The 576,716-nt window shown below is 38.7% G+C and overlaps 8 protein-coding genes, 1 non-coding gene and 2 pseudogenes across 26 annotated transcripts; 9 read left to right on the top strand and 2 right to left on the bottom strand.

Moving 5' to 3' along the window:
- The first annotated feature begins 69,382 nt into the window (after positions 1-69,382).
- On the top strand, positions 69,383-110,556 carry BRDT (bromodomain testis associated). The gene is made up of 17 exons (XM_027538245.1): positions 69,383-70,042; positions 70,978-71,115; positions 72,532-72,646; positions 76,459-76,628; positions 77,445-77,798; positions 79,967-80,095; positions 80,923-81,111; positions 81,719-81,891; positions 81,968-82,257; positions 82,344-82,457; positions 82,874-83,017; positions 90,332-90,390; positions 93,817-93,988; positions 101,886-101,992; positions 105,129-105,334; positions 105,856-106,030; positions 110,473-110,556. Exons 1-17 carry the CDS (start codon positions 69,854-69,856, stop codon positions 110,554-110,556), a joined length of 2,808 nt encoding a protein of 935 aa, XP_027394046.1. The 5' UTR covers positions 69,383-69,853.
- A 15,301-nt stretch (positions 110,557-125,857) lies between these two features.
- EPHX4 (epoxide hydrolase 4) lies at positions 125,858-162,841 on the top strand. The gene is made up of 7 exons (XM_027536532.1): positions 125,858-126,162; positions 128,293-128,378; positions 136,228-136,385; positions 141,387-141,515; positions 145,746-145,849; positions 148,361-148,509; positions 162,188-162,841. The coding sequence occupies exons 1-7, from the start codon at positions 125,932-125,934 to the stop codon at positions 162,417-162,419; spliced, it is 1,089 nt and encodes a 362-aa protein (XP_027392333.1). The 5' UTR covers positions 125,858-125,931; the 3' UTR covers positions 162,420-162,841.
- A 2,428-nt stretch (positions 162,842-165,269) lies between these two features.
- On the top strand, positions 165,270-166,899 carry LOC113890320 (lysophosphatidylcholine acyltransferase 2B-like). The gene has a single exon (XM_027538244.1). The coding sequence runs from the start codon at positions 165,337-165,339 to the stop codon at positions 166,897-166,899; it is 1,563 nt and encodes a 520-aa protein (XP_027394045.1). The 5' UTR covers positions 165,270-165,336.
- Positions 166,900-181,829: 14,930 nt separating this feature from the next.
- KIAA1107 (KIAA1107 ortholog) lies at positions 181,830-275,498 on the top strand. Of its 5 annotated transcripts, XM_027536526.1 has the most exons (18): positions 181,830-182,202; positions 189,754-189,948; positions 205,938-206,173; positions 212,404-212,521; positions 224,660-224,749; positions 235,529-235,609; positions 236,971-237,067; positions 244,090-244,178; positions 244,615-244,717; positions 256,506-256,688; positions 257,339-257,476; positions 258,378-258,507; positions 260,890-260,951; positions 268,208-268,913; positions 269,112-269,199; positions 269,631-269,770; positions 271,034-273,355; positions 274,633-275,498. In XM_027536526.1, exons 1-18 carry the CDS (start codon positions 182,054-182,056, stop codon positions 275,100-275,102), a joined length of 5,397 nt encoding a protein of 1,798 aa, XP_027392327.1. In that variant the 5' UTR covers positions 181,830-182,053; the 3' UTR covers positions 275,103-275,498. The 5 variants fall into 5 exon arrangements, with proteins under 5 accessions (XP_027392327.1, XP_027392330.1, XP_027392328.1 ...); XM_027536529.1 differs by lacking the exon at positions 189,754-189,948; XM_027536527.1 differs by lacking the exon at positions 257,339-257,476.
- Positions 275,499-275,900: 402 nt separating this feature from the next.
- TRNAE-UUC lies at positions 275,901-275,972 on the top strand. Its single transcript has one exon. It is a non-coding gene; the product is annotated as a tRNA-Glu (tRNA).
- Positions 275,973-281,574: 5,602 nt separating this feature from the next.
- LOC113890493 lies at positions 281,575-282,169 on the top strand (annotated as a pseudogene).
- A 25,897-nt stretch (positions 282,170-308,066) lies between these two features.
- C3H1orf146 (chromosome 3 C1orf146 homolog) lies at positions 308,067-331,765 on the top strand. Of its 2 annotated transcripts, none has more exons than XM_027536524.1 (6): positions 308,067-308,386; positions 321,153-321,259; positions 328,433-328,526; positions 330,250-330,418; positions 330,830-330,908; positions 331,568-331,765. In XM_027536524.1, the coding sequence occupies exons 2-6, from the start codon at positions 321,191-321,193 to the stop codon at positions 331,700-331,702; spliced, it is 546 nt and encodes a 181-aa protein (XP_027392325.1). In that variant the 5' UTR covers positions 308,067-308,386; positions 321,153-321,190; the 3' UTR covers positions 331,703-331,765. The 2 variants fall into 2 exon arrangements, with proteins under 2 accessions (XP_027392325.1, XP_027392326.1); XM_027536525.1 differs by having other exon boundaries at positions 308,067-308,391; positions 331,568-331,756.
- A 14-nt stretch (positions 331,766-331,779) lies between these two features.
- On the bottom strand, positions 331,780-376,721 carry GLMN (glomulin, FKBP associated protein). 4 transcript variants are annotated; one of them, XM_027536519.1, is made up of 19 exons: positions 376,635-376,721; positions 375,731-375,793; positions 375,188-375,313; positions 370,943-371,062; positions 366,479-366,587; positions 365,152-365,392; positions 363,557-363,659; positions 355,621-355,808; positions 355,165-355,218; positions 353,752-353,782; positions 353,557-353,646; positions 351,526-351,567; positions 351,353-351,426; positions 350,020-350,104; positions 346,723-346,829; positions 345,773-345,836; positions 333,794-333,905; positions 332,712-332,794; positions 331,780-332,604 (listed from the first exon to the last, which is right to left on the bottom strand). In XM_027536519.1, the coding sequence occupies exons 2-19, from the start codon at positions 375,767-375,769 to the stop codon at positions 332,494-332,496; spliced, it is 1,779 nt and encodes a 592-aa protein (XP_027392320.1). In that variant the 5' UTR covers positions 375,770-375,793; positions 376,635-376,721; the 3' UTR covers positions 331,780-332,493. The 4 variants fall into 4 exon arrangements, with proteins under 4 accessions (XP_027392320.1, XP_027392322.1, XP_027392323.1 ...); XM_027536521.1 differs by lacking the exon at positions 376,635-376,721 and adding an exon at positions 376,586-376,604; XM_027536522.1 differs by lacking the exon at positions 376,635-376,721 and adding an exon at positions 376,288-376,306.
- Positions 376,722-376,762: 41 nt separating this feature from the next.
- RPAP2 (RNA polymerase II associated protein 2) lies at positions 376,763-504,450 on the top strand. Of its 10 annotated transcripts, none has more exons than XR_003510300.1 (13): positions 376,763-376,874; positions 377,614-377,659; positions 382,756-382,870; positions 388,028-388,126; positions 388,334-388,399; positions 390,375-390,463; positions 405,748-405,783; positions 407,640-408,567; positions 414,878-414,960; positions 417,664-417,744; positions 427,219-427,287; positions 435,630-435,747; positions 458,842-458,921. XR_003510300.1 is itself a non-coding variant. In XM_027536512.1 (13 exons), the coding sequence occupies exons 1-12, from the start codon at positions 376,802-376,804 to the stop codon at positions 458,981-458,983; spliced, it is 1,827 nt and encodes a 608-aa protein (XP_027392313.1). In that variant the 5' UTR covers positions 376,763-376,801; the 3' UTR covers positions 458,984-458,991; positions 503,558-504,450. The 10 variants fall into 10 exon arrangements, 8 of the variants coding, with proteins under 8 accessions (XP_027392313.1, XP_027392315.1, XP_027392314.1 ...); XR_003510301.1 differs by lacking the exon at positions 435,630-435,747 and adding an exon at positions 457,496-457,675 and having other exon boundaries at positions 458,842-458,913; XM_027536512.1 differs by lacking the exon at positions 435,630-435,747 and adding an exon at positions 503,558-504,450 and having other exon boundaries at positions 458,842-458,991.
- On the top strand, positions 464,192-466,150 carry LOC113889615 (annotated as a pseudogene).
- A 38,329-nt stretch (positions 504,451-542,779) lies between the features above and the next one.
- Positions 542,780-553,488, bottom strand: GFI1 (growth factor independent 1 transcriptional repressor). The gene is made up of 7 exons (XM_027536510.1): positions 553,404-553,488; positions 550,838-551,048; positions 550,334-550,516; positions 548,010-548,491; positions 547,750-547,887; positions 546,563-546,728; positions 542,780-544,155 (listed from the first exon to the last, which is right to left on the bottom strand). The coding sequence occupies exons 2-7, from the start codon at positions 550,950-550,952 to the stop codon at positions 543,977-543,979; spliced, it is 1,263 nt and encodes a 420-aa protein (XP_027392311.1). The 5' UTR covers positions 550,953-551,048; positions 553,404-553,488; the 3' UTR covers positions 542,780-543,976.
- Between the last annotated feature and the right edge of the window lie 23,228 nt (positions 553,489-576,716).

The raw sequence follows: 576,716 nt of genomic DNA, 5'->3' as shown, positions 1-576,716 counted from the left end.
ACATGAACCAACTGTTCCAAAATTGTTGTGACAGGAGACTGGTCTACAAACTACAGTCTGTGCTCCTATTTTCTGCTCAGCTGACCTATTATTACAGCAAGATTTACTACCTTATTTCTAAAATTTGCCCATAAAGATTCCAATTCATGCCTGTAGGTGTTTTATATATCACCATAACCTAAAAGCCATAATCTAAAGCCACATTGTCTATATCTATATCCAAGATTAGAATATGATTTTCACTGATAAAATTTGCAGCTGGCAAATTTCAAATTAATGAGGAAAAAAGTACTCTCAGATGAGCCTGTTTGCAGAGCAGAGCCCAAAACAGACACCTGATTCAGGCCTGGCGAATTCCTCAGAGAATTTGGAAATAAAAATCCAAAGCAAATTCCCTTCCAGTAAGCCCTAGTTCCTGCAAACTTGTCATTTCCTGTGCCTGAGCGGAGCCTCCAATGGCAGTTTCCACAATGCACCTTCAATTTCCCCCTCAGCGGGTCTTCTGAAAAAGCAGGAAACCTCGCACCATTTCAAAGGAATAGCAAACCCCACTGAGATCCCTGTGGTCTTAGCTCCCTAGGGGATGGGGCCGAGCCTCTGCTCTCCCTGCCTCAGGTGCAGGGACTCCAGAGGGAAGGCTTCTCCCTGGCCCCCACCTCCACAGGTGCCCTGCAGAGAACTTTTGTTTTGGCCTAGAGAAGAGAAAAAATCACAAACATCTTATTTTGTGACAGGGGGACCAAAAAAGACCAAGAGCCCCCTGCACATATATTAATATCTGTGAACATTACGAGTCTTATTACTTTCATTTAATGAATATGAGAAATGCTGAAACACCACTTGTAAAAATACCAAAATTTAATGTTGCCATTGCTATTGATCCTCTGTTATCATTGTTATTATTACCCTTTACTGAGCCCTCACTCTGTGTAAGCCCTTGTTACAAGTTTAGCCTTATTAAATTTATTTCCTAACATATTTTGAAAATGAATAACTCCATGTATTTGTTAAAATTACCTTTTATAACATTTCTTTATGTTACTCTCACAATGTTTTTTTTTTTTCCATGTAATCTAAGGAGCAGAGTTTCTCAACTGGGTCCTGTAGACATAGTCTTTAGAATTTAGTAATAAGTTGAATAAGAAATTTGCTTTCATTTTGCATTTTTGTTTTAATGATAATCTTAAAAAGCTGTGTTTATCCTTTTTTGGGGGAAGGGGGACAGGGATAATTAAAAAACAATAGACTTTCCCATAATAAAAGATTCTTGTTTCCCAGGTCAATGTTTTTTCTCTTTTGAAGTGGGAAATTCTTTCCCAGAGGTGCCAAAGAATTTTTTTAAGGGTCCTTAACTTCTTAACATTTGAAAAATTTGCTACAGAATTTTAAATTAAATTTTCCTTTACCATTTCCCCAGTTTACCCATTTAATTTCCGGAAGATGTTATCCTCTCTCATGAAAAACAAACCGATATTCACTGACATTTGCTAAGCCATATAAAGGGTCAAAAGATATATATAGAAGTGATATGAAATACAGTAAAAAGATAACTAAGGAATAGGAAAGTATTATATGTGAAGTATCAAATGTGACTTTTTTGCTAAAGAACTGAGATGATCCTTGGTCTGGGTTGATCTGAGAATATGAGAAGGGAGCCAAGGATGCAGCAGATGCAGAGGAGGGAAGGAACATTCTGAACAATGGCAAAGGGATGCTAAGGCTATAAAGCAGGAGCACCTAAGAGACTTGTCCCAAGAAAGAAGCCAAAGTAAGAACAGCCTATACACCTCCCCTAAAGAGACTAAGAGGACCTCTCATAGTCTGAAAATCCCGTTTCCTTCCGTCTCAATAAGAAATCCAAGCCTTCTTAGTCATTGCTCATCACCTGGATTCTTACCACTACATGGCTTTGAACATTTCTTAACTTATTCTGTCTTTCTCATTTTCTCAACCTTCCAAACCTTTCCAGTTTGCATCTGGAACTTATGACAAATTACCAGCAAAATCCCTTGTATATTCACCTCTGGAAAATTCAGTCACCAAAAATGAAAGTTATTTGACTGTCTCCCCTCCCGGGACCTGTTCTTCCATCCCACCTCAGTCGCCTGGAAACATGATCTTGTCCAGGTCTTTTCCATCAGAAATAAGTGCTCCACCTCCCAAATCTCAATTCCAAGCATTCTTCTCCAAGCATCAGCCTCTATTGTTTCAATTCACTGCCTCACACCTTGATTTCAAATGTGATTTGAGCCCATCAGGATCTCTAATCCATCATCCCTACTACTTTTTTTTTTTACCATCCGCAACCATGATTGCTCTCACTTTAAATTACGACCACAATCCTCAATGGATTCTTAGCACTGTTCAGCAACCCCACTATATTTTCCTTATCAGCTCACTCTCTTATTCTCCAGGAGGTTTATTTTACTTCTCTTTCTCTTTCCTCAAATCTTCAGTACCTTCTATCCCTTACCTAATGATGTTGTTTCTTATTTCTTTTTTGCTAAGAATATCAGAGGCCTCTGAAGAAAATATCCCCGGCTTCCCAACACCTCTGCCAGTGTATCTGTGTCTATTCTCTGCTCTGAAGTTCTCTCTTCTTGGCCCTTCTCCCTCCTGTATCCTGGATTATTTCTTTAGCTACTCAAAGACTTTTACACTGTAGTAATTCCTTTTTCACTTGCATCCTCAGATTTCTTTCTTTCTCTCTCTCCTCCCTCCCCTCTATCAGATCATTCCAGTCAACTTATAAACATACTATAATGTTTCTCACCTTAGAAAATTTTAATTGACTCCACATACCCATCTCACTTCAATTTATCTGCTCCCTTTATAATAAAATTCCAAAAAAGATATCTACATTTGTTGCCCATGCCTCTTCACCCATCACTTTCTCCTCAACCAGATCTAATCAGATCACAATTGTCAAGGTTACCGTGTGGCCAAACCAGTCGCCAATTCTGTTTTCATCTTATTTAGTCATGCAATAACTTATGACCCAGGAACTTACTCTCTTTTCACTGAGACATTTTCTTTGGCTACAGGAATACAGAGCACTAATAATATTTCTTTCCTTCCTCCTAGCTGAACCTTCTAAGTTTTCGATGCTAGCTCTTCTTCCTGTTCCCAGAATTTAAATGTTGACTTGTCCTGGGGCAGTGTCTTTGGTCCCCTTCTCTATTAAGACTCTCAAGGTGCTGTCAAGGACCACTCTCTTTAAATGTATCTACACATTGATAAAGCTCCTCTGGTGACACAGCAGTAAAGAATCTGCCTGCAATGCAGGAGCCACAGGAGACATGAGTTCAGTCCCTGAGTCGGGAAGATCCCTTGGAGGAGGGCATAGCAACCCAGTCCAGTATTCTTGCCTGCAGAATCCCATGGACAGAGGAGCCTGGTGGGCTACAGTCCATAGGGTCACAAAGAGTAGGACACGACTGAAGCAACTTAGCATACACACTAGCACACACTGGCAATCCTCAAAATTCTGTCTCCAGCCTGGACCTCTCCCCTAACTCCAAACTTGTGTATTTAGTTGACATCTCATCATCTTCACTCAATGTGTTCAGTAGGAAAATTGAATGTTACATGTGAAAAACTGAACTCTTGATTCCCATGAACACATCTTCCATCTCCTCATCTCAGTCAATCAGTTGTTGTTGTTTAGTCACTAAATCATGTCTGACTCTCTGTGAATCCATGAACTATAGCCCACCAGGCTCTTCTGTCCACAGGACTTCTCGGGCAAGAATACTGTAGTGCCATTTCCTTCTCCAGGGGATATTCTTGACCCAGGGATTGAAACTGCATCTCCTGCATTGGCAGGTGGATTTTTTACCATCAAGCCATCACAGAAACCCAAGATCCCACACGCTGCAGAGCTACTAAAGCCCACGCACCTCAACCCAGATCCCAAGTTCAGCAGCTAAGACCCAACACAGCCAAACGAATAAATTTGCTTTTTAAAAAAATTGACTACCAATACTATCTAACCTATACAGTTTTTCTCTTATACAAGTATGATAGCTCTAGTCTTCTTGCATTTGTAATCTTGCTTCCCACCCACTAATATACACACATGTGCACACACATACTTATTCAGTACTTTCCATGTACAATTCATGTTAGTGAATAAAACTCAGCCCCTCTTTAGAGCAGGCTGTCTGAGTTCACATTAGACTACAAAAACCACGAGGGCAGGGATCATGGCCGTTTTAACCAACATTGTGTTCCCAGCTCCTAGCAGAGCACAGTGCTCCTTGCCTCTAACAAGTGTCCAATAAACATTGAATTAATGGACAGCTTCCAGATAGATACCCACAGCTAGAGACCAAGAACAGTGAAGTTTTATAACAATCATTGAGACAGATGCCACTCTAGAGACTCAACAAGATACTGACCCAAGAGCTTTGGGTTGGGTTAAGCAAGCCAGGATTCAGGGAGCAGCAGAATACATCTGACTTGGAAGAACCAGCACCAGTTTGCCCAGGCAGGAAGCAAGTATGTGGTATAAGTAGCATGAATGAAGCTTCACCCGGAAGCCACAGGTTTAGCATGAGGAAGGGGCTTCCTGATCTTGGTCAGACCTGTTTAGCAAGGTGTAGGTAAACCAGGTGACCCGATTGAAGCAAATAAGGCTGCTGAATCCAGTTAGCTGAAAGGAGAGAAAGAGCCAGGAGCCACTAAGAGTAGAAATAATATGCAATGCCTTTGCATGTCACTCATATTTTATACTATATTGATAGAGACTTTTAAAAAATCATATCCACACTACTATTATCATTGCTGGAAAATGCTGGCCCTCTTGAAATGCTGAAGGCATGGATACTAAGGGATAATGAAGCAGATCTTTGGTCTTTGGCTGCTCCTGAAGTGAGAGAGAAAGGAAGGAAGCATTCATTAACTTAAACAGTCTCCTCCCTTCCCACTCACTTTTCCCTTTGAGAAAGGACAACACACTTCCTTCTTTGCCTCTGCTCTCTGACACTACACAGTCCCACTAGGATCCCCTTCAGCTTTCTCTGTAGAAAGAATTTCAACACTGTTTTAAAAATCAAGTAAACCAGTTGTTCAGGCCCTGTTTGAAAATCAAAAGCTTCACAGGTTTTGTGCATTCTACATGACCTTTGTTCCTCACTCTTGTTTCTTCTTTTGACCAAATTTTCTCCTACTTTTCCTTAAACATAATTTCACTAAATTTAAATGCCAAGCATGAGTGGGACGGAGGTTCAAGAGGGAGGGGACACATTTTGTATACACATAGCTAATTCACTTCATTGTACAGCAGAAATTAACACATTGTAAAGCAATTATACTCCTATCAAATAAATAAATGCATGTATATTTTATGCACATTTGTAAAAATAAACATACAAATTAATAAATTTTATAGATTTTTTTCCTTCATATAAATTGTTTTCCAGTCTTTTGTTGTGGCTTTAGAATTTCAGTGGGTATTCTTTCAACTTTTCTCAAGGCCTGAAATTTTTCAAAATACAAAATTAAGAGGGAAGAAACCATTACTGGGAATGCTGAGTTATAACTTTGCATTTGACCTGAGATGTCAGTCTCAGATTTCATTCTCTTGGATAGAAACCCCTTTCAACTTTTTTTTTTTTCAGAGAGATAAGTGGTATGCACCTTAAAAAAGGGGGCGGGGAGGGGGGGCGCACTGAGACTCCCAAACTGGTTCTTCAAACATTTGACTTTTCTTAAATAGCTCTTCAGTTCACCTCAGCTGGAATTTTGAGTATCGCTGAGTGCACTTGTGTCCTTGCCCGGTTAGTTTTCTCTTTCCTGTGTTTTTTACTAACTGGTATTTCAACTTATGAGATTCCCTTTCAGAGGAGAATATAATGGTCATTTTAATAGAATTCTACAACCCTACTGCTTTAAAGATATTGTACTATCCAACTGTAGCCTGCCAAGATATAATGTGACATTTGGGTATTTATGTGATGGACATGCAGCATCAGTATTGAGTAGGGGGAGGATATACAACTTGGCTTGGAGAAGAGGTGTATTCATTGGAAAGGCTGATATGCCTGAAAAGCACGTTTGTTAACTTTAGGAAAACCTCACATAGAAACACCACATAGAAAACACCTCACATAGAAAACCTCACATAGAAACACCAGAGAAGTATCATGTCCCCAAGGGCTTTGACATGGCATAGTTCTGGTTACAGCATATTTTCCTTGTATATGTTGGTTCATCAACTCAGAGCAGCCTCATAATTATGTGATTGTGACACAATTAATTGATGGACAATCCAAAAGTCCTGAAGGTCAACAGAGGGACCCTCTATCCAACCCTACTTTTACTCTTCAGTTATTTTTAGGCTGGTAAAAATGTGCTAGGCTGCCATGCAGAGGATTACGCACGTTTTGTTGCAAGACTCGTTCGTAATCATTGTGTGGGCTGAAATGTGCCAACTTACCAAAATCTAAGCACAGAGTAGAAAATAAAATAAAAAAGAATACATCTTGTTTATAAGAAATTTTCAAAATACAGAAAAATACGAAGAATTTTAAAAACACCCATGTGTCAACACACAGAACTGATCATTTGTTAACATTTTGACAAATTCTTTATCTTTCTATACAAGAAATAAAATATTACATATAAAATCCAAGTCCCCTTAACCCTTCCACCTCAACTCCAGTCCAAACCAATTACCCTGCCAGTGTCTTCAGAGGAAACACTTTTATGAATTAGTGTGTATCCTTCCAGTGTATACCCTTCTAGTGCACTTTGTTATACTATTGCATAGACATATATGTGTGCGTGTATTTGTATAGTCATATGCATCTATGCAGGCTTCCCTGGTGGCTCAGTGGTAAAGAATCTGCCTGCAATGCAGGAGACAATGCAAGAAATTTGAATTTAATCCCTGGGTCCAGAAGATCCCTTGGAGGAGAGCGTGGCAACCCACCCCAGTACTCTTGCCTGAGAAATCTCACGGACAGAGGAACCTGGTAGGCTATAGTCCATAGGGTCGCAAAGAGTCAAACACAACTGAAGTAACTTAGCATGCACACTTGCATTCACATATACATACATATAGATAGAAAGCAATTCCTCATAATATGAGGGAACATATTTGTCCACTTTAAAATGTTACATGCTGCTACTGCTGCTAAGTCACTTCAGTCATATCCAACTCTGTGTGACCCCATAGACGGCAAAGCATATAATCTACAACTGGCCTTTTTTATTCAACATTGTGATTTTTAAATCTATCTTTGTGGTATTTCGTCTAGTTGATGGATAATAGAATAGTCTATCTAATAGAATATCCATAGATAGTATAATAGTAGTCCACAGAATTACTATACCATTTTAAATTTAAGTTTCAAGTTTCCTTGAAGATGGTTATTGGAACCGTTTCTACTTTCCATTGTTACAAGATTTCAACAAACAAGGATTGTTGTATCTGCCTCCCACTTCACACATGTGACAACTTCTCTAGTCTATGATGCATAACTAGAAGTGTAATTATTAGGTTGAAGGGTATAAACAATTAAAATTTTATAAGTATTACATTGTATACTCCATAGGGAGTATATTAATTTAGATTCCCACTGATGGAAGGGGCCATGGTGCTTGTCCAAAATTTTGCCAGTAGTTAATACTATTAAACTTTCCAATTTCTTTTAATCTGAAAAGTGATTTGTTTTGCTCTGAATCCCAGTAAAATTGAACATGGGTTCATATGTTTAACTACTAGTTATCCTCCACTGAGATATATGTTCATTTTCTAGACAAGGCAAATCTGAAAAGAATTTGAAAACTAGTTTCTCAAAAAGATATCATACTAAAATTTTGATATATAGGTAGTTATTGTTTAAACTGGCATTTAATGTATTTGTCTTCATTTTATTACATCATGGAGAATAAGGTGATTTAATTTTTTTTAATACAAATAAAAATATGCTTCTTAGATATGGTAGCAAAACAAATATCTTCAGTGCTCCACCCAATGTTTGGCAAATAGTAGGTGCTCAATAAATATCTGCTAAGTTGAAAAATAAAAGGAGTAGGGCAAGAGGTAATTTTAGAAGGAGTATTTCAGAACGAGTGCTCTAAAGATAAAACTATACACTTAAAAAATAAAAAATACACAGTTTATACTTCTTTCTACTAATCACACTATCTCTTGTAATGATTTAGATTCATTTGGTTCCACTTTTCAGGTTCAAAATCAAATGCTTCTAATGCTAATGTCTTAACCAAGGTGACTTACCGTGGACTTATCATCAAAGGTCTACACACAAGGCTTCCCTGCCCGCCCTCTGATGGTGTGTCCTGGCTTTGACTACAGATAAAACAAAGAAAGTTGAATGTAGTTGTAGCAACTCTGAGTTTTCAGCTGAAAAAGTAACACATGTAAGGACTCTGATAATATCAAGAAACTGCTTTGACTCTCTTCTTGCTCACTTGACTCGGATTTTATATGCAGATACTGGTAGTGGCTGTTTAAGATTTTGCAATATCCTCCCTCTAGAGATTAGTCCAGTCATATTAAACTCGGTTTTAACTAATCTGTTGACTGTTAAATGGGCCACTTCTGAGCTATCATCATTTTAGTAAGTGAAAGTGAAGTCACTCAGTCGTGTCCGACTCTTTGCCACCCCGTGGACTGTAGCTCACCAGGCTCCTCTGTCCATGGGATTCTTCAGGCAAGAATACTGGAGTGGGTTGCCATTTCCTTCTCCAGGGGATCTTCCCGACCCAGGGATTGAACCCAGGTCTCCTGCATTGCAGGCGGACAGTTTAACCTCTGAGCCACCAGGAAAGCAAGAGTCACATTTAAAATCTCTGTAATGAGAATTCAATATAAGCCAACTATAACTTCCTAATGCAGTAGCTAGCTTTTTCTTATAAAACAAAAAAGTACCTCATTGAAGAAACCACACACTTTAACCATTTTCACCTTGCAATATGTAGTCTTCTTGCTCACTCTTTTCTGTTGACACCCTTGCAAGATTGTCCAATGTTAATGCTCTGTTTGGAAAACAGCCAGTTAAAGAAAAGTTGAATCATCATATAGCTTTCAGTTCAGTTCAGTTGCTCAGTCGTGTCTGACTCTTTGCGACCCCATGAACTGCAGCATGTCAGGCCTCCCTGTCCATCACCAATTCCCGGAGTCCACCCCAAACCCATGTCCATTGAGTCCGTGATGCCATCCAACCATCTCATCCTCTGTCATCCCCTTCTCCTCCTGCCCTCAATCTTTCCCAGCATCAGTCTTTTCCAATGAGTCAGCTCTTCGCATCAGATGGCCAAAGTATTGGAGTTTCAGTTTCAACATCAGTCCTTCCAATGAACACCCAGGACTGATTTCCTGTAGGATGGACTGGTTGGATCTCCTTGCACTCCAAGGGACTCTCAAGAGTTTTCTCCAACACCACAGGTCAAAAGCATCAATTTTTCTGTGCTCAGCTTTCTTTATAGTCCAACTCTCACATCCATACATGACCGCTGGAAAAACCATAGCCTTGAGTAGACAGACCTTTGTTGGCAAAGTAATGTCTCTGCTTTTCAATATACTATCTAGGTTGGTCATAACTTTCCTTCCAAAGAGCAAGCGTCTTTTAATTTCATGGCTGTAATCACCATCTACAGTGATTTTGGAGCCCCCCAAAATAAAGTCTGCCACTGTTTCCACTGTTTCCCCATCTATTTCCCATGAAGTGATGGGACCGGATGCCATGATCTTAGTTTTCTGAATGTTGAGCTTTAAGCCAACTTTTTCACTCTGCTCTTTCACTTTCATCAAGAGGCTCTTTAGTTCTTCTTCACTTTCTGCCATAAGGGTGGTGTCATTTGCATATCTGAGGTTATGGATATTTCTCCCGACAATCTTGATTCCAGCTTGTGCTTCCTCCAGCTCAGCATTTCTCATGATGTACTCTGTATATAAGTTAAATAAGCAGGGTGACAATATACAGCCTTGACGTACTCCTTTTCCTATTTGGAACCAGTCTGTTGTTCCATGTCCAGGTCTAACTGTTGCTTCCTGACCTGCATTCAGGTTTCTCAAGAAGCAGGTCAGGTGGTCTGGTATTCCCATCTCTTTCAGAATTTTCCACAGTTTATTGTGATCTACACAGTGAAAGGCTTTGGCATAGTCAATAAAGCAGAAGTAGATGTTTTTCTGGAACTCTCTTGCTTTTTCAATGATTCAGCAAATGTTGGCAATTTGATCTCTGGTTCCTCTGCCTTTTTTAAAACCAGCTTGAACATCAGGAAGTTCATGGTTCACGTATTGCTGAAGCCTGGCTTGGAGATTTTTAAATATCACTTTACTAGCATGTGAGATGAGTGCAATTGTGCAGTAGTTTGAGCATTCTTTGGCATTGCCTTTCTTTGGGATTGGAATGAAAACTGACCTTTTCCAGTCCTGTGGCCACTGCTGAGTTTTTCAAATTTGCTGGCATGTTGAGTGCAGCACTTTTACAGCATCATCTTTTAGGATTTGAAATAGCTCCACTGGAATGCCATCACCTCCATCAGCTTTGTTCATAGTGATGCTTCCTAAGGCCCACTTGACTTCGCATTCCAGGATGTCTGGCTCTAGGTGAGTGATCACACCACTGTGATTATCTTGGTCATGAAAATCTTTTTTGTACAGTTCTTCTGTGTATTCTTGCCACCTCTTCTTAATATCTTCTGCTTCTGTTAGGTCCATACCATTTTGGTCCTTTATTGAGCCCATCTTTGCATGAAATGTTCCCTTGGTATCTCTAATTTTCTTGAAGAGATCTCTAGTCTTTCCCATTCTGTTGTTTTCCTCTATTTCTTTGCATTGATCACTGAGGAAGGCTTTCTTATCTCTCCTTGCTATTCTTTGAAACTCTGCATTCAGATGAGTATATCTTTCCTTTTCTTCTTTGCTTTTCACTTCTCTTCTTTTCACAGCTATTTGTAAGGCCTCCTCAGACAGCCATTTTGCTTTTTTGCACTTCTTTCTCTTGGGGATGGTCTTGATTCCTGTCTCCTGTACAATGTCACGAACCTCCGTCCATAGTTCATCAGGCACTCTGTCTATCAGATCTAGTCCTTTAAATCTATTTCTCACTTCCACTGTATAGTCATAAGGGATTTGGTTTAGGTCATACCTGAATGGTCTAGTGGTTTTCTCCACTTTCTTCAATTATAGCTTTACCGTATCTCAAAACAACAAATACTAAAACTGCAGCTGCCCTGATCTCTGGGTGTTTCCCCACTGATGCTTATGGTGAAGGAGATGGGCTTCACAGCAAACTCAGGAATAATGAAAGAAAGTTACTATCTTAAAGGAAAGCAGATGACAAAAATATCATGACTTGTATGATGCAGGGGAGTATTCTCACAATGGTGTGCTGAGGACTGCTCCCTTGGTCATATGGGATTAGACCATAATATATTAACATGGAATATTGTAAAGTAATTAGCCTCCAATTAAAATAAATAAATTTAAATTAAAAAAATATATGTTAACATGGATATTAATCAATACATTAACATTAATCTCAACCTATTTAATAATAAATATTAACTTCTAATATTTAATATTGGTGTAGTAACATTTGGCAACCCACTCCAGTATCTTGCCTAGAGAATCCCATGGACGGAGGAGCCTGGTGGGCTACAGTCCACAGGGTTGCAAAGAGTTGGACACAACTGAGCGAGCAACTTAACTTAGTAACATTAATATTAATGTTAACATAGTAAAGCCTTTGAGAAGTTCTGGATAAAACAGAATCACATTTTTAACTCTTTAACCCTTCGTTTTCCAAACTTCGTGACCCCAGAACCCTTTTTTAAAATGTGATACCCATAGAACTAATGTTCTACAGAACACAGTTTAACAAACTCTGATACACAATTAAAAACACGATTCATTATTTAAATAATACATTTCATCAGTGTTTTTCATCAACAAATATTTCCTTTATTGATGACTGGCAACTACTAACATGAGGTCCTGGAACGCTTCCCCAGCTTACATGCTTCAGAGGAAGCGTTCTGGGCCAAAACTCAAATCCTTTTCTCTCCCTACATCTTCCTTTCCCCTCTACAAATGGCCTTGGATTTAGTCCTTATACACGGATAAGAAACTGTCTGACCTGGGACCCCACACCTATCCGTTGTTGTTTAGTCGCTCAGCGTGTCCAGCCCTTTGGAACCCCACAACTGTAGCCCACCAGGCTCCTCTGCCCATGGGATTCCCCAGGCAAGAATACTGGAGTGCATTGCCATTTACTCCTCCAGGGGATCTTCTGTCCCTCGTAATCTGACACAAATATCTAAGCTGCTTCTCCTGGGCCCCCATGTGAACATGCATTCCCATCAGGCCTGAAAAGATAATAAAGGAGCATTCTGAATCACCTCCTACATTAAACTGCATTCATATACAGTGTGTGTGTGTCTCTGTGTGTGTGTGGTAAAAAATACTTCACATAAAATTTGCTGTCTTAACCACGTTTAAGTTTACAGTTCAGTAGTGTAAAGTACATTCGCTTTGTTGTGCAACAGCTCTCCAGACCTTTTTTCATCTTGCAAAACTGAAATTCTCTACCCACTGAATAACATCTCCCCACTTCTCCCTCCCCTCAGCCTCTGACATTCACCATCTTACTTTCTGTTTCAGTGAATTTGACTACTCTATATTCTTCACAAAAATGAAATTATACAGTATTTGTCTTTTCATGACTGGCTTATTTCACTTAGAATAATGTCCTCAGGTCCATATATGTTGTAGTATGTGACACGATTTCATTCTATTTTAAGACTAATATTCCATTGTGTGGACTATAGTTTTTTAATTCATTCATTCACTGATGTACATTTGAGTTGTTTCCACCATTTGGCTGCAATGAACATGAGTGTGCAACTATTTCTCTGAAATTCTGCTGTCAATTCTTTTGAATGTATATCCAGAAGTGGAATTGCTGGACTATACAGTAATTTTATTTTTTATTTTTTGAAAAACCTCTATACTGTTTTCTGTAGGAGCTGTACCATTTTACATTTCCACCAACTGTACACAAAAGTTTCAGTTTTCTCCACATGATCACAGCACTTATTTTCTGGCTTTTTTTTCTTTTAGATAGTCATATATAGTTTTATTAGGTGTATTTTTATTGGTTCTAATTCTGAGAAAAATATTTAATAGCTCTTCATTAATCTAAATATTTAATCACCTGGAACACATACAAGGGGTCTCTAAAGAGAAATAAGTCATTTCTCCAGCATGAAAGAAAAGCACAGTAAGAACCAGTATCTACAAATATGTAATCAAGGGAATCTACACCCAAAACTCAGGATAATTTTCCAATTGCTTGATCTTTCCTATGTTTAAGATGATGAGGATTTAAATGTTTTCACTTAGCTATTTGTTTAAACAATAGCATTGTATATTTTAACACCACAAACACTATTGTATTCTGCATTGTAATGTGTTTGTTCTAAGTCACTTCAGTCGTGTCCGACTCTTTGCCACCCTATGGACTGTAGCCTGCCAGGCTCCTCTGTCCATGGGATTCTCCAGGCAAGAATACTGGAATGGATTGCCATTTCCTTCTCCAGGGGATCTTCCTGGGCCAGGAATTGAACCTGGGTCTCTTGCATTGAAAGCAGATTCTTTACTGATTGAGCCATGTAATGTGTTTAAAGATATTAAATTTTAAACTGACTTTTTAAACCGTTCATGAGACTTTATGGAAATAAACATATCAAAATGAATGGTGTGTGTTCCCTAATGTTCCAGGGATTTCTAGGAAGTTTTCCTGTCAATATTAACTTGATCCTTCCAGCACCTTTATGGGCTAAATATCATAATTGGAAAACTGAGATACAACAATCTGAGCAAAGATATATATTTAATAAGTGGTCAAAGCTAGGTGTTCTCGCTCCAAATCCCTACTTCTTCTCATTCCCCCATTAAAAAACATAATTTTGTTTGAATTAGTTCAATTTTGGAATTTCTTTTTACATAATTTTGGGGTCTCTAAATACACAAAACACATCTTTTCTTTAACTAAGGGCTCAATTAATTACATTTTGGACTGGGTGTCTGTGTGGAAAGTGAAAACAAACATGTGGTGCCAATATAGCTCCCAGCTGGGGAGAGTCAACACGAAAGCAAGGCGCTGTCACACATCCACACACGGGACTTGGATCAGGCAAGAAGGTTGTGACCAGGGCCGGGGCCAGGCTCTCCACTCCCTCCTTCCTGCCTCCTATGCCTCGGATCCCATCAGACCGGCAGAGAGGCCCTCCAAGTCTTTCAAAACCACCAAAGGTTTGTGCTTTCTGGGAAGAAGCAGCAACCCTACATTCTGATAGCAATCTACTGGATTGGTTGCCTGACTTTTTTTTTTTTAAATGCCACTCTGGGCCTCTTTCTCTCATAACAGGAAGAATTTAAAATTCAGATATTGAATTGTTGATAGTAAATTATGATTTATTCATAGAGTTTTGCAATAAGATTGCCATGTGAATTTGTAACTCTTATACCTGGCTCAAGGTAGACTATACATATGTTTTATATATGTCAGTTATGTCCAACTGTGACCCTTAGACTGTAGCCCATCAGGCTCTTTGGCCCATCCATGGGATTTTTCAGGCAAGAATACTGGAGTGGGTTGCCAATTCCTCCTCAAAGGGATCTCCCCAACTCAGGGATCAAAGCTGCATCTCCTGTGTCTCCTGCATTGTATAGGTGGATTCTTGACCTGCTGAGCCATTGGGGAAGCCCATATATTTATATATATATATGTGTGTGTGTGTGTGTGTGTGTGTGTGTGTATTCATAAGAACTTATATCTACTATATATTATGTATTATATCTATATAGATGTGTCTACCATTAGCCATGTGTATCTCCAAAACGTGTTGAAAAAATCAACAACGAACTTATGAACTTTGGAAACTTAAAGAGAAAACAGTGGTTAAAAGCACAGTCTTTGAAGTTAGACAAACCTGGGCTTGAGCACATTTTTTACCTTCTCTAAGATTGCTTATCTGTAAAAGGAAAACAATAACACCTACCTTTTAGACTTTCTGTGAGAATTAAACAAAAAATAATGACAGGTTTTGCACACTTCTTGGCACATAAAATGTCCCAATATGTTGTAGCTGTTATTAGCACCAAGTTTTGGATCATTTCTCATGGCATTAATTCTTGTAGAATAATCCTATTAATGTTGAAAATGTAGGTGATTAAGTTGAATCTATAATGGCACTCTGACATACCCTGAAATTACATCTTTGAATAATCCTTGGGATCAGTTAGTTTATTTAACACTTGTCTCTAGGGTACAAGAAAATGTTAGTTATTTGAGCTTTCTAAATTTAGGATCCCAAACCAACAAACACTTACTACTTATCCAAAAGAGATTTTGATAGGATTTTCTATTAGAACTGCTGGCAAGTTACTTTTGCTTGTACCAAGTTGATCATTCCCACCTTTAGATGGATAACAACATCCAAAGCTCTTTTGGTTGAAAATAATAGAAATATAACTCAAAGTAGCTTAAGCCAAAGGGAATGTACTGGCTCCAGTAACTGGACACTTTAAGGGTTGATTTAGCTTCAGATGGTGCTAAATGCTACCAGAGCTCTAGTTCTCTCTGTGTGCTGGCAAGCATTCTGCAGAGATCTTCTTCCATGAAGCCTGGGGTTAAGACCATAAGCTTCAGGCATATGTGATTCTTTCAGCTTGAGAACCCAGAGAAAAAGAACTCCTCTCTCTCCTAGCAGCTATAAATCCTATAGAAACAAATCTTGGAGAAGATTCTTCTTGTTTCAGAGCAGGTGGGACACGGTAGTCTTTTCACTAGGACCACATGGCCTAGGGAGAGGTGATTTCCAAAAGAAAATCAAGACCTGATTCCTGACAAATGAAGGTGGTAGAATGAGTAGGTAAAAACAATAGATGCCCACAGCAGAGAGTTTGAGTTGGATTGTCTGAGAAAGACTGCAGCATGGCCATCATGGCAACTATTAAAATATACGCTATTTCATGGAACCACTTAAAAATGTTTCAAAGGGATATTGGGGTGGGGCATTCTTGGTTCATGCTTATTCTTTGTGCTAAGCTCCACATGTGGTAAACATCTGCAAAAAAAAAAAAAAAAAAAGGATAGTTATCCGCACATGTTCTCCATTCTAAGGGGTATAGTATGTGTAATTACATGAAACAAGGGGAGAATGTACCTTTCCGTATTGAAAAAGTAAATAAGACCATTAACAAATAATAATCATGTACAGTTTTGTGAAAAAGAAGAAAAGGGAAAAAATTTCACTGTATCAAAAAAGCAATAAATAATAGTCTAAAAATTTGCCAGTTTCAAAATAACATTTTCTAATCAATTTATGTAATACTAAAAACAAAATAAAAGGAAGACATTAGCATTGTTTGCATCACCAAATGACTATTGAGTCAATTTTTCTAAGTGAAACAGAATTGTATTTGCAACTGAAATGAAGTTGAGTATTAAAAAAAGAAAGAAAACTCTACCTCCTTTACTTAGTCCGGATGCTGAAAATAACTTTTAAACTCCTGATTTCATTCTTTATTTTTTCAGCACATGAGCACGTAAAATACTGATGCCTCTCAAATTAGAAGATTCTTGCTGAGACCTCAGTGTGCACTACAAACATGATCTCATCTTTCAGCTTGGTCATGTTTCAAATCCAGGAGTGAGAGCAAGTTTATGATCAGGGAGGATAAAAAGGAAAATATTTACATAAGCTCCGTAATACAACTTTTTTAAAACCCCAAAGAAATCCACACTATATTTATATATGTACTCTCTGAACTTCACATATAGGGGTATACAATCCAAATAGGGAATCGTCACAGAATACAGGGAGTTAGAAAAAAGCAGAGATGTCTTTTGCAATGGAAGCAAAAAAAGAATGAGATGAGCTATCTGAAGATATTTTCCCAAGAGCGACACACCCAAAATTTGAAACTTTATTCCTGATAACATTAGAGTATATTCCTAAATCACCAGGATATTGCATAAAAAAACCTCATCTGATGCCAATCTCTTAACTTGCAGTTGTGTTGAAAACTGTTATGTTATGAAAGATCTTCTTTGGGGAATTGAGCAGCATGTAATAAAGTCTATGTTTATATTTTGCCTTAACAACAACAAAAAAATCTCATCTGGAAGGCATCAAATTCAAACATTAACTAATTAATTAATATATAATACACTGGAATTCAAGAAATGAAATATTGTCAAGATTTTTTGGTTTATATCCAGAGCCCTTGGAAAGGAGAATGGACATTGTATGTTGTATTATATGTGGTAGTTTACTAGAATCACTTTATTAAAATCTAGTTTTCCCTCTAATATTTCAAAGTATTTACTAAGCTCTAACATGAGAATTTCAGTAACTTACCAATGCCATACTAAATTACCTCAATAGGGTATAAATGTAATATCTTTCAGTGATGTTATCTAAAAGATATAATAAGAAAGGTTGTGCAATCTATTCAGTCAATATAATTAAGTTAGATATTTATTCTATCCTGGATAATTCTACATTAAATCTGTTGTTTGAATTATCAAGTTTCTTCTCTAAGCATTCTAATTTCATTGTAAACTCCCTGTTTCATTTTTTATTTAGATTTTTTAATTCATTTAAATGTGGACCAAGGTTCGATCTGTTGTAGCCTTTTTTCGCTTCCAATTTCCTGCAAAGTATACCTTTATGTCCTCCAATGTGTAGCACAGAGCCACTTCTACACTAGGTGTTCAGAAAGTATCCTTTAGCAAATGACTAAAAGCCCTGAAAAGTTAACAAAAAAGAGAAGTTACTGTCCCCAACACATATTTTCAGCCAGAATTTACACTGCTGCTAACTCCCATTTTGCTGTGCAAATGTGAGGAAACCATGTCTTATTCTTTCACTGGAACATTTAGGAAATGCTCATGACATACACAGAGAACTACTCCTTTCTGTTACCTTCAAGGTAAACACATCATTGGCCTTCCCTGGTGGCTCAGTGATAAAGAATCCACCTGCCAATGCCGGAAACATGGGTTCAATCCCTGGGTCGGGAAGATCCCATGGAGAAGTAAATGATAACCTACTCCAGCGTTCTTGCCTGGGAAATCCCATGGACAGAGGAGCCTGGCAGGTGACAGTCCATGGGGTTACAAGAGTAGGAAACAACAACAAAACACGTTATAGATCGTCACTTCACCCATCCAGTCTACCACAGCCAGTCTCCAGCTGGAGCTTCCTTTCTTTAAGTCTCCTTGAATCAGATGAACGAATCCAAGGGCTGGAAAGAAAGGAACAGTTCATCTCACTGTGCATCCTATTGCGGATCCGTCTTTTTACCTATTATCTATTTGTATTCAGAAAAGTCTCCTCCTTTAAGAATTGTGTCTGATCATAGCTGCTTCTCCATGTATGTCAAGTACCTGGCTCATAGTAGATGCTAGGTAAATGTCAACTCTCACTCTCCAATTCAAAACAGATCACTCTAACAGGATTCTAAATTTAAAAGGACTAATAAGATCAAAGAGTAGCAGAGAAACATCAAAATCTATTACTAGCTCTGCCACTAATTGGGTAACAAACTTTTTGACTTTCCTTTGTAAAGTACAGAGAAAAGCATAAATTTCCAAGATGTAGACAAATTCAGTTATTAAGTTATCAACTATATAGTAAACTTTAAGTGAGTTAACAGGATGAATCTCATAGTTTTTTAACAGAAAAGCAATATACTGTGGTACATTTATTCCATAGGTGTTTTTGAACTTAATCCATGATGAAATCTAGAGATATTTTCATAACATGTGATTGATTATTAGATTAAGACGTGGTTAAATTGAAGTATTTCACTTCTACCTACCAGAATAGAAGATCCCTAAGGCTAGATTTATCTCCTTAGTTCATTCATTTATGTATTCTCAACAGCTTGAATGGTGGTTGATATGTAGGAAGCACTTAAATATTTGTTCAATAAGTGAATAAAAGAGGGATGAAAAATGGTTCTTTATAACATGGACTCCTATTTCAGATTGCCTGATGTTTGAAGTTGTTGTCTTTCCATTTCTAGGCATTCTCTTCAATCCTTAAATGTTAGGGTCTATGTCATTATAAACCTAAGTAGTACAGGTGAGATCTGTTCAAGTACACTAAAAAAAAAAGTCTGTATGTGCAGATTATAGTATGATTTTAACAAGAAACAAAGTCTGAGGCTTTGATTCTGCAAAGTCAAAAATAACTAATTAAAAAATGTATTAATACTTTTACGGACTTCCTTGGACTTCCCTGGTGGCTCAGTCAGTAAAGCGTCTGCCTACAATGTGGGAGACCCGGGTTCAATCCCTGGGTCAGGAAGATCTCCTGGAGAAGGAAATGGCAATCCACTTAAGTTTGCTTGCTTGGAAAATCCTATGGACGGAGGAGCCTGGTAGGCTGCAGTCCACGGGGTCACAAAGAGCCAAACACAACTGAGCGACTTCACTCTCACTTTCTGGCAGTCCAGTGGTCAAGACTCTGCACTTCTAAAACAAGGGTTATGGGTTCAGTCCCTGGTCAGGAAACTAAGATTCCACATCAGTTCAGTTCAGTTCAGTTCAGTCGCTCAGTCGTGTCCAACTCTTTGCAACCCCATGAATCGCAGCACGCCAGGCCTCCCTGTCCATCACCAACTCCTGGAGTTCACTCAGACTCACGTCCATCAAGTCAGTGATGCCATCCAGCCATCTCATCCTCTGTCATCCCCTTCTCCTCCTGCCCCCAATCCCTCCCAGCATCAGAGTCTTCTCCAATGAGTCAACTCTTTGCATGAGGTGGCCAAAGTACTGGAGTTTCAGCTTTAGCATCCTTCCTTCCAAAGAAATCCCAGGGCTGATCTCCTTCAGAATGGACTGGCTGGATCTCCTTGCAGTCCAAGGGACTCTCAAGAGTCTTCTCCAACACCACAGTTCAAAAGCATCAATTCTTTGGCACTCAGCCTTCTTCACAGTCCAACTCTCACATCCATACATGACTACTGGAAAAACCATAGCCTTGACTAGACGGGCCTTTGTTGGCAAAGTAATGTCTCTGCTTTTTAATATGCTATCTAGGTTGGTCATAACTTTCCTTCCAAGGAGTAAACGTCTTTTAATTTCATGGCTGCAGTCACCATCTGCAGTGATTTTGGAGCCCCCAAAAATAAAGTCTGACACTGTTTCCACTGTTTCCCCATCTATTTGCCATGAAGTGATGGGACCAGATGCCATGATCTTCATTTTCTGAATGTTGAGCTTTAAGCCAACTTTTTCACTCTCCACTTTCACTTTCATCAAGAGGCTTTTGAGTTCCTCTTCACTTTCTGCCATAAGGGTGGTGTCATCTGCATATCTGAGGTTATTGATATTTCTCCTGGCAATCTTGATTCCAGCTTGTGCTTCTTCCAGTCCAGCGTTTCTCATGATGTACTCTGCATAGAAGTTAAATAAGTTGCACTGGGACGGCCCAGAGGGATGGTATGGGGAGGGAGGAGGGAGGAGGGTTCGGTATGGGGAACACATGTATACCTGTGGCGGATTCATTTTGATATTTGGCAAAACTAATACAATTATGTAAAGTTTAAAAATAAAATAAAATTAGAAAAAAAAAAGAAAGAAAAAAAAAAGAAGTTAAATAAGCACGGTGACAATATACAGCCTTGATGTACTCCTTTTCCTGTTTGGAACCAGTCTGTTGTTCCATGTCCAGTTTTAACTGTTGCTTCCTGACCTGCATACAGATTTCTCAAGAGGCAGGTCAGGTGGTTTGGTATTCCCATCTCTTTCAGAATTTTCCACAGTTTATTGTGATCCACACAGTCAAAGGCTTTGGCATAGTCAATAAAGCAGAAATAGATGTTTTTCTGGAACTCTCTTGCTTTTTCCATGATCCAGTGGATGTTGGCAATTTGATCTCTGGTTCCTCTGCCTTTTCTAAAACCAGCTTGAACATCAGGAAGTTCATGGTTCACATATTGCTGAAGCCTGGCTTGGAGAATTTTGAGCATTATTTTACTAGGATGTGAGATGAGTGCAATTGTGTGGTAGTTTGAACATTCTTTGGCATTGCCTTTCTTTGGGATTGGAATGAAAACTGACCTTTTCCAGTCCTGTGGCCACTGCTGAGTTTTCCACATTTGCTGGCATATTGAGTGCAGCACTTTCATAGCATCATCTTTCAGGATTTGAAATAGCTTAACTGGAATTCCATCACCTCCTCTAGCTTTGTTCGTAGTGATGCTTTCTAAGGCCCACTTGACTTCACATTCCAGGATGTCTGGCTCTAGGTCAGTGATCACACCATCATGATTATCTAGGACGTGAAGATCTTTTTTGTACAGTTCTTCTGTGTATTCTTGCCACCTCTTCTTGATATCTTCTGCTTCTGTTAGGTCCATACCATTTTGGTCCTTTATCAAGCCCATCTTTGCATGAAATGTTCCATTGGTATCTCTAATTTTCTTTAAGAGATCTCTAGTCTTTCCCATTCTGTTGTTTTCCTCTACTTCTTTGCATTGATTGCTGAGGAAGGCTTTCTTATCTCTTCTTGCTATTCATTGGAACTCTGCATTCAGATGTTTATATCTTTCCTTTTCTCCTTTGCTTTTTGCTTCTCTTCTTTTCACAGCTATTTGTAAGGCCTCCCCAGACAGCCATTTTGCTTTTTTGCATTTCTTTTCCATGGGGATGGTCTTGATCCCTGTCTCCTGTACAATGTCACGAACCTTATTCCATAGTTCATCAGGCACTCTATCTATCAGATCTAGGCCCTTAAATCTATTTCTCACTTCCACTGTACAATCATAAGGGATTTGACTTAGGTCATACCTGAATGGTCTAGTGGTTTTCCCTACTTTCTTCAATTTAAGTCTGAATTTGGTAATAAGGAGTTCATGATCTGAGCCACACTCAGCTCCTGGTCTTGTTTTTGCTGACTGTATAGAGCTTCTCCATCTTTGGCTGCAAAGAATATAATCAATCTGATTTCGGTGTTGACCGTCTGGTGATGTCCATGTGTAGAGTCTTCTCTTGTGTTGTTGGAAGAGGGTGTTTGCTATGACCAGTGCATTGTCTTGGCTAAACTCTATTAGTCTTTACCCTGCTTCATTCCATATTCCAAGGCCAAATTTGCCTGTTACTCCAGGTGTTTCTTGACTTCCTACTTTTGCATTCCAGTCCCCTATAATGAAAAGGACATCTTTTTTGGGTGTTAGTCTAAAAGGTCTTGTAGGTCTTCATAGAACCATTCAACTTCAGCTTCTTCAGCGTTACTGGTTGGGGCATAGACTTGGATTACTGTGATATTGAATGGTTTGCCTTGGAAACGAACAGAGATCATTCTGTCGTTTTTGAGATTGCATCCAAGTACTGCATTCGGACTCTTTTGTTGACCGTGATGGCCACTCCATTTCTTCTGAGGGATTCCTGCCTGCAGTAGTAGATATAATGGTCATCTGAGTTAAATTCACCCATTCCAGTCCATTTCAGTTCGCTGATTCCTAGAATGTCGACATTCACTCTTGCCATCTCTTGTTTGACCACTTCCAATTTGCCTTGATTCATGGACCTGACATTCCAGGTTCCTATGCAATATTGCTCTTTACAGCATCGGACCTTGCTTCTATCACCAGTCTCATCCAGAGCTGGGTATTGTTTTTACTTTGGCTCTATCCCTTCATTCTTTCTGGAGTTATTTCTCCACTGATCTCCAGTAGCATATTGGGCACCTACTGACCTGGGGAGTTCCTCTTTCAATATCCTATCATTTTGCCTTTTCATGGGGTTCTCCAGGCAAGAATACTGAAGTGGTTTGCCATTCCCTTCTCCAGTGGACCACATTCTGTCAAATCTCTCCACCATGACCCGCCTGTCTTGGGTTGCCCCATGGGTATGGCTTAGTTTCATTGAGTTAGACAAGGCTGTGGTCCTAGTGTGATTAGATTGACTAGTTTTCTGTGAGTATGGTTTCAGTGTGTCTGCCCTCTGATGCCCTCTTGCAACACCTACCATCTTACTTGGATTTCTCCACATGGCATGCCAAAAAAAAAACTTAGATTTAAAAGATGTAATTACATTATTTCAATCAAATGTTTTGACTTTTAGTTCTTCTAGACACTATTTTGTTTGGGCTGCATTAAAACTACCTTAGTTATGTCTTTTTGAGACTGTTAACCCAAGAATTCCATTTTGTTTGAGTTAAAATCTCCTTACAAATTCATCCAGAAGACAAGACATATTGCTTTTCTGTTTTTCTGTTCAGGCAACCACTGATAAGTAGCCTGCTGTTTATCCTCCAAACACTTAGGCCCCAAACAATGAGATCTATGAAACTGGAATAAGCCTTTTAAAAATGTGAATAATAAAGACAATTATGATAATAGAGTCCCCCTTTGTTGTTGTTCAGTTGCTCAGTTAAGTCTGACTCTTACCAGAGTCCCTCTAGTAAGCATTCAATGTTTTCTCATGCACACTTTTATTTTTTAAAGTACTCTACCAAAAACACATGCTTGAAGTTTCAGCTTGCTGATTCCAAAATATCAATTGAAACACAAAAATAAGCACTTTCATTTATTTACATTTCTATATTCACAGATACATAGAAAATACAGCATCCATATACAGAATTTTTTAAAGGAAAGAAATATGTTCACAAAGGAATGTCTCTGATGTTTACATTAATGAGTGCAAATACTGATCTCTCAAAGGTTCTCAAGACTTCCTTTATGTCCTAGACAAAGAAGAATCCTCTGATTTAATATTTAGTTTGTTCATTAATCATCACAGTTCTGCATTTTTTTTTAAGAAGGCCAATATATTTTAAAAGGGAAGAACTGCTCGCCTCTGGTTTACTTAAAATATGGCTGAAACAAGAATGAACGAATCACAGAAAATACATTTTAGTGATAAAAATATGGAAGATTAAAAACATACTCTGGCTACATTAATAAAACTTTCAAAGGATTGCAACCAATTCTGTTGCAGCTTCAGAAGTTCCTGTTTTGGCAGTTAAAAGAAGAACACGAAACATTTTGTGAATCTTTTTTCTTTGTGGATAATTAAACACAAGCCATGAGAAAACAAATGTACAGATGCACACCATATTTTCATCCTCTGTGGACTAGAGCCACGCACTGGAGACTTAATACTCAAAAGAAAAAACATTTAAACCACATTTGAGATATTACTGACTTTTCCCCCCTAAATTAATAGGTTTTGGTAGTTTTATCAAGCTTAGTCCCTGTGTTTTTTTTAAAGTGATTGAGTTTGGTTATCATCTTCTTTCCTCTTTCAGGGAGGCCAAATACATTCTCAAGTAATTGTTAAGGTGTGAGTGGGGGTGGGGGTGCCTCCAGAGAGGGAGGGATATTACCCTTCACTGGGGCTTTCTTTTCATTCATAAATGATTGCTGGTTGCTATCAAGAATTTCTCTTCTTCCCTTTGGGGGTAGGAACTGCTCATAAGTGAAAACTGATAGGTAGCATTATTCTCCTTCCTGCGCTCTGGGAATGAGCATTCTCCAAGAGCAGAGAATCAGACTCAATATCACTACTAATCACTTTTCAAACTCTAAAGAGCCACATAGAAAGGACCTAACCTGATCATTCCTAGAATTCATCTGGCAACTCAACTATTAGTGGCAATATATGTCCATTCATTTCTCTTCAGCCAACGTACAATGTGACTATGTCACAGGCCAAGGGTGACCTGACACCAGGGAGGCCACCAAGAACAGGACAGAAGATCTGCCCTCATGAAGATTGTAAGTCCAGTAGGGAGAGACATTAATCAAATCATCTCACTAACAAAAATACAGATATATTATAAAAAGTATTATCTATACAGTTACAACTATCAGAAGGAATAGGCAGAAAAGGTATACGGTGCTTTAAGGCCAAAAATAGGGGGATTTGCTATGGTAGGGGGGAAGTCAGGACAGTTTCCCTAATGAAGTTGTGATGCTGTGTACTGAGGGCCGGGGTGGGAGATTGGTGGGGGAGGGGGAGAGAGGAGGTGGAGGCAGGGAGAATATTCCAGACTCAGGGAGCAAGGAGAGAGATATGGAGCTGAAAAAAGAGAGAGAGCTACGGAGCTGAACGGAGGTCCCTGTGGCTGGATTTCAGACAGCAGAGTGGATAGGAGTGGGAGATGGTATGAAGCCATAAGTAGAGGCTTTATAATCTTCATGCAAGGAGCAGTGGGAAGACTGAAGGTGGAGGAGCGTGCTTTGTGTTAAAACCTCTCTCTGACAGCAGAACTAGCAGGAAGTTCTGGGGCAGGTGGAGGGTCTGCAGGGAATCCAGCCAGGCATGAGCACCTTGGAGGTCCCAGCAGGCTGATGCTGGACTGATGATGGTAGCCATGGAGACAAGAGAAGGTAACATCAACAGGCCAGTGGAAGTAGCCTTCACCTTGGAGAGAACGGAAATGTCAGAACAGTCCTTATCTGAAGGCTGCGGAGTCCATGCAATAGCTTTATTTCCTCTTGTCGTTGTGGGAAACCATCTGCTGTGTGCCACTGGTGCTTCTCTGACTTTTCTCTTCTTTCTGGAGAAGGAGACGTCAGCTCAGATTCCATCAGTGGTACTCCAAGGGGTGAAGGAAGGAAGTCTGAATCTGAGTTTGGGAGCAGAGAAAGAATTTTCTTTCGCTGCTCTCGCCCTCCCTGGCAACGCAATGGAGCAGGCATGGCCAGGCTTCAGGGTTTCCCTTTTTCTGGTTGCCTGTTTCTACTTAGCTAGCCCAGCTTAAGCCCCAGGCTTTATGCTTTTGTTCTCTCACACTTCTGTCACCACCAGATCATAACCTGCTCTGACTAAAGCATCTGATAAACAAATGCTCATTGAAATAGATGTAAAGGAAAAGGTGGCACATGACTTCTTCGAAAGATTCTTTTCATTTCAAAACCTAAAAAAAATCTCTAATGATGAAAAGCCACCCATCTGTCAACAGATAAATTATTTGGGAAGGTAGAATGGCATTGTTTTGCCCTGAAGTTACACTGCCTTCGCAGTCAACCATGCTCTTTCTATCATTTGCCTCTCTTCCAACCTGTGGGCAGCAGAGGTGAGGGAAAAAAAAAAATGAGGCAAAGGATTGAGGAATTTCCCACAAATGGACTGAAATATCACACACAGCCATTCACAAATCTTCCAAGATTCTATGGTTCACTCTCTAAGACAATGCATCAATTCCTGTGGTTTAAATTTAATCTGTATGCTGACAATGAGTTTATACCTTCCCTCTTGATCCCTCCTCTGAGCTCCAGACTCCTCCATCCATCCACCTACGTACTGACCTTTCTCTGCTTAGACATCTTGCAAGCATTTCAAATTTAACACATCCAAATTAGAACTTTTTTTGATCATATGATAATTCTATTTTTAATTGAGGAGGTACCATACTGTTTCCATAATAGCTGCACCAACTTTACATTCCCATCAACAGTGCACAAGGTCCCAATTTTCTACATCTTTGCCAACACTAGCTATTTTTTCTTTTATTTTTTTTTTAATTTAAATTGAAGTATAGTTGATTTACAAAGTTGTGTTAGTTGCAGGTATATAGGAGAGTGATTCAGTTGTATATACATATATTCTTTTTCAGATACTTTTCCATTATAGGTTATTATGAGATATTGAATATAGTTTCCTGTGCTATACCTTGTTGAAAGACCTTGTTGTTTATCTGTTTTACCAAACTTGAACTCTTGATGCCCCTCGAATAACCTGCAAGCCCATACTCCCTCAACTCAGTAAATGACATCAAACACCCAGAAACCCGAGGGTCACCCTGGATGCCTCCCTTTCTGTATTAGCTTCCTGTGGCTGTCTTAACAAATTGCCACAAACTTGATGGCTTAAAACAACAAACTTAGTTTCTTACTACCCTGGTGGCCAGAAATCTGAAAACAAGGTGTCAGCAGAGCTGCTCTCCCTCTGGAGGCTCCAGTGAGAATCCTTCCTTGCCTGGTCCAGCATCTAGTGGTTCCAGACATTCCTTGTGGCGGCATCACTCTGGTCTCTGTGACGGTCTTCACATTTCCTTCTCCTCTTTTGTCTGTGTTTATTATAAAATCACTTGTCATTGGATTTAGGGCCCATGCAGATAATCCAGGATGTTCACATTTGGAGATCCTTAATTATATCTGCAAAGATCTTTTTTTCCTAAATAAAGTCACAATCTCAGGCTCCAGAGATTAAACAAACTGTGGAAAATTCTTCCAAGAGATGGGAATACCAAACCACCTGAGCTGCCTCCTGAGAAATCTGTTTGCAGGTTAAGAAGCAACAGTTAGGACTGGACATGGAACAATGAACTGGTTCAAACTGGGAAAGGAGTACATCTATGCTGTATATTTGTCACCCTGCAAATTTAACTTATATGCAGAGTACATCATACAAAACGCCAGACTGGATGAAGCACAAGCTGGAATCAAGATTGCTGGGGAAAATATCAATAACGTCAAATATGCAGATGACACCACCTTTATGGCAGAAGCCAAAGAGGAACTAAAGAGCCTTTTGATGAAAGTAAAAGAGGAGATTGAAAAAGCTGGTTTAAAACTCGACATTCAAAAAACAAAGATCATGGCATCCAGTTCCATCACTTTATGGCAAATAGATGGGAAACAATGAAAACGGTGAGAGACTTTATTTTCTTGGCTCCAAAATCACTGCAGATGGTGACTGCAGCCATGAAATTAAAAGATATTTGCTTCTTGGAAGAAAAGCTATGACCAACCTAGACACCATATTAAAAAGCAGAAATATTACTTGGCTGACAAAGATCTGTATAGTCAAAGTTATAGTTTTTCCAGTAGTCATGTACAGATGTGAGAGTTGGACAATTAAAAAGGCTGAGCACCGAAGAATTGATGCTTTTGAACTGTGGTGCTGGAGAAGATTCTTGAGAGTCCCGTGGATTACAAGGTGATCAAACCAGTCAATCCTAAAGGAAATCAATCCTGAATATTCATTGGAAGGACTGATGCTGAAGGTGAAGCTCCAATACTTTGGCCACCTGATGCGAAGAACTGACTCATTGGAAAAGACACTGATACTGGGAAAGATTGAAGGTAGGAGGAGAAGGGGATGTCAGAGGATAAGATGATTGGATCGTATCACCGATTCAATGGATATGAGTTTGAGCAAACTCTGGAAAATAGTGAAGGACAGGGAAGACTGCAGTCCATGGGGTTACAAAGAGTCAACTGAGCAACTGAACAACAATAAAGCTTTTCAAGGGCCCTCATTCAACCACTATACTCCCATTGTCCCGCACAGCCAATTCATCAAGTTCTGGAGCTCCTAACTTCAAATCTTCTCACTTAGCCAAGTCTATCTGTCTTTATTGCTTTGAAGATGTCATACTTCATGGCCTCATTGCTATGACCCCAATTCAAGATACCTTTGTCTTTCTTGAGAATTTCTGCCATGGTCCCCTAGTAGCACTGTTCCCTTGTTTCCATTCTTGGCTCTAGGACAAGGGCTCAGAAGTTGTGGATCACAGGCTTAGTTGCTCTGAGGCATGTGGAATCTTCCTGAACCAGAGATCAAACCTGTGTCCCCTGCTTTGGCAGGTGGATTCTTAACCACTGGACCACCAGGGAAGTTCCATATTCCATATTATTAATCTACCTTCCCTCTTTGATTTATACCATTTTCTCCTTCTGCAATATCTATTCCTGTCTTCTGTTTCCCACATCTTAGTTGTTTTTCTACACCCAGTTCAAATCTCTCCTCCTCCAGGAAGCCCTCTGACACCACCTCCACCTCTGTTGTTCTCTCACCCCTCTGCTCTCTTCCACAAGTTCACTGCTACTCATTCCTCCAACCTGTCTAAAAGATACAAGAATAATTCTGTTTTTCACTTCACTGAATTGACATTATAGGAACTGAGACAACAAAACGTCCTGGAAACCAGCCACTGGCTATTTTTCTAGTCTCAGTTCCACCTACAACTAGCCATGTGCCCTGGAACACTTTACCTCATCTCGTGAGTTTATTTTCTTCATGGATAAACAAAAAGGTAGAGCACATTAGTTAAAGTCTCCTCTAGCTCTAAAATGCCAAGATGTTAATAATCAATCAATTTTAGCAAATCTACTTTAGAAGTGAATGTAGAGATTGAGTCAGTTAGTATGTAAGGAACTTAGACAAGTGCTGGACACTTTGGAATTCCTCAATAAATGAGTTACTGATTATTTTACCTGTCCCCACAAAAGCGGAGGTTCAGCAATTTGAATAAAGTAACCACTCAAGTTCAGCAGCTAGTAATGACAAAGCCCAAGACTTCTAGCTTTAAAAAACCAAACAACAAAAACAGCACGCTCCCCAACTCAATCTCACTGATAAAAGCAATCACTTTACATACAAGGATTTTAGTTGTACAAATATTTTGCATAACTACTATCTCATTTCATCTTTATAGCAACTCAGTGAAGCAGGTATTATTTTACTCATTTCCCAGACAAGGAAAGTGAGGTTCAGAGGGACTGAATCACTCACTAAAGATTACACAACCACCAAGTGGCTAAACTAGAACCACAATCCACAGTTTAGCCTTGTTGTTTAGTCGCTAAGTCGTTTCCGACTCTTTTGTGACACTATGGACTGTAGCCCACCAGGCTCCTCTGTCTATGGGATTTCCCAGGCAAGAATACTGGAGTGGGTTGCTATGTCCTTTTCTAGGGATTTTCCCAAGTCTCCTGCATTGTCAGGCAGATTCTTTACCACTGAGCCACCAGGGAAGCCCAAAATTTAGCCTTAAAACCTGTTATTTCTAAAATGCCACATGGCTCATGGTACTGTTCAGTTCAGTTCAGTTCAGTTACTCAGTCATGTCTGACTCTTTGTGACCCCATGACTCGCAGCACGCCAGGCCTCCCTGTCCATCACTAACTCCCAGAGTTTACTCAAACTCACGTCCATCGAGTCAGTGATGCCATCCAGCCATCTCATCCTCTGTTGTTCCCTTCTCCTCCTACCCCCAATCCCTCCCAGCATGAGGCAGGATCTTTTCCAATGAGTCAACTCTTTGCATGAGGTGGCCAAAGTAGTGGAGTTTCAGCTTTAGTATCAGTCCTTCCAATGAACACCCAGGACTGATCTCCTTTAGGATGGACTGGCTGGATCTCCTTGCAGTCCAAGGGACTCTCAAAGGTCTTCTCCAATACCACAGTTCAAAAGCCTCATTCTTCAGTGTTCAGCTTTCTTCACAGTCCAACTCTCACATCCATACATGACCATTGGAAAAACCATAGCCTTGACTAGACGGACCTTTGTTGGCAATGTAATGTCTCTGCTTTTGAATATGCTATCCAGGTTGGTCATAAAGCAAGGTGCAATTAGTAAAGTTCATTTTGTTACATCACAATTCTGCCAATAGAAAATATTTTTACCTGTACTAAAATTACACCAAAGAACATCTAAGGCAATATTTAATGAATTTAAGTGATAGTTTTTAGGTGCAGGTGATATCCCTTGAATGTTCTTCCAGATCAAGCACACACGCAGTTCCCGTTGATACTAATGGGGATCACACACCCCAACCCTTCACAGAAAACACACCCCAAACCACCAACCATTTAGGAGGTGAAAACTTCCAAGAATCAGGTTCATGTTGTCATGTGCCTTGGCACCCTGCTACCCACTGAGACTATGTGCTAACACAGTGTGGAAGCTTCATAACTTAAACTATTTTCCCATCAAACATATTTTTAAGTCTGGGGAGACCTCCCTCCAAAAAAATGATACATTTTAGGATCTATCCCAAGCCGAAGGGGAAGGTTAGGAAGCTTTCTCATTGACTTATGAGTGCTAAGTCATGTCTGACTCTTTGCAACGCTATGGATTGTAGCCCGCAAGGCTCCTCTGTTCATGGGATTCTCCAGGCAAGAATACTAGAGTTGGTTGCCATGCCCTGCTCCAGGGTATCTTCCTGACCCAGGGATCAAACCAGAGTTTCTTTCATCTCCTGCATCAGCGGGCTGGTTCTTTACTACTAGCAGCACCTGGGAAACATATATATATATATATATATATATATACACTTCATTTATTTATTTGTTTGTTTTATTTTTGTTTGTGCTGGTCTTTCATTGCTGTCTTCAGGCTTTCTCTAGTTTCGGAGAGCAGGGTCTACGCTCTAGTTACAGGCTTTTTACTGCACTGACTTCTCTTATTGGTGGAGCACTGGCTCTAGGTGTGTGGGCTTCAGTAATTGCAGCATGAGGGCCCAGCAACTGTAGCTGGCGGGCCCTAGAGCATGCAGGCTTCAGTAGCTGTGGCGCACAGGCTTCATTGTTCCGAGGCACATGGAATCGTCCCGAACCACTGATCACACCTGCATCCTCTGCATTGGCAGGCAGATTCTTATCCACAGTGCCACCAGGGAAGTCCTCATTTACTTTTTAAAAGCTTAAGAGGATTTGTATTTTCAGGCTCTTTCATCACAGCAAGTTGAGACTCAATAGCAAATTTTCAGGAGGGTCACTTTCTCCCTCTTTGAGTGGAGTTATAAGAAGAGCCCTGGACTAGAAGGCCCAGGATATGGGTTCTAGGCTGTCTTTACTCCCTTGGGCAAATCCCTTAAACTCTGAGCCTCAGTTTTCCTATTAAAAATGAAAATGGATTAAAAATGAACAAGAATAGCAGCAACAAAAATACTTGTCTTCTCCATTTCACAGGGGGTTCATGAGACAGTTTTTGTGAAAGTGTTTCGTCTTCTATAAAGCAGTCTTCAAACATAAGTGATTAGTATCTCTGCTCCAAAAAGGTGAATCTGAGACAAAAGTCCATTTTAAAAGTGTGTGTATATATTCTGCCACCTAGTGGGCACACAAAGAAATTATTTTAACTATACCATTATTGATATTAAGATAAAATTAACGAAATAAATTTTGTTAATATTTTTTAATTTTTGAATCAGTTCTCTCAGCATATCAAAATTTTATAAGCTTTTACTGACTTGATCAATGTTGTATCACTGAGGCAACAGAAAAAAAATCACCAGCAACATAATTACATAACTGTTATTTACTGGAACTAAATTTGTGATCTAACACATTTTTTCAAGTCAAATCTGTTTGTTTGTTTTCCCCCCAGTACATAGTCATTTACCCTGAGAGTAATTGCTGGGTTCCACTTTGTGCCAGAAGTACAGCCAAAAACCAAGTTCCAGCCGCCAGTGGAGCCTACATTATAGTGAGGGAGAAAGGCAATCAGTGGATGAATATGGAATATGTTAGTTGATGATGAATTCTATGAAGAGAAACAAAACAGAGTAGGGGTACTTAAGAGTGACCAGAAAGGCAGTATGTGCTCCACTTCAGATTTGGCAAAACTAATACAATTATGTAAAGTTAAAAAAAAAAAAAAGCGAAAAAGGTGGAGGGGAAAAATCATACTAATATCTGGGGGTCAAGAGTATTTCAGGCCAAGAGAATAGTACAAAATCCTAGAGGTGGAATATACCTGCTGTGATTGAAGAACAGCAAGCAGGCCCACGGAGCAGAGTAAGGAGAAGGTAGGGGTCAGGGTCGGAGAGATGGTAAGGATGCCAGTTCAGTATAGGAATTCACACTTGGCATTGGGATCTCTGAGTGAGACGGAAGGGCTTGGAGGGTTTTAAGTAGTGGAATGACCTAATAATTCTGAGTAACTCTCTAACAGCATAAAATACCAAATAACCTGACAGACAAGTCTAATGGAATGCCTGGAGAGAAATGTTTCCCATAAGAACATAAATTTTTCAAAACATTTATAAAAACAGCTCTTTACTCACAAGGAGGGTTATAGAGGAAGAATGCATAGCATCTCTACACTGAAACAAGTTAAGTCAGGCAGGCCAAAGCTATGCTACTTTTATTTGATTGTCTCAAAAAAAAAAAAAAAAGCTTTTATAACAATGGCACATAAATTCTCAAGACACTCTTCAATGAAGAAATATTTACTGAATGTCCACTATAGGCAGGTGACCTAAAAAGTTCACTTTGGGTTACAAGTCAGGGCTCTAACCTTAAAAGCACTTAAGATATATCTGAGGAGATAAAATGCATGCACATAAAAAGGTAACACAAGGTAGTATACAAACGCAGAAGAGCTGGAGCCAAGGCCACAGCATTGTGAAGAAGAGGCTGTGTTCATGTGTGAGCCACAGGAGGACACATGCCAAGCAGGAACTGAGGCAGGGGAAACGGTATGGGCAAGGTCCAGGAGAGGTGGTCTGGCTTCAGGACAGTACCCAAAAAGGTCCAGAGGTTATGCCTGGAATTGTAGACTCTGAAATTAAGTTCTGAAAGGAACTCATTACAAGAAAAAAATGTTTGTAATGATATACAGTGGTGGGTATTAACAAGACTTATTGGGATGATCATTTTGCAATACTTACAAACATTGAATCACCATGTTGGATGGCTGAAACCATACATATAATATAATGCTGCATGTTGATTTTTTTTTTTTTAAAGGAAAAGAACTGGAAGGAAATTTGGACATGATTGAATCCAGTGCTCTTGTTTCACAAAAGGAAAATCAGATCAAGATCGCAGTGGTTAGTGACATCTAGGCCTAGACCAGAGGCTTCTGTCCCTCACTTTTGCATACCACCATCAGGAAAATGACAGCGAGCCTATGGATTTGCTAAAATTACTAACCAAGTTAGGATGGAGCCTTGTGGAACCATGAGACCACGGAGAACACAGCCACTGTGGTGGTTAAAAGGATACAGGCCCAGGAGTTAGGTGATCAGCAAGGCAGAAAGAAGTAACTAGGTGGGAGATCCTGGAAAATATGTATCCGTCCCTGTCCCCGGTTCCTGACACAAGGCTCCTGAAACTCTTGTAACTTCCTGAGTGATGGAAGTGTCTTTCGTCCTAATGAGGCAACCCTGGTGGCTCCTGGACAGCCCCCTGAGTGGGGACTGGTCGCCAGAAAGAACAAGCCATGACTAGGAGCTTGGAACTTTCGGTCCCACTCCCCATTCTCTTGAGAAGGGAAAAGGGCTGAAAAGGGGGTTAATGATCAATCATGCCTGTGTCAGAGAAACCTTCATAGAAATCCTAAAAGTATGGGGTTCAGAGAGCTTCCAGGTTGCTGAACACGTGGATGTGCTGCAAAAGGGGTGCCCCTGGGAAAGCTCCACACCCCTTTCCAGGCACCATGGGTATCTTTTCCATCAGAATGATTATCTGTAGCCTTTATCCCCATGCTTTTTATTTAAAAGTAGGTAAAGAGTAAGTAAACCATTTCCTTGCATTTTGTGAGTCACTGAAGCAAATTTATCAAACCTAAAGGAGGGGATGGGGGGAACCTCTGATTTACAGTCTGTCAGAAGTACAGATGAAAACCTGGACTTGCAACTGGCATCTGAAGTTGGAGACGGGAGTTGGGGGTCAGGGGATGTGGGGGTAGTCCCATAGGACTGAGCCCCCAACCTGTGGAATCAGATGCTGTCTACAGGTATATAGGATCAGAATTAAGTTAAATTCTTAGACTCCTCACTTATTGGTATGAGGGAACAAAAGCCCAACCCCTCACACTGGACTTAGGCATAGAACCCCTTTGGTCGGCCTCCAGATAGTAACTGACCAGTACTGTGAGGCATCAGTAACAATGAACAAGGATGAGGAATCCTGACCCTGCAAACATGAGCAGAAGGCTCAGAGACTGAGATGGAGAATTCAGACTATTACAAGAGGCAGGAGGAGCTCAGATGAGAAATGACAGGGGAGGGAGTCATTTCTCCCTCCCCAGGGGAGGGGAAGGTCTTTGGGGGAAAGGGGAGGAGGTAAATTAATATGCTTTGGACTTTGTTCTCTCATCGGCTACAATTCCTACATGGATAATGCTGGTAAATAAAAGATACAAACTGGGGATATCAAGATGTGTCATCTTTATAAAGTAATACCGAATAGCTTCTAAAAAAATATACCTGTCACTTTTGCTCTAGGAAGAAGTTGGTTTTTGTTTTTTCCAGTTTTACTGAGATATAATTGACATATAACATTGTTTCAAGTTCAAGGTGTAGAACGTAATGATTTGACATATGTCAGATCAGATCAGTCGCTCAGTCGTGTCTGACTCTTTGCAACCCCATGAATCACAGCACGCCAGGCCTCCCTGTCCGTCACCAACTCCCGGAGTTCACTCAGACTCACGTCCATCAAGTCAGTGATGCCATCCAGCCATCTCATCCTCTGTCGTCCCCTTCTCCTCCTGCCCCCAATCCCTCCCAGCATCTGAGTCTTTTCCAATGAGTCAACTCTTCACATGAGGTGGCCAAAGTACTGGAGTTTCAGCTTCAGCATCATTCCCTCCAAAGAAATCCCAGGGCTGATCTCCTTCAGAATGGACTGGTTGGATCTATCACCACACATAGTGCCTTTTTTTTTTTTTCTTGTGATGAGAACTTTAAAAAATTACTCTTGGGCTTCCCTGGTGGTCCAGTGGTTAAGAATCTGCCTTGCAATGCAAGGGACACTGGTTTGACCTCTGCTCCAGGAAGATCCCACATGCCTCAGAGCAATTAATCTCATGTACCACAATCTCTGAGCCCACGCTCTAGAGCCCTTGAGTTGCAACTACTGAAGTCCAAGTGCCCTAAAGCCCGTGCTCAGCAACAAGAGAAGCCAGTGCAATGAGAAGCCCTAGCACAGCTGTGAAGAGCAGCCCCTGCTGACAGCAACTAGAGAAAGCACTCTCACAAAAACAAAGACTCACCACAGACAAAAAAAAAATTTTTAATCTACTCTTTTGATAAACTTTCAAGTAGAAAAGGTTAATGTGGGTTTTTTTTCCCATTCCAGACTCCGCTGTTTTTTCCACTAATGTTCTTTTTCTATTCCAAGATCCGCAAAATAATACATTACTTTAGTAAAGAATCTTTTGACAACGTTCTTAATTTTAATATCATCTGGTTTATTTACATTTTCTTTTCATAGGTTTTTTGTGTGTCAAAACGTTTTTCCCTCAGATCACCTATCAGTTCAGTTCAGTTCAGTCACTCAGTCATGTCCGATTCTTTGAGACCCAATGAATCACAGCACGCCAGGCCTCCCTGTCCATCACCAACCCCCGGAGTTCACTCAAACTCATGTCCATCGAGTCGGTGATGCCATCCAGCCATCTCATCCTCTGTCGTCCCCTTCTCCTCCTGCCCCCAATCCCTCCCAGCATCAGAGTCTTTTCCAATGAGTCAACTCTTCGCATGAGGTGGCCAAAGTACTGGAGCTTCAGCTTTAGCATCCTTCCTTCCAAAGAAATCCCAGGGCTGATCTTCAGAATGGACTGGCTGGATCTCTGTGCAGTCCAAGGGACTCTCAAAAGTCTTCTCCAATACCACAGTTCAAAAGCATCAATTCTTCAGCACTCAGCCTTCTTCACAGTCCAACTCTCACATCCATACATGACCACTGGAAAAACCATAGCCTTGACTAGACGGACTTTTGTTGGCAAAGTAATATCTCTGCTTTTCAATATGCTATCTCGGTTGGTCATAACTTTCCTTCCAAGGAGTAAGCGTCTTTTAATTTCATGGCTGCAATCACCATCTGCAGTGATTTTGGAGCCCCCCAAAATAAAGTCTGACACTGTTTCCACTGATTCCCAATCTATTTCTCATGAAGTGACAGGACCAGATGCCATGATCTTAGTTTTCTGAACGTTGAACTTTAAGCCAACTTTTTCACTCTCCTCTTTCACTTTCATCAAGATCACCTATATTTTCTATTAAAAATTTTGAAGTATTGTTTTTGACATTTAACTTCTTAACCCATCTAGAATTGATTTTCAGTTCAGTTTAGTCACTCAGTTGTGTCTAACTCTTTGCGACCCCATGGACTGCCACACGCCAGGCTTCCCTGTCCATCACCAACTCCTGGAGCTTGCTCAAACTCATGTCCATTGAGTCAGTGATGCCATCCAACCATCTCATCCTCTGTCATCCCCTTCTCCTTCTGCCTTCAATCTTTCCCAGCATTAGGGTCTTTGATGGATTTGATTTGATGGTGCAAATTAAAGATCCAGTGTCATCTTTTTCCAAATGGACTTATTCTCAGTTTTATCTGAGAATATATTTGTTTATATATTTTAGTATCTTCTTATTGAGTTCTATAAAAATTTTTTTGAGATATTGATTGGAATTTCATTGAAACTTCAAAACAATTTGGAAAAAAGTGAAACCATTACAATATTGAATCTTTCTTCCTTTCTTTGGTCAAATTTTATCTCTACATTTATTTGAGTCTTCCTTCTTTGATGTATCCTAGTTAAGTTTTATAAGTCTTATATGTCTTCCCTAAGTATTTAATATTCTCTGACACTGTTGAAAATGGTGTCTTCTTTTGGAAACATTTTCTAATTGTTTGTTGTCATGTAGAATCTGGTATTCAGCCACCTTGCTAAAAGCTGTTACGAATAATGACAGACTTACTTCCTCCTTCCCAATCCTATGCCTCTTATTTCTTTCTTTTGGCATCTTTCACTGACTATGCCCTACACTCGAAGTGATGATGAGAGCATTATTGTCTTGATAGGGTTCAGGACACACTACCACAAAATACAACTCCTTGGCTCTTTGACTAACTTAAGCTGAAGAAGTTTGAGAAAAAGACAGAAACTGGAAAGTCATGGTAGCTTCATCCCCTTGCCCTTCTTCCCTGAAACAGGTCTTAAAACTTCCAGGTGAGTGATACACTCTCTGTACCAGGAGGAAGGAAGAAATTCTTTTTTTGTTGTTTTCAAAATAAAACTTCAAAAAAAATTTTTAATTACTTTTTAATTGGAGAATAATTGCTTTACAATGTTGTGTTAGTTTCTGTTATACAACGTGAATCAGCTGTAAGCATACATATATCCCCTCCCTCTTGAACCTCCCTCTCACCACCCTAATCTCATTGTTCTAGGTTATCAGGGAGCATCAAGGTGCTCCCTGTGCTATACACCAGCTTCCTGCTAGCTAACAATGCCAGGGTAGTGTATATGCTACTCTCTCAATTTGTCCCACTTGCTCCTTCTCCTTCTGTGTCCACAAGTTCATTCTCTACATCTGTATCTCTATTCCTGCCCTGTGAATAGGTTCACGGGTACTATTTTTCTAGATTCAATATATATGCATTAATATAAAATATTTGTTTTTCTCTTTCTGACTTACTTCACTCTGTATGACAGACTCTAGGTTCATCCACATCACTACAAATGATCCAGTTTTATTCCTTTTAATGGCCAAATAATATTCCATTGTATATATGTACCACAACTTCTTTATCCATTCATCTGTCGATAGACATCTAGGTTGCTTCCATGTCTTGGCTATTGTAAATAATGCTGCAATGAACTTTAGATACATGGATCTTTTGAATTATGGTTTTCTCAGGGTATACACCCAGTAGTGGGATTCTTAAATCATATGTTTATTCTTAAGGAATCTTCATACTATTCTTCATAGTGGCTGTATCAACATACATTCCCACCAACAGTTCAAGCAGATTCCATTTTTTCCATACCCTCTCCAGCATTTATTGTTTACAGATTTTTTGATGATGGCCATTCTGACCAGGGTGAGGTAATACCTCATTGTAGTTTTGATTTGCATTTCTCTAATAATGAGTGATGTTGAGCATATTTTCATGAGTTTGTTGGCCATCGGTATATCTTCTTTGGAGAAATGTCTGTTTAGGTCTGGAAAGAAGAAATTCTTACCACTAGAATCAGGGAATTTGAAACCAAGAAATTTATATAAGCAAGATTTTGATAATCACTACCCTCCTAGTCACTTCTTCACCACTTACTACCCTTAGCTCAAACCCCTTTGTCTCATCAATTCTTCACAGATTTATTATTTCTTCGTTTAAAAGGTACAAAAGCTTTCTACTCTGGTCACTTCTTTGGGTTTTAATTCCCTTGTGAAGTCTCCCACATACATTAAAAATTCAGTAAAATCTGTGTGCATTTTTCCCATTACACTTTGTTATTTTAATTTTCAGAGCAGCCAGGGAACCCTAATTGTGGACTGAATTGCATCTCCCAAAAAGGTATGCGTAAATCAGAAGCACACACATCCCCCATATCTGCAAGTGTGACTTTATTTAGAAATAGGGTCTCTGCAGACATAATCAAGATGTAAGGTGGCGTATCTATAAGACAAGGAATGCCAAAGATTGCCAGAAACACCAGAAGCTGAGAGAAGAGCATAGGGCAGTTTCTTCCCTGGAGTACATCCCTCTGGATGCCTTCATCTCAGACTCCAACTCTCTGGAACTGAGAGAACACATTTCTGTTGTTTTAAGTTACCCAGATTGGGGTACTTGGCTACAGCAGCCCTAACAGACTAATACAGCATCTCTTAAGAATAACGATCTTAAAAAGAGTAATGAGTCCACAAGACAAAGACAGAAGAATTTTTTATTTACTTTGAAATTATCATTTCTACCATTTCAATTTGTCAAATTGATTATTTGTCAAATAAATATCACATAATTATCCTTAAAGATCAACCAGAAAAGAGGAAAGTATCACCTTGATTTATGGCCTCACAACCTAAATTTACTCTTTCTGTGCGTGCTAAGTCACTCCAGCTGTATCCGACTCTTTGCGACCCTATGGATCGCAAAGGACCCTATGATCCTACCAAGCTCCTCTGACCAGGGGAGTCCCCAGGCAAGAATACTTGAGTGGGTTGCCATGTCCTCCTCCAGAGGATCTTCCCAACCCAGGGATCGAACCAGGCATTATCTCCTGCAACTGCTGTATTGCAGGCAGATTCTGTACTACTGAGCCACCAGGGAAGCCCTTACTCTTTCCAAGGAGCATTTTAATCTACAGATAATGGCTTTATAAATGGTCTACCATCTTAGAAACTACTATTGCTTAGTCTTTTAATCCTAAGATGATGTTTTATATCCTTCTCCACTTTAGAAAACTGTTATGTTAATGGACCTTTGTTAGCCAACGACTGTTCATGGTAAATCAGTAAAGCACTTCTTTTGATCATGGTACATATAAAATATTCATTCTGCTTTTTTTCCCCTCTTTTCCTTTTTCTGAAATTGAAGTACAGGTGATTTACAATGTTGTGTTAGTTTCAGGTATAGAGAAAGTGATTCATACAAAAATATGTTGAAAATGTATTAAACAAATATAAAATATATATTAATATATATGTATTTTATATTTTATAATATATATAAAATTCTGCTTTTAAAATGAACTTTGCTTGGATAAAAATTTCTGAATCATTGAAAGGCAGACAATCAGATCACTAGAGTTGCAGTCTCATGTTACATATTCACTTGTTAATTTTCACACCCAATAAGAAAGATAAAATTTAGAGGAATACTTTTAATTCACAAAATCCTGGCAAATTTTGTTGTTTTTTTTTTAAGTGAGATTATGGTATAATAAAAATTAAATACTTGGTCTTTGTTCCAGGTCCTGGCACAGATATCCTAAAACCCTTGGAATCTCTGGAGTGTGAAATGTCTTTTGTATGATAAAGAGAGGATTCGAGTAGGAGCCCCTAGATATCTCCAAGATGGGATCCTCATCAAGAGAAAAACCAACCAGGTGGCAATAGGATTAGAACTTTTAGCCCTACTTCTCTGACCTGTGGGAAGATGAGAGGGACCTGGAGTTTGAGTTCAGTTATCAATGGCCAATGGACTTACCTGGTGGCTTAGATGGTAAAGCATCTGCCTACAATGCAGGAGACCCAGGTTCAATCCCTGGGTTGGGAAGATATCCTGGAGAAGGAAATGGCAACTCACTCCAGTATTCTTGCCTGGAAAATCCCATGGACAGAGGAACCTGATAGGCTATAGTCCATGGGGTCACAAAGAGTCAGACAAGACTGAGTGACTTCACTTTCACTTTCTTTATCAATGGCCAAAGATTTAATCAGTCACGCCTGCAAAGTAAAACCTAGCTTAAAATCCCTAAATGATGGGACTCTGGGAGCTTCTAGGCTGGTGAACACAATGATATGCTGGGAGAGTGGCATGCTTCCCACCTTGCCCTGTGCATCTCTTCATTTGGCTGTTTCAGGGTTGTGTCCTTTATGATAAACTCATAAACATAAGTAATGTTTTCCAGAACTCTATTATTTAATAAATGCTCTTCCTAGTTAAATTAGCTAGGGTAGATTCTGTTCTTTGCAATTAGAAACCCTAACTGATGCAGTGAGGTATCCTGGGCATAAGCAGGAGCTAACAATAGTACCCTTACTCCACTGTTCACTTTAAGTACATCACAGTTGCAATTAACATGGGCCTGGTTAACAGCCATATAGAGTACTATGTGGTATAAAATATATACATATATATTTGGTCTTTCCCACCCCTGGTGGCTCAGTCAGTAAAGAATCCATCTGCAATGCAGGAGACCCAGGTTCAATCCCTGGGTCAGGAAGATCCCTGGGTTGGGAAGATTCCTGGGTCAGGAAGATACTCTGGAGAAGGAAATGGCAACCCACTCCAGTATTCTTGCCTGGGAAATCCCGTGAACAGAGGAGTTTAGCGGGCTACAGTCCGTGGGGTCACAAAGAGTGGGACACAAACCACCATTCCTCACACAGAGCTCCTAAAAACCTTAGAATTTCTTCAGCAACTGAAGTGCCTTTTGTTATTCACAAGAGGCCCCCCAGGACCACACCCGAATTTATGCTAACAATGTGGCTCAGGGTAAGGCTCCTTAGATCCACAGCAGCTGGTCACCAGAAAGACCAAACACTTGATGAACAAAACACTTCCCATATCTCACCCTATGCATCTCTTCCTTGTGAGTGTTCCTGTGTTGTATTTTATTTATTTATTTTTTGGCCATGCTACACAGCATGTGGTATCTTAGTTCCCTGACCAGGGATCAAACCCATGCCCCTTGCTTGTATTAGAAGCTCTGAGTCTTAACCACTGGACCACCAGGGAAGTCCCTGAGTTGTATCCTTTATGAAGTGAAGTGAAAGTCGCTCAGTCATGTTCAACTCTTTGTGACCCCATGGACTGTATTCTGGAATTCTCCAGAATACTGGAACTGGTAGCCTTTCCCTTCTCCAGGGGATCTTCCCAACCCAGGGATCGAACCCAGGTCTCCCACATTGCAGGCGGATTCTTTACCAGCTGAGCTACAAGGGAAGCCCAAGAATACTGGAGTGGGTAGCCTATCCCTTCTCCAGAGGATCTTCCCTACCCAGGAATTGAACTGGGATCTCCTGTGTTGCAGGCAGATTTTTTAACAACTGAGCTATGAGGGTGTATAATAAACCTTAAAATGTAAAGGTTTCTGTGAGTAGTTCTAATGAATTACAAATCTGAGGAGGGGGTGATGGGAACCCCTAAATTTGTAGCTGGCTGAGCAGAACTATGAGTAGCCAAGGTAACTCATTTATGGATGGTGTCTGATATAGAGGCAGTCTTGTGAAACAGAGCCCTTAATTTGTGGGGTCTGTGCTAACTACAGACACTAAATGGCAGAATTGAATTAAATTTTTGGAAATACGGTTGGTGTTGAAAAATTGGAGGACTGTGTCAGAAAATCCACACAGTATACTATCTGGTTTGACTTTAAAAGTTTTCTATGAAGGAGACACATATTAAAAATAACAATAATGCAAACAAATAATAATAATGTTAATAAAATGACAAAACTGACATAAACTCAAGCTTTCCATTAACCAAGAAAGAGTATGGTTAATTAACCAACCAAGACAGACTAATTAGATATTATAAGCAGTCATCCAACAAATAAGAAAGTAATCTGCTTTTTAAAAGAATTTCATGCTATTGAAATAAAGCTTGAAGATCGACGTTTGAAATTATTTCCATTGTTTGGTAATTTTATTTCCCAAAACATTCACTGAATATTCATTGGAAGGACTGATTCGGAAGCAGAAGCTACAACTCTTTGGCTACCTGATGGGAAGAGTCAACTCATTAGAAAAGACCCTGATTCCAGGAAAGATTGAGAGCAGGAGGAGAAGGGGACGACAGAGGATGAGATGGTTGGATGGCATCCCCGACTCAATGGACATGAGTTTGAGCAAACTCTGGAAGACAGTGAAGGACAGGGAAGCCTGGTGTGCTGCAGTCCATGGGGTCGCCAAGAGCTGGACACTACTTATCGACTGAACAAAAATAACAAAGTTCACCTTTAAGGCATAGTATCAATAAAAAAGACTTGGAGGCATAATTTATCACTTGTTTAGAAATTTCAAATGAGTTTTGAACCTGTTTGTTAAAAATATTAAAAATGCAAAATCTCCCAATTCACAAAAATATCGATTTCCACCAAGAGAGAAAAAAATTTACTATCCAGATTTAACAAAACCTGCAAAATTGGTGGACTGAAATGAAGAATGAGTATCAAGATTCAGAAAGTACAGACAACTGTGTATTTCCATTTGACTCTATATCTTGGTGAGATAGCTCTATCAGCTAGGGCTATCCTTAAAACCAAATACCAAAGCAGACTGAAAGTCAGTTAAGTTGCTCAGTCGTGTCCGACTCTTTGCGACCCCATGTACTGTGTAGTCTACTCCGTCCACGGGATTCTCCAGGCAAGAATACTGGAGTGGGTTGTCATTTCCTTCTCCAGGGGATCTTCCTGATTCAGGGATCGAACCCAGGTCTCCTGCATTGCAGGCAGATGCTTTAACCTCTGAGCCACAAACCCTCTTAAGCAGACTGAACTAGATCTTTATCACAAAGTGTTAACCAAGACTTTAACTAGCAAATGTGTGTAAATATGTCATTGCTTTCATTTTATCACTCATTATGTTAAATATTGTGGGTGTATGCTAAACTTATTGTTTTTACTAATGGAGTATTTGATCATGCCAAAAAATTTTAGATGTGTCTAGGTCAGTGTTTTCCAAAGTATGGTCTATAGACCTCTACATCAGAATCAGAATCCCACACAGTACTCTTCAAATGCTGTTGCGAGTACTGTTCAAGACAAACAGCAACAAATGGAGATATTCTCCCTGGGTATATTAAGAGGGACTGAAAGAGAAACATGGAACAATTTTATCACCATATGGATTCCCTGTAATTTAATGGTTTGTCTTTGACGAATTTCAAGACACTGGTGAAATGCTTCCAAAAATTAATTTAAATTTGCAGCACTTCAACATAGATTTCATGTTAAGTTAAAATTGGCATTAGTAAGAAACATGGATGTTATACAACCACCAACTTCATTTAAGGGGTTTTGTCTACTTAGTGAACTGGAAAAAGAAACCAGAGACAGGGAAGTCATGGATGGAAGGAAATGAATGAATGTGGCCAGAAGGAGAGCAGCAGAGATGGTCCTTCTACAGGATCTTCTTGCTCCCAGTTTCTGAAACTCCTAAAAAGAGACTTACATTTCCACTGCCTTTTATCTACCCACCTTGAGTTACTGAACCAAACTTGGGTCCATTTGCCCAAGGCACAGCAAAGCCAATCGATTGACACCAAGTTGTGGTGAAGGAAAGTATAGCATTTACAAAAAGGCGCCCAATATGGGGCCAAGCATGGAGAATGAGCAGCTAATGCTCAAAAGATGGGAACTCCCTGGTGACTTTCAGGGAAGGATTTTTAAAGACTGTGAGGGGAAGGATGTGTGATCAGCTTATGCACAATTCTCTGATTGGCTGATAGTGAGGTAACAGGATGATGTTTCTGGAACCTCAAACCTCAGTAACCAGAACCTTGTTAACTTTCTGGTTCCAGCTGGTCTGGATTTACTTGCTGGTGGTCAGCAGGCAGGTAACTTCTTGCACCTAATGGGAGTTTTAGCATCTGCAGAACAATTCAAGCATATGGCTCAGGATATTATCTACAGCCCTTGAGGAGGAACTAAAGGTCCTTGACTTTGTTTACAGCTTTTGCTTGCTTGACTATTTTCCTTTGTTTCTGCATTTTCTCACTTCTCTGATTAAAATTTTTTAAAGAAATCAAGGAAAGCATAGGAGGCTAAATCTTTTCTACAAACAAGAGGCAGGGGATGTGGTAATTGACTCTCTGAATATCATACTACCTAGTAGCTCAGTGGTAGAGAATCCACCTGCAATGCAGAAGATGCAGGAGATATGGGTTTGATCCCTAGGTCAAGAAGATCCCCTGGAGGAAGAAATGGCAACCTACTACAGTACTCTTGCTGGGAAATTCCATGGACAGAGGAGTCTGATGAGTTATATAGTCCATGGGCTCTCAAAGAGTGGGACATGACAGAGGGAGTAAAACACACACATTGTACTTTTGAGAGACAACTTGTTTATTAGCCTAAGAGATCAAGATAACAGATTTATCTGATCATCAATAATTTGAATTGCATTATTTTTTTGTAAAGCTTATTACCAAGAAACATGAGCATTATTGATTCTGACTTACTTTCAAATCTCAGCCTTTCTAGGTAAATAAATATATAGATGTTATATGTTTGAGGATCTAGCTATACAAAAATTTTTTTTGGTCAAGTAATTTTATCATGTTAATATCATCAAAAATATTTTTACCACTAGTAATACTTTAAAATTTACCTGTGTGTTAATAATTATCCCTCAAAAGTACAATAAAACAAATTCAGAGGAAAACAAACCAAAATGAACAAGAATTTCTTTACCTTATCAAGAGCTGTATTCCAGTTTGTCAAAATAAAATTCCTCTATTGTTTATTTGTTTCTTAGGAGCCTTTGTGTACATTATAAATTTTACCTATGTGTCAACAGTTTAAGAAATGGCCAAGTTAAAATGTACAGTCCCCCAATAGAAATTTATCCTTAAAATTTATTAGGTCTGAACAAAGAGTCAGAATTCACTAAAATTAACAATATAAAAGCTCCTAAGAAATAAAAGAATAAGCAATAAAAGAGTTTTGACAAATTGGTTTGCTTTTCTTTAAATTTGTTTTGAGCACTATAACTAATTTTGCTGTCTTAGCTCTTTCTCTGATTTGTTCAGAGGGGATTTTATTCTTTTTTTTCCCCTTTTCCTAGAATTGTAGAGAAATTCACTCAGTTGTGTCCGACTCTTTGTGACCCCATCAACTGTAGCCCGCCAGGCTCCTCTGTCCATGGAATTCTCCAGGCCAGAATACTGGAGTGTGTAGCTGTTCCTTTCTCCAGGGGATCTTCCCAACCCAGGGATCGAATCCAGGTCTCCCGCATTGCAGGTGATTCTTTACCATATGAGCCACCAAGGATGCCCCTTATGAACCCTTTCCCCCCCTTATGGACCACTTATTTTAGTTCTGATCAAAGAATTCAGTTATTGGAAAGACTCATTGGATTACTGAAAGAACTTTTTCAGCCCCTCTTACATGGATCATGATTGTCAAAGAGAGTCAAAAGACTAGGTGTAAAGTTTTCCTCTGGTTTGTTCGCTTTCTCAATACAATAGAGAATACATTTGTAAACTTTCAGTCAATTAATGTGTTTAGATACATAGGGTTTATATAATTTCAATGATATTTGAAAGCTGGCTGCCCATTTAAATTGCTGGAACCCCACAAAGTATTAAGGGGCTCCCGAATTCACTCTTCCATACAAGATAGTCTCTTCTGCAATCAGTATAGAGCCCTGTCAGGGAACTTGAGGCTTCTTTCCAAGCCCAGTTAAAGGCACTGTCTCCTACTTTTACTTTGGCAAGTGGATTTCTCTGTTCCCTTTATCTCTTTGTCTCCTACATTTTCACATTTGGTGAAGAGTGGGTCTTTAGACCTGAAAAGATATTTTCCCAAAGAAGATGTACAGGTGGTCAATAAGTGCATTAAAAAAATGCTCAGCATTATTAATCATCAGGGAAATGGAAATCAAAATTCTCACATCTGTCAGAATGGCCATCATCAAAAGGACCACAAGTAACATATGTTGGTGAGGATATAGAAAAAAGGGAACCTAGTACACTGCTTGTGGGAATGTAAATTGCTACAGCCACTATGAAAAATAGTATGGAGGCCCCTCAAACAACTAAAAATAGAATTACTGTAGGATCTAGCAATTCTACTCCTGGTTATATATCCAAAGAAAATGAGAACACTAATTCTAAATGATAAATGCACCCCAATGTTCATAGCCACATTATTTGCAATAGTCAAGATATGGAAGCTATCTAAGTGTAAAATCAACAGATGAATGGGTAAAGAAGATGTGGTATATAAACACAATGGACTACAACTCAGCCATAAGAAAGAATGACATTTTGCATTTTTCAACAACATGGTTAGACCTGGAGGATATTACAGTGAGTGAAATAAGTCAGATAGAGAAAGACAAATACTGTATGTTATCACTTATATGTGGACTTGAAAAAATAAAATAAACAAGTGAATATAGCAAAACAAAAACAGAAATATAGAGAACAAACTAGTGGTTATCAGTGAGGAGAGGGAAGAGGGAGGGGCAATATAGGGGATTAAGAGTTACCAACTACTATGTATAAAATAAGTAAGACACAAGAGTGTATTGTACAGCACAGGGAATATAGGCAAAATTTTATAATAACTTTAAATGTAGTACAATCTATTAAAAATATTTATTCCTGTGTTGTATATCTGAAACTAATATAATATTGTACATCAACTATAATAATAAAGAAAAGAGTAGGTCTTTAGAAACAAATCATTTATTCATTATTAGATCACTATTAATGAACATCTGCTATTTGTTGGCTATTCTACTAGGTTAAAGAGCAAAACAGATAAAAATCCATTCTCTGAATTTCCATTCAAGGAAGATATAGATATTAAAAAACAATTATATAAGGTATCAGATGGTTATATGTGCTATGGAGACAATTTGGGAAATGAATAGGGAGTATAGGGGCGGTGGTGGTGGTTGCTTTTTAAATAGGATGGTGAGAGAAGCTGTCACCAGTAAGGTGAGTAGAAAAGTGATGGATTAAGAAATACAGTATAGGGACCTCCCCTGGTGGTCCAGTTGTTAAGACTCTGCACTTTCATTGCAGGGGCCTTGAGCTCAATCCCTGGCTCAGTCTTAGGGATTGGTTAGTTCTGGTTGAGAACTACCTGGAGATACTGGCTGGAGAACTAATATCCCACATACTGTGGGGTGCACCCAAAGAAAAAAGGAAGTACAACATAATTGGCCATTCGAGGTTCATTGTCATACATTTAAAGGAATACCTGACAGCATGGTTGTGCATTTTCCTTTAGCCAAACCAGCTGCAAGATGCAGGGCAGATGTAGGCTTAACAAGGATTTAATTTAAGCTTTAACAAGGGCTTAATAAAGGTTGTGATCTTGCCATGCATGAAATGAGGAGGAAGCAAGAGGAGACAGAGGAGTTAAGGGTGATCACAAGAAGGGATTATCATGATTGACCACACAGCATCAAGTTGGATAATAAAGGAAGAGAGGACAGTAGGTGAGGGATAGTGAAAAGGTGATCGCATTGATGGATGTCTGATCCAGTGAAGGTGAAGGATGGTTGGGTTCCCTAAGTTTCTGATTCTCTTCTAGAACAGAAATCAAAGGTCCCTTGGGGTTCGATCCTTTATTTTTATTTTAGAGAGTAGGGCTCACCAATGTCTCTCTTCAGTGCCTTTGGTCAGGAAGTGCCTGAAAATGCAATCAAGCCCAAACAACAGTCATTCAGTTGGTCAGTTGATTCAAAAGGGCTAGGAATTTCTGAGGCCATCCAGATTAGGTTATTATAGTAGTTTCACAGAGACATTTTTTGTAACTTTCTACTGTACATGATTTAGATTTTTTTGATAGAAATTCTTTGTGTCATACAGTTTCACCATTCTAGATGCAAAATTAACTTTCTTTTAGTGTTTTCCAGTGTTATTTTTCCACTAAAAAAAAATCTTCATACATGGGATTAATGAGGAAGAATTTTACAAATAAATTTTCTTAATCTGATTAAATTCTTAGGCTTTGTATTATACAAAATTTATGGCTTCTCTTTTCACAGATGGAGCCCCTGTCAACTGCCCACCCTCCCAAAATTATTTCTTTGTAATCTTTACCTATTTGAAATGATTATATTAAAATAATTACTTACTAAACATGTTCATTCACATTCAAATTTGAAACTTTTATGGTTTAATGTATATATATATATATATATATATATATATACACACACACACACACATATAAAATATATTTAATACTATTTCCAAACTAAATAAATTTGTTAGAGAAAATTGTAAGCTTATACCTACTGGTAAATGTTATACATTTTATTGTCAAAGTCATTTAAAATCTTGTATAATTTCACTTTTTAAAAAGTGAATGGATATATAAGAGCTAAAAAGTCACAAATAATATTGATTTCTAAGGAAAGTAAATTCAAAAATTCAAGCCAACAAATTGAATAGGCAGGAAGCAAGACTAGGACTAGTCACGCCTCACCTTGAAGTTAGGAAATGTGCTATTTGATACAAAACACTGTTTCATGCTTTGTTGACTAACTGGCTCTGTTTCTTCAAACAATTATGGAATAGCCTACAAGCATACACAGAAGAACCATACAAAAAAGATCTTCATGACCCAGATAACCACACTCACTCACCTAGAGCCAGAAATCCTAGAATTCAAAGTCAAGTGGGCCTTAGGAAGCATCACTAGAAACAAAGCTAGTGGAGGTGATAGAATTCCAGTTGAGCTATTTCAAATCCTAAAAGATGATGCTGTGAAAGTGCTGCACTCAATATGCCAGCAAATTTGGGAAACTCAGCAGTGGCCACAGGACTGGAAAAGGTCAGTTTTCATTCCAATCCCAAAGAAAGGCAATGCCAAAAAATGTTCAACTACCACACAATTGCACTCATCTCACATGCTAGCAAAGGAATGTTCAAAATTCTCCAAGCCAGGCTTCAACAGTACATTAACTGAGAACTTCCAGATGTTCAAGCTCAATTTAGAAAAGGCAGAGGAACCAGAGATCAAATTGCCAAAATCCACTGGATCATTGAAAAAGCAAGAGAGTTCCAGAAAAAACATCTACTTCTGCTTCATTGACTACGCCAAAGCCTTTGACTGTGTGGATCACAACAAATTGTGGAAAATTCTTAAAGAGGTGGGACTACTAGACCACCTTACCCGCCTCCTCAGAAATCTGTATGCAGGTCAGGAAGCAACAGTTAGAACCGGACTGGTTCCAAATGGGGAAAGGAGTACGTCAAGGCTGTATATTGTCACCCTGCTTATTTAACTTACATGCAGAACACATCATGTGAAATGCCAGGCTGGAATCAAGCTGGAATCAAGATTGCTGGGAGAAATATCAATAACTTCAGATACGAAGAAGACATCACCCTTATAACAGAAAGCAAAGAGGAATTAAAAATCTCTTGATGAAAGTGAAAGAGGAGAGTGAAAAATCTGGCTTAAAACTCGACATTCGGAAAACTAAGATCATGGCATCTTGTTCCATCACTTCATGGCAAACCGATGGGGAAACAATGGAAACAGTGACAGACTTTCTTTTCTCGGGCTCCAAAATCACTGCAGATGGTGACTGCAGCCATGAAATTAAAAGACGCTCCTTGGAAGAAAAGCTATGACCAAACTAGACAGCATATTAAAAAGCAGAGACATTACTTTGTCAATAAGGGTCAGCCTAGTCAAAGCTATGGTTTTTTCCAGTAGTCACATATGGATGTGAGAGTTAGACTGTAAAGAAAGCTGAGCACCGAAGAATTGATGGTGTTGGAGAAGACTCTTGAGATTCCCTTGGACTGCAAGGAGATCAAAGCAGAGAATCCTAAAGGAGATCAGTCTTGAACATCCACTGGAAGGACTGATGCCGAAGCTGAAGCTCAACACTTTGGCCACCTGATGTGAAGAACTGACTCATTGGAAAAGACCCTGATGCTGGGAAAGATTGAAGGCAGGAGGAGAAGGGGACAGCAAAGGATGAGATGGTTGGATGGCATCACCGACTTGATGGGTATGAGTTTGAGCAAGCTCCCAGAGTTAGTGATGGACAGGGAAGCCTGGCGTGCAGCAGTCCATGGGGTTGTAAAAAGTCAGACACAACTGAGAGACTGAACTGAACTGACCTGAGTAAAAATTGGCTTTTGGATTAAGCAATGCAGAAGTAACAAATATTTTTATTTATTTGTTTATATGTTGGCTGCACAGAGTCTTTGTTGTTGTGCTGGCTTCTTGAGTTGTGGCACATGGGCTCTAGAACCCTCAGGCTCAGTAGTTGTGATCCCTGGGCTTAGCTGCAGTATGTGGTATCTTAATTCCCTGACTGACAGAACCCAGATCCCCTGCATAAGGAGTGTAGAGTTTTATCCACTGGGCCACCAGGGAAGTGCCACAAATATTTTTATTTTTAGTGATGAATCAACTCCTATGTCTATATATATATTTTATGGCCTCCAAATTTCTATACAAAACCGTTTGTAAAATTAAAATTCTTTTCACTGTGAGTTCTGGGGATACTTATGACCTCATGGAAGACCAGAGAGATAGATTTCCTTTTGTTGAACATGATGATGGAAAGAAGAATGGGAACTTTAAAATGTCTTTTAGCTACATTCATGTGATATCTGACTTTAAACTAAAATGAATATTTCATGGAACTATGTTTGATGCTTTTCTTAAAAAAAGTCTCAGTCTTTTTTTGTGTGTGTGTGTGTGACCCCCGCCAGACTCCTCAGTCCATTGAATTCTCCGGGCAAGAATACTGGAGTGGGTTGCCATTTTCTTCTTCAGAGGATTTTCTGTACCCAGCAATCAAATCCAGGTTTCCTACATTGCAGGCAAATTCTTTACCATCTGAGCCACCAGGGAAGACCCCCAAAATGTAATTACAACTATTTCCACTTGTCATACAATATTCCTGTGATATCCAAGTCTTAAACTATACTTTCTTTTCAATATTTCAGAAGCTACTTTTCTCTATATGTCTTTCTATCACACGTTCCTGGCACATCTCAGTATTGGATAAAAGCAACTATCTTCTCCATTACAGTCGCCAATTTCTCAACTGTCTCAAATATGTCTTACTAACACACCTTTCCCTAGTCAGCTTTTTCTCCTGTTCTCTATAATTTTTTTTTTTTTTTTTAAGATTTATTTACTTCTTTGGCTGGCTGCACTGGGTCTTTGGGTCTTAGTTGTAGAACAAAGAATCTTTTTTTTTTTTAAGTTGCAGCATGCTCCTGCATTGGGAGCTCAGAGTCCTAGCCACTAGACCACCAGAGAAGTCCTCGTCTATGAAGAAATGAAAGTGTTAGTCACTCAGTCATGTCCATCTCTTTGCGACCCATGTACTACAGCCCACTAGCCTTCTGTCCATGAAATTCTCCGAGCAAGAATACTGGAGTGGGTAGTAGTTCCATTCTCAGGGATGGAACTGGAGAAGGCACTGGCAACCCATTCCAGTACTCTTGCCTGGAAAATCCATGGATGGAGGAGCCTGGTAGGCTGCGGTCCATGGCGTCGCTAAGAGTCGGACACGACTGAGCAACTTCACTTTCCTTTTTCCCTTTCATGCATTGGAGAAGGAAATGGCAACCCACTCCAGTGTTCTTGCCTGGAGAATCCCAGGGACGAGGGAGCCTGGTGGGCTGCCATCTATGGGATCGCACAGAGTTGGACACGACTGAAGCAACTTAGCAGCAGCAGCAGCAGGGATGGAACCTGCGTCTCCTACATTACAGGCAGATTCTTTACTGTCTGAGCCACCAGGGAAAACCTCCTAATTATTCTAAACCTTTTCACCTTCTTAAACCTCCTTCTTGCCTTCTCCCATATTCAGCCTGGATTGTGTTTCGAACTGTACAATAAACTTCCTACTCAAAATCTCTACTCATGTATCTTACAGGCACCCTGAATTCATCGCATTCAAAACTGCACCAATGCTCTTCCTTCCGTCTGAAACTTGCTCTCCCCTCCTACAATTCCTTTCTCAGTAAATGGTGCATTCCTTAAGCCAGAAACCCCAAATCATCTTTATGTCCAATCTAACACCAAATCCTGTGAAATATACTCCCAAATTAATTCATTCTCCATATTTTCATTTTGCAACCATTTTAAGTTATTTAAAAAATAAAAACTCAAATCTGGTTTTGTCACTCTCCCTACCCACCCCTACCCTTAATTCAAATTGGATTAAGGGCTAATGTACTCAAAGAGAATACACTTTAGAGCCTTCCAATACTTTGCACTCATTGTGCTTACTGTCTAGTGGGGAAAATAAGATATGAAATATAACAGTGGCTATATAAGTACAATCTAGTGATAAGTGCTATATAATTAAGTTGCAATGAGAGTGCCTTAAACCAAAAGATGTAATCTAGTGGAGGCCTCCTTGAGGAAGTGACTTTAGGTTGACACCTGAGTGTGGGATGGAAGGAAAAGAGAGAAGAGCTCATTACAGAAGCAAAGAGAGAGAGAGAGAGGAAACAAGGCATTTACCAAAAGGAGATGGTAATGGAGAGGGAGCACTGCAGGAGGGGAGGTTGGAGCTGAACATAGATAAATCACATAAGACTTTGTAGTTCATCTTAAGAGTTTTGATCTCTATCTTTAAATAATGGGAAATAATTGAATGGTTTTAAGAGTGTCAACATGATGAGATTTAGCTTTTCTAAAAAAGATCACTCAGGTTTCTCTGTGGAGTATGCTTTTATTCCTTCCACTGGTTCTCAGGAGAAGGAGAGCCAAAAACATGACAGTGAGCAAGATTTGCACTAAGTCATTCCTGGGTTTTATTTCCTTTGACCTCTCTTAGCTCTTTCATGGTGATGGTCACACCAGAGGTCTATACCTGGGTTACACCCTAAGTCTTACCTTTTTGCTGCATGATGAGATTTTATACAATAAAAACAAGTTCAGTTCAGTTCAGTTCAGTTGCTCAGTCATGTCTGACTCTTTGCAACCCTATGAACTGCAGCACGCCAGGCCTCCCTGTGCATCACCAACTCCTGGAGTTCACTCAGACTCACATCCATCGAGTCAGTGATGCCATCCAGCCATCTCATCCTCTGTCGTCCCCTTCTCCTCCTGCCCCCAATCCCTCCCAGCATCAGTCTTCTCCAATGAATCAAATCTTCGCATGAGGTGGCCAAAGTACTGGAGTTTCAGCTTTAGCATCATTCCTTCCAATGAACACCCAGGACTGGTCTCCTTTAGAATGGACTGGTTGGATCTCCTTGCAGTCCAAGGGACTCTAGAGTCTTCTACAACACCACAGTTCAAAGGCATCAATTCTTCAACACTCAGCTTTCTTACAGTCCAACTCTCACATCCATACATGACTACTGGAAAAACCATAGCCTTGACAAGTATTAAATCTAAATAAAGTAAATGCTGTGATATTAACTCTTTCATACAATTCTTGGTCATTGGGTTACTTGGAAACAAAGACTAAAACAAACAAGCAAAAAAAAAAAGAAAGACTTTCTTTGAGTAAGAGTCTTTCTAATGTAAAAATGCCTACAACTCATTATTTACGTTGCCCTCTAGTAGTTGTTACTTTCTTGTGAACACTTGGTCCTGATGACCTTTACTCTCACATAAAAGAGACTGAATCCCATGCAAGTTGTTAATGACCCTCAGATTTACGATTCAGGAAACTGGAGGTTGATTGGGTTTTGATGGGTTTATCAGGCAGTTCTCAGCTGTTTTTTCTCCTCCCCTCCCTCATCCACTCTTCAATCTAGGAATGAATACTAAGGAATTTAGAAACATTGTTTGCAATTGGATCCAAAGGCAACTACTGTGCTGAATACACTTTTCGAATTCACTCCCACAAATAATGAGGAGGTACGGACTGGCCAAGACTCTCAAAATCCACACTGTCTCCTTACCCAGCTGTTGTGAAATAGATCATTAAGTGCCATTTTAAACCCAAAGAGCTCATGTTGGCTCCAACTTCAGCTTTTACCAAATGCTAAACACTCACTACTTTCAAGAGAATGGAGTTTTGGGGAGGGTGGAAGGAAAAGTATGAAAAGCAATGAAAACACCACAAGTCGAAACTCATGTATCCTCATGACAACATGGAAGCTAATCCGTTGATTTGTTTTGACGGTACACGCCTTTAGGGCGGCGCTCCTACTCCTATATCCTTAGCTCTCTGTACCGGGCCTGGCTCTCAGGAGGAAGCAAGCGATCAGCAAACTTGCACTTGGTGCGTGAACCACCCAGGCCCAGCCGAGGACCTCGGAGCTCAGACATCAGGCACCCTTCCAGCGGTCAGGAGCCAGTCTGAGTCACGTGACGTGCTCCAGCCAATGGGCCCGCCGCCGGTGGAGCGTCGCGGATAAAGGCGCCTGTCACTGCCGGCTAGCGGCCGCCATTGGGGTGAGAGCTGGCGGCGACGGACTGTGGAGAACTGCTTCCCTGGACCGCTTCATCTTGTGCAAGCTGAAAGGAGCGATCCGAGAAGTCCTTTCCACAAGGGGTAAGGGAACCCCAGCGGGAAGCACTACTCTGGAATCCAGGCCCTCGCTGTCACCCTGGGTATGGAGTAACCGTTGTTTTTTTTTTTTCCCCCCTCTCCTCCCCTCCCCCATCAACATTGTGCGACAGTAAAGGCAGTTAGAGAGGCCATCCCTGTGTGTGGCTGCAGCCCAGGTGAGCTGCCAGTTCCTTTCTTTTGGTCTTCCCAGCGGCAAGCTCCTTGCCCCATTGGACCTCTAAAAAAAAAATTTTTTTTTTTTTTTGGCTTTTCTCTTAAACGCTTGGTTCTTTTTTTTTTTTTCTTTCCCTAAGGAAGGAGTGGGAAAAGGGAGGTTGAGCGAGGGGTTAGGGGTCTAGTTGTGCAACCTCCTCCCATTTTGAAAAACACTCATGTTCTTTGTAGTTCTCGTACGTCTTGGATTGGTGGAGCGCTGCTGGTACTGTAGTTTCGTGAATGCAGGAGAGAGCAAAGAGCTTTAGATGTAGCTGACGTTTTAGTTGTGTTTATTCTGGGTGTCATCATTTGGGACAGGAGATTTCCCGTCCTTGATTCATTAATTCATTCACGTTAAGTTATCAAGTAAACCCTTGGAACATATTAAAGCCTCTGTTGGGTGTTGTGGAATGTGGAGATGGGCCTGGCTTCAAGGCGCTGCGTTGTGTTAAGAATTAAAATGAGGTATGTACAGGGTGCTTTGGGACCTGTGGGAAGCGCCCTTATGGTTGGAAGGCAGCAGGGGAGGCTTCTGGGTAGGGGATTACTGATCTGGGTCTTGAGACCAATAGAAGTTAGTCTAAAGAGTAAGGGGAGCTCTGATGAGGAGAAATTTTCCAGAGGCTTGGACATTGTGTGAGTACAAAGTAGGGTGGGACAGTGGAGAAGGGCAGATTTTTGAATGTGGCTGGCACCATGTTGGGAGAGTAGCAAGAGATGAGTCTAGTGAGGTAGGCAAGGGGCTGTAAGAGGATTTGTCTTGTATCATGAAAGGCTGTGGGTTGAACGGTATGATCTTAAGTGGCTGAACAAAAAAATCAAAACATCCCCATTGCATTAATTCAGGTGGGAGATTATAAGTGATTGAAGGAAGGAAGTGGTTTAGAGATAGAAAATAGGAACACTTAAATATATTCTGAATATGTAAATTTATATTCAAATAAATTGTTTAGAGGTATTTGATACCATGAAGAGTCTGAGAACTGCAAAAAGGGAGTAAACAAGACCTCGGGGATATTAATGGGTTAAAGAAGATGAGATTATAATTCCTTTGAAATTCTAATCTGACCCACCTATTTGTTCTCTTAGCACCCTCTTCTTATCTCCATCGCAGCGATAATTATATGTATCCTGTTGTAATTGCCTGTTTGTAGATCTTTGTGAAGAGATTATTGTATCCCCATTTCCTAGCTCAATCCACCATTGTAGGCACTTTGTAGATATTTAATAAGTGAACAAACAGAATCTGGGGAAAGTGGTATCCTGGAAACCAGCAAAGAGTTTAAAGAGAATCACAATAGACTGGTGACAGATATAGCTGAGAGGTCAAGTAAGGTATAAGATTCAAAAAAGTATCCATTGGATTAAACAAGTAAATATGGTAAGTATTAACTTTAGTGTAAGGGCAGTTTTGGGCATCGCTTGTCAGCTAGTAAAGAATCCGCCTGCAATGCGGGAGACCTGGGTTCGATCCCTGGGTTGGGAAGATCCCCTGGAGAAGGAAAAGGCAACCCACTCCAGTATTCTGGCCTGGAGAATTCCAGGGACTGTAGAGTCCATGGGGTTGCAAAGAGTCGGACACGACTGAGTGACTTTCACTTCACAAGGGCAGTTTTAGAGGAATGGCAGGAAAAAGTCATGTTTGAGGTAGGGAGTAAAAATATCATTTTTCAAGGTGCTCTGATGTGAGATACAGAAGAGAAGATAGAGACCCCAAGGACAGAATAGGATCAAGAGTGGAATTTTTAAAAATTGAGAAAGTTTGTCTGGATGGTAAGCTAGTATAGAAATACTTAAGATGCAGGCAAAAGAGAGCAAGTGTTATTATAGAGTATCTGGGGAAAGAGTTCAGACAAGAAAATTGAGGGACAAGCAGATGAGAGGATTGAATTGTTGTGAAGAATATACATCATCTACAAATCACCGTTTGACCTTATTAAATAAAGCCTGAAGAAACCATTTTCTCCCTTGAACTGGAGATGTCTAGTTTGAAAGTCAGTATTTGAGCTCATCACAAGGGCAGATTACTTTTGACCTGAGTCCTAGAGGCATCAAGGTTCAAAATCCAAACTCTGCACCACACCCCCCCCCCACCCATTACCATCACTTTTATTCAGGATATACAGGAGATAAGAGTGTTTGAAAAAAAACTAAGGATTAAGCAGCCTTTCACAAACCTAATAAAGACAGAAAGCCCAAATACAAAAAAATAATGCTTTGAGGGATATAACACCAGAGGTGTATAAGCAAAAATAAAATAGGGAAGGAAAGATAGCTTAAATTTAAGGTATACAGTGTAATGATTTGCTTTACATACATCATGAACTGATTATCACAATACATTTAGTAAACATCCATAATCTCATATAGGTACAAAATTCAATGGAAGAAAAAATTTTATTTTCATGATGAGAACTCTTAACAGAATCCAAGTTCTTTATGCTGTACTGCTTCCTTGCATATGTGAGATCTATGAACTCAACCAGAAGTGTCACCATACAACAAAATAACTTATTCTCTGACATTTATCAAAATAGAAAATATTTTTAAACAATCTTTATTCAAAGCATCAAAAAATTTCAACTCTATTTTAAATTGAGAAGTAAGTGTGAAAAAAGTTTCTAAAAGGATACACAAGTTGCTAAGAGTTTAAGGAGGGGCATCTGGTTAACTGGAGGACAAAAATGGGAAACTGTTGTGTACTGTTCAAACCATGTGGATGTTAAAATTCAAATAAACTTCATTTTTATGAAATCCATAAATGGTATATTGTCTTAAGAATTTCTCCAGAATTCCCAAGGTTATTTTATAATGGGCAAAATGGATCTGATTTTCAGGCAACTTGACCATGGAACCATAGAAAGATTGACAAGGTGGTGCTACATTATTTTGTGATTATCAGAATAAATCAGAATTCATAATCATTTATGATACATTGTCTTTTGAGCAGTTGTGATTGGTGGTTGTTAACACTCAATTCTTAAGTGATATGAGATTTCATCTGCCCATGCTATCTATATATCTTTGTAGAAATATATCCATGAGTAAAAAATGTTTTAAAAAGAGAAATAAAATGACAACTCATCATAAACATTAGAAACAACAGTGAATTTTCACATAGGCAGAATAGGTTACAATTTATGCATAGTTGCCAGCAGACTTGTAAGTCCATAGTTCACTGTGTTGAAGTATAAGTGATTTTAGAGAAGAGTGGTTACCTTAAACTAACCAATCTATTTAAGTGACAAATTACTTCTGACACCTTACTGATTGTGACCTACCATTATGTCAATTACGGTAAATCTTTTGGAGGCTCTGTTGCTAGACCATTACGCTGGAATTTTCTGTTTACTCATAGTTATTAAGAGTAAAAGCTGGAAAGAATAAACATCTTCAGAGAATGTAAAATAAAATTGACAGCTATCTGACAGAAATTTGCCAGTTATTTTTTAAAGCCACATCAGATCAGATCAGATCAGTCGCTCAGTCGTGTCTGACTCTTTGCGACCCCATGAATCACAGCATGCCAGGCCTCCCTGTCCATCACCAACTCCCGGAGTTCACTCAGACTCATGTCCATCGAGTCAGTGATGCCATCCAGCCATCTCATCCTCTGTCGCCCCCTTCTCCTCCTGCCCCCAATCCGTCCCAGCATCAGAGTCTTTTCCAATGAGTCAGCTCTTCACATGAGGTGGTCAAAGTACTGGAGTTTCAACTTCAGCATCAGTCCTTCCATTGAACACCCAGGACTGAACTCCTTTAGGATGGACTGGTTGGATCTCCTTGCAGTCCAAGGGACTCTCAAGAGTCTTCTCCAACACCACAGTTCAAAAGCATGAATTCTTCGGCACTCAGCTTTCTTCACAGTCCAACTCACATCCATATATGACCACTGGAAAAACCATAGCCTTGACTAGATGGACCTTTGTTGGCAAAGTAATATCTCTGCTTTTCAATATACTATCTAGGTTGGTCATAACTTTCCTTCCAAGGAGTAAGCGTCTTTTAATTTCATGGCTGCAGTCACCATCTGTAGTGATTTTGGAGCCCAGAAAAATAAAGTCTGACACTGTTTCCACTGTTTCCCCATCTATTTCCCATGAAGTGATGGGACCAGATGCCATAATCTTTGTTTTCTGAATGTTGAGCTTTAAGCAAACTTTTCACTCTCCACTTTCACTTTCATCAAGAGGCTTTTGAGTTCCTCTTCACTTTCTGCCATAAGGGTGGTGTCATTTGCATATCTGAGGTTATTGATATTTCTCCTGGCAATCTTGATTCCAGCTTGTGTTTCTTCCAGTCCAGCGTTTCTCATGATGTACTCTGCATAGAAGTTAAATAAGCAGGGTGACAATATACAGCCTTGACGTACTCCTTTTCCTATTTGGAACCAGTCTGTTGTTCCATGTCCAGTTTTAACTGTTGCTTCCTGACCTGCATACAGATTTCTCAAGAGGCAGGTCAGGTGGTCTGGTATTCCCATCTCTTTCAGAATTTTCCACAGTTTATTGTGATCCACACAGTCAAAGGCTTTGGCATAGTCAGTAAAGCAGAAATAGATGTTTTTCTGGAACTCTCTTGCTTTTTCCATGATCCATCGGATGTTGGCAATTTGATCTCTGGTTCCTCTGCCTTTTCTAAAACCAGCTTGAACATCAGGAAGTTCATGGTTCACGTATTGCTGAAGGCTGGCTTGGAGAATTTTGAGCATTACTTTACTAGCGTGTGAGATGAGTGCAATTGTGCAGTAGTTTGAGCATTCTTTGGCATTGCCTTTCTTTGGGATTGGAATGAAAACTGACCTTTTCCAGTCCTGTGGCCACTGCTGAGTTTTCCAAATTTGCTGGCATATTAAGTGCAGCACTTTTACAGCATCATCTTTCAGGATTTGGAATAGCTCCACTGGAATTCTATCACCTCCACTAGCTTTGTTCATAGTGATGCTTTCTAAGGCTCACTTGACTTCACATTCCAGGATGTCTGGCTCTAGGTCAGTGATCACACCATCGTGATTATCTGGGTCGTGAAGATCTTTTGAGCTCCTTTTAAAAAGTTTTTAAATAAGGAACAAGATATGGATTGGCTTCCCCAGTGGCTCAGCTGGTAAAGAACTTGCCTGCCAGTGCAAGAGATGCAAGTTCTATCCCTAGGTCAGGAAGATCCCCTGGAGAAGAAAATGGCATCCCACTGCAGTATTCTTGCCTGGGAAATCCCATGGACAGAAGAGCCTGGTGGGCTACAGTCCATGGGGTCGCAAAGAGTATAAGCACACACAGGGGACCCTGGTGGTCCACTGGTTAGGACTGTCACTGCTGAGGGCTGAGGTTCATCCCCGGTAGAGGCTGAACTAAGACCTCACAAGCCTTGTGAGGAAAAAAACAGAGAACTAACATAACTTTGAACACTAAGACTGGGATAATTATAAAGCAGTTTTATTAAGGGGATAATTCCTAGTCCTCTATTGCTGGATAGTTTCACCTCACACTAGAAACCAGGACCTCCAGCCAAGTAATGCAGAGCACTTCTGAGATAATTATCAGATTACCAAATATTAGCTATTGTTTTGCCCAGTGATGATTATCAGAGCTTTTGTCCATGGTCAGTCCATCTGCAGCATTAAGTAACAATGTACTTTATTATTAAAGATCGCTGATATAGAAAAATGGATAAAATAGTACAAAGGAACCCTGTATAACACCAACAATGTCAACGTTTTTTCTGTTTGCTTGTCTATATAGGTTTTTCTCCCAAATCTTTAAACATTTCACAAATGTTACTATTCACACGGAAGTTTTTATTTATTTTTTAACTGAAGGATAATTGCTTTACAGAATTTTGTTCATTTCTGCCAAACATCAGCATGAATCAGCCATAGGTATACATATGTCCCCTCCCTCTTGAACCTCTCTCCCATCTCCCTCCCCATCCCAGCCCTCTAGTGTTGTTACAGAGCTGCTGTTTGAGTCCCTGAGCCATACAGCAAATTCCCATTCGGTATCTATTTTACATAAGGTACTCTCTCCGTACATCTCACCCTCTCCTCTCCCCTGCTCCCAACCCACGTCCATAAGTCGGTTCTCTGTCTGTCTCCACTGCTGCCCTGCAAATTTCAGCAGTATCATCTTTCTAGATTCCATATATATGCATTAGTACATGGTATTTTTCTTTCTCTTTCTGACTTACTTCACTCTGTATAATAGACTGTAGGTTTATCTACCTCATTAGAACTGACTCAAATGCATTTCTTTTTATGGCTGAGTAATATTCCATTGTATATATATACCACAGCTTCTTTATCCATTCATCTGTCAATGGACATCTAGGTTGCTTCCATGTTCTAGCTGTTGTAAATAGTGCTGCAGTGAACATTGGAGTACATGTGTCTTTTTCAATTTTGGTTTCCTCAGGGTGTGTGCCTAGTAGTGGGATTGCTGGGTCATATGGTGGTTTTATTTCTAGCTTTTTAAGGAACCTCCATACTGTCTTCCATAGCAGTTATATCAGTTTACATTCCCACCAACAGTGCAAGAGGTTTCCCTTTTCTCTACACCCTCTCCAGCATTTATTATTTATTGTTGTAGACTTTTTGGTGATGGCCATTCTGACTGGTATGAGGTGACATCTCATTGTAGTTTTGATTTGCAGTTCTCTAATAACGAGCAGTGTTGAGCATCTTTTCATGTGTTTGTTAGCCATCTATATGTCGTCTTTGGAGAAATGTCTGTTTAGGTCTTTTTCCCACTTTTTGACTGGGTTATTTGTTTTTCTTGTATTGTATGAGTTGCTTGTATATTTTGGAAATTAATCCTTTGTGAGTTGTTGCACTTGTTATTATTTTCTCCCATTATGAAGATTGTCTTTTTACCTCCTTTATAGTTTCCTTTGCTGTGTAAAAGCTTTTAATTTTAGGTCCCACTTGTTTATTTTTGTTTTTATTTCCATTACTATAGGAAGTGGGTCGCAGAGGAACTTGCTTTGATTTATGTCATCAAGTGTTCTGCTTATGTTTTCCTCTAAGAGTTTTATAGTTTCTGGTCTTACATTTAGGTCTTTAATCCATTTTGAGTTTATCTTTGTGTACGGTGTTAGGAAATGCTCTAATTTGAGTCTTTTACATGTAGCTGTCCAGTTTTTCCAGCACCACTTATTGAAGAGGCTGTCTTTGCCCCATTGTATATTCTTGCCTCCTTTGTCAAAGATAAGGTTCCCATAGGTGTGTGGCTTTATTTCTGGGCTTTCTATCTTGTTCTTGTGGTCTATATTTCTGTTTTTGTGCCAGTACCATACTGTCTTGATGGCTGTAGCTTTGTAGTATAGTCTGAAGTCAGGAAGGTTGATTCCTTCAGCTCCGTTCTTTGTTTCCAGCTCCATTCTTCTTTCTCAAAATTGCTTTGGTTATTCAGGGTCTTTTGTGTTTTCATATGAATTGTGAAATTTTTTGTTCTAGTTCTGTGAAAAATGCCATTGGTAATTTGATAGGGATCAAGTTGAATCTGTAGATTGCATTTGGTAGTACAGTCATGTTCACATTATTTATTCTTCCAACCCAGGAACATGGAATATCCCCATCTGTTATTGTTGTCTCTAATTTCCTTCATCAGTGTCTTATAATTTTCTGTCTACAGTTCTTTTGTATCCTTAAGTAGGTTTATTCCTAGGTATTTTATACTTTTTGTTGCAGTGGTCACACTAAAATTTTTGAGCATGTATTTAAGGTAAACTTTTTTCCCTTACATAATTGTCCTACTGTTCTCACACCTATTGAACCAATTCCCTCATTGTCCCCAGAAATGTCTTTTTTTTTTTTTTTTAACTACACCCTACAGCACACAGGATCTTAATTTCCCAACCAGGGTTGAACCTGTGCAGCCTGCAGTGGAAGTGTGGAGTCTTAACTGCTGGACCTCCAGGGAAGTCCTCAAAAATGTCTTTAATAGTTGCTTCAAACCAAAATTTGACATAGGGTAGTAAGTTGAGTTCAGTAATTATGTCTTAATTCAGAGCAGTTCCTAATTTTCTTTAAGTCTTGAGTTTTTATAAAAAGCTAGGCCATTTGTCTTATAAAATCTTCCATATTATAAATTTGTCTCATGATTTTTGTTTTATTCTAGCAGGTGTCAAAAAACTTCTCTGCTGTGATGGCAGTGTTCTATAGCTGCACTGTCGCATACAGTAGGCACTAGGAATATGTGGCTATTAAGCACTTCTAATGCAGTTGAATTTTTAGAAAACTAATTAATTTTTTGGCTGCACTGGGTCCTTATTGCTGTACATAGTCTCAGTAATTGTGGTACATGGGCTTAGTTGCCCCAAGGCATGTGGGATCTTCCCAACCAGGGATTGAACCCATGTCCCCTGCATTGTCAGGCAGATTGTCAACCACTGGACCACCAGGGAAGTCCCGAGGCTAAATTTTTAATCTTGGTAATTTTGGTTAATTTAAATTTAAAGTTACATATGGCTAGAGGCTATCATACTGGACAGCACAGCTGTAGCCATTGAATTTTCTGTTACAAAAATGTTAAATCTACAAGCTTGTTACACATTTTTGGCAAAAATTCTTTATAGATGCTATGTAGACTGTATTTTGTCTTGTCTGGACATATATATATGTGTATGTGTATGTGTGTGTGTCTTTATCCCAATACATAGTATTTAAGTCTTTACTAGTTCGTACTGTTTTCCTAAATAATACAAAAGCCTCAGTTTTGGATTTGACTAATTTGGTACAGATGTCTGATTAAAATACAATTAAGAAGATGTGGACAAGTGTTGAAATAAAATGGTCATATGAGGAAGTGGTATGAGTAGTTATGGGTGTATTGGATGCAAAAGGGAACAATTTTAAGTGTTGCTAGCCATTACAGATACTACAGAGGAGTCTGGGGAGATAACTGAGGAAGGCCAGTGAGGGATTTGGACTATTTCAAAATATTTTAGTGATCTTGGGAGAGCAGTTTCAAAAGAGAGCTGGAGAAATCGGATGGATGTATTTGACCTTCACAAAATTTTTTGCACCCAAGGGTTTTTTTGTTTGTTTGTTTGGTTTTTTTAGAGCAGCTTTAGGTTCACAGCAAAATTGAAATATACAGAGATTTCCCATGTATTTCCTGCCCCAACACATGCATAGTCTCTTGTTAGGAGCATCCTGAAACAAAATGGTATATTTGTTACAGTAGATGAACCATTTTGTTCATCTCTGTACTTTTCAATTTTGTTGACACAACATTATAATTTAAAATCTGATGTTTGCATTAGGGTTCACTCTTTGTGTTATTCTTCCTAAGGATTTGGGCAAATGTATAATGGCATGTATCCATCATTATGGTATCATACAGAGTATTTTCATTACCGTAAAAATTCTCTGCTCCGTTTTTTTCATCCTTTTCTCTCCCTGCCTCCTGGCAACCACTGAGGTTTTTACTGTCTCCATAGTTTTACCTTTTCCAGAATGTCATATGTTGTTGTTGTATTTAATATTCCTTTATGTCTTTTTGTGGTTATATAAATCGTTTCTTTTTAGCACTAAGTAATATTCCATTGTCTGACTGTTGCTTCACAGTTTATCCATTCTCCTGCTGAGGAACATCTTTATTGCTCCCAAGTTTTGGTAATTATGTATAAAGCTACTGCATGCAGATTTTTGTATGGAAAGGTGTTTTTAAGGAAAATAATTTTAAGATGCTGATTAGAACGTGTTTGTGGGCAGAGATATCAGCAGAAGTTAATAACAGATAAACACATAGAAAATGAAACCTTAAGACAAAGCAGGAAGCAGAACCATGTGTTGCATAATCTTTATTTAAGTAGAGGAAAGCCTTCATAAACATAATAAAAAAGAAACATACAATAATGGAGATAAAGGAATAATGAAACAATAGGTTTCTGGGAAAAGGGAAAGAAGATCCTTATGGAAGAGAGGTGAGGCACTTATGAAATAAGAGGAAATGGACTAGGGAATAAAAGAAACCAAGAGATTAATGTTTAAATAAAGTTTCTTATAAACTGAGATCATTTGCAAATGGAGATAGTGAGTCTGAGGTGTTTTTTTTGACTGTCATGTCCCAGTTGTAGCATGTGGGGTCTTAGTTCCCTGACCAGGGCTCAAACCCATGCCCCCTGCATTGGGAGCCCAGAATCTTAGCCACTGGACCACCAGGGAAGCCCTGAGGCTGAGATTTTGAGGAGTGGAACAAATTTGAGAACGGTGTTTTATAATTGATATACATTCATTCATTCATTATTATTATTATTATTTTGAAGACAGATTCCTGAGCAGCAGGAACTTAGATGTAAAACATTCTTGATTTCTCTCCCCACTTTTCCCTATATAAACAAGTCACATCTGCTCTATCTCTAATATAAAATTGAACCTGAACACTTTAATTCAGCATATGTGGGCTCTGTCTTATGCATTGAATCAATGCAAACAAGGTCCATAAGCTGAAACAGCATTTACATTTTGGGGATTAGGGGGAGGGTTGGATTGGAAGACTGACAGTGACAAGTGGGTAAACATAATAGTAGTGAAGAGGGTATTAGCTGATAAATTAGAGCTAGGGAGGAGCTAGTTAAGTATGCCTATTTAAAATGAGAATGTGAAGGAAAAGTCACTCTAAGGAGCTGACAATTTTGAATAGATCTAGAAGAAGAGCATTTCAAGCAGAGTGTAAAGGCCCAAAGACTGGAACTGGCTTGATGCAAAGAAGTGAAAAAGAGATTGAGCTGGGAGAGTAGGAAAGGAGGTGGAAGGAACAATGAACCAGACCTTGGAAGGTTTCAGCTCAGTCTGGCGGTGATGGTGTTAGTCTGTTAAAGGATGATCACGGGTTAGGGTCATAGTGGTGGAAGAAGTGAGAATTTGAGATTTATTTTGGAGGAGGAATCATCAGAGAAATAAAATCACAGTGAGATCCCATCTTACACCCACCAGAATAGCTAAAATGCAAGCTGTCCATAATAGCAAATACAAAGATATGGAATAACTGGAAATTTTAGACTATTGTTGTGTATATAAATTGGTACGTTTTGGAAAACTGGTGGTATCTACTAAGGTTGAACATATACATAACCTTTGTCCCAACAATTTTACTTCTGGGTTTATACCCAACATAAGGCATGTACATATACACTAAAGCATTTCATGGCATTATTTGTCATAGTTAAATATTGGAAAACCTAAAAGTCCCAATAGGAATGGATAAATTTTGATATGATTTTACAATAGAATACAACAGGCAAAAACATAGATAAATCTCAAAAACAATATTGGTAAAAAAGCCAGACACAATGTAATACATAGTAAACAATACTATATTTATGTAAAATTCAAAAAACAGTCACAATTTAATGTATGGGGATAGAAGTCATCTTAGTGGTTATCTGTGGAGAAGGAGGATGTAGTGATTTGGGTATTCAAAAGGTAGGCTACCTTTAAATAATTGCAAAGCCAGGATAAGAGCCAGTTTCAGTTGCAACACTGAAATAGCACCTTCTTTCTTTTCAATGACTTTATTGAGTTCTAGTGCATATTTGTATAAGATGAGAAAAGTGAAATGATGAGATAAAATTGTAAGACTGATAATAATCTCCAAGTTAATTCATTTTAGTGTAGTGGTTCTTTTGCTTAGTGGCTCAGTCATGTCCGACTCTTTGGGACCCCATGGACTATAGCATGCCATGCTCTTCTGTCCATGGGGATTCTCCAGGAAAGAATACTGAAGTGGGTTGCTGTGCCCTCCTCCAGGGAAGCTTCCCAACCCAGGGATCAAACCCAGGTCTCCCTCATTGCAGGCAGATTCTTTACTGTCTGAGCCACCAGGGACCCCCAAGAATACTGGAGTGAGTAGCCTATCCCTTCTCCAGGGGATCTTCCTGACTCAGGAATCGAACTGGGGTCTCCTGCATTGCAGATGGATTCTTTACCAGTGGAGCTACCAGGGAAGCCCCAGTAATGTTCTTAATCTTAACTATATATCAGAATGTCCAGGGAACTTAAAAAAGAAGTAAAACTGATTCTCAAGCCATATCTCCAGGCGTTGGGACCTAGAACTGGGTTTATTTAGATACACATTCTGTAGACAGTGATTCTCTGAAAAGGCAAGACGGCCTTGGGAGAAATACACTCCACAGACAGTGGGTGGGCCATCTCAGAAGGCCATTGGTATTTTTTAAAATGATCCACAGTGCCTCACACCCATTACAATGGCTACTGCTGCTGCTGAGTCACCTCAGTCATGTCCGACTCTGTGCGACCCCATAGACGGCAGCCCACCAGGCTCCCCTGTCCCTGGGATTCTCCAGGCAAGAACACTGGAGTGGGTTTTACAATGGCTACTATTAATCAAAAGAACAGAAAATAGCACATGTGAGGATGTGGAGAAATTGGAACCCTTAAATGGTAGGAATGTAAAACAGTGCTGCTGCTGTAGAAAACAGTATGGGATTCCTCAAAAAATTAAAAATTTCCATACGATCTAGCAATTCCACATCTGCACTTGTGGGGATATATCCATACAAATTGAAAGCAGTGTCTTGAAGAGGTATTTATTTGTTGTTTAGTCACTAAGTCGTGTCCGACTCTTTTTGCAACCCCATGGACTGTAGCTCACCGGGCTTCTCTGTCCATGGGATTTCCCAGGCAAGAATACTGGAGTGGGTTGCCATTTCCTTCTCCAGGGGATCTTCCTGACCCAAGGACTGAACCTGCATCTCCTGCATTGGCAGGTGGATTCTTTACCAGTGAGCCACTTGGGAAACCCATATGTTTTTCTTATAGCAGCACTATTCACAATAACCAGAAGGTGGAAATTACTCAAGTGTCTGTCAATGAATGAATGGAGAAACAGAATGTGTATACATACAATGGGATATTATTATTAAGATGAAGGAAATTCTTACACATGCTACAATATGGATGAACCTCAGACCTTATGCTAAGATAGATAGTGAAGTGAAAGTCACTCACTCGTGTCCGACTTTTTGCAACCCCGTGGACTATACAGTCCATGAAATTCTCCAGGCCAGAATGCTGGAGTGGGTACCCTTTCCCTTCTCCAGGGAATCTTCCCAACCCAGGGATCGAACCCAGGTCTCCTGCATTACAGCGGGTTCTTTACCAGCTGAGCCACCATAAGCAAGTCACAAAAAGACAAATACTATGTGATTGTACTTATATGAGATTACTGGAGTAGTCACATTAATAGAAACAGAAAATTAAAACAGTGGTTGCCAGGGGCTGGACAGAGGGGAGATTTAGGAATTGTTTAATGCGTATAGTATGGAGTTTCAGTTTTGTGAGATAAACAAGTTCTGGAGATAAGTTGCTCAAAAATATGAAAATACTTAATGCTTTTGAACAGTACACTTAAAAAGAGTTAAGATAGTAAATTTTACGCTGTATGTATTTTGCCACAATTCTACAGCAAGAGTTGAAAACTAACACTGCTTTAATGCAATATTTGTGTATGTGTGTGTGCATATACTGGCTAAATGTTAACACTGATCTCTAAAAATGGACAATTTATTTAATAATCATACTTTTCATTTTGCTGATACACTTGGTAGTACCTTTGCTCTTTTATCCTTAAAGTAGTAATGTTGTCTAGGGATGTTAGATACCATCTCTCTGAAATATTCATGAAGCTCTAAACTATTCTATGTTAGTTGTAATATGCGCTGAACAGTAGCATTTTAACATTAGTCATTTTTCTTCCTAATAATTCACTTTTAAAATAAATCACTTTATTTAAATTAGCCAGAAAAATTCCTTTGCCTTTCTCCCTTCACTAATTAATAGTTGTAGAATAAACTGTATACTCACATTACCTTTAACATTCCCTATTACTTCTTTTTTTTTAAACCAGGAATTTATAGACTTTTCCTGCTAAGACCTCAATTTGTGTTTAAGAAAGGCAGAAAGAAATTACTGTAAAACATTGGAGTAACTTAAATCACCCAAAACGAAGGCATACATAATGAAACCACTTTTAGTACTTACATAGAAAAAGGTTCGTGTTTGTTTTTCAAATTGAATAATTTGCCTTTTTTTTTTTTTCTTTTGCTGTCCTAATCATGATATGCTTTAAAATACGAAATCTACTTTTGAAGGAAACTTGTCTGTTCCTATAGAAACCATTTTAAAGGTGCTTTGAAAATAACTCAGTTTTTGTTGTTGTTGTTGTTTTGGTTTCTTTTTTTTTTTAAATAGGATATGTACCTGTAGACAACACTAGAATATAAGGATTTGAAGCAGTTGAGAATGTCACTGCCAAGTCGACAAACAGCTATTGTTAACCCTCCACCACCAGAGTATATAAATACTAAGAAAAATGGGCGATTGACGAATCAGCTGCAGTATCTACAGAAGGTTGTCCTGAAGGCTTTGTGGAAGCATAGTTTCTCCTGGCCTTTTCAGCAGCCTGTGGATGCTGTCAAACTAAAATTGCCTGTGAGTGTGTCTTATAATTATAATTGTTTAAAACAAATAAAGCCCCGTAAATGTCCACTGACAGACTAATATTATGAAGTATGTTTAATAAGTTATTCAGCACCACTAAAGAATATCCCAATGAATATTTTTTCCTTAGCCAAAAAACTCATTTTTCTGAGGATTGAAATTCTCATTTTAGTAATTTCTGGTAAATTATAAGTATATGCTTTCTTGTTTATAGCATATGTTCCTGATTTTTGATGTAAGGTTGTCTTAAATGTCCCCTTCTCCAAGAAGTCCCTCTTGACAAATCCTGGCAGACTCAGGTGTTTCATGCACAGAATTCAACTTTAGGTCTTAGAAATTTTTGTGCATGCTAAGTCACTTTACTTGTGTCCAACTCTTTAAGACCCCATGGACCGTAGCCTGCCAGGTTCCCCTGTCTATGGGATTTTCCAGGCAAGAACACTGGAGTGAGTTACCATGCCCTCCTCCAGGGGATCTTTTCCAACCCAGGGTTCAAACCCACATCTCCTTCATTGGCAGGCAGATTCTTTACCACTAGCACCACCATTTAGCCACCTGATAGTGGAATGCTTAAGAATTTGTAATATAACTAGTAAACTGTGGAGCTGAGATTGTACTCATAAATCCTAGTTTCTTTTTCTTCATGCCCTCTACTTGTTATTTTCCAGGATGGTTCTACTCTTTTATTATTTTGTTATGCTTTCTATTTTGTTATTGGCTTTTGTTTTTCTTCTCTCTGAAGAAAAATGTCATGGTAATCAACTTTGTTTCTCATCACAAAAGGTTTTATTTCCATATTATGGCTTTTAAAGGTAATCAATTTCTGTCTCTAGTTACAGGTGTATAGTTTCTTAAAATTCTTTATGTACCAATTGTTGTGAATTCATTCTTACAACTAACGTTTAGAATTTCTTCTTACACCATAGGATTATTATACCATTATAAAAAACCCAATGGATTTAAATACAATCAAGAAGCGCTTGGAACATAAATATTATGTGAAAGCTTCGGAATGTATAGAAGATTTCAATACAATGTTCTCAAATTGTTATTTATACAACAAGGTCTGTAAGCCTTATGCCATACATGCTAATTCTTTGCTCTTACATAGAGGCGATGTATATAAATAAGTGTGTTGACTTCAAATTTCAAGTCTTGATTTGGGGTACATTATATATTTGTAAAAATACTGTTTTTTACTTGATTTCCTAATTTTCACATAGCAGTATTTGTTCATTTTGCTATCTTTTTGTTTGAATAGCTATAATGGCTTATTATGTTTTTAAAAAATAAAATACCAGTGATCCTGGTTTCTGTGAGTAAAGTGTTATTTCAAAATGTTCTCATCTACATTTCTGCCATTTTAGTTATAATATGAATGATAAATCTTATTATACATTAAACTTAGTTAAATTTTTATGGTATGGATTGCTAGCTATAACCTAAGAAGCCAAATGAATGATGTACTTCATACAACTTAACTTAAACTTCAGACATGTTCTGTTTTATCCCAGCAGTAGTATTTGTATTTATGTTAATGTGTTAGGCTGTATGATAATATACGTGGACGTTGTGAGCTTAGTCTTCACTTTTATTTTCATCCATAAAATTGGATTTGTGTATTCAGTTTTCCTCCATATGGGATTCCTGTTTCCCTAAGTACAGCATCTTTTTCAAGTGGTCCTATCATATCTAGAAATTTTTTAATTTATATCTCATTTATTCAGAATCACTAGTGACACTGAAATGTAATAGAAATGTGGGTTTGGTTTCCAAGGTAATCATCAGTGCCACCTTATATGTAAGAGATTTAAGACTATAGTCAATAATGAATTTTTTAAAAAATCATAACTAATAGTGTTCTGACAATACCATTGGTAAGTTCATTTTAATTTAATAATTCTAAAGAGTCCTTAATTTTTTAAAAGAAAGTTCAGTCATTTTCCTGAACTGTTAATAGCTAACTTAGAAATGTGTCTCCACTTTAGGCTTTTGCTTTGTAATTTACTTTTTTCTCAGTAGTCAAGTAAAGCAAGTTGAAGACTTCTAAGCAGATAGTTAAGATTTAAAAACTTAGCTCACAGTGTCACTTTATTACTTAATTGAAAATTGAATTACATCAAGTCAAACCATGAGGTACTATCCACACCCATGAATATGTTTTGTTTGTAACCTATTTGTAAGGTGGAAATTCTGATTTCTAATACTTTAGTGTATAAGTAAGATTGGTTGGATTATAACCCTTTAGTGCTCAGAAAGGTATCCCCAGTCCTTTTTAGAAGTTAAAGGGGTAGGATGATAGAATTTTAAGTGTGAGCCGCTATACTGTTTTCTAAACTTAATTTAGAAGCAATAAATACTGTTTAGTAAATACTGTCTAAGAGTACTATGGCACTGCCTTCACTAAGGTAGCCTAAATTATAGAAATTTGATACAGTGGCCATACTGTGTAAACTCGTTGCATTTTGTGTATTTTCTAGCCTGGAGATGACATTGTTCTTATGGCTCAAGCTCTAGAAAAGCTGTTCAGGCAGAAATTATCTCAGATGCCACAAGAAGAACAAGTTGTGGGTGGTAAGGAAAGAATAAAGAAAGGTAAGCAAGAAAAAATTTATGTTCTGATTCTTTCTTTCTCTGTCATACATATTTGAATGCTTGTGTATGGGTGTATAAGTATGATGACTGGAACTAAATAATAAATCCCTGGGAATTCCCTGGTGGTCCAGTGGTTAGAATTTGGTGCTCTCACTGCCAGAGAAATGTGTTTGATCCCTGGTCGGGGAACTAAGATCTTGCAAGCCATGCAGTGTTGCCAAAAGTAAATAAATCCCTGAAAGGAGATAGACATCTAGAAGTCCTTCTACATCCTGTTATATTGGTATAAAATGTCCCTTTAAACAATCTGAACCTTGAGCACAAAGATGGCTGTCAGAATGATTGTCATACGAGATTAGGATTACATAGATTATGGCCTTGCAGCAGGTTTCGTATAGAATAGTGCCATTCACGTTGTTGTTGTTTAGTTGCTAGGCTTCTTTGTCCATGGGATTTCCCAGGCAAGACCAGTAGAGTGGGTTGCCTTTTCCTTCTCCAGGGGATCTTCCTGACCCAAAGATTGAACCCACATCTGCTGCATTGGCAGGTAGATTCTTTACTGCTGAGTCACCTGGGAAGCCCTATGCCATTCACATAGTGGGCACCAAATAAAGCATAGTTGCAATTGCTATTTGAGTGGATCATGTATCTGTGTTGTATTAATTAAGAGGGCCAAAATTGCCGATAATTTCTGTACCAAAAGATCCCCTAGCTAAGAATGAAAAGTTGCTGTTGGGTTTGAAGATTCTCATTTTCTAATTCTAAACTCAAAACTCTAGGAGGGAGGGGAACTTCCCTGGTGGTCCAGTGGTTAAGACTTTGCTTTCCAGTGCAGCAGGGGCAGGTTTGATCCCTAATTGGGGAGCTAGGATCCCACATGTCTTGTGGCCAAAATAACATAAAAGAGAAGCAATATTGTAACAAATTCAATAAAGGTTTAAAAGTGATTCACATAAAAAAATTTTTTTAACTTTAATGGGAAATGTTTTACAGCTAATATCATATTTAAATAAGAAATTAGAAAATTAATTTTAAGTGTTCAGAAGGGTTATTGAAGAGGTAAACGAAGACTGTCACAGTTCAAATGTTGGTTTATCTTTGGGTCACTGAAGCTATAAACCTTGGTTAAGTTCTATAATCATTCCATGTTTCTTCATCTATGATATCTGGAAATTATTTAGCTTTCATTTTTATAAATATTTGTAAGGTATATGTTAAGTGACTGGGACATAGGAAACTTGTTCCACTTTAGGGGACGGTTGAGGTTGTTTTATTGATAGTATGATATACTTTTTTCCTAGTTGTTAATAGATTTTTAGGGTGGATCATGACTTATAGCTTACTTTCATCCATCCTGTGAGGTAGATACTTACTGATTAATAACTTTTTATTTTGTTCTTATTTTTGAAGATTGATCTTAAGTCTTACAGAATAAGCCTAAGCATTATAAAACTTCTTAAAATAATAAGGCAGTGCATTAGAAAAACTGTCAGGTGAAATTACACATAGCGTGTGCTGTGGTTCGAGTGAGAAATTGACTTGCACTGGAAAAGCTGAAGAAGGCGTTAGAGGTGATAGAACTCAAATTTGGGAAGGTGTAGATTTCCAAGTGACTTTTAGTAGAAGCTTTCTATTGCTTGCTGCCAAGTCACTTCAGTCATGTCCGACTCTGTGTGACCCCACAGACGGCAGCCCACCAGGCTCCCCTCCCTGGGATTCTCCAGGCAAGAACACTGGAGTGGGTTGCCATTTCCTTCTCCAATTCTATTGCTTAAGTCATGTTATTTTTTTATGCACATTGGTAGGTAAACTGCCATACGATGGTAGCTAGTCTAAATAATGTGATTACATGTTGATACTTTATGGCAAAGAAAAAACTTTGCCATAATTGAATTGGTGTTGATTTATTGATTGAACAGATATTTAGGTACTTCTTATGTACCAAAACACTATTCTGTATTAGAGTTTAGATTTTAGTAGTGAAAGAGATACATACATGATAGGTTCAAAGAACATTCCAGACAGAGGGGTCAACTAGGGCAAACGCCTATAACAGGATCTTTTTCTCTTTTGTTACTTTGGGCCATTGCCTTCATTTATGATCTGAATCTTGCTTCCCTCCTTACTTTCTTAAGGATTTTATTGCTTTGGTTATCCCGTTTCATGCATCATTAATCTTTCATTCTCTATCAGGTTAGTTTTATTATGCTATAAATATGCTCTAGTATTTCATCTTTAAAACTCACCTTTTCCCTGTATCCTTCCTGTTTTTTTGCTTTCTTCTTACATACTCATGAACTCACTTCAGTATAGGTTCTAGCCATACTATATCACTAAAAAGGTTCTTATCAGTAGTCTTTATGTTGCTAAATTTAAGTAATATTTTTCTATTCTCATTTGTCAGTATTTGCTTTAGAAGGCCACTGTCTCCTGAAATGCCTTTGTTTCTCGGTACATATTAGTTCTGTGGGTTTACTTTCCATTCTGTAGTCCTTTTGGCCTTATCAATCTCTAAATATTGAGGTATTTTTCAGGGCTTGGTATTAGGTATACTTTTCCTAAATTCCATCTGTGTTCTATTAACTCCTAGATGTACAGGATTTGGAGAGTTAGGGATTCTTATATGTTGTATGTCAAATATGATAATAGCATGGGAAAAAGTGAACTAGCGACTGGTGGAATAGAGAAAGGGGGTTGTTTTATACAGGTTGGCTGGAGAAGGGGAGGTGATATTTGAGAATTTGAGTAAAGCCTGAAGGGAATCGTTGAAGTGAACCATAAGGCTGTCTCCTGACCGGTGGGACAAATAGTCTGCTTATGCTTACCAAACTTGAGGACAGCAGCCAGTAGTCTGGAGTGAAATAAGTGAAGGGAGTAGGATGATAGGAAAAAGAGGTTGGAAGGAGAGCAGACGTATGGGGAAAAGGGTAGCGAGGTCTTATGGGGTCCTGAGAAGCCGTTGTGAGGACTTTAGCTTTTACTTGGAAGAAAAGTTAGAAACCACTGGGCATTGAGCAGAAGTGTCTCAATCTTATTTGAATTTGATTGTTATTTTTGAGAATAGAATACAGGATGTAAAAAGCAGAAGGAAAGAAGGCCTCTTAGGATGCTAGTGTAGTAATGGCAGGGTTATTACCACCTGTGATAGTTGAATTCTGGATAAGAAGATAGAGCAAAATAGTTTGCTGATGGATTGGAAATGGGGTTTGAGAGAGAGTGGAATCACAGATGACTCCGTTTCTGACCTGAGCAATTAGATTAGAGTTAACCCTGATGGAAGGATGGGCATTTGAAATATAGTCATGCCTCGAAATCATGAGGGACAGGTTCCAGACCCGTCCATGGATACCAAAATCTTTGGATGCTTGATGCTTGCGTAGTACATGGTCCTTCATATCCATGGGTTGCATCTGGGCATTGTATCCAAGGAGGTTGAATCCACATGTGCAGAACCTATGGATCCTGGGTACTGATTGTAATAGACTTCAGGGTGGTGTGATCCAAATGTCTCCAGTCTTAGCACTCTCTGGGAACATACAGGACAAAAAAACATGTACAGATATTCCTCTGATGAGAGAATCATGTTCACATCTGTTCTGTGTCAGCCAGTGATGGACTAACATGCAGAGCATTCTGAAGACCTCACACAGTACCATGTAGTTGTCTCCAGTGTATCTGAAATTTTTGCTCAGGTTTACAGCTACGTGAAGCTAAAATCACAAAAGTTGAACTAAATGTATTAAAGTAGGATGCTAAGAGAAAAATTGCTTTATGTCTTACTCAGATACTGACTCTTGTTCACATTTTACTAGGTACTCAACAGAATATGACAGTTTCTATTAAAGGAAAACAGTCCCCCAAAGCACTGGGAAAACTGCTTACACAGCAAGTAATTCCTTCTGTATTTCCTGAAACATCTGTTTCTCCTTCAAACCTGGCACAAGGTGCTCCACTCAACACTGTCTCACAAACAGTCACCCAGGTAAGTTTACTTTCACTTTAAAATGTTTCAGTGAAGTTTTTTTTGTGATATCTATACCTTTTTTTGAAGTTTATAGGAAAATTGGTCTTAAGCATAGCTCATTGGTCTCTCATAGCTCATTTGGTAAAGAATCTGCCTGCAGTGCAGGGAGACCTGGGTTCAATCCCTGGGTTGGGAAGATCCCCTGGAGAAGGAAATGGCAACCCACTCTAGTATTCTTGCCTGGAGAATCTCATGGACAGAGGAGCTTGGCAGGCTACAGTCCATGGGGTCACAAGAGTCAGACATGACTTAGCGACTAAAGAGAGAGAGAGATACAGAAGTCAAAAGTCTTTTTATCTGTACACATTTTGTGAACAGAGACCTGGGGTGCAAACCAGATTATTAGGTAGAATCTGAATCGATTTATTATCTCTGTAGTATTAGTATCAGTTGTCTAGCTACTTTTTGGTGTGTGGGGGTGTAACTTTTATTGGTTCACAACTTGGTGGGTTAACAATTTTCTTTTTTAAATTGTGTACCCTAGCTGATTTCAGGTATTCAGAAACTTTTTTTTTTTTTAATATAACCATGACTTTTCCCCACCTTTCGTTGGTCTCAAAGTTGACCGGACAATTCTTTGGGATGTGGGAAGGAAATATTTGAACTATTTATTTTACCTATGAAAGAAAATTAACTTTTCCTAAAAACATGGATGACCTGGTGCTAAATATCATTTCATTTTTTTAACTGATAAGGGTAATGATCATAGTTTGAAAACTGTTGCTCTGAACGTCACCTTAAATATAATCTTGTTTTCAAATTGTTTCACTTTAGGTTACAAAGGGTGTGAAGAGGAAAGCAGATACAACAACTCCTACAACTTCAGGAGTTAAAGCAAGTGGTGAATCTTCCCCAACACTTACAGAAAAAAAATCAGGGAAAATGCCACTTATAAAAGAAAATATGCTAAAGAATGTTTTGCCGGATTCTCAGCAACAATATAAAGTTGCAAAGAATGCTAAAGTAACCGAACAATTAAGGCACTGTAGTGAGATTCTTAAAGAAATGCTTGGAAAGAAACATTTGTCATACGCATGGCCCTTTTATAATCCTGTTGATGTTAATGCTTTGGGACTCCATAACTACTATGATATTGTGAAAACCCCAATGGATCTTGGAACCATCAAGGTAAATGTTGTCTTAATAAGAGGAACTTCTTTTCTTGACTATAAAAGTAATCTTGTCATCATAAAGAAATTTAAAATTCAAAAAAAGATAAAAAATCACCAGTCATACCACCTGAAGTAAATGATGGGAACATTTTTTAAATAATGGGAACATTTTAAAGTGTATCCTCTTATTTTCTTCAAGCACATTCTTGGTTATTTTATCACAGTGTGTGTTATAGAATGTAATATAACTCTCTGTACCCTAAACTTTCACTTTGTAGATATTTTATTGTTATATATTTAAAATATTTTTAATTTGCATAATTTTAATACAAAAAAATTTTTTGGCAAGGCATTTATGTGGTTTCCAATCCTCTGCCAGGTAAGTTTTCTTTATTGCTGATTTGGAAACTTTAAATTACTGGAAAAATTTAGTTATGTATATTTATTTTAGGGAAACTACTAAAAGAATAGAACTATACCATTTTCAAAATGATGCATTATCTCAGTGCTCTTCCTAAATAACTACTCATTGTACTCCCTGTTCTTTATTATTATCTGGAAGTTTGGTTCTTCTTTTATTAAATAAACACAGTTTTGTTTTATTTCATCATCAACATTTTTTGTGAACATGTTACTAACTTTTGTGCTCACCCTTATTTCTTGCTTATTACTCTTTCCTGTCTTGGTTTTTCTTTTTGCTGAAGTGCAAGCTTTAGTGGTTCATCCATGAGCATTTATAGGTAGTAAACTTAATAGTTTTTTCTCTGAAAGTATCTGTGCTTTGTCTATTCTTGAATGGTTCCTTAACTAACTATGGCATTCTAGACCTAGTTATTTTCCCCCAGCACTAGGACAGTATCTTTTGGCATGTATTGTTGTTGCTAGGAAGTCTGCTATCAGTCTGCTTGTCATCCCTTTGTAGATAATTTCTTTACTCTCTCCAATTGTGTGTTTAATTTTACTCTTCTTGATTGGAAATTAGTACTTTCAAGGTGAAGCTCATTTTTTAAGTTCTGAAAAAACAACTAACCATAATCAGTTCAAAATACGCTTTTCTACTTTCCCCTAATACTTAAACTAATTCAGACTGACAGGTCATGAAACAGTACCTGAAATAGGTAAACCTGAGCTGAGTCTTAAAGGGAGGACTTAGTAAGTTACAGGACATTTCAGGCAGGGGAAGCAACTTGGAACACCCTGAGGTAATAAAAAAAAAAATTCCAGAATACAATATTTAAGCCAACATGAATGTAATATGAAAAAGTGATTAGGAGAAAATGAGTCTGGAAGGAAACTAGGACTTGAACATGAAAAGCCCTCATCGTAGAGGCCTAGAGCTGGCATTAAACGTGAGGATTATGTCCTCATATTTGTTTCCTATAATGACTTCTCCAGTAACAATGTGAAGACTGGGCGATGAGGCTATTAAAGAATTCCAGAGATAAGAAGATAGTGACTTTAATTTCGTTCTTTGAAATCATTCCAAATTGCCAGTGATCTGAGTGGTAGAAAATTATGCTTCTTATTTTAGTTTTGTGTTTTTTTAATTACAAATAAAGTCTGGCATACTATATTTGTTTATTGGCCTTTTGTATTTGTTCATAGATTTTATGTTAATATACACTTGTTTTGCCCAGCAGTTTATAGGATTTTCTTGTCTGATCATTTTTCATGTTATAGTAATGCCTAACTGGCTACTCTACATCCTTCCTCACTGTTCTATCCACTTTATATGCAGCTACCTAAAAATGTAACCCATCCTGATATTTCTCTTCTGTTCAGTTTTTAATGTCTTTCCATTCCCAGGAGAATTTTAATATTATAAACCCTTCATTTAGATGTTCAAGGCTGATTTAAGGAGTTTATTTACTCATTGTTTTGCTACAATCAAACTAGTCTATCCTAGATTATCTGGAAACACTCCATTTTTCCCCTGCTTTTGTGACTTTTTTTTCTGTTCTTTTCTTTACTTGGAATGTCCTCCTTCACGTCTACTTGTCAAAATTCATTGGATCTTTTTCAAAGTCTAAAAATACAAAACGTGTAGCAGAGTTTTAATTTTGTCAAATCTGGATGGTGGGTATCTGGTTTTGGTATTACCTATTATTCTATTGTATGTTGGAATTATTTTATAATATAAACACTTAACATAGGTGCTCAAAATTCTGTAATTTTTTAATTTAGGCAAAAATGGATAACCAGGAATATAAAGATGCATATGAATTTGCTGCAGATGTTAGATTAATGTTCATGAACTGCTATAAGTACAACCCTCCAGACCATGAAGTGGTTACAATGGCAAGGATGCTGCAGGTGAGTTTTTACTTGTGTTCTGAAAGTGAGTTTCCTCTGAACATAGCTTAAAATGTTTCATAACTCGAGAGATAAAAAATAACACCCCCTACCCCCACTAAGTAGTAAAGCATAATTTGTACTTTTAAGATTGTGGGGGTGGGTTGTTTGCTTTATGAGGTATAGTATCCATTAGTAGTAAATGTTTTAATGAAGCTGCCCTACATATAGAAGACATTGGGGAAATATTAGTGAAGAAAGGACAGTAGATATCTGAGACAGAGTTGACTGGAGTCAATGTCCCATTCAATGAGCCTGAACGGAAGGCTCAAGGACTTTTGAGGCTGAGTCATTGGGGATTAGTAGAATGATGCAGTCACAGGGCAGGAGATCTGAAAAGAAGTCCCCCAGTTAATCTGAAAGAGCTATCTTACCTGGAAAAACACAAAAGTTGGTAGTCAGGGAAGCATGAGGTCTTAACTGTATTTCTGGTAAATCTTTTTTTTCCTCCAGTTTTATAGGGATATAATTGACATTGCATTAGTTTAAGGTATATAAGATTATGAGTCAATATATGCATATACAGTGAAATGATTACCACAAAGACAATAGAGTTCTCATCAACATATGACACTGAGGGAATTCCCTGGCAGTTCAGTGTTTAGGACTCCACCACACTTTCATTGCCAGGGGCTAGAGTTCAGTCCTGACTGGGGAACTGGGATACAGCAAGTTACACAGTGCAGCCGAAAAAAAGTGACACTGAAATGTGCATTTTCTTAAAAGATGTTATTGCTGCATTAAATCAGAAATGCAGAGGCCCTTAACAGTGTCATTTTCCATTATAGGATGTTTTCGAAATGCATTTTGCAAAGATCCCAGATGAACCTGTTGAGAGTATGCCTGTATGTTACGTCAAAACAGATACCACAAAAACCCTTGGTAGAGAAAGCAGTAGTGAAGCTTCTTCTGAAGATAACTCTTCTGGTGATTCTGAAGATGAACAAGTTCAGCGTCTTGCAAAGCTTCAGGAGCAGGTAGTTCATTTTACTGATAGAAGTTTTTATATTCTTTCTATGAGCTGCTGCTGCTTGCTGATGATCTAAAATCCTATTTGTAGATTAAAAGTAGTTTAAAAGCTGTTATATTTAGATCACTTAGCAACTGTGACTTTACTTATTGGCATATACTTAATGTTTAATAGTTTTTTCTACTCAAAAATCTATACATCTTAAAATTCTGTTATTTATATTACTAACCACAATGAGTTGATTCTTACTGAAACATTTATATAACATAACCTGGATAGTTTATGCATGGGATCTTTATTTAACATTTGTTACCTTTTATGATAAAATGTTAACCTGCTATGAGTTCAATCCTGAAAAATCAATGATTTAAGACTTAAGACTACGTGGAAAAATAATGATTCTTGGTCTGTTTTTAGATGAATATTTAAGTGTATGGGTTAAATATATAATATTCTTTGAAACACACCCTTCAAAATGATGAATTTATGAAATGAAATATCTGTCTGAAGTAAATGAATTTCATAAAGGATACTGTTGACTTTTGAGTGCCTTCATTTTTTTCTGCTCTCTTTATTTAGAATCATTAATGTTTAAAGCATTTTTCCTTTATTAGCTTCAAGCTGTTCATCAACAGCTACAGGTTTTGTCCCAAGTACCTTTTCGTAAGCTAAAGAGAAAGAATGAGAAGTCTAAAAGGGAAAAGAAAAAAGAAAAGATTGATAACAGAGATGAAAATCCAAGGAAAAAGTTTAAGCAAATGAAACTAAAGGAAAAATCCAAGCGCAAGTAAGTATCTTTAATGATGCCTTATTAAGATAACATTATCTGAAATACATTTGATTAAATTTAACTTTTGTTACAGTCTGCCAAAGAAGAAGAAACCACAGGTCTTCACTATGAAATCTGAAGATGAAGATAATGCAAAACCTATGAACTATGATGAGAAAAGACAGTTGAGTTTGGATATAAACAAACTCCCTGGAGATAAACTTGGGCGAGTCGTTCATATAATACAATCCAGAGAGCCTTCATTGAGAAATTCCAACCCTGATGAAATAGAGATAGACTTTGAAACACTGAAATCATCAACACTGAGAGAACTGCAAAAATATGTTGCTGGATGTCTAAGAAAAAGATCACTAAAACCTAATGGTATGTATTAGAAAGCAGTCTAATATTTGTGTTGTCCTCACTCTTTTGGTTGTACTCACTTTTTTTTTTCCTTCTAAATCACATAGGTAAGAGAACAATGAAGTCAAGAGAAGAACTTCATTCAGAGAAAAAACTAGAGTTGGAAAAGCGGTTACTGGATGTCAATAATAAGTTAAATTCTAGAAAACGTCAAACAAAACGTAGGTATCTTTTTTTTTTAATTTACTTATTTATTTTTTGCTGTGCTGGGTCTTAGTTGCGGTGCATGGGCTTTCTCTAGTTGCAGCAAGCTGGAGCTACTCTTCTAGTTGCGGTGCATGGGGTTCTCGTTGCGGTGGCTTATACTGTTGTGGAGGACAGGCTCTAGGCATGCAGGCTTCAGTAGTTGTGGCTCATTGGCTCTAGAGCTCAGGCTCAATACACAGTTGTGGTACACAGACTTAGTTGCCCCACAGCATGTGGAATTTTCTGGAACCAGGGATCAAACCTGTGTCTCCTGCATTGGCAGGTGAATTCTTAACCATTGGACCACCAGGAAAGTCCCAGTAGCAGTTTTTAAAATGTTCCTGTGACAGTTTAATATCTGCCATTTTTAATGTCTTTTCTTATTTTGTAGCTGAGAAAACTCAATCATCCAAGGCCATTGGAAGTGGTTCCCGACTGAGTGAAAGTAGCAGCAGTAGCAGCAGCAGTAGTTCATCAGAGTCTGAAAGTAGTAGCAGTGATTCAAGTTCTTCAGACAGCAGTGATTCCGAATCAGGTTAGCTTACTTCTGCTTGTGGGAAAATATTTCTCATGTAATATTGAGATGTACAGTGTGAAAAAATGTTTGTTACTTACCCAGAATCTACAGTGGGATGCCACACTTATTTAATTGCATGTTGACAGTCTTACAGCTTTTTCTTAAAAGAGATACTGTGTAAAGTGAAACTTCTTATTATACATATGTGACCTACAGGCTTGTAATATTGAAAATAAGCTTGTACTGTTGAAAATAATTTACTAAAGGTGGGATAATATCAATATATAATTCATATCTTAATACCAAAAATATCAAAGAATAAAATGCTGATCTTTTAATAAAATATTATTTGAGGACATCTTTTACTTTGATATATCAATTCACTCTAATGTTGCAGTGTGCAGTGTTGTGACAATATATTCTGAATTGGATAATCATTTTGAATTAAGAAACCAGTCATCCTAGAAATGGTGTAAAGCAGATTTTTTTTCACTTCAGTGTTTTCTTCACTGTAGGTTATCTTCCATTTGTAGAAAAATATACCTTAAATTCAGATTCTCAGTTATGCTAAAGTATGATATTACCTCATAGAGTTTATCATCAACTATATCAAGCTTAACTTATTCATTCATGTTTTGTTTGTACTCTTTCATTGACATTTATGTAGTTGACAGGTAATTGCTGCCCTCAGGATATGGTCTTGGCAGAGGCATTCCATCATTGTTCACCAAAAGGCACATTCAAATATAGGACACTTTTAGGCCTCAAATTTTGCTTTATTTTAAATAAGACATTTCTTGTTTGTCATGAGATTCAATTCTTTTTAAAACATCCCACACAAAATGTTGTCACATCAGGAATTCTTACCATTTGTAAGAATATCCTTCTTATTTTGGTCTGGTATTAAGAGTCTGCTGCCTTGCAGTATATTGTTTCACTTCTGGTTCTTTTTAGTTTGTGGTGCTGATGGCCTCATGTTGTTTTAGATTTATAAAGTATATAGTGGTAAACATTTCTGTTAGAATAAACAGAATTTTTACTTTTATTGAAATTTGTCATCCTAGGAAATTTTTTAATAATTTAGGACTCCGTATACATTATTTCCTTGTAGTTGACTTTTAAGCAAAACATGCTGAAAAACTCTTTAAAGTATTTTAAATTGTGACTAGCATTTGTAATTTCATCTAATAAAGCATTTATTGCCTAAGAAGTTAGAGCACTTTGTCTTTTATTTATAGGATAAAACTCTTATTAAATTATCTAATTTTATATTGACTACTGATCAATAAAGACCGTGAGTATTAGCAGAAAAGTACTTCAGAGTGCTTCAGTGAAGTACTTTAATTTGAATTATCAGTTTCTAATAGAATCTTACAATATGTTGCTTGAAGGAAAGAATGTCATCTACTGTGTTCTTAAAATAGTGTAGTATGTGTTTTCCTAACTTTCAAACAGAATAACTCAGCCTCAGAATTCTAATTTTAAAGCACTATTGAATTTTTATTTTATGACTGACATTCTTGTTTGATGTCATCTTTTTCAAATAACGAAGTGTTTTTAAAAACACCTGTTAAAATCAAAGAAGCAAATTTTTACATTTCCGTCTACTGTATGAAGAGTGTATAGATTTATAACACTAAGGTCAGTTTGTCTTCTAAAATGATAGGATAATAAGAGTTTTTGTTTATGTTTGAAATGTTCATTGTTTTATAAACCAACTATGTACTTCATTGGAAAAACAATATATATAAGTTGCAAATGCAATGCTTAACTTATGCAGTAATTAACTTTGCTTAATGAAATAGTAAATGAAGCAATAGGACCTTTTCTCCTATTAACTTCAGTTGTACCCTTAAAAATACTGTAAGGCTCTTGATTTCTAGTGTATAAGTTAACAACATTTTCTTTAACTTTCCTGAGAACAACAAAAACTAAGTAAAAGCATTGCAAATTGTGAAAAATAATTAATTCAGGCTATATCTTTAGCTATACCTATTGTAAAAATAAGCAAAGCATCTATCATTCTTAAATTATGCACATGATGTTATCAAGAAACAGATGGACAAATCCCAAGTCTTAAGTTTCAGGGTGAGGGGAAATGGAGATCCGGAGAAAATAATAATTTGTGAAAATTAGGTATGTTAGTAAAAGTTAACTGAAAATATAAGTAAGACTTTGTAACTTCAAAATTTATTATGATTTGTCAAGAGCTGGAACTTTAAAAAGGAATATCTCAATTATCAGAACTAGGGTTAAATAAGAGTTTGGATTATTCAAAATAGGACATATGCATATAATTTCATTTCTTCAAAATTTTAGTAGTGGCATCTTTTCTGAAAGCTTCTCTGAGAAATTCTTCTCTGGTCTACGGCCATACCACCCTGAATGCGCCTGATCTCATCTGATCTCAGAAGCTAACCAGGTTCAGGCCTGGTTAGTACTTGGATGGGATAAATTCTTCTCTGATAGAAGAATATTGATCTCCAGTAATTTTTCTTAATCTATTTTTTAATACTTGTCTTCCTGGATTTTTATAGCAACTTGAGACCATATGCAGTTTTCTTAACCAAGTCACAATCAATTTCTGTTATCAAGGACAGATTTCTAAATTAATAGATCTCTAAATTAGATCTCTAATTTTTAAATTCCTTAACAGTATTGACTTAAAGTTCTCCTTATAGCTTTCTTGTATTATGAGTTGCTTTCTTTACTGCTGTATTATTCTCTTCTAGGTATATTAAAATGTTTTAAGGGTGACATCTGAAAAACATTTGTATGTTATAGATAGTGGTAGAGCTGGTTATTACACATTAAATTGTTATGTTCTGCTGCTGCTGCTAAGTCACTTCAGTCGTGTCCGACTCTGTGTGACCCCATAGATGGCAGCCCACCAGGCTCCCCCATCCCTGGGATTCTCCAGGCAAGAACACTGGAGTGGGGTGCCATTGCCTTCTCCGTGTTATGTTCTATGTAATCTTAAGTCTTATTTTATGCATGTTTGAAAAAATGGACTAATTCTGCTTGGGCTAAAGAAATTGGATTAATTAAATGGAAGAGGAGTAAGTTACAAGGAAAGATTTAATAATTCTTTAATTATTATTTCAAACCAGATATTAAATCAGTTCTAAGATAGAGCTGTCATGAAATTCCATATCTTTGAAAAACATAAGAAATCTATTGGCTGGAAGCAGTACTTAATTGAAAATTTCAGTGTAACTTGATATTGCCATTTAAATTATCTTCTTCAGTTACATTGGCATATGCAAATTATCATGTGCTGATAAGTCAAGAACAATGATGGGGAATTCCCTGGCAGTTCAGTGGTTAGGCCTCTGCACTTTTCACTGCCAAGGGCCTGGGTTCTATCCCTGATCAGGGAACAAGATGCCACAGCCATGAGGCATGGACAAAAAAAATAATAAATCCTATCCCATTTATATTTATGCCAGTGATTAAACATTGGCATAAATATAAAACCTATTTTTCATAACTCAAAATATCATCAAATGGCAGATCAAAAGATACAAATAGGCTTGACAGTATAAATGAATTCCAGATGCATATATCCTATGTTAACTAGGCTGTACTAGAATGTACACACAAGCAATTGAGTTTTTTTAATATTCAACAAAGGTTGGCTATCTTGAGTTATGTAATAAGGAGGAGTATTAACAGATTTAATAATACTGAGAAACCATCAAATGGAGCAGCTCATAGATAATACTGCTTTTTTGATTCTAACTTTGTAGGAAATACCTTTAGGAACTGTCCAGATTTTAGCTCAAATACCTGACTAGTGTGGAATATAATATTTTTCAGGAGTGATTATCATTTCAATTGTTAAAACAGTTATATACAAAGAAATTGAATGGTTATGGCAACAGTTCTTTGCCTGACTAAGACAAAATGAATTTATCACTTCATATTTTGGATTTTTTGCTTTTATTGGCTTCAGTGTAATGTTCTGAAAGTGAAATTTATGAAATTCCTTAAGTAACAATTGTTCCTTTTTTTTTTTAACTTTCTTAGTTACACTGACTTAAAAGTAGGAATAAAAGAATCATTTCTCATTTTAGCTATATAAGCCAGGTCTTCTGTAGAAGTGACAATGATGCAGTTTGTTTTTATTTTTTTCATGCAAGGAAGAAAGGAAAACCTTGGTTAAAGTTTAGATTTTAGTTTACCTTTTAAGGGGGAGGATGGTTTAGTAAATACAGGAAGTATGAAATAATGGATTCTTTACCAGCTGAGCCACAAGGGAATATTGAAGTGGGTAGCCTATCCCTTCTCCAGTGGATCTTCCTGACCCAGAAATCGAACCAGGATCACCTGCATTGCAGGCAGATTCATTACCAACTGAGCTATCAGGGAAGCCATGAAATGACAGTTTGGAGTAATTTTTCACCATTCAAGCTAGAAAGTTTAAGAGAAATGATTAGTATTCATCATTTAAGTATTTTAAACTTTCATTAATTTCCTATCAATTAAGGTGTTTTTAAAGCCCCAGAAGGATAAATTCAGGGACCCAGGCTTGCTTAAAAACTTGTACATATTGAGGTCTGTACTTGAGCCAGGAGTCTCAGAAATAGGATAAATTGTCATGTGCCTTTTAAAAACTGGGTCTTACTGAATAAACAGGCTGTCTAGAATAATGTTTTTCAACCTTGGCAGCAGTGCATTAGAAATCACCTGTAAAACTTTAAAAATAGTGTCCAGATATGAATTGGAGAGTGGGACCAGATAAATACAGTGTCAAAAGATCCATGTGACTAATGTGCTGCCATGTTTGAGAACCATCAATCTAGGCGTTTTTGTTTGTTTCCACTTTGTAACTCTAGTTAAAATGACTTTGGTAAAAGGAAGAGACAGCTTATAATCAGTTTGTTCTATATTAAAATAAGTACCACACACTTAGATGAAAATGCTCAAAACATTCTTTAAAGGGGGCAAAATTTTTTTGTTCACAGTGCTTGATTTTTATTCACAGAATATTATATGATAAACTTGGGCAGATTATTTAACATCTCTGGATATGCTTTCTTTCCAATAAAATAAGGAAATGACCTCCAATCACTTTTATGTACCCAGTCCTTTATAACAGAAGTGTGATTTGTTTTTCTAATTTAAAAATCTTCAGTAATTTTTTTCTGCTATGATGGTATTACATTCTGGCTTTACATTATGTATGGTATTATATTCATATTCAGTTTATCAAGTTTTTAAGTCAGTATTGGCTTGCTGATAATATTTGGTATCTCTGGAGCATTGATCTCAGTGCTTTGATAGATGATGGATATTATTAACAAATCCTTCAATCAAATAGTTAACCCTAGATCTCTCTTCTTTTTGATTCTGTGATTAAAATTTGTTTAGTTGGAAGTGAAAACTTTCAATCAGAGTTTTATGTTGAAGTTTTTAGGGAAATATGAAAATAGCACACATTATATACTGTGCAAAATATTCATTTGTTCAGTAGTTAACATATTTTATCCAATTGGATCCTCATAAGGTAGGTATGTTATCACAGTTCCCTGGAAAAGTTGGTTGACAAGTGTATATGTTATCACTGTAGTGCTCAGTTTTATTAAGACCTGGGAGGGCTTCTTCATTTATTGAAATGTGGTCTTAAGCTTGACAGTGAAAATATATATATATTTGCCTTTTAATTCCAAAGGCCAGGAACTTATAAACAAACAGAAATATGCACTTTTATTTTATTTCTGGAAAGTCAACTATGTAAGAATAGAAGGAGAAGCAAAACACTGAGTTTTAGGCTATCATTATTCATATATCTATAGTCTGTAAGACTTGTTTGAGGCATCCTGTACTTGGTGTTGGGTTTGTTTTTAATTAAAATTCTTTGATGCCTTTTGCTCATGTTTTTAGATTTTGAGGTGATAGTTTTTGTAATAGTTGTGAGCTTTAGTTTTATATCAGAAAACTAAGATAATGCCCTTAAATTTTTCATCACAACACTAATGTGGTATGTTGTATTTTTATTATAGTTAAGAGTTTATATCATTGAATAATTTGTTTAGGTGCATATTTGGATAATTAAGATAGATATATGGATGTACATATATGATCATATTAATGAAGTCTGTTTTTTGTTTTTGTTTTTTTGTTCAAAGCTGAAATCATAATTTCTCTCCTAAATGTGAAAGCTACCTGAATCTATACCCTCAGTCTTTGCAGTCTGTCTTCTTGCCTTCCCTTTCCACCTAACCCCTAACACTTAAAATAATATTTAGTGGAGTGACATTAAGATGGTTCATGTCATTTTAAATACTTAAATTTTTTAAATTAAAGCACGTCCTTGAGTGGCATTTAGCAATTTTAACAATGTCCAGCATCAAACATTTTAGGAAAGAACAGTAACACATCCAGTGGAAACTGATGGCATTTCAGGAAGCAGAAGGTAACTATTAAAATTAGAATGTTAAGTTTGAATAAGATTTGGTGTTGACCACCCTTGGTGCTCTGAAGCCTGAAGCAAATGATGCTCAGGTGGCTCATGAAAGCTGGCTTGGAGAGATGGATCAAGGCATTAACTACCAGTTTGGTGCTTCACCACACTGACTTAGGCTTGTGATTGGGGAGGATAGCACCAAAATGAATTGTAGGATCAAGAAAGAAGAACTTATGCACACCATGTCAGAGAGATCTCTTTTAATATCTACTCTACTGCCAGTGTCCCCTGTAAAGGTATTTCTAAAGGTAAAGGAAGTACTATAAAAGCCATTTGTTGCTATGTAGTTGAGGCTGTCAGATAGCGCAGAAGTAAATAGAGTATTAATTAGATGGGATCTTTATTATAATGCTTAGCAAGCAGAGCAGACTTTATCATGCCTAATCAAATAGCTTCACTTTTAATAAGACTGTATTCTCTCAGATACATTCCTTTCTCTTATAGTAAATTCTTAATTATTTTAATTAAGCCTCTTAATGGCTATTTGGTAAAAGATGGTTTTAGTATAAATGGTACTGCTTGTTTAAACCCTTATCTCTGCTGTAACTTGTTTCTTTTTAAACTATCACTTATTCAAGCGGTTTACTCTAAAGTAACACATCATTCTTTTTGCCTAATAATCCAAGTTGAAATTTGTGAGGAGATATTTATTCCATTAGGTAGAAAAGAAAATATCCCTTTTCAAAGCAAGTATCTCTTTAGAAATTTTGACTGATTCCAAGAGGGCAGAAACCTGGTAAGTGTAAGAATTTCTTGATTTAAGAAGTTGACCGTTTTCTTAAAATCACTTTAATATGCAAGACCTACAATTTAGATGATTTTTAAGTTAGCAAATATTAAAGTATTTTTATATACATTTGCAGAAATGTTTCCTAAATTTACTGGAGTAAAACAGAATGATTCTCCTAAAGAGAGATTACAGGTAAGTTAATTCTTCATTTTACCTTAGAATTTTAAGATTATATGGGTTATAACTAAATGGTTATAATTGTTTGATTTTATTTAAATGAAGAGTTGTCACTCATTTTTAAAAAATATTTTTTCTTATTTTTTTGTGTTGTCACTCATTTTTTCACTTAGATGTTCATAGACTTCTTCATAAAAAAAGATTGAATAGTGAAATGATTTGGCTGCATTTTTCTAATAGATGTATTTTTTTTTTAATATTACATCAAACTGTAAGTAGAACAAATTACAGTTTTGGCTAAGTCTTAAGGCTCTAAATACAGAAGGAGAGTCTTGGTGTCCCCGTATGCATGCAGTAAGGTGTGCACAGTAAGGTGGAATTTCTCCCCAAAAATTCCCAAGTAGGGCAGTGGTAGTCAGAGTTTCTAAAACTTATAATTACCATTTATTGATTTTAGCACATTTATGTTTGATTAGTAGTTGATATGCTTTGAAAAGGGTAAAAGTAATTTTATCTTTTACTACTAATTCTAGTTGTCATCCTCATAAAACTTTTAATCCTTTGTACCCATTTCAAATACAGAATTATAGGTATATACCTTTTATTATTCCCCTGGAGAAGAGAATGGCAATCCACTCCAGTATTCCTGCCTGGAGAATCCCACAGACAGAGGCACATGGTAGGCTACAGTCCATAGGGGTCTCAAAGAGTCAGATACGACTGAGCAACTAACATCTTTTATTAAGGGCTCCTGGTAACTCAGACAGTAAAGAATCCACCTGCAATGCAGGAGACTGGGGTTCAATCCCTGGATTAGAAAGATCCTCTGGAGAGAGGAATGGCTACCCACTCCACTATTATTGCCTGGAGCATTCCATAGAAAGAGGAGCCTGGTAGGCTACCGTCGATGGAGTTGAAAAGAGTTGGACCCAACTGAGCAACTAGCACAAACACCCCTTTTATTAGATCATAAGCTTACGTAATAATATCTAACTCCAAGGGGAACACAATATAATACTACCTTGATGGAGCTCTTAATAAGACAGATAATCACACAGTTAAAGAGATTGTATGGCTAGTGCTGTAATCATCTATATTCATAATTTATTGAGAAAATGAAGGAGGAATATATATCTATCTATATACACACACATATACTACATGAAGAGGAAATGCTTAAAATAGGTTTTAAATTACAGAGAAAGGGAAGAAATGGTTAGTATATTGACATACTGATTAGAGACTTTTTTTTAAACAGAGGTAGTAGCATGAAGTGAGTCAAAAAGCATAGGAGGTGTGTTCAGAGAAATATGGTAGCAGATGGTGTTTGTATGGGATTAGTTGTCTTTGGAGATGTAATGGGGGGTGGGTTTGTACACCTAGGTAAAGTGTTAATATTTAATTTGCTAGGTAAGCATTAACTCTCAAAGGTTTTTGAGTGGGAAGAAGATCCAGATGATCTATCTTGCCATAGGTATTAGTGGAAACAAAATTATGTCAAGTTATAAACAAACTTTGGAATAATTCTCAATATAGCACATAGAATGCTATCTTTATGATCTGTTTGTGACCAAGTTTTTCTCAGTGTCACTCACTGAAGAATTTAATGCTTATTCAAGACATAAAAAGAAAGTATATTTATAGAATAATGAATAAATGTACATACTTATGTGTTTCATAAAGTAATGTTTTGCTGATTTAAATCTCAGCATTTGACTTTAAAACTTTGGGCTTGGGTCTCTATTATTGTTGAGATAAACATTCCTATGGCCTTAATTTTATTCAAGCTAGCATAAGTATTCATACACTTCATTTATGCCTTATCAACTAATGATAATCCTAACCCTTTTATTCAATGGAGGGGTCTGTAGTTTAGCAGATAAGGTACCTGGGCTTGGGCACTGTAACTTATCTTGCCACTGAATAAATATGAACATTTAAGTTACATCTAAGTCCTGTTGTCAACTGTGAAAATGAAAGTCATTCAGTCGTGTCTGACTCTTTGTGACCCTATGGACTGTAGTCCTCTAGGCTCCTCTGTCCATGGAATTCTCCAGGCAGTAACACTGGAGTGAGTAGCCCTTCCCTTTTCCAGGAGATCTTCCCAACCCAGGAATCAAACTCAGATCTCCTGCATTGCAGGCAGATTCTTTACCATCTGAGCCACCAGGCAAGCCCTCTGTGAACTATAAGTGGGGATAATAACTATACCAAACTCATATGATTATTGGAGAAGGAAGTGGCAACTCACTTCATTTTTCTTGCCTGGAGAATTCTGTGGACAGAGGAACCAGGTGGGCTGCGGTCCATGGGGTTGCAGAGTCGGACATGACAGCAACTAACATAGGATTATGGGCGTTCCTGGTAGCTCAGCTGGTAAAGAATCCGTTTGCAATGCAGGAGACCCTGGTTTTACTTTCACTTTCTCTCTTTTCATAGGATTATTGTGAGAATTAACTATATAAAAGGCTCACCCAAGTATTAAATAAATATTTATTATAATATAGTTTTTCTTAATAAGTAGTTAGTGAAGTGAAAGTGGCTCAGTCCTGTGCAACTGTTTGCGACTATATAGTCCATGGAATTCTGCAGGCCAGAATACTGGAGTGGTAGCCTTTCCCTTCTCCAGGGGATTTTCCCAACCCAGGGATTGGACCCAGGTCTCCTGCATTGCAGGCAGATTCTTTACCAGCTGAGCCACAAGGGAATCCCAATAAGTAGTTAACAGAATACTCAATCAGAATTTGTTGATAATCTGTGCGTCAACCACCATGTGATTTTTTTTTTTAATAAACACACCCTCCATTTATATCACTAATTCACTAAGGAAAAGGAGGTAAAGAAAGTGGATTAGTCTCTGCTGCTGCTGCTAAGTCACTTCAGTCGTGTCCGACTCTCTGTGACCCCCATAGACGGCAGCCCACCAGACTCCCTTGTCCCTGGGATTCTCCAGGCAAGAACACTGGAGTGGGTTGCCATTTCCTTCTCCAATGCATGAAAGTGAAAAGTGAAAGTGAAGTCGCTCAGTCGTGTCAGACTCTCAGTGACCCCATGGACTACAGCCTACCAGGCTCCTCCATCCAAGATTTGGTATAAAAGCTCAGTTTTTATTTTCAATAAGTCACAGGAAAGCATTTGAAAATAGGCAGCACTGTTTAATAACATATGTGTTAAGTCTGTGTATGCTAGTAACTTAAGACCATAGACTTTAATGACTGACTCTACTTAAAAGCTATATAATGGCCAAGTTGTTTAATCTTTCTAAACCTTTTCTCATTTGTAAGATAGCAATAATTATACCTTATAAATTTATGTGACTTTAATAACATATTCAAAGACAGTGTTAAGTTATATTCTATTCTCTTGTATTTTTTTGTTGTTGTTCTTATACTTCTTCTGTGATTAAAGCTCTGAAAGATTTGTTTAACTCTGTCTTAACAGGTAAAGTCTTCTGTGCAAGATACAACCTCTGGGGTAACTAGCCTGGTTCATCAGACTGCATGTTCAAATGGAACACCACCAAACCACCACCAATTAGTGTTTAATCATCAAGAACCAAAACATTCACAGAGTGTGGAAAACATTTCACCTTTACAAATTCTGCCTCTTTTAGGTAAGAAATTAATGAGTAAATAGCTGTGATTGAACAGTTGACTTCTAAATGAAAATGCCAAGGTCATCCTAAATATTATGTATCTGAAATACTGAAAATCATAACTAGTAAATTCTAGGGTAGAAATAATCCCTGAAGCATATTCCTTTATACCCAAATGTATTCATTACATTTGAATGAAAGAAAATTGTATGAACAGTTCACACACAACTTACTTTCGTATAGAGTATATACACTGGCATATGGGCCATACATAAAAACCTGTCACTGCTGTAGTTCATGGGCTTTCCTGGTGGCTCAGAGGTTAAAGTGTCTGCCTCCAGTGCGGGAGACCGGCTACAATCCCTGGTTTGGGAAGATCCCATGGAGAAGGAAATGACAACCCACTCCAGTATTCTTGCCTGGAGAATCCCATGGATGGAGGAGCCTGGTTGGCTACAGTCCATGGGGTCGTAGAGTCAGACATAGCAAGCTCTGAGCAGACTTGTGAAATGTTGCTCTAATTTCCATGATGTCTCTGTGGGTTGGAAAGGTAGATTAGAATGGGGAAAAGATTGTTAGAGAATCTAGAGGTAGATAAATAGTTATAAACATTAAAAACAGTTTACAGTTAAAGAAACTTGAGCTAGAAATACTTGCCTAGTGGTAGTTCCCATTTACCAAAAACATCTTCCAAAACTAGAAATTTTTATAGTTAGATTCATTTGACTTTATCATTGTCTCATCTCTTAGTCTTGTCAGAAGTGAAAGTATCGCCTTTCTCATCATGGTTCTCCTGGGGATGTATGACACAGGGAGATGCTTCTCTGACAGTGGTGAGCCCAACTAATGGGGTGCCTGAACTTTGATAAATGTATTCAGGCCTAGACTAGAAGCAGATGTGAACATACCATATCCAGGTCTCCTTCTGTCTAGACTGCTCCCTGGTTTCCATTTGACCTTCCAAGGGCAGAAGTTTCTCCAAAGCAGAAGAAATTTCTAAGATGTTTTTCTGAAGCACAGATTAGGAGGAACATGATGGTCCTCCTTTATTGCTTCTAGTAAAAGCTCCCTACTGTTCTGTGTTAGATATTCCATTTTGTATTTAACTTGAGTTATAGCTCTTGACTGGAGGAGTGGAGATAAGGGAGAAAATATCAGAGGCAACACTGGGGGGTATCCCAGGAAGAAGAATAAATAAGATCCAAAATATGAAATATTTATATCCATTCTTTTTAGAAAAAAATATTTTTAAGGTCTTCAGGAGAGTAACTGAAGAGGTAGTTGTTCTAAGTCATATATTATCTTAAATACCATCGCTACATTTGGATCTTTTATTTTGCACACAATGAGCAGATTCAAACAAGAGCATGACAAAATCAGATTTTACATTAGGAAGAGATTGCTGCTTGCTATATAGGGGATGAACTAAGATGAAGATGCTCTGATATACTTGGGACCAAGTAAAGAAGCTGAGTGCTGTAGTCTAGGAAAGAAACTATGATGACCAAAACTAAGGCAGTAAGTACAAAAAGGCTGTGGCTAAATTAGATATTTCTGTGGCAGAATTACTAAGCTTTATTAGAATCAGTGTCTTCCAATAGCTGGCTTGAAAATAAAAGGGATTTTTCATTTCAGACATGTTTGTGTGCTAAGTCACCTCAGTTGTGTCTGACTGTTTGTGACCCTATAGACTGTAGCCCACCAGGCTCCTCTGTCCATGAAATTCTCCAGGCAAGAATACAGGAGCGGGTTGCCGTATCCTCAACACTCCAGGGGATCTTCCCCACCCAGGGATCAAACCCATTTAAATTTAAGTCTCCTGCATTGGCAGGCAAGTTCTTTAACACTAGCACCACCACACTTAAGATATTGCAGAATATCTAATTGGAAATATATAACTAGAAATAGTTTTCTGGAACTAACAGGGTGTAACAAGAACTATATTTAGGAATATATAGAAGCTGTTTGAAGCCATAAGAATGAAGGAAAAGATACAGAGCAGGAAGAGAAAGGTTAAGAACAAATTCTAGGTAACCAGACTCCCTCAGTAAAAGTAGAAAAAAATGAATAAGTTAAAACAAGAGGTAATCAAAACCTAGAGGAAAAGGAAAAATGAATAGATAATAGAAGTAGATAATAGAAACCCGGCAGATACATTTTAGGAGGAAATCATCACAGTTATCAGTCCAGTACAAAGCATTAAAGTACCATGAGGAATAAGGAGAGAAGGTTACAACTGGCAATATGATATGCTGGGTTTTTTGTTTTTGCGGGTTTTTTGTTTTTTTTTCTTTTGCTTTTACAAAAGCTTCTTTTGTGGCCATTGTGATCAGGCAGAGGCAGATTCTTATAAATTGAGAAGTAATGGAATCTGAATGTAAACCAGTCTACTAGGAAGTTTGTTGGTAAAGAGAATGGGAAGATGGCTATGGCTTTAAACAGAAAGATAGGTATTTTGTTTTTGTAAGACTAGAAGAGAGATTATTTTGTTTTGAATTTTGAATGTGAGAGATTTGAATGTGTCTGGAGATCATGGCATCTGGTCCCTTCACTTCATGGGAAATAGATGGGGAAACAGTGGAAACAGTGTCAGACTTTCTTTTTTTGGGCTCCAAAATTACTGCAGCCATGAAATTAAAAGACACTTACTCCTTGGAAGAAAAGTTATGACCAACCTAGATAGCATACTCAAAAGCAGAGACATTACTTTGCCAACAAAGGTCCGTCTAGTCAAGGCTATGGTTTTTCCAGTCGTCGTATATGGATGCGAGAGTTGGACTGTGAAGAAAGCTGAGTGCTGAAGAATTGATGCTTTTGAACTGTGGTGTTGGAGAAGACTCTTGAGAGTCCCTTGGACTGCAAGGAGGTCCAACCAGTCCATTCTGAAGGAGATCAGCCCTGGGATTTCTTTGGAAGGGATGATGCTAAAGCTGAAACTCCAGTACTTTGGCCACCTCATGCGAAGAGTTGACTCATTGGAAAAGACTCTGATGCTGGGAGGGATTGGTGGCAGGAGGAGAAGGGGACGACAGAGGATGAGATGGCTGGATGGCATCACCGACTCGATGGACGTGAGGTTGAGTGAACTCTGGGAGATGGTGATGGACAGGGAGGCCTGGCGTGCTGCGATTCATGGGGTTGCAGAGTCAGACACGACTGAGCGACTGAACTGAACTGAACTGAATGTCACTTGGATAGGGTAAGGTTGTTTTCATTATAGCAAATTCATAGAAAATGGTGGGGATAGCTTTGAAGAAGAACAGACACTGAAAAATAATGGAAAGATTGCGGTCTGAATGGTCTATGGAGACTTTCCTGGTGGTCCTTTGGCTGAAACTCCATGCTCCCAATGCAGGGACCTGGGTTCAATCCCTGGTCGGGGAACTAGATCCCACATGTTACAACTAAAGATCCCATGTGCTACAACTAAGACCTGGTGCAGCCAAATATATATATATATATATATATATATATATGGCTATGGGTGTGTGGGTACACATTTATATTTAATGGTCTTTTGTTCCTATTTTAACATCCTATCTATAAAATGTCAGGCTTTGACTAAGTCTTCAAATTGGATCAGTTTCTTGTATTTTCTTCAATTTCTGCTTTTTTGTGATTGTTCAGTTCACTCACTCAGTCATGTCCAACTCTTTGCAACCCCATAGACTGCAGCACGACAGGCTTCCCTGTCTATCACCAACTCCAGGAACCTACTCAAACTCATGTCCATCAAGTCTGTGATGCCATCCAACCATCTCATCCTCTGTTGTCCCCTTCTCCTCCTGCCTTCAATCTTCCCCAGCATCAGGGTCTTTTCAAATGAGTCGGTTCTTCACATCAAGTGGCCAAAGTATTGGAGTTTCAGCTTCAGCATCAGTCCTTCCAGTGAACACCCAGAACTGATTTCCTTTAGGATGGACTGGTTTGATCTCTTTGCTGTCCAAGGGACTCTCAAGAGTCTTCTCCAACACCCCAGTTCAAAAGCATCAATTCTTCAGTGCTCAGCTTTCTTTATAGTCCAACTCTCACATCCATACATGAGTGCTGGAAAAACCATAGCTTTAACTAGATGGACCTTTGTTGGCAAAGTAATGTCTCTGCTTTTGAATATGCTGTCTAGGTTAATCATAGCTTTTCTTCCAAGGAGCAAGCATCTTTTAATTTCATGGCTGCAGTCATCATCTGCAGTGATTTTGAGCCCAAGAAAAGAAAAGTCTGTCACTGTTTCCATTCTTTCCCCATCTATTTGCCATGAAGTGATGGGACCGGATGCCATAATCTTAGTTTCTCTTAACGTTGAGTTTTAAGCCAACTTTTTCACTCTCCTCTTTCACTTTCATCAAGAGGCTCTTTAATTCTTCTTCACTTTCTGCCATATGGGTGGTGTCATCTGCATATCTGAGGTTATTGATATTTCTCCCAGCAATCTTGATTCCAGCTGTACTTCATCCAGCCTGGCATTTCACATGATGTACTCTGCATATAAATTAAATAAGCAGGGTGACAACATACAGTCTTGATGTACTCCTTTCCCAATTTGGAACCAGTCTGTTGTTTCATGTCCAGTTCTAACTGTTGCTTCTTGACCTGCATACAGATTTCTCAGGAGGCAGGTCATGTGGTCTGGAATTTTCCAGTTTGTTGTGATCCACACAAAGGCTTTGGCATAGTCAATAAAGCAAAAGTAGATGTTTTTCTGGAACTCGCTTGCTTTTTTGATGTTTCAGCAGATGTTGGCAGTTTGATCTCTAGTTCCGTCTATCTAGCTTGAACATCTGGAAGTTCTCAGTTCGTGTACTGTTGAAGCCTGGCTTGAAGAATTTTGAGTACTTTGCTGGCGTATGAAATAAGGGCAATTGTGTGGTAATTTGAACATTCTTTGGCATTGCCTTTCTTTGGGATTGGAATGAAAACTGACCTTTTCTGGTCTAATGGCCACTGCTGAATTTTCTGGCATATTGAGTACAGCAGTTTCATAGCATCATCTTTTAGGATCTTAAATAGCTCCACTGGAATTCCATCTTTTAGGATTTGAAATGGCTCAACTGGAATTCCATTCCACCTCCACTAGCTTTGTTTGTAGTGATGCTTCCTAAGGCCCATTTGACTTCGCATTCCAGGATGTCTGGCTCTAGGTGAGTGATCACACCATCATGGTTATCTGGGTCATGAAGATCTTTTTTGTATAGTTCTGTGTATTCTTGCCACCTCTCCTTAATATCTTCTGCTTCTGTTAGGTCCATACCATTTCTGTCCTTTATTGTGCTCATCTTTGGTATAAAGTAAAAACATTTGCCCTAAAAGAAATGAAAGTAAAATTTAAGGAGGTGAAGAAGGTGGAAATTACCGGATCTCCTTGAAAGATTAATATTTCTGTATTTGTTGTTGTTTAGTCACTAAATTGTGTCTGACTCTTTTGCATGTCCATGGACTGTAGCCCACCAGGTTCCTCTTTCCATGAGATTTTCCGGGCTGGGCTACTGGAATGGGTTGCCATTTCCTTCTCGAGAGGATCTTCCTAACCTAGGGATGGAACCAGCACAGGGATTAACCTGGTCTCCTGCATTGCAGGTGGTCTCCCCACCATACCAAAGACCAGTCTTCATCCAAAGAAGGTGATGTTGTATATGTGGTGGGATTGGAAGGGTGTCCTCTATTATGAGCTCCTTCCAGAAAACCAAATGATTCCAATTAGACCAACTGAAAACAGCACTTGACATAAAGTGTCTGGAATTAACATATAGCACACACCTGCATGTGTGTGTGTGCTCAGTTATGTCTGACTCTTTGCAACACGATGGACTGTAGACTACCAGGCTTCTCTGACCATGGAGTTTTCCAGGCAAGCATAGTGGAGTGGGTTGCCATTTCCTACTCCGGGGGATATTCCCGACCGAGGGATCAAACCCTCATCTCTTGCGTCTCCTGCATTGACAGGAATTCTTTACCACTGTGCCACCTGGGAACCTCAGAAAAAGCATAATCTTCTATTTATTTTGGTCTTTACAAAATTCTCTTAATGGAAAAAATTTCAATTCCCTGGAAGACTGTAAAAGTAACCTGGAAATGAAGTCACCTGAAAAATGGTAGAAGGTAGTAGAACAAAATGGTGAATATGTTGTTCAACAAAGTGCTTGGTGAAAATGAAAAATGTGTCTTCTATTTTTACTTAAAAACCAAAGGAACTTTTTGGCCAGTAGATCAGGTTCAGGTCATAAAGAACCTTGATTTCTAGAGACCTTGGACTTAATTGTAATGGTATAGTTAGTGGGGAGCCAATGAAGATTTCTGGAACAAAGCGTGTGCTTAAGTGCAGTTAATCTGCCAGTATTGTGTAGGCCAGTTGGAGGGATGGGGAAGAAGAGACCAGAGAAGACGGCTAAAAATTAAGCTATTAAAGTAATACAAAAAATTAAGCTATAGAAAAAGGGAAAAGTTGAAAGAAAGCACAAAGGTTGAGTGAGCAGGTCTTCAAAAGATGAATATATGCCAAGTTTTAGTAACTAAAGGTGTATACGCCTTGGGGCTCAGTCCGTAACCCAAGACTGGATATGGGTCCAGGTTGACAGACCTGGAACACAGATGAATAACAGATGTCTGATGAAGGATGAGTTTTGTAGTGTTTTAAAGTGCCAGAGGGCATTCCTATGAAGTTGTTTTTCAGTCAGATCCTTGATATACTTGGCTTCTGTGACACTGCTCTCTTGATCATTAACATCTCTGAATGTTCTTTACAGATACCTACTTTTATCTGCCTGCTGTATATATTGATAGTACTCTGAGTTACATCCTTAAGCCTTTATCATTTTACTTTACTCCAGGCTTTTCTAGCTAGATTCTGAAGCACAGGCTTACTAAGTAGGATCCCCTCTACCCTCAGCTTTCAGCAATAGGCTTGGAGCAGACTTCCTGTTTATTCAGGTATGCCATACATTGATCATCTTCCACTTATTATGGCATGTAAACCCCTTCATGGATCACAGCCTTGTCGTGGCGAAGGGGCTTGTGTAACTCAATGAAGCTATGAACCATGCCGTGCAGGGCCACCCAAGACGGACAGGTCATAGTGAAGAGTTCTGACAAATTGTGGTCCGCTGGAGGAGGAAATGGCAACCCACTCCAGTATTCTTGCCGTGAAAACCCCAAGAACAGTACGAAAAGGAAAAACGATATGACACCAGAAGATGAACCCCCCGGGTCAAAATGTGTCCAGTATGCTACTAGGGAAGAGCAAAAGCCAATTACCAATAACTCCAGAAAGAATGAAGCAGCTGGGCCAAAGCAGAAATGACACTCAGTTGTGGATGTGTCTGGTGGTGAAAGTAAAGTCCAGTGCTCTAAAGAACAATATTTCATATGAACCTGAAATGTTAGGTCCATGAATCAAGGTAAATTGGATGTGGTCAAGCAGGAGATGGCAAGAGTGAACATCGACATCTTAGGAATCAGTGGACAAAAATGGACAGGAATGGGTGAATTTAATTCAGATGACCCTTATATCTACTGCTGTGGGCAAGAATCCCTTAGAAGAAATGGAGTAGCCCTCATAATCAACAAGAGTCCGAAATGCAGTACTTGAGTCAATATCAAAAATAACAGATGTTTTCGGTTCATTTTCAAGGCAAACCATCCAAAATGTCAGCTATACTTTATGTTGACTCCTCCCCACCCCCCAGCCAAAAAAAGAAAAAGAAGAAAAAGAAATATAGGGAGGTAAAATTTCCAGTGAAAAATGTTTATTTTAGTGTTACAATTCTCCAACTAATGATACCCCAAAATTAAGAAGCATAAAAAAAACTGGTTATTTTGTTTTCATAGTTTCTAACATAGAAAGGGGGAAAATGTCTAATTGTGGAGAATCAAGATGAAATATATTAACTTGACTGTACTGTTTAAAAATGTGTGCATCTAGATGATTCTGAACAACTTCTGAATGGCCTAACTGTGATGCCTCAGTCCAGTGATAATGACACAGTGATGTTAGAATCAGAATATCAAGGTCAAGTTCCAGTGCAAAAGGTAAGAATAATGTTATTTTTTTCTCACAGATCTTGAAGAAATTTACAATTGAATATAGAAATGGCACAGAGGTATTTTAAGTGCTAATTTGAATGAATTTTGGATCTCTTAAGACTAACTTTTGCCTATTTGTTAAAAAACAGAAGTTAAACTGTGAGCAACACCTTTCCCCACCCTCTACCATCAGTCCTCATATTTGTGTTTAATTTCAAATTCTAGAATGCTGGTATTTGCCAGCTATCCTTATTTTAAAACATGTTATAAAACTAGCTTTTACAATCTGTTGTAGGTGATTTCCTCATGGAGTCTTCTGGGTACTTAATCTCAGACCACACATTGATCAGTCTTTCAACAAGTATTCTAGATGTTTGGGATACATTAGATACATCAGGTACTATTCTAGACATTTGAATATAGTTGTTGTTTTTCAGTCACTAAGTTGTGTCCGACTCTTTGTGATCCCATGGCCTGTGGCACGCAAGGCTCCCCTGTCCACTGTGCCCCGGATTTTACTCAAATTCATGTCCATTGAGTTAGTGATGCTATCTAACGATCTCATCCTCTGCCGCCCTTTCTCCTTTTGCCTTCAATTTTTCCCAGCATCAGGGTCTTTTCCAATGAGTCGGCTCTTTGTATCAGATGACCAAAGTATTGGAATTTCAGCTTTAGCGTCAGTCCTTCCAATGAATAGTCAGGGTTGATTTCCTTTAGGAGAACTGGTTTGATCTCCTTCCAGTCAAAGTGACTCTCAAAACTAATTGTCAGAAACTGACCATGAATGAGATATTCACATATCCCCTCTTTTTTCTCTCCCTTCCTTCCTTCCATCATTTCCTATCGACATTTTGGACTGGATAAGTTTTTGTTGAGAGTATGGTCTATACATTGTAGGATGCTTCACAGGGACCCTCACCTCTACGCACTAGATGTTAGTAACACCCTTTTCTTCACCCATATTTGACAACCAAAAACTTTACTGACATCACCATATGTCTTCCCTGGGCAAAGGAGAATCACCCTCAACTGAAAAGCACTGCCTTAATTTTACCTCGAATCTAGCTATTGCCCCATCCCTGTAATTTGCCCTATCAGAAGAATCAATGATGTCTAAAATTGCTGTGTCCCTCCCAAAGTCTTGAAGGTGTGAGGAAGTCAGGGTCTTCTACTAGTTCTCTCTCTGAACATCCACTGTGGTGCTTTCAGTTACAGTCTCTCTGCAGATGACTCAGATATATACTTCTAGACCTGGCATCCTGTGAGTTTTAATCCTTTTTGATTTCTCAGTCTCCTGAAGTCAAGGAATTGCTAAACTCTTTGGCTTTTATTTTCAAGATGTTTCCTTTTCCACTTCTACCTCATAGACCAGGCTTTATTGCCTTCAATGTAAGCTCTTTGTAATATTTATAATGCAGACTGACTTGAAACCCTCCTTGTTCTAGTCTATTTTTATTTATTTATTTATTTTTGGTTGCACTGGGTCTTCATTGCGGTACTCAGGCTTCTCATTGCATTGTCTTCTCTTGTGGAGTATAGACTCTAGGCACATGGGCTTCAGTAGTTCTAGCATGCAGGCTCTGTAGTTACGGCATGCAGGCCCTAGAGCATGGGCATGGTAGTTGTGGTACACGGCTTTAGTTGCTCCGTGGCATGTGGAATCTTCACAGACTAGGGATTGAACCCATGTCCCCTGCATTGGCAGGCAAATTCTTATCCACTATACCACAGTGAAGTCCCCATTCTGCTTTGAACATTCTTTTAACTGTACTTCTTGATGTATTGCTCTGATCGTATAATTATTATATACGAAACCTTCAATCGTTTCTAGCTTTGACTTCAAAATGAAGATTAAGCACCTTTACATTGTGACTCCAATTTAGCTTTTCCGTCTTAGGCATATGCCTATGTTTTTCCTTCTGTGAGGAATGCTTTCCATTCTCACCTCAAAATCTTATTCTTCTCTGTAATATCTGAAAAATTGTCCCATACTCCAAACCCAAATATGAACTTTCCTGTTTTAGGGTCTGCCAGAATTTTATTGCAGCTAAATAGGCATTTTAAGGACAAAACCAGAGACCAGGGTTTCATCCTGGTTTCATCCTCCCTTTATTTCCTATTAAGTATACTACCATGTTATGTTTCATGTCTCTATCTGCAGGCAATATTCTTTAACTGACTCAGTAGAAAAGTGAAGTGTGAAACTAGTATTTAGCCCATTCCATGGGTAGGAACAAAAATAGGTTTTATAGGTAACATATAAGAAAGACTTCATAAATACAACTGGGTGACCAATGGTGAAGGTTTGTATGTGTGTGTTAGGGGTGAGGAAGGATGTTTGACTCCTTTAATAAAATATATTATTAAAAGTTTACTTTTTTTAAAAAAATGTGGTACTGGAAGATTTTCAACTACATACATTTCTGTTGGTCAGCCACAGATCTTTCCCTTGGCCTGTTTCAGTTAAGAACAGCGATCACAAGCAGTTAATTCTTTTCTTCATACCAAAGAAAGGAAAACAAAGCTATGTCAGAGGGTTTTCAACAAATACTGTACCATTCTTACTTCTTACAGTCTTTTTGCCATCATCTTACTTTGCCTCTAGAGATTAATCACTTGTATACTTGCTTTATTTTTTGCATAGAATAATTTTTTTAAGATTGTAACTTAATTTTTATATTGAAATACAGTTGATTTATAGTGTTGTGTTAATTACTGCTGTATAGCAAAGTGATTCATATATACACATATATATATAATACATACACACACACACATTTTCCATTATGGTCATAGGGTATTGATTATAGTTGTCTGTGCTATACAGTAGGACCTTGTTCATAAATGTCTTGATTACAGTGACCAGTTAATTTTTATATTCTTTATAGATTATCATACCCTTAACATATGTTTCACATTAAATTGAAATAACTGTCAAGCATGCTGTTTTAATTTGGTCTTAGATGAATAATTGAATTTAGCTAATTTATTATCCTATTTTTTTCTACTTTAGTAACCTTTAACTTTAGTAAAATTACCTAAAGCCTTTGGAATCTTTATTTTTGATTTTTATCAAAAATAATATTTTTCTTCCAAATAGTTGACATCTTTAGATGTATACTGAATCAAATATTTGTTTTAGGATATAAAGATCAAGAATGCAGATTCTTGGAAAAGTTTAGGCAAACCGGTCAAAACATCAGGTGTACTGAAATCATCAGATGAGCTCTTCAACCAGTTTAGAAAAGCAGCAATAGAAAAGGAAGTAAGAGCTCGAACACAGGAACTAATACGGAAACATCTGGAACAGAATACAAAGGAACCAAAAGTATTTCAAGAAAATCAGAGGTCTGTAATTATTTGGATTAGTGGAGATTTGGGGAGATACAGACATGTATTTTAAATATATTAAATTTCTTTTTTGTAAGTGATTATATTCAGCTATTTAGTAGACCACTGAGCAAATTATATTTAGAAAAGTGAATTTTTACTGATTTTTTAAAAATTAAGTAGTAATACCTATTTTAAAGGGGATATAAATAATCAAGTGATTAAAGAAGCTATTAAAAATACTAATATTCCTAAATTATAATGGTATCATTATTTTCCAGAAATGTCTTAATATTGTTTCCATTCTATATATAAGAAGATAATGGTAAACTTTGGTCATAATTTTCCAAAACCTTCTCTTTGTTAACATATATTGCCCTATGTAAAATTTGACATCAGAAATATTAAAAAATAATGTCATAACATATGAAGAAGGACATCTAGAACACTGCTTTATATTTGTCATTTGACAAATGTATCTTCATAATAAAAAGTTTTAAGGAGCTTGAAACCTACTTTTCACTTTACTGTTTCTTAAGGGACCATGGCTTCACTCTAGAATCTTTTCCAAATAAAATGCAAAACAAGTGTCTTGAAGAAGAACAAAAAGAAGATCAGCAGTCACAGGAAGCTCAAGATAAAGACAAACTGTGGCTTCTGAAAGACCGAAATTTAGCACGGGAGAAAGAGCAAGAGCGGAGGAGAAGAGAAGCAGTAAGTGAATTTTAGTTTACTGAATCTAACAAAGGAAAGATTTAACAGGGCAGTGTCTTTACATGTTCAAAGATGTATTCTAGGTGGTTCTTCAGTAACAATTACCTCTTTAGTGTGAGGAGTTACTTCTTTAGTGAGGATCAAGTTCATTCTAAAATTAGAAAGTAAAATTAAAATCTCATAGTTAAATGACACAAGCATAGCATAATAATAGAATATCAATCCTCGAGCCTTTGGGTTTGGGTTTGAACTTTGGGTTCAAATCCTGGTTCTTCCATTAAATAGACCTTAGAGCCTGGGCTATTCATTTAACCTCCTTGTGCCTCAGTTTCCTTATCTGTAAAGGTAAAAGGTGAAATGAATTTACTTGTATTAAGCACATTTGAAAATGCCTGGCACAAAGGTAGAATCACTTACTGTTGTTATTCTTGAAAAACCTATAAACTACCTGTGAATTGTGGCCAAAAGATATGCCATCTTAGTCAGTGTTTAGTTCAACTCTGCATCAAGTTATATGTCAGTTATACCTTGATGAAACCAGAAACCAAAACAAAAAAAAAAAACAAAAACACCATAAAATTTCTATTTAAGGTGTTCTTAATATATAAAAAGTATAGAATTCTTCCTTTTATCTGTGGATTATTTAGAAGTGTGTTATTTAGTTTTCCAAATATTTGGAAATTTTCTAGCTAGTGAAAATAATAGAAAATTAGTGATTTCTAATTGAATTCCATTGTGGTTAGAGAACACATAATATCTTGAATTATTTTAAATTCACTAATAAGACTTGTTTTATAGCCCAGATTATGATCTACCTTGGTAAATATTCTGTATGCACTTAGAGTTCCCACATGTTCCTACCCTTTCCCCTACCAATCACAGTCTCTTCCACCATTAACATCCCACTTTAGTGTGGTACATTTGTTATCCAATCTATGAATTAACATTGCCACACCATTGTCAATCTTGGTTTATCAAGCAAAGTCTATAGTTAGCATCCGGGTTCACTCTGTGTTGTAATTTATGGGTTTTGACAAATGTATAATGACATACATCAACCACTGTGGTACTCTCCTTTTGCTGAAAATTCCCTGTTCTCCTTATGTTCACCCCTCCCTCCTAAACCTTTACAGCCACTGATCTTTTTATTGCCATAGTTTTGCCATTTCCAGAATGTTATATAGTTGGAATCTTTAGTGATTGCAGTTACTTTTGTATTAGACCACTTGAAGTTGTCCCATCTCAGACATTAGTCATAATATCTAGAAGTTTGATTTGGGTATTTTTAATGTTTTTAGTAACTCTGTTAAACTTTTGAACAAATAGAATACAATTATCATAATTGTTTAATGGGTTCTCTGCTAATTCTAATATTTGTCACTTGCATGTTGGTTTCAATTGATTGATTAATCTCCTTTACAGATAATGTTTTTCTCCTTCTTTACTTAACCTGGTAACCATTGATGCCAGATATAAATTTTATCTTGTTGAGTGTTGGATATTTTTGTAATCCTGGAAAGGTCATGTGAACTCACAGGTCATACAGAAGTACTAGTTCCAGAAGAAAAAAGTCATTGCCCTTTGCTGTAGTGTTGACTGGGCTTACTAGATGGCTCAGTGGTAAAGAATCCGCCGGCAAATGCAGGAGACACAGGGTTTGATGCCTGGGTCTAGAAGATCCCCAGGAGAAGGAAATGGCAACCCACTCCAGTATTCTTGCCTGAAAAATTCCATGGAGGAGTCTGGTGGGCTGCAGTCCATGGGGTCACAGAGTCAGACATGACTAAGCAACCGAGCACACAGGTAGTATTGATTATGATACAAATGAATTTCCTAGGAAATAAAACACAAGTTTTATCAGCTTATTTATAATGTGAAGACAGAAACAAACGGTATTGACCAGTGTTGTAACATATGATGGAGTTTACTTTAGAGCAATATGCTCTTATACAACAGCAATCCCCAATCTTTTTGGCACCAGGGACTAGTTTTGCGGAAAACAGTTTTTCCACAGACTGGGTGGGGGTGGGGTGCTTACCAGATGATTCAAGTGCATTACACTTACTATGTACTTTATTTCTGTTATTACACTGTGATATATAATGAAATAATTGTACAGCTCACCAAGATGCAGAATCAGTGAGAGCCCTGAGCTTGTTTTCCTGCAACTAGATGATCCCATCTCAGGGGATGGGAGACAATGACGTCTGAAGTGTGTTGCTTATGTCCAGTCTACTCCATAATCTCCAGTCTGTGACCTGGGGGTTGGGAATCTCTGTTACAGAACTTTATACAGTTATAGGAATGTGCTTTACTCAATAAACTATAATACCAGCTGCTGCTGCTAAGTCACTTCAGTCATGTCCGACCCTGTGCGACCCCATAGACGGCAGCCCACCAGGCTCCCCCGTCCCTGGGATTCTCCAGGCAAGAACACTGGAGTGGATTGCCATTTCCTTCTCCAATGCATGAAAGTGAAAAGTGAAAGTGAAGTCGCTCAGTCATGTCCGACTCTTCGTGACCCCACGGACTGCAGCCCACCAGGCTCCTCCATCCATGGGATTTTCCAGGCAAAAGTATTGGAGTGGGTTGCCATTGCCTTCTCCATAATACCAGCTAGCTACATGTTATTAGGACTTAAAACGTGGCTAATGGAACTAAGGCAGTCAAATTTTCATTTTATTGAATTCTAATAAATTTAAATAGCGAATTTTTATATATTTTTTTGAAGTTCTTTATTAAAATTTAATTAGTACTTTACTAGAAGTATTTCTCTAGTGACCTAGGAATTTTTCCTTTTGGTACTCACAAGGGCCTGACTTTAGCTACCCACAAGTAATATCTCAGCAACTTCCTGGTACCCAACAACCCAACTAGGCAATCTGGTATTTCTAAAATCCAAGCATTTTTTCTGGAACTCACTGGAACGTGACTAGAAGTGCCACCTCTAGCAGCTTGACAATTAAAAACTTGACTTTGGAGCTACCTACTATCATTCTTGACACTCCAGACTCTTATGCTGCAGCTTCTGGACCAGATTGGTACTGTAAATGGCAGCAATAACTTGACATCTAGCATAAGCTCCCTAGGAGAGCCTCTGCCAGTTCCCTTGACCCAAATTTTGATCTTAAGTTTGAATGGTTGAAGTGTATATTAGGACCACCGTAAAAGGAATTTCCAGGTTATAGTGTCAGCTGCAGAGAGCTTTAGTATTTAAATTGTGGTATCTAAGGTTAATTGGTACAGGCAGTATCCAGTTTGATATCAATCAATATCCACAAATTCAGATTTAGTCAAGATGGAAGAGAATCTAAAAGTACTTTTAAATAAAACAAATTTCATTACATATTTTTGGAACTTTGTGGTAAGCCTGGATACTTAGAGATAAGAGTATCAGTGATATTTAAACCAGGACAGTGTATCCAACATTCACTGGAACATTAAAAAAGAACTTCTGAGGAACTATTTGCTTGGGCTAGACATTTGGTATCCTAATAGCTGGTGCTAGGAAAATAGCTGGGGTTAAGATCTAAGAATTTACCCTTGTCTCTAAATCATATTTAAAGACATTTTCATAGTTTTTAAGAATCACACAACTTCTTATTAAATAATATCCTTTTGGTAACCAAGTCATAATTCTAAATCTCCCACATAATCAGAGAACACAGATTCTTATCCAGGAAGTCAACCAACTGGTTACAAACTGGTGCTACTACTGTGAGCTGCTACTGTTCACTGGTCTTAAAAAAAATTGAACTTTCATAGTTGGTGTCATTTTAGTCTTTGTGGCAAAGACTAACTTTTGTCTCACGGACATTTAGAGAAGTCTTCAGAGTATAGTAAGAAAACATTTGTTTCTTTTGTCTTAATTTAGCTTTTCCTATACTTTAGCTTATTTTATTTAGTTTTTTAGCATATAATAAGCAAAACTGTGCTGAATGTTATACATTCAGTCTGGTTGCTCTTCATAAATACCTGTATATAAAATAAACTTGGTTAGACAATTTGCCTTAGGTTACACAGTATTGGGCAGAATCATGACTTTACCATTATATATTATAGTTCTCTCACATGGGTAAGATAGTAGTTCATTAAGAAAATAATTTTGTGTGTCTAGTCCTGTATTGGTTAGAGAGACACATCAAACCATGTAATCTTAGTTCATGTGTAGATTAACACTGAGAACTTTCTTACTTGGAGAGATAAGTTAAACTTGTTCTTTGTGTTCTTGTAAGTTTTAATTTTTATTTATCATGTGAAAGATATTTTAACAAAAATCAGTAGTTGAACAGAAATAAGTTATGTACAAACTCATTATGTTAAATGAAGTGCATTCATTTTCTGTGTTCCAAATATTGCATTATCATTTTCTTATATAGATGTAATACAGTGAAGGCATAAACTTTTAAAGTAACATTTATATTTTCTCTTCTTTTCTACAGATGGCTGGTACCATTGATATGACTCTTCAAAGTGACATTATGACAATGTTTGAAAACAACTTTGATTACAACTCAGTTTTTTGATTAACCATCAACTTAAATGAATTATAAAAGATTAAAAAGCAAATGGTAAAATGATTGCTTTCCAACACCAAGATACCAACTTAAATTGTATTTTGACTGCTCTAAGATGATTAAACAATTTTCACTTACATTTTTTGATAACTATATGTTCATTTTTTAATGACATAATTTATAGGAAATTTTATAGTTTTGAATACCTAAAAATTGAATAAACTCCCAAATGTTATTCATTTTACCAATATTCTACTATATATTATAGATCCTATCTAAGCAATGAAAATCCCAAAAGATGGTCCCTTCTTGTTTTGATATAGGGATCAAAAAAAAGAGTTCTTGTTGAGTTTCTAACTTCGTTTTTTTTTTTTTTTTACAGGGAGTTGTCCTTAAATGGAGTTCAGGCCTCTTTTTGGAGTATAGGGCCCTTTTGTAATGTAAATAATGTTTCAATGAGCCATGATTCTGCCTGGGTTTCTTTAAATGACTGTGTGGCAAAATGTGGGGCCTACAAGCAGGGTTGTTTTGTTTTGTTAATTTATTATTTTATTTACTTTTAAAAATTGAAGTATAATTAATCTGTAATACTGTGTTAGTTCCAGGTGTACAACATAGTGATTCAATATGTCTGTATATTACAAAATGATCACCATGAGTTTGTAACTTTTAAAACAGATATTTGTCTGCCTTCAGAAATATTTAGAACCTCTAACAAATAACACCTGGTTTCTTGGAGTGTCAGATTTCATAAGGTTCTCCATTGGTTCTATATTCAAAATTTATATTTATTATCTATGGTTTGAAAGATGTTAAATTTGAGACAAAATAACAGTGAATATTAATTATGTATGTGTCTAAGAATCTATACATTTCTTAATATGCATGTGATAGCAATGGATGTCTAAATTTTTACTTAACTATACTAAGTATTTAAATCTGTGAAATATTTTGTTTCATCACCCTCAAGTTGGAATTATGTATAAATTATGTATATCAGCTTCATCTATTTTAAAATTTGGACTCTTGTAACATTCAGGCACTATTCCAGTATCATCTAAAGTGAAAATTCGAAGTGTATATGTATTATAGAGAGAAAGAGAAAGTTTTCTTGGCTTTATTTATTTTTATAATCAATATGATAATTTTTTGAAATATCTTTAAGCTGTCAACCATTTTAAAAATATGATTAACTCGAGGCTGAAATGGTGGTGATACCTTCATGAAACAGCCAGAATAAAAGTCATAGTCATACATATTATACTATATTTTTAACCAAGAAATTAATATGTATATATTAAACAGTATACATTGTTATTTTCCTAAAAGAGCATATGGACTTATCTATATATTCTAATTTATATTTCTATATAGTCTAATTTATATATATATATAGTCTTAGATACATCAGAAATGCATAGTGGTTACCTCTAGGTGATGGGGTTATAGGGTTTTGTTTTGTTTTTTTCTTTTTCTTTAGACCTTTCAATATTTTCTGGTTCATTTAAATATTTATTATGTAATGCTTTTAAGATCTATGGGAAATTTTCCATTTTGAAGAGAATAAAAATACTAAATAAGAATTTACTCTGTCAAATACACATTAACTCTTTTCAACAACTGCCTTTAAATAATAAAAAATTGCTCAGTGAATGATTTTTGTCTACAGCTAAAAAGAAAGTTCAGCTTCATTAATATCCTTTTACATTAAATGGTTTACTTGAGGTTTTTCTATAAACCTTTGGAACATCCCTTATAGAGAGCTATGTTATGGTTATCTTTTTAGTTTAACCAATTTAACATTTTAACCTTTGCTCAATCAGTAAGAGATCTGGCACATTATAGATAGTCAACAGAATTTTGGTAGGCTTAAGTCAGTTTTGCAGAGAAAATATTGATGTATAACTAACTGATCCTTCCTCAGTTTGTACATTATTTCTTAGTAAAAAAAAGCTTGACTTCTTTTAACTTCTTGCATTGGTTTTACTTGTTAACAACATTATCTATATAATCAACCTTTTTGCTTTATTTTTCCTCTTTTTTTCTTGAGTTGTTCTCGAAGAGTGGTCCACGGACCAGCTTCATCAGCATCATTTGGGAACATGCAGATTCTCAGACTTAAGACTCACTAAATCAGAACCTCTGGTATGGGGGCCAGCAACCTATAGTTGAACAAGCCCTCCAGTGATACTAATACACGCTGAAGTTTGCGAACCACTGCTCTAACTGAATCCTGGCTGTCTCCTGCAGGCTGTCACTATTAGCACCTATTTTTTCACTAACAGTTTTCTTCCCTTTGTAGTGTTCAGTTCAGTTCAGTTCGGTTCAGTCGCTCAGTCGTGTCTGCCTCTTTGCGACCCCATGAATCGCAGCACACCAGGCCTCCCTGTCCATCACCAACTCCCGGAGTTCACTCAAACTCATATCCATCAAGTCGGTGATGCCATCCAGCCATCTCATCCTCTGTCATCCCCTTTTCCTGCTGCCTCCAATCCCTCCCAGCATCAGAGTCTTTACCAATGAGTCAGCTCTTCACACGAGGTGGCCCAAGTACTGGAGTTTCAGCTTTAGCATCATTCCTTCCAAAGAACACCCAGGGCTGATCTCCTTTAGAATGGACTGGTTGGATCTCCTTGCAGCCCAAGGGACTCTCAAGAGTCTTCTCCAACGCCCCAGTTCAAAAGCATCAATTCTTCGGTGCTCAGCTTTCTTCACAGTCCAACTCTTACATCCATACATGACTACTAGAAAAACCATAGCCTTGACTAGATGGACCTTTGTTGGCAAAGTAATGTCTCTGCTTTTGAATATGCTATCTAGGTTGGTCATAACTTTCCTCCCAGGGAGTAAGCATCTTTTAATTTCATGGCTGCAATCACCATCTGCAATGATTTTGGAGCCCCCAAAAATAAAGTCTGCCACTGTTTCCACTGTTTCCCCATCTATTTCCCATGAAGTGATGGGACCAGATGCCATGATTTTAGTTTTCTGAATGTTGAGCTTTAAGCAAACTTTTTCACTCTCTTCTTTCACTTTCATCAAGAGGCTTTTTAGTTCCTCTTCACTTTCTGCCATAAGGGTGGTGTCATCTGCATATCTGAGGTTATTGATATTTCTCCCTGCAATCTTGATACCAGCTCGTGCTTCTTCCAGCCCAGCGTTTCTCATGATGTATTCTGCATATAAGTTAAATAAGCAGGATGACAATATACAACCTTGATGTACTCCTTTTCCTATTTGGAACCAGTCTGTTGTTCCATGTCCAGTTCTAACTTGCTTCCTGACCGCATATAGGTTTCTCAGGAGGCAGGTCAGGTGGTCTGGTATTCCCATCTCTTTCAAGATTTTCCACAGTTTGTTGTGATCCACACAGTCAAAGGCTTTGGCATAGTCAATAAAGCAGAAATAGATGTTTTTCTGGAACTCTCATGCTTTTTCCATGATCCAGTGGATGTTGGCAATTTGATGTCTGGTTCCTCTGCCTTTTCTAAAACGAGCTTGAACATCTGGCTACTTGCAGACTATTCTTTCCTTCCCTAAATACCCCAGGTTTTAAGTTTTTCATGATCATCCGACAATACTACCCACAGTCATTTACCATCCCTGGTTCACTCCTCCTTATTCCCCGGAGGTCTTAGTCTCTGTTTCACTGTCACTCTCTTAGTTGACAACTTCTCAGTCCTTTGACTTCTCTGCTAATGATCTTGATTCTCATCAACTTTAGCCACTCTCTTGTCATTGCCAACAACTGTAACTCTTCTTAGTCTCAATTTCAAGTGTCCTTTCTCACTGCTTGCTCTTATTTTTTCTTACTTTGGATAGGCCGTGACTCCAGCAATCATTAGACCTCACTAGGACCCGCAGTCCTTTAATCCTAGTGCCTTTTCATAGTATTTCTCCTCTCTCTCTCTCACTTACCCAGAGTCTATAGTATATTATTATTAATAATCGCTCCCTTGCATATACTGTCAACTCCGTTGCTCCATTCTTTGTTGAATTACTTGGCAAAACTCTAGTCTTTATTAATCTTACTGCCTGCTCTGCAGCCATGAAATTGGTTAGAGAAAGGCATAAACCTCCAAGAAAAAGGCACAAATCACTACAGATCCTATAGTCACTAAAAAGATAAAAGGGGATACTACAAATAACTTTATATTCATAAATTTGAAGAAATGGACCAATTCCTCAAAAAATATAACCATCAAAGCTCAATATTAAATCATCTAAATAGTCCTACACCATTAAAATTTTTTTAATTCATAATTTATAGCTTCTGAAAAAAATCACCAAGCCCATATGATTTCACTGAAAAATTATACCAAACATTTAAAGGATTAGTAACAATGTAAAAGAGACTCTTACAGGAAGAAAATCTATTTCAGAAAATGTCTCTTCCATAAATTGGCCTATTCTGTAATTTTTGTCAATAGGACAAATTCTATCAACAAGAATACTTCCCAACTAATGAGGCCACTATTACCCTGACAGTAAAATCAAAGACAGTAGCAAAAATAAGTAAAAGCTGCAAACTGTTATCTCTAATCTCCAGCAAAACACTAGCAAACCAAATCCCATAATGTATGAAAAGAATTATCAACCCCAAAACCCAAGTCATACAAATTGGAAATGAATAAAACTCTTGTTTTTGGTGTGGTTTTTTTCCCTAAATTTCTTTAGCTTTAATTTTCCAAAATATTAAATAATGGAAGCAGGAATCATTCATAATTCCAATTTTATTTTATTTTATTTTTTTTTACGAAGGCGCAGTGGCCTCGGACCGAGGGCAGCGGGGCAAGGCTGGGGCAGGCGGGGGCGGCGCGCCAGCAGGGCCGTTCGGCTGGGGCCGAGCCGGGCCCACGGTCCATAATTCCAATTTTAAAGACAATGGCTGCAGTATTTCACCATACACTATTTTGGGGGGTAACTATAATGTTAAACAGTTTCTAAATAAATTTAGCTTTCAGTAATAGCTGATGAATTTTTGCATGTGACTTTCTACACAAAAAAACATCCCAAGAAATGTTAAACCATAGTTAATAAGTGATTTAAGCAGGGTCACAGGATACAAAGTCAACATACAAAAATGTGATCTCTATATGCTAATGAGAATGTGAAAACTTAAAAAACAGAATATCTAGGTATACACTTAAGAAAACATACAGGAACTGTATGCTGTAAAGTACAAAATGCTTATGGAACAAATCAAAGGAGAAAGACCTAACTAAATAAATGAAGTGACAACAGAGTAAAATGTCAGTTCTCAAAAGCACACCCTATCAAAAACCCAGCAGTTTTTCATAGACAAGTTTATGCTAAAATGTATATGGAATGGGAAGAGGACTAAAATAATAAATATTGACCCCAAAAAAGAATGACATGAAGAGTCATTCTGTGTGATGTTAAGAGTTCCTGTAAAGCTATAGTAATCAAGAAACCAGAGATCAGTGGACTAGAATAAAGAACCTAGATGTTGACCATAAAAATATGCACAATTGAATTTTGACAGAGGTGCAATTCAGTGGAGGGTAAAGGAGGGATAGCCTTTACAACAAATGGTGCTCAGACAACTAGATATCCATAGGCAAAAAAAAAAAAAAGAAAACCCAGAACAATCTCAACCTAAATCTCACATATTATGCAAAAATTAACTCAAAATGCATCTTGGACTTAAATGTAAAATAAACCATAAAACTTAAAGGAAAAAAAATCTTAAGCCTCTATGGTTAGAAAGATTTTCTTTTAGACTTCATACCAAAAGCAGGATCCATAAATGAGAGATTGATAAATTGGATCTCTTCAAATTAAAACTTTTGTCCTATGAAAAGATAAGCTACAGATTAGGAATAAGAATTTGCAAACCACTTATCTGACAAAAATACATACAGTAAAGAACTCTCAAAACAACTAAAAATTTTAACTAGAAAGTGGACCAAAAGACATAAAATTTACTTAAAGAGAATATACATATGGCATACACACATGAAAGCATGTTCACAATCACTGGCCATCGGTGACATATAAACCACAATGGGATACCACCATACACCTATCAGAAAGGTTAAAAAAGAAAAATAGTGGCAAGAATGCTGGCAAGAATGGAGAAAAACTGGGTCACTCATACGTTGCTCATGGAAATATAATGGTACAGCCGATGTAGAAACCAGTTTGCAGTTTCTTACAAACAAAACATGCAAAGCCATATGACCCAGCAATTGTACTGGGCATTTATTTAAGATAAATGGTAACTTACATTCACACAAAAACCTGTACATAAATGTTCACAGTAACTTTTTTTGTAATAGTGAAAAACTGGAAACCACCCAGATGTCATTTAATAGGTAAATGTTTAAACAAGTAGTATATACATACGGTAGAATACTACTCAGCAGCATAAAAAAAAAAGAATTATTGATATATACAATAACTTGAATTTATAAGGAATTATTATCCTGAGCAGGAAAAACAATCCCCTAAGGTCATATACTGTGTGATTTCATTTATATAACACTTTTGAAATGATAAAATTTTGGTGATGGGAGGACAGATTAGTGGTCAACAAAGATTAGGGACAGGTATAGGTATGGTTAATTACAGAGCAATGTGAGTTGTCCTTGGGGTAATGGAGTTTAACTTTGGTGGTATGTACACAAAGCTACATACTACATGTATGATACAATTAAAAGTGAAAAATACACTGGATAAAGTATATGCAAGTTCTATTATTTCTTTTATGACTGGATATAACTTTATGTCATTTAAAATGTCAGTGTAAAAAAGGGAATACTCAAAACTTAAAAAAATAATACTAAACACTGTGGTAATCATTTCAAAATATATACAAATACCAAGTCATTATGTTGTACACTTAAAACTAATATGATGTTATATGTCAGTCAGTCAGTCAGTTCAGTCGCTCAATCGTGTGCGACTCTTTGCAACCCCATGAATTGCAGCACGCCAGGCCTCCCTGTCCATCACCAATTCCCGGAGTTTACCCAAACTCATGTGCATCAAGTCAGTGATGCCATCCAGCCATCTCATCCTCTGTCATCCCCTTCTCCTCCTGCCCCCAATCCCTCCCAGTATCAGAGTCTTTTCCAATGAGTCAACTCTTCGCATGAGGTGGCCAAAGTATTGGAGTTTCAGCTTCAGCATCAGTCCTTCCAATGAACACCCAGGACTAATCTCCTTTAGGATGAACTGGTTGGATCTCCTTGCAGTCCAAGGGACTCTCAAGAGTCTTCTCCAACACCACGGTTCAAAATCATCAATTCTTCGGCACTCAGCTTTCTTCAGTGCAACTCTCACATCCATACGTGACCACTGCCTTGACTAGACGGACCTTTGTTGGCAAAGTAATGTCTCTGCTTTTGAATATGCTATCTAGGTTGGTCATAACTTTCCTTCCAAGGAGTAAGCGTCTTTTAATACCACCAAATGCTATATAACCTGGCAACAACAACAATAACAGATCATCTGAAAGTTGTAACAAATTGCTAAAAGCTGAGTGTGTGCTAGCTTGAGAATATAAAACCCTTGGGAGCACAAGAAAAATCTGTAATCACTTTCAGGCTCTTCTCCACAGACCTCCTCAGTACTTACAGAAAAGATTTAGGTGGGGACAGTACAGGATGAGGGTTCTGAGTAAGCCATCCTCTTGATGCAGGCCTAGAAGAGCAGAGCAGCAGATGCAGGAAAAGCACAAAGACTGCCCAGAACCTTTTCTCCCATTTTCCCTAAAGACTAGCAAACTCTTAACAATTTTAGGGCATAAATGAAGATCCCCTGCAACTGGTGGGAAGGAAATAGAATTAAAACTTGAAATCTTGGGAGATGTGCCGGAAATCCATTGTGGGTTCGGACCATTAGAGAGATCCTGTCACTGAGGGCAGGGAAGGATCATTGAGAAGGCATCACTGATATCCAAAGACATAGTACCTGCTGACGTGGCTTAATTATAGGACAGCAGAGAATGCTCCTCACTGCCCTGCACTTCTTACCATTAGGATAAGATGCATTCAATAACAAGTAAAAGCAGTCTACTACAATCAGAGGTGCAAGAGCATAGAGTATAACACTAAGCATAAAGACTTAAAGGCAAGCATGTAGCAGCTGTTGAGAAAAAAATCACCGGCAAACCAAGATCCATCCTCATGGTACCACCAGAGACTACTGAAAATCTGGTGTGCTTAGGATAACTGTAGCAACAATAAAATTCAATTCCAGCTCAACTTCTGACTAGATTGATTTCACCTCCACAGTTAAGGCTAGCAAAAGAAAACACTGTCAGTTTCCAAGCTTAAATATATATATACTTTTTGTCTCTTGTTTTATACACAATGTCTTTCAACAAAAAATTATGAGGCATAAAAAGAAGCAAGGAAAAAAAAATCCTACTGTTAAGAGACAAAGCAATAAACAGAAACAGACTTAAAGATGACACACAGTTGACTATCAGAAAATTTTAAATGACTATGATTATTACAAGCTGTAGAGAAAAAATAAACAATGTGTGATCAGATAGGTAATTTCAATAGACAGAATTATAGGAAAAAGAAAACAAAAGTGCTAGAAAAAAAACATGGTAATAGTTACGAGGAATGACTTTGAAGGTCTCATCAACAGAATCAACACAGCCAAGGAAAGAATGAGTGAAGCTGAGTTTAGATTAAAAGAAATTACTCAAACAAAAACGCAAAGAACATAAAAAAGTGGGGCATGGTAGGACCAACACAACAGAATATCCAAAAGCTGTCAGGCAATATTAAAGTCTAACATACGTCTAACTGGAATCTCAGAGACGAGAGAGAGAATGGGAATGGAGAAATATTTGAAGGGACATCAGCTGAGAATTCTCTAAAATTAATTTGTATTAGGAAAAAAGAAAAACTAGTTTTTCCTTCTCTTTAGTAGGGAAAAACCCTCAGCTCTTCCTGCTGTGTGTCTAATCACCAAATGTGTGTGGGATTACCTACAAATGAACAATTCTCTGTGACATCATCTAGGTGTCCTACAATTTAACTCAATTCTAAATGTATTGGTATCTACCTGGAGATAGTATCAGATCCCATAGGTTAAGGGCTCAGTCCCACAAGATTGATGCACATTTCAGATGCCAATCATAAGGAGTAGATCCCTACATTACCCACAACTTGTCTGAGGTAGGCAAATCAGAGATTGCCATGACCTTTTGCCCCCTGGATTCAGTTATTTGCTAGAGCAGCTTATAGAACTCAAGGACACATTTATGTTTACCAGTTTATTAAAGGCTATAGCAAAGGATACAAATGAAGAACCAGATGATGAGATACATAGGGCAAGGTCTGGCAGGGCCCCAAGCACAGCGGTGTCTGTCCCTATGGAATTGGAGGTGCATCACCTTCCTGAATGTAGGTATGTTCACCAACCTGGAAGTTCCCCAAACGCCTTCATCACAGAGGCATGATCAACTATTAGCTCCATTTCCAGTCTCTTTCCCCTTTGGAGGAGGGAAGTAGAGCTGAAAATTCCAAGCTTTTAATCACATTTTGATCTTTCTGGTGACCAGCCCCCACCTGGAGCCATTCTGGAGCGCACCCAGAACATCCTCATTTGAACAAAAGATCCTCCTGGGGCTCTTATGATTAGAAATTTACAAGGGTTTTAAGAGTCCTGTGTCAGATATGAGTCAGAAACCAAATATTAGACTAACACATGCTCTTAGTGCTCTTATCACTTAGAAAATTACAAGGGTTTCAGGATCTATCTGTCAGGAACCAGAGGCAAAGACCAATATATTAATATATTTTCTATTGTCTAACATATGACAGGCTCAAAAGCACAAATTCAATAAGCTCAGAGAATTTATCTTGTTTAGCTCAGAAGCTAAACAAGATAAATACAAAAAAAAAACAACCCCACACTGCTGCTGCTACTAAGTCGCTTCAGTCGTGTCCAACTCTGTGCGACCCCATAGACGGCAGCCCACCAGTATCCCCCGTCCCTGGGATTCTCCAGGCAAGAACACTGGAGTGGGTTGCCATTTCCTTCTCCAATGCATGAAAGTGAAAAGTGAAAGTGAAGTCACTCAGTCATGTCTGACTCTTAGCGACCCCATGGACTGCAGCCCACCAGGCTCCTCCATCCATGGGATTTTCCAGGCAAGAGTACTGGAGTGGGGTGCCATTGCCTTCTCCGTACCCCACACTAGATATATCATATTTAAACTGATGAAACCAAAGACCAACAGAAAATCTTGAGGCACCCAAAGGAAAAATAACACAATAGAGAGGAAAGAAGAAAAGAATACAGCAAACTTCTCATCAGAAATCATAAAAATCATGAGTGGAGTAATGTCTTTAAAGTTCTAAAACAAAACCCTGTCAACTAGAATTCTGTATCTATTGGAAATATCAAAATTGAAAGAGAAATACTTTTTCAAGCAAACAAAAAGTGAAAGAATTTATTGCCAGCAGACCTGCACTACAAGAAATGTTAAAGAAGGTTCTTCTGGTAAAAGGGATGTGATTCTAGAGGTCTCACCTGTATCTATACAATGAATGAAGAACACTGATACGGCATTTGTTGTTGTTCAGTCACTAACTCATGTCTGACTCTTTGTGACCCCATGGACTGTAGAATGCCAGGCTCCTCTGTACTCCACTACCTCCCAGAGTTTGCTCAATTTTAGTCCATTGAGTCAGTGATGCCATCTAACCATCTCTCATCCTCTGCTGCCCCCTTCTTTTCCCTTCAATGAAAGTAATTATTAAATTCATTTTTATTGTTTATAAATGCTCCAAAAGATAACTGGCTAAAGCAAAACCAGTAGCACTGACAGAAGAGAAATGGGCAAATCCACCATTACAGACAGATTTCACCATTCTTCTCTCAGCAATTGATAGAGCGTAGGCAGAAAGTCACCAAAGATCTAATGGTCCTGAACAACATTGCTAACCATCTTTAACTAATTGACATTAATGTTACACTCTCACTAAAAACAGTAGAATATATTTTTCAAATGCAGTTGGAACATTCACCAAATAAACTATATTTAGAGGAATAAAGCAAACCTTGACAAGTTTACAAGAATAGGTAGTTCATAAGCTACCACACCAGGTTTAAAGTAGAAATTAATACTAAAAAGATACCTGCAAAATATCTGGAAATTAAGCTTTTCTAAATAACACATCTTAAAAGAGAAAAATCACAAGAATAATTAGAAAGTATTTTGAATTGTATGAAAGTTAAAATGTAACACCTTAAAATGTATGGGATGCAGTGAAAGTGGCATTTAGAGGAACTTTTTACCACTCAAGTGTTTAGGTTAAAACAGAAGAAAAATCTCAAATCAGTTACTGAAGTTTCTACCTTAAGAAACTAGAAAAATCAAATCTAAAGCAGAAGAAAGAACAGGAAGAGGAGAAATCATTTACATTTAAATTTAAATGAAATCTTAAGCAAAAAAAAGAGAGAGAAATCAAGGAAACCAAAGGCTGTTTCTGTTTTTAAAAAAGACAATAAAATTGATAAGCCCTCTATCCAGACCTACCATATAAAAAAGAGAAGATGCAAATTGCAAATGTCAAGTGTGAAAGAGAATATTACAGATACACACACACAGAGATCTGCAGACATTCAAGATATAACAAGGACATATTATGAAGAACTCTATGGCCAGAGATTCAACAACTTACAAGAAATGGATAAAACTCTTAAAAAATACAAACTGTCAAAGAGGAAATAGATCGTATGAATAGTTCTATAAGTATTAAGTAAATTGAATTGTATTTTAAAACCTTTAAAAAAGAATTTAAACAATAATAACAACTCCAGGCCTACATGCTTTATTGCAGAATTCTACCAAACATTTAAGGGACAAATAATACCAATTTTATATACATTATTCCATAATATAAGAACAAATATAGATGCAAAAACTGTCAACCAAATATTAGCAAGATGATTTCAGCAATATATTAAAAATACACTATTTTATGATCAACTGGGATTTATCCTGGGAATGAAAGACTGGTCCAACATTCAAAAAATTTATAGGTAACCACATCAGTAGATTGAAAAGGAAAAACTATGATTATCTCCAGAGAAATAGAAAATCCTTTTACAAAATTCAACACGCATTGTGGGGAGAAGGAAAAAAAAAAAAAAAAAACTCTCAGAAACTAGAAATAAAAAGGAACTTCCTCGATATGAAAAACAGCATCTTAAAAAAAAAATCTTCAGGGAATTCACTGGTGGTCCAGTGGTTAGGATTCCCTGCTTTCACTGCCAAGGATACAGGTTCAATCCCTCCCTGGCCCCAGTACTAAGATCCCGAAAACTGTGCAGCATAGAAAAAAAAAAAAAAAACTTGAGCTAATAGTATGCTTAATAGTAAATGCCTAGTTTCCCCTTATGACTGAGAACAAAGTAAAAATTAACTATTTCTACTCAGTATTGTATTGGAGGTCCTAGTTAGTGCAATAAGTCAAGAAAAATAAAAGGCAAACATATTAGAAAGGAAGAAATAAAACTGTCTCTATTCACAAATGACATGATTTTCTATATAGAACATCCCAAAGAATTTTTCAAAAAGCTACCAGCACTAAAAAGTAAATTTAGCAAGGTCCAGGATCTGAGACAAAAAAAAAAAAAAAATCATATGAGCACCTAGAATTAGTAAGTAATTGGAAATTGAAAAAATAACATTTACAATAATATATTTTTAAAAAAGAAATAGGTATAAATCTTACAAAATACATGCAGTATCTGTATGTTTAAAACTATGAGAAACTGATAAAATAAATCAAAGAAGAATCTAAATAACTGGAGAGATGTATGTTCATGGGAATCCCGGCAAGCTGCAGTCCCTGAGGTTGCAAAGAGTTGGACATGACTTAGCAACTGAACAACAATGTTCTGAATAACTCAATATTGTTAAAATATTAGTCCTCTCAAAATTGATTAACAGATTCAGTGGATTCCAATCAACAATTTTTGTTAAAATTGACAAGCTAATACTAAAATTTGTATGGAAAAGTAACTAGAATAGCCAAAACAATATTGATAAAGAAGAACAAAGTTGAAGGACTCATACCACATGAGTCGTAGACTTACTATATTACTTTACTACTTTTGACAAGTGTGTATTGGGATTTCCCTGCCAATCCAGTGGTTAAGACACCTGTCCCCCAGTGCAGGAAGCACTGACCAGGGAACTAAAACCCTGCATGGCTCATCGCACAGCCATCAAAAAGGCAAGTGTATACTGCAGAAAATATAGACATATAGATCAATGAAACAGACTAGAGGGTTCAAATATAGCCCCACATGTAAAGTGATTTTCAACAGAGGTGCAAAGGCAATTTAATAGAGGAAGAATATTCTTTCCAACAAATGACACCAAAATAATTGGATACAGACATGGGAAACATCAATGTCAACCCATACTTTGCATCTTATGCAAAAATTAACTCAAAATGGATTATAGACCTAAATACAAAACAGAAAATAAATCTTTTAGAAGGAAACACAGGTTGGGGGGCACGTGCTGACCTTAACTTAGGTAGAGATTTCTCACATGCAAGATCAAAACTACTACATATAAAAGAAAAGTGATAAATTGGATAAAATAAAAATTAAGAAATTGTGCTCTTCAGAAATCCTTAAAAATGAAAAGACAGACTGGGAAAATATTTGCAAATCACATGATGTATGATAAAGCATTTGTATCCAAAATACATAAGGAACTTTCAAACTCAGTAAGAAAATAAGCAACCCACTTTTCTAAAAAATCGGTAAAAGATTTGGACAGCTGCTTTGTCAAAAAATAATATATTCAAGTGGCACGCAAGTATATAAACATGCCCAACATTATCATCATTGGGGAAATATGAATAAAAATCTCAATGAGATACCACATTACACAACTCTTAGAATGGCTAAAATCAGGAATTTTTTTTTTTTTAACAATATTAAGTGCTCTCAAGAATGCTGCTGCTGCTGCTAAGTCGCTTCAGTAGTGTCCGACTCTGTGCGACCCCACAGACAGCAGCCCACCAGGCTCCCCTGTCCCTGGGATTCTCCAGGCAAGAACACTGGAGTGGGTTGCCATTTCCTTCTTCAATGCATGAAAGTGAAAAGTGAAAGCGAAGTCTTTCAGTTGTGTCCGACTCTTCGCGACCCCATGGACTGCAGTCCATCAGGCTCTTCCGTCTTGGGATTTTCCAGGCAAGAGTACTGGAGTGGGGTGCCATTGCCTTCTCCGGCTCTCAAGAATAGGACCTAACAATAACTCTCACACATTGCTAGTGTGAATTAAACTCGCAGCCACTTTGGAAACCAGTTTGATAGTTTCCTATAAAGTTAAATGCATACCTACCTGACCCAGCAATCCCGCTTCAAAGTGTTAACCCAAGTGAAATGAAAACTTACATCTTCCCACCAAAAACTTTACATCAATGACTTTATTCATAACCACCAAAAACTGGGAAAAAACTCAAATATACCTCAACTGTGAACTGTTCCATAAGCAAGTATGGTACATCCATCTAACAAAAGACTAATAATAATAATAATAAAACAATATACCTAACAGTATAGTTGAGTCTCAGATACATCATGCTAAAAGAAAGAAGCCAGAAGCTAGAAGTTGAATACTACATGATGATTCTATTTACACAATCTTTTTGTAAAGGAAAAAACCAGAGGGACAGAAAAAAGACCAGGGATTGCCAGAGGCTTGACTTTATAACCAGACACCTAGCTGGTCAGATAACGACTCAGAACCTAGTTGGAAAATAGCAACACCTTCAGATGAGCTTTGGGAATGAATAAAGAAATGTCTTTCGGGTGGTATGAAAATCGTTTACTGCTCCTCCTCCCCCATGAGCCCCATAATTCAACGATCCAGAAAGAAGGCCTTAAATTGGGTGGGGCGGGGAGGGGGGGCGCAAGAAGAGGATATGAACACTGGTCAAAATGCATGGCTCTTCCTCCCACAGTATCTAGGATGGTTTGGGAAAGTCTCACCTTCATTTCCCCCACAGTTTATCAGTTTGAAACGGGGCTTTACTCCTTGCGGAGGAAGGTCGGCTCTCCACCCTTGCCTATCCAATGCGGACCTCGCAGCGCTTGCGGTCCGCGGTGCGCCGCTCCGGGGCTGGGCGCGGCCGTCCCGAGCTCTCACCGTGAGTGTGGTAGCCCGGGGCTGTGACAACGGACCCGAGCCGGGCGCTGCAGCACGGGGACCCGCGGGGAGGCGTGCGCGGGGCAGGCGACCGCGGACCGGCTGGCGGGTCTGACGCACCGCCGCGCTCGCAGTCTCGCTCCGGCTCCAGAGTGCGCGCCGCTGCTTCCCGCGCCTCGGAAGCGTCGCGTTGCGGGCCGCGCCGCCGCCACCGCCCGATGGCGAAGCTGCGGGATTGCCTGCCCCGCCTGATGGTCACGATCCGGTCCCTGCTCTTCTGGTGCCTGATCTACTTCTACTGCGGGCTCTGCTCCTCCATCTACCTGCTCAAACTTTTGTGGAGCATCTGCAAGGGACCCTCGCAGACCTTCCGGCGGGTAGCTCGGGAACACCCGCCCGCGTGCTTGAACGACCCCTCTCTGGGTACCCACTGCTACGTGAGGATCAAGGTGAAGGCGGGCGCGGGCCCGGCGCTATCGCGAGGGAACGTGACGGCCATGAGAGCTGAGGCTGATCTTTGTATGACGCCCAGCCCAGCGTCCCCTAGTGTTCTCGGGGCTAGTAGGGCGCGCTGCAGGGACGGAGAAGACGCCCGGGGGATGCTAGAGGGGCGAGGTGCCAAGGGAGAGGGTCAGGGGGTTGTGTGTGTCGTTATGGTCCTTGCGTGTGTGTGTGAGAGAGTCTAATAATCTGGGTCCTGCTATTACTGTCCCCTACTCCTCCACCGCAACAACCTTCTCCAACTGTAAGGGGAAGCGGTCGTCTGTCACCTTTTTGCCCTTTAGAGCTCAGATAAGCTGTAGGGAATTGTTTCTGGTGGCGCCCTACTGTCTCAGGAGACGGTCCTTGCCCAAATTTTAGAGATTGGAACAGTAAATAGAATAAGTCATTGCAAATCACGAGTTTATTCAGATCAGCAGAATGGAGCATTCACAGATGACCTAAGCAACATCAAACAATAAATAAATGGTGCATGTTTATGGAGAAGGAAGCAGCGCTATGATGCCAGAGACCAAAGGAATGGCACAAAAAGTAAATGTCAACTATTCATGCAGACTCTTTAATTGCCCATGCTTGTCCCAAGCTTTCTTACAGCCCACGATTATTCTATTTCCTGAGGCTCCAGGTGGTGAAGGGAGATGGCTTTTTGTGATGCACCCTACAAGTCTGACTCACAGGCCTTTCAAAAATAGCCTCCATGAAGGGATAGTTTTGTCACCAGGTCTGGGGTTCCTGTTAGGAGCTAGACTGCCCTGCAGCTGGAGTTCAGACCACAGAGGGGTATGTCCTTTATACCCTGCAGTTGACATGAGAATTAAATGAGTTAATATTTGTAAAAAACAAATAAGCTAAAACCAAAAATCTTATAACAGTGCCTGGTACATAGTAAAATGAAATGAAATATTTATTCAGTAAATCCAGTCAAGTTCCTACAGCCTTTCATCTTCCAAGACTCGCCACCAATAAAAGAAGTTATTGAACTTCCAGGAAGGCATTCTGCAGTAGAGGGTAGAAGTCAGAGTTGTTATGTACATCCTACCTGAGGGGGAAAATCAGTTTAAGAATCATTCGGAATTCATCACAATGACTCTCTTCTGACTTTGGCCACTTAAAGAATTTCCCTAGAGACCTAGAACCAAGGAACAGAAAGAGCGTTGTCCTGGGCAGTAGGACAAGATGGAGGTTCTAGCCACAGTCCTGCTCCCAACCATCTTAATGACCCGTAGTAACATCTTTGGACCTCAGTTTCTAACTCTGCAAAAATGATAGGGTTGAACTAGATGAGCTTTAAGATTTTTTTCACATCTGGAAACCCAATTACTTGGGTTATCTGATGTAAAACCCGGTTAGTCTCTGGGTTTTGGTTCTTGTTTTTTTTTAACCTTACTTCCTTCTGAGTTTTTGTGTTTCTTTCTTGCTCCACTTTCCTTTCTTCTTTTTACTTTGTATTTGCTATTTTTCTGTCTCATTTCTATGATTTTTGTTTCCCTTGGGCAATCTTGTCTCCCATACGCAGAGCAAAGGTTTGAGCACTCAGAGCATTCGGCTGTTAGAGATACACTGACATGACATGAGGAGCAGGCAGCCAGGGGAATGGTGCATGCAACTCTCAACTGAAAATAATGTGGGAGGGAGAGAACTAAAAATAAGGAAAGGAGGTGTGAATTATATAACTGATGGCACAGCTCTTGATGGGTAAGCTGAGAAAAGTATATGACTAGGAGGTAAATAATGGCAGGAATATAAATGCAGATCAGAATTATTTACTTGTCCTGCAGAATTTGAGTGAGACGAAGTGTGACACATCAGTAAGAAAATTATAACTGTTTCAGAAGCTCATAATATAGATAAATTGACAGCATAAGTAGAAGGTAATGTCAACAAAGCGAATCTGTTTATTTAACCTGCTGATAAACAGTGGTTATTTTTTCTTTCTGAAAATTAACAATACTTATTTTATCTCTTGATATTAAAAATAATGCAAGTGAAATTTTTTAATGGCATGGAAATGCTAATTGTACTTTTACAGTCAACACAAAGCGTCACTGAAACCTCATGCACTGTATTTCCTACTGCAGGATTCGGGCTTAAGATTCCATTATGTTGCTGCTGGAGAAAGAGGCAAACCACTTATGCTGCTGCTTCATGGATTTCCAGAATTCTGGTAAACTTAACAATAACTTTTTCTTTTGCACTAAAGATTTGGCTTACCATAGTGTCATTTTATTGTAGTGGTTTTTAATAGACCCCATGCTATGATCAAGTGCTGGCCTAGAGTTATTACTCCTAAGTGTTCCGCAATCACAAGAATGATATTCCTTCTGTTTTAAAGAAACATGCATATTGTTATCCTAAATTTATTTATTTTTGAGAATTAAAACAAGTATCATTTAGTGTTTCAAATTTTTGAAACAGTCAATTGCAAAACAGTTTTTAACTTTTTGTTTTATATTGTAATATAGCCAGTTAACAATGTTGTGATAGCTTCAGGTGGACAGCAAAGGGACTCAACTATATATACACATACATCCATTCTCCCCCAAACTCCTCTCCCATCCAGGCTGCCACATAACATTGAGCACAGTTCCCTGCGCTGTACAGTAGGATTTTGTTAGGTATGTATTTTAAATATAGCAGTGTGGCTCAATGTTGTGTGGCAGCCTGTATAGGAGGGGAACTTAGGGAAGAATGAATACACGTATATGTATGACTGAGTCCCTTCATTTTTCACCTGCACCTATCACAATATTGTTAAAGACTAAATTAGTATAGCAGTGTGTACAAATCGATCCCAAACTCCCTGACTATCCCTTCTCCCTATTTTTCCCCCTTGGCAATCATAAACCAGTTTTTATAGTACCTACTGATGGACATGAGTTTGAGCAAGCTCCGGGAAATAGCGATGGACAGGGAAGCCTGGCATGCTGCAGTCCATGGGGTTGCAGAGTCGGACACGACTGAGCAACTGAACTGAACTGTGGACAAAATGCAACACTGGGTGGTAAAGGAGATTCGAAAGAAACCAAAGAATTAGAGTGCCTGTTACCTGGCAGCCTTTGGTAAGACTTGGGTGAGGGGAAGGCAGGAGGAGAAGAGGGCTCATGGAAACTGAAAAAGGACTCTTTCCTATGCACATAGTAACAGGCTCAGATGAATTCAGGACAAATTAAGGATCAGAATATTTCATGTGGAGGAAAAAACCTATAGCCAAAAATACACAGTTACCTACGGGAAAATACTCTGTTCCCCTTTGAACCCCACAGAACCAAATAAGTACAGATGAAACAACACATGATGAAACTTTAAAAAAATGAATATCTTTTAAAAGATGGTACATATTAAGGTGGTAAAAAGAAAATCAGATTTTTGCTAACTTAGGGTTATGATCTTGAAATGGAAAAATGGACCAAAAAATTATATTCTCTAAACTGACTTAAATGTAGATGTGTGGTATGTTTTTAAAGTTCTAGGAAATTTCTCCTTTACTTTTGCTCTTAACACCTAGAATTCCACATTACATATTCCTCACTTCCTTTAGAATTCTAAAGATTTTGTGTCATCCGAATTCCTAATTTAAAATGCATCTAGCTCTGAAAGAATATTTAGTTAATACTTTTAGAGTAAAAGGGCCTTTATTAATAGATTGCTAGTGCACTAGGAAGTGTTAGGCATTGAAGAAGAGAATGGAGGAGGGCAAAAACCCATCTAGTTCATCATTTTTCTAGAGCAAAAAGTCTATGACATGCCAGCATGCTAAGTCGCTTCAATCGTGTCTGACTGTTTGCAACCTCATGGATGGTTGGCCACCAGGCTCCTCTGTCCATAGGATTCTCTAGGCAGGAATACTGGAGTGGGTTGCCCTGCTCTCCTCCAGGGGATCTTCCCGACCCAGAGATAGAAACTTTGTCTCTTACATCTCCTGCACTGGCAGGCAGGTTCTTTACCACTGGCACCACCTGGGAAGACCCTATGACATGACTGGCTTACAAATAAAATGTTAGTCTAAAGTATTAATCAAATCTGCATAAAGTAATATGGGCAGTGAATTCTGGCTCAGCCGCTTAGTTGCTGAGACTTCTGTTTGTGTAAGTCATACCCTAAACCGAGATCTCTATGTTGACATTTTGTCTTCCTTCCGAATTACCACTGTTACTCATTATGCAATCTAGTCAATTCCATTAATGAACTCCATTCAGGAAAAAGTCAGTTCAAATCAGAATTTAGGATAACGGTGTTTTGATTAAACCATTTCAAATCTCTCTTAGACTTTCCTTCTTCTGTTTCCAAAAGCCCTTTCTCTTGCACTTTTCCCCTATTATGCTTGCATGCTCAGTCTCTCAGTCATGTTCGACTCTTTGCAACCCTGTGGACTGTAGCCCACCAGGCTCCTCTGTCCATGGAGTTCTCCAGTCAAGAGTACTGGAGTTTGTTGTCATTTCCTCCTCCAGGGATCCTCCTAACCCAGAGATCAAATCCAAGTCTCCAGGGATTCCTACATGGGCAGGCAGACTCTTTATCCCTGAGCCACCTGGGAGGCCCTCCTTTTTTTTTTAAGAGCCAAAAAGCTTTGGCATTTTGAACCAATTTCAATTTATATTGCCCATGTAAATATCCCTTTATTAATCAAGTTTTGCCTAAATGCACATAAATTTATAATATTGTAGATCAAGTAGGTCAGATTATTTGATACAGTGAAAACAAAATAATCATAAACTGGCAATGTGTGTAAAAATGCTTTTTAAACAGAAAATCATTATACAAATATAAGGTATTATTTGCATTTATCATCATTAACTAAGAACAGCTGTTGAGAATTGGTGATGTTTAATATATACTATTAGATGTTACACAGAATAAAATTCTGGGTCTTCTTAAAATATAGAGGAAACATCAAACAATATACAGATCTATGAGTCCTTTAGCTAAATTAGTGCCAAATAAGGCGGTCACAGATGATTTTCTCCCCCCTCCATCTCCACCTCAATTTGCATTGCTTTTAAAAATATTTTGAGCTGATGCAGGCAGTTTCTGGCAATAACACCAGCTGTATGGGACACACTCGTCATTACTCAAGTGCTCAGGCAAGTAAGGGCTCTTCATGCATGCAGCTGAGCACAGAGCCTGATGACTGTGGCTTTTTCTCCATTGTAAAAGGGAAGAGTATACTCTGCATCTCAAAGAGGCTAGCCTGGTAAACGAGGAGCCCTCCTTGTGTTAAGAATAACTAAGAAAGAAGTTGCTTTTTGTGAAGTGTCCTCTGCTTGAGCTTCCCAGGTGACTCAGTGGTAAAGAATCTGCCTGCAATGCAGGAGACTCAAGTTCAGTCTCTGGGTGGGGAAGATCCCCTGCAGACAGAAATGGCAACCCACTCCAGTATTCTTGCTTGCGAAATTCCACGGACAGAGGAGCCTGGTGGGCTACAGTCCATGGGTTAGCAAAGAGTCAGACACGACTGAGCGACTAAACAACAACAGAGCAACTGGGTGGGGAAGGAGGGGAACAGTGTGCATGAAAATAGCTAGTTTTGTTTATTTATAATATTTTCAGGAGTTACTGATTTTATGTTTCATTTTTGTATCAAGGGGGTTATTTTGTTTTATTCATGTGAATGACATGCTCATCAGTGTATCACTGGGGTGATTTCTTTTTCAGTTTAGAGTTAATGTGTAAATCAAATATGCTTTATTTATGAACTCTAGGAAGATTACATTTAAAAATTATTTTGTAATTTATTAAGATAGCAGTTGCAGCCTTTAAATATCCCTAGAAATGTTTAAGATATTGTTTGGCCCCACTCATTGATACTAGAAATATTTGGATTTATTTGGAAGGCAATTTAAATTATTAATAGCATAATAATATATGCAGGTATTATGTTTACATTAAATGTAAAATGCTATAGGCCTGTACACATTATTTTGAGTCAAATTTCTACCTTGACATCTCTACTTAAATGAATTCTAAACAAAGACACAGGTACTTAGGATATTAAAACAATGCACATTTTAGTAGAAATTGAATATAAATTCCCCCAAGAGGAATCTGGGAACTTTAGTTCAGAGTTGTCTCAAGGTTTGAACTTGAGTTTGAACTTGGGACAGAGTTTTACTGAACAACTGGTATCTCTAGCACTATCATAATTCAGTGCTTTCGTTTTTCCATTGTTTTACTCAGTCGACAAATCTTTATTGAGCATCTTCACATCTGCCAGGCAATTCAACGAGCTCACAGTCAAGTGGCACAGTCCAGGCACCCACAGATTAGTGTAAAGCACATGCCCAGTGCACTGAAGAGTGTGCAGACAAATGGAAGAATATGGAAGGGGCCAGCCAACCCACCTGTGAAGGAGGGAACCTGGGAAGTCTCCTAGAAGAGAAGATGCCCAGCAAGAGGAGTTCAGTGAGGGGTGAAGGACAGGGGTTGTGGGGAGGAGGGAAATGCTGAGGAGCGACGAAGTTTCAGAAAAAGGAAATTATGTAAACGAAGTCATGAAAACAAGACCCATGTTTATTCACTGCAAGCAGATAAGTGCTGCAGGGGCAGCATAGCATGGGTTCTCAGGCTAGACCACCTGGGTTTGGATCCTGGCTCTGCTATTTGCTAACTCTGTGACTTTCAGCATATCCACAAACCAATCTGTACCTTGGTTTCTTCATCTGTAAAATGGGGATAATAATAGTACTTACTTTAATACTACTATTTTGAAGATCAGCATTGCTATATGTGAAGCACTTAGAATTGTGCCTGGCATGTAATAAGACAGATATAGATGTTAGCCCTTTTTTATGATATAGCAAATGATAGAGGGTATAAGGTAGTCAAGCTGGAAGATTAGGAAGGTCAAATCTTAGAGGTTTTACCTGCCAAAATAACCTGCTTGGGCTTCATGTCGTGAGTAACTGAGAGTCAAGAAAGAGTTTGTTTTTATTACGTCACTCTGGTTTTATAGAAAATAGAGCCAAGGGGAATGAAACACACAATTAGACCAATCAATGGCTGCTGCATAAATGGATGCCCGAATGAAGGTAATGATATCAGGGATGGATAGGAAAAGTGATTAAGGAAATATTAATATTTAAGAGGTTAAATTTACTGAACTTTATTGATTGGGTATGAAGGATTATAAAGAAGAAAGAATTAGGCTTCAGTTACAAAGACATAAAAAAAATCAATTCAAAATATTAAGTAAGGCTATGAGAAAATAGGTGCATGAGTGCTTCAGTGGCAGAATTCTCGCCAGCCACATGGGAGGCCCAGGTTCGATTCCTGGCCCATGCAGCCATGGCATCCCCTTTTAGGGCTTCTCTGGTGGCTCAGAGAGTAAAGAATCGGCTTGCAATGCAGGAGACTGGGAGTACAAACCCCTGGAGATGGTGAGGGACAGGGAAGCCTGGCGTGCCACAGTCCATGGGGTCACAAAGCATCAGGCAAGACTGGGCAACTGAACAACAACGACAACATGAAAAAATAAAATCACATGTGTTGACAGATGAGCATCTTCTAAGGAATCAAACTGCTTCTGTTGTTTATTACAACCCAGAGAGATTATCTGGGTTATTAAGAAAGACACTTTTGTTAAAGTTTTCAAATCCATGTTCATTGGCAGTGCTTTTGCAGATTTTCACAAATCATAGATATCCTAGTAATAGACCAAAGACTCTATCCATTCATAAATCCTAATATGTGTCTGACACCTTTCCTGATAATCTAGCTGTTGATGTAAAGTGGTCGATTTGTTTCTTCCTTCTCATTGTTTTGTGTATTTTTCATTGCAGTCTCCCTTCATTATTGGTTTATAATCTCAGATCACTCTGTTCTCTTTCCTATTGTGCTCCAAAAATCTTTCCAGACAATGATCTACCATTTGTCTTTGTCAGATAATTTTATACTGTGTTTCCATGAACAGATGTGCATGCAGATGCTTCTAATGCATATTTTGAGTTCTATAACACAGTGAGTCACTTTGAAAAATCCAAGTCTCTTTTTCTGTTTGTTATCCATAATGATTTTGCTTCTTAGAAGAAGGAACTCTCATGGAGCTCTGTATTTCAATTAATTCTGCAGTTTTATTATCAAGCATAAGGGGAACACCTGGTCTAGCAAGCTTCCAGGACCTGGCTGTCCCTGGGGCCATTCTAATTGATCAGTGCCTGGGCCATTTTTGTTGTTAAATGTTTTTAACCACACACTTGCTTGTCTTTATAGTTCAGGATCTTCTCAGAAGAATTTTGTTTTAGCAAGCAGAGGTTTATCTTTTTCTTTTCTTTAAATTTCATGTATTTATTTATTTATGGCTGTGCTGTGTCTTCATTGCTACGCGTAGGCTTCCTTTAGTTGTTGTGAATGGGGGCTGCTCTCTGGTTGTGGTGTTGGGGCCTCTCATTGTGGTGGCTTCTCTAATTGTGGAACACGGGCTTAGTTGCCCCTCAGCATGTGGAATCTCCCCAGACCAAGGATTGAACCTGTATCTCTGGCACTGACAGGCAGATTCTTTTTTTTTTAATATAAATTTACTTATTTTAATTGGAGGCTAATTACTTTACAATATTGTAGTGGTTTTGCCATACATTGACATGAATCCACCATGGGTGTACATGTGTTCCCCATCCTGAACTCCCCTCCCACCTCTCTCCCCCTCCCATCCCTCTGGGTCATCCCAGTGCACCAGCCCCAAGGACCCTGTCTCATTTACCACTGGGTCTCCAGGGATGTCTCAGAGATTTATCTTAAGTAGTTGTTTTATCGGAGAAGGCAATGGCACCCCACTCTAGTACTCTTGCCTGGAAAATCCCATGGATGGAGGAGCCTGGTAGGCTGCAGTCCATGAGGTCGCTAAGCGTCTGACACGACTGAGCAGCTTCACTTTCACTTTTCACTTTCATGCATTGGAGAAGGAAATGGCAACCCACTCCAGTGTTCTTGCCTGGAGAATCCCAGGGACGGGGGAGCCTGGTAGGCTGCCGTCTATGGGGTCGCACAGAGTCGGACACGACTGAAGCGACTTACCAGCACCAGCACCAGCAAGCTGAGTAAAATCCCCCTTCTAGGAAAATACATTTTCATCTTGCAAGTTTTTTTTTTTTTTTTTCATACTGAGAGTGTTTAAGATCTACTCTTGTAGCAATGTTCAAGTCTCTGATACAGTATTTTTATCTATAATCACCAGGAGATCCCAGATACTTGAGATCCCAGAACTCATTCCAGCTGGAAGTTTATACCCTTTGACCAGCATCTCCCCACTTCAAGGCGTTACAACCTCTCAAAGACCGATCCCTAGGCAGGTCAAGTCGTGATGACCTCCTGGGACCCCCCGGACTGGAGTTTGGGTGTCCCCAAGATCTCCAGTGTTACCAATGCTGGGTAGAATTAAGAGATTTGTAACTCATTGCTAGTTTGCCCACCGTGGACAGGAATAGATAATTAAGAGGTTTGTTTTGCCCACCGTGGACGGGAATAGATATGATGTAAGTTCATCCTACCCAGAACTGTTGCAACCTGAGAGCCAGGCATCCCCGGGTCAGGGTGCAGATCCCCAGGCAGACTGAGGCGTGACAGCCTCCTAGAGATCAAATCCCCGGGCAGGTCGAGGTGTGACAGCCTCCCGAGGATTGGGTCCCTGGGCAGGTCCCAAGTTTTTTGAAAGAATCAAATGGTACAATATACAGAAGCACTTATAGGCACAGACTAAGTGATAGTGGTAAGCATTATATAAGCAAAGCTTAGAAAATTGACTTCTTAGGTACATTTCTTAAGGGTATCTGGTATTTTGTAGTTTCAGTAAATTCTCGCCCTTTGTTACATTCCCACTGGAGCTGGTTTAAAAAAAAAAAAAAAAAAGTCAATTTTAATAATGTGAGTGCTTTCTTTTCAAACAGGTTTTTTCTTTCCTGCCCACACATGGCTACATAACCTTTCTCCAAAATGAGAAGTTACAGTTTTCCACTTAGACAATCTGTAATGGTATTCTTTATATTCGTTAGTGTGGTATTTTTAACATATCTTATTTTCTGCAGGTATTCATGGCGTCACCAACTAAGGGAATTTAAAAGTGAATATAGAGTTGTAGCACTGGATTTGAGAGGCTATGGAGAATCAGATGCTCCTGTTCATCGAGAGAATTATAAATTGGACTGTCTAATTACAGATATAAAGGATATTTTAGACTCTTTAGGTAGGTTTTAAAAAATAGTATTCATTCTTTTTAATGAACTAACATTCAACAAATTGTGAATTGATAACCTCATTTCTTGGGATGGTACTTTCCATTTACCTGAGCTGTTATCTGGATCCTGTCATTTGGCGTATACAACTCAAAATATCTATAGAAGGAATTTAAAATTATACATCCAGAATAACTATTCAGTTACCAGCCAAAAGTGACTCTCAAAATTTGTTTTTAAAAACTGACTTAATGTATACTATTTATTATTTTCAGAACTAATTATTAGAAATTTGATTCTTGTTCTCAGAAAGTTTATTTCTTTAGAACCCACACTTAAATATTCATTTAAACATATTGTTAGATGCAGAAACACTTGCATTATCTTTTATTGATCAGTTAGTGCCACAATAATATTGTGTAACAAACCACCCCAATCTCAGTGACATACAGTCAAAGGCATTCATTCCTATGCTGGATCTGCAGGTCAACCTTAGGCTGAACCCTTCTGGGTCTTAGCCTCAGGCCACAGGTCCAGCTAGGATTGACTTCTCAGAGTGAATTGGGTTGCAGCCCCAGCTAAAGGAGAGAAGCTGCCTGGGGGAAGCTCTTCTTCTCACTGTGGTTGAAGTGGCAAGAGGATGAGCCCCATAGCAAAACATATTTCAAGTTTCTGGTCACTGCTCATTGGTCAAAAGCAAGTCACATGACTGAGCCCCAAATCAAGTCATACAGCCACCAAGAAACCAAAGCAAATCACACTGCCAAGTCTAATATGAAATGGATAGTAAAGAAACTTCCCTGGTGGTCCAGTGGTTAAGACTCCATGCTTCCACTGTAGGAAGCACGGGTTCTATCCCTGCTGGGGGAACTAAGATCCTGCATGCCTCAGGCCAGAAAAGGTGGGGGGGCTTGGTGGTAAAGTATACTACCTTTATGCACTGGGAAGACGAAAAGGAGGAGTAAATATTTTATAGCAATAATCTAATCCACTGCATCCCTTTTGACTAAAACCCAGTGTGTTTATAGAGCCAGTATAGTGAGAAACCCATGAAACCAAAGACCCATTTCTACAAGAGTCTAATGAGAGCATGCTGCTGCTGCTGCCAAGTCGCTTCAGTTGTGTCCGACTCTGTGCAACCCCATGGACTGCAGCCTACCAGGCTTCTCCATCCATGGGATTCTCCAGGCAACAACACTGGAGTGGGGTGCCATTTCCATCTCCAATGCATGAAAGTGGAAAGTGAGAGTGAAGTCACTCAGTCGTGTCTGACTCTTAGCGACCCCATGGACTGCAGCCCACCAGGCTCCTCCATCCATGGTATTTTCCAGGCAACAGTACTGGAGTGGGGTGCCATTGCCTTCTCCCAATGAGAGCATAGATCAGGTCAATATTTTTAGAGGAGAAAAAATGGATGCAGTCTGGGGGTGTCAATACAGCATTGTAATTTAGTGTGATTACAATAAAATCAGAGACAGTGATTTCCAACAGCCATATATCATTCATATTTTGTGGTAATTCAGTCAGACTTGGCCTAATTTTGTCATCATGCAATTTTCTAGTCAAATGAATAATGTAATCTTGCTTATGACCTAGGTATATGTAGTCTTTACCATGGTTTTCCAAACTCAGGTTTATGTAACCAGAGCTGAACTATTTCAGACTTTTTCTTTAAGTATAAATTCCCAAGAGAAGTTCTGAATCTTTAGGTCTATAATGGACCTGGGCATCTAAATTTTCAAAAAAAACTACACTAGTAATTTTCTGGTTGAATCTTTAGGGTTTTCTATGTAGAGGATCATGTCATCTGCAAATAGTGCGAGTTTTACTTCTTCTTTTCCAATTTGGATTCCTTTTATTTCTTTTTCTGCTCTGATTGCTGTGGCCAAAACTTCCAAAACTATGTTGAATAGTAATGGTGAAAGTGGGCACCCTTGTCTTGTTCCTGACTTTAGAGGAAATGCTTTCAATTTTTCACCATTGAGGATAATGTTTGCTGTGGGTTTGTCATATATAGCTTTTATTATGTTGAGGTATGTTCCTTCTATTCCTGCTTTCTGGAGAGTTTTTATCATAAATGGATGTTGAATTTTGTCAAAGGCTTTCTCTGCATCTATTGAGATAATCATATGGTTTTTATTTTTCAATTTGTTAATGTGGTGTATTACATTGATTGATTTGCAGATATTGAAGAATCCTTGCATCCCTGGGATAAAGCCCACTTGGTCATGGTGTATGATTTTTTTAATGTGTTGTTGGATTCTGATTGCTAGAATTTTGTTAAGGATTTTTGCATCTATGTTCATCAGTGATATTGGCCTGTAGTTTTCTTTTTTTTGTGGCATCTTTGTCAGATTTTGGTATTAGGGTGATGGTGGCCTCATAGAAGTTTACCTTCCTCTGCAATTTTTTGGAAGAGTTTGAGCAGGATAGGTGTCAGCTCTTCTCTAAATTTTTGGTAGAATTCAGCTGTGAAGCCGTCTGGACCAGGGCTTTTGTTTGCTGGAAGATTTTTGATTACAGTTTCAATTTCCATGCTTGTGATGGGTCTGTTAAGATTTTCTATTTCTTCCTGGTAGAGTTTTGGAAAGTTGTACTTTTCTAAGAATTTGTCCATTTCTTCCACGTTGTCCATTTTATTGGCATATAATTGTTGATAGTAGTCTCTTATGATCCTTTGTATTTCTGGGTTGTCTGTTGTGATCTCTCCATTTTCGTTTCTGATTTTGTTGATTTGATTTTTCTCCCTTTGTTTCTTGATGAATCTGGCTAATGGTTTGTCAATTTTATTTATCCTTTCAAAGAACCAGAAAATTACTAGAAATAATCAATGACTATAGTAAAGTTGCAGGATATAAAATCAACACACAGAAATCCCTTGCATTCCTATACACTAATAATGAGAAAACAGAAAGAGAAATTAAGGAAACAATTCCATTCACCATTGCAATGGAAAGAATAAAATACTTAGGAATATATCTACCTAAAGAAACTAAAGACCTATATATAGAAAACTATAAAACACTGGTGAAAGAAATCAAAGAGGACACTAATAGATGGAGAAATATACCATGTTCATGGATTGGAAGAATCAATATAGTGAAAATGAGTATACTACCCAAAGCAATTTATAGATTCAACGCAATCCCTATCAAGCTACCAACAGTATTCTTCACAGAGCTAGAACAAATAATTTCACAATGTGTATGGAAATACAAAAAACCTCGAATAGCCAAAGCGATCTTGAGAAAGAAGAATGGAACTGGAGGAATCAACCTACCTGACTTAAGGCTCTACTACAAAGCCACAGTTATCAAGACAGTATGGTACTGGCACAAAGACAGAAATATAGATCAATGGAATAAAATAGAAAGCCCAGAGATAAATCCACACACATATGGACACCTTATCTTTGACAAAGGAGGCAAGAATATACAATGGATTAAAGACAATCTCTTTAACAAGTGGTGCTGGGAAATCTGGTCAACCACTTGTAAAAGAATGAAACTAGAGCACTATCTAACACCATACACAAAAATAAACTCAAAATGGATTAAAGATCTAAACGTAAGACCAGAAACTATAAAACTCCTAGAGGAGAACATAGGCAAAACACTCTCTGACATACATCACAGCAGGATCCTCTATGACCCACATCCCAGAATATTGGAAATAAAATCAAAAATAAACAAATGGGACCTAATTAACCTTAAAAGCTTCTGCACATCAAAGGAAACTATTAGCAAGGTGAAAAGACAGCCTTCAGAATGGGAGAAAATAATAGCAAATGAAGCAACTGACAAACAACTAATCTCAAAAATATACAAGCAACTCCTACAGCTCAACTCCAGAAAAATAAACGACCCAATCAAAAAATGGGCCAAAGAACTAAATAGACATTTCTCCAAAGAAGACATACAGATGGCTAACAAACACATGAAAAGATGCTCAACATCACTCATTATCAGAGAAATGCAAATCAAAACCACTATGAGGTACCATTTCACACCAGTCAGAATGGCTGCGATCCAAAAGTCTACAAATAATAAATGCTGGAGAGGGTGTGGAGAAAAGGGAACCCTCTTACACTGTTGGTGGGAATGCAAACTAGTACAGCCACTATGGAGAACAGTGTGGAGATTCCTTAAAAAACTGGAAATAGAACTGCCTTATGATCCAGCAATCCCACTGCTGGGCATACACACTGAGGAAACCAGAAGGGAAAGAGACACGTGTACCCCAGTGTTCATCGCAGCACTGTTTATAATAGCCAGGACATGGAAGCAACCTAGATGTCCATCAGCAGATGAATGGATAAGAAAGCAGTGGTACATATACACAATGGAGTATTACTCAGCCATTAAAAAGAATACATTTGAATCAGTTCTAATGAGGTGGATAAAACTGGAGCCTATTATACAGAGTGAAGTAAGCCAGAAGGAAAAACATAAATACAGTATACTAACGCATATATATGGAATTTAGAAAGATGGTAACAATAACCCTGTGTATGAGACAGCAAAAGAGACACTGATGTATAGAACAGTCTTATGGACTCTGTGGGAGAGGGAGAGGGTGGGAAGATTTGGGAGAATGACATTGAAACATGTAAAATATCATGTAAGAAACGAGTTGCCAGTCCAGGTTCGATACACGATACTGGATGCTTGGGGCTAGTGCACTGGGATGACCCAGAGGGATGGTATGGGGAGGGAGGAGGGAGGAGGGTTCAGGATGGGGAACACATGTATACCTGTGGCGGATTCATTTTGATATTTGGCAAAACTAATACAATTATGTAAAGTTTAAAAATAAAAAAAAAAAAAAAAAAAAAAAACTACACTAGCAGATTCATACATACAGGTTTTGTAAACACCAAACTCAATATCTGCAGAAAGTACATAATTATGGTAGGAGAGTAGAAAGGTTAGTTTTAGAAACATATCTAGTATATATGCGGTAATGATGCACCCACCATTTCAATGATGTCAACATTCATTTCTCAATTACAGGGTATAGCAAATGTGTTCTTATTGGCCATGACTGGGGAGGCATGATTGCTTGGCTAATTGCCATCTGTTATCCAGAAATGGTGATGAAGCTTATTGTTATTAACTTCCCTCATCCAAATGTATTTACAGGTGAGTTTAAATTTCCATTAAGACATCTTTGATAGCATGACAACTCACTGTTGTCACTGACACTTGGATTAAAAACAGTAAAAGTCAATTAATGTAATATTTTTTAAATTAAGTGACTAAACTATGGTATTAGCACACATAAATATCAGTTATCTTGGCTTTAAATGTTCCTGAAGAGTCAAAGGAAGTGTAGCTTTATATTTGCTTGCATAATCTTATTTTTTTTAGAAGACATTTTACTGCTAACTTGGGGAGAGTTAAAGGAAAAATGCAGTAACATTACTTTGACAGTAAAGAATCTTGACAGCCTAGAAATAAATTTTCCTCTTGCTTGACTGCTTTGAATATCAAGAATGGCAGCGTTCTTTAAAGCAGCAGTTCTCAAATTTTTGGTCTCCTTTATACTTTTAAATGGAGAAGGCAATGGCACCCCACTCCAGTACTCTTGCCTGGAAAATCCCATGGACAGAGGAGCCTGGTGGGCTTGCGGTCCATGGGGTCGCTAGGAGTCCGACATGACTGAGCGACTTCACTTTCACTTTTCACTTTCATGCATTGGAGAAGGAAATGGCAACCCATTCCAGTGTTCTTGCCTGGAGAATCCTAGGGACAGGGGAGCCTGGTGGGCTGTCATCTATGGGGTCGCACGGAGTTGGACACAACTGAAGTGACTTAGCAGTAGCAGTATACTTTTAAAAATTATTGAAGACCCCACTGAACATTTGTTTATATGAGTTATACCCATATGCATTGACTGTATTGGAAATTAAAAATGAGAAATTTCTAAATGTTTATGTATTCATTCATTAAAAAATAATTAATCCAGTACATATTAACATGTATAACATTTTACTGAAAATGAACTACATCTTCCAAAACAAAATTTTAGTGAGAAGAGTGTCATTATTTTACATTTTTGCAAACCTCTTTAATTTTTGGCTTAATAGAAGACAGCTGGATTCTCAGACCTGCTTCTACATTCAATCTGTTGCAAATGTTTGAATTGAAGTATATGAAGAAATCTGGCCTCACACAGATTTGTAATTGGAAAAGGGAGGAGTATTTTAATAACCTTTTCAAATAAGTGTGGATATTCTCCTTTAATACTACACCAAACTAAAAAAATTGGTGATTTCTTAAAGGTTAGTAACAATGTGCAATCTGATGTCATATTAATGAACTTTTCATATTCTGTCACATTAAAATCCATTGGTCTCTCTAGCCCTTTGAATGGATTTTTTTTTTACCTATGCATGATTTTGCAGTCATCATGCATTGAAAGATGTTGGTTCATTGAGTTATGCAGGTCTTCGATAAATTGACACATTTCAGTATATGATATCAAAGAATCACTTTCATTAATATCACCCCAGTTTCATCAAAAAAGTCTTTATAGAAAAGCTGTCAAGGTCACAGTAGCAGATACAAGTTTCCAAAATTCTGATTTTCATTTGAAAGCTTGAACTTGATAATTGACAACAAACACCGATTGTTTTCCCTCAAATGACAGGCTTGCTTTGTTCATTTTCAGGAGACTATCTGCTAAATACCCAAGTCTGACTGATGATAGTTTGTTAGTCATTCTCTCAAGTAAAAATGATATTTTATTAAAAAGGCAGCTAATTCAACTTAACAGCTGAAGAATTGCTTTTCCTCTAGATAATCGTTGATTCTAGTATTCAACAGAACTGCCTTATATATATATTATATATTTAAATATGTATATATATTTTCTAACTGCATCACAAGACACATACAAAAGGTAGAAATTTAATAAAATTAATAATTTTTGCTATTCCATCAAACACATTCATAAGTGAAACTGCCACTTCACTTTATGTATTTATTTACAGCAAGTGTGTGGTGTGAAGAATACGATGTATTATAAACAGTGTGGTATTGTTTCGTGCTACGGCTTTGATTTGTGCTCAGGCAACAATGGCTTTATCTACTATTGCCTTTGTACCATATGTGCAAATGTCAGAAAAAATGAGAAAAACTAATAGTATTGTATTGAAATAGTTTGACCACCTGGATCTTTTGAAAGGGTCTTGAGGATCCCCACGGGTCCACATGGGATATGTTTCAGAACCTCTGCTATAAAGAGAACTCTTAAAAGAATGATTTAAAACAAACAAGCAAACAAAAACAAAACAACCACCACCTGTGAAAATGGCTAGGCATACTTTTATTTGGTTTTGACATAAGTTATAATTTTGTCCTCTTTCTTCTTGTCAAATTTTCTGAGGTTCAGTACTGGCACAATCCACAGTATTGTCCCCCAAGAAAAAAAATTCAGAACAACATATTTTTATTTCTTCTTCAAAATTAGAGAAGGTGAAGGAGAAACGGAACATGACTACATAAATATTGTATAAATATGTATAAAAGTTAAATTTTAGGTACATATCAAATTATCCTATCTTGGTTAAGGTAAATAGTGCGACTGCTTAGGAATCAAATATCAAACTGAGGTTCATCATATTTCTCTCAGTTGCCTTAGGCAATAGAAGTTGTGCTACATGCTTGTTCAGTTGATCAGGACCCTAGCGTAAATGTAATTTTGGTGGTACTGCTATATGGGAGCTTCCCAGGTGGCACTAATGGTAAAGAACCACCTGCCAATGCAGCAAACATGAGAGATGTGGGTTCAATCCCTGGGTCGGGAAGATCCTCTGAAGGAGGGATGGCAACCAACTCCAGTATTCTTGGAGAATCCCATGGACAGAGGAGCCTGGCAGGCTACAGTCTATTGGGTCACAAAGAGTCAGACACGACTGAAGCAACACATGCACTGCTATTGTGCATACTGTAATTGATCATTGTAATTGTAATTATAATTGATCATTCAAGTAAGAAAATACTTGAATATTTCTGGAACTATTAATAATAGGTTCAACCCCGGTCAGGTCAATATGAGGTCTTTAAGTCATATGAATATATTTTCCCCTTAATGGTATTGATATCTCTTAATGCAGGGCTAAGTAAATCTTACTCAATGATGACTTTACAAAAAGTATAAGCATAACAGTGCTCTACTTATCTGAGAAATATAATTTTTAAAAATCGAACCATGATGAGTACAGTTACAATATTAGAAATGAGGGGAAAAAATCACCTCTATAGTGAGGAAAATTTAGTACACAATACACAAGTATGCACATTTAATGTGTGTGTGTGTGTGTTAGTCGCTCAGTCGTGTTCAACTCTTTGCGACCCCGTGGACTGTATCCTACCGGGTTCTTCTGTCCGTGGAATTCTCCAGGCAAGAACACTGGAGTAGGTTGCCATTTCCTTCTCCAACATTTAATATGTATGATCACATTATTCCCTAGTTTTAAAACTTCAGTGTCTTCCCAAAGCACTTAAAATTGTTATCATTCTGGCCTTACCTAACTGGGCTTCTGCTTTTCTTTCTGACTCATCTCATACCATCTCCTCTCCTCATTCACTACATACCAGCCACCCTGGCCTTCTTTCTGCTTCTTTAATGTGCCAAGCACAGGACCTACTTTCTGTTCCTTGACATTCTTCCTACATCCCCAGAGAAGCCTATTTCACCACCTTTACTAAATAATAGTTCCTCTCCCACACCACCCAACCATTGCTTTCAATCAGATTACCATGTTTAATTTTCTTTATGGTATTTTTGCTAACCAAAATGATCTTTCAAGTATTCTTTACTTATTTATTATGTAAGTTCTTGGTGAATGGGAACCTCTTTTCTCTTGTTCACACTAAATCCCCTCACATATAGTAGATATTCAAAAATTCATTAAATGAAGGCATTTTCTAGATACATGAATGAATTTAAAGGAAATGTTTTAGTTTCTGTTGAGGCCAAATGAATAAGATATTTAAATCAGCCTGCCAGGAAAATCTTTTAAACAATAGACATTTCCCCCATGTATCCTTAGGAAAAATGTTAAGTCACTGATAATAACCTTGGAGAAAAGGCAATGTTGTTTGAGTTTTCGTATTCCTTTTGAGTCCATACTTCACGAAGTGGAACTTTCTTTTTATTCAAAGTGCTATAAATATTTAAAATACAAAAAATATCCAAAATAAAATATACGAACATAGAAATTGTTCCAAAGAGAAATATACGGAAGCCTTATTTGTGAATACTTTTATGGGATCATCTCAAAGGTGAAATTGTCTTAAAAAGAAGTTACTTCAATAGTAATTCATATCACTTGGATAAGGTCTAACATGGCATTTTAATTTCAGAATATATTTTACGACACCCGGCCCAGCTGTTCAAATCCAGCTATTATTACTTCTTCCAGATACCATGGTTCCCAGAATTTATGTTCTCCATAAATGATTTCAAAGTAAGTCAAATATGGTGATGGATATTAGCTAGACTTACTGTCTGTGATCTTATTGTTTATGATTATTTTGAAGTATATACAAATATTGAATCATTATGTTGTACACTTGAAACTAACATAATATGATATGTTAATTATACCTCAGTTAAAGTAAGAAAAGATTGGTGCCCAAGAGGATAACAAATTAGGAAGTTAAGAATAAAACAAAGATAGACTAAAGCACTGAAAACAAACAAAAAAAACAACAAAACCGGTCCTCCTTATGTTGTTCTGATTTTAAATAATCATTTATTGTATATCTGTTATGTGTTATGCACTGTCTTAGGCATCTCCTCCAATGCAAAAAAAAAAAGAAATATAGTTCCCACAGAATGGCAGGATAAATGCTTCATAATTTCCCTTTATAAACAATGCCCAGAGTAATGAGTTGGTGCCCTCGAAGCCCCCAGTGATGACCAATGCAGGTTTTTTCCATATCATTATGAGTTCATGATTTTTGAAAATCTGTTTGCTATGGATGGCATCACTGACTTGATGGACATGAGTTTGAGCAAGCTCCCAGAGCTGGTGATGGACAGGGAAGCCTGGTGTGCTGCAGTCCCTGGGGTCGCAAAAAGTCAGACATGACTGAGCGACTGAACTGAACTGAACTGATGTATCAACTGATCACAGTCTTTATTCTCTTTGATGCCCAAATTTTTACAAGTCTGTGTGCTCATGACACAAGAGCCCTTTGTCAGTAGTAGCTTGCCTCCTTAACGTCCTAAGTTCATTATTTATGTCCTGTTCCAGATCTGGAATCAGTCATTTACTGAAGGAGCTCTGGCTCCTATTAGCAGGATATAGTATTTAGAGACCATGATTTAGGTGATCATTGTTACTGAATTTTCATTGCTCCTGGATCTTTCCATTGGACAGGATTTGGACATACATATTTTTTGATGCTGATTCCCTGGTAGCTCAGACGGTTAAGCGTCTGCCTACAATGCGGGAGATTTTTTAGACAGAAAAAAAATTATGAGTTCTTATCCACATTTCCAAAGCAAATTTAAGACTACAGAATTTTTACATAACTTCCATGATGTTATATGAAACATATATACGGTTTTAAGTTAAAAGTCTAATAAAACAATGTACATTCAGAGGAGTCTTACTTATCTCTGTTTCTCTATCTCCATCCTATTTCTTCTTTCTCCCATAGGAAACCATTTTGGCTAGTTTTGTTTCATCTTTTTATTTTTTCTATTAAAAACATAAGCAAATGTGCATATATTTGTTTTCTCCTTTTTTCACAAAAGATAACATTCTATTAATATAAACACTATTTTCCACCCTTGCTTCATTTTGCCACTTAACAGTATATCCTGCAGATGACTCCATCATCAGCATAGAGATTGTCTCCATCTTTTCTTAGAGTCCTAAAAACACTAATATGCCATTGTGTGGCTATGCCATAGTTTATTCAACCACTACTACCCCACCCACTGATAAACATTTGTTCCCATTCTTTTTCTGTCACAAATAAGGTTGCAACGAATCACCTCCTGCACATGTCATTTAATATTTTTGCAAGCATGTTTTGGGGTTGAGGGTCTAATTTTAAACAAGAATTCCAGATAGCCAGTGGAAATCTGCTGTATGACTCAGGGAGCTCAAACCAGTGCTCTGTGACAACCTAGAGGGGTGGGATAAGGTGGGAAGTGGGAGGGAGGTTCAAGAGGGCGTGGACATATGTATACCTATGGCTGATTCATATTTTTATATGGCAGAAAGCAACACAATATTGTAAAGCAATTACCCTCCAACTAAAAATAAATTTTTTACAAAAGAATCCCAATAATTCTGATTCAGCTAGTTACATATTTTGAGAAATGCCGGTATAGAGATTTCAGATTGTAGGGGGGACCCATTTGTGAGTCATGATATAAGTTTTGCAATTCAGTAAAGTGACTTGCAGTTTGAATTCTTAAATATAAAGTGGAACAGAATTGAAGACAGCACTACATGCTGTAATAAGTATGAGAATTATTTCTTTAAACTTTTGTTTTAGAAATATATATGTAGATCTATGAACTGGATCATGATGTAAAATGTGTTTGTTACTCTAGGTTGTGGTCAAAAAGAAGTTCAAACGGGGTGGTGGTGGATTGGTTGTCAGTAAACAGATAAACAGTTGTTAGCTGGAATATTAGGGTAGGCTTTAGGATAGAGATAGTACTTAGCTCAGCAGAATGTGAATACACACCAAGAAAACAGGATGCTTTTCATAAAGGTGAAGTGTGGAAAAAAAGGTGAAGTGTGCATGGGGGACTAAAGGGAAGAATATCAAAAATAAAGCCAGGTCGGCAGAAATGTATAAAATGTGCTTGTAAACAATGAGGTCTCCAACCTGGCTAGAGCAGAAGTTGGGAGCAGTCACTGCACACTGACCATCATTCTCTTTCAGAAGCCAAATATTTAGTTACTGTGAAGTAGCTGAAAAGTCTTAGTTATTCTTTTCTCACTTACCAGGCTTTGAAACATCTGTTTACTAGTCACAGCACTGGCATTGGAAGAAAAGGATGTCGACTAACAACAGAAGATCTTGAAGCTTATATTTATGTTTTTTCTCAGCCTGGAGCATTAAGTGGTCCAATTAACCATTACCGAAATATCTTCAGGTCAGTATAATTTGTTCTTTTTAGTTAAACAAAATATTTATTCCCTACAGAGCTAATATTCGATTTCTAAAATTAAGTTCACCATTTATCCAGATACTCAAATTATTTTGGTTTTTATAAGTTGCATAATCTTTTTTTTATAGAAAATTAAACATATGGAAAAATAAAGAGAATACACTAGATATCCCATGTAGGTGTAACTTGTTTTATCCATAACTCTATCCACTTCTGTCCCTTTGGACTTTGAATAGATGTATATTTTTAGTTATATTTTAAAATAATCATTTTAAAAATATCTGTTAAGCACTTTCTATATTCTGGACTATGCCAGCACTCAGAATACTATAATGAGCAAAATGAGACAAGGTCCTTGATCTCACAAAACTTGTAGCTGAGTAGAGAAAACAGCATCAAGCAAACAACTGCAGTAATGAATGTATAGTTACAAACTAACATGAAGACTTTGAAAGAAAGGGATGAGAATGGAAGAAATAATGTTTGAATGAGGAAATAAAGGATGAGTTTGGTATTGACTGGATAAAGTTTAGGGTAGGGAGACTGGCATTCCAGAAAAAGAAAATAGCCTCTTCCAAGGCTGTGCAGGAAGATGGAAGGCTATGGTTTTAAGTAACAAAGTGACAGAGCACAGAAAGTGAGGATGCATAGAAGAGAAGGGAATGAGAATAAGTCCGAGAGGTAGGCAGTGGCTGGTTAAGCAGAGCCAAGGAGACCATATTAAGAGCCATGAATGTGAAGCCAGTGAATGAGAGTTTCAAGCAGAAAAATGATCCAATTTGTATTTGGATATATTCACTCAATATGGAGAATGTGCTGAAAGAGTGAATGTGGTGAAACGTCAGAAATCCAGGCTAAAGAAGATGGCAGCTTGAACTATTCTGAAAGCAGTAGAGATGGGGAGAGTGGGTAGATTTAAGAGATATTTAAGAGATAAGTTGACACAGTTGATAACGGGTTGGATGGGGAACTGAGAAGAAGACAGATGTCAAAGATAACTCCTGAATCCCTGCCATGAACAACTCTACAGATAGGCCAATCACTGAGACAGAAAGTACGAGAAGAGAACTCATTTTGAGGTCATAAATTTTATTGATCTTAGACTAGTTGACTTTGAAATGGTGTCTTAGATTATTCAAATAGTCAGTAGGCTACAAGGGTCTGGAACTCAGAGGAGAGAATCTGGGGTGAGGATATGTGATATCTTGGAGTCACTAACAGATAAATGAGGCTTTTGTTTCAGAAGATATTGTCTAGACAGAAAATCAGAGAAGGCAATGGCACCCCACTCCAGTACTCTTGCCTGGAAAATCCCATGGATGGAGGAGCCTGGTGGGCTGCAGTCCATGCGGTCACTAAGAGTCAGACACGACTTACCTTTCACTTTTCACTTTTATGCATTGGAGAAGGAAATGGCAACCCGCTCCAGTGTTCTTGCTTGGAGAATCCCAGGGATGGGGGAGCCTGGTGGGCTGCCATCTATGGGGTCGCACAGAGTCGGACACAACTGAAGTGACTTAGCAGCAGACAGAAAATATAGTGTGAAAGATAAGACATGGAAATTTGAGTTTGGACGTACATAGGAGAAAAAATATTCTCTTTGAGTACTAGCAGCCACAGCCTGCCTTAAAAATGTTTAGGGGTTTGAATTTATGCTACTACCATAATACTAGAATTCTTAGGGGAAAAATTCTATTTTAACATCCTCATAGGCTGGTAACACTCCTTAGGAAACCTAGCAGAAACAAAGACAGAATCTCTCTGGAAGGTACACCTCAATTCAGACTCACAATATCCCCACAGATAAGGTCCACTGAAGATGAGTTGATAATCCAAATTACAAAAAATACCAACCCACCAATAGTGAGTCAGAACACAATTGCAGCAGAACTCCTAAAATTTTCAAATAATAGAAGTAATAAAGACTGTAAAGTAAGTTTAAATTATTAAATATGAAAGAATAAAAATACGAGTAAAGAATAAGGAAAATATCATGACAGGATGGAAAGGACTGGAAAAGAACCAAAAGAACTTCTAGAAATGAAAAGTATGTTATTGAAGTCTTAAAATCCATAAGTAAGTTAAATAGCAGGTCAGACAAGCTATAGAGGGTTATGAATTGGAAGGTAGATCCAAAAAGAATTACCTAGAATTTCACTTAGATAGATAAAGAAATGAAAACACAAAAGACAGGTTATATTTGACATGTACAATGGAATTAGGAATCATATAGATAGATAAATGATAGGTAGATAGATAAAGTTGGAAATCACTCACATATAATATATATGTAATAATTTGTTTTCTAGTAAAATAAAATAATAGAAATAGAATATTATTTCCAAAGCAGTAGAAAGGGACTGCTGCTGCTGCTGCTGCTAAGTCGCTTCAGTCGTGTCCAACTCTGTGAGACCCCATAGACGGCAACCTACCAGGCTTCCCTGTCCCTGGGATTCTCCAGGCAAGAACACTGGAGTGGGTGTTCTTGAAAATTGCCATTTCCTTCTCCAGTGCAGGAAAGTGAAAAGTGGAAGTGAAGTCACTCAGTCGTGTCTGACTCTTAGTGACCCCATGGACTGCAGCCCACCAGGCTCCTCCATCCATGGGATTTTCCAGGCAAGAGTACTGGAGTGGGGTTCCATTGCCTTCTCCAAGAAAGGGACTAGAAACTATCAATTCAAAAGAAGGCAGGAAAGGAGAAAAAGGAAGCAAAGCAGGGTAAATAGAAAGCACAAAATAAGAAGTCAAAAACAATTTCAATATGTCAATAAACACAATAAATATTAATGTGTTACACCTACCAGTTAAAAACCAAAATGTCGGATTTGATTGAGATACGAGTAAATCACAAAGACACAAAAAGGTTGAAAGTAAGAGGATAGAAAAAAGTTGTAGCAGGTGTTACTTTAAATGAAACAAAATCTCTCAAATTCTTTGAATATGAAATCCATGAGACTATATGAATGAAAAGAGAGGTAAATCCACATCTTCTTTTTTGACTAACAACAACAACAAAATGTACAAGTATAAAAATATATGTGTATTTTTTGAAAAATAGAGATGTTGATTTAAAAGGTATTTGTGTTAGTCACTCAGTCGTATCCTGGACTCTTTTTGACCCCGTGGACTGTGGCCCGCCAGGCTCCTATTTCCATGGAATTCTCCATGCAACAATAGTGGAGTGGACTGCCATTCCCTTCTCCAGGGAAACTTCTTGACCCATGGATCCAACCCAGGTCTCCTGCGTTGCAGACAGATTCTTTACCATCTGAGCCACCTGAAAAGTCCCAAAAGGTACTTGTAGGTAATAATTTATCAAGCAAGGCAGACAGACATTGCAAAGGCTACAGGTTACATTTTATAGGATATAGCAACATTGTCTGAAGCTCATGTTTTGTCATTTGCTTTTCACAAATAACATTTAAGAGAGTTATTATGAGAGAAAAATACATTTTCACACCAGTCTAAATTTTGGACAGGAGATAAGAATGCTGGTTTTAAAATGTTCTCAATTTATCCCTTTATCAGAGGGTTAGCTTTGTGATGCAAAACAGTATGTTTTAAGTAGCTATAAGGAAAGAGGGAAAATAATTCTCATATTTTGAGATTCTTTTACTAACGATTAATCATTCATTAGGAGGACTTGCATTCCCAAGAGTAAGCTCTAGAATCCTGTTAATTATCTTGGAGAGAAAAAACAAAACAAAAAAAAATGGAGGCCTGTGAAGTTCAAAACTCACAGTTTTACATACAGGCAAAAGATAATTTTAAACTAGATTGTTGTAGGTTAATGTGAGGTGCTCGGTCGTGTCCGACTCTTATGCGACTCCATGGACTGTAGCCTGCCAGGCTCCTTTGTCCATGGAATTATCCAGGCAAGAATACTAGAGTGGTTTGCTGTTCCCTTCTCCAGGGTATCTTCCTGACCCAGGGATGAAACTTAGGTCTCCTGCACTGCAGGCAGATTCTTTACTGTCTAAGCCACCAGGGAAGCCCCTGATGTAGGTTAAATCTAGCTCAAACCTTCTGAAAGCTCAACTGACCCCTTGACTCTTTTTACGTACAGTAATCAAGGTAATACAAAAAAGTAATACAAAAAAGATCTTCATGACCCAGATAATCACAATGGTGTGATCACTCACCTAGAGCCAGACATCCTGGAATGTGAAGTCAAGTGGGCCTTAGGAAGCATCACTATGAACAAAGCTAGTGGAGGTGATGGAATTCCAGTGGAGCTATTCCAAATCCTGAAAGATGATGCTGTGAAAGTGCTGCACTTAATATGCCAGCAAATTTGGAAAACTCAGCAGTGGCCACAGGACTGGAAAAAGTCAATTTTCATTCCAATCCCAAAGAAAGGCAATGCCAAAGAATGCTCAAACTACCACACAATTGCACTCATCTCACTCTAGTAGTGATGCTTAAAATTCTCCAATCCAGGCTTCAGCAATACTTGAACCATGAATTTCTAGATGTTCAAGCTGGTTTTAGAAAAGGCAGAGGAACCAGAGATCAAATTGCCAACATCTGTTGGATCACTGAAAAAGCAAGAGAGTTCCAGAAAAATATCTATTTCTGCTTTATTGACTATGCCAAGACCTTTGACTGTGTGGATCACAATAAACTGTGGAAGATTCTGAAAGAGATGGGAATACCAGACCACCTGACCTGCCTCTTGAGAAATCTGTATGCAGGTCAGGAAGCAACAGTTAGAACTGGACATTGAACAACAGACTGGTTCCAAACAGGAAAAGGACTATGTCAAGGCTGTATATTGTCACCCAGCTTATTTAACTTATATGCAGAGTACATCATGAGAAATGCTGGGCTGGAGGAAGCACAAGCTGGAATCAAGATTGCCTGGAGAAATATCAATAACCTCAGATATGTAGATGACACCACCCTTATGGCAGAAAGTGAAGAGGAATTAAAAAGCCTCTTGATGACAGTGAAAGAGGAGAGTGGAAAAAGTTGGCTTAAAGCTCAACATTCAGAAAACTAAGATCATGTCATTGGGTCCCATCACTTCATGGGAAATAGATGGGGAAACAGTGAAAACAGTGGCTGACTTTATTTTTCTGGGCTCTAAAATCAATGCAGATGGTTATTGCAGCCATGAAATTAAAAGACACTTACTCCTTGGAAGGAAAGATATGACCAACCTAGACAGCATATTGAAAAGCAGAGACATTACTTTGCCAACAAAGGTCCGTCTAGTCAAGGCTATGGTTTTTCCAGTGGTCATGTATGGATGGGAAAGTTGGACTATAAAGAAGGCTGAGTGCAGAAGAATTGATGCTTTTGAACTGTGGTGTTGGAGAAGACTCTTGAGAGTCCCTTGGACTGCAAGGAGATCCAACCAGTCCATTCTAAAGGAGACCAGTCCTGGGTGTTCATTGGAAGGACTGATGTTGAAGCTGAAACTCCAATACTTTGGCCACCTGATGCAAAGAGCTGACTCATTTGAAAAGATCCTGATGCTGGGAAAGATTGAGGGCAGGAAGAGAAGGGGACAACAGAGGATGAGATGCTTGGATGGCATCACCGACTCAATGGACATGGGTTTGGGTGGACTCTGGGAGTTGGTGATAGACAGGGAAACCTGGCGTGCTGCGGTTCATGGGGTCACAAAGAGTCGGACATGACTGAGTGACTGAACTGAACTGAACTGAACTGAGTCAAGGTCAAGTACATCATTAAAAACAAGGTTATACAAATATAATGACTACAAATAAAGTATAGTACATTATATTCAGGTATGAAAATCACCCTAAGGTCTCCCCAGGACCATACTTCCATCCAAGGACTCTCCAAAATTTGGACCCAAGGAATCATAATGAACTTGGAATTGGACTAGTTATAGGAATAGCCTGCAAAAACATTTTTGAAAGCCTAAACTGATAACAAAGCATCACATAACAAAGCAAAATTTGACAGACTTACTAGAAAAAAACGGCAAATCCACAGTTACTATTGGAGATTTTCATCCATTTCTCTCAGAAGCTGATCAATCAAGCAGAAAATTAATAAAGATATAGATTTAAACAATCCAATTAACATCTTTAATGTGATGATCAACTCTAGAATCCTGCGCCCAACAATTAGAAAATACACAATATTTTTAAGCACATATCATATTTATAAGGATTGATTTTTACATACTGGACCATAAAGCAAGCCTTAACCAAAGGATCAATATCATATAGATTGTGTTCTCTGAACACAATGTGGTGGGAAATTGACAGCAACAAACTTTTAGAAAACTCAATACAGTCAGAAAAACCTCAAACTTCTATATTACTTGTGAATCAAAAAAATCATATCAGAAGCTAGTAAACACAGAAAAAAGTATTACAGCCTGTAGAATACAGTTAAAACAATACTTAGAAATATATGTATGGTTTTTCATGCTTATATTAAGAAAAGAAGATTCAAGTCAAGATATTTGGAAAAGAACAACATGTAAACAAAAATAAATTAGAAGGAAAATAAAATTAGGTAAAAAGCAGAAATTAATACAATAAATAACAAAGACACAATAGAGAGAATCAACAAACGCAGATTTTTTGAACACTATTAATATAGGTAAACTTTTGGCAAGACTGGTGTAAAAAAGGCATGAACAAACTATATCAGGAAGGAGAAAATAGATATAAGTACAAACATAACAGATATTAAAATATAAAGTTTATGTTAATAAATTTGAGAATCTTGACAACATGGGTAGTTTTTAGGAAAAGCTTAACACACAAAACTGACTCATGAAGATAGAAAACCTGAATAGATATACACATTAAAGAAATTGGGTTATTAATTTAAGCATATCTATAAACTACATATACATACACACCCACACAAAGAAGCCTAAGTGGTTTTACACATAAATTCTACCTCAGAAAATCCCACTCTTTAAAAAAAAAATTATTTATTTATTTTTGATTACCCTGGGTCTTCGTTGCTGTGATGTCTTTCTGTGGTTGCAATGAGCGGGGACTTCTCTTTGTTGCAGTGCATGGGCTTCTCACTGTGGTCCCTTCTCTTGTCACGGAGCATGCACGGGCTCTAGAGTACAAGGGCTTCAGTAGTTGCAACTCATGGGCCTCATAGCAGGTGTGCTTCAGTAGTTGTGGCTTATGGGCTCTAGAGTATGAGCTCAGAAATTGTGGTGCATGGGCCTAGTTACTCCATGGCATGTGGGATCTTCCTGGATCAGAGATCAAACCCATGTCTCCTGCATTGGCAGACAGATTCTTTACCAATGAGCCACCAGGGAAGCCCCAGAAAATCCCACTCTTAGACTCGGCTCTTTCAGACATTATAAAAAGAAGGTATATACTTCAGCTCATTTTCTCAGGTTGGTATAACTTCCATAACAAAACAAGACAAGGATTGTATAACACAGAAAATTAGATCAAGTTATGTTGTAAATATAGATCCATAAATTCAAAATAAAATACTATCAAACAGAATCTAGCATGCATTAACAATTAAACCTAACAGCATTAAAACCCATTAACTTACCACATTAACAGGTTAAAGGGAAAAATAAGATCATCTAGGTAAATTAAGAAAAAGCGTTTATTAAAATCCAACACATCTAACTACTATGTAGACTAGAAGCAGAGGATAGAAGGTGGACCTCAGATAAACCTGAATTGCCTGCAGGGATATTTCTGGGGGAAAGACATTTGCTTTACTCAGTTGTCTAAGAAAAAAATCAGGGGTTTGTACTGGTTATTTGCACCTGGAGCACTGGCAGGCATATAAAAATATATTCTGGGAATCAGAGCCAAGAGGATCAAAAACCTCCACTAAAAGGGCAAAATTCTTTGTGGTGCTGTTCACAGCTGTATTTTCATGGGAAACTGGGGGACCTGACAAGTCCTAGTTCTATCTAAGAGAATAATACATTATTTCTTGCTTTATAAAATCATCTTTGTAAGTTTTCTTCTCATTTGCCATTAAACCTGATATCTCTATGTCTATTAGTGTCTTTCTGTTAATCATATTAGGCTTCCCTGGTGGCTCAGATGGTAGAAGAATCTGCCTTCAATGCAGGAGACCAGGGTTTGATCCCTGGGTCAGGAAGATATCCTGGAGAAGGGAATGGCAATCCACTCCAGTATTCTTGCCTGCAGAATTCCATGGACAGAGGAATTCTGTTAATCATATTATGGTTTCATTATGACAGCAATGCAGAAGGTACTTCTGTCTACCAGAAACCTGTAGTAAACATCATACCTTGTGATGAAACACTGAAAGCATTCCCTTGAAAAATAAAGACTAAGGGTAACTTGTCTGCTATAACTGCTTCTCTTCTCTTTACCACTGTATTGAAAGTCTTAGCTAGCACATTAAAAAAAAACAACTGAAGTTTATGTATAGATAATGTAGTTATATGGGCTTCCCCGGGGCACTGGTGGTCAAGAACCCACCTGCCAATGCAGGAGACATAAGAGATGCTGGTTCAATCCATGGTCAGAAAGATCCCCTAGAGAAGGGAATGGCAACCCACTCCAGTTTTCTTGCCTGGAGAATCCCATGGACAGAGGAGCCTGGCAGGCTACAGTCTATGGGATTGCAAGCAGTTAGACATGACTGAAGCAACTTAGCACACACCCACACACAATGTAGTTATACGGGCTTCCCAGGATGGCGCTAGTGGTAAAGAATCCGCTGGCCAGTGCAGGAGACATTAGAGACGCAGGTTGGATCCCTGGGCAGGGAAGATCCCCTCGAGTAGGAAATGGCAACCCACTTCAGTATTCTTGCCTGGGAAATCCCATACACAGAGGAGCCTGGCGAGCTACAGTCCATGGGGTTGCAAAGCCTTGGACATGACCGAGCAACTGAGCAGGCAAGCACGCAATGTAGTTATATATTTAGAGAAAGGGAAAATCTACAGGAAAAAATTATTAGAACAAAAACAGTTCAGCAAAGTTGGCATACATAAGGTTACTATACAAAAATTACAATCTTATAAACCAACAACAGTTATAAAACACTTTAAAATAGATATACCTATGATAGCAACAAAAATATTAGGTATAAAGGACTGACTCTAACAAAAGATGACCTTTATGGATTATCAAAATGTATTGGAAGCAATAAAGAATATGAGCTAGGGGCCTTGTCTATTTACTAACCTATAGAGAAGTATTTCGGAGAAGGCAATGGCACCCCACTCCAGTACTCTTGCCTGGAAAATCCCATGGATGGAGGAGCCTGGTAGGCTGCAGTCCATGGGGTCGCTGAGAGTCGGACATGACTGAGTGACTTCACTTTCACTTTTCACTTTCATGCACTGGAGAAGGAAATGGCAACCCACTCCAGTGTTCTTGCCTGGAGAATCCCAGGGACGGGGGAGCCTGGTGGGCTGCCAGACGTCTATGGGGTTGCACAGAGTCGGACACGACTGAAGCGACTTAGCAGCAGCAGAGAAGTATTTTAATGTTTTAACATTGATACAGACTTGCTGATGTAAACTACTGAAAATAACCCTCGTTTATCATCTTTACAAGTGGAAAACTTCAATATCATAACATTGTTGATTTTTCCCAAATTAATCTATAAACTTAATAAAATTTCAATCAAAACTGTCAAAGTTTTTCATGAAACATAACAAGCTGATTTTAAAATTTGTATGGGGGAGCACAAGGCTGAGACAATTTTAAAGAATTCAATTTTAAAGAAAAAATAGGTAGGTAACTAACCCTGTCAGGAGGCTTCCCTGGTAACTCAGCTGGTATAGAATCCACCTGCAATACAGAAGACCCCTGTTTGATTCCTGGATCTGGAAGATCCCCTAGAGAAGGGATAGGCTTCTTCCAGTATTCATGAATTAATATGGCACCCCACTCCAGTACTCTTGCCTGGAAAATCCCATGGGCAGCAGAATCTGGTAGGCTGCAGTCCATGGGGTCGTTAAGAGTCGGACTCGACTGAGCAACTTCACTTTCACTTTTCATTTCATGCATTGGAGAAGGAAATGGCAACCCACTCCAGTACTCTTGCCTGGAGAATCCCAGGGATGGAGGAGCCTGGTTGGCTTCCATCTATGGGATCGCACAGAGTCGGACATGACTGAAGTGACTTAGCAGCAGCAGCAGCAGCAGAGTTTATAAAGAATGTCTCCAAATCAATAAGGAAAAGACAACCCAATCAAAAATGAGTAAAGGATATGAAATGGCAATTTGCAGAAAAGGGATCTAGGGGCTTCCCTGGTGGCTCAGTGGTAAAGAATCTGCCTGCCAATGCAGGAGACACAGGTTCAATCCCTGGTCCTGGAAGATCCCACATGCCTTGAAGCAACTAAGTCCATGTACCACAGCTGTTGAGCCTGTGCTCTAGAGCCCGGGAACCACAACAACTGAGCCCACCGCTGCAGCTATTGAAGCCCATGTGCCCAAGAGCCCGTGCTCTTCCACAACAAGAGATGTCACCACAATGAGATGTCTTAACACTGCAAAGAAGAGTAGCCTCTGCTCACTGCAACTAGAGAGAAGCCTGCATAGCAACAAAGACCCAGCACAGGGATCTTCAGTAACATGAAAGATGCACCACCTTAGTAGTGGGACATAGGTTTTACTGCTTGCGATAGAGACCTAAAGTAACAGTGGCATTAAAAACGTTAATAGTCTAAGGCTGATATGGTGGCTATATTGTGTGTAGTCATCAAAGCTGTTAGGTCACTCTTTGGTCAGAGATCTCGGTCTTTTTATTTTGTTATTCTGCCATCCTTCATATGTTGTCCTTATCTGTGTGGTTCAAGATGGTTTAACAACACATCTGCATTTCAGTGAGTGGAAAGTGAGAAAGGGAAGGGGCAGGCATATTGGACACAACTTAGATGATGCCCAAATCATTTCTCATAAACCACATACCCTCACTTTACTGCAAGAACCCTGGGAAACATAGTCAGTCTTCATTCTGGATGGTCCTTTGTCCAGCTAATAATTGGATTTTCTATCACTGTGGTAGAAGGGAAGAAGTTTGGGAAGCAGTCTCTACCACAACAGGTAAACAAAGTATTTTACACTCATTTGATTGGGAAAAAAAAAATTAAACTTTTGAGAACAAGTGTTGGCAATGATATGGTACAAAGCAAATTCTTATATGCTGAGAGTAGAGCATATGGTCAGTTTGTAAAAACAACTTGTAATATTGATGATGTGCATATTCTCTGAGGTAGCAAGTCTGTTTGGGGGATATACTGAAAGAAACCTCTCCCACATGGGCACAAGTGGATGGTTACAAGAATGAGATCAATATTATTTAAATTATCAAAATAATTGGAAGTTTTAAAATGCCCAACAAGAGAATGAATCAATTGTGATCCATTGTATATGTAGTCATACAATAGAATTGTATACAACAGTGAAAGTAAATGAAGTAGAACTACCTGTATCAAAAAAGAAAAAGAACTACATGTATCATCATTAGATGAATCTTAAAAATATAATCTTAAGGCACAGAAGCAATTTGTGAAAGGATATCTGCAATCTGACACTATTTAATAAAGTTTTTAAACTATGTACTGTTTGAAATACATATGCTGTATTTGGGGGGACCTGACAAATAGCATCCCTTTTTCCTGCCCAGTTTCTGAATCAGTTGAGAAATCACATAGGAGTTAGCAGATGAAAACCAAAACATGAACTTCATGACCCATAAAGGATAGATTGAAGACTGTGGCCTTCATATTAAATGAGAACTGAAATGGTCTTGATAACTGTTGCCAGTCTAAACTTTGTTCACCTGTGGGAAAATTTGAAGGGTAAACTCACATCTCCTCAGCCCCCCAGTCCGTTGGCTCCCTCGAATCTGATAAGCGAGGGAAGGAAAAAGAGAGTAAATCTCACCTCAGGACATATTATTTTATATACTCTCTTTAGTCCAGAACCCTGAATCAACAACTATCACTCAGCAGCCAGGGACGGGGCAAGGATCAAGGAGGGTTTAAGGAAAATCTCTCCTAAAGGAAACTAAAGAAATGAATGAGAAGTATCCTAACACTTATAACCGTCTCATGGGGATGGTAAGAACCAGATTTGACCTAGTTACTATTCCTAAGCCCTGTCTAACTCCCCAGGGACTGTAGCCCTCCAGGTTCTTCTGTCCATTTACCTATTCACAAAGAATTTAATTTTTAGGAGCATTACAACCAAATGATGGCCACTTGCATGGAGTCAAAAGTTAAGTCTTTGGTGGACATATATGATATCCTGTACATTCCAATAGCATCCTATCAACCCCAAATAGACACACATTAGGGCTTTTCTATAACTAGTGAAAATATAATCCAGTGCTGGAGAGTGTCTAGTTAGATGTTCATTCTCATTCTTAGTTAACAGCGGTGAAATTAAGACCATCCCACCTTTCTGAAAAACAGCTTAGCAGAAGGTGTCAAAAGCTTTAGAAATATAGAATTCCACTTCTAGGGCTCTGGCCTAAAGAAGTTATCTGAAATGCCAATAAAGATTTGGGCACAAAATGCTCATTGTAGCATGTAGCTTCACGTAAAACATCCTCCTCTTCTTTTAACTGATGCTATAATCTAAATATTCAATTATACAGGAAGAGTCAAATCATTTATGGGTTATTATGCCATAAAGTAATGTTTTACAATTATTTTTGAAAAACCTTGTGAAATAAGAAAGTTATAATTTAATATAGAATTTGTATATGTATATTGTGTATAAACTGTATATTTGCTGTACTTATGGTTTCAACTATATGCATAAAAAATGACCATCTTTTAAATGATACAATTATGCATGTTTTTATTCTTTATATTTTTTAGTATTTAAGGAAATATATAATAAAAACTTTATATTTTAAAAAGAATCTCCTTGAAAAATAACTATACTATCATGTAATATTTAAAGCTCATTCCACATATATTTTCTGTCTTTTCAGTTCTAATTTTCACATAAAATGCATTAGATTATCCAACAATTAAAATATATTTAAACAGTAACACTGCTTAAAAGCTCCCTTTTATCACACCATTCAGAAATTCTGGTTTCCTTTTAAAGGAAATTATTCTTCAAGTGATGAATTTCATATTTAATTTATAGCCTTCATTATCAATTTTGCCATCCTCATCCAATTAAAACTTTTATCGGGCCCTTTGCTAAATAGACCTTTAAATTTTTTATGACACAGATTGATTGCCTAATGCAGTGTTTCTCAGTCATGTATTTATTTATTATCTTTCTTTGAGGCACACAGGCTTCACTCTAGTTGTGGCACAGGCTCAGTAGTAGCAGCATATAGGCTTCTTTGCCCTGTGGCATATGGGATCCTAGTTCCCCGAACAGGGATCAAACCCACGTTCCTTGCTTTGGAAGGTAGACTGCTAATCATTGGACCACCAGGGAAGTCCCCTCAATCATTTTTTGTCATCACCTCCCTTCAGAGCCTTTTTAGACATTTTTTCATAGTTGCCCCCATCCCATAAAATTTTAATATATGTTTATGTGTATATTCATGGTTTATATCTAAAAAAATGTAAATTTTTTCACTCTCCTAAGAACTAATTTTCACCCCTTTGGTGGTGATACTGCCTTCCTTAAAAATGTATGGCCTAGAGAAACATTTTGGGAAAATGTTATTTTAACTCTTACAATGAGTCTCAAGCCCACGTGTTTTGTTTTTATAGCTGCCTGCCTCTCAAACATCACATGGTGATCACTCCAACATTACTGCTGTGGGGAGAGAAAGACGCATTTATGGAGGTTGAGATGGCTGAAGTCACAAAGATTTATGTTAAAAACTATTTCAGGCTGACTATTTTGTCAGAAACCAGTCATTGGCTCCAACAAGAACAACCTGACATCGTGAACAAATTGATATGGACATTTCTAAAAGAAGAAACACGAAGAAAAGATTGACTTTTTCTATGAGGAATCTATAATGGAATCTCCAAATAATTTTTTTAAATTGTTCAACTTCTTTAAGCTTCATTAGGAAAAAATTGTTTTAATGTGCTTGTATCCTGACAAATGATATTGAAAAAAATCTGAGAATGTGTGAACTTGTAACATAATGTTGATTTTCTTTTGTTGTATTTTGCACAGAAAAGCATTTGCCTTAAAATGTATACACTTGGACAAAAAGGAAGTTGGAGAAAGTGGCTCAATTTTGTTTTTTTTTGCATTCTTTACCTTGTTAATATATGGTGCCTTTTACAAATGTATATTAAAGATTAGCTGTGCCATATTAAAAGGCAAACGTGCAATGGTATAAATTTTCATTTTATTGTTCAAAAGTTCTTTTTACTATTTTTTAACCATTAAAAAATTCTGTTATCAAATATCTTGGATTTATAGTATATTTATTAGTTTGAAAGCAAATATGACAAGGTGAATGTGCATCTTAAAATAGGCCATAAATACTACTTACACTGGGAAGAGTAACAAGAGAGGATATGAAGATTCTTATATTTACATACATAGTTATTAAACATTATAGGGAAGCAAGTCCATTAAATTATTTGCCTTAATTCTCTAGCTAAATGGGTGAGAGATTAGGAAAAGGATGAAAATATCCTTCTGCCCCATTTAAAGCAAGAAGAAATGAATACTATACTTCCTGTATGCACTAGAATCTCAGCTCCACAGGGCAGAGACTTTTGTTTCATTAACTGACACAATATCCAGCATCTAGAATAAGAGCCTGATTCTTTGAGTGAACTCAAATATTTGCTAAATGAATAAATAAATTATCTGATACACTGTTAGGCACTGTGGGGAAAATATGAAAAAAAAGTAACATCATAATATTGATCTTTCCCTTAAGAAGTATACACAGAATGCATGTGTGCATGCTAAGTTGCTTTAGTCATGTCTAACTCTTTGTGACCCTATGGACTGTGGCCCACCAGGCTCCTCTGTCCATGGGATTCTCCAGGCAAGAATACTGGAGTGGACTGCCATGCCCTCCTTCAGGGGATCTCCTTGACCCAGGGATCAAACCAGTGTCTCTTATGTTTCCTGCATTGGCAGGTGGGTTCTTTACCACTAACACCACCTGGGAATGCAGTTAAATTAAACAAGTGTTCAAAAGAGTAATGAACAGTACAAATAAGAGTGGGAAAGGATTTCCCTGGTCCAGTGGTTAGGACTTGACCCTTTCACTGCTGGGCCTAGGTTCAATCCCTGGTCGGGGAACTAAGATCCCACAAGGGTGTGGCCAAAAAAAAAAAAAAAAAAGGGAAGAATTACAAAATAGAGGATGATGCCAACTTAAGAGATTACTACTCATTCTCTTGGGCTGCTCTCATTTGGAATGGGAGACAGTAACAATGCCAATTCATGGCTTTTTAGAGTCTACAACTGTGTTCCTAATGTTTCCCTCACTAAGCATAGTTCTGAGAAGTGACAGAAGTGGAATGTCTTTAAATATTCTTATTATCGTATCCTAGCAACATGTGTTTACCAGTGAAAGCCCAGTTTTCTATATACACTGTGGTATATGAGGTATTTCTACCTCCTAACATTGCAAGGTAGGGAGTATCACCACTTTAGAGATGTAAAAATGAGACTGATCACTGCCTACAGCATAAGAGTCAGAACCAGGATCTGACCTAGATCCGTTTGGTTGTAAAGTCCATAATCTTTCCACTTAGATCACTTTCTGTTTAACAGTCTTTGGTATCCATACTGCTTTTCCTATTTTATGGGTAACCTGGTATATTCTAATAATTAGAAACATCTTTCAGAAACCTACAATTTGACTTTGAATTCTGAAGGAATTTAAATTAGCAAATAGCAAACAGGAATATTTGATATAGCAGATGCTACAGAGAGCCTGTTTCAACCAACTTTGATTATGCTTCCCTCTTGATCATTTTCAAAGGGCAGCAACTAAGGAACAAGACTTTATTGACTATGTGTTGTGACACAATAAAGTAATCCTGACTTATTTTAACGAAAACCTGTTTCTGACAAATGTGATTTTAAGGTTTCTTGTTGTTGTTACTTATGTCACTTTGGAACGCTGACCGGTTCATCTGGACTAATATTAAGAATATGGGTCAAAACGTGCCATGACTGATCCTGGCCTATGATAATGGTGTTTTCTAATTTTCATTGTATGTTTCCATAGAAGAGTGCTTGCAACAGATATAAAGCCTCAAGGGTGCCATCAGTTAAACATAGTATAAAGAGACAGTCCAAAAAAAAAAAAGAGAGAGAGAAACAGTCCTGTCTCTGCAGAAATCAATTTGTAGGAAGAGTAAATAAATTTGACTTACCAATTGCCAAAGCATCTCACAGTAAGCAAACTTGACTGGTAAAGGCATTTAAATTAAAAAAGTTGTGATTAACAAATATTCATCTATTTGATAGATCCTTAGTAGGTATATAATAGACAACAGAAGTTGTTATGTGAAAATAATTTACTAAGCATATATGTCAAAAGGAGGCCATTTACAAAAAAGCAGAAAAGATTGTACTGTTGACATGGTTCTAATTCTACTGTTACATCATTTACCATTTTTGATTCTTCTGATTTTAAAGGTAATACATCATTTCCTATTAACTCACAATTGCCTCAAAGCGTTCCAATTATGTGCAAACAAAGAGCACTTAAATATAGGGAAGGGGTGCACTCCGGGGGCTGCCCCCAGATCCAAGCTACAGGCACCCTGAGACCGGAAAAGTTGGCCTCATGGCACAGCCCACTTTGGACTTCGAGCCTGGGAAGTTGGACTCGGAGCCTGCGATGTTGAGCTCCAGGTCTCCGCCCTCGGACCCCGAGTCTGCGGTGTTGAGCTCCACTTCTCCGCCGTTGGACTCGGAGCCTGCGATGTTGAGCTCCACGTCTCCGCCGTTGGACTCTGAGCCTGCGGTGGTGGACCCCAAGGCTGCGTTGGAATCCGCTTTCAGCCGAGAGATGAACAAGTCCCTGTTCCCGCCGGCAGTGGAAAACCCCTTCGTGCAGCACACGCATATCAGCGCGTGGCGCTGGGCCTACATCGTCCTCATGGGGACCGTGTTGGTGCCCGTGCGGGTGTCCTGCATTGCCTTCCTCTTCATCTTCCTCTGGCCCGTGGCTGCGCTTTCCACCATAGGCCGTCGTGCTCAACCAACCAAGCCGGCCAAGAACTGGAGAAGACTGGCGCAACCAACTTTAAAGTTCTTGTTTCAGGTGACTTTTTTTTTAGCAGGGTTCCTGGTTAAAGTGAAAGGGAAAAAAGCCACCCGAGATGAAGCCCGCATCTTCGTGGCAGCCCCGCACTCCAGTTTCTTTGATGCGATCGCCTGTGTCGTGGCAGGGTTACCCTCAGTGGTCTCTGAGAGTCAGAACGTGAATATCCCGGTGGCTGGGAAATTCCTATTGTCGACGCAGCCGGTGCTTGTGACCCGAGATGACCCCAATTCCAGGAAGACCACCCGGGAGGAAATCCTGAAGCGAGTGACATCTAACAGACAGTGGCCACAGATCCTGATTTTCCCAGAAGGAGTGTGCACCAACCGCAGCTGTCTGGTCACTTTTAAACTAGGGGCCTTCTCTCCAGGGGTGCCTGTGCAGCCCGTGCTGCTCAGGTACCCAAACCCCCTGGACACGGTGACCTGGACCTGGCAGGGGTTTACGGGCTTCCAGGCCTGTATGTTGACCCTGAGTCAACCATTCACCAGGGTAGAAGTTGAGTTTATGCCTGTTTATATTCCAAACGTCCAAGAGAAAAAAGACCCTGTCCTTTTTGCCAATACAGTGAGGATCATCATGGCCAATGCTCTTGGGGTGCCCGTGACAGACCACACTTACGAAGACTGCAGACTGATGATTTCTGCAGGTAACCTTCAACTACCTATGGAAGCTGGTTTGGTGGAATTTACAAAAATTAGCCAGAATTTAAAGTTAGATTGGGATAATATTCATCAGTGCTTGGATAAATATGCTGACATTGCAGTTGCCTCCAAAGGAGGGAAGATAGGAATTGAGGAATTTGCAAATTATTTGAAACTCCCAATTTCAAAGCCCTTGCAACAACTTTTTGCCCTCTTTGACAGGAACAACGATGGCACCATAGACTTCAGAGAGTATGTGATAGGTCTGACCGTCCTATGCAATCCTGTCAACACTGAAAAGATTCTGCAAATGTCATTTAAGCTTTTTGATCTTGATAAAGATGGTTTCATAACTGAACAGGAATTAGCTGCTATACTTCGGGCAGCTTTTGGAGTACCAGATCTTGATGTTTCCACACTCTTTCGGGAGATAGCTGGACCAAACTCAGACCGCATTTCATACAGGACCTTTAAGAAATTTGCCCTGAAGCACCCAGCATATGCCAAGTTATTTAGTTCATACTTAGACCTCCAGGCAGCCTATGTCTATTCATTACCACAACCAGTACAGGCTTGATGATTGCATTCAGATGTTAAAGTCAGCCCTGAAAATGGTGAAAGTAACATCCAAGTTAAAACTATAATTGAAATAAAAATTATCCTTTGAGGAAAAATACAATGGTTTTTATTCTAAGTGGCCTGTACACTTAATTATGATATTTAAAGTTTACTTAAGGAATATATATTTCAATTTGATTTTATAGTACGTAATTTTCTTCTTAAGATAGTAAGTTTGTTTCAGTGTGGTCTAAAGGTAGAAAAATAAAAAATCTCCTTATAACTTTGTTCACTCAGCATGGTGCCTTTATTAATCTACTTCAAGTAAGTAAAATAAGTAAATAAGTAAAAATGAAGTGTCTTCTTTTGCTAAAGTAAAGCCAGAGGAACATTATAGCCCACCACCTCTCCCTCATTGTTGCAGAGAAAATATCTCATTAAGAGCTCTATTAGCAATAAATACATTCTTGCCATCATTATTCTCTCCAAAAAAGATTGGATCTGCTGCATAAAGCCTTCTTTGCTCTTTCTCAGAGTGGCCCAATGCCATATTTTATAAGACAAAATAAAAATAAACATCAGGAAGATACAGTACTGGTAGTACCATTGAAACAGTTATAAATGGCATAGCTGCCTGAACTTTTTATTTATTTATTTTTAAGCTATGAAAGTGATTATTGAGAATGTGAAAAGATATCACAAAAGACTGCAATATCTGGAAAGCTAACTAATAGACATCAGATCAGATCAGATCAGTCGCTCAGTTGTGTCCGATTCTTTGTGACCCCATGAATCCCAGCATGCCAGGCCTCCCTGTCCATCACCAACTCCCGGAGTTCACTCAGACTCATGTCCATTGAGTCGGTGATGCCATCCAGATATCTCATCCTCTGTCATCCCCTTCTCCTCCTGCCCCCAATCCCTCCCAGCATCTCAGTCTTTTCCAATGAGTCAACTCTTCGCATGAGGTGGCCAAAGTACTGGAGTTTCAGCTTTAGCATCGTTCCTTCCAAAGAAATCCCAGGGCTGATCTCCTTCAGAATGGACTGGTTGGATCTCCTTGCAGTCCAAGGGACTCTCAAGAGTCTTCTCCAACACCATAGTTCAAAAACATCAATTCTTCGGTGCTCAGCCTTCTTCACAGTCCAACTCTCACATCCATACATGACCACAGGAAAAACCATAGCCTTGACTAGACGAACCTTTGTTGGCAAAGTAATGTCTCTGCTTTTTAATATGCTATCTAGGTTGGTCATAACTTTCCTTCCAAGGAGTAAGCATCTTTTAATTTCATGGCTTCAGTCACTATCTGTAGTGATTTTGGAGCCCAAAAAAATAAAGTCTGACACTGTTTCCACTGTTTCCCCATCTATTTCCCATGAAGTGGTGGGACCGGATGCCATGATCTTTGTTTTCTGAATGTTGAGCTTTTAGCCAACTTTTTCACTCTCCACTTTCACTGTCATCAAGAGGCTTTTTAGTTCCTCTTCACTTTCTGCCACAAGGATGATGTCATCTGCATATCTGAGGTTATTGATATTTCTCCCAGCAGTCTTGATTCCAGTTTGTGTTTCTTCCAGTCCAGCGTTTCTCATGATGTACTCTGCATAGAAGTTAAATAAGCAGGGTGACAATATACAGCCTTGACGTACTCCTTTTCCTATTTGGAACCAGTCTGTTGTTCCATGTCCAGTTCTAACTGTTGCTTCCTGACCTGCATACAAATTTCTCAAGAGGCAGATCAGGTGGTCTGGTATTCCCATCTCTTTCAGAATTTTCCACAGTTTATTGTGATCCACACAGTCAAAGGCTTTGGCATAGTCAATAAAGCAGAAGTAGATGTTTTTCTGGAACTCTCTTGCTTTTTCTATGATCCAGCGGACGTTGGCAATTTGATCTCTGGTTCCTCTGCCTTTTCTAAAACCAGCTTGAACACCAGGAAGTTCACGGTTCACATATTGCTGAAGCCTGGCTTGGAGAATTTTCAGCATTACTTTACTAGCGTGTGAGATGAGTGCAATTGTGTGGTAGTTTGAGCATTCTTTGGCATTGCCTTTCTTTGAGATTGGAATGAAAACTGACCTTCTCCAGTCCTGTGGCCACTGCTGAGTTTTCCACATTTGCTGGCATATTGAGTGCAGCACTTTCACAGCATCATCTTTCAGGATTTGAAATAGTTCAACTGGAATTCCATCATCTCCACTAGCTTTGTTCGTAGTGATGCTTTCTAAGGCCCACTTGACTTCACATTCCAGGATGTCTGGCTCTAGGTCAGTGATCACACCATTGTGATTATCTGGGTCTTGAAGATCTTTTTTGTACAGTTCTTCTGTGTATTCTTGCCATCTCTTCTTAATATCTTCTGCTTCTGTTAGGTCCATACCATTTCTGTCCTTTATTGAGCTCATCTTTGCATGAAATGTTCCTTTGGTATCTCTGATTTTCTTGAAGAGATCCCCAGTCTTTCCCATTCTGTTGTTTTCCTCTATTTCTTTTGTTATAAATACAGAAATTCTGATAAATTCTGTTATGTATGATTCTCAGCAAAAGCAGAAAAGTTTATAGTTGCATGTTCTGCATTACTGAGAATATTCCTTCCATTCTGACTAGGCACTCATGAAAACTGAGGCTTCTGCTTACCTTTTTTGTACTTTCTTCATTATCCACATACTCCCAGCATCCTTTGCTATAAATCTTCACAGAGTGATGTGATCTTGAGCCCTAACCCTTCATGTCACTTTGTAGGACAAATCAGTGTTCTTAGAAGCCATTCCTACACCAGGACAGGGAACTACAACTTATCCAGATGTAGAAGTGATTTTGAACCAATAAATATGCCTTGCTAACTCAAACTACTGTATCCACAACTCAGATTGTGGCTGAATCCCCAAAATGCCTACAGCCACTCAATGCCACCAGATATGAAAGGACATTTGACTAAAGAGAAAGAGTCTTGATCACTTGTAGTCAAAATCTCTTACTTTTGCAAACCTTACAAAAACATACCCAAGTAGACACATTCCTAGGGCTTTGCACCTACTAGAGCTTTGCAAGGGCTTGTGCAAGTGGGGTCCCTAAAGCTTAAATGTTATTAGTTAGCTTCCCAGTATTTCAGAAGAGTAGAAAGAAGAGATAAGAATGGGAGAAAGGTAAGCAGATGGAGAAAGCTTAAGGAAAGGGAAAGAAAAAAATCAGATTTTGAAATAATTTCCATGCAGTTCAGATTTGAGAAAAGAAGATGGATAAGTGGCATTTCATAATCCACACTATTTTAGTCCATTCGGGCTGCTATAACAAAAATACCATAGGCTGGGTGCCTTAAACAACCAAAATGTATTTCTCACAACTCTGGAGGCTGCAAGGTTTAAGATCAGTGCACTGGCAGATTCATTGTCTGGTGACAGCCTGCTTCTTGGTTCATAGATGTCTTCTCACTGTGTACTTACCTGGCCAAAGGGGCAGAGGGAGCTCTCTGAGGTCTCTCTTATTTATTTTTTCTAATTTTTATTTTTGGTTGTGCAGGATAGCTTGTAGAATCTTATTTCCTCTAGAAGTGCTTGAACCAGTGCCCTAGACAGCGAAAGCACATAGTCCTAATCACTGCACCTCTGTGGCATCCCCTGGGCACTAATCACCCTTAGGCAGCCTCTTCCCTTGAGACATAATCATCTCCCCCTGGGGATGATCTCCCCTATCCCCAAATACCATCACATTGGGGATTAAGTTTCCACATATGAATTTTGGGAGGACACAAATATTCATTCTCTAGCAATCACCTAGCTTGATAGTCCCATGAAAATAGTGCATACATATGTAATTAAAATGCAGTAATTTTATTTTAATTTTTATTTATTTGGCTGTACCGAGTGTTAGTTGTGGCATGCAGGATCTTTAACCGTAGCACGTGAACTCTTAAGATGTGGCCTGTGGCATCTAGTTTCCCGACCAGGGATGAAATCTAAGTCGCTTGCAACAGGAGCCAGGAGTCTGCTTAACTACCAGGGAAGTCTCTACAATGATCTTTTTAAATGTACTGGAAATTACTCATTTAAATAAGAGATTTCACTTTAAAAAAGTTACCAAGGTGTATTTTTATTCAAACAATGGTACTATAACTCAAATATTCAGTAAACTTTGAAATTATTTCTAATTAGATAGTGAGCTTTACAAAATATGGGCTTTCCTGATGGCTCAGAGGTAAAGAATCCACCTGCCAATACAGAAGACATAAGAAATGAGGGTTCAATCCCTGGGTCAGGAAGATTCCCTGGAGAAGGAAATGGCAACCCACTCCAGTATTCTTGCCTGGGAAATCCCATGGACAGAGGAGCCTGTTGGGCTGCAGTCCATGGGATGGCAAAAGAGTCGAATACGACTTAGTGACTAACAACATACAAAATATCAGAGTCATTATTTCATTATACTCTACAAAATGTCAAACACAGCTTTATCTAAACTCTCTAACATTTTTTTATTAAAGTATATTTGATATACAATATTATATAAATAACAGGTATATATATAGTGATTCACAATTTTTAAAGGTTATACTCCATGTATAGTTTTTATAAAATATTGGCTATATTCCCTGTGTTGTACAATATATTTTTGTAGCTTATTTTATACATAATAGTATACTCTTAATCCCCTACTCCTATTTGCAACCCCTGTCTCTCTCCCCTATGATAACCACTAGTTTGTTTTCTATCTCTGTAAAAGGTAACACTTAAAATAATCTTTTTATTGTAAAATGCATACAGATTAAAAACTATATCAAACAAATCTGTAGCTAATAATAATTACATGAGTATATTATATATTATAAATATAATCTATTTTAAGATAAACACTGTTGCAGCTAACTCAGATCTGATATTAAAATTTTTCCAGCCTACAAGTTCCTCTATGCCCCCAGTCATAATTACAATCTCTTCCTTCTTCCCCAAATTAGATTATTTTCTTGATTTTTATAGTTTTGCTTCCTGTATCTCTTTACATTTTTATTACCTAAATATGCATACTTTGATACTGTGATGGTAAATTATATATGTTGTGAAATAATAGAAAATATGTATTGGCCTTTGCCCCAGTCCCTAACACAAAGTTTCTAAAAACTCTTATATTTTCCTAAGTGATAAGAGGATTAGGTTTCCCAGGTGGCAGCTAGTGGTAAAGAACCCATCTGCCAATGCAGGAGACATAATAGATGAGGGTTCAGTCCCTGGGTTGGGAAGACTGCCTGGAGGAGGGCATGGAAATCCACTCCAGCATTCTTGCCTGGAGAATCCCACGGACAGAGAAGCCTGATAGGCTAGAGCCCATAGGGTCTCGAAGAGTAGGACACAACTGAAGCAATTTAGCACACGTGCAAGAGCATTAGGAGCATCCTTAGTTTTAATATTTGGTCTTCGATTCCCATTCTTGACATAGGGTTTTTAAATCCCTTGGGATTTTGTGAGTCATAAGAGACTCTTTTGTTCTTTTGAGGTGACTCTTGGGCTTCTGGATGGGGGCTAGTCACCAGAAAGACCAACCCATGATTAGAAGCTTGAAATCTTCACCCCTTCATTCTCTAGAGGGGCTGGAAAGAGAGTTAATGATCAGTCATCTTATGTGATGAAGCCTCCATAAAAAACTTCAAAGCATAGATTTTGGAGAGCTTCTGGGTTGGTGAATACATGGAGGTGCTACCAGAGATGCACAGTCAGAGAGGACATGGAAGCTCTGTGCCCTTCCTATATACCTTGCCTCTTTCCACTGGATGCTTACTTGTATTTTTTATCACATCCTTTTATAATAAACAGGCAAACAGTAAGAAAACTATTCCCCTGGGTTCTGTGAGCTGCTCTAGCAGATTAATTGACCCCAAGAAGAGGATTATGGGAACCTTCTATTTCTAGGTGATTGGTCCGAATCACAGCAACAACCTGGACTTGCAATTGGCATCTGAAGGAGGGAGCAGTCTTGTGGGACTGAACCTTTAACCTGTTGGATCTGATGCTACCTCCACATAGTGTCAGAGTTGAGTTAAATTGTCTGGCATCCAGCTGGTATCACAGAATTGGTTGGTGTGTGTAAAACGCTCCACACATTTGGTGTCAGCAATGTTGCGAATGTGGTGGTAGTGTGAGAGTAAAGGAGAGACACACAAGAAGAGAAGAGTGAATATCTTCTAAACATATGTCTGCTTGGTTAGGCCATGGTACCCATATATCAGTATTTGGTCAGTCATTATTCTAGATGTAAAGGTATTTTTTTAGATGAGATTAACATTTAAGTGAGTAGATTTTGAGTAAAGCATATGACTTTCTATAATATGAGTAGGCCTTTCAGAAAGGATAATTTACATAAGATAATTAAACATTTATTCTGCCTTGGCAGTATGAAATGTATATCTGAATATCCAGTATTTCTAATAGATGAGGGAGAATTCTTCTTTACAAGAAGATTTCCAGCAAATTTCTATCAAATAAATGTAGAAAGAGTGATAGAATTATAAAATGATTTTACTCCACAGTTAACTGATTAGAGTGAGTCTTCAACAGATAAAACTATCAGATGAAAATTAATGATATATTTTAGCAACATTAAACTGGGGATAACTAAAAATTATGTGCCTTCTGATTTGATTCAAAATGAATTACTTCTTGTAGAAGGCAGAATAATGCCTGCTCCCTCTGCCCCGAAAGATGTCCATGTTCCTAATTCTAGCATCTGTGAATGTGTTAGGTTACATGGCAAAGGGGAATTAAGGTTGCAGATGGAATTAAGGTTGCTAGTTAGGTGGCCTTAAAACAAGGAGATTCTCCTGGATTATCTACTTGGTCCCCAGTAATCACAGCAGTCCTCAAAAGAGGGAGCAGGAAGGAGAAGAAGACTTCAGGATGATGCAATGTAAGGACTCAGCGGGTTAGCTTTGATGATGGAGAAGCAAAGCCAAGCACTGAGGAACATAGGCAGCCTTGAGAAGCTGGAAAAGGCAAGGAAACTCTGCCCTAGGGCCCTCAGTAAAGGATGCAGCCTGGCCCAAGCTGGATTTTAGCCCAGTGAGATCCAAGTGGGACTTCCAACTTATAGTAAAAAATATGTATTGTTTTTAAGCCACAAAGTCCATGGTGATTTGTTAAAGCAGCAATAGAAAACTAATATATCACTTATAAAATTGTTTTTGCTAAAAAGTTGAACTTGAATATAATGAACCAGAGATCAAATTATCAACATTCGCTGGATCATGGACAAAGTGAAAGAGTTCCAGAAAAGTATCTACCTCTGCTTCATTGACTACCTAAAGCCTTTGGCTGTGTGGATCACAACAAACTGTGGAAAATTCTTAAAGACATGGGAATACCAGGCCACCTTACCTGCCTCCTGAGAAACCTATATGCAGGTCATAAGCAACAGTTAGAAGTAGACATGGAACAACTGATTGGTTAAAAATTGGGAAAGGAGTACGTCAAGGCAGTATACTATCACCCTGCTTATTTAACTTATATGCAGAGTGCACTCTCCTGCGTACTCAGTCGGTCAGTCATATCTGACTCTTTGTGATGCTGTGGACTGTAGCCTGCCAGGCTCCTCTGTCCATGGGATTCTCCAGGCAAGAATACTGGAGTGGGTTGTGATGACCTCTTCAGGGGGATCTTCCCAACTCAGAGATCAAACCTGATTCTCTTATGTCTCCTGCATTGGCAGGGGGGTTCTTTACTGCTAGCGCCACCGGGAAGCCTGTATATGCAGAGTACATCATGTGAAATGCCAGGTTGGATGAGTCAACCATAAGCTGAAATCAAGATTGCTGGGAGAAATATCAACAACCTCATATGCAGATGATATACCACTCTAAATGCAGAAAGTGAAGAGGAACTAAAGAAACTCTTGATGAGAGTGAAAGAGGAGAGTGAAAAGGCTGGCTTGAAACTCAACATTAAAAAACTAAGATCATGGCATCTGGTCCCATCACATTATGTCAAATAGAAGAGGGAAAAGTGGAAGCAGTGACAGATTTTATTTTCTTGGCTCTAAAATCATTGCGGATGAGGATGGCAACCATGAAATTCAAAGATGCTTGCTCCTTGAAAAGAAAGATATAAAAACCTAGACAGCATATTAAAAAGCAAAGGCATTACTTGGCTGACAAAGGTTCGAATAGTCAAAGCTATGGTTTTTCCTGTAGTCAGGTATGAATGTGAGAGTTGAACCATAAAGACGGCTGAGCGCCAAAGAATTGATGCTTTCAAATCATAGTGCTGGAGAAGACTCTTGAGAGTAGAGTCCCTTGGACTGCAAGGAGATCAAACCAGTCCATCCTAAAGGAAATCAGTCCTGAATATTCATTGGAAGAACTGATGCTAAAGCTGAAGCTCCAATACTTTGACCACCTAATGGGAAAAACTGACTTATTGGTAAAGTCCCTGATTCTGGGAAACACTGAAGGCAAAAGGAAAAGGGGCAGCAGAAGATGAGATGGTTAAATAATATCATGGACTCAATGGACACGAATCTGAGAAAACTGGGAGACAGTGGAGAACAGAGGAGCCTGGCATGCTACAGTCCATGGGGTTGGAAAGAAGAGACACAACTTAGCAACTGAACAACAACAACAAAAAATAAGCCTCTTATTCATTTTTTACAATTTCCATTTACAGGAAATATATGGGATAAATGAGCATACCAAATGATGCTTGCAGAAAGCAGTCAAATGTAAAATGTGGCATACTCTACAGCTCAAATTGCTTAGGCTTCTGCCACAATGTCAATGTCATGAGGGAAAATACAGGAGAGGGAACTCTTTTAAATTAGAAGAAACTCAGGAGACAAAAGAACCAAATAAAACCCTGTATCTTGTTTGAAAACTGATCCAAACAAATCAACTGTAAAATATAGTTTGTACAATAGTTGGGAAAATTTTACAATGGGCTATATTGTAAATGGAATTATTGTCAATTAATAAGGAATACCATTAGTGGTTTGGTAATATAAGGCAATGGCAACCCACTCCAGTACTCTTGCTTGGAAAATCCCATGGACAGAGGAGCCTGATAGGCTGCAGTCCATGGGGTCTCTAAGAGTCAGATACAACTGAGCGACTTCACTTTCAATTTTCACTTTCATGCATTGGAGAAGGAAATGGCAACCCACTCCAGTGTTCTTGCCTGGAGAATCCCAGGGATGGGGGATCCTGGTGGGGTGCCGTCTATGGGGTTGCATAGGATCAGACACGACTGAAGCAACTTAGCAGCAGCAGTTATACAAGAAAATGTACAGATTTTTTTAAGAGATGCAAACTGAAGTATATAGGAGTAAAATGAAATGATGTTGGGTTTTTACTTGGAAAATTTTTAGAAGAAAGGGAAGAAAGACGGAGAAAGAATGGAAAGAAGAAAGGGACTGAAGGAGAAGGGAGAAGGAGGGAGGAAGGAAAAAAGGAAGGAAGCAATAAAAGATGAAAAAGGAAAGAAAAATTGGTACAGCATATATACCCAAATCTTCATAATTGCTGATTTCTATTTATTTGTTAATAATAGCCACAGCCTTGTCTAACTCAATGAAACTATGAGCCATGCCGTGCAATCCAAGTCTCTGCCCCAACCAGTAATGCTGAAAAAGCTGAAGTTGAACAGTTCTATGAAGACCTACAAGATCTTCTAGAACTAACACCTAAAAAAGATGTCTTTTTCATTATATGGGACTGGAATGCAAAAGTAGGATGTCAAGAGATACCTGGTGTTAACAGGTAAATTTGGCCTTGAGTTACAAAATGAAGCAGGTCAAAGGCTAACAGAGTTTTGCCAAGAGAACGCACTGGTCATTCCAACAACACAAGAAAAGGCTCTACATATGGACATCACCAGATTGTCAATACCAAAATCAGATTGATTATATTCTTTGCAGCCAAAGATGGAGAAGCTCTACACAGTCAGCAAAAACAAGACTGGGAGCTGACTGTGGCTCAGATCATGAAGTCCTTATTGCAAAATTCAGACTTAAATTGAAGACAGTAGGGAAAACCACTAGACCATTCAGGTATGAAGTGAAGTGAAGTTGCTCAGTCGTGTCCGACTCTTTGCAACCCCATGGACTGTAGCCTACCAGGCTCCTCCTCCCATGGGATTTTCCAGGCAATAGTACTGGAGTGGGGTGCCATTTCCTTCTCCAGGAGATCTTCCCGACCCAGGGATCGAACTCGGGTCTCCCACATTGTAGACAGATGCTTTACCATCTGAGCCACCAGGGATGCCCTAAATCAAATCCCTTAGGATTATACAGTGGAAGTGACAGATTCCAGGGATTAGATCTGATAGAGTGCCTGAAGAGCTATGGATGGAGATTCGTGACACTGTACAGGAGGCAGTGATCAAGACCATCCCCAAGAAAAAGAAATGGCAAAAGGCAAGATGGGTGTCTGAGGAGGCCTTATAAATAGCTGTGAAAAGAAGAGATGCCAAAGACAAAGAAGAAAAGAAAAGATATACCCATTTGAATGCAGAGTTCCAAAGAATAGCAAGGAGAGATAAGAAAGACTTCCTCAGTGATCAATGCAAAGAAATAGAGGAAAACAATAGAATGGGAAAGACTAGAGATCTCTTCAAGAAAATCAGAGATAACAAGGGAAAATTTCGTGCAAAGATGGGCACAATAAAGGACAGAAATGGTATGGACCTAAGAGAAGCAGAAGATATTAAGGAGAGGTGGCAAGAATACACAGAAGAACTATACAAAAACCTTTATGACTCAGATAACCACAATGATGTGATCACTCACCTAGAGCCAGACATCCTGCAATGTGAAGTCAAGTGGGCCTTAGGAAGCATCACTACAAACAAAGCTAGTGGAAGTGATGGAATTCCAGTTGAGCTATTTCAAATCCTAAAAGATGATGTTGTGAAAGTGCTGCACTCATTATGCCAGCAAATTTGGAAAACTCAGCAGTGGCCACAGGACTGGAAAAGGTCAGTTTTCATTCCAATCCCAAAGAAGGGCAATGCCAAAGAATGTTCAAACTACCACACAGTTGCACTTATCTCACAAGCTAGCAAAGTAATGCTCAAAATTCTCCAAGCCAGGCTTCAACAGTCCATGAACTGTGAACTTCCAGATATTCAAGCTAGATTTAGAAAAGGCAGAGGAACGAGAGATCAAACTGCCAACATCCATTGGATCATCAAAAAAGCAAGAGAGTTCCAGAAAAACATCTACTTCTGCTTTATTGACTATGCCAAAGCCTTTGACTGTGTGGATCACAACAAACTGTGGAAAATTCTTCAAGAGATGGGAATACCAGATCACCTGACCTGCCTCCTGAGAAATCTGTATGCAGGACAGGAAGCAACAGTTAGAACTGAACACGGAACAACAGACTGGTTCCAAATAGGAAAAGGAGTACATCAAGGCTGTATACTGTCACCCTTCTTATTTAACTTATATGCAGAGTACATCATGCAAAATGCTGAGCTGGGAATATTTCACACTCAGAGAACAGACACCAAGATACAAAATTACAACTGTTTGGACTCCAGACTTGTCCCATCTCCTCCAGAGCAGAGATGGGGAGGAGACAGCTGAAGCAAACAAGCAATTCTGTAAAACAAAGACTTAGAAACCCTAACAAATATGATTAAAATCTAAAATTCTGTTTTGCTTTAAAAAAAAAAACTTTTTTTTTTTTAATATTATCAAAAGGCCTGCTTTAGTGACATGCTAGTCCCACCGGAAAAAAACCCCAATACCCCCTTGTCAGTAACATGCTCAAGTTGACCAGCCAACTCATATTTCCAAACCCCTGTGTGTACAAGTACATGTGTGTCTTTTAAACCTGGGGCTCAGGTGATGGCTACTGCTATCATGGGCTTCCACCTGTTAACCAACCAACGTCAGCCTCCCAGAAGGGCAAGCAGGGCAGAGAGAAGCCCTCAAGTGGTCGTGAGGGAATATCAGCCCCAAACAGCCAACTCTTCCAGCACAGCCTCTCCCATCCCCACGCCCACTCAAAAGGAGATCCTTATTTCTAACCTAATAATGTGAAATATTCCCTTCCTTTGTTAAGATTCCTGAGGAGTTACTATTTTTTTTTTCTTTTATAATAAAAACAAACCCCACCTTTGTCCTTAAAAAAAAAAAAAAAAAAAAAAAAATGCTGAGCTGGATGAAGCACAAGCTGGAATCAAGATTGCCGGGAGAAATATCAATAACCTCAGATATGCAGATGATACCACCCTTAGGGCCGAAAGTGAAGAACTAAAGAGCCTCTCTAAAGAGTCTCTTGATGAAAGTGAAACAGGAAAGTGAAAAGTTGGCTTAAAACTCAACATTCAGAAAACTAAGATCATGGCATCCATGATGGGCGGTCGATCCCAAGTGATCTGATGGACGATCTGAAGTGATTGTCCCATCACTTCTTGGTAAATAGATGGGGAAATAATGGAAACAGTGAGAGACTTTTTTTGAGGGGATCCCCAAAATCACTGCAGATGGTGACTGCAGCCATGAAATTAAAAGACGCTTGCTCCTTGGAAGAAAAGCTATGACCAAGCTAGACAATGTATCAAAAAGCAGAGACATTACTTTGCCAACAAAGGTCGGTGTAGTAAAGGTTATGGTTTTTCCAGTAGTCATGTATGGATGTGAGAGTTGGACTAAAGAAAGCTGAGCACCAAAGATTTGATGCTTTTGAACTGTGGTGTTGGAGAAGACTCTTGAGAGTCCCTTGGACAGCAAGGAAATCCAACCAGTCCATCCTAAAGGAAATCAGTCCTGAATATTCATTGGAAGGACTGACGTTGAAGGTGAATACTTTGGCCACCTGATGGGAAGAACTGACTCACTGGAAAAGACCGTGATGCTGGGAAAGATTTAAGGCAGGAGGAAACGGGACAACAGAGGATGAGATGGTTGGATGGCATCACCAACTCAATGGACATGAATTTAAGTAAGCTCTGGGAGTTGGTGATGGACCAGGAACCCTGTCGTGCTGCAGTCGATGGGGCCGCAAGTAGATGGACGTGACTGAGCAACTGAACTGAACTGAACTGAACTGAACTGATTTGTTTGTTTGAAATACTTCATAGAAAAACATTTTTAAAGAAAGAAAAAACACTTTCAAGAGAATTGCTTTTCATGAAATCATAGTGCTTGGAGTGCTTTTTTGCCTTCCAAGGCAATTTTACCACATGAGGATCACAATTAAGGCCAACCCTAAATAAAATTATGAGTTTAGTACTGTTTACACTCAGAGCTCCTGTTACAGTAGGACTTTCTAGTGTTCCTGATCATAAAGCCTCTGAGGGAAAAATTTTGATAATTTCACTCCTATTAAGATATGAATGACTGCATTTGTAAATATATTAAAATAAGAATAATATTTTAAATAAAAAATTTCAGATTGTGGAATACATAGCACCATTAACACTATTTTTGTTTTGTTTTGAAAGAGGGTACTTTTTCTTGAATTACTTCACAAACTTGACTAAGCTGCCTAAGGCAGTTTAAGAGAATTAAATTTACATGGACCAGAAACCATGTGTTTATCCATTCCCAACCAGAGAGTAGACTAATTTTAGCTTCATCAGCATATAAAGGGGCATGGTAGAGATGTTAGGGGACTTTGAACAGAAAGGATCTGATGCTGAACTGCCTGGTTTTAATACCTGTACCACCCATACTGGCTGTGTGACCTGGGCTAAGTTACTTAGCATCTCATGCCTCAACTTCCTCATTCCATCTGTAATGGGGCTCATAGCAGTACCAACATAAACAATGGTTGTAAAAATTAGTTGAGTTAATACATAGAAAGCAGGTAGAGCAGTCTTCTCACCTAAAAAGCACTCAATAAACATCAACCTATTATCTCTGACACTCCTTTCTACAGGAATAATTAAGAATCAATTAGCCACTATGTTTTTCAGAAATAAGGTGTCTGAATAATTTAGGTCATTATTCTGAGAAATGGCTACTTCTTGGCTAATATTATGGTACAAGATCCATGTATTTTCCAAGCAATTAGTACCAACTTGTTATTACTTGTTACCTTGTGCAGTTTCTGAATGAAGCACAAAGATTGAAACTTCTTCCTTAGAAAGAAGTAATCAAATAAAAAAATACCAAAAGACTTTTAAAGTGATTTCGATTTAGCTCTTTTCTTCACTCCAAAATATTCAAAACTCTGTAGCTCATCAATCCACCCACTTCCCCGTGAAATTCAAGGCTCTGCTCCTACAATCTTCCTTTTCCCACCTCATACAATTTTACAGGTTTATACGCAAACCTCTGCAATATTACTGACCATTGCTCAGCTAAAGTTCAAGGGCAGTTTATATGAGCCACTCCCTGGATTAGAAGGGAAAGGAGTCTTCTAGAAGCTGTATACACCCTTTGCAGGGAGCTCAGGAGTGTTGTAACTCCTGTTGATTTTACGAAGTTCCTTCCTCAACACACTTGTGACCCCGTGGACGGTAGCCCGCCAGGCTCCTCTGTTCATGGAATTCTCCAGGCAAGAATATTGGAGTGGGTTGCCATTTCCTTTTCCAAGGGATCTTCCCAACCCAGGGATCGAACCCTAGGTCTCCTACATTGCAGGCAGACTCTTTACCGACTAAGCCACCAGGGAAGGCTTCCTCAACACTCACACCCCCAATTTTTCTTGCCCAAAGCGGGTAAATGACGGAGTGTGACTCGCCGCAGGAAACGGCCAGTGAACTTGTCTTTCCTGGGGGAAAAAAGTGCTGACACATCCAGGAAGATAAAGTGCTGAGAGACTGCACTGGCTGATTTTAACGCTGCTCTCAATAAAGCATTCATTTACCCGACTGGTTAGCACCAACCAGAAAGCAGAGGGACAGGGATAAACAGCAGAACCGGCGAGTCCCGAAGAACAGTTCCCTCCCTGGGCAATAGGGGTCGTACTGCCTGCTGGCGGAGGTAAACAGAGCTACCGCGCCTGCGCACACCCTCCCAGGTCACGTGCCGGCTCCGGCCCGGCGTCAAACATTCTCCGGTATTGAGGTCTGGCGGCCCTAAGAGACCGTCAACAAACAGACGAGAGGCCGTCAACCTTTTCTTTTAGGGGGCGGATTCCGGGTAGGAGCCGAGCGTTCGGTTGGAAACGCCCCCTTCTTCTTGAGGCTGGGAAGTGAGACCTTGTCCTGGGCCTGCGGGGTGCCGCCGTGCTTCTCTGGGACATGGCCCGCTGTGGGGAGGATAGCGCGTCCCCTGGGGTACCTCTGGGATCCCCCGGAGTTTGCAGTAAGGGGTTGCAAAGGAAGGGACCCTGTGAGCGGCGCCGGCTGAAGGCGATGGTGTCGGAGCAGCTCAGCCAGGATCTGCTCAGGTAGGAGGAGGCGGGAACTCAGGCTCCTTCAGTTCTAAACGCTCCCCTCTCTGGACCAGAAACCGTGGCTCCTTCTCTGTTTCTCCATCCCTTCCTTCTTTGTTCTCCTCGCCTCGGGCCACCGAGGGAGGCTCTCTTGTCTCTTCACTAACTGGCGGGTTCGCTCCCCCTGTATAACCAACCTGGAGACCATGTACCAGGTTCAAGAGGAAAACCAAAGTTACTATCATAGTTCTGTGCGGCATCAGTTGATGCCAAAATACTCCGAACACGGGCAGACTTAGGTCTTGAAAGGCTTTCGTTAATGTCGGGGTGGACCCAGGTTTCGGGGTCCTGAAACACAACTTTATATAAGCTTAAACGGTTCTAAGAAAAAATGATAAAATTAGGTAGAAGGGTGAGTATTTACAATGAGTAAAAACGGGACAACTCACCTGAGCGTTGGAGGTATCTTTCTTCTTAGCTTTCTTTAAACGGTTTAGCAGAAATGCTTACATAGAAATACTTCCTGATTCGAACCTGACTTCCCCTCTCCTCCTAGAGGCTCCCGGCAACTCCCAGCTCCCGTGAGGACTTAAGCAAATGCAGAGTTGTTGTGAAGCTTAACTCAGGCTGTGATGAATCTCGGGAGAGTCATCCCTGTTTTTAAAGAAAATGAAGCTCAGAAATATTCCCTAGTTTCCATTTCTACCAAAACATTGATTCTTGAACGTTAGTGTGCATCAGAATCACCTGGAGGGCTTAGCTATTCTGGGGCCCAGACCCTTGTTCTGGTACAGTTGGTCTGGGATGGGGCCTGAGATTTTTAAATGTCTAACAAGGTCCTAGGTGACTTTTGCATTTTTAACAAGGTCCCATAGGGTCGCAAAAGTCGGACATGACTGAAGCAACTTAGCAGGCACGCACCCCAGCTAATGCTGATGCTGCTGGCCTGGGTCTCTGGTTGAGAACTACTCAACCAATGTACACCTAATTACTGTCAATACTAATAACTAACAGTTGTGCAACATTTAAAAGTACTTACTGTGGCTCACAGTTAAAGCTCCAGAAGCTATTAATATAAACTGAACTTTATAAAGTTAGAAACAAAAAAGTCCTTTTAATGTGGGCATTTCCCTGAGAGATTCTGCCTTGTCTCCATCACTGGGGGAATTGATGTAAAAGACAGAAAGAAAAAAAAATGAGTGATTCATCTGCTTCTAGGATGAATCTCTTAAGGATGAGGCATGCCTTTTCTTAAGTGGCTTTATTCTTCTGGCTTTATTGTTAGCCTTGACGTCATGAATTTAAGGAAAGTAATACTCCTAATTTATATAAAAATGAAGTTAAAAGTATAGCAGGTGATGGATATTGCCCTAGAGTTACTATAGCATTTATGGAGACTTAGTTGTACTTCCCAATAGATAGGAACTGACTCCAACAATAAATTTGATAATAAAGAAAGTATAGCAGATGAACAATTTATCCTCATACAGCAAATAAGGATAGGATCCTGAACTCCCAAGTTCTTGTTACAAGCAAAGGTTTTGTTTTAAAAACAATAAAAAATTTTCATATGCTCACCCAGCCACCTTGAATGCTATGTTAAATTCGTCTTCAAGCACAGCAATATCATTGATTTATTCTACAAATATTAATGAAGTAGCAAGCACCCATGTACTTAACACTGTATTACGTTTTAAAGAACCAAAGGTTAGTAAGATATGACTTTGATATTATGCTTGCACTCTAGTGAGAGAGATAATAGCCAAAGAAAAGGAATGGGGAAGGGGGTGACTTGGGTGAGGCTTTATAGGTGATGGTTGAGTGATCTCATGGGGATTGATTAAAATTTTATTAGGTAGAAATTAGGAAAGGAGAAGTTGGAGAGTATCTAAGGGAGGAGAATGGCTTTTATAAGGGCATAGAGATTTGGAAGAGCTTGATTTATTTTGGGAAAGCAAGTTATATTGGATTGTACCAAACAGCAAGGAACAGAGACACCTCTGGGTTACTCAAGGCAATAGGATATATGGAGAAGTGAGGAAAAATGGGAAACAGTTTCAGTTGTCAAAAAGCTAGATTTGATGTAGAATTGGAAAGTTGCTTGGGGTATGACAACAATTCTCTTATAAGACTTCATTGAGATATGGATGATTGTTCAAGACAATTGTAATAAAAATACCTAATACTTATTACCATCCTACTGGATACTGGGCTGACATGCAATGTTTTATTTATTCCAGTGTGAGGTAAATCTTGTTGCTGGTCCCATTTAACAGATAAAGAAACTAAGCATCAGGTTCAGTTCAGTTCAGTCGCTCAGTCATGTCCAACTCTTTGAGACCCTATGGATTGCAGCACACCAGGCTTCCCTGTCCATCACTAACTCCCAGAACTTACTCAAATTCATGTCCATCGAGTCAGTGATGCCAACCAACTATCTCATCCTCTGTCATCCCCATCTCCTCCCACCTTCAATCTTTCCCAGCATCAAGGTCTTTTCCAATGAGTCTGTTCTTCACATCAGGTGGCCAAAGTATTGGAGCTTCCGCTTCAGCATCAGTCCTTCCAATGAATCTTCAGGACTGATTTCCTTTAGGATTTACTGGTCTGATCTCCTTGCAGTCCAAGGGACTCTCAAGAGTCTTCTCCAACACCACAGTGCAAAAGCATCAATTCTTCGGCACTCAGCTTTCTTTATAGTCCAACTCTCACATCCGTACATGACTACTGGGAAAACCGTAGCTTTGACTAGACGGACCTTTGTTGGCAAAGTAATGCCTCTGCTTTTCAATATGCTGTCTAGGTTGGTCATAACTTTTCTTCCAAGGAGTAAGCATCTTTTTATTTCATGGCTGCAGTCACCATCTGCAGTGATTTTGGAGCCCAAAAAATAAAGTCTGCCACTGTTTCCACTGTTTCTCCATCTATTTGCAATGAAGTGATGGGACTGGAGGCCATGATCTTAATTTTTTGAGTGTTGAGTTTTAAGCCAACTTTTTCACTCTCCTCTTTCACTTTCATCAAGAGGCTCTTTAGTTCCTTTTCACATTCTGCCATTAGGGTGGTGTCATCTGCATATCTGAGGTTATTGATATTTCTCCCGGCAATCTTGATTCCAGCTTGTGCTTCATCCAGCCCGGCATTTCGCATGATGTACTCTGCATAGAAGTTAAATAAGCAGGGTGACAATATACAGCCTTGACGGACTCCTTTTCCTATTTGGAACCAGTCTGTTGTTTCATGTCCAGTTCTAACTGTTGTTTCCTGACCTGCATACAGATTTCTCAAGAGGCAGGTCAGGTGATCTGGTATTCCCATCTCTTGAAGAATTTTCCACAGTTTGTTGTGATCCACACAGTAAAGACTTTGGCATAGTCAATAAAGCAAAATTAGATGTTTTTCTGGAACTCTCTTTGCTTTTTCCATGATCCAGCGGATGTTGGCAATTTGATCTCTGGTTCCTCTGCCTTTTCTAAAACCAGCTTGAACATCTGGAAGTTCATCTGGAATATGCCAGCAAATTTGGAAAACTCAGCAGTTGCCACAGGACTGGAAAAGGTCAGTTTTCATTCCAATCCCAAAGAAAGGCAATGCCAAAGAATGCTCAAACTACTACACAATTGCACTCATCTCACACACTAGCAAAGTAATGGTCAAAATTCTCCAAGCCAGGCTTCAATAATATGTGAACCGTGAACTTCCAGATGTTCAAGCTGGTTTTAGAAAAGGCAGAGGAAGCAAAGCATCAAGAGAAGTGGTTAAGTTTGAATAAGAACCTTGGCAGTCTGGTTCCAGGACATTAAAGTGATTTGCCCAAGGTCTCACGGCCAGAATACAGATCCAGTCAGTGTTCTTTCTCTGAAGTATGGTAGTTATGTGAAATGATCTTCCAGTACCTTTATTCCATCATTTCTGCTTCTCTCCTTACCCATTCCCTTTTCTTACTATACCTTGGATTTTCTTTAAAACTCCCTTAAGAGTTCCATCAGTTGGCTCTTGATTATTATAGAATATCTCTGCTAGAGTTCACTTGTTTAACTACCACATTGGCTAGTGGTTAACCTTGGCTCAGTTGCTTATCCATTCAGAGGTGACTAAGAGCTTCAGGGGCATGTGGCACAATTTGGTAGCTTTATTTGGGAGGGGATTGTGGGTATGGCAAGCAAAGTGACAGTACATGAGGGTGAATGGGTAAAACTAAGACTAGATCATAGAGACCTTTGTTCAGTGAAGAATTTGGAATGTATTCTGGAAGCAGTGGAGAATCATTGATATTTTAAAAATACAGGATTCACATAATTAGATCTTGAATTGAGGAAAGAAATTGGAAAAAAATAAAAGGAAACCAACTAGATTTTTGTGATAGTCAGGGGATACATAACTGCAGTGAAAAAGGAAAAGATAAAATGGATTTCTGTGTGCAGTTCATGGACATGGTGACCAATTACATGTGGAAACACAGAGAAAGAGAAACAGAAGATGGTGCTGAATCCTAGGACCTTCAAAAGGAAGGAGGATGGTGAATGTTCAGGAAACCTTATCCAGGGGACAATTGAAAATATGTCTGGAGTTTAGGAGGGAAGTTGGCATAGAAGATAAAATGGCTGGTGACATCACCAGCCCCCAGCTGTCTAAGCTAACTATGAGAGAGATCCTAGGTTATTTCCTTGCCTTCACCTTCTGCATCCAGTTACCAACTCCTGTGGCACCCCACTCCAGTACTCTTGCCTGGAAAATCCCGTGGGCAGAGGAGCCTGGTAGGCTACAGTCCATGGAGTCGCTAAGAGTCGGACACAACTGAGGGACTTCACTTTCACTTTTCACTTTCATGCATTGGAGAAGGAAATGGCAACCCACTCCAGTGTCCCAGGGACAGGGGAGCCTGGTGGGCTGCCATCTATGGGGTCACACAGAGTCGGACATGACTGAAGTGACTTAGCAGCAGCAGCAGCAGCCATTGTATTACCTAAATATATTTTAAGTTAATCCCTCATTTTCTATCACTGTTGTTTCTCTCCTGGCTCAAGCCATGTACATCATTCATTTGTGTTGGGCAGTAGTTTTTCTCCCTCCAGTCTCATTTTCCCTTAATTCCTTTTCTACACAATAATAGATAATATTTTGAAAAATAAAATTGCCCATGTTTTTAACTATTTGGTCATTCCCCATCAGCTGTGAGATAGAGTTAAGCTCTTTGCCTCTTACCCATCTTTATCCCTGCAGCTTCATCTGTCACTTCTTATCTCTCAGTACTCTATTGACCAGTTTGTAGCTCCACACTCACACAAACCTTTGTGAGGAACATGGAGGCAGGAATCCCTCCTACTTTGCATTGCTTTCTTGACCAACTCTTACTCAGTCTTTAAAATTCCATATGGTTTTCCTATCCTCTATAAGGTCTTCTCTTATAACTGTCCCTGAAAAAATTTTACTAGTTTGTCCTATTGAATATTTCATACTTTTTATTTTTCAGACCTGGCCTCCATCTCTTCTATAAACTCCTTGAGGGCAGATACTATATTTTAGTCATCTTTCTGTCCCCAGTGCTTAGTTCATATTACATGCTCAATAAATTTTTAGTGAGAAATTTGGTTTAATCAGTGGACTAAAATGCTTTTGATAGGTGAGTACAGTACTTGACAGAGAAATAAGATGCAAGAAAGCTGGGTCTGGACACCACTGAGCCTTTCCTCCAACCTGTCCTTCCACTAGGGTTTATTATTAGATGAACCATAAACCTCCCCTTAGTCAGATACTATTACTTTTAACGGATAACAGGGGCTTCCCTGGTGGCTCAGTGGTAAAGAATCCTACTGGTAATGCAGGATTTGATCAAACTCAGTTTGATCCCTGGGTCAGGAGGATCCCCTGGAGAAGGAAATGACAATGCACTCCAGTATTCTTGCCTGGGAGATCCTATGGACAGAGGAACCTGATGGGCTACAGTCCATGGGGTCGCAAAAGAGTCAGACCCAACTTAGCAACTAAACAACAGCAACAGATAACAGGATTTACTTGTAATTGATCCAAGTGGTTTTATAAAATAAAAAGCACTGCATTTTCACATTAACATTTTTAAAAACACATTGACTTTTTTATTTGACAAATACTCCTGAGCATCTATTATAAACAAGACAGATTCCCCAATGAGCTGTATGGCTGTCAGCTCCCCCAAGTAAATGCTTGTTTATTTATTTGGAGAGGAGCAGGGGAAGGGTAGAAGATGGGTGGGAAGGAGAATAAATGGAGTATTTGTACAATTTGAGTTTTTGTTAATGTTTGGAAAATCAATACATTTTTGTGTAAATTTAACAATCACTTATGAAAATAACTTATTAAAATATTAACTAAAATGCGTCTTGTTTGGTCACTGTTTCCAAGGTTCTAAAAGCTTTGTGCTCTGAAACATTTGTTTTGTTTAGCATAAAATATAACAAAATCCAAAAAGCAGAGATTGAGCTATCTAATGAAGATACACAGTTTTTGCCTTTAGGGAGTTCATTATCTGGCAGGGAGAAAGATATATAAAAATAATAATGATGCGATGACAAAAGTGCTATGAACAGAGGTATGTACTGAGGGACCAGAGGAAAGAGCCGTTAACTGAGTCTTGGGGGGGTGTGTCAGTGGCAGCATTCTAACCTTTCACTGTAATGAGGTCTTTATCCCTACTTGTACCTCCTGTAGTGTTTTAGTGTGATCACCAGTTATATCCTGCAATTCACAAGTCCTCTGAGAATGCATACCTTGCTGATGATAATGTTATGTAATCTGAAGTATTATTTAATGTTGCAGAGTAAAAATACAGAGTTAGCACACAGAAAAAGAGATTGTATGACAGTTTTCTCTTATGATGCTGATTTCTGTTCTTCTGTCACTTTACATGACAGCTTTACCATAAGTATGTCTGCACATTAGTTCTGTCCACATTGAATGGGCTTTCCACATGAGTCCATCATTTTGATTATAGAGATTAGAGCATGATTAGTTCTTGTTTTTTGGGGGGGGTGGTTGATGGAAAGGGGCTTAAATGTCACAGTCTTGACAGCTAAGCCTGCAATTCAGACTTGTATTTAACAATAGAACACAATAGTGTACCAGTTTCTGGTCTGAATTGTCTATTATAACCACATCTGGTTTGCTGTTTACTTTTTTGGCTTCGGTTTTAGTAAGATTTTTAAAAGTTGATTCAGTAGTCAATGAACACATTACTTTGTGTTCTCTTTCCAAAATAAATCTAAAGTATGTACATTTTAAAGGAAAATCAACCTATGTAGAAGATAACTTTATTGTTAGAAGGAATTAAAAAGATATTTTTTGAAAAAGTAGTCTTTCTCTTTCAGTGTAATTACCCTTGTTTTCATTATAAATTTTAGAAAATTGCATTCTAAACCAACATTAAACAATGTTCTTTGAATGAGTTGAGAATAAGCTCATTTTCATATTATTTTGTTACCTGTATTTTTAGTGTATGTGTTATGTTAAAAATTTATTTTATAAAAATGACTGTATTGTATGTTTCTAAGCATCACTAATTAAACTGTGGTTCCTTTTTATTCCTTATAGGCTTCTAAGAGAAGAAGTACACACAGATGTTACTTTCTCTATAGGTTGTACTTTGTTCAAAGCACACAAAGCAGTCCTTTTAGCAAGGGTTCCTGATTTCTATTTTCATACTGTTGGACATACAGATAACTTAAAAAATCATGAACATGTCACTGTGGAGAACTTTGAAGCTTCAGAATTTAGAACATTTTTACAGTAAGTGCTTTCTTTATCTTTTTTCTCTTATTTAAATCTAGTATGTGTTTATTTTTTAAACATATGTGTGTGTTTATTTCATGTATTTTCATAGCTGTTTTATAGCCTTCTAAGAAATCCATTCATTTAAATTCCATATTATCTTAATAATTAGTGTTAGTAGAGTCTAAGTATTAGTATTAAGAGTTTTTAGAAGATTAGTATTCAGAAAGGCTAATTTCTCATTTGAGATTGATCCTGAGAGAGGAGAAATGGTACTGCTGTCCAGTAATTTGAATGAATTACTCTATGCTGAGGTTTCTTAACCCTGGCACTATTAAGTTGGATAATTCTTTGTTGGGTGGGAGCTGTACTGTGCATTTTAGGATGTTTAGCAGCATCTCTGGCCTTCAGCCACTAGCTGTCATTGGCATTTCTTCTCCCTAGCCTTCCTGAGCCCTGACCCCAAGTTGTAAATATCAAAACGTCTTCAGATCAGATCAGATCAGATCAGTCGCTCAGTCATGTCCGACTCTTTGCAACCCCATGAATCGCAGCACGCCAGGCCTCCCTGTCCATCACCAACTCCCGGAGTTCATTCAGACTCACGTCCATCGAGTCAGTGATGCCATCCAGCCATCTCATCCTCTGTTGTCCCCTTCTCCCCCTGCCCCCAATCCCTCCCAGCATCAGAGTCTTTTCCAATGAGTCAACTCTTCACATGAGGTGGCCAAAGTACTGGAGTTTCAGCTTCAGCATCATTCCTTCCAAAGAAATCCCAGGGCTGATCTCCTTCAGAATGGACTGGTTGGATCTCCTTGCAGTCCAAGGGACTCTCAAGAGTCTTCTCCAACACCACAGTTCAAAAGCATCAGTTCTTTGGCGCTCAGCCTTCTTCACAGTCCAACTCTCACATCCATACATGACCACAGGAAAAACCATAGCCTTGACTAGACGAACCTTTGTTGGCAAAGTAATGTCTCTGCTTTTGAATATGCTATCTAGGTTGGTCATAAGTTTCCTTCCAAGGAGTAAGTGTCTTTTAATTTCATGGCTGCAGTCACCATCTGTAGTGATTTTGGAGCCCAGAAAAATAAAGTCTGACACTGTTTCCCCATCTATTTCCCATGAAGTGATGGGACTGGATGCCATGATCTTCATTTTCTGAATGTTGAGCTTTAAGCCAACTTTTTCACTCTCCACTTTCACCTTCATCAAGAGGCTTTTTAGTTCCTCTTCACTTTCTGCCATAAGGGTGGTGTCATCTGCATATCTGAGGTTATTGACATTTCTCCCGGCAATCTTGATTCCAGCTTGTGTTTCTTCCAGTCCAGCGTTTCTCATGATGTACTCTGCATATAAGTTAAATAAACAGGGTGACAATATACAGCCTTGACGGACTCCTTTTCCTATTTGGAACCAGTCTGTTGTTCCATGTCCAGTTCTAACTGTTGCTTCCTGACCTGCATACAAATTTCTCAAGAGGCAGATCAGGTGGTCTGGTATTCCCATCTCTTTCAGAATTTTCCACAGTTTATTGTGATCCACACAGTCAAAGGCTTTGGCATAGTCAATAAAACAGAAATAGATGTTTTTCTGGAACTCTCTTGCTTTTTTGATGATCCAGCAGATGTTGGCAATTTGATCTCTGGTTCCTCTGCCTTTTCTAAAACCAGCTTGAACATCAGGAAGTTCACGGTTCACATATTGCTGAAGCCTGTCTTGGAGAATTTTAAGCATTACTTTACTAGCGTGTGAGATGAGTGCAATTGTGCAGTAGTTTGAGCATTCTTTGGCATTGCCTTTCTTTGGGATTGGAATGAAAACTGACCTTTTCCAGTCCTGTGCCACTGCTGAGTTTTCTAAATTTGCTGGCATATTGAGTTCAGCACTTTCACAGCATCATCTTTCAGGATTTGGAATAGCTCAACTGGAATTCTATCACCTCCACTAGCTTTGTTCATAGTGATGCTTTCTAAGGCCCACTTGACTTCACATTCCAGGATGTCTGGCTCTAGGACAGTGATCACACCATCGTGATTATCTGGGTCGTGAAGATCTTATTTGTACAGTTCTTCTGTGTATTCTTGCCATCTCTTCTTAATACCTTCTGCTTCTGTTAGGTCCATACCATTTCTGTCCTTTATTGAGCCCATCTTTGCATGAAATGTTCCTTTGGTATCTCTGATTTTCTTGAAGAGGTCTCTAGTCTTTCCCATTCTGTTGTTTTCCTCTATTTCTTTGCATTGATCGCTGAGGAAGGCTTTCTTATCTCTTCTTGCTATTCTTTGGAACTCCGCATTCAGATGTTTATATCTTTCCTTTTCTAGATTGCCAAATGCCCTCTGAGAGGTAGAATTGCCCCCTGTGGAGAACCATTGCAACATACTGACTTCTGTATTATTGTTATGTAAAGCGTTAAATTCGGAGAAGGCAATGGCACATAATCTAGTACTCTTGCCTGGAGAATCCCATGGACGGAGGAGCCTGGTAGGCTGAAGTCTATGGGGTCGCTAAGAGTCGGACACAACTGAGCGACTTCACTTTCACTTTTCCCTTTCATGCATTGGAGAAGGAAATGGCAACCCACTCCAGTGTTCTTGCCTGGAGAATCCCAGGGACGGGGGAGCCTGGCGGGCTGCTGTCTATGGGGTCACACAGAGTCGGACATGACTGAAGCGACTTAGCAGCAGCAGCAGCAGCAAAGCATTAAATATGTTTACAAAAATATGAGGTCATAACTTTTTAATCTTCTGGCTTGTGTGTGGTCAAAATTTTTGAAGAGGACATCCATCGAACTTCTTAGTAATTTGGGGTACTCATGTTTGGTGAGTTGTCATTAGCTAAATCATGGGAGACACTAAATTAATCCCTGTTCTAATTAAATAGAATTCCATTTTAATGCTTTACTGTTTTCCTCATAGATGTGTAATGATTTGACCCTCATTCTTTGCCAAATGTATCCATAAGGGAAATACTTTCTAAGGTAGTTCTTCAGAATTACATCTCTTTTTAAAAAAAATCTATTTCAGTTACTTTAGAGGGGACTTTTAACACTTTAGAGTTTAAGAACATGTACTGTAGAGCTAGATTGCCTGGATTCAGATTCCCTGCTCTGCTCTTTGGTAGCTGTGTGCCTCAGACTTCATCCCTCTTGCCTAGAGTTTCCTCATCTGTAAAATGCCTGGCACACAATAAGCACCATAAAAATTGTTAACTAAGTTTTTGCACTTGTGAAGTTTAAGGTGCTTATCTGTACCTCATTTCAGTTATTTAATTCCTGCCCTCTCACAATTTCTTACCTTTCTCCAATATTTGAAAGGTAGTATTGTTCTAATGATATTCTAAGTTTTTCTGTCACATCCCCATCACATACACTTATTCAGCAGATATTTATTTGGCCCTGTTTGTGAGGTCTAAGTATGTATTGATTAGTGATTCTTGATTTTAGTGTTTAATAATGGTGTTGTGTAAATGTGGAACTAAGTTTTGAAGCCAGTACTGGCAGTTGTGTCATTGTATAGTACTATAGGTTTGTCAATTACTGGTTTTTAAAAGCATCTTTATTGAGGTATAATTCATATAGCTCAGATGTTTCACTTGTATAATTCAGTGATTTTAGTATTTACACAGAGTTATAATCACAATTTAATTTTGGAGCATTTTCAGTATCCCCAAAAGAAACCCCTTACCCGTTAGCTATCACTCTACACTCTCTCACGTCTTGCCCTAGGTAACACTAATCTATTTTCCGTGAGTGTTCTGGACTTTTCACATAAAGGAAATCATGCAATTTATGGAGTTTGAGCCTGGCTTATTTCATTAAGCATAATGTTTTCTGGGTTTATCCATATTGCTACATATATCTACTTCATTTCTTCTTATTGCCAAATAATATTTCATTGTATGGCAGTGCCACATTTTATATGTCCATTCTTCTGTTGATGGACATTTATGTTGTTTCCACTTTTGGTTAATGTTTCTATGCATATGCCTATGCAATTTGTGTGTGTGTGTGTGTTGTGTGTGTGTGTGTGAACCCGTTTTCATTTCTCTTGAGTATATACCTAGGAGTGGAATTGCTGGATCATATGGTGTTATGATGGCTTCCCTGGTAGCTCAGCTGGTAAAGAATCCGCCTGTAATGCAGAAGACCCCAGTTTGATTCCCAGGTTGGGAAGATCTCCTGGAGAAGGGATAGGCTACCCACTCCAATATTCTTGGGCTTCCCTGGTGGATCAGACAGTAAAGAATCTGCCTGCAAAGCGGGAGACCTGGGTTCTATCCCTGAGTTAGGAAGATCCCCTGGAGGAGGGCATGGCAACCCACTCCAGTATTCTTGCCTGGAGAATCCCCATGGACAGAGAAGCCTGGTGGGCTACAGTACATGAGGTCACAAAGAGTAGGACACAACTGAGCACTAAGCATAGCACAGCACATTGTGCTATGAACATTCCTATGCAATGTGTGTGTGTGTGTGTGTGTGTGAACCTATGTTTTCATTTCTCTTGGGTCAGTATACCTAGGAGTGGAATTACTGGATCATATGGTAATTCTATGTTTAACTCTTTGAAGAAATGCCAAACTCTTTTTCCAAAGAGGCTATACCATTTTACATGCCTTCAAACAATGTATGAAGGTTTCATTTTCTCTACATCCTTGTAACACATGCTGTTATTTTCTGTCATTTTTATTATAGCCATCCTAGTGTATGTGAAGTGATATCTCATTGAGGTTCATTTGTGCTTCCCCAGTAGCTAATGATCTGGGCATATTTTCTTGTGCTTGTTATTTGTGTCTGCTTTGGAGAACTGTTTATTCACATCCTTTGTCCATTTTTCAATTGGATTATTTGTCTTTATATCATTGAGTTGTAAGACAGTTCATGTATTCTAGATACTAGGCTCATATCAGACATGATTTGCAAATATTTTCCTCCATTCAGTGGGTTGTCTTGATGGTGTCATTTACAACACAAAAGTTTTAGGTTTTTAATGTAGCCTAGTTTATCTAATTTTCTTTTGTCACTTTTGCTGCTGGTATTATTGATAAGAAACCATTGCCTATTCTAGGGTCACAGAAGATTTATTCTTACACTTTTTTCTACAAATTTTTTGGGTTTATGCTTTTAGCTCTTACATTCAGGTCTATGATCCATTTTGAGTTAACTTTTGTATATAGTATAAGGAAGGGGACCGACTTTATTCTTTTGTATGTTGAATATCTAGTTGTCCCAGTACTATTTTTGAAGAGACTGTTCTTTCCCCGTTGGATTGTCAATATATCCTGTTGAAAATCAGTTGCCTATTGCTGTGGACTGAGTTGTTTCCCCTGAAAATTCATGTATTGAGGCTCTACTGCCTAATGTGATGGTATTTGGAGACTGTGCCTCTGGGAGGTATATTAAGATTAGATGGGACCTCATGATAAGAACCAGAGAAGGCAATGGCACCCCACTCCAGTACTCTTGCCTGGAAAACCCCATGGACGGAGGAGCCTGACAGGCAGCAGTCCATGGGGTCGCAAAGAGTCGGACACGACTGAGTGACTTCACTTTCACTTTTCACTTTCATGCATTGGAGAAGGAAATGGCAACCTACTCCAGTGTTCTTGCCTGGAGAATCCCAGGGACAGGGGAGCCTGGTGGGCTGCCGTCTCTGGGGTCGCACAGAGTTGGACACCACTGAAGTGACTTAGCAGCAGCAGCATGATAAGAACAGTACCATTATAACAAGAGACACCAGAGAGAGAGTTGTTCTCTCTTTGTTTATGCCATGTAAGGATACAGTGAAAAGGTGACTAACTGCAAGCCATAGAGAGTTCTCACCAGAACCCCGCATGGTGGCACCTGATCTTGATGTCTAGCCTCCAGAACTGTGAGGAATAAAGTTCTGTTTAAGTCACCAGTCTGTGATTTTTGTTATGGCAGCCCAAGGTGACTAATACATAGACATTAGGGTTTATTTCTGATCTCTCAATTCATTTCCTTTGGTCTGTATGTCTATCCTTAATACTAATACCAATTATAAGTTTAACTTTTATGAGAAATCAGAGTTGGATTTTTGTGTTGTTATGTCCTGAGTCCTAGGTATTTTTTAGATGCTAGTCTTTTAGTTATTTGCTAACACACTTTTTGCCTATAATAAAAATCATGTTGACTTTAGTGTAGAAAATTCTTTTGGATAATTAAACTTTAAATATATGTGTGTGATTTGGCTTATTTTTCTTCATTTTATGGTCTGACAGTTTCTTGAATAATCTGTTTTTATTATTTCAGTTTTTTCATATGAAGCTACAATAAGCATAAACAGAAAATTGTCTAACTTTGGCTTTCTGTTTGTAAGAACAGTATGATATGCTGTAATTTAAACAGATACTTTAAGTGTAATTTAGAAAATCATTATCATTTTCTAGTATAGATCATTGGTTCATTGTTGAGTTCCAACCATCAATTTAAAAATACTGTATACACTTTTGTGTTTCTAGTAGGTGGTGGTGTAGTGGCTTTGTTGTAGAGTAGGCGCTGTGGTAAGCAGGTCTACCATTTCTAACTGTGTGAATGTGGATCACACTAATTGCTTCTCATTAGTTTTATCGCCTTAATAAAATGGATATAATGACAATACCTACCTCATAATGTTGTTGGGAAGGTTAAATTAGATGCTTTTAAAGCACTTAGCACAGTGACCTGGCATATAGTAAGCACTGAATACATTTTAGTAAGTATTATTCCTAGTAATAGCCGTATGAAATTATACATTTCTCCAGCTACTGAGTGTATGTTTAGAAGAAGATGCTTGGGAAAGGTCAAATTTTGTATACTAGAGAAAGAGAAATTATATTAATGCTACCCTTTATTTATTATCATTGAAGTGTTAGGGAAAAAAGATCAAATGAGAGACAATATGGTAGAGTAGAGGAAGCACTGAGTCTGGCAACAAGACAGAGCTGCCTTTTGCCTCTGCATTACCTTATTTTATGATTTCTTTGAGTCTCGGTTTTCTCATATTTAGAATAATAAAGTTGGAGTAAATGACTTTGTGCGTCCTAGCACTTCACAACCCTCTATTTTAAGTGTTAGATTTCTGTTTCGTGTTAGATTAGTGATGTATGTCTGAAGTATGTTAGGTAAGGTCCTTGAGATTAAATCTGCCCATCAATGTGAACATTGCTAATGATATCTCATCAGATCAGATCAGATCAGATCAGTTGCTCAGTCGTGTCTGACTCTTTGCGACCCCATGAATCACAGCACACCAGGCCTCCCTGTCCATCACCAACTCCCGGAGTTCACTCAGACTCACGTCCATTGAGTCAGTGATGCCATCCAGCCATCTCATCCTCTGTCGTCCCCTTCTCCTCTTGCCCCCAATCCCTCCCAGCATCAGAGTCTTTTCCTGAGTCAACTCTTCGCATGAGGTGGCCAAAGTACTGGAGTTTCAGCTTTAGCATCATTCCTTCCAAAGAAATCCCAGGGCTGATCTCCTTCAGAACGGACTGGTTGGATCTCCTTGCAGTCCAAGGGACTCTCAAGAGTCTTCTCCAACACCACAGTTCAAAAGCATCAATTCTTCGGCGCTCAGCCTTGTCTTGCGTATACAAAGTTCTTGTAACATGCCTCCTCCCCCTTTTTTAAAAATTTATTTTTTTATTGAAGGATAATTGCTTTGAAGAATTTTGTTGTTTTCTGTCAAACCTCAATGTGAATCAGCCATAGGTATACATATGTCCCCTCCCTTTTGAACCTCCCTCCCATCTTCCTCCCTATCTCACCCCTCTAGGTTGATACAGAGCCCCTCTTTGAGTTTCCTGAACCACACAGCAAATTCCCGTTGGCTATCTCTTTTACATATGGTAATGTAAGGTTCCATGTTACTCTTTCCATACATCTCACCCTCTACTCCTCTCTCCCTATGTCCATAAGTCTATTCTCTATGTTTATTTCTCCACTACTGCCCTGTAAATAAGTACCATTTTTCAGTACCATCTTCAGTACCATTTTTCTAGATTCCGTATATATGCATTAGAATATGATATTTCTCTTTCTCTTTCTGACTTACTTCACTCCGTATAATAGGTTCTGGGTTCATCCTACCTCATTAGGACTGACTCAAATGCGTACCTTTTTACAGCTGAGTAGTATTCCATTGTGTATATGTACCAAAACTTCTTTATCCTTTTATCTGTCAATGGACATCTAGGTTGCTTCCATGTTCTAGCGATGGTAGTTAGTGCTGCAATGAACAATGGGATACATGTGTCTCTTTCAGTTTTGGTTTCCTCAGGGTAAATGCCTAGGAGTGGGATTGCTGGATCATATGGTGGTTTTATTTGTAGTTTTTTAAGGAATCTCCATACCATCTTCCATAGTGGCTGTATCAATTTACATTCCCACCAACAGTTCAGGAGCGTTCCCTTTTCTCCACACCCTCTCCAGCATTTATTGTTTGTAGACCTTTTGATGATGGCCATTCTGACCAGTGTGAAGTGATTTCTCATTGTAGTTTTGATTTGTATTTCTCTAATAATGAGCTGTGTTGCGCATCTTTTCATGTGTTTGTTAGCCATCTGTATTTCTTCTTTGGACAAATGTCTGTTTAGGTCTTTTTCCCACTTTTGATTGGGTTGTTTGTTTTTCTGGTATTGAGTTGTATGAACTGCTTGTATATTTCGGAAATTAATCCTTTGTCAGTTGTTTCATTTGCTATTATTTTCTCCCATTATGAAGGTTGTCTTTTCACCTTGCTTATAGTTTCCTTTGCTGTGCAAAAGCTTTTAAGTTTAATCAGGTCCCACTTGTTTACTTTTGTTTTTATTTGTGTTACTCTAGGAGGTGGGTCATAGGGGATCTGCTTTGAATTATGTCATTGAGTGTTCTATGTTTTCCTCTAAGAGTTTTATAGCTTCTGGTCTTACATTTAGATCTTTAGTCCATTTTGAGTTTATCTTTGTGTGTGGTGTTAGGAAGTGTTCTAATTTCATTCTTTTACATGTAACTGTCCAGTTTTCCCAGCACCATTTAATGAAGAGGCTGTCTTTGTCCCATTGTATATTCTTGCCTTCTTTGTCAAAAATAAGGTACCCATAGCTGCATGGGTTTATATCTGGGCTTTCTATCTTGTTCCATTGGTTTATATTTCTGTTTTTGTGCCAGTATCATACTGTCTTGATGACTGTAACTTTGTAGTATAATCTGAAGTCAGGAAGGTTGATTCCTCCAGCTCCATTCTTCTTTCTCAAGACTGCTTTGGCTGTTCAGGGTCTTTTGTGTTTCCATATGAATTGTGAAATTTTTTGTTCTAGTTCTGTGAAAAATGCCATTAGTAATTTGATAGGAATCACATTGAATCTATAGATTGCACTTGTTAGTATAGTCATTTTCATAATATTAATTCTTCCTACCCAGGAACATGGAATATTTCTCCATCTGTTTATGTCATCTTTGATTTCTTTCATTAGTGTCTTATAATTTTCTGTGTATAGTTCTTTTGTCCCCTGAGGTAAGTTTATTCCTAAATATTTAATTCTTTTTGTTGCAATGATAAATGGGATTTATTCCTTAATTTCTCTTTCTGATTTTTCATTGTTAGGAGGATATAGAAATGCCAGTGACTTCTGTGTATTGATTTTGTATCCTGCAACTTTGCTAAATTCACTGATTAGCTCTAGTAATACCTCCTCCCCTTTTAAAAAGAAGATTGTATTGAAATTTGTCTGTGTTAATATAAAGCTTAAGGAGAGGAATATAAAGTATTGAGATTATGATTTTTTAGTAAAAATTCTGATCAAAGAGTCTTTGAAAAAAAATTTTATATATAGCAACTTCAGATACGGCTCAAATGATTGGCAGTGGAAAGTACTGATAGTTTTTTCTTTATGACCTCGTGATAAAAATCTTTGATTTCTTAAGACTTACCACACTATAGTTGTCTGAAAATGTGTGTTCATGTTTTTGTGTGGGTAAAAAGGGAAGACCTTTAAATTTTCAGTTTAACATCAATGCTAGGATAAAATGTCAACCAAGTAAACACATAGAACATCAGCACAGCATGAACGATTCCATTTCCCCTACAGCTTTCTCAAATCCCTTATACTAGTAGGGCTGAAGTGGGTGGAACAGGTACCTTGTAATATTAACTATGTGTATAGACAGCATGGCAGTCCACTCCAGTATTCTTGCCTGGAGAATCCCATGAACAGAGGAATTTAGTGGGCTGCAGTCCACGGAGTAGCAAAGAATTGCACACGACTGAAGCGGCTGAGCACAACAGAGCACATATATATAACTTGGACCCTCACTGACTGGGGAAAGACTGCCCCTCCCAGAGTTAGCTAATTCCCATAGTGTGCCTTTGATATGCAAACCAAGTAATCCTGAATCCATTCCTACACCCACTTTTCCCTCTGGTTCTTACACTCTAGAAGGCAACACTCCTCTGCCCTAATCATCCCAGAGCCAGATACCAGACAACCAGAGACCACCTTTATAGCTCAGAGCCCCCTCATACCCAAATTATTCAAACTCTTTAGTCCTAAACTTGCTCACTTGCTTACTTTGCCTCACTCATTCCTTCCTCCCAAAACCACTTTTGCTCCCTCCTTTTGCCTCCAAATCGATCCTGTTGCTCAGTTCTACCTGTTGAGTACTTTGCTTCTGACACTTCCGGTCACCAGATTTGTAGTTTTTTCCCCCTCGCCAAGCAATTCTCAGGTTCTCCAGATATCAGTTGGGTGTCCTACAGATTTAATTCAATTCTGACACTGTCTACCTGGAGATTATTACCTGTGCTTCTGACCATCTGAATGCAGATTCTTAGGCCCCTCCCTCAGGTTCACCTCATTTGCTGGAGCAGCTCCTAGGACTCATGAAAATATTTTACTTGACATATTATTGGTAAAAACTCAGAAACAGCCAGATGGAGGTGATGCATAGGGCACGGGTTATGGGAAGGAGCTTCCATGCCCTCTCAGGGTTCACTACTCTCCCAGTACCTCCATGTGTCCACCAACCCAGAGGCTCACTGAAACCCATCTAAAGATGCAGGCTTCATTACATAGGCATGATTGATTAGTGTGTGTTAATAGCTCTGCTGCTGCTGCTGCTGCTGCTAAGTCGCTTCAGTCATGTCTGACTCTGTGTGACCCCATAGACTGCAGCTCACGAGGCTCCCCCATCCCTGGGATTCTCCAGGCAAGAACACTGGAATGGGTTGCCATTTCCTTCTCCAATGCATGAAAGTGAAAAGTGAAAGGGAAGTCGCTCAGTCGTGTCTGACTCTTAGCGACCCCATGGACTGCAGCCTTCCAGGCTCCTCTGCCCATGGGATTTTCCAGGCAAGAGTACTGGAGTGGGGTGCCATTGCCTTCTCCGGGTTAATAGCTCAGTCATGTCCAAATCTTTGTGACCCCATGGACTGTAGCCTGCCCAGTTCCCATGGAATTCTCCAGAGAAGAATACTGAAGTGGGTTGTCATTTCCTTCTCCAGGGGATCTTCCTGACCCAGGGATCGAATTGGGGTCCCCCACATTGCAGGTAGATTCTGTACCGTCTGAACCACCAGGGAAGCCCAATCATTGGTCGTTGGTGGTTAATTTAGCCTCTCCCCTCTCCAGAGGTGGAGGGAAGAGCTTAGTTCCAACCTTCAAAGCACTTGGTTGGTTTTCCTGGATTCCAGTTCCCATCCTTATGGGCTTTCTAAAAGTCACCTACCTCCCTAATGTAAACTCTGATGTGGTTTAAAGGGGCTTGCTATATAACTAAAGACATACATTTCATTTTTATCCTTCTGGAGATATTTCAGGAACTGGGAGTAAAATTAAGTGCTGTAATAAAGTCCATGCCCCAACCAGTAATGCTGAAGAAGCTAAAGTTGAATGGTTCTATGAAGGCCTACAAGACCTTCTGGAACTAACACCCAAAAAAATGTCCTTTTCATTACAGGGGACTGAAATGCAAAAGTAGGAAGTCAAGAAATACCTGGAGTAACATGCAACTTTGGCCTTAAAGTACAAAATGAAGCAGGGCAAAGGCTAACAAGAGTTTTGCCAAGAGAACACACTGGTCATAGCAAACACCCTCTTGCAACAATGCAAGAGAAGGCTCTACACATGGTCAATACTGAAATCAGATTGATTATATTCTTTGCAGCCAAAGATGGAGAACCTCTATACTGTCAGCAAAAACAAGACTAGGAGCTGACTGTGGCTCAGATCATGAAGTCCTTATTGCAAAATTCAGACTAAAATTGAAGACTGTTGGGAAAACCACTAGACTATTCTGGTATGACCTAAGTCAAATCCCTTACGATTATACAGTAGAAGTGATAAATAGATTCCAGGGATTAGATCTGATAGACAGAGTCCCTGAAGAACTATGGATGGAGATTCTGACATTGTACAGGAGGCAGTGATCAAGACCATCCCCAAGAAAAAGAAATGCAAAAAAGCAAAATGGTTGTCAGAGGAGGCCTTACAAATGGCTGATAAAAGAAGAGAAGCAAAAGGCAAAGGCAAAGGAGAAAAGAAAAGATATACCCATTTGAATGCAGAGTTCCAAGAATAGCAAGGAGAGACAAGAAAGCCTTCCTCAGTGATCAATGCAAAGAAATAGAGGAAGACAATAGAATGGGAAAGAAAATTAGAGATACCAAGGGAACATTTCATACAAAGATGGGCATAATAAAGGACAGAAATAGTATGGACCTAACAGAAGCAGAAGATATTAAGAAGAGGTGGCAAGAATACACAGAAGAATGATACAAAAAAAGATCTTCACGACCCAGATAATCACGATGGTGTGATCACTGTCCTAGAGCCAGACATCCTGGAATGTGAAGTCAAGTGGGCCTTAGAAAGCATCACTATGAACAAAGCTAGTGGCGGTGATGGAATTCCAGTTGAGCTATTTCAAATCCTGAAAGATGATCCTGTGAAAGTGCTGCACTCAATATGCCAGCAAATTTGGAAAACTCAGCAGTGGCCACAGGACTGGAAAAGGGCAGTTTTCATTCCAATCCCAAAGAAAGGTAATGCCAAAGAATGTTCAAACTACCACACAATTGCACTCATCTCACACACTAGCAAAGTAATGCTCAACATTTTCCAAGCCAGGCTTCAATAGTACATGAACCGTGAACTTCCAGATGTTCAAGATGGATTTAGAAAGGCCAGAGGACCCAGAGATCAAATTGCCAACATCCATTGGATCATTGAAAAAGCAAGAGAGTTCCAGAAAAGCATCTACTTCTGCTTTATTGACTATGCCAAAGCCTTTGACTGTGTGGATTACAACAAACTGGAAAATTCCAGACCACCTGACCTGCCTCCTGAGAAATCGGTATGCAGGAGCTGACTGTGGAAGCAGCAGTTAGAACTGGACATGGAACAGACTGATTCCAAATCAGGAAAGGAGTACGTCAAGTCTGTATATTGTCACCCAGCTTATTTAACTTATATGCTGAGTACATCATGCAAAATGCCGGGCTGGATGAAGCACAAGCTGGAATCAAGATTGCTGGGAGAAATATCAGTAACCTCAGATATGCAGATGACACCACCCTTATGGCAGAATGTGAAAAGGAACTAAAGAGCCTCTTGATGAAAGTGAAAGAGGAGAGTGAAAAAGTTGGCTTAAAACTCAACACTCAAAAAACTAAGATCATGGCATCCAGTCCCATCACTTCATTGCAAATAGATGGGGAAACAATGGAAACAGTGACAGACTTTATTTGGGGGGGCTCCAGTATCACTGCAAATGGTGACTGCAACCATGAAATTAAAAGACGCTTGCTCCTTGGAAGAAAATTTATGACCAACCTAGACAGCATATTGAAAAGCAGAGACATTACTTTGCCAACAAAGGTCTGTCTAGTCAAAGCTATGGTTTTCCCAGTAGTCATGTATAGATGTGAGAGTTGGACTATAAAGAAAGCTGAGTGCCGAAGAATTGATGCTTTTGCACTGTGGTGTTGGAGAAGACTCTTGAGAGTCCCTTGGACTGCAAGGAGATCAGACCAGTTAATCCTAAAGGAAATCAGTCCTGAATATTCATTGGAAGGACTGATGCTGAAGCGGAAGCTCCAATACTTTGGCCACCTGATGTGAAGAACGGACTCATTGGAAAAGACCTTGATGCTGGGAAAGATTGAAGGTGGGAGGAGATGGGGATGACAGAGGATGAGATGGTTGGTTGGCATCACTGACTTGATGGACATGAGCTTGAGCAAGCTCCGGGAGTTGGTGATGGACAGGGAAGCCTGTCCTGCTATGGTCCATGGGGTTGCAAAGAGTCAGAAATGACTGAGCAACTGAACTGAACTGAACTAAACTGTAATAAAGATAGCCTATGGCTTTTACATAGGAAGTTAGAAGGGTTTTGGAATCTATGTGCTGGGAATGGTGTACAAAGTTCATATTATAAATCACAATGTCACAACACCCCTGTCAAAAATCAGTTGCCTATAAATGTATGTTCTAGACACTCAGTCCGGTTCCATTGATCCATACATCTGTCCTTATGCCAGTACCACACAGTATTGATGGCTGTAGCTTTGTAGGAAGCTAAGAATTCAGAAAATGTGAATCTTCTAAATTTCTTCTGTTTAAAGATTGTTTTGGCTATCCTAGCATTTCTATTTGAGGATTGGTTTGTCAATTTCTGCAGAAAACTAGCTGAATTTTGATAGGTGTTGCACTGAATCCATAGATTAATTTAAAGAGTATTGCCATTTAAAAAATATTAGATTATCAGTGGAATGTATTTCCATTTAATTGCTTTCAGCATTGTTTTGTAGCTTTCAGCATATAAGACTTGTGCTTTTTGTGAAATATCAAGATATTCCTAAGTATTTTATTTTCTTGTTGCTGTTGTAAATGGAGTTGTTTTCTAATTTAATTTTGGATTGTTTGTTGTTTGTGATTTTTGCATATTGATCTTCTCTTTTGCAACTTTGCTGAATTTGTTTAGCAAACAGTTTAGGGATGAATTTCCAAGGATTTTCTATGTATATGTTTGCTATTTGTAGTTGAAGATAGCTTTACTTATTCTTTTCTAATCCAGCTATTTATTTTTCTTGCTTAATTGCTCTGGCTGGAATCTATTTAAATGTTGAACAGAAGTGGTAAGAGCAGACAGACATCCTTGCTGATCTTAGGAAGAAAGTATTCAATTGTTTACTGTTAAGTCTGATGTTAGCTGTGGGTTTTTCATAGGTATGCTTTATCAGGTTGAGAATGTTTCCCTCCATTCCTAGTTTGTTGAATGTTTTATGACAGGGTGTTGGATTTTGTCAATATATGATTTTAGGGGACATAAACGTTCACACTAGAGCATATGGTATATAACATTGATTTTCATATGTTTAATTACCCTTGAATTCCTAAAATAAAGCCCAGTTGATCATGATGCATAATTCTTTTTATATGTTGTTGGATTCACTTTGCTATTATTTTGTTGAAGATTTTTTTCTCTACATTAATAAGAGATATTGGTCTGTAGTTTTCTTGTGATGTCTTTGTCTCCTTTTGATCCAACATAATACTGGCTTCACATAATGAGTTAAGTGTTATGTCTTATATTTTTGGAAAAGTTTGTAAAGGATTGCCATTAATTAATTTTCTTTCATTTGGTAATGTTCACTAGGGAGGCCACCTGGTCCTGTGTCCTTCTTTGTGAGAAGTTTTTGAATACTAATTCAATCTCTTTACTTGTTATTTGTCTATTCAGATACTCTTTCTTCTTAAATCAAGTTTCGTAGTGTGTGTCCTTCCTAGGAATTGTCCATTTCATGTAGGTTATATAATTTGTTGGCAATTACACATTCCTTTTTAACATTGTTTCTTTATACACTACTTTTCAAACTTCCTGCTATTTTAGATGGACCTTTCTTTAGTGTAGATTAAGAAGATTTTCCAACTATGTGGCTGTTATCTATGAAAGCCACACATTGGGAAATGAGGTTTTAAGAATAACCAACATTATTTTTATTAATATTTTGCATTTTGTCTTTTAGGATTGTATACTCATCAAACAGAAATATAAAAAGCTACGAAGAAGAAATTCTTAGGAAAAAGATAGTGGAAAGTGGAGTACCACAAAAGAAATGTGACTTCAGTGTTGGAAATTGTACTGACCATGATAGAAGGTTATCTGTAGAGTTCTTAAGTAAAAGATCATCTGATCATTCTCTTCTGAAACATGAAATTCCAAAAGATATCAACAGCAAAGAGGAAAATGTAATTTCCACTGGTGAGGTATTTTTTGTGGATTTTTATAAACTTTTATAGCCATGAAAGTAATTATATTCTAAACACTTAGAGAAAAACATACTTCAAAAATCAGCTCTGTTGAACATTTTTTTATAAGTAGATGAAAGTCAGTATAAATGAAAGTATATAATTTATGAGTGAATGGAAATAATAATATGGCCTACTCCCAGTTTTCCCAAGTAATTAGAGATGGAGTTATTATTAATAAATACAGACATAATTCACAATTTTCCTTTTAAGCTTCTATATATTTTCACTCTTATTCTAATCTACACAAGCAAAAGCTTTAGCACACTGTAGAATCAGTTCTAACACAATGTATACGTTCCTTAAAAAACTCCATGCAACACAAAAATCACCAATACATTTTGTCATGACACATTTTTAAAAGATCGGAACCTAAAAAAACTAGGAACATAGTTTTATCCATGTTAAATGATTCAGCAATACATAAATACTACAATAAATATGGCATTTGACCTTGAAAAAGAGGTCTAGTTTGTTTGTAGAAGTGGGTGTCAAAAGGGTTGCAGCTTGTGAATTGCTGTGAATTGGTGGAAGGAGTATTTTAAGGATGTAGATATAGATACAGTAGATATTCCAACAGGAGATTCAAGAGCCTTGGATAAGAGAACAAACTGTTTATTACTTATAGAGCGTCTCAGAACCACTTCTCAACCCTCAGTCCCCATGAGGGCTTAATGTTACCTGCTGTTCACATGCAATGGAGTTGCACCATAGGAGGGGAACCCCAACTTTATGAGACTTTTACAGGCTGCCGGCAGACCTGCTCATCCTCCTCCACAGAGGGAGAGACCTTTACTTTGGAAGGTAGATAAATCTTGTCTGGTGAGGGGAAGGTAGGAATGTAAGGAAATGATTTTGAGGAGAGGATAGTCTCTGAATCTTTCTGGAGCATCTCATTATCTCTAACTTCCAAGATGTATTTGTTGTTTAATCACCCTTGATCCAAATTTGCCAGTGCTCTGCTCAGAAAGGACAGACCATACAAAAACAAAAATATTCATAGAAAATGGTCTCCCAGCAGCTGTTATCTGAAATCAGATGGAAATTTGTAACACCAGAAATGAGTAGGCATGGGTGAACTGAGGTTTCTGGTAGGTGTCTTAGGTATTTATGTTTTATGTATATTCTTTCATGGCTCAGTCCAACTGGATACAGTTCCTTGCATTGACTTAGTATTTCTTATGGATTACCTTGCACCTAAGGAAAGGAAAAATTCCCGTTATGCAAAAATTGTTCCCTAATATGTCAGTTGTGTTGGATCAAACTCATGTTTTCAAAACATGTGTTACAGTTGAATTGACTGTACATGATAGTATCTGTTAACTAAAAGATTTTTATTACTGATGTTTAGTGCAGCAACAATAAAAACAAACTGATTTAAGCTCAGTTAGGTTTCTTTTGTATATGTTCACCATATTGTATTATGGTAAATGAATGCATGCATGCATGCATGCCTCTTTTAGGCTTGAGATAGATCTGTTCATTTTTTAAACTATCTCATTTAGTCTCAGCCCTACAAAGAAAGTGGTTACAGACTGATTTTATAGATGAGGACAGTAAGGCTCAGAGAGTATAAGGGACTTTCTAAGGCCACACAGATGGGGCAGTTGACCGAGCTGATATTCGATACCCATTTTTCTTGCCTCTAGCCTAGAACTCTGCCATGGGCCCACAATAGCCGATTAAAGTGGCCAAACAGATTTTTAGTGTAGATGGAAAGAGTTCATTTACCCCTCAACCCCTTGCCTTTATCTATTTTCTCCTCCATCACTCCGTGGAAATCCCACCCCGCCCCGCCCCACGTTGATCAGTTTAATAGACACTTGTTTGCCGCATCTTATAAAGTCCTTTGCCATCCTCCATACTGTCCGTGCCACCCTCCTTGAAACTTCCTCTGTCTTCTTGACTCTGTGCTATCTGGATTTTCCCTCTCAGTCACTGCTCAGTCTCCTTCACCAGCACTTCCTCTTCAATTTTTTTTTTTTTGAGGTTCATATCCGACCACTGACCAGACTTATCTGTCTAAATATACCTCTAAATATAAATATCTCAAAATTTAACCTGTGTCAGACAGATCTAATCACCTGCCTTTCCCAGCCTGCTCTTCTTTTAAATACTGCATAATGTGAATTATATTAATTATATTACTATCTTTCTTTCTTCCTTTTTTTTATACACTCTTTTATTTCTTTATTTTAGACCTCACCATGTGACATTCGGGATCTTTGTTCCCAGCCCAGGGATCAAATTCATGTGTTATATTGTTTCCCACACTTCTACCAACCCAAATTTTGTGTTAGAAAATTGTATATAAAATATTTGTTAATGTTGCAGGCTTTATGGTCATATCTTTTTGCCTTGTCATGCTGTTCATGGTGTTCTCAAGGCAAGAATGCTGAAGTGGTTTGCCATTCCCTTCTCCAGGACATCATATACCTTCCAGTTATATTCATTTATTGATGCTTTGGCTTATAGGACTAAAAGTTAGTAAACAAGACTGATAATGGCATTGGAACTTTAATAATTCCTTCCTGTTATTGCACTATAAGTATTAAAGGGGGGTAGATTCTGCCCCCACGATTATGTGTCTTTGGCATAAGGTTTATCATGCACCCTGCAGTGGAATCATGGAGTCCTAGCCACTGGACTGCCAGGGAATTCCCTATATTAACTATCTTTCTTCTCAGTTACTCTTTTATCCTTCATTCAATTCATGAGCATGTCTGTTGATTTGCCTCCTAAATATTCTTAAATACTTCTCTCCTTTATCCTCCTGCCATTTCTTTATTTCAGTAAGTTGCTATTTTCTTTGAGAATTTGAACCTCAACTGGTCACCTGACTTCTTGTGCCACCTTCCATTTCTATTGTATAGAACAAAATTTGTTCATTGCAAGCCTGACCATGGCACTTGCCTTATTAAAACTCTTTAGTAGTCTCCCACAGCCTTAGTATAAATCCCAGCTTCTTTCCCATGGTATAAGGGGATTTGGGGAACTGACTGCCACCTAGTACTCTGCTGCCTCCTATCTTCACAACCCCTCACACCCCCTGAGCTCTGCTCTTACTGACTTGGCATTTCATCTGAAAGAACTGTATTTTGTTACTTCTGTGCTTTTATACTTGGTATTTGTTCCTGGAATGCCATTCTAATCAGCACATTATTCAAATACCAACTTTTGAAGATTTGATACAAAGATTGAACAAAAGATTTGATACAAGATTGAAGAAAACAGATAGTGTTACTGTTTTGCAGTTTAGAGAAGGTATAATCAGGTTGGTTATGTACCAAGTGTGTTAAGGACTCAAATAGGGCACATTAACCTAGACGTAGGCCTTCAGAAAAAACTACATGGAAGGAATAACAGGCCTTCAGAGAAAGCTGTGTGGAAGGAATAATATCTGAACTGAATCCTGAAGAAAAAGCAGATGTTGACCAGACATAGAGAGTTTAGGGAAGAAGTAGTCCAGGCAAAGGAAACGACAGTCCTGGAGGCAAAGAACCAGGCACATAGCAAATTTGGAACACCATGCATGGTTTGTTGTGGGTCTAGAGTAAAGGAGGGGATAAGAATAGTCACAGTAAGGGATGAACCTGGATATATAAGCAGAAGACAGACAATGAAGAGCCTTATTATATAAAGGATGACTTAAATTTTGTGGTCCAAACAAGGATTCTTTTGAAAGAGTAAAAAATGAAAAATTATCATTGCTGTTGAATGTTATTCTAGGGGAACAGGCATTAACTGGAATGCCCCCAGGCAAACCAAGAGATGTGGTGGCCTTATTCATAAGGCATTTAAGTGGTACTATTTTGCAGGCTTAAAGAGTATGAACAGAGCAAGTTTAAGGTAGAATGGAATGATGACTTCAGGTTGAGGAACAGTTTTGGGTTTCTGTAATTGTGTGTTGTTGTTGTTTTCTTTTCTGGGTACCACTTCTGACTCCAAATGTGTGTGGGTTGTTTTTTTTTTTCCCCACACATAACCAATTCTCCTAACACCAGCTGGGCATCCAACAGTTCAATTCTAATGGTAACTATCCAGAGTTAGCAACAGATAAATGCCACAGGTTAAGGGCTTAGTGCTGCAATATTCTCCCCACTTCAGATGTTAAACGCAAGTCAGGTGCCTAGGCTACTGTTGGGGAGGAAAGAGTTCTTTCTACCCTCTTAGGTTCTGTGACTGGCCTAAGAATTAAATTGAAATAAGACAGATTAACAGGAGGGGGGAGAATGGTTTTCATCACTTATTTTTGCACCAAGAGTTTCACCAAAAAAAGGAGATTCAAGAAGATGGCTAGATAATCGAGGGTTATTTATCATCTTGACTTTCCCTGGTGGCTCAGCAGTAAAGAATCCTACTGCATGAATCCACCTGCAATGCAGGAGACGTGGGTTCAATCCCTGAGTCAGGAAGATCCCCTGGAGAAGGAAATTGCAACCCACTCCAGTATTCTTATCCTGGAAATCCCATGGACAAAGGAACTTGGTGGGCTACAGTCCACAGGGTTACAGAAAGAATTGGATGCAATTTATCGACTAAACAACAAAATATTATCTTAGGCTAAGTGAAAGAAAGGCATTCTGGGCTACTAGATGGTGGAGGCAAGTTATGGGAAGGTGAGAGGAGAAAATGTATAGTAAATAAGGGTTGTCTTGTTATACAGATAATAGTCAAGTGAAGAGAATAGTTTCTTCCTAAGAAGGAGATAGCTTTGCACATGGAAATTTCCTTTACAAAAGGGAAATTTTTTACTTTTATTTTTAGACAGTTGGGGGATGTAAATAGCTTTCCCTGCATCTGCTCCCTCTCAAGTACCTTTAGCTCAAAATAATCCTCATGCCAGAGTGGCATGTTTTGGGGTGACATATCCCCATTACTTCCCACTCTTGTGCCCAGCGACTACAAATTTCAGAGTTCCCATGACCACCCTCCTACAAAGTTCAATAATTTTCTAGAATGACTCACAGAACTCAGGAACACATTTCACTTATATTTACCTATTTGTTATAAAAGATATAATTTAGGAACAGCCAAATGAAAAAGATACAGGGCTAGGTATGCGGGTTGGGTAGAGAAGGGAAGGTATACAGAACAAATATCCATGCCCTCTCAAGGTGTGCTATCTTTTCAAAAGTTGGTGTGTTCACCAACCCAGTAGTTCCCTGAATCTTATTGTTCAAGAATTTTTATAATTCAGTCTATAGCTCCCTTTCCCTCCCTAGAGGTATGTGGAAGGGCCTGAAACTTCCCCCTCCCTGATGACATATTTGTCCTTTCTGGTGACCAGCCCCCATCCTGAAGCTCTTTAGGGGCCTTAACCCAGAGTCACCTCATTAGCATTCTGGTTTCTAAATATATACATTTGTAAATTGGTTACTGGGAATCTGTTCCCAGGGACCCATCCTCAACAGTTATACTAACAAAAATTTCCAGACTGATAGAGCTATAATATACAATGTAGTATTTTTCTTTTTAAATATATATACATGTTTTATATTTCACTTCCCAAAGCCTAAATTATGAATCTTTTGAAGTAGAGGTAGTTCTTAAAATATTTTCTATAACTCTCTATACTGTATATGGTACTAGACTCATAATAAGTGCTCTATAAGTCCCATTGATTTTAGTTGAATTTCTGTTGGTTCACAGATCGTCCTAGCCATAAATCCATGAACAGAAACAGGAAGAAACTAAGTGATGAAAAAGAATATCAAACTTGGGAAATTTTTTAACTTTTCAAGTCAGATGTTTGTGAAGTGGCTTCAATTTTGGTGTATAATTTATAATAGTATTACTATATTTAAATGTGTATCTATATTTAAAGGTATATCTACATTTAAGTATAAGTAGAAATATATATTTCAGAGCAGAAAGAATTGATGATTTTAAAGTTTCATTTAACTTTGAATTTACCACTTAAAGATTTCTCTCACTGTTACTTTCTTTCAGTAACTAATCAAGATAACCATGTGGAAAAACATTTTGCTAGTTTTAGAATACAATGGACATGAGTTTGAGCTAACTCTGGGAGATAGTGAAGGACAGCCTGGCGTGCTGCAGTCCACGGGGTTGCAAAGAGTTGGACACAACTGAGTGACTGAGCAACAACAAGAATACAAAATTTTGAAATATATATACTATTAAAGAAACTATTTTTTGTCTTGTTTTTCTCTTTTAAAGATATTTATGACTTGGAACCTGCATCTGAATTAGGAGAAGATTTACTGAAGCTTTATGTGAAACACTGTTGCCCAGATATTGATATTTATGTTGACGGAAAAAGTTTTAAAGCTCACAGGTAAATAGGCATGTGATTAATTTGGTATTCTGGTTGTGACAGTAAAGTGTCAGGGTGGCTGTCTTTTTCTAGCACAGTGGTTTTCAAGATCTGATTCACATAGGCTGCAGAGGTTCCATGGAGATGCCTCAGGAGGTCTCTGACGGGAAGAGTTTGGACCATAGACAGGATTTTCTATCTGCAGTTTCACACATGCACAGATGACCCACTGAGACATGTGCACATGCTCAGCTAGAGCAGATCTGTGCTGTGCATTGGGCATGAACCTAAGATTTCATTAGAAGAAAATATACTGTTGCCTAAAATGGATTTGAAAGCCACTGAAAATGTCATTAAATGCAGTTTTTAATTTCATAGTCATTATGGTATTGAAAATGATTATTGCTACATGAATGACATTTTCTCTGAATGCATTTTGGCTCAAAGTCTTTAATTCTAAATAGATGATTCTCATGAATAGCATTGATTAGGAGGTTTAATTTTTCAGTGTACTTTTTAAAAACCATTATTCTGTAGAATTGGGTTGCTTAGGCATTCCAGGCTTTTAGAGTTTAAATTAAAGCCTGCTGCCTGTTTAGGTCAGGCTCTTTTTTTGTAAGTAACTAAAATCTGCTTAAAGAAAGAAGAGACGTTAATAAGAAATAGAGATTTTTTTTTCTTGGAACTCAAGGGAAAGAGGTACAGCTGGGCCTCACAACAGACTAGAATTGGAAAGCTGAGGAACCCAGAGTTATCCTCCCTGCCTCTTTGTGTTTCAAATAGAATGTTAAGTTATTCTGGTACTGCGGAAGAGGAAGAAACAGACTATTTTTGCAGAGGCTAGAAGCAGTCTTGTAGGTTCAAGGGTGCACAGCCCTTAATGAAGTTAGCAGTGGGTTTAGATTACAGAAATCCAAGCCAAACAGTAGCAATGTTTGTACTCTTATACTGGTTTTGCCACTTAATTGACTGAAGTACATTGCTAAACTCTTAAGACTGCCAGTTTCCATCAGACTGCCATCCAAAGTTTGAATTCTTCTTTCTGAGAACACATATTTTTAAAATATATATACACATTTTCCTATTTTTTATGAAATCCCCATTATATATAGTAAAATACAGAGTGTGGTAGAGATTTATTTATATATTTTCCATATTATGGATCTGTATTCTCCATATGTGGGAATATAAATATACATATTCCCAAATTGTATGTGTGCATGCCTTTCTTTCTTCTTGGTTAGTGTAGAGCGACAACACAATTTTACTTTTAAAATTAATTTGCTTTGAGTTTGTTTTATGCCAGATTTTTCTTGAAACTTATGGAACCCTAGGACTATTGTTGTCATACTGGGAAAGCAGGACTCTGTGACCATTTGCACTATGTTTTCCAACACTGTCTATATTTGGCTTCTCCCTGTGTACTGCCTGACAGTGGACTGTTTTAATAGCTGCATCTAGAATATTAGGACAGCTCTTGCTACATTTCTGGCTTATTTTGTTCACCTAGTGATAAAAAAGAAATTTATATTAACTAGAAAGGCAATTTCCTGAGGATATGTTTCAAGAAGATCTGGCTTAAGTTCTCTTACTTGGTTGGCACCCTTATATGAGTTAAAGTGACAGATTCTAAATCCTAAGATTACCTTCCTATTCCAAACTTGAACGTTTTTCTGTTTGTACCTAAAATTTTATTATTCAGTTCAAAGATTATTATATCAATAGTTCAGAAAACACAGGCATACTTCGTTTTCCTTTATTGCACTTTGCAGATAATTGTGTTTTTTATGACTTGAAGATATGTGGCAGCTCTGCATTGAGCAAGGCTGTCAGCACTATTTTTCCAACAGCATTGGCTCACTTCATGACTCTGTGTCACCATTTTAGTAATTCTCACAACATTTCAGACTTTTGCTTGATCCACAGCCCAATACCTGGAGTCCTTTATTTGCTGCAAGATGATCTGATGCCAGTCACTTGCTTGTGGTGGCACAACTAAGCTAAAGAAGTCATTTATAACTGGGTAATTACGAGTGTGTGTTCTGTGTTGGAACCTGTCTGCCTGGGTTTGAATTCCAGCCTCACCATCTTTAGCTGTATGAATTTGGGGAAGTTATTTAATCATTCTGTGTTTTAGCATCCTCAGCAAAGATGGAGATTATAATAGTACCCATCTTAGAGAGTTATTACTGGGTTTCCCTGATGGCTCAGTGGTAAAGAATCTGCCTGCCAGTGCAGGAGACTCAGGTTCAATCCCTGGATCAGAAAGATCCCCAAGAGAAGGAAATGGCAACCCACTCCAGTATTCTTGCTTGGGACATCCCATGAACAGAGGACCCTGGTGGGCTATAGTCCATGGGGTCACAAAAGAGTTGGACATGACTTAGCAACTAAACAACAATATATAGGGTCATTATGGTGATTAAATTACTAAAAGCATTTAAAGTACTTTGAACAATGCCTGGCACGTAGTAAGTACCATGTAAGTGTTTGCTGTCATCATCCAGGTAATAGGCCTTTGATATGAGCTTTTGTATAGATAGTAGCAACAGCTTGAGTGTCCTTTATTTATGTGGGACATGCAGAGAAAGGTGATTTGAATCACTTGCATTTCTCCCCAACCCAAGGAGCAAAGGGATAGCAGTAGACTTCCTACACTGTTCTGTCTCTACACAGGCCTTACCCTCATCACAGTGTTACTTCTCCACTCTTCCCACATCTTAGTTCTTGCTTATCTCCAAAGGAGATAAGAGAGCTTTTTTCTCCTGCTCAAAGGAGAAAAAGAGAGCTCTGTTTATTTGCAGGCAGAGAGATTATAGTAAAAGGACTCATTAGAGTTCATGGATCCCATTTGTTAGTTACTGCTTTTCTGAGTGTTGCTTCCTGGAGTACTACAACACATTACTCCTGTTGTGGATTTCTGTGACATCACTTTTCTGCCTGAATTGCTGTCAATCACCAGATGAATACCATCTGTATACTTGGCATTTCTCTCTACTTGTATTTCCTCCTGTCATCTTTCAGTTCAGTTCAGTTCAGTAGCTCAGTGGTGTCCAACTCTTTGCGACCCCATGAATCGCAGCACGCCAGGCCTCCCTGTCCACCACCAACTCCTGGAGTTTACCCAAACTCATGTCCATCGAGTTGGTGATGCCATCCAGCCATCTCATCCTCTGTCGTCCCCTTCTCCTCCTGCCCCCAATCCCTCCCAACATCAGGGTCTTTTCCAATGAGTCAACTCTTCGCATGAGGTGGCCAAAGTATTGGAGTTTCAGCTTCAGCATCAGTCCTTCCAATGAACACCCAGGACTGATTTCCTTTAGGGTTTAGCCTACCTCAAATTATCCACCTGATCTCTCATTTTATCGTGTCAATTATTATCCTATTATTTTCTTAATGAAATTTAATCTGTATTTTTAAACTCATTTATTTGTTGTACTTCATTATTCCATAATTAAGATTCTCTCATATTACTTTATTGAAAAAGCAGGGCAGTGATTTCCTAATTTTAACTTTCTAACACTTAAGATCCTATATCCCTTCCAAATACCTTTTTTATTTTTTTCTTCAGTGCCTGATATTATACCATCAGACTTTCATTCATGGGGTTAAGATGCTATCAAATCTCCCTTTAAAATGTAGATTCTCTAAGGCTTCTCTGGTGGGTCAGTGTTGAAGGGTCCACCTGCCAATGCAGGGGACACGGGTTTGATCCTTGGTCCAGAAAGATCCCACATGCCATGGAGCAGCTGAGCCCATACACCACAATTGTTGAGCTTGTGCTCTGGAGCCTGGAGCTGCAACTACTGAGCCCATGTGCCACAACTACTGAAGTCCCTGTGTCTGAGAGCCCGTGCTCCACAAGAGAAGCCACCACAATGAGAAGCCAGCACACTGCAGCTGGAAAGTAGCCTGCTCACCACAGCTAGAGAAAAGCCTGTGCAGCAACTAAGACCTAAGGACAGCCAAAAATAAATAAAATTATTTTTATTTTTTTAATGAAGATTGTCTGAAACTACAATTTAATAAGTCAGCACTGAGTTAGGAGATGAGTGTCCTTCAGTCAGTTCAAGACACTAGAGTCACTCAGTCGTGTCCAACTTTTTGCAACCCCATGGACTGTAGCATGCCAGGCTTCTCTGTCCATCATAACTCCCAGAGTTTGCTCAAGCTCATGTCCATTGAGTCGGTGATGCCATCCAACCATCTCAATCGCTGTCATCTCCTCCTCCTGCCTTCAATCTTTCCCAGCATCAGGGTCTTTTCCAGTGAGTCAGTTCTTCACATCAGGTGGCTAAAGTATTGGAGTTTCAGCTTCAACATCAGTCCTTCCAAAGAATATTCAAGACTGATTTCCTTTAGGATTGATTGGTCTGATCTCCTTGCAGTCCAAGGGACTCTCAAGAGTCTTCTCCAACACCACAGTTCAAAAGCATCAATTCTTTGGCGCTCAATTTTCTTCACAGTCCAACTCTCACATCCATACATGACCACTGGAAAAACCATAGCTTTGACTAGATGGACCTTTGTTGGCAAAGTAATGTCTCTGCTTTTTAATAAGGTTGGTCATAGCTTTTCTTCCAAGGAGCAAGTGTCTTTAAATTTATGGCTGCTGTCACTATCTGCAGTGATTTTGGAGCCCAAGAAAATAAAGTCTGTCACTGTTTCCATTGTTTCTCCATCTATTCACCATGAAGTGATGGGACCGGATGCCGTGATCTTAGGTTTTTGAATGCTGAGTTTTAAGCCAGCTTTTTCACTCTCCTCTTTCACTTTCATCAAGAGGCTTTTTAGTTCCTCTTCACTTTCTGCCATAAGGGTGGTGTCATCTGCATATCTGAGGTTATTGATATTTCTCCCGGCAATCTTGATTCTAGCTTGTGTTTCATCCAGCCTGGCATTTCACGTGATGTACTGTGCATTTAAGTTAAATAAGCTGCGTGACAATATACAGCCTTGACATACTCTTTTCCGAATTTGGAACCAGTCTGTTGTTCCATGTCCAGTTCTAACTGTTGCTTCTTGACCTGCATACCGATTTCTCAGAAGGCAGGTCAGGTGGTCTGGTCTGGTATTTCCATCTCTTTCAGAATTTTCCACAGTTTGTTGTGATCCACACAGCCAAAGGCTTTGGCGTAATCAATAAAGCAGAAGTAGATGTTTTTCTGGAACTCTTTTGTTTTTTCAATGATCCAGTGGATGTTGGCAATTTGATCTCTGGGTCCTCTGCCTTTTCTAAATCCATCTTGAACATCTGGAAATTCACAATTCACATACTGTTGAAACCTGGCTTGGAGAATTTTGAGCATTACTTTGCTGGTGTATGAGATGGGTGCAATCATGTGGTAGTTTGAACATTCTTTGTCATTGCCCTTCTTTGGGATTGGAATGAAAACTGCCCTTTTCCAGTCCTGTGGCCACTGCTGAGTTTTCCTGATTTGCTGACATATTGAGTGCAACAATTTAACAGCATCATCTTTTAGGATCCTTAGTCTATGCAGTATTAACTATTATAGACCTGTGTGTGCATGCTAAGTTGCTTCAATCCTGTCCGACTCTTTGCGACCCTGTGGGCTGTAACCCATTGGGCTCCTCTGTCCAACGGATTCTCCAGGCAAGAATATTGGAGTGGGTTGCCATTGCCTCTTCCAGGGGATCTTCTCAACGCAGGGATTGAACCCTCATCTCTTTATGTTTTCTGCATTGGCAGGTGGTTCTTTACTACTAGCACCACTTGGAAGCCTAGTCTGACTAATTAGCTATATAATCCTGAGTTGCTGTTTAGTCACGAAGTTGTGTCTGACTCCTTTGCAACCCCATGGACTGTAGCCCGCCAGGGTCCTCTGTCCTTGGAATTTCCCAGGCAAGAATACTGGAGTGGGTTGCCATTTCCTTCCCCAAGGGATCTTCCCGACCCAGGGATCAAACATGAATCTCCTGCATTGGCAGGTGGATTCTTTACCACTGAGCCACAAGGAAGGCCATATTCTTGAGTACATCAGCTGAAAACTTTTTTCAGAAGTATACACTTTAGTAGTTCAGAAGTTAATCTGAGTTTTGATTCTGGTTGCACCATTTATTAATTGTTGAGAAGTTACTTAATCTCTCCAAGTCTCAAATTCTTTATCTGTAAAAGAAATAATGATAGTAATTATAGCATAGGATGGCTGTGAGGATTGAATCAGGTAATGTACATAAAGTACTTAGCATGGTACTGTGGCACATTGAAGCATTCAGTGAACATTAGTTGCTAAAAGTATGTATTAGCTATCTGAGAGGCAGGCATTTTGTTGTCTGTTCTACCTTATCTTACAGTGGAGGTTGGCAAACTGTGGCCCAACCTAAAGAATAATATGCAACAGGGACCTGAAAAACCTAATATACTTATATTTTTATTTACTATCTGGCCCTTTGCAGAAAATTTTTGCTGTTCCCTCCCTTACTAGGATTGCCAGGGAGCATTAATGAAATAATTATAATAAAATTCCAACTTATCATGCTATAAAGTGGGTTATGAATCTCTCAGTATTAATTACTTTATTAATGATAAATGGTGAACCCTATCTCTTAAAAGGTTTAAAATAATAAGTTAGATGTGGGAGCAATAGAGAGAAAAGAGGTGAGATTCTAGAGTACCATGGGCCTTTGAGAGAGGCTGCAGTGGGGAACCAAAGCCAGAGAGAGTGGATGCCTAAAAGGAAAGAAGTCACCTAGAGTAGAAGCGCCTTAACGGAACATGACTAAACCTGCTTTTCACATGGTCTCTGCAGAACATGCTGACATGGTAGGCAGAACTCTCAAGACTAGGATGCCATTCTCTAGTATATCTGTAACATTTCCATTCCTATCATTGAGTTTGTGTCTCTTGAGTCACTTGAGTTTATTCCCAAACCTGTTTGATGCCATTTGAATTTCTTATTTTGATAGCATGACTTCATGATATATCATATAAATCAATGATACATGAAATATAAAAGAATTGTTGTTCCAGTGAAAACTAGAGTGAATGTTTTAGAAAGCTTAATAAGGGAGAGGCATTTTAAAAATTGTTATTGAATTCAGTTTAGATGAAACAATACAAAAACTTGAGGGGAAATTATGAAAATCTTAAATGATTCTATACTTCAGATTGCTTCAAAAAGTTTTAAATTTCTTTTTTCATTTTAGAGAAGTTTGAATTTGAAATCATAGACAAGGTGTATAAGTGTAGTTTTTGCAAGACATAAGAGGCATAAATCAGCGAATTCACATTAAAAAAAATAGATTGGCTTTATGGTCAAAGATTTGTGAATAAATGCATACTTATTTTCTAAGTTAGAATAAAATGAATATGATATAGACAAATCATTTAAAAAATTCGCTTCTAATTTTTTGATTAACCAGACAACTATCAGTCTTCATTGTACTAGATAACAAGGCATCCACTCTATTTTTACAACTCACTTTTAAAACTTAGGTAATCCTATGAAAGCTGTAGTCAGTGTATGTTAAGATGAATGTCTCAAGAGAACGCTGACTTACCATTTTTAAAGTTTACATTCTTTAAAATATTTCCAGAGTGTCATGGGTGACAGCTCCAAAAAGTTTGGATTCGCTGATGTGGGTTTAACCCTTATTCAGTTATGTGGAACTGACAGAAAAAAAAAAAAAAATATATATATATATATATATATATTTTTTTTTTTTTCTTGGAGCAAGAGTACTTAAAAAATAGTCCTAGTGAAAAATTCTATATTTAGAGTTTCTCTGAGTAATCCAGGCCATTATTATGCCTGGAGTAATGAATCTGGTTGAGCTAACATCAAGAAGTATTGAATAGCAATGTACTATAAAGCGAGAGTAAGGGGGAAATTAGGGCACCTCTATAGAGCCAGAAGCAGCCTTGTCAGTTGAGATTACATTTAGTCAAAAGGAGACAATAGTTTTTGGTGTGTTGGAAAATAAAAAATCTGCTAAAATTTTAACACATGTATCTACAACATATTTTTTTTTTAAACTGAGGCTTGAATCCAATTAAATAGGAATGTTTTCATAAGTTTCTATCTTAAGAACAGTGTAATTGTTTAAGCCTCAGTCGCTCTTAGTCTTACTTAAATGGAAATGGCTAGCATGCAGCAATTAGTTCAAGTCTTCCATTTAACTGATTTTTTTGTGTACTTGTCCTGTTAATTACTGAAAAGAATGTTGATGTCTCCATCTCATCCTCTGTTGCCCCCTTCTGCTGCTGCTGCTAAGTTGCTTCAGTCGTGTCCGACTCTGTGCGACCCCATAGACGGCAGCCCACTAGGCTCCTCTGTCCCTGGGATTCTCCAGGCAAGAATACTGGAGTGGGTTGCCATTTCCTTCTCCAATGCATGAAAGTAAAAAGTGAAAGTGAAATTGCTCCGTCGTGCCCAATTCTTAGCAACCCCATGGACTGCAGCCCACCAGGCTCCTCTGTCCATGGGATTTTCCAGGCAAGAGTAGTGGAGTGGGGTGCCATTGCCTTCTCCTCCTCCTGCCTTAAATCTTTATACTCTGTGACAACCTAGAGGACTGGGAAGGGGAGGGAGGTGGGAGGGAGGCTGAAGAGGGAGGGGACATATGTATCGATTCATGTTGATATATGGCAAAAACCATCACAATATTGAATTCTGTATGGAACAACTAATTGGTTCAAGATTGAGAAAGTAGTACAACAGGGCTGTCTACTCTCACCCTGTTTAATCTGTATGATGAGCACATCATGAGAAATGCTGGGCTGGATGAATTACAAGCTGGAATCAAGATGGGTGGGAGAAACATCAACAACCTCAGATATGTGGATGATACCACTCTAATGGCAGAAAGCGAAGAAGAACTAAAGAGCCTCTTGATGAGGGTGAAGGAGGAGAGTGAAAGAGCTGGCTTAAAACTAAATATTAAAAAAAAACTAAGATCGTGGCATCCGGTCTCATTACTTCATGGCAAATAGAGAGGGAGAAGGTAAAAATAGTAACAGATTTCCTCTTCTTGGGCTCTAAAATTACTGTGGATGGTGACTGCAGCCATGAAATCAAAAGACAGCAGAGACATTACTCTGCCAACAAAAGTCCGTATAGTCAAGTCTGTGGTCTTCCCAGTGGTCATGGATGGTTGTGAGAGCTGGACTGTAAAGAAGCTGGAGCACTGAAGATCTGATGCCTTCAAAAACCGTGGTGCTGGAGAAGACTCCTGAAAGTCCCTTAGACAGCAAGGAGATCAAACCAGTCAATCTTAAGAGAGATCAACCCTGAATACTCCTTGGGAGGACTGATGCTGAAGCTGAAATTCCAGTTTTTTGGTCGTCTGATGCGAATAGCTGACTCGTTGGAAAAGTCCTATTGCTGGGAAGGATTGAGGGCAGAAGGAGGAGAGAACGTCAAAGGATGAGATGGCTGGATGGCATCACCGATGCAATGGACACAAACTTGGGCAAACTTTGGGAGATGGTGAGGGACAGAGAGGACTGGCATGCTGCAGTCCATGGGATTGCAAAGAATCAGACACAACTGAGCAACTAAACAACATCACAATATTGTAAATTATCCTCTATTAAAAAAAATGAACTCGAAAAAGAATTCATATACAATCAAATGCACACAACTGAGAGTCTAATTTGATGAGTTTTGACAAATACTTAAACCTGTGTAACTCCCACCACAATCAAGATACAGAGAATTTTTATTACCTAAAAAACTCTGCTGTGTCCATTTGCCATTAGTACTGTCCTTCTCTCTGTTGTTGTTATGTAGTTGCTAAGTTGTGTCTGACTCTTTTGGGACCTCATTGCCCACTAGGCTCCTCTGTCCATGAGATTCTCCAGGCAAGAATACTAGAGTGGGCTGCCATTTCCTTCTCCAGGGGATCTTCCTGACCCAGGGATTGAACCCATGTCTCCTGCATTGGCAGGCGGATTCTTTTCCACTCAGCCAGCAGGGAAGCCCTCCCTCTCTCTATCCTCAGGCAAAAACTGAGTTTCATATGCTTATTTTCCATCTGTATTTCTTTGGTGAGTTTTCTCCTCATATCATTTGCCCATTTTTAATTGGACTTCTTTTGTTTTCTGATTGTTGTGTTTTCTAAATTATAGTTTATTTTACCTGTCCTAGAATTTCATATAAATGATCTCAGACATATTATTGAACTTCTTTTGCTCAGGAAAATGTTTTTGAACCTCATCCTTGGATATTATGTATATCATATTTCATTCAGTTTTTATTGCTGAGTAATACTTACATTGTGAGCTTCCCTGGTGGCTAGCAGTACAGAATCCACCTGCAAATGCAGGAGACATAAGAGACACGGATTCAATCCTTGGATCAGAAGATCCCCTGGAGTAGGAAATGGCAACCTGCTCTAATATTCTTGCCTGGAAAATTCCATGGACAGAGGAACCTGGTGGGCTACAGTCCCTGGGGTCACAGAGAGTCAGACACGACTGAGCAGCTGACATACACACTGTATTTAGGCTAGGTGTAGATCACTTTAATCCAGTCAAGGATTGAGCTCATTCAAAGCTGGACTTCAGTTCTAAAAGCGGCTTATCTATTTCCTGTTCATTCTTCTTTCAAAGATGTAGTCCTTCAGAGTCCAACTGAAATTCTGGGACATCCACCAAAGTCTCTCCTCTTTTTTGTTGCTATTGTTCAGTCACTAGGTCCTGTCTGACACTCTGTGTCCCCATGGACTGCAGCATGCCAGTCTCCTCTGTCCTCTACTATCTCCCAGAGTTTGCTCAGACTCATATCCATTGTGTTGGTAGTGCCATGAAATCATCTCATCCTCTGTTGCCCCCTTCTTCTCCTGCTCTCAGTCTTTCCTAGCATCAGAGTCTGCCTGTGAGTCAGCTCTTCACATCAGGCGGCCAGGGTATTAGAGCTTCAGCTTCAGCATCAGTCCTTCCAATGAATAGTCAGGATTGATTTCCTTTAGGAGTGACTGGTTTGATCTTCTTGCAGTCCAAGGGACTCTCAAGTGTCTTCTCCAATACCACAGTTTGAAAGCATCAATTCTTCAGCACTCAGCCTTCTTTATGGTCCAGCTCTCACATCTGTACATGACTACTGGGAAAATCATAGCTTTGACTGTATGAACCTTTGTCATCAAAGTGATGTGTCTCCTCTTTGCTGGATCCCAAATTCCAATTTGTGTGCCTCCAAGTCTGTAAAGATTGCCAGAAGCAATCTAGATTCAGCTTCTTAGCTTCTCAACCTTACTTTTGCTTTCGGATTGTGTGTGTGTGTGTGTGTGTGTGTGTGTGTGTGTGTGCGCGTGCACGTGTGCGCATATATTTTTTTCCCCCTTATCTTTCCAAGCTATTCAGCAGGAGGGTTAGTCAGAGACAACCTAGTAAGCCATTGCCAGAAGTGTCTTTTTATTCTTCTTCTCCCCTTCCCCTCTTCAATCCCAGCCCCTGCTAGAATATTCACATTTTAGCTGTACCTAATTTACTGTTATAGTCCTTAGACTAGTGCCTAGCACAGAATAGAAGTCAGTAGGTATTTGTTGAGTTAAATAATGGATGAATTAACATTCTATCTGAGGAGATAGAATGGACATTCAAAACAAAATATTTTTCCTATAATTTTTCGAATTTAATAGAAAGGTATCCATGAGCATAATTATGCTGAGTTTTGAACTGGTACTCAGGACTTTTAGAGTTCTAGTCTCTTATTGATATTTCCCCAAGGTCTTAACATCATTTGATCTTTATTTATCCATTTGTAAATAATCTGTTATTCTCTCACTCATGAAAATTGTTATTTAAATTTAAGAGCTTTCAATAGAAAAAATTAAATGGGATTTCCCTGGTGGCCTAGTGGTTAGGATTCTGGGCTTTCACTGCTATGGCCCAGTTTCAGTCCCTGGTCAGGGAACTGAGCTTCTGCAAGCCACATGGTGTAGCCAAAAAGAAAAAGAGAGAGAGAAAAATTTAAAAGATGAAAAAAAAACCTGGAATTAATATTCTAATGAAGCAATCAAAATACTTTGGTATAAGTTTAGGCTTGTAATTTCTATTATTAAAACCTACCAGTGAATACAAATGACAGGTAAATTGTTATCATGTTTTAAGAGATAAAGATGAAAATTTTCATAAAAAATTATATTTTGCAATTATGCATAAATGTTTGTCTGTGTTTTCTCCCCCTCTTCCTTTAGAGCCATTTTAAGTGCCAGATCTAGTTATTTTGCTGCAATGCTGAGTGGCTGTTGGGCTGAAAGCTCCCAGGAGTGCGTTACTCTCCAAAGGTAAGCATAATTTTACAAGGAAGCTTGACTGCAAATGATTGCAAATAATACTTCATACAGAGCGCTTTTCATGAATCTGATTTCCCTGTCTGTTCAATGAAATGTTTCTCATGTGATGGAATTCAGCAAGTACACTTTCTGAAAATGAGAGGAAGTTGGGAGCATTTAGTGATAGAGATAATGTATTACTCTTCTCAGACATCCATAACAAAATACCACAAACTGGTTGCTTTAAGCAACAGAAATTTGTTTTCTCACAGTTCTATAAGGCACCACCCAGCAAGGTTGGTGCCTGATGGGAGCTCTTACCTTAGGTCCGTTGAATGTGGACAGGCACCTTCTGCTGTATGCTCCAGTGACCCTGTTTTTAGTGCATGGGGCTGGGGGGCCAGAGAGGGGAAAGGAAGGTGGAGGGAGAGAGCTCACTCTCTGGTGTTTCTTATAAGGACACTAATCCTATCAGATTGGCTAGGGCCCTACCCTTATTACCTCATTTAACCTTAATTATTTCCTTAGAGAGCTTCCCTGGTTGTTCAGATGGTAAAGAGTCTGCCTGCAATGCAGGAGACTGGGTTTGATCCCTGGGTCTGGAAGATCCCCTGGAGAAGGGAATGGCTACGCACTCCAGTATTCTTGCCTGTAAAATCCCATGGACAGTGGAGCCTCGTGGGCTATGGTCCTTGGTATTGTGAAGAATTGGACACAACTGAGCGACTAACACACACACACACACATTTCCTTAGAAGCCCTATTTCCATATTGGGGTTAGGGCTCCAATATGTGAATTTAGGTGTATGGGGGAACACGGATTTTCAGTCTGTGATAGGTAATTTCTTTATTAAAGAATAATTTGGATAGGTGTGGATTTCAGTGACCTATGATAGTGCATTGGTGAATCTACACAATTGGTGCAGTTTATATCAACTGCTGAGACAGTTATTAAGAGATGAACTACCTCCTTACATGTGAAATGGAATATTTTTTGGTCACAGATGATCACTGTGAGAATCCAGAATGTACAGTAGTGGGGAGGGCTTTTTCAGTAGGAAAACTGCCTGGGAGTTCTGAGGGAGAATTCCCGGCTTTCATCATTCTCACTGTGGATGGTTCCTCAACTGGGTCAGTCTTGGCTAGAAGCTTTGATGTGGAATGGTGGTAGTGATGATTCCGTAACAGTGGATGTGTGAAAAATATTGATAAACTCTCACTGTTTTTCACACTAGTCTATAATCTTGAGCCTTGTAGGTTACAGCTGTCTGGTTTCCTTACTAACTAAAATCAATCCCCAAATGCCTCTCATTTGTAATTTCTCACTCTATTGAAAAATGGAAAAATGGAAAATTAAAACATTATTTTTAAGAATATGTTATATGTTTTTATCTCTTTTCATGTTTCATTTATTTAATAGAAATGAGACATATGCAGAAGAACCTAAACCTCTTTTCTTTCATACCACGGTTTCTAGAGAGTTATGCTTTAGTTATATCACCTACTGTTTTGATCTGGCAACCACCAGGTAGTTCTTGATTATGGAAGATTTTATATGCCAAGCAAATAGTTTATTAGCCTGTGGGTAAAAAGAATGTGTAGTTGAGTCAGTCAGTGAAATTTTATCATCACTGTTGAAAAACCCTGTTGAAAAACAGCCTGAAAAAATATGTTTCCTGCCAAAAAGATTTCTTCCTTTATGGTGAATTTAAAATATCTGCTGAATATTGGAAGAGAAATAATGCTTGCAGAGGCCAGAATTTCTGTAAGTGTGTCAATTCTAGAGGTAATCATCATTCTAGTGTATTTTGGAAATGTGTCCAGGGATTATGTTTCAGGTGTTTTAGATATCTTTTATAAAAACTATCTACTCTCATTAGAGGTGAAGTCACTAAAAATTTAAATGGAGAGGTAACCATGTGATTCTGTGTGGTGAGATAAATGTCAAAAGAAGTGTATGATTATTGGACCTTATTTGACAGCAGGGGAAACATAGCTTTGATTCTATGGACCTTTGTTAGCAAAGTAGTGTCTCTGCTTTTTAATATGCTGTCTAGGTTGGTCATAACTTTCTTCCAAGAAGCAAGCATCTTTTAATTTAATGGCTGCAGTCACCATCTGCAGTGATTCTGGAGCCCAAGAAAATAAAGTCTGTCACTATTTCCATTTTTTTCCCATCTATTTGCCATGGAGTGATGGGACTAGATGCCATGATCTTAGTTTTTTGAATGTTGAGTTTTATACCAGCTTTTTCACTCTCCTCTTTCACCTTCATCAAAAGACTCTTTAGTTCCTCTTACTCTCTGCCACAAGGGTGGGTTCATCTGCATATCTGAGGTGATTCATATTTCTCCCAGAAATCTTGATTCTAGCTTGTGCTTCACCCAGCCCAACATTTCACATAATGTACTCTGCATATAAGTTAAATAAGCAGGGTGACAATATACAGCCTTGACGTACTCCTTTCCCAATTTGGAACCAGTCTGTTGTTCCATATCTGGTTCTGTTGTTACTTCTTGACCTGCATACAGGTTTCGCAGTGGGCAGGTCAAGTGGTCTGGTATTCCTATCTCTTGAAGAATTTTCCACAGTTTGTTGTGATCTATACAGTCAAAGGCTTTAGCGCAGTCAATGAAGCAGAAGTAGATGTTTTTCTGGAATTCTTTAGTTTTTTTCTATGATCCATTGGATTTTGGCAATTTGACCTCTGATTCCTCTGCCTTTTCTAAATCCAGCTTGTACATCTAAAAGTTCACAGTTCACATACTGTTGAAGCCTGGCTCGAAGGATTTTGAGCATTACTTTGCTAGCATGTGAGATGAATGCCAATTGTGTGGTAGTTTGAACATTCTTTGGCATTGCCCTTCTTTGGGATTGGAATGAAAACTGACCTTTTCCAGTCCTGTGGCCACTGCTGAGTTTTCCAAATTTGCTGGCATATTGAGTGCAGCCCTTTCACAGCATCATCTTTTAGGATTTGAAATAGCTCAGCTGGAATTCCATCACCTCCACTAGCTTTGTTCATAGTGATGCTTCCTAAGGCTCACTTGACTTCCCTTTCCAGGATGTGTGGCTCTAGGAGAGTGATCACACAATTGTGCGTATCTGGGTTTTGAAGATCTTTTTTGTATAGTTCTTCTGTGTATTCTTGCCACCTCTCCTTAATATCTTCTGCTTCTGTTAGGTCCATACCATTTCTATCTTTATTGTGCCCATATTTTCATGAAATGTTTCCTTGGTATCACTGATTTTCTTCAAGAAATCTCTACTCCTTCCTGTTCTACTGTTTTCCTCTATTTCTTTGCATTGTTCATTTAAAAAGACTTTCTTATCGCCTTTCTATTCTCTGGAACTCTGCATTCAGATGGGTATATCTTTCCTTTTTTCCCTTGCCTTTCACTTCTCTTCTTTTCTCACCTATTTGTAAGGCCTCCTCTGCTGCTGCTGCTGCTAAGTCGCTTCAGTCGTGTCCGACTCTGTACGACCCCATAGACAACAGCCCACCAGGCTTCTCTGTCCACAGGATTCTCTAGGCAAGAATTCTGGAGTGGGTTGCTGTTTGCTTCTCCACAGACAACCATTTTGTCTATTAGCATTTCCTTTTCTTGGGGATGGTTTTGATCACCGCCTCCTATACAGTGTTACGAACTTCCATCCCCTTCAGGCACTCTGTCTATCAGATCTAGTCCCCTCTTGTATTACATATCAAATTGACTGTGTCAAATTACCACCTAAAATGTTATTAGTGTCATGGTGTATAAAGCTGTCAGAAGGTTAAAGCATATTTAGGAATTTTACTGTTTTAAAAAATCACATCTTTTAAGAATTTTTATAATGTAACAAAGTAATCTATAAAACAAATTGCCTTTTCACATTAACTTGTAAACCTGAGTAGATGTTTCAAGGGGTAGTGTCGTATAGTAAAAAGATCATGGACTCTGGTGTCCTTATAGGAAGTCCTACATCCAGGCCCAAACTGTTACATGACTTTGGGACATTGCTTACCTTCCCTGAGGTTGTTGAAAGGAAAAACTTGGCATAGTGTTTGGTGTATAGTCTGTAGTGCTGATTATTATTTACCTTTTTTTCTTTCCCTAAATGGTGCTGTGCTCATTTTTCTAGAGAGTAAAGTGTTCAAGTGAGCACCATTTCCAGGACTAGGACAGCAACACCTGCTTTGCTTGGTCAGTAACCTCTTTTGGAACTGTGCCACTGTTGCATATCTGTAGGATGTTTTCTGCAATAGATTAAAATTGAAATCTTATCTGTCCTTACGGAAAAGAACCAATTGGTTTTTGGTTCTTTTTTGAGTTGGTAGCTCAAAGATGTAATGCATGTGACATTTTAAAATGAGACAGCCTTCAATAAATTAAGGTAGGAATAGTGGAATCCTATTATCCTAGTTTTAGGGCTTCCCAGGTGGCGTAATGGTAAAGAATCTGCCTGTCAATGCAGGAGATGCAAGAGACATGACTTCGATCCCTGTATCAGGAAGATCCTCTGGAGAAGTAAATGGCAACTGGCTCCAGTATTGTTGCCTGGAATCCCATGGAACCTGGTGGGCTATAGGCCACAAAGAGTGGGACATGACTGACCAACTGAGCACACACGTTTAATCCTAGTTCTACCCATGTCCCAGAGTTGGAAGGTGGGAGGATAAAGCTGAAAGGAAGTTCCCCTGGTTGGCAAGGGGACGTTTTCCACATCCAGTACTGGAAGTTGAACAGCCAATATTTCCATAAAGAAACCCCACGTGTTTCCATTTTATGTAAACAGAAGTCTTCCGGTGGTGGCTTGAGACTTTAGAGTATAAATTTGGATTTTTTCATCTTCCTTCAGAGACTCCTGGCTTGCTCTGAACCTTCAGGATGACCTTTTCAAATGTAAATCAGGTCATATTTCTCTTCTGGTCAAAATTCTTCAATGCCTTCTCATCACAAATTAGAATTAAACCCAAATCTTTATCATAAGCTATAAGAACCTGTATGATCTGACCCATAAGATTCTCCCAGACTTCCCCACCTAAAGGAGCTACAGCCCAACTCTCCAGTTACTTTTTTCTATGTTATTCTGTTAGATTGTCTTCACTTTTCACTGTTAAAATTATCTTCGTATATTTGTTGACATGGGCTTCCCTGGTGGCTCAGACAGTAAAGAATCTGCCTGCAATACATGAGACCTGGGTTCGGCCCCTGGGTTGGGAAGATCCCCTGGAGGACAGCATGGCAACCCACTCCAGTATTCTTGCCTGGAGAATTCCATGGACAGAGGAGCTTGGTGGGCTACAGTCCATGTGGTCACAAAGAGTCCAACTTGACTCTTGAGTGACTAAGCACACACATTTGTTGACATTTATTGTCCATGTCCTCTCTCTAGAATGTAAGGTCCAGAATAGCGCCTATCATTCAATAAATATTGAATGTAAATGAATGATGAATGAGTGAATGAGGCCCTATGTTACCTTAGCCCACATATGTAGAAACCTAAAACTTTAGGAAGCACATATATAGCATAGAGGTTTTAGACTGGGTACATGTTATCTCTGAGCCTAGTGCTCTGTCCTCTCATGGTCTTTTATTTTTTCTAACTGTTGAGTGTATGTAATATTTTCATCTCCTATAGGATTTTATTCTGATTTGCCTAGAGGGTCCCATGGACGGAGGAGCCTGGAAGGCTGCAGTCCATGGGCTTGCTGGGGGTAGGGCACGACTGAGCGATTTCGCGTTCACTTTTCACTTTCATGCACTGGAGAAGGAAATGGCAACCCACTCCAGTGTTCTTGCCTGGAGAATCCCAGGGACAGAGGAGCCTAGTGGGCTGCCGCCTATGGGGTTGCATAGAGTCGGACACGACTGAAGCGACACAGCAGCAGCAGCAGCAGCAGCAGTGCTTTAAATCTTTCCATTTATTTAAACTGTGGGTTATTGCAGTAATTTGTTTTTTGGCAAGTCAGTTGATCATGTCTTTATAAATACTTTTCATAAAAATACAGATGACTTATAATAATGAGGCTGCAGTTTAATAAAACAGCTGTCAAGACAGCAGGAAAACAGTTTCTTGCTGTTTTTATAGCTATCATATATATTGATATATAAGCTCAAATGTCCAGATTTTGCTGTTTATTTTAATAAAAGTTTTATTTCTACCTAGTCATTATTTTCCTTTGCTTAAATATGTCAAGTCTTAGAAGAAACTATTCTTATAACATAAATATTCAATCCTCATTAACACTAATAAGAATGGCTCTTGAAATTTCAAGGAAAAGTGCATGGAATGTAACTATTATGCTACTGTTTTATATGAACAGACTACAGATAATACAGCATAATTATACTGAGATCAACTCTTGTCATATCCATGTATATAAATGAGCATATTTAGAGATTTGACTTTTTTCTAAATATTAAAGAAGAGATATGGAGTTTTGAATCAGCAGAAACCATTGTATAAGCCATACAATGTTAGCCATTGTATAAGCCAGTAAATATATATTAAGTAAACTAAAAAATATTTATATGTTTTCAACTCAATATTCTTTCTGAAGGTTCAGGAGATGCTTGTAACTACCCTAATAAGCCATTCATTAAATATTCATTAAACATTTATTGAGCATATTTTATTTAAGGCCAAAGAATCAAAGCAAACACCTTTCTGAGTCCTACCCTGTGGAACTCCCTTTCTTTTCTTCTTGCCTTTCTCCTTGTCTCCCTTTAGCAGACATTAGATACTGTGCTTAACAAACTGTGAATGTCTTATCAGCACTGTCCCCAGCCTGCTTCCATGCAGAGCTCCAGTATTATGCAGGGAAAGGAAATTTTGATCCTGGGGATATTGAATCAATGCTGACATTTGCTTCTACTAGAGATGCAAGGGTAAATAAGACACAAATCCTGCCCACACAGAATTCAGTTTAGAAGGAGAAACAAATATGTAAACAAAGATATTATAAATCAGTTTGATAAATGTGATAATGAAAGTGTGTGTGTGTGTGGGGGGGTGTATTATACTGCTTAAGAGCCCAGGCATTGGAGTATGGATTTAAATTCCAAATTCCAATGCAGTTTGCCTGGATTTAAATTCCAGTGCATCACTAGCCATTTGATGTTGGGCAATTAATTTTTTTCCCAGCACCCACCTCCATGAGCAAGTTACTTAATTTCAGGTTTTTCATTTGTAAGATGAGACTAATAATAATAACCTCCCATTGAGTTGTTACGATTAAATGAGCTAATTGCATTGAAAATGCTTATTAGCTCAGTGACTAAATCATAATAAATGCTCAATAAATGTTAGTTATTATTTATGTTTAACGTTCAGTGATTTCCTTTTTTCCCCCCCCTTGGGAGTGTTAAGGAAACAATCAGAGGTAAAGAGCCACGTGTCTTGTATCTAAAAGATGAAATAAATAGAGAGGGAGAGAATTTTAAGCAGAGTGAACAGTATGTGATAAGGAACGGATGTATAAGGAACTGTAAGTCGTTCAGGTATAGGAAATGGTAGTTTGCTTATCCTGGAATAGCTGCTAGAGAAACCAGAGATCATATAATAAAGAACATTCTGTGCCAAGCTAAGGAATTTGGGCTTTTTTTCCTAGGTCCTATGGAGAATTGCTAAAGGGTTTTAGAAGTCAGGGACTGTATCAGATTTACATTTTAGCAAAGTCACTCTGATTGCAATGTGTGAAATGGGATGTGAGGAGGTAATTTCAGGCAAGAAGCCCTCAGAGTACTATGATGAAGTATAGTACAGATGAAAGAAACTGAGAGGCTAAACTAGGGCAATAAAAGGGGGAAATATATAGCAAAAGGGCTTCCCTGGTGGCTCAATGGTAAAGAATCTGCCTGCCAATGCAGGAGACAAGGGTTTGATTCCTGGGTTGGAAGATCCCCTAGAGAAGGAAATAGCAACCTACTCCAGTATTCTTAGGTGGCTCATCGATTAAGAATCTGCCTGCAATGCAGGAGCCACAGGAGTCCTGGGTGCCAACCCTGAGTCAGGAAGATCCCCTGGAGGAGGGCATGACAATCCACTCCAGTATTCTTGCCAGAAGATCCCTTAGACAGAGGAGCCTGGCAGGCTACAGTCCATAGGGTCTCAAAGAGTCAGACATGACTGAAGTGACTTAGCACACACCAGTGTTCTTGCCTGGGAAATCCAATGGACAAGGTACAGACCGTGGATCACAAGAGTCAGACACGACTTAGTGACTAAACAACGACAGCAACAGATGGCAGAGGCTGAATTAAAAAACATTTGAAGGTATAAAATGATAGGATATAATGAGAGAGAGGATTAAGATGAACCTCCAGCTCTGACTTAGGCAGACTTATTCTTCAGTCTTCTTTTTGTTATTTCTGTTTTGTTCATAGCACTGTTACAGGACTCCTTGCATTTGTCCAACCTTCTATTCCTCTGTACCAAGAAGAGTGAATTACCTAGTAACCACTGGGCATTGGTCAGGGCGAACTCTGACCTGAGGGTTAATTTGATGATGAGAGGTAATTTGATTTCTTTTCTCCTTTCTTCTCTGCTGAATCTGTGGAAAGAGGTGATGTAAAGAAGGGTATCTGTTATCCATCTTAGCTATCTATTGGAGTTCTGAGGGGGGCCCAATAAATAGTATACTTTCTTCCTGCTCACAATAAGACAAAAGAATCAGCAGGTGAAATTAGAAAACATTTCCTTAATTTTTGATAAGGCAGTAAAATGTGATTTTACGCAAAAGCCAAAGTTGATTTGCTTGCTATGTCTACTCTAAGACAGCCCACTTGAGAGAAAGTCTGAATCTGGATAGCAGTACGCTTCTCTCTCACCACCTCTTACTGCTGGTTCAGCAGCGAAAAAAGGAGAAAAGAAATCAGTTTACCTCTCATCTAGAAAGCTGAGCACCAAAAATTGATGCTTTTGAACCATGGTGTTGGAGAAGACTCTTGAGAGTCCCTTGGACTGCAAGGAGATAAAACCAGTCAATCCTAAAAGAAATCAATCCTGAATATTCATTAGAAGGGCTGATGCTGAAGCTCCAATACTTTGGCCACCTGATGAGAAGAGTCAACTCATTAGAAAAGATCCTGATGCTGGGAAAGACTGAAGGCAGGAGGAGAAGGGCATGATGAAGGAGGAGATGGTTGGATGGCATCACCGACTCAATAGACATGAGTTTGAGCAAGCCCTAGGAAATAGTGAAAAACAGGGAAGCCTGGGATGCTGCAAGCCAAGGGTTGCAAAGAGTTGGACACTACTAAGCAAATGAACAACAACACGTTCCTCATGATCAACAACCAGTGGTTGTTGTCCACCAATCAGATAATTAATCTTCCTTGATACAGAGGAATAGGGGAGGGCCAAGATGCAAGAAGTCCTGTAACAGTGCTATGAACAAAATATAAGAGTAATAAAAGACTGAATCTGGGGTGCTTGGGAGAAGTCACGAGAGTCTGAGATCTAGTAGTCCATGAAACATAAAGATTATCACTTCAGACTACTTCTTTAAGTTATGTCTTTTAAATCTGTAATATGAGGATGTTGGCAGAGCTAGAGCTGCTGGATAGGTATTACAAATTAAGAAATATGTATGCACAGCAAGAATCTTTCTAGTGAATGGAGTAGTTGTCCATCCCAGGCTTTAAGCAAAATGAGAGGCCATTTTTCAAAGATGCTGAAGAGGATTTCTTAAGGAGCCAGAGATTGAACTATGACCTCTAAAGTCCTTTCTAACTTTGTCTATCATGGAAGATGCCCAACAAAGAATTAATTATTTTATCATATACTAATCACCCTTATGGCAGAAAGTGAAGAGGAACTAAAAAGCCTCTTGATGAAAGTGAAAGAAGAGAGTGAAAAAGTTGGCTTAAAGTTCAACATTCAGAAAATTAAGATCATGGCATCTGGTCCCATCACTTCATGGCAAATAGATGGGGAAACAGTGGAAACAGTGTCAGACTTTATTTTTGGGGGCTCCAGAATCACTGCAGATGGTGATTGCAGCCATGAAATTAAAAGACACTTACTCTTTGGAAGGAAACTTATGACCAACCTAGAGAGCATATTAAAAAGCAGAGACATTATTTTGCCAACAAAGGTCCGTCTAGTCAAGGCTGTGGTTTTTCCAGTGGTCATGTATGGATGTGAGAGTTGGACTGTGAAGAAAGCTGAGGGCCGAAGAATTAATGCTTTTGAACTGTGGTGCTGGAGAAGACTCTTGGGAGTCCCTTGGACTGCAAGGAGATCCAACCAGTCCATTCTAAAGGAAACCAGTCCTGGGTGTTCATTGGAAGGACTGATGCTGAGGCTGAAACTCCAGTACTTTGGCCACCTCATGTGAAGAGTTGACTCATTGGAAAAGACCCTGTTGCTGGGAGGGATTGGGGGCAGGAGGAGAAGGGGATGACAGAGGATGAGATGGCTGGATGGCATCACCGACTCGATGCACATGAGTTTGGGTGAACTCCAGGAGTTGGTGATGGACAGGGAGGCCTGGCATGCTGCAATTCATGGGGTCGCAAAGAGTCGGACACGACTGAGTGACTGAGCTGAACTGAACTGAATAACATTTTACAATATATAAAAACCCATGGCTGCAGTTATAACTTCATTTTTTTTTTTTTATAACTTCATTTTTAAATTAATGGCATACCTCCTGGATGTTATTTGAAAATTGTATTCTTCGGATAAAAATGAGATTAGAACTTTATCTTGACTGAAAATTTATGGGAAAATAGAATGTATCATTGATATCAGTTAAACCTTAATTATTTCTGGATTTGAGTTTAGTTTTCTTTTATTTTTCAGTATAAGCCATGTAGAAATGAATGTTATGATGCACTTTATATACGGAGGAACTTTGGACTTTCCAGTCAAAGCTAATGTTGGGTAGGTATTATTTTTTAATGATTTTAAATATAAAAATATTGATATTTTGTGGCTTCTGCTTTATTGAGCTTTGTTTAAAAGTGTCAGTGAAGTAGAAGTTTCATTTTTATTATTTTGCTGAATGTTGTACATATTTTGGCAATATCTAAAAACAGTAAGTCACCTTATTTAGAAGAAAAGATGATCTAGCATCTTTTAGATAAGATTAAGATTAGATAGATTAAGATAAGATAGATAGATTAAGATAAGAATAAGATTAAGAAAAGTCTTTATTAGACTTAAATAGAAGGAAATGGCCACCCACTCCAGAATTCTTGCCTGGAGAATCCCGTGGACAGAGGAGCCTGGCAGGCTACAGTCCATGGCGTCCCAAAGAGTCGAACACGACTAAGTGACTAATTGCTGCTGTGTTTGAAAAACTTAATATTTGTTTTGGAAAATAAATGACAGATTTTATAAAGTTAATTGAACTTTAGTCAAATTTGGAATTTTATAAATTTTTTTGCTACTTTATTTTTAAATTTTAGGATGTCAAAAGAAAAAAACCCAAAAGTAATTTGAGAATATAGGCATCCTAAAGATCAACAATGGTATGGTTCTTTAGTACTCTATGGCGACATGCCATCATCTAAGCTGCTGAAATCCTAAATACATCTTGCTCGTCTAATTTTCGGGATGTTCTCTCCTTTTATTGCTATTCTAACATCACACAAATGAAGGCTGCTCTTTTAATTTTAAATATTTATTAGTTCTTTTAGTTATAAACTGAATGAATATGATTTGAGGGTGAAAGTATCCTGAGTCACAGGGATTAAATACTGGAAACCCGTATGAAACTTTATCATGGAATTGAGACTTGTAGGTTTCCTGAGTACCTAGTGTATGTGTGGGTGCTTAGAAATACTTGCCAATTGAAAGAAGCAACAGAAGCCCTCTGAGTCATTGGATGCCACCTCTAATCTCATGGTACTCTGTAGGCATTTTCAATATGATAAACATCAATTAGTTGCCCTCCTCCTAAATTTTTATTTATTGTGAAGAGTTGTAACTTTTATAGCCTTTGAAGCAGTTTCCTGGGCCTTGTTGTATATATCACTGAGAATATGAGGGGAAGTTGTAAAACATCTCCAAATTTACTTTGTGTTATTCTCCACAATTCAAATCAAGTTACAGTGCTTTCAACTTTTGACCTATGTTCTTCTTATAACCTGTAAAGAGTACTATGTAGGGCAGAAAGTTAGAATTAAAATAGTTAAGATTATTATTTTCTCTAAACAAACTATTTATCATTAAGAAATTATTGTGTATTATGCCTTGGTATTTAAATTGAAGAATTAACAGTGCATCTATTTTTATTTTAGTCAGATACTCAATATGGCTGATATGTATGGACTAGAAGGATTAAAAGAAGTAGCAATCTATATTTTAAGAAGAGATTACTGTAATTTCTTTCAGAAGGTAATTATTGAGTCTCAGAAATCTTTTACCTAATACCTAAAGTAATCTATGATTACCTCCTAGATTCTTAACTCTGTTAGTATTGTCGTTTTAGCTAATGGTAACTCTACTGAGAAATAACTCTTAGGATGTGCTTGTAGAAAACAGAAATCAATTCAGATCATTTTAAATAAGATAAAACTGAGGTAGGGGTTTACTGAAAGGATATGGCAATATCCTATATAATTCAAAAGTGGAGTACACAGTTGGAACTCTGTTAGTTAGGGTTTGGAACTGAGAGAAAGGAAGCTGGCAACTAGGGTTACTTTCTCCATTTATCAAAGGGCACCACAGTGCTTCATCAGTTTTTTCCCCTGAAGGAAAACTCCTCCTTCCTACCACTTCTCTTTATAGCATGTACTTGGAGTGGGATATAGTTCTCTTCTACTTCTCCAGGTGCTATATGAATACTGACTTTCTAATTTTAGTTTATGCAAACTTAAATTTGTTGTCTAAAGAAAGGTATTGTACTATTTATTTCAAAGCCATTTGTGCATTGTTTTAATTTTCTCTTATTTTTAATTTTCTTATTTATGCTTTTCTTTGTAAACAATGGTCATGTATTATGTTTATAATCATCAAAAAACAAGTATTAAAAGGATTGTTTACATAAATAGTCCCCTCTTATTGGATACTTGAACCAACAATATGCATTGTAATGAGGTAATTTTAATAATTTTAAGCATATTTAAATTTAGATTTTTATGTTGGGTAGGACTTTTCCTATCTCTTTATAAGTTGTATCTGAGGTATCACCCCATGGGTTAAAACAGAGGCATAAACTGGGTCTACCACCACTACCAACCCTTCCTGTTTTACTGAGAAACGGTTAAACTCCTCAGGTAACCTTTATCAAGCCTTTAATCAGTTACCGTTCATTCCAGCTTTTATAAGGAAGGGAACTAGAAGAAGGGGCATAGTCTGTGGTATCCTCAGCACTGTAGAAAGTAAAGAATCCTAGTAAAAAGACTTTTCCTTCTCTTTCATCTTTTTTCCTCATCTTCCCTGCCAAGTGAAAGTTAGCAGGGAGATCCAAGACTATCCCAGATAAACATTAAAGATAGGGATATTTGCAATGAGGATATAGTGTCCTCTCAGCCCTGAGATGGACATCTACCATGGACATCTATATAACCGGACCACTCTGGGATTTCTATCAAAGAAGAAAATACTAAGGGATTTCTTGGAAGAGCCTAGAGTATATCTCAGGAACCAGTGAGAATATACTTGAATATGGAGATTTCTAAAAGGAGGAGGAGGCTTGCTGGAGAAGCCAGTACTACCCTGGTAACTAGAGACAGTAGTTATTGTCATAGACAGAAAAAAAATAAAAGTCCATTCCATACCCCAAGTATACACGGTATGCAAGAAAAGAAAAGGACCTTAGTGGTTCAGTGAAGATTAGAAGAGGCTGATACAGGGTCAAATAACACTGTGTCCCATGTAGGGAGGCATTGAGCATCATGAATCCTAGAAGGTTCCTTCGTCCACCGAGAGGCTGGGGAGAACTTCAGTCTGTCACTTAATGAGCCACCACATTAGCAAAGGCCACCAACATCTGGATTAGAGCGTTCAAGGACATCTTCCTATTACCCTGCTGGTCACTGGTTAGTTACTTAAAGTGACCATACCCAACCACAGCCCTATTCCAAAGGAGTTAGACCCACTAAATGGCAGAGCAAGGGATCATGCTCTATTTGCATTCCAGATCTCCCCAACTAGAAGTGTAGTCAGTGATGGGGAACAAAAGATTTAAATTAAGTGTGAAATAGGTGTTTGATTTTAAATACCAAAAGTAACCAGAAGGTACTAGAATGCACCTGTAATCATTAAAGGATGGAAAAAAAGTGAAATTGACACAGCTTGGTTGATAGCACTAACTGGGAATAAAAAGTTTGATGTTAGTATCTGCTTTAAACTGAGATTCCTCAATAAACCAATTACATGAAACATTTTAAGACCAATCTCTATTATGGATTGTCCTTGGACCATTGCTTCTACTTTTTAGTATGTTCAAGAGTAGACATAGGTTACGTGCAGCTTCCTATATTTTACTTTAAAAATTCCACTTAATTTTAAAAAATACAACATATTTGTTGTCATTAAAATAACAGAAGGTGAAATTCTTTTGAATTATCAACATGGTGTTTTGTTGAAAACTTTTTTATTCTATTTTAATATAGTCTATATTACTGTAGTAACAGATATTTAAGAGCAAACTTTTTATTGATCTGATCTTGAAATTGTTTGCTTTACTACCTTGACACTATATATTTTAATAAATATATATTTTTGAATATATAATTTTTAACTTCTAGATGTCAATGATACAGTTTCTTGGCAGTGACTTAAATACAGTAAATCTATAATAGCTCATCCCACAGTAATATATGTTGGGGTATTATGTGGTGGTGAATTGGCCCCAGAACTCTTGGCAAGCTAGCTTCAGTCATTTCATTAACGTCATAATCTTGCCATTATTCAACTAAATTGTAGAACTTCATTTATATGATTATAGTGGGTTTTACATTACATGCTATTTGCCACTGATTTACATATATATTTTAGGTTATGATTTAAATAGATGTCCTCCCAAATTTTATATGCAGGTTTTGAAAATGACTATAAGACCTGTTATCCTATTATAAAAATACTTAGGAAATCAGCATTTCCATATAAGTAAAATTCTTAGAAAGCTAAAGTTATCACTTTAAGTCAGGGATCAGTAAACTTTTGCTGTAAAAGGCTAGATAATTAGTATTCTAGGGTTTATGGGCCATACAGCCTCTATCACAGCTACTCGGCTTTCTGTTGTAGACCAAGAGCAGATATGGACCGTCTGTAAATGGAACAGCATAGCAGTGTTCCAATAAAACTTTATTCACAAAAAGAGTGATGGACTAATTTTGGTGCACAAGCTGGTTTGCCAGCCATTGCATTTAAGCAGCAAATTATTTTGCAGTTTAATATTTTTTTATGGAATATTATGGAAATTATGGAATTTTATGGAAATCCAACATCTGTTGGATCATAGAAAAAGCAAGAGAGTTCCAGAAAAGCATCTACTTCTGCTTTATTGACTATGCCAAAGCTTTTGACTATGTGGATCATAACAAACTGTGGAAAATTCTTCAAGAGATGGGAATATCAGACCACCAGACCTGCCTCCTGAGAAATCTGTACACAGATAAAGAACCAACAGTTAGAACTGGACATGGAACAACAGTCTGGTTCCAAATCAGAAAGGAGTACGTCAAGGCTGTATATTGTCAAACTGCTTATTTAACTTATATGCAGAGTACATCATGTAAAATGCTGGGCTAGATGAAGTACAAGCTGTAATCAAGATTGCCAGGAGAAATATCAATAACCTCAGATATGCAGATGACACCACCCTTACGGCAAAAAGCAAAGAGGAACTGAGGAGCTTCTTGATGAAAGTGAAAGAGGAGAGTGAAAAAGCTGGCCTAAAATTCAACATTCAAAAAACTAAGATCATGGCATCTGGTCCCATCAGTTCATGGCAAATAGATGGGGAAACGATGGAAACAGTGACAGGCTTTATTTTTGGGGGCTCCAAAATCACTGCAGATGGTGACTACAGCCATGAAACTAAGAGACACTTGTGCCTTGGAAGAAAAGCCATGACCAACCTAGACAGCATATTAAAAAGCAGAGATATTACTTTGCCAACAAAGGTCCGTCTAGTCAAAGCTATGGTTTTTCCAGTAGTCATGTATGGGTGTGAGAGCTGGACCATAAACAAAGCTGAGCACCAAAGAATTGATGCTTTTGAACTGTGGTGTTGGAGAAGACTCTTGAGAGTCTCTTGGACTGCAAGGAGATAAAACCAGTCCATCCTAAAGGAAATCAGTCTTGAATACTCATTGGAAGGACTGATGCTGAATCTGAAGCTCCAGTACTTTGGCCACTGCACGTGAAGAACTGACTCATTCGAAAAGACCCTGATGCTGGGAAAGATTGAGGGCAGGAGGAGAAGGGGACGACAGAGGATGAGATGGTTGGACGGCATCACCAACTCAGTGGACATGAGTTTGAGCAAGCTCTGGGAGCTGGTGATGGACAGGAAAGCCTGTTGTGCTGCAGTCCTTGGGGTTGCAAAGAGTTGGAACTGAACTGATGGTGGAGGCATTTCTGAAGAAGCTTTTGCCCTTCTCTGAGGGCACAGTATCTTCAGAAGTACATATTTAGATACTATATATACAAATGGGCTGATTGCTGGTCTTTATTAAGTATATAAATTCAGATCACAACTAGTGAATGCGTACAAAAAGAAACTGAATTGTATTCACCCCAAAAGGGCAATAGATGTGCCTAGGAACATAGTCCAAAACCGGAAAATACATGGCACAGGCAGTATGTAGCACATATTAAGGCTTACCATTCAACCAGGACTTAAATTAAATCCCTTACAATTATACAATGGAAGTGCCAAATAGATGCAAGGGGTTAGATCTGATAGAGTATCTGAAGAACTATGGACGGAGGTTTGTGACATTGTACAGGAGGCAGTGATCAAGACCATCCCCAAGCAAAAGAAATGCAAAAAGGCAAAATGGTTGTCTGAGGAGGCCTTACAAATAGCTATGAAAAGAAGAGAAGCCAAAGGCAAAGAGAAAGGGAAAGATATACCCATTTGAATTCAGAGTTCCAAAGAATAGCAAGGAGAGATAAGAAAGCCTTCATCAGTGATCATTGTAAACAAATAGAGGAAAACAATAGGATGAGAAAGACTAGAGATCTCTTCAAGAAAATTAGAGATACCAAGCGAACATTTCATACAAAGCTGGGCACAATTAAGGACAGAAATGATACACAACCCAACAGAAGCAGAAGGTATTAAGGAGAGGTAGCAAGAATACACAGAAGAACTACACAAAAAAGACCTCCATGACCCAGATAACCACAATGGTGTCATCACTCACCTAGAGCCAGACATCCTGGAGTGCGAAGTCAAGTGGGCCTTAGGAAGCATCACTACGAACAAAGCTAGTAGAAATGATGGAATTCCAGTTGAGCTATTTCAAATCCTAAAAGATGATGCTGTGAAAGGGCTGCACTCAATATGCCAGCAAATTTGGAAACCCAGAAGTGGCCACAGGACTGGAAAAGGTCAATTTTCATTCTAATCACAAAGAAAGGCTATGCCAAAGAATGTTCAAACTCCACACAGTCACACGCATCTCACATGCTAGCAAAGGAATGCTCAAAATTCTCCAAGCCAGGCTTCAGCAGTCCATGAACTGTGAACTTCCAGATGTTCAAGCTGTATTTAGAAAAGGCAGAGGAACCAGAGGTCAAATTGTGAACATCTGTTGGATCACTGAAAAAGCAAGAGAGTTTCAGAAAAACATCTATTTCTGCTTTATTGACTATGCCAAAGCCTTTGACTTTGTGGATCACAACAAACTGTGGAAAATTCTTCAAGTGATGGGAATACCAGACCACCTGACCTGCCTCCTGAGAAATCTGTATGCAGGTCAAGAAACAACAGTTAGAACTGGACATGGGACAACAGACTGGTTCCAAATCAGGAAAGGAGTACATCAAAGGCTGTATATTGTCACCCTGCTTATTTAACTTCTATGCAGAGTTAAAATGCAAAATGCTGTGCTGGAAATAAAGCACAAGCTGGAATCAAGATTGCCAGGAGAAATATCAATAACCTCAGATATTCAGATGACACCACCCTTATGGCAGAAAGTGAGGAACTAAAAATCCTCTTGATGACAGTGAAAGAGGAGAGTGAAAAAGCTGGCCTAAAATTCAACATTCAAAAAACTAAGATCATGGCATCTGGTCCCATCAGTTCATGGCAAATAGATGGGGAAACAATGGAAACAGTGACAGACTTTATTTTGGGGGGCTCCAAAATCACTGCAGATATGACTGCAGCCATGAAATTAAAAGACACTTGCTCCTTGGAAGAAAAGTTATGACCAACCTAGACAGCATATTAAAAAGCAGAGACCTTACTTTGCCAACAAAGGTCCGTCTAGTCAAAGCTATGGTTTTTCCAGTAGTCATGTATGGATGTGAGAGTTGGAGTATAAAGAAAGCTGAGCACCAAAGAATTGATGCTTTTGAACTGTGGTGTTGGAGAAGACTCTTGAGAGTCCCCTGGACTGCAAGGAGATTCAACCAGTCCATCCTGAAGGAAATAAGTCCTGAATATTCATTGGAAGGACTGATGCTGAAGCTGAAGCTCTAATACTTTGGCCACCTGATGCAAAGAACTGACTCATTGGAAAAGACCCTTATGCTGGGAAGGATTGAAGGCTGAGGAGAAGGGTATGACAAAGAATGAGATGGTTGGATGCCGTCGCCAACTCAATGGACTTGTGTTTGAGCAAGCTCCAGGAATTGGTGATGGACAGGGAAGCCCTACATGCTGCAGTCCATGGGGTCACAAAGAGTTGGACACGACTGAGCAACTGAACTGAATTAAACTGACTGACTGAGGTTTAATACGAAGAACAGTGAGTTTTTCAATACTTGTGTCTACATTTTATTTATTTATTGTTTTAGTTCATTACTTCTGTATATGTACTTTTTAAAATATGTTCATATAATCATGATCTAATTAAATTCTGTCATTTTGCCTGAGGTCAGTGTAGGATCTCCCATTGCACATGTACTTACATTTCTACTTTAGGAAGCAGATTAGACCCTATGGTTGTGTTGCAGTGTGATGTGCTAGGAATTATTATACTACATTTAGTCTAGAAAATATTTATGCTAAAAGAAATTAGAATAAAAACTGTTCATTCTGGCAGCTAAAAGAACTCAAATGCTATTAAAACTAAAGGTTATCAGTGATACTTAATTTTAAAAGAATAAATACTTTTGTATTACATATATTTATTCTGTAGTTTAGGTATATAAATCAGATCATTTTTATGAACCACTTTTAGCCTTATAAGTTGATAAAGAGTAAATGTAGTGTTTTCTGTCAATTTTAGCCTGTTTCCAGAAGGTTGGCATCTATATTAGAATGCCTGATTATTGCTCATTCAGTTGGAGTGGAAAGTCTTTTTGCTGACTGCATGAAGTAAGTGATCTGAAATAGTACTGATACTATTGATTTAGAGGTTTTGTTCTTCCATTCTCCTAAGTTTCTGGGAAATTTTAGACTTGGCCTATTTTCTTAAGCACAATGTAAATAGCTTAATGCTCTACTAGTTACAACAATTGAGAAGAAGTATTGACTTAGATATTACTCAAGATGCTTGGGATCGACTTTTTTAGCTGAACCATGGTTACTTACATTAAAATCCATGCACATAACCCAAAGTGCGTTTAAAATATGTGTTTACAGAAAAGGAAACATACTTAAGTCCATTACAGCACTCACAAAATTAACTGTTAGGGTTAGTTAAAACATACATATTTAAAATTTATATCATTGAAAACCAAAATGTTATTGAATATATTATAATGAAAAATATTTTCATTTCTTTAACTTGAGATTCTTTTATTTTCAATAGGTGGATTGTAAAGCACTTTGCAAGGTTTTGGTCTGAAAGAAGCTTTGCAAATGTACCTCCTGAGATTCAGAAAAGTTGTTTTAATATGTTGATTCATTCTTTAGTAAGTATAACCTGAATACTTTGTGTTTGTCATCAAAAAGTTTACTCAATTTTATATAAGTACTTTCTCAGTGTTTTAAATACACAAGTAAAATTGTGTTACAAAAACAAGATGAAAGAGCCAATTCCAGATAACCCAGAACCAATTCTCAGAACCTGTCTTTAAGACTGTTCCTCCATACCAAATGGAGAATTCAATCAGAGAAGCATAATCACTAGAAAGTATATATTTGTTGATGAACAAAAGGGGCAAGGGGCATTGTCTCCGTAATATGTACCTCCACTTACTAAGGTAGTTTAGGGGACAACACTGAAACAGCGGCACCATTCTCCAAGAGGTGGCAGATTAATTACATGCCTTTCATCATGGCAAAGGCAGTGTTTCTGGTAAAACTGCTGTCCATGGACTTACTGCCTTTTTCACCACCGTACTATTCTACACAGCATCATTTCTGACTAAAAAACTCCACTGCAAATGAAGTGCAGCAGTGGGCCCGTGTTTACCAGTTTCACCTGTCCTAGCATCGCCCTGTCACCCTGAAGCAGCGGGCTTGAGAACATGGAGGAATGGCCTTTTGAAGACTTGGTTGCAGTGCAGCCAGGTGGCAGAGCCTTGTAGGACTGATGCAGTGTCCTCCAGGAGGTTGTATATGCTCTAAATCAGTTTTTGATTTATTGTGCTGTTTCTTGACATAACTAGGATCCACAAGTCCAGAAGTCAAGGTGTGGAAGTGAAAGTGGCTTCACGTGTAATTATTCTTCGTGATCCACTACCAAAATTTTTGCTTCCCGTCTCTGAAACTTTAGGATCTGCTGGTCTAGAGGTCTTAGTTCCAAAGAGATAAATGCTTCTACCTGAGGACACACATGATACCATTGAAGTGGAAGTTGGGACTGCCTCCTTATGGCCACCGTGTAAATCAACAGATAGAGAAGAGGAATTCTTGTTAGATTGAGCCTATTAGGGAAGAATTGGGTTGATACTATATAATGTGGGTAAGGAAGAGTACATCTGGAATGCAGTACTCCCCTGTCTTGTGATTAAATCAGTTAAAAACCCCAATTTAAATAGCACTTCAGGAATAAAAGTTTGGGCCACCTTACCAGATAAAAGAGTTATGAATAGCATAGGTACTTGTTGAGGGCAAAGGAAACATGGAATGATTGTGGGAAAAGGTAATTATAAATACTCGGTATGACCACGTGACCAGGTTCAGAAATGAGCATTGTAGTAGTTGTGATATAAACATATTGATTCCCACCTGTTTTTTTTTTTTGGCTGTGCTGGGTCTTCATTGCTACATGTGGGCTTCCTCTAGTTGTGGTGAGTGGGGCTGCTGTTTAGTTGTGGTGCATGGGCTCCTTATTGCAATGGCTTCTCTTGTTGCACAGCACGGGCTCTAAGTTCTTGGGCTCAGTGGTTGCTGCTCATGGGCTCTAGAGCACAGGTGCAGTGGTTGTGACACACAGGCTTAATTGCTGGGAAGCATGTGCAATCTTCCCAGACCAGGGATTGAATTCGTGTCCCCTGCATTGGCAGGAGGATTTTTAACCACCAGGGAAATCCTCATTTCCCCTTTTTATATGAATGTTTTTGTATATATTAACCAAGTATTTTTGTTTTCTACCACTGTCTCATTCCCCTACCATTTAATATAAGACATGTTAATAATAGTTAATTTTATATATCTTAGTATCTCAGGATACCAAGGGGGAGTTTGGATCAGTTTGAAGAACGTGAACATCACCCAAAGGCAAAACAAGAGACTTTGTTTCCTATTTTAGGGAAAGCGTTAGCATATTTGTTGTATAGTTGTATTTGTCAGGCTTTAGCATGACTTTCTGTCTCCATTTAGGAGTTAACTATGATTTAAAGAAATTGTATGGGTGCCTAATTAACAAGGGATGGACTGTGGTGTCTCTGCAGTATGTCAGCTTGGTTAGGATAAACTGTGCTTCCCAGAATTTCCTTCTTTGCACTGCTTCACTTTGCTCCCTATCCTTTTTGCTTTCTCTTACCCCTGGGCCAGGGACATGTTTAGCTCTGTGATGAAGGGTCCTAGCATCTCCTGAAGGACACTCATTGCATCCAGGTTGGAGGCAGTGAGACCTGAAATGAGCCCATCCATGTGGGTTATAGCATGTGCTCTTGGGTGTCAGCTTGTCCTTATCCCTCCATCATCCCTTCTCAACTGCTTTCCCTGTGGACTTCAAACTACATCATCATATACAAAGATTGCTCAGCCAGCTCCCATAATAGCATACGGTCAAATCCCTTTAATAATACTTTATATATATATATGTATGTGTATATATATATATATATATATACCAGAGAAGGCAATGGCACCCCACTCCAGTACTCTTGCCTGGAAAATCCCATGGACGGAGGAGCCTGGTGGGCTATACAGTCCATGGGGTCGCTAAGAGTCAGACACGACTGAGCGACTTCACTTTCACTTTTCACTTTCATGCATTGGAGAAGGAAAAGGCAACCCACTCCAGTGTTCTTGCCTGGAGAATCCCAGGGACAGGGGAGCCTGGTGGGCTGCCGTCCATGGGGTCTCACAGAGTCAGATATGACTGAAGCGACTTAGCAGCAGCAGCATATATATATACACACCTCTTAGTGGTTCTGTTTCTATGTTGAACCATGAACAGTATGTCATACTGGGTTATATAGAAGATGATATCTAAATCTATCTAAAGAAATAAGTTCAGGCCATCAGCTGATGAGATACCACTGTAAAAAGTAAATCTAAATCTGTTTTATGAAGGACTTTATAGTTTTGTTACTTAATGTTTTGCATCATTTGGTATAATTGTTCTGCAGTTTGTGGGTCTTCTGCTCAGCAGCTCTATGGTGGGGTTAATGGCAACCTCCTCCAAGAGTGCTTTTGCCATATGCTCTATGATCCAGGTCTGCTGCACCCAGAGCCCCTGCCCCTGAGGCAAGCCACTACTGACCCATATTGCCACAGAAGACATTCAGACACTCAAAGGCAGGTCTGGCTCAGTCTCTGTGGGGTCTCTGGGTCCTGGTACACACAAGGTTTTGTTTGAGCCCTCCTAGTATCTCTGGTGCGTATGGGGTTTGATTCTAAACGTGATTTCACCCCTCCTACCATCTTGCTGGAGCTTCTACTTTGCCCTTGGACGTGCTGTATCTTCTTTTGGTGGGATCCAACATTCTCCTGTCGATGATTGTTCAGCAGCTCGGTGTAATTTTGGAGCTCTCACAGAAGATGAGCGCATGTCCTCCTACTCTGCCATGTTGTTTTTAAAAAAACAAGAACTATTTTTGAGCTATTTCAAATCCTAAAAGATGATGCTGTGAAAGTGCTGCACTCAGTATGCCAGCAAATTTGGAAAACTCAGCAGTGGCCACAGAACTGGAAAAGGTCAGTTTTCATTCCAATCCCAAAGAAAGGCAATGCCAAAGAATGTTCAAACTACTGCACAGTTGCATTCATCTCACACGCTAGTAAAGTAATGCTCAAAATTCTGCAAGCCAGGCTTCACCAGTCCATGAACTATGAATTTCCAGATGTTCAAGCTGGATTTAGAAAAGACAGAGGAACCAGAGATCAAATTGCCAACATCCTTTGGATCATTGAAAAAGCAAGAGAGTTCCAGAAAAACATCTACTTCTGCTTTATTGGCTATGCCAAAGCTTTTGACTGTGTGGGTCACAACAAACTGGAAAATTCTTCAAGAGGTGAGAATACCAGACCACCTGACCTGCTTCCTGAGAAATCTGTGTGCAGGTCAAAAAGCAACTGGACACAAAAGCACAGACTGGTTCCAAATGGGGAAAGGAGTATGTCAAGGCTATATATTGTCACCCTGCTTATTTAACTTCTATGCAGAGTTAAAATGCAAAATGCTGGGCTGGAAATAAAACACAAGCTGGAATCAAGATTGCCGGGAGAAATATCAATAACCTCAGATATGCAGATGACACCACCCTTATGGCAGAAAATGAAGAAGAACTAAAGAGCCTCTTGATGAAAGTGAAAGAGGAGACTGAAAAATCTGGCTTACAGCTCAGCATTCATAAACCTAAGATCATGGCATCTGGTCCCATCACTTCATGGCAAATAGACGGTGAAACAATGGAAACAGTGACAGACTATTTTGGGGCTCCAAAATCACTGCAGATGGTGACTGCAGCCATGAAATTAAAAGACGCTTGCTCCTTGGAAGAAAAGCTATGACCTAGCTAGACAGAATATTAAAAAGCAGAGACATTACTTTGCCAACAAAGGTCCGTCTAGTCAAAGCTATGGTTTTTCCAGTAGTCATGTATGGATGTGAGAGTTGGACTATAAAGAAAGCTGAGCACCAGAGAATTGATGCTTTTGAACTGTGGTGTTGCAGAAGACTCTTAAGAGTCCCTTGGACAGCAAGGACATCCAACCAGTCCACCCTAAAGGAAATCAGTCCTGCATATTCATTGGAAGGACTGATGCTGAAGCTGAAGCTCCAATACTTGGCCACCTGATGCAAAGAACTGACTCACTTGAAAAGGCTCTGATGATGGGAAAGATTGAAGACAGGAGAACGGGACGATAGAGGATGAGATGGTTGGATGGCATCACCAACTCGATGGACATGAGTTTGACTTGAGCAAGCTCTAGGAGTTGGCGATGGACAGGGAAGCCTGTCATGCTGCAGTCCATGGGGCTGCAAAGAGTGTGACACAACTGAGCGACTGAATTGAACTGACTGATTTTGTATTAGTTTCTTTAGTCATTGAATAGTTAATCTCTATTCATGAAGGCAAATAAATGGCCCAGTTGTAATTCAGTTCAATAGAAGTAAAAATGTCATTTATTACTATTGCAACTATTATTATTATTTAGTGGATTTTTAAAGGACCTCTGTGGTTCAAAGTATACTTTTTATTTTTTGAAATCATGTATAACATAGGTACTATTACCTCCATTTTGTATATGAAAAAACGAATCAGAAAGGTTAATGCTTTATTCACATTCACAGTGTTGGTAAATGACAAAGCCAGGTATTAAAACCAATTGCTGCCATTCTAAAGGTAATATAATAGATGTTCAACATGGGCAAAGAAGCTTTTTTTGGAAGTGTGGGCCCTGACTTCAAGGAACTCACAAATCTCTGGAAGAATAGGCACTTAAATAATGATGCAAAGTACAAGTTAGACTATGATGAATATGAACATTAAGTTCCATGTGAGTCTTATTTACCTTTGTAGCGCCAGCCTTAGGGTAATGCCTAGAACATTGTAGGTACTTGGTATATATTGATAGGTAAATAAATGAATAAGTATAGTTTATAATTCAGGTATATACATGGAATTACAGAAGTAAAAAACAATTGATTCTGATTAGAAGGATAGAAGTAACATGAGATGAACCGGAAGACAGAAGACAGTTTCAAAATTAGAAAGTATGTTAGGGCATTCCTGACAGAATTTTAAAATGTGACCATGGCCCTGGAGACCAAGCAGTGCCACTATTGTGTTGTAACTAAAATAATGAGAGAAGATGAGTCTGGGGAGAGGCTAAGGCCAGATTGGGAGGGATCTTAACTGACTGTCTCAATAAGTTTTTTTTTTTAAACAAGTGTTAAGTATATTTGAAGAATAAGCTCTTCATACTGTGCCTCTCCCTCTCCTACAATATTTTATTTTGGTTTTATAGCTCTAATCAGTTTCTTGTAAGCTTTGTAAATCCTTGATTTTTCCTTTTAAGACATATAAAAATGACCATCAGAACAACCAAACATTCCATATGATTAAAAGCCTTTTGACATCACAGTGATTACAATGAAAATGTAAACTTTTGTCTTTCTTTGTGGGTATTCAAACCTTAATGTAATCTTCATATTTTATTATATAAATAAAATATATTTGCTTTTTTTTAATAAAATAGAATATTTTTAATTTTTTCAAATTAAAATTTAAAATATGTTATCCAAAAAAATGAAAGGTTAAGCGGTTTTCTTTTCTTTGGCTCTAATACAGTTCGATGGCAGGGACATTACTCCATCAGTAATGTGCCAAACACTGTCCTATACCAGTGGAGGTAAGAATGTGCTGCATTGGACTATTTACGGAGAATTTTTTTTTAATTTTAATATGAAGGACTTCTTCTTGGTCACTATGTTGCAGTTCGGTAAGAAACGGCTGCTCCCTCCTACCAAGTACAAACTATTGCTTTGGGGAAGAAGAGACAGCAGGGTAGAGAAGTGAGTAGAAGGAGAAAGGTGTGTGTTAGGGCTTCTGACTACTTGAGCTATTTCAAAGCATGATTAAATTTTCTGTTTCAAATGTTTTGTTTAAGCCCTTTTTAAAAAAAGCAAATTATGAATCATTCTTAAATATAGAAAAATTGAAACAAAAATAGTTACTGGGGTAAAACTGAAGGGGTGTATGTGTGTGTGTGTGTGTGTGTATATACATATATAAAATGCTGTTAGTCCTAAGACCAAAAGATAACTGAAGGCTATTTAATTGACACAGTATCAAAAGAGTTAAATAGTATGAGTCAGTGTTTATTCAGTATATGATGTTAGGACAACAACCAGGAATTTTGCTGCAAAAAAGCTGGATCTATATATCACATCCTGGTATGCCGGTATACATTCCAAATGGATCAAAGATTTGAAAGTAAAGAAAATGAGGCCATTAAAATACTACAGTAAGCCCTGGAAGAATTAGTTTATAACCTCATCAGGGCAGTGAGGATACAAAATTTAGAAGCTGTAAAATAATTTAGTTCCATAAAAATGCAAAATTTCTATATATTAAAAATTATCATCAGTTCAGTTCAGTTCATTTCAGTCGCTCAGTCATGTCCGACTCTTTGCAACCCCATGGACTGCAGCTCACCAGGCCTCCCTGTCCATCACTAACCCCCTGAGTTTACTCAAACTCATGTCCATTGAGTTGGTGATGCCATCCAACCATCTCATCCTCTACAAAATCAAAAGGCAAAAGACCGTTTATATCATACTCTTACTCTAATTTTTCTTTTACAGAGAGTTCCTACTGGTTGATTTTTTAAAAATAGCTAAATGTAGGATAAGATTAGGTAGTTCACAAAGCAAATACATTGCCTCTTATTTGATGAACAGTCCTCAACTTCATTTAAGAGAAATGGACATTAAAATTACAGTGTCTCGACTTCCCTGGTGGTCCAATGGCTATGACTCCATGCTCCCAATGCAGGGCACCCAGGTTCAATCACTGGTCAGGGAACTAGATCCCACATGCTGCAGCTGAGACCCAGTGCAACCAAATAAATACATTTTTAAAAAAATTACAGTGTTAGACCATATTCTATAAATGCATATCTATCTATCTATCAATTTAGTAGGGAGCAAAATAAAGGAAATTTGTACTATTTTAACAAGGATGTAGGAAAGAAGTACTCCATTCCTGGAAAGGGAATATATTGGTACAATTTTCGCTGTGTTTTTCAAACTTTTTTGACTGACCCAGAGCAAGTTCTTTTTATATTATAACCCAGTACACTCACACATGTAGAACTGAAACAAGTTTCCAAAATGAATACATACCATATTAAATATGATGTTCTGATATTTTATATTTTTCTCCTTTCTCTTTCTTGTTTTCTAATGCTGATTGTAAGCCACTAAATATATTTCTCTAGGTTGCTAGGGGAGAAAACTACAGTTTGGAAAACAGCACTGCGTTGAATATGTGCTAGCAATGTTTATATCCTTCTGGTGCCCCACCTCCTGTCCTCTTGACCCATGTGTGTTCAGCCATTGCTGCAGCGTGCAGCTGCACGCGGGTGTGACCTGACAACACTTTCCTCAGCCACATCACACATACTTCTCACTTCCTGTTCTGAGGCTTCACCGCTGCTCCACCCCGGGTACCCACAGTTATGCAAACCGTGAAAGGGAATATCCCAGGGCACAAACCTTGACCAACAGGAGACGGGAACCAGTAACTAAGTATATCCCTGATCTAGCCCTTTAGGTGAATAATTCAAATTGTATTCTCTGTAGCTCTTCAGGGGATACCAAGCAAGACTGATCCCCTGTTGCCCGCAACAACAATTGCTATATATTATTGCTTCTCAAACTGTATATACAAACACTTCAGGATCAGGAATTCCTTGGCGGTCCAGTGGTTAGGACTCCATGCTTCCACTGCAAGGGACACAGGATTCAATCCCTGGTTGGGGAGCTGAGATCCTACATGCAGCATGGCACAGCCAAAAAAAAAAAAAAAAACCACTTCAGAGTCTTGGTCAAATGTAGATTCTAAATCAGTAAGTCAGGGGTGGAGCCTGAGATTCTGCATTTCTAACAAGCTTCAGGTGATGGGTATTGCGGATCACACTTTTGTTAGCAATCAGCTAGGAAACATATCCTTCCATTGACTTTCTCTCCTTCCCTATTTCACTCTCTTGGGATCACTGGCATCCAAGCCTATTCCTTAGGCTCAGTTATTAGGCAGTTCCTAGATAAGACTAGTATTGATCCAGCAATATTGACCCAGCATATTAATTTTATCCCATAGATATATTTACATTCATGTGAAATAATGTTATCTACATGGTTCTTCATTACAACATTGTAATAGCAAAAACTGGAAACAACATAAATATCTACAAGTAGAGGTCTGGTTGTATCTTATGTCCATATTAGGGACTGTTCTGTAGATGTTGAAATAATAATAAGGCTCTTTATATTCTGATAACAAAAATATTTAAGGTGTACGCTCAGTATAAAAGCAAAGTACAGAGTACTGTGCATATTAATGCCTCCATTTGAGGAAAATGAGGGAAAAATTACCTTTTTTATTTGTTATACATAAGATAACTCGGGAAAAATACAGAAAATAAGTAATATTGATTGGGACAAGGGAAAATAGGTGGCTCGGGACAGGAGTGGGAGACTTCTTAGTAATGCCTTTTATATATTGTTGAAATTTGAACCATGTAACTATTGAATTTAAAATTTTATGTTTGATCTAGCAGTATATTACATTTCCTTCCTTCTTTGAACCTCAAGCTACTCTTAACATTTAATATTATTATATATTCAGATCAGTATGGAATAAGATGACATACCATCTGTTAGCATTTATGTCCATATTTTAGTTTTCCAATAAATTTCAAGCTAAATTATGACAACTATACATCTATATTTTTTAAAAAGATTACTGTCAGAGCACATAACATTATGAATATAGTAAGCATTTAATAGATACCTGCCAAGTTTATTTGATTATACTTGTCTCTAATACTAGAACAGTCCCTATAATAGAACAAATTTGGTTTATTGCCTAAAACTTTTAGTAATTGCACAATTACTCAGGAAGTCATCAGTGGAGGAAAGGATAACAGTAAATTATAATAAATATGTAAATTTTTTAAAGACTTGAATTATAGCATATTACAATTTTTTTACTCTAAATAAAGCAGGGGAAGTATATAATATGTTTTGAAAGAATTCTTAGTAAATGGGTGAAATTTTTAAAGTTTTGATGTTCAAAGTTTAAACTTAATTTAGCTTAAGAATTCACTTACAGACTCTAAGTCTCTGATGTGCTTAGAGATCAATAAACATTTGAGTGTCTGCTATGACCCTGTTCTATACTAGGCCCTGTGGATACAATGATGTGTAAAAGGAATCTGGTGTAGGTGTAGAGATCAGGGAAAATTTCCAGGTTTTCTAGTTATTTATTGCTGTGTAGCAAATCACCCCAAAACTAAGTGGCTTTAAACTATTGATAAAATTTATTCTCCTCTTGAGAAACCTGTTATTTATGTCAGGAAGCAACAGTTAGAACTGGACATAGAACAATAGACTGGTTCCAAATAGGAAAAGGAGTACGTCAAGGCTGAGTATTGTCACCCTGCTTATTTAACTTATATGCAGAGTACATCATGAGAAATGCTGGGCTGGAGGAAGCACAAGCTGGAATCAAGATTGCCAGGAGAAATATCAATAACCTCAGATATAAAGAAGACATACCCTTATGACAGAAAGCGAAGAGGAATTAAAAAGCCTCTTGATGAAAGTGAAAAAGGAGAGTGAAAAAGTTGGCTTAAAGCTCAACATTCAGAAAATGAAGATCATGGCATCTGGTCCCATCACTTCATGGCAAATAGATGGGGAAACAGTGGAAACAGTGGCAGACTTTATTTTTGGGGGCTCCAAAATCACTGCAGATGGTGATTGCAGCCATGAAATTAAAAGACGCTTACTCCTTGGAAGGAAAGTTATGACCAACCTAGACAGCATATTAAAAAGCAGAGACATTACTTTCTCAACAGAGGTCCATCTAGTCAAGGCTATGGTTTTTCCAATGGTCATGTATGGATGTGAGAGTTGGACTGTGAAGAAAGCTGAGCGCCAAAGAATTGATGCTTTTGAACTGTGGTGTTGGAGAAGACTCTTGAGAGTCCCTTGGACTGCAAGGAGATCCAACCAGTCCATCCTAAAGGAGACCAGTCCTGGGTGTTCATTGGAAGGACTGATGTTGAAGCTGAGACTCCAGTACTTTGGCCACCTGATGCGAAGAGCTGACTCATTTGAGAAGACCCTGATGCTGGGAGGGATTGGGGGCAGGAGGAGAAGGGGACGACAGAGGATGAGATGGCTGAATGGCATCACCAACTCGATGGACATGAGTTTGGGTAACTCCGGGGGTTGGTGATGGACAGGGAGGCCTGACGTGCTGTGGTTCATGGGGCCGCAAAGAGTCGGACACAACTGAGCAACTGAACTGAACTGAACTGAATTCTCTTGTGAGTCGACTGGGTGATTTTTTTGCATATCTTGCCTGAGCTCAGTCCTGAGTCTGCTTTCAGCTGATGGCCAAGTTGGAGGCTGGGCCTCCTGCACCCTTGGGCTTTCTTACCAGGCTTCTTTTTGGCTTTGTGGTCCCAGAACCAAGAAGGTAAAGATACAGGCTACAAGGGTATTTGAGATCTAGGCTCTGAAACTTGCACAATATCTTTGTTTGTGCCAGCAAGTGAACTAGCTAGTTTAGAATCAAGGGATGAGGAGTCAAGTCCACCTCTTGAAGAGCTGAGCTACAAAGAATTTGTGGCTATGTTTTTCAGTCTACTACAATTGATCAGATAACTATTTATTCAGTAAATAGGTATGTTCTATTTAAGGATTGTTTAAGAATTAAAAATGAAATGAATAAAATACAGTAATTTATAAGTTGCCATTTTTTCGTTTTCCTTGGAGCACATGGTATTTGTGAATTGTCATTCCATTTTTTTCATAGAGATAAATATTCATAATATTCTTTCCTATGGTGTAAAAATGAATCATTATTAAATAAATAAAATATAAAAAGAGTCTTAGGAAGAAGCAAGTCACTTGGATTTGGAAGTAATTTTTACCCTTTCTAAATTTGTAATAAAGAACATGTATTTTATAGTCAGAAAAGAAATAATACTGTGTCAGTGTATCTCCATGCAGCTATGAATATCTGTAAGCACAGAAATTAATTCAGTAGTGAAAAATCTCAGGGAAGTCAGGCTTTTCTTTGTAGTTATTTTGTAACTTTGCTCTCATGTTTCTTTTAACTTTGCTTTAAAGGTGATTTGTTTCCAGCTCAAAGTTTGCCCTTTTAGGATAATTTTGAATGAATGAATAAATATGTAAAGCTAATGACAAAGATATTAGCTATCTGGAATTTTGGTTTTTTTGCAGGAAGCATCACAAGAAAATGAAAGTATTTAATTTGCTTGAAAAGTTTTTTTTATGAGCAGTAATCTAACTTTTTCCCCCAATATTTTCAAAATTATAAGAATGATAAGAATGCTGCTTTTCTTCTGATGGAAAGTGACAGGCTAATCGTCAGTTTACCCAGAGTGAAGTGGACAGAGTCAGCATTGATCATGGCATCTCAGCTCCAAGAAGAATGCATTGCATTTATTATAGAAAATTTCTCCAAGATCATTCAAAGTGAAAATTTTGCTCTTCTCTTACAGGTACTATGTCTAAAATTATATCCTATATTTAGTCCCATCTTTGTGTTTTGATTATAATTATGTAAGAGTTTTCAAATGCAGGCTCCCTTTGATTAAATTAGTATGACTTAAGTAAATTCCATACCAGATGGCATGTTTGCCTAGGATTTAGGGCAGTGATGGACAGGATTTTGGGCTCGTACATAAGATAATGAAGGGAGGAAGGGACAGGTTGGAGTGCCCTGGCAAGGCACAGTGTAACTATAGCCAACTCCAGTCCTCAGTCAGCTAAGCCGTACTTTAGAAATTGAAGTCATAAAGATGTTTTGAGCAGTAATACAATTATGGTCCATGAAAAATTCTCTTACTGGGACCCACATTCTCTAAATTTAGTTACTAAAGGACTTTTATTACTTATTTCTAGGCTCTGTCTTAGTACTGTTTTGGCTCTTAAGAAGTGTGTGTGTGTGTGCACACGCAGATATTTTTAACAGAGGAAAGGGTTTAGTATAATATTTATTATTATAATTATAATAATTATATTATTATTAACAGAAGAAATAAGTTTTCTGATTGAATTCATACAACCAGTTATGAATGGCCAGATGCATGCCAGACTTCCACATTTCTTACACATATTCCTATTATATGTCAATTTCTGTGTTTTATAGTCACAAGCAATGAGTAGCACATCTGATCTGTTGGACAAAATTTTTAAAGCTGTTGAAGAAAACATTACCACTGAGAATAGTTGCTCGCTTCTTATGGCTCTGGACACATTACTGAACTCTGACAGTACAAAAGAAATGGTATTAAATATCATAAAAATTAATTAAAATGATGAAATATTTAAAGTATTATAAGATTTTTAAATATATACATATTTTAAATGTTGCATGATTCATTAAAACTAAGTGTTTGATACCTGGGGGTTGGTTATAGTCTGAAGTTTTATGTATATTTGGGATTTCTTGTCATGCATAATTTTAAAAATTTCATTTACCTCTAAATGGACTTACTATAATTATAGAAGTTTAGAAATTTAGAAGTTTGGCTGGCTAATTCTAAGCATAGTTTGGTAGCAATATTAATTGGTACAGCATAACTTTAGTATTTCTCCCCAGTCTCTCCATTAAATTTCCTAAATATAAAACTTAAAGAATTTTAAAGGATGTTTTAGAGTTTTAATCATCAGTATCTTTTAATTTTATAATATATTTTTTAATTCCTTTTTGTTTTAAGAAAAAAATCAGTTAAAGTTGGATTGACTGGGAAAAGGCAAAATTAAAATATATTTTATTTTTAAACAATTCATGAATGGTAATAAATAAGCTAATTGCAAATATTGACAATTTTTTCAACAAGAATGACAAAAAATTGTCATCATATTTATTATTACTGCATAGGATATTTGACCTTGTAATGTCATAGTTGATTTGAAAAGGATGTGGAAGGTATTTATATAAAGGTTATTGGTAGTTTAAAACAGTGGTTAAAAGGACAAGAGTGAAAGAGTAAGGTTCGTGTTCACTATAAAATTCTGTTATTGAAGAGTAAGCCTTCATAAATATCTTGTACCCTACGATCTTAAAAATCTAAGTGATGACATCATTGATCTAGCTTAGGAGTAAGTAGATTCGGAAAGGAATAATGACTGGTTGCTATGACAATGTGGCTCTCACCAGCTGCTGATTTGTTGCCTGAACACAGGGTTTTACGTGCAAGATCCAGGCTCTGCGTGATAAGCTGTGGATCTTCCTGGTTCAGTCTTTCTATGCTGTTCGTCACACAGAAAGCTGGAAGCTGATGAGCACAGATGATCAACAGAAAATCCAAGCAGGTATGTTAGCCTTGAGATTTTTTATTCCTATAATTGTGACAAGGGATGTTTTAAAGGAATTCCAGTAAGTGGTAGGGTTAACGTTTATTTGCTTCCGTTCGATAACAGCCTGCTAATTGAAACTAGTGATAGTATGTTTAGGCAGTTTTAATAAATCATGCTTTTTTTTGTTTGTTTTTTGAAAATGAAACTCATTTCCTTTATACATACATATATAATTCTACTTTGTATTAGCAAGTGTTCTAGCAAATTTGCTTAAAAGCATTCTTGTAGAGAGATTAGAAGTATAGAAAATGTAACCCATACAGAACAGATTACCAAACATACTTTCTCTCCCTTTCAAAATATATTTTTCCATAAAGCTTTTCCATCTTCTTTTGCATAAGATACCCTTCCTTGTGGTTTTGCTTAGATTAGATGGCTTTATTTCACGATCGATTGGTTCAGTGATATGATGTGTGCTATTGCGGAGTGTCCCGCAGGAGCCGCACAGTCGTCTTTGACATTTAATAGGTACCATTTGAAATGTTAGCATTAAACAAAGGAGGTATACTGCTCAGAATGTGTTCAAAATGTTACAATAGAAAATTGAGGGTGTGGAACTAAAAATGGCTTCATGACTATTTTTGGATTAAAGCAGGTACCTTAGGAAAAATATTGACAGATTCAGTAAGTTTATTTTTCAAAACATTTTAAGAGACTGTATTTTATGAAGCAAACATTTCTGTACTATAAAACATGGAAGACATATATGATATAATATATTCTTGATAACACATGGATATATTAAATTCTTTAATGGTTTAGTCAGAATATGATCTGCTCTGTCTTGTGTTAGGAGTATAATATGCTAGTGTAGCTAGATGTGATCTCAGGAATACTTTGCAAAGAAATCCAACAAAATAATAAAACAACAAAATCTATGAAACAACAAAAGTCATGAGAAGGTCTTTATAAATTGAAATTTTTTTCCTGTGACTATTTCTGTTCTGATTTTTAGATGACAGTTCATCTGTATGATTCAGTGTGAAAAAATAAGATCAGCATTCCATGCGTAGGTGTCAGTCAACTCTCTTCTGTTTGAAAGTAAACTTTGTTTTTCTCCGTTTTTTAAAGGATTTCATAGTTGGGTCCCAAACAATCTTCTTTATCTTAGTTCTGCAGAGTGCTAATATAAAATACATGTAAATACAAACACATACACATACCTACAACAAAATGTTATTGGCATTCCAACTAATTGTCAAAAAGAACTTTTCAATCTACTACATCAGTGTAAAAATAATTTTTAAAATCTTAAATATGTTGAATTATAATGAGTCCTGACCTATGCATAATTACTGCATTGGGAAATCCCAGATAAAGGAGTAATTCTGGGTTCTCTTTTTTATAACACTTCTTATGTTCTAGTTTGAGTTACTGATCTTTGGGAGAAATCTTGAATTAATTTCTACCTGTATATTTTTGTACAGTCATTTGCTGACCACAAACCAGTCCTTGTAATTTTATTTCTAGGAACCTGCTTTGTCTTATAATTCCTATAGAACAGAGATAGTAGAAGGTGTATGGTAGAATTACAGATAATTTAATGTATTTTTCATCAGCTATTTTAATAAAAATAAAATTGGAAATTATATATATCTCTTCAAAATATATTTTAAAGCTATATAACCTTCAAAAGGAAAAAATCCATTAGCTAAACTATATTTACAGCTCTTGTATCATTATTCCTATATTTTTCCCTGACGTCATTTAAATTCTTATTTAAAGAATATCAACTGAGTTCCCCAATAATTTCCATATAAACCTAAATCTATAAAATGAATTTTTATGTAATTCTAAAAAGAATGATATAAAGTTTAAGGACTGTCTTATGTTTTATTTTCAACAAAACCATATTTTTTCTCTTTACTCTTTCCTCCTGACATACCTGCAAAATTAGAAAATTTTAACAGTGTTTTTATATTTTTAGGGTAGAAATTTTCTCATATTTAATAGTTTATAAAATATTACATTTGCCACAATCTGTACTTTTTTTTAATTTGGAAAACCAGCTAAAAGGAAGTTATCTCTAAAATTTCACACCTTGAGAAAATTCTAGGTTTTTGTAAATGTACAAATCTTCTCCACAAGGCTATATGTTTCTCATGTATTAATTTTAATAACATAAAATCCATAGGAACAAGAAAATAAGATTCAAAATAAATTTCTTTAAGATAACTTCTAAAGCAGATAGTTATTTAGTGTATTAGATTGTTTCAGCTTTTTAAAAGTTATTTCCATCAAAATATAGCCATTTTCTGCTGATATATTATTATCCCTTTACTTCTGTGGTAATAAGAGTGCTTCCTATAAAAATAAATTGCTATTTTTCCCCTACAGCTGCATTTGACAAAGGTGATGACCGAAGACTTGGCAAAAAGCCTATATTCAGTAGCTCTCAGGTAAACTTTTACAGTTTTATAAGCCCAGATGAAAAATAATTTAAATTTTATTATTTTATATTTCAGAATAATTTTTTAAAATTTATTCATTAACTAAAGCTGTTCCTGGATGGAAATAATTTTGACTCTTTTTTAAATCAAGTAAACAGTTTTAAATTTTTAAGTGATAATCATTTTTTATATCCAGTTGACATGGGAAGTGAAATATTGTCTACCTTTTTTATTTCCTTGAAAACCTTTTTGGCAACTAGCACAGTGGAACTATTCCAGATCAGAAATTGTCCAGAATTCTAAATCCATTTCCATGTCTATTTTTCTTTCTTTTTTTTTTTATGTCTATTTTTCTAATTAACCTACTTCTTAAAAAGAAGATTTTAGTTGTCCCAGTTTTCTCTAAACTAAGATTTTAATCCACATAAGGTATTTTTGGTGTGCAAAAGGCAATTAACATCAAGAGTACAGTTGTGTTCACTTTAAAAGTTACTTGGTGTACTTACATGCTGCTGCTGCTGCTAAGTTGCTAACCAAATTAGTCAAACTCTCTTTTTTTTATTTATTTTATTCATTTATTTATTTATTTTTGGCTGTGTTCGGGTCTTTGTTGCTGTGCGAGCGAGTAGGGGTAACAAAGTAGAATGGTGGCTGCCAGGGTCTGGGGAGACAAGGCAAAGGGGAATAATTGTTCAATGAGGATTAAGTTTCAGTTTTGCAAGGTGAAAAAGTTCTAGAGGTTTGTTGCACAGCAAGGCATATATAGTCAACCTGACTGTACTACACACTTAAAAATAATTAAGATGGTAAGTTTTATGTTATTTGTTTTTTAGCACATTTACACATACACACCGGAGAAGGCAATGGCACCTACTCCAGTACTCTTGCCTGGAAAATCCCATGGACGGAGGAGCCTGGTGGGCTACAGTCCATGGGGTCGCTGAGGGTCGGACACGACTGAGCGACTTCACTTTCACTTTTCACTTTCATGCATTGGAGAAGGAAATGGCAACCCACTCCAGTGTTCTTGCCTGGAGAATCCCAGGGACGGGGGAGCCTGGTGGGCTGCCGTCTATGGGGTCACACAGAGTCGGACACGACTGAAGTCACTTAGCAGCAGCAGCAGCACACATACACACACATACACACACACATTATTAATGATGGTTAGAGTTTCAGTCTAGCTAACTTAATATATGTGAAAATTATACTAACCTAGACATGCATTCCAATGATATGGAGACATACACTGAGAGTTCCAGTTTGAAATGCAAAGAGTATATTGCCCTTGCAAGAATGGAATAGGGAATCTTTTGTGCCTTATCGGCTAGTAGATAGGAACTCATACAGCTTCAAGCCACAACCAGTAGCTCTCATGGCTGTGGCAGAGGTCAAGCTCCAAATGTCTAGGGTGAAAAACTGTGGGACACTGGAGCTTTTTGCTAGTACACCTCCTAGCACTATTTCCCTAAGCCTATTTCATAACATACTAGCTCCATCATTTAAAAAGTTAAAATATAGTAAAAACGATGTAAAGGAATAGTACTAGACCTGAAAGTGTGTCTAAGAGGAAGGCTTTAGAGGGTTACTCTTCTTCTTTATCATATGGTGAACATTCCTAAATGGTCAATTGTATATAAGAAACATACGTAAACTTTGTAGATATAAATCACAGATTGTCTAAAAATGCATATACATTGAATTCTCACCATGTAATGTTAATGCTGAAATTTCTAAAGGACTATCAGTTCAGTTCAGTTCAGTCGCTCAGTAGTGTCCGACTCTTTGCGACCCCATGAATCACAGCACGCCAGCCCTCCCTATCCATCACCAACTCCCGGAGTTCACTCAGACTCACGTCCATCAAATCAGTGATGCCATCCAGCCATCTCATCCTCTGTCGTCCCCTTCTCCTCCTGCCCCCAACCCCTCCCAGCATCAGAGTGTTTTCCAGTGAGTCAACTCTTTGCATGAGGTGGCCAAAGTACTGGAGTTTCAGCTTTAGCATCATTCCTTCCAAAGAACACCCAGAACTGATATCCTTTAGAAAGGACTGGTTGGATCTCCTTGCAGTCCAAGGGACTCTCAAGAGTCTTCTCCAACACCACAGTTCAAAAGCATCAATTCTTCGGCCCTCAGCTTTCTTCACAGTCCAACTCTCATATCCATACATGACCACTGGAAAAACCATAGCTTTGACTAGATGGACCTTTGTTGGCAAAGTAATGTCTCTGCTTTTTAATATGCTGTCTAGGTTGGTCATAACTTTCCTTCCAAGGAGTAAGCATCTTTTAATTTCATGGCTGCAATCACCATCTGCAGTGATTTTGGAGCCCCCCAAAATAAAGTCTGACACTGTTTCCACTGTTTCCCCATCTATTTGCCATGAAGTGATGGGACCAGATGCCATGATCTTCGTTTTCTGAATGTTGAGCTTTAAGCCCACTTTTTCACTCTCCTCTTTCACTTTCATCAGGAGGTTTTTTAGTTCTTCTTCACTTTCTGCCATAAGGGTGGTGTCATCTGCATATCTGAGGTTATTGATATTTCTCCCGGCAATCTTGATTCCAGCTTGTACTTCCTCCAGCCCAGCGTTTCTCATGATGTACTCTGCATATAAGTTAAATAAGCAGGGTGACAATATACAGCCTTGACATACTCCTTTTCCTATTTGGAACCAGTCTGTTGTTCCATGTCCAGTTCTAACTGTTGCTTCCTGACCTGCATATAGGTTTCTCAAGAGGCAGGTCAGGTGGTCTGGTATTCCCATCTCTTTCAGAATTTTCCACATTTCATTGTGATCCACACAGTCAAAGGCTTTGGCATAGTCAGTGAAGCAGAAATAGATGTTTTTCTGGAACTCTTGCTTTTTCGATGATCCAGCGGATGTTGGCAATTTGATCTCTGGTTCCTCTGCCTTTTCTAAAACCAGATTGAACATCTGGAAGTTCATGGTTCACATATTGCTCTGAAGCCTGCTTGGAGAATTTTGAGCATTACTTTACTAGCGTGTGAGATGAGTGCAATTGTGTGGTAGTTTGAGCATTCTTTGGCATTGCCTTTCTTTGGGATTGGAATGAAAACTGACCTTTTCCAGTCCTGTGGCCACTGCTGAGTTTTCCACATTTGCTGGCATATTGAGTATAGCACTTTCACAGCATCATCTTTCAGGATTTGAAATAGCTCAACTGGAATTCCATCACCTCCACTATCTTTGTTCGTAGTGATGCTTTCTAAGGTCCACTTGACTTCACATTCCAGGATGTCTGGCTCTAGGTGAGTGATCACACCATCGTGATTATCTTGGTCATGAAGATTTTTTTGGACAGTTCTTCTGTGTATTCTTGCCACCTCTTCTTAATCTCTTCTGCTTCTGTTAGGTCCATACCATTTCTGTCCTTTATTGAGCCCATCTTTGCATGAAATGTTCCCTTGGTATCTCTAATTTTCTTGAAGAGATCTCTAGTCTCTCCCATTCTGTTGTTTTCCTCTATTTCTTTGCAATGATTGCTGAGGAAGGCTTTCTTATCTCTTCTTGCTATTCTTTGGAACTCTGCATTCAGATGCTTATATCTTTCCTTTTCTCCTTTGCTTTTCGCTTCTCTTCTTTTCACAGCTATTTGTAAGGCCTCCCCAGACAGCCATTTTGCTTTTTTGCATTTCTTTTCCGTGGGGATGGTCTTACCCCTGTCTCCTGTACAATGTCATGAACCTCAGTCCATAGTTCATCAGGCACTCTGTCTATCAGAGCTAGTCCCTTAAATCTATTTCTCACTTCCACTGTATAATCATAAGGGATTGATTTAGGTCATGAAAAGACTCTGATGCTGGGAGGGATTGGGGGCAGGAGGAGAAGGGGACGACAGAGGATGAGATGGCTGGATGGCATCACTGACTCAATGGACGTGAGTCTGAGTGAACTCCGGGAGTTGGTGATGGACAGGGAAGCCTGGCGTGCTGCAATTCATGGGCTCGCAAAGAGTCGGACACAACTGAGTGACTGAACTGAACTGAATGGTCTAGTGGTTTTCCCTACTTTCTTCAATTTAAGTCTGAATTTGGCAAAAGGAGTTCATGATCTGAGCCACAGTCAGCTCCCGGTCTTGTTTTTGCTGACTGTATAGAGCTTCTCCATCTTTGGCTGCAAAGAATATAATCAATCTGATTTCGGTGTTGACCATCTGGTGATGTCCATGTGTAGTCTTCTCTTGTGTTGTTGGAAGATGGTGTTTGCTATGACCAGTGCGATCTCTTGGCAAAACTCTATTAGCCTTTGACCTGCTTCATTCCGTATTTCAAGGCCAAATTTGCCTCTCTTTCCAGGTATCTCTTGACTTCCTACTTTTGCATTCCAGTCCCCTATAATGAAAAGGACATCTTTTTTGGTTGTTAGTTCTAAAAGGTCTTGTAGGTCTTCACTGAACTGTTCAACTTCAGCTTCTTCAGCATTACTGGTTGAGGCATAAACTTGGATTACTGTGATATTGAATGGTTTGTCTTGGAAATGAACAGAGATCATTCTGTCGTTTTTGAGATTGCATCCAAGTACTGCATTTCGGACTCTTGTTGACCATGATGGCTACTCCATTTCTTCTGAGGGATTCCTGCCCACAATAGTAGATATAATGGTCATCTGAGTTAAATTCACCCATTCCAGTCCATCTTAGTTCTCTGATTCTTAGAATGTCGACATTCACTCTTGCCATCTCCTGTTTGACCACTTCCAATTTGCCGTAATTTATGGACCTAACATTCCAGGTTCCTATGCAATATTGCTCTGTACAGCATCGGACCTTGCTTCTATCACCAGTCACATCCACAACTGGGTATTGTATTTGCTTTTGGCTCCATCCCTTCATTCTTTCTGGAGTTATTTCTCCACTGATCTCCAGTAACATATTGGGCACTTACTGACCTGGTGAGTTCCTCTTTCAGTATCCTATCATTTTGCCTTTTCATGCTGCTCATGGGGTTCTCAAGGCAAGAACACTGAAGTGGTTTGCCATTCCATTCTGTAGTGGACCACATTCTGTCAGACCTCTCCACCATGACTCACCTGTCTTGGGTGGCCCCACAGGGCATGGCTTAGTTTCACTGAGTTAGACAAGGCTGTGGTCCATGTGATTAGATTGACTAGTTTTCTGTGATTATGGTTTCAGTGTGTCTGCCCTCTGATGCCCTCTCGCAACACTTACCATCTTACTTGGGTTTCCCTTACCTTGGACATGGGGTGTCTCTTCACAGCTGCTCCAGCAAAGCGCAGCCACTGCTCCTTACCTTGGACAAGGGATATCTCCTCACCACCGCCCCTCCTGACCTTGAACGTGGAGTAGCTCCTCTCAGCCCTCCTGTGCCCGTGCAGCCACCTACTCCATATACTATATAAATACTTTAAAATAAATAGACTCCAGGATAGAGTAAATTATGTAAGATTAGTTTTAAAGGTGGGAAGAGGTCTAACATCAGAGTCTTCCTGGTCTTAAGTATTAAAAATAGAGAAATTTATTTTTTGAGCTAAGATTTGATCAAGAAAACAAAATCGAGGACCAAGCCTATTTGAAGTTTACAAGTATTACACAGAATCCTAGTACACTGCACTGAATGGGACCAGTCTGTACCCCTAAATATGCATAATTTGAGGCCCAGAGACGTTAATAATGAGTTCTTAAATATCTGAGATTTTTTTCTTCATTTAGAAGCAAAGTTAGAGTAAGAATCTAATTATTCTTTATACCTTGCTTTTTGCTAAACTTAACTAGCTTATTTATTATTTATGTATATATGTATGTGTATGTGAACATAAACACACACTTACCTATGTTATTTCTATCTTAAACAAATTTTCATTGTAAATAGAAGCTTTCTATATTTTGAAATAACTAGACCTTGAACTGTATATCAATATATGCTCAAGGTAGATAACCATCATCACACGTTCTTTGAGTACCCAGTGTGTGAAGGGCCTGGTGCTAAGGGATCAAAGAAGACAACACAGGTTCTGCCTCACACCTCTACAATTTCATAACAGCCTTCCAATGGAGGGGGGGCAGTATTTACATAAAAAATGGCAATATATTCTTAAATTTTTATTCTATAATTCATACCAGTTATTCACTTCCATACAAGGTTGGTTCTAACCAAAATGATAAAGTAGGTGAATTGTCTTTAGTGCCCTTCTATTTTCCTCTTTTTACCTATTTCATTTGTTTTTAGGACCCCTGTTCTTTTCTCCAGACAACCAATACTGTATTAAGATGCTGTGGGCGATATTTATGGGTTTGGGTTTTTTTTGTTTTTTTTTTTGCTCTTCCCCTGCCCCCAAAACCAAACTTTTCAAATGTCAGTGTGTTATTTCCCAGAAGTTTCCCTCTGGCCCTTGCCTCCAGAGGACTAAATATTCAGTGATAAAGTTTCTGGCATTTGGTAAATAGGATTGAAGAGAGAATTTTTGGTGAAAAATCATTATGATGTCCCTCACAGCTTACCATGTGATGACTACCTGCTTAAAGCAGTAAATCTTAAGCTCAAGTCCTAGTTCAGTCCCTTTTCATCATGTGCATGCATGTGAGTGCTAAGTCGCTTCAGTCATGTCTGATTATTTGCGACCCTATGGATTATAGCCTGCTAGGCTTCTCTGTCCGTGGGATTTTCCAGGCAAGAATACTGGAGTGGGCTGCCGTGCCCTCCTCCAGGAGATCTTCCTGACCCGGATACTGAACCCTTGTCTCTTACATCTCCTGCATTGGCAGGTGGGTTTCTTTACCACTAGCATCACCTGGGAAGCCCATGGCCTTGGGTAAATTCCATACCTGCTTTAACCCCTGGTTTCTTGTCTAAGAAATGGAGATAGCAGCAGGAGATATCTTACAGAATTGTTGTGAGGAATACGTGAGATGATATATGAAAAGCATTTTAGCACAAAACCTGGGAGTGGGCTTTCAAAAAATATGGGATACTATTGTTTACCCAAGGCATCCTAATACTGTTAAGTGTTCATCTCTACCGTAATTTCATAAAGTTAAACAGTATGCCTTTTTAAAAGTAGAATTTTCTATTAATTGTTGTTTGTTGTATTTCAAATTTGATTAAGGTAAGGTGATCAAAGACACATTTAAGTGATCCAAGATAATTCAAGTTTTAAGTGGCCCTAAATCATAATGTGAATTTTGCGGCTTTTTCCTCTTTGAAAAACTGGCTATTGAAACATAAAGCATTACGTGTCAAAGACTTGTCAAAATACAAAGTATTTTTTTTCTTTTTTGTAGCAAAGAAAACAGGTTTCTGACTGTGGTGCTATAAAAAACAAATCCGCTGGAGGAAGTAACAAGAAACAGTGTCTGAGTTATCTCTCTGCTCATCAGAAGATGAAATCTGATGGATTAGGAGCCTCTGGACATTCATCAAGTACTAATAGAAATTCTATAAATAAAACTTTGAAGCATGATGATTTAAAGGAAAAGGATCCAAAACCAGCATCCAAGAGTACAAAAGAATTAAAAACTGTGGAAAAAAATGTTTCTGGAAAGCCCAAAGCTATCATAAAGCCCAAAACGGAAAATAGTGATAATGCAAAGTCAACAAACCTGTCACCTAGACAAGCTGTGGAAAGATCAGCAACAGCAGCAGCAAATGAACAGAAAAATTCAGGAAATGGAAAAGGAGTGAGAAATCAGGAAGAGCAAATTACAGGTGCCAGACCCAAGGTACTCACTGGAAATTTAAATGTGCAAGCCAAAGCAAAGCCTTTGAAGAAAGTGACAGGCAAAGATTCTCCACACCTCCGAATGGCAGGGCCCTCCAGCAGATCTACAAATTCAAGTATGGAATTACTGACTTCCACTGACTCTCTAGATGAACCAAAAGAAAATGGGTCAATGAAAGAGAAGCTTCCTGGTCATAAACCTTCCTCTTGTGACTCTCGAGGACAGACTGTGAAAAACAGTGTAGAAGGTATCAAAACTTCCACTGTAGGTGAGTTTTAGCACTCTGATACTTTTATTTAGTTTCAAATGCCAAAAAGAATTTAGTTACATATATTTATGCAAACTGAGGAAAAAGTTTTTCTCATTCTAACATTTAATTTTGTATATATTGTATGACCAGTGAATTTATACATAATTATTACATAGTTACTGTTCAATCTCATGACTCACTCATCTTCATTTACAGCAATGAAATCTCGACCTGTTTCAAAAGATACCAATGGAATTTCCAATAAAAAAAGCACTCATGAACAGGAATCTAATACACATAACAGGTAAGTCTTCATTATTTTACCTAGACATTAGCTTTCTCTGGAAGTCAATCATATACCAACTTCTAGCTAAATATTGTTAAAATATTTTTCCTTAGAAAACTTAATATATTTATATAATGATACTTTAAAACTTATTATACAAAATGATAGAAGAATAATGTATCCTTGTGGCACCTAATTATGCATTGCTTTCCCATAATAGAGCTACAGTTTTATAAACTTAAACACTTACAAACATATGACTTTTTCTATTTTCAGAAAAGAGATATTTTTTACTTCTTTGAGAAAAAGTGTTTTTCTTTTTGCTTTTTTTTTAATTGACATTTAATTGATGTACAGTGTTGTGAAAAACTGTATTTCATGCATGGGTCTTTTAAAAAATTATGTTTCAGAGTCTCAGTGTAATACTGAACACAAATAATTTTTCTTAGTGTGCTAAAGAAGATCACCAGCAAAGGATACAGTGATCCAGTACCACAGGCAATTTTAAAAAAAAGGGGAAATGGCAATGGATGTGCTACAGCTCCGCAGAGGACAAAGAATGCCACAGCTAATCTTGCTAAAACTCAAGGTAAAGTTGAAATACTCCTAGGTTTTACTTCTTTGTTTAAATGGAATAAGCAGAACTCTGATTCTGGAACTTCAGCAACAGATAAGCAAAATATAACATGACTTCACTCATTTTACATTCATTTCATACTTCAGAGACAAGATTTTATTCTTCCACTTTTCAGACAAGTATTTTGGTATTTGGGGTATAAGTTTACTCTTTATTTTCTTTTGTGAAAATCATATTAAGGGAGTCACTAGGCTATCTGCATTTCTGGTCCTTGTGTATATTATGCTTGTGTTTCTTCAAAGCTTCACTGATAACTCTAATTCCATCTGCAAAGCCATCACTAAAGAGCTCTTTAAAAACTAATGGTACAGTCTAGAGAGCTGTCATACGTAGGAAGGAAGAATTTTCTCTCTAGACTGTGCTGTGCCTGTTGTTTTCCATGTTCTAAGAAAGAGAAGAATACTGATCAGATTGCATAGTTTGCTAATATAATAACAGATTTTAAAAATTAATTTGCTTCATGCATTAAGCATTCACATATGTAAGAGCAGTTTGTAAAATGCTAAACACAGTTCTGATGTAGGTAATGAATTAATACTGGAAGTAAATTTTAAAATAAGCCAGAGAGAAATTGTTCATATTCTAATAACAGATAAAAATTAAACATTTAACAAGATTTGGTAATTCTGTTTGACAGTTTTAAATGCTCAAAATATCATCTCTAGAACTTCAACCATTATAACAAGTGAATTCTCAAAATCAATCCTCTTTCCTTCCAGTAACCAGCTTTAGTTTCAACTGCAGATCTAAGTTGTTAACCCTAATGAGCTATAATAATAATGATCTGGTTATGAGAAATAAATTATTTTTTTACTGTTGGAAGAAAAAATTGCAGCAATTTCAACATTTCTATTTTGTATTTAGTTTGATTCTCCTTTTCAACTGTGTGGAACAGTCTATTTTCCGCCCCTAGAACTTCAAAGGGAAGACCCTTATTACTCTCTTGGCATAAGAAAACCAGATTTTTCTACCTGCATATATTTATGCAAATCCAATTCTGGCATAAGATTCAATGCTCTTTGCTTGAAGAAGAGAGAGTCTATTTTAATAATTTTACTTAAGATGCTGCAATAACTCCTAATTTGTAATTGTCCATTTGATCTTATGTTACCATTTCATCATGTTATCTTTTTGTTTCTTTTAAAGGATTTTAAAAATCATATTGAATTTCACTCACAAACTGGAAGATATATTTTTTTAATTTTCTTTTCTTAGGATCCCAAGGATCACCAAATTCAGTAAAATCTTCAGTCTCTTCAAGGCAATCTGATGAAAATGTGACAAAATTGGACCACAGTGTAACTACAGATAAACAGACGCCTAAGAGAAAAATTGTCAAGCAAGGACAAACAACTTTGCCTAAGATTGGTGCAAAAAAGGTCACAATGCCTAAAAACCCAAATCAACCCAAAAGAGGTGAAAATTTGAATAATAAAGATGCAAAACCGAAAACACTTCCTGAACAGGTTATACTGAAGACTCTGCCTTCTTCTCAGAGACCTTTAAAAAGTGAACCATCTGTTGTCCAAAAAAGTGTGTCTCTTGATGTGTGTGACAATAATAACAAAGGCAGTGTTTCTGAACAGAAGCCTCATGAACCTCTAACTAATCTCACAGCCAAAACCAGTGATGCAGAAGCATTTCAGTCACCATGCATACTCGACTCACAGAAGACACTGAACAATCAAGAAAAACAGAAGTTGGTGTTAGAATGCCAAAATATTTCAAATCTGGATAAATTAATAAAACGTGAACTGGAATCAAAACAGATCTGTTCAGTTAAAAGTGAAACAAATGTTTCTGGCCACAAAAAAATAGATCACTGCACCACAGCTAAAATACCTTGTCATTCTGATGAGACTGATAATGTCGATCCAAAATTTTATAGTACCACTGCTCTAAAATCCATGATTTCAAATCCTAAAGAAAACTCTTTGAACTCTAATCCAGTTTGTGACTTAGACTCAGCACACGTAGAACAACTCCATTCAGAATTAGATAGGAAGAAGCAAGTAGGGAGAAAAGATACAAACCAAAAATTAAGCATTAAATGTGTGAAAGATGTTTTACCTTGGGTTCCTGAAAAGACAAATGGTACCTTAAATTCTGGTCAAGATGACAGAAAATCTAAAATTCATGTAGAAGAACAGACAGTTCCTAGTCAGTTGTCTGATGACTCTGCCATGAATGAAGACAATCATGCTACAGTAGAGTCACATATTTCCTCCAAGTGTTTTTTGGAACAAATATCAGGGAAAAATTCTAAAGATACGGAAACAACAGAAACTTCAGAGAGCCACGAAACTCCAGAAGCACCATTCATGAGTCACTGGAATTTGAGTACCAATGTTCTGCATCAGAGAGAGAGTCCTGAATCAGACAGTGGCAGTGTCACAACATCCTCTGATGACATAAAGCCCAGATCTGAAGACTATGATGCTGGAGGGTCTCAGGATGATGATGGGTCAAATGACAGAGGGGTTTCTAAATGTGGCACTATGCTGTGCCATGATTTTCTTGGAAGGAGCAGCAGTGATACCAGTACTCCTGAAGAATTAAAAATATATGATAGCAACTTAAGAATTGAAGTGAAAATGAAAAAGCAAGGTAGTAGTGATCTTTTCCAAGTTAATTCAACAAGTGATGATGAGATTCCCAGGAAAAGGCCAGAAATTTGGTCTCGATCTACAATAGTTCATCCTAGGGAAAAAGAAAATATTCCACGAGGCAGTGTCCAGTTTGTACAGGAGGTAGATCAGGTTTCTTCCTCAGCAGATGAAACAGAAGATGAAAGGTCTGAAGCTGAAAATGTTGCAGAAAATTTCTCTACATCTAACCCAGCTCTTCAGCAGTTTCAGGGGATAATTAATCTAGCTTTTGAAGATGCAACTGAAAATGAAAGTCATGAGTTTCGTGTAACTAAAAGTTTTAAAAGGTCTGTTTTACTTTCCGTAGATGAATGTGAAGAGATAGGATCTGATGAAGGGGAGGTCCATGCTCTCTTTCAACCTTCTGTAGATTCTCTCTCACCTTCTGATGTTTTTGATGGCATTTCTCATGAACATCATGGAAGGACCTGCTACTCCAGATACTCACATGGAAGTGAAGGTGGTGTTTTAGAATGCAGACAAAAGAAAAGCAATACTATATATAAAAACAAAAGCTTTCCCTTGGGTCTTAGTAGCGTTGACTCATCAAGAAAAGATAAACAGAGTGCTTCAGCCACAGAAAAAAAGGGTACAACAGATGTCCTGTCCAAAGGAGGCATACAGCTTCCTCCAGGAGATAAAGTATGTAGTGGAAGCAATGTGGATAATGACTTTGAGACACACAGCAAATTTTCAGATAGTGATATAAAATCTCAAGAAAGACCATGTCATTTGGAACTTCGTCAAAGAGAATCCAATTCCGACATACCAAAGAACAGCTTCACAAAGTCTCTGGACTCCTGTCGGAGTCAAGTTCTGCCTCAGGAAGGTCAAGTGAAAGAAAGCCATTCTACAGCTACCGAAAAAGCTAATATTGCTTTATCTGCAGGTAATGTACAGAAATAGACATGCTAAATTCATAAGAAAATGAGTTTATAGAATCTTAAAGTTGTCGGTAGCCCCTGAATGTTATATTTTAGTTAGGATAACTGCTTAAGCAACAGATTCAAATTTTAAATGAACACTGGAATTTCTTAATAGAATGAAAATTAGCTAGTTGCTCTTAATTGTTCACTTAAAATCTTAGTGAAAAATTAACATCTAATAAAAATTTTGGTTGTTTATAGAGCTAACCTACTAAGAGATTTTGAGTAAAGAGAAAAACATAGTTTGCTATTATTTAGTTATTTATGTCTAATTTAACATAGGAATTCTTGACTATTAGAAATTTTATTATACATTGGATATGATTTATGAACTATGCTAATATATATCTAAGAGGGCTGTGCAATAAGTATAGTAATATGTAACTAAAAACACTGAACTATTTTAACTAGATTAATTATTAAAATTTATATGCATTTTACAGAGATTAAGACTTTCAGGATCACTATAATTCAGTTCTAAAATTTTCAAGTAAAAAGATAAATTTCTTTAAAGAGATTATATTTAGAGAAATGATAACATATGAAAAAAGCCCAGGCTTATTTCATATGTATAGATGGTTTCCTGTCTAATTGTTTTGTGTGTTTGTCTTCCTTATTATTGTAATTTGAACTATGACCCACATTTAAAATATGCAATAGTGGCTGATTGAGTAGCTATTGTATACCAGAATGAAGAAAAATACTTACCGATAGTCCCTGTTCAGCAAAATCACAAGAGCAGGGAGCTCTTAAAGTTGTACCTTTTTGTTTGTCCTTGCTTGCATCCTTCTTTGCATGTGCAATGTACAAGGAAGTCTTTAGATAAAATGTATTGATTCTCCCTTTGAAACTGACTTACCTTAAACATCACCATCAAATAACCATGTCCTTTTTTCTCTTTAAGTTTCTATTGTAGTGAATTAGATATATGTGTGCATTCTGTTTATGTTTAAATAATTTTTGTTTTCTGTATCACAAGCTTTTACATTAAATTATGGAGAATTATTGTTAGTTTCTTATGTTGATTTTCCTGTTAAACATTACCTTCAAGTTTTTTTTTTAAACAGAGAAAAAGAAATGCCTCAAAAATCTTCTCAATTTTGTATAAATGTTATTTTTCCCATTCTGTGGGGGTTTTTTTGGACTATAACTGTTATATTGTGTTAATAGTTCTACAGAACTCTGAGGGGGTACCAACATGTGCAATTTTTACATTGTGTAGTATTATGAATTATTTCAGGAGACATAGATGGTTGTGACACAGTGGCACAAATCTACATGTATGACCATCGGCCTTCAAAAACCCTGTCTCCAATATATGAGATGGATGTAACAGAAGCATTTGAGCAGAAAATGGAATCAGAAACACAAGGTACAGACATGGATTTTGAAGATGAGCAACACTTTGCAAAACAAGACTGGACACTATTAAAGCAACTGCTCTCTGAACAGGACTCTAACTTAAATATCACAAATTCTGTTCCTGAAGACTTAAATTTAGCACAGTATCTAATTAATCAGACACTACTTTTAGCACGAGACAGCTCAAAACCTCAGGGTAAAGCACATGTAGACACTTTGAGCAGATGGAGTGAACTAACATCTCCATTTGATGATTCCTCAGCAAGCATTACCATGGCTAGTTTTTCCTCTGAAGAATGTTCACCCCAAGGGGAATGGACAATTCTGGAACTGGAAACTCAGCATTAAGAGTGTTAACACTTCAGAAAATGTTAAAATATGCCGCCTCTTTATTTTTTTGATGTTTCTATTGTATCCAAATGATAACCGCATTAGCCAGATTTAGTCTATCCTTACTATTGAGGAGGTCTTTCCAATTTAGTTGGTTTATTAATATGATATCATATGTAGAAAAAAGTGTTTTTTCCCCTAAAAATCTTGAGCATGTTTTCTATAATTATTGGAGAATTTAGAAGACCTATAAGGAAACCCTTGCTTTAGTTTTCCTTTCCTAACTGGTCAGTTACTTATTTATCATTCAATAATTTAAAATGTGAATGCACAAGTAGAACAGTCCCTTTTTTCTCTGCATATGGTAACAATAATTTAACAATAAAAAAAACTTATCATGCTTGTGTCAATTTATGTAGAGTTAATCTGTGACGTTCAAACTCAAGTTGATGTGGTTAGGCTGATAGCTAGTATTACGAAAAATCTTCACTTTTCCAGCCATTTAGATCCAGGAAATTGTTAAGTAAATGCATCTCAAATTTCATTGACATTTTTACTAAAACAAGAGAAGCAGAATTTCCTGTACCTCTTTTGGGGGATATATCCAGAGAAAGGCATCTGCTGTTATTCAAAAGAAGTAGGAAAACTGTCCATCAGTTTTATCTGTACAGTAATTCCTTTGGATGATGGGATATAATAGAATTGGCATCTCTCAAAGCTTTGAAACTGACTCATAATTTCTCTAAAATATATCAGAAGTAAAAAAATCTTTTGGTTTAGAATTCCTTTAGTAATTTAACAAAGTTTTGGGGGAATTCCCTGGTGGTCCAGTGGTTAGGACTCCGTGCTTTCAATGCTGTGGCCCAGATTCAATCCCTGGTCAGGGAACTAAGATCCCATAAGCCAAGCAGTGCAGCCAAAAATGAAAATAAATTAATTCACAAAGTTTTCAACAAATGATAACAATAGAGATAATCTGTAACTATTTTGAATATCAACACCTATTAAATATACAATCATTTGGCATTCTTACACATTAGTTAATGTTAGCTACTAACCTGTTATACCATAAATTCGGTATGCTTTTTTTTAACTAGAAGCTCTGCAGGGGGCACTCATTCATTCAGTCAAGACACACATTTGTTCTAGGCTCTGAAGTGTGAAGATAAAGTTTGATTCCTGCTCCTCAAAACTGAGTTCAGTTTCTAATGAGAGGAAACCATATAAAGTCAAAAACAGTATTATAAGAACTTTGTATCTTAAAAGCTGGATGGGAATTTAGAGGTTAGTTTAATCCCTTCAAATTCCCAAGGAGGATTCTGAAGCCCAGAGGAATTTTTAAAGTGCCCAAGGTCCCACACTGATTTGTGAGCCAGAATCCAATATTCCTTAATTTCAGTTTGATGTTATTTCTACTCCACAACATACTTCATTTGGTATATGATAGAGTCAGAAACAGCACAGATTCTCAAGACAGTGTGTTATTTTCTTTTTCTCCAAATGTGAAACTGTTATTTTAATAAACTACCTCAGAAGTTTACAAATTTATTACTGAAACTTCATTTCTTTCATGTCATACATGCAAATAGATAGTAGGGAATGAGATTTGTATAGTATGACACCTTAGGTAATTTCAGGAGTATGCTTTCTTATCATGGGCTTTTATGAACAACATATCTACCAGTCTATTTCCTGTGGGACTCTGGACTAGTTCTTTATCATTCAGGAAACATATATTGAAAAATAATTGCTGAAATGTACTTAGCACTTATTAGATGTTAGACACTATGCTTGTTGTCGTTCAGTCACTCAGTCCTGTCCAACTCTTTGTGATCCCATGGACTGCAGCATGCCAGGCTTCCCTGCCCATCACTGTCTCCCAGAGTTTATGTCCATTGAGTCAGTGATGCCATCCAACCATCTCATCCTCTGTTGTCCCCTTCTACTCCTGCCTTCAGTCTTTCCCAGCATCAGGGTCTTCTTCCAGTGAGTCAGCTGTTCGTATCAGGTGGCCAAAGTATTGGAGTTTCCCCTTCAGCATCAGTCCTTCCAATGAATATTCAGGACTGATTTCCTTTAGGATTGACTGGTTGGATCTCCTTTTAGTCCAAGGGACTCTCAAGAGTCTTCTCTAGCACCACAGTTCAAAAGCATCAGTTCTTCAGCACTCAACCTTTATAGTCCAACTCTCACATCCATACATGACTACTGGAAAAACCATAGCTTTGACTATACAGACCTTTATCAGCAAAGTGATGTCTCTGCTTTTTAATACACTGTCTAGGTTTGTCACAGCTTTTCTTCCAAGAAGCGTCTTTTAATTCCATGCCTGCAGTCACCGTCTGCCGTGATTTTGGAGCCCAAGAAAATAAAGTCTGTCACTATTTCCATTTTTTTCCCATCTATTTGCCATGAAGTGATGGGACCAGATGCGGTGATCTTAGTTTTTTGAATGTTGACCTTTAAACCAGCTTTTTCACTCTCCTCTTTCACCTTCATCAAGAGGCTCTTTAGTTCCTCTTCACTTTCTGCCATTAGGGTGGTGTCATCTGCATATCTGAGGTTATTGATATTTCTCCCAGCAATTTTGATTCCAACTTGAGCTTCAACCAGCCTGACACTGTACTAAATGCTTTAAATATGCATTAACATTTAATTCTCACAACAGTTCTATGAGATATGTGTTCTTACCTTTTTTTTTTTTTTTTTTCCAAAACAAGAGACACCGTGGGAAGGGGCACCTGGCCAGAGAGCAGCAGGGTGAGGGAACCCAGGAGAGCTGTTCTCTTCATCATTTTACACCTGAGGAAACTGATGTAGCATCCTTACCTGAGATGAGCTATCCCAGTGGAAGGAACTAAAAGAGAATTAACACATTATACTGTCGTTTGGCGGATAACAATTGTGTATGGTCAGAGTTGTAAGAGCTCAGAGAGAAAAGCTATGAACAGATTGTCAGGAAGGAAAGATTAGAGAAAGCTTCTTAGGGCAAATAATATTCAGTGAATGACTTTATAGAATTTATTTAAAGAAAGGGCTTGATGGCTACAATCTTATTGGAAGTGTAGGTCAGGCAACCTGACTTGAAGATGCACTTTTATTGAAAGTACTTTGCTTTTTCTTAGATTGTGTGTTACAGTCAATAAAAATATTGAAATGTTTTAAAAAGATGCTTTTATCCATAGTTTACCTAAGACTCAAAAACTCCATACCCCCCCCAAAAAAATCTAACTTTAAAAAAAATTTGAGTTCTTGGTACAGAACTGATAAAGATTGCCAAGAGAGAAGCAACCAAAACTCATATTCTTTATGAGTATATGAGTTTGAAATGTCAAGGTGCACACTGAGACTAGTCCATTGGATTTGGACATGAGGACTTTATTCATAGTTTTTGTCAATTTTCTTTAAAGTAGTAGCAAGTACAGTATATACTCATATTGTGGGAATGCAATCTGGTACATTCTCATTCAAAAACTGACAGATATAACTAAACATATTCAAGAAAAACTAGTGCATACGCTGTAAATAAAAAGTACCTGTACTAAATGATTTGCAGCAGTAATGAGGTATTGCCTCACACCAGTCAGAATAGCTGTTATCAAAAAGTGTACAAATAATAAATGCTGAAGAGGGTGTGGAGAAAAGGGATCCCTCATACACTGTTGGTGGGAATGTAAATTGGTGCAGCCACTATAGGAAACAGTATGGTGCTTTCTTAAAAAACTAAAAATAGACTATGGGAAACAGAATGCTGTTTCCTTTAAAAACTAAAAATAGGCTAACATACAAGGGAGGAAGAGTCCAGAGAGTAGAGTAGCAGGAGGATCGGGTTTGCATTTTAGAATGATCACTGTGGAAGCAGTATTCAAGGCAAGGAGACTAGTGATGACTGTAAAAATAACCAAGGCTTCAACTAGGGCCATAGCTGTGGAGACAGGAGTGGACATATCTGAGAGATTTAAGATGTGGGTTGGAAAAACTTACTGATTTGGGGACAAGAGGAGGGAACCATCTTAGAAGACTCAGGTTTCTGACTGAAGTGCCTGGGTAGTGGATGATATCATTAGCCAAAAAAAAATTAAGCAAGCTCAGGAGTGAGGATGAGTTTAATCTAGGACATACTGAGTCTGAGATGCCTGTAAGACATTCAAGAGGCTTGACACTATACTGTGGAAGTGTCAGAAAAACATGAAGACCAAAAAGGAGTGTTCAGAAGTAAGAGAACTAGGGAGCCAAGGATAAGAGGAGACAAGTGGTGAATATATAATCACCACTCATTGGAGATGGGCAAATCAAGGCTGAGATTCTACTCTAGCCTATCAAAGTGGCAAGGACTTTAAAAGTAATTTGTAAAAACAAATTCAACGTTAGCAAGAGAATTAGTAAGTTTGGGGTCTTCCAAATGTTGGAATGGGAGTGTAAATTACCTTTCCAGGAAGTAGTTTGGCAGTCTATGTTAAGAATGTTCATAACTTCATATCCTTAACCTAGTCCTTTCCCCTCATAGGATCTACCATTAAGAAATAAGAATTTGAGACAAAATTTGTCTACAAAATATTTATCAGAGAGATCTATAAGTGAAAACTGAAAACCAGCTAAATGCCAACAGTAGGAGAAAGGCTAAATTATGATACAACTATATAACACATTATGCAATGATTAAAATTGCTTTCAAAAAATTCTGTTTAACGTCAAGAGAAAAATACAAGAAAAAAACCAAAGTATTTATTTATAAATAAAATATCCAATTTTGTATACTAACAAGTACATAGAAGGGACTAAGTGTTAACAGTGATTGTGATTAAGTGGTGATTACTGTTTTTTATCTTTTAACTCATATTTTCCATGTTTTCTACAAGGCACAGAAGAATAGGTAGGGTTTTTGTTTGTGTTTAGGTAAGTTGTAGTGGTTAATAGTGCCAAACGCTGTTTGAAACGTCAAGGTGCACACTGAGACTAGTCCATTGGATTTGGACATGAGGACTTTATTGATAGTTTTTGTCAATTTTCTTTAAAGTAGTAGCAAGTACAGAAACTAGACTACAGTGGGTTGAAGGGTGAACAGGAAGTAAAGAAGTAGAACTTATCTTTTCAAGGAGCCTAACTGAAAAAGAGACAGTGGTAGCTTGAAGTTACTGTTGTTTTTAAAAGTAATTTTAGCACTTTGAAAATAAGAGGTTGAGAATAATCAATGAATCGGGAGCAATCAAGGAAGAGGCAGGAGGAGGTGGGATCAAGCACAAAGAATACTAACTGATGCAGGGCATTTCAAGGAACTTCAGGTGTTTAAATAAAGCACTGGACGCCTGCGGGACAGCAGTGGAAGGCAAAGCTGGGAAAGTACAGGCAGGCCAAGACACGAGGAACCGGAAAGCCATGCCAAGGTCTGTGGGAAAGCCATTAGGCAAAGACATTAAATATTTCAATTTATTCTCAACGGCAGACATATAACTATTTTCTAAAGATTACTCTAGCTGCACGTGTGTGCGCTAAATTGCTTCAGTCGTGTCTGACTCTTTGCGACCCTGTCAGGGGTCTGTCCATGGGAATTTCCAGGCAAGAATACTAGAGTAGGTTTCCATGCTCTCCTCCAGGGCAACTTCCCCACACAGGGAATGAACCGTTTTCTCCAGATTCTCCTGTACTGGCCTACAGGTTCTTTACCACTAGTGCCACCTGGTTTGGAAAAATAGAGAAGAGACTGCAGGAAGGAAGAGTCATGCTGTGCTGTGCTTAGTCACTCAGTTGTGTCCGACTCTTTGCAACCCAGTGAACTGTAGCCCACCTGGCTCCTCTGTCTATGAGGATTGTCCAGGCAAGAGTACTGGAGTGGGTTACCATGCCCTCCAGTACTCCCGAGGGGAACCTCCAGGTTCTCCCCAGGGGAACCTCTCAACCCAGGAATTGAACCAGGGTTTCCTGTATTGCAGGTGGATTCTTTACCAGATGAAGCCCATTGGAATAATTAAGGAGAAAAAGAGGCCCAAACTAAGGAAAAAATGGCCAAGTTGGAAATAAGAGGATGGATTTAAGAGATAATTAGGAGGAATTTTGATAGAATGAACAAGTTCAGTTGAGTTCAGTTTGGTTCGGTCACTCAGTCATGTCCAACTTTTTGCCACCCCATGGACCGCAGCATGCCAGGCCTCCCTGTCCATTACCAACTCCCAGAATTTACTCAAACTCATGTCTGTACAATGAACAAGAAGTGGTTACAGATTGAGTGTGAAGACCTGCAAGAGGGGATGAAGGGGACCCCTTCTCATATCCCAGATTTTGAATAGGTAAAAAACAGAAGGCTGATGGTTTGTAGTTGGAAAAAAGATAATTTTCAACTTGAATACGTCTTATTGGAGATGCAGTTGAGATAACCAAGGTATGCAATATGTCTTTAAAAATTCAGAAACCTAACTAGTGGTTACCAGGGGGGGAGAGGGGAGTGGGGAGGGGCAAGATAGGAGTAGAACATTAAGAAGTACAAGCTATTATGTATAAAATAAGCTATTATGTATAAAATAAGCTACAAGGGCTCTTTGAGGAAATCACGGTCGCTGCTGCCACAGCGTCCCAAGGCCACCCGCTCCTGCTCCTGACTCACCGCTGTTCGGGCAGCCATGGCTCTTACAAATACTTGCAAGACTCCTGTGGACCCAGAGGTGGCTGTTCACCAGATTAGGATCTGCCTTACCAGCTGCAACTGTGAAGCCTCTGGAGAAGGTATGTGCTGACCTGATCAGAGGCCTGAAGAAAAGAATCTCAAAAGTGAAGGGATGTGTTCAGATGCCTACCAAGACCCTGAGAATAGCTACAAGGAAAATCCCTTGTAGTTAAGGTTCTAAGACCTCGAGATCATTTCCAGATGAGGATCCACAAGTGACTCATTGACTTGCACAGTCCTTCCGAGGTTGTCAAACAGATAACTTCCATCAGTATTGGATCAGAAATGGAGGCTGAAGTCACCATTGCAAATGCTTAAATCAACATTTTTAATAAATGAATAATCAGTTATCCATAATCTACAAGGATACACTATACAGCATGGGAATATAGCCAATATTCTATAATGACTATAAATGGAGTATAATCTTTAAAAATTGTTAATCACTGTATTGTACACCTGTAACTTATATAATATTGTACATCAACTATGAAAAGTGAAAGTGAAAGTTGTTCAGTCATGTCTGACTCTTTGCAACCCCATGACCTATACACTCCATGGGATTCTCTAGGCCAGAATACTGGAGTGGGTAGCCTTTCCCTTTTCCAGAGGATCTTCCCACCCCAGGGATCAAACTCAAGTCTCCCTCGTTGCAGGCAGATTCTTTACCAGCTGAGTCACAAGGGAAGCCCATACATCAACTATACTTCAATAAAAAGAAGAAAAATAAAACATGTAACATATGACACTTTAATATAATCTTGCAATAAGAAAGCACATGAAACCCAGAAAAACACATAGAACTCCAAAACAGAAAACATAAAATATGGGGTCTTTCCTTGTGGTCCAGTGGCTAAGACTGAGTTTCCAATGCAGAGGGTCTGGGTTCAAAGCCTGGTCAGGGAACTAGATCCTACAGGCCAAGACTAAAGATCCTGCATATAGATCTCTCATGCTCCCAGCACAGCCAAATAAATAAGATATAAGATTGTTCATTTGGTTATTTAAACTTTAGAACTAATATATGTCCGAGATATCACAAACAGAATGAAGGGGCAAAAGATAAAATGAGGGGTAATTTTTTCTTTTTAAGAAAAGTTAAAGGGCAAATAGTTGGTAAATGATCAAAAGATGTTTAACAAGACTCAAAGAAACATCAGAAAAAGAACCATAAAAGTTTTTGAAAATAACTGTAGATTAATAAGTAATAAATTTGATAATTGAGACTATTATTACTGACTACCCACTAAACATTTTAATTACTTAGGAACTATAAATGAAAACTAGACACTTAGGCAACATAAAAAATTATTGGAGTTAATTATATTTAACTGAGCAATTGAAATATATTAAAGTAGAAAAACAATTCCAAGTATTATTATAGTATACAAGTTTACATTATTGGTCAAATCAGATACCTTGCTTGCAATTCAATTTCACTTCTAATTTTGAAAATCAAGCTAAAATTCTGGGCAGATTACATTAAAATCAATCCAAGAACAGTGTGTGGGGTGTATTTTTCATTGTCAATGAGACAAGAAGATCTACTAAGGAGGAAATGAAAGCATTTTGGGCTGTTGTGTGTGGCACAAATACCTGAGTCAGTTTGTATTACCACACAGATCTACTTACAGCATATCAGTTTCGAACAGCTATTACTGCCATCACGGATTTAACACCCGTATTTACTGCTTTTAAATATTTTTAAGAAACAAATAAATTATAAGATCCTTGTTCAACTCCTTTTGCCATAATTTTTTTTCTTAAAAATTACTGGTCAATTTAAACTTTATTTAGACATAATGTTGACTTAACAACTTAGAAACAATAATTCAGTCAGTAGACCCTAAAGTTAGTAATACTACTGCTAACTGAAGAAAGATATTACATAGGTAAGAATTCTTAGGGGAAAAACATGAGTTTTCTCAAATGCTTTTTTTGGAAAAATATGACTAGATACCTGACTCATCTGTGGGAGTGATGTTTCATTTGTGTATGAAAATATAAGTCATCTCATTATCATGTTTCAGTCCCCTTTATTTTAGTCACCAATAATATGACTGTGTCTTTATCAATTTTTATTGACTATTTACCCTAAGTGAAAAGTTGAAGTATATATAGTTTCTTTCTTTAAGTAATTTGTATCCTAAAAACTTCATAAAGAAAAAAAGTAGGAAAGCAAATTAGGAATATTTACAAGAGATGTGACAAAGATTTATCTTCTTAATATATATATATATACAACTCATTTATCAATCAGAAGAATGCTAACAGCCCAATAGAAAGCTAGGTTAAAAGTATAAAAAAATTAAGAAAAGAAGAAATAGATGGTCAATAAAAATACAGGGATGATATAATATATTCAGTTCAGTTACTCAGTCATGTCTGACTCTTTGTGACCCCATGAATCGCAGCACGCCAGGCCTCCCTGTCCATCACCAACTCCCGGAGTTCAACCAAACTCATGTGCATCGAGTCGGTGATGCCATCCAGCCATCTCATCCTCTGTCGTCCCCTTCTCCTCCTGCCCCCAATCCCTCCCAGCATCAGGGTCTTTTCCAATGAGTCGACTCTTTGCATGAGGTGGCCAAAGTATTGGAGTTTCAGCCTCAGCATCAGTCCTTCCAATAAACACCCAGGACTGGTCTTTAGGATGGACTGGTTGGATCTCCTTGCAGTCCAAGGGACTCTCAAGAGTCTTCTCCAACACCACAGTTCAAAAGCATCAATTCTTCGGAGCTCAGCTTTCTTCACAGTCCAACTCTCACATCCATACATGACCACTGGAAAAACTATAGCCTTGACTAGACAGACCTTTGTTGGCAAAGTAATATCTCTGCTTTTTAATAGGCTATCTAGGCTGGTCATAACTTTCCTTCCAAGGAATTACATACTAGTTAGTTCAGTTAAGTTCAGCTCAGTCATGTCCGGCTCTTTGTGACCTGCAGCATGCCAGGCTTCCCTGTCCATCACCAACTCCTGGAGCTTGCTCAAACTCATGTCCATCAAGTCAGTGATGCCATCCAACCATCTCATTGTCTGTCATCCCCTTCTCCTCCTGCCTTCAATCTTTCCCAGCATCAGGTCTTTTCCAATGAGTCAGTTCTTCGCATCAGGTGACCAAAGTGCTGGAGTTTCAGCTTCAACATCAGTCCTTCCAATGAATATTCAGGACTGATTTCCTTTAGGATTGACTGGTTGGATCTCCTTGCAGTCCAAGGGACTCTCAAGAATCTTCTCCAACACCACAGTTCAAAAGCATCAATTCTTTGACACAGTTTTCTTTATAGTCCAACTCTCATGTCCATACATGAGTACTGGAAAAACCATAGCTTTGACTAAACAGACCTTTGTTGGCAAAGTAATGTCTCTGCTTTTTAATATGCTGTCTAGGTTAGTCATAACTTTTCTTCCAAGGAGCAAACGTCTTTTAATTTCATGGCTGCACTCACCATCTGCAGTGATTTTGGAGCCCCCAAAAATAAAGTCTGTCACTATTTCCACTGTTTCCCCATCTATTTGCATGAAGTGATGGGGCCAGAAGCCATTGTTTTAGTTTTCTGAATGTTGAGCTTTAAGCCAACTTTTTCATTCTCCTCTTTCATTTTCATCAAGAGCCTCTGTAGTTCTTCACTTTCTGCCATAAGGGTGGTGTCATCTGCATATCTGAGGTTATTGATATTTCTCCTGGCAATCTTGATTCCAGCTTGTGCTTCATCCAACCCAGCATTTCTCATGATGTACTCTGCATATAAGTTAAATAAGCATGGAGACAATATACAGCCTTTCCCAATTTGGAACCAACACTGGAGTGGGTTGCCATTTCCTTCTCTGATGCATGAAAGTGAAAAGTGAAAGGGAAGTCGCTCAGTCGTGTCCGACTCTTCGTGACCCCATGGACTGCGGCCTACTAGGCTCCTCTGTCCATGGGATTTTCCAGGCAAGAGTACTGGAGTGGGGTGCCATTGTCTTCTCCTAAATCAAAGAGGACACTAATAGTTGGAGAAATATACCATGTTCATGGATTGGAAGAATCAATATAGTGAAAATGAGTATACTACCCAAAGCAATCTATAGAGTCAATTCAATTCATTGTCTTTAAAAGATAGATGATAGTCTTTAATACTATCATTAAAATTTTATGCACTCAAAACAAGTCAAATGAGTTTAAAAGCTTAGAATTAGGAAAAGAACCCATTCATTTCAGTTATTTTCATCAAAGTTATGTATGCATTTGAAGATTGAAATAGTTCTGCAAATTTTAGTAAAAAACAATCAGTCCCCTGCTCTCCTCCACCTTGCCAAATCCCACTTCCTATAGCAACCACTTTCAATTGTGTGTGTCTTAGTCACTCAGTCATGTCCCAATTCTTTGCGACCCCATGGACTGTAGCCTGCCAGGTCCCTCTGTCCATGGGATTCTCCAGCAAGAATACTGGAGTGGGTTGCCATTTCCTTCTCCAGGGGATTTTCCTGACCCAGGGATCAAACCTGGGTCTCCTGCATTGCAGCCAGATTCCTTACCATCTGAGCCACCAGGGAAGGTAAGCTATTACTTGTTTGCTTCTGTTTTCACAAATAACATGAACCACCCCCACCCTACCCCACCCCCACTATGACAGAATTGTTATGTTACAAATTGACTTTAAAATTTCAGGTATTATTTATTGTCTCACTCCAGAAAATGAGAATTTGGTTCTCATTTACCCACACCTATTACCCAACATAGTGGAATAGTAATTTTAATTGTATCAGAATTTATAACTTACATTATTATAATTATGAAAAAAACTACTTACTGCTAAGTAAGTTAGCAGTAAAGAAAGTAATATTATTACTTTCCCTTCCATTTGGCTTTTTTTTTTCCCCTCTGGAGTTTTAACTGTTGCTCTTGTTGAGAAGTCTGATACTATTCTAGTTCTTGATTCTTTATAAGTAGTCTGGAGAAGTTTAGGATTCTCTCTTTGTTCTCAGTGTTGCAGAATAGTATGTTCCTGTGCTTGATGTGGGTATATATTCATCTGTTGTCCTAAGCATTTGGTGAGCCTTTTCACTTTGGAAACACATCCTTCAGTTCTAGAAATATTTTCTAAATTAGTTGACACTTTCTTCCTCCTCTGTTTTTTCTGTTCTGTGTTTTGGGAACTTTTAGACATGAGAACATTAAATACTTTTTTCTTCATATTAATCTCTCCATGTTTGTGCTTTACTTCTTGAGGTATTTCCTTGTTTATCTCCCAGTCCTTCCATTCAACTTTTAATTTTTCATTATTGCTATAATACTATATTTTTTATTTTGTTCTTTGAAATTTCTCTTCCTAATAGTATTTTGTTCTGAATCTTTGGATGTAACATTTTCCCTACCTATCTGAAGATATAAATTATCTTTTTACTAGAATATAATTTCTTTACAATGTTGTGCTAGTTTCTGCTATACAATGAAGTGAATCAACTTATATGTATACATATATCCCCTCCCTCTTGACACCCCTGCCCCCGATTCCACCCATCTAGGTCATCACAGAGCCCCAAGCTGAGTTTCCTGTGCTTATTAGCATGTCCCCACTAGCTATCTGTTTTACACAAGGTAGTGTATATATGTCAATGCTAGTCTCTAAATTCGTTCCACCCTCCTGTTCCCCCACTGTGTCCATATGTCCATTCTCTATGTCTGCATCTCTATTACTCTCTGCACAATGAGTTTCTCCAAATTTTCTTTTTTCTATATATCTGTTTCAGTCTCTATTTTTCTTTTTTCTTTTTTTAAAAAGATTGCCCAGACGTGCGCGCGGGGATGCCGGACTCGGTCGGGGGTTGACGAGAACGGCGGGCCTCAGGGACCGGCCACAGGGACCGCGACTCGGCGGCTCAAGCGCGGCGCTTGAGGAATCTGGGAAACGCCGCTGAGGAGCCTCTATTTTTCACATTAGAGAAGTTCCTAGGCTGTTTGCTCGTACTTTAGGGACTCAGAAGCTTTTCTGAAAACTATGTGTGAGTGAGTGGGGTTGCTGCTGACAGCAGGCCTCTCTGTAGGGTCAGTGATGGGGCTCAATTGTTGTGAAACACCAATGTCTGCATCTTGAGGTCTTTTCACCCAACCTGGTTCAACTCCTCATAGAGCAATTTTCCTATCTCCTGCCTGGAGGAAATGACTTTTGATATGAATATTCTAGGATGTGACTATAGAAGGGCTGGGGTCTCACTTGCCAGGTGTAAATGTTCTCTTATCCTTCTATTTTCAGCAAACTCCACTTCCAAGCTTACCTGTAGGGTATTGGTCAGAGACCTTCACGTTACCCTGTCCAGAGAAAGAACCTCTGGCTCTGCTGAAGCGAGGGAGGTAGAGTCACCTGGGTGCGAGGAGGGCATCTTAGGTTCTAAGTGCTTCTTAAACAGACTTTAAAAAATTCTTCTGAATTTCTGTCACACCTCTAGTACACCAGAACCTCTGGGACAAATTCCTAAGCCTTGGGGATTTCTGAGTTGCTTTTTGACTCTCCCCATTGCTGGCCTAGTTTTTAGCTTTCTTGAATTTATTAGGTTAGTTATCATTCCCTTTGTGTCCAGATTCACAAACGTGGTTATCATCCCCTCTACAATTCTCTTTAGTCTTTGCTAGTGTATATTTCTATTCTTATTTAAATATCTTAAACATCATTTATAAGATTTAAATGTATTACTTTTGTCATTTTATTTTAGATTAGTATGGTTTATGGTTCCTTCTTGTTTTCTTGTCTTTTTCTGTATAAGATCAGATTTTATTTGTTTTTTTCTAGTTTTTGAAAAGTCACCATTCTATTTTTTAAATACATTTAATTATTTATTTTGGTTGCACCAGGTCTTCATTGCAGCATGTAAGATCTTTAGTTGCAACATGCAAACTCTTAGCTGTGGCATGTGGGATCTAGTTCCCCAACCAGTGATCAAACTCAGGTCCCCCGAATTGGGAGTATGGAATCTTAGCCACTGGACCATCAGGGAAGCCCCTTAATATTCTATTTTTAATTCTCCAATCAGTTAACCTTATTTTCCCGAAAACACTCTTGGACTTCTATTTCTCCAATTTACAAGAATCAAATGTGTAAGTCCACTTCTTTAGTTTCCCCTATTTAAGATAAGGAATTAGTACACCTCTCTCTCCATCACTCTCCTCTGTTATGTCCTTTTCTTCTTTCTCTGATACAGAGATATTTTGAATGTTTAGATCCTGATTATCATTCAGAATTTTTACATATCTTCCCTTTTAAGAGTATTTTGACTTGTTTTAGCCCAGCTCCCCAGAAAACAGAAGCTAAGGAAAAGCTTGGGGAATTAATGTTTTGTTGGAGGGTTCAATCCCAGGCAAGCAATAATGAGGGAAAAAGTAAAACAGAGAAGGAAGCAAACAGAGGGTGGCAAATTGTGCTCAGCTTTATCAGAAATGGGTGGTTTCTTGGTTACACAGGACAACTTTGGAGAGGCTAAGGGAAGTTCTGATGTTTGGAACAATCAGGGAAGAAGAGTGAACAATTTATGTGCTCACTCCTATCTTTTCTCCCATTGCTCAAAATATGCTCAGTGGGGGCTAACTACCCCTCAGTTCTGGATTGTGACAGGGCCCCTACTGGCAGCTACTGGAGAATCCAATGCCTACATGGATACCACTGGGCCTTACAGCTCCCACTGCAGCATGTATGACAGAACCCATGACAAAGCTGGCCTGAGAAGGCTGAACCAGCTGGTGTTGTCAGGAGACAGAATGCAATTGGAGCAATCAGGATTTATTATTGAGGGAATGGTGAGAGCCCTTAACAGAGTTGCTTGGGCTGGGAAGCAGAGCAAGTGTTGAGCCTTGGGGGACAAGAAGTGGAAAGGATCTGAAGTTGTGCATAAGTGAGTTGCATTACATTTATGCAATGCATTTATATCCTCATTTAAGTTGTCTAGTACCTGTTGTCAGTCCTTCTTATCCTTCAGTTGACAAAAAAATAGCATGTAGTAATTAACTTGGTGTGACAGCAGAGAAGGGCAAAGCTAACATGATTTTTTGTTCTTTCTAGGTATAATTTGTTTCCTTCTCAGATGTCTGAACTGCTTATTCTATAGCACTGTAATTTAAAAATCGTTGTCAGGCCATGTCTAGATGTAGGTATCTGTCATTTATTTTTGCAAAAACATTGCTATTCCTCTCTGCATCGATGGGCTTTTTTTCTCATCAGGAAACCATTCTTCCCATCAGACATTTGATTTTTCTCCCATTTGTTTGGTTTCTTTTTCGTGAATACCGATTATCTTCTCTCTCTTTTCTTGCCTTTATGTGTATCACCTATCTCTGACCTTTCTTTCTTCATACTGGAGTATTTCAAATAATCCTCATTATTTATTAAATATTCCACCAAAATCAAGTCTTTTTAAATTTTTAATTGGAGGATAATCGCTTTACATTGTTGTGTTGATTTATGCCATACAACAATGAAAATCAGTCATAAGTATACATATGTCCCCCACCTCTGAAGCCTCCCTCCCCTGCCATCCCACCACTCTTGGTCATCACAGAGCACCAGCCTGATGTCCCTGTGTTATACAGCAAGTTCCCATTAGCTCTCTATTTTACACATGGTAAAGTATATGTTTCAATGCTGCCTTCTCAGTTCATCCCACCTTCTTCTCCCCAGAATCAAGTCTTTCTTTATTGCCAAGGCGGTTTTTAATTCTGTTGTTGCATACATTTTGTAGCATTCCAATCCTCCCTTATTTTATTCATAACTTTCTATTGACTTTCCATTGCAGCCTGTTGCTTATTTCTTTCTTCTCATACTTTGGTTACATATTTATAGAACAAGTATGGCTTTTTGTACTCTAAGGATGCACGTCGTCTCTTTAAGTTTTCTTTTGGATCATGCTTTTCCTCTGAGTCTTTATGATGCCATTTCCTTTCCCTCGTTCTGAAATATTTTGCCATAGGCTCCACGTTGATTTTTTTGTCTACTCATAAGTAAAAGTCCTTAGACTTAGTGATTATCAGCAGACAAAATATGTATATTTCTCTTAGTCCTGTTCCCTACTCACTTGTATGTATGCCATTTCTTATTTCAATTCACCTACTGCTGTTTTGCTCTAGTGACTTTTCCTACCCCACTGTTTGATCATCTGTTACTCTGAAATGATGGAGCGAGCACGTGAAAAATTACAATATTCTCAGTGTGACTGCTCTTAGGTTCATCCTCTCTCTGCCACTACCTACAATGGTACACTAGGTTGGGACACTACATTTCTCAACATGCAGTCCACTCCCTCTTCGTATTCAGCTTTTTTCTTGGAGCTCATCTCTCTGTGATGTAGAACAGGAGAAGATAATGAAGGTAGAAGGAGGAAGAGAGGAAGAGGTGATTAATACAATTCCGGCTTCCTCAAATAATGGGGCCTACAAGGTAAAGTGATAACCACAAAATTTTCTAGTTGGTGCAGACCCTTGATGAAGGGCAAAGAGATAGATATTACACTTCTTTTATCCTTTTTCAGACACTGTCTGACTTACATGTTAAAACTTGACTAGGCTTTGAAGGGAAGCCTAGATAGGAATTTCTTATTCTTGTTATTTAGTTGCTAAGTCATGTCTGACTGCTTTGTGGCCCTATAGACTGCAGCCTGCCAGGCTCCTTTGTCCATGGGATTTCCGAAGCAAGAATACTGGAGTGGGTTGCCATTTCCTGCTCCAAGGTATCTGCCCAACCCAGGGATCAAACCCGAGTCTCCTGCATCTCCTGCATTGGCAGGCAGATTCTTTACCCTCATGAGACACCTGGGAAACACCAGAAATTTCTTTATCCAGTTCAATATTAAACTCAGGAATTTTTATGTTGTCAGACTCGCCTGTTTACTGGTGTGTTGAGTTTTCATCTTGTTTTTTCTTTTTTATATTACAACTGAGGACTGCTGGCTAAAAATAAGAAGCTGTCAAAATATCTAAACCTTGAGGAAGTCACCAATGAATTACAGCTGTGCTCAATAATCACATTAAATCAACAACACCATATGATAGACAGCTGAGAACCAGGAGAGATCTAAGTCAAAGTGGACTGATAGGACCAGTGAGATTGGTAAATGCAAAATCTTTTTCTTAGTGCCTAAATAGAGAATTGAATGTTTTGCTTTTATCTAAGTCATACACATTCATATTCAAACCTATTTGGAAATAGAGAAGTTTTTGAAGCCAAATAACCAAATAATTTTAAGCCAAATTTAAAACATCCAATAGTTTCATTAAATTGAGCCTGTTGTTTCCAAAAAAATAAATTGTTTAAATCCAGTCATTTAAAAATAACAATTATACCTCATCAGGGTCTGAGAATATAGTACTATGTCAGTTTTCATATCAAAGAAAAAACTGGTGAAAGTCACTTTTCTTTCATCTAACAACCTCTACAATTCCTTTTGTGTGTTGGGGTGGGGGATATGGATGTGTTGCCTTTTCATGGGCAACAACATCAAGATCAGAACATCGGTAAAGAAGTAGATAGCATAAAGAACATGCAGTGGAGCCTCAAAAGAAAATGACTGTTCAATATTTGCAATTGACGAAAAGGGAGAAATACTGAAGTATATTCATTATTTTAGATCTATCAGAGCATTCAAGCCACTAAATAGATTCAAAGGCTTTGTTGTTACTTCAGAAATGGAGGCATCTCACAGAGAACATTAAACTCTTCTTGCAGTCTCATAACAGGTTGTCACTGTGCAACTAATGTGGAAATATGGCATTGCAAGGTTTATGAAATATATATTTCTTATTGATTCTATGCTTTCAAGTTGAATTTTACATTTTCAATCCAGGAATCAATAATTTATGGAATTAATTTTTCATTGTAACTTTCTCACAGCTGCTCAAATAGGAATGTTCTGACACTAAACAGGAATATAAATTGAACATATTTCTGTGTAGCATTCTAGGGAGTAGTGAGTCAGGAAACTGAGCTGTTACAGAACTGCCAAATATATTTGTGTATTCAATTTCAATACATTTGGGCCTGAATCATGAAGACACCTCTAAAAGCACAACTTAAGCAGCTTTATTTGTTCTATAAATGAATGAATTGTGGTAATACATAAGCCTCCTGAATAAAAATTCATTAGCAGGATTAACTGTTAAATTTTTACTTCTAGCAGGTATCTCACAAATTAGTTAGCCCTAACCCAGAAGATTAAAGCTTGAAATAAGTAAATTCAAGCCTAAAAGTAATAAGGGTAAGAATTTTAATAAAAATAGAGACCTCCATTGGTACTATTCAACTTACAGCTACTAACATTCAATGAAGTCTGATACGTTAGTATTGAGACATAAGCCCAATGGGACTTTATAAGTAAGAGTAAATATTTCAGTATTTGACTATACTTATTCTATACTTTTTAGGGATTCCCTGGTGGCTCAGATGGTAAAGAATCTGCCTGCAGTGCAGGAGACCTGGGTTTGATCCTTGGGTAGGGAAGTTCCCCTGGAGAAGGGAATGGCAACCCACTCCAGTATTCTTTTTTTTTTTTTTTTTTTTAAATTTTATTTTATTTTTAAACTTTACAAAATTGTATTGGTTTTGCCAAATATCAAAATGAATCCGCCACAGGTATACATGTGTTCCGCATCCTGAACCCCCCTCCCTCCTCCCTCCCCATACCATCCCTCTGGGTCATCCCAGTGCACCAGCCCCAAGCATCCAGTATCGTGCATCGAACCTGGACTGGCAACTCGTTTCATATATGATATTATACGTATTTCAATGCCATTCTCCCAAATCATCCCACCCTCTCCCTCTCCCACAGAGTCCAAAAGACTGTTCTATATATCAGTGTCTCTTTTGCTGTCTGGTATACAGGGTTATTGTTACCATCTTTCTAAATTCCATATATATGCGTTAGTATACTGTATTGGTGTTTTTCTTTCTGGCTTACTTCACTCTGTATAATCGGCTCCAGTTTCATCCACCTCATTAGAACTGATTCAAATGTATTCTTTTTAATGGCTGAGTAATACTCCATTGTGTATATGTACCACAGCTTTCTTATCCATTCTTCTGTTGATGGACATCTAGGTTGCTTCCATGTCCTGGCTATTATAAACAGTGCTGCGATGAACATTGGGGTACACGTGTCTCTTTCAATTCTGGTTTCCTCAGTATGTATGCCCAGCAGTGGGATCGCTGGGTCATAAGGCAGTTCTATTTCCAGTTTTTTAAGGAATCTCCACACTGTTCTCCATAGTGGCTGTACTAGTTTACATTCCCACCAACAGTGTGAGAGGATTCCCTTTTCTCCACACCCTCTCCAGCATTTATTGCTTGTAGACTTTTGGATCGCAGCCATTCTGACTGGTGTGAAATGGTACCTCATAGTGGTTTTGATTTGCATTTCTCTGTTAATGAGTGATGTTGAGCATCTTTTCATGTGTTTGTTAGCCATCTGTATGTCTTCTTTGGAGAAATGTCTATTTAGTTCTTTGGCCCATTTTTTGATTGGGTCATTTATTTTTCTGGAATTGAGCTGTAGGGGTTGCTTGTTTATTTTTGAGATTAGTTGTTTGTCAGTTGCTTCATTTGCTATTATTTTCTCCCATTCTGAAGGCTGTCTTTTCACCTTGCTTATAGTTTCCTTTGTTGTGCAGAAGCTTTTAAGTTTAATTAGGTCCCATTTGTTTATTTTTGCTTTTATTTCCAATATTCTGGGAGGTGGGTCATAGAGGATCGTGCTGTGATGTATGTCAGAGAGTGTTTTGCCTATGTTCTCCTCTAGGAGTTTTATAGTTTCTGGTCTTACGTTTAGATCTTTAATCCATTTTGAGTTTATTTTTGTGTATGGTGTTAGATAGTGCTCTAGTTTCATTCTTTTACAAGTGGTTGACCAGATTTCCCAGCACCACTTGTTAAAGAGATTGTCTTTAATCCATTGTATATTCTTGCCTCCTTTGTCAAAGATAAGGTGTCCATAGGTGCCTGGATTTATCGCTGGGCTTTCTATTTTGTTCCATTGATCTATATTTCTGTCTTTGTGCCAGTACCATACTATCTTGATGACTGTGGCTTTGTAGTAGAGCCTGAAGTCAGGTAGGTTGATTCCTCCAGTTCCATTCTTCTTTCTCAAGATCGCTTTGGCTATTCAAGGTTTTTTGTATTTCCATACAAATTGTGAAATTATTTGTTCTAGCTCTGTGAAGAATACTGTTGGTAGCTTGATAGGGATTGCACTGAATCTATAAATTGCTTTGGGTAGTATACTCATTTTCACTATATTGATTCTTCCAATCCATGAACATGGTATATTTCTCCATCTATTAGTGTCCTCTTTGATTTCTTTCACCAGTGTTTTATAGTTTTCTATATATAGGTCTTTAGTTTCTTTAGGTAGATATATTCCTAAGTATTTTATTCTTTCCGTTGCAATGGTGAATGGAATTGTTTCCTTAATTTCTCTTTCTGTTTTCTCATTATTGGTGTATAGGAATGCAAGGGATTTCTGTGTGTTGATTTTATATCCTGCAACTTTACTATAATCATTGATTAGTTCTAGTAATTTCCTGGTGGAGTCTTTAGGTTTTCTATGTAGAGGATCATGTCATCTGCAAACAGCGAGAGTTTTACTTCTTCTTTTCCAATTTGGATTCCTTTTATTTCTTTTTCTGCTCTTATTGCTGTGGCCAAAACTTCCAAAACTATGTTAAATAGTAATGGTAAAAGTGGGCACCCTTGTCTTGTTCCTGACTTTAAAGGAAATGCTTTCAATTTTTCACCATTGAGGATAATGTTTGCTGTGGGCTTGTCATATATAGCTTTTTTTATGTTGAGGTATATTCCTTCTATTCCTGCTTTCTGGAGAGTTTTTATCATAAATGGATGTTGAATTTTGTCAAAGGCTTTCTCTGCATCTATTGAGATAATCATATGGTTTTTATTTTTCAATTTGTTAATGTGGTGTATTACATTGATTGATTTGCGGATATTGAAGAATCCTTGCATCCCTGGGATAAAGCCCATTTGGTCATGGTGTATGATCTTTTTAATGTGTTGTTGGATTCTGATTGCTAAAATTTTGTTAAGGATTTTTGCATCTATGTTCATTAGTGATACTGGCCTGTAGTTTTCTTTTTTGTGGGATCTTTGTCAGGTTTTGGTATTAGGGTGATGGTGGCCTCATAGAATGAGTTTGGAAGTTTACCTTCCTCTGCAATTTTATGGAAGAGTTTGAGCAGGATAGGTGTTAGCTCTTCTCTAAATTTTTGGTAGAATTCAGCTGTGAAGCCGTTTGGACCTGGGCTTTTGTTTGCTGGAAGATTTTTGATTACAGTTTCAATTTCTGTGCTTGTGATGGATCTGTTAAGATTTTCTATTTCTTCCTGGAACAGTTTTGGAAAGTTGTACTTTTCTAAGAATTTGTCCATTTCTTCCACGTTGTTCATTTTATTGGCATATAATTGTTGATAGTAGTCTCTTATGATCCTTTGTATTTCTGTGTTGTCTGTTGTGATCTCTCCATTTTCATTTCTAATTTTATTGATTTGATTTTTCTCCCTTTGTTTCTTGATGAATCTGGCTAATGGTTTGTCAATTTTATTTATCCTTCCAAAGAACCAGCTTTTCACTTTGTTGATTTTTGCTATGGTCTCTTTTGTTTCTTTTGCATGTATTTCTGCCCTAATTTTTAAGATTTCTTTCCTTCTACTAACCCTGGGGTTCTTCATTTCTTCCTTTTCTAGTTGCTTTAGGTGTAGAGTTAGGTTATTTATTTGACTTTTTTCTTGTTTCTTGAGGTATGCCTGTATTGCTACGAACGTTCCCCTTAGACTGCTTTTACAGTGTCCCACAGGTTTTGGGTTGTTGTGTTTTCATTTTCATTCGTTTCTATGCAAGTTTTGACTTCTTTTTTGATTTCTTCTATGATTTGTTGGTTATTCAGCAGCGTGTTGTTCAGCCTCCATATGTTGGAATTTTTAATAGTTTTTCTCCTGTAATTGAGATATAATCTTACTGCATTGTGGTCAGAAAAGATGCTTGGAATGATTTCAATTTTTTTGAATTTACCAAGGCTAGATTTATGGCCCAGGATGTGATCTATCCTGGAGAAGGTTCCATGTGCGCTTGAGAAAAAGGTGAAATTCATTGTTTTGGGAGGAAATGTCCTATAGATATCAATTAGGTCTAACTGGTCTATTGTATCGTTTAAAGTTTGTGTTTTCTTGTTAATTTTCTGTTTAGTTGATCTATCCAAAGGTGTGAGTGGGGTATTAAAGTCTCCCACTATTATTGTGTTATTGTTAATTTCTCCTTTCATACTTGTTAGCATTTGTCTTACATATTGCGCTGCTCCCATGCTGGGTGCATATATATTTATAATTGTTATATCTTCTTCTTGGATTGATCCTTTGATCATTATGTAGTGACCGTCTTTGTCTCTTTTCACAGCCTTTGTTTTAAAGTCTATTTTATCTGATATGAGTATTGCTACCCCTGCTTTCTTTTGGTCCCTATTTGCATGGAAAATCTTTTTCCAGCCCTTCACTTTCAGTCTGTATGTGTCCCCTGTTTTGAGGTGGGTCTCTTGTAGACAGCATATGTAGGGGTCTTGTTTTTGTATCCATTCAGCCAGTCTTTGTCTTTTGGTTGGGGCATTCAACCCATTTACGTTTAAGGTAATTATTGATAAGTATATCCCGTTGCCATTTACTTTATTGTTTTGGGTTCAAATTTATACACCGTTTTTGTGTTTCCTGTCTAGAGAATATCTTTTAGTATTTGTTGGAGAGCTGGTTTGGTGGTGCTGAATTCTCTCAGCTTTTGCTTGTCTGAAAAGCTTTTGATTTCTCCTTCATATTTGAATGAGATCCTTGCTGGGTACAATAATCTGGGCTGTAGGTTATTTTCTTTCATCACTTTAAGTATGTCTTGCCATTCCCTCCTGGCTTGAAGAGTTTCTATTGAAAGATCAGCTGTTATCCTTATGGGAATTCCCTTGTGTGTTATTTGTTGTTTTTCCCTTGCTGCTTTTAATATTTGTTCTTTGTGTTTGATCTTTGTTAATTTGATTAATATGTGTCTTGGGGTGTTTCACCTTGGGTTTATCCTGTTTGGGACTCTCTGGGTTTCTTGGACTTGGGTGATTATTTCCTTCCCCATTTTAGGGAAGTTTTCAACTATTATCTCCTCAAGTATTTTCTCATGGTCTTTCTTTTTGTCTTCTTCTTCTGGGACTCCTATGATTTGAATGTTGTAGCGTTTAATATTGTCCTGGAGGTCTCTGAGATTGTCCTCATTTCTTATAATTCGTTTTTCTTTTTTCCTCTCTGATTCATTTATTTCTACCATTCTATCTTCTAATTCACTAATCCTATCTTCTGCCTCCGTTATTCTACTGTTTGTTGCCTCCAGAGTGTTTTTGATCTCATTTATTTCATTATTCATTATATATTGACTCTTTTTTATTTCTTCTAGGTCCTTGTTAAACCTTTCTTGCATCTTCTCAATCCTTGTCTCCAGGCTATTTATCTGTGATTCCATTTTGATTTCAAGATTTTGGATCAATTTCACTATCATTATTTGGAATTCTTTATCAGGTAGATTCCCTATCTCTTCCTCTTTTGTTTGGTTTGGTGGGCATCTATCCTGTTCCTTTATCTCCTGGGTATTCCTCTGTGTCTTCATCTTGTTTAAATTGCTGATTTTGGGGTGTCCTTTCTGTATTCTGGCAGTTTGTGGAGTTCTCTTTATTGTGGTGTTTCCTCGCTGTGTGTGGGTTTGTACAGGTGGCTTGTCAAGGTTTCTTGGTTAGGGAAGCTTGTGTCGGCGTTCTGGTGGGTGGAGCTGGATTTCTTCTCTCTGGAGTGCAATGAAGTGTCCAGTAATGAGTTATGAGATGTCTATGGTTTTGGGGTGACTTTGGGCAGCCTGTATCTTGGAGCTCAGGGCTGTGTTCCTGTGTTGCTGGAGAATTTGTTTGGTATGTCTTGCCCTGGAACTTGTTGGCTCTTGTGTGGTGCTTGGTTTCAGTGTATGTATGGAGGCGTTTGATGAGCTCCTGTCAATTAATGATCCCTGGAGTGAGGAGTTCCCTGGAGTCAGGGTTTGGACTTAAGCCTCCTGCCTCCAGTTATCAGTCCTATTTTTACAGTAGTTTCAAAACTTCTCCTTCTATACAGCACCATTGATAAAATGTCTACGTTAAAGATGAAAAGTTTCTCCACCATGAGGGTCACCCAGAGAGATTCATAGCGTTACATGGAGAAGAGAAGAGGGAGGAGGGAGTTAGAGGTGACCCGAATGCGATGAGGTGGAATCAATAGAGGAGAGAGTGGGCTAGCCAGTAATCACTTCCTTACGTGCACTCCACAACTGGACCGCTCAGAGATGTTCACGGAGTTATACAGAGAAGAGAAGAAGGAGGAAGGAGACAGAGGTGGCCAGGAAGATAAAAGGGGGAAAAGAAAAGGAGAGAGACAGATCCAGCCAGTAATCAGTTCCCTAAGTGTTCTCCACCGTCTGGAACACACAGAAATTCACAGAGTTGGGTAGAGTAGAGAGGGGTTAGGGAGGAGACACAGGCGACCCAGTGGAGAAAAAGGAGAGTCCAAAGGGAGAGAGAGCAGTCAAGCCAGTAATCTCGCTCCCTAGTGAAAAATGGGTACTGAAGATTGGGTTCTTAAAGGTACAAAATTGGTAACAAATACATAAAAGCAAAAATTAAAAATCTAGAGTAGAGTTTGGAATTTCAAAAATACAATGTTAAAGAAAAGAAGAAGGAAAAGAAAGAGAGAAAACAAACAAAAACAAAGTCGCAAAAATTATAAAGAAAATATAGGTACAAAATTGATAACAAATACCAAAAAGCAAAAGTTAAACATCTAGGGTAGAGTTTGGAATTTCAAAAATACCATGTTAAAACAAAGAAGAAGAAAAAGAAAGAGAGAGAAAAAAACAAACAAAAACAAACAAAGTCGCAAAAATTATAAAGAAAATATAGGTACAAAATTGATAACAAATACCAAAAAGCATAAATTAAAAATCTACAGTAGAGTTTGGAATTTCAGATATACAATGTTATATAAAAGAAGAAGAGAAAGAAAGAGAGCGAGAAAAAAAAAGTCACAAAAATTATTTAAAAAAAAATAGGTACAAAATTGATAACAAATACCAAAAAGCTAAAATTAAAAACCTAGAGTAGAGATTGGAATTTCAAAACTACAATGTTAAAGAAAAGAAGAAGAAAAAAACCAAAAAAACAAGGTCACAAAAATTATAAAATATATATATATGAAGTTTGCTTTAAAAAAAATAGGGTCTTTTTTTGCAAAGTAATAGTGGGTTATAAAAGTGAAAATTAAAGGAATAATAGAGGACTTTAAAAAAATTTTTTAATTAAAAAAAAAGAAAGAATGATCGTAAAAATAGTAAAAATATATCTAGGACTTTCTCTGGTTTTGTTGTGAGTACTGTGGGGTCAGTTCATTTTCAGCTAGTTCCTTGGTCCGACTTACATTTCTCAAGATCTATAGGCCCCTTCCTATGTAGTCAGTACTAACCACAGGGTTTAATCTATTGCCTGTAGCTTCCAAGGCGGTTCCCTCTGTTATAGCTTCTGTTTGCTGGTCTCTTCAATGTCTGGTTTCCACCCTGACACAAAGGGGACAGTGGTGGACACTTTTTTTTTTTTTTTTTTTAGGTTCACTTGTTCAGTCGCGCTGTGGGGAGGGAGGGACGCTGCAAACAAATAACACTGGCATGTGCTCGCAGTCCTCAGCCACACTGGGTCTGCCCCCACTAACGGTGCATGTAGCCTCCCTGCCCACACTGCTCAGGCTCTAGGCTGCTCCGCTGGGAACCATCCGTGGCCAGCCCTGGGCTGCTTGCATCTCCCAGGTCCAAGCTACTCAGGTTCAGGCACTCGGGTAGTCCTCAGAGGCGCAGACTCTGTTGGGCCTGCGTTTTGTGCCCTTCCCAAGTCCGAGCAGCTCAGGTGATGAGGTGTTTGGCTAGCGCAATTGCTGCGACTTATCACCTCCCCGCCGCTGGGTTATCTAGGTGTACAACCAGCGTACTTTCTCAGGCGGATGTTGACCGTGTAGACCCCCAAGAAGTTTTAGTTAGCAAAAAAGCCTGCTTACAGTTTTATAGATAATGTCTCTCTGGGGCTGCGATTGCCCCCTCCCGGCTCTGGCTGCCTGTCACCAGAGGGGGATGGTCTGCAGCCGGCTATCTCTGTTCAGTCCTTTGTTCCGTGCACAGGCCTGGCGGTGTCTTAGGTTAGGGCTGGCTTTTCACGTGGTAGATATCCCACAGTCTGGTTTGCTAGCCCAAATTATTTCGCTCAGATAGTGCTCGGGGTATTCAGGCCAGATCCTTACTCTAAGTGATGCAGCCCGAACCGCGCCTCCCTGCCCAGCCCCCGCTTGCTAGTAGCCTGTGCAGGCGTCTGCGGTGCTTCTCCACTGGGGGAGTTACTGTAGGGCTCGCAATCTGCAGGTTTTAATTGTTTATTTATTTTTCCTCCCTGTTATGTTGCCCTCTGTGCTTCCAAGGCTCGGCACAGATTCGGCAGTGAGAAGGTTTCCTGGTGTTTGGAAACTTCTCTCTTTTTAAGACTCCCTTCCTGGGATGGAACTCCGTCCCTCCCTCTTTTGTCTCTTTTTTTGTCTTTTATATTTTTTCCTACCTCCTTTCGAAGACTTGGGTTGCTTTTCTGGGTGCCTGATGTCCTCTGCTAGCATTCAGAAGTTGTTTTGTGGAATTTCCTCGGCGTTTAAATGTTCTTTTGATGAATTTGTGGGGGAGAAAGTGTTCTCCCCGTCCTACTCCTCCGCCATCTTAGTTCCTCCTTCCTTTCCAGTATTCTTGCCTGGAAAATCTCATAGACAGAGGAGCCTGGTGGGGTACAGTCCACAGGGTTGCAAAGAGTTGGACACAACTGAGTAGCTCACACTTTTCATTAGTGCTTAAGAGGTACCAGACATTGTAATAAAAGAAAGAGATTCATCAGTGAACAAAAGAGAAAAAAAGTCCTGCTGTTGTGGAGTTTACATTCCAGTGAGAGAACAAAGGCTATAAACAATAAAGATAGTAAGTACATACATTATACAGCAGGTTATAGGGTGACAAATGCTATTAAAAAAAAACAAAACAAGCTAAGACAGATCAAGAATGGTTCTAGTTTTAAATGAGCAAATCAGGGTGGGTGGGTTTAACTGGAAAGATGACAGAGCTCAGATTTGAAGGGCAGAGAAAGTGAGTTAAGAATATATGGTTGGCGGTGGGGGTTGGGCAGGGGGCTGGCTGAGTGGTAAAGAATCTGCTTGCCAATGCAAGAGACACGGGTTTGATGCCTGGTCTGGAAGATCCCACATGCTGAGGAGCAACTAAGCCCATGTGCCACAACTATTAAGCCTGTGATCTAGAGCCCAGGAGCCACAACTGTTGATCTCATGTGTCACAACTACTGAAGCCTGTGTGCCCTATGGCCTGTGCTCTGCAACAAGAGAAACCACCACCATAAGAAGCCCACACTAGAGAGGAGCCCTGCTCTCTGCAACTACAGAAAAGTTCACACAGCAATGAAGACCCAGCACAGCCAAAAATAAAATAAATAAAATTATATATATGTAAAAAGAATATGTCTGGGGGGAAAACACTTTAGACAGAAGAGCTGGTGCAAAAGCACGAGCATGCCTGGTAGCTATGAAGAGCAGGAAGGGAGTCATTGTGGAACAGAAGAAGCAAGTGAGAGAGAGAGTAGTAGGAACAATAGGGAAACTGGATCACATAGGACCTTGTAGGTCATCATGAGGACTTTAGCTTTAATTCTGAGAGCTGAGAGCCATTAGAGGGTTTTAAGCAGAGGGAAAACAAAATCCATGGCCTGCTTTAACCAGATTACCCTGGTTGCTATATTGAAAAATGACTTTAGGGAGCAAGGCATACATAAACATGGAAACCTGTTAGGAGGCTAATGTAATAATCCAGATGAGAGTTGATACTGGCTCAGACAAGGGAGGTGGTTGGGCTGTGAATATATTAATATTCTGAAAGTACAGGCAAGATTTTCTGATGAGTGAGATGGGGCAAATAAGAGAGAGGCAAGGTATTTAAATTTAACAATAGGAAAAATGTGAGTTATTAACAGAAATGGGGAAGACTAGGGGTGATATAGGTTTGCAGGGGAAATTAGACGTTGTCTTGATCATGTGAAATTTGAGATGTCTGTTAGTGGAAATATTAAATAGGCAGTTGTTTATACCAACCTGAAGTTCAGGAGAAAAACTAAGGCTGCAGATAGAAATTTGGGATTTGTTAGCATACTGATTGGAGAAAGCAATGGCACCCCACTCCAGTACTCTTGCCTGGAAAATCCCATGGACAGAGGAGCCTGGTAGGCTGCAGTCCGTGGGGGTCACAAAGAGTCAGACACGACTGAGCGACTTCACTTTCCCTTTTCACTTTCATGCATTGAAGAAGGAAATAGCAACCCACTCCAGTATTCCTGCCTGGAGAATTCCAGGGATGGTGGAGCCTGGTGGGCTGCCATCTATGGGGTCGCACAGACTGAAGCGACTTAGCAGCAGCAGCAGCATACTGATTACATCTAAAGCCATGAGTTGATGAGATCACTGAGGGAGTGAATAAGTGGACTCTTGAACAACATAAGGGTTAGGGGCACAATTAGAAATCTGTATACAACTTTTGACTCCCCCAAAACTTAACTGCTAAGAGGCCACTGTTGACTAGAAATCTTACCAATAACATGAACAGTTGATTAACATATTATATGTGTGATATGCACTACAATAAAGTAAGCTGGGTCTTCCCTGGTGACTCAGACAATAAAGAACCTGCCTGCATTGCAGGAGACAGCGCCTTGATCCCTGGGTTGAGAAGATCCCCTGGAGAAGGGAATAGCTACCCAAAGCCAGTATTCTTGCCTGAAGAATTCCTTGGACAGAGGAGCCTGGCAGGCTACAGTCCATGGGGTGTTAAAGAGTCAGACATGACTGAGCAACTAACACTTTCAAAGTAAGCTAGAGTAAAGAAAATATTGTTAAGAAAATCATAAGAAAAAATACATTTACAGTACTGTACAGTATTTATTGATACCATAAGTTTACACCATTTATTTACAAGATGAATCATGTCAGTACCTATATCAGTACTGTCTTTTTTGTTGTTGTCTTTTCAGTGCTTGGGCTCTCTCTCTAGTTGCCCTGAGGCATGTGGGATCTTGCTTCCCCTGTGAAAGTGAGTCATGTCTGACTCTTTGCGACATCATGGACTCCTCAGTCCTTGCCAGGCTCCTCTGTCCACAGTGATTCTCCAGGCAAGAATCCTGGAGTGAGATCCATGCCCTCCTCCAGGGGATCTTCCCAACCCAGGGAACGAACTCAGGTCTCCGTCATTGCAGATGGATTCTTTACTGTCTGAGCCACCAGGGAAGCCCATTAGTTCCCCTATCAGGGATCAAACCCACATTCCCTGCATTGCAAGGTGGATTTTTAAACCACTGGACCACCAGTAAAGTCCCAATACTGTCTTATGTGATACAAAACACTGTAGATGTTATATGTATTACTAACATTAGGCATTAAAATTGAAAAGATAATGTGAAAATAAATTAATTTTTATTTACAGGTATAACAATTCATGCACTGATAACAAAGCAGCAATATGATTGCTCTATGGTAGCCTAATGTTTTTGACACAATTACTTCATGGTCGGCCATGGTTCCATGGTGTAATGATGAGTGCTCTGGAATCTGAATCCAGCAATCCGAGTTCAAGTCTCTGTGGGACCTTTTCCTTTGGGCCACACGGATCGATTTTGGGGCTTCCTAGGTGGCTCAGTGGTAGAGAATCTGCCTGCCAATGTAGGAGCCACAGGAGATGTGGGTTTGATCCCTGGGTCAGGAAAATTCCCTACAGGAGGAAATGGCAACCCACTCTAGTATTCTTGCCTGGGAAATCCCATGGATAGAGGAGCCTAGCAGGCTACAGTCCATGGGGTCACAAAAGAGTCAGATATACTGAATGACTGAGCATGTACTTCATGGTAACCTAGCCTATACACTAATGAACGAATCATTATAAACATTTTATGGCACTCTTATTACAGGCATTATAATACAATACTGGAAACATTGTTACTTAAACACACACACACACACTTACCTGTGATAATAAGCTGATATTGCAGTTTCTCCAACCATGAGAAAGAGGCATACTATATGGTAATGTAATTCTTTGAAAGCAAAGTTATGGAACAGTAAGAAAACTAACACTATTAATTTTACATTAACTATCACTCTTCTTGGATTTCCTTGGTGGTACAGTGGATAAGAATCCGACTGCCAATGCAGGGGACACGGGTTTGATCTTTGGTCTGGGAAGATTCCACATGCCTCAGGCAACTAAAGCCTGTGTGGCGCAACTGATGAGCCCATGTATTGCAACCACTGAAGCCCAGATGCCTAGAGTCTGTGTTCTGCCACAAGAGAAGCCCCCTCAACGAGAAGCCTGGACACTGCAACAAAGAGTAACCCCTGTTTTTTTTAACTAGAGAAAACCTGCGTGCAGCAACAAAAACCCAGCACAACCAAAAATAAATAAATAAAATATCACTTATGTCTATGTAAAGACAGACTAGTATTTACATATATTTTATGCATTCATGACATGCCTAATTTTTTTTCTGTATCTCTAGCTTAATGACTTGTAAGTTTTTTCAAATTGTCACACTTCTCAAAAAATTTTTCCAATATTTTTATTGAAAAAAATTAGTGTATAAATGGACCCATGCAGTTCAAGAGTCAACTGTTTGGTGAGAGAATAAACAGATGCAAGGATTGCACTTGGGGGTGCTCCCAAGAGTTTGAATATTGAGGAAAAAACAATAAAGGATGTTGCAAAGTGGCCTGTGAGCTTAGAGGAAAAGCTTGAGAACTTGGTGTGGGAAAGCCAAGGAGGAACATGTTTCCAAGAGAAGGAAGTGATCAACTGCAACAAATTATGCTGATTGACTAAGTAAAATAGTATTGAAAACTGCTGAATTTAGCAAGGATCTTAACAAGAGCAATTTCTGTGGCATGGAGGAAATTTAAAAAGCCTAACCAGTATGTTTAAGAAAGAATGGGAGAAGAGAGGTTAAGAACAGAAATTATAATCCTTTTGAGTTTTACTGTAAGGAGAGCAGAGAAATGGGATGGTTAGTTGGAGCTGGAAATTGGATCAAGAGATTTTAAGATGGGCGAAATAACAGCACATTTATTTGCTATTGAGAATGGTCCAATGTAGAGAAGAAAATTGTTATTGTGCAAGATACAGGATAGAATTGCTGGAACTGTGTTCTTGAGTAAACAAGAGTTGGGGTCTAGTGTCCACCTGGAGAACTGATCTTATATAACAGCATGAATAGTTCATTTAATATAATTGGAGGGAAAGCAAAATTTGTGGGCACAGATGATGAAAGATGAATACATATGTTTATGTGCCTCCATGGAAGCTCATTTCTGGTGATCTTATTTATCTCATTTAAATAGTAAACAAGATCTACAGCTGAAAGTAAGGACGAAGAAGAGATCTGTAGAGAGGAAAAGCTATGAAACAGTTATCTACAAGAGTGGGAGAATGAATGGACTGGGCAAACAATACAATTGCCTGATATAAGGGAACATTTAAACAATAATGAAACAGCAGGTAAACCTATTGAGTACTCATGTTTTAAGCACTATTCTAAAAGACTGACATAATCAACCTATGAACTGCAGAATTATTATTCTTATGTTAATATATGAAAACTGAGAAGTCTCATGGCTGAGTAAACGCTGGAGGCATGATACGAGCCAAGTTGTTTGACTCCACAGACTAGGCTCATTCTTCTACGAAATCAAATATTTGTTGATTGATTGAATGAAGGGAAAAGGGATAAATTAAAGACAGGAAGAACAATCAATGCTATCTCCATGGTATGTGACTATCTAAGTCATTTTTGCTACACATGTGACCTATATGTTGTGTTCCAGATCTTCTAACTGGGTCCGTATGTGCAGAAGGAGAGGTAGAGGTAGGGATGTGGTCTATACATTTGAAAGACTTAGGCTTGAACCCCGGCTCTTTTATCACTAGCTATATTTTCAAAGCCAGTAACTATTTCTCTGAGCTCCAGTTTTTTTAAATAACGTATGTTTTACAGCCTTTATGGAGAAGATTAATATAATCATTTATGTAAAGCGCCTGCTATAGTACCTACAGAGTAGGTACTCTCAATATCATTAGTTTTGTTTTCCTTCCGTATTCTGGTGTGTTATCCAAAAACTTCAGTATCCTTCCCAGCACAGACCCTTCTTTGCATTTGTCAGTTTCCCTATCACAACTGGAGTCTCTGCTTTCAACCCAGCTAAGACTCCTTGTAGAATCACAGTTGAAGAGGGAACTGCCATCCTGCACTCCGCCTGCTGAAACCCTCTTCTGTTTAATCTTGGATGTCTCCTCTGCTACTGCTACTGCTAAGTCACTTCAGTCGTGTCCAAATCTGTGTGACCCCAAAGACAGCAGCCCACCAAGCTCCCCCGTCCCTGGGATTCTCCAGGCAAGAACACTGGAGTGGGTTGCCATTTCCTTCTCCAATGCATGAAAGTGAAAAGTGAAAGTGAAGTCACTCAGTCTTGTCGGACTCTTAGCGACCCCATGGACTGCAGCCTACCAGGCTCCTCCGTCCATAGGATTTTCCAGGCAAGAGTACTGGAGTGGGGTGCCATTGCCTTCTCTAATGTCTCCTCTACTCCTCTGCTATTAGCCTGCTCTGAAACGTGAGGACCTTCCAAGGAGAGGTCCTCCAAACCCTCCTGCCCACACCAGCTGCTGGCTCAATTCCTTGAGTTTGCAAACCCAGGTGGTGTGGCTCCAGCCAGGTCTTGACTCCTCTCATATGTCTTGTCATGTCTTAACTGTCCAAAAGAGGCGGCAAAAGAGTGCATCTAATTTTAATATCATTTATAGAAAACTCCACATTTATTATACAAAATGGCTACCTTATGGTATAATTAATCGTATCACAAGAGTTCCGCAGAGGATTTTTTCCTGGAGCACTTTCTCTCCATCTTTTATAAAGGAAGACACATAAATCATTTCATACTCTAGCCATTAGGCTCTAGGCAAATGGTAGTTTTCCTTTTTCCTTATTTTTGAATTTTTACAATTGTGAGCACCAGTGCCTAATAATTTGCTGAGCTTCATTTAGGTTTGAAACAACAGAGTCCCAAGAGGAAATACCCAGACCTCTATACGTTACATTTACAGCCATTAATGAAACCGTATTTTTTCATAATTTGAATAAACTGGAGGTCACTTTGATTTTATGTTCACAGTAGTACTATACGAATTGAGCCTAAATTTAAGAAATTGTGAAAAATCAGTTCCAGGGAGCTAAATTTAACGTGAAAAGTCCCTTGCACAGTTTCTCGTATAAGCGCTCCAAACAGGGAGACACGTGGGGCGTGGTTGTTAGTCTGCGGCTGCGCAGAAGCCCTGAAAGCAGAGCCTGAGGAGGCGCTGAGCGCAGAGAACGCGCCTGGGCCTCCTGCGCCGCCAAAAGGGCTTCTCCTGGAAAATTCCTGAATCTTGGGAGCAGCGGAGCTGTCACTGACAACGTGCAGGTTAGGTGTGTTTGCAAGTTTGGGAATGAGGCTGCTGATAACCTGGTTCTTGTGCCAGTGTGGTTTTTCTCAGTTTTGAAAAACCTTGAGGTAAAGATCAGCGAACAGATCTTTACCTCAGGGATTTGGCGGGTGAGAAAGGATCCTCCGTAGCCTTTTCTTCTTTTGGGAGCTATGTGGAAACGGGTTTTCTCGGCTTGTTCATGTAGGATTCGGGAACTGCTTTCTTTTCCAAACCTCTGACTTCCACCCCATGATTTATATTCTCCTTCGGTGTAATTTCTAATTTCTTCACACTTCCCAGTCCTGGGAGGTTGGGGAAGGGGAGGGGACGGGGTGAGGAAGATTCTTCTAGAAAGTAGGAAATCGAAGAGGCCGTGAAGATTTGTAGGCCAGTCTCTGTCACTTGACTAGTGAGGAGACTGAGCGGTAAAGCAAGTTACAGTAAAGAGGTTATTATGCAATGTTAAATTTATTTAAATTTGAAAACTCGGGAAAGACGAAACCATAACGACAAAAGCCCAGAATATTTGGGCTTTGGACCTGGCATAAGACGCCTTTGATTTTCAGATGAGGAAACAGGCCACCTGGATCAGAAACAAAGGATTTTTTGAAACTTGGTGGCAAAGCAGTAACCAAAGTTTCAGATTCTTGTTGGTTCCTCTGGCCCCCAAATCCCACAGGGATTTGAGAATAACATAGGTAGACCTCGTGAAGGTACATTCAGTTGATTGTGTTAACAGAGTGGATTGTGTTAACACTGAGTGGAAGAACGCTTTTTAATTAATAGTGACAAGCCTGCTTGCCTCATTCCTCAGTGTTGCTTATTGCACGTGAAAAATATTCTATACATATCCAGCAAAAACCTGCAGGAACACTAAAGGCCCCTTAAAAATTATCTACCCCATTAATCCCTAATTATTTTCCAAAATGTCTGTATCAATTTACATTCTACCTACCTATGTGTAAGACTCCTTATTGCTTCATATCCTTGTAAGTTCTTTTTTCTATTTTAATTTTTGTCACTCTTACTGCAGCTGTTCTCAACAGTTCTATGAGATAATTAAACCTGTAAAACGTGATTTAAGAGATTATTTTCTCATGACTAGTACCATTCTAGATGTATAGAAGAAAAGCAAAATCATGATATATCGTGGATATCTTAGGGAGGGCTAGGCAAACTGTGACCCTTGAGCCATATCTGGCCTTCCACATTTGGAGCCATGGATAGTTGTGGTTCAAGTGACTGAGAAAAATAAATCAAAGAAAAGTAATACTTGTGATACATGGACATTATATTAAATTCATATCTTAGTGTACATAAAGTTTAAGAAATACAGTCACATTCGTTTGTTTCCTTACTATCTGTAGCTTCTTTCATGAGTCATTGCAACTGAAATTATATGGCTCACAAAGCCTGAAATATTTACTCTCCAGCCTTATACAAAAAAGTTTCCTCACCTTAGTCTAATGGCATTAGAGTTTCATATCCCAGAACCCTAATTAAGAAGGCTTTCATGGGTACAACATGATACCTCCTTGTCATCTTAATATGCATGTAATTTAACTTTTTGAGTGTGTTATGAGTGAGCTTTTAAAAAGTAGGTAGAATTTTGACAGGCAGAGATCAAGGTAGTTGTTTCAGATAGAAGAAAATAGTATGGTATAGTCGTGAGGTGAGAAAGTATAGGGTTTCTTTGTTATAGAGGGCAGGATTGACTATATAATTTACAGGCCCAGTGTGAAATGAAAACATAGAACCTTTTGGTTAAAAATTCACATTCTCAAGAAAGCAATAGGAGAATAATAGTGATAAACCAAGTATAGAATCCTTTTAAGTGTGGGGCCCTATGAGACTACACAGATTACATGTCAGTGAAGCTGCCCCTGTTAGTGGGAAGTATTTCTGGAAAGGAAACATGGGGCCAGACTTCGGGAAGAGGAGTTTGAATGCTAGGCTAACAAATTTGGATTTAATTTCTTAAGTTTTAGGAAACCATTGAAGTTTTCTGGACAGAAGAGTGATCTAGCTATAATTCAAGTTTTAGGAAAATTATTTGAGAAGAGTTTGTAGAATAGATTTGAAAGGAGGGTTAGGAGGTAATTAGAGTAGCTCAGGCATGAGATAATAAACATGGTACTAATTGAAAAAGGAAAAGAGCTAGATCTAGATTTGGACTCATTCACTTTTTTTTTTCATTTATTGTGGAAAGAATACTTAATATAGATCTGCCCTCTTAATAAAACTGTAAGTATATATTATAGTGTTGTATACTCCTAGGTGGCACAATAGTAAAGAATCCACTTGCCAAAGCAGGAGACATCAGGGATGTTGGTTCAGTTCTTGGGTTGGGAAGATCCTCTGGAGTAGGAAATGGCAACCCACTCCAGTATTCTTGCCTGGAAAATTCCATGGACAGAAAAGCCTGGCAGGCTACGGTCCATGGGGTCGCAAAGAGTTGGACACGACTGACCTATTGAGCACATACACAGTGTTGTACAGCAGATCTCTAGAGCTCATTCATCCATAGAAGAAAATTACCTGAGTATAATAAAAGCCGTAAGTGATGAGCTCACAAGCTAGTAACATGCTCAAAGGTGAAAAAGTGAACATTTTTCCTGTTAAGACCAGGAACAAGGCAGATATGCCCACCTTTACCATTTCCATTCTGCATAAAGTACTAGAAGTCCTGGCCAGATCAGTTAGGCAAGAAAAAACTGTTAGAACTAATATATCAATTCAGTAAATTTGCAGAGTACAAAATCCACATACAAAAATCAGTTGCATTTCTGTATACAAACAACAAACTACATGAAAAGGAAATTAGGAAAATAATCCCATTTATAAAAGCACAAAAAGGGTAAAATACTTAGGAATACACTTTACTAAGGAGGTGAAAGACTTGTATACTGAAAACTACAGAACATCAATGAAAGAAATGGAAGAAACAAGTAAATGTGAAAGGTTGTTGTTGAATCACGCGAATACACTGGGATTCTTGGCCCCCGGAGGAGAAGGATTCAATCCGGGGCCAGAGATGAGGCTTGATCACTCAGAGCTTTTGTGTAATAAAGTTTTATTAAAGTATAAAGGAGATAGAGAAAGCTTCTGACATAGGCGTCAGAAGGGGGCAGAAAGAGTACCCCCTTGCTAGTGTTAACAATGAAGTTATATAATCCAAAGAATATCTGGAGGTTGTAAAGACCTCATCAGACCTACTCCCATAATTTACATTTTAAGATAACACTGTCCTCAGGCAAGATACATCCTTGTAAAGACCAGGTCTTCTCCCATAATTAACATTTTAAGATAACAGAAGGTTGAATCCAAAGACTGTCCTTAGGCAGGATACATTATTATATAATCCTAAGGAATGTGGAGAAAGAAAAAAGTTTGTCTTTTCTTCCTCCTTGAGAATTCCAGACCCCTCTCTCCTTGGGGACCCCTAGACTCCCTATCAACCTGCCTAGGAACTGACTTTCTCAATGGAATGATATCTTGCGTCCGTGGATTGGAAGACTTAATAACTGTTAACATGTCCAGTCTACCAAAAGTAAACCCATTCATATTCATTCTGTAGGTACATATGCCCTTTGACACCATCCTCTCAGCCTGAATTTCCTAACATGTAAAATTATATAGTCTTTTCCTTTTCACATTTGTTGTTGAAAAACCAAAACTGAAGTTCAGCGCTCAGTTTCTTGTGTTCTCTTTTGAGCATTCCTCACGTTATAAAATATATATATTTAAATATGTGTATGTACACATTCCGTATCTAATTGATCTTTTGTTTTGTGATGGTTATGTCTCTATTCTGAGAAGCCTTTAATTTTATTATCAAGTTTGAATCACTTCAGCTTCCTCTCTTTTTTCTCCAAACTGCCTGTGCTAGAAGGAAAAGCCTGGTTTGTGGATGCCAATTAAATCAAGTAACAAAATGTTTATAAACTATCTACTGTGGACTAGTATGGAGGAAGAACAAAAATTGAAATATCATTAGAAAAGGCTTCATGGAAATGCTGAGACATAATCTAAACTACAGCATAACCAAAAGATTTGAACCTTCTAAGGAGTGGAAATAACAGACATGAAATTCTGTTACTTATAAGACATGGGCCAGCTTTCTTTTGAGCACCCAAACTTTCTGTTTAAAAAAATAAAAATTACATGTTTAGAAATAACAGTCTAATGTACATTGTGCTTTTTGTTTACCAGTATTTAGCATTTATTGAAGCTTACTATTTAATTAATGCAGTATACATTTCAATAATAATTACTACTTATTATGTGCTCTACTGTTTTACATGATTTATGTATAACACATTGATCTTCTTAATAGCCCTGTGGGGCAGGAAATATTATCCTCATTTTAAGGATGAGCAAACTGCGGCATGAAGAAGTTAAGTGATTTTCCCAAGGTCAGATCATTTACCAGTGGTAGGTAGCAGAGCCAAGGATTTAAATCAGGCAGCCTGGCTCCAGAGCCCACACTTTTAACCAGTACACTATCTTGCTACTTTATGATCTGATTTAATCCTCACAGGAATGTTGTAAAAGAGGGTGTATTCTCTGCATTTTAAATTGGAGACAGCTGAGGTTTAGAGAAGTTAAGTAACTTGCCCAAGTGCATGTCAACTGGTAAGTGACAGAACCAAGATTGGAACCTAGGGTCTTCCCTGGTGGCTCAGTCTGCCTGCAATGCAGGAGACCCAGGTTCAATCCCTGGGTCGGGAAAATCCTCTGGAGAAGGAAACGGCAACCCACTCCAGTATTCTTGCCTGGAGAATTCCATGGACAGAGGAGCCTGGTGGGCTACACTCCATGGGGTCACAAAGAGTTGGGCACGACCTGGTGACTAACACTTTACCTTCACTCCAACCCCAGAACTTGTGCTCTTGACCATTATGTTATATTGCCCTGACAATGACTAAGACAGTCTTTTTAAGTAATTTTTAAAAAATAATTACTCATTTTTGGTTGTGCTGAGTCTTCATTGCTGCCTGGGCTTTTCTCTAGAGTCTTCGTTGCTGCCTGGGCTTTTCTCTAGTTTCAGCAAATGGTAACTACTCTTCGTTGCATTGTGTTGCGATGCATGGGCTTTTCATTGTGGTAACTTCTCTTGTCGCCTAGGTTCTAGGGTACGTGGGCATCAGTAGGTGCAGCTCCCAGACTCCAGAGCACAGGCTCAATAGTTGTGATGCATGGCCTTAGGTGCTCCACAGCATGTAGGATCTTCTGGATCAGTGATCAAATCTGTGTCTTCTACGTTGGCAGGTGGATTCTTTACCTCTGAGTCACTAGGGAAGCCCTATCATAGTCTTTATAAAAGTAAGCCTAAAACTGCATAGTCTTTATAAAAATAAGCCTAAAACCTTTAAAAAATCTAGATGCTCTTGATCCCATTTACTTTGTGTTTTGATTTTATGTTTGAGAATTCCCAGCATCTGTAGCTCCCAAAGCCATATTGGGTAGATCTCCATGCCAGATCAGTTGTGCTCTCTGAGTTTGTCTCAATTTCTAATCCAAAAAGGTATGCCTATTTGGGGCCTTCTTTCCTCCTTTAAGAACTCACCTTAGTCCTATTTTCTCCTAAATACATAGAATTTATTACTGATATATCCTCATCATGGTAATTTCCATGTTTTAAGAATATGAAAAAAAGCTGCTTCTAACAGAAATTTAGGAGATTCCTGTTTTGATAATTGCTGCTGCTGCTAAGTCGCTTCAGTTGTGTCCAACTCTGTGGGACCCCATAGACGGCAGCCCACCAGGCTCCACCATCCCTGGGATTCTCCAGGCAAGAACATTGGAGTGGGTTGCCATTTCCTTCTCCAATGCATGAAAGTGAAAAGTGAAAGTGAAGTCGCTCAGTCATGTCTGACTCTTAGTGACCCCATGGACTGCAGCCTACTAGGCTCCTCTGTCCATGAGATTTTCCAGTCAAGAGTATTGGAGTGGGGTGCCATTGCCTTCTCCAGTTTTGATAATTAGATATCTTCAATTTCATACTATTGTAAAAGATCTTACCACTTGAAAAAAGATCCTGTAGAAGCAAAGATTGTTTCCTAGTCATATAAGCAGTACAGGTTATTTTATCCAGAAGTTCAATGTGTTTTTCCTTTTGGAAAATAATTGGCATGTGGTAGCTTTGGGGACCTTTTTCAATAACTGTTGAGGTGCTTCAAAAAGGTTATTTTTCACTTTTCATAACGAAAGATTAGCTTTGCTTTCTTTGCTTGATTTCAGCTGTCTGGCATTAATGTTGGTTTTCATAGCAGCAAGAGTAAGCAACTGGTAATGAAGTAGATAGAATTACTGTAGATTTCAGAGTCCCACCACTGGAAACATTTTGAATGGCTCCCGTGTTGAACACCTGTGCTTGTTTTTTTAACACACAGAATTTGCTAATTGAAAAATGATACACTCATTATTATATGTAGCTATATTGTGGTATAATTAATGTGTAATTAATTGTAGTGTATATGATTTTTGATACATTTATACACCTTTGAAATCATCACCACCAATCAATATAATGAATGTAGCCATCATTCCCCAAAGTTTCCTCCTACCCTTTCTAATTCTTCCTTCTGTCATTATTCCTCCATCATCACCATTCTGTTTTCTGTCATTGTGAATTAGTTTGCATTTTCCAGAGCTTTATACAAAGGGAATCATATAGTAATCCTTTTTTTTTTTTTTTTGGCTTCTTTTACTCAGCATAATAATTTTTTAGATCCAGGTTGTTGTGTGAATCGGTAGTTCGTTCCTTTACATTGCTGAGTAATACTAGAGTATAGATATATCACAATATCCATTCTTCTGCTGAGGGATATTTGAGTTGTTTCTAGTTGGGGGTATTATGAATAAAGCCTTCGTGTTTACCTCATTGTATAGATCCAGGCTTTCTTTTGCCTTTGTAAAAATACCTAGGAGTGAAATGACTAGATTATATGGTAGGTATATGATTAACTAAATTGCCAAGATATTTTCCACACCGATTGTACCACATATCTTATGAATAGCAGTGTATGAAAGAGTTCCAGTTTCTCCACATCCTTATCAACACTTGATATTGTTGTTGTTGTTTAGTCACTTAGGTCACGTCTGACTCTCTTGTGACCCCATGGACTGTAGTTTGCTAGGTTCCTCTATCCATGAGATTTCCTAGGCAAGAATACTGGAGTCCGTTACCATTTACTTCTTCAGGGGATCTTCCTGATCCAGGGATCAAACCCAAGTCTCCTGCTTGGTGGGTGGATTCTTTACCACTGAGTCACCTGGGAAGCCCTGCCAATTAAATATAAGTGAAAGTGAAAGTGAAATCGCTCAGTCGTGTCCAACTCTTTGCGACCCCATGGACTGTAGCCTACCAGGCTCCTCTGTCCATGGCATTTTCCAGGCAAGAATACTGGAGTGGGTTGCCATTTCCTTCTCCAGGAGGTCTTCCCCAACCCAGGGACTGAACCTGGGTCTCCCGCATTGTAGGCAGACGCTTTACTGTCTGAGCCACCAGGGAAGTCTTTTTCAATATAAGGATTAAATATAGGGATAGGGATAAATTAGGGATAGGGTAAGGATTTCGTATCTCTATATCTATTGATAAGTGTATGTGTCACGCATTCTTTTTTTCAAAAAACAACTAAAGAATGCTTCTGCAAAATGAAAAAATAAATCAAGGGAAACATAGCTCTAACATAGGAGAGAGGAGAAAGGAATTCCCAGGATGACAGCTAATGAATCAGACCCAGATCTCCAATTTATGTTGAAGAGGGAAGGCTAGAGTCTACATGAGTGAGAAGAGATCTCTAGGGGAGAAAAATGTAACTGAGGGAGTATTTGTGTTGGAGCATTTGGAAAAAAGTACTGAAAGTTTTGTAAAAGTGATTTATTATTTTGTTTTGGCTTGGTTAAAGGAGTTGACAGAGCATATAATGATGGTAATAATATAATATGTCATATTTATGTTTTCCTATGTAAACTTGATTTTCTTAACTATTCTGAGATAATAGAAATCCTAGTGTTATTCTTCTTGTTGTTTGTCATTATATTCCCATGAAAATATGCTCAAAGACATTGAATGATCACAGTAATAGATAACAAGACTAGATCCCTCGTCTAACTTGTGGTCTTTCTACTACACCATGGGTCTTCTACCAAAAAGTTTGAATGTATGTCTTATATTATTCTCCTAAACTAATTTAATCCATCTCTGTACCTCAGATTTCTTAACACATAAGAAAGGCACATGGCAAAAACCTCCCTCTTCATGGCAGTCAACCAGTAACCCCCTTACTTGTTCCCAGTTTGCTGTGACCTTTATTTTGCTTTGACCTTTATTTTGCTTCTGATATCTGGACTTACTGTTTGAACTTGCTAAAAGTGCTGGGCACTGTGCTCGGCATTGGGAATACAAAGATGAATAAAACATGGTCCCACTGCTTGAGGAGCTTCCAGTGAGAAGTCTTTTCATTGAGAATACAGCTATATAAACAAATATAACTATATTAATGATTGATATAATAAAGATAAGCTTGGAGTACTATAGTTCTACAAAAGAGGAAGGTCCTAATTGCCTGTAGAGAATAGGAAAAGCACAAACTGTTTATTAAAATTACATAGGAATTGTCAAGGAGAGGAGGGGAGTTTTAGTTAAAAAATATGTAAAGGGATGAGATGTGAAAAACGTTTTGTTCAGGACGACAAGTTCTTCAGAATAGCTAGAGTATTTGTAATATGTTGAAGAATGGCAGAACATGAGGCTGAATAGGAAAGAATTTGTATACCTTCAGTTTAGACTTTGTTCTGTAAGCCATGGTGAATTATTGAAGGATTTTTAATTGGGGAGGAATATAATATTTATGGTTTTAAAAGGTAATTCCATGTATTGCAGGGTCAGTTGTAATTGGAAAAATTTGCGACCAGATTAAATGCCTAATTTAAATCACCCCAGTGATAATTGAAGGGTAGGAGAAATGCCACCCTAGAATATGCCTTTTTGGCGTAAGGATTATTTTGAGCTGATTATTTTTTTAAAAAAAACAGACACAGAAGAAGCTCTGAAAACAGAGTAGAAGTTACCCTTTTGTGAAGGATATTTACATTTATGAAGGAAATCTTTTGTAGGTGTCTTCGTCTCTGTTTATGGGAAAGTAGCAGCAGGATGATTCTAAATCACAGGAAACTCCTATCAGTGGAAATGGCACCAACCTAAATCTGCATAACAAAACTTACCTTTGGTACTGTGCCTTTCCTAATTGTTCAGTTGATAATTCATGTCTGACTCGGTGACTCCATGGATTGTAGCCCACCAGGCTCCTCTGTCCATGGAATTCTCCAGGCAGGAATACTGGAATGGGTTGCCATTCCCTTCTCCAAGGGATCTTCCTGACCCAGAGATCAAACCATGGTCTCCTGCACTGCAGGCAAATTCTTTACTGTCTGAGCCACCAAGGAGTGAAGTCACTCTGTCGTGTCCGACTCTGCAACCCTGTTGACTGTAGCCTACCAAGCTTCTCTGTCCATGGGATTCTTCAGACAAGAATACTGGAGTGGGTTGCCATTTCTTTCTCAAGGGGATCTTCCCGACCCAGGGTCTCCCACATTGCAGATAGACACTTTACCCTCTGAGCCACCAGGGAAGCCCCTTCCATAATTGGCCTCCTCCATGATGTCTTTCTTTTGTCATTAACTTAAAATGGTATTTAAGGTGGTAGCTTGAGCCATCTCAAGGATTTACTCAATTTTTCTGGGTATCTCCCATGTATACATGAGGTATACATGTTAATAAAATTCTGTTTGTGTTTCTCTTATCTGTCTTTTATAATAAGGGAGGGTCTAAGCCAAGAACTCAGAAGGGCAGGGTAGAAATTATTTTTCCTTCCCTATATAATTGTCAAATAAAGTGTGTCATATCTATACAAAAGAAAGTTACCCAGCCTTTACATATTTTTAAAAATATGTAAGGAAAATGCTTATGACACAATGTTAAATGAAAACACTTGAGTGTTTATAAGTCCTAAATATGAGGAGATATATTCACAGATGGAAAGTCTCAAGTTCATAAAAATTTTAGTTTTGGGACTTCTCCAGTGGCCCAGTGGTTAAGACTCCACGCTTCCCCTGCAAGGGGCATGGGTTTGATCCCTCTTCAGGGAACTGAGATCTTGCATGCTACGTGGCATGGCCAAAAAAAGCTTTTTTCCAAAACTGTTTTATAGATAAATGCATTTCTAATTTTTAAAAGTCCCTTTAGTAGGGCTTTTTGTTTTGGGTTTCTTTCTTTTTTTTTTTTTTGCATTTTAAATTCAGTTTTATTTAAGTTTAATGTTAATTCCATGCTGTGTTTTGAACAATACAGATTCTATATCTATGGCTCCAGTCAGATATCCAGTAGTAAAAATTAGCTTTAAGATACATACATTGAACAAAAGAGGTTGAGGGAGCTAAGGAGGGTTAGGGGGGAGCCAAAGGGAGAAGGAAGAAGAAACAAACAATTGAACACATATGAAATCTTTTCCATACCACCTTCAGTGCTAACCTGCTTCAGAGGGAGAGTAGAAGTAAGCCGGAGTGAGCAGCCATGGATTGTTGAACTGTTACAAACACCATGCTTTTCAGCAACATTGCAGCAGAGTTTGAAACACTTTTTACAGCAAAAACATTACAACAAACTCCCCAAACAATCTTTAACCAACAGGGTTTTTTAAAATAATTGACATGATGACTCTAAAATTTATAGGGATGAAAAATGACCAAAGGATAGCTACAGCACAACTGAAAAAGAGTTAAGATGGAGAGACTTCCCATAAAGATATCAAGACTTTTTTTAAAATCTATGATAATTAAAAAAACAGTATGACATTGATTTAGGAATAAGCAAATTGAGCGACTAAATAGAATAGAGAACCCAGAAACAGGTCTGTTAATATAGAAACATTGTATGACTAAGGTGGTATTATTAATGACCAGGGGGAGAAAGGAGACTAAATAAACAGTTCTGGGACAACTAGATAGCCATATTTTCAGAAAAATGAAATTGGATCCCTACTTAAGACTCTATACAAAAAATCCAGATGAATAATTAAAGACTTAAATTTGAAAGGCCAAACTAAGAATTTAGAATACAATGAAGGAGAATATTTGACTTTGGAACAGAGAAACAAAAAAGCACTAATCATAAATTAAAAGATTGATAAATTTGACAATATTGAAAATTTTAACTTGTGTGTATCAGATATTACCATAAAGAAGGGAAAGACAAGTACAAACTGGGAGAAAACACACATAGCTAATAAAGACTGATATCCAGAATATGTAAAGAAATCCTACAAATGAAGGAGAAAAGGAAATCTAATAGAAAAATGGGCAAAACTTGTCACAGAAATGGAAATATAGCTTAAGGGTGTTTAGTCTCAATATCAGAAAAGTGCCAAATTCAGACCATAATTAAATTCAGTTTGATGCTACTAGCTTTGCAGTAATTTTCACTTTTATTGCCACCCAACTACCCCAGACATGTATATCTTCAACTTTAGTGCACTGAACAGAATAACAGAATTCTGTTATTACATCATTTTCTTTTATTATCGGGTTGCTAGTATACTATGCTTTGTTGTTGTGTTATTGCTGCCTAGAATGCTTTTTCTTCCCTTAGTGTAGGAATTCTTAAAATGTGGTCCCCAGGCCAGCATCAACAAGCATCACCAGTGTACTTTTTAGAAATGTCCCACCCCTGAACTTTCAAAGGATGTTTGTATAGTAAATAATTGTAAATTAGAGATAGTTATGTTATTTGCCTCTAGAGCAGAGGGCAGGTATGCTTGCAGTCTCTTTAGAAAAGGTTGGGGCTTTCTGAGCTCTAACTTCCTTTCCTGTAGTGTAACCCCTGTGTGTACAGATGGCTTTTGTCTCATCACCCCATGGGAACTGCCCTTGGGGAACTGCTAGAAGAAAATGGTGATACTCCTGTTGCTGTGAGTAGAAAACTGTCCTTTGTCTCTAATCCAAGAGTCTTTTGTCTTACCCTATACCCATGAAATTCTTGCAGGTTAACTTTTGAGTTTGCAAGTAGGATAAAATTTCAGATCTTTCACATCGTTTTTCTCTAATGCTCTGAAATGGGAACCATTGCTTGTAATAATTGTTAATGGGGAGCATAATACTGAGTGAGCTTAACATGTAAAGTATGAGCTTCCCAGGTAGCGCGGGAGGTGAAGAATCTGCTTGCTAATGCAGGAGATGTAAGAGACGCAGGTTCAATCCCTGGGTCTGAAAGATCCCTGGAGGGCATGGCAATCTACTCCACTATTCTTGCCTGGAGAATCCCATGGACAGAGGAGTCTGATGGGGGTGTAGTCCATGAAGTGAAGTGTTAGTCACTCAGTTGTGCCTGACTCTTTGCAACCCCATGGACTGCAGCCCACCAGGCTCCTCTGTCCATGGGATTTTCCAGGCAAGAATACTGGAGTGTGTAGCCGTTTCCTTCTCCAGGGGATCTTTCCGACCCAGGGATTGAACTCCAGTCTCCTGCATTGCAGGCAGATTCTTTACTTACTGAGGTATAGGGTCTCAAAGAGTCCGACACAACTGAAGTGACTTTAACAAAAACAATGTATAACAAGACAGATACTCTTTTAGTGTCAAATTTTGACTGTCAAGTATTCTTTAGAATGTCTCCATTACCCTAATTTTATTTCTTTCTGAAATTTACTCATTCATCAAGCAAACATTTCTATGTGTTATTTTTGCTGTTATTTTTCTCAGATTGTTGGCACTACCAGAAGCTGATTTGATCCAAAGAGATGGCTGAAAGTGATGGAAAAGAAAAAATAAAATGGACAACCACCATTATTATTAGCTCATCTCTTAAGGTAAAAGAGGCATTTGGGCCATTGATCTTGAATTTAAAATTAAGCAATAGAACAGTATTTTAAAATACCTTTAGCTTGATTATCCAAAGTTGTGTGAATCAGCAAGTATATAATCTAAAATGTATTTTAAATATAAATTAGGAAGATCACTGCATCCATTTTCCTACTTCTCTAAATATCTCAAAGTTGGACATTTTCTTAAGTTTTTCTTTCTTTTTTTTTTTCTCACTAAGCCTATTCTAAGAGATGTTAAATGATTCCAAAAACAACAATTCATATGAACATATATTACTTAAGGTTTTTTGGAGAAGTAAACAACAGGAACTGACCTGTCTAGACTTAGTAGCATTGAGAGGAGACTCCCTACGCTTGAAGGAGGAAGGAATGGGAAGTTGAATGCCTGAGGGCAATTGATCAGTGTTTTAACTCTGCAACTAGCAGGATTATCTAACCCTTTCCCAGATGTTTATCTTATGGATACCACCTAATGTCTAGAATGAGGGGGCAAGAGATGATTCTTCATGGTAAAGAAGAGAGAGAGGTTAGAATAAGACTTTGAGTATGATTTTTTAAAATCTACCCTGTTCTTTCATTGTTGCCTCAAGCTGCCCTCTGCTTTGTTGGCTTCAGCCATCTAGCTCCATACCCGTTTTAAGACAGCCTTAAGTTTCACTGGAATTTTTCATGCTTCTTTTTGTTAGATTTCTGGAATCCATATTTTTCTCCCATATTTCTCTTGTTTCTTTAGCTTTGTCAGAGTGATTGTAAGAGAGGAAGATAGCAACCAATTCTAATTTGCCAAAAACAACTGCTTTTATTTGTTTTATCTATCTTATTTTATGCTATTCGTCTCACCTTTTCTGTTTTTTTTTTTTGCCTCTTTTTGTATTGATTGTTAATATTGTCTCATTTTTTTTTTCTTTAACTAGCTTTGGAAGTTATATGCTCTATTTCTGTTTTTTAATAGTTACCCTAGAAAATTTAACATACATACATACTTAGCCCAACAAAGTCCAAAGTAAATAATAAATTTTTATTGTTGTTTTTGATGTTCAATCACTCAGTTGTGTCTGACTCTTTACAACTTCATGCATGGACTGCAGCATCCCAGGCCCCTCTGTTCTCTACTACCTCCCAAAGTTTGCTCAAATTCTTGTCCATAGAGTGGGTGATGCTATTTAACCGTCTTATCCTCTGTTGCTCCTTCTCTTTCTGCCCTCAATCTTTCCCAGCATCAGAGTCTTTTCCAATATGTTGGCTGTTTGCATCAGGTAGCCAAAGTATTGAAGCTTTAGCTTTAGTAACAGTCCTTCCAATGAATATACAGGGTTGATTTCCTTTAGGATTAACTAGTTTGATTTCCTTGCAGTTCAAGGGACTCTCAAGAGCCTTCTCTAGTACCATAATTCAAAAGCATTAATACGTCAGTGCTCATCCTTCTTTATGTCCAACCTACATCCATACATGACTACTGGAGAAACCATAGCTTTGACTAGACGGACCTTTGTTGGCAAAGTGATGTCTTTGTTTTTTAATATGCTGTCTAGGTTTGTCAAAGCTTTCCTCCAAGAAGCAAGTGTCTTTTAATTTCATGGCTATAGTCACTGCAGTGATTTTGGAGCCTAAGAAAATAAAATCTGTCTCTGCTTCCACTTTTTTCCCTTCTGTTTGCCATGAAGTGATGGGACTGGATGCCATGATCTTGTTTTTTTAATGTTGAGTTTCAGGCCAGCTTTTTCAGTCTCCTCTTTTATCCTCATCAAGAGGCTCCTTAGTTCCTCTTCACTTCCTGCCATCAGAGTGGTATCATCTCCATATCTGAGGTTGTTGATATTTCTCCTGGCAATCTTGATTCCATCTTGGGCTTCACCCAGCCTGGCATTTTGCATGATGTACTGTGCATGTAGGTTAAATAGGATGACATTATACAGCCTTGTCATACTCCTTTCCCAATTAGGAACCAGTCCATTGTTCCATGTCTGGTTTTAACTGTTGCTTCTTGACCCGCATACAGGTTTCTCAAGAGACAGATAAGGTGGTCTGGTACTCCCATCTCTAGTAATTTTCCAGTTTGTTGTGATCCACACAGTTTTCAGCATAGTCAGTGAAGCAGCAGTAGATGTTTTTCTGGAACTCCCTTGCTTTTGCCATGATCCAACGAACATTGACAGTTTGATCTCTGGTTCCTCTGCCTCTTTGAAATCCATCTTGAAATCCATCTGAAAGTTCTTGGCTCACCTACTGCTGAAGCCTAGCTTGAAAGATTTTGAGCATAACCTTGCTAGCATGTGAAATGAGCACACTTGTACAGTATTTTGAACATTCTTTGGCATTACCCTTCTTTGGGATTGGAATGAAAACTGACCACTTCCAGTCCTGTGGCCACTGATGAGTTTTCTAAATTTACTGACATATTGAGTGCAGCACTTTAACAGCAGCATCATTTAGGATTTTAAATAGCTCAGCTGGAATTCCATCAGTTCCACTAGCTTTGTTTGTACTAATGCTTTTTAAGGCCCATTTGACTTCACATAACTGGTAAAGAATCTGTGTGCAATGTGGGAGACCTGGGTTGGGAAGATCCCCTGGAGAAGGGAAAGGCTACCCATTCTAGTATTCTGGCTTGGAGAACTCCATGGACTTTATAGTCCATGGGGTCACAAAGAATCGGACACGAGTGAGCGACTTTCACTTTCACTGACTTCACGCTCCAGGATGTCTGGCCTTAGGTGAGTCACCACAACATCATGATTATCTGGGTTATTAAAACCTTTTTTGTATAGTTCTGTATGTTCTTGCCACCTCTTCTTAATCTCTTCTGCTTCTGTTAGGTCCTTACCATTTCTGTCCTATATTGTACCCATCCTTACATGAAATGTTCCCTTGATATCCAGTTTTCTTGAAGAGATCTTTAATCTTTCCCAATCTATTATTTTCCTCTCTCTTTGCATTGTTCATTTAAGAAGGCCTTCTTATATCTCCTTGCTATTCTCTGGAACACCGCATTTTTTGGGGTCTATTTTTCCCTTTCTCCCTTGCTTTTCACTTCTTTCTCCAGCTATTTGTAAAGCCTCCTCAGACAACCACTTTGCCTTCTTGCATTTATTTTTCTTTGGAATGGTTTTGGTCACTGCTTCCTGTACAATGTTATGAACCTCTGTCCATAGTTCTTCAGGCACTCTATCTACCAGATCTAAATCTTTAAACCTATTCATCACCTCCACTGTATAATCATAGGGATTTGATTCAGGTCATACATGAATGGCATTGTGCTTTTCCCTACTTTCTTCAATTTAAGCCTGAATTTTGCAATAAGGAGTTTAAGATCTGAGCCACAGTCAGCTCCAGGTCTTGTTTTTTGCTGACTATATAGAGCTTCTCCATCTTTGGCTACAAAAAACATAATCAGTTTGATTGTGGTGTTGATCATCTGGTGATGTCCACGTATAGACTCATCTCTTGGGGTGCTGGAAAAAGCTGTTTGCTACTTATCTTCCTCTTACATGACAAATAAATCTTAGAATACTAATTCCAGTCACCCTCTTCTGTATTGTATTTGTTGTTATCATATAGTTTAAATTCTCTCAATTTTTTAACTCCACAAAACATTATTTTCTAAAGTTAGTAATTATTTAGATTTACTCATGTCTTTGTTACTTTCTTTGCTCTTCTTCTTTTGGCTCAAACCTTCTGTTTTGGATCATTTTCCTTTTATTCTGAATAATATAATTTAGAAATTACCTCAATGAGGACCATCTCAGTCTTCCTCTCAAAATACAGTTGACCCTTGAACAACGTGGGGGTTATAGGCACTGATTACTGCACAGTTGAAAACTCACCTTTAACTTTACATTTGACCCATTGTTATCAGCAGCTCTGTGTGTGAGGATTCAGTGAACCTCAGATTGTGTAATATATGTATTTATTGAAAAAATCTACATATAAATGGACCCACACAGTTCAAATCCGTGTTGTACAAGAATCTACTATATTTTTGTTCCCCCCTTGATCTTGAAAGATGTTTTAAAAATCAATTTAACTGAGGTGGGACTTACATACAATAAAATACACACATTTAAAGTGTAAGCTTAATGAATTTAGACAAATGTGTATACCTGTGTAACCATCACCCCAGAATATATAGAACGTTTTCATCACTCCAGAAAATTACTTCATGCCCTTTTATAATCAATCCTTTATCCAGTTCCCTGCCTCAAGCAACTGTTGATCTGATTTATCTCAGATTTATAGTAAGTTTTGTCTGTTGTAGTTGTTCAGTTGCTCAGTCATGTCCAACTCTTTGCAGCCCCATCAACTGCAGCACGCCAGGCTCCCTGTCCTTCACTATCTCCTGTAGTTTGCTCAGATTCATGCCCACTGATCGGTGATGCTGTCTAACCATCTCATCCTGTGCCACCCCCTTCTTCTTTTGCCTTCAATCTTTCCCAGTGAAAGTGAAAGTCACTCAGTCATGTCCAACTCCTCGAGACCCCATGGACTGTATAGTCCAGGGAATTCTCCAGGCCAGAATACTGGAGTGGGCAGTAGTTCCCTTCTCCAGGGGATCTTCCCAACCCATGGATCGAACCCAGGTCTTCCGCATTGAGGGCAGATTCTTTACCAGCTGAGCCACAAGGGAAGCCCAGTCTTTCCCAGCATCAAGGACTTTTCTAGTGAGTCATCTCTTTGCATCAGGTGGCTAAAGTATTAGAGCTTGTTTCTCCATCAGTCCTTCCAGTGAATATTCAGGGTTGATTTCCTTTAGGATTGACTGGTTTGATCTGTTACATCCTTTTATATAATTTCTAATTTTTTACCAAAATTCTCAATCTTGCATTTTATCTCCTTGAATATAGTAAATAGCTATTTTAAGGTACACATGTAACTTTACTGTATGTCCTGTTACTGTTTCTATTACTTGTTGTTTCTCATAGTTCTCTTTTCATGTAATTTTGTCTCTTTATATGTTTGATTATTTTTGATTGTTGGAATTTGTATTTGAAAAAAAAGTGTTTGTAGAAATTATTTGAGGCCTAGAATAGTGTTATATTCCTCTAGAGAAACCTTAATTCTGAGAGAAAATTAAACCTTTAATTCTCTAAGCAGGGTTTCCAGATAAAATATAGGACACTCAGTTAAACTTAAAAGTTTCAGGTAAATAATGAATTTAGTTTAAGTTCAGCCCAAATATTGCATGGGACATACTTATATTAATACTAAAATATCATGTTTATCTGAAATTGAAATTTAACTGGATGTTTTATATTTTTATTTGCAACTGGATGTTCTGTATTTTTATTTGCTGATGTGGCCACCCAGCTTCTATTGTATATAATAAAGGAGCTTATGTCCTGTTCATTTCAGTGATACTTGTTATGTTTGAATTGAGAAAATATTCAGATAATTTTCTTTGTTCTGTAGCTGCAGTGAGGAGACCTAATTGAGAAGAGTTGCTCTAGGGAGTGCTTCTGCAAGGTGCTTGGGAACACTAGTAATACAGTATCACTTTAATCCAATTTTAGGGATTGAAATGGTTTGAAGCTAGGCTGCAGCCCCTGTGAGAGCTGTTCCACTTTTGTCAAATGCTCTCTTCAGCCTCTCATCTGTCTCTTCCTGAATTGACAGATGCCCTCAGGGGAGAAAATGGCCTAAATGCCTATCTCTTATCTTTGAATTTCTGTATAGGTCTTGGTCTTGTAATTTTTCACTATCCTGCTAGCTCTCTGATGCATTCAAGCAGATTTTTAAAAAATTTCCAGCTTTTCTAGATGCTTTCAGCAGGAGAGTTGGCCTAAATTACTTAATCTGCCATCACTGGAAGCAATATATAATTTGAAAACAGCAGAAAACTCATGGGAAGAGTCTTAATTGAACTCTAGGTCAGAATCTGAGTAGCATAAAATACTCTATCTTTAGGAAGGAATCAAGTATTTGGTACCTAATTCCAACCTGTGTACTTAAAATATACACAGGCAAATATATAATAATAATGAGGCAAAATATAAAATGTAAGGGATTTCTATCTACTTGGAGACTAACAAGCTTGAGTTTTAACCAGTCAGTAAATACTATGAACCACTTATATTTTAATGCTTTGCTCAGTCGCTTCAGTGGTGTCCAACTCTTTGCAACCCAGTGAACTGTATCCCGCCAGGCTCCTCTGTCCATGGGATTTTCCCAGCAAGAGTACTGGAGTGGGTTGCCATGCCCCTCATCCAGGGGATCTTCCTCTTGTGTCTTCTGCATTGCAGGCAGATAATGAATGCTAAGCCACTGGGGAAGTGCTTTAGGCAATATCTAATTGTTAATAGCTTCTTTTATAACTGTACCACTTAAAGATTTGATCATTGAGACACTAAATGTGGTCCCTCTATGGAGAAAAAAACTTAAAAAAAAAGTAAAAATATTTAGTTCTCCTGGAATAAACTGTGGGTTTGGAAATGAGTTGTGTTACTACGGCTGTTACTTAAGGAAAAAATTAAGGACAATATGAAAGAATTTAAACTATAAGAGCAAACACAAACTTCTTTTTAAAAAACAACTTAAAGATGGATTCTGACATGCATTAATGAATAAATAGAAGGTGACGTGTTTCTTAGATGTGGTGTGTTAGATGACTGACACAACCATGAAGTGCCGTACAGAAAACTACAAAGACAATCAATTCTCCAGTTCATCTGTTTACAGTTACCTTTAGTAAACTTTTCAAATGTTGTAAGCACTTAGGTGAGTTAGAAAATATGTATGAAGACAATAGGACTTTTGGTTTAAATACTAAGCATCTAATTTCTAGGCCTCAAATATTTCTAATTTCCTATTTATCCACATAATTATGGGTATGTGAAGAATCCATCTTCAAGTTGCTTTTTAAAAAGAAGTTTGTGTTTGCCCTTATAGTTTAATTCTTTAATATTGTCCTTAGTTTCTTCCCTAGGTAACATAACTAGTACACAACTCATTTCCAAACCCATAGTGTATTTCAGGAGAACTAAATATTTTTAGTTTTTTTTAAGTTTTTTTCCTCCATAGAGACAGCACATTTAGTGTCTCAATGATCAAATCTTTAAGTGTACAGTTATAAAAGAAGCTATTAAACTTCATGTTTTTTCATTAACTTTAATTAACTATTAAAAAGATGTTTTAAGTCTGTATTTCTGAAAATTTTTTTTTAAGAGTTACGAAGTTGCAGCTGCCCTAGAAAATCGAAGCCACAAGGTTAGGTATTCCGATTCAGTGGAGAATGGATCAATTATATTTTCTCTTTCTGGTACAGTATATTTGCTGACTTCCTTGATTTAAGTTTGTTAATAAATACGTGCACGTAAATTCTAATTATTCAGTAGTTCAGTAACGAAGTAATAAGCTTAAGGTGTTATTTTTTGGGAAAGGTGAATGTGTAATAAAACTTTGTTATTCCTGCAAAAGCAGTACATGTGGCCAATTACAAAATACATTCCTTTTTAGATTACAATTGTTGAACTAAAGTTAAATCACTGAAGTCTAGTAGAGGATGGTACAAACTACTTGCTTTGAAACTAACATGAAAGTACAACAAAGCCACCCTCCCTAACAATCAACATTTAAAATATTACTCATATTAATGAAGAAGCTAGCATCATATTGATCAAAATCCATATATAAAAACAATGCAGGATGTAAAGCAATCATCCTTCAATTAAAAAAATTAGGTGGAAAAAAAAACAATATAGGAGAATGTTTTTCATGATTTTGTACAAGAGTTTACTGAACATAATATAAACAAATACTAACTAAAAGAACCAAATGGGGACACATGTTCCTGAAATCATAAAACTATACAACTGTGAGTCATAGGCAAAGGAATTAGATTAGGATATGAGAAAACTGGGGACATGGGAAGGGGGCAGCTCTACTTGTGCTTAGAAAATGACAGAAGTGTTAAGATGTGGAGGTAAAGGATTTTATTAGAATGGTTATGAATAGACCAGTTCTCTAACAGAGATTTTGGAAGACAAGCACTTTCAAAAGCTCCTAGAAATAGACATCCAAGCTGAAAATGGTCCAACCTCACATTCATCCTTCCTGGTTGGATAGAGAGCCCTCTAGAGAGAAGTAAAATATTTTTGGTAAATACCTACTCTGTTGTATGCTTTGGTCACTTTATATACATTCTCTTATTTAATCCTTTTAACAAACCTATCAAAGAACTATTATTCCAGCCTTACAGATGAGGTAATTTAGATTCAGAAAGGTTATATAAATTTTTAGTGTTAAGTTCATTCAATTAGTATAATCACATAGTTATTTACTTCCTGAGATTGTGTCTTCCACTCATCTTTTAAAGAGCTAATCAGATTAAGCTTCTCTTCTGGACCATTCTTTTTTTGGGAGGTTGGGGGAAGACTGCCACATGGCATGCAGGATCTTAGTTCCCCGACCAGGGATCGAACCTGTGCCCTCTGCAGTGGAAGCACTGAATCCTAACCAGCGGACTACTAGGGAAGCCTTCTGGAGCATTCTTCTATACTTGATACTGTTTCAGAGACCCTAGATATCTGCTCCTGAGTATGTTAATTTATATAATGGTTTATGTTATGATACAAAAGATTGTCCAAGGAATAACTAAAAGTTTGCTTAAAACTACTTTTCTTTAGTTGATTTCCAGCTTTTAAAAATTATAACATGAAAAATTAACATGTAACTAAAATTAGGCCTTACTTTCATTGTGGATAGTGCCTTAAAGGAAAAAAAAAATGGTTACTGACCCAGAAAGGGTTCTCCCCTTAAATATTTAGATTGTCATCCTTTTACTACAGAGCACTTCAAAGAACTAGCTAATTATTTTGCTGTGTAAGACTTTTGTTATAGTGATTTCCATCTGTTATGGGTTTAAGGCCTGGACACTTACATATATGTTTAACTTATAGTTATTTTTGTTGATTTTACTAAATTTATAAAAAATTTTATTAATATGACAAAGTGACATTTTATATTACGTTCACCTCTCCTAGGAGTTGCATTTTTATTGATGGATGCTAGAGAATGCTTTATGTCTGCTGAAGAAACATTTCTAGCCAAAATTGAGAAGTTTATTAACATTCACCAAAATAGTTTTTTGGTTCTGTTTGCTGCCCTGCATGGACCTGAAGAATGGAAACTGATGTTCAGGATTCAGCAGAGGTATGGACAGTAACACTACAGACCTGTTTTCCTTAAGTTATTTTATGTACTTCAGTTCTGAATTGTTTCAGGCAAGTGAATTATGTTTTGCCAAAAGATAAACTTTATAATGTTAACCTTTCATTTTTAATACAACGCAGGCCAAAGAGCTCTTCTATGAATGAGGGTGACAAGTTTCAGAATGCATGCTGATTTATGGAATTCTTCAGCAAGACTAAATTAGAAGTGGAACACTTTTTAGTCAATTAAGTTCTGGTTTTAAAGCCATATTAAATCCTCTGTAGAATAAGGCAGGCATGAATGAATAAACAAATGACAAACAATAAAGGATTTTTGTCTCTTCTTTCCACTTAGGATAACAAATTTAAGTCATATGATCTATTTAACTTAAACGATTTTTTTCTCCCCCAGATTCCTGGGTAGTAACTTACGGATACTTCCAGTACACAACACAGTAAATGCGATTAATCTTATGTGCACCATAGCTAAGGTAAGTCACCTGAGGAAAATGACATACATACATACACACTGATAAACTTTGAGATTCTTCACTTCAAAGTGCATTCCCTATTCAATGGAACTGATAAATATTGTTTCCCTTAGAGAAGTTGCTATTTCCAAACACATGCAACTCTTTCCCAAGCCTGAACTTGGCCTCTCAAGTCTTCTCAATTCCAGTAGCAACTATCAGAATCACTCATTTACGTCCCAAGATCATTTGGTCATATATACATTGTGTTGGCCCTACTGGTTACTTAAATCTTCTTTCAAATTCTCAAGTATAAATATTGGTAGTCATGAACTGTCAGAGTGCAAACATGCTATTTTATAACTTGACTAGTTTCCACTTTTCTTTTCATGCTTGTTCTCCATAAAGTCTGCTCCCAACTCCCATAGGCAGAGGTAGGTGTTCCTTACTCTTTTACTTGGAACAGATCCCTGTTGAAGCAATTCTTAATAGTATTCTACTTTTCTGGTTTGCATGTTTGAAATTCCATAAAGACAAATATCAGGTATTTTTCTATTACTCTAATAACTCATACATAGTACTGATTAATACTTGTTGAATAAGTTAGGTATTTTATGATGTGACCCTGTAAAAAATACCTTATTTCTTAAATAATGTTGCATGTTTGTATCTTCTTCCAGATCACCTCCAAATCATACATAGATAGCATCTGCTACAGAATGATAACAACTAAAGCTTACATCATTGAGCAAAGTCCTGTGTGGAAAACACTTCAAAAGATAAAACTGAGTAGTGATACATTTAACCCAAATTAGATTATCAACTATAAATGTTCTTTGGGAAGGATATTAAAATAAAATACATATAATTAAAAATGATTTTACTTTCAGAGTTCTGTTAATTCCTTTAATAATGTTCAAAAAATATTGGTACATGTATATAAAACTTAGATTGAAGCTTCTTAATGATACAAATTAAGTTGGAAGAAGAAATGTTTAATTGCAAATAAGCAGCCCCTTGGGTTAAAGAAAAAGTCATATATACCTTTTTATAATACAAGCCACTATTTCTAAAATTAATCTTCACAGGTACTTTTACACTGTAACTACTGCTGGAAAGCTGGTGATAGAGGACTCTGCCCTCTAAGACTCCTGAGGCAGGGAAAAAAAGGGAAATTAGGAGTAGTACACAGACTCAGAATTTTTCTCTAAGCTCCTACAGTGCTATGATAGCCAGTTTAACACTAGGAGTTCTAAAATAGCATCTAACTGGAACATAAAGTGTATCAGAATTTTTATAAACTCACAACTGTATGGATAAAGGTAATTCCAGTACATTTTATGAAATCATAAAATTATTGATTCGTATTAGATTTTTCAACAGTAGTATTTAAAATACACGTGGGCATTATTTACCATATAGATACCTTTTTAAAAGGAAACAATGCTACTGATCCATAATGTGTCACTGCTGAAACAGATAAGTAAGAGAAGCTACATTTATTTTCAGTGTGTTTTACAGAAAAACTTCTATAAAGGTATTAAATAAACCATAATGAAAAATACAGTGTATTACTAGTTTTTATTTAGGAGATGGAGCTTTCACTTTATCCCATATTTTCCTCAGAGGTAGACTTTGTTTTTGTTTCAATGAGTTCTTCTACTCGAGCCAAAACACTTTCAATCAAATCAAATGTGAAAAGAGCTGAATGTAGGACCTATAATGCCAAGAAAAATTGGTTACTAAGGCTGCGTTTAAAACAAAGCAAAGCAAAAAAGAGAAAAGAGTTCAGTTGGATGTAGCTTAGGAAAATTTCATATCTACCTTAAGTTGCATTTCAGGAGGCATATTTGGGATCTCTTCTCTACCTACATTTAGTGAACAATGATCTTTAGACTTCTGGACTTCTATAAGAGAAGGAAAAAACCGTGTCACACTTAACCATTAAAAACTCTCAGATTTCAATAATAAATTTATAATTTGTTTACTAACTTAAATGCCAGTTATTTGTGTAAATTAAGTCTTATGGTTTTAATAGCTAGTTGTGTTGTTGTTTAGTTGCCAGGTCATGTCTGACTCTTGGACTGTAGCCTGCTTGCTAGGTCCTTTGTGGGATTTCCCAGGCAAGAATCCTGGAGTGGGTTGCTATTTCCTTCTCCAGGGGATCTTTCTGACCCAGGATTGAACCCATACCTCCTGCATTGGTAGGCAGATTCTTTACCACTGAGCCAACCAGGAAGATTTAATAGCTCAGGGTATGCTAAAATCTGGTTGTGAACAAATAAAAATATCAAAATTCTGTAACATGTGAATTAATGTTTCTTCAGGTGAATAGCATTATTTTGGCATGTACAAGATGAATGAAACTTTTGTCAACATAAAATCAGAATTATAACCTGTCACACTAAGACAAAATTTTTATTTATAGTGATGTCTGCACAAATACCACCATAGTTATATAGAAAAGATTACAAGATTATTAGAACTGCTGACTTTAAAAAGTAATTCTGGACCTAAGATTCTTGTTTGTAATTTGTACAAATTTAGTGGAGGTCGAGATTTAGTAAAGATATCATGGGGGATGGACCCCTCAATACTGAAAGAAGTACAATGGTATCCAAACAGAAATATTTGTGATACAATTAGTTTCTAATCAGAACTTGAGGTTTTAAACCAGACTATGCTCCAGTTTGGTTTAAATATTTAACACAATTTCAGTATTAATTGGAATATATATTCACAAAGAATCATTTTAGTTATAAATAAAATGACTCAGTTGTCATGGTTCCTTGTTGGCTATAAGTTAGACAAGTACAAGATAAAGTTCTTTATTTGGAATATAAATGAGTTTAAAAAATCTGACTAATTTTTAGGCTTAACTGGAAATGAAATTTTACATTACCAACCTTGGCTATTCTTAATTTCTGCTTCATAATGTGCTTTTGACATATTGAGTCCTGTATGGAGGGGCTTTAAGAAATTATTCTCAATCTTTTCAAGTTCTGTCCACAAACCAGTCTGTTTGGAAGAATTAATGAAACAATTAGTTATTTCATTCAAGATTTACTGTCATCTAGTATTAAACATTAAAAGATGTTTACTCCTTGGAAGGAGTTATGACCAACCTAGATAGCATATTCAAAAGCAGAGACATTACTTTGCCAACAAAGGTCTGTCTAGTCAAGGCTATGGTTTTTCCAGTGGTCATGTATGGATGTGAAAGTTGGACTGTGAAGAAAGCTGAGCACCAAAGAACTGATGCTTTTGAACTGTGGTGTTGGAGAAGACTCCTGAGAGTCCCTTGGACTGCAAGGAGATCCATCCTAAAGGAGATCAGTCCTGGGTGTTTATTGGAAGGACTGATGCTGAAGCTGAAACTCCAATACTTTGGCCACCTCATGCAAAGAGCTGACTCACTGGAAACGACCGTGATGCTGGGAGGGATTAGGGGCAGGAGGAGAAAGGGACGACAGAGGATGAGATGGCTGGATGGCATCACTGACTCAATGGTCGTGAGTTTGGGTAAACTCCGGGAGTTGGTGATGGACAGGGAGGCCTGGTGTGCTGTGATTCATGGGGTCTCAAAGAGTCAAACACGACTGAGCGACTGAACTGAGTATTAAACAAGTGCTGAGTGTTGGAGAAACAGAAATAAGGAAGACATGATCTTTGCCTTTCAGAGTAGAGTAGACTGTTTATTAGTACATTCATTACTACATCTAGTTATTGTATGTAAATACAAATCAAAACAAAAACGCACTTGTTTAGCATATTCATTTTGTCATTTGGACAGCTTCTGGTTTTGAGATCTGTAACTTCCAAGTTTTATCCATGAGAAAATTATCTGAAAATAATCCACATAGTCTGAGACATTTCTCTTATAAACCATCCCCATAATGACTCTATGTTGTAAGTCCCCTTCAACTCCTTATCTTTCAAGTGATATCCTTGTCACAGATCTAGTGCCAGAGGATTCTATTCCTTCTCTATTGAAGGAAACTTCTAACACAAAGCTGACTTAAGACTTTCTTGGTGATCAATAAAGATGGAGATTTTACCTGTCTGGGACAGCTTAGGATTATTTTGTCATTCGTATTAAAGATTTTTGTTCTAAGAGCATTTCTTCCTATAGTACTAAAAGGGAATCATAAAGTCTTAGTTGTTGTTTTTTTTTTAAGAAGAAAAAGAAAATTCATTCGTATTGCTCAGTTTCCAGTTACTTATTACAAAGGAAAGTAGCTTAGGCAAAAAATGAAAACTTAGGAATCCAATTATCTTTAACTAGAACTGGATCATATGAAAACCTATTTTGTAATTGAGCTTATTTTGATCCAAGTACTATATAACATTTAACATATACAGCTCTCAAAAATAAAATCTACACGTATCTGTGTTGAATAATTTATAATTTTACTGTCACATATATCCCTTTAATTTAAATCTGTCCTTTCTCATTATTCCTATATTATGAGGAAAAGTGGAGTTCTTGAGGAACTATCAAGAATCCACAATCTCAAAAATATGCATACTTTTCCACTCACCATCTATGAACTTAACCTGGGGAAGACTTAAAGATGTATGTTGTAATGATTTCACTGCAGATATGTTTATAAAAATGTTTAAATAGTGAAAAATTGGAAATAATGACAGTTTTTCACATCAGGAGTGGGGTAACTTCCATATCCACACAATGGAACACTACACTGCTGGTAAAATAGTACTACTCTTCAGTACATACTGGGGAGTGGTAAAAAAGCAAATAAAAAGGCTGCAGTATGACTCCTATAATATGATCTTTTTTAAAAAAAGTACAGATTTTCTGGTATAAAGCCAAAAGGGTATATACTATAATATCAAAAATAAATGCTGAGATTTTATTATTTTCTTTTTGCTTATTTATCCTGATGTTTAAACAATGAACCAGTTTCAATTGTATACTTTAAAAGACATTTTTAAACATCCATTGAAATCCTAAGTTTTTTGTCCTTATGTGAAAAACATGGGTTGTGCGTTAGTGCAGTAGAAACTTCCGAGGATAGTCACACAGCATATCAAGCATGTTACGCAACCATACGCACCCACTGGTTTCACTTCTTATGTTCCTCCCTCTCTCTCCAGCCTTTTCTTTCACCTTTCTCTATCCCCACACCCGCTTTTTAAAACCTTCTTTCCCTTTCCTCTAAGCTTAAAAGTAGAACCCACTGCTACCACCGAATATCACAGATGGCTTTCAAGGCTGAAGGTACTGATGACCCTCTATAGATTAAAACACATTCAAACATAAAGAGGACAGAGAAAACACCTTTATACTCACACTAAGCTTTGTCAAATGCACACATCTTGCCCTATTTACTTAAAAAGACAGATATGGTTGAAGCCCTCTTTATTCAAGTGTAAGCCATTAACTATGCAAAATTTTCTAAAACTTGAGGTTTTAGGTTTTAGCAGTTAATGTATTTATACATCCCAATTTTGCATGTTTAAAAATATATAAATGACATCAAAGCATCCTACTTTAGCTCCCTTTTGTTCAGTCCTATGTTTCTGAGGGTTATTTATGTTATAGCGCTTATCTTTTCAGTTTAACTGATATACAGGCATCCCACTATACGATGTATCCTATTACTAGTTTTCTTAAATATTTCAAACAGTGCTCACTGAAACTGCTGCATATCTCTTCCTATTCACATGGGATAAGTTTTTCTAGGGTAGCATTTTTCAAAATATTTTTACCATGGCCCACAGTAAGAAATATAATTTATATCACAACTCAACACACATTTATATAGCTGAAACAAATGTTTTACAAAATGTTCTATTTATAATATCAAATATAATTCTATCAATATTTAAATATAATGCAGAAAAACCCCAAAATAATTCCAAAATACACATTAAGAACAATGGTGTGCTTGGAGTCACTGACATCTATTCTGGTATTGAGCCTGGTCCTTTTCTTTCTACACATTTTTTAAGGTCTGGTGTGTTGGGTATCATTTACATTCAGTAAACTCTTTTTAGCTGTCCAGTTCTGAGTTCTGACAAAGATATACAGCAGTATAGCCACCACCACTATGAAGATAGTCTCATGACCCCAGAAGTTCCCTTGTGCCCCTTGGTGGTGTGTTTTCTTCCCCCACCCCCAAAGAGCACTAGTATTGGTCTACATCCTGTTCCTGGCAAAGAGCTCCTAAAACTCTTGAATTTCCTAAGTGAAGAGTGGTCAAAGTGTATTTTGTTATTCATAAGAAGCTCTTTCAGCCAGGAATGTAACTGTTGGAAAGCCCCTAATAAGAATGGGGGCTGGCTGTCAGAGGAACTGTGTGATTAGAGGGTTATAACTGTCAACTCCTCTCACCACAAACTCCTTATAGGGGAGAGGGGCTGGAGATTGAGCTGTCATCAGTGACCAGTGATTTAATCAACCATGCTTATGTAATGAAGCCTCCAAAAAACTCAAAAGAATGGGGTTCAGAGAGCTTCTTGGTTGATGAACAGGTAGAGGTGCTGGGAAAGTAGTTTCAAGGGAGGGCATGAAAACTTAGTGCCCCTCCCCACATACCTTGCCTTATGCATCTCTTTCATCTCGCTGTGCTGTTACATCCTTTCCCAATAAACCAGTGATCCAGTAGGTAAAATGTTCTGAGTTCTGTGAACAACTTTAGCAAATTAACTGAACCTGAGGAGGGGGTTTTGAGAACCTGTTTTAGCCAGTCTGTCAGAAGTCAGATCAATACCTGGACTCGTGACTGGCATCTGAAGAGGGAAGGGAGGTAATGTTGTGGGACTGAGCCCTTAGCCTCTGTAATCTGATGCTATCTCCAGGGAGAGTGTCACAAGGGGACTCAATTGTAGGACATCTACTTGGTGTCAAAAAATTCCTTGATATGGGAAAATCTCTGCACATTTGGTAACCAAAAGTACAAAAAAACGAGGTTAAGCACTGAGAGTAGAGCAGAAAAACAGAAATGTTGTTCCTCTACAGGTAGAAAGACAGAATTATTCTAAAATTCAAATGGAGAAGCAAAGAATCTAGAACAGCCAAAATTTTTTTTTAAAGAACAAAGTTGGCATACTCACATGTAAGACTTACTATAAAGTTACAGTAATCAAGATAGTGTGGTACTGGTGAAAGAAGACAGTTCAATGGAACAGAATAGAATCCAAAAATATACCCATACTTATATGATCTTTTTGATCTTTGACAAAGGTAACAAGACAATCTGAGTATAGCCTTTTCAACAAATACTGCTGGAGTCAAAACAAAACTACCTTAACCCTATTTCACCATATAAAAAATTTACTTGAAGTCAATCATAAGTATAAATATAAAAATCTAAACAATAAAACTTCTACTAGAAAATCTGTGATCTTGGGTTAAAACAAAGATTTGTTAGAATCCAAAGAAATATAAATGATTTAAAAGAATAGAATTGATATGCTGGACTTCCTCAAAATTTAACATTTCTGTTCTTTAAAAATTTCTATTAAGATAATGAAAATATAAGCCACAAACTGGAAGAAAATATAATAACCATACCTAATAAAAGACTTATGTCCAGAATATAGGAAAGTTTCTTTTAAAAAATGTTGGTCTAAGTTGAAGAAATTTTCATTCACTCTTAATTAGTAATAGAAGTTATTTGAAATCTTATTATCAAAATGATGATAGTTTCCTTCTGTAACAGTAATGTCTTCTACAACTGACAGATAAGTTTAACATATGAAAAATATACTCATGTTTTCCTGTGGTTTCAATTTTTATGTCTTAGGCGTGCCAGAAAATCAGATACATATGTCAATTTTGCCACTCAATATTATCTTTGAAAATAACTGTCAGATAAGATTGCTTTTCAACTAGAAAAACATGTATATTATCCTTGAGTTCTTATGCCCTACTTCGAACTTTCCAAAGGAACAATAAATGAACTCTGATATGATACATTGGTCATGCTTAGATCCAATCACTGAAAAAAGTTTCAAGAGTTTGGCTTATCAGTGAACTGCTAAAATTAACAATTTTCACCACTTTTATAATATAGTTATATCCAGAGGGATTTCCTTGAATACCAAAATTTTCCAACTGACTTAAAACAACTTGCTAGTGCTTCTGACAGTTTAAGAAGGTAATTGCTCATAGTTCTGCTCTGTCACTTATTGCTATAAACTTTCTACTTTGAGTGACCCCCAGTGTGCTTCCAATTCAGTAAATATAGCTAATCTCTAGATGTATATAAAGGTTAAGGTGAAACAATCTCATATTGTTTTGCAAGTACCAGATATCAATTTAAGTGCTACACAATTTATGTTTCATGAAGAAGCATCAGAACCTTTGCATCCATGTTTTGCAATATAGATTTTCCAAAACATCATGTTACCATTAAGACATACTTTTAAATAAATCAATAGACACAATCCAACACTGTATATGCTGGAAAAATAAACTTTGCAGGCCAAACTGAGTGACTTTTCTCATTTGCTAAAAAATATGTAATTATATATGCTGATAATGAGACTAGAAGAATGTTGGTAACTTTTCATCTTTCAAACCATTACGGGGCCTCATTCACAAGTTCAGAATGTTGTTTCTAGATGTCTAATTTGGAAGGTTTTTAGCTTTCATGTGCAAGAAAAATTTTATTTTAGACTATCATTTTCATTGGGTATTTACTTTTGATGAAACCATCTTAAATAATCTTAGCTTTAAAGTTATATTCATTTTCTTCCTTTTTAGAATGTAGTTCAAATTAAGGCTAAGTCTACTAATTGTAGGGTCAGTATTTTTCTGAATATTGGCACTATTTACAGTTTCAGATCAACAGTTGAAAGTGAATGTTTCTATATTTTTCACTTATTTTTCTTATTGTCATGAATTTGGGAAAAAAGTTTTCTCTCTCAAAGTTCATTCTGAAAATACACAGATTAAAATAATTTGTGAACTTTCACAATTTTACTGATAGGAGGGACAGTTTGCTTCCCACTTAACCATATACTATGTTACTATAAAATTAAACTGTACAGTATCATAGCCTTTCTGCTAATTGACCGTTGAATATGTCAGAGATATTGGAAAGCAACATACATTTATTCCTAGCCAATCTGTCATATCCCCTCCATTTTCAAACCTTGTTCTTTGCAAGTGACCACAAAATTTGCTGCAATATCTGTAACTAAGAATCTGTGCAAACAACCTCAATTATATTCTATTTCATTTTGTAAAACTTGCCAGTCTAAATCAGTAAATTGATTTAAGGACTCATTAAGATGCCTTAAAACAGAAGGTGCTGAGTTAAGAGTATTTATTCAATTTCACTAGATAATGCCAAATTGCCCAAAAATGGTTATCTACTTTGTTTCATCACTGTTCTGTATGCTAACCTATGCTATCTACCTTTTTAACATTTGCCACTGTGATGGCTGTGAAATAGAATCTCGCTGCAGTTTTAAGTTACACTTCCATAAACACTACTGATATTGGGAATATTGTCTTGTGGTTATTGGCCATTTGGGTTTCCTCTTCTGTGAGCTGCCTTACAATATCTGTATCCTTTACTTATTTTTCTGATTTGTGGTCTTGATTCTTGCTTTATAGTTATCTGATTTTTTGATACTAACTATTGGGTGGAAGTATTTTGGTTTTCTTTCTCTTTCTTTTTGTGGCTTTTTCAGTTTGTATGCATTTTCTTTCCTTGAATAGGTTTTAGTTTCAATTAGTTTTATCAATCTATTCATTTGTGGTTAGTGCTTCTTTACTTAAGAAAGCCTTCTCTACCCTTAGGTTACACAGTATTCTAAAAACTTGTAAATTCCTTTTCAACCTTAAGTCTTTAATCTATTTGGAATTTTGTTTTGTATATTATGTGACATAGGCATCTTAATTCCCCCCTTCCCATAAGTGTGACAAATTACCCATCATTATCATCTATTGAACAGTCCCATTCTTCCCCCCTTTTTTTCCCTCATAAAGTTTTACACATATTTTTACATGTTTTCCTAAGTATCTCATATTTTTTGTTATATTATTTTCTGGTGGACTAATATTTTTATCATGATTATATACTGAATGTATTAAATGCTATATTATACATAGTATAAATTTAACTATTGATATAATCAAGTACTTCCTCTACTTTAACCTATGAAATTACATTACCTTGTATTACCAGAATGAATCCAACTGAGTTTGATGACTTATAACAATTTTTTTTTGCTAAATCTGGTTTTGGTAATATTATTATCTATATATCTGCTTCCCTGAGTAGCTAAGCTGGTAAAGAATCTGCCTGCAATGCAGGAGACCCCAGTTCGATTCCTGGGTCAGGAAGATCTGCTGGAGAAGGGATAGGCTACCCACTCCAGTATTCTTGGGCTTTCCTGGTGGTTCAGCTTGTTAAGAATCTGCCTGCAATGTGGGAGAGCCTGTAATTTCACTGAAGCACACTATCCTAGACTGTTTGGGTATTAAGGTCATACTTGACTAAACATAACATTTAGACACAACTATACTTTTTCTAGTCTTTTGAATGTTTTGTATGAGACTTGAGTATATGTTTTTTGAAATTATGGTAAAAATTATCTGCCCTGTGATTTCTCTTAGTAGATTGTTAAGAGTTTTGTTAGATTATATTTTCTAACAAATTCCATTTTATTGAAGTTTCAAATTTTATTGGAATGTTTTCATGTAACTTTCCTTTTGTTCTTCAATCTGTGCTGTATTTATACTTCCTTTTTAATTAACATATTGTGTCTTCACCCATTTTTAATATCAATCTAAACAAGTACATATTAGGAATTTCTAAAAATTGAATTATGTAAGATATCCAGGTAATTTTTATTAGACCCATATGCTGAGAAACAGTGATCTAGAATGATGCTGTCCAATGCCAAGGAGGAACTGAATTTTTAATTTTAAAAATTTAAAAATTAATTTAAAATTTAATAGTCATGTGTGGCTACTGTCTATTGGACAGTGTAACTCTAGAAGGTCTAATAAAGACCCCCTAAGATAAAAGACTTCAATAAAAGACTTTAGTTTCTCTTAATGGCAATAATGTAATACACAGTCCATAAGCTAAAACTTACAATAAGGTAATAAAATGTGCCACAATGAGGCTAAAGAAAATTTGTTCACATTCAGTTCTGCATAATTCCACAAATTTTTCATGTGATGAATAACAGTAATATTTTTTTAGAAACACGTAGGAGTGAAGAAGCTGTGGAAACAAGAATATTTTCTCTCTTTTACATTAAGATGGTATGCGTGTGTACTCAGTCACTCAGCTGTGTCTGACTCTTTGCGACCCCATGGACTGTAACCCACTAGGCTTCTCTGGCATGGAATTTTCCAGGCAAGACTACTTGAGTGAGTTCCCATGCTCTCCTCCAGGGGATCTTTCTGACTCAGGGATTGAACCTGCATCTCCTGCATTGCGGGGGATTCTTTAAGATTATTAGATTTATGGAAAAAAAAATACAAAGAAAATCATATTTTACTTCAATGTCTAGAAAAAAGTAACAAGATTTTTAAAAATAGTTATAAGGATAAAAATTTGAAATGTTCACAAGTGCTTACTTTAAAATTTTATACCCAAGCAACACACTGGTAGAGTACTGAGACCATTTCAATTTTAGAGCTTAACTATACATTTCAAATTTCACTGCAGTTTGTTGCACAAAATAGAAAGGCAGTTTTATAACATAATGAAATTTATTGTGAGGAAAGGGACCTTGCAAAGGACACAGTCAACCATGATACTGAAGAAATAAAAGGAAGGAAATGAATAAGACCCAGTTTTTCCCTTCTAATTTGTGTATCATGTCTTATTTATGAAATAATATTTTAGAACTTTATCACTTGTAATATTAAGGAATGTTATAACCTTAAGTCATTTGGCTCTGCAAATAACATACAGGGTATATGTTTTAATCTTGGAGAAAGAAACAATTTAAATGAGAACCTAAAATGTGGATTATATATAGAACTATATGTACGTGGATGTATGCCAGGTATTTATTGTTCTATCCTAAATGAAAAGCATGTATGTGCACATTACATAATTCAATTTTTTAAAGTTCCTGATACACACTTCTGGCCTTTACAGTCTTACATTGTTTCTCTTGATCCTGCTTTCTATATATTACAATGACAAATTATTTAGGGAAAAAAAAATAGGTAAGCAGAGATAGATAAGGAAATGAGTAGCTAGAAGGTGAGGGATAAATTATTATAGGCTGTGTATTAGAATAAATTACTGTAATTAAACAATTAACACTTATATAAAGATACCTACCAAATAATAGTGAACACTAGTCTAAAAATTAAGTTGGTTTGACCAGTAGAGAGAGATGGAATTTCAAGGTCCAAGAAGTTATGTGAAGCTGAAGTGTGGGGAAAGTGCTTTTAAATTATTATGCAGAGATGAAGAGACTATTATGAAGATTAAGAGACTATTATGAAGAAGCCTATTATGCAAAAAGGAAGGGAATGATTTATGAAGAAAGTCAGATGACAGTAACCCAAAATAGCAGGAAAAAAAATGGATCATTATTCAATTATGAATCACCTTGTTTTATATTTTAATGATCCTGTTCTTAGTTTTTCTGTACACTTTTTTGATGGCTTTTCAGCTTTTCATCTGACTAGTTACCACCACAGCATATTTAACTCAAAGACAGGTACTGATAGGAGTCCTTTTGAATAAAACTACTCACAGTTCAGCATCATTAGAATATCATTTTGTTTCTCCTTTAATCAAATATTTCTAAAAACTCAGAACCTATTATTTTCTTGTTAACCACAGCAGACAGATATGCCTCTCATTTATATTCAGGACCTACTGTGACTGCACTTGGTAGAAATGCTTCCATGATGAATAAATTGCCTCAAAGATGTTAGGTTACCATCTTGGATTGGCTTTTTGTTTTGTTTTTTTGCCAGTTTCCTTGGTATGATGATTCTTATGGTAACCTGCATGGCAATACTTTGGAATAGTTGATTCTTAAGAAAAAATTTTTAAAACTTACATAAGAAGGCAGTCTTATAAGCTGGTTACATCCTTTTCTTTACTATATAATATTCAAACTAAATAAATGTGAGGTATTATCTGTGGATATCAGAGTAGACATTGCACAATGCTAAAACTGCTCTGCCTTCCCTCTCTTTGCTATCCCTGTGGTACACTGTGCTCCATACCTACTAATAATAAATCTATCCCTCCTAATCAAGAAGATGCTTTCTCACCCTGTCAGACAAATCAGATCATTTCTAGATATGGCCTCTTCCTGACAAAAGTAAAAACTCATACCATACTTTAAGGACACTTTTTGGAAGCCTCAGGGCTTCCACTGCTCCTGAATTTACTACAAAAAAAAAAAAAAAGGAAGTTCTAGTCACTGTATTTGGTCATGGCTATTTCTGCTTCTTGCTAATTATATGCCCTTGTGCATGTTATAGATCCTTCCTGTGCTAACATCATCTATGAAAAATAAAACTAAAGAGCACTGATAGCATAGTGAAGAATATACGATAGCACCCGGACAGGATAGAGTTGTCAGGGGCTAGGGATGGGTGTGGAATGATGACATCAGCATTAACTGGGAGGGGAAAAGGGAGCTTCTCGTGATGTTAGTAATGTTCTATATTTGATAAGGATTTGGATAACAGATCTAAGCATTTGTTAAAACTCAGTTAATGTATAATTAAAATTTGGGCATTAGATTTTATGTGAACTTTAACTCAAAGAAAAATTATACACAAATATGTAACTCTTTTGAATGAAATGTGTGCTGAAGTATTTATGGGAAAGTATGATGATGTTTGTAGTTTACCCTGAACTGCATCAAAAAATAAAGAGAGACTGAAGGATGGGTACAGGATAGAGAGCTGGATAAGTGATAATAGCAGAGTAAAATGTTAACAGTAGAATCTCTGCAGCACATAAAACAGTGATCACTCTGAAATTCTTTCAACTTGGCTTTATGTTTGAAAAAACGTTAGAAAAAAAAAGCATCCTTGTTTAGAGTATCCACTAGTCAGTGATAGCACATAACTATTTTTGGCCGAAGAGCAATGAATGGGAAGTCAGATCAATGAACCTAATAGATTCAGTCAAAAATCTACTGCTACTTTTTCCATAAATGTTTGATCCCAAATCATGATTTACTTTAAAAAAAAAAAAAAAGGCTCTGGGATTCTTATATAAAACTCAATTACTTTCATTTCATTTATTACTTTCTAAAAAGCTTAATCATGCATGTAATTCAGGTAGTTACAGTTAATAAGATGACACATATAGAGAAAGGAACTATTAGAGTTAAGTAGAAAGAGAAGATAAAAAGCAAATATAATTTTACTGTATGACAAATATCCCTCAAATAGTTTTCTGCTTACTGAATACCTCTTATGGTGCACTATTTTTAAAAATTTTAACTTCCTACACATTATTCAAAAGGTGCTGTTAACAGATTTAGTGCTGAAAATGCTTCAATTTGTCAAGTCCGATGAGGGGGATATCAGATTATTTTATTTTGTATAGCTCAGACATAAGTCATGAGCTATATAGGTGAAGGTTAATGAACAAGATAAGCAAACATATGTTGAGTTTCGAAAGGTTAGTTAACTTAGGAGCTGCAACTTACCTACGTAACAGAGCTAAGCGATGCTCACAGCAAGAGCACAGAGGCACAACAGGAAAAGGGAAGGGCAAGTGGATGTGGGGTGGTAAGGACTCCTGGGAATTCACTTCAAGTTTAAAGAATAATTGTTGGCACTTATTGCAACTGGGTAAAATATTACTCACTGGCTTAAGTAGATATTGATAAGAAAATAACAAAACATTCTTTACGCATTTGAATAATACAGTTTCTTTTTTAAAAAATTCACTTACTTGATTGTCTTTTTCATTATCTTTGATAACCAAATACCTCAATAAATTCAATGAAGCCATTATCCTGTTAATTAAAAAAATATGATTTATTACTTAACAGTACAATTTTACATAATCAGCAATTTCAGTGAATAAAGGTTAAGTTAAAACCTTGGGTATATTTCTACAATTATGTTTGGGCATCCAAAACTTTTCCTTTAAAATATTTTATCACATATCTTCCTCCCTTAACATAATTTATTACTCTCATTCTCCAAGTTCACAAAATTTAATTGTGAAAATTACTATTCTCTTTTTCCCCAAGGGAGACTGCTGCTGTTGCTGCTGCTGCTAAGTCACTTCAGTTGTGTCCAACTCTGTGCGACCCCATAGACGGCAGCCCACCAGGCTCCCCCGTCCCTGGGATTCTCCAGGCAAGAACACTGGAGTGGGTTGCCATTGCCTTCTCCAACGCATGAAAGTGAAAAGTGAAAGTGAAGTGGCTCAGTCGTGTCTGACTCTTAGCGACCCCATGGACTGCAGCCCACCAGGCTCCTCCATCCATGGGATTTTCCAGGCAAGAGTACTGGAGTGGGGTGCCATTGCCTTCTCCACCAAGGGAGACTTGTTATCTTTAATGTTTGAGAATACCATCTTTTGCTTCTTGAATTTTAAGATTCCTTTTATATACAACTATATCTCAACATTCATTCTAGTAATACTAAAAGTTAAATTACATATTGTGTATAAAAAAAAAAGATGTCCTGGAAAACAAAACAATAAAATCCAAACATATAAGCAACTAAACAACAACAAAAATTATTTAAACATGTAAATATGTAATTTTATGAACTAACCATTAACTATAAAATCACAGGAAAATATGTTTTTTTTTAGTTTAGGTTCCCAAAACAGGGGTTTCACATTTTATTCTGAATTTACTATGTGAACCTTAGTAATGGTCACCTCACCTATCTGAGTTTTGCAGTAGATCTGTTTCAGCACCCTCTGGGAGAACGAGTACCAAATCCAGAAGGGAAATCAGCTGTGGTCCTGTAAACCATTTGTTCTGTGTTTTCTAAGAAGCAAAAGAAAACATGAAAAAGGCTTTAAATAACAGGTTGATAAATACATGTAGTATTTATTTTCCTAGTACCTTGATACTACAAAAATTAGCCGTTACACATTTTAAATACATATCTTTAACTTTGATTTCCATTCACTATTTCCAGGCACTTGGAACAAACCCTGCTAGTTTGAGAGCACTGGTATGCTCTTTCTCTGTTCTCTATATGGAATTACTGAGTATTTACAGACTTCAGTTTCCATTAATATTTCACAAGTATGCAGCAAAACAAAAAGAAATCATATTAGAATTAATACAATTTAAATCTATAGTTAACAATTTCAAAATCCAAGTTTTTAAAAAAGAGTAGAAATGGGGGAAATATACAAGCACACCTCATTTTACTGCACTGCACTTTACTGCATTTTTTACATAGTGAAGGCTAGTGGCAACTTTGTGTCAAGTAAGTCTATCGGTACCATGTTTCCAACAGCATTTATTCACTTCACATCTGTGTCACATTTTGATAATTCTCCAAAATTTCAAACTTTCATTATTATATATTTTTCAGGGTGATCTGTGATCAGTGATCTTTGATGTTATTATCATTAACTGACTGTTTTGGGGCACCATGAACCATGCTCACAGAAGACAGTGAACTTGAAAAGTATGTGTGTTTTGACTGTTCCAATGTCTGGCCATTCCTCTGTCTCTCTCTCTCCTTGGTCTTCCCTATTTCCTGAGACACAAGAGTCCTGAAATTAGGCCAATTAATAATCCTACAATGTATTCAAATAAAAGGAAGAGTACTATAAGTCTCATTTTAAATCAAAAGCTAGAATTGATTAAGCTTAGTGAGGAAGCATGTCGAAGGCCAAGCTAGGCCTCTTTTGCCAAAATTAGCCTAAATGCAAGTTAGCCTAAATGCAAAGGAAAAGTTCTTGAAGGAAATTTAAGAGCTACTCCACTGAACACCCAAATGATAAGAAAGTGAAATAGCCTTATTGCTGATATGGAGACAGTTTTAGTGGTCTGGATAGAAGATCAAACCAACCACAACATTCTCTTAAGCCAAAATGTAATCTAGAGCAAGGCCCTGACTCGTCCATTTAATGAAGGCTATGAGGTGAGAAAGCTGCAGGAGTTTGAAGCTAGTAGACGTTGACTCATAAGGTTGAAAAAGCAGCCAATTCCAGACCTAACAGTGCAAGGTGAAGCAGCAAGTGCAGATGTAGAAGCTGCAGTGATTCAGAAAATCTCCGAAGGTAATTTTGGGCTTCCCTTGTGGCTCAGATGGTAAAAAATCTGCCTGCAATGCAAGAGACCTGGGTTCGATCCTTGGGTTGGGAAGATCCCCTAGAGGAAGGCATGGCAACCCATTCTAGTATTCTTGGCTGGAGAATCCCCATGGACAGAGGAGTCTGGTGGGCTACTGTCTATGAAGTTGCAAACAGTTGGACACAACTCAGTGACTATGCACAGCACAGGAAGGTAATTAATGAACATACCTACACTAACCAAAAGATTTTCAATGTAGATGAAAATAGACTTATACTGCAACAAGATGCCACCTAGGCTTTCACAGCTAGAGGAGAAAATGCCTGGCTTCAAAGCTTCGAAGGACAGACCAACTCTCAAGAGTTAATGCAGTTGGTGGCTTGAGGTTGAAACTAATGCTTAATTTTTACTGCTCCAAAAATCATAGGGCCTTTAAGAATCATACCAAATCTACTCTGCCTATGCTGTATAAATGGAACAATAAAACCTTGACAGCATATTTGTTTATAACGTGGTTTATTGAACACTTTAACCCTACTCTTGAGATTTATTGCTCAGAAGAAAGATTATTTTCAAAATATTACTACTGCTCACTGACAATGTACTTTGTCACTTGAAAGATCTAAGGAAGATATAAAATGAGATTAATGTCTTCATGCCTGCTAGCACAATATCCATTCTGCAACCCATGGAAAAAGGAGTAATTTCAACTTTAAAGTCTTAGTCTTTAATAAATACATTTCATAAAGCTATTGCTTCAGAGACAGTGATTCTTCTGATGTATCTGGGCAGAACAAACTGAAAACCTTCTGGAATCATTCGTGATTCATGAGAAAAGGTCAAAATATCAACATTCACAGGAATTTGGAAAAAACTGATTCCAACCCTCACAGATGACTTGGAAGAGTTCAAGACTTCAGCGGAGGGACTTCCCTGGTGGTCCAGTGGCTAAGAATCCACATTCCAATGCAGAGGACGTAGGTTCAATCCCTAGTCAGAGAACTAAGATCCCACGTGTAACAGGGCAACTAAGCCCACATGCCACAATCAGAGAAAACCCACATACTGCAACTAAGACCCAGCACACCCAAAATTTTTTTAAAAAAGGAAGTAACAATAACTGTGGTGGAAACAGCAAGAGAACTAAAATTAGAAGTGGAGCCTGAAGATGTAAATGAACTGCTGCAATTTCAATGATAAAATCTGAACAGATGAGGAGCTGTTTCTCCTAGGTTGGCAAAGAAAATTGTGTTTTGAGACGGAATAGACTCCTGATGAAGATGCTATTCAGACTGCTGAAATTACAACAAAGGATTTAGAATATTACATAAAACTTAGTTGATAAAGCAGTGGCAGAGTTTGAGAGGACTGACTTCAATAATCAAAGAACTTTTATGGGTAAAATGATGAGACAGCTTTGCATGCTGCAGAGAAATCATTTGTGAAAGAAACAGTCAATCAACTTGGCAAACTTTACTGCTGTCTTACTTTAAGAAATAGCCACAGCACCTTGATCAGTAGCCATCAACATCGACCTTCCACTAGGAAAAAGATTACAACTCCCTGAAGTTTCAGATGATAGTTAGCAGTTTTAAGAAAAACAGTGTTTTAAAATTAAGGTATGTACATTGTATTTTTTAGACATAATGCTACTGCACTTAACAGATTAAAATGTAGTCTAATTAACTTTGATATACACTGGAAAACCAAGAATTTTGTGTGACTTGCTTTATGGAGATTTCTGCTTTATCATGGTGATCTGGAACCAGACCCATACTATCTCTGAGATGTGCCTGTACCCTAATATTAGAGATAGAAAAGGTCCATAGCGCAAGATTCCACATTAATGTATTCCACAAATGAATAAAAAGTCCTACAAAATAAAAGAATAAATTGATAATTGACACCTTAGTTATGCTCTTACCTTTAACGAAATGTCAATTTGATTTTTGATATTTTGAATAATAAAGGCCTCCACACCTGAGTGATTACTTGTACTCAGTAAGCACCTTTAAAGCAAAATTACAATACATTTGAAATTATCCTGGACTGCATTATAAATTAAATGATGATCAAAGTTTTACAAATTCAAATGGGCCATGTGTTATTTGCAGAAATAGGAAAAAACAGTGCAGACAATGACAAAGTCACCTGTTATGGCTACTGCCCTCACTAACTGGCAAATTCTATTTTAACTGGGTTTTTCCAAAAAGAAATTTCTATTAAACCAAATTTGAATCTTTTTATGCATATATGTGCAATGTGCATATATGCATTATGTGCAATGATCTAACACAACAAGTACAGTCACTAGTATAATAGCTTAAAAACTCCCCAAATTATTCCCTGTTTGACTAGTCTGGTTAGATTAACTTAATTGCAAAGAAAGGAAACTCAACCTGATCAACCTAAGAAGAAGGAGTTTTCTGGGTAGGAATACAGGTAGATCAGAATAGGAAAGCTGGTATAAGACCTAAGCATCAAACAGAGATTTCATAAACTGACTCTCATTCTTATCAAACAGAAATGAAGAAAAAAGGAATCAAGAGTGCTAGTATTGGGCAATCCCAAAGAACACTTCTTACTTAGCATGTTAACACTGCCCCAATTTGGTTTTAACTCATTTTTATTACCCAGGTATCAACAAACTAAGGTCTGCAGGCCAAATCCAGCCTACTGCCTGTTTTGTTTTATTAGAACACACTGACCCTTACTACAAACACAAAGTTGAGCAGTTGTAACAGAGGCTGTGTGGCCCATAAAAACTGTATTTACTTAGGGCCCTTTAAGAAAATTTGCTGATCTTCAAATCAGAGCTGCTAGAATCTTTTGGTCCTCAAACGCTACTATTAATAAGCTCCACTGTTAAAGTGAATAGGCTGTCAAAGGTTATAACTCCATTAATTTCAAGAGCCATTAATTTCAACTGTGAATAATGGATATTTATTGACATATATAAAGTTCTAGCAGAAGCCTTACCAATCTCAGTTTAATCTTTTCAGTCTACTTTAATTTTAGTGTATTTCAATTAATTGAACTGAAGTGTGTATATATATATAGTTTATTATGTAATATTCACACAATATATATATTTATATATGTATCCATAATTTTTGATTAATTCCTCTCTACCTATCAAAGAGAAGAGAGTGGAATTACATGCAAAACATACCAAAATACAATACTCTGGAATAATTAATGGCATCAATTTGGTTTTTAATCAACCACACATTTCTCAATTAACCTCTGATACATACCTAAATAATGTATATTTGCCTTGTGGATCCAATTTGTTAATATACAGCTGAAGCACAGCTAAACCTTTTTTCCTCTAAAATGGAACAAATAATACTGTTACATAAACTAAAGATTAAATTATTAAAAGTTTTCACTGAAACTCATTATTATTTAGTCCCAGATATTTACATACCAATGTCTCAATGGGGCAGAGGGTCATTACTTTGACTAAGCCCTGGAAATAAAAAAACAAATTTATTTCAAATATTAGATTATATTGACTACAAAGAAACAACTATATTATTAATGTATACTAAAAATTCAGAGAAACGAGGATAAGAGATTTAAAGCTGAAGTAATTTTTGCCTTAAGCCTTTCACTCTACTGTTATGCCTACAGGAAGCTAAGTACAATCCATTTTGTAACTGGTATTGAGTGGGTGTTACCAAGTGTATAGTTAGAAACACATAGTAATTTTCAATTATGTCTAGAGTGGCAAAAGAAATGAAATCAAACATGTAGAAATACAGTCCACTAATTTAAAATAATCAGACTTATTATATACTAACAGAAGCCAGAAAAACATTTACTTTTGCTTTATGACTTTGCCAAAGCCTCTGACTGTGTGGATCACAACAAACTGTGGAAAATTCTTAAAGAGATGGGAATACCAGACTCTTGACCTGCTTCCTGAGAAATCTGTATGCAGATCAAGAAGCAACAGTTAGAACTGGACATGGAACAACAGACTGGTTCCAAATACATCAAGGCTGTATATTGTCACCCTGCTTATTTAACTTAAATGCAGAGTATATCATGCGAAATGCCGGGCTGGATGAAGCACAAGCTAGAATCAAGACTGCCGGGAGAAATATCAATAAGCTCAGATACACAGATGACACCACCCTTATGGCAGAAAGTGAAGAAGAACTAAAGAGCCTCTTGATGAAAATAAAAGAGGAGAGTGAAAAAGTGGCTTAAAGCTCAACATTCAGAAAACTAAGATCATGGCATCCATTCCCATCACTTCATGGCAAATAGATGGGGAAACAATGGAAACAGTGACAGGCTATTTTTTTTGGCTCCAAAATCACTGCAGATGGTGATTGCAGCCATGAAATTAAAAGATGCTTGCTCCCTGGAAGAAAACCTATGACCAACCTAGACAACATATTAAAAATTAGAGACATTATTTTGCCAGCCATGGTCCGTCTAGTCAAAGCTATGGTTTTTCCAGTAGTCATGTATGTGAGAACTGGACTATAAAGAAAGCTAAGCACTAAAGAATTGATGCTTTTGAACTACGGTGTTGGAGAAGACTCTTGAGAGTCCCTTGGACTGCAAGGAGATCCAACCAGTCCATCCTAAAGGAAATCAGTCCTGAATATTCATTGGAAGGACTGATGCTGAAGCTGAAACTCCCATACTTTGGCCACCTGATGCGAAGAACTGACTCATTGGAAAAGACCCTGATGCTGGGAAAGATTGAAGGCAGGAGAAAGGGACGACAGAGGATGAGATGGTCGGATGGCATCACCGATGCAATGGTCATGAGTTTGAGTAGGTTCCAGGAGTTGGCGACAGACAGGGAAACCTGGCGTGCTGCAGTCCATGGGGTTGCAAAGAGTCGGACATGACTGAGCGACCGAACTGAAACTGATTTTTCTATTTAAATAGTGGAAAAACAATTTGCTACATTGACATCTAAGACCTATTTGGCTATGATAACAAAAAACTAATAAACAGGGGCAAAACAAATCACAGGAGAGAAAAACAAAATATTTTTGTAGTAATGAATTATATATGCCTTGATGTAGTCCTGAGGACCTGAGTTATGATAAAAGTAAAGGAGCTTCATTTTTCAAGGTTCCTACAGAACCAAAGTGTTAAAGAAGAAAGTTCTATTTCCCACTGGATGCTATACTGTCAAATATAGTAGCCACTAGCCACATATAGCTAGTGAAGGTTAAATTAAATAAAATTTAGAATTCAGTTCTTTATGTCACACCAGCCACGTTTCAAGTGTTCAATATGGCTAGTGGCTTTCAAACCGTACAGCACAGATAACAGGATACTTTTGCCATTACAGAAAGTTCTACTGGACAGCAAGGTACCAGAGTTTTCAAAGGATATGGAGAAAAAAGCAGGAAAGGAATCTGAGAAGAACTTAAGTTTAGAATAGAAAAGCAGCATTTTTCAAGATTAGAATACATATTTTACTTACCTGAGGTACAGTAAGAAAACTCTTGATTTCTAAGTACTGGTGAAGTAGACTGTTGTCCTCTATTCTCAATAAACCATTCTCCAACAGATCCTACAGATTAAAATATATGCAGAGATACAAATATGGTAACATCAACAGCTGTATTTGTTAACATGACTGTGTATTTAAATTATAATGGTTGCAAACAAATCTTACCAATCCTTTGGAGAAAACAGACTCCTCTGTTCTGGAAGAGAGTATTAAAATTTATCAACATGGTTTTCTAAATTGCTTTAGAATTATAAAGCAAAAATTGAATTTTAAATACTTTAAAAAAGCATATTAAGGAGAAATTCTTAATTTGAAATTCTTAAGTTGAAGAACTTAATCAAAATTCTTAATCCACCTTTGATCTGTCTTTTGATTTGGCTACTGATAGCAAAATTTACCATAATCAGTCCACTCAGGGCTTATTTCCTGGTATCAGATCAGTAGAATTTCAACACCAAGTGCTAAGAAATAAATTATGCCTGATATAATGCCATGTATTCTAATTGATTAATTGGTTAACTTTTAAATTCTTTATATATATCTATATATAAAGTAATGCTTTCCATTTATTTTTTAAAGGTTTACAATCATTGTTAATGAAATATTTAAGATCTGTGGCAAAAAATATGATCTTAGGCTCCAGGTTCTTGTTCTAACCATAAAAGGAATTAAAAGTGTTCCGTTTTTTGCCTCAATGACTAAACAGTTTGGAAATTTTAAGACTATAGAACTGAGTATTAAAATCAATACACATTCTCATCTTATGTATATAACAGGAACTGTGTAAAATCATTAACACATACACAATACAGTAAATTTACAGAGTTAGTAACTACTTGTGCCAGGAGACCCTTGGAAATTCCTGCCTTGTAGGCCGAGGCTTTGGACATTTGCCATGTAACAAATCTTCCTTCACCTGGGAAGAGACGGGATTAATAAACTGTCACTAGTATTCCTACAGGATAGCACTGAAAGGCCCTGACTGATCTCAAGAGAGAATTTCAACATGTTATAGAAAAAGAAAACAAACCATAGAGTTGTGCAAGATTCTTAAATATCTGGGAAAACTGCATACCTGTTACTTGGTAATTTTTTTTTAAAAGATAAAGTTCTTCTTATTGGTGCCTCAAATGAGAAAAGCCATTGAATGATATCACTGTCAATAATCTAAGCTATAAAAGGTAGAGTCTTTCAATGCAGTTCACAGATTGTATCCATGAAGCAAAACCATGGATGAATTTCTTTCTTGACCACCTCTCCTTAGATTGGAAGAGGCTGCAGTGGGATAGAGGTATTTTAATTTACCAACTTCTGAAATAAGCAAAGAAACCCTAGAAGCAGATCACTGGAAATTTCCTTAAAAGACAATATTTTAATATTATCTTTAGCTTAAAATAAGAAATTTTGTTGTAAACATCCCTTTGGTTCATTTCTGTCTCTTGTGAATACTTGCTTCACTATTTTATAAAATAATTAATTAACTAGGGTCTGGCAAAGACAAAGTAGTTTCCCTTGATCTTGACAAGGGCTATTTTAACACTATTATTTAATTCTGAGATGCCACTTAAATAATCTTACCTTTGTAAAAGGACTTCAATATGCCCCATATTAAACTGCAAAAGATATGATGGGCTAAAATAGAAAAAATGTATATATAAATACATACACATATACATGTACTTTTAGAAGCGCATATCCACTCAGGATTACATTAATAATCCAGTTAAAAGATGATGGCAATTTAGACCACCCTCTTGGCAACTGGCCCAACAGCTTCAAACCAGGCTCAGTTTAACACTTTCTGACTCTTGTCCCAATCATTCCTTATGTCTATTTCAATGCCTCCCCTCCAACCCTTTTTACTACTGATGATTACTGGTTTTAAAAAGATTATAGGCAGTAATACTTAGAATAAAAATAGGTTTTGTTTAAACTTCACTGAAAATGTACTAATACATTAATAAATATATGTTGGACATTTGATAAATGCGTTTGATGCTATTCCTTTTAGAATACATAAACACTAACTCCTACCTTAAGACCATTGGAAGCTGATCAATACTGATGCCCTGTACAAATACTAGATATGCCAGAGAAGCCATAGAGTCTGATAACTGTTTGTCTTCTTCTTCCTCAAATTCAAGATAATCCCAAATCTTCTTTTTCCTTCCATGATTAAAAATCATTTTGGGAAAAGGGTATCCAATTGCTGACAAAAATCCCTGTGAAATGGATAAAAAAGGAAGCTACAGCAGACACTCTACTGTGCCCTCTCGCACCCCATATTCACGTCCTATATAATCCTCTCCTCTTGAGCGTGGGTAGGACCTGTGAGACTTGCTTCCACCCAGCAGACTATGGCAAGATGCCACCCCATGATCAGATTGTGTTCTACAGCAAAAGTGAAGCGATTTTTGCAGATGTAATTAGAGCCCCAAATCAGCTGATGTGAGTTAAGAAGGGAGACTATCCTCTGTGGGCCTGACTTAAGAGGAACAATGTTTTTAAAGAGGATCCAGGCCCTCTTTAAGAGTCAGAAACTCACCTCTGCTGGCTTTAAAGAACTAAGCTGCCAAGTTATGAGGGGGCCTATTTAGAGGGCTATCTGGCAGGGAACTACAGGCAGCTTCTAGAAACTGAAAGTGGTCCCTAGCCAGCAAGAAAATGGAGTGTGTGTATGCTCAGTAGCTCAGTCATGTCCGACTCTTTCCGACCCCATAAACTGTGTGGCCACCAGGCTCCTCTGTCCTTGGAATTTTCTAGGCATGAAAACTGGAGTAGGTTGCCAAATGGAGACCTCAATCCTGTAGCTTCAAGAAGATGAATTTCTGCCAACAATCTGAAGGAAGTGAGTAGGAAGATGAAACAGTTCTGGAAATAGATGCTGGTGATGGTTACACAACAATGTGAATGTATTTAATGCCACTGAACTATACAGTTAATGGTTAAAATGGTAAATTTTATATATGTGTATATTACTCAGTCATGTCCGACTCTTAGTGACCCCATGGACTGTAGCCACCAGGCTCCTCTGTCCATGGAATTCTCCAGGCAAGAATACTGGAGTGGGTAGCCATTCCCTTCACCAGGGAATCTTCCTGACTCAAGGATTGAACCCTGGTCTCCTGAATTGCAGGCAAATTCTTTACCATCTTAGCCATCAGAGAATATTTTATAATTTAAAAAATGCTTCAGAGATACATGAGAACCTAAACACGTGAGACATACAAGTATCATGAAATGCCAATAGACTAATCAAATGAAGAATACTCCAGTAACAATGCTCTACCGACCACTGTCTGCTGGATATGGACTGGCTAGTAGGCTCTTGTGTTTTAAGAGAAAGAGAAGCATCCCCACGTGTGTTAACTACTACAGTTTCATGTTTGTTTTAAGAGGGGAAGGAAAGGCAAAAAGAGAGACTTAAGAAACACAAGATTGCTCCTGTGCCTTTTATTCTATTTCTAGTGTGCTAGAAAGCATCTGATCTTCAGTGTCCAATGAAATTAACCTGAGTTTTGGCTCTACCACTTATTAGCTGTGAGATACTGGGTTAGTTCCTAACCTCTCCAAAGCCTTAGTTTCCTTATAAAGAAAATGACATAACACCTATGTCAATATTTATTGAGAAAGTTCCACCAAAAAAGTTCAAGAAAGTTAAAGGCCACAAGAAACTACTAAATAGAAGTCAAAAGGGAATGACAAAAACAGCTAAGTCAGGACGAACACTGATGTTCCACATAATCACTAATTTATTCAATAAATACTTGAGTGCTAGGCACTGGGCCCAATATTGTGGAGAATGAGAAAGCTAAATAAGACTTTTCCAGTCTTCAGGGAGTTAAAATCTGCCTATCCCAGATGGCTCCATTAGTCATTTCAAAACATAAAAAAGAACCATGGAAACTCATCCCCAGTCACAAGAGACTGCTATTCAGCTACCAGATGCTAAATACATATTGATTTTCGAAGCTACACATTATTATAGCTATAAAACAAAAACTGACTATATTGATTCCAAATGTCCTATTAATAATGAAGTTTCATTTCTTTATCCAGCCAGTACTAGATGTTGTTCTTTTCCCCGCAGAGTAAGGTTAGCCTTTTAAAATTTCGTTATATGTAACCAGATTCTACAGTGCTGCTGCAGATATTTGGGGTTAACCTGTGTCCCAATTAGAGCCTTCACTGTCTATCCACGTATCACTCAACTGACTTGCTCAGACCCAACATACCTGACCCACTACAATTTCTCATGGCAGTCTTTGCCCTCTCATGGAATGTTCCTATGCTGCAACCCTTGGGGCATTCAAGCAGTACTCTGCCAAAACAACCTGTGCCAGAGGGATGGCTGAGATGTGCCACATTTACCTATCCTTCAGCAGCACCTTCTCACTTCATTTCGTGCCCCAATTTCATCTCTATTTCTTAACTGCTTTGTGCTTCTTCACTGCTGGCTCTACTTGTAACGCTCCTTCCACTGAGATCTTAGAACCTCTTCCTAACACCCTCAACCTCTTCATAGGATGCTTGTTGTAGCTCAATGCTCTAATTAAACCAGACTGGTTTCTGGTGGGAGCTGCTCATTCTCTCCCATCTCTTACATTGCACAGCCAGAAAAGCAGCAGCAGGAAGGGGTGGTATGGATAGAGGCTTAGTATTATCTTAGTTCTTCCTGCACTCTCAGGCAAAAGCACATATTCCTTTGAAGCAGATGTCATAGTGCCCTTTATCTGTCCTCATCTCTGTCATATGCTGACTTTCTGGTCATTTCCCCATGTTCACTGAAGGCTGGTATCTGCTCACATGCCTTTTCTCTATCCAGCTCCTGCTATGATCCTGGAGTTATGCAGATAACTCCTACAGCAGGTCAGCCTCATGGTGTTTCTGACCACTAAATTCTAATGACCTTAATTTCTAATCCATTTTGGCACCAAATTCCATCCTGGATCTCTATCAACATTTGGAGCTATTCCATATTAGATACCTAAACTCCAGCATCTCATTTTCTGACCACAATTTCTTATCTCTCCTACCAACCTACTTATCTACTTCTGACTTCTCTAGTATTATGATGCCTTCATTTTTAACCTACCCATCTGTCCCTCCTTAATCCACTTCTTTCCCTAACCAACCAATGCACTATTATTTGAACTATCTGCACCCTATATTTCCTTTAGCTACGTGTACCCAATAAAATGCCAGCCTTGGAAAGACAGCTACAATTCACCTTTCTACTTCAACACCCAGACAGCTGATACTACTGGAGAAAAACCACACAAATACTTATTTCTACAGCTGTGGTCTTCAACAACAAACGCCAAGTGCTCAGCACTACTGACTAATGCTTTCCTGGTCTTCTACCTCTCTTTTCATTCCACTCAATATTCCAAATCTTTATCAGTTTTCTGAAGCCCCCTGTTCAATCCTCATTTCTACCTCCTCATTCTTAAGAAATATGAGGCCAGTGGGTCTGATTCCCTTGATGATAACACTCCATTTCTGCTACAAATTTTTCTACATGCATATCTGTTCTACATGTTCTTCCTCTCCAGGTGTCCTCGATCCTGTGCCCAGCTGTCTGCTCTCCTCCTGCCACATTACTTCAGTTATTCCATAACACTTTTCTTTTCCCCTCTGATGGTTTCCACCCCTTTAGCCTATAAATATGCTCAAGCCTCCCTATCTCTCCCAATTACCTTCATGTCTTCTCTACTGCCTCTTCCTTACTCATCCAAACTCTTCTAAAGTATAGCTTATATCAGTTATCTCCTTTGTCTCATTTTTCATGTACTCCTTTATCTACTCAACTGATTTTTGTCTCCCACAGTCCACTCAAATTGCTCTTGCTAAGATTATCAATGGCATCTACTTCCTAAATCCAGTGGATGCTTTTCAACTCCAATTCTATAGACTACTTCTGCTGCATTTAACAGTAGCAATCATTTCTTTCTTTCTAAACTCTACCGCTTCAGTTTCTGTGATATTTTCATCACTGCTTTGCTCTCCTTTCTTGGTCTCTCTGATGGGCTTGTTTATGAGCTGGTACCCTACAGGGTAAAGCTGAAAGCTAAGTGCTGAAGAATTGATGATTTTGAACTGTGGAGTTGGAGAAGACTCTTGAGAGTCCCTTGGACTGCAAGGAGATCAAACCAGTCAATCCTAAAGGAAATCAATCCTGAATGTTCATTGGAAGGACTGATGCTGAAGCTGAAACTCCAACACTCTGGTCAGCTGATGTGAAGAACTGACTCATTGGAAAAGACCCTGATGCTGGGAAAGATTGAAGGCAGGAGGAGAAGGGGATGACAGAGGATGAGATGGTTAGATGGCATCACTGACTTGATGGACATGCGTTTGAGCAAGCTCTGGGGGTTGGTGATGGACAGGGAAGCCTGGAGTGTTGTAGTCCATGGGATCGCAAAATTTCAGACATGACTGAGGGACTGAATTGAACTGAACCCTACAGGGTTCAGCCCTGAACTCTTTTCTCACACCGATTCACCTCTTTAGGTTAATCTCATCACTCTTATTCAAAATTTGCTCCTTAAAAACCTGCTCTGTCTGGGTATTAGATATACATATATATATATATATATTTTAGAGATAATTGTTAATCTGGTTAGGGGTCATATGGCATTGTGGTTATGTTTTTTAAAAAGTCCTTACCAATTAGAGAAGCATACATAAAGACTCACAGACTAAAGGATATATCTAGGACTTGCAATAAAATACTACAGCAAAAAGGGGGGAAGGGATAAATTGGGAGACTGAGACTGACATACACACACTACTGTATATAAAATAGATAACTAATAAGAACCTACTATATAGCATAGGATCTCTACTCAATACTCTGTAATAACCTACAATGGAAAAAAAAATCTAAGAAATCGTGCATATGTGAATAAGTGATTCACTTTGCTGTATTGTAGAAACTAACACAACACTGTAAATCAACTATACTCTAATTTAACACATTAAAAAACACATTAAACTACCTTTACATTGCTTATCAACTCCAAAAGAAAAGGGGGGGGGTAGGCTAGATAAAACAAGATTGGCAAAAATGTTAATTGTTAAAGTGAGGCAAGGGGTACATGAGACTATGTTACATTGCTCCCTCTACTTTTATGAATGTCTTTAAATTTCCACAATGAAAAAAAATTTAAAGCACAGAACCCCCTACTCCTTGCTTGTGTATTCTCTATCTCAATTACTGGAACCTATACCTGTCCTATTATTAAGCAAAAAACCTTGTCCATAACTCAACTTTTTTACTATTTTTCTAAATTCAGTCTATGACCAAACTTTGCAATTTTATCTACTTATTAAGTTCTCAAATCTGCCTTCTCTTCCATTCTCTTATCATTCTCTCTTAACTTAACTCTCATCATTCTCACTTAACTCCCAAAAGATACCTAGCCAATCTCCCTACTTCCATTCTTATTTAAGTTCAACCTCCATTACAGTGGTGAACTCAAAACAGTTTGATTACATCACTTCCAGTTTTAAGTTTCCAACTTTCATAGCCATGTTCTTAAAACGGGGTACATATATCACAAATGGTGAAGTCTGTACTGTTTCCAGAGGTTTATAGTGTACTCTCGCTTGCCACAATGAAGCCCCAGGTTTTTATATACTCCTGGGAAAAATCCATTCCCCCTCCCTCTTCATCACTCATAACCTCTTCACTACTATTTAACTACATATCTGTTTATATCAGTTACCAATCATCTCTCATCTTAGAATCTAGCTTCTCTAAAGTTCTGGCATCTTCTCTCCTAATTCCATCTCTCCTCAAATTTCAAATTCTGAATACAGAGGGCAGACTACAAGGTATACACGAATTCTGACTAAGCAGAGGTGTGGTGCCCCTACCCCTTGAACATGCTCAAGAGTCAACTATATGTTAGGATCTTAAAAAAAATAATAATAATAAATATATATATAAATAAAACTATTAAAGGAGAAAAACATCTGGAAGGTGGTGTGAGATAACAGAAACTATATATGGGTCTCTGCTACTGGTTGTTGGCACAGTGTTCCTGTTGTTGTTCAGTCACTAAGTCGTGTCCAAACTTTTTGCGAGCCCATGGGCTGCAGCATGCCAAGCTGCCCCCTCCTTCACTATGTCCCAGAGTTTGCTCAAATTCATATCCACTGAGTCAGTGATGATTAACCATCACATCCTCTTCCGCCCTCTTCTTTTGCCTTCAATCTTTCCCAGCATCAGGGTCTTTTCCAATGAGTTGCCATTTCACATCAGGTGTCTAAAGTACTGGAGCTTCAGCATCAGTCCTTCCAATAAATATTCAGGGTTTATTTCTTTTAGGATTGACTAGTTTGATCCCCTTGCTGTGGAAAGGACTCTCAAGAGTCTTCTCCAGCACCACAATTTTGTCAAAAGCATCAGTTCGGTGCTCAGCCTTCTTTATGGTTCAACTCTCACATCCATACATGACTACTGGAAAAACCAGCTTTGACTGTACGGACCTTTGTCGGCAAAGCGGTGTCTTTGCTTTTTAATATGCTGTCTAGGTTTGTCATAGCTTTCCTTCCAAGGAGCAAGTGTCTTTTAATTTCATGGCTGCAGTCATTGTCAGCAGTGATTTTGGAGCCCCCAAAAATAAAATCTGTCACTGCTTCTACTTTTCCCCCTTCTATAGTGATGGGACTGGATGCCATGATCTTAGTTTTTTGAATGTTGAGTTTTAAACCAACTTTTTCACTTGCCTCTTTTATTTTCATCAAGAGGCTCTTTAGTTCTTCTTCACTTTCTGCCATTAAAGTAGTATTATCTGCATATCTGGGGCTGTTGATATTTCTTCCAGCAATCTTGATTCCAGCCTGTGATTCATCCAGCCCAGCATTTTGCATAATGTTTCAGGGTTCCTGAAACCTTTTCTAAGTGATAAGAGCACTAGGAACATCTGTTCTAATATTGGTGTCTAACCCTGTCCTTGACAAAGTGCTCTAAAACCTCTGTAAATTTCTGTTATAAGACAGTAGAAGCATCTTTTGTTCTAGTAAAGAGACTCTGAGTGGGCACTAAGATGGCTCCTGGGTAGGGGGTGGTAACCAGAAAGAACAAGCCATGATTAGAAGCTTGGAATTTTGAGTCCCATCCCCCAGTTCTAGAGAGGGGGAGGGACTGGAAATGGAGTTAATGTTTTATCATGTCTAAATGAGGAAGCCTCAATAAAATCCCCAAAATAGGAATTTCAGAGAGCTTCCAGGCTAGAGATCACAGTGTCCTGGGATCATGATGTATTCCAACATCATGAGACTAGAAGCTTAGGACACTCCAACACCTCGCCCTATGTAGCTCTTCATCTGGCTGTTCTTCTGCATCCTTTATCATATCATTTAATAAACTAGTAAAATAAAGTAAAGGTTTCCTTTTAATTCTGTGAGCTGTTGTAGCAAATAATCGAACCCAAAGAGCAGGAGGTCACGGAATCTCCCATTTGTAGCCAAGCCAGACAGAAGTTGCGGGTAAACTGGGAACCTAAGACTAGCAACTGGCATCTGAAATAGGGAGCAGTCTCATGGGACTAAGCCCTTAACCTGTGGAATCTGATACTATCTCCAGGTAGTTAAGTGTCAGAATTGAGTTAAACCGTAGGATGCCCAGTTGGCACTGCAGAATTGTTTCATATGGGGGGAAAAAACCCACACATTTTGTGACCAGAAATGTCAGAAGTGAAGTGTTTTGAGTGAAAGTAAAGGAAAAAGACACAGGAAAACTGCAGAATTTTTCTGTACAGGTGTTAATATTATTTATATCTGGTTATTGAAATTATTGCTGTTTATTTTTCATCTTTTTGTTTAACTATGTTCTACAAAAAATACATATTGCTTTATTAACATATGTGTCAATTTACATGTCCATGTGCCGCAGATGAGAATATAGCAGGTAATATTTTAGATTACAGATTTTATAACAAATTAAATTAGCTGTACTTACTATTATTTCGGATGCAAAACACTTTAAAGGATCATCTCCAGCTTCTTCAGACTGCTCAAGGAATTGTGCTGTCAGCAAAGGGCATTTCAAGCTTTTCAAACAACTAAAATTTAAGAAATAGGTAACTATTGAATACAGCACTTCCTAAGTATAAAATAACTAGTTTTCACATGAAAAATAACATAAATAACATGAAAAATAACAATAAAAAATAAAATAACCAATAATTCAATGGCCTGTAATGATGTAAGATTTTTCTTACTACTAATGGGGAGAGATAAGAATACTGTGCTAGACTCACTGTGCAGAAAGTCACTTTCATGTCTGGCCTGATGCGTACTGAATATTTGTCTTAGGACAGTGCTAGTGTATATGTAGTTTTCATAAGTTCGGGGAAAATCAGGACAATGCAGTAATTTTTTTCATAGAGCTGTATTTGTTTTATTTAGAAAACCAAACTTTATTCTGTGATTAAGCCCTACCTATTTCTTTAGTTAAAATGTATTTTCTTTCATGAAATGAGTTTTATAAATGGTAAAAAAGAAAAAAAAAAGGTCTAATATCCTAGCCTGACAAGATAGAAAGCTGACAGCAGTTTTAGTCTCCCAAATTTTAAAACTAAAATTATTGGTACATGTAATTCAATATAATCCAGTCCAGCACTGTCTAACAGTCCTATATATAATTAAAGCCCCATATGTAATTAAAAATTTGTTAGCTGTCACACTAAAAAAGTAGTAGGAGACAAGAGAATTTTAGTAATTTATCTTATTAACCCATATATTAGAAACATTATTTCAATGTTATCAGTATAAAAATTATTAAGATATTCTAGTATCTCTTTTAAGAACAGGTTGTTGAAATACAGGGAATATTTTACACTTCCAGCGCTAAATTTGGATTAACCATGTGTCAAGTGCTTGACAACAATACACAGTACTCCTTTGCACAGCCTATAGTACCCCTGGTATGAATGCTACTGGGTTCTCTGCTACTGTTTTTGTTATCAAAGTGGAATTTCAACTGTCTAGTGCATCTTTTGCTGCTTTCAAAGGGAGAGTAAAACATAATTCCCCTGGAAAAAAACAGATTCTTTGAGCTACAACTATCTATTCTTCCACTGCTATTGTTCACTTACCATAAGTAAAGGCAATCTATAAAAGAATATAAGTAAACTAAAAAAATGGATGTTTGTTTTAATTTTTTTGAAAAGTGAAAGTTGCTCTGTTGTGTCCTGCTCTTTGCAACCCCGTAGGCTGTGGCCTGCTAGGCTCCTCTGTTCATAGAATTCTCCAGACCAGAATACTGGAGTGGGTAGCTGTTCCCTTTTCCAGGGGATCTTCTAACCCAGGGACTGAACCTAGGTCTGCTTCATTGCAGGTGGATTCTTTACCATCTGAGCCACATGTACATATGATATTTAATTTTTTTAAATATCATTAAATGCCCATGTTACATCAACTGAATTCCATATTCTTCTAAAATTCAAATTTTGAAACTAAATTTACTTTCCATCACAAATAAAGGAACATTTTAAATAACTGAACTATCAAATACTTAAGTTCATTATGAATTGTTCTTAAAAATATACTTACAATTTCAGTATTTCATCTTTTAATTTCTCATTTTCCATTGAGTTTTCCTTGTTATCAATGACATACTCCACAAAAGGTTTAGTGAACTCTATTAAGGCCTTGCAGCACTGACAAAGGCCATAGTCATCTGCCTGTATTTGTTCTTTTGAGTATGGAACAGGAAGGAGAGAGAGCTGACTCCAAAGTGTAGACAATGCTAACCCAACTGAATATGCCTTGTTGTTACGAAGTTTCTGAATCACTAAAACAGAGACCAAGTTATTACTTGAGGCTGCCTCATGAAGTATAGTAAACAATGAAGAATAAGTCCAATAAATGCCAAATTACCACATACAGTTTCTCCCTCACATTCTGACAACTCTGATATCAAGATGACATATAACAGCCTAACTGGCAGTATTTTTTTTCCTTCTTAGGGGTGCATAAAATAATAACACACCTTACGATCATGGCACTTTACAACAGATGCCATGAAATTTTGTTTAGGTATGTTCTTACCAGGTTACATACTTAAAACTTAAAGAAGTAATTCTTTCTGTAGTCTTTGGTTGTTATAAGCATAAAATAAGATCAAGTATCTTATAAACTATAAAGCACTGTAAAAATGAAATGTAGTAGTATTTTTCTTTCTAGAAGACTTTAAATATTTCAATTGATACAAATCTGCGGGGCATTCACATTTAAAACAAATTTACTCTAGTTTCTGATCCCAGGTCCTTCTGATAGACTGTGTTACATGTTGGTTATAAAATGGTAGTCTCTTCCCATGCACAAATACTATCTGCCTTGGTTGCCAAAGTCGATTACTTACCAGTACTTTTTTTTTTACTCAGTCATGAAAACTTTTCTTTCCACTTGTTTCATTCTTCAGTAATACCTTTATTATTCCTAATCCCAACCTCCTAAGGCAGAGGCTGAGCAATGCCCTGCCTGATACCATTCTTAATAATTAAGATACAAGGCTACCACAACAAAATCAGATTGAGCAGTGCAGAACAGCCAAAACATATCCTTCAAATATGTTTACAGGAAAAATTCTAAATATAAGTTGCAGATAGGAAGGTTAAGCAAAAAGCTATAGGTTACAACAAAGCATGTGAAATGGGGCATGACATTCAACAATTTACTGGGTACCCACACTGTGCCAGGTATTGTCATCTTTCTATGAGCAGCAGGATTCAATTTGGCATTGCTATTACTAGTTTAAGCAGAGTACTCAATAATTAGGCATAAACTATACTTTGGTAGACTGTTGACATCTTGGAGTAACGTCAAGGCACTTACACAAATAAAACAAGCAACACTTAGGTATCAATATACTCATTACCTGTTTGTAATGGCTGAAGTAAAAGAAGAATAATTTGGGATATCTGTTTTCCGGAGGGCTCTTCAATCAGTTCAAGCAAACCCAACAATAATTCCTTTGGATTACATAACTATAAAAATATTCACAATTGAACCTGTTTAATACAAGTTGTATTTAAAGCCACATTATTATTATTTTTAAAAGGCATATACTGAGATAATATAATTATTTTTGCATATGAGTAGAACATCTCATAAAAATGTTTTTCAAAAATACACTGGCAAAACCCAGAGTCTGTGACTCTATGAAAGCAAACAATCAAGGTCTCCTAATGGACAGCTACATTTACGAGACTTAAATTACTGATGAATGGAAAAGTTAGAGAAATAGGGGAAAGGACAGCCTGATCACCAGAGCTGAGGTTTCTTTTGAGCTTTGATGTCTATTCTGAAGGCTGCCTTCATTTCCCAGAGCTTCTAGCAGGTAGGACATTTCTATCTCACACTGCCAGGGTGTTTAGATGAGTGCAGAGTCTCTTTTGTCTTTCCTGAAGAAACAAAACTTTGCATTGCTTTCTGACTGGTCTTATCACCTCACCTGCCTTGTTTTTCTGAAAGCTCTCATAGTTAATAACTAAAACCTAGGGAGTTCCTTCTTTCCAAGTATATATTTGTGTTTATTTACAGTGATCTCTAAGTGGCTTCTTATAATGTACTTTTCCTTAGAATTTCTCTCTCTTAACTATCATTTTTGGATTATAACTCTATTAACCTTTTACTCAGAGCCTCTTTCTAAGGTGGTCAATTAAACCTAATATATTTGCTACTTCTATGTCCACTGTGATCACCAGCATTCTAGGTTTTATTTTTTAGATTTCTTTGTGGTATATTCTTTTAGGGAACATACCACCGAAAAAAGAGGACTGAGATTTGATTTTACTTTCAACATTGCCAAAAGATCAGTGTGGCCATGAACTACCTCCCTAAATTATCTCAAGCATTAATTTCACATCTATATAATAAGCTACTTTAAAAAAAAATAGATCTTTTTAGGTCTCTCTTTGAAGATTCTGAATCAGTGGATCTAAGATAAGGTCAATCTGATCACACAGACCACAGCTTGTCTAACTCAGTGAAACTAAGTCATGCCGTGTGGGGCCACCCAAGATGGACAGGCCAGGGTAGAGAGGTCTGACAGGATGTGGTCCACTGGAGAAGGGAATGGCAAACCACTTCAGTAGTCTTGACTTGAGAACCCCATGAACAGTATGAAAAGGCAAAAAAAATAGGACACTGAAAGATGAACTCCCCAGGTCGGTAGGTGCCCAATATGCTACTGGAGATCAGTGGAGAAATAACTCCAGAAAGAATGAAGGGATGGAGTTAAAAGAAAAACATACCCAGTTGTGGATGTGACTGGTGATAGAAGCAAGGTCTGATGCTGTAAAGAGCAGTATTGCATAGGAACCTGGAATGTCAGGTCCATGAATCAAGGCAAATTGGAAGTGGTCAAACAGGAGATGGCAAGAGTGAATGTCGACATTCTAGGAATCAGCAAACTAAGATGGACTGGAATGGATGAATTTAACTCAGATGACCATTATATCTACTAATGTGGGCAGGAATCCCTTAGAAGAAGTGGAGTAGCCATCATGGTCAACAAAAGAGTCCAAAATACAGTACTTGGATGCAATCTCAAAAACGACAGAATGATCTCTGTTCATTTCCAAGGCAAACCATTCAATATCACGGTAAACCAAGTCTATGCCCTGACCAGTAACGCTGAAGAAGCTGAAGTTGAACGGTTCTATGAAAACCTACAAGACCTTCTAGAACTAACACCCTAAAAAGATGTTCTTTTCATCACAGGGGACTGGAATGCAAAAGTAGGAAGTCAAGAGATAGCTGGAAAGAGAGGCAAATTTGGCCTTGGAGTACAAAATGAAACAGGGCAAAGGCTAACAGAGTTTTGCCAAGAAAATGCACTGGTCACAGCAAACACCCTCTTCAAACAACACAAGAGAAGACTCTATACATGGACATCACCAGATGGTCGACACCAAAATCAGATTGATTATATTCTTTGCAGCCAAAAATGGAGAAGCTCTATACAGTCAGCAAAAACAGACTGGGACCTGACTGTGACTCAGATCATGAACTCCTTATTGCCAAATTCAGACTTAAATGGAAGAAAGTAGGGAAAACCACTAGACCATTCAGGTATGACCTAAATCAAATCCCTTATGATTATACAGTGGAAGTGAGAAATGGATTTAAGGGACTAGATCTGATAGACACAGTGCCTGATGAACTAGGGACAGAGGTTTGTGACATTGTACAGAAGACAGGGATCAAGACCATCCCCATGGAAAAGAAATGCAAAAAAGCAAAATGGCTGTCTGAAGAGGCCTTACAAATAGCTGTGGAAAGGAGAGAAGCGAAAAGCAAAGGAGAAAAGGAAAGATATACCCATTTGAATGCAGAGTTCCAAAGAATAGCAAGGAGAGATAAGAAAGCCTTCCTCAGAGATCAATGCAAAGAAATAGAGGGAATCAATAGAATAGGAAAGACTAGAGATCTCTTCAAAAAAATTAGAGACACCGAGGGAACATTTCATGCAAAGATGGGCTCAAGAAAGGACAGAAATGGGATGGACCTAACAGAAGCAGAAGATATTAAGAAGAGGTAGCAAGAATACACAGAAGAACTGTACAAAAAAGATCTTCATGACCCAGATAATCATGATGGTGTGATCACTCACCTAGAGCTAGACATTCTAGAATGGGAAGTCAAGCGGGCTTTAGGAAGCATCACTACGAACAAAGCTAGTGGAGATGAAGGAATTCCAGATGAGCTATTTCAAATCCTAAAAGATGATGTTGTGAAAATGCTGCACTCAATATGCCAGCAAATTTGGTAAACTCAGCAGTGGCCACAGGACTGGAAAAGGTCAGTTTTCATTCCAATCCCAAAAAAAGGCAATGCCAAAGAATGCTCAGACTACCACACAATTGCACTCATCTCACATGCTAGTAAAGTAATGCTCAAAATTCTCCAAGCCAGGCTTCAGCAATACATGAACCGCGAGCTTCCAGACGTTTAAGCTGGTTTTAGAAAAGGCAGAGGAACCAGAGATCAAATTGCCAACATCCGCTGGATCATCAAAAAAGCAAGAGAGTTCCAGAAAAACATCTATTTCTGCTTTACTGACTATACCAAAGCCTTTGACTGTATGGATCACAATAAACTGGAAAATTCTGAAAAAGATAGGAATATCAGACCACCTGACCTGCCTCTTGAGAAATCTGTATGCAGGTCAGGAACCAACAGTTAGATTTGGACATGGAACAACAGACTGGTTCCAAATAGGAAAAGGAGTACATCAAGGTTGTATATTGTCACCCTGCTTATTTAACTTATATGCAGAGTACCTCATGCGAAATGCTGGGCTGGATGAAGCACAAGCTGGGATCAAGATTGCCAGGAGAAATAGCAATAACCTCAGATATGCTGATGACACCACCCTTATGGCAGAAAGCAAAGAAGAACTAAACAGCCTCTTGATGAAAGTGAAGAGGAGAGTGAAAAAGTTGGCTTAAAGCTCAACATTCAGAAAAGTAAGATCATGGCATCCAGTCCCATCACTTCATGGCAAATAGATGGGAAAACAGTGGAAACAGTGGCTGACTATTTTTTTGGGCTCCAAAATCACTGCAGATGATGATTGCAGCCATGAAATTAAAAGATGCTTACTCCTTGGAAGGAAACTTATGACCAACCTAGACAGCATATTAAAAAGCAGAGATATTACTTTGTCAACAAAGGTCTGTCTAGTCAAGACTATGGTTTTCCCAGTGGTCATGTATGGATGTGAGAGTTGGACTATAAAGAGGGCTGAGCACAGAAGAATTGATGCTTTTGAACTGTGGTGTTGGAGAAGACTCTTGAGAGTCCCTTGGACTGCAAGGAGATCCAACCAGTCCATCCAAGGGAAACTGGTCCTGGGTGTTCATTGGAAGGACTGATGTTAAAGCTGAAACTCCAGTATTTTGGCCGCCTGATGCAAAGAGCTGACTCATTTGAAAAGACCTTGATGTTGGGAAAGATTGAAGGCAGGAGGAGAAGGGGACGACAGAGGATGAGATGGTTAGGTGGCATCACTGACTCAATGGACGTGAGTTTGGGTAAACTCCGGGAGCTGGTGATGGACAGGGAGGCCTGGCGTGCTGCAGTTCATGGGCTCGCAGAGTCAGACACAACTGAGCGACTGAACTGAAATGAAGATAAGGTTGGATAATTCTTACATCCACAAAACTTGGGAAAAATGAAATGGAATTGCCCATCTGATAAATAAGGATGGGCCTCTTCTCCAAAGAGTTCCCTCCTATATATTCATGTACTAAAGCTTTCTCACCAAAAACATTAAAGGAAATTATAAAATACTGCTGCATATTGCAACAAAGTGAATCTAGTTTTGTTAACTTACCTTTACCAATAAATCAAGCAGCAGGAAATGACACTTTCTTTTATCATCTTCCTTCTCATTCCTTAAAAGTGATCGAACAACAGGACCAACAAGATTCCAGCCCATATTCTTAACAATGACCTGTAAAAACGTTTTCAGAGTAAAGCAAATACTGCCATCTACAGGACTCTCACAGTGAGCTTTCTTAACCTGGTGAAGCTTACAATTTCCTCAAAAACAGAAAAGATGAGGCAAGTGTGTCCATGAACATCTCCCCATTGACTTCCTAGGACTGGCAGCTAAGAGATAACAAATTCTAAACTGGTTTTTAATACTTACACTGAGGAAAGGCAAATGAGTCTCTACTTTTAATCAGGTAAGTTAGTCTTTCCCAGGATTTAAATAGTTCCTCTATTTCCAACAAGAGAGCTAATTTGCTTTATATGAGCAGTACTTAAAATTTTCACGGAGAATTTTGCTCCCAATTCATAAAGCAATCCAGCCAACACTCATGAACCTTTTAAAGTTCACTGGAGAATCTCTAAGCATATTATAATCACGTAACTTCTGTAAACATAAAGGGGATACCACTTCATCAACTTTCTCATCTACAAACAGCTTCTATTTTCAAAGATATTTCAGAATGCTTATACAACTAAAAGTTTAACTTGTAATTAGTGATTCACATTCATTATCAAAACCACCGATTCCCTTTTTTTTCTAAAGCAATTATTTAATTAAGATGTATTATAGGCTGCCAACTGTTTGGAGCAAAGGGAAAGGATTCACCCCAGTTTCTCAACATCTGGCCTCTGGATGACATAAAAAATAAAAGGAGATACAAGAAGGTTTTATGACTGAGGAACAATTTCTAGAAATTTTCCATTAAGTACAAAAACTTGGTGACATGTTTTACTGTAACTCTTCAGCTTATTGAAATCCAAAGCAAAATTGAAAATGTTGCAATGTAAAATAAAATGTTCGTGTTGTTTTCTTTTTTAAGGCAGTAAAGTCAGTTTTCTAGCCAATTTCTAGTTTGCCTTCAAGTGTATTAGTTTTCCACTTTCTCCTGGCCTATTTTTTAAAGTTTTCTTTCTTAATTTGGCTTTTTCAGAATCAACTTTAATAAACAGAAATTTCCTGCTACCCATTCTAAACTTAGAAATCTAAAAGAACTTTTCAAAGAAAAACACACAAGCCACCCTAGAGCAAAACCACTGATTTTTAAAACTACTGGCAATATACTCCACTTCTCTGACCTGCATTCTACTTCAACTCATTAGTATTTATCAAACGTATTTGATAGGACCCTAGAATACTCTAGGTGCAGGAAGTAAAGCAAAAAACACATCAGATAAGCAATCTATCCTCAAAGGATTCATATTCTAGGTTCATTCAAAAGAAAATACATCTAAGAAGAATACAGATCAGTACAAAACTCCCTGAATGAACTCAGTCTTATAAAATAATAAAGACAGAGTATAAAGTATAGCAGAATAGTCACTTCTAACCAGGGAAAGCGAGAGGCTTCCCAGAACAGGGGATGGTTATGCTAAGGCTTGTTAAAGAAACAGAAGTTTATTAGGCATGGAAGTGAATGTGTTAGTTGCTCAGTCATGTCCAACTCTTTCTGACCCTGTGGACTGTAGCTAGCCAGGCTCCTCTGTCCATGGGATTCTCTAAGCAAGAATACTGGAGTGGGGTAGCATTTCTTCTCCAGGGGATCTTCCCAACCCAGGGATTGAACCTGGGTCTCCTGCAAGGCAGGCAGATTCTTTTACCATCTGAGCCACCAGGGAAGCCCATCTCTGAGTATAATTAAGAGAAATTCCAGATTCGAATAAAATTTTACATATCTGAGTTGAAAAAAGGATTGTGACAACATATCACACAATCATAATCTCAGCTGCAAGTTCCCCAGTAATTATGTAAATAATGAATCGTTATGAGGAAGGAGAATACTAACTATCCAGAAGCTACATCTTGTTCAGTTTAATACAAACAATTAAACTTGTACAGTTTAATATTACCAGGTAATAATAATTATTCCCAGTTGACAGATGAGAATGTCAAAGTTTAGAGATTACTGAGATGCCTCATGTCTGCTATAATGTGGCAGAGTCAGGATTTGCACATAAGGCTGTCCCACTCCAAAGCCCACAGTTTTCCCACTGTATTAGTGGTTTCAATGGGGGTGCTTTTGTTCCCAATCAGGGGATATTTGGTAATGCCTGGAGACATTTTAGTTGTCATTACTGGGGTGACAACTGCTACAAAATATCAATAGTACTAATATTGAAAATCCCTGCACTATAGCATCTTAGGACAAACTACCATTCCTGTGACTTTAAAAAACACTTTTTTTTTTTTTTTTACACAAAGTGGATTAACAGTAAGTCTTGATCAATCTTGACTGTCACCTTTCTTAGAAAAGAAATCTAAGGTGTACTTTTAAACTCTGTCTTATCAATATCTGAACCTCTGAATTGAGAAACCACACATGGGACTTCCCCGGTGGTCCAGTGGCTAAGGCTCTGCACTCCCATGCAGGCTGGAGGGAGCCCAGGTTTGATCTCCGGTCAGGGAGCTAGATCCCACATGCCACACTAAAAAAAAAAAAAAAATTCTACATGTTGCAACCAAAACCCGGCTCAGCCAAAAAATAAACCACCACACTTTACCAAGGTGATTCTCAAGCTATTAAGGTTAAGCCTCACTATTCTCAAGTCTGTAACAATCACCTAATCTCTAACAGTCAGACACAAATCTACATCTTAATCTCCTATTTCTCTACTCTCTAAACATTACTTTTCAATTACCTGTTGCAACTTAAACTCAACATTGCCAAACAATGCCAACTTCCTTGTCCTCCATCAAAGGAACTTTCTCCCCTTCTTAAATTGCCTTTTTCTGTTCAGTATATATTATCTCCTCAGAGGCTAGAAACCCCATCATCTTTGTCACCTGTCTCAATCTCACAATCAGTCCTCTCTATTCTACTCTAAAACTTCCTGCAAGTGCTACACAGTGCTATGGAGGTTGACGAAAATTAGTTAAGAGCTCTGAAACCAGGCTGTACAGATCTAAATGTCAGATGTCACATAAAAGCTAAGTAACTTGGGGCAAGTCACTAATTTTTCAGTGACACGTTCCTTATCTAGAAAATCCTATCAGGGGATTCAGGAGAGACTAGGCGAATTAAAAGATGTAAAGCACCTAAGAGCATCTGGCATATAGTAGATACACAATAAATAGTTAACTTTTATTAATTTTATTATGATTAGCTAAAAGTAAGGTACTCTCAAAGGTTCTCCTCTGAGAATGCAATTGGAAAAAACCAAGGAGTTAAAGAAAGCATTATTTTATTTGGGGCTACAGTGGTATTACAAATACATATCAAAAACAAATGTACTAAATAAAACATCCTAATATTTACTAAAAAAAAATTATAAATAAAAAGAGATAAGACCTTTGAACTAGTAAGAGATTCTGTAACAATGTATGATTAAAAGGTTTTAGTAATCTAAATACAATCAAGGTGCCCTGTATGTAATCCTAGGCCAGAATGACTAGAATGTTATAACAAAGAAAAAAATTTTTTTTTGGTGGAGTCACATGGCATGCCAGATTTTTGTTCCCTGACCAGGGATGGAACCTGTGTCCCCTGCAAAGGAAGAACCCAGTCTTAACCACTGGACTGCCAGGAAGTCCCTACAAAAACTGTATAAATAAATAGGACTATAAAGTATGTTCCTTGAAACAAGATGATCTCTCATATAGGAAGTGTGGGGCTGGGATGAGTCCGAAGACAAAATTAGGTGGTGTTATAAACACTGTGTCCCACCTGTTCCTGATCCCAAGAAGATCCTTTCCCATTGTGCAGAATGATTTCTGAGACAATTATAGCCGGATGATATTGGCCAATAAGGTCATCCAGCTCTCCCAAAATATTATTTGCATTTTACTTATATTTCAACTGTAACACTTATTCTGGAGAAGCTAAATGACTTAACAGATATAAACCATCTGTTTATTCTGCCTCTTTATTGCTAGTTCTTTACATGTTTATATCTTCCACTAGACTGTAAGCACCTTAAAGTATATAATTGATCTTATTTCCTTTTTATTTTCCACAGTTTTCTACAGTGGATCTTTAAGTTGATTCTTAAATGTTTGCTGAAAAAAATGAATGGATGAATGATAGTATCATGTGCCTATTCTCTTACTAGTAAAGACTAAAAAAGTACACAGAAAGATTGTACTTACCTTATTCTTTTCATTCTGAATAATTTCTAATAGCTGATCTATGTGCCCTTCATCTATACATCTTTGGCCTGCTAACTGAAACAGGCCAAAATCTTCCTCTTTAAAGTCTTGCTCTTCTAGGATTTGCTGGCAAAAACAAACAAAAAAACAAGTATGTTTAGGCAAATGGAAATTCAATAACTATTTGATTTTTCTCTAAAAAAAAGAAATCTGTTTAAATTCTAGATAAGCTGCACATAAGCATATGTATGAAAATTAGGATTAGGCTAAAAAATACTTCAATAAATCACCTTGAAATCCACTGTGCCAAAGAAATCTATGATAAGGATCCGCATTAAAAGTGTAAAGATTATTTCCTCAAGTGACATATCCAATCTGTCTTCCTGCCTTCATGCTATTTATTCATAGGTCAAAAAAAGCAAGGATTAAATTAGATTAACAATTTGAGTGACTGCAGATGTAATTAAAAATAAACTGTGCTCTTCCCATATTCTGAAAGGTCATTAAATGTCATTAAAAACAAAAACAGAAAAAATTACTTACACATCTCTTTATGATGGACTGTAGTTCCTCCACAGCCATTCCTTATTTTTCCCAGTTTTGATGCTGAAATTGATAATATAAATACACTGTTAACTATCAGTAATACTATACTGAATTATAAGTTACTTCATTCTGATGAATTATTAATAAATACAATAAAGAAAATGGAAGGTTTTTAAAGCTGAAAATTTTTTACTGAAACGTTAGCCTAAGAAATTAAAACAAAAACCAAAACAACAAAAACCTCTTGTTTCATCCTTTACGTTTTTTTGGAGCAAAATTTTGAAAGATAAACTGAAGGGGAAAGAAATTCTTTAGTTCATTCCCAAGAGGTAGCACAAATTTACACTAAGATCTTTTAAAAGACAGTCTCCCCCGCCCCCCCCACCCCCTCCCGCCCAAAGGTGGGCCTGCAATCAATTCTAACTATCAGGGAGCCTTTTTCTTTTCTTCTTTATTTTTTTTTTAAGTCGCACTTGACAGAAATTGGAGTGTAACACCTGGAGGGGATGAAAGTTGGGATGCCTTCCACCCCAAAAGTAACAAGCATTACAGACCCGGGCATCTGTCTGTAACAGATGTACTGCGCCCCGCCCCATATAGTGAAATCACTGTATCGCGCGAAAACAGGCAACAGGCCGCCCTCAGGGCTATACCGCCGGGTTCCCAGCCCAGTAGTAGAGGCGGGGTTCCGCCGGATCCTCACAGCAGCCGGCTGCAGGGCGAATAAAACCCCAGCGCGCGTGCAGGCGGCATCCAAGGGAAGCCATTTCTCCCGGTTCCTGCCTGCGTCGGCCATTGGGCCCCAGACCTCAAGGAGGCCTCGGCCCCGACGCCGGGTCCTCCGCGGCTCACCTCCCACCGCGAGCCCCGGCCGCCAGGGACCCCGCGTGTATCCACCTACCGCCAGGCCTCTCTCCCCGCTCGCGGCTCTCCTCCGCAGCCGCCGCCGCCGCGCTGCTTTCCGGGTCCCTCCCCTCCTGGCCGGCCCCGCCCCGCGCTGCGCGACGGGAGGCGGAGTCTTGGGGGGGAAAGACGCCAAGGTCGGTTCCGACACTGACGACGCACCCCATGGCTGACTGGGTCGGACCGTGCTCTGCGGGCCGCAAAGCCCGGCGTTCCCGCGCCTCCCGAGATGTCGCAGGTAGGAGGAAGGGCCTGTTCCCAAGTTTGGAACTGAGGATTCGGCCCCGACAGAATTCCAGATGGAGGCATGTGGGCGCTCCCGAAAGGCTGCCCCAGGGAAGGAGATCCTCGGGGGCAAGAAGGCCAAGAGCTTTCTACCGCCGAACTGTCGCCTTCTGGAAAAGACCTTCGTCCGAATCCCCATCTCTTGACGCTAGTCTTCCAAGATTTCCCCCAAAATGGGCTGGCTGTGCTCCAGGCTCTAAGGGACAGGGCAGGAGAGGTCCTGAGAGCCTACAATCGGGGTCGTCTGAGTGGGCAGGTGACCAGGAGGGCGTTGGAAGGCCGAGTGCAGCCGGCCTTCACCCTAGCACTGGTCCTCCTTGCAGGTGGGCTGCCCCTATGGTGCCCTGAATCTCTTGAGGGGGGTCACACCCCTCTTTACCAGAGAACGAACATTGAGGGGGACAGAGAGAGGTTGCCCCTAGATCTCAGGCTTTCAGGAGTGCTTAATTATGCAACTAGGATAATGAGAAAATGCAGTCCTGAAAGAGGTACATTTTAAACAAGAAAAATAATTAGCTTGCAAAACCAAATTGGATTCCCTACTCATTTCATTTGATTTTCACACAGAGTTGGAAGTGAAATGTGTGGAGAAGAAGAAAGGATGGTCTACAGTTTATTTGGGCAAGAATCTGTCCTGTAACCTGGTGTTCGTGTACACTTGACCTACTGTTTTTTGTTTCTTTTAATGGTAGGTACTAAGCAGACAAGTGCCTTGAACCAAGAAGATGCTTCTCAAAGGTATGAGAACTACAGACAGCTGCTTTCACTTATCTGTTAATCACATACTAATTGAACCATTTGTAAAAAGTGTAATAGGTACTACCTCAGAGAAGATTATTTAGAGAGAAGGGGACGATCTGAGAAGTACTGTAAACTCTCACATAGACTGTTATTTCCCCTACTCTTCCATGCCTTAAGAAAACCAAGTTGACACTTTCAGATTGCTGGTGAATGTATTACTGTCTGTAGAAAAATGTCAGTGGTAATAAACATTCCTGAATTAACTAGGAACCTTTTTTTCATCTCTTCAGATACTTTCCTTTTTGTTTTATATGCCAGACTCCAAGAAACTTTTTGTTGTTTTTCTTTGTTTACATCATGTCCATATTTTCAGCAGAAAGTTGTTCTATACTATTCAATGAGCATCTCCTAAAAAGGCAACCTTTATCTCCTGGGACAAAATTCTTAGAATAGATGTCATCTTTGAGGATGATGTAACTATATATAAGTTATGATTTTATGAAGTATTGGCTTTAGTTCATTCATTCAAGAATTATTTACTGAATGTAAGATATGCTATATCTGTGTTCGTCTCTGTGGATAAGACTTTTTTTAATTTTAATTGAACTCTAGTTGATTTATATTAGTTTCAGATGTACAATATAGAGATTAAATATTTTTATAGATTATATTCTAAGTTATTACAAAATAATAACTAAATTTCCCTGCTATACAATACTTCCTTGTTGCTCATTTATTGTATACATAGTTTGTATCTCTTAATCCCATACCCCACTCTTGCCCTTCCCCCTGCTGTTTCCCCACTGGTAACCACTGATTTGTCCTCTATATAAGTGATCTCAGAATATTTGTCTTTCTCTGAGTTACATCACTAAGCATAATATCCTCTAGGTACATCCATGTTGTCGCAAATTGCAGAATTCCATTCTTTTTTATGGCTGAATAGTATTACGTGGCATGTGTAAACCACATCATCTTTATCCATTCGTCTGTTGATGGACACTTACATTGCTTCTGTATCTTGGCAATTATAAATTATGCTCCTGTGAACACTGAGGTGCATGTGTCTTTTCAAACTAGTGTTGTCATTTTCTTCACATGTATACCCAGGAGTGAAGTTGCTGGATCATATGGTAGTTCTGGTTTTTTAGGGAACCTCTATACTGTTTTCTGAAGTGGCTGCACCAATTTACATTCCCACCAACAGGAGGATTCCCTTTTCTCCACATCCTCCTCAACATTTGTTATTTGTAGACTTAAATGAGCCTTTTTGACAGATGTGAGGTGGTATGTCATTTTGTGGTTTTGATTTGCATTTCTCTGATGATTAGCGATGTTGAGCATTTTTTGATGTGCCTGTTGGCCATCTATACATCCTTGGGAAAGTGTCGTGTTTCTTCTACCCAGGTTTTAATTGGATTTTTTTTTGATATTGAGTTGTGTGAACTGTTTATATATTTTGGATATTAACCTCTAATTGGTCATATCATTTGCAAATATTTTCTCCCCATCAGTAGATTGTCTTCATTTTGTTGATGGTTTCCTTTTGTTTGCAAAAGTTTTTAAGTATAATTAGGTCCTTCCTGTTTGTTTATATTTGCTCATTCCCTTCACCTTCGAAGACAGATTTTTAAAAATTGCTAAGATTTATGTCAAAGGCTGTTCTGCCTGTGTTCTCTTTGGGGAGTTTTTCAGTTTCAGAGACCCTGAGGATATGATTTTGAACAGTACAGACACAGTTCCTATCTAGTAGAACAGAGAAATACCAATTAAATTATCACAAATAAATACATAATTGCAAATGAAAAGACTGTGATGGAACTAAAAACAGAAGAGGTTGGCAGGAAGGGTGGTATGTGTTCAGAGAAAAACTTCTCTGAAAAAGTAATAATTAAACTGACTGGAAATATTGTAAAGTAATTAGCCTCTAATTAAAATATGTAAATTTAAATTAAAAAAAACCAAACTGATTGGAAGGCTAGGTAGGCATTTACCAGACAGAGTAGTGAGGAGAGACCTCCAGCTAGAAGCACCAATATATGTGACAAGAAAAAGCTTGATCATTTAAAGAAAGGAGAGATACCCAAGGTCGTGTGAAGCATTCTGAGCAAAGGAAGAAAGGAGTGTAGGAGTAAGTTAGAGGCAGGGTTGCATTCAAACAGTACCAGTAGGCTAGGGTGAGAAATTCAGATTTTCTAAGTGCAAACAAAACTTCAAGTGATAAAGTAATAGAATTTAAGTTTCAAAAGTGTTAAGGTGTTAGGGATAATGATCATTTGGGAGTAGAGAAATCAGATGAATTTGAGATCTGTTTTCCTATGGAGCAGAATGACTATACTTGGCTTTAGAAAATAATAAAACAGTAAAGTTTAGTTAATAATGATAATATGCAGGTCTCTTCAGTGTGGATCTGACTACATGCCTAAGGAGATTATCTTTTATTCTAAGTACCAAGTGAAGAATATAGATAAGCTGAAATGTATTTCAAGCATCACCTAGGATGATTTGCTTGAAATTTGCTTGCAGGTGATGATCATCACCCAGGATGATCCTTGAGGGTAACCGCCTAGGTGTTGAGAGAAGTGATCCTTCATGAATTTATTCCTACTGAAAAATACTTCTACGTTCAATCCAGCTGAATAGTATTAAGCCAGAAATTATAAAGAGCTTTGTGAAAATATAAAACAATTCTGTAACTCACATTGAAGTTTTCATTTAAAAATATGTTAATGTATAATGGATATATTACTATTAAATGAGTTCATGAGTGCTTGAAATTTTTCTCACCTTTAATCCCAGTATGGTAACTATCAACAAATACAATCTGCATAAGCAAAAACTAAGATTATAAAGGACCACTGATGCCCAGAAGTTTGAGAACCACTGCTGTAGACCACACCATGTGTCGTCATGAGGGATAGAAGGGAGCTCTGAGACAGGGCTGTCCATGGGAAACAGCTGTAGATATTCATCAGTTCAGAGGAGTCTGCTGTTCCTGCAGGTTGAGGTAATTCCTTAAGTCAGCAACTCCTAATGCACATTCTAGTCTGATCTTAGTAAATGACATAGCTTTTATTGGTAAGTAGCAAAATGAGGAAAATAATGTTTTTCATAAAGCTAAGTATATTCAGTACAAAGAACTTTGGCACTACACAGAAAACTTTTTTCAGTACAAAGAATATTTAATCTGTGTCCATGTCGTTTTTACATTTTTGATGTAAGATTGGTCTTTATGAGATGGTGGGAGAACAGGTGTTAATTACAAGTTTCTTCTTTGTAGGGAAAGAGCAGATTAACCAAAGTGGTGGTGGTCAGGCTCTCTTGCCCCAGGGCATCTCGCTCTGACCCCAGGTTTTGTAAATACATGGTCATGTAACAGCTGAGATAACTTAGAGCTCCGCGCATGCATGTCATGATGTACCCACTTGGCCACGGGCCACTTTTGTTCTGTAAACATATGAGCTCCACCTAAAGAGCTTTTTGGCTGTGTTAGGGCTGTGTCCACTGGATTAGTCATGAGAGGAGAGAATACAGTGTATCTGCTGCTACAGCTGTTGCAGTCAGGAGAGAATAAATGTGTCGTCACTTACTATGACTCCTTGAGTTTTCTTCCAGGTTCCCTGCTAGCGCCTTGCCTACCCTGGGTTTAGTGAACAGTGTGAACAGTGGGACATTCTTGTTTTAATGTCCTTATTTGTCCCTAGCTGGCAGTCTTCTGTCAATTCTCCAAATTGTTTTTGTAAAACATATTGCTCCAGGCAAGAAATTAGATGCTAAAGTCTTGGCAGTCAATAAAGGTAGGGAGAAAAGGTGAATATATTCTCAGTTCAGTTCAGTCACTGAATCGTGTCTGACTCTTTGAAACCCCATGGACTGCAGCATGCTAGGCTTCCCTGTCCATCACCAACTCCCAGAGCTTGCTCAAACTCATGTCCATTGAGTCGATGATGCCATCCAACCATCTCATCCTCTGATGTCCCCTTCTCCTCCTGTCTTCAATCTTTCCCAGCATCAGGGTCTTTTCCAATGAGTCCATTCTTCACATCCTGTGGCCAAAGTATTGGAGCTTCAGCATCAGTCCTTGCAATGAATATTCAGGACTGAGTACATTCTAGGTCCAGATATGAGAGCAGTCAAGGTCCAGGATGGCAGCAGAGTTGTTCTGGTGGGCCAGTAGAAACTAGTGTAGCAAACAAGTCACCAAGATAGTTGGTATCTTTGTTCCCATGGTACTGGTTCTCAACCCTGTTATACACTAGGTTTATCTGGAGCACTTTTAAGAAAACACCATTAATTAGAGCCCATCCTCAAAGATTCTTATTTAGTTAGCCTGCAATGGGACCTGAGCATGGTATCTTTTTTAAAAAAGGTCTCATCAGATGATCCCTAAACTGCAGCTGGAATTGAGGACACTGTGTTAGGACCATTTTTTGATCAGATAGCCTCTGCTTTTATATGTGTGGGGCCCACAGAGGCTGACAGATCTTCACTGGTGCCTCCTAGATTGTTGTTTTCCTGAACCGTATAGTCATACCAGTATAGTTATTTAGTAAGACTTTACAACAAAATTAAGTAAATACTTCTTTGTGAATATGACTGTCCTGTTAAACCAGGCTGGCCATTTAGTTAACATTTGAGAATTAGCACAAAGAATTTGTATTTAGAGAACAACCAAAATCATATTTTTCTTCTCCATTCCCTTCTGATTTCTAATGATTTCAAGGGAAAAGCCTCCATTTTTAGGTAAAAGCTCAGAGAAATGATAGAGAATGATAAATTATCATTTCAATAATGATAGAGACTTAACTGGCAAAAAAAGATTTCCTCCCATTTTCTTTTCTGTAGGATACTCTAAATTCTTCCTTGTTCTCTGAGCCCTGGAAGTCAAATAATCCTGTTATGACAGACGTCAATAACAAGTACCTTGTTTCCCTTTTGAAAAATACTGGATCAAAAGGAACAGCATTTAAAAATATACATTTAACCTTAATAGCAAAATAGTACATTGTTAGTGTTTAATTTTAAAATGTAGAAAATTGGCTATGCTAAAACTTAAGTAGAATAACTTAAATACCATTTTTTTTTAATTTTAGGAAAGCAGAACTAGAAGCAGCTGTGAGAAAGAAGATTGAGTTTGAGAGAAAAGCTTTACATATTGTGGAACAGCTTTTAGAAGAGAATATTTCAGAAGAATTCCTAAGGGAGTGTGTATGTATTGATAAATTATTACTTCTATATTATGTTGTTGTTTTGTTCAGTGGCTAAGTCAGTCATGTTGGAGTCTTTGCGACCCCATGTTCTACAGCACTCCAGGCTCCCCTATCCTTCACTATCTCCTGGAGTTTGCTCAAACTCATGTCCATTGAGTCGATGATACTGTCTAACCAACTCATCCTCTGCCCTCCTCTTTTTGTTTTGCCTTCCATCTTTCATAGTGTCAGGGTCCCTTATAATGAATCGGCCCTTCACTTCAGGTGGACAAAGTATTAGAGCTTTAGCATCAGTCCTTCCAGTGAATACTCAGGGTTGATTTCCTTTAGGATTGACTGGTTCATCTCCTTGCAGTCCAAGGGACCCTAGGAGTCTTCTCCAGCACCAGAATTCGGAAGCATCAGTTATATGGCACTCAACTTTCTTTATGGTCCAACTCTCACATCCATACATGACTACTGGAAAAACCATAGCTTTGACTATATATGGACCTTTGTTGGCATTGTGGTGTCTCTGCTTTTTAATAATGCTGTCTAGGTTTGTCATAGCTTTTCTTCCAAGGAGCAAGCATCTGAATTTCATGGCTGCAGTCACCATCTTCAGTGATTTTAGAACCCAAGAAAATAAAATCTGCCACTGTTGCCATTTTTTCCCTATCTGTTTGCCATGAAGTGATGGAACCAGATGCCATTATCTTAGTTTTTTGAATGTTGAGTTTTAAACCAGCTTTTTCACTCTCCTCCCTCACCCTCATCAAGCGGCTTTTTAGTTCCTCTTTGCTTTCTGGCATTAGGGTGGTATCATCTGCATATCTGAGATTATTGACATTTCTCCCAGCAGTGTTGCTTCCAACTTGTGATTCGTCCAGCCCGGCATTTTGCATGATGTGTTCTGCATTTGTTAATTAAGCAGAGTGACAATATACAGCCTGAACATACTCCTTTCCCAGGTTTGAGCCAGTCCATTGGTTCCGTGTTTGGTTCCAACTACTGCTTCTTGACCTGCATACACATGTTTCTCAGGAGGCAGGTAAGGTGGTCTGGTATTCCCATCTCTTGGGAGAATCTCTTGAAGAATTTTCCACAGTTTGTTGTAATCCACACAGTCAAAGGCTTTATTGTAGTCAATGCAGCAGAAGTAGATGTTTTCCTGGAATTCTCTTGCCTTTTCTGTGATCCAGTGTATGTGGCAGTTTGATCTCTGTTCCTCTGCCTTTTCTAAACCCAGCTTTTACATCTGGAAGTTATCACTTCATGTACTGTTGAAGCCTAGTTTGAAGGATTTTGAGTATTACCTTGCAAGGATGTGAAATAAGCACAATTGTATGTTAGTTTGAATATTCTTTGGCATTGCCCTTCTATGGGATTGGAATGAAAATTGACTTTTTCCAGTCCTGTGGCCACTGCTGAATTTTCCAAATTTGCTAACATATTGAGTGCAGCACTTTAACAGCATCATCTTTTAGGATTTGAAATAGCTGGAATTCCATCACTTCCACTTGCTTTGTTTGTAGTAATGCTTCCTAAGGCCCACTTCACTTCACACTCTAGGATGTCAGGCTCTAGGTGAGTGACCACACCATTGCGATTATCTGGATCATTAAGACCTTTTTTTATACAGTTCTGTGTATTCTTGCCACCTCTTTTTAACTTTTTCCATTTCTGTTAGGTCTTTGCTGTGTCTCTCCTTTATTGTGCTCATCTTTGCATGAAGTGTTCCCTTGGTATCTCCAATTTTCCTGAAGAGATCTCTAATCTTTCCCATTCCCATTTTCCTCTAATTCTTGGCATTGTTCATTTAAGAAAGCTTTCTTCTTTGCTGTTCTCTGGAACTCTGCCTTCAGTTGGGTGTGTCTTTCCCTTTCTCCTTTGCCTTTTGCTTCACTTCTTTTCTCAGCTGTTCGTAAGGCCTCCTAAGACAACTGCTTTGCCTTCTTGGCATTTCTTTTTCTTTAGGAGGGTTTTGGTCACTGTCTTCTGTACAGTGTTACAAACCTCTGTCCATAGTTCTTCAGATACCCTTATCAGATCTAATCCATTGAATCTATTTGCACTTCCACTTTATAATCATAAGGGATTTGATTTAGGTCATACCTGAATGGCCAAGTGGTTTTCCCTGCGTTCTTCAGTTTAAGTCTGAATTTTGTAATAAGGACTTCATGATCTGAGCCACAGTCAGCTCCCGGTCTTGTTTTTGCTGACTGTATAGAGCTTCTCCATCTTTGGCACCAAAGAATATCATCAGTCTGATTTCAGTATTGACTATCTGGTGATGTCCACATGTAGAGCCATCTCTTGTGTTTTGGAAGAGGATATTTGCTATGACCAGTGTGTTCTCTGGACAAAACTCTGTGAGCTTTTGCCCTGCTTCATTTTGTACTGCAAGGCCAAACTTGCTAGATATTTCAGGTATCTCTTGACTTCCTGCTTTTGCATTCCAATCCCCTGTGATGAAAAGGACATAGTTTTTTGGTGTTAGTTTTAGAATGTCTTGTAGGTCTTTATAGAACATTCAACTTCAGTGTCAGTGGTTGGGGCATAGACTTGGATTACTGTGTTGTTGAATGATTTGTCTTGGAAACAAACCGAGATCATTCTCTCATTTTTGAGATTGCACCCAAGTACTACATTTCAGACTCTTTTGTTGACTATGAGGGCTACTCCATTTCTTCTAAGGGATTCTTGCCCACCATAGTAGATATAATGGTCATCTTAATTAAATTCACCCATTCCTGTCCATCATCACCTGTCCATGATTCCTAAGATGTCAGTGTTCACTCTTGCCATCTCCTGGTTGACCACATCTAATTTGCCTTGATTCATGTACCTAACATTCCAGGTTCCTATGCATTATTGTTCTGTACAGTATCAGACTATACACCACCAGACACATCCACAACTAGGAGACATTCCCACCTCAGTCCACTCTCTTCATTCTTTCTGGAACTGTTTCTCCAGTAACATTGGACACCTACTGACCTTGGGGGCTCATCTTTCAGTGTCATACCTTTTTGCCTTTTCGTACTGTTCATGGGGTTCTCAAGGCAAGAACGCTGAAGTGGTTTGCCACCAGCTTCCCTGGTGGCTCAGATGGTGAAGATACTGTCTACAATGCAGGAGACCTCAGTTTGATCCCTGGGTAGGGAAGATCCCCTGAAGAAGGAAATGACTACCCACTCCAGTATATTTTCCTAGAGAATCCCATGGACAGAAGAGCCTATTGGGCTGCAGTTCATGGGGTTGCAAAGAATCAGACATGACTGAGAGACTAACACTTCCATAGTATAAAGTCTTTAAATCGGTATAACATGAAACTTCCTTGCATTATTGAAATCTTTGAATTTGTTGTCAGTCACACGCTATATAATTTGTGCATTTAAAGATAACCAGCTATTACTATTATGCATTCTTTGTTTTATAATGACTTTAAAATGTACTTGAGAGAGGTAACATGCACGTTTTATCCCTTAATAGTAGTTCTTTTAACCAGTCTGCTAATCTCACTTGATTTTCATTGCTTTGCACTGCTGATTGCCATGTCCTTTTTTCATAGGCTGTATGTTGTCCTGTTTTAGTAATAGAAAATCATTATTTCTGTTAATGTAACTTCATTCATTTTGATATTTTAAAAACATGAGATACAGACCCCCTATGGTTTAATCAACACATGAGAATTATCATTTACATTAAAAATTATTTTTGTTTTCATTAATGGCTTTATTGCATTAAAAACTTGAAATGTGTGTTATATCCTCATAATCCTTATGAGAAAAAAGAAATGGAAAATTAAAGCTAGAGATTTTATTGTAGAAATAATTCTTGGTGTGGCTCAGAGATTTTCCTAAACAAGAGGAATATAAATATGACAATATTTAAATTGATACGGGTAACTGCATCAGAATCTCCATACTCGATGACTCTAAAGACAAACCAGAAATGCTGCTTTGTCTCAAGAACTGAGGTTTGTTTGTTTGTTGTTTTTTTATTGAAGTTCCGTTAGTATACAATGTAATGTTAGTTTCTGGTATACAGCCAAGTGTTCAGTTACACTTGTGTGTGTGTGCACATGCATGCTTAGTCACTCAATCATCTCTGACTCTGCTGTGGTTCTCTGTGCTATACAGCAGGGCCTTGTTTATTTTTTATATAATATATATATATATATATATATTTCATTTATATCTGTAATTAGCACCCTTTCTAACCACCCACTGCCACTCTTCCCATCATTACTGCTTTCCCCAATTCCATACTCCATTCCGCTAAGCTGTTGCCTAACTCATGGAGAACACAGCAGACACCTGGATTTTTTTCTCTACTGCACTCCCTTGCTCACCTTAGCTTACTTAGCCTCGCCTTTACTCCTCCTCATCAGAAGAGGGGACATTCTTCTTTGCCTTGACCCATCCTTCCACCTATTTGCTCAACTTCATCTTCTTCCTCCTCTTCTGAGACTTTCTTCATCACTCTATCTCTTGCCTTTAAACATTCCCCTCTAGCCTACTGACATAGCCAACCCATCATTCTGGGTGGTAGATCTGAGATTATTTGAACAAGAAAATGTCAAAGAAAAATATTTGGTGTTAGCTTATAACTGTCACCTCACTGTTGTGTTTTTTCAGAAGATGGAAGATTTTGCACAAAAATTTGTTCAGGAGTCACAATGACACCTTTAATATACTTTGTTTATAAGACTATGCTTTCAGAAATAGGTAAAATTGTATATAATTTTATTTTTATTTTTGAGTAACACTTTTAAAAATAAAAAATATACTATTAATATTTTCCTTTGATATAGTAATCAGAATAGCATCACCTCTTCCTCTTGCCTCAATTATTTCATGAATTGTATAATCTACAAAGATGTATAGTTTACTATGGCAGAAATTTTAGGGGTTTTATGGGTTTGTGTTTTTTAAATAATAACTTACATTTCCTAAGTACTTAGAATGTGTCTAGAAGCACTTTTCTAAGTGCTTTTCCTTTATTTTCTCCTCTGATTCTATCAAATCTATGAGATCGGTACATCAAACCTATAAGATTGGTACTTTTACGATCCCTGTGTTTTCATATAAGATCAATGAGGCCTAAAGAGCTGATAAATAAACTTTTTGAATAATCTGGTCAAGTAAGTGCCCCTCTCATTTCGTTGCAGGGGAAATTCATCACACCTGCTCACTATAGTGATGTTGTGGATGAGCGTTCTATTATCAAACTCTGTGGCTATCCTTTATGTCAGAACAAGCTAGGAATTGTAAGTAACTTTTTTTTCTTGAACATGTAGACTTTTAACTTTCGTATTTACCAAAATACCATGTAAAAAGAACAATAAATAAAACCGAGGTCATGAACTAATGATGTGGGTTAGCCAAAGATACAATATGTAGATGACTTAATGTTAACCATAAAGTTCATGTTTATTACTTGAATTCTATCATACACTATACTTTCTTTTCTTTAGGTACCAAAACAGAAATATAAAATTTCTACCAAAACTAATAAAGTCTATGATATTACTGAAAGAAAGGTAAGTTTAAAGATTATCATCACTGTGGGAGTTAATATTTAATATTATACTAAATGGAATTCTAAAAATATCTGTTTAAAATTTTGCCTTTTAGAAAATGACTATGTTAAAAGTTTTTCGTTTATAAATATTTATAGCATTCAAAAATTTTTTTGCTTACACTTTAATTAGTATGTGAACATTTAAAAATTGCATATTGGCATGAATTCAGGTGAGTGAATCATAGAACAGAATAGAGAGCCAGAAACAGACTTCTACTACTTATGTGGACACTGAACATAAGACATCAGGAGTATTTTAGATCAGTGGAGAAAGGATGGGTTTTTTAATAAATTATATAAGCCCAATTATCCATACAGAAAAAATGATAGCTATTAGAGTGTGTATACAAAGATCAATTTTAGGTAGATTAAGAACCTAAATGTAAAAAAATATGTTTTTAGAACTTGGAGAGAATTTATTAAATAAGATAGAAAATTATAGACCATAGAGGAAAAACTGATAAATTTTTCTACATTAAAATAGACAACATTGCTCATTAGAAGTTCTAAAACAAGAGTGAAAAGATAAGCTACAAATCAGGAGTTACATTTCTCACACATAACTGACCACAGATTCATACTTCTGGTCAAATAAATATTGATACAACCTTTCTCAGAAACTGTTTGGCAAAATCAAATTTGTTAAAGTCAAATTTACACATTCTTTGAGACCATTCTGTTCTTTGGTATAAACTCTTTCTTATTTAACCTGTGTACACAAGTACATATGTGTATCAGTGTTCCTTGTGCTTAGTTGCTCAGACGTGTCCGACTCTTTTGCAACCTCGTGGACTGTAGCCTGCTGCTTGGTTGCTCAGATGTGTATGACTCTTTTGTGTCCCCGTGGACTGTAACCTGCCAGGCTCCTCTGTCCATGGGGTTTTCCAGGCAAGAATATGGGGGAAGGTTGCCATTCATCCTCCAGGGGATCTTCCTGACCCAGGGATGGAACCTGGGTCTCCTGTATTGCAGGCAGATTCTTTACCATCAGAACTACCAGGGAAGCCCATGAATGTTCCTAGTAGGATAAACAAAATATGGTGCATATTCAGTACATAAAATAGAATGTTATTTAGCCTTCAGAAGGAAAGAAATTCTGACACAGCTACAACTGAATGAAGACATTGTTCTAAGTGAGATAAGCCAGTACAAAAGGAAAAATAGTCTATGATTCTACTTATGTAACATAATTGAGAGTAGTCAAATTTATGGAGACAGAAAGTAGAATGGTTTTTGTCACAGGAGGTGGAAATGGGGAGTTACAGTTTAATCGGTGTGAAGTCTCAGTTTTGTAAGATGAAAAGATTTCTGGAGATGGATGATGGTGATAGTTGCAAAATAGTAAGAGGTACTTAAAGCCACTGACCTGAACACTTAAAAATGTGTAAGATGATGAATTTTGTGTATCATCCCACAATTTTTTTAATGTAAAAATTGTAATTAAAAAAGGTTCATGTAACATGGTAATGATAACAAAAAATAGCAACTCATTGTTCTTAAACGGTAACTAAAAGGTAGTAATACTTAGGCAATGGAATGTAATACACAGTGTAAATGCATACGCTATGGCTACATAAATGACTCTGGAAAACATGATGTGGAACAGAATACAAGAATACATAATATTATTCCATTTAGACAAAGTTTAAAAATAGGCAAAACTAAATGTCAGTAGCAAGACTGAAAGAAAGCAAAGGAATGAGTAATAGAATTTATGATAGTGGTTATCTCTGGGGAATGTGGAAAGCGATGCGATTGGGGAGGAACACAGAAAAGCCTTCAAAGGTACTAAATCTTATTTCTTAACTTGAGTGGTCAATTCTTGGATTTTTTTTTTCTGTGAACTACATATTTATGTTTTATATTCTCTTCTGTACATAAATTGTATTTCAAATAAGAACAATAAGTTGCTGGTTTTAAAATGTTCTTTTCAGTGTTTTTGCAGCAATTTTTGTTATAAAGCATCTAAGTTTTTTGAAGCACAAATTCCTAAAAGTCCAGTGTGGATTCGCGAGGAAGAAAGGTAATTTAAATCATTATGTATATATTTGTTCATATATTTCTTTATAGTTTTTGAGATATGTAAAGAGTAGGTTAGTTTTCTTTGGAATGCATTTATTATATACATTTTCATTGTGGGGAAATGGTTATATTTCAAGCAGAATTTTTAAGGATTTTACACTTAAAATCAGAAAGTACCTACAGATGTTACTTGTTTTCTGTTTTAGCTTTAAGAACAAAATGAACTTTGCTTCCTGCTCTCATGGTTATTTCTATTAATCCTAATAATATAATAATCCTGGGATGAGAATTTTAAATTTTTCCAGAAGGTACAGGATCTTAGATCCAACTGAACTTACTTTGTTAGGAAGCTGTATGTGCATGCCATGTGCTAAGTCGCTTCAGTTGTGTCTAACTCATTGTAACCCCATGATTGTAGCCTAACAGGCTCCTCCATCCATGGGATTTTCCAGGCAAGAATTTTAGAGTGGGTTGCCATGCCCTCCTCCAGGGGATCTCCCCAACCCAGGGATCAAACCCATGTCTCTGTCTGCTGCATTGGTAGAAGTGTTCTTTACCACTCGTGCCACCTAGAGAACTGTATCTTGCTGTTCTGTTACTAAGTCATGTCCGACTCTTTGCAGTGCCATGGACTGCTTCCTGTCCTTCACTCTTTTCCAGAGTTTGCTCAATGCCCATTGAGTGGGTGATGCTCTGCAACCATCTCGTCTTCTGCCACTCTCTTCTCCTTTCGCCTTCAGTCTTTCCCAGCATCAGGGTCTTTTACAACAAGTTGGCTCTTCAAATCAGGTGGCCAAAGTATTGGAGCTTCAGCATCAGTCTTTCCAATGAATTTTCAGGGTTGATTTCCTTTAGGATTGACTGGTTTAATCTCCTTTGCACTCCAAGGGACTCTTGAGTCTTCTTCAGCACCACATTTCGAAAGTCCAATTCTTTGGCACTCAGCCTTCTTTATGGTCCAGCTCTCACATCTGTACATGACTACGGGAAAAACAATAGCTTTGACTAGACAGACCTTTGTTGGCAAAGTGGTGTCTCTGCTTTTTAATATGCTGTCTAGGTTGGTCATAGCTTTTCTTCCAAGGAGCGAGCGTCTTTTAATTTCACGGCTGCAGTCACCATCTGCAGTGATTTTGGAGCTCAAGAAAATAAAATCTGCCAGTGCTTCCACTTTTTCCCCATCTATTTGCCTTGAAGTGATGGGACTGGATGCCGTGATCTTTGTTTTTTGAACGCTGAGTTTTCAGCCAGCTTTTTCACTCTCCGCTTTCATCCCCATCAAGAGGCTTTTTAGTTCCTCTACACTTTTTACCATTAGAGTCTTGTCATCTCTATATCTGAGGTTGTTGATATATCTCCTGTCAGTCTTGATTCCAGCTTGTGATTCATCCATCCTGGTATTTTGCATGATGTACTCTGCATATAAACTAAATTAAGCAGAGTGAGAATATACAGCCTAGTCGTACCCCTTTCCCAGTTTGGAACCAGTCAGTTGTTCCATGTAAGGTTCTAATCATTGCTTCTTGACCCACATACAGGTTTCTAAAGTAAGGTGGTTTGGTATTTCCATCTCTGAAAGAATTTTCCAATTTGTTGTGATCCATACAGTTAAAGGCTTTAGCATAGTCGGTGAATCAGAAGTAGATGTTTTTCTGGAATTGCCTTGCTTTCTCTGTCATCCAAAGGATCTTGGTAATTTGATTTCTGGTTCCTCTGCCTTTTCTAAACACAGCATGTACATCTGAAAGTTCTCAGTTCACCACTGCTGAAGCCTAGCTTGAAGGATTTTGAGCATAACTGTGTTAGCATGCAAAATGAGCAAAATTGTATGGTATTTTGAACATTCTTTGGCATTACCCTTTTTTGGGATTGGAGTGAAAACTGACCTTTTCCAGTCGTGTGCCCATTGCTGAGTTTTCCAAATTTGCTGACATACTGAGTGTAGCACTTTGACAGCATCATCTTTTAGGATATAAAATAGCTCAGCTGGAATTCCATCACCTCCACTAGCCTTGTTTGTAGTAATGGTTTCTAAGACCCACTTGACTTCAGACTCTAGGTGAGTGACCACTTCATTGTGGTTTTTGGGTCATTAAGATCTTTTTTGTGTAGTCATTCTGTACATTCTTGCCACCTCTTCTTAATCTCTTCTGCTTCTGTTAGGTCCTTACCATTTCTGTCCTTTACATGCCCATCCTTAGGTGAAATGTCCCCTTAGTATCTCTAATTTTCTTGAAGAGATCTCTAGTCTTTCCCATTCTATTTTTTTTTCCCCTCTACTTCTTTGCACTGTTCATTTAAGAAGGCTTTCTTATCTCTAGAATTCTGCATTCAGTTGGTTATTTCTTTCCCTTTCTCCTTTGCTTTTTGCTTCTCTTCTTTCCTCAGCTATGTGTAATGCCATTCAGACAGCCACTTTGCCTTCTTGTATTTCTTTTTCTTTGGGATGGTTTTGGTTACTGCCTCCTGTACAGTGTTATGAACCTCTGTACATAGTTCTTAACTATGTACTAAGGTTAAAAAGTTCTAATTTAATTAATTAGAACTAATTTATTTAGTTTAATAATTATTTCTAATTTTGTTTTCTAACTTATTAAATAATTTATTATTTAATTTAATCTTTATTAAAAGTCAGTACAATATTTTATAAATTTAAAAAAGCCAATTTAAAGAGTCATTTTTAGCAAAAAAGTTTATAGACACTCATGGGTTGTTGCCTTTTGAGAAATGTTTGAACATTTATAACATTTTAGTAGTTGCTGAATTTGAAAGAGAATTCATTACTGAAGGAAAGTTGCCATAATGTTAAAGAGGAAACAAAAATTATTGTTATATATCTATACAAAGGCTTAAATTAATGAGATAATATCTCAAGTAATTCATGTTTGATAGAGAATATTATAACACAAAGCAGTGTTATTTGAGGTAAAATAAGATACATGCTAAATAATCTTACTGGATGCTCAAGTAACAGCACTGCTGTATGTTCACCTGGCATCAGTTGTACTGGTGACAGTAGCTTTGTTTGCAGACGCCTTTGCCTGCTGAGCCAATTCTGTGTGGTTTAGAATATGTTGAATATACTACAGTGTGGCCTTTGTTAATTGAATTAAACATTACAGAGACTAAATTGCTCATCATTTCTCTGCCAGCCTGACTTTCTTATTTGGAGATAAAAGATTGTAGCATTGTCCAATGTTTCTGGAAAGTTATAAGCACCTTTTTAACTATCATTTTTTCTCTTAATAATTCTTTCTAAATTTTTTTTTTTAAATTTTACTTTATTTTTAAACTTTACAAATCGTATTAGTTTTGCCAAATATCAAAATGAATCCGCCACAGGTATACATGTGTTCCCCATCCTGAACCCTCCTCCCTCCCCATACCATCCCTCTGGGTCGTCCTAGTGCACCAGCCCCAAGCATCCAGTATCGTGCATCAAACCTGGACTGGCAACTCATTTCATACATGATATTATACATGTTTCAATGCCATTCTCCCAAATCTTCCCACCCTCTCCCTCTGCAACAGAGTCCATAAGACTGTTCTATACATCAGTGTCTCTTTTGCTGTCTCGTACACAGGGTTATTGTTAGCATCTTTCTAAATTCCGTATATATGTGTTAGTATACTGTATTGGTGTTTTTCTTTCTGGCTTACTTCACTCTGTATAATAGGCTCCAGTTTCATCCACCTCATTAGAACTGATTCAAATGTATTCTTTTTAATGGCTGAGTAATACTCCATTGTGTATATGTACCACAGCTTTCTTATCCATTCATCTGCTGATGGACATCTAGGTTGCTTCCATGTCCTGGCTATTATAAACAGTGCTGCGATGAACATTGGGGTACACGTGTCTCTTTCCCTTCTGGTTTCCTCAGTGTGTATGCCCAGCAGTGGGATTGCTGGATCATAAGGCAGTTCTATTTCCAGTTTTTTAAGGAATCTCCACACTGTTCTCCATAGTGGCTGTACTAGTTTGCATTCCTACCAACAGTGTAAGAGGGTTCCCTTTACTCCACACCCTCTCCAGCATTTATTGCTTGTAGACTTTTGGATCGCAGCCATTCTGACTGGTGTGAAATGGTACCTCATAGTGGTTTTGATTTGCATGTATGACATGCAAATACATGACATTTCTCTGATAATGAGTGATGTTGAGCATCTTTTCATGTGTTTGTTAGCCATCTGTATGTCTTCTTTGGAGAATAGCAAGTGAAGCAACTGACAAACAACTGATCTCAAAAATATACAAGCAACTCCTACAGCTCAACTCCAGAAAAATAAATGACCCAATCTAAATTTCTTTCACGAGAGCTGCCATTGCCTCCTCAGTTCTAATGACAGCAACATATTACATTTCTCAGTGTTCAAACTGATGTTTGCTTGAGTTCTTAGCTTTGCTTCCAGAGATCTTTTTTCTACTTCTTGAACTTAGCGCTCTCCTTTAGTCCATCCACATATCTGCTTCAAAACCGTTTATCAAAGCACCTTTCCTGCCATCTGTTTTCTTCAAATTGGTACTTCCTTTAACTAATTTAAAAACATTCCTTCCTCTAACCTTTTCCCAAAATCTTACCATCCTATCTTCAGAATGCCTAGTTTTTTCCCAAAATATGAAGCTCTGTCAATTTATATTTATGGTTCTTGAAATTCTACTTTATATACCCTTCCCCACCTCACTAAAATGAAAGATAAAAATGCCCTTGGTTTTTTGAAACTTACCAACTTAATTTACATTTAAAGTGTGTAGGGACTTTCCTGGTTGTCCAGCCCTCTGCTGGACAGGGGGGTGCAGGTTCCATCCCTGGTCTGGGAGCTAAGAACCTGCATGCTGCACAGTGCGGCCAAAAAATAAAAGTAGGTAGGTAGGGCAGTGTACTCTTACTACCCAGCAGGATGCATGCGTCTGCTTGTGCACACACATGTGTGAAAGCCAATCTCTGTGGTTACGTTTAAATCTCATTGGGATAGCAAAACAAATACACTTGAGTGAAACAAATTTGACTTATTGTAATGGGCACCTATAATGTAAGTTAGTGAGGTTAAAACACCGCATAATGAAAAACTTTAAGCAGAGATGAGAAAATAAACTTACAGGAGTAGGATGTACTCAAGAGCTGAGGAGCCACTCAACATTTTTGAATAGAATTTAGTCTGGCATTGGTATGCAAGATGAATTAAAGGATCACAATGAAAGAACTGAAAGGATCCTTAGAGATAATTTAATCCAACTTCATTATCACACACGATCAGAAAGAATAAGTGTATTTCTTAAGCTAGTTATAGATTCTGAACAAAGCTAGGATTCTTTCTTGATTGGAAGTAACCAGTGAGCAATTTATAAATATACAGTTATCACATTGTACATAGTGTAACTATAGCCCTTATTTATGCGTAGTAGTTGTCCGTATACCATGTCAGTATTTTTCATAACTGGATGCATCAGTGTTACCTTAATTTCTGAATTCTTAAAGGCAAACATTATGTCAGTTTATTTAATCCACTAGAGGTCACTGTTTTTTCACAAAAAATGTTTGGTATTTTTATGTGTGCTAATGATCAGAATTCTGGAATTCAATATTTTCTTAAAAGGCTTGTCTAGATACTGTACGTATAAGCTTTACAAAAATGTATTTTAAAGAAAGTCTGTTCACATAACTTTACAGAAATGTATTTTAAAGTCTGTTCACATAGGTATGAATGTTACACCCCATAGTATATCTTTTAAAGGCAAAAAATGGCTTTAAAAAAAAAATGCCAACATTTAGTATTTAATGCAGAGATATTTTTATTAGTTTTGAACGAGTTGTAATAAATAAGGTGCTGCTGCTGCTAAGTCGCTTCAGTCGTGTCCGACTCTGTGCAACCCCATAGACGGCTGTATCACCATAATTGCAAGTTATAATTTTATTAATATTAATTGCTATTTTCATTATAATTTAAAAATAATAAATTTGAAAATCTACTCAAAGAATTAGATATTTTATTGTAATAACTTCCAAAATCTTTTTTTAATTGAAATATGGTTGACATACAGTATTATATATTAGTCTCAGGTGTACTAGTGGTGATTTGATAATTACATACATTATGGAATGATTACCATGATAAGTCCAGTAACCATCTGTTCCCATACAAAGTTATTACAGTATTATTGACCATATTCCTTATGCTGTACTTTACATCTCCGTGGCTTATTTCTTTTAAAATTGGAGGTTTGTACCTCTTAATCCCCTTCACCTATTTCATCGACACACACACCCGTCTCCCTTCTGGCAACCCCTTGTTTGTTCTCTGTATTCATGAACAATTTCCAGAATTTTTTACCATTTTACCTTATCCAACACATACATAGAACTGAACAAAAAGTTTTATGAAATAATGTTTATCCTCACTACATGGAAAGCCTCTGTTATTTTCTACTCTGTTGCTTTTTTTGAAATGCTGGTAGCAACCTCCTTAACTGGTTGGTCCTGATCTGCAGAGCACTGTTTTGTTGAATCCAGCTTAGGATTTTAGTATTGTTTTACTCTAGGAAAGTCTTATCAGCACTGAATCTCATTTTCCTCATTTGTAAAGTAGAAACTTGCATTTAACCTTAGTTCCCTTTCATTTTAATGTTTTAACAGTTCTAAGTCAGTCACTGCTGCTATAGTTGAAAGTTTTCTGGGTAAGAAATGTCTCATTTATAAAAATGATGAAAATTTAAAATATCAGCATAAGCCTAGGGAAATATATACTACCTTTTAGGGAAGTCTGTCTCATTTAAGAGTTTAGAATAAAAGTTACTGACTTTAATTAGAATTCTTTAGTCTTGTAGAAGGCTGATAAAAGACTGAATTGAAGTTTTTATATTATGAATAAAAACCAAGAATATTTTATAGTATGTCTCAAACAACTTGAAATCTACATATTCAGAGACACCATGATCTTACCATTTGTCAGTAGAATGTTAAATTTGACTCAGTTTGGTTTTTCTTACATTGTTATGAAAAGTAATATTAATCTATCCACCAGATTCTAAAATACTAAAGCCTATATTATCTCCTAAAATTTATCAAATATTACTTTGTGCCATAATGAACTCACTTCCTCCTTAGTAAAAATGTATAAAGCAGCTTAGGAAAAATTTAGACAAATTCATGAATTCTAGCTCCATATTTCTATTGAGGCTTTGGAGTCAGAAAGGGTCTTAGAGGGTTTGTGTTCCCTTGTTTTCCTTATTAAGGTAAAACTATCTGGAGTGTGTCTTTAATGTCGTGGACAGCAGCAGTGCTTTACACAGAAGGGCTCCTGATGCCCTGTCAGAGACAAAACAGTGACCTAGATGGCCTGGGTATGACACAGTGTGAGGCTTCTCGTGTTGTGAGTTAGAAAATTCTCATTCACTTGGTGGCCAGAACCAGACCACATACAGTTTTGTTCCTAAGACAGCATGCTCCTTCAGGTAGTAGTACTATATAGTTACATTTATAAATCCTGTGGTTAACTGGAGGCTCTGACAAGTCTTTGAAGGAGGGAATCTTCTAAAATTGTAATTAAAAAATAAGGAGTTAAAGCTAAGGAGGAAGGACAAACGTTTAGAATCAAAGTTTGATTTAAAAGATGAAATTGGGGTAAATGGTTAATGCTGACAGAGCTGAAAGCGCCATCATGTGGCCCAGCGTAGGGGGTTTTCACACATGTTTCTTGGCAATAAACACAGTATAATCTCAGAGGTGCGGAAGCCAAAAACCTCTGCAGAACAACTTCTATAACCTCTTCCTGAACAGTCACCTCTGTTGCTTGGTAGACAGATTAAAAACTTTCTGAAACAGCTTTTAACATATTTGAAAAATTCCCACCACAGGAGGGAATAGCAGTCTGCTGCTTCTGTTGGTTTATTTATAATACAAATATTCTAAGTGATATATACAAACACACATCAAGGTCTTTTGGTGTGCTTTTTCTAGTTTTAGACTTACTTTGGTAAAGTTACAGTTAATCATCTGATTTATAATTTAGTGAAAATAATGTTCATGGAGAACCAGCTTGAAAGTATTCTTTAACATGGTTACTTATTTTTAAAGTTGAAATTATCTCGATTAAATGTCTCAGGACAACATGAAGGGAATGGAAGGTACCTAGATTGAAGAAAAATGGTATTTCTAACAAAAAGCTTTTGAATTTCATCTAAAACAGATAGAAAAGAAAGTAATGTGACTTGGTGCCGTGTTTCTAAAACAGCTCATAGGAAAAACAAACTGAAGTTTTATATGGAATCTTTTGTTCAATACCTCATCAAACTCAATTTTAGTTTATTTTAGTGTCAGGTACCTCTCTATCTTTTATAGATTGGAAATCAGAGTATTAAGTTCATTCTTAAAGCATCTAGAAACAATGTTCAACATAGTTTTCTTTACATGAAGTCAGAAAACTGAAACAACAGAGAGGAAAATAATGAACTATATTGAATTCCTATGGGAGGGGTTATGTAAAGATGGTTTCATCACAACTTTGGGGGTTGCTTTTTCTGGCTTTAATTAGAGGCAACATGTTAGAACTTAGACTTTCAAAGACCTAAAGTGAAATCTTACTGCTTGAGACACGTGGTGATCTTGGGAACCCCCTTAAGGATCACTTTACCCCTCCGAGCTTCAGTTTCCTCATCTATAAAAGTTAAGTTGAGAGTTATGTGAGGATCAAAGAATATAATATATGGAACCACGTAGCAGAAAGTGTGGGAGAATGAAAAAGTCTGGAGATGGATGGTGATGGTTGTGCAATAATGTAAATGTACTTGATACCACTGGACTGTTGCTAAAAACAGGTTAAATGGTCAGTTTTATGTTATATATGTATATATTTTAACCACAATTTTTAAAACATTTATCGCATAAAAAGCACTCAGTATATGCTAATTTCCTCATTCATTAGAGATTGAGTTTTCTTTTAATTCTTAGTGTTTTTCTCAAAAAATATCAAGTTGCAATTCTGGAGATGTCTCATAGGACTTCTTAAAATATCTTCATGATTTAGAATAATGTGTACATTTGTATTACCCTTGATTCAGCCATACTTGGACCTTATTCTTATTTGGAACTATTCTGCCTCCAAGATCTTGAAATAAGAGCTTCCCGTCTCTGACCACAACCTCTCTCTCATCTACAGCTGTCACTCCTGAGTGTGCTTTGTGACCTCATTTTGACCTCCTGTCTCTACCTTAGCTCTATTCTTCTAGGGTGGCAGACCCTCATTTAATTTGTTTTCTTGAGCTCCATGGTAAGCGGTTGTAACATCATCCTCTCAGACAACCCCAGATTCTTTCTCCCTTAGCCTTCAACCATGTCCACTTTCCCAAAATTCAGTCATCCTTTTTTTTTTTCCCCTGTTCCTCAAGATTATTGGGTAAAGGTCTCAAATAAGACCAATTAGCACTTTAGATAAGCTGTCTCATTTCAATCCTCACAACATACTAGGGAAGTATTGGTACCCATTTTATGGATGGTGAAACTGAGGCTTTAGCGACTCACTCAAGAACACTTGGCTCATATATATAGATTTGGGATTTAAATCCAGATGTATCTGGCACCAAAGCCTACACTCCTGTGGCCCTGTTCCAGTTGATTCTGTCTAGTCTCAACAGTGTGTTCACATGTTTATTCTTTCTTAATGACTGATACATTCAGACCTTTTCTCTCCTTAAATGTTGAAGCCCCACACCCCCAACTCCTAGTAGATATAACTTACCACTTAAGTGAAATGATTGAGGACATCCACTAGAATCTCCATTATTTTCTTCATATACTATGTCATTTCTCTGCCTCCTCATTGCTAGTACAGTACCTTGTATGTTACTGATTCTATTCTCCTCTCACCAAGGCCTTGCTTTATGATTTATTCCTATTTTCTTCCTCTTTCAAACCCTTCCTTTTGTTCTAATTCTTCTTCCTCTACTCTGAAAAGGAAAAAAAAAATCTGAAAATTATTCTTTAGATTTAGCAGCCCTATGGTTATTTGTGATCTTAGCAAGAGTCATTTTAGTAAAGTAATGCATACATACAGATGTCAGGAGGTAGAGGGCTGAGGACTAAATAGGAGATAATCGAATTGGAAGTGATGAGTGTAGACTTCTTTAAAGAAGTCTGTCAGTGAAAGGGGAGAGGTTGTATGGCTCAAGGACAGAGTTGTTTTCTATGTGTGCGTATATGTGTGTTAGTTTTTTTTTAAGAAATAGGCTAGATTTAACCTTGGTAACTTACCAAAAGAGAAAAAAGGGAGAGGTTTGTGGAAGTTCAAAAGGGAAGGGATATATGTGTACCTCTGGCTGATTCATGTTGAGGTTTGACAGAAAACAACAAAACTCTGTAAACCAATTATCCTTCAATTAAAAAATTTTTTAAAATTTAAAAAGAAATTAACAACCGGTCCAGAAATAAAAAGTGGAAAGGAAAAAAAAAAACCTCCCTGTAAAATCCATAGGATTCACCTCAAACGCCTTTACGTATAAACTTTATTGTTCGTTAGAGGCACAGCTGAATCTGAAGCTTGTCATCATTGGCTCAGCAGGAAGTTTTTCTTTCTTCTCTTAATTTCCTGTAGCAACTCATCTCTCTCTCACGGTACTTATTACATATTCTGTTGAATTATACGACGCAAGAGTATAGTTCTTGTGAGCCATGCTGGCTGGGTTTGATACCTGGGTTTACCACTTACTAGCTGTGTGACTTTCTGCACGCTGCTTAGTCTTTCAATATTCAGTCTTTTTATCTGTAATGTGGGATGATAGTAGTAGCCACATCATTCTCATGAGGATGCTGCTGCTGCTGCTAAGTCACTTCAGTCGTGTCCGACTCTGTGCGACCCCATGGACGGCAGCCCACCAGGCTCCCCCGTCCCTGGGATTGTCCAGGCAAGAACACTGGAGTGGGTTGCCATTTCCTTCTCCAATGCATGAAAGGGAAAAGTGAAAGTGAAGTCGCTCAGTCGTGTCCGACTCTTAGCGACCCCATGGACTGCAGCCTACCAGGCTCCGTCCATGGGATTTTCCAGGCAAGAGTACTGGAGTCGGGTGCCACTGCCTTCTCCTCTCATGAGGATGGTTACTTGTAAATCTCTTAGAATGTGCATTTTCCTCCTACTAAATTGTAATGTCCTTAAAAATAGGAACTTATTCTTTGTATTATTTAACATACCCAGAATAGTCCACATGTATAATATTTCAGAATTTTATTTTTGGAGGAATTTGTTGAATGATGGAATATACCCTGTATTTACAGGTTAGCCATTTAGTTAGAACAAGAATCTAGTTGAGAATCACTGTGTCTATACACATTTTTTTTTCCCTACACTGATACTCAGATCCCGGTGTAGGACCAAATGCCAGACAGCTGCATGGTACTGGACCTTGATAATTTTAGCCTAGAAGACTCGGTCGAGGATGTGGGATAGGAAGAATGAGAAAACTACAAATGGAAGTGGGAGGAAGTAGTCAACAGGCAATAAAACACTCTGTTGTAGACGTTAGCATATTATTTAGTATGCTAAAAAAGCTCTTAATGGGAGTTATAAATATGCACTGGAGAAGTCAAGACTTGTCACCATCCAAGCAGTGTCATTTGTTTTCTTTGAGTAACACCAAACCAAGGTAGCTCCTGTGACTAGAGTTTTCATGAGTGGGAAGAAGCAGGGTAAACAGAATAATTTGGATGATTGCTGAAGGACTAAGGAAAGGAAAGAATAGATTAAATTTTTATTCTCAGGGAACTCTCTGATTATTGCCTTATTTTGTCTTCTGAATTTTTTATTATTGGTCTTGGGGGAATTTCTGAACTGTAGGGGAATCTCTAGAACAGGAATGTATGCTGATGGGTGGTTCTTAGATGTGTAATGGGAAAGAATGCCTTAATCAGCTAGCAGTGCCTCCCATAACTAAGGAGAGGATTGCCAATGAATCCATCCCCTGCAGTGCCTTGTATGCTAAACAAAAGATGAATGGATTATCTAGGCAATAGTTATATGATTGATGCTGTGATGTTTAATTATATAGAAAGATACTTGCAACTCTGATGTTTTTGATTGGCAGCCTTTAAATGTCATAACTGAAATGACTTCCAGTCCCATATATCCATTTAGTTTCGCTTTTTAAAACGGAAATTCTTGGCACTATTACCTTCATTGCAGCCCTGTTTTTCCTTTTAAATGGAGTTTATGTTCAGTGACTTAGTTTCTCTTTAGTGCACATCTATTTCCTTGTATGTACTCTTTTTTTTTTTTTCTATTAACTGACTTTGTTTACTAGAGCAATTTTAGGGTCACAGCAAAATGGAGAGGAAGACACAGAGATTTTCCCATAAAGCCCCTGCCCACACACATGCCTAACTTCCCCTACTATCAGTATCCCCCATCAAAGTGAGCATACATAGATGAGCCTACATTGACACATCATTATCACCCACACCCATGGTTTACACTAGGGCTCACTCTTGGTATTGAACCATTTGGGGTTTGGACAGATGTATAATAACTTGAAGGTACCGTTATACTATCATACAGAGTAGTTCTATAGCCCTAAAAATCCTTTGTGTTCTACCTGTTCATCTCCTACTCTAAAACTTCTGTAACCCCTTATCTTTTTACTGTCCCAGTGGTTATACCTTTTCCAGAATGTCATATAGTTGGAGTCCTATATAGTATGTAGCCTTTTCAAACTGGATTCTGTCACTTAACACATTTAATTTTTTCCCTGTTTTTTCATAATTTGATGGCTCTTTTCTTCTTAGCACTGAATAAAATTTCATTGTCTGAATTTACTATAGAATTTATCCATTTGCCTACTGAAGAATGTCCTGGTTGCTTCCAAGTTTTGACATATGAATAGAGCTACTGTAAGCATAGCATACAGGTTTTTGTGTAGACATAAGTTTTCAACTCCTTTGGATAAATACCACTGTGTATGATTTCTGGATTGTGTGGTAAAGAATATGTTTAGTTTCTGTAAGATGTCTCCAAGATGTCTTCCAAAGTGACTGTACCATTTTGCATTCCCACCAGCAATGAATGAGAGTTTCTTTTTCTTCACATCCTTACCAGTATTTGATAGTGTTAGTGCTCTGTCTGGATTTTGGCTATACTAATAGGTGTTCAGTAATATCTCATTATTTTATTTGCACTTCTGATGTCACATGAGGTAGGGCGTCTTTTCATATGCTTGTGTGCCATCTGTATATCTTCTTTGGGGAGCTCTTTGGTGCATGTCTTAGTCTGTTCAGGCTGATACAACAAAATGGCATGGACTGGGTAGCTTATAAACAAGAAGAATTTCTTCTCACAGCTATAGAGATTTTAAATCTGAGATCAGGGTGCCAGTGTGATTGGGTGAGGGCCTCTTCTGGGTTGAAGACTTCTGGTTTTGTCCTCATGTGGTAGGATGGAGAGGGATTTCTTTGGCCTCACTTATAAAGACACTAATCCCATTGGAGAAAGATTTTCCCCTGTGACCTAATCACTTCCAAAGGGCTCACCTCCTAATACTGTCACACTGAGTTAGGATTTAACATATGAATTTGGTGATGAGGGGACACAAACATTCAGACTTTTTGATCTTATTGATGGTCTGAATTTTGGTTATTCTTAAAGATGTATAGTGATGTCTCTTTGTTTTGTTTGTTTTTCCATTATTTTTTAAATTTGCATTTCCCTGATGAACTGTGGTGTAGAACATCTTTTCATATACTTATTTATCATCTGTTTCTCTTCTTTGGTGAGGTATCTGTTAAGGTCTTGGGCCCATGTTTTAATTGAGTTTGTTTTCTTGTTGAGTTTTAAGTGCGCTTTGATATTTTGGATAACAGTCTTTGATTAAATTTGTGTTTTGCAAATGTTTTCTCCTAGTCTGTGTCTTATATTTTTATTCTCTTGACAGTATTTTTCACAGAACTTAATAAAGTCTGACTCATCAATTCTTTTTTCATGGATCATGCCTTTGGTGTGTATCTAGAAAGTCATCTAGGTTTTCTCCTGTGTAATCTTCTAGGAGTTTTACAGTTTTGCATCTTACGTTTAGGTCTGTAATCCATTTTGAGTTAATTTTTGTGAAGAGTATAAGGTCTCTGTCTAGAATAATTTTTTTGCATGTGGAACATCATTTTTTGAAACAACTATATTTTCTCCATTGTGTTACCTTTACTCCTTTGTTAAAAATCAGTTGACTGTATCCATGTGGGATGCTTCTGGCCTCTCTGTTTTTTTCCACTGATCTTTTTTGTCTCTTCTTTCACCAGTGCCACACTGCCCTGTCTTGATTACTGTAGCTTTATAGTAAGTCTTGGAATCAGGAAGTGTCATTCTCCAACTTTGTTCTTCTTTAGTATTGTGTTAGCTATTCTGGGTCTTTGCCTCTCCATAAAAACTTCAGGATCAGTTTGTCGATATCCATGCTGGGATTTTGATTGGGGTTGCATTGAATCTGTAGATCAAGTTGAGAAGAACTGACTCCTTGACAATACTGAATCTGTTGGTAAGTATGTAGAATACTGATCCATTTATTTAGTTCTTCTTTGAATATGTAGTTTTTAGGATGTACATTTTCTGAGTACTTCTGTAGTACTTTACAGACTTTTCATGTTCTCTTGAACTCATTTGCTGTTGTATTTGTTCCTTTTGTACTTGGCTTTGTAAGAACTTTTTCCTCCTGTTTTTGATATCCTTGATGCCTAGCTAAATGTGATTTTGATATTACAAGGCAAAACTTTCCTAGAGTTAAACCACCTGACCTACATACCTCACAACAATGCTGCAGTACAACTGCTTTATCAATTAGGGCAAAAAGTCTTACCATATAAACAAAATACAGGAGAATTATAATAATCTCTGCCCTCAACAAGCTTGTAGTCTAGTTAAGAAACTAGACTTAAACATATGAAAAGTAAGACACTTAAGATAAAATTTCTGTATTAGGTCATAGAAGAGTACATGATTAATGTGTATTAACTGTAAAGACAATGATGACTAAAATTTAGAGAAGGGAGAGATTTACTTTAGCAGGTTAGTCAGGGAAACTCTTGGGCTTGTGGAACTTAGTCCAGAAATATGAGAAAATTTTGGACAAAAAAGATTAATCCAGATTTCTTGTGGATGAGTTTTACAATATGTTGTCATTTAATATTTTTTCTTAAAAATTTTTATATGAACTGTTTGCTTTTTGTTATATTTTCTGTCCAAAGTGGTTATAATGAACCACCTTTAAGTGTTTGACATATCAGGTGCTTTCAATTTTTTATTCCTGTGTTCTTGTCACAGACATCCTGATTTTCAGCTGCTACAGGATGGACAAAGGTATGGTTGAATCAGTATCACTTACCTTCTGTATATTCATGTTAATAGAAACATTAAGAGTAACCCAGGTGATATGAACTCTTGGACTTCCTGTGCTGGTGCATTATGTAAGTGCCCATTCTAGCCCACACAAAGAAATATTTGCCTTGTACAGCTTTTTTTCTTTTGTGATGGTAAGATGATGTGTTTGATCTGTATGATTTACTGTACAGCTGTTCCTACCAAGGAAGTCTAATTGAACCTGTTGAAATACGACACAAATACAGCTTCCATCTGAAACACTGTGCTTCTTTGTCAACCAAATTGTGCCAATTACATTTGTTGAAAGGTTTTTATAGCCTTATTTTGTAGAATTTCAAACATTAATGTATCAGCTATTTAATTATTTGAAAGAGTGTTTAAAGCATTAATAGAAATTCCAAGTTGTATTTTTTCCTAAACTTTCCTAGTGACATTGCTTGCCCAGCCACGATCTTCTCTCAAAACATACCCTTTTATCTTCCAGAGTAAATTTTCCTGGTTATTAATCACTACCTTAGTTATATGGAATTGAGCACAAGCTAGATACTCTTTAATTGATATAAATCTTCAATTTATGGGTTTGAAATAGTATAGAAAAATGTAATTACCTTACAATTCCGAGAGAAAGTGTACATGAAAATTCAGTTATTCTAAGTTTTTTGAAATTGTACTTCAGTTACAGTAGACCATGACTGTCTAGGCTAAATTCTAACTTTAAAAATGTTACCTGATACTGAATAAACTTACTATCTTTTTTTCTCCATTTCTATCCAGAACCTTATTTTCAACTCTGCTTTTATTCTTCTTTTATACTTTCCCCAAGCATGCTTTTTTGTTGCTGAATTACTTTATTTCACTTTAAAAACCTTTTTAAAAATTGGAATAGCCAGTTTTTGGAGAGCAGTTTACAGAAAAATTGTGTGAAAAGTAGAGATTTCCTGTATACCCTTTCATGACTCTTGCAGTACTTCTTGACCCAGAATCCTTCCCATCCTGACCTTTTAAAGTTCTCATTTGTGCATTTGCTTAAGGGTAATTGATCTCCTCCCCTCATCTTTCTCGTTTGTATAGACAACACTTCTCTTTGCCTTTACTCGTTCATATTTTTTAATCTTTTATAAACCTAATCTAAAAATTAAAGTAACATAGTCAAAGGGAAAACTGTTGTCTTTAATTATTATCCTTGTGTCTTAATTCTGGACTTTCAAGTATCTTTCATTGATTAATGTTGATTTGCCAACTTTTTCTTTTGCTATGACTTTCTTATATTTTTCATTTAATGCAATTTTCTACATAACTATCAGCCAGAATTGGAAAATGCTTAAACATCTTTTTTTAAATATTCAAAATCTGAACAGAGTTCCTACAGTATTTTTTTTTTTTTTTGAGAAACCAGTAATGAAGTTATCAGAAACCTTAAAAGAAAAAAAAACTAGGGATTCATTACAGAATTGGAGTGAGCAAAATTCAAAATAATTCAGTGGGATGAAATTATTGAGTGTTAGTTTGTGGGATTTTGTTTGCAGATATGGTTTGATTTCTTGTTTTGTTTTTCTTCTTTTTGCTCAACTCTTAAAACACTTTTAAAATAATTAAGGAGAAAAGATAAGGGAAGAAGATGGAAAGAGAACTATATCAGATATGATGTAGAGAAATTACAGAATTATAGCTTTCTTCTGAAATGTGTGTGTGTGTATATATAGGCCTAGGTAAATATTAGCCTATAAATAAAGCCTTGCCTAGGGAATAAAATTTTTATCTTGAAAGTTACAAAGTACAAATTTTCTGGGACATTTTGTTTCTGTGTTACAGTTTTTATTTCTTTCTCTCAACAGTGGTCCTTCTGGAGAAGAAATACAGTTATGCAGCAAAGCCATTAAAACATCAGATATTGACAGTCCTGGCCATTTTGAGAAGCATTATGAATCTAGTTCTTCTAGCAGTCATAGTGATAGTAGCAGTGATAATGAGCAAGACTTTGTTTCCTCCATTCTACCAGGAAACAGACCAAATGCAACAAGGCCACAGCTGCACGAAAAAAGCATAATGAAAAAGAAAGCTGGTCAAAAAGTTAACTCTCAGCATGAAAGCAAAGAGCAAACAGTAGTAGATGTCATTGAGCAGTTAGGCAATTGCAGATTAGATAATCAGGAGAAAGCTACTGCTTGTGAACTTCATTTACAGAATGTAAATACACAGATTTCTTCAAATAGTTCTCTGCAAAAAAAATTAGAAGCTTCAGAAATTTCTGATATTAAATACAGTAGTTCAAAAGTAACTCTTGTAGGCATAAGTAAGAAAAGTGCTGAACATTTTAAGAGGAAATTTGCCAAATCAAACCAAGTTTCTGGGTCAGCTTCCAGTTCATTGCAGGTGTGCCCTGAAATTGCAAAGGCAAACTTACTTAAAGCCCTGAAAGAGACTTTGATTGAGTGGAAGACAGAAGAAACTTTGAGGTTTTTGTATGGCCAGAATTATGCATCTGTATGTCTAAAATCCTCCTCAACCCCTCTGGTTAAAGAAGAAGAACTTGATGAAGATGATATGAACTCTGATCCAGATAGTCATTCCCCTGCCCTGCAGGAGTTGAACAGCTTGGATGAGTCTTTACCATTTAGAGCCTCAGATACAGCCATTAAACCACTGCCAAGTTATGAGAACTTGAAAAAAGAAACTGAAACATTAAATTTAAGGATCAGGGAGTTTTATAGAGGACGATATGTTTTGAATGAAGAAACCACCAAATCACAAGACTCAGAAGAGGTATGTCTTAATGACAATTTTTTTTTTTAATATTGATTTATTTGGCTGCACCAGGTCTTAGCTGCGGCATGTAGGATCTTCAGTCTTTGTTGTGGTGTGCGGGGATCTTTTTTTGTTAGTTGGCGGCATGCAAACTCATAGTTGCAGCATATGGGATCTAGGTCCCTCACAAGGGATCAAACCCAGCCCCTCTGAATTGGAAGTGTGGAGTCCCAGCCACTGGACCACAAGGGAAGTCCTTTAATGATTTTGATTTTTCCATACTGCTAATACATGAGCAATCACCATAGTAAATCTTGGAGCAGGAAGAAAAGTACTGAAAGAATTTAAGAAAGAAGAGTCCCTTAATCATTTGGTTTAAATTGCCATCTCCAGTATTGACATTGAAAGTGAAAGTCGCTCAGTCGTGTCTGACTCTTTGTGACCCCATGACTATACAGTCCATGGAATTCTTCAGGCCAGAATACTGGAGTGGGTAGCCTTTCCCTTTTCCAGGGGATCTTCCCAACCGAGGGATCCCACATTGCAGGCAGATTCTTTACCAGCTGAGCAACAAGGGAAGCCCAAGAATACTGGCATGGGCAGCCTATCCCATTTCCAGCAGATCTTCCCAACCCAAAAATCGAACCAGGGTCTCCTGCATTGCAGGCAGATTCTTTACCAACTGAGCCACAAGGGAAGCCCAGTAATAGCATTATTATTTTCAAAATAAGTTTGTCCTAGAAAATTTTCATGAATATTTAACCTTTTTTCGCTAATGTAGAAATAGCCTAGAATTGTGGGACAAAGTTTTCTTTAAAACCTAGTTTTCATAGACTGTCTAGACTCTGAAAAGACTTCTTTTTTCTTTGTTGGTGTATATGCTTTCAGATTTCTACATAGGTTGTGTATCTTTGTGTTTTATTTCCAGTGGGACTCTGGACATTTATGGGAGTAAATTTGTGAATTGAATAGTGAAATATTTGGTTAATATTTGGAAAGCATGCTCACTTAAAATATGAATGAAAATGACTTAGTAGAGGAGACGTATTGGGAAAATAGAGGACATAGGAGAAAATGGAAAGAGCACATTTGGGTAAACCTATGCTATGCTAAGTCACTTCAGTCGTGTCCAACTCTGTGTGACCCCATAGACGGCAGCCCACCAGGCTCCCCCGTCCCTGGGATTCTCCAGGCAAGAACACTGGAGTGGGCTGCCATTTCCTTCTCCAATGCATAAAAGTGTAAATGAAGTCTCTCAGTTGTGTCCGACTGTTAGCGACCCCATGGATTGCAGCCTAACAGGCTCCTCCGTCCATGGGATTTTCCAAGCAAGAGTACTAGAGTGGGGTGCCATTGCCTTTTTCGTGGGTAAACCTAGATTTGGTTATCTGCTCTGTCATTTACAGCTGTATAAAAACTTAGTCTCTTGAGTCTAATTGCTTATCTGTAAATGGGATTATAAATGGCTTCCCTTGCTCAAGTGTTATGAGTTTTAAAAGTAATGAATATAAAGCATTTATCGCAGTACCTGACATATAATTGGTACTCAGTTATATGTAAGTAGTTATATGTAGAAAGTGATGTATGCCACTGAGATTTAACGGGATAATATTTTAATTATCCTATTTTGGTTGATGTGTAGTTTGGGAAATGAAGTAATTTGACATGAAGACAAATAGGTGATAACCTTGTTGTTAGCACAGAAGTTTGTTACTAAACATTTCTGAGTAAATATGGCTATAAATTAAACGACACCTTGGAGATTTAAAACGAGGGTAAAAGTAATAAAGTAAAAAATTTAGAAATTTCTTATATTTGTATAGAATGTTACCTACCCCAACAGTATACTTGTATTATTAGACAGCATCCATAAATTTTACATGAAGCTTGGAAAAACATTGATCTCTGTCATTCAGTTATATATTCTTTTATGCCTGTATCATTTTTATGCTTATAAGCCTTAAGAAGAAAAAATTAATCCCTAAATTTGACTGCTTCTGTTTTTAAACCTCTTTCACTGAAAGTGAAAGTGAAGTCGCTCAGTCATGTCCAACTCTTAGAGACCCCATGGACTGCAGCCTACCAGGCTCCTCCATCCATGGGATTTTCCAGGCAAGAGTACGGGAGTGGGTTACCACTGCCTTCTCTGAGAAAGAAAGTGAAGTCACTCAGTTGTGTCCGACTCTTTGCAACCCCATGGACTGTAGCCCACGAGGCTGTAACACAGACTGTAAGTGTACAGCTCATTGCATTATCATAAGTGAATATACCAGTGTAATCACTACTCAGGCTACAAAATTTGAGTAAACCAGAAGCTCCAGTATGTCTCCTACAAATCATTACCTCTTTCCAGAGTTAATGACTATTATAATAACATAGTTTTCCCAATTTTGAACTATATGTAAATAAATTAACTCTGTATATAATTTATTTTATGCAACATTGTGCTATATGTACTAAATCACTTTAGTCATGTCTGACTCTCTGCAGCCCCATGGACTGTAACTTCCCAGGCTCCTCTGTGCATGGGATTCTCCAGGCAAGAACAATGGATTGGTTTGCCATGCCCTTCTCTAGGGATCTTCCCCACCTAGGGATTGAGCCTGCATCTCTTATGTCTCCTGCATTAGCAGGCGGGTTCTCTACCACAAGGCTTCCCTTGTGGCTCAGACAGTAAAGCGTCTGCCTACAGTGCAGGAGACCCAGGTTCAATCCCTGGGTCGGGAAGTTCCCCTGGAGAAGGAAATGGCAACCCACTCCAGTATTCTTGCCTGGAAAATCCCATGGACAGAGGAGCCCAGTAGGCTACAGTCCACGGGGTCGCAAAAAGTCAAACACGACTGAGCAACTTCACTTCACTTCTCTACCACTAGCGCCACCTGGGAAGCCCTTGGAAATTCCCTGGCAGTCCAGTGATTGGGACTTGGCACTTTCACTGCAAGGGCCAGCATTCGATCGCTGGTTGAGAAACTAAGATCCCACAAGCCACACAGTGTAGCCAAAAAAACAAACAAACCAGTATGTATGTTTGTGTTGCATATAGTTGTAATTCATAGTTTTATTGCTGTATGGTATTCCATTATATAAATATACCACAATTTATTAATGTTAATGAGTAGGCTGTTTCCAGTTTGGGGAACTATTAAGAACTATGCTGTTATGAACTTTTTTTGTGTATATATATATCTCTTAATGTGTATGCATTTCTGTTGGGTATATATCTAGGACTAGAATTTCTGGGTCATAATGTATGCATATATGCAACTGTACTAGTTAATGCCAAACAGTTTTCCAAAATGGTTCTGCTTTGTATTTTCTGCTATCTATGACAGTTTCCATGATTCTGCATTCTCACCAATACTTGATATTGTTACTTTTCACCATTCTGATGGTATTGCTTTTAGGTTATAGTACATTTCTCTGATGATTGAGTTGAGCACTGTTTCTTCTGCTTATTGGCCATTTGGATAGTTTGTTTTGTGACATACCCGTTCTTGTCCTTTTTTCTATTCATCTGTTTGAATATGGGGTGCTGGGGAGGGAGTTCTTGTTGATTTGTAGGAATTCTGTGTGCAGAATTCAAACACATTTTTGTGTATTACAAATATCTTCCACTGAGATTTTCCTTTTCATTTTTATTAATGGTGTCTTGAACCCAGTTTATTAATTGTTCCCATAGTGACTTCTTTAAGAAATCTTTTCTTAGCTTGGATTATTTCATCTTCTAGAAGCTTTGTTGTGTTTCCTTTAACATTTAGGTCTGTAATTTATCTGGAATTGATTTTTGTTTATGGTGGGGAATATCAGTCAGAGTTCTTATTTCTCTCTGGGGAAATGTGTGCACATTACAGTTTGAGAAGCACTGTTGATTTTTCTTTTCTTTCTTGTTTGTTTGTTTGCTTATTCCATAAGTTGCTGAGAAAGATGGGAAAGGTTGGTCAAGATTTCTTGCCATAATTATAGATTATTTTTCCCTTTAGTTTTCTGAATTTTAATACTTTGAGACCATGTTCTTAGGTGTAAATGTGAGATTGTCATGTCTTCTTGGTAAATCAAACCTCTTAACATACGGAGTAATTTTTCTCTACATTTATTTATTTAATTTTGGTCTTACAAGATCTACTTTGACATTAGCATTCTTTCATTAGTATTTTTAAGGACTATCTTAAAAAAAAGCCTAGACTGATAATCTCTGTCCTTTGTGTGAAGAATTTAGTCTATTTACATTTAATGTCATAATTGATATATTTAGGTTTAAATCTCCCATCTCACTTGTTGCTTTCTGCATGTCCCATCTGTTCTGTGTTCTTTCTCTCCTTTCTTTCTTTGGATCCAGTATCATTATTCCATTTTTTTGTCCTCTGTTTGCTTGTTTTTATACGTTCTTTTACTAATCATTAATTGGTTTCCCTAGATTAAAACTTGAATCTGTGTCTTACTAAAATTTAATATAAGTTAATACTTTGCTTCCTGGACAGTTAGTACCTTAGAAACTTACATTTACCCACTCAGCTTAACATGCTCATACTGTTGTGCACTTTTATTCTCTCTGTATTTTTAAATCCTACAAGATTGTTTATAATCAATGTTGAGTTGGATTTGCCCAGTTAATTACTCTTTTACTGTTCTTTATGTCTTCTGCATTTCTATTCTTTCATCCGGGAACATTCACCGTGGGCCTGAAGAATATCCTTTTATTTCATTAGTGCCAGTTTGCTAATGATGAATCTTCCCAGTTTTATTTATCAGGAAATTATTTTACTTTCACTTTTGAAAGATATTTCCCTGGACATTAAATTCTAAATTAGCAGTTATTTTCTTACAGCCCACTAAAAATACATATTCATTGTCTTTTGGCCTCTATTTTTTTCTCTTATTTGAAAATACCTTCTTCCTTTAGCTACTTTTAAGATTTTGTTTTTTTCTTTTTGTCCCCGTGATTACCATCAGTTTTTTATTGCTTTGCCTAGATGTGATTTTATTTGTATTTATTATTTTGACTGTTACATACTTAAATCTGTGATTTCTTTCATTAGTTTTGGAATATTCTCAGGTATTACCTCTTCAGGTATTGTTTCTGTCCCATTTTCGTTTTCCTCTCTACCTGGTACTCCAATTGCAGATATGTTAGTCTTTTTCACTGTATCTTCTGTCTTTTATATTCTCCTACACTTTGCATTACCCCTGAAAGGGAGAGGTGTGTGACTATGTTTCATTCTGGATATTTTCCAAATGAATATTCTCTTTTCAGTCCTTTCTACTGTGTTATTAAATCTATCCATTGAGTTCTTTTAAATACTCTATTTTTCAGTTACTAGGGGTTTCATTTCTTTGTTTTATACGGTTTCCCATTCTCTGCTAAAATTTTTCATCTTGTCATTTTTTTTAATATATTCAGCATAGTTATTCTAAATAAGGCTGATAGTTTCATTACATGGATTTCCTTAAGGGTTGATTTTATGAACTTGTGTTTCAGATTATGGTCATATTGTCCTATTTTATGTGGCAAACATCATATAATAAAAAATTACAGAGATAACTTGAAACCTAGGCTGATGTTATCTTCGTCTAGAGCAGATTTGTGTTTGCTTCTGGCAGCTTTGCAGCCGTCCCAAATCACTTTCATCCAGACAGTGATCAAGGTGATTTGAAGCTGGGCTTCAGTCCCTGCAGCAGCGAGGCTGTTTCCTATTCATTCTCATTGGTCTCAAGTTCAGGGAAGGTTGACAGTACCTCTTCCTTTTTGGCATGCCCCAAACTTTGATGCTTAGGTTCTCAGTATCTAAATTGCCTCTTCTAGAATTAGTCAGTGCCTTCTCTGGAATTACTTTCTCCAAAATCTCAGACCATAATTCTTTACCGTCTTACTTAGCTCTCTTGATTCTTTCAAACAAATGTGGGTTTTTTCCCACATTTGTTCTCTTTTTCAGTTCTCCGCAAGAAGAGTGGTTTGAATTATCTTGTCTGCCATTTCTAGAATTGGAGTTTCCCAAAATATATTTATAGTATTTGATAGTTTTAGTCCTTTAATCTCCTACATTTATATGACATTTAGCATTTTATAAAGTCTTGTTCTATACATTTTCAACATGTGTTAGTATCCCTATTATACAGATGAGAAAAGGCTCTCAAAAGAGGGCAGATGATCAAGGAAGTTCACACCAGCCTGCTGACTAAGTGGATACTCAAATTTAAATCTTCTGCTTCTGAAGTCTCATTTTTAGTCTTCCATATCATAGGTATAAACTTTTGTGTTTTAATGTGTTATTATCAAAGAAAGAATATAAATTTATGATTTTATTTTGCTTTGTTTAAAAATGTGATTCAGCATGATCCCACCTTTCCACTGATAGATTCAAGTTCTCAGAACCAGATCAGAAAACGCATCGTACTTGAAAAATTGAATAAAGTGTAAGTATGTAATTATCATTCCATTTTTATAATATCTAAAAATCAATTTGATATTTGTGGGTTTATAAGTTGTAGTTGTAATCCTTGATTTTTTAATTTTGAAAAATAATACATAAAGTTTACATGGATTTCTTCACCTGAGAAACTTGCATCTTTAAGGTGTTCTGCCAAAGCATATTGAAATTGTTTTGTGCTGAAGACAGAGACACATAATAAAGACAAAAGTTGAGATTATGGGACTAGAAAACCAAACTACCTCACTTCCATTCAATAATCCAGTGAAGTCAGGGAAAAAAATATCAGAGCTGGACCCATTTAAATACTGATTTGTGGTAAATGTGTCATCAGTTTCACATGTGGATAAGATTTTATAAAGGTTTAATGGTTTATTGACTTACTCGGTGTATATGCATATTCAGAGAACCATTTCACACTCAGAAGCTTGAGTTTTGCACTTTAGTTTTGAGCTTCCCGTAGTGGAAATTGTTGTTCTTGTAATTAGCCCAGTCATAAATGACATTTGAAAATTGCAGTCTTGGTTTCTCTTTCAAAAGGAGCTTGAAAATCTTTTTTCCAGAGATGTGACGGATGTCTTGAACTTTTCAACTTGCATTTTTCTCTTCAGCAGAAAAGACAGAACGGTTTTTTCACGCATTACTTAAGGTGTTGTGCACATGAAGAAGCCTTAATTCTGTAGTAGTACAAAGATTAAAAGGCCTTTTCTAGCAGCCATAGTATTTTGAACAGCTTACTTTTCTAAAGTTTACATTTTAAATAAGTGTTTAATATTTATTGAATGCTTGTTATGTGTTAAGACTTCATATATAATCTGTTTTGCCTTTTTTCCATTCTTCATACTTGTACATATGTTTCTGTTAAAATTTAATTTATATAACAATATAAGTTACCAGCTGTCTGACTTAGGATAAAAAGGTATCAATCCTTCATTTTAGTTACATAGGTTCTCAAAGTTGGGATAGATTAACTATGCTAGTATGTAATTAATAGGTAAAGGTTTAGGTGAAAATGGTTTTCTAGACTTTTTAGCTAATGAAAGTACCCACTTTTAAATTTAAGACCACACAGCCATGTCACTGAAGGAATTCTATCCCTTATGGGTTTTAGCTGCAACAGGAGATCCCAAAAGGAACCTTACTAAAAAATACCAAGTTATTAATATTTGGGTGACAACTAAATCTAAGAAGAGGTAGAATAATTAAAAGAAGGAGAAGCACAAAGAATACTGAAAACAAAATAATAGTGATATAGGGGTTTTTTTTGTTTCATTGTTTATGAAAGCAGTTAATTATTTTTCTCATTATGAAAGTTAACACTTTATTATAAAAGTAAGACCTTTTCTGGTTTCTGATTGGAAGAAACCAATTATACAAAAAATTTATTTTAGAGAATCAAAGAAAGTGAACTATGCGCTGGGTATTAGATGATATTAAGGAACTGTTATTGGTTAAATATGATTTTATTATGGTTTTATACAAAATGCACTTGTATTTAGATACATAAAGAGTAATTTAGGGGTCAAACAAAGGACATGGTTTACTTGAAGATACCGCAAAAAAAAAAAGGAAAAATGAAGCAAATGGAGCAAAATATTGGGAGGCTAAATCTGGGAATAGAAATGAGGGGTTATTATTTTTTCTGTATTTTGGAACATGTTTTAAACTTATATAATTTTTTTTAAGTAATACATGCTTATTCCAGAAGGGTTAGGCTGTGCAAAATGATATAATTAAAGAAGTGAAAATCACTGTAATCACAGTAATTACTATTAATATTTTGATGTTCATCTCTGGCATATATGTGATATATATGATGTGTGTATATTCATTCCCTTTGGTTCCATCTGTTATAGTCTAAACCTAGAGAAAATGACATGCTTGATATATACTATGTGTGATATACAATTGTATTATGTATGGTTTTATAAAAAATGGGACAACTTCGTGTGCATTTTCTACTTAACATTTATCATGAATATCTTTCCACATTAAAATATATAGATTGATGATATTTTAAAGGTTTTATTTTATAATTACATCATAATTTATATAACCATCTACTGACACACATTTGTTGCCAGTTTTTCACTACTAAAATACTTCTCCAATAACCGTCTTTTTTTATGTTTGATTATTTCTTTAGGATAAATTTTGTATAGTATTGATTAAAACTGTTGGGTCAAACAGTGTCTGCATTTAAAATGTTAGTATATATTGTCAAATTGCTCTCTAGAAATGTACCAGTTTTTACCTTACCATAAGGATTTAATAAATATTAAATCCACATTCCCATAATGCTCCATTTGGAGGGCAATTCCTCTGGCCTGTGTTCTTTCCATTTGTTTAATATTTGAAAGTGAAAAGGTAAGAAAGAGACAAGAATATAGATACCAGCCAAAATATTTTTTCATTTCAGTGCCTCTTTCTGTAGCATAGACTACAAAATAGAGTGTGGAGTTACTTTGAAATATTTATTTATGACTTCTTACCAGTTAAACCTGGCTTAACTGTTTCCACCTCAGAGTCATGGTTACCTACCTATGAAATATCCAAACTTAGGCAAGAACCCCCAAAATGTATGTATATAATTATATTTTTTAAATGTATCAGCATAATTATATATTAGGATAAATTTATTTTTTATAAATAAATAAAATAAAAAATAAATAAAATTTTTTATTTTCAGATTGCCTGGACTTTTGGGACCTCTTCAGATTACATTAGGAGATATTTACACACAACTTAAAAATCTTGTCCATACTTTCAGGTTAGTATTAATACTACGATTTTCCTTCTCAGTTATTTTGACTTTATGTAATTGCCTTGCAGAATCCATAGTAGACTAAGGCATGAAGAAAGTAAATGATTTACCTTCATTGTCTTAAATCTTAATACACTGTTTTCTCTTCCACTGACAACATTATATCTTTGGGGGGTTTTGTTTGTTTTATTTTTAAATTTTTATTGGAGTATAGTTGATTTACAGTGTTGTGTTTTAGGTGTACAACAAAGTGAATCAGTTATACACATATCCATTCTTTTTTAGAGTCTTTTCCCATATGGGCCATTATGGAGTACTGAGTAGAGTTCCCTGTGCTATACAGTAGGTCCTTACTGTTACATTAATGTTTATGTAATTCCCAGTCTCCCAGTTTGTCCCTCCCCACCCCCCACTTATATCTTTTGTTAAAAGCAGCCTCTTATTTGCTTAAACTTTGATATGTTTAGCTTTGGATAGTTTATTTATGGAATAATCTAAAATGAAGGAGAATGATATATGAGACACAAAGGTAGCTAGTTAGTAATATCTTGGATTTTACTGAACTAGTAAATAGATATTAAATGACTGGCACTTCTGTATTGTTCAGCACTATGGACAATATAGAAGAAGCCTAAAGCCCATCTTCAAGGAAGAACTCCTGTGAGAAGACAAGGTGAGCACAGGGAAGAGTGCAAAACAATGGATAATTTAGTTTTGAATAGTGTAGAATAGACTTTGAGTGACAAAGACAGGAAAAGGAAAACTAGAGAATATCAGTTATGAAGTGGAAGAGTTGGGATTTTTCTATAACTATCAAGGTAAAAATACTCCACCAGGCTAAGACGAGATTCTCTACTAAAAAGCAATAGAGATAAGCCGCTACGTACGTTATAAGTAGAGATGTATACGAGATGTACACGAGATGTACATTTTGACCCAATGCCAATGACCAAAAATTCAATTAGTTTTTATCTTTAGCCAGACAGCACCAAGATAGGATGAACTTCTAGAGTAGAAGAATCATTTCATCTAAAAAATTAACTATTACTATAGTTTATTGCTAACAATAGTAGTATTGACAGGTTCAGTTCAGTTCAGTCGCTCAATTGTGTCCGACTCTTTGCGACCCCATGAACCGCAGCACTCCCTGTCCATCACCAGCTCCCGGAGTCCACCCAAACCCATGTCCATTGAGTCAGTGATGCCATCCAACCGTCTCATCCTCTATCATCCCCTTCTCCTGCCCTCAATCTTTCCCAGCACCAGGGTCTTTTCAAATGAGTCATCTCTTCACATCAGGTGGCCAAACTGGTTGAAATGGAGTAAAAATGTTCTTAGATGCTTGTTTTATCAGTCAGTAGAAGAGTAGAATGCTGTAGTAATTATGTTGCTTGTGAAAACATAATTTTATGTATAAACAATTTGTAAAATTTTTCACTTAGCAAAATAGATTGACAGTTAATACAAACATTCAGAAAAATGTTTTCCGATAAATTATGTAATAAGAACTAAAATTCAAAGTTGGAGAAGGCAGTGGCACCCCACTCCATTGTTCTTGCCTGGAGAATCCCAGGGACAGGGGAGCCTGGTGGGCTGCCGTCTATGGGGTCGCACAGAGTTGGACACAACTGAAGCGACTTAGCAGCAGCAGCAGCAAGGTTCAAAGTTTAGGTATGTCTCAAAAATTTTTCATCTTCAACTATTGAAAAGGATCATTTGTAACACTTTATGATTAAATCTTAAGCCTTGATAGATTTAAGACAATTATAAGTTGTCTTAAGACATTCTTGTGGAGTCTAGAATGTTTATATTTGAAAGTGAATATTCAGGGAATAACAAATCTGAATGATATGATTGTTCTGATTACTGAGATTGTTACACCCATACAATCACAAGATCAGTGATCACACACAGATTTATAAATGCCAGAAATGGTGCTCAGTTTGGGCTAGACCTTTGGAATACTAACTGCTTTGTAAAAGGAGGATTTGGGCCAAATACCAAGACCAAAGCCGAACTTCTCTGTATTCCTTTTTCATTAAAAGAGAGAGTCTGTGTCAATATACCTATCACAAAGCCATACATCCAAAAGAAGAAAAAAAAAAAGTGTTTTCAACTGTCTATAGTGATGATAAAGTTTGAATGCACGATGTGGTTGCACCGAAGTTTAGGATTTGTTCAGGATTTATTAAGGAAGTAAATATATTAAGATAGCTTAACTGAGGGAAGATGAAGACCAGGTGTTGCTCTATTTCATTGCTTTTTTAAAGGACTTGGCATTCAGTTTCTTGCAGACAGTATTTAATTACCATTCTGAGCAAACTGGTTAAGACTCATTAGAAAAGATATAAGAATAAAACCTTTAACCTTGAACTACAGATAGGAACTTTGTACTTAATTTTTAACCCCACTCACTTAGAATAAATGAACAAGTGATTCAGTTTATTCTGACTGTATTTTCTAGCGCTATTTTTCTGTCTAATTGCATGTTTTCTTTTTAAAAAAAAACTATTCTGAGGATCTAGAACTTACTGAAACCCATTGAAAAGAAATGTTTGGCTACAACTCAAGATTGCCACATTATTACTTTCATATGCCCAAGGAATTTAGGTATTTCAGATTGGAAACTACTCGCTGTCCAGGCTATTTGTTATTTCAGTGTTTTGAAAGCAGCCCTGATAATAACATTTAGTTCATGTCAGTACATGGACTCACTTTGGTAACTACTATTTCCTGGACTGTGCTTGGCACTTTACACATGTTATCTGATTTCCAAAAAATAGTTGTATTATCCTCATTTTATAGGTGAGAGATGACAGATTAAGTAATTTCAAATTACACAACTAGTAGTTGGGTTTAGACCCCAAATCTAAGTCAAGAACAGAGGTCTTAAGTGGTCTTACCACCAAAAAAAGAAAACGGTAACTATATGTGATGGAAATGTTAATTCGCTTGATTTTGGTTGTCATTTCACAATATATTCATATATCAAAACATCAAGTTGAGTACCTTAAATATATATAATTATTATGTGTCAATTATACCTCAGGAAAGCTGGAAAAAAATTTTAAAGAGTTTACCAACAGGTTTTGGTTTTCTTGGTAATTATCAGTATTAAAGGTTTTTGGTTTTCTTGGTAATTATCAGTATTAAAGTTTTTTTTTTTTTTTAAGTAATTTTATTTATTACCTCTCTAGACCCCAGGTAAGAATTCTACTTGAAATGGTTGTTACCTGTGAAACTAAACCTCTGTGACGTCTAAGCTAGCCAAGACAAGAGGTACAGTGTTCCTTAGTCTAGTAAGAGGTAACCAACAGATTGTAGAAAAGAGGAAACTCACATGTCATTTTCCTTTTATATTTATAAACTGTTATCACCTTTTTCTGTCATTCTTACTATGTAAATCTTTTCAGGGTACTTTCTGCATTGTTTACACTAAATTAAAATAAAGCCTAGATGAAACTATTGTATTATGTGTGGGATTTGCTTCATAATTATCAAGGTTAGGGGATGTTGAATAGGAGGTTATATAGATGAAATATGATTGACCGGGATTTGATAATTCTCAGTTGTGATGACTGTATGGGAGTTGATTTTATGTTCTATTTTTATATATGTTTAAATTTCAATTGTAATTTTTAAAAAGTTTCAGGGAAATAAGCCAAAAAACTCCATTTTGAAGGTGTGTGCTTAGTCACTCAGTTGTCTTCGACTTTTTGCCACCCCACGGACTGTAGCCTGCCGGGCTCTTCTGTCCATGGGATTCTCCAGGCAAGAATACTGGAGTGGGTTGCCATGCCTTCCTCAAGGGGAACTTCCCAATCCAGGGATCAAACCCAGGTCTCCCACATTGCAGGTGGATTCTTTACCGTCTGAGCCACCAGGGAAGTCTGTTTTGGTGGAGGGGGTGTTAAAAAACCTTGTTGTTACAAAGGAGGCAAGAATATACAATGGATTAAAGACAATCTCTTTAACAAGTGGTGCTGGGAAATCTGGTCAACCACTTGTAAAAGAATGAAACTAGAACACTTTCTAACACCATACACAAAAATAAACTCAAAATGGATTAAAGATCTAAACGTAAGACCAGAAACTATAAAACTCCTAGAGGAGAACATAGGCAAAACACTCTCTGACATACATCACAGCAGGATCCTCTATGACCCATCTCCCAGAATATTGGAAATAAAAGCAAAAATAAACAATTGGGACCTAATTAACCTTAAAAGCTTCTGCACATCAAAGGAAACTATTAGCAAGGTAAAAAGGCAGCCTTCAGAATGGGAGAAAATAATAGCAAATGAAGCAACTGACAAACAACTAATCTCAAAAATATACAAGCAACTCCTACAGCTCAACTCCAGAAAAATAAATGACCCAATCAAAAAATGGGCCAAAGAACTAAATAGACATTTCTCCAAAGAAGACATACAGATGGCTAACAAACACATGAAAAGATGCTCAACATCACTCATTATCAGAGAAATGCAAATCAAAACCACTATGAGGTACCATTTCACGCCAGTCAGAATGGCTGTGATCCAAAAGTCTACAAGCAATAAATGCTGGAGAGGGTGTGGAGAAAAGGGAACCCTCTTACACTGTTGGTGGGAATGCAAACTAGTACAGCCACTATGGAGAACAGTGTGGAAAAACTTAAATAACTGGAAATAGAACTGCCTTATGATCCAGCAATCCCACTGCTGGGCATACACACTGAGGAAACCAGAAGGGAAAGAGACACGTGTACCCCAATGTTCATCACAGCACTGTTTATAATAGCCAGGACATGGAAGCAACCTAGATGTCCATCAGCAGATGAATGGATAAGAAAGCCGTGGTACATATACACAATGGAGTATTACTCAGCCATTAAAAAGAATGCATTTGAATCAGTTCTGATGAGGTGCATGAAACCGGAGCCTGTTATACAGAGTGAAGTAAGTCAGAAAGAAAAACACCAATACGGTATACTAAACGCATATATATGGAATTTAGAAAGATGCTAACAATAACCCTGTGTATGAGACAGCAGAAGAGACACTGATGTATAGAACAGTCTTATGGACTGTTCCAGAGGGAGAGGGTGGGAAGATTGGGGAGAATGGCATTGAAACATGTATAATATCATGTATGAAATGAGTTGCCAGTCCAGGTTCGACACACGATACTGGATGCTTGGGGCTGGTGCACTGGGACGACCCAGAGGGATGGGATGGGGAGGGAGGAGGGAGGAGGGTTCAGGATGGGGAACACATGTATACCTGTGGTGGATTCATTTTGATATTTGGCAAAACTAATACGATTTGTAAAGTTTAAAAATAAAATTAAAAAAAATAATAAACATAAAAAACCTTGTTGTTAAGTTGGTTTTTCCAAATATTTACTCTTTAGTACCTGCATGTCAAAATCTTTTGCTTAAATTGAGTTTGCTCTTTTCAGTAAAATGTCAGTTACTTATAATACAGAGACACCTGTGGTAAAATAATGCATTTTGGGGTCTTCAGATTCTGGCAGGACAGTTCTAACAGGTATGTGACTGTAGGCCAAGGCTTCTAGGTGAAGTCTCTGAGGAAACACCATATAAATGACAGTGACTAGTGTTGGGAGATCTTTTCAATCAATACTGGTGGTGGGAAAGAGTTGACATAAATAACCGTGTCTTTCTCTTTGAAATAGCAATCAATAATTGGAACTTGTAGAACAATGATTCTTAAGCCAGTTGTGCGTCAGAATTACTTGAGCTTTTAACGACGACAGATGCCTGGCTTCACCCCTAGAGATTGAGTTTCATTTGGTTAGGGTTGGGCCCAGACATTGGTATTTTTCAAAAGCCCCCCCAGGTGCTTCTGATGTGCAGCCAGAGTTGAGAGCATGTTAGAACTAAACATAAAGCAGCTTTTTCACCTTTTTGAAGAATCTTTCCCCAGTGAATAGAGCTGTCCTTTCCACTGAACTGCTTCATAGGCATTTAGCTGGAATGTTACATTGATTTACCTCTCATAGTGGTTCCATCAGAAGTTACTTGGTAATGATTAACTCGTCAGTGTTGAAGCAAGATATTTTCTAAATATGATTTGAATTAAAATTATATTTTGACACAAGTCCTTTTTAAATTTCATCAGTGATGACTGAAGGTATTTTTTTCTAAATCTATATTGAATTTCCAATTATATTTTGAAACTATGGTTTTAAAATGTTTCCTTTCAAATATTACTGTTTTAATTTTTGAATTATCACTCAAAATAGTGTTTGTTTAGCATTTGTGCTTGAAATTATTTTGGTTCTGCAAAAGGGAAAAATGTGATAGCAGGTAAAATTTTGCTGTTCTGCTGCTTAAAGCACTTTGAAGTGAAAGCAAAGACCTTGTTCCTCGGTGCCTGAAACAGTTTAGAACAGGCATTCAGTAGATTTTTTTGTTGACTCAGTAAATAAATTCATGAAATCTAAAATTTGTCTTAGCTTTGAGAGATTTGAGTATTACAGAAAAGGAAATTCTGTTAACTGCTTTTGCAGTTTTATTTTATCCTTCTTTGCTTATCTTTGGCCTTTTTTGGTTATGTGCTAGATTCTGTTTTAGTTGCTACAGGTGAAATAGTGAACAAAATAAAGAAAATTCCTTCTCTCATGGAACTATTTTAATAGAGAGGATATGTAAAAATTTTAAGACAATATGTATGTTATTATTATGTGGTAATACACCCTTTTCCCAGTTCCATCACCTCCTTTTCTCCTCAGAAGCAGGGAAAGAGGGGATGGATGGTACTAAAGAGGGAGGAAGTTGTGATTTTATATAGACTGGTCAGGGAAGACCTCATTAAGAAGATCCTATTTGTATAAAGACCTCAAGCTTGTTAAGTGAACAAGCCATATTGCTATTGGTGAAAATATATCAGACAGGGGAACAACAGGTAAAAATGCCCTGAGGCAGAAGAAGGCCAGGTATATTCACAGAATATTAAGGATGCTGGAGAAATGAGCAAGGCAACAATACAGAGAGATATGGTTAGAGAAGTAAAGGGCAGGGATTGGCTGTAGTATAGTTATATAATCCTTGGAACCATGGTCGTTCTTTGACTTTTACTCCAGGTGATATGGAGAGCAGTTTGTGGATTCTGAATAGAAAGTTGACATGATCTGACATATTTTGGCAGTATCACTCTGGCTGCTGACTTGAGAATTATAGTAAATGGTCAGAGGCAGGAAGACTATTTAGGATGCTCTTTCTGTAATCTGCTGCTGCTCCTGCTAAGTCGCTTCAGTCGTGTCCGACTCTGTGCAACCCCATAGACAGCAGCCCACCAGGCTCCGCCTGTAATCTAGGCATAGATTAATAAGTAATAAGTGGAAGTAATAAGAAGTGATCAGATTTAATTTTGAAAATAGAACCATCAGAATTTGATGACTAAAAAAAAAAAAAAAAGAATTTGATGACTGATTTTTACATGGGATATGAAGAGAGTCAAAAATTTGGTCCTGAGCAACTGGATGGATTCTGAAGCACTGAGTAGCCATATACTTAGGTGGAGATACCTGCAAGAGAACCCAGTTTGGAGAGGAAATAAGGAGCTCAGTTTTGGTTATACTAAAATTTTGAGATGCCTGTTAGACATTCAAGTGGAAATGAAGGTAGATCACTAGTCCAAGTCTGGAATTCAACCTATTCTACCTATTCATCTGTCCTCCCTTGCCCCATAGTTCCTGGCACCACTCCCTTCTTATTAATATTTCCATTATTTTACTTTTTCTAGGATGTCATATACTTGGAATCATACAGTCTGTAGCCTTTTCAGACTGACTTTTTTCACTTAAATAATATGCATTTGAAATATCTCCATGTCTTCATGGCTTGATAGCTCATTTCTTTTTAGGGCTGAATAATATTCTAGGGTCTGAATGTACCACAGTTTGTTTATCCATTTACCTACTGAAAGATATCTTGGTTGCTTCCCAGTTTTCACAGTTATATAAATACAGCTGCTGTGGACATGTGTGTGCAGATTTTTGTGTAGACATTAAGTTTTCAATTCCTTTGGGTAAAGAGATACCAAGGAGTGTGATTGCTGGATTGTATAGTAGGAGTATGTTTAGTTTTCAAGAAATACCAGATTGTCATCCAGAGTTGCTGTGCCATTTTTTTCCCACCAGCATTAAATGAGAGTTCTTACTTGACATGCTTACCAGCATTTGATTTTGTTGATTATCAGGATTTTGGCAATTCTAAAAGTGTAGTGTATCTCATTGTTTTAATTTCCACCTCCCTGATGACATATGATGTAGAGCATCTTTTCATATGCTTATTTGCCATCTTTTTTTTTTTTAATTTATTTTTAATTAGAGGGTAATTGCTTTACAATGTGTGTTGGTTTCTGCCGTATAACAGGAATCAGCCATAAGTAAACATATTTCCCCTTCCTCTTGTGCTTCCCACCCCCAACCCCCATGTATCTTCTTTATATATATATATAATTGTATTTAGTTAGCTGTTTTTGGCTGTGCTGAGTCTTATCATGGAGGGAGCACAGGCTCTAGTCACACGGGCTTCACTGGTTGCAGCACAAGGACTCAGTAGTTGTGGCTCTCGGGTTTGGAGCGCAGGCTTAGTAGTTGGGGCACATGGGCTTAGTTGCCCCACAGCATATGGAATCTTCTCGGACCAGGGATCAAACCTGTGTCCCCTGTGTTGGCAGCAGATTCTCATTTCATTGCGCCACCAGGGAAGTCCCTGTACAGGTTTGTTAATGAAGTGTCTCTTGAGGTCTTGGACCCATTTTTTAATTGGGCATTTTGTTTTCTCATTGTTAAGTTTTAAGATTTCTTTGATATTTTGGATAACAATCCTTTATCAGATATTTTTGGCTGCTTTTTATCAGCTTATATCATTTTTTTATTTAGAGTGATCCTTCTAAATGTTTTCTGAGAAATAAGATGACTACAGTGTACTTTATTGTCATCAACTGCTAAGTGATAGATTTTACTTCTGATTTTTTAAAATTTTTCTTGAATAAAGATACCTAGTCTTAAAATTTATCAAGTCAACTCTGACTTCTGAAAATTATGGATTATGACATTCCTTAATTGCCTGCTGGCAACCTAGCAAAAGCTGAATTAAAGTCAGAAATTGCTTACCTTGTCAGTTTTAATAAAACATTTGATTAGGGAAAAACAAAAGATACAGTTAGGAGGCGTGTCTGTGTTCATGTGTTTTAATAAACCATTCAGTTTAGTTCCCCATATTGTTCCTATATCCCCATCTTGTCTAACAGTGGTATTGTTATAAATATATAAATGTGAGGCTAGAACACTTCCTTCTGAATATCAAGCCACATTATTATACTGTTGACTCTTTTCCATCAAATATAACGAGGATTAAAAAAGTGTCCTTTAACACATGATATCATAAAACTGAGTTTATCTAAAAATAGAAAGTTTATGTATTTAACTGTAACAATCTTTTGGTAAATTTTACCTGTCTTTCAGATTAACAAATAGAAATATTATACATAAACCTGCAGAGTGGACCTTAATTGCTTTGGTGTTGCTGTCAATGTAAGTACTCTTCCAGATTTTTAATTCTAAATACTAAATATGAAGAATTTGACTAGGGAAAAACAGTTAATTCATTAGTTTTCTAAACTTCTTTGGAAAATATACCTTTATTTTGCACCAATTTTCCTTATGATAGAATAACTTTCATGTAAAGTGATACGCTGTATTTTGATAAACTGTTGTCGTTCTCTTTATATGTTTAACTATCTTTTCTTCTCAGGGCATTTTTTTTTCTCAAATATTATTTGTAATCACTTGAAAGAAAAAAACACCTCCATGTGGGATATACTCAGGCTAGTCCGTTAATTTCATTTTTAACAGTGCATTTATTTTATTAATGTTAAATGGCTTCATTATTTTACATCTATATTTTTACCAATATAGCTAATGCTATTTTATTTTTCATCACGGTTCTTATTATTAATATCATCAGAAAAGTTTTGTTTTCAAAATCAATGTAAAATCAAACAGATTTAAAGGAACTAAAGTAGATACTACACAAGCATATATAAAACATTTAATACTCGTTCACCTCTTAAGAAATCACTAGTGGTTTCTAAGGCTGTCTTTGAATAGAGTTAAAACCATCTCGTAAGTGTAGTGTTTTTCAGCTTGAATTGCAGAAGTCTTCTTTGGAAGACCATTCATTACTGCATTACTGTTATTACTTGATGCTTGTTAGTTCATTGAAGCCCATAGGACATTGAATGCTTACTGGACACTCAGATCAAGAAGTGTTATGAGCCAACCTCATAGCATCTCCAGCCCTACATTTCTTTCTTTGATATTACTTCAGTCTGACATATTATTCTGGCTTCACTGTCCCAAGGAAGGCTGTGCTGGGAAGCATTAGAGTAGGCTTCACTGAGCCAGCATCTGTGTCACCCAACGAGATACAACTCACATGATTCATTAAATCAGAACACAGAAAATAACTTTACTTGAATGCCCTGACATAAATTTTTTATCAACCATAAGAACAAATCTTTTGTCATTTTTACTATTCAATGTTCCAGTTGAATTGGTAATTTGTGAAACAGATCTTATTAATTTTTTAGAAAGTTCTTTCCATTTTATGAAATTTGTAAATATTTTGCTCACTGGCAAAAAAAAAAGTCAGTATCTCTCTGCTCACCCACCATATCCTATGCCTGCTAATAAACCCTCATAGATAACTGTTTAACTGTACTTCTGCAATTCATTACACTAAAGGGGAAGTAACTTTTTTGGTTGACAAGTCAGAGGCCCAAGGCTTAGAAGTAATCTCAGAATCTTGCTTTCTAAGCCAGTGACTGGAAGTATTATCTTAATGAGCAGCTGCTTACTGAGGATGCACGTTAGATCCTACTTCTTTTTGTATCAAACTCTTGCCAGATCTTCTCCAAAATGTATAACAAGGAACAAAAAATAGTATGGAAAATGAAATTTAAAGCTACCATCGAAACTGTGTATGATTATTTCATATAAAAGTAATTTTATTTTAATAGAAGCACCCATGTTGCCCAGAACACTAAAAGCTTTGCTAGTTCTTTTATGTATTAATACTATTTGCCTTCTCTCACTTTGGATTTAGTGTAGGGATTTCAAGGGTCGCTGACCCATGAAAATAGTAATTTAATTGAAGAAACAAAACTGCACATCTTAAGGTGTATTGCATATTTCACAGTATGCAGTCTAGCCTAAGGTTGTAGCAGTGAACACTTTGCTTTTGTCATTCACCTGGAATTCTCTTTCATTATTCCCTAAGCCCTACAGTTAGTTAGATACACCCATCTTTCTCTAGTCTTTGGTACTTTTGAGCCCTTGACAACTAAAAACCTTTCCAGTTAGGGCCCTTTTGGCTTCTTTTAAAATCTTTAGTCACTTGTAGACACAAAGTTAGCTGGTACTTCTTTGTTTTTGCCTTTCAAATCTTGTTTTCGCCTTTCAAATCTCGTTTTCTGATAATTTTCTCATAACTTTTGCTATAGGCCCTCTTGAACATTCTTTATCTTCCCTAACTGAATCTCCTTAGTTTTTCGTCATTTGTTCTCTTAAGACTTCAGTCCCCATACTGTTTTATTTCTTACTTCCTCATTTCTCAGCAAATTCCCTTTAGCTTTTCGTATTTCTGCCCCCTAGGGAATCTATGGCTCAGTTGATAGCCCTTTTCCTTCTTAGCCTGTCCTTTCGTCATCATTTTACAGTAAATATTACCATATGAGATGGGAGTAAAATGAAAATACACAGCCATCATATTAAAACCCATCCACTGGCTTCTGTAAAGTGTAATTATACTTTAATATATATTTGCACTCTTCTTTCCTCCCACTTCTGGTTCCCACTTTTTTTATACATACAGTTTTATTTACTTTTGGCTGTGCTGGTATTTGTTGCAGCAGGCTTTTCTCTAGTTGTGGCAGACGGGCTGCTCTCTAGTTGCAGTGTGTAGGCTTTTCATTGCGGTGGCTTCTCTTGTTGCCAAGTACAGGCTTAGTAGTTGTGACACTCGGGCTTAGTTGCTCTATGGCACATGGGATCTTCCTGGATCAGGAATCGGACCCACGTCTCCTGCATTGGCAGGCGGATTGTATACCACTGAATCACCAGGGAAGCCCCACAGTTACTTTTTTGGGAAGACATTTATTGTCATTGGGGAAAGAAAAAGCAGATGTGAGGGCTAGCATTAGATAAACAACCTTAAATCCAGGGAAAATATGGAGACTTCACACATTCCAAGAGGCATGTACATATAAAAAGAAAGAAGGTAAACACATATTTGTAAAATAGTAACTCATCATTCAGTCTTTTATTGCCACTAAGATTGAGCATAGGCATACATGGGATTTACCTTTTATTCATTTAATTATCCTATGATTCAGAAAATCTTTGCATCTACTCTCAAATTGCCAATGGAATTTTTAAAGTCATTGTAGACATTTCTGAAATTCATATTAAGTGGACTTCTTAGAAGTCTTAATAGCTAGGAAGAAGGTCCCGAATGGTAGTTGTAGACACTGAAGATGAATACAGTAAGATAATATGTTTAGTATTATTATAACAATGGTACTATTCTTTGTGAATATTGCAAATTTTTGTTTTTTTAGCATTAGTTTAATGCATGAAAGCTGTTTTCAAAATTCCTCATGAGAAGCACTTAGAAAAGGATACCTATACACATGTATAGTAAAATAAATGGCTCAAATCTAACTCTTGTTAGAAGGGAAAATCAACATTTTAAGCAAAACATGATAGTCCAAACAAGAAAGCTGGGTCCTAAATTTTCACATCTATTTTCTTAAGAATAAATAAGGTGTGTCTGTAGCAAACCATCTTTTCCTGGTAACTTCCCTTGAACTTTCACAAACATTAACATTTTAAAAATTTGAACCACAATATGTACTTTATCAGTGTGCACTGATGGGAACTTTATACCCATATAATCTCAAAGAAGTTGATGAAATCAAATTGATATTCTTGATCAATTGGTACTCTGTTCGTTTAGATTTCTCACTAATTCCATAGTGAGAAATGGAATGGCCAGTATGACTGCAACATTTATTGATACTTATACTATGTATTCAAACCTAAACCGTTACCAAAAGCACACTGAAAAACCTTTTAAAGCTTAAGCTGCTGCTGCTGCTATGTCGTTTCAGTCGTGTCCGACTCAGTGCGACCCCATAGACAGCAGCCAACCAGGTTCCCCCGTCCCTGGGATTCTCCAGGCAAGAACACTGGAGCAGTATACATTTATTTAACAATGAAGGAATTAATGTGCCTTTGCTACTCACATTTTTATTTAATAAATGTTATAATTAACAAAGATAAGTTCACAAGAACTCCTTACACATAGAAGAACTTACAGTGATGATGAACACTAATATTTTTTTTAAATAACTGATTAGAATTGCAATAAAATAACCTAGTAGTTGGTGGTGTTGCTTAAGCTCTTAGCTGTAATAACTTTGTTGAATTTTATTAGTACTTTATGATTACAGATTATATGTTGAATAATATGAAGTTGAATCTGATTTTCTCACATCAGTATGCTCTAGTAAAGATATTAGGCTCTTTCCACAGTCCTGATGCATGATTTTCATAAAAACGTATGTAAGTATATAGTCTCCTGTAAATGTTTTAGTACCTAAATGTGCTATTGTGTAAAACTTGTTAATGTATTTGTATATTTCAGTGTTGTTTATACATCAGATTAGAAAGCACAATAAGTGAAGTCGCTCAGTCACGTCAGACTCTTTGCGACCCCATGGACTGTAGCCTGCCAGGCTCCTCCATCCATGGGATTTTCCAGGCAAGAATTCTGGAGTGGGTTGCCATTTCCTTCTCCAGGGTATCTTCCCAACCCAGGGATCAAACCTGGGTCTCCCACACTGCAGGCAGACTCTTTACTGTCTGAGCCGGCACAATAAATTACACTAAAGTGTGCTTGTTTTCTGATGCCTTCTCATAGTGTAACATATGTTGGTTTTTCTATTCCTCATATTCTCATCTGTCCTCAGTATAGGGAAACAGAAACTGAAGAATCACTGTTTATCATGGTCATGGTTTTCAGAGTAGTTTCTTTGAGAAGATTTTGACTGGTATTTTGAGATTTTATAGCTGTAGGACACACCCCCTCAGCTCAGTCCTTTTCCTCCTCCCTCTCTTCCCTTTGGTCTTAGTCTTCCCAGTCTTCTTTGACCTCTGTCATTATACTTGAACCTGTAACATGCAAATGTTAGGAAAGCTGAGAAATCTAGAGAACAGTCCAGACCAAGTCTGGCAGCCAAAAAGAAACAGTATAGGAGGCTATGAAGAAACAAATTGATTGGCTTGAGTTCCTTTATGTGCAGCACTTGTGCCAGAAGTGGGAATCAGTTTCTTCAATAACTTCTTGTATCTAAAATGTCATTTTTTCACCAGAGTTTAATGTGGAACCTTTGTAGAAAGACCACTGCTTATGTAATGTGATGATCTATAGCTAACTGTAGCACAGGAGTCAAATGTCTCTTAGTAGATAGCTAGAGAAAGGTGTTATTGTGTTCCATGGGAATGATTTGGTTATCTAATGAAGGAAGAAGTAAGTAAATACTTAGTTACGTTGTACTGCTTAGAAAGAATGGAGGGTAGAAAGTGACTTGTGGTAGTCTAACATGGATATATGCTATTCCTAGTTTTATGCCCTTGATGTTCTCTAATGGAAAGCTTTCAAGATCATCTCCAAAAATGTCTGCTTTCATTTTATTTATCTGAACTGTCTGTTTCCAGTGAACTGTGGCCCACTTCCTAGACACAGACCACGCAATAGTTTATTCCCCCTAAAAGCTTTGAGTATTCCCGTCGTTCTGGGAGTAGCATGTAAGTCCTGGGAAATGGTATTTAAATAAGCTCAACTTGACCATGATCACTAAACAAAAGCCTTCACTGGATGTGGGCAGCCACTTTAGGTAACCATCATACAGATAGACACTCAGGAGAGCCACTTCCCTAGGGTACTAGGCATGAACAGAAAGATGTGACTACAGCTTTTTGCTTCAGCAGATTGTTTTTTATAGTGCGCCCATCACTAATTTCCTTAGAGAAATTTGTGAGCACACCATGAAAAATGAAGATACAGTGCCTTAGAAATTTATTGGTTCTCAGAAGTATTCGAAAGCCTTTCTCAATATTCCCAATATATTTTTCAGTATTTGAGACCATAATAGCAGATCACTGAAATAATTTTGTTTCCTTATAATTACAGATTTTATATTTAATTGAATTTTATTGAGATATAATTCATGTAACAAAATACACTATTTTAAAATGTACAGTTCACTGGTTTTTAGTATACTCACTGTTTTGTGAGTGTGAGTATACAGCAGTGTGGTGTGAGTATACAGCAACTGTCACCACTGTCTCATTCCAGAACACTTCATCATCCCCAAAATTATCTTCATATGCATTACCTTAGTCCCAGTTTTCCCTTCCTCCATCCCCTGGCAATCACTAGTCTACTTTCTGTCTCTCTGGATTTACCTATTCTGAACATTTCATATGGATGGAATCGTATAATATGTGGCTTTTGTGTCTGGTGTCTCTCACTTAATGTATTCTGGGTTTACTTCATGTTGCAGCGTGTAACAGCACTCCATTCCTTTTTATGGCTGAGTAATATTCCATTGTATGGATATACCACATTTTATTTATCCGTTTATCAGTTAATGGACATCTGGGTTATTTCCATTCTTTGGTTCTTAGGAACATTTGTGTGTAAGTTTTTGTAAGAACATGAGTTTTCGATTCTCTTAGTGGAATTAGTGGGTCATGTGATAACTCTTTATTTATCTGAGGAACTGCCAAACTGTATTCCACAATAAGTGCACTGTTTTAAATTTCTGTGGGCACTTTGTGAAGACGCTATAGATTGAACCGCCTCATACCCAGCAGCCCCACCAGGCTTATGTTTGTAGTTTTCCAAACTTTAAATATGCTTGTTCTGATTAAATTTAGACCTTCGTGGACCTGTAACATCAATTTTTTTTTTTTGTAACATCAATTTTTTATGTTCTAGGAATTTCTACTACATACGCAAAATGAGCCCCCTCACACACCCATCATTGTGAAGTTTAAGTAAAGCCACCAGGGAAGTTCTAAAGTACCTGTTTACTGAGTATTAAATAATAATTAGATTATTCCTAAGCCCCCTATATGTATGGCTGACTTATAAGAAAAATATAATATTTTTTCATTGAAGTAACTTTATCCTCAGCCACCAGGCTGTGTGGGAACCCAGATATTTTCTAAAGGAAAAATAGTACTTCTTTAAATTTTTAACAAAAGCCTACTTTCTTCACTAATTTTTTTTTCCCCTCAGAAGTTCTCAAATTTTGGGCAATTTTATAATGTTGGTTTTTTAATCCATAAGTAGCTAAGAGTCCCCAACCTTGGGCCAGAATACATACTAAAGTCCCCAAGGGTCTTCAGCAAAAAGATGTCTCCGCAGCCTCCCCTTCCCAAGCAGCACAGTAACAGCAGTGGGGACAGCTGGTAGCAGGCAGCACCTGGCCCTTACCAGTCACCTCGACTTGAGAAGTCAGTCTCCCTCCCTACTTGCTCTTGACATCTTCACAGCCTGACTGAGTGCACTGAGAGCATAGCCAGGGGAGGCCAGGAAGCATGAGGCTTAATTAAGGGCACTGTTAGCCCTAGCCTCAGAGTTCTGTACCGTAAGAGTGTGATAATCATTGTGGACACTGCTGGTTGGTTCCATTTCTGTCTTAGAGTACTGAAAAAGTTGTAGCCACTATTCTTAGATAATTGTTTCATAGCAGTAATTATGAAGAAAAGTTTTTCTAACACATCTCCAAAGCTGCTCTATAGAGCTGTCACAAACAGGATTTAGATATAAAGTTTAAACTCACAATAGCCCAGCCCTTTAAGCAAACCAACGTGTAATATTATCACTACTAGGTGAGCTACAAAGAACTTGTTTCTTTTGAATTAGAAATATCAATGGAAAGCATCCCTGCTTCCTTATTAATAGGTAATCCCAAAGCATTAAATGCAAACATTATCAGGACATAAACCATCTGTTAGAAGAAAAACATTTTATTTTATTTGGCTATCATGGTCTTTTATAACAAAGTTTTTATCTCAGTTTTCCAGATAGTAGTTCTGAAATAGAAAGTTCATAATAATATACTTCTTCATGGTATGCTCTTCTTTCAGAAGTCCTTAACAGTAATAACCTCACATGCCTTTTGGTTTTGCAAATTGTGAGACTTTAGATTTGTGCCTTGGATAAAATGAAATTTATGTAAATTATTATTAAGTATTATATTTTTGTAAATATAATTCCCTTACCCCAAAGACCACCTTTAACTGTGCAAGGGTTCTTAAGAACCCTAAGTTCAGTCTCATTCTGGATTATATCTTAATTTTTACCTTGCATTAGCAGTTCAGCCTTGCACAAGTTTCTTAACTTCATTGTGCATTTTTTTGGTCTTGTTAGTAATAAGAGGGGGACTAAATCCTGGTTAAATTAACTTGGCAGTGTGAATTCAACTATGACATCTCATAAATAAGAAACTATTTTAATGCAGTATGTCAAAGGCTACTGAAGGAGACAATGAAGATGATTATTTGAGCATAGGAAACAATGTAACTGTGCTGATAGTCATGGAGACACTGTCCAGGTGTTACTGCTTTGTTTGGTATCTTAGTCCTTAAGCTTGGCAAGAAATACATTAATACTGCTAGCCATTCCTTCTGTGGAAAGAGTACAGAGTGCTCATTTAAGTAAATGGGATGAATACCCCTAAGATTCCTTTAGTCTCTTTCTGCTGTAGACCTTGCTGATGACATATTGCTCTCCACATCAGAGATGAGGAAGCTGCTCTGGATGCTAAAGGGAACAGTGAAGTGAGTTAGTACCTCAGCATTATACCAAAGGCGGTGAAGAGCAAAGTAGAATGTGTGGTGAAGAGCAAAGTAGAATGTGTAAGTTGATTTTTTAAATTTCAAAACGTTTCCGATTCTTTGTTCAGATCACATTTACGGACATTTTTTAAAGTAGTTCTAGAATAATGCCTCCCCCCCTCCCCTTCATTGATGAAAAGATCCCAACCATTCATTGATAGAACTTCTTTGAACTAGGTATGGTAATCTGTGTTTCATCTCAGATAGTACCATCTGATTGTTAGCTAAAGGACTGATAAGCTACCTTGCCTGTTGCCCTGATTTTTAGTCTAAAGAGTTTGTTAGGACTTTTTTTTCATGTTTTTAATATCATGCCATAAAAACCAGCATAAGAGCCCATATTATACCAGGAAGGATGAGACTCACACTTTGCTACAGCATCAGAACTGTGAATCTGTGTAGAGGCTGGCATCTACACAATAATGGAAATGTTTTCAAATATTAGAAATATGACTTTAAATTGTTTATCGAGCAGCTGGGGAATACAGAGATTAAACAAAGACAAAGACCCTGCCCTCCAAGACTGCTGAGGAAAGGGAGAGAACTGTATGTTCACAGGTAACGACAGGCAAGAAAGAAACACAGACTCGTGGGACTTCAAAGCAGCAAAATAGCTCTACTAGGAAGATCAAAAAAGATTTCACAGAAGTGGGATTTTTGATGGGCCCCAAAAAGAGAAAGGGTTTCAAGAAATAGAAATGAAAGGTTGAGAGCATTCTAGGAAGTACCTGTATAATGAAAAAAGCAGAGAAGAGATGTAGTGACGAGTAAAGATAGCTGGAACTGGAAAGAGTAGTTGGAAAGTTAGGTGTATAGTAGAGATAGAGCCTTTAATGGCAAGGAAACTTATTTTAGTGGACAGTGAAAGTCACTGAAGTTTTGAGCAGAGTACCCTCCTGAAGCCAGTGCTTTAGGGAGATCAGTCTTACTGGAGTCCCATCTGTCCTGTCTTCCACCTCACACCAGTCCCTCCACGGCCTCCACTTGCTGTCATTGTGGCCCTGTGTGGCTCAGCCTCAGCTTACACCACCCTGCCTTGTTCTCCTCGTTCCTGCCACTCCAGCCCTTCTCATCGTCTTTCCTCTCGCCACAGGACCCATGTGGTTCCCTTTATCCAGAATGTTCTTTCCACTCCTATTCCTTTGGTTAATTCCCCCTCATCTCTCAGAACTTGAGGAAGTGTTCCTTCCTCAAAAAAACGTTTCCTGGACTTCGCTGAGTAGATCAAAACACTTTATAATAGGCCACAACACCATGTACTTATCTTTCCTAGCACTTGCCCTGTTTTCAGTTTTATATTGAACTGTATGATTCAATATACTTGATATTACTTGATTAATATCTGTCTCACTCAAATTGAAGATTTTAGAACTTCCCTGGCAGTCCAGTATTAAGACTCCCCACTTCCAATTGCAGGGGATGTGTGAGTTAGATCCCTGGTCAGGGAACTGATATCCTACATGCACAGCCAAAAAAAAAAAAAAAACTTGAAGATTTTAGGGGCAGGTTCTATCTGTGATTTTATGCACCATTATATGCCCTGCACTTTAGCATCACAGATTTAAAATAAATACCTAACGGTGAATAAAAGAATGAATTATTAGGAAGCAATCATTTCTGACTTTTGGTTGACTCTTTTCTTCCTGCCTCCCAAGTTGCTTCCCTTCTGCCTACAACTGCTTATTCATTTTTTAAAGTTTAAAAAACAGAAAAGAAAAAAATACCTATCCGTCCTCCACAACCTTGCTGAGCTTCCCAGACTATCATCCTTTCACTTGCCAAATGTCTTGAAGAAGCTAGTCTGCTGTCAGTGATTCCAGTGCTTTTCATTGATCCCTTGCATTCTGGTTCTTGCCCACAGCATTTATGAAATTGATTTTCTCAAGTCCTCCACTAGTAACAGCCTAGTTAACCAAAGAACACTTAGTCAGTGAAATAAAATGATCACAATGAAAATGAAATGAGAGACATTACAGCTCCAGATACAAAGTTTAGCAATGGAGATAAAGGGGGGACAAACATGATTTCACAAAATTAAGACAGATAACGGGGAAAAATACTGGTTCTTTTAGAGAAGAGAGTATGAGGAACTAACTGAAGTAGTTACTAGATTTGATTTAACCTGTTCTCCAAGCACTGAGCCTGTTCCTATTCAGGCATATTTAAGGTGGTGGTTATTGTCCAGTTGTTAAGTCATGTCCGACTTTTTGCAACCCCATGGACTGCAGCATGGCAGGTTTCCCTGTCCTTCACTATCTCCTGGAGTTTGCTCAAACTCATGTCCACTGAGTTGGTGATACTATCCAAACATCCCATCCTCTGTTGCCCCCTTCTCCTCCTACCTTTAATCTTCCCCTGCATCAGGGTCTTTTCCAGTGAGTTGGCTTTTCTCAGGTGGCCAAAGTATTGGATCCTCAGCATCAGTCCTTCCAGTGAATATTCAGTATTGATTTCCTTCAGGATTGACTGGTTTGATTTTCTTGCGGTCCAAGGGACTCTTAAACTCTTCTCCAGCACCAGAATGCAAAAGCATCAGTTCTTTGGCACTCAGCCTTCTCTATGGTCCAACTCTCACATCCATACATGACTACTGGAAAAAACATAGCTTTGACTATACAGACCTTTATTAACAAAATGATATCTCTGCTTTTTAATATACTGTCTAGGTTTGTGCAAAATGAAGCAGGGCAAAGACTAACAGAATTATGCCAAGAGAACACACTCGTCATAGCAAACAACACCCTCTTCCAGCAACACAAGAGATGACTCTATGTAAAGCAATTATCCTTCACTTAAAAAATAAATTAAAAAAAATTTTTTAAAGACGACTCTACACATGGATATCACCAGACAGTCAATACCAAAATCAGACTGATTATGTACTTTGCAACCAAAGATGGAGAAGCTCTATACAGTCTGCTGACTGTGGCTCAGATCATGAGTTCCTTATTGCAAAATTCAGGCTTAAATCGAAGAAAGTAGGGAAAACCACCAGACCATTCAGGTATGACCTAAATCAAATCCCTTATGATTGCTTATACAGTGCAGGTGACAAATAGATTCAAGGGACTGGATCTGGTAGACAGAGTGCCTGAAGAACTATGAACAGAGGTTCATAACACTGTACAGGAGGCAGTGACCAAAGCCATCCCCAAGAAAAAGAAATGCAAAAAGGTGAAATGGTTGTCTGAGGAGGCCTTACAAATAGCTGAGAAGAGAAGCTAAAGGCAAATGAGAAGGGGAAAGATACACCTCCCAACTGAATGCAGAGTTCCAGAGAATAGCAAGGAGAGATAAGAAAATCTTAAATGAACAATGCAAAGTAGTAGAGGAAAACATTAGAATGGGAAAGACTAGAGGTCATTCCAGAAAATTGGAGAGACCAAGGGAACATTTCATGAAAGATGGGCATAAAAAAGGACTAAACTGGCAAGGACCTGACAGAAGCAGAAAAAATTAAAAAGAGGTGGCAAGAATACACAGGAGAACTGTACAAAAAGGCCTTAATGATCCAGATAACTATGATGGCTATGGTCACTCACCTAGAGCCAGACATCCTAGAGTGTGAAGTCAAGTGGGCCTTAGGAAGCATTACTACAAACAAAGCTAGTGGAGGTGATGGAATTCAGAACTGAGCTGTTTCAAATCCTAAAAGGTGATGGTGTTAACAGTGATGTATTCAACATGCCAGCAAATTTGGAAAACTCAGCAGTGGCCACAGGATTGGAAAAAGTCAGTTTTCATTCCAATCCCAAAGAAAGGCAATGCCAAAGAATGTTCACACTACCGCACAGTTATACCCATTTCACATGCCAGCAAGGTTATGCTTGAAATCCTTCAAGCTAGGCTTCAACAGTGGACTGAGAACTCCTGATCTTCAAGCTAGATATAGAAGATCAAAGGACCCAGAGACCAAATTGCCAACATCTGTTGGATCATGGAAAAAGCAAGGGAATTCCAGAAAAAAATCTGCTTTGTTGACTACACTAAATAAAGTCTTTGACTGTGTAGATCACAACAAACTGGAAAATTAAAGAGACAGGAATACCAGACCACCTTATCTGCCTCCTGATAAACGTGTATGCAAGTAAGAAGCAACAGTTAGAACCAGACGTAGAACAATGGACTGGTTCAAAACTGGGAGCATGTAAAGGCTGTATGCTGTCAGCCTGCTTACTAACTTCTATAAGAGTACATCATGCGAAATGCCAGGTTGAATGAATCACAAGCTGGAATCAAGATTGCCAGGAGAAATATCAACAACCTCAGATGTGCAAATGATACCGTTCCAATGGCAGAAAGTGAAGAGGAACTAAAGAGCCTCTTGATGAGGGCCAAAGAGGAGAGTGAAAAAGCTGGCTTAAAACTCAACATTTGAAAAACAAAGATCATGGCATCTGGTCCCATCATTTCATGGCAAATAGATGGAGGGAAAAGAAAACAGTGACACTTTATCTTCTTGGGCTCCAAAATCACTGCGGACAGTGACTGCAGCTGCAAAAATAAAAAAGTACTTGCTCCTTGGAAGGAAAGCTATGACAAACCTAGACAATGTATTAAAAAGATTCAGGGTTAAGGCAGTTGAAAAGGTAGACTGCTGCTGCTGCTGCTGCTGCTAAGTCGCTTCAGTCGTGTCCGACTCTGTGTGACCCCATAGATTGCAGCCCACCAGGCTTCCCCGTCCCTGGGATTCTCCAGGCAAGAACACTGGAGTGGGTTGCCATTTCCTTCTCCAATGCATGAAAGTGAAAAGTGAAAGGGAAGTCGCTCAGTTGTGTCTGACTCTAGCGACCCCATGGACTGCAGCCTACCAGGCTTCTCTGTCCATGGGATTTTCCAGGCAGAAGTACTGGAGTGGGGTGCCATTGCCAGCTACCAAATGGTAAGAAAAATTATAGTCATTATTGAGATGAGTGAGAAGGCCTGGTTGAGAGTATTAAATGCAGTGAAACAGAGCTGCATCTATGCCAAGGCTGCCTGAGCAATACAGAAGAAAGCAGAAAGGGGGAAGAACAAATAATTTTTTGAACACCAGCTGTGTGTAATCATGCTAGATTATATTATTTCATTTGATCCCCACAATTCAGTGAGGTCAGTGGTGGTGTCCCACTTCCAGAGAAAAGAAAGAGACTAGGAAGATAAGCACTTTGTCCAAGGTCACATCTGGGATTTTGATTTCAAAATATGTGCCCTTTCCACTGCCCAGTGTTCCTTAGAATACTGACAGGGAATCCAAAGTGGGTTTGAGGTTCAAGAAAGAGGTGCTAACTACCTTCCTGAAAAATCAAGCAGTTATCCTTTGCTGAACAAAGACAAGGACTGAATAAACACTATAGTTTGGTCAATTGTGGTTGTGGGTGACCTTCCAGGAAGCAGTTTACATAGAGTGATGATTGAGACCTGATTGCAAGGGCTGCTCTAGTAGACAGTTGTAAAGATACTAGACACAGCAAACGTTGACCACTCTTCATATGGTTGGCATAAGAGGAAAGAGGAGAGATTATAATCCAGTAGGATATGGTAAATCTTCAGAACACTTTTCAGAATAATGGAGGCTTGAGCATTTGGCAACAAAAGAGATAGTCAGACAAGTGGGATTGGGAGTATTGAAAAAACAGTGTAACTGATGATGAATTCTTATGCTGATGAAGTAATAGGCAAATATTACTTTTCCTAGAAAAAGTAATAAGCAAATATGCCTTTGATGACATTCCCAGTTTTTTCATCTTTCCTGCTTTCCTCCGCCTTTCTCCTTGCCTTGAATGTCAGTGTTGTTTGGTAACATTTTGCCTCTCGTACTTAATTTCAGAAGTGAATGAACCAAGTCTTGTATATTGCTCCTTCGAAAAACCCATCTTATTATCATTTCATTTCTTGTTCTAGTTTATTCTTATCCCCCTCCACTACAGGTTAATGATGTGCTTTAGGAAAATTAACTTAGGGCAGCATTTCTGAGTTTGATCCATACAGCCACTGTGTTTAATTCTGGTGTCTAACTTCCTTTTTTCTTTCATATTTTGTGCTTTTTCAGCTTCTCTGCCTTCTCGTCTTTAATAATCCATAAGTCAGTCTTAGGGACATATACACATACTTCACCAAAAAATATACACAGTTTCTACATAAGAGACTTTCCAGTCATCCAAAAATTGTGTTTGGATAATGTAAAAACAACACTAAACCAGTAAAGATGACTACAGTAAGAGAGGCAGATTTGAAACTGTTTTCTTACCAAAACAATCTCTATGCTGCTGCTGCTAAGTCGCTTCAGTCGTGTCCGACTCTCTGCGACCCCATAGACGGCAGCCCACCAGGCTCCCCCGTCCCTGGGATTCTCCAGGCAAGAACACTGGAATGTGTTGCCATTTCCTTCTCCAAATCTCCATGCAACCAAGCACATTATCTGGATTACTTTTGTCTCCCTAGAGCCAAACACTCAGTCTAGCACTTAGTAAACACTGAGTTAGTATTTGTGGAATAAATCAAATAAGTGAATGGACAGGGAAAACTTGATTAAATTATTGTTGGTATTATGAACTTCAAAACAGAATTGGTAGCACTGGTAAAATTGCACAGGAAAAAATGAAAATAGTTGCTTACTATCATGAGTTAAAAGAAGGACTGTAACCTTTGTCTTGATAATGATTCATATTTTCCAGGATGAATATTGTCTGATAAGGATGTAAATAGCCTAAAAACAGTTGCTACTTTTAACCAAACCTAGCATAGCTTTTTTGCAAATAGATATTTATAAAACCTTTTAAAAATTAATGAAAGACAAAACTAGACATCTGACTGGGAGATTATCTTTTAACTCATACAATTATAAAATTAGTAAACATTTTAATTTTTAATATCTTTGATTTAAAACTTTGAATATTGCTTTTCTCTGATTTCGATGGACTTAGTCTTTCATGTTCTATGGACTGATAAATAGAAGAATTGCTTATAGAGCAGTCAATCACCAAGTATGTAGATATAGCACTAAATCTTTTATTTATCTGATGCATCACAGACACATTTCTGGAGAATTCTTCAAATGTTTTACATGTTGGTATTTGTTCGTTGAATTGGAAGCATTTATCAAATATTAATGGATCTTAATGGAAAAATTCACTCTAGAGGCAGACTCTTCTTTAACTAGTCTTACTGAATATATTTTTATTAACTAGTCTTACAAACTTGCATGAAAATTATAAGGGGAAAAAATTTCATTCCCAGGTATATTGAGTGCTTCTTAAATTCAAGAAACCTAACTGCCCGAGGTGTTTTTTTCTCTGTTGTCTTTAAACACTTCCGTTTAGATTGTGTATTATAGAGACTTAACACCTTTTTAATATTCTTCCTGCCTCTGACTTTTCTCATTCTGATAGTTCTAGTTAACAATAACAATAAAGTCATATGATTCTTGCAGGCAAAATTAAAATGCTTCTGATTTATTCCTAGTTTAAATATTGATATTTTTGCAAAGTTTTAGAACAGATTATAAAGGCCAAAGGGTAAAAGGCAGATTACTATTTTCTAGTTCTCACTATTGCTAATTGTGTAGTCCCAGTTTCAGTGAGCAGTATGAGTTTCTCTTTGTCATGCTGGAACAGCTCGGGTATCAGTTCAGTCTCTCAGTTGTGTCTGACTGTTTGCAACCCCATGGACTGTAGCATGCCAGGCTTCCCTGTCCATCACCAACTCCTGGAGCTTGCTCAAACTCATGCCCATCAAGTCAGTAATGCCATCCATCCATCTCATCCTCTGTCGTCGCCCTCTCCTCCTGCCTTCAGTCTTTTCCAGAGAATCAGTTCTTCACATCAGGTAGCCAAAGTATTGGAGCTTCAGCTTCAGCATCAGTCCTTCCAAGGACTCAGTACTGATTTCCTTTAGGATTGACTGGTTTGATCTCCTTGCAGGCCAAGAGACTCTCAAGAGTCTTCTCGAACACCACTCAAAAGCATTGATTCTTCGGCGCTCAGCTTTCTTTATGGTCCAGCTCTCACATCCATACATGACTACTGGAAAAACCTTAGGTTTGACTAAACAGACCTTTGTTGGCAAAGTAATGTCTGCTTTTGAAGCTCAGTATACTCTGCCTTAAAAGACAAGACATATCAAAAATACGTAAAGCTTAATACTGAAAATTACATGGGAGCAAAAGTACTCAGGAAACCGCTACAAACTGCTTAAACGCCCATAATTTCTGTGGAGGTAAAATCATGTTATGGTAACTGAATTGTACGATTTTATTTACTGATTTTCTTTCTAATGAGTTTTTCAGTTCTCTACGTTATGATGCTGTTTGTCACATGGAGGTTTTCCATTGCAATGCATGACAAATCAGCTACACTGCAAAAATGTTTCATAAGAATCAAGCAGCTGCCACATATTCCTGTGGTTTCAGTGCAGAGAAGTATGTTGTTCGTCCAAAACACTAACTCATACAACTTTCATATGCTCCAAAATTCCTCAAATGGCCTAAAACTAAATGCACTAACCCTCTACAGCTCACATTATTGATTGAGAGATACATTAACACATTGAAAGCAGAAATAAAGTTATGTATTCTTTCCCCAAAGGGAAAGAAAATACACATTTGAAAAGAAAAAAACTTTGTGTAATTTTGAAGAATCGTATGAAACTCAGTATCACAGGTTAACAAGAGGAAGTGGAGTTAGCAAATACAGATTTCTCTTTTGAGAAAATTGATAAGAGTAGGAAAGAAATTGAACGGTTACAGTCTGTTTTGGATAAAATACTGAAGTATGTTTGTAGGGTACAGAGAAGAATTTTAACAAGAATCTGAAGCTGAGGGCAGAGTTGGGGGGTAGACATAATGGTGGAACAGGGTCCCAGAAGAGACACGTAGAAGTGAAAGTTGTTCAGTCGTGTCTGACTCTTTGTGCCCCATGAACTGTAGCCCACCAGGCTCCTCTGTCTATGGAATTCTTCAGACAAGAATACTGGAGTGGTAGCCATTCCCTTCTCCAGGGAATCTTCCCGACCCAGGGATCGTACCCAGGTCTTCTGCATTGCAGGCAGATTCTTTACCGTCTGAGCCACCAGGGAAGCTTATATAATAGTGTGCACTAAGTCACTTCAGTTGTGTCCAAGTCTCTGCAACCCTATGGACTGTAGTCCACTAGGCTCCTCTGTCCATGGGATTCTCCAGGCGGGAATACTGAAGTGGGTTGTCATGCCCACCTCCAGGGGATCTTCCTGACCCAGGAAACAAACCCATGTCTCTCATGTCCCTGCATTGGCAGGTGGGTTCTTTATACCACTAGTGCTGCCTGGGAAGCCCATAATCAAAAAAGTGAGATCATGGTCAAATAGATACATTATCTTCTGAGGCCAGAAGAAAATAAGAATAAATCCCATGGACAAAGGAGCTTGGTGGGCTGCAGTCCATGGGGTCACAAAAGAGTTGGACAGGACTTAGTGACTAAACAACAAGTATGGATATAGGTAAGTTTGTAAGTAGAAGGGAGATTTTAAAATCATGCCTGACAATTTCATTTTCCAATGAAGTTGATGTTTTCAATGAGTATGATGTTGGGTTCTAAAACTAAAGAGATGATGGTTGAGTAGGGTGTGAAAGAAATTGGTTACAGTCATTGAGAGTATCCAGAAAAGGACCTAACCAAGTGCCAGAGAAAGCTGACAAGTAACCCAGAGGAGGCCAGAGATCATGGATTTGTAGTGGTATCAATTTTTGAAGTTCCCTTCTTCCTCCCACACTCCTCCCCTCCAGTACTTTTCAGCTATCCTATTGTAGGTGTGGAGAAAGCAAGTATGTAGCACTGATCCCAGGTTGTAGTTTTGATGAATAGGAAAGTTAAGATAAGGATGCAAGAGAGGCTGAAGTGTGCTGGTGAAAGGTTAGTTCAAGAAATCAGGACAGTTATAATTGGTAACCGGTAAGGGAGACATCTTAGGAATACAATCGGTTGTCCTAATGAAATGTTTCTTTTGTCCCTCCCCAAAAGTTGCATCTTCAGTTCTGACGTCTCTCCTAGGTTGCAAACCAGAATTTTATTTGTGGGAAGGGAGATCTCCATTTGGATATCACTAAAGCAATTTACTCTCTCAAATCTAAGATTTAGGTGATCTCTTCCTAATTACCCAGAATTGAAGTCTGAAGTTGGCTTTGGTGCTTCTCTTGCCCTTATCTCCCATATCTAATCAATTGTTAAATCCTTCCTTTGTTTTTCTCCCTTCCCATTGCTACCAACCCACATCAGGCTTTCATTACTTGCCTAGACTGCTGCAATCATAACCTTCTTAAACAGGTCTCTGGCCAGGTGTCTCTTCCCTCAAACTAGCCCATCCTTTCTCTAGCTACAGAAGTAATCTCACTAAAGCTTAATTCTGATCAGGGCAGGTCTTTGTTCAGAAACCTAGTGACACCCCCATTTCCTATCATGTGATTTTGCTTGAGATTCAAAGCCCTCCTAATAGAGCCCCAACCTGCTTACCCAACTTATTTCTCTTTTGTGTCCTTTTGTTCTCTGTTAGCTTGTATCATTGTGGCCTGTGCTTAAAATGCCTTTCCTTTTCATGTTTGCCTGTCCTAGCCTTCAAGACCCACTTCTAATGTCACTACCTCCTTAGAAGTCTTTCTTAAGCCCCCAGAGGTACAAATAATATCTTCCTTTTACAAATTCCTATAGGTGAGACCCTTCTTTTGGACCGTATTGTCTTCTGCTTTGGTAGAGGTATCTATATAAAGATCTCATTTTCTTTGCTATTCATTTTCTTCCAGCAGTGTAGATAACAAGTATAACAAATGATCAGAACTGAACAGTTCAGTCACTCAGTCGTGTCCGACTCTTTGCGACCCCATGAATCACAGCACGCCAGGCCTCCCTGTCCATCACCAACTCCCGGAGTTCACTCAGACTCACGTCCATCGAGTCAGTAATGTCATACAGCCATCTCATCCTCTGTCGTCCCCTTCTCCTCCTGCCTCCAATCCCTCCCAACATCAGAGTCTTTTCCAGTGAGTCAACTCTTCGCATGAGGTGGCCAAAGTACTGGAGTTTCAGCTTTACAATCAGTCCTTCCAATGAACACCCAGGACCAATCTCCTTTAGGATGGACTGGTTGGATCTCCTTGCAGTCCAAGGGACTCGCAAGAGTCTTCTCCAACACCACAGTTCAAAAGCATCAGTTCTTCGGTGCTCAGCTTTCTTCACAGTCCAACTCTCACATCCATACATGACCACTGGAAAAACCATAGCCTTGACTAGATGGACCTTTGTTGGCAAAGTAATGTCTCTGCTTTTCAATATACTATCTAGGTTGGTCATAATTTTCCTTCCAAGGAGTAAGCGTCTTTTAATTTCATGGCTGCAGTCACCATCTGCAGTGTTTTTTGAGCCCCCCAAAATAAAGTCTGACGCTGTTTCCACTGTTTCCCCATCTATTTGCCATGAAGTGATGGGACCAGAACCATGATCTTCGTTTTCTGAATATTGAGCTTTAAGCCAACTTTTTCACTCTCCTCTTTCACTTTCACCAAGAGGCTTTTTAGTTCCTCTTCACTTTCTGCCATAAGCGTGGTGTCATCTGCATATCTGAGGTTATTGATATTTCTCCCAGCAATCTTGATTCCAGCTTGTGCTTCGTTCTAAACACTGGTTGTCCATTAGAATCACATAGAAAGTGTTTAAAAATTACTAATACTTGGGAATTCCCTGATGGTAAAGTGTTTAGGACCCCACACTTTCACTACTGTGGGTGTAGGTTTAATCCCTGCTTGGGGAACTAATATCTTGCAAGCCTTATGGCATAGCCAAAAAAATAAAATAAAAATTTCTTTGTATATATATATACACACATATATACACATATACATATGTATATGTATAGAAAGAAGTCGCTCAGTGGTGTCCAACTCTGCTCCTTCATCCATGGGATTCTCCAGGCAAGAATACTGGAGTGGGTTGCCATTTCCTTCTCCAGTGGATCATCCCAACCCAGGGATCAAACCTGGGTCTCCCACATTGCAGGCAGACTCTTTACCATCTGAGCCACCAGGGAATCCCTCTGTGTGTGTGTGTGTAATGTATAATATCTGATTCAAAGATTTTAATTGAATGGTCTGGGATGGAGCCTGGACATAAATATTTTTAAGTTCCCCAAGTGATTGTAATTTGTACAGATAAAATTGACAACCACTGTCCTAGTGCAGTTATTAGTGTGCTAGATAAAGATGTGCTAAATCAGTTAATTTAGCTGTATCTGCCAGGATTTGGTTGCTTAGAGGCATTTCCTAGGTTTCTTCTAAAGTCTTCAGTAGTTAATGGTGTTGGAAGATGCTTTTTGGCTATCACAGAAAGGATGAATTAATTAGAAACAATAGAATTGCCTGTTTTCATTAGCATGTTTTATTTTGTAATGACAGATTTCAAAAATTATTTGAAGAGCATAGACAAGTGGGCCTTTGAAATCATAAAGTCTCCTCGTTCTTAAAATGAATCAGACATGTGAGCTTGTGTGGTATGGTGGTTAGAAGTGTAGACCTGTGGGAGTACTTCTGGGGCTTATTTGCTCATCTCTTACTAACTACGTGACCTTAAGAAAGTCACTTGAGCCTCACTGTGGAGTTAACACTTGGTGTAACTTCACAGAAAGGTGGAAGATAAACAAGTTAGTTTCATAAAGAAAAGTTTCTTTTTACAAACTTGGAAATCACTGTAGCTGCTTATGTTTGACTCAGTGGCTGAGATCCTGCCACAAAAGGAATAGCTGGGGGAAAAACTGGCATTCTTCAAGGGAAACTAATTCACTTGCTCTAATTTAGAAAGTCACCCATTTTAAAGTATCTGAATTTTAAACTGAGCTCTGACCGCTTGTCATTTGTTTCCTTGTCAAACAAGAGTAAAACCATGTTTGAAAGTGAAAGTAAAGTTGCTCAGTCGTGTCCGACTCTTTGCGACTCCATGGACTGTAGCCCACCAGGCTTCTCCGTCCATGGGATTTTCCAGGCAAGAATACTGGAGTGGTTGCCATTTCCTTCTCCAGGGGATCTTCCCCACCCAGAGATTGAACCCAGGTCTCCTGCATTGCAGGCAGATGCTTTACCCTCTGAGCCACCAGGGAAATGTTTACTTAAAAACAACATTCAGAGCAGCTACTTAAAAACAACATCCAGAGCAGCTTAGGGAAGTGCCATGAAGGAGTTACCTCTGCACATGGCCCAGCCCATGTTATTTTATGGAAAAAGAAAAGCTGTTCCATAGGCTGACTTTTTTTGTTGTTCTTTCCCTGTGCCCCTGGGGCCATTGTGTTACTTCAAGGAGGAGGCTAAGGGTCACAGATTAGACAAATGTTTTTAGAGAAATAAGTGACAGAGTTGAATAATCATCTACGTTCTTCCCAGTAAGAAACACTCAAGGTAGAAAAAGAGTTATGTTAAATATGAGCCCTGAACATACAGATGATATCCTTTTTGAAAGTTTATACCAAAAAAAAAATTTTTTAATATCTGAGAGAGATGTTTTGTAAAATGCCTTGGGTTTGTGTGAGCCCTCAAATTTCTGAAAATAGATGACATTTTGACCCATTGGGTTACTTACTGGTCACAGCTCTCCTTTGTTTCAGTTTTGAGTGTATGTTTTCACAGACAGAGGTCATCCTTTATCATTTAGCACTTGTTCACGGAGAAGGCAATGGCACCCCACTCCAGTTCTCTTGCCTGGAAAATCCCATGGACGGAGGAGCCTGGTAGGCTGCAGTCCATGGGGTCGCGAAGAGTCGGACATGACTGAGTGACTTCACTTTCACTTTTCACTTTCATGCATTGGAGAAGGAAATGGCAACCCACTCCAGTGTTCTTGCCTGGAGAATCCCAGGGACGGGGGAGCCTGGTGGGCTGCTGTCTATGGGGTCGCACGGAGTCGGACACAACTGAAGCGACTTAGCAGCAGCAGCAGCAGCATGTAGAGAATGAGGGAAAATCCCAACTCGTTTTCTTAAAGAAGACATGGTAAGGGTAAAATGACAACTGTTGCTGCAGTGCAGGAAGGAGTATCCAGACTTGATAGATAAGCAAGATCCTCTGTGATAAAAGGCGTCCATTTTTAGCACTGTTCTTAACCAATGTGACCTTGGATGAATCCGTACCCTGCCCACCTCAGCTGTCAAAAGGAAACTAGCTGGATAGGTCCCATTTAAGAAACTAAGTGGTATACCCTCATCAAAGAAGACTGTGCAGTTAGACCTCATGTTTCAGATTTCTCACTTACTCAGGCCAGTATTAATAAAGATGCCTCATCTGTCGCAAAAGACATTTGGTTTTGTTTGATTCTAAGCCCCTGAAATGTCAGGTACTGTAATATCTATTCTGTTTGCATTGGTAAAGCAACAGGCATAGTGCTTGTGCATGTAAATATTGAAGGTACTTCCTTTTAACAGAAATATCCCTCTTACCTTCTCCTGCCCAGCCCTAACTTCTGAAGGATGAGATCAGAGTGTCAAAAATTTCCTTTTAAGCCCAGCATTATCTTTTGGCAGTCTCTGCATATTCATCACCTTTATGTGTGGTGATCAGCAGAACAGGTTTCCCTACTGCAACAGAACTCTGTATGAACCTAGTAATTTCTCAAATCTGATAATACAGAAAAGTGTGGCTTTTCACTTCCTGTCCCTTCCTCCAACCCCAAACCATAGAGAAGCACGCTTTCTGGTGACATTTATTCACATAGACATTCTCACAGCACTTTTTTCACTTAAGATTATACTGAATATGAGGAGTGGTGGTCAGTGTCATTTCACAACAGCCTACCAGCTTGATTCTGCAAGTTTAGGAAACTCTTAAGAGGTACTGCTGCTTAGTGTTGATGGTCAGGTTAAGGGATGTCTGTGCTATTTCATTTAAGATAAATGCTTGATGTGATCTTCACACGTATCACCCAGATTATTCAAGAAAGGATCAATCAGACCATGCTGCGATTTCTGGTATTGCAAGAGCTGCATCGTATGCTCCCCAGTGGGAATGTGCAGTAAGCAAAGCAATACAGCCACACTGGGAAGGCCATTTAAAATTGCAAGTCAATTACTGTTTCTTAATGCACTACCAGGAGATGGATAACCTTGAGTCCCATCAATTGTTTTACCTCCACTTGTTCAGTAAACTACAACTTTAATTCTTCATATAGCTTTCTCTGTTGATACGAAACAAACCAGTGACTCACAGTCACAGATAACTTTCTTCTGAGGCTTAATCAAGAGTTTGTATAGCTCTAAATCTTTGGATATAAGGATTTATAAAAAGGCCACTTTTAATTAAAAATCTCTTGTTTCAGTTACCAAACTTTGAAACTCTTCCCAATTGTGTGTATAAGAATTCCTGTTAACCAGATGTTGTTTGACAGCTCAGTAATAACGAATGGAGGGTACCTGTCCTAACCTGCCTTCAGACTCTCCTTTTGATGTGTAGCATATGTGGAGCAGTCAGCTAAATAAAGGTCTTATCAATAAGATGCAGTTTGACACTTCGCTTTTTTTTGCTTTTGTTGTCATGCCATTGACCATATGGTAAAGAACTAGTTATAGAAGGCTGCCTTTCTTTTCAGAATAGAGATTTGAATCAAGGGAGTTCTCATGAGAAGTTTCCTGGCTTGTTTGTGATTTATACATTTGCAGATTATGTCATTTTTGTCAAATTATATTCTCCAACATAAAGACTGTTTGTGGTAAACCATCCTTTTCGTGTCACCTTTAGAGGTTTTTATTCATCTTTAAAAGTACACAAAGGTAATAAATGGAAACATAAAAATCTTCTGTTTTTACTCACTGCCAGTCACATTTTCTATTGATTATTTTAAAGGCATTTCCTGCATAAAGCACACTGTTAAATACCAACTATGCTATATTACTATTTTATTTAAGTAGAGTAGTTATTTGGGCCCAGTTATTGTTTCCTTTGATATTCACTATTAGAAGTTGTTGGACTAGAACAGAGGTTTGAGTCCCTTTAAATTTTATATATTAAGTATATAATATATACAGATGTATATGCTAATCCTTTAAAGTATTGAAAGGAGGAGCCTGGGGACTCAATTTAACAAAAATGGGAGAGGATTTATAAGATTCTGAGGTTTTACTTCAAAGATAACTTGGATGTGAAAGATTTTACATCATGATATCTTTCTCTGAAAATGTATTTTTGTTGTGAAGTAATGAATTTGAACAGTATATTCTGGGGCATTGCATTTTAGGAAAATGAGAAGCTAGAATTAGGGATATAGCGAAGAACACCAGTCTGAATAAGGAGCAGTTAGATGGCATCTATTAGGAAATAATAAAAAGACTTGGAATTAATTGAGAACCATTTTCAAGCATATGAAGGAATAACTTTTAAGTGCTGCCTCTCCCTCCCACACACAGCCCCCACCACGTCCATATTCTGCAAGGGCCATTTACATTATATATAAGAAACAACGTCCAGGATTTAAAGCATATTAACCATTGCAACATGCTATACACATAGAGGTAAAGAATCTCCGTCCTTCAAGGTTATGGAGGTAGTTTATTAACTATCTTGTGTAAAGGGTCCAAATCACTACATTAAGAAATGATCTTGAGTCTGTTTTCTTAGATCTTCTAACTTAATGGGAGGAGACTGAAAGGGAGTATAGCTTTGCAGCTACACTCTGTTACTTTCATTGACCTAAAAAGAGTAAGAACACACCCCATTCAAGAACAGTAGTAACCAACCAGAAATACACAAAAATAATGACCTGTAGTAGTTGGACTGTAGAAATTCTAAAGTGCTCTTCCTTTTGGGCAAGTGTCATTTTCATATTTAACCTGTGGAGCTAAAATACTTTTGCTCCAGAGGAAGGCACCAGGCACCCACTTGAGGAACAGCCCCTTGCTCCACAGTTTCCTCTACAGGAATGGAGTGAATTAAAGGTACAGACCAAGCCTGCTCAGTGGCTCTCAGTCCTGCTCACCCTTGGCCAACACTGAGTTTCAGGACAAATGGAAGTAAGGAGGAGAAATGCAGAAACAAGTGGTAGATCTTGATTTAATGTTTGGCCCACCTAATGAATTTGAAGCTCATCTCACCTCCCTGATAGATACTCTGAAATATTCTAGCAGGAAGATGATACTACTCTGTGCAGGCGGGAGGAGGAGTCGAGAACATGCTTCCTCCCTCCCTTCCTCTAAAACGGAAAGGAGGAAAATATTTTGAAGAAGAAAAAATATTTCCGTAAACACAATAAATTCGTGACCTCTTAAGCCATTTCTCCTCATTAAACAATTAGTGATCACCTACAGTGTCCCCAACATGAAGGACACAGTGAATGCAGTAAATACACGAGTCACTACCCTCATGACATTCACCTTCTTTTGGATGAGAGAGAGACAGTAAACAAGCAAACAAATAATAGAACTAGAAAATAGTAAGGACTGTGAAGACAAAGTAGGCAGGTAGAGAAGGTAAACGAGACGATGGGTTTAAGATAGAAAAGGTGACATTTAAACAAAACTGAATTACATGAAGGAGTCCACCATGTAGATACTTGGGGAAAAAGCACCCCGTAGAAAGAACGCAGCCAGCTTTTAAGTGAGGACAAACTAAACCTTGGCTTAATTGAGGCAACTTTGCTCAGTTTGGCTGGAGTGAAGTAAATCAAGGAAAGTTCTCTCTCCAGCTGGTAGATTTTTATGAGATATTTTTGGTTTCGTTAAGCATCTTCCATACTTTAGTGATCCAGGGGGCAGAAGATCTTTCCCAGACCAGATCTTTAATATCCTACAGCCAAATGATTGCTTTGGATTTCTCATCTCATGTTAGTTGCTCCCATCATCAGACTTACAGCATATAAAGCATTGTATTAGTGACTGAGTTATTCACTTTAAATTAAAATTGGTGCACATTAATCTACTAGTATAAGAATGTGCAAACTTTCTGTGAAGGGCCAGATTATATCTTCATCTTTGCTGGCCCAACTGTCCCAGCTGCTCAGCTCTGCTGTTGGAATACAAAAGCAGCTACAGAATACATAAATAAATGGGCATGACTGTTTTTCAATTTTATTTACAAAAGTAACAAGCAGCAGGCCAGATTTGGCCCACAGACCATCGTTTGTCCAGGACTACGTGGCTCAGTGTTAAAGAATCCACCTGCCAAAGCAGGAGTTGCAGGAGACCCTGGTTAGATCCCTGGGTCTGGAAAATCCCCTGGAGAAGGAAGTGGCAATCCACTCCAGTATTCTTGCCTGGAGAACCCCATGGACAAAGAGCCTGGCAGCCTGTAGTCCATAGGGTCACAAGGAGTCACTCACAACTAAGCACGCACATATACGCATGCATCTTGTAGTTCACTGAGAAGTGCTAGTATAGCAGCAGTTTCAGTTCTGTAATCCTTCACCAAATTATGTATTACTATTAAGGGAACAAGTCTGTGGGGAATACAAAGATGGATGAATAAATATCCCAGTTTTCCACCTTCCTGCTTGATGAGAAAAAAATATACAACTAACTATATATTTTCATATTACTTGAAATATAAGCATATCCATGTGATAGAATGAAAAATAAAAGGTCCAGAGAAATTTGGTTTCTCCTATAAGTACTTATCAAAGAGAGTGACTTAATCAGATGTACGAGAGAGGATCGTGGTGGCAGTGTGGAGGCTGGAATGGAGTGGGAGACCACTTAGTGGCTGAGGAGGTAGTCCCAGGAGGAGAGGATTCATCTGAATTAGACAGTGAGAACAGGGGAAATGAAATGGATTCAAGAAGCACATCAGAGGAGAATCAGGAGGACTTGGTAGTTCATTGAACAAAGAACATTAAGGGTAAAGAGTTAAAAGATGACTTGAGATTTCTAATACTAGAAGTTTTTAATGAAAACGAGAAGTCAGAATTTCAGGTTTGAACAGAATGTTTTTGAGGTACCTTTTGGACATCCAAAGTGTAAAAAAAATCCCAAGAGATTTGAATCACTGGTAATCAGAGCCATGAGATAGGATTTAGTGCCAAAGAGGGTCAATATGAAACCTTAGGTAAGACCTGTCATTATTAATGGGCTGGTTTTAAAAAAAATGCCAACAAGAGAGATCATAAAGGTTCAGGAGTAGGAGCAGAACTGAGATAAGAGTACCTGAAAAGCCAAAGAAGGAGAATTCTAGAAAAGGAGGAAGTGAATGAGGACATCAAATACTGCAGTCAACTGGAAAAAGAACTAAGAGGAGGCTGTCAGATGTGGCAGTGAAGAGACTATGTAAAGAATAGTTGCAGTAATAAGTCTTTGTTCATTTGTCCTTGGACCTAGTTCTAAGCACACATAGACTGTTTGCCTAGTGCTCTGTGCTTGCCGAAGCCACCTTCCATGGTCACTGCTAACAAAAGCAGATTCTGCACAGAACCCTGTCTCCAAGCTCAACGCAGTGCTCCTCTACATCAGACAGGTCCGCCCACCCAATTCAGCCAATAGTACCTATCATTAAGGTGGTGTGTACCCTAAAAAGAATCCTTGCTTTCTCAATGGCAAAAGCATCTTTGTCAATGGCAACAGCCAGCTCTTATCATTGACCAAAACCATAAAGTCTGATAAAAAGTTATGATCTTGTCTCAGATTCATCTCTGCAAACAGGCACAGAGGCCTCTCACTACACCAATGACATGGACATGGAAATCCAGCAGATATCCAGTAAGCAGTCAGTCTGGAAGAGTGCCAGTTGCTATTAAGTAATAAAACATACTAAAGTAGACAAGTCAAGGAATCTAGAAAACAAAGGTTATATATAGCTCTTATTCAACTTTAAATGTAAATTACTTTGGAGATAGAAGTAAATCATAATTCTTTTGAATGAATAAAATTACTAGTCTTCAGGGTTTAGCATCTTCCCTGACATACTATTATGACTTTATAGCTTGTCAAAACCATTCTTTTTTTTTTTTTTTTTTTTTGTGAGCTTGGTTTCTATGGAAAGAAAAACAATTTTTACATGACTCCCCAAAAGTAATCCACTGGGTTACTAATGTTTAGAGGTACACAGGCACTATTAGAGTATTTATTTCTTTATACCTCAGCTTATTCCAAAAAGGATTTAAGTCAAAAATTTTAGAAAGGTAATATATATTTCTTACTATATTCTGTGTTAGGGACTTGGGGGTAGGGAAGAAATCTTTTCAGATAAAGATTAAAAGGACAAGGGAATAAATAAAGGAAATCTCATTGGCTCACTTTCCGGGAGTAAAATTATGCAACAACACTTAAGGCTCAAGTGTTAAGAGAAGTCAGGAAATCCTGGCTCCAGTTGCCTAAGGATTGCTATCTGTCTGATGACTTGCTGCAGAAATCCCCAGACCCCAAAACTGCTATTACTGTCTCCTAACAGACACCAGACCTTGTATGATTTCTCCATTAGCATTTCCTTCTGCTGCTAGCTACTTTGTTGTCCTTTTAGTTCTCTAAAGCAGTTAAAACATTCTGTTTCTTCTGCATGTTCATTGAGGGCACAGTAGTGAAGGGCACAAGTGAAGATTAAATATATATAGTATTCTATAGCCTACAAAGAATGAAAGCTTGTGTATTAGCCAGGAGTATGGGCTTTTTGAGATATATTGCCTGGGTTTCAAAGCTGTGACCTCACACTTACTATCTTTGTGACTTTGGAGAAGGTACTTCCATTTTTTTGTGCCTTTATTTCCTTACTCATAAAATGGGAACAGTATATATTTTTCAGTCATTGTGCAGTTAAAAAGAGATAATTCATACTTAGAACAAGTACACAGTAAATCTCCTAGGTAGCACATGATAAATGTTATTATCATAATTGATTTTTTAAAAACCTATTTATAGTATCCTTTTGCAATAATAACTTTTAAGGAAGTTAAGTACTATTAGCCCCATTTTATAGATACACCCTAGGGCTTCGATACTCATCTTGTGAGAAAACATAACAGATTGCTGCTCAGAGCCATGTTTTTGAGGCGTCTCAAAACAGGTCCAAGCTCATTAAGCAAAGAACGGCTGGTTGCTTAGCTGTCTGTGGCATGGGCTCAGGAACGAGATTGCATTGTTGGAAAGTTTCTCAATAATCCTGGTTTTTCTTTATGAACAAAACTTTTAGGTAAATTTGAATATATCCTTGGAGAAGGGAATGGCAACCCACTCCAGTATTCTTGCCTGGAGAATCCCATGGACAGAGGAGCCTGGTGGGCTACAGTCCATGGAGTTGCAATGAGTTGGACACGACTGAAGCAACTTAGCACACATGCACGAACATATCCTATAATTATACAATAATATTAACCTTATAAGTTTGTTAGAGAAGTGTTACTATTCCCAAAATATTTTCTAACTAGAGTGATTGATAGAAAAATTCTCTTACAAACTCTTTCTCTATAACATTTATTATTTTCTGCTTTCATATGGGCACACAGGTTGAAAAATCTAGTAGTCAGCCTTTATTTCTAATTTGAGGAAGTTTAACATATTAATGGCACTTTGAGAAGTAATTGAGGAAACTTTGTTTTCATATATGAACCAAACTATATGTTTTCGTATAGTCTCCTTGAAAATCAGAGACATTGTTTTGGATATGTCATTACCATTTTTAAAACACACAAAAGCTAGGTTTTTGTGGAGCTGACATCTGATCTGACTGCCCTGACTTCCTGTTTTTGCCAGTGTTATCCCATCCCCAGCACCTTTGGTCTTACTGTGGGGAAGCAGCAACTTGATATTTTAAATGTTGGCATCAGCTAAGTATGAGAAAGCCGAAAGAGTTGACTTTTAGGTTCTACTTTCTCCACAGGAAAAGCTGGCCACAACTGCCTGTAAGTTCACCCAAGTGCCCAGCTTGAACTTGGCATTAGAATGCTTGGATAGAAGGATTTCCAAGTATGAACTGTCTTTGGGGAATACCTGCAGACAAGGCTCATGAAATAGGAGAACCTAGTACTCCATCCACTAGCTATAAATAAATAGAGGAGAGGTGGGTAAGGAAATCAGAAGTTTTCTTGGGTAGCTCTCTGGATTTCACTGGACAGAATCACCTCATCTCCAGTTCTTGCTAAAATACCTTCAGGAATATAGAGAGTCTACTCAAAGTCTAGGGCATCTTTGGACAGTTCTGACAAATTTTTCCTTTTGTTTCTGCTTTCTGCATGAAATGGCTAAGCAAGGAAGAAATCTGCCTCAGAAAATAACATTTCTCATTCCCACACTCACTACTGTGAAACTCCTCTGCTCTGATTTCTTGAGCTATATTGATTTAAATCAGAGTTATTTTATTTATATTTGATGTGCCCACTGGCAATGGCCAAGGTTAAATAAGCATCTGTAAGAGCTTTGTGTGGGAAGTGTAGACTGGGTGAAAAATAATTTTTTTTTTTCAAAAAGCTTTCCAGAATGTACTTGGAAAAAGGCTCTGTGAAGCATGCCCATGCTCTCTGGAGATACAAAAATTTATGAAAAGGAATGGTTTGCAGTCTTTGTGATTAGATATTGTTCACTTTTTTAAAAATCATGTTTACTAATCACTCATGAAAATTACTTCTATGACTATTATATATGTAATCAGTCTTTAGGGATAGTTACTGGAAATGGTTAGAGAAGAAAGCTTTGTTTTCCTTCTGAAGTTTTGTATTAAGTACCTTGTAAGATGCAATTTGTCTGTTCAGTATTACAAAAATAAAAATGTTTAAAAAATAAATAAAAATGATAAGGTTTCATCCAAAGGCAATCTTTTTGTTTGTTGTCTGTTTTTCAAGTGATATAACCTAAACAGTTGATACAAATTATGTTTTTTTAAGCAATTCTCAGCTCTAAGCTTCTCTACACAACCTCCTTTCCTCATGTGGAAAGACTTCATTAATGTTCTTTTCTGAGCAGAATTTTGGTAGCTTTTGCTGACATAATGACTAACATGTTTCAGATTAAGGCTTTTAAGCTTCTTTCCTTATGTAACAGTATGTTTGGTCTTTCAGTTTTTTCATGAGATTTCTCTTCAGCTTTAGTAGAAGATCCTCTCTCTGTGGATTTTGCTAAATCAGAGAGACTTCATTATTCTCAGAAAAATCCCTTCTGCCATGTTAAAGACTGGAGCCCCTTAGTCCTTGCAATTTCATGGATATGCATTTAATATTTTTGGTGTTTCAGATTGACCTCAACTCTTGGCATTCAGAAGCTTTCTCAGGAAAATGTGATGTTTACACAGTTCATGACCACCCTGCTTGAAGAATTGCATTTAAAAAATGAAGACCTTGAAAGTTTAACCATCATATTTAGAACCAGCTGTTAACCAGAATGGTGCGTTGACTTGTTTTACTTTAGTTTTTTGTTTGTTTTTTTTATTTGTTGCCCGTTTGGACTCTGTTTTCATATTGGAAATTTTAAAAACCAACTAGAGACCTCCATACGTCTTCAGCTTGCTATGGTAGATTACAATATCCCTGAGTTCCCAGCTGCCCCAGTCAATTCCTGTCCACTCTTGTTACTCCGTGTCCCATCTTTTTGTTATTTTTCCTTTATAGGATACCACAGTTAGTTCTGTTTCTTACAATCCAGGAAACTCCCCACTATCAGCTTCATACTCAAATCTGGACCATCCCAGCCTGCATGTCCCATCTGATAAGTTTTTGCCCAGGAAGTAGCAGTTTACTTCAACCAAATACTGCAATGATCTTTGAGAATATCCTCACCCTACTTCCCTCTTCAGCCCAGCCAATACCTTAGTCATCTCATGTACAGATAAGCTTGTGAGTTTAAAAGTCTAGCTTTGTTGATTCCTGACCCTGTTCCCAGATACATAGCCCTCTTCTACTATCCCACGTTTCTGTCTCTGCCCATATGAATGTCCCTTCTCTTATCCACAACTTTCCGTCTCTTCTTCCCTTTACTTTCTATTTCACATACTCTGAAGTGCTCAGATAGGTATTAAGTTAATGTTATGATTAAAGGAAATTCATTCTAAACCATGAATGAGATCCCCTTATGGAGCATTTCCTTTTTTTAAAGTTTTCAAATATTTTTTAAATTATAAAAGTAATACAAGCTTGTCAAAATTAAACAATACAGAACTGTGTGTATAATTTTGAAAAGCAAAATTCCCCCCTCACTTCTATCTCAAATCTTGTCTCCTCCCAGAAGCACACTACAGATTGATATCATTTTACATTTTGATACTTGAAATTTTGTTAAAAAAAACTCTATGAAGCAAATCTTTGAATATATGACAAGGATATTTGAGAGGTATATTTTGGCAGACAAGAAAGAATGCCATTATCCTTTCATTGAACCTCCTAGAAAATAGAACATAAGGACTTAGCACTGTTACTGCCTCCAGACTTAAACCTAGTGACCAGTTCATGCAACCCTGCTCCCCTGAGAACCCTCTAAAGCAAAGGCTTTTATTTAGGCAGTGAACTCAGCTTGGCTAGTGGAAGCAGCACTTCAAACGCCCTTCTAAGAATAGAGTAAGTTTTGAGTTTCGTTTTTTTGTTTGTTTTATTGAGCTTCAGGTACAGAATATTGAATTAATCATACCCCTCAATTCATGATATCCTATGTCCATTGGTTGAAAGGTTGCTTTTCCAGATAGACTAAGAACAAAGTATGCCTAACCTGATGTCCTTGCAGATCTGCTTTAATGAATATGTATCAATTAAGAACCCTTTTAAATTAGCATATTTAATGCTTGTATATGAACAAATGGTGTTCAAGTTTTTTTAAGGAATCCAGGCCCTGGCAATGAAAGTGCTGAGTCCTGACAGAGAATTCCCTAAACAGTAGATGTTTTAAGTGGACTTAATAGTTGCCCTGTGATCAGTGTTGTTGTTGTTGTCTTTACATTGTTTATTTGTGTAAGTAATTAAAGGTGAATCTTTGCCCAGACTTCCTCAATATTATAAGGGATACTGAATGAATGAGGCCTTATTATATAATTTTCCATATGAGAAATGAAGATGGTTGTGAATGGGTAGGTGGGGGGTTTTCTGTTTGTATATTTGTAAACCTTAAGTTCACAAAATTATTTGTGTACAATGTCTTATAGCCTTTGCAAGATTAGATTACTACTAGCTGCTGCTGCTAAGTCACTTCAGTCATGTCAGACTCTGTGCGACCCCATAGACGGCAGCCCACCTCCCCCGTCCCTGGGATCCTCTAGGCAAGAACACTGGCGTGGGTTGCCATTTCCTTCTCCAATGCATGAAAGTGAAAAGTGAAAGTGAAGTCGCTCAGTCATGTCCGACTCTCAGCGACCCCATGGACTGCAGCCCACCAGGCCCCCCGTCCCTGGGCTCCTCCGGGCAGGAGCACTGGAGTGGGTGCCATCGCCTTCTCTGTACTACTAGCTAGTATATGTTAATGTGCTTTCAGTTACAAATAACAGAAAAAAAAAGCTCAAACTAACTTTTTTATGATAGTATCTTTTGCTGCTTAACAAATTATTATAAAAGTAAGTGGCTTAAAACAACAAACTTTTTTTTTTAATGTGTTTCTGGGAGTCAGGAATCTGGGCACAATTTAGCTTAGGGCCTCTGCTTCAGTCTCTCATGAGGTTGTATTAAAGCTCCCTGACAGGGCTGCAGTGTCATCTGAAGGCTCAAGTAGAGAAAGAAGTCCTTCTAAGCTCACTCATGTGGTTATTGGCAGGACTTAGTTCTTCTCGGGCTGAACTTAGGGCCTCAGTTTCTCGCTCTTTGTTGTCTATAGAGACCTCTCCCAGTTCCTTGCCATATGGACCACTCCATAGTGGCCCACAGCTCAACATGTGGCTTCCCCAAGAGTGAGCAAGTGAGAGGAAATGCAAGATGAAAGCCACAGTCCTTTTGTACCTAGTCTCAGAAGTAACATCCATCACTTTTTCTGTATCCTGTGACTAGTTAGAAACGAATCACTAGGTTCGGCCCACATTGAAGGTGAGTGGGTTGTATAAGGGAATGAATACCAGAAGGCAGAGGTCACTGGGGGCCATTTTACAATCTACCAGAGGCGGCAGAATCATTCAGTAGTTCTCAGTTTTATGGCAGATCACACTGTCCTAGTGAGAGTCTTCAACTTTTCGCACTAATTGAGGGCTCTTCTGAACTAATCCACGTGGCTATGAAATGCTATGAGCTTAACCCAGTAATTCTAGCAAGGAATAGGAGAGAGATTTTCTTATTGACCTAGATCAGGGTCTACTCCTCGAGCCAAGTATGAATTACCCAAACCGTTATTGCTTCATAATGGGGGGAAGTGGAATGTATATTGGAAAGACAACACAGTGTCCCCCAAAACTGGTGAGAATACTTTAGGTGTTTTATTCAAGTGTCATTTTTCCTTCCCAGGTATATTCCATGAAGACCGAATAGATGAGCTTCCATTCACCATCTCTGGAATTCTAGCCACAATAATTGTATAGCTAGAGTTACTTATTACCCACTCCAGTGTTCTTGCCTGGAGAATCCCAGGGACGGGGGACCCTGGTGGGCTGCTGTCTATGGGGTCGCACAGAGTAGTCGGACACGACTGAAGTGACTTAGCAGCAGAGCTACTTATTAGTTATCACCGGACAGAGTGACTTCCACAGATAGAGAACCATTATCCCAACAAGGATAACCAAATCCTTGCATCCTAGGTATAAGACATAGTATTTTTATTTATATGAAAATAAAAGTTGAAATAAATAGAAACTTGAATATTTGAGAAAATATAACAAGCTGTAATTTTTCTGGATGATACCAGTTGTATTATCAGTTGACTAGAAAATTGAGAGAAGTCCCATTTTAGTTTCATAGTTGAACTCTAGATTCTAAAGAACACAGTAAAGAATGAGGTCAATAAATACAATTTAAGGCTTTTTGGTAGTCTAGTCTTTATTCTTTTAAAGAAGCTTGCTATTCTACAAAGTGGTCCTGAGCAATGTACACCTGAAACAACTTACATAATACTGCATTGGCCATAATGTTTGTTCAGCTTTTTTATACAATGTTACGGTAAACCCCAAACTTTTTGGCCAACCCAATAGGAAAAAAAGTAAATTGACAAACCAGACTGGGTAAATATTTCCAAATCATATTTGATAAACAGCTTATATCCAGATTCAGTTCAGTTCAGTCGCTCAGTTGTGTCCGACTCTGCGACCCCATGAATCGCAGCACGCCAGGCCTCCCTGTCCATCACCAACTCCCGGAGTTCACTCAGACTCACGCCCATTGAGTCAGTGATGCCATCCAGCCATCTCATCCTCTGTCGTCCCCTTCTCCTCCTGCCCCCAAGCCCTCCCAGCATCAGAGTCTTTTCCAATGAGTCAACTCTTCACATGAGGTGGCCAAAGTACTGGAGCTTCAGCTTTAGCATCATTCCTTCCAAAGAAATCCCAGGGCTGATCTCCTTCAGAATGGACTGGTTGGATCTCCTTGCAGCCCAAGGGACTCTCAAGAGTCTTCTCCAACACTACAGTTCAAAAGCATCAATTCTTCAGCACTCAGCTTTCTTCACAGTCCAACTCTCACATCCATACATGACCACTGGAAAAACCATAGCCTTGACTAGATGGACCTTTGTTGGCAAAGTAATGTCTCTGCTTTTGAATATGCTATCTAGGTTGGTCATAACTTTCCTTCCAAGGAGTAAGCGTCTTTTAATTTCATGGCTGCAGTCACCATCTGCAGTGATTTGGGAGCCCAAAAAAATAAAGTCTGACACTGTTTCCACTGTTTCCCCGTCTATTTGCCATGAAGTGATGGGACCAGATGCCATGATCTTAGTTTTCTGAATGTTGAGCTTTAAGCCAACTTTTTCACTCTCCTCTTTCACTTTCATCAAGAGGCTTTTTATTTTTAGTTCCTCTTCACTTTCTGCCATAAGGGTGGTATCGTGTTATGCTTGGTGAAATAAATCAGAAAGACATTCATCACTTATATGAAGGATCTAAAAAAACAAATGTATATAACTAGAGAAACAGATTCACGGATACAGAGACAAACTAGTGGTTACCAGTGAGAAGAAGGAAGATAGGAGGGGAAAAGTAAAGGTAGGGGATTAAGAGGTACAAACTACACCGTGTCTAAAATAAGGTACAGGGACATATTGTATAGGAAAATATAGCCATTATTTTATTAACTTTAAATATAGTATTATCTATAACAGTATTGAATTACTATGTTGTATACCTGAGACCAATATTGTAAATAAACTATACTTCAATTAAAAATAAAATGAAGTAACATTTCACATTACTAAATAATTTAATTTGCTGTATACTCTTGAGAGTCCCTCGGACTTCAAGGAGATCAAACCAGTCAATCCAAAAGGAAATTAACCATGAATATTCACTGAATACTGGTAAAGCTGAAGCTCCAATACTTTGGCCACTTGATGCAGAGAGCCAACTCACTGGAAAAGACCCTGATACTGGGAAAGATTGAAGGCAAAGGCGAAGGGGGCAACAGGATGAGATGGTTGGATGGCATCACTGACTTAATGGACAAGAATTTGACCAAACTCTGGGAGATAGGGAAGGACAGAGGAGCCTGGCATGCTGCAGTCCATGGGGTTGCAAAGAGTTGGACATGACTTGGTGACTGAACAACAGCATATATTATTTACAAGAACTTACTCAGCAAAATAATCAATTATGACTCCACTGAAATACTGCAGTGTATGAACACATTTTCTATGCATTTAAACACATGATACTATTTTTATAAATTTGTTAATTCAGATAAAGCTAAAATTGCAGAATAAATGTCACTTATACCACAGTTTTTTAAAATAAATTTTGAAAAATCATACCTGAAAGGGCCCTTCCCTCTAACCTATTAGTGGCAGCTCTCCAGGATAAAGAGGAGAAGCAGCTGCTGTATCCCACTGCTTCCCTCCCTGGGCCCAGAAACACCTCTTTAGTTATCTCCCACACCCTGCAGGTCTAGGGCCTCAGGTGAAGGGCCAGTAGCTCACCAGAAACAGAAACCAAGTGGACTGATGCCCAAATGGACCACTACTGCTTCTGCCATGTGTATGTTAACTTGGGAACACCTGAGTAGGATTCAGTTTATGGAGCCCACCAGGCTCCTCTGTCCATGAGATTTCCCAGGCGAGAATACTGGAGTAGGTTGCCATTTCCTTCTCCAAGGGATCTTCCCAACCTGGGGATCAAATCCAGATCCTCCTGCATCTCAGGCAGATTCTTTAAGGTAAGCAAGTGCTCAAAAACCAAAAGAAGGTATGTCAAAGAGACACAGAAACTAACCTGAAAGCTCCCAGTGGCCAATGCCATGATAATTCCAACAATGAAATAATAACAATATAGTACTGAATCGTGACCCAAAGTATAAAAGAAATATACATACTGATATAAGTGATTGAAAAATAAATGAGGTAGAAGAGACACATCTTCCTTACAGAAGAACTCCAAGTAATATATAAGGAGTCCTTCTGTACTACCCAGAGAGGGATCCATATGGCATTGTCCTCTATCCCCATATCTTAAAGGGAAATTTTCATGATGTGTACAGTTCTCGGTGTCCTGTATATGAAAGAGGAGGATGTCCTCAAATTCCTAGCAGCAGGAACCCACGTAAGTGGTACAAACCTTGACTTCCAAGTGGAACATTGCATGTACAAAAGGCAAAGTGATGGCATCTATATCAGGAATCTAAAGACGACTTGGGAGAGGCTGACAGTTCATGCCATTGTTACCATTGAAAAACTGGTTGATGTGACTGTCGTCATCCTTCAGGGAAACTGGCCAGCAGACTTCACTGAAGTTTGTTGCTGCCGCCACTGGAGCTACTCCCCAGGTACTTCACTCCTGGAACGTACACTAATCAGATCCAGACAGCTTCTGGGAGCCTCATTTTTCTGGTGATATTACCCTAGGGCTTACCACCAGCCTCTTATATTAGCCTGTCTACCATCACTTTGTGTAACACATTCTCCTTTTTGCTGTGTGGACACTCATCCCCTGCAGTGACAAGGGAGCTCACTCAGTAGGCCTGATGTAGTGGATACTGGTCTGGGAAGTGTTCTGCACAGTCTTAGTGATCACACAGGTCATGTCTGATCTCTACTTACTCAGAGATCCTGAGAAGACTGAAAAAGAAGAGCAAGGCATGCTCAAAAGGCTGTGACTGGAGGCATTTCCAAGCAAATGAACTGCTCTAGCTACTGAGTTCATTGTAGCCTGAGGTTACAGGCTAGCCTGAAGACAGGCTGGTGTCCTCTGTGCCTATTCAGTTGCTGCCTGCAGAACACTGGAGTGCTCAGCCTGCCACTGAAGGCTGGTCTGAAGCTCCCACTAGTCAGGCCACTGAATGGGTGGGAACAATTACTGGGTGGTCTTAAGCTGTTCTTCCATAGGCTCTTAAACTGAAAACAGAGATAAGGTTGTCAGAAAAGAATCAGTTTTGAAACAAATAAATGAATAAAACTATATGTATGGACTTCCCTGGTGGTCCAGTGGTTAAGAATCCACTTTCTAGGGGCTTTCCTGTTGGCTCAGTGATAAAGAATCTGCCTGCCAATGCAGGAGAAACAGGTTCATTCCTGATCCAGGAAGATACCACATGCCACTGAACAGCTAATTCTGTGTGCTACAGGTACTGAGCCTGTGCTTTAGAGCCTGGGAGCCACAATTACTGAAGCCCATGCTCCGCAATAAGAGAAGCCACCATAGTGAGAAGCCTACACACCACAACTGGAAAGTAGCCACGACTCGCCACGACTAGAAGAAATCCTGAGCAGCAGCAAAGACTCAGCACTGCCAAAAATAAAATGCTTTAATTTTTTTAAAAAAGAATCTACCTTCTAATGCAGGGGGCGCAGATTCCATCTCTGGCTGGTGAACTAACAGCCCACGTGCCACAGGGCAGCTAAGTCCACTTGCCACAACTAGAGAAGCCTGCACACCACAGTGAAGACCCAAGACAGCCAGAAAAAAAAAACACATAGATACTGTGCCTTCCAGGAGGTAGAGGCAGATATTCTTAAACTCAGTGACTTGCTCCCAGTGAACAGCACAGGGCAAGGAAGAACACCTTTCCCAAATGATGAAAGCTCACATCCTCAGTGATGCCGTGTGCATGTGTCACCCTGATACATATGATGAAAAGGGTGCTTCACCTCTGTGGCATTCTTCCCCTAAAAACATAACCTCAGTCTAACCATGGGAAAAGACAAATCAAGTTTGGAGGACATTTCTGCAGGAAATTTTGTGAGTACCTCAAGACTGTCATGAAAAACAAGGAAAGAATGAAATATTGTCACATCCTAGGGGAGCCATGTAAACCAAATGCAGCGTCGTGTCGTAGTCTGAGTCAGAACAGGAAGAGGACATTAATGGAAAAACTGGTGAAATCCAAATAGAGTCTGAAGTTTAATTAATAGCAATAAACCAAGGCAGTTGTTAATTTTAACAAATGTATCATGGTAATGTAAATGTAAACAGTGGGGGAATTTGGGTAAGGGATAAACAGGAACTCTTTGTCACTTTCTAGAAATCTAAAATTATTTCAAAATAAAAAGTTTATTTTTTAAAAAGTACTAACTGGATATGAGAAGGGATGGAAAGATGAGACCGTCACTGCCCTCAGAATCTTCAGCCTGCCTGTAGAAGAGGCAGTTCAGTTCAGTCGCTCAGTCGTGTCCGACTCTTTGCAACCCCGTGGACTGCAGCACGCCAGGCCTCCCTGTCCATTACCACTCCTGGAGTTTACCCAAACTCATGTCCATTGGGTCGGTGATGCCATCCAACCATCTCATCCTCTGTCGTCCCCTTCTCCTCCCGCCCTCAATCTTTCCCAGCATCAGGGTCTTTCAAATGAGTCAGCTCTTCACATCAGGTGTCATTTTTTGAGATTGAATCCAAGTACTGCATTTCCGACTCTCTTGTTGACTATGATGGGAGAGGCAAGACCTACGGTAAATGCACTGAAGAGGAACATCCATCCTAGCTTGCCTGGGATAGTCCCGAGTATATAACTGTAAGTTCAGCATCATCATTAATTACAAGTACCCTCTTTTATTTCCAAAAGTATTCTGATTTAGACATTAAATTATATGATATTACCACCTAAAAGGCACAGGGTATGCTGTGGGGGTCAGAGATAGGAGGGGACATTTGTGATGGCATGGAAGAATGGATGGGAGTTATGAAGTGGAGAGAGATGTCAGAGAGCTAGGAGGGGAGGGAGGGTATGGTCCAGGCAGGGGCAGCTTCAAGAAGAAAGTCCCTGAGGTAGGTAAGACCCAGGGTGTGTTCTTCTCAAGACAAAGACATCTGAAATTAGAGAAAACTGAGGAAAATGGCAAACATGATTAAAAAGAAAGGATCAACTAGAGTTTTGGTTCAGTTCAGTTCAGTCACTGTCGTGTCCGACTCTTGGCAACCCCACGGACTGCAGCACACCAGCCTCCCTGTCCATCACCAAATCCCTCAGCCTACTCAAACTCATGTCCATCACATCAGTGACGCCACCCAACCATCTCATCCTCTGTCGTCCCCTTCTGCTCCTGCCTTCAATCCTTCCCAGCATCAGGATCTTTTCCAATGAGTTGGTTCTTCACATCAGGTGGCCGAAGTATTTCGGTGGAGTTTCAGCTTCAGCATCAGTCATTCCAATGAATATTCAGGACTGATTTCCTTTAGGAGAGACTGGTTGGATCCCCTTGCAGTCCAAGGGACTCTCAAGAGTCTTCTTCAACACCACAGGTCAAAAACATAAATTCTTAGGTGCTCAGCTTTCTTTAGTCCAACTCTCACATCCATACATGACTACTGGAAAAACCATAGCTTTGACTAGACAGGACTTTGTTGGTAAAGTAATGTCTCTGCTTTTTAATATGCTGTCTAGGTTGGTCATAGGTTTTCTTCCAAGGAGCAAGCGTCTTTTAATTTCATGGTTGCAGTCACCATCTGCAGTGATTTTGGAGCCCCAAAAAATAAAGTCAGGCTCTGTTTCCACTGTTTCCCCATCTATTTCCCATGAAGTGATGGGGCCATGAATTGGACATGGAACAACAGACTGGTTCCAAATAGGAAAAGGAGTATGTCATGAGAAACGCTGGGCTGGAAGAAGCACAAGCTGGAATCAAGATTGCCAGGAGAAATCTCAATAACCTCAGATATGCAGATGACACCACCCTTATGGCAGAAAGTGAAGAGGAACTAAAAAGCCTCTTGATGAAAGTGAAAGAGTGGAAAAGTTGGCTTAAAGCTCAACATTCAGAAAACTAAGATCATGGCATCTGGTCCCATCACTTCATGGGAAATAGATGGGGAAACAGTGGAAACTGTCAGACTTTATTTTTCTGGGCTCCAAAATCACTGCAGATGGTGACTGCAGCCATGAAATTAAAAGACGCTTACTCCTTGGAAGGAAAGTTATGACCAACCTAGATAGCATATTCAAAAGCAGAGACATTACTTTGCCAACAAAGGTCCATCTAGTCAAGTTTTTTGACTAAACCAAGTCAGTCTAGTCTGGTTTTTCCAGTGGTCATGTATGGATGTGAGAGTTGGACTGTGAAGAAAGCTGAGCACCGAAGAATTGATGCTTTTGAACTGTAGTGTTGGAGAAGACTCTTGAGAGTCCCCTGGACTGCAAGGAGATCCAACCAGTCCATTCTAAAGGAGATCAGTCCTGGGTGTTCATTGGAAGGACTGATGCAAAAGCTGAAACTCCAAAACTTTGGCCACCTCATGCAAAGAGTTGACTCATTGGAAAAGACCCTGATGCTGGGAGGGACTGGGGGCAGGAGGAGAAGGGGACAACAGAGGATGAGATGGCTGGATGACATCACAACTCGATGGACATGAGTTTGAGTGAACTCCAGGAGTTGGTGATGGAGAGGGTGGCCTGGCGTGCTGCAATTCGTGGGGTCACAAAGAGTCGGACACGAATGAGCGACTGAACTGAACTGAGCTGAAGGGGACCAGATGCTACGATCTTAGTTTTCTGAATGTTGAGCTTTAGGTCTAATCAAGGCTATGGTTTTTCCAGTAGTCATGTATGGATGTGAGAGTTGGACTGTGAAGAAAGCTGAGTGCCAAAGAATTGATACTTTTGAACTGTGGTGTTGGAGAAGACTCTTGAGAGTCCCATGGACTGCAAGGAGATCCAACCAGTCCATTCTGAAGGAGATCAGCCCTGGGTGTTCTTTGAAAGGAATGATGCTAAAGCTGAAACTCCAGTACTTTGGCCACCTCATGGGAAGAGCTGACTCATTAGAAAAGACTCTGATTCTGGGAGGGATTGGGGGCAGGAGGAGAAGGGGACGACAGAGGATGAGACAGCTGGATGGCATCACTGACTCGATGGACATGAGTTTGAGTGAACTCCAGGAGTTGGTGATGGACAGGGAGGCCTGGTGTGCTGCAGTTCATGGGGTCGCAACGAGTCGGACACGACTAGGCGACTGAACTGAACTGAAGCCAATTTTTTCACTCCTCTTTCACTTTCATCAAGAGGCTGTTCAGTTCTCCTTCGCTTTCTGCCATGAGTGTGCTCATTTGTATACCTGAGGTTATTGGTATTTCTCCTGGCAATCTTGATCCCAACTTGTGCTTCATCCAGCCTGGCATTTCCCATGATGTACTCTGCATATGAGTTAAATAAGCAGATTGATAAAATACACCCTTGATGTATTCCTTTCCTGATTTGGAACCAGTCTGTTGTTTCATGTCCAGTTCTAACTGTTGCTTCTTGACCTGAATACAGATTTCTCAGGAAGCAGGTCAGGCGGTCTGGTATTCCCATCTCTTGAAGAATTTTCCAGTTTGTTGTGATCCACACAGTCAAAGGTTTGGCATAGTCAATAAAGCTGAAATAGATGTTTTTCTGAAACTCTTGCTTTTTTGATGATCCAGCGGATGTTGGCAATTTGATCTCTGGTTCCTCAGCCTTTTCTAAATCCAGCTTGAACATCTGGAAGTTCACGGTTCACCTACTGTTGAAGCCTGGCTTGGAGAATTTTGAGCATTACTTTGTTTAGCGTGTGAGGTGAGTGCAGTTGTGCGCTAGTTTGAACATTCTTTGGCATTGCCTTTCTTTAGGATTAGAATGAAAACTGACCTTTTCCAGTCCCGTGGCCACTGCTGAGTTTTCCAGATTTGCTGGCATATTGAGTGCAGCACTTTCACAGCATCATCTTTTAGGATTTGGAATAGCTCAACTGGAATTCCATGACCTCCACTAGCTTTGTTTGTAGTGATGCTTCCTAAGGCCCACTTGACTTCGCATTCCAGGATGTCTGGCTCTAGGTGAGTAATCATACTATCATAGTTATCTGCGTCATGAAGATCTTTTTTGGATCAGATCAGATCAGATCAGGTCGCTCAGTTGTGTCCAACTCTTTGTGACCCCATGAATCGCAGCACTCCAGGCCACCCTGTCCATCACCAACTCCCGGAGTTCACTCAGACTCATGTCCATCGAGTCAGTGATGCCATCCAGCCATCTCATCCTCTGTTGTCCCCTTCTTCTCTTGCCCCCAACCCCTCCCAGCATCAGAGTCTTTTAGTATAGTTCTGTGTATTCTTGCTACATCTCCTTAATAACTTCTGCTTCTGTTAGGTCCATACCATTTCTGTCCTTTATTGTGCTCATCTTTGCATGAAATGTTCCCCTGGTATCTCTAATTTTCTTGAAGACATCTCTAGTCTTTCCCATTCTATTGTTTTCCTCTATATCTTTGCATTGATCACTGAGAAAGGCTTTCTTATCTCTCCTTGCTATTCTTTGAACTCTGCATTCAAATGGGTATATCTTTCTTTTCTCCTTTGCCTTTCGCTTCTCTTCTTCTCTTAGTTATTTGTTAAGGCCTCATCAGACAACCATTTTCCCTTTTTCATTTGTGTTTCTTTTTCTTGGGGATGGTCTTGATCACTGCCTCCTGTACAATGTCACGAACCTCTATTTATAGTTCTTCAGGCACTCTTGTCAGATCTAATCCCTTGAATCTATTTGTCATTTCCACTGTATAATCATAAGGGATTTAATTTAGGTCATACCTGAATGGCCTAGTGATTGTCCTACTTTCTTCAATTTAAGTCTGAATTTGGCAATAAGCAGTTCATGATCTAAGCCACAGTCAGCTCCTGGTCTTGTTTTTGCTGACTGTATAGAGCTTCTCCATCTTTGGCTGCAGAGAATATAATCAATCTGATTTTGGTATTGACCATCTGGTGATGTCCATGTGTAGAGTCTTCTCTTGTGTTGTTGGAAGAGGGTGTGTGCTATGACCAGTGCGTTCTCTTGGCAAAACTCTATCAGCCTTTGACCTGCTTCTTTTTGTACTCCAAGGCCAAATTTGCCTGTTAGTCCAGGTAACTTGACTTCCTACTTTTGCATTCCAGTTCCCTATAATTAAGAGGACAAATTTTTGGGTGTTAGTCTAGAAGGTCTTGTAGGTCTTCATAGAACCATTCAACTTAACTTCTTCAGCATTACTGGTCCAGCCATAGACTTGGATTGCTGTGATATTGAATGATTTGCCTTGGAAACAGAGATCATTCTGTCATTTTTGAGATTGCATCTGACTACTGCATTTCAGACTCTTTTGTTGAGTATGATGGCTACTCCATTTCTTCTGAGGGATTCTTGCCCACAGTAGTAAATATATAATGGTCATCTGAGTTAAATTCACCCATTCCAGACCATTTTAGTTCACTGATTCCTAAAATGTTGATGTTCAGTCTTGCCATCTTGTTTGACAACTTCTGATTTGCCTTGATTCATGGAACTAACATTCCAGGTTCCTATGCAGTATTGCTCTTTACAGCATCGGACCTTGTTTCCATCACCCATCACATCCACAGCTGGGTGGTGTTTTTGCTTTTGCTCCGTGTCTTCATTCTTTCTGGAGTTATTTCTCTACTCTTCTCCAGTAGCATATTGGACATCTACCAGCCTGGGGAGTTCATTTTTCAGTGTCATAGCTTTTTGCTTTTTCATACTGTTCATGGGGTTCTCTAGGCAAGAATACTAAAGTGGTTTGCCATTCACTCTCCAGTGGACCATGTTTTGTCAGAACTCTCCACCATGACCCATCCAGGCTAAATGAATTAGAACTTTATTGGGGCAGTAATTTATTTTCAAGCACACAGGAGGGAAAGTGAGCAAACCACCCTAAAATGAAAAACTTAAAAATGAATTTTCTTAATAAAGATCCTTTTTTTGCCCTTATATATCTATTCTTTGCCTAACTTTTCCTGTACTCTCTCTAGGCCCTTCGATACACACTGAGTTCCAGCTCACCTAAGCTAACTCTAAAATGCATTGTGAGACCTCTCTAAACACTGGTATTGCCATTTACTAAGCTCTCAACTGATACAAGATTTAGCAGCTGCTTCCCTAGGCCTTGGGTGTCTGACCCCATCTGTAGTTCAGTCATGTGCTCTGCTGACTCAGAGCACACACTGGTCTTCTCTCCAGAACACTACTCCTTCACCCCATGTGGCATTCTTCATTATTGAAGTGTTACTTCAATAAGGCATAACCCCCAGGTTTTCATATGAACTCTGAATTTCAAAGAACAGAAAGGAATATTTTACAAAATCCCTGTTGCTCTTTCAGGGAAAATTTTTATTCTCAATAGCTTTTACTCTGAAAAGTAAACAGTATGATTCAGTTTCACTTTCTATTTAAGTACTTCAGCAACTAGCCCATATGCTGTTATATTCAGGCAATGGTGACTTTAAAAAAAAAATCTTTCCATTTGAATAATTCCCTTCCCTTCGTATACTCAAACACTTAAAATCCTCACTAGGCTTAATATTTTAGTGGAATCTCTATAAGGTATTATTTAGCATCTTCTGCTTATGGTCATGTCCAAATACTAGGTAATCTTCCTACTCATTAGGGAACAGGATCCATTCTCTATAAAGATTTACCTAAACTCAAGGAAAGTGATACCACTTAGAAGTTTGAAAATCTTCAAGAGTTTCACATTATAAGCCTGGCAGAAAAAAAGGAGGAAGGATGTCTAGAAGGCCACCTCTGTTGGGCTGAAGGTGGAGTGAGGAGCAGGGGTGACTTTCATCTGAAATGTGCCTAGAAAGGGCTGAATGAGGTTTAAACAGGCTCCTGGGGGCCTCTGAGGTGGAACTGGGTCACAGTACCTTAGCTGAAAGCAGTGGCACCAAGCTCTTCGCTCTCAATGAGCCTGCCTCGCCTCTGGTGGACCTATGGAGAAAAGCCTGGTCAAGGTGCTAGTTTTCAGTTTGCTTCCCAGCACCTCTGCACTCATAACTAAAGCAAAGGAGAATATTGCATGACTTCAGAAGAAAGTCAGCCACCTTGCAACATCTTCAGGAAATTCTGCACTCCCCTAGGGCTTGCAAAACTCCCTGTGTCTTGCAGACCAAAGGCAAGATCTCAGTCGCCTAGCTCTAGTTTGCATAATTAAAGAAAGTGGAAGCTGGTTATTTTCTGGGTGACCCTTGACTCAACCAAGCTCACAGAGCCTATCACAAAAGTAAGACAGCATAAATTGAAGTGCTGTAGCAGTGAAAACTTTTATTATTTAGATGGGCAGGAAAAGCCAGGTCCCTGGATGGATACCCATCCGAGCCCTGACCTGCTAGAGTCATACAGCCAAGACAGTGTTCACTTAACTATAATGTTATTCGAGTTGGCATACAAACAACAATAAAATTTCATATCATAATTTGTAAGACATTTCAGAGAAACAGTATACTAATATCTTCTATTATACTACCTATCTCCATTTTTTTATATGGAAAGCATAGCCAGTGATTTGTTAACTCCCTCCCTCCCACATTCTTACCTCTTTATTTTCTTTCTCCCATTATCCTATTAACATATTATCCATCTTTCGGGGGAAAAATTAAAACTGAATTTTAAAACTGTATTCAATATGGCCACATGGTAGGGGAGAGAGTCCACCTTCAGAAGTCAAGCAACTCTACCTCCTTTCTGTATCGGCATCCAGATAGATTTCCTTTGCAAGAGTCTTGAAACTCTGGGAAAGGATATGAAAAGCGCTGCTGCTGCTGCTAAGTCACCTTCAGTCATGTCTGACTCTGTGCGACCCCATAGACCCCAGCCCACCAGGCTCCTTTGTCCCCGGATTCTCCAGGCAAGAATACTGGAGTGGGTTGATAAGCACTGGGCTGGTCTAAATCCCTGACTATAAGAAAGCACAGACTAAGACCCAGAGTTGACACAAGTTCAAGCCACTTTTAGCAGAGAGATTGCTAGAAACCAGGTTTCAAACTCATAGTCTATGGCAACAAAAAAGTTCAATGAGCTTTGAAGAGAGAGAGAGGAGCACAAAACAGGACTCTCTTAATCAAAACCCACCTGGGATCAGGGCAGCCGCCCTGTCTGGGTGAGCTAAACTGAGATTCCTCCACCTCCACCCCCACTTCCGTTTTAGAACAAGGGTCACTGCCACAAAGAGAGCTGAACTTGTAGACAGGGTTTGGATTTGAGTCAGAACAATTTGGTTTTAAGGCTCAGAAATTTTTGTTTGAAGCATCCAGGCTTGGTTAGAGGTTAAAAGATCATAGGGCCACCCAGCAGTCCTTGGTTTTCTAGAGTTTGGGAAAACAGCTCAGTTGCATTAGAAATTTCTCAGGGAAGACCTCTAGGACAGAGAAGGAATATTTACTAAGTGGAAGAAGCATTTGCTGAAGATCTTTCTAACCCATTTCTGAGAGTTTCAACTCAACAAACCAGCAAACACACATGTCACAACTTTGTTCTTTCTGTGATTAAAGCCTTGAGTTTTTTTGTGAAAAGTGAAATGCCAAGAAAGTGAGCTCGCTCATGTTGGTGAGAGAAGTAAGGTTCTGGGACATCTGGGTGGGAGGAGTGGGAGAAATAAGTTAGCATTACTATGAGGACCCCAAATTAAAATTCTGGGTTAATTTATTTTTTAGGAGTATATGGAATTATCTGCCTGGATAAATGTCACACTCAGTCTTCAGCTTGTTCAGCTTCATGCCCTGGGATGGGGGTGGGCAGGCCTGACAGAGCAGCGTGGAGCTTTAGAGTCTCCCCTGAAACTGTTTCCTCACCACCACCACCACCACCCCACCCCCCGCCACAGCCTGCATTCCTGAGGAGCACTTTGTTTTAATTAATTTTAACTGGAAGCTAATTACTTTACAATATTATTGTGGTTTTTGCCATACATTGACATGAATCAGCCATGGATGTACATGTGTCCCCCATCCTGAACCTTCCTCCCCATCCTATCACTCAGGGTCATCCCAGTGCACCAGCCCTGAGTGCCCTGTCTCATGCATCGGACCTGGACTGGCGATCTATTTCACATGTGGTAATATACATGTTTCAATGCTGTTCTCTCAAATCATCCCACTCTTGCCTTCTCCCAGAGTCCAAAAGTCTGTTCTTTACATCTTTGTCTCTTTTGCTGTCTCGCATATAGGGTCATCTGAGGAGCACTTTAAAATCTGCCCAGCAGATGAAAACCTGTGCATGTAAGCACTTCCACTTACCACATCACTCTGTTTGACACCCCCCAAATTCTATGTAATTATTTTATATTGTTAAGTTAATCATGTTCCCATTATGGCTTGCAATTGGAATTATCTTTTATTTTCTGTCTGGCTATTGATTGTGGGGCTTCCCTGGTGGCTCAGAGGTTAAAGCGTCTGCCTCCAACGTGGGATACCCGGGTTTGATCCCTGGGTCAGGAACATCCTGGAGAAGGAAATGGTAACCCACTCCAGTATTCTTGCCTGGAGAATCCCATGGACGGAGAAGCCTGGTAGGCTACGGTCCTCGGGGTCGCAAAGAGTCGGACACGACTGAGCGACTTCACTATTCATTGTAAAAACTGATAAACATCTTTTACTATTGTGATTATGTAACTATTACTCAATACCACTGGTCAAAAGAAAAGTAATAGAATTCTGTATCACCAAAACTAGGATTTAACAGAAAAACCTGTAATCACTTTTTAAGACCCGGATGCATATCAGAATTATCTTGAAATTTTCTGAAAAATGCAAATGCCCAGGTATTGGCATTTTTTTTTTCTCCAGAGCACCAGCTATGTTTCTGATGAGTATTCATGTTCAAAAACAACTGGACTATACGATTATCTTTTATCTAGTTTGTTTCACTTTTTCTATTTCATATTCAGTGCTCCCAATTCATTTAGTTTATGTTTTCCAATTTCTCCATCTTTTTTTTTCTTCTTGTTCCTTATCAAACATAGTAGAAAAGCTTATATATATATATGTAATATGTATAATATATATATTTTAGAAAATATATGCATTTTTGCCTAACTAAAAACTTTATGACATTTTTATTTCATTTGTTTGACTTAATATGAATAGAATGCTAGATTTATAATTAAAAAATAGATATGCAACATATGCTGTGTATAGCATTGGGAACTATAGTCAGTATCTTGTAATAGCCTATAGTGGAAAATAATTTCAAAAATAATATATGTGTATATGTATACCTGAATCACCTTGCTGTGTACCTGAAACACTGTAAGTCAACTATACTTCAATGAAATATATATATTAAGAAAAAAGAAATCTACCCAGGGCTTCAGAATCCTACACACTCATGCATTCATTTAACATATATTATTGAGCACTCACCATGGACCAGGCCTCCCCATCTGTGATTACTCACTGAGTGTGTTCCATGATGCCCTGTGCAGTTTCTCTGTGAGGTATGTAGGACTGTACTCTGTTCACTCCCTCACTCCCCCACAGAAACTTGTGGCCTACCTTGGGTTGTGAAACATTCCGTAAACTGTGAGCCTGGAAGGCAAATGGGAAAAGGCTGGGATTTGTGGCCAGGTTGGCCCAGTTGAAATCCTAACACTGGGGCTATTGGTAATAACTAGCTTGTTGATCATGGGTAGGTGGTTAACTTCTCTGAGCCTCAGCTTATTTGAAAATGGAAAATAATAAAAATACATTCCTCACAGGGTTATTTATTTAACAGGACTTAAAGATACAGAGATCAGCAATATTAGGTAAATACACAGAGGCCACAACATCAGGTAAAAGCTTTTAAGATTCAGCACAATTTTTGTTTTTATTGTAATACTTTTCAAAGTAAAGGCTGTACAAAATTCACAGCACTTACTTTGTACCAAACACTATCCCAAGTATTTTGCATAGATTAAATTAGTTCACTCTAAAACAACTTTCTGAGGAAAGCACAAGTATTACACTAATTTTCAACAAAAGATGTAACTGAGGCACAGAGAGGTTAAGCGATCAAAGTCACACAATTAGTAAGTGGCAGTATGAGGCTTCAAATCATGTTCATATGCATAGTTCAAGAAACTCAAAATATTCTACAAGACATTATGAAAAACAGCCACCTTCTGCATTCCCTTCCCTGCCTTCCCACTCTGGATAACTAACATGCTTATAGAAGATGAGGATGTAAGTCTTGTACCACTACTAGAAACCACCACATACCTGACACTCCACATTTTCCCTCTTCCATCCTTTCAATATCATTTCTAATTAGAGTAATATTCAGTGTTTACATTTTTATCACCTATAATGCTATTACAGGCAGGCCATGCACTATGGTTTCTCATTCCTCCTTTTACAACTAGTAACTAGAATTAATACTTGTCTTAGTTTTCTTAGTTTTTATGCATCTTTCACTAATCCATTACCAAACTCTCCACCCTGTTCATCTCCACTCCTATTTAAACACATCAGAAGTCTATCCATCCCTTGAACTCAGCTTTCCCAGAGCCTTTCTGTTCCAATCTGCACAGGATGCCTCTAGTTCTGCTGCACAGTTATCTGAGGCATTCCTTTCATCACCTCTGTAAGTACATTTGCTTCTTACTTGGGCTAGTTCACCTAGGTTCTTTAAATTTTGGTAAATTCTTTAAATTTTCATTTGTGGTTTTTGTATCCTACTGAAGAAATATTTGCCTACTCCAGAGTTGTGAAATTTTTTCTCTTAAGTTTTCTTCTATATAAAAGCTTTATAATTTAAGCTTTACTTTCTTTACATTTCTGTTACTTTTTGTGCATGGTGGAAGGTTAGGGATAAGGTTGTTTCCATATAGCTATCCAGTTGATACAGCGTCATTTCTTGAAAAGATTTTCCTTTTCCCCACTGAAATACCTCAGACACTTTGTCAAAAATCACTGACTACAGAACTTCCTGGTGGTCCAGTGGACCACTGGTGCCAATGCAGAGGACACAGGTTCAATCCCTGGTCCGGGAAGATTCCACATGCCACAAAGCAACTAACCCATGCAGCACAACTGCTGAGCCCGAGTGCTGCAACAACTCAAGCCCGCACACCTAGAGCCTGTACTCCACAACAACTAGCCCACGTACCTAGAACCAGTACTCCGCAACTAGTTGCTACACCACACAAGAAGCCCGCACACCACAAAGAGTAGCCCCTGCTCACAGCAACTGAAGAAAGCCCATGTGCAGCAACGAAGTCCTAGCGCAGCCATAAATAAATAAATAATCTTTTTAAAAAAAGAAAGAAAAAAGAGCCATCTTTTAAAAAAAAGTCAATTTACTATACATGTTTGGGTCTGTTAACAACTCTCATTATCTTCTATTGACCCATATAATCTATCTTTATGCCAGTACCAAGAATGTCTTGATAACTGTAACTTTATATTATGTCTTCAAATTAAGTAGTGTAAGACTTCCTTCTCTGTTCTTTTCAAAATTGTTTTGGCCATTTTAGCACTTTTGCATTACACTAGAAATTTTAGAATCAGCTTGATTATGATTGCATTGAATTTACAGGTCAGTTTGGAGAAATGGATGTCTCAGAAATATTAAGTCTTCAGATTCATGAACATGTCATACCTCTCCATTTATTTAGGTCTCCTTTACTTTATCTTAGCAGTGTTTTGTAATTTTTAGTATACAAGTCTCACATAAATCTTGGAAAATGTGTCCCTGAATATTTCATGTGTTTTTTTGAAATAATAAACTTTAGTTTTTAGAGCAGTTTTAGATTCATGGCAAAATCCAAGCACAGTGAGTTCCCATATACCCCACCCCCACATGCACACAACCACCCCACCTGAGTATTCACCCCTACCCAAGTATTTTTTATGTTACTGTAGTGTTAGTCGCTCACTCCTGTCCGACTCTTTGTGACCCCACAGACTGTAGCCTGGCAGGCTGCTCTGTACATGCGATTTCCCATGCAGGAATCCAGGAGTGGGTTGCCATTCCCTTCTCCAGGACATCTTCCCAACCCATGTCTCTCACAAGTGGATTCTTTTCCACCTGAGCCACCAGGGAAGCCTTATGTTATGATAAGTGGTATTTTAAAGTTTTCGTCTCCAATTATTCATTGCTGGTATAAAGAAAAATAATTTTTATATATTGACCTTGTATCTTGTGAATTTTACATTAGTTCTAGCAGCTTTTCTATAGAATCAGAATTTTCTACAGAGTTAACCATGTCATCTGTAAATAATAGTATTTCTTCTTTGCCAATCTCTATGTCTTGCCTTATCACCCTGGATAGGATCTTCACAACAATATTAAAAAGTAAGTGGTGAAAAAAAAGAGCAGTGGTGGACTTGCCAGGCAGTACAGTAGATAAGAATTTGCCCGCCAGTGCAGGGGACACCGGTTCAATCCCTGGTCTGGGAAGATTTCATATGCCATGGAGCAGCTAAGCCAGAGAACCACAACTGCTGAAGCTGCAGGCTGCAACCACTGCAGCCAGTGTCCTAGGGCCTGTGCTTCACAAGAGAAGCCACCACAGTGAGAACCGTACACCACAATAAAGAGCGGCCCTTGCTCCACAGCTAGCGGAAGCGCCACGTGCAGCAATGAAGACCCAGCTCAACCAAAAACAAATAGACTATTAAAAAAAAAAGGAATGACAGTGGTGAGAGCATTCATCCTTAGATCTTAGAGGGAAAATAGTCTTTCACTATTAAGAATAAAATGTAGGTTTTCATGGAAAACCTTTATCAAGTTGAAGAAGTTCCATGGTATTCATTTTACTGTAAGATTTTCATAATGGATGTTGAGTTTTGCCAAAAGGCTTTCATGCATATCTAAAAGATATTTTTTCTTTATTTCTGCTAATGTAAATTATACTTATTGATACTTAAAAACCTTGCATCCCTGGGATAAGTCCTACTGAATCATGACATATTTACCTTTTATTAATAATATATTGCTGTTTAATAGTTTGTTAAAGATTTTTGCCTGTTCCTAAGGGACATTGCTTTATAATTTTTTTCTTTGTCTGGTTTAATATCAGTCTCATAAAATGAACTGGAAAGTATACTATCCAATTCTGTTTTCTGAAAGTTCTTCAGGGCTAAAGGATTGGTATTAGCTCTTAAATTTTTGGCAGAATTCACCAATAATACCATCTGGGCCTAGGAGTTTTCTTTGTGAAAACATTTCTTAATATGAATTTAATCACTTTCATTGATACATGGATATTCGGAAATGTTTCTTCTTGAGTCAGTATTGGAAAACTGTCTTCCAAGGAATTTTTCCATTTCATCTAAGCTGTCAAACATATTTGCACAGTTATTCATAATATCTTTTTATTATCTCCTTAATTAACAGGGTTTTAGTAGTGTTTTCTCTTTTTCTTATAGATACTGGAAATTTGTCTTTTTTCTTGATCATTCTATGTAATGTTGCAACTTTATTGATTTAAAAAAACCTAAATTTTTTATTTCATTAATTTCCTTCCTTTTTCTGTTTTCTGACTTTTATTATTTCCTTCCTTCCACTTCCTTTGGACTCAGATTGCTTCTTTTCTCCTAATTTCTTAAGGTGAAAGCCTCAATCACTGATTGGAGAACTTTCTTCTTTTCTAAGCTATACATATCTACTAAGCTGTATCCCATGAATTCTGAAAAGTTTCTTCATCTTTATTCAAAGTATTTTAAAATTTCTTTTGTGATTTCTAATTTGATCCTTACATTATTTAAAGATATGCTTTTTTTTTTGTACCAAATTTCTTTGTTAATACTTTTAAATTCCATTCTTATTAGAAAACATACTCTGTATGATTGTAATGTTTTACGTTTATTGAGACTTGTTTTCTAATTCATAACATGCCTAATGCTGTTGTTGAGTAGAGTGTTCTGTAAATGTCAGTTGGGTCATGTTGGTTGATAGTATTATCATCATCATCCAAATCCCTACTGATATTGCCAGTTTATCCTATTATTTACTAAAGGAGGAATGTTGAAACCTCTAACAATAACAGTCGGTTTGTTAATTTCTTTATCAGTTTTTGTTGCATGTATTTTGAAGCTTTGTTATTGGATGTACACACATTTAGAACTGTTATGTCCTCCTGATGAACTGTACTCTCAACTACTATGAGATGACCTTCTTTATTCCATATGAAATTTCTTGTTCTAAGATATCCTTTGCTATTAATATAGTCATGCTAGCTTTTTTCTGATTGGTGTTTGCATGGTATAACTTCCATCCTTTTACTTTTAATCTACCTGTGTATTTATATTTAAGATAGATTCCCTCTAGACAGAGCACAGTCGGGTTTTGTTTTTTTATCCTAACTGGATAAAAGTCTATCTCTGCCTTATAATTGGGGTATTTAGACCTTTATATTTGATAATAATTAATATGGTTGGGTTTAAGTATATCATCTTCATATTTGTTTTTTATTTTTTGTTTTCCCTTTTTGCCTGCCTGATTTTATATTAAGTATTTTTAGCACTCCAATTTATCTCCAATACTGATTTATCAGCTATGCTGCTGCTAAGTTGCTTCAGTCGTGTCCGACTCTGTGTGACCCCATGGACTGCAGCCTACCAGGCTTCTCTGCCCATGGGATTCTCCAGGCAAGAACACTGGAGTGGGTTGACATTTCCTTCTCCAATGCATGAAAGTGAAAAGTGAAAGGGAAGTCGCTCAGTCGTGTCTGACTCTTAGCGACCCCATGGACCGCAGCCTACCAGGCTCCTCCATCCATGGGATTTTCCGGGCAACAGTACTGGAGTGGAGTGCCATTGCCCTCTCCCTTATCAGCTATAGTTCTCTGCTTTTCCTTTTTGGTTTGGGGTTTTGTTTTTGCTTTTTTTTTTTTTAAGTGAGTGCTCTAGGGTTTAAAATATGCATATTTTATCTATCACATTGCACCTTCAAATAATATCACTTGAAATATAACGTAAAAACCTAATAATAAACTTGATAACTATCATCTCATCCCTTCCATCTGTGCTACTATTGTCATACATTTCACTTCTATATATCATCTAAACCCTGGCATGCATATAATTTTTGCTTTAAATAGTCAATTGTATTTTAAATAAAAATTTTAATGAGAAGGAAGATAGTCTTTTATATTTACTCACATTTATGCCATTTCAAGTACTCTTCATTCCTTTGTGTAGATCCACATTTCCACCTGATTTTTTCCTTCTGCCTGAATAACATAAATTATTTCAACTTTATTTGTTAGAAAAAAAACTATTGTTTTGCCTTCAGTTTTGTTTTTATTGTTGTTTGTTTGGGGTTTTTATTGGCCAGACCATGTGGTCTGTAGGATGTTAGTTGCCCAAGCAAGGATTGAACTTGGGCCCCGGCAGCAAAAGCACTGAGTCATAACTGCTGGGCCACCAGGGAATTCCCTTGCCTTCACTTTTGAAGAATGCTTTCACATATTTCCAAGCTATCATTTTCTTTAGCACCTTAAAGATGCCATTCTGTTGTCTCTGGCTTGCATAGCTTTAGTCTACAGTGATCTTACCTTTGGTTTTCTGTGCATACTGTCTTTCTTCCCTCTAACTGCTTTTAAGATTTCTCTATCATTGGTTTTCAGCAACTTGATTATGATGGGGTTCAGTGTGAGTTTCAGGGTTTGCAGTTTTATCCTGCTTGGGGTTCACCAAGCTTCTTAGATCACTGTCTTAGCATATTTATCAAATTTAGAAAGGTTTTCACCATTGTTTCTTAGTATTATTTCTTGGTATTCAGAAAAGATTTAACATTTCTGGAGCTCTTTTTCTGCATAACTGTCTCTTGCATGGAATTCTTCCTCACAATTTTTAGCTACGTCAACCTCCCTGACCTCCAATCTCTGTCCCCACCAGTCAGTGAGACCACTGTGCTACACTTGCGACCCCCACCAGACCCTGCTTCATGATCCAGAATGTACCTCTAGGTAAAAGCCTAGGTGACGACAGAGCTCACTTCATTTGTCTCTCTTCCCTCAGGAATCACAATCCTGTACTACTTCTAGTCCAACATCAGAAAACAGGTGTTGCATACATTTTGTGCAGTTTCTGGTTGTTTACAGTGGCAGGGTAAATGTGATCCCTGTTACTCCATGATAGATTAAAGCAGAAGTACACTTATCCTTTTTTAAAAATCCATTTACTAACAATTTTGAGGAAGTAGTGGAAAGTAAACATGAGTTAAATCTACCACAGTTAGCTAGAAATTCACTTTAATTTTTAAAATTATAAACAAGACATAATAGTTTTTTAATTAATTATCCCAAAACAGTGAGAAGGATAAAAACTGTTTCCAGCTTTTCACTGGACAGTCAAAGTGTGAGTCATAGTCATTTTCTTTACTAACTTTGAGAAGGATCTCCTGATAAAAAGAACTGTTCCCAAAGCTTATACTGCTTTTTCTCCAAACACAACACTTGCCATTATCTAAGCTTAAGCTGGTTATTCAAGTGTCGTCTTGGCAATGTAACTTGTATGATTTTGCTCTAAGAAGTACAATTTTGAACAATATTTTTGTAGTTCTGGTCTCCTCTCTACCTTTACTGGCAAAATTAATCAGTTTCCTACACTTACTCTGGAAAATACCATTTGATTTAACAGAGAGGTAGCCATACTTTGTTTTAAAATTGTGGGGCGTTCCCTGGTACCTAGTTGTTAGGATTCTGGACCTTCACTGCCATTGCCCAGGATCAGTCCCTGGGTGGGTAACTGAGTCCCACAAGCCAAGTGAACTGCCAAAAAAAAGAAAAAGATGTCAAAGTTTTATGGCTTTGTGCCACCATAGGACAGCATATCACAAGAAACAATACCCTTAGGGATCATTACAATAAAATCCAATAAAGTCCACTTTTCAAACAGTCAGCACTATATTTCTTATTTGAACTTCTCATTTTCAGCTATGATGCCAAGTCAACAGTCCTATAAATTATTTTGTCCCCTAGCTCATAAAGATTCATGGTGTATATTCAAACTGTAGCCCTATTCAACATTTACACTTACAGAGTTATTTTGTATTGCACTATTTCATCATTAATTTTACTGTTCAATGAACTACTTTTGTATCATGACAAATTTAATGCAACACAATAGTAACAGTAAAAATACAGGTTTTTACAATTAAGAATTTTAACACTATCCTGACACGAAACACATTATCGCAAATAATCTATAGTTGATAACTGAAATTATCTACCAATGCAGTCCTTGCAGTGAATAAAAAGAAACAATTATTAAGAAGGTAACATGGCAGCCCACTCTAGTACTCTTGCCTGGAGAATCCCTTGGACAGAGGAACCTTGCCGGCTACAGTCCATGGGGTCACAGAGTCAAACACGACCAAGCAACCGACACATAAAATTGAGGAGATACTTGATGACACAAGTGTGCAGTTCATCTACTCTCCCACTCCTGCAGGAAGCAGGATGGGGCAGGCAGCACCTGGGAGGCAGGATGGTGCACCCCCACCCCTCCATCCCTTCTGGAAATCCTGGGGCCTCAGTGCCTGCAACAGCTGGCCTTGGGCAAATAAAAGACTAAGTTGTTTACTGGCAAAAAAAAAAAAAAAAAGACGGTAACAGAACTTCCTGCTCACTTCACATTCTAATAAGGTTATGCTCAAAATCCTTCAAGCTAGGCTTCAACACCAGTACATGAACCAAGAACTTCCAGATGTTCAAGCTGGGTTTAGAAAAGGCAGAGGAACCACAGATCAAATTGCCAATATTTATTGGATCATGGAAAAAGCATGGGAGTTCCAGAAAAACATCTACTTCTGCTTCACTGACTATGCTAAAGCCTTTGACTTGTGTAGATCACAACAACCTGTGGAGAATTCAAGAGATGGGAATACTAGACCACCTTACCTGTCTCCTGAGAAACTTGTATGTGGGTCAAGAAGCAACAGTTAGAACTGGATATGGAAAAACTGAGTGGTACAAAATTTGGAAAGGAGTACAACAAGGCTGTATATTGTCACCCTGCTTAACTTCTATGCAGTGCCAGGTGCCGGTCTGGATGAACCACAAGCTGGAATCCAGATTTCTGGGAAAATATCAATAACCTCAGATATGCAGATTACCTCTCTAATGACAGAAAGCAAAGAGGAACTAAAGAGCCTCCTGATGACAGTGAAAGAGGAAAGTGAAAAGGCTGGTTTAAAGTCAACATTCAAAAGACTACACATTAAAAAACTATACATTAAAATGATGGCATCTGTTCCCATCACTTCACAGCAAATAGAAGGGGAAAAAGTGGAAGCCATGATAGATTTTATTCTCTTGGGCTCCCCAATCACTGCAGACAGTGACTGCAGCCATGAATTAAAAGATGCTTGCTTCTTGGAAGGAAAGCTATGACAAACCTAGACAGCATATTAAAAGCAGAGACATCACTTTGCTGACAAAGGTCTGTATAGTCAAAGCTGTGGATTTTCCAGTAGTCAAGTACACATGTGAAAACTGGACCAAAAACAAGGTGGAGCACTGAAGAATTGATGCTCTTGAATTGTGATAATGGAGAAGACACTTGAGAGTCCCTTCGACAGCAGGGAGATCAAACCAGTCAATCCTAAAGGAAATCAACTCTGAATATTCATTGGAAGGACTGATGCTGAAGCTCCTATACTTTGGCCACCTGAGGCAAACAGCCAACTCATTGGAAAAAACTCTGAAGCTGGGAAAGATTGAGGGCAGGAGAAGTGGATGGCAGAGGATGAGATGGTTAGATAGTGTCACTGACCCAATGGACATGAATTTGAACAAATTCAGGAAGACAATGGAGGACAGAGGAGCCTGGCATGCTGCAGTCCATGGAGTAACAAAAGGTTGGACATGACTTAGTGACTGAACAACAGCAACAAATAAAAATTCTATGGAAATTTTAACTGATCTTACATTTTAAATTAGTTAAGTGTATGTGAACAGAATTGCCCCATCAGTTTTTCCTCTAAAACCATCAAATCAATTGCAAACTCCTTGACAGATCACCAGAGTTTGTGGACTACCTTTGAGAAACTCTGTTTTAAGAATAGGCATTCATATCTCTAATCAATGGAAGTACTTATTGATTATCAGTGCTTCACACAAAGATGATATTTAATACCCATATAATAAATTTTTAAACTATATTTTAGTTTTGTACATGTTAAGCTATTCTAAACTCTGAGGTTACAGTGGTGAAAAAGAGGGGTATTGTCTTTCTCTCTACTGGAAAGAAGCAGACAATATAAAGAAAACAGGTTAAGTTCATAAAATGTGAATGATATAAAATAAATAGTGTAATGAAATAAAGTGTGACTTGAAGAGAGCAGGAACTAATTTAGATAGAGTGTTCCGGGAAAATCTCACTAAGAAGGCCACAGCTGAAAAGAATGCTGAAATGAGAAGGAAGCAGGCATTGAGGAACTGAAAACATACTAGGCAGAAGACCCAGAAAGAGAAAAGGACCCAAGGCAGTGGTAGTGGTTTGGCCTTTTGGGGGGAACAGAGAGAAGGTTGAGGGGCCTGAAGCAGAATGAGCAAGAGAAATGAGAGGATGAGAAGAGGCTGGGAAAACACGCAAATGCCAGATTAGCAGAGCCTTCTGGGCTGTGGTGAGTTTGGGAAGCTACTAGAAGACTGCAAGCAAAAGAATGACAGGGGCTAATATATCTATACAAAAGTTTGCTGGATGCTCCACAGAGTATGAAAAAGCTGGAGAGAAGCAGAGCAAAAGTCCCTTGGAGATGAAAGGAGATGAGAGTCCCTTGGAATGAAAGGAAATCAAACCAGTCAATCCCAAAGGAAATCAACCCTGAGTATTCATTGGAAGGACCAATGCTGAAGCTGAAGCTCCAATATTTTGTCCACCTGATGCGAAGACTGACTCATTGGAAAAGACCCTGATGCTGGAAAAAATTGAGGGCAGAAGGAGAAGGGGACAACAGAGGATGAGATGGTTGGATGGCATCATCGATTTGATGAACACGAGTTTGAGCAAACTGTAGGAGATAGTAAAGAACAGGGAAGCCTGGCATGCTGCGGTCCATGGGATTGCAAGGAGTCAGACACAACTAAGTGACTGAACAACAACAAAGAGCAAGAGCAAGGAGACCAGTTACAAGGATATTTAATAATTCAAGCAAGAGATGACTAGGGTGGAAGCAGTAGAGATGGACAGAACTAAATGAATTTAGGAAGTATTTTTCGTATACAATGGGTAAGACTTGCCAATGCATTGAATGAATTAATGAATGACATAATTAATGCATAGTCACTAAAATAGATCCACAAGGAGAAAGGTCAGCATGCACTGTAGAAGTTAAGGAAAGCTTTCTGGAGGAGGCAGATGAGCGCTGGGCTTTAGAGATGATCTAGCTATGGCTAAGAAGTAAAAACATAGGGATCCAACTGCAGACAAACCAATGAAGTGGGACTGAGTTTCTGTGTATTTGGAGACTCATGAGTTGCCAGCTTCGTGGAAGTGTTGACTGTCGAGGAACAAGCAGGATAGAAGTGTACAATGGGATGGGAAGGGGTTGAATCATGGAGTATTTGGAAAGCCCAGAAGGACGAACTCTATGCCTACACCTGACACAATCCCCAGGACAGCTGTACCTTAGGCTTCCTACCAAGCAAACAGCCAATGAGCCCTTTGTCAAGTTCCATGCCTGGACCCAGGCACCCTTCTTACTGCCTCCCAGGAAAGGCCCAGAGTACTCACTGATGACATCAGGGTGACCTGTGAGTCAGCAGGCTGGGAGCTGGAACAGGTCCCTGGTACATTTACTGTCCCTGGCAGGTATGGCACACCTAACACTCTATAAATGCCTCAGATAACAACTAAGTTATCCTATATAGTCTAAGCTAGAGGGGACCCAAAAACAACTCAGTGCCTAAATAGCTCTCGTGGAGGTCTGCTCAGCTGCCTTTTACAATGCACAGCACAAGGTGCCAGGCACATTTCCCACATTAGCTCATTTAATAGGCACAATGTCCACCCTTTAGTGAGCTCATATCCGTATTTTACTGATGAGGAAACTGAAGGGCAGACAACTTAAGGTCACACTGTTAGCAAGACTCAGAGCCAGGACTCCTACCCAGAGTTGACTGATCCCAAAGCTCTCATCCTTTCATATCACAGTCCTAGAGCAATTTCATGGGCCAAAGCAACTGGAGTGTCAAACCTACAACTCTGGAGGGCAATTCAGCAGCTCTTTAGCTCGCCTTCCCACCTTAGCAGGAAGCCGTTTATCAGATTAACAACCCACCTGCTCCCACAGCAAAGAGCAGAGTCCTGAGGAAACAGAACTTGGCTTGGCTGGAACTTCTGTAATGACAAGACACAGGGATACTTCGGGCCTCGGAGCAGGGAAGCAACTTTGAGCTTTTCCCCTCCCCAGGGGGAGACTGGGATGTGTCCTGTGACTTAAGTGTCAGCATTAAGTAATAAAAAGAACACAGAATTTGGAGCCAGACAGATGTGGGTTTGAGTTACAACACATCTGTGACCTTGGACAAACCACTTAGCCTCTCCATGTCTCAGTTGCTTCAGCTGAAGAATGGTTTAATGCCACCTCCCTCATGGGACTGTCTTGGGCATTAAATGAGATGGCATATTTCAGATGCTTTCTCCACAACTCAAGCAAGAGCTGCCCTTTTCTCTCTCTCTCTCAACTGGACAGGGCAGCCATTACTGGTCCCACTTGTCCGATGAACAAACTGAGACTCCAAAGATTGAGAAGCCTACTTAGAAGTAGAGGTCATCTCCTAACTCACAAAATGAGGCTCTTTCCACTGCTTTTTTTTTTTTTTTTTTGCTGGTTCCTCAAAAGCAGAAACAGCAAGCCCCCTAAAGCTTGTAGTTTTGCCTTGAGTATATAGCTGTCTGGAGCCTCCTCTTATTCTTGCTCTCCTTTCCCGAATTCTTATCTCACTAGTCTCTCTGCACACAAATCAGACTGATCATCATAAAGCAATAGAGAGGTTCACGGGCCGAATAGGAGGTAAACACAATTCTCTCCACAAGCAAGACAAACCCCCTCTGTTGGCACAAAATCATGACTCACTCAAGACCTTTTATGAGAGCCAGATGCTGAGCATGTCTATATCGCTACAAATTGCTTCCATGGTGTGTGTTGGTGGAGGGGAGGGGACCAACCAACATCTATATATATTTATACATTTACCAGGAAACGTGTTTATATTGTTTTCCAATCAGGATTTACCACAAGCCAGGAGTTCCACACCTAATGAACAGGCAAAACCCAGCCCATTGTCAACAGAGAAAAATCTATCTCAAACACAAAAGATTTTAAATCAAAATGGATGTTAGACGAGCAGGATTCCCAGTATTGCTGGGCAGCCAGGGCTGTCTCCAGCAGCTGACAGGGTAAGTGATAGCTGTTTCTGAGCTCAGACTTCATCCTGGAATCCTTAGAATCTTGACTTGGATAAATCTTTTTAATCTTTAGAATTTTCCTCTTGAATAAAAATATTCCCCAACATCTCTTGGAGGCAGACGACCACATATAACTTAGTTCCAGCCAACAGGATAAGCAGAATTGTTGTTTGGCAGCTTCTGGGAAATTTCTTTAAGATACACCCTAGATGTGCCCTTTGTCTCTTCCTCCCTATCCCTCATCCTCCTGCTTGGAACATGGATTAGAGATGCCTGGAGTTCATCTTAGACCATAATGATGAGGGCCACATCTGAAGGACAGCAGAATGTAAAGCTAGAAGCAGTCTGGATTCCTGAGTACTATAGAGCCTGAACTGCCTACAATAGACTTTTTTTTAATATAAGACAGAAATAAATGTTATTCTGTTTAACCCACTGTTTTTCAGGTCTCTGTTACTCAGCACTGCTCACAGTAGAAGTAAACATAACCCAGTGCCCTAAACACACCATCAGTTCTTCTTCTTGTCCTTGGTCTTCTTTCTCTCCTGACACCCTGAGGCTCCAAGCCAAGCTAGCCCTGTGCTTCATAGCCCCCAACATGTTTAATTCCCACATCTTCCCCAATTTCACTAAGTAATCTTACATTCTTTGGTAGCTGCTGCTGCTGCTAAGTCTCTTGACTCGTGTCCGACTCTGTGCGACTCCATAGATGGCAGCCCACCAGGCTCCCCACCCCCCATTCCTGGGATTCTCCAGGCAAGAACACTGGAGTGGGTTGCCATTTCCTTCTCCAGTGCATGAAAGTGAAAGTGAAGTCACGCAGTCATGTCCAACTCTTCTCGACCCCATGGACTGCAGCCTACCAGGCTCCTCCATCCATGGGATTTTCCAGGCAAGAGTACTGGAGTGGTGTGTCATTGCCTTCTCCTTCTTTGGTAGGGTGCTGGGTATAAAATAAACATTAAATTTTATTAATGTAATAATTTTAATAATAAAATAATTTTATTATATTGGAAAACAGTAGAAAAGGAAATAAGGAAAGCATTACATTTAAGCAATCAAAATAATGCCAGTGTGTCCACATCTGCCCCTTTGCCCAGCCCTCCCTATTTCTGTATTAAAAGCTTTTGAGGCCCAATAAAATAGTACATGTTGTCTGCAAAAAAAAAAAAAAATATATATATATATACATACATATACACATATAACACACTTAGAGATCTATATAATAAGAAAGATACAGGACTTAAATGAAGTAATGTATTTGAATATACAAAACAAGATCTAGACAATGGAAAATTGTACTGTATTCTTGTATAGACCTACTAGTTTCCTCAAATTATTAATATATATGTCAAAAGTTCCAATCAGAATACAAACAACATAGTCAATGGAATTTTATAAAATCAGCTTCAAATTTATGTGAAGAATGACTGAAAATAGCCAAGAAAACTGTAAAAAAGAAGAACAGTTAAAGAGTCTTGCCTTACCAGAACATATTATAGAGTCAAACAGAAATAGAAAAACAGTTCAATTAAAAAGAAAAAGAAAATCCACAATCAATAGCAATATTTATGAAAAGTTAACATTGTAATTCCCTGGCACTCCAGTGGTTAGGACTCTGTGCTTTCATTGCTGAGGGCCACAAATCAATCCCTGGTCAGGGAACTAAGATCCCACAAGCTATGTGGCAAGACCAAAAAAATAAAAAGTTAACACATGATATATATGGAAATTCAGTTTGGTAGGAAGAGAATGGACTATTTAATAAATGATGCTAGTACAACTGGTTTTCCATATGGGAGAAAGTACAAAGGGACTCTAATCTTATACATTATTAAAAAGGAAAAAATTCCACACAGATTTTAAAAATACAGAAGTAAAGAGCAGTAAAAGAGTGAAAACAATATATTTCAAGAAAACTTTGGAGACTACATTAAAAACTGAAGATGGGGGGACATTTCTAACAAAGACTGGAAACCTGGAGACTAAAAAAGATAGATCATTTTAACTATATAAATGTTTACAACTTTCACGCCATAAACAAAAGCCACAGAGAAATAAGGTATCTGGGAAAATATTTGTAAGATAGATTTAAAAGTTAATTTGGACTTTTTTAAGTAGGAAAATATGGTGCAAAATATGATACATTAAAATGACTCCAAGATAACTTGTATATATGTGTTTGTATGAATGTCTGCAAAGAATACACTGGGGCTCCAAGAAGTCCTCTATGAATAGCACCCTTCTTTCTTGCTCAAGGCTCTGAAAAAGTTGAAAGTAAACAAACAGTATATATGGGGGCCAAAATGTCCTATTTTTAATGATAGAGGTAGAGTCCCCTTTACTGTATTCCACCCAGACCCTTAAGCCTCTTCACTATTAAACTCTAGGTTGCTCATAGCCAGGCTGAATACCTATATCTTTCTTCATTCAGTTACCTAGAAAAGGTGACTCTTCTGGTAACTCTCAAAATTTATAGTTTCTCACTGATTCTTTGTTTCGGAGTACACTGTACCCCCATTCCTGAGTTGATCACAGTATCAGAATGAGATCTGCTGATTGAATTAAATAGTCAAGGCTGTATACTGTCACCCATGCAAAGTACATCATGTGAAATGCCAGGCTGGATGAAGCACAAGCTGGAATCAAGACAGCTGGGAGAAATATCAGTAACCTCAGATAGGCAGATGACACCACCCTAATCGAAGAAAATAAAGAGGAACTAAAGAGCCTCTTGATGAAGGTAAAAGAGTAGAGTGAAAAAGCTAGCTTCAAACTCAACATTCAAAAAATGAAGATCATAGGATCTGGTCCCATCACTTCATGGCAAATATATGGGGGAAAAATGGAAACAATGACAGACTTTTATTTCCTTGGGCTCCCCAATCATTGTGGCCAGTGATTACAGCCATGAAATTAAAAGATGCTTGCTCCCTGGAAGAAAAGCTATGACCAATCTAGACAGCATATTAAAAAGCAGAGATATCACTTTGCCAACAAAGGTCCATCTAGTCAAAGCTATGGTTTTTCTGGTAGTCAAGTACAGATGTGAGAGTTGGACCATAAAGAAGGCTGATCGCAGAAGAACTGACGCTTTCAAACTGTGCTACTGGATAAGACTCAAGAGTCCCCTGGACTACACGGAGATCAAACCAATCCATCCTAAAGGAAATCAACCCTGAATATTCATTGCAAGGACTGATGCTGAAGCTGAAGTTTCAATACTTTGGCCACCTGATGTGAAGAGTCAACTCACTGGAAAAGACCCTGATGTTGGGAAAGACTGAGGGCAGGAGGAGAAGGGGGTGGCAGAGGATGAGATGGTTGGATAGCATCATCGACTCAATGGACATGAGTTTGAGCAAACTCCAGTAGACAGTGAAGGACACAGAAGCCTGATGTGCTGCAGTCCGTGCGGTTGCAAAGAGATGGACACAAATGAGTGACTGAACAACAAATCAAACCCATGCCTGGAGCTGGAGGAGGAGGGGTGTCAGTCACACTAACTGGGAGACTAACTATGCGGGGGGTGGAGTGAATTTCCCAAACAAGAAGTCCAAGAACATCCTGTAAGAGACGAGGGGAAACAGCCCCCTACCCAGCAGAAGTGTGAGCTCCCCAGCCTTGGAGAACCAGGTGACAGACAAGCTGAGACTGAAAGAATGAAAAAGAGTTAGCATCGGAAAGGAGGGGTCGAAGGCATTTGAGGCAGAGCAAACAGCATGTATAAAGCATGCAGAAACTGCTAGTATTTCAGTATGTCTGGAGCACAGAGTGAGATGAGCATTGACAAGAGATGATGTTGAACTGGCGTGGGCAGAGAGCAGACAAGGACTGTGAGCTTTTTGATGAGTGTTGTTTTTCAGTCGCTAAGTCATGTCCAATTCCTTGTGACCTCATGAACTGCAGCATGCCAGGCTCCTCTGCCCTCCACTATCTCCTGTAATTTGCTCAAATTCATGTCTATTGAGTCAGTGATGCTATCCAACCATCTCTTCCTCTGCCACTGCTTTTTCCTGCCTTCAATCTTTCCCAGCATCAGGGTCTTTTCCAGTGAGTTGCCTCTTCACATCAGGTAGCCCAAGTATTGATGAGGACAAAATTTATATTTGTAGGCAGTTTACCACTGGCTTGAGATACACAGATATGGGTTCAATCCCAATTCTCTCTCAATGGTTATGGGCAACTTCTCTGAGCTTCAGGGTGTTTTTCCTTTTTTTAAACTATCTAATCCATAAAATGCAACTATTACTAGCTCTCTCACAGAGTTACTGGAAGATTAAATGACAGGGTATATGTATGGCCTCTGACATATGGATGGTCTGGATAAAAAGTAGCTGTTGTTATTACTATCAGTGCCTCTCTCAGGCCTAGCATGCCTGCCCTCAAAGACCAAACAATAGTAGGATCAGTAAACACTGTAGACTGAAGGATTAGCTTTCCCTGTGAATCAGCTTTGCCCCTGAACACAGCTCCTTACTCCAGCAGCTCCTTAGTACCCTTGACCCTGTTCCCTGGTGCCCTCCAAATCTCAAGGTATTTCTAAAACTCAGCTATCAACGGGCTGGGGCCCCAGACTCCTGAGCCTCCAGAGGTGACTCTGCCCCATAGATGTGCTCAGACTGACAGTGAAATGACAACACAACCAGGGCTAATCTGGACTGGGGAGAAGCCAAGAGGTAACTAAGGAGTCACAGCTGCCTGAGGGAGATTTGAGGAAAGCTGGGCTGAGTGAAGCTTCTCAGAGCCTTTGCTGGCCTTTTCTGGAAGATTAACTCCCTGCAGCAGGAACTCTAGAGCTTTAGCACCCCTTTCAAAGCCTATGCAGGGCTTCCCTGGTGGCTCAGAGGTTAAAGCGTCTGCCTGCAATGTGGGAGACTTGGGTTGGAAAGATCCCCTGGAGAAGGAAATGGCAACCCAGTCTAGTATTCTTGCCCGGAGAATCCCATGGATGGAAGAGCCTGGTGGGCTACAGTCCACGGGGTCGCAAAGAGTCGGACACAACTGAGCACTTTCACTTCAAAGCCTATGCAAGTGAAAAGGCTTACCATGTCTGAAAGTCTGGACTTTAGGTCTGTAACTCATATCTCCCCAGAGGCTGAAGGCCTTTCTGTGTCTCTATTCAGAGGCTGCTAGACACAGACTTTTCCAGGCACTCCTGAAGGGTATAGGGTAGTGGCAGATGTTGAGTATACTGTATTTACTTGATCACCAATATGCAGTCTGTAAAAGCTTCAACTTTGAAGTCACACAGAACTGGGTCTGAAACCCAGCTATGCTCCTCACTCACTGTAAAACTTTGGGAAAAGTACTCTACCCCGATCCTCAGTTTTCTCATCTGTAAAATGGGAACAGTATTGCTAAGAAGATTAAATAACATATGAGAGGTGCTAGATGTGATCCTTCATAAATATCAATTCTTTCCTTCCTTTGATGCTACCAAGCTCCTTTTCCCACTCTTGGATCCTTTCTCTTACTCTTTAGCCACTATCTTGTTTCCCATTCTTGCTGTGAACTGACCATCAGAAAGGTTCACAGTCCACTGGGAACAATTCCCTCCCCAACCCAAGGCATTTGCACTCAGGCAGCAATAAAAGCCACAATCACTCCATCATGTGAATTAAGCATTATGCCAGATCTTATGCCAAGGGTGGGGGATACCATGAAGAATAATGCACAATCTCCTCCTTAAGAATCTCTTCCCCAGTGGGAGAAAGCAGCAGAAAAGAGCTCACAATAATACAGTGAGAGTGATAAAGGGGAAGCTACCCAGAGAGTCAGGGGGCATTTAAGGAGGAGATGACACATGCAGTAACTCTCCAAGGATGAGTAGGTATTCACTGCAAGAAAGACACTGAGAAAAGAGCAAAGGAAAGACATGAGCAAAATCAAGGAGGGGACCTAGAACTTGGCTTGTGCAAAGAAATGGGCAGTTCTGGATTCCTGGACAATAAAGTAGCATATAGCAGATGCCCAGTTAATATATGTTTTGGAAAAGCACAGAAAAGAGTGTGATGGGAAATACACCAAACTGTTCACCTACATTGAGGCTGCAAATACGGAGGAAGTCTTTCAGTTGTTACTTTATATTCTACTATATTATTTGTTACAAGTACATATCAATTTTATAATTTAAAAATATACTTTTTAATGCAGAAAAACGTTAATTTGGACTACAGTGCACAGAACAAGTTGGAATGGGGGTAAGTCCGAAGCAGGGAGACCAGTTGCAAGGCTACTGCAGGGGTCAATGTGCTAAACCAGAGAAGTAGCTGTGGGGATGGGGAGAAAGAAAAGTCAGGAGTATCAACACTGTGGAGTTGTGTGGGTGGTGGTACATGTACTGAAAAAGGGACCAGGAGTGAAAATCAACCTCAGTAAGGAGGGCAGGAGAGGTATAGAGACAAGAAGAGCAATTTTGTCCTTGTGGACACGGAGGTACCCAACGGATATCCAAGTGGAGCTGCTCAGCTGGTGACCTGAATATACAGCCCTGATGTTTAGGGAAAGACAGAGATGAAGGAGATATGATGGTGAGAAATAGCAGCATGTAAATCATTAAAGCCATGGGGACAGGTGACATCTATCTATCTCCAGCGAGAGTACAACACAGGTGAAAAAGAGAGGGTCCAGGGTGGACACCAGCCTTAAAATTAGGGAAAGAACTCATGAAGATGTCAGAGAAGGAACAGCTAGAGGATTAAGAAGAAAATCAAGAGGTCACAACGCCTTAGAGGAAAAACAGTTTGGAAGAGGGGATGATAATAGTGTCAAACAGTTCTGAGAGGTCAAGGAAGACGAAGACTCAAAAGTGACCTTGACATGCATGCCCACCAAGATCCCTGGGTTTCCAGGGAGGTGCCACTCAGAACGATCCTAGATAGGAAGGGCGGGCTATGGAGCCTCCATCCTTTTCATGGCTGTATCTGAGCTGACTTTCGCCCTTTGCTTTCTAGCCCCAGTAGTGCAGGACCCAAACCTTGTCACTGCGCTGTTTCTAAGCCTGGCCTGTTACATTCTGAGTTTTATAAAATCCCCTCAAATGGAATGGGCTGCAAACCATGAGTGCAGCACATGAAACACACCTGGGTGTCCTGGGAAAGGCACCAGTACTGGCGCATCTCTAATTCTTCCTTTGATCCTGAGCAAGCCATAGTTCCTTAATGCGCCTCCGTTTTCCCATCAGTAACTTAAGAGGATCAGAAGGGATCACTTTAAGGTGTCCTTCCAACCCTTATATTCCATGATCCAATATGCCACATGAAGAGACAGACTCCTGCTTTGCTTTTTCTGGGCAGAGACCTTTTGAAAATCTGGCTTTCTGAAGTAAAAAGTTTGTTCAGAAATCACAATGTTAATTAGCCATGGGTAAGAAAATCCCATGGACAGAGGGGCCTGGTAGGCTGCAGTCCATGGGGTCGCTAGGAGTCGGACACGACTGAGCGACTTCACTTTCACTTTCCACTTTCATGCATTGGAGAAGGAAATGGCAACCCACTCCAGTGTTCTTGCCTGGAGAATCCCAGGGACGGGGGAGCCTGGTGGGCTGCCGTCTATGGGGTCGCACAGAGTCAGATACGACTGAAGCGACTTAGCAGCGGCAGCAAGAAAGCATAAGCCCACCAGAGTGACTCCCTTACCCTGCATCCAAGTGTAGGACCTACAGTCATGTAGATTTCAAACACAATGAAGAAAGGAGATCACTCTGAATTGATGTCTGACTTCAGAGAAAGCCCTGCTCTTTAATCCCTTCTTTTGTGTCAGTGTCCAATGCGGGACAGCATAAGAGGGGTGACTATGCCCAGCTTCAAATCCCTACTTATGAGTTGTACTGCCTCAGGCAAATAGACTTTATCTAGCCTTTCTGTTGGAGAAGGCAGTGGCACCCCACTCCAGTACTGTTGCCTGGAAAATCCCATGGGCAGAGGAGCCTGGTAGGCTGCAGTCCATGGGGTCGCTAAAAGTCGGGCATGACTGAGAGGCTTCACTTTCACTTTTCACTTTCATGCATTGGAGAAGGAAATGGCAACCCACTCCAGTGTTCTTGCCTGGAGAATCCCAGGAACGGGGGAGCCTGGTGGGCTGCCGTCTATGGGGTCGCACAGAGTCGGACATGACTGAAATGACTTAGTAGTAGTAGTAGTAGTAGTAGCCTTTCTGTGGGAGAAAGCACCGGCAACCCACTCCAGTACTCTTGCCTGGCAAATCCCATGGACGGAGGAGCCTGGTAGGCTGAAGTCCATGAGGTCGCTAAAAGTCGGGCACGACTGAGAGGCTTCACTTTCACTTTTCACTTTCATGCATTGGAGAAGGAAATGGCAACTCACTCCAGTGTTCTTGCCTGGAGAATCCCAGGGACGGGGGAGCCTGGTGGGCTGCTGTTTCTGGGGTCGCAAAGAGTCGGACACGACTGAAGGGACTTAGCAGCAGCAGCAGCAGCAGCCTTTCTGTATATTGCCTTTCTCTGCTGTAAAATAAGAATAAGTACTTCATAAGACTGATATGATGATTAAATGAGTTAATATTTATAAAGCATGTAGAACAGCACCTGGTACTGTGTTAAGAAACATAACACACATGATTGTTAAATAATAATCATACATACATACATGCATGCATAAACTGGTTCACTCTCTCTGCTCTGTAATCCAGGATGTCAGCTTCACCTTCTAAACACAGTCAAGCAGTTCTAACCCACCCTGTCATGCTAGCAAAATGGATAAACAATTCTACCTTAAATCTTTACCCTATAACATGTAGGGGAAAAGAAACACATCTTCCAACAGCTATTACAGAACAAAAATAAAGCTTTATTTATTTATTTATTTTAAAGTGTGCTTATAATTGGGGACTGTGGTCAATAAGGATCAACCCCTTCAGCAGGGATTAGGTCAGTCCCACTCAAACCTACAGCTCAGGAGTAAGGCAATGGAGAGGGTCCCAGAGGAAGATCAGAGTATGATTTGATTAAGGGACGGAAGATGTTTTGTATAAGTGTCTACTAGATGACAAGTATCATGCTATACCGTAGGGATATAATCCTCGAAGTCACAATTCCTGCCCTCCAGGAATTCACAGCTTATAGGAGGAGACAGACAGTTATAACACAGCACAAGAAAAGAAACACAAACCTGAGAGTATAGAAAAACTTATACTATATATAAGTATATATATAGAGTATATACTTAGTCAGCCAGGCCAAGGGACAAAGACATATTAAACAGTGTGGGGTGGGGGGCTGTCAAGGAGCTTCCTAAAAGAGGTGAATTTTGAAGGATAAGCAGAACTTCATCAAGTGAAGAAGGAGAGAAGGAATTTCTAAGCACAGAGAACAACATGATCAAAGGCATAGTAAAAACAATTAGTTCAGAATGACTGGTACATAAAGTATGTGTAAGGATGGGGAGAGCAAGCTGTTGGGGAAGAGTGGTGAAATGTGAGGATGGAGAGGCCAGCAGACCCCACATCAGGTCAGATTTATGCTGAGAGCTACGTGGCAGTGGCAGGACCTCAACAGTTGAAAATCTAGGGTACGGGTAAAGTAAAAGATCAGGCAGAAGAAAAGGAACCAGGAAAAATGTGTTACCAGAGAAGTTAAAGGACTCGGGTGAAATAGAAGAGGAAAACATTTTTAAACGAAAATGACAAAAAGGGGTAGTTGCTGCAAAGAGATTAGGTTGGATAAAGTCTGGGAAGACTTGTGATTAGTAATTGATGTTGACCTTAACCTCTGACAGAGCAGCTTCAGTGATGGTGGAAGGACCAGGATTGCCTGGAAGTTAGTGAATGGGAGTTAAAAGTTGAAAGAATGACAGTACACTACTCTTTCAAAAATGTTTATATTTTGCAATAAATACACACTCGGGAACTTCCCTTCAGAAATTTATACTAAAGAAAAAAATGGGAACATGTGAAAAGACTTATTTGTAAAGGTTGTAATGTTAATTATAGCAAATAATGGGAAATAACCCCATGATTATGGTTTAAAATGGCTAAATTAAAATGCATCCATAGAATGGAAATTTTCATACAGTAATTAAAAACATAGAATACTCATTGACAGAAATGTCAACTTACAAAACAGAATACCCAGAATGCTTTCAATGTTGACATAAATGACTATTATAAGTGCATAGAAATAATACTGGGAGGATACAAACCCAAATGTCAACACTGATGATTACTTTTCAGAAGTGTGATTATGGATGTTAGAAATATGTTCCATTATTTGTACTTCCCAATTTTTCTACTACTTTATTACTTTTATAATGGAAATAAAAAGAGCTTGCCCATAGTAAAAGGAGAAATAAATTAACTTCAAAGCAAATATGCTTAGGCTTCTCTAGGCTGGAGAATATTTGAGCTCACTTACAGTTGAAAGAAAAAGAAGAGGCAAGATTGAAGCTAGGGGAGAGGGAGAAGGAGATAGACCCTGAAAGATGAGGGGGTACACAGGGATAAAGGCCCAAGGGACATGAGGTGAGGATGACAGAGGACCCAAAGGCAATGCAAAAGAGAAGTGATCACGGAGGCACAATCACCTGCCACTCGGTGTGTGGAGAGCAGGGAGAAGATTAAGGGGATGGAGGAGAATGGAAGAGGTTTACTTACAACAGCTGCTGTGGGGAATTAGGAAATCAATTAACAATAAGTGAAGGGATTGTAAAGAGGCTCCAAGGGAGGGCCCAGCTGCCACAGAGGAACAGGAATTGACCCCACTGTCAGTTAATTTATTAGCTACAGCTAAAGAGAAATATGTGGCCTGGATCCGTCCAATGCATATCCAAATAATATCCAGAAGACCTGACCCAGGCTAAGTACACCCACTAAGGACCATACTAATGTACTGGCTAATGTAAGCCCATCTCTTCCAGTTTGGTCTCATGCAGTTGTACATCTTCATTGTAATCATTATTAAAAAATAAATCAAAATAAAGGAAATGAGTGAAGCCAATAAAATGAAAAAGAGTCTAAGGAAAAGACACTTTATCAGCCAAAATGATGAAATGTTAAAAGATCACTAACACATTGAACCAAAATACACAGCCAGCTGTTCCCAGGACTGCTGGTGCTTGTTCAGTTCCTCAATGAGTGAGTGCAAAACTTGTCCTAGTGTCTGATTATTTATAAAGAGTCTCTGACAGGTAGATGATTACAAGATATCCCTGTCTCATATGGTATCAGACTTTCCTATCTGACTAGTATAATCATTAGTATTCACCTTGAAGGGGAAGTATCAGCAAATTCAAGATTGTTAGAAAACAAGCAGAATCCTCATATTATATAGTTTGTGTTTTTTGGAATCACTCCTTGGACTGAAAGGAGTCCAAATCATATATCTGATAAGGGACTGATATTAAGAATATATAAAAACTCATAAAATGCAAAAACAAATATAACCCAATTAAAAAGTGTACAAAGGACAGGAATAGACATTTCTCCAAAGAATATACACTAACAGCCAACAGACACATGAAAAGGTGCTCAGTACCACTAGGGAAATGCAAATCAAAACCACAGTGAGATTCCAGTTCACACCCATTAGGATGGAGACTATTATTATTTTTTTAAAAGGTAAAAAAACAAAGTGTTGGCAAATTTGGAACCCTTATGCACTGCTAGTGGGAATGTAAAATGATGTAGCTGCTGTCAAAAACAGTGTGTGGTCCATAAGAAATTAACCATAGAATTAGCATATGATTCAGCAACAGTCTTTTTGGATATATACCCAAGGAACTGAAATCAGGAATTCAAACAGATATTTCTAAACCAATGTTCATAACAATATTATTCACAATAGCCAAAAGGTGGAAATAACTCAAATGTCCTTTGATGAATGAATAAACAAAATGCACATATATACAAAAGGTTTTTGTTCAGCCTCAAAATAATGAAATTCTGATACATAATACAACATGGATGAATCTTAAAAACACAGCCAGAAATAAATAAGCCAGAAACAAAAAGACAAATATTCCATGATTTCACTTGTATGAGGTAACTGTGTTCAGTCACTCAGTCTTGTCCAACTCTTTGCGACACCATGGGTTATAGCCCACCAGGCTTCTCCCTCCATGGGATTCTCCAGGCAAGGATACTGGAAGTGGGTTGCCATTTCCTTCTCCAATGAGGTAATTAAAGTAGTTAAATTCACAGAGACAGAAAGTAGTCTAGTGGTTATTAGTATCTGGGGGAGAGAAGAATGGGGAGTTATTATTGAATAGATACAGAGTTTCAGTTTGGGATGATGAAAAATTTCTGATGTTGGAAAGTCATGATGGATGCACGATAATGTGTACTTAAAGATGCTTACTTCTTGGAAGGAAAGTTATGACCAACCTAGATAGCATATTCAAAAGCAGAGACATTACTTTGCCAACAAAGGTTCGTCCAGTCAAGGCTATGGTTTTTCCTGTGGTCATGTATGGATGTGAGAGTTGGACTGTAAAGAAGGCTGAATGCCGAAGAATTGATGCTTTTGAACTGTGGTGTTGGAGAAGACTCTTGAGAGTCCCTTGGACTGCAAGGAGATCCAACCAGTCCATTCTGAAGGAGATCAGCCCTGGGATTTCTCTGGAAGGAATGATGCTAAAGCTGAAACTCCAGTACTTTGGCCACCTCATGGGAAGAGTTGACTCATTGGAAAAGACTCTGATGCTGGGAGGGCTTGGGGGCAGGAGGAGAAGGGGACGACAGAGGATGAGATGGCTGGATGGCATCACTGACTTGATCACTCACAGATGTGAGTCTGAGTAAACTCCAGGAATTGGTGATGGACAGGGAGGCCTGGCGTGCTGCGATTCATGGGGTTGCAAAGAGTCGGACATGACTGAGCGACTGAACTGAACTGAACTGAACTGAACGCTACTGAATTGTATACTTAAAAATGGTTAAGATGGTATATTTTATGTTATATATATTTTATCACAATTAAAGAGTCTATTTAAAAAGGCTGAACATACAAAAAAAGATGGGAAAGTGCAGTTAAATGTTCACAGTGGTTACCTTTAGGGTTTGGTTTACAGGTTCTTTTTTTTCTTTACACTATTATTTTCCACATTATTAACTTCTGAAATGAGAAAAAAAGGTTTTTTTTTCACTGCTGTACCTTCTGATGAAAAATATTTCCATCAAGCACCAATTTATAAAATGTCAATAATGATTTTTTTCCAGAGCAAATATGGAGTTTACTTAAGCATTATACAAAAATAGTTACAAGTAGTCTGAATAGCAGAGAAGCAATTTTGATATTTTTTTGGTGGAGTCTAACTTGGAATCTCTTTTTTCTTTCAGATGATTATTTACTGTGTCAGCAATAATCTTTAAATTATAACTATATACTGAAGATAAGATCCAGCTTCTTAATCAATTCAACAAACATTAGTTGAACACTCAGGATGTATTGGACCTAAGCCAAGCTGCTCAAAAAACCCTTGCCCTTTGAGTCTAAATTATAAGGGGTGATCTTGATTGACTGAAAGTTTTTTCACCCTTTGCTATCACCACTTCTATCCCTGGGGGTAACCATGGTTAATCATTTGGAGTATATGCCTAAAACCCTTTTTCAGTGTACACCATATATTCTTTTTGACAAATATAGCTTTAAAAATTACTTTCTAAATTCCGCACTAACACCTTTCTATGTTGGTACAGGAAGAACTGTCTTTTGTTTGAAGTTACAAAATTGTTTGAAGTTACAAAGTAGTTCAAAGTAAAGGTACACCATTATTTATTTATTTACCCATTTTCTCACTGATGTATATTTAAATTGCCTACCACTTTTTGCAGAACTACAAAAATGATACGACAAAAATCCTTGAATATTTATCCTTGTAAGCTCCTGTAACTATTTCTGAAGCATGAATACCTAAAAGTGAAATTACTAGATCATGTCATACACTTTGAATTTATGCTACTTAACTGTATTTTATAATCCATGTGTGCTACCTTAAATCTTTCCTGGAACAATGTATTTATGTGTTTATACACAGAGTGGGGATTTTACTTTCAAAAGACACAAAACTGAAAGAGGGAACTTTGTCTTTTCAGGAAGCCCACAGAACTGGAAGTGGGTCAGGAATGTTTGGTGGAGACAGAGTAGACTGAGGGATTTTATTCTTTTTGTTGCTCAATCTCCTTTTAACCTTTTTTCTTATTTAGACAATAGAAAACAATTTTGGACAACTGCCTATAGCTTGTACCAATGAATAAAAAGACATTCTTACTGGTGAAGCTGCCCACCAACAAAATGGAGATCCCCTAGAAGCTTCCCATTATAGGAACTGTCCAAGCTGAGGTGATATGGCCCATAAGAGAGGCCACACATTGTGCTGGTTAAAAACACAGACCCAGGAGGCAGGATGTCTAGATTTGAGTCTTCCCTGGTGGCTCAGATGGTAAAGCGTCTGCCTGCAATGCGGGAGACCCTGGTTCAATCCCTGGGTTGGGAAGATCTCCTGGAGAAGAAAACGGCAACCCATTCCAGTACTCTTGCCTAGAGAATCCCACGGATGGAGGAGCCTGGTAGGCTACAGTCCATGGGGTCGCAAAGAGTCAGACATGACTGAGCGACTTCACTTTCACTTTCTGATACTTAGCTGAAAGACATTGGGCATATTACTTAATCCTTTTATGCCCCAGTTTCTTTATCAGTAAAACAGGAATAATAATAGTACCTTCCCGATAGAGTTGTTATGCATCATTTGTTCTCTCCATATTTAAAAATATCTTTCAAAAGAAAGAAGGAGGAAATTCACTTTCTAAGATTATATACCTTGTATCAGTTTTTTAAAAATCCCCATAGAAGTTAAATCACCCAAGATGGGGTTGGGAGAGAAAAGGTCTTGAGGGTAAGGCACTGATGAAGAATTCTGGTTCCCAATCCCTCAGAAGTGGGTGAATTCCAGAGTTGTTTGGGGAGCAACATCGTAACAAGGAAACCAGCAAAACACAGGAGTTGGAGAGACCATCTGAGAGAAGATTCAAAGTAATTTTAGGAAATTCTCTGGAGGGAAACAGCAAGTTAAGCATCATATCTCATCACGGTGAAGTGGAAAGAAAACTGGATGGCAGTCAGAGAATGGGGTTTTGGTTCTAACACTTGCGCCACCTTGGTCAACTGACTTCACCTGTCTGAGCCTCATTTTCCTTAAAACAAAATTACTCTGTACCTTACTTTCTTCCGCTCTCAAAATCTTTGATTCTGGCAATCAGTAACCAAATTTAGGAGACATTTGATAGTCACGGCCCTCACACTAAGGCAAATGAAATGCTGTAGTATATAGTCCTTTCATTAAGGAGGTCAAACAAGGGAATCCTGGAAGGCTGAGATGTGGAATTGGGTGCTCATTGAGGGATGTTCTCTAGGGAATAATATGGCTTAGTTGCCTCTTTCAAAGTCACAGAACCATAGACTGCCAAAACTGGAATGTATCCAGTCTCATCTTCTCATTCTGCAGATAACAGGAGGCTCAGAAAAGTTAAATGACCTGGCCAAGGTCATCTAGCAATATGTACAGAGCCAAGACTAGACCTCAACCTTCTTAACAGGTCAGAGTTTTTCCCACTATCCCTGCTGTCTGTAAACGTGAGGCCACAAGGGCCTAGCACACAGTAAGTATTCACTCACATGGTTTTTAATTGAAGAGTATGTTGGACACAGCAGGGCTGGGGCTAGGGTAAGGCAGAGGGGGTACTAGTGTCAGGTGCCAACTTAAAGGGGGAACACAAAAAACTCAGCATTCAAAACATAATATTTTTAATGCACTATCTAAAAAATTAAAAATCCATGAACAAAATACACAATATCAAAATTCTAAATAAAGACAGAATTGGACTCTGCACTTGTGCAAACCTGCCTCACCCATCTCATCCAACTGGAACTCTGGTTACAATAAAATTTTGTTTACAAAAGAAGGTGACTAGCCACAGCCATAGTTTGCACATTTGTTTATAATACTGCATTAAAACATTATCTTGATTTCTGATCTTTTTGATGTCCCCTTAAATTTTGCACTTATGGGGAATGTCTTACTCTTTACACCCTAGTGTTGCCCCTCAGGCCCAGGGCATACTATACCTAAAAACCCCAGGTATCCTGGCCTGAGGTGGAAGGCTCCCGAAAGGGAATCTGGGGGAGGGATGGGTTTTGAGGATACACGAATTTCCTCAGATTATAGTCAAGACACTGTGTTCACAAACCTTTCCCTGAGGAAAAGATTTTTTTTTTCCATTTAATTGGTTTATTTGTTGTTAATAAATTGGCATCACGTGAAGAAGTGAGGGTGTGCTCCAAGGCAGGCTCCTGTGTGCAGTCTCAGGCCAGAGACACTGCCTTGAGGCAGGGGCAGGACACAACAGGGCACCGCCAACCTGTGCCACAGGGATGGCAGGAAAAGCCCCACACAGACTCCTGGGGGAGCCCCTTTGGGATGAACACAGTGGGAACAGAGCAAACAGGCCTTAGTCTTCACAGTCGCAAAAGACCCCCAAAAGATTAAGAAGCCCTGCCACAGAACGAGGGAGGAAGTCTGCGTCTAATATCCATCCATCCTGCTGCTGCTGCTGCTAAGTCACTTCAGTCGTGTCCCACTCTGTGCGACCCCATAGACGGCAGCCCACCAGGCTCCTCTGTCCATGGGATTCTCCAGGCAAGAACACTGGAGTGGGTTGCCATTTCCTTCTCCAATGCATGAAAGTGAAAGTGAAGTCCCGCAGTCGTGTCCGACTCCGCGACCCCATGGACTGCAGCCTACCAGGCTCCTCTGTCCATGGGATTTTCCAGGCAAGAGTACTGGAGTGGGGTACCATTGCCATCCATCCTACCCCCCCCCATTTTCCCGACTCCTCATTTCTCCATTATTCTTCCTGCATTAAATGCACCCCTTTGAGAAAAGACTTTCTCACCGAAGTGCAAATGACTTGGTAAGACACAAATCCCTGTTTATTCACTTCGTTCAAAAGCCGAATAGCACTGAAACATGTATATTATCACATGTGAAACAGATCGCCAGTCCAGGTTTGATGCATGAGACAGGGCACTCAGGGCTGCTGCACTGGGATGACCCTGAGGGATGGGATGGGGAGGGCGGTGGGAGGGAGGGTCAGGATGGGGAACACATGTACACCCACGGCTGATTCATGTCAACGTATGGCAAAAACCACTACAATATTGTAAAGTAATAAGCCTCCAATTAAAAGTAATAAATAATTTTTTTTTAAAAAGCCATGGGCCAATGTTAATAGTCTCTTAAGGTAGCAATTTAAATAATAGGAACAAGCTTTAGGAGGCTTCTCCCTGGCCTTCCACCTCAAATCCCTTCCATCATCACGCGTCCTCAGAGGCTTCCTAACCCTTCCCTGGTGTGTCTCAACACTTGCAAATAGCCACAGCCAACATATGACAAGGTGACATGTCGTGGAGAGTAAGTAAAACACAACACCTGCTGAAAAAGAAACATTCTCGCAGAGGGAGGCAACTTAGCACACCAGTTACCTTTCTTCTCTGGGCTTTGCCTTCACAGGCCTCAGAAACGCTCAGGCCACAAGCACTCAGGACCGGAAACGTGGGGGCGGGGCCCGCGCAGGGGCTCACGGGAATAGGCGGGGCCACGACACCCCTACAGCTGCCGTGGCCCTGATTGAAAGTTGATTAATAGTTCCCTGCTTCTGGCTACCAATGCTACTGCAATCGAACTGGCAAATATTTACCTTGGAATCCGAGTGACTGAAAATATTTGGTTGGAGCCAGATGCGTCGCGTGTCTGTCCCAGAAATATTAGCTAAAGGAGTGATTTAGGAAAATAAAATGGTGGGTGGGGTACCTGCCTGACCGAGATGTTTACTTTCCTCTGGCTCCTGCAGATCAAGTGGAGCTTCTGAAAATCCCGGAGGGAATATGAACAGCTGTGAAGCAGGCCAGACCGGGAGAGAGAGCGCGTCAGTTTTGGTTTGGGGCGGATAGTTTTACATAAATCAAAGATGTGGAAATTTCATCTTCCTTAAAGGCAGTTGTTAGTCGCTCACTCGTGTCCGACTCTTTGCGACCCCATGGACTATAGCCCCCCAGGCTCCTCTCTTAGTAATGCTCTCAAAACAATTGACCCTGGAGGAATAAATTGTGAAGTGGTTTTGTTATATTTTCAGTTCTAGAGAAGGCAATGGCAACCCACTCCAGTATTCTTGCCTGGAAAATCCCATGGACGGAGGAGCCCGGTAGGCTGCAGTCCATGGGGTCGCTAAGAGTCGGGCACATCGGAGAGACTTCACTTTCACTTTTCACTTTCATGCATTGGAGAAGGAAATGAAAACCCACTCCAGGATTCTTGCCTGGAGAATCTCAGGGATGGGGGAGCCTGGTGGGCTGCCGTCTATGGGGTCGCACAGAGTCGGACACGACTGACGCGACTTAGCAGCAGCAGAGCTCATCTAAAGTAAGAGCACAGTACTAGTGCTTGGGAACCAACAACTCCTATTAGAAATGCTGTTTTCTGAGCAGCTTGTCTGTCCTGAGGTGTGCGTGAGACAATTCATATAACTCAACTTTGAACAAGATGCTGACAACATGCCTGGCACTGTGGTCAACTCCATTGGCCCATTGTTTAGCAATTCTCACAACCAGCACAAACCTGGGATGAGTTTTCATTCGTTAGCTGCATTTCATAGGTAAGAATAAACTACAGAACACTGAATGACTTCCCCAAGATTTCAAGGCTCATGAGTGGCAGAACTGGGACTGAAACTTAGTCTAACTAGGCTCTTTGCCTCCCCTTGAGAGCTCAGTGATTTTGAGGTGCATTCAGTTCAGTTCAGTCACTCAGTCATGTCCGACTCTCTGTGACCCCATGAATTGCAGCCCGCCAGGCCTCCCTGTCCATCACCAACTCCCGGAGTTCACTCATGTCCATCGAGTCGGTGATGCCATCCAGCCATCTCATCCTCTGTCGTCCCCTTCTCCTCCTGACCCCAATCCCTCCCAGCATCAGAGTTTTTTCCAAAGAGTCAACTCTTCGCATAAGGTGGCCAAAGAACTGGAGTTTCAGCTTCAGCATCATTCCCTTTAAAGAAATCTCAGGGCTGATCTCCTTCAGAATGGACTGGTTGGATCTCCTTGCAGTCCAAGGGACTCTCAAGAGTCTTCTCCAACACCACAGTTCAAAAGCATCAATTCTTCGGTGCTCAGCTTTCTTCACAGTCCAATTCTCACATCTACATCTATACATGACCACTGGAAAAACCATAGCCTTGACTAGACGGACCTTTGTTGGCAAAGTAATGTCTCTGCTTTTCAATGTGCTATCTAGGTTGGTCGAAACTTTCCTTCCAAGGAGTAAGCGTCTTTTAATTTCATGGCTGCAGTCACTATCTGCAGTGATCTTGGAGCCCAGAAAAATAAAGTCTGACACTGTTTCCACTGTTTCCCCAACTATTTCCCATGAAGTGATGGGACCAGATGCCATGATCTTCGTTTTCTGAATGTTGAGCTTTAAGCCAACTTTTTCACTCTCCTCTTTCACTTTCATCAAGAGGCTTTTGAGTTCCTCTTCACTTTCTGCCATAAGGGTGGTGTCATCTGCATATCTGAGGTGATTGATATTTCTCCTGGCAACCTTGATTCCAGCTTGTGCTTCTTCCAGCCCAGCGTTTCTCATAATGTACTCTGCATAGAAGTTAAATAAGCAGGGTGACAATATACAGCCTTGACGTACTCCTTTTCCTATTTGGAACCTGTCTGTTTTTCCATGTCCAGGTCTAACTGTTGCTTCCTGACCTGCATATAGGTTTCTCAAGAGGCAGGTCAGGTGGTCTGGTATTCCCATCTCTTTCAGAATTTTCCACAGTTTATTGTGATCCACACAGTCAAAGGCTTTGGCATAGTCAATAAAGCAGAAATAGACATTACTGGCCTGTAATTCTACAGGTGAAGGGAATGAGACTCCTGCTGCTAATTGGGAGGCTTTGTGTCTGTAGCCAAAGATAACTTCTTTCACTGATCCCTATTGCTATCATATGTGGCGCTGGAAGATGCTGCTTGTGAGGAAAGTGAAATTTAAATATAACTAAAATAAGCCTCTAGTAAAGAATTCAAAAAAAAAGGAGTCAATATTTGATTTCTTTTTCAAATGTAAAGAGAATAAAGGGTATGTGGGTGTTTGGACTCAATTAACAGTCTTCACCTCTCAAGGGAAGAAACAAAGCCTCAGAGGAGGCAAACTGAATACCTGGGATCCATTACATATTGGACCCACTTTCTCCAACCACCCTTAACATAATCTTAAACTAGAATCTGTGTCTAAAACCATAACTTTTTTTTTCTTTTTTTTTTTCATAATTTTTTAAAAGAGGTGATATTCAATCAAATACTTTGAGGAGAACTGATTTTTAGATCAACTAATTGTTTTAAATTGAACTAATTATTTTTTTAGATCTGATTCTGTTAACAGAAACTATGTGATATCAAATTAAAGTCACCAAAATATAATTTCCAGATTCCCAGTCTCTTAGCCTAAAAACCTTCAAATTGGGCTCCCCTGGTGGCTCAGCAGGAAGGAATCTGCCTGCCACTGCAAGAGACACGGGTTCCATCCCTATCCAGGAAGATCCCACATGCTACAGCGCAACTAAGCCCACGAGCCACAACTACCATGCCTGTGCCCTAAAGCCCAGTAGCCACAACCACTGAGCCTCATATGCTGCAGCTACTGAAGCCCACATGCCCTGGAGCCTGTGCTCCCCAGCAAGAGAAGCCACCACAGTGAGAAGCCTGTGCACCGCAAGGAAGAGTAGCACCTGCTTGCCTCAACCAGAGAAAAGCCTGGGCAGCAACGAAGACCAAGCACAGCCAAATAAATATAAAATTATTAAAAACAAAAAACTTCAAATCATCTTAGCACCTATCTCACCTTTCTCAGCTATTCACATATCCCTCAAAACTTTCAGTGACTCTCCTCTGTGTTGAGATGACCACCTAGCTCTAGCCCACCATTCTAGGCACTCCTTAATCTGTCCCAGGCTAACTGGATGCTCAAGCATGAGAACCAGGATTTATTATTCAGTCTAGCAACTGCATCATCTAGTCAGCTCCTAGCTCACCCTCCTTTGGAGCACAGAGCCATATTTGGATCATATATTAATATACACTTTCGGGGTCTTGCTAACATCTTTCTATCTTCTCCAACGCCATACAAAAAGAAGGCATTAAAGAGCAGCAGGTAATAAATGGGAATTAAATGTTAGCTTGTGTTAACTGCCAGCAAGTAGTATATACTTATTAAATGTAAGGTATTTTTAAAAATGTAAGCTATGTTTTAATGATAATAATAATAGATGTTTATTGAATGAGTGGATGAATGAAATAAATTCCAAACAAAAAAAATCTATGAAAATATGCCAAGTTTTGTTAATGTAAGTCTGGAGACATAAAGTAAAAGAACATATATATATTCCCTGGAAATATCCAGTAAACTGAGGCAATATTTGGGGGTCAAAATTTCCAGTTGTACATGTATAGACATGTTTAAGATATAAAAAGCCATAGGAACCTTAAAGTTTTGAATGGATGGATAGTCTACATCAGATTTTAATCTCAGCACCTTGAAGTTCTCCGTTCTTTCTGTTGCAATAAATATCCTCACGAATTCAGTAGTTTTTTTTTTTTTTAAAGTAAACTCTAAAATAGAGTTTTACTTCCAGAAGAAAAAAAAAAAAGACTTTATCAGTTTAACCAAAAGTGATATATAAATGAATTTCAAACTCAGTAGTCAAATACTACAGTGAGCTACCTCAAGTATTTTAATATATAAATGCCTACTGGTACCACATGTCCTGTTGAGAACAGAGCCATTACAAATAAGTGAAGGCAATAAGCTGCTGCTGCATGTTGTGGAATAAAGCCTGCAATTTCGGAAATAGAGAACCTCTCTCCAGGAAAAACCTTTGCATGTAAGCACCTCAGCCCTAATCCTCACCTTGGCTAATGAGAGGGTACAACATCAAGACCAGAGATCCAGGGAATGAAGAAATGTTTCTAACACTATCTTTCCTTCCTTCCTTCTTTTGATCCAAAAGGAAAACAAAGTTATGTAAAATTGAAACATTGTAAACACAACACTCAGTGAAGTCTCTCCAAATTCCATCCCACTTCACCCATCCCCGGGTATCATTGTTAACATTTTGACCCACATTCCTTCAATTTTTTCCCCATCATATGCTAAAATTATTATTGTTACCATTGATTTTTATCAGAATGGAATCATTACTTTATATACCAAAGACTTGCTTTGCTACCTGTTGAATTCCTAGCATTACAATATATAGCCCACGACTCTACTGATGGGTTTTTACTGATATTTCACAATTTTAAACAATGCTCTGGTAGACATCCTTTACACATATCATTTTGCTTATGACACTGCTTTCAGACAGGCCAGATCCCATGTTCAAAAACTGCAGAGGAGGAACTTTAGTTCAATAGATTTTTTTTAGTGATAAAGCAGTTAGTCGGTCAGTGGAACAGTTTCTAGGCAGATTAGATAAAACCCTTCTTGGGAACAGAAGGAATCATGCCACAAGTAAATTCAAGGGAACTTCACAAGTGGCTCTCTGCCCTCCTCCCTCAGCAGCCATCACACAGACCACGTTTATCTTTGGAAGCTGAACCAGCTATCTTTGATACCTGCGTTTCCTTGGCAACGCCTAGACCTGGAGAACACCACCATCATATTACAACGTGTGTAAAATCCATAAAGGGCATGCATTTGTGAATTAGGAGAATGTCAGGGAGAGGGGATTCAAGAAGTTCAACAATCAAGGCTTTCAGCTGACAGGGGTGCATTTGAAAAGTCTTTTGTAATTAGGAGGATGTCAAGAAAGTGGGTTTGTTTGATAGCTTCAGGCTGTCTGGCAGCCCAACCCCAGGGCTTTGGTGCAGAGCTGTGAGCCTGCTGGCTTCTCTGAGAGTCTCGAATCCCTGCCATCCTAGCTGGGCTGGGTGCCTTTGACAAGTCTCCTCTAAGTGGGGGCTTTCCTTTGTCCCCACTCAGTGGCCTCCAAGCTTGTCAAGTTCTGGTATAGAGCAAAAATACTGCTTCCTACTCCACGGGGACTGAACTTCTTGTGAGTGTCTGTTGTGAGTGCTGTGAAACGACCACTCACCCAAACTATTTCTGAACACACACACCCCATTTTTTGTTTTGGTTTGAGTAAGATTTTCTCGTTATTTTGGTTAATGAGGACTTCAAAATACAGAACCACCCAATTTGAACTTGTCTTCCAACCCCCTCCAACTCCCTCATTTTACAGATGAACAAACTACGGCCCCAAGTGTGAATGACTAGCCTAAGTTTATACACCTTGAGAATAATAGAGCTTTTAAATTCCTACAGATTACCACCTGTCTTTTAATTAGTATTACTGACTTGTTAATATCAAGGAACAGCGAGAATTAGAACTTGCTTATTAAAAAGGTCCTTGTCTTGAATGCCACAGAGCTCTACCAACACAGAAATAACAGTTATAACAACAATAATTGTTATTTGTTGTATATCATTATTTGTTAGTAAAAGAATATTATTAAAATGATAATATGTCAGGCATCATTCTAAATGCACTAGATCCTATTACTATCTGTTATTTTTTTTCCCTCTTTCTTGCTTTGCTTCCTCTTACTAAATTTGGCCATGCCACGTAGCATGTGGGAATCTTAATTCCCCGACCAGGGATTGATCCTGTGGCCCTTGCATTGGAAGCACAGTCTTAACCACTGGATCACCCTGGAACTCCTTTGCTTTGCCTCCTCTTGAATTGATTTTTTTTTCTACTTCCATTTCCTTCTAATTGTTTGAAAAATATACCCACTGTTTATTTTTCAGGGATTCCACTAGCTGGTTTAGCATGCTGACTTAAGTGAAAGTGAAGTCGCTCAGTCGTGTCAGACTCTTTGCTACCCCGTGGCCTGTAGCCCACCAGGCTCCTCCGTCCATGGGATTCTCCAGGCAAGAATACTAGAGTGGGTTGCCATTTCCTTCTCCAGGATGCTGACTTAAAGTCTAAAGTAATTCTCTTCACTTTACTCCTAAATAACCAAGGACCTTGGACAATTTTAATTCTACTATAAGCCCAGTATCTTTACTGTAGTCTATTTTCCCTCCAAAAATTAGACTTTGTTATAGTATGTTTTACCACAGTCTATATTTGAGATATGACTTCATATTTACCGATACGTTTATTTAACATTCCTTTTTGTACCTCAAGCTTTTCACTTTTTATTCTAAAGTACATCCTTTAGGATCTCCTTTACTGAGGGTCTTTGTATGATATACTCTCTCAGGTTATTGGGAGCAGGACAGGATGTTTTTATTGCTTTTCTCTGTTTTGATTTCCTAGGAATATTTTTTGTGTAATACCTTTCCATGAAATAAAGCTTTATGGGACATGGAGTTCTAGATTGATAGCTATCTTTTCTCAGCACATTGAAGAAACTCATACAATGTGTTTTCTTCTAGACTTGTTCTTACAAAGTGAATTATGAGTCTAATTGTTCATTTCTATAGGTGATTTTTCTCTTCTCTGGGTACTTTAAGATCTCACTCTCAATCTCTTGCTCTCTTTCAATTTGTTTGTATTCTGCTGTTTCACTATGATTTCACTATGATGTGTCTAGGGGAGAATATATTTTAATACATGCTGCTTGAAATTCACTGTGTTTCCTGGATCTAAGAAATACTGGCTCTTTTGCATTCTTACTATATTTTCCTAGAACTCTGCTTATTGGACCTTTACATTAGCCTAAGGTACATTAGTATCTTAGGTTATTTAAGTATCAATAACATCAGATACGCAGATGACACCACCCTTATGGCAGAAAGAGAAGAGGAACTAAAGAGCCTCGATGAAAGTGAAAGAGGAGAGCAGAAAAGTTGGCCTAAAACTCAACATTCAGAAAACTAAGATCATGGCCCCATTATCTTAGTGATCTGGTCCCATCACTTCATGGCAAATAGATGGGGAAACAGTGGAAGTAGTGGCAGACTTTATTTTTGGGGGGCTCCAAAATCACTGCAGATGGTGACTGCAGCCATGAAATTAAAAGACGTTTACTCCTTGGAAGGAAAGTTATGACCAACCTAGACAGCATATTAAAATGCAGAGACATTACTTTGCCAACAAAGGTCCGTCTAGTCAAGGCTGTGGTTTTTCCAGTAGTCATGTATGGATGTGAGAGTTGGACTATAAAGAAAGCTGAGCACCAAAGAATTGATGCTTTTGAACTGTGGTGTTGGAGAAGACACTTGAGAGTCCCTTGGACTGTAAGGAGATCCAACCAGTCCATCCTAAAGGAAATCAGTCCTGAATATTCATTGGAAGGACTGATGTTGAAGCTGAAACTCCCATACTTTGGCCACCTAATGTGAAGAACTGACTCATTAGAAAAGACCCTGAATCTGGGAAAGATTGAAGGCAGAAGAAGAAGGGGACAACAGAGGATGAGACGGTTGGATGGCATCTCCGACTCAATGGACATGAGTTTGAGCAGGCTCCAGGAGTTGGTGATCGACAGGGAAGCCTGGCATGCTGCAGTCTACGGGGTCGCAAAAAGTCGGACACAACTGAGCAACTGAACGGAACTCAACGAACTAGTCTCTTTATAATAGGGTTCTCTTTTTATGTTAGTCTAATACATGTGGAAATATCTTCAGATATTCAGTTCTCTGATTTTCTTCATCTATGACTAACTTCTTTTTAATGCATTGAGGGGTACAGCCTTATTGAGGCATAATCAACATAAAATAAACTGTACCTATTCAGTGTGTACACTTCGATGAATTTTGACATACAGATATACTCATGAAATCATCACGGCAACCAAAATAATAAATAAATCATTTATCACTAAAACTTTTTCTCCAGTTTTTCCCTACTACTATCTCTTTTCAAACAATCATTGATTTGCTTCTATCATTATAGATTAATTTGCATTTTCTAGAATTTTATACATATGTAATTATACAGCATGACTTCTTTTTTTTAAGTGTGATTTCTTTCACTCAACAAAATTATTCGAGAATTTGTCAGTGTTGTCAGGTCTATCAATTGTTGCTGTTTTTATTGCTGAGTAGTACTCCACTATACAGATATAACAGTTTATCTTGTCACTTGTTGGATATTTCCAGTTCTTGGCTGTTACAAATTAAGTTGTTATGAACATTTCATGTACATCTTGTTATGGACATAAGCTTTCATTTCTTAGGTAAATATTTAGGAATGGGATAGCTGAGTTATATTGTACACATACTTTTAACTTCTTTTAAAGACACTGCCAAAGGTTTTCCAAAGTGATTGTATCATTTTACATTTCCATCAGCAGCGAATGAGAGTTCCAGTTCTCCACATCCTTGTGAGGCTTTTTGCTTATAGCTATTCTAGTTGATACGTAGTTGTATTACACTGTGGTTTTTAAAATTTCAATTTTACTTTTTGGCTGCCCTAGGCTTTTGTTGCTGTCTGTGGGCTTTCTCTAGTTGCAGCAAGTGGGAGCTGCCACTGCCTAGTTTCCCTGCACAAGCTTTTCATTGCAGTGGCTTCTTTTGTTGCAGAGCACCAGCTCTAGGGCACATGGGCTCCAAAGTTGTGGTGCGTGGGCCTAGCTGCCCCATGGCATGTGGCATCTTCCTGGACCAGGGGTCAAACCCATGTCCCCTTCATCGGCAGGCAGATTCGTAACCACTGGACCACCAAGGAAGTCCTGGTCTTATCTTTTTATTGCCTTCCTCCTGCTTACTTTGAGTGTTGTTTATTCTTCCTTTTCTAGTTTCTGGGGAAATAACAATTCTAATATAGGTATTCAGTGATATAAACTTCCCTCTAAGCACTCTTTACTGAATCCCACAGATGTTGATGTGTATTTTTATTTTTATCAATTCAAAATACTTTCTAAGTTTCCTTTTTATTTCCTCCTTGACTCATGTGATACTTAGAAGCATGATATTTTGCTTCTAAATATTAGGATATTTCAAGATATCTTTGTTATTGATTTCTAATTTAATTCCATTATGATCAGAAATAAAATTTGCATATTTGAATCACTTAAAATATATTGGTATTTCTTCTGTGGCTCAGAATATGGTCTATGTTGGTAAATAATCTTTTTTTTAATTTTAAAAAGAATATGTGTTTTATGTGTACTTTAAAAAATATGTATCCTGCTCCTGTTGGATAGAATGTTCTGTATATATGTCAGTTGACTAAGTTTACTGAATACTGTTACTTATGTCTATTTGTTCTACCAATTATTTAGAGAATATGTGTGTGTTACACACACACAACTGAATATGTGTGTTCAGTTGTGTCCAACTCATTGGGACCTCATAGACTGTAGCCTGCCAGGCTCCTCTGTCCATGGAATTCTCCAAGCAAGAATATTGGCATGAGTTAACATTTCCTACCTCAGGGCATCTTCCCAACCCAGGGATTGAACCCGGGTTTCCCACATTGCAGGCAGATTCTTTACTGTCCAAGCCATCACAGAGGTCTATTAGAGAACAGAGTTGAAAAATCTGACTATGATTGTATATCTTTTTTCCTCTCAGTTTTATTAGTTTTTGCCACATATATTTTTAAGCTCTGCTTTTAGTTGCATTATGTAAGATTATGACATTTTCTTGAGGTCTTGTCCCTTCTGTCCCTATGAAATCATTCTCTTTATCTCTGGTAATTTTTTGCTCTGTAATCAGTTTGGTCTGACATTAATACAGGTAGATCAGCCTTCTTTTAATTACTTTTATCATGATATATCTCCATGATATATATCTACTATTCTCTTACTTTTAACCTATTTGTGTCTATATGTAAGATAGATCTTTGTTGTAGGTAGCATATAATTAGATCTTGCTTTGTCATCTACTCAGGTAATCTCTGCCTTTTAATCAGAATGTTTGGAACTGTGCTGCCCAATACAGTAGCCACCAGCCACTTCAGAAGCAAAGAGAATGGAATCAAGCATTTCCCCATATTAATATCATATGACTACCCCACCTCCACTGCCTCCAGAGCCATTTTGCTTGTTCTAAGAAGACCATGTCCACAGTGCTTCATTAAAACTTCCTTAACAGGAGCTCTCAGTTCAGTTCAGTTCAGTCACTCAGTCATGTCCGATTCTTTGTGACCCCATGGACTGCAGCACGCCAGGTCTCCCTGTCCTGGAGCCTCCAACTCCCGGAGTTTACCCAAACTCGTGTCCATTGAGTCAGTGATGCCATCCAACCCTCTCATCCTCTGTTGTCCCCTTCTCCTACCTCAATCTTTCCCAGAATCATGGTCTTTTCAAATGAGTCAGTTCTTCACATTAGGTGGCCAAAGTATTGGAGTTTGAGCTTCAACATCAGTCCTTCCAACGAATATTCAGGACTGATTTCCTTTAGGATGGACTGGTTGGATCTCCTTGCAGTCCAAGGGACTCTCAAGAGTCTTCTCCAACACCACAGTTCAAAAGCATCAATTCTTCGGCGCTCAGCTTTCTTTACAGTCCAAGTCTCACATCCATACATGACCACTGGAAAAACCATAGCCTTGACTAGACGGGCCTTTGTTGGCAAAGTAATGTCTCTGCTTTTGAATATGCTGTCTAGGTTGGTCATAACTTTCCTTCCAAGGAGTAAGCATCTTTTAATTTCATGGCTGCAGTCACCATCTGCGGTGATTTGGGACTTATGCCTATTTAAATTTAAATTATTAAAATTTAAAAATCAGTTCCTCAGTCACACTAACTGCATTTAAAATGCTCAATAGCCACATGTGGCTAGTAGCTTCTGTATTGGATAGCACTGGTTTAAATCATTTACCTTTCTATATAATGGGATTATTGATATGGCTGGGTTTGCGTCTAATATCTTGCTATTAATAACTGTTTTCTATTTATCCCATCTGTTCTTTGTTCCCTTTTTACTTCTAGAAGTTCTATTTTCTTTCAAATCTGCTTAGTCATTCTTTATTGCCATTATTCTCTGTTCATAATGTCAAGCATTCATTTAATTTCTTTAGATATATTAAATATAGATATTTCCTTATCTGATTTAACAGAGAATGTCTGTTTTGAACTATTTGGTTAGTAGTTTCCTGTTATTCTCAACATACAAAGAATGTACACATTTTGTTACCCATAAAAGATTTATCAATTTTATCACCTAAATATCACATTGATATTTCTTCTATTTTGTTTTACACTGTTGTGTAAACTCTTTTTGCAAATATGACTCAAATACCTTAGTGACATGAATATCTTAAAGTCAAGTCACCTACTTAGAAGTTAGCTAAATAAACAAAAAAATTAAGAAGTTAGCTAAATACTTCCATATAAGCAAAAATTTTTAAATACTTCATGCTGTCCTTTCACTCTGATATAGAGTGAGCCAGAGATGTTGGTGGAAGGGGCAAGCAGATAATTAATATAGTACTTTTTGTTTTGTTTTGTTCTTCTATATGGGAAAGTAGGAATAAAAATGCTGCCTTTAATTAGAATAAACCAGAGTTAATCTATGCCCTAATACAGTCCCTCCTGCTTTAGTCACCTCAAGTTAGTTTCGGTCACTGGCACTGACCAATCTTTACAGGGCAGCGTTCATCAGAGCTGCCTACTTGGCATCGAAAGGGAAAGGAGTGCTATCAGCAGTCCCCTGAAACATCTTTGTTTCTAATCCTAGATTACTGGAATGTAAAACATTATTTTGAAGTTGAATTCTAAGAGTTTAACAAATCTGTTATTAGCAAGGATTAAAAACATCCCCCATGGTCTTCCCTGGTGGCTCAGAGGTAAAGAATATGCCTGCCAATGCAGGAGACACAGGTTTGATCCCTGGTCCAGGAAGGTCCCACATGCCATGGAGCAACTAAGCCCATGCACAACTACTCAACACTATTGAACCTATGTTCTACAGCCCAGGAGATGCAACTATGGAAGCCTATGTGCCCTAGAGTCTGTGCTCTGCAACAAGAAAAGCCACCACAATCAGAAGCCTATATGCTGCAACTAGAGAGTAGCCCCTGCTCGCTGCAACTAGAGAAAGCCTGAGCAGCAATGAAGACCCAGCACAGCCAAAAATTAATTAAATTTTTAAAAAGCACCCCCCTACCTTCCCACTTACTACTACCTTGTCATCCAGATGGTTTGATACCTTATGTGCTGTGCTGTGCTTAGTTGTTCAGTCGTGTCTGACTGCGACCCCACGTACTGCAGCCCGCCAGGCTCCTCTGTCTATGGGGATTCTCCAGGCAAGAATACTGAAGTGGGTTGCCATGCCCTCCTCCAGGGGATCTTCCCAATTCAGGGATCGAACCCAGGTCTCCTGCATTACAGGCAGATTCTTAACCAGATGAGCCACCAGCAAAGCCCAAGAATACTGGAGTGGGTAGCCTATCCCTTCTCCAGGGTATCTTCCAATCCAGAAATTGAACCTGGGTCTCCTGCATTGAAGGTGGATTCTTTACCAGCTGAGCTACCAGGGAAACCCTTGACATCTTATACATTCCATGAATTATGAAGCCACAGACTTCCTCTTTGGGCTTTTAATATAATACATCTAATTTGCTAGTTATTTAGTTCCTTTCTCTTTTTATAGCCTCAGTAACCTGTGGGGATAGAATCACCAGCCAATCCTAATGTGACATAGAGAAAGGTCAAAGCTGTAAAAAAAATTCTATTAAATTTCTAAGAATACTCTAGGTACTTAATTCTGTTACTGCTGAATATCCAAATGTTAAAAATAACAAAAGTAGTTACTTCTTGTCCTAACAATTCAATGACAAGTTAAAAAATACATATTTTCTGTTTTAGTGTCAATAATTCCAATATCTGATACATCTGCGGGTCTATCTGCTGAAATTTGTTTCCAGCCATTCTCATTCATGGTGTCTTGTTTTCAGTGTTTGTCTTATGATTTAAAAAAAATTGCAGTACCTAATTGTACTTTTGATTTGCATTTCTCTAATAATCTGGTCCCATCACTTCATGGGAAATAGATGGGGAAACAGTGGAAACAGTGTCAGACTTTAGTTTTGGGGGCTCCAAAATGACTGCAGATGGTGACTGCAGCCATGAAATTAAAAGATGCTTACTCCTTGGAAGAAAAGTTATGACCAACCTAGATAGCACATTGAAAAGCAGAGACATTACTTTGCCAACAAAGGTCCGTCTAGTCAAGACTATGGTTTTTCCAGTGGTCATGTATGGATGTGAGAGTTGGACTGTGAAGAAAGCTGAGCGCCAAAGAATTGATGCTTTTGAACTGTGGGGTTGGAGAAGACTCTTGAGAGTCCCTTGGACTGCAAGGAGATCCAACCAGTCCATTCTGAAGGAGATCAGCCCTGGGATTTCTTTGGAAGGAATGATGCTAAAGCTGAAACTCCAGTACTTTGGCCACCTCATGCGAAGAGTTGACTCATTGGAAAAGACTCTGATGCTGGGAGGGATTGGGGGCAGGAGGAGAAGGGGACGACAGAGGATGAGATGGCTGGATGGCATCACTGACTTGATGGATGTGAGTCTGAGTGAACTCCGGGAGTTGGTGATGGACAGAGGCCTGGCGTGCTGGGATTCATAGGGTCGCAAAGAGTCAGACACAACTGAGCGACTGAACTGAACTGAATAATTAGTGATGCTGAGTATCTTTTCATGTGCCTACTAGCCGTCTGTATGTCTTCTTTGGAAAAATGTCTGTTAAGGTCTTTTGCACATTTTTTGATAGGATTGTTTAGTTTTTGTTGTCGTTATTGAGTTGTATCAGCTATTTGTGTGTTTTGGAGATTAAGCCCTTGATGGTCACATCATTTGTAAATATTTTCTCCCGTTCTGTAGGTTGCCTTTCTTTCTTTCTTTCTTTTTTTTCTTTTGTGGTTTCCTTTGCTGTTTAAAAGCTTGTAAGTTTAATTAGGTCCCATTTGTTTATTTTTGTTTTTATTTCTATTGCCTTGGGAGACGGACCTAAGAAAACATTGGTACAATTTATGTTAGAGAATGTTTTGCTTATGTTCTCTTCTAGGAGTTTTATGGTGTCATGTGTTACATTTAAGTCTATCAGCCATTTTGAGTTTATTTTTGTGCATAGTGTAAGGGTGTATTCTAATTTCATTGATTTACATGCAGCTGTCCAACTTTTGACATGGCTTGCTGAAGGGACTGTCTTTTTTTCATTTCATATTCTTGCCTTCTTTGTTGAAGATTAATTGACTATAGGTGTGTGGGTTTATTTGGGGGCACTCAGTCGGACATGACTGAGTGACTTCACTTTCACTTTTCACTTTCATGCATTGGAGAAGGAAATGGCAACCCACTCCAGTGTTCTTGCCTGGAGAATCCCAGGGGCGGGGGAGCCTGGTGGGCTGCCATCTATGGGGTCACACAGAGTCGGACACAACTGAAGCGACTTAGCAGCAGCAGCTATTCTGCTCCATTGATCCACATGTCTGTTTTTGTACCAATACTACACTGTTTTGATTCCTGTAGCTTTGTGGTATTGTCTGAAGTCTGGGAGAGTGATGCCTCTTGCTTTGTTTTTATTCCTCAGGATTGCTTTGGCAAATCTGGGACTTTCAGAATGGCTATCATTAAAAAGTCTACAAATAATAAGCGCAAGAGAGGGTGTGGAGAAAAGGGAATTCTCCTATACTGTTGGTGGGAATGTAAGTTGGTGATGCAACTTTGGAAAACAGTATAGAGGTTCCTCAGAAAATTAAAAATAGAATTACCACATGATCCAGCAATCCCACTCCTGGGCATATACCTGGACAAAACTATAATTCAAAAAGATATGTGCAGGGCTTCCCTGGTAGCTCAGTGGTAAGGAATCTGCCTGCCAATGTATGAGATACACATTCAATCCCTGGTCTGGGAAGATCCCACATGCCACAGGGCAACTATGCCCATGTGCCACAACTACTGAGCCTGTGCTCTGGAGCTGCAGCTACTGAAGCTTGAGTGCCCTAGAGCCCATGCTCCACAAGAGAAGCCACTGCAGTGAGAAGCCTGCATACTGCAACTAGAGAGTAGCCCCTACTTGCTACCACTAGAGAAAAGCCCAGGAAGCAACAAAGACCCAGCACAGCCAAAAATAATAAAATAAATAAATAAAATTTTATATATATATATAAAAGATACATGCATCCCTATGTTCATAACAGCACTATTCACAATAGTCAAAACATGGAAACAACCTAAATGTCTATCGATGGAGGAATGGTTAAAGAAGATATGGACACATATACAATGGAATACTATTCAGCCATAAAGAAGAATGAGATAACACCATCTGCAGCAACATGGATGCAACCAGAGACCATCATACTAAGTGAAGTGAGTCAGAAATAGACAAGTTCGATATGATATCACTTATACATGGCATCTAAAATATGGCATAAATGAACCTATCTACAAAACAGACTCACAGACATAGAGACCTGATTTGTGGTTGCCAAGGGAATAGGGGGAAAGAGAGGGATGGTCTGGGAGTTTGGGTTTGGTATGGATGTGAGAGTTGGACTGTGAAGAAAGCTGAGCACCGAAGAATTGATGCTTTTGAACTGTGGTGTTGGAGAAGACTCTTGAGAGTCCCTTGGACTGCAAGGAGATCCAACCAGTCCATTCTGAAGGAGATCAGTCCTGGGTGTTCAATGGAAGTACTGATGCTAAAACTGAAATTCCAATACTTTGGCTACTTCATGCCAAGAGTTGACTCATTGGAAAAGACCCTGATGCTGGGAGGGATTGGGGGCAGGAGGATAAGGGGACGACAGAGGATGAGATGGCTGGATGGCATCACCGACTTGATGGACATGAGTTTGAGTGAACTCCGGGAGTTGGTGATGGACAGGGAGGCCTGGCATGCTACAGTCCATGGGCTTGCAAAGAGTCGGACACAACTGAGCGACTGAACCGAAGTGAACTGAACTGAAATGCAAACTGTTACATTTAGAATGGATAAACAAGGTCCTACTGTATAGCTGCTGCTGCTGCTGCTAAGTCACTTCAGTCATGTCCGACTCTGTGCGACCCCATAGACAGCAGCCCATCAGGCTCCCCCGTCCCTGGGATTCTCCAGGCAAGAACACTGGAGTGGGTTGCCACTTCCTTCTCCAATGCATGAAAGTGAAAAGTGAAAGTGAAGTCGCTCAGTCGTGTCCGACTCTTAGCGACCCCATGGACTACAGGCTACCAGGCGCCTCCATCCATGGGATTTTCCAGGCAGAAGTACTGGAGTGGGTTGCCATTGCCTTCTCCATACTGTATAGCACAGGGAACTATATCCAGTCTCCTGGGATAAACCATAATGCAAAAGAATGTAAAAAACAATGTATATGTACATATATGACTGAGTCACTTTTCTGTATGGCAGAGAACATTATAAGTCAACTATACTTCAATTTTTAAAGAAATTCCAGCTATAAAATAAGTAAGTCACAGGGATGTAATACACAGCATAGGGATTATAGTTAATACTATTATAATAACTTTGTATGGTGACAGATGATTACTAGACTTACTGTGGTGAAAATTTCATAATGTATAAAAATATCAAATCAGGATTTCCCTGGTGGACTAGTGGTTAAGCATCCTCCTGCCAATGCAGGGGACATGGGTTCAATCTCTGCTTCTGGAAGTGTCCCCAAGCCAGGGAGCAGCTAAGCCCATGAGCCACAACTACTGAACCTGTGCTCTGCAACAAGGGAAGCCACTGCAATGACAAGCCCACATACCACAACTAGAGAGTAGGCCCCGACTCATTGCAACTAGAGAAAGCCCATGCACAGCAACGAAGACCCAGTGCAGCCAAAAAATACAAATTAATACATAAACATTTAAAAATATATTGAATCACTATATTATATGCCTGAAACTAATATAATATTGTATGTTAATTGTAAGTCAATAAATAAATAAAATAAAAAATTGTAAGCTTCCCATTTTCCTTAGAACTCAACTGGCAGGGATTCTTTGAGATCTGAATTAAAGTCAAGTTTCTACAGAGAAATTTCTATTTGTTTCTATCAGTTGCCTGGAGGGCTACCAATCTGGGACTATAGTTGGATTAAAATTTTAACCTAACAATTAGCATTTAAATGAAAGAATCCTAACAGAGAACACATATGAGGACCAACATGATTTATGAATCCTCAAAGATTTCTGCCAACAGTAAGGTGAATATAGACATTTCTTCATTACCTCCTGTGCAGTGTGATTTGTTATTCATCCCTTACACTGAGGGCGTAATATGGCAGGTTTTCTGTTCGTCTCCACCTTGGTCATCCCAGGCTTTAATTCCCAAGTCCATGCTCTGCTTCATGCAGGCATCATGGAGGAAGGACTCTGTGAAGTCTGAAACAATGCTTTAAGGTTATAGCCAGCTTGGTACCTGTTTCCTGACCAGATTTCCTACTTTAACTGTGTGTGTGTGCTCAGAAACCCAACTTTTTGAGACCCCATGGGCTGTAGTCCAACCCGGCTCTTCTGTCCGTGGATTTTCCCAGGCAAGAATATTGGACTGGGCTACCATTTCCTCCTCCAAGGGAGCTTCCCCACCCAGGAATCAAACCTGCCTCTCTTGTGTCTCCTGCATTGGCAGGCGGATTCCTCACCACTGTGCCACCTGGGAAGCACCAACAAATTCCTTACTTTGAGTGTATTTACAATTCTTTAAAAATATTTTACCAAGAAATTTAGTTACCTCCTTCTGGAAGGTTGTTTCGGGTATCTAACCCATAATACTACCAGAAGTGGAAGTTTCCAGCCCTGTCATGATTCAAATTGGGTGCTACGTGATAAATTTCAGAGACACTGGTTAACAATAGTAACATAACAACTATTACATGTCGAATGCCTGCCCTTGTTTGGGATAATCCCCAATCTCACAATAACCTTACAAGTAGATAATATTCTTTGCATTTAACAAATAAGGCAAATAGGATTAAATTGTCCAAAGTCACACAACCAATCAGCAAAGGAATTTGGACTCTGCCCTTTGCAATCAATCCTGATCTTCTTTTCAAGCTGCAGTGGTTTTTGTTGCTGTTGTTGTTGTTGTTTTGTGGGATCTTAGTTCCCTGACAGGGCTTCCCTGACAGCTCAGTTGGTAAAGAATCTGCCTGCAATGCAGGAGACCCTGGTTCAATTCCTGGGTCGGGAAGATCAGCTGGAGAATGGATAGGCTACCCACTCCAGTATTCTTGGACTTTCCTTGTGGCTCACCTGGTAAAGAATCTGCCTGCAATGCAGGAGACCTGGGTTCAACCCCTGGGTTGGGAAGATCCCCTGCAGAAGGAAAAGGCTGCTCACTCCAGTATTCTGTCCTGGAGAATGCCATGGACTGCATAGTCCACAGGGTCGCAAAGAGTCTGACACGACTGAGTGACTTTCGCTTTCACTCAGTTTCCTGACCAGAGATCAAACCTGTGCCAGCTGCAGCGGAAGCTCCCAATCACTGGACCAACAGAGAATTCCCAGAGTCTTTTTTCTTAATATTGAGAGTACATAGTGACTTTTATATTTAACAGCAGGCACTGAAAGCAAGTTGAGCAGAGAAGATAGTTTAAGGGGTAAGGTTTTCCTTCTTAGTGTTACAACTCATAGGCTCCCATCATCTCAACCTATATCCCTGACATGCTTCTTCATCAGATTCAAAATGCTCTTCAGTGATAGGGTCATGCAGAACTGACTTAACATTCAGAGCTCTCAGATCCCCCCTTTTCTCTACTCTCCCAAAGCGCCAGGTGATCTTTATTTTTGTGAGACACAGACCCCATTATCTGAATGCTCTTTTAGTCCACGATATATCTAGTGGGACTTTCTCACAACTGCAGCCTTTAGATGCCGTTTTTCTTCATTTTTTAGGTTGGTGGCTTTTGTCCTTAGCAGCTGTGGCCTTCAACTTTATCTGGGTTTGCAATCAGGAAGCTGTGATACTTCCTGAGACTGTTTGAGGGGGTGCAATTTACACAATACAAATTGAGTTCACTTTCTTCACTTTGGAGTTGCTCTAGGCTCCTGAGAGGCTTGGTCATGCTTTGTCCAGTTTTCTACAGGTTGAATCCAGCAGTTGGTGAGAACCAGCCTCTGTGGTTAACAACTAATTATGCTTCCTGAGCAACATATGTGGAGAATTTGGAAATAAGGCAATGATTAGGATTGGACTCTTAGAAAACCGTTAAGAAGGAGGAAGTTTATCAACTCAGTGGGAGAAAATCTCCAAACCACCTTCAGAATGCTAACACGCACACAGTGTTCCTCATGGCCAAGACTAATCAGCAGGTTGTTGAAGAAAACCAACCTAATACCAGAACCAGAGAGAAGTTGGAAAAGAATCATCATTTTTAGGTAGTCAGATTCTTTGATCAAAGAAATAGAATCAGCAATGGCATTGGTGGGTGCCACTGGTTATACGCAGGCTCTTTCATTTGTGAAAGGCTCTCAGAACTGTGACCATTTTCTGTGTTCAAAGTTATTTTCCTGGTGCTATACCCTGGAGCTCTGAGATGAGTTAACCTATTTTATATCTACATATACTATTTTAAAACATTATTTAAATATTTGTGAGCTTATTATTGAGTCCGTGTCCTTGGGGTCTTGTTTCTTGACGTCCTCCCTCAGGGTCCTGACTCCACATTAGTTTGGTGAGGGGCCTTGCAGGGGTAGGAAAGGGCCAGATACACAACTCAGTCTGTGTGAGCAGATTTGGTAAATGGAAATGGGTGAACACAGGGGTGACCTGAAATTTGGCATCATGTCTGAATAGAGGCGTTCTGCTCTGCTGGTCTCTGTAAATGATGATCCAGGACTAAATGTCCACTCATTGCCTGACCACCAGAAACTAAAATAAGCAATGCCTTTGATGGTGATAGTATCTGTCCTCTGAAATTCTAGGCATTACTGCACTAAGCTCCACAAAGTCCCTGGGAAGTGAACCAAGAGGACCGGCACTACCATTTCCACAAGAAAGGAGGGGGCAGATATCTAGGAATGAGACTGCCTGATTCTCATTAGGCTGAACTGTCCCCCCCACCCACGATACCCACAAAAGACGCATCCGAAAACTGGCTCCACCACTTAGTGTGGTGTGACCCTGGGTGATTACTTCTCAGTTTTCTCGTCTGTAATGTAGACATAGGGACAGTTACAACTAGGACATAATGACCATTAGGAATTTTGACTTGGGAAGAAACTGGCAAAAAAAGCTTGACACATTATATACACTTAAGAGATGCACGTGCTCTTTGCTTCCCTCACAGTTTTACAGAGCCTAAATTATCACTGCCTGGTTTCTATACTTGGAATGGAACAAAAGTATCTGAGTATCCTTGAGGCTGGTAGATATGCAGTCAAACCCCACTCCATTGAAGATGTGCTAAACAAGGTTTTTAAGAAAGTGACCACATGGGGGAATAAAAGAGACATTTATAATGGCAACCAAAACAGAAAAAACCCACAAGGACACAATGAAAACTGAAACCACAATAATCTCTAAATAGAGAAGTAATAATTGTAGCCTATATTTAAGTGTACGGGAAGCAAAGGTTTGGGGAAGGGATGTGTCTGCCATGGAAATCATGCTTTTTATTTCTCAGTTTGTAGAGAGAACTAGAACTGATTTCTTTTCTTTTTTTTTTTTTTATTAGAGGATAATTATTATACTGTGATGGTTTTTGCCATACATCAGCATGAATCAGCATGGGGGACATAGGTCCCCTCCCTCTTGAGCCCCCCTGATTTTTTTTTTTTTAATCACAAAATGTCTCAAGTCTTTCTAGTCTTACCAAAAAAAGTACACAAGTAAAAGAAGTAATAAAGAGTGATTCTCAGAGGAATGAGCCAAGGCAGGAGTATACAGGTAGAGTCAATGGGTACTGATAAAATTCTCATTTTTAACTTTGAGCTGGAATCATAGTTGTTTGATTTTATTATTATATTCACAACTTACAATTTCATTACATATATTCTTCTGTATAGAACAAATGTTACATAATAAAGAATTTTAAGTGAATTGAAAGTTCAGTGGGTTCCACAGCAATAAAAAAGCTAGAGTCAGAGAATATTCAGTATCTGCAAGGAGGTTCTGTCCAAAATCAACGGTGTTATGTGTAATTCCACTTCCTAAATGCCACCAGAGAACATATTTGCATTTTGGATGTTATAATCAGTAACCTAGTGAAAAAAGAGTATAGCTTTACCTCTTGTTGTGGTTTAGTCGCTAAGTTGTATCTGACTCTTTTACTACCCCATGGATTGTAGCCCTCCAGGGTCCTCTGTCCATGGGATTTCCCAGGCAAAAGTACTAGAGTGCGTTGCCATTTCCTTCTCCAGAAGATCTTCCACACCTAGGGATCAAACCTGCGTCTCCTGCCTTGGCAGGCGGATTCTTTACCACTGAGCCACCAAAGAAGCCCAGCTTTATCTCTAGACATCAATAACTTGCTGAATCAGGTATCTCATACAATTGCACTTATTCAGGATCACAGAAAAGTCTGATCTCCATCAGGCACACTGAAACAACTTGGGTGATGGTATCAAAGGACATCAGGCAATGGAATGGTCTCAGGTTTGGGAGAGGCAGTCTATAAACTGCAGCTCTCCACAATGAGTGACTAATTTCTTAAACATTCTTGTGAATTGTTTGAAAAAAGAAATATACTTCTCTTGACTGAATGTACATGATTTAATAATAAATTAGCAGGGTTTCTAGAATAAAAATTTGTCATGTTCTAATTGGGAAATAAAACCAACCAATGACATGATCTGTTCCCAAAGCAGGGTGCAAATAACCTGAGGTCAGTCAGCCTTGAGAGCCAGACAGACTGCCTAGTTCTGTTTCTCTGCAGAGCCTTGACTAATACAATATTTCATAGGAACACTGTTAGGGCTTAATGAGAAAAGGCATGCAGTACACTTAGCACAAAGTCTTAATAAGTAGCAGTTACTAATTAATATGAGAAGATACCAATAATTATACAACTATTAATAATGATAGGGCCATTTACTGAGTTTCTATTCCACACTAGATTCTTGACTTACATGATATGATATTTTTGCTCCTTTTGTTTGCGGATTCTTTACCAACTGAGCTATCAGGGAAGCTCGACTTATCTTACAAATTGTGTTTAATTCATAAAGTGGGGTGGTAAATAAAGAGACAATGATCACAGTGAAACTGAAAGCATAAGCTGAGGAGAGATGAGTCGCAGCTTTTCTTCAGGGACAAGTGGAGCTGCAGGATGACTGGATTTTATTTGATATACAAATAAGGAGTAAAGCTAATGCCTACACTTCATGGAACTAAAAAGAGACAGCTACACTGTCTAGTTTAAAAACACATGCTCATACTCTGAAACTGACCATTGTCCAACATAAGTACAATCTGGCACATACTCCACTATGTGGAGAAAGTGCCGCTCAACCGAACGCTCAGAGCAGATGCTTCCCAGCCTGGAGAAACAGCACTTATATCCTGTTTGAGCCCCCAATGAAAAGTGAAAATGTTAGTCACTCAGTCATGTCCTACTCTGTAACCCCATGGACTGTAGCCTGCCAGACTCCTCTGTCCATGGAATTCTCCAGGCAAGAATACTGGAGTGAGTTGCCATTCCCTTCTCCAGGGGATCTTCCTGATCCAGGGATCGAACTTGGGTCTCCCGCATTGCAGGCAGATTCTTTACCATCTGAGCCACCAAGAAACCCCAAGCTTAGGTTAAACCTTGAAGGATACTCTGTTACTGGCTTCTTGCTCATTATTCTAAAATTCCTAGTGTTGACAGTAGACTTTGGTAAGATTAAAACATTACTAAGTAGGCAAATATATGAATGTATTACTAACATAATTCCCCCTAGAAATTCTGTTGCCCTGAACTTAGACTAAAAGATTTTAAGTAATATTTCTTCACTCAAAAATATTTACTTTATGCCAGGCATCATTATAGGCCCCTATAGATGCAGTAATAAAGTAGACATGATCTCTGACTCTGTGGAGTCTAAAATCCAATGGGGGACTTCCCTCCCAGTGGTCCAGTGGCTAAGACTCCATGATCCCAATGCAGGGGGTTGGGGTTCCATCCATTGTCGGGGAACAAGATCCCACATGCTGCAACTAAGAGTTCATATGCCACAACTGAAGATCCCACCTACCTCAACTAAGACTCTGCTCAGCCAAAGAAATAAATTTAAAAACTCCAACAAGGAGTCAGATAACAGACAAATAAATTGCAAAACATCAGAAAATGCAGAAAAGAAGAAAACCCATGAACACAATCACTCTGACATAGCCTATCCTTTTGTGAAACCCTCTTCTAGGATGTCTGGGGCTGGGGTGTATATAGCTTTCACCCCTGTCTCTTGGTACTCTAGAATCTTAGGGAAGGAGCCCAAGGGCGACATCACTTTCCACAGCCTGAGAATTGTAAGAAGAGAAGATAAGGAGGAAGTTTCATGGTCACATTAGTATTTGCATACACACCAGGTAGCAGGGACTGGTACCACGACCTAGGGTAAGGCTATACCCTGAGAGAGGGGGTTATCTTGATTCTTGGGAATTCTAGGAAGTGAATAAACTTCCCAGAGGCTGCAGGTGTAGACCAGAAAATCTTTGGGGGAACACTGAGCATTGTTCTTCCCTCTTGGACTGAGAAAGACCATGTCCAACTGAGTGTTTACAAGACCTAGTCAGGGGTTTGATAGTGTTATAGACCTTAGATGGTCAGAGTTGGAAAGTCCCTTAGAGGGCATTTTTCCATCCTCCTCACTTTATGAGGAAGGAAACAGACTTAGAGACGGGAAAAGCTCAAGTTTAAAAACTACAGAGAGAGGGACCTGGTGGGCTACAGACAATGGGGGCACAAAGAGTCAGATACGACTGAACAACTAACATTTGGGCTTCCTTGGTGGTTCAGATGGTAAAGAATCCGCCTCCAGTGCTGGAGACCTGGGTTCAATCCCTGGGTCAGGAAGATCCCCTGGAGAAGGGAATGCCAACCCACTCCAGTATTCTTGCCTGGAGAATTCCATGGACAGAGGAGCCTGGTGGGCTACAGTCCATGGGGTGGCAAAGAGTTGGACATGACTGAGCAACTAACACTTGGAGTTTCACTTAGTGCTCTGGCAAGGACTGGCTAGACAGATGCTCACCAGTCCCATTTTCTCATTTTCTTGATTCCTTTGAGGTAAGATGGAGATCATGTGTTGGTGTTCTGGTCAATGGACTGTGAACAGGAGTGATAAAATTCATTCCCCAGTCTGTCTCTGTAAAGGTCTCATATGATCCTCTGTACACTTTCTAGCTAAATACAGATAATCCAGCAAAGGACGCCCAACAATCACTAGAATATGGCAGCCCCCTAAAACCACCACAAGATAGAAAAAGCTGAGATCTCTCAATCACCTGTGAAGGCAGGAACCTGAACACACCCAAACAGATTGTGACGTGTATGAGAAATAAACTATTTTATAATCCATTGAGCTTTTGGAGTTGTTAAAGCAACTAGTGATCTTTACTCTGACAAATACACTGGCAATTTGGAGACTGTGATGGTTAATTTTACTTGTCAATGTAATTGGGCCAAGGGGTGCCCGGACATTATTCTGGCTTGTCTATGAGGGTGTTTCTGGATGAGATTGACATTTGAATTGGTAGACTGAGTACAGCAGATTCGCCATCCTATTGTATGTAGGTCTTACCCAATCAGTTGAAGACCAAACCTATTGAATTGAGCCAAAAGGCTCAGAGGGAATTTTGTCTTCATGATGGTGTGTGCTAGCTCGTTTGGTTTTCTGCTCTTGGACTGGAACTTACACCATCAATCCTCCTTCTTCTCAGGCCTTTGCAATCAGACTGAAACTATACCAGGGGTTTTCCCAGGTCTCCAGCTTGCTGACTGCTGATCTCAGGACTTTTCAGCCTCCATAATCATGGAAGCCAAATCCTTATTTATTTATGTGTGTGTGTGTGTGTGTGTGTGATGGGTTATGTTTCTCTGGAGAACCCTGACTGATACAAAGACTATATCAGTAGTCTGTCTCCCAATTCAGTGCTGTTTTTGGAAGTCAATGTTGTTTTTCACAAAACTATATGTCTTTCTGAGAAATAGAAAGAAGATTCCCTAGGAAAATTTACATCCACTTCCCATACTTAGAACTTTCCAGTCTTGGACCAAGAGTAAAAAATGAATTTCCATGAGAACACCAGGGTATCCTTAGCAATGCACAAAGTCTAAGTTTCTGGGTGCCCTGGGATGAGCTTAACCTCTGGTACTGGTGCTTGGACTACAATGTGTCTCCCAGTCTACTGTGCATTATTTCATGTACCTAACAAGAGCACACGTGCCCAGAAGTCTGTCTGTTGGAGAATTCTATCTTGATCAGTGCTACTACATACCTAATAATCACCTGAGACTTGAATTTTCAGTCATCAAATAAAAATTAAAATTTTAATAGCATATGACTTTGCTATAATCTTACTTTTTTAATGTAATAATCTATACATGGTACCAACATAAAACTACAGTCCATTAATACAAACTTATGGCCATCTAATGACTAGAATTGTTTATTCCTACCTTCTCTGAGCTACAGGCTTCCCTGGTGGCTCAGTTGATAGACTCCGCCTGCAATGTGGGAGACCTGGGTTTGATCCCTGGGTTGGAGAACAGAACGGCTACCCACTCCAGTATTCTGGCCTGGAGAATTCCATGGACTGTATGGTATATGGAGTCCCAAAGAGTCAGACACAACTGAGTGACTTCCACTTTCACTTTCTCTGAGCCACAGGTGGAGAGACAGATCACCTGATGGAGAAAGATTATTAGACATAATGGCTAATCACAAAGCTTCCATCCCTTGGTAACTGGTTAAATGGAGTAAACTGGAGTAAAAGAATATACAGAAGAACTGTACAAAAAAGATCTTCATGACCAAGATAACCATGATGGTGTGATCACTCACCTAGAGCCAGACATCCTGGAATGTGAAGTCAAGTGGGCCTTAGAAAGCATCACTACGAACAAAGCTAGTGGAGGTGATGGAATTCCAGTTGAGCTATTCTAAACCCTGAAAGATGATGCTGTGAAAGTGCTGCATTCAATATGCCAGCACATTTGGAAAACTCAGCAGTGGCCAGAGGACTGGAAAAGGTCAGTTTTCATTCCAATCCCAAAGAAAGGCAATGCCAAAGAATGCTCAAACTACCACACAACTGCGCTCATCTCACACTCTAGTAAAGTAATGCTCAAAATTCTCCAAGCCAGGCTTCAGCAATATGTGAACCGTGAACTTCCAGATGTTCAAGCTGGATTTAGAAAAGGCAGAGGAACCAGAGATCAAATTGCCAACATCCACTGGATCATGGAAAAAGCAAGAGCGTTCCAGAAAAGCATCTATTTCTGCTTTATTAATTATGCCAAAGCCTCTGACTGTATGGATCACAATAAACTGTGGAAAATTCTGAAAGACATGGGAATACCAGACCACCTGACCTGCCTCTTGAGAAACGTATATGCAGGTCAGGAAGCAACAGTTAGACCTGGACATGGAACAACAGACAGGTTCCAAATAGGAAAAGGAGTACGTCAAGGCTGTATATTGTCACCCTGCTTATTTAACTTCTACGCAGAGTGCATCATGAGAAACGCTGGGCTGGAAGAAGCACAAGCTGGATTCAAGATTGCCAGGAGAAATATCAATAACCTCAGATATGCAGATGACACCACCCTTATGGCAGAAAGTGAAGAGGAACTAAAAAGCCTCTTGATGAAAGTGAAAGAGGAGAGTAAAAAAGTTGGCTTAAAGCTCAACATCTGGTCCCATCACTTCATGGGAAATAGATGGGGAAACAGAGGCAACAGTGAGAGACTTTATTTTTCTGGGCTCCAAAATCACTGCAGATGGTGACTGCAGCCATGAAATTAAAAGATGCTTACTCCTTGGAAGGAAAGTTATGACCAACCTAGATAGCATATTCAAAAGCAGAGACATTACTTTGCCAACAAAGGTCCGTCTAGTCAAGGCTATGGTTTTTCCTGTGGTCATGTATGGATGTGAGAGTTGGACTGTGAAGAAAGCTGAGCACCAAAGAATTGATGCTTTTGCACTGGGGTGTTGAAGACTCTTGAGAGTCCCTTGGACTGCAAGGAGATCCAACCAGTCCATTCTAAAGGAGATCAGTCCTGGGTGTTCTTTGGAAGGACTGATGCTAAAGCTGAAACTCCAATACTTTGGCCACCTCATGCAAAGCTTGACTCATTGGAAAATACCCTGATGCTGGGAGGGGTTGGGGGCAGGAGGAGAAGGGGACAACAGTGGATGAGATGGCTGGATGGCATCACCGACTCGATGGACATGAGTTTGAGTAAACTCCAGGAGTTGGTGAGGGACAGGGAGGCCTGGCGTGCTGCAGTTCATGGGGTCGCAAAGAGTCAGACACGACTGAGTGAGTGAATTGAACTGGACTGGATCTCTTTTCCAGAGCTTCCTAATGTTAACTCTTTTCTCAGTGAAAGGACTTAGTTGGACATACCTGAAATATACTTCTGAAATTGTCATTTTTAGATGAACTGTTGGAAAAACAGGAAGAACTTAAAATCAGAGTACCTTTGAATTAAAACATTTTGAAGTTCATCTGATTCTTTATTCAAAACATTTTATTTCACATGCACTTTAGTGCCTAAACATGTGATATAACCAGTGACCACACAAAGATAAATCAGAAAGATGGCATGCAAAAATATGAGAGTGTGGTGGGACTCCCTCAGCTGAGTTAAGAACTTGTCATTCTTGTTTATTAGAGTCCCATGAATAGTAGTTTCAGTACAAGGAAAGAGGAAGTCAAGTTTGTGTGAAATCTCTGGAAAGGTATATCCAAGAATTGAAATACATATAAGTCTACTGAAAGGTAATGAAAGAATGGTTCCTGATTCTTTCAAAAGTCAGCTGATAAGAATTATCCAGTCAGCCTTCCTTACTCTAAGAACAAATAAGGAATTGCCACTGCAGCAAAATCTTATAGAGGCGTGTCAATCAGTTCTACTTCTCAAAAAGGCCAGCCTAGGAAACTGTCTAATTCATGTTAAAAGACAGAATTGAAACTATGCTTCCTAATTTACCAAAAATAAAAAAATTCTCAATGAAATTTGTATAACCAACACCAAGGAGCAAGTCTAACTTCCTGCTTCTGTTTTTCCTCTACAGTTACAATAAATTCAGGCTTTAGAAATCCTGCAAATTAATATCCTTCCTCGAACACCAGAAAATGAACTGGCAGAGTAAAGCAATATATAGTCTTTTGGACAGAGTAATTGAGCACTTTCTCCTCTCAAGTGTGTATGGGTGTGATCAAAATGTTAGGCGCTTTAAAATACACACACACACACACACACACACAAAATCAAACAGTATCAGAAATTAAAATTTTGATTGGAAACTATATTTTACTCATGTCAGAAAGACTTTTAAGAAGTAAATAAATATAAAAACCAACCAAAAGGAAGGTGGTATAACTATATTAACATCAGTAATCAGAAAACATACATTCTTTTCAAGAACTATTATTTATAAAAATTGACCATGGATAAGACTAAAAAATAAATCTCAACAAATAGTATCAGAAAATTAATGTCACACAGGTCATGTTATCTCATCAAAATGTTATTAAATTATAATTCATAAAAAAATTACACAAAAACATTAGAAACTTAAATGCACTTCTAAGCAATACATCTGTCAAGTAAGAAATCTTTTTAGCTAAGATATATAAATAAAAACGTTGGGATTTATCTTTCCCAGCAATGCAAGGATAATTTACCATTGGAAAATCTATAAATTCTCATTTGCCATACTGACAAATTAAAGAATAAGAACCATAAGACTTAGAAACAAAATAACACATGCCTTTCACAACAGATGCCTAAAAATCATACGTTAATATTAAATGCTCATGCACACATTCTTATCAAATAGTAATAGAAATTCTTAATCTGATATTTTAAGTTATCTACCCAAACCTACCCCCAAAATCAAGTTAAAATGTGAAAAATTAAAAGCATTTCCCTGGCAATTAGGAATAAGACAAGGATGCCTACTATTCTGCCCCTAGTCAATATATTTAATAGTATTAGCTATTGCAGTGAAGTCAAGAAGAGTACATTGGAAAGACCGAAACAAAGCTATAATCATTTACATATTTTTGATTACCTTACACTGAAAAATTTAAAATAATCTGCAACAAACTATAAAGAAGGTTTAGGGACTTCCCTGGTGGTCCAGTGACTAAGACGCCACACTGCCAAAGCAGGGGGCTGAGGCCGAGGTCTGATTCTGGTCAGGGAATGATCTCACATGCTACAAGTAAGAGTTCCCATGCACAGGGAAGATCCCATTGGCCGCAACCAAGACCTGGGGCAGCCAAATAAATAAATAAACAAAATAAATATTAAAAAAAGAAGGTTTAGCAAAATTGCAGAATACAAGATCAACATACAAAAACAATAATTTTGCTCCAATACACCAGCAGCAGTTAGAAAGTACAATTTTAAAAAAGAAGTATGAAAGCAGTGAACCAAAGAAAGACAGAAAATTATGCCCCAAATTATAAAGGGTTATTGAAAGACATAAAAGAAAACTTTAAAAACAAGCAATATACTATATTTATGGATGGGAAGCATCAAGATCGAAATGGTTTCAGTTCTTCCCAATTAAATAGTAACTGCAGTATAAATAAAAATTCCAGGGACTTCCCTGGTGGTCCAGTGGCTAAGACTCTGAGCTCCCAGTGCAGGGGCCCAGGTTCGATCCCTGGTCAGGGAGCTAGATCCCACATGCTACAACTAAGACCCAGAGCAGCCAAATTAAAAAAAAAAAAAAATTCCAATTAAGTTTTTCACAAGCAAGAGCAAAGAACCAAGGGTAGCCAAGATATCCCTTAAGAGGATGAAATAGATGAAAGGAAAACCTTCCTTACTAACTACTAAGAGTTTATTACAACTTTAATTGAGACACGATGGCTTTGGCTTGCTGCTGCTAAGTCACTTCAGTCGTGTCCGACTCTGCAACCCCATAGACGGCAGCCCACCAGGCTCCCTCGTCCCTGGGATTCTCCAGGCAAGAACACTGAAGTGGGTTGCCATTTCCTTCTCCAATGCATGAAAGTGAAAAATGAAAGTAAAGTTGCTCAGTCGTGTCCGACTCTTAGCCACCTCATGGACTTCGGCCTACCAGGCTCCTCCGTCCATGGGATTTTCCAGACAGAGATAGACAAAATGACCAATGGAACAGATCAGGGAACAGATCAGGGAGCTCTGATCTGAGCCCAGATCAGGAGCAGAACTATACAGAAAGAGAAATTTGACATTTGATGGCAAAACATCAATACATATGATGGTATTACAATCAGAGGGGAAAGGATGTAATCTGCAATAAATAATGTTGGAGCAATTGGTTATCCATGTAGGAAAAAAGTGTTTAAGTTAGATTTTATTTCATATCATACACATATAAGTGGGTTAAAAAGCTAATATTATAACTAAGCATTTTAACATTTTTAGAAGAAAATATAGGGAATAAGCTTATGATCACCAATTAGGGAAGGATTTAATTAAGACATAAAAAGCATAAGCCAATAAGGAAAAGACAAATACATTTAAAAACATAAACACAAAGACAAAAACAAACAAATTCTCTCTTCAACCAAAATGAATGCAAGTTACAGTCTGGGAGACATGTGCAACATATTTAACAAAATAGTGAGTACCTAGAACACAGAAAAATTAGTTGATAAAAAAGAAGCAGCCCAATAAAAAAAAAAAATGGACAAAGTACATTAACAGGCATTTCACAGAAAAGGAAACCTGTGAGGCCAAAAAACTTATGAAAAGATTCTCAACCTCACTCAGTTCAGTTCAGTCGCTCAGTCATGTCTGACTCTTTGCGACCCCATGAATTGCAGCACGCCAGGCGAGAAATCAGGAAATGCAAATTACATTAACATTTCACATCCACCCAATTGGCAAACATTTTTAAAGTCTGAAAATACCAAGTGTTAGTAAAATGTGGAGCAACAGGAATTCTCTCATACTATTGATGGGAACGTAAATTGGGAGAACCGACATATCCAGCATTTCCATTCCCAGGAACATAATCTGAAGACTCCCTTTCACAAGGACATATGTAAAAGGCTGCTTGCATCAGAATTGTTTGTGATAGGGGAAAACTGGAAATAACCAAAACTGTCTCAACAGGAGAATACCTAACTAATCACCTAATAATACCTAATTATTCATACAATGAATCCTATATGCAGCAGTTAAAATAACTGAACAAAACTGCATGTATCAACATGGATAAATCTCAAAAAAGAAAGTACTAAGGGGAAAAAAAGCAAGACGCAGGATATATACACTATGACACCATTTATAATAAGTTAAAATATACCTAACAGTATCACATGTTCTTCATGGGACTCTGTATAAGTAAAGGTATACAAATATTCATGGTGATGATATTGTACCAATTCTGGTATAGTGGATGCCTCTGATGAGACAGGAAAGGGACTGGGGTTAGGTAAAAACATATTCTAGAAGTTACTGAACCATATCTGTAATATTTTATTTTAAAATAAAATAGGAAATAAATATGGCAGAACAATGGGTACACTGATGTTTATTGTATTAGTCTCTTTAATTTCCCATGCGATTGAAATGTTTTATTTAAAGTGAATAACTTTGAAATAAAACTTCAGAAAAGACTTTATCTTAATGAATGATAAAATTCCTAATAAATGATTTCAATAAAACTTAACCATAAAATGTCAAAATTCTCATTGTTAAACATAAATATTTCTATTTTAAGCAAATACATGTCCATATTATCAATCAATAAATAAAAGCGCTATGTAGACATCAACTGATCACAGGATAAAAAAATACATAAATATACACACACGTGGGTAGGCTGGAAATGAGCACTAAAAAATTAACAAACTTGTAAGTGAGAAGAGTTTGGGATGATATTCCTTTTTAAAAAAAACTCAATGAGTGAAATGTTGAATTAATATATTACATATGTAACTGAGAAATTTTTACTTCAGAAATAATATAGCAGGAGAGATTTAAATAGTGCTCTAGAAATGCACAGACAAAGCAATCACGTAATTTTTGGCCTTACTCTGAATTCATTTCTTTCTGTTAAATGATCAGGTTAAACAAACAGGCACACGACAAAATGAACAGGTCAAATCACTATCGACACTTACACCGAAAAAAAAAAATCACTATCAACACCCAGTTTTCAAGGGCAATGGCAGTTAAGAACCCACCCAGAGTGATACTTTGCTCTTCCTTTAATTAAGGTGGGGCTTTGAAAACTCAATTGTTCCATCTGTGTTTCAAATCAATCAGATGAAATTCACCTTTTACATGGCCTGAATCCTGATAGCTCAGCACACCTGATAGGTAATTTAATCATCTCTGGTGTAGATGAACGCAAGCTCAAATTAGCTCCTGAAAGAGTTGGTCTTCTCTGAGATAGCTGTGCTTTTCCACTTTTATGCAAGAGCTGAGCTTCACCAACTGGCTAGCTGGAGGTGTTATTAAAAATTTAGTGAAAGAAACAAAGGTGTGCTCTGGTGTCTCTGGTTACCCTTTCTACTGTTACTCCCGCGGACAAAAGGCAGAGGGCCTGCTTCATGAATAATGTGACATGGAATATTCACAATCTATTTTTAATGGAGTCAAGTAATAACATTAAGAGAGATATTCGCAATCTTCAAATTTCACACAGTAACAGGCACAGTAATGTGTTTTGATTCTGAAGTGAGGATATCAAGATATGTTTTTCCCCCCAATATGCATACTATTAACATCAAAATTAAATTTCACATTTATTGCATATAGGTTATAAAAATGGATCAAAGTTCTAAAAGTCATAATGGGAGTGCAGGACAGAGCAGTTAACTAGATTTCAATCAGTTCTACTTACCCCACAATGTAGCTTCTTTACTTTTCAAACCAAGTTAGAAATTAGCAACCGGTGTGCACGGTGAATCCTGTGAGAAGATCATTCTGTGATCTTTATTCACTGGGAACCTTGTTTCCCAGGACACTAGAAAGAGGTTCCTAGATGCTGTAGCTGTTCACCCAACAGTTCTGGAAAATTATCTTAAACGGCCTTCGAGTGTACATGTTTCAGTTTTGAATGAGAGTAAACTGACATGAAAAGATACAGTCTTGAAAACCAAGTGAGGATAGCAGAGCACTGAGATTTGGAGAGACCAGAGAAAAGCATGGTCAAAGCCCCCCTTACTCTCCAACCCAGAGAGAGTCCTACCTGTTCTATCTGCTTCTTTGGCCCTCAAGCGGTTTCTCTTCCCTTTCTGCTGGAGAGAGCAGAGCAGCCAGGATGAAGCAGGAGTTTATTTCCTCTGCGTATTCACTTACCAGCTCAGCAAATATTGATTGATCTCCTACTATGCACCAGGCACTGTTCTGGGAGTTGAAGATTCAGCACTGACCAAATATACAAAGCTCCACAGGACATTGCGTTCACTGCTGAATCCCCAACACCTAGAAGAGTGCCAGGCACATACCAATATGGGTGAAATGGATTTGAACAGAAATGGACAATCTGCTGACAGTCACCATGGGCTGTGCACTGCCTTGACCAAGTATTAGAAAGAGTACAGGTAGTTGGGATTTAGGCCAGAAGTTTATTCTGGGTTCATTCTTTTCAAGGACCGATCTATGCCAGAAATTCCCACAGGTGGGACAGAGCCAGAAATAACCTAGATCCCAATTTTACTGCCTCTCATCAGTCTTCAGATTTATAACTTGTTTTAGGTGAGGTAGCTAATCAATCTCAGATACTTCTTTCCCTCCAATCTCCAGAGAAGTAGTCAGGTTTGGACTGTGATGACAGAATCATATCTTCATTATTATGGTGAATGAAATCTGTATCTGGAAGGTCAAACGATTTGTCCAAGTCACCTGGTATGCTGGTGACAGGGTCATGACTGACTCAATCTCTAGACCAAAGGTTTCTAATGTCTTTATTCATCAGGGAGCCTTCTGGCCTGTTTAAAAAAAAAAAAAAATCCTGAAACTCTCAGAATAAAGAGCCCATAAACATGTAGGGAAGAACCCCTGGAGAAGGCAATGGCAACCCACTCCAGTATTCTTGCCTGGAGAATCCCATGGACGGAGGAGCCTGGTGGGCTACAATCCATGGGGTTGCAAAGATGCAGACACAACTGAATGACTGAGCACATACATGTAGGATATCAGGGACTTGGCAAGGTAGAAGCTTACTGTTGTAACCCTAGCTTTCCTGTTAAGAAAGAAGGTGCTCAGGCACAGAATGAAAGAAAGAAAAAAAAAAAAAAAACACATGAAAACCAGAGCTATTGGATTTTGCTCTCTTTTGGATGTTGTCTTATCTGCTTTATATTTAACTCCAGTGTCCTTCAGTACCAACTCCCCATACAGACCAAATTCCTTGCCTAAATGAAAAGCAATATATAAGAGTCTTAATACTTTATTAACTTAAAACATCACTCTAATAAATACGTATTAACAAACATAATACACTCCAGAAGATCTAAAAACATTTACATCAAAGTAAAAATATCACTTTTTTTCCCTCTGTGGTACACATGGAGGGTTCAAAAGAGTTGAAGACAGAGCCTTCATTCCCACATGCCTGCTAGCTTAGACATCTTAAAAATATCAGCTTAACAATAAAAAAACAATTTATACATGAATCTTTGAAGTATCTATTCAGCTATTTTTCGTTTATGTTTGATAAAATCCAAACGACCTGAAGGGAAGTTTCAAGATCCTGTTTTATCTTCTCAGAATTCCTTTGTGGGGAAGAACAGACCCAGCTACTTGGAGATGCAGGTCAGGGACAGAGACTGAGCCGCTACTCTCTGGCTCCCTAGTACCTAGCATAGTGCCTGATACCATGGTAACTGGTGGTCAGTAGACATTTGCTGAGTGAACAGATGACAGCCTTGCCCAAAGGCATTACTATGTGCTTCCACTCTTCTGAAGAAGCCTTCACAAGTCTCCTGGAGGGAGAACCTTGAATCTCTTCTCACCAAGCCCACTTTCCTTCTGCTTCTTTTTGGGCAGGCTCTACAGTGCATTTTTTGTCATTTTCAAAAGTATGAAATTCCCTTCCCAAATCAGTTTCTGAACCAATTTTCAAATGCAAGAAACAATTCCTCCAAGCTTTATAGGCAGCACCCAACAAAAAGGGGTCAACAAAGTCCCCAGAAGGAAAAAAATAACACTCATTCTTCATTCCAGATAAAAACATTAATATGTATCTGTCTTGTGAGAGATGATTCCTCCTCTTCCACACAAGTATCTGGGGTTGGACAGGAAGAGAAGGGAAGAAACCCAAGGGGCTTTCTATCTGTGGAACAGGTCTGGGTATGGGAAGGACTATCAGGCCGAAGATTTTAGCCGATTTCTTCTCCACTTGGAGTCTTCAGGTGTAAAGAAGCCTATTTGGCGAGTCCTCTGCCCAGGGAGTCATTCGGTTCCCCCTCCACGCTGGACTTTGAAAAGGTAACTTATCTCCTCTGGCAGTTCCAGGGAGGAAAGGGAAAAGGTATCACCCCAGAGAGATCTGCGGAAGTGGCTGGTGGCAAGTGGGGAGGCTGCCCTCCGTAGTGTTGTATGACTGCACACGCGAATGAGGTGCGGTGTTCACTTGAGCCCATGCTGCGTCTCCCGGTGCCGCCTGAGGTCCACCTTCCTCTGGAAGCCTTTTCCACACAGGTCGCAGCCGAAGGGCTTGAAGCCTGTGTGCTTGCGGCTGTGGGTGATGAGGTTGGAGCTCTGGCTGAACGCCTTGCCACACACCTGGCACTTGTGGGGCTTCTCGCCTACAGGGATGGAAGGGAGAGGGGGAAGCATGAGTCCATGATAAAGCTAGCGGGGACTCACAGTGACCCACAGGATCTTGGCAGCAGCTGGCTACACCACAGCCTAAGGCCTGTGAGCAGTCTGGAGGGTGATGTGTGTGGCAATGCAAGGCCAGGGAAGCCATAGGTGCACCAGGTGGAAGGGAGGCTTTCTGCATGGGGGTTCCCAGCCGGAGGCCTCAAACCGTTTCCTGCTAAACGGAAGCAGAGCACAGGCCACGTGCCCTCCCCAGAACTGCAGCTGAATCCGCCCTGGGAGGACACCCCCGACTTCAGAAGTAGAAAGCTCCCCACAGCAGATGTTCAGCACAAGGGCTGTAGGGGGGTGGGGTGCTGTCTTTCAAACCATGTGACTCTGTTCTAATGGAGAGGAAGTTTTCAAATCTGAATTTCCAAGTCGGTGTTGGTCTGTGTGGACCAGTGAGGCTGCCTTCTTTCTTGCCCTTGGAGGACAACAGAATGCATCTGAAGGATGGGTATTTCTCGAAGTCTTATTTTTAAAAAATCCACACCTGGGTCACAAAGTATTTCTTAAGGCAGCTGATCCTTTTCTATCTTGATTTTACTTTTTTTTTTATGAGGGTAATCACAGGATTCTTTATATACCAACAGCTCTTTCACCATGGATTAATAAATAACAGAAAAGTGTTCCTTTTCCCCCCTAATCCATGTACAGTTTAACATTTGGAAAAGCAGTATGATGTTTTCAAATAGCCTCAGCATGGCATTATTGTCAGGTTTGGCCTTGGAAAAAATGCAAAATAGATGAAGTTTGTTTTTGAGGAACTCTCTGTTCCTCTTGCTATACCCCTTTCTATCTTTGTGCTTCAGATTTCCTTGATAAGGAACCACTCATCAAAACTTATCCTATCCCTTTAGGGTCAAACAAATCTGAGAAACAAATTCTAGCTATAATGAAAACGTTTGATAAAGGCTTAATGTTTCACTCAATCAAGATCCTAGTTGCATTTTGGTAAATGTCTTGAATACCTTTACTCAAAAGGAATGAGTTGCATGGAAATTTCAGGCAAGAGAACACAATTAAAGTAGGATATTTTTTCTGGGTTTTCTGACGGAGGCATCTACACTCACTTCAGTTCAGTTGAGTCGCTCAGTCGTGTCCGACTCTTTGCAACGCCAGACATATTTAAAAACATCAATGGTGATTGTCTGGAACACACTGCAAATTAAGTCAGTATTCATATTCTGAAATAAAATTCTGGCTCTCATGTAAATATCTTGTTGATTATTAAAGAGAGTGGTCCTGGCATTAACACTGCCGCCTACACAAAACCAAAAATTTAGAATCCAGGACTGGAAGCCAGAGCATTCCACAGCCTGATGATTTACTTCCAGTCTGAACTTTGGTAAATCATTCCATCTCTCTGAGTTTCATGATGGTAAGAGCAGCTCCTTCTACTTTATGGGACAGAAGTAAGAATCAAAGGAAGAGAGAGATTTGAAAGCATTTGGTACGTTATGAAGCATTATAATAAGTAAAGAATCATCATTATTATGACAAACTTGCTTATATTTTAAAAAGGGCAATAAGTGAATAGAGGAGTTCTATATTCACCAATCCTTTTGACTTTGAAAACAGAATACAATAAACAGTGGTAGAAAGCATAGACACTTGAGAGCAGACAGTCCTGAATTTAAGTCGGATCTACCACTTGCTACCAATATGACTCTGAGAAAGTACCTAACCCTTCTGTGCCTCACTTTATGTTTGTTCTTCTCTAAAATGGGGATAAGGAATAGTCTTCACCTCCCTGAGTTGTTGTGAGCATAAAATGAGATACCGCATTTTAAAAGTGCTTAGATGAAAAAGCCTAGTAATATTTACCATTTTTTCCCTTGCTCAATCAGAATAAGCAGTCAGACTCCTAAAAATGCAGCCAAGAGGTCGCACGTAAGACCCTTCCCCCTGAAAAGGCTGGGTGGTAGCCCTGGAGAAAATCTCGATCTCTAGGTAAACATTTAGAGCAATGCTCTGAAAGGACCCGGAGCTTCATATTTCACCTAGAGCAGAAAGAAGTTGGAGCAGCTGCTAACGTAGAGGAAAATATTCTTTGCAAGGATAGAAAACTTGCAGCTGACCTGCTGAATGGTTCTTCAGATATAACCCCAAATCAAAGACTCTGTGGAGAACCATGTATGTAAATGAATCAGAGAGAATCTGCCTCCTCAGTTTTCTCTGCGTGGATTAACTCCTTCTGGGAGGTCCCACCTACCACCAATTCTCTTCAAGAATATCACAGAGGTGAATTACCTTGGCCTCAGGGAGAAACACTTGGACCTCCCCCACCCTCCCCCTATTTCCCATCCCTCACCAGGTGTTTCCTACCAGCCAAAGGCCTTCGCTCACCAGTGTGGATGAAGGTGTGTTTCTTCATGTCTGACTTCTGATGGAACCTCTTGCCGCAGTACTGACAGGGGTAGGGCCGGGTGTCTGAGTGGATGAGCAGATGTGTGGACAGCGTAGATGACCTCTTGAAGCTCTTGCCACAGATCTTACAGTCAAAGCTCCGTTCCTGCAGAAAGACGTGGCATTCCTATTGCAATCGTCTAGGCTGCCATTCTCCTCACCACCAACTGACCCTGAAATCCCCCAAACCAGGACTGTCCCCTCCTTCAGACTCTCCATCCACACAGGGTGCTCCATTATCCTCTCTCCTCCCAGTTTATTTCCAGCCTCCATCCTTCCCGCTCTTATCCTCTACCCCTTTAACATTTTTTCGACCCAAACACTTTTCAGCCACAACCTTCCACACCCCTTGGCAAAACTGTATCCCCACCCTGCTTTTTTGACACCCATTTACAAACACTTCTCCACCCTCCTCAACAGGAGGCTTAGACCTCAATCTCTTGAGATGCTCCTCCCCCATCCCATCCCCACCCAGTGTGGGTGTTGAAGGAGACAGAATACTTTTGAGCAAATGAGTTTGTAAATAAGCATTCTGCTGCCATCGTTACTTGTGTTCTTATTTGGTTATCTACCCTCTCAGCTAAAGCATAATCTCTGTGAGGGTATCCTGTCAGGAAGCTGGTGTGTTATTGGATTCTCAAGGACCTAGTACCTGAAGTTGAGCAACAAATATTTACAAATGAATAAATGAAAGAATAGCGGGACAAACACTGGAGGCTCTAAATGAGCTGAGATTCCTCCTTTTCAACCCGCAGAGGTCAAGGCAGGTTAAGTATCAGCCATTTGGTGAAAAGAAAGAGGCCAAGAAACAGAGCTAACAAATTTGACATATCACCCGCAGGAGTGCATACAAGCCTTCCTCAGACCCAAAGTAATGATCAAGATCACTTTCCTGAGTCTCACAAACAATGTGACACCGAACTCCAGGGCTGCCTCGAGGCCGGCAACGCCCGACCTCTCTCTCCACGCCTACGTCTGAGCCAGGGGACGTGGCAGAGGGGACTGGGGGCAGTCGGGGTAAGTCCAAGGCGAAAGCTGCCAGGCGGAGAGCATCCGGTGTCGCACAGGAGATCCCCGAACGCGAAAACCTGAGCAGGGCGGCGCGCGGCCGTTCGCCCCGCGCTTACCTGCGAGTGCACGGCTTTGTGCTGCTCCAGGCTCACCGCGTGCCCGAAGGTCTTGCCGCAAATCTCGCACGCAAAGGGTCTTGTGCCGCTGTGGGACCTGCGCACGTGCACCTCGAGCCCGTGCGGTGTGGAGAACACCTGAGGCGGGTGGGGCCGGGGAGAGGGCCGCTGAGAGGGGCCGAGGGGCGCGGACGCCGGCTGGGCGCGGGCCGTGGGGCGCGGGCGCGGGGCCGGTCAAGCCAGGCGCGCGGGAGCCTCACCTTGCTGCACTTGATGCACTTGTAGGAGCCGCCGCCCAGCAGCAGGCGGGTGCACAGCAGCTCCGACTCCACCTTGACGCCTGTGCCTTTGTCGCCGTGCAGCCCGTGGCCGCGCTCCGGGTACAGTCCGCCGGTGGCCGGCCGCTCGTACAGTCCTGCCGCCGCGGGCCCGAAGTCGCCGAAGAGCCCCAGGCCCGCGCCGCCGGCAGTTCCGCCTCCTGCGCTGCCTCCCCCGGGCGCCCCGGCCCCCGCGCCGCCCGCAGCTCGCTCCGGGCCGTACAGCGCCGCGGGATGGCCTGGCTCCGGGGCGCGCTCGCAGAAGAGGCCTAGGCCGGCGCCGCGCTCCAGGGCCGCGCACGGCCGGTAGCTCTGCACCAGGTGCCGCAGATCGGAACCCGCCAGGCCGCTCCACGAGTACGGCTTGAAGGGCAGGGGGAAGGGCTGAGCTTCGTCCAGCGACGGGCACACCGACTTCTCCGAGGCTGTGGAGGCACAAGAGGGCGTCCGGTCAGGTCAACCGGTCGGTGTGTCTATGGAACTGCCAGGCACCCATCCCTGGGGCGCCGGGGCGCCGGCCCTTGCGCTGGGTGCCAGGGACGCCTCCAGGCTCAAACCCTGGCCGGGTCCCTGGGGCCTCCGAGAACCACTGGAGGCGGCAAGGCAGCACACAGAAACTTAAAATGATATCGGGCGAGGACTTTCTGTGCCAGGACAGCCGAAGCGCACGACGTTAAGAGGGTCTTTTTAGACTGGACCGGCACATGTGGCGGCCGCGTAGAGAAGGGCGCGCCATGCTTTACAAACGTTTGGAGCAGAGCCGAGCTGTGCCGGACGAGAAAGCGGCCACTGTTTCGGACCTGGACGAGCCTGCGGGCAGAGGGCCCAGTGCCGGCGCTTTCCCGGCCCCTACGTGTTCCCACTCCGTCCTTTTTCTTTCCTGGGATCTATAATGAGGGAGGGAGACGAGGACCAATAAAATATGGCCCGACCTATCCGAGACATTTGTGTCTGGGGGAAAAAAAACAACGGGAAGGTGTAAGCACTCTCAACGTTATTAAATATCCAGTGTTGGCAGGTAGCGAAGAGGCAGCGGGAAGGGGGTTTGGGGCTTGATCTGTTTGCCAAAATACTCCCCGTTCCCATTCCTATCGTAGTTTGACAGGGGACAAAAAAGAAAACAAAACACGAATTTCTTAGAGAATAATTTAGAATTGAAGGTTTAGCCACCACCTGCAAGACGAACAACTTTCCGAATTAGCGGCCTTCTGCACCCCCACCCCTGCGAATTTTGTTAAAACCAGCTACCAATATACACTTTCCCCTCAGTACACACGGATTTACAGATCTGTTCACAAACACTGCAGTTCTGTGAACAGATCCAGCTCAGGCTAGTCACTTCAGTGAGAAGTGGCTTCTCACTTCGAGTTTCCGTCGGAGATTCCGGCGGCGCCCAGTCCTTGCGGGGCGGTGTCCAGCACAGCCAAGAAGGACTCTCCGGTGGCCTGTTCCCAGACGCCCTCGCTTAGCCAGATCCACACACTGAGTGTGGGATGGGGTTGGGGGTATCTTTTAAAACTGGTAAATGGAATCTGGAAATAACCGGTCCTTAGCAGAATCCCGGTCCTGCGCTCTCCATGCCCCTCCGCCGGAACCGGAGACTCGCCCCCACCCAACGCGCAAGTCACTCAGTTTGCGCGAAACTCGATTGCTGGCTGGAAATGAAACCAACAAGCACTGGTTCCCAAAGCCGGGCCAACCCGGCAGAACAAAAAATAAAATAGGCCCCCAATCTGCGCCTGCGAAGACCTAGCGAGGGACCGAGATTTTTGTCCGGCTTGGGGCCCCATCTCTGCCAGGCCCAAAGCGGCGGAAACGAGCTTAATTTTTCAAGACAACGACACATCTTTTTTCACTGACTGCCCAGGTCTCTGTTTGAGACTCGGGGAGGGGTCTGTATTCTGGAATCCTGGCTCTTTGTAAACAATCATCTCTCGTCAGAAAACGAAATGTCAACATTGCTACCTAAAGAAACGACTCATTTATTTTCTTTCGCCCACTAGCTCCGTGCCAATGAATGTTAGGGATGAACAGCCCAGGTCCCGTCGCCTGGGATCCAAGCAGCCGACCCCCGCGAGCAGGCTGACGCTGGCCTAGAGAAGCCAATGCCTCCACTCGGGAAGCAAGAACAAATCCCTCTTCTCGAAAAGATTCTCCGCAATCGATTTGGCACTTCTGTGCCCAAAGCCGCGCGGGTTCATTGCTCAGCGCGGGGTCCCTGTCCCCGCCTCCCTCCCCGGGCCCCAGAGCCCCCAACAGGTCCCTACCTGGAGACACAGAAGGCGACGGAGGCCTCCAAAAGTCTTCAAACTCCGAGCTCCGATCGCACACGCTGCCCTCACAGCTGCCAGGGGACGCGGAGGCTCTGTCGGGGGCTTCGGTCAGCTGAGACTCGGGGGACACACGGCCCCTGAGCTCCGCCTTCGCCCCGCCTGTGCTCGAGATGCCGTCTGCGGAGAAGAGGCCGGATAGGGGCTCAGGTTGGGTCTGGTTGGGCCCGATGGTTCTGAAGTGCGTCCCCCCAGATGGTGGCACCTGGGCTCTCTTAGCTCTCCCCAGACCTGGCCTGAACCCTCCTGGATCCAAGGGCGAGAGCAGGGAGGCCTTGGCAATCTAGGCGACGAGCCCGAAAGGAACCCAAACAGTGGGTAACAAGAAAAGGCAGCAAAGGGGGTTCAGAACTCTTCCCCCGGTTCCTAGGAGATGGCGTGGCGGGACGCAGAGTCTACGGCCCCGGGAGCAGTCCCTCCCGGCCCGCGCCCTCCCCGCACCTGCTCCGCCTGGCGCCAGTACATTCTCCAGGCGGAGGGAATAGTCAGGTCCCGGGGAGCGCGGCTGGTGGTAACTGTGAGCTTTTTTGCTCTTAACCAGGAACGAACGCGGCATGGTGGTCGGGCGCGCTCCCCGCTCCTCTCCAAGGGTCGCTGGAGCCGCCGTCAGCCCACCTTCACCCGAGTTCGTCAGCCCCAGCCAGGCGGAGACCTGCGAGAGGAGAACAGGGTGGAAACGCGCGGGTCAGCACGCTCCGGGGCCCCGGGACTGGGCAGCGGAGCAGAGAGAGCGTTCGGGCAGGGAGGAGGGAGGAAGGCCCCCGGGAGGAGGGGCTTGGCCCCGCTGCGCCACGCTCACCAGGTGGCACTCGGACAGGTGGCGCGAGCCCGCCGCTGCTGCCGCCGTAGCTCAACCCGTCTCCGGGCTCCGACTCAGGCCTCTTCCTTCTGCCCTGCCCACGCCCCTCGGCCCCTCCCCTTCCCTAGCAAAACTCATTGTGGTATCAAACTCTTGGAGAGCTGAAGTCCCCAGCGGGCCAGTTACCCCAACTCGACCACACACTGCCTATACGGATCTGCGAAAGGCGTAGACGCGCCAATCAATTTAGTGGGGCTGGGAGGGGAATGTGTAGACGGTAGCGAACTCGCTTGGGGCAAAGAGCCAAGCCTCCAAGAGCAGGCTCACAGACTGCAGTGAAAAGAGGTCTGGGGAGAAAGGGCTCCTGCTGGCTGAGAGGCGGGGTCGGGGGAACTGCAGCAGAAGGACTAGGGAGAAGCAAAGGCCGGAGAAAGAAGGCAGGAAGGTAGGGAAGCAGGTGGCAGAGGACCAAGCAAGGTCCCGGGGAAAACTCGCTTCCCGGTGATCTTGAACGCCCTGACTCGTGCCCCCACGCAGGGAAAAAGTTGCGACGCGGGTGCGCAGAGAAGAATCAGGTATCCGAGCAAGACATACTGGACCATGGACACCTAACAACGTCTCGGAAAAGCACTTGCCATTCTGCTCACCAGAAACCTGGCCTACGGAAAGTCCAGCCGGATTCGTGCGCGACGGCTGGGAAACGCACGATGTCCGGGAGTCCGAAGAAAACCCACCTTTTAGAGCACGCGGGGAGAGCGCAGGCTGCTCTGGCAGCAGCAGGAGAGCCGGGGTCCGGGCTCGCGGGCCTGGGAGGGAGTTAGTGCCCGCTACTCCGCTCTCATTAACCCCCACAATCAGTTCACCTAATCCCGGGGTCGAAACCTGAGCCCGGCGGGGAGGCGGGGCAGCGCCTACGGTTCTTGCCCCTGGCTCGCTACGGGGGCGGGGCTAGGAGGGCTAGGAGGTCCGGGGAAAACGAATGTGCCTTTCTCTCTCGGTGAAGGCGATGGGGGCCGGGTTCACGTGCGAGCTGTAGGCTCTTCGGGCATGGCAGCTCTCGGTTGTCTTGGTTAGTTCAGACACAAGGGCGCTGGGGATCCCCGGGCGGGACAAGGGTCATCCTTGGGCTTTGCCCGGTTTTTTCTGCCAGCCTAGGGGTCATGCGGCTCCCAGGGTCTAAAGTCAGCCGGTGGGCGCTCCGGAGTCAAGACGGATTCTCGCTCCACGCCCCCACCATGTCCCCTTCCCCGGAAGAAGGACAGGATAGGCTTGAGAGAAAAAGACCGCTGGGACGTGTAGCTGAGTCCCAAGGGATGTTTCCCGTGTCCTAAACGCCAGAAGGCCCCTAGGGGTGAGGGTGCCACCCGCCCGTGTCCGGGCCAGCCCCTACGATCGGGGATTTAGGAGGCTTCGGGGTGCTCGGCTGCCCTAGGGCGAACGACTGTCTGTTCAGTTTTCTCTGAGCCCCGGCATGAGCCGCTCCGTCGGCTGTCTACTTAAGACACCACAAAGCCAAAAATCAATTTCTTAAACGGCTATGAAACTCGGAGGAAAAGGAAAACGAGGGTGAAAATGTCCCGAGGGGCCCTGCTGCGGCTCGGTGCGGAGCGGGACGGGGGTGGGGCGGAGATCCAGGGATGAGCTGTCCCCACCGCCGCCGAGTCTGGACTGGCTGGAACAGCGCGGGATCAGGCAGGCACGCAAGCAACCTCCCGACTCGGGCCACAGCCGCACGCCTCTCTTTCAGCCTGGCAGGCTCCGTCCGTTCCCGGGAGGGTGGAGTGGGTAGAGCGGTAGTAGGACCAAGGGCTGATCGCGTGGGAAGGCGACCTCTCGCAGCAGCTGGCGGCCGAGGGGTGGGGCGGTCCCCTCGGCGCACGCGGGCCGGCCGAGACTCTTCGCAGCCAGGGCCTGGGATGGCGGGAGCTGGAGAGCTCAGCTGCCGCCGTCTCCCCACCAGATGTTTCCTTTCCTGTGGATCCCGCTCCCTCGCAGAACCAAACTGCCTGGCGTGGGTCCTCTGAGCCAGATCCCCAGCGCCTCCGTATGGGTCGCGCGGGGACCAAGAGGATACAGCTCTTTTGGCTCCCAAGCTGCGGCCGACCTCGTGTGGGAACCCGGTAGAGCCCTCCGGTCTTCCCCGCAGCGGCAGCGCCGTGCCAGTTCCCGCGTCCGCCCCCGCCAGGGAGAGAGGCGCAGCGGACCTACCTGAGGGGTCAGGGCGCGGGCACAGCGCTCCGAGAGTTTTCAAACTGAGTTGCTTTCGGGAGAGACCGCGCTGTCTCTCTTTCTCTCTTTTTTTAAATCTCCTTCCGAGCTCAGCCCCCAAAACCACAAGCTTCACTTCCTGAGCGTTAAGGAGTAGCTCGCTTAGCCTTGTCAGACCTGCCCCCCTCCCCTCCTCCAAGCCCCAGTCGGGCGGCAGGGCGCGCTCCTCCTTTGCGCAAGGGTGTATAGGAGGTGGACAAGGGGCCCGGCCTTCCTAGCGCCCTCCCCCGCGGCTCTCTCCGTGTTTTTTTTTTTTTTTTTCCTCTGTGGGAAGGCAGGAGATGGGGAGACCCAGAGGGCCCAAACACCCGGGCACTAGAAATGACTCGAAAGAAAAAGAACTATTCTTGGCTCCTGGGAGACTTCCGCAGCGAGAAGAAGTCACAGATTCAGGACACAGATTGACTGGAGCGCCGGGGCTGGTAGCGTCCAGCTCCGAGGAGGCTTCCCCGCCCATCTGGGCCGGGACACTCCCCCCCCCCCCCCCCCCGCCCCCAACCACCACACACACACACCCAACCCCGCCGCCTGCTTGGGCTACGCCGCCCCCGGGTCGGGGCCGTGAATCACCCGCCCGCGGTGCCGCCGGCCTGGAGCCCGGCGAGTGGCCGCGGCGTCCGCAGAGCGAAACCTGCCCCGCAGACCCGAAATAGCTTGTTGTGGAAACACTTCGGGATAAATACGCCCAACAAGGCTGAAAATACCTTGACACCCAATCCCAGAGGTTTGCTCATTTCCCTTCGGATTTAGGTAATGGTTAAATTTGGAAGAGGTGGGCGAGCGCCGAGCCCCCGGCCTAAAGGGTGCAGGCGGCGCGTCCTGCGGGCGCCCGACTGGGCTGGCAGGCACGCCCTCCCCACGCCGCGCTCCTCTGAGCTGGGCCGGGTCCGCTCTGCCGGCGGCTAATTTCCGGTGGTCGGAGCTGCAAAATTAAAGGCCGCGCGGGAGGGAGCGCGCGGGGGCAGCGACGGCGGCTGCTCGGCTGACCCCGCCCTGCCGGGACAAGCCAAGGAGAGCCGTACCCCAGGCGCGGGCTCCGTCGCCGCCTAAGGTCAACCCAGGCACCTGGACTGGAGGGGAGCAGTAAGGCGCCATAAAAGCACCACCCTGCTGATTATTGAAAAGTCAGTCTTCGCTGCGATTGTGTGTTCCACGAGGGCAGGCAGTGGATCTACAGCATTACATCCTGGCGGGAATGTCTGTGGACTGACTAAGCGAAAAAATAGTATTAATTAACTAATTAATTGTAGAAGACGAAAGAATTAAAACCTCACCCATAAATAAACAAATACAAAAACCTCCAGTGCTAGACTGTATGTGATGATCCAAAGAGTGTGGCCTGTGGTGTGTACTTAAAGCCTAAACCTTTCCTAAGGGGGATTGATAGCCGTTATAATTACCTTGATTTCCTAAATAAATTGAGTTAATTTTGATCACTACTTTCTGCACAATAAATCTCCAGGGAAGAGAGTGGTGTTCCTCAGTTACTGCACAATAACTTACTATTTTTTAGATTAATCCAAAGTTGTCACGGAAAAAAGTCCTTAGAGAATTTTTTTAAGTGATTTCTAATTTGCATTGTAAATCTAAAGGTTTGTGGAAAGTATTTGGTTACTATTGCCATGTTTCAAGCATGCTTTAATAATTTAGACGCTTTATATACCAGTGGCTGCACACCTACTATGTAACAGGTGTGAGACCATACACACATCTTAATTGTGTGACTAGCTGTCCTCCTTACACTACTGTTCATTTGCTTAACACACTTTCTTTATAAATAAGTGCAGAAGCGAGCAATCGTAATCAGAAGGACTACAAATATTGAATTAGCTGAAAGGAAATTACGGTCATTTTGAAGTTTTTATTTGTGTACTTTGTCCTTGCCTAAGATATAAAAATCTTAAAGCAGTCAAAACACATCTTTTTTCCCTTCTATTTTATTCAACAGCAAAAAAAAAAAAAAAATTTAATGATAATGAGACCAAAGAAAACTTACTATCAACCAAGTTCTAGAGAAATGGCGGAACCATTTCCTTTGCACATTAGTAAGTTCAAAGTCAAAATTTCTTGAAAAGGCACTGTGATTAGTTAGTAATTTAGTTGAGAGTTGCTGTTTAAAGTTTCAGAAAGCATGGCGAGACTATGAAGGGAACAGATAATTACCTTAGAATAAATCCCTTTCATTCAGAGGAAATCTAGTCATCTTGCCTTTTTCTTTTTTGCCTTTCATAACCTCTAAGTTTGCAAAGTAAAACTGGGACTGGGACAGGGGCTCCCAGAAAGGAGCGGGTGGAGGGAAGTGGCCCTGAAGTCCCCTTTACATATTCTATGTTGTGAGCCATGTGGGTGTATTACTAATTCAAATAAATAAATGCACACGAAAAATAGTCAGCCATCGAGATCAGGTCATCTCTCAGGCGTATAGTTTTAGAATATGATTCTCATACTTAGAGGGGGACAGAGGAGAAAGGTAAGAAGTGGGGCACCCAGAAAGGATAAGAAACTTGCCAAGGAGCAGCATAGAGCCAGGACCAGAAACGATGATAGAATGAACCTGATTCCCACTATTCCAAGTTCCCTCTCATTCACTACTACATGGAGAGTGAAGCGAGTAAGACAACCCCTACCCTTGAAAGGTACACTTTTTTAAATCTAGGAAGAGTGTGTCTCCCCAAACATTCTTTTGGAACTGGATAAAATAGTAAGCAGAATGTAGGCGTGGGGCGTAATTTTGTATAAACACTTGTTTTCTCAAAAAAACATGTTAAATATACTAATTTTGTCAGTAATTTACTAATTATTATTAAATAATAATAATATATCTACAGATGCCAAATGACCTTCTTCGTATGGCAAACATTTCCAAGCTCTGGCCAGTGACCCATTTATTTCAAGCACCATCTCATAGATCAGAATTTCCCTACAACAAAAGATTTGAGACATTTTTAGAAAGAAGATGGTAACAGGATATTACCAGTTTCTTGTTTAGGTTTTTTTTTTTTTTCACAAAACTTTACAGTTACCATCTCTCTTCTGTTTGTGAGAGGCATAGGAAAATGGGTGGTCCTGAAGCCGCAGAGGAGAGGTAATGCGTCCATTTCCAGCACACATTTCTGTGACGTTTGCATCATTTTATCATCACAGTGATGCTATCAGGAGAGGAAAGAGTCTGGGCTTTTTGTAGATGGCCATTTGTGGTATCAATCTCTGTTCCGCTAGTTACTAGCCCTGTTACTTTGAACAATTTAGCTCAATTCTCCCAGCCTCAGTTTCTCATCTGCAAAGTCCAAATACTTATCAACCTTGCAAGACCGTGGAGCAGTCCTCTGATTTCCACTCTTCACAGATTCCTCTGAGTACCAAGAATGAAAGAATGCTCTCTGTGAAGGTGTCTTGGGTTTAACCTCCTTGTTCCATGTCCTGATTCAGTTTGTTCAACTTCAAGTAAGTGAACTTTGTGACACCATTTTGCAGAGATTTGGATTTTTTAAAAAGCAAAGGTCAGGGGAAAAAAATGAATCAAATATCTATTTTCCTTTCTAGATATCCTATGGATTTACTTGGGTGATGTTATATGAATAATTAACTTGTTTCAGAACTTAGTTTTCCCATCTTTAAAGCAAGAAATGCCTCACATGTATCAAATACCATGAACTTTTGACTGAGGAGTAGATGTGGGAGAGACACTGAGAGTAAAACCAATGTTTAATACACAGAGTGAAAAGAAAAAAAAAAATCACAGGATGGAATTAGGCATGTAATCAGACAAGAGATTTTGTCTACAAAAAAGGTGATGCTTTATTTTTTAAATATATTTTTCATTATAAATTATATTAGATAAAATTTGATAAACACACAAAAGAAGAAACCATAGCAAGACAACATTTTGATATTTTTGCTTTACTTCTTTTAAAAAAAGTGATTGCAATCATATCACAAATACAAATATGTATTCTGTTTTTTTCCACTGGATAATAATATTTCTTCTATTCTCTTTAGTTTTTCAGAAATTCTTTACTTGAACAAAACTATTTTATAATAAAATTATTTAAATAGAAATCATGACAATCATGTTCCTTGCTTTTATATTATTTTTTTGATAATTGATAATTGACATTAAAAATCTATCAACTAGGTTACTATAATTTACTTAATCATGCCTGTCTCAGTATTTAGCTTATTTTCATTTTTTACTATTTTAAATAATGCAGTGATAAGTTTTCTGACTATAGCTTTACCCATATTTTAAATTGTTTCTTCAGAATATCTTTCTAGGGGTGGAATTTCTGGATCCAACAAGAAATATTTTTTATGGCTCTTGTTACATACCAGAAAAAGTGTTTGGGTAATGCACAAGCCAAAAAAAAAAAATCATAATATATAGCAAACAGTTAAAAGATTTAAAAATCAACTATGGAAAAGTAAGGCCATGATAAAAGACTAGACATAGAACTAGTTTTTATTTTATGCACAAGAAGTATTTGTTGGACAGAGGCCACACCCTGTCATACTGCTATGATTTTGTTCTCATGGTATTAAAAAACTATCTAATTTTTGTCTTTGGATTAGTTATTTTAGTGGGTGAAGCTAAATGGAAATATATATTTTTCTAAATTGTATGAATTAAAGGGCTATAAATGCAGAATGATAATTCTGTGAGGTACTATATTTGTCTCACTTCCACCCTTATAAGCATCAAGTTATCAAAATAACACTCAAATGATACAGTAAGTCAGAATAAGATTTGATGGTATCATCATTTATGGAAAGTGGGTAATGCTTTTTTATCAATGTATGCAAAGTTGGGAAATGGGTAGAAGAAATTTGGAGATAAATTAATATAAGACATGCTGTGAGTAAGACCCAATCTTATATTAATATTCAGAACCTTTGCAAACATAAAGAAAAACACTATTTTCCTTTAATAAACATTTGGGACTAATATATTTAAATCTTGTCACATTATAAATTATATTCTCTTAGCTATAAAAATTTAAACATTTACATAAAGAATTTCAAACATCTAAAGAGGGAGGGAGCTGTCAGCTTAGGTGTTCAGAGTTCAAATAAGAAAATTGTTAACCTCACCACGTATATTTTTACATTGTTCCTAAGAACAGATTGACTGAATAAAGTGTCATCTTATGTGTGGGCTGCATGAAATGACTCTTCATAGAAACATACCCAGCGTGAACTTTTATGGAAAAAAAGTATATTTTAGTTAGTGAATGGAAAATGTAGCGCGAGAGAAAATATAATATTATTTTTCTTTTGAGTTTTTCATCATTTCCTCCAGGATGTTTGGTGATCATTTTATCCTGTGTTTACCCTAGATGAAACATAAAGCCTATATATTGTAACTTTAAAAAATTACTCACAAAGCATAGCTCTGCTACACGGAATGTCTGACCTAGAAGTAAGGTGGGAGTTAAGACCCCTGGAAAACTCAGGCGGTCTGTGAAGCTCAAAAGATCAACCCTCATAGCAGCTCTGAGTCAGGTCCCTGGTAGAAGGACAGCATGACTTGTGTTAGGCAGATGCAACCCACTGGGGTGCTCTAGTTCTCCTGCTTACTGGCCTCGTGGAGAAGAGAAAAAGGCTGGTACTTCTCAGAGGCAGACATTAGAGTTGTTTCTATTTCCTGCCCAAGGACACCAGTGGTTTAAGAAGCCTAGGTTCTGATAACTAGCAGCTTTTGTAAACTCAACCAAATCTATTCCCATCTTGTCTCTTTCCACCAAACCCTGCTAATCATTCCACATCTAGCACAGGGAGGAAAAGCCTTGAGCCAAAAGCCATGTGCCTGTTAGAGCCTTAGGAAGTGATAAGGATGGGGGAGATGAAGCTGATAATTTTTATTAGTAGAGGAAAGGGGACACATTTCCTCACCTCCTGCTCCAAGCCCAGAAAACAGCATTAAGTGAGTAACTTGCTAAAATCAGAATAGCTGTATGACAGAACACTTATAAAGTTGATAAAAGAACATATTAAAGCACACTTCCATACCCCATTACCTAAGCTTTACCGCTAATAATATTTTGGAATGTTTTTCTCAGTCTTAAAGTATAATGTATATTTTGTATACTGTGATAATATTGCATAATTGTCCATTTAAATGATGTGTTATGATTTTATTTATTAACATTTTTCTGGACAATTGTTTGTCTTTTTCCCTACTATGAATAATTCTGTGATTTAGCCAGGACATGGAAGCAACCTAGATGTCCATCAGGAGACGAGTGGATAAGAAAGCTTTGGTATATATAAAAGCTTTGGTATATATACACAATGGAATATTACTTAGCCATTAAAAAGAATACATCTGAATCAGTTCTAATAAGGTGGATGAAACTGGAGCCTATTATACAGAGTGAAGTAAGCCAGAAAGAAAAACACCAATACAGTATACTAACGCATATATATGGAATTTAGAAAGATGGTAACGATAACCCTGTATGTGAGACAACAAAAGAGACACAGATGTACAGAACAGACTTTTGGACTCTGTGGGAGAGGGCAAGGGCAGGATGATATGGGAGAATGGCATTAAAACATGTAAATTATCATATGTGAAATGAATTGCCAGTCCAGGTTCAATGCATGATGCAGGGTGCTCGGGGCTGGTGCACTGGGATGACCCTGAGGGATGGGATGGGGAGGGAAGAGGGAGGGGGTTCAGGATGGGGATCACGTGTACACCCATGGTGGATTCATGTCAATGTATGGCAAAACCAATACAATATTGTAAAGTAAAAAAAAAAAAAAGGCAGAGACATTGCTTTGTCAACAGCAACAAAAAAATAAAAATAAAAAAATATTTATATTTATTTATTTGGCTTCTCTGGGTCTCATCTGTGGCATGTGCGGTCCTTAGCTGTGGCATGTGGGATCTAGTTCCCTGACCAGGGATCTGACCTGGGACCCCTGCATTGGGAGCACAGAGTCTTTTAGCCATTGGACCATCAAGGAAGTCCCTGTAATTTTTTTAAAGTGCATTTGGGGTTTTATGTATGTATAATTCTTTCTTTAGGATTGATTGCCAGAAATGGAATTACTGCATCAAAGAATAAGAATTTTTTCAAGTTTATGAACATATATTGACAAATTATTTTCCCAAATGAATACAGTAGTTACACCTCTGCCAAGAAAAATTATAAAGACCATAGTAACCAAGAAAGAGCAGAATGTAGTCATTAAAGACATGGACTCTGAGCCAGGTTTCTAAAATCTAGAAATTCTGACTCTTTCATTTATTAGCCTTTGGCAAGTTCCTCAGCCTCAGCCCCCCAGTTTCTTTATCTGTGAACATGCTCATAGGAATAGCACCTACCTCGTAGTTTGTTGCACTGCAGAGACTTAACAAGTTAACAGATGTGAGGCATCAAGTTGGCATTTACTGTTAGTTATTGTTTCCATATACCAAAGCACTATTGAGGCCCTTTCATGCACTGTCTTTAACCATCCCAATAAACATGCTGTGGAAATAGACTTGAAGAGGTTTGTCTTTCCTAGATCACATGGCCAGAGGACAGGGCCAAGATTCAAACCCAGGCCAGCCTTGGCCGCAGACCCTGCAGGAGGGCTCTTAGAGGGAGGTAGGACCCACAGTGTGGGAGCAATAGCTTTCACACTCCAGACAATGCCCAGGACTTGCCAGGAAGCATTTTATTAATTTTTTTTTTGGGGGGGGGGGGCTGCTGCGCTGGGCCCTCATTGCTTTACACAGACTTTCTCTAGTTGTGGCATTCATGTGGGCTTGTCATTGTGGTGGCTGCTCTTGTGGCTCACAGGCTTAGTTGCGGTGAGGCATGTGGAATCTTCCTGGACCAGGGATCAAAGCTGGGTCTCCTGCATTGGGAGCTTGGTACCTTAGTCACTGGATTGCCAGGAAAGTCCCAATAGCATGATTCAGTTTAACTCAGCAAATATTTAGTGAATACTGGATGAATTTCACATACTGTGCCCCATGATGGGTACAGAGATGGATATGGGAGTCTCTGCTCTCTTTTACCAACCAAGAAGTGACTATAGCATGGAAGGTAAATAAAAGACAAAATTAATGAATGAAGAATATTTCCGTCCTACTCCAGGCCTCTGAGATGACCATGCAGCCTGTGGGATCTCATTCCCTGACCAGAGATTGAACCCCTGTCCATGGCAGTGAAAGAGTCTTCACCACTAGGACTCCAGGGAATTCCCCAGGGACTTTTCTTTTGACCAGTGTGATGATTAACTTTTTGTGTCATCTTGACACAAAAAGGGATACCCAGATAACTGGCAAAATGCTATTTCTGGATGTATCTGTGAGGGTGTTTCCCAAAAAGATTAGACTTCGAATCGGTAAATAAAGTAAAGAATATTGCCCTTAACAATGTGGGCTGGTATCATTCAATCTATAGAGGGCCCTAAGAGAACAAAAAGGTGGAAACGAAGGGTGAATTCCACCCTCCACCCCATCTGCTCTTAGCCTTGGACGTTGGAATTTCTGGTTCTCAGGCCTTCAGCCTCAGACTGGAGTTACACCATCAGTTGTCCTGGTTCTCAAACATTTAGACACAGCCTGAATTATACCACTGGTCTTCTGGTTCTCCAGCTTGCTGATCATGGCACTTCCTAGCCTCCATAACAGGGTAAGCTAATTCCTGTAATAAATTTTCTCATATATATCTAGATACATCCAACTGGCTCTGTTTCTCTGGAAAACCCTGATAAGCACAGCCAGTCAGCACCATTGCACAGTTTCTACTACATATCTGAGACTCATATGATACATGAAGCTGGGGTTAGAATTTTGTTTTTTGTTTGTTTGGTTTACATTTATTTTTGGCTATACTGGGTCTTCATTGCTGTGTGGCCTTGAATCTAGTTGTGGCAAGCGGGGACTGCTCTTCATTTCAGTGCTTCTCTTGTGGTGGTGCACCAGCTCTCGGCGCACAGGCTTCAATAGTTGGGGCTCCCAGGCTCTAGAGCACAGGCTCAATAGTTGTGGTACACGGACTTAGTAGCTCCAAGGCATGTGGGATCTTCCTGGATCAGGGATTGATCCCATGCCCCTGCATTGGCAGGTGGATTCTTTACCACTGCTGCTGCTAAGTCACTTTAGTCGTGTCCAACTCTGCAACCCCATAGATGGCAGCCCACCAGGCTCCCCCGTCCCTGGGATTCTCCAGGCAAGAACACTGGAGTGGGCTGTCATTTCCTTCCCCAATGCATGGAAGTGAAAAGTGAAAGTGAAGTCGCTCAGTCATGTCCGACTCTTAGCGACCCCATGAACTGCAGCCCACCAGGCTCCTCCGTCCATGGGATTTTCCAGGCAAGAGTACTGGAGTGGGTTGCCATTGCCTTCTCCATCTTTACCACTGACCCACCAGGGAAACCCAAGAGTGTGATCTACTCTTTGCATACACATTTTTGCTTCTGGCTTGGGAAGTATTTTATAGTTTGGATTGTAGAAAATCACTTATTTGATTTTGACATATTCCACGATGCCTCTCTAACCAAAACTTCTCCATGTTTTTGCTTGGATTCTCTGGGAAGGAGCCAGAGAGGGTAGATGAAAATGTTTTATTTCTTTTTCTTCTCTCTCTCTCTCATTCTTTCTAATGCAAAGCTGAGACTATTACTGTTAACTACTTTTGGTAGTTATAAGATGAGCTATATTTTATAATATATAAATTATAACCAGCTATGTATTATAAGACCAGCTATATTTCTTTCTGGAATCCTAAAAAGTGGTTAACTCTATGATAGAAATGAATAATATTTTCATACCTCCTTATAATATATGTAACACTTATTATACAATGTTGATATCATATTAAAGTACAAATTGGTAAGAATTATACTTTGAGAAACTATGCACTGTCCAGCAAGGCACCAGCTGTCTAATGATCTGGTTTAATCCATGGATATGTTTTAGACTAGATTGTCTGAAGAAGTATAATCCTTTCCAGGTGGTGCAGTGGTAAAGAATCCACCTGCCAACGCAGGAGACGCAAGAGATGCGGGTTCAATCCCTGGGTCAGAAAGATCCCCTGGAGAAGGAAGTGGCAACCCACTCCAGTATTCTTGCCTGGAAAATCCCATGGACAGAGGAGCCTGGTGGGCTACAGTCCATGGGGTAGCAAAGAGTCAGACACAACTGAGCACGCACGCACCACTCACTTCCTGAAAATTGCTTCTCCCTACTGAGTTTTTAATGAATATTGGGTGAAAAGATGAGATTATATTCCCAACCTAATCCTGGAATGTGGAGAAGGCAATGGCACCCCACTCCAGTACTCTTGCCTGGGAAATCCCATGGACTGAAGAGCCTGGTAGGCTGCAGTCCATGGGGTTGCTAAGAGTTGGGCACGACTGAGCGACTTCACTTTCACTTCTCACTTTCATGCATTGGAGAAGGAAATGGCAACCCACTCCAGTGTTCTTGCCTGGAGAATCCCAGGGACAGAGGAGCCTGGTGGGCTGCCATCTATGGGGTCACACAGAGTCAGACATGACTGATGCAAATTAGCAATCCTGGAATGTAAATCCTGAGTTGTCTAAATTCATACACACATACCTTAACAGACAATTCAAGGGTAGAGTTTGACCTATTGTGAAAGCTGAGGTACCTGAGGACCGCTGACTGAGTAAAAGGCTTTTCTCACCTACAAGAAAAAACCAAAGTCAGGTGTAGACGTTTCCTGAGGAGATTGTTTTAAGCCTTTGTAGCACACAAATTAGACTCTAAAAGGTCACATCCATAGAACATGGCCAAAATTACATTTTTCCAAATTTATACTTTCAGTACAGAAAACTTTGAAGAGAATAGTACAATGAACATCCAAATAATTCTAATTAGATTTAACTCCAACATAACCTTAACAAAAAAATTAAAAGAAAATGTTGACACCAAAAGAAAATATTTTTTTAATTAAAAACATTTTATTAGCTGCACAGGGTTTCCATTACTGCGTGGGGGCTTTCTCCAGTTGTGGTGAGTGGGGGCTACTCTTTGTCGCAGTGTGTGGGCTTTTCATCGTGATGGCTTCTCGTTGCGGAGCACAGCCTCTAGGCATGTGGGCTTCAGTATCTGCGCCATAGGGACTTAGTGACTCCATGGCATGTGGAATCTTCCTGGGCCAGGGATTGAACCCGTGTCCCCTGCATTGGCAGGGGGATTCTTAACCACTGGACTACTAGGGAAGCCCAAGAAAATCTTAATTAAGCATTCCCAGAAGTCAAAACTTTTAGTAAGGATACTTTCTGCCCTATCTACCCTCTGGGTATTTGTATTAAATATTTATGATATATATAGAGTATTTATGATATATATGGAGATAAAGAAACTTATATAACATTGATTTAACATTATGAACCAGTTAGAAGTTGAGAAATACCTACCACATACATACCAAGTGTAAATTTATTTTGCAAATATTTAACTTCTCCAGCAGTGATTACCAAGAGGGTTTTATCATGAGCTCTGAGTTTGAAATGACTCATTTTATCTGCATATAGAAAAGTGCTTGCTTTTCTGTTTTTTACAACAGATAGGAGTTTTCAAGCTCATCTATGAAAACATTGCTCAGATTCTTTAAGATTTAATGTAAGTGTTAGTAGGCGGGGAGCAGGATAGAGTGTATCTCTGTTGAACTTGTGCAGATGGTGCCATACCCAATTCCTGCCAACAGCTCTAAAGCCTGAGAAAATTTCAAAGGAATATAATATTGCATATAATAGATAAGCTATGTCTAAGGGTTGGAAGAAGCACAAGCTGGAATCAAGATTGCCGGGAGAAATGCCAATAACCTCAGATATGCAGATGACACCACCCTTATGGCAGTAAGTGAAGAGGAACTAAAAAGCCTCTTGATGAAAGTGAAAGTGGAGAGTGAAGAAGTTGGCTTAAAGCTCAACATTCAGAAAACGAAGATCATGGCATCTGGTCCCACCACTTCATGGGAAATAGATGGGGAAACAGTGGAAACAGTGTCAGACTTTATTTTGGGGGGCTCCAAAATCACTGCAGATGGTGACTGCAGCCATGAAATTAAAAGACGCTTACTCCTTGGAAGGAAAGTTATGACCAACCTAGATAGCATATTCAAAAGCAGAGACATTACTTTGCCAACAAAGGTCCGTCTAGTCAAGGCTATGGTTTTTCCAGTGGTCATGTATGGATGTGAGAGTTGGACTGTGAAGAAAGCTGAGTGCCAAAGAATTGATGCTTTTGAACTGTGGTGTTGGAGAAGACTCTTGAGAGTCCCTTGGACTGCAAGGAGATCCAACCAGTCCATTCTGAAGGAGATCAGCCCTGGGATTTCTTTGGAAGGAATGATGCTAAAGCTGAAACTCCAGTACTTTGGCCACCTCATGCGAAGAGTTGACTCATTGGAAAAGACTCTGATGCTGGGAGGGATTGGGGGCAGGAGGAGAAGGGGACGACAGAGGATGAGATGGCTGGATGGCAGCACTGACTCGATGGACATGAGTCTGAGTGAACTCCAGGAGTTGGTGATGAACAGGGAGGCCTGGCGTGCTGCGATTCATGGGGTCGCAAAGAGTTGGACACGACTGAGCGACTGAACTGAATTGAACTGAACTGAATTGAACTGAAAGTCTGCCTATTCCTTATGTACAACTAGCTAGAAAAACCCAGGCTAAAAATTTGTCAATCGAGCTAATAACTCAGTTTGACTATGAGTTCTTTTCACATTTTATCTCACTGACTGCAACAGCTCTATGACGTAGGCAGTGTTATTATTGCTATTTTGTGGATGAGGAAACTGAAGTTGAGAGGTAACATTGCCCAAAGTAATGCCACTACTTAGTAGGATTCAAACCTAAGTGAATTTGATATTAAAGCCTAGACTTTTAAACTGTTTTTGCTGCCCCCTCTAATAAGCAAACATACTAGATGATCCTTGAATTAGGCTGGCTTTTTCAAAGACAGAATAAATGCTGCTTTTCTGCCAGCTATGATCATGTTTGCAGAGGGAACATATCAGAAATACCTCTTGTTTATAAGGATCAGAGCTTGTGATTCACAATAATTCTTTTTTTTTTTTTACAGCTTCCAGAACTTCAATCTTTTAATTCAAAAATAAACTTCACTGCATAAAATACAAACTTGGGGAAGAGCAAAACAGATCCCATACCACTCCACACTCATTCTCTCGGGCCGCCCTGGCCAGCGCTGAGGCCTAGTACTGACTGAGGTACCCAGGCCATCTTTGCTGGCTAGAGGAGCCTGAGCTGTAGAGAGCAAGGCAGCCCAGTGGCTATCAACCTCCAACAGGGTTATGAGCGCCTAGACCCTGTCCCTCCATGTTAGACTGCTAGCAGCCTGTAAGCCACATCCCCATGCTCTCACTTATATCCCACACCTGAGCAGGAGGATAAACCCAGGTGCTCTCTCCTTTGGCACCCGTGGGAGGTTCAAACCTTGCCAGCCCTGCCCTTAGCAGGAACTCACATGGCTCCTCTGATCGTGAGAGCCCTGAACTGGGCCCCTGTCCTTGCTGTCTAGCCACTCTTGACCTGTTGGAGTGCCCCGCCGTGTCTTCCCCACAGACCCTGATGATATAAGGACTCAGCTTCCCCATCTGTGGTGTGGATGGCTTAGTCTTCGCACCCCAACATAAGCTGGGGTGGCTCCACTTGCCCTGCGGGGACCATGATGACAGTGGTCTAGGTGGCTTAGATGCTGACCCACCCCCGCCCCTGCCCCACACCAGCCTGCTGTCTGGCTTTGGCTCCAGCCGTGTGGCTCTGTTGAATCCAGTAGAGCCTCGCTTACCGAGTCAGCAGTGTCTACAACTCACTGGCATTTAGGGACAGGATTACGGGATTGGCCCTCCCTAAAGTGGCCCTGGGTTGTGTCTCAGCCTGGACCCAAAATAATTCTTAAACAGCTCTAGAAATAAAGTCTTGGATACTTTATTCTCTTTTATAAATTTTTATTATTATATAATTTATATTTATAAACATATAATATTGTATATGTGTATATATATACACATAATACATATATATACACATGTATACATATATATACATATGTGAAAGTACACACATCTTAAGAGTATAGCTTGGTTAATTTTTACATAGATATATACCCAAGTCAAGACCTAGATTATTTTCAGCACTTTGGGTGCTATATTGAATTTATATTTTTTAACCAGTTGCTTAAAGTGGGAGGACATGACTGAGCTCTGGTTAAAATTTTCTTGGGAGCTACAAAAATCCAGGCCATTGACCATGGTTTGTAGAGTTAGGTCAAGTGAGCCTCCCTGAGCCAGCTCATATCTGGGATGTCACTCTATCGTCTTGCCTTGGGATCAGGTTCAAATTGCCAAATCTAATAGCTTGCCTCAGTTTTTCCCAAAAGACCTCAGTGAAGGAGGTTTCCTTGTTTTTGTTTTGTTTTCATGGAAAATATAAAACATATACAGATAGAATGGTAAAATGTACCCCAAGTATCAGTCACCCAGTTTCAACAGTAAATCTATGGCCAAACTTTTTGCATTTTATCTTTTATCTCCCCACCCACTGCTCCCTTGTTCCATCTATTTTGAAATAAACCCCAAATATAATATCATTTCTTCTATAATCATTTCAATGTCTCTATAAAGAATAAGGATTCTTTTTTAACAATGACTTTTGAAGCAAAGAAAAACTATAGAAGATCTTTGCTTTTTCATCATTAGCCCTACGAAGGTTTTCTTGGCTAACCAATGGTCCTTACCAAATCATGTACTAAGAAGGTAAAACCTTCATTTTCAGGAAAACTGGCTATGAGTTTTCTGCATCCAAAGTGGTTTATGTAAAATTAACCTAATGACAAATCCCCAGGTTTTCAAAGCTGTTAGCCATCTTGCTCTTCTCAGTGCCCTGGCCACCCTGATCTAATTCTTAGGTATTATGGCTGTATGACGAGGATGCTCTTAGTTAAGCCAGAGAAGAGATAACTCTATACGTAAACCAGAGTATTCGTTCTAAGGATGGTTACAGCATAATAGTGATAATATATGTTAAAACTACCACATATAAAGTAATCTCTCAGATTAGAGAGGAAAATTTCCCTCGAATGTATTCAATATTACAAGTTTCTATTTACAAAGAATATATGTCTCCAGTTTAAATTAGCTTATCTGTTCCCAAAAGTATGCTTTATAAGGAAAATGAATAAATATTCTTATATATTATTAATGAGAATGTTAATTTGTGGAGGTTAAATTGATAACATATTCCAGAAAAATGTATTTAAAATAAACATATTCTCTGATCTAGGAATTCCACTTTTAGTAATATATCATAAAGAAGCAAAATTTTGTACAACTTATTTTGACCAGGTACATGGCACTAATAGCGAACACATGCCTAATAAAAGAACACTGGTCAAATAAATTAAAGAATGTTCATATGATGTACAGCCATTAAAATATGTATAAAAAAGTAAATTTAAAAAATCAGGCCACATGACAATATGTATATATACTCACAAGTTTAAAAAATAACTAAATAAAAACAAAAAAAGGAAAATAGGAGAGAAAAAGACAGGAAAATTAGAGGAGAAATCCCGGGGTCCCACCATCTCACTAACAGAATAGCAAGTAAATTATCACAGAAAAAAGAACAATATTTCCAAATCTAAAGGCTATCAGTACTCTTGCCTGGAAAATCCCATGGACGGAGGAGCCTGGTAGGCTATAGTCCATGGGGTCGCTAAAAGTCGGACACGACTGAGCGACTTCACTTTGACTTTTCACTTTCATGCATTGGAGGAGGACATGGCAACCCACTCCAGTGTTCTTGCCTGGAGAATCCCATGGACAGAGGAGCCTGGTGGGCTGCCGTCTATGGGGTCGCACAGAGTCGGACAGGACTGAAGCGACTTAGCAGCAGCAGCAGGGAGGGCTCAACACAATGAATAAAAAAGTCCCTGTATCAGGAGATGCCAGGGTGAAATTTCAGAACCCTGAGATATTGGGGTACACCAGGCAGTCTATCACACTGCCCAAACTGCCAGTCAAATAGAATAAAAACAATAAAACATTTTCAGACTAACAACATCTCACAACATTCAACTCCCATGCACCTTCTTTGAGAGGTGACTGAAGGATGCAGTGTAATTTACCTAGAATTTTGGATTGACAATGAAGATGAGAAAAAAATCCATCACTTACTAGCAATATAACCTTGGGTAAGTTACTTAAGCTCTTTATGCTTTAATTTCCTCTGTGAAAGTGAAAGTGTTGGGTCGCTCAGTCATGTCCGACTCTGTAACCTGTAGCCTGCCAGGCTCCTCTGTCCATGGGATTCTCCAGGCAAGAATACTGGAGGGGGTTGCTATTCCCTTCTGCAGGGGATCTTCCTGACCCAGGGATCAAACCTGGGTCTTCTGCATTGGAGGCAGATTCTTTACTGTCTGAGCCACTCTCATTTCTTCTGAAATGGGAAGATAATTATATTGTTGTGAGGATTAAATTACTTAATATATAAAAATGTATTTAGCTAAATGCAATATTTTATCCTGGATTAGATCTTGGAATTAAAAAAAGTATAGAAGTGGAAAAATGATAGGATCCAAATAAAGTTTATAGTTTTGTTAAAACTATCATGTCATTTAAAGTTTCTTATTTTGACAAATGTACTATAGTTACATTAGACATTAGGGGAAGTTGGGTGAAAGATATATGGGAACTATACAATCTGTGCAACTGTACTGCAAATCTAAAATTATTACAAAATAAGAGATTAATTAAAAAAAAGTATTGACTCGTCCTTCATACCAAAATAGATCATCAACCTAAATGTAAGAGCTAAAACTATAAAACTCCTTTACATAAAACTGTGACATAGTTACCTTGAATTAGGCAATGGTTTCTTAGATGAAAAACACAGCGACAAAAGGAAAAATAGACAAAATTGACTTTATCAAAATTAAACACTTTTATGCTTTAAAGGATATCATTAAGAAAGTGAAAAGATAGCTAATGGAATAGAAAAAGTTTGCAAATCATATATCTGATAAGGGACTGGTATGCAGAATATACAAAGTATTGTTACTAATTCAACAGTAAAAAAAACAAACAATCCAGTTAAAAAATGGACAAGGGATTTAAATAGACACTTTCAAAGAAAATACACAAAGGGTCAATGAGCATCTGAAAAGATGTTCAACATCACTAGTCATTAGGAAAGTGAAGTCATTCAGTCGTGTCCTACTCTTTGCGACCCCATGGACTGTAGCCTATCAGGCTCCTCCGTCCATGGGATTTTCCAGGCAAGAGTGCTGGAGTGGATTGCCATTTCCTTCACTAGTCAAAAGGGACATGCAAATCAAAACCTCAATTAGATACCACTTTACACTCACTAGGCTGACTAAAATAAAAAGGACAAACAATAATAAGAGTTGAGAATGTGGAGAAATTGGAACCATCACATATTGTTGGTGGGATGGTAAAATATTGTAGACACTTAAAACTGAATGGTGAAAGTCAAAGTGAAAGTGAAGTTGCTCAGTCGTATCCGACTCTTTGCGACCCTATGGACTGTAGCCTACCAGGCTCCTCAATCCTTGGAATTTTCCAGGCAAGAGTACTGGAGTGGGTTGCCATTTCCTTCTCCTGGGGATCTTTCCAACCCAGGGATCGAACCAGGGTCTCCCGCACTGCAGGCAGACGCTTTACCATCTGAGCCACCAGGAGACCCCCCAAAATGTTAAACAGAATTACCACATGAGAAAGAAATTCCACTCTTAAGTATATACCCAAGAGAACTGGAAACCTATGTTCACAAACAAATGTGGACACAAATGTTCACAGCAGCATCAATCACAATAGCAAAGAGCTAGTAACAACCCACATTACCAACTGATGACTGGATAAACAAAATATAGTATACTCACATACTGGAATATTATTCAGAAAAAAAGAGTTGCCTACTAACAGTAGGGGCTGGGGGGTGGGCAGAGAATAGAGAGAGACCACTAATAGGCATGAGGTTTCTTTTTTTGAGTGATGAAAATAATCTGAAATTGATGTGAATATTCTGAAATTGGTGTGAACCATTATTACTAGTGGTGGTGACTGAAAAACTGTATATACTAAAAATTATGTAATCATACACTTTAAAAGGCTAAATTTTATGATATGTGCATTATATCACAATAAAACTGTTATTTTAAAGATGTATTTAGAATAGTTGCTGGCATAAAGTAAGTACTATGTTTCCAAATATTTACTGCCTCTCCTTGCAGAAGTTTTAGTTGTGTGACTTACCTTAGTCAATGAAATGTGACTGAAAATGATGTATATCACTTCCTGGAAGCTTTGGGAGCCACCATATCACTTTCCCTCTGCTGTAGCAATCAGCAACATTCAAAATAGAAGTGGCTTCATCAGCCTGGTTCTGAGAGCAAAAACAATGCAGAAGGCTTCCCTGGTGGTCCAGGGGTTAAGAATCCGCATGCCAATACAGGGGACGCGGATTCAATCCGTGGTCCGGGAAGATCCCACGTGTCTCAGGGCAACTAAGCCCGTGAGCCGCAACTCCTCAAGCCCATGCTCTAGAGCCTGTGCTCCGCAACAAGGGGAGCCACGGCACCACAAGTGGAGAGTAGCCCCGCTCGCTGCAGCTAGAGAAAGCACAAATAAAAGCCAAACGAAAACCAATGTAGAGCAGAGCTGCAGCCAACTTTTGATGGACATGTCGCATGCGTGAGAGCCGACACTGTAAGCCATGAGATTCTAGGCCATGTATTAATAACAACAACAACAAAAACTAGTATAATTACCACTACTGGCAGAAATTAGGAAATAGTGTTGGCCCATCACCTCAAACGTATTTATGTGGAAATACCATTTAGACAGTGAAAATAGAGAACTGGAGTACAAATGAGAAGTCAGGGCAGGAGAAAGTGTGTCTGACTTTTTTGCGATTAGCCTGCCTGGTTTCTCTGTTCATGGGATTCTCCAGGCAAGAATTCTGGAGTGGGTTGCCATTCCCTTCTCCAGGGGATCTTCCCGACCCAGGAATCGAACCCAGGTCTCCCACATTGTGGGCAGATTCTTTACCACCTGAGCCACCAGGCAAGGTCAGGGCAGATGAAGGAACATGCAAATCCATGAGTACTGAGTGGCCTGTTCTGGTTCTGGGGATTCGGAGACGCCACACACGATCTCGCTGTTAGCTAATGTTGATTGAGTACTGACTCAGTTCCAAGTCCTTCTGGGCTCTGGGGCTTATGTAGTCTCCAGTCTCATCAAAGAGAAGTTTGGTGATGAATAAGAAGCTTCTCCAATTTTGACCCACAAATAAACAATTCTATTTTAGAGAAATTAGTGAAGCAAATAAAAGGTTGTGGGATCCGTTTAAAATAGCTGCAGAGTGTTAAGGGCTGTGAGCCAGGCCAAACAATACACCTTCCCACACACCCGACTTGGGCCTGTGATTACTCAAATCCCAGCACTGGCCCGGGGCGCTGCCCGCCAGGGACAACCCTCCTCAGAGCACAGCTGGAAGGCAGTTTGCTGGAACAGGGCAGAGCTGGACCTGGCCTTCACCTTTGAATTGACTAGGCATTAACTGGGGGCGGGGGGAAATGCCTGACACTTTTCTTTATAAGATTTATGCTGACCATCACGACTCCTCACCATTGGGGTTTTCACCTCCTCTCCTGGGAACTGGCTTTTGCAGTTCTGGCAGCCACTCAGTGGGGTGATGAGGCAGGGGGAGGTAAGTGGCTCAGAGACTCCTTTAAACTGACAGCCTAGGTCTGACCAGAAGTTTATCTGTTGTGAGAAGGCTGCAGAGACAAATGTTTATTCATGCACCTAAAGTTTTAAAACTCTCTTTGTAAATGGAGTGTAGTTGGCCCAGTCCTGAGCACCAGGCACAAGGATAGAGGAAGCTGGATTTTGAGACGTACAAAACAGAGAGACAGTGCAAGGCTCTGGGGAACAGCTGTTGGCTCTTCTACCCACAGAGAAGCATCAGCCTGGCTGGAGTTAGGCAGGTCCACACACAACTGTGCCTTGAAGATAGTACAAGGAGGGTCCCCTAGACCAGACCCAGGTGGGCACGACAGAGAAGACACCAGAGACCAGGACAGCCTTCGCCTGGAGAGAAAGAGTCCTTGGCAGGAGAGGCGACAGGGAGTTGTGACTTGCCGGGGGCTCTGGTCAGTCTGCTGAGGAGGGCTGTGGGCAGGGGCTGCCTGGCCCACCCACTGCGGCAGAGGCAGGGAACAGTTAGGCACTCCCAGGTGCTTCTCAACTGCCGTGGCATCTCTCAGCCTCGGAGTCTCTCATGTGTTCAGTATGCATTTCCTTTAAAAAAAAAAAAAAATCAGAGAAACATCTTGAAAGTCAACCAGTCTCCTTCCACCTGGCCCTGCTCTTCCTTTTACTGAGGACAGCCTGAGAAGAAGATCCCTTGCAGCAGCAGCTAGTTTGTAAGAGTCAACTCAGGATATAAAAAACTACTCTGGGCCTGAAATCCCCCACTCTGGCTTATGATTTTTCATTTCTAGACATCCTTGGTAAAGTCTAGAGTGCAGAAGAGATGAAGCCAAAGTCCCCGATCGGAGACCTCAGTGCCTGGGTGAGAGCAAGTCATTGGACAGGAGCCGATGGGACTCACAGTAGTTGCAGGGATCACGGGCCCGGCCCTGGTGCTGGGTGGGGCTTTTGGATGGCAGAGAGTGAGGAAGGGGTACGAAGCAGGCCCTTTCCCGCAAGTAGGACGTAATCTCTGAACTCCCAACAGCATTGTATCTGTACTTTTCTCTCTCTCCTACCATGTGTGAGGACCGGAGGTGGTCTGGTTCTGCCTCCTCAACAATACCTGGTGGATGTCTTTTGCTGAAGCAGTTATTCAGTAATTAGAGGACTCTGAAGTCAGGCTGGGTGCACTGAGATTCTGGGTTTTCCACTGACATTCGTATTCTGCAGATGTTTATCCCATTTCAACAGTGAACAAACTGAGTACAGTGATTTATTCAACTGTTCATTCACTCACTCAATAAACATGTATCGTGAGCTAAGACGTCCTGAATACTGGGAATAGGGACAAAAATCATAAAGCTTGCATTCTAGAGTGGGCAGATGAATAAAAACAAATGAATATAAAATACATAGATAGTTATCAATGCAATGGAGAAAAATAAAGCCGGGAAGGGGCTTTTAGAAAGGAAGGGTCAGAAGAAGCCTCCTGCGCAGCTGATACGTGAACAGAGTTCAAATGGAGATAGGGAGTGAGGATTGCGGAATGTGGCCAATGGCCATTGCAGGAAGGGAAAGGACCTGGGAGTCTGGTGAGGAGCAGCAAGGAAGCCACCAGTTTCTGTGACTTGTCCAGGTTTCATCAACACAAAGCTTGAGTCACAGTCTAGTGTCAGAACTCTACACCTAAAAACCTTTTTATTTCATGGGCATTGCAAATCTTATGTGACTCTTAGGTTTTTTCCCTCCTATATATCCTCACTTGAACATATTTAACTTATAAGCCAACTCTAAGTCCTCAACATGCCTATTTTTAAAAAACTATTTCAACCATTTAAAAAAATGATTTCTTTTTGGATGTGCTGGATCTTCTCCTGGCTTTGTGTGGGCTTTCTCTAGTTCCGGAAAACTGGGGCTACTCTTCATTGCAGTGTGCGAGCTTCTCATTGCAGTGGCTTCTCCTGTTGAGGAGCAGAGGCTCTACACAGAGGCTTCAGTACTTTGGCACACTGGCTTAGTATTTGCGGCTCACGGGCTCTAGAGTACAGCAGCTGTGGCACACAGGCTCAGTTGTTCCGTGGCATGTGGCATCTTCCCAGACTCTTATCCACTGCGCCACCAGAGAAGTCCCTATGTCAACCATTTTTAAGTGTACAATTTAGCAGCATTAAATACATGCAGTGTTGTGCAACTATGACTACTATTCACTTCCAGCACTTTCTCATCATCCCAAACAGAAGATCTGTATCCATTAAACAGTAACTCCCCTTTCCCCCATCCCATGGTTCATGTCTACACATTAGACATGTTGGCCAAATACAGAAATACTTGTATATATGTCTATAAATCTGCTACTGTAGGTACTTTGGATTAGTGGAAATACACTATGTGTCTGGCTCATTTCACTTCGCATTTTTCAAGGTTCATCCGTACTGCAGCATGTATCAGAACTCCATTCCTAGGATTTTCCCTGGTGGTCCAGTGGTTAGGTGCTTTCACTGCTGGGGCCCAGGTTCAATTCCTAGGTGGGGAACTAAGATCCAGCAAGTCACAAGGTATGGCATAAAAAAAAAAATTCATTCATTATAGTTGAATAATATTCCATGTGTGTATACCACATTTTATTTACCCACTCATCTGTTGTCATTTGTCATTTCTACCTTCTTGCTACTGTGAAAACGATGTTATAAACACTGTTGTACAAGTATGCTTGAGGCCTTATTTGGACTATTTATCTAGAAGTGGAATTGCTGGATCATATGGTAAGTCTATGTTTAGCTTTTCTGAGGCACTGACAAAACTTTCCCACGATGGTTGCACCATTCTACATTTCCAGCAGCAATGGACAAACGTTCCAATTTTCCCATGCCCTCACCAACACTTGTTAGTGCGTGTCTTAATAGCCATCGTAAAGTGTGAAGAGACACCTCACTGTGGTTCAGGTTTTACTTTTCTCACTGGCTACTAGAAACAGTCGAATTCGTTACCCACCTTCAATAGGTGCATATATTTTTAGTTTTGGTCCTAGTGGCTTTTTGTTTTCTGACTCACTTCTAAATATATACCAGAGATTTTCAACCAGGGGTGATTTTCATTCTCAGTCCTCCCAGCTTTTGGCAACTGGAGACATTTTAGGTTATCACGACTGAAGGAGGGGGTGCTACTGGCTCTCAGTGCACAGAGCTTAGGGGTGCTGATGAACATCCGACGAGGTACTGGACAGCCACTTGCAGCAACTTGGCCCCAGCTGTCAACAGTGCCAAGGTAAGAAGCCCTGGATTATAATTATCCTGTCATAGTTCAGGTACCCTTGTGAAGTGCCTTAAATCCTTTTGGGAATAAAGCAGCATACACAATGCTGAATTAAATGATACTAACAAACATTGTAATGATGCAGAAGGCATAAATTTCTTTTTATGATTACCTCTGTATATATATTCAATTTATATATTTAAATATATTTATTGAATCAGTTACTAATCAAATAACCTAAAACACAATGTGAGATAAAAATACTGCCATTACAATCTTCAAAAAATAA

Source organism: Bos indicus x Bos taurus, chromosome 3 (assembly GCF_003369695.1).
Source record: "Bos indicus x Bos taurus breed Angus x Brahman F1 hybrid chromosome 3, Bos_hybrid_MaternalHap_v2.0, whole genome shotgun sequence".
In the NCBI taxonomy this organism is placed as follows: Eukaryota; Metazoa; Chordata; class Mammalia; order Artiodactyla; family Bovidae; genus Bos; species Bos indicus x Bos taurus.
Note: the sequence above shows the minus strand (reverse complement) of the source record. Positions and strands in the feature narration are given on the sequence as shown.

Bases quoted from the DNA above. Each gene is read 5' to 3' on its own strand.
- BRDT (XM_027538245.1), top strand. From the start codon at position 69,854: ATGTCACTGCCAAGTCGACAAACAGCTATTGTTAACCCTCCACCACCA. The intron at 81,892-81,967 runs GTAAGTATCTTT...CTTTTGTTACAG, and splicing joins AAGGAAAAATCCAAGCGCAA to TCTGCCAAAGAAGAAGAAAC. The intron at 82,258-82,343 runs GTATGTATTAGA...TAAATCACATAG, and splicing joins AAGATCACTAAAACCTAATG to GTAAGAGAACAATGAAGTCA.
- EPHX4 (XM_027536532.1), top strand. From the start codon at position 125,932: ATGGCGAAGCTGCGGGATTGCCTGCCCCGCCTGATGGTCACGATCCGG. The intron at 145,850-148,360 runs GTAAGTCAAATA...CTCACTTACCAG, and splicing joins TCTCCATAAATGATTTCAAA to GCTTTGAAACATCTGTTTAC. The intron at 148,510-162,187 runs GTCAGTATAATT...TTGTTTTTATAG, and splicing joins CATTACCGAAATATCTTCAG to CTGCCTGCCTCTCAAACATC.
- LOC113890320 (XM_027538244.1), top strand. From the start codon at position 165,337: ATGTTGAGCTCCACGTCTCCGCCGTTGGACTCTGAGCCTGCGGTGGTG.
- KIAA1107 (XM_027536526.1), top strand. From the start codon at position 182,054: ATGGCCCGCTGTGGGGAGGATAGCGCGTCCCCTGGGGTACCTCTGGGA. The intron at 244,718-256,505 runs GTAAGTATAACC...CAAAATTATAAG, and splicing joins ATATGTTGATTCATTCTTTA to AATGATAAGAATGCTGCTTT. The intron at 256,689-257,338 runs GTACTATGTCTA...TGTGTTTTATAG, and splicing joins ATTTTGCTCTTCTCTTACAG to TCACAAGCAATGAGTAGCAC.
- C3H1orf146 (XM_027536524.1), top strand. From the start codon at position 321,191: ATGGCTGAAAGTGATGGAAAAGAAAAAATAAAATGGACAACCACCATT. The intron at 328,527-330,249 runs GTACAGTATATT...CACCTCTCCTAG, and splicing joins AATTATATTTTCTCTTTCTG to GAGTTGCATTTTTATTGATG. The intron at 330,419-330,829 runs GTATGGACAGTA...TTTCTCCCCCAG, and splicing joins ATGTTCAGGATTCAGCAGAG to ATTCCTGGGTAGTAACTTAC.
- GLMN (XM_027536519.1), bottom strand. From the start codon at position 375,769: ATGGCTGTGGAGGAACTACAGTCCATCATAAAGAGATGT. The intron at 353,783-355,164 runs GTAAGATTATTT...ACTCTCTTCCAG, and splicing joins ATTGAAGTCCTTTTACAAAG to AACAGAGGAGTCTGTTTTCT. The intron at 350,105-351,352 runs GTATGTATCAGA...TTTGCTTTAAAG, and splicing joins GGCAAATATACATTATTTAG to GTGCTTACTGAGTACAAGTA.
- RPAP2 (XM_027536512.1), top strand. From the start codon at position 376,802: ATGGCTGACTGGGTCGGACCGTGCTCTGCGGGCCGCAAAGCCCGGCGT. The intron at 390,464-405,747 runs GTAATTTAAATC...TTCTTGTCACAG, and splicing joins TGGATTCGCGAGGAAGAAAG to ACATCCTGATTTTCAGCTGC. The intron at 414,961-417,663 runs GTAAGTATGTAA...TTTTATTTTCAG, and splicing joins CTTGAAAAATTGAATAAAGT to ATTGCCTGGACTTTTGGGAC.
- GFI1 (XM_027536510.1), bottom strand. From the start codon at position 550,952: ATGCCGCGTTCGTTCCTGGTTAAGAGCAAAAAAGCTCACAGTTACCAC. The intron at 550,517-550,837 runs GTGCGGGGAGGG...TCTTCTCCGCAG, and splicing joins ACTGGCGCCAGGCGGAGCAG to ACGGCATCTCGAGCACAGGC. The intron at 544,156-546,562 runs GTGAGCGAAGGC...CCATCCCTGTAG, and splicing joins ACACACCTTCATCCACACTG to GCGAGAAGCCCCACAAGTGC.